Genomic DNA, 436,327 nt, shown 5'->3' with positions numbered 1-436,327 from the left:
AGCAGGGATTTAACACTTCTGCCATACACTGATCCCGGTGAAAGTCACCCTCCTTCAACCTGCCATTTTCCCTCAGAAGGGAAGCTGTGTGACTTGGCACCTATTGCTACTCATGCCAGATGTGATTCAACTTTGTCTTCCATAATCTCCAGAGATGGTAAGGGTGCAATCCTGTGCATGTTTAGACAGAAAAAGTCCTACAACTCCCAACGTTCCCCAGATAGATATGCTGGGAGTGATAGGACTTTTTCTGTCAAAACATCATAGGATTGTGCCCTTAGTCTAGTAACAGCTTCCCTACTAGTTGTAAATGGGGCTATGTAGTCCCCAAGTCCAGAAGCAGTATATCCCTAAATACAGATTTTGCAGACTAACCGGGAAAGGCCATCTCTGTGTCTTGATTAGAAGCTTCCAGAGACTTCAGGCTGTCATCTACTGGGGGCAGATTTGTGGATTCCGGGATGGCTTCTGCGGTGCCTCCAGTAGGCCACTGAATACCAGTTGCAAGGGAGCAACAGAGGAGGAGCTTTGGTGTGATCCAGCAGGGCTCCTCCTTATACTCTTACGGTCTGATCCAGCATATCAGTTCTTGGTGTTGTTGCATGCCACTCCCCGAGCCCATTAGCTTCAGTGGTTTTTGACAAGGAATTTAAGAAATGGGCTGGGGCTTGATCTCTGATAAGAACAGAACCTCCATGTTCAGAGGCAGTATACTTAAGTTTACAAGATGCTGGAGGGGAGGGGGGAAATGACAGAGGCAGAGGGTTTGGGGGCCCCTTGGGCAAGACACCCTCAATGAGCCACCTCACTCAGTGAGTCCATTTCCACACCATCGTTATCACCAGCTGCTGCTGTTGCTGCTGCTCCTCATTTTTGTCCCCTGCTTGCCTGCCAAGCAGAGAGCCACTCCTCTTCCTTCTCACCACCACTGTTTCCTTGACAGTCTGGTCACAGCACTCCAGGTCAGAGCAGGAGGTGAATGAAGAAGCAGGCTGCAACAGTGAAGAGGTGGACCGCTCGAAGGGGCTCTTGTCAGCAGGCCCTCAGGAGGTGCCCGACCATGTCAACCCTTGACACTGGCCTTGGACAGGAGCTACCCAGCCCTGTTGTGAGCTCCTCAAAGGCATTGAATAGGCCAGCTGTGTGGGCAGAATGCTGGACTAGACTGATCCTCCATCTGACCCAGCCAAGCAACCTTTATCATTCTTTGTGTTTATATTTTTAGCTCTTTCACTCTGTCCCTCAGCATTTCCTCCCCCAGGGGCCTGGAGATACTTAGGCAAAGGGGGAGGGCAGGTTGAAGGTGACACCCACCACAGAACAAAGCAATACCCTCCATGTCTTCGCCCTTGCTTGCAGCTGTCTTAGCCACACGTGATGGAAAGGAATGAAGGTACAAACAGCTGCTGCTTTTGGGATGAGATTTTTCTCCACTCCTTTCCACGCGGACCCGCCTGGTCTCTCCTCCCTATAATCATGATAGTGTTAGGGCCCAATCCTGCTCACCAGCCTCCAAGACCTGGCAATCCACATCCAGGCCTGCCCCTCTGCCACACTGTCATCCTTTGGATGTACCTTGACTGGCACATAGCGGCTGCCAATGCTTGGCAAGCTGAAGGCATGTTTAATGAGGGATGAGAGCCATGGCAATTTTCTCTCCATAAATTGGCCAAAGAATCTGTCTTGTGAAACTCTAAGTTTAACATTGTAAACAGCTTTCAGTTTCTTTGTGGTGACTTGGATTTCTTTGATAGGAATTCTTTGGTAACCTCCTGTTTGATAGAATTGCCTCCAGGTGCCCAGCCAGGCATGGACGTTTTCAGGTGTTGCGCTGCTTACAGGGATACTAAAACCTATTAAAATTATGGTCTAACCTATGGTCAGTGGGATGATGGAAACTGTAGTTCAAAAGATATGGAGGGCACCAGGCTGGGGAAGACTAGTTAACCACTCTGAGTGGCCACTGGGCTGTAGGAATCATGAGCTTCTTCCCCCTCCCCTCCTGCGCATTACAGCTGAAAATGGCCCTCTCATTTTGTTAATACAACCTTTAAAAAGAAAGAGAGATTTAAGAAATAACATTTTCAAATGTTGTTTCTTTTAGGCCATAAATTATTACAACTGGTCTATGTGGACAGAATTCTTAGCAAAGTTTTTGGGATTATTTTGCCAGGCTGTTTATCAAAAGCAGATTAGGTGTCATCCCCCTGCCATGCATGCTCAAAAAGTAAAGGATTGCTCAAGGTCAATTTTTTTGCAGAAGAGAGATCAATCTAAAATCTTTTAGAATACAATGTTTAATATCTTGATCGTGATTTCTCATTCACATCTCCTTTTGTCTGGATTCCTCCATAGGTGGATGCTAATTCATAGGGGCTTTAAAGGCCTAGCTAGCTATTCCAGATATCCTGGGATGAAGCTTGATTTAAGCCTAAACTGGAATGGAAAGAGTGATTCGGAGTGGATCAAAGAAAAGAAAGCAGGTTGCTACAGGCAAAGCATGTGGAGTCTGCTCACTGCCAGAGACTGAAGAGTAGAAAAAATATTGTTACTTCCCTAGGAAAAGTCAGAAGTGTGTGTATGTGTGTGTGGGGGTATACACCATGGACAGTGTCACCTCCGTAGGAAAAAGAAGAGCGAGCGGGAACAACAGAGGGAGGGAGAATATGCCAGTTATTCCGGGAGGGAGAGCCAAGGCATCTAAAAAGGATTTAAATAGATGAGAGGCTAAACATGTAAGACAAAGAGAGACGGGATAAGAATAAACTCCTGGATGGGTCATTCATGCCAAACCAGGCACTTGTTTGACAGTCCTGGCTGGCTGGAAGAAGGCAGCAGTTTCCAAGCTGTAAGCTGGGGAACCTGCTGGTGCAGAGCCTTCTTCCCAGGCCTGGCATAGCAGTCAGGCAGGCGTCCCTGAAAGATGGCTGCAGGGGTGGCCTGTTACTTCGAGCGGGCAGAGCAGTGCCCTCCCAGCTGTCTGGCCCTGTCCAAAATGAAAGAGACGCCGCCCCCCCCAAGTTACTCTTTACTAGATCAGTTGTGCATCATGCCACTTCTTTCCCAATCTGACCTTCAGATCTCCTCTTCTGGCTATCCCACCACTGCCAGGTTCCCCCTGCAAATTCTTCAGATTTATAATAATAGTCAGTGGGGACCAGTGACAAAATGTTGTGCTATATCCCCAGCCCTTAACAGGAGTGCGCCTGTTCCTGATTCACAACTTAGGCCACAATCCTAGCATGAGGCTGGCTGGGGAATGCTGGGAGTTGTAGCATTTCTTCTGTCTAAACATGCATAGGATGCATAGTAAAAGTAAAAAAAAAAAAAAGCCCCATAAGAGTAAAATAAAGAGTAAAATAAAGTAAATCCTATGTATGTCTACTCAGAAGTAAGGCTCACCAAGTTCCATGGGGTTTACTCCCAGGTAAGTGTGCGTAGGATTGCATCCTTTTTCTCTTAGCAACTATACTGTACCAGCTTGTTTATAGCCAGCTGTATCCCAAAGATGCATGGTGGGGAAACAGTAGTAACAACTTGCAAATTTGGGGAAAATAATTACCCTGTTAAAGTTTCCCAGTCCTTTCCTGACTTGGCCCTGACTTCCAAAGCTCAACCTGAGCAGGGAGATGTTATGATGCTTCCCAAATATGCAGCAGTTACAGGAGAATGCAGACAGCATAGGCCCACTTAGTTCACTCTGGGCAACGGTAGGGGCCCAACAGTCGTGGTCAGCATCTCATGTGAACCAAAGATGCATTCAAGAGCATGCTTTGGGATCAGGGCCAACCCATGACATCTTGTTGCCTGAGATGAAAGACAAGATGTACATATTCAGAAGCCAATTTATTTCAACATTGACAATGGGCCAGTATCCCCCACTGCACCAGAGGGTGCAGGGAGGCTGTGAGGTGCACCTAGCACTATCCTTTCACACCGTAGCATCACTCACTGACCAGCCTGCCTGCAGGCTGACCGCTCACACGTGTCATGGTCTCAGGTGTCATGACTCCACTGGAGGAATCTTCAGCTAGAGCTCCTGGGGTAAACTGCGGTGAGGAGCAGCTAGTTCAAGGAGACTAGGAGGAGCCTGGGCCCTCGGGGAGGTGCCCACAAGGTCATCTCTGCCGGACGGGAGGAGGAGACGTCTGCTCCTGAGGTGGAGGCTGAGCAACCAAGAGACAGGCCAGAACCAGTTGGGTGAGAACTGGCGCTCAGGTGGGCTCCTCATGAGCAAAGGACTCCTCACAAGGCAGTTTTCTTCCAGAAACCTCTGATGTTCTGCAGCTGAGCCCTGGGTGGGGTGCTGGAAGTTCCAGCTTATAAGCTTTAGTCCTCAGCTGGAAGGGCTGCTGGATCATTTTTGTACCAGCTCTGGCTCTTTACCTTCTTGTCTAAATTCCCTCATCCCCTGTCTGCTGGATCTTCTATGAGTAGGCCCTGGATTTCCTGGAGATGTTGTGTTTGGACTCTTCCTTGTCTGGTACTGTACTTTGTGCTTGAACCTTCTGACTACTCTTTGTGTTTGTATTCCCCTTGCCTGGTACTGTGGTCTTTATGGCAGCCCTGCTGCTTGATCCTGGATACCTTTTGACTCTTCAGTAGAACCTCCCCCAGCCCTGGGCCGGGCACAGCCAGGACAACACACGCACTGCAGTGCATGCACACACCCCATTAGGCTTGCTGGAGTGCCTGGCCTGGCCGCCTCTCTGCCCGCTTCTTCAGTCAGGGGCCTTTTCCAATGGTGCTGTTGGGAAGAGCTGACTAGGTGAGGCAGACAGCCTAGGCCAGCATTAAGCAAGGACTGCTGCTGCTAGGTCCTCAGCTCAGGGGGATCAAAATGGCGGCGGGGGGAGTGGTTCAGAGGAAACAGCTGCAGAGGGGCTGGCATCTCTGCCTCCCCCGCCCCCAGCAACCACCACCTGAGTTGGCCATTTCACTCTACCTAAACTAGAGATGGGTGGGAATTTCCTTTGGTTCATATTTTGATAAGAACTTACCAAAATCTGCAAACTCCATCATAGATGGGACACAAAGAACTTGAGACTTTAAAAAAAAAATGAATGTGAGAGAAAGCAAAACTGATAGCTTTGTCTGTCTAGGCAGAAGGCTTTGCGTGTTTAGCTCTTTAAAAGCCTGGGTCTGAATGCCTGTTTATGGTGCTAAATTTGGGTTGCAAATTCTCTTCCCTGACAGGCTATTTAGCTTTTAACAGCTATATGGCAGGGAGGGATAATATGGGTCTCTCCATGCTGGCACTAGCTGTACCTAGTGAATTTGGCCAGGGCTGATGGGTGAGTACTTCATTTGGTTCGCTTTTGATAAGAACTTTTTGAAATCTGCAAATGTCTTTTTCAGCTGGATAGAAAGAACTTGAGATTCTTAAAATTCCAATGTGGGAGAAACTGAAACTGACAAATTCATTGATCCCTAGGTAATGGTAGGGCTGGTCCTCTTCAGTATCCCTTGCAAAGTGCTATTTATTTTATTATTGCATTTATATCCCGCCTTTATTCCTCTTGCAAGGAACCCAAGGCAGCTTACATTATCCTCCTCCTCTCCATTTTATCCTCACAACAACAACCCTGTGAGGTAGGTTGGGCTGAGAGTGTGTGACTGGCCCAAAGTCACCCAGTGAGCTTCCATGGCCAAGTGGGGACTAGAACCCGGATCTCCCAGTCCAACACTCTTGCCACCACACCACACTGGCACACTAACTTCCTGCTGCAGACGTGAAGGGGATTCTTGGCTGAGAAATCAAACTAGAAGGGGAAGCAATTCCCATTTTTCTCTTTTGGTGATGTTAGTTATGATAGGTTATTGAGCCGAATAATATGTTTATGAAATGAATCATTGAAACATTTGTAGTTACATTGTGTATCACTTTACTGTTGTGACTATTTTCGTTACTTGCTTTTCATTGAAATGTTTTTATTGAGTGAGCTGTTATTGTACGGAAGGGTAGTTATGAAATTAATTATTATCGCGTTTGTTTGAAATGCTCTGGCTCTATTGGTTACGGATGGCTGTTTTGTTACCGATGCTGTTCAGTTTGTTGTAAACCACCTTCGGTGTAATATTGTGGAAAGGCGTGATAAAATCAATCAAATGTATTTATACTAGAAAGGCTTCCCCAGGTGGTTTTATCCATACAGACTTGATATGTGTTATCTCTTCATCAAGAAATTAAGTATGGTCTTTGCTATTGCAGTAATAAATGTGTGCGAACTACTCAGCCTTTTAATTTGGGGGAGGGGGCAAAAGTAGTAGTTCAGAACTGGGTCTCAAATAGTCCTGCAGCCCCCACCCTCAAATTATGCAAATACTCAGCTTGTATGTTAACAATAACACCTTAAACTTGGCCTAGTAGCTTATTGGCAGCCTGGGAATATTCGCATGGATGATCCCAGGGGACCAGGGAGCATATAGTGAGCTTGATGATGTCATGGTGATAATGCAGCCAGCCAGAGCTGGCTACAGGCTGACATCACTGAGGGCAAACCAACCAGCTTGGAGGAAGCTTGGCTCTTCTTGCTCACAATGGGCACTTTCCCCTTCCATTAAAAAATGCCCCCAAAATTCCCCCGAAGGGCCATGGGCTTTGGAGTATGCCCAGAGCAGCCTAAAAAGAAACCAACATGCCTTTAATTCACAGTGCTACAAATTAAAATGCGCCCCCCTCTGCTCCATCAGCTTGACCAACCAAGGTTTGCATTGCTTATATTTATCCTTTTAACATTAGAATGACATGCCTGCTGTCAACCTTAGACTGTATGCTTCTGGGGCTTGTATATCTTTTTATGTTATTAATTATGAAATGTTGCAAGTGCTGGTGCTGGTACATGCCAGGCACAAAACTGGGGCTGGTGTTAGTAGCTGGCATTCTTGGGCACCTGTAAGGCCTGTAAAACCTGCCCTGGGATCCTTTTTTTTTAATTACCAGAACTAGGCAACTGGATCTAGCAACCACATTAATTTTCCACAATGTCCCTGATGTAGCATCAGTCCAGGGAATTAAAATGCAGCCACCTGCTGCTCCTTGTAGCATTGCTCAGAGTGCAGCCTCAGCCTTCTCATCTGAAATATGGGGACAACACCACCAACCTTCCTTACAGGGCTGTTTTGACCTGATTACTGATATATGTCCATGCAGTGCCCACTACATAAAAGTACAGTATTACTATCAAAGTTGCAAATGCCTTGGGACCTGGCTTTTTGAAGGACCATCATCTCCTGTTTATTCCTCTACAGATGCCTCATTCAGCATTTGAGACTCTGCTCTAAGCTGAAAAGGAATAAGTGTCTATCAGGAACAGGGCCTTTTTAGTGGTGGTGCTCAGTGCCAGCTCCATGTTTTTGAGGGCCTTTGGACAAAACACCCTCAGTGGGCCCCCTTCCTCAATGAGTGCACATTCTCACCCCCATTGTCACCAGTTGCTCTTGCTCCTCATCCTCTGTCTCATCATGGCTGCTACTTGCTTGTTTTACAGGCAGAGAGCCAGGGAGAAAGTAGGCAGTGGCATCTGTGTCTCCTCCTCCTCGCCACCTCCATTGTCTGGACCAGAACAAGAGGCAGGTAAACAAGCAGGTTGCAAGGGTGAAGAGGAGGAGGAGCAAATTCAGGGGGCTGTTCTCAGTGGGACCCTGCTTGGGTGTAGGCCCTTGGCAGGCACCCAGCCATGCCTACCCTTGGTCCTGGCCCTGCTGACCCTCCAGAACTTCCTCCCTAGGGATGCCTGCCTAACCCCAATACTGAATGGCTTTAGATGCTGAGTTAAGACCTGGCTATTAAGGCCTTTGGCATGGACTCAGACCTGCTTTGACTGTTTTCTCATGTACATTGTGTTGGGGCTGTTTCCCCCTTTTGATCTCCTGCTGCTTAATTCTGGATAAGATGACTGTTTGTTCGCTGTTTTATGCTGCTAGTTTTATTTTATTTATTTGTTTATAGCTTAGTTTTTATACATTGAGCTGATTTTTCTTCTGGATTGTGAACTGTTCTGATTTTCTTCTGAAGAACAGGATATGTATTTATCTATTTTACGATAGACAATAGTGCCCCATATCAGCGCGCATATATCTGTTTTGTTGCATGTCCAGGCTGCAGGAACCTGCAGCCAATCAGGAAATGCTGGGGAGTCCCGTGAAACAGACATAGAAAGGAAGTGTGTGTGTTGGTGCGGGGGAGGGATCCTAGGGCAGCCCTGCAAATCTGCTGCTTCGTATTTAAGTTTTACTATACTATATGTGTAGAGAAAGAAAAAAATGAGCTTTGATTGCCCTCTTGTGGTAAAACTTGGCAGTGGCACCAATGCTCTGTGGAAAGAGGGTACATTCGGCTTGGTAGTGCTCCTAGCCAGTGCTGGCTTCACATTTTTGAGAGCCGTTGGGCAAGGCACCCTCTGTGGGCCCCTCCCTGAGTGAGCCTACCTTCTCACTGCCTTTGTCACCAGCTGCCCTTGCTCTTCATCCTCTTTTTCATCATTGCTACGGGGTGTGTGTGTGTGTGTGTGTGTGTTTGATAGGGAGAGAGCCAGTGAGCGAGCAAGCAGAGGCATCTCCTCCTCCTCACCACTGTTGTCTGGGCCAGAGTGAGAGACAGCTAAACAAGCAGGTTGCGATGGTGAAGAGGAGGAGCAAGTTCAGGGGCTCTTGTCAGTGGGCCTCTGCTAGGGCGTGGGCCCTCAGCAGGTGCCTGACCATGCCTTCCCTTGACGCCGATTCTGTTTCTCGTACTACCAATGAAAAGATTGTGCACCTTTTCCTTATTACAGGATGTACTTATTTATTTATGTATTTATTTTGTTAAGAAAAAAGACAAGCAGTGAGAAAGCTTGTCGGGGGGGGGGGTACAAGTGGAAGACAATGATGGCTGGGCCCAGTCCCCCAATAAAATTTGGTGGATGAGGCATGGTGATTGCTGAATAAAAACCTCATCTGGAAGAACTAAGAAAGAAACACACACCACCGCCACCACTGAGAACAGTTGCTAACCTTGCTGGAATGCATTGAACTTTCCTTTGAATTAATATTATTTTATTTATTACATTACTTACCCTACAACCAGAGTTCTCTGGGTGATGAACAATTAACTGCAGTCTTGAAAGGTGGCTAAGAAATATGTTAAATGAAGATACAGATAAATTAAAACAATTTAAAAACACAGCTTGGATAAAATGCCAATCAAGTAACAGCACCCCCTAAAATATATATATATAAATAACTGCCATATCAGAGCAGAGATCAACAGTCAAGTAATGTAACAACGGAGAGCCACAAAATATCCTCATAGAATTAAAAACAAATTCAGAGTCACTATGATATATAGAGATTAAGAAATGAGCATAATTGCTTTTTTAAATGAATTTTAAAAGCCTGGGAGGATTTTTAAAAAAGTTTTGCCTGGTGCTGGAAAGATAATAAAGTTGGCACCAGGTGAGCCTCTCTGGGGAGGAAGTTCCACAATCGGGGGGGGGGGCACCACTAGAAAGTCCATCTCCTTGGTAGCCACCCTCTGTATCTCTGATTATGAAGGCACTCAACGGATGGCCTCAGATGATAATATATATGTATGATAGTGTGAGAGATAGCTCATAGAGCACCTGTGAAGGCAAATACACTGAGCACTAACTTAGTGGCATGTAATATTTTAATGGGAGGACTCAAACATCAACAAGCGGAAAGCACACTTTTAAGTTTCCATGCAACACATGGGCTGGGGAAGGGAAGGAGGAAGTGGAGAAAGATATGTTTCTGGACATGGTGAAAAAGGGTCAGGCAATACTTTGTAGGATGTGATGGAGGGAGAGTGATTACTAAGGAATAAGCCCCATTGAACGCAGCAGGACTTCCTTCAGAGTAGACATGATGCAGAGAATTGCACTATTAATCAGATTAGATGAGCCTTCCCTAAACTCATGCTTTCCAGGAACATTGGATTACAACTTCCACAATCCCCAGCCAGTATGACCTCAGGCTGAGGATGACAGAAGTTGTAGTCCAACCCATCTGGAGGACCCTGGTTTGGGGGATGCTGCCATACTTCATATGATGCCCCAGAAAGCCCAGCCAGAGCCCTGAAGAAGAGGCTACCAAAAACAGGGACCTGTCTGCAGTTGTGTTTTTTTTGTGTTTCCCCTTCCTGATTGGCTGCAGTTTTCTGCCTTCCCATTGGCTGACTGGAGCTATAAGGATGCTGCACCCATTAGAGCAAAAGGGTATTCTGGAAATGTTAGTCTGTGCTGCCTCGGCCGTCTTCCTGCAAACGAGTTCATTGCTTTTAGCAGATCATTCTCAGTTAGACCAAGAACAGGTGGCAGAAACACCTAGCCTTAATTTTACTTTCTATGAAATGGAATAGCACTGAACCCCACCTCTATGGCATATCTGGTGCAGAATCCAGAATCCCAAGAATCTGTTTTTTACTTTTTAAATACACCCACCCTCTTTATATATGCGCGCACACACATCCCAGCTTTATTTTTTCATGTATGTTGATTTCAGACCACTAGAAATCCACAATAACTATAAAAAAGTACCAGAAAGAAAACACATGACAAACAGCAACAATTAGAACTGCAGTGTTATCTAAGAATAGAGGAGGCCTGAAAAGTAAGTAAGGGAGTAAGGGCACATTCCTATGCATGTTTAGATAGAAAAAAGGCCCAACTCCCAGCACACCTCTAGCCAGCCATGCTAGCTGGGTCATGCTGGGAATTGTGGGACTTTTTACACTCTAGACTTGCATAGGATTGCATGCACCCTAGGTTTCCAGACCTGTTAGCCTTTTCTTTCTCTTTGTCAACCCTGCTGCTGCCAAACTGTTTTGAAAACCTGTCGCCTAGAAGTGGACTAAACTATGCACAACCAAGTGAGTGTATTTGAATGTACTTCATTTACATAAATTGTGCAGGTTGTTGCAATGAATTGTGGGGGTTTCCTAGTCCTGCTTTGGTGGATCCAGGAAAAGAGCAGTGATGCGGTGGCTTAGCTTTCTGCCCCTTTCATGGATCATCAAGGTAAAGGGAAAGAGTCAGCAAAGGACCAGGAGAAAGGCAGTTCTGGAGCCTTCATTTTTAATCAAGCTTTGGTGACTGCTTCTCTTGCTCACTCTCCTCCAAAGTTCAGATAAATTAATTGGCCCTGGGTGCAATTACCTTAATTTCCAGCATTAGGTAAAAATCTATAAATGTCAGGATGTAACATGCAGCTGCTTAATGTGAGTTGTCATACAAGCCACCATGGGGTCCCCTTGGTCTTGCTTTCGAACCTGCGCAGGTAGCTGAATGCCAGAGATAACAGCACAATGGAGCCAGGTAAATTAGGGCTTGAGGAGGCTCCACCTCCCCCAAACAGCCAAATAAAATGACAGCTGTACAGGGGAGGGGGAAGGGTACACCTTTAAAGAGACTTGGATACTTTTCACAAGCTTTTTAATCCATCTTGTTGCTTTGCCAGAAGTTTGCCTCTTTCTAACCACTACACCACACTTGCTCATATCATTTCCTATAAAAGCAAACTCAGGTGGTCATGTGCCAATCAGTTTGGAAGTGAAATGGGGACATCCAAAACTAAGGTAGAAGCTTTTAAATGCTTGGGGTGGGGTGACTTGGACATACCTATGTTTGTAAATTAAAACAAAATTGTAAGCCCCACTAAAGGCCTTATAAGTTGCCCAGAGAGCCTCAGCTATTGGGTGATATAGAAATGTAATTAAATAAATAAGACATATAGAACGTTGAGGGGGCAGAGGAGATGCCTGCCCACCCACAGAGAACTGAATATAGTACAAGGCCACTTTTCACTCTGACTGGCTGGAGTCCTGAACAGGAGTGCACCTCTTTAGATTTTGTTTGAAGGCCCTTTTATTTTAGTTCAGCCTTCCCCAGCCTTGTGCTGTCCAGGTGTTTTTGGACTTCAACTCTCACTGGCCGTGCTGGCTGGGGATGATGGGAGTCATAGTCCAAACACATCTGGATGGCGCCAGGTTGGGGAAGGTTGGTTTAGTTAATATATTTGAGTAGGATTTTGTTGTTTGTATGGATTGACAATCCCCCCTCCCCAACACACACACACATATTCTCCAGTGCCCACTCCATCCCACCTCATCATGACATACTTGGTTATGGCCTTGTATTTCAGTTACTGCCTATGCAAACCCCCCCCCCCAGCTTTCCTTTTCCTTCCAAGCCAATAATTTATTTATTTATTTATTTCATTTCTATACCGCCCAATAGCCGAAGCTCTCTGGGCGGTTCACAAAAATTAAAACCAAACAACACACAATAAAACAATTTAAAATAACAATAACAATAGTAGTAGTAGTAGTTTATTATTTGGATTGCATTTCTTTGCTGTGTGATGGACTGCTGCAAGACCCATTATAGGGATGGGATGGGTCAAGCTGCTGCAGCAAGCATACAATCGCATACGGAGTGAGCTGAGTGACATGGGGTAATGAAAATAAAAATAAATTCTGGCTGGCACTGGGGTGCAGATGGTGTGGGATAATTTCAGGGCAATTTGTACGGCTCTGCATCTGCTCGGTTGCTCATTTCTCGGCTGTCGTTCATAATCCAAAGCATCTTGAGTGTGGCACTGGGCGCAGAAGCACGGGTGCTTGCCAGGGAGTTGAGAAATGGGGGGAGTTCCCTGCTCCCCCCAGGAAGGGCACCTGGTCCATCATCACGAAGGAAATTGTGCATATAAGGGCCAGCCTTGGAAGTCTAAGGGGGACGTGGAGGGATTTGGATCGGTAGTAGAACACTTGCTTTGCATGCAGAAAGTCCGGGGTTTGATCCCCAGCATCTCCACTTAAAGATGGAGATGCACTTCTTTCTGCCTGAGGACCCAATTCCATTTCAGAGCAGCTCTTGAAGGCTGTGTTCCAGTAATGGGTGGGGCTGAAGTGAAAGGGGTGGGACCAAAGGCAAACGGGCAGGGCCAAAATACAGAAAGTTTGGCATATTTTCGCTTGAAGCTCTTAGCGGCAGTAACTAAACTTTTAGACTGGGGGAAAATGTGCAAAAGCTGGGAAACCATCAAACAATCAATGGATGGGGGAAAGCAGGTGGGTCTTAGGGAAGAAGGCATAGCCATCTGGGGATCCCAGGTGGGTCGGATTTGATGCCCAGTTAGGCCAGATTGAGCCTGCCGGCCTGAGGTTCAGCAGCCCTGACTTAAAAGGAGCAGGGAGCAGGTGGTGTTAAGGAACTTTCCCAGCCTGAGCCCCTGGAGCAGTGCTCCCCTCCCCTTTTGTAACTGTCACCACTACCTATTTGCCTGCCCTCTCCCACTGGGCCCAGTCCACACAAGCACCCAGAGAGAGAGTGGTTCTTTGCTGCTCCATCTCCACACTCTTTTGGGGGCTTGGGTCTGACCCCTTTGGCCTTTGAGAGCTTCTCTGAAATTGCATGTGGCCCTCAGACTGAAAGAGAGCCCATGTTTGATTCCTAGCATCTCCACTTGAAAAGACTGGGCTGTGGGGCTGGGGAAAGGCCTCTTTTTCAGAACCAGAGGAGCTTCCACCTGCTAGAACAGCGAATGTTCGACTAGAAAAACCAATGTGCCTATTTGGTTTAGGGCACCTTCACATATGTTTTCTGCCGTAGCAGAATGGCTTCTTGTGGAAATGTGAGATGCCAGCAAGTTAGATGTTTTACACTGGACATCTGTAAGTGTTCCACTGCATCCTGTGTGGGCACCCCTCGGCCCTTTAACTCCCCCGCCCCCTGCTGGCTTTCAGTTTGGCTGGAGCCCTTGTTCTGTACCTTTCTTTAATGTAATGGGAAATGCGGACCCACTGTGCTCGCTGCCATGTCTTCCATGTGGGTAAATTAACATGCAATCAGGCAGGCTAATTAACCTTGCTGGCTTTCCGGCATGTGACTCCATAGCGGAATTCCCACTCCTGTGGCACAGAGGGATAAATCGTGCTCTCTTTTCTTGTGTGTGCAAAGAAGAAGAATGTTATCGGCTCTTGCCAGAAAGAGCAAGCCTCCTCTTTCGTGCCTTGCTCAGGCAGAACACACCAAATTGAAAAAGAACGTGGGTTAATCAAATCTTTTCTTCCTGCCTATTTTTATCAAACGCAAGAGAGGTTGGCCTATTAATTAGAAAGTCTTTTTTCATGTAAAACACAGCGTCCTTTGCAGATAAGGCAAGAAGATACTTGATTCTCCTGCTGCTACAGTCATGTTTCCGTTGTTTGGTTACATGCCTCTCCTGCGGTGCGGCCATGCTGGGTGGGTGTCCTGCTTTGCTTTTAAATTTCATGGGTTTCTTCACCTCCACATAAATGTTTGGGAATTTTTTACAGTGTGACCCAAAGCAGCCTTTGTCAGGAAGAAAATGCCATAGCAGCATTATTAGTGTACGTTTAGTAAAAAGGACAGTATTTCCTGCTCCAAGGAACTTATAATGTTAATGTCGGTGGTCAGGAAGATAATGGATCAAGGGCTCAAATCTGCACAGCTGTGAATCTACCTTTCTACAATGCTACATGCTCAGTTTGATGTAACTTGCCATCTTTCACCTGACTCCTGGGAACTCTATTCCTGTGTGGTCTTTCCTGTAATGGATGAGGTTTGCTCCTATTGCAAAACTACAGTTCCCAGGATTCTAGGGGAAGCTGTTACAATGAAACTGGGCTGAATCACCTGCTCTTGTCCTGTACCTCCTGCAACATGCTGGAACATCATGGCTGTCTCCTGGCATGTGTTTTCCAATTAAAAGATGAACATTATAGTTTTGGTCCCAGATGTGTCTGCAACTGCCAGTTCCTGGACCACAGGAAGATGCTCTTAAAAAAAATCCAGCTGCCGTTGTACTCTCTGTGTTCTTAGCCTCTGATTCCATCTGGATCTTCAGCTGTGAAGATCTCATGGGATCTAGAAGGATGGAGCCATTAAGGGGAAGGACTACAGAGGAGGAAGGCGCAATCTGTGTAAGGGCAGGAACTCAGCAGGACTCGAAATTATAGTTCCTTGAGTGGTTCTGTTGCTGATTCTTCCTCTGCCATGGTTAGGTGGCAGCCAGTGGGCCTCATGGAGTGATATAAGACTAGGGTTGTTTCTGGGAATTGTCCCTGGTCCTGCAGTGCCCTAGAGCCAGCTGGCTCTTGCTGCTGCATCCCACTTCCTGAATCACATAGGGGCCGTGGCTCAGCGGTAGAGCACTGCTTTGCATGCAGAAAGTCCCAGGTACAATCCCCGGCTTCTCTAGATAGGGCTAGGAAGACATCCTGTCTGAAACCCTGGGCAGCCATTGCTGCCAGTCAGTGTTGATAATACTGGGCTAGATGGACCCAGGGTCTGACTCAGGATAAGGCTGCTTCCTATGTTCTTAATCTGCCATACTTACTCAGACCAACCACCGCTCCATCCAGCCCAGCACTGTAACGAGCAGTAGCTCTCCCAGGCCCTATACTCCATTACATTGAGAGCCTTTAACTGGAGATGTTGAGGACTGAATCTGGGACCTTTTGCATGGAGAATGTGTGCTCTACCACTGAGCTATGGGACTGTTGCTGTTCTCGTTGATTTCCCCAAACCATGTGGTCTTTCCGCTCAGCTGGGACAGGATGGAATGCCAATTATGGACACAAGAAGGGCCCTGCAGGATCAGGTCCATCTAGTCCAGCACCCCACCCCCACGGTGGCAAGCCATATGCCCCAATGGGAAGCTCCCAAGAAACAGTGCATCAGGGCAACACCTCTGATTTGCTCTTTACTGCTTCTGAACATGGAGGTTTCATATTTAGCCACCAGGGTTAAACATCTATCAATAGACTTCTCTCTTCTGCCACAGATTGGTCTAATCCACTTTTCAAGCTAAGACAGTGGCCGTCCCCACACTTTATGCCAGCGAAGTCCATAAATTCATGATGCATTGTTCTTGCATTCTCACTTCTCCGTTTCTTTTGCTCCAAGTTTGAACATCTTGGCAGCTTTAGGCATGTTGGTATGTTACAGTTTTGTCAGGATAGCTACATCTAGCAGTAATCCTAGTCAAGATTGTCATGGGGGCGGGTGGTGGGCTTTTACTCTGTGCTGGAAAAGAAATCTTCTCTTTTGTTAGATCTTAAGTGGAATGGAAACAATCTTCTGTTCTCTAATCTGATGTGTATGCATATATTTGAAGACACATTTTTCCCTTGTTCCAAATCAAAAAGTGGTTCACCAAGGTCTTGTTGAAGTGGGGTTGTTTGCTGAATTCCCTCTCATTTGACTATGCAGGAATGCATTTTGCATTCTTGAGTATATATTTATATAGTATATGTATGTGTGACTGTTACAGGCAAATGCATTTGACTAAGTTAATACATCTGTTGTGTGTTTGGTTTGGTTTTTATTGTTGAGAAAATGGCTACATTCCCATTCCAACCAAATATAAATTTTCTTTGACCAATCCAATTTCCCAGCAAATCAATGCATTTTAACACGAGCTAATATTTATGAAATTGAATTTTGCAAGGCAACTAATGCAGTCCCATTCTGCTTTATGCATTTTTATTAAGCTAATGCATTTTAAATTTAACTGTCATATATTAACGACAACAGTCCACTCATACTTACAGTGTATAATAATATATGTTTGCAGAAATCAATAGCAGGCCAAATGGCTGGGTTTGCACTGAGCCAGTCTGAGACGGATATGACAAATTCATGTGGCTACTTAATTTGCTGCTTATGTACATTAGCCAGTAGGTTTGTTTACTGGTAATGATTATTCTGGTTTTTTTTTTAAGTTATTAAAATATAAAAGGATGGGTTCTTATGGAATTGCATGCTGACTCTGGATTTCATACTTGGATAGGCATGAATTCTTGCTTATACAAAATTCTACCTTGTTCCTCAACTGGAATTTGGGCTGGAAATCTAGGTTCAAATTGGAACTGAATGACTGTCTGGGACAGACTCTGTGTTCTGTTAAAACCTTCATGATTAATCAATAAGCTAAATTAGAGAAGATTAATATTATCTTTTTGCAATGTGGTTTGTTCTAGATCTGTTCAGAAAATATCACATAAGACTAGGAGAAACACACCTTGGGATAATCCTAGACTATGCCTGGGCTGTCAGGGTGGAAACTGAGCCAATAGAGCCCCAGAGCAGTTCTGATTCTGAGGAGGAACAGCAATCCGTGGGAGAGGAGCTCGCTCATCCCTCACAGGCACAGCAGCTGGCAGAGATTCCTCCTGCCAGCATTCCTGGGATAGATAGTGACCCTGGCAGTGAGAGAGCGCTGGAGGGGGGCTTGCTGGATGCTTGGCGCAGACGCAGGGAGCGGCGACAGATGGAGGGCGCCGAAAGGAGGCGTAGCGCTCATTTGGCATGCAAACAACGGTTGTGTCCTGAGGACCCAAGGGAAAGAAGGAGGATCTCTCCCTAGCCCATAAGTTCAGGGTCTTCCCGTGATTCTCCTTCAAACAGGGACCAACTGCCTTACCTGGAGCTTAGGCTACTCAGCTATCTTTCCCCAGGGCTGTTCCTTGCTTTGGCGCTAGCAACTAGTATTCTGAAAGAGTCATAAAGGAATAAAGGAATAAAGTCTTGGAAAGAATTCCTCATCATCTGTGTCCTGAGTTGGCTATTGGTGGGGACTGCAAGAGGCAGCTAGGGCGCTCCTGACATGGGCAGACTTCAAGCTTACAGGATCTACTTCATTTTTTATTATTACTAGAACCCAAGATCCATCAACCAGAGCCTAGTGAAAATGTTATACACTTCGATTTAAAGAATTCTGAGCCCAGGAATTTGTTCTGAGTACTGGAACCAAAGAGTTCATAGTCCTTCCACACAAAAATCCACTGCTGGTTACCCCAAGCTTTACCCTAAGCTTTCTTAATTTCAGCCATATAATTCAGGGCAGGGAAGGAGGGTCACTTCGTTGTTGCTGCTACTGTTAAGCAATTGGGACTCAGAAATCCTTGCCAGTCTACTTCCGATCACCCAGGGATCTACCAGCAGATCCTGATCTACCTTCTGTCTGTCCCTCTCCTAGACCACACCAGCACTCTGTGTACGCATAGAGTGAATTGCAGAATCGATTTGAGGTGTTCATACAGAGCAGGCGGGGGCCTCCCTCTGGATATTCAAGGGTGTAAAATAATTATTTTGGTTCAGATTGCTTGGGAGGAGGGAATGCTGGAAGCATATGGCATCATCGTAATACTCTGAATATTTACAAAAAGTTTGGAGCCATTTGAGGGCTGCAGCAGCACGTGCACAGGGTTGGTTCAAAAGCAGAATTGGTCCAGCCGCTGCCCGCGCCCCCCACAACTCCACACAACTCTAACAGGCTGGCAAGCCCAAGAAGTTGCTTCTCTGAGAGTGGGGCCAGTCTTAGCCCTTTTGCCAGTCAAAGCGAAAATATTGAACTGGTGACTTTCTCCTCCCGCAACCCCATCAGCCTCCTCCTCCTCCACCACCTGGCCTTCTGCTCTCCTACACAATTGCCGTGGGGTTTTCTATTTGAACGTTGTGTGTGTGTGTGTGTGTGTGTGTGTTGGGGGGGTTGTACCTGAGGGGTAAAGGCAGACTTAATTTATCAGCTATGCCTGATTGAAATTCCATTTTCATGCAAAGTAACATATCGCCTCTTGCAATAAAAGGAGAGAGAGAAGTATTTGCATATCTTCCTTTGCGACCTGCAAAGAAATCCTTGCCTCACTCAAAATGGATTTTCAGGGAGGTGTGTTTGTGTGTGCGTGTATGTGTGAGAGAGAGAAATGCATCTCTGGGCATTAGGAAACCACGAGAATAACTGAACATTCACAAAATAATGACGGTAGACGTAGATTTGCCTGCTGAGAGGTGGAACTATGATTCTAAATATGCCTAATGAAAGACAATGGGAATGGGGCCAGAGAGCCCTGCTAAGGAAAGCAGGTGTAATATTGATGCAGCTACATGGCTGAAATGTCTCCAGTTCTTCCAGCTTAGAATTCAGTCTTAGGGGTTTGAGATGTGGAAGGAATGCCAAACTGGATTGTGCATCTATGGCTGCCTGTATTGTAATGTGCAAAGGGCTTGCTGTGGTGTCAGGGAAGTCTCTCCAGCAGTGATTGGTTGTTCTGCCTGGGTATCACAGAAGGATGGACAGGCAGAAGGGCCTAGGGAAAGAGAGGGAGGCACAAGAGGCAGTGGGATCTAGGAAAAGAGAGCTGACTGCAAAAATACAAATTGGAGCAGGGGTGAGGAACCTCTTTCAGCCTGAGGGCCAAATTCCATTTTGGAGAAGCTCTTGGGGGCCACATTCCACATTCCAGTGATGGGCAGGGCTAAAGCCAAAAGGGGTGGACCAAAAATATTAAAAATATTAAAAATATCAGCATGTTGTAGCTTAAAGCTCTCACTGCCAGTAACTAAGCCTTAAGAGAGGCATTTTGACTTTTTAGAATGGGTAAAAAAACTTGGCAAACCAGAGAAACCACCAAGCAATTGGTGGTTGGGGGGAAGGGGTGGGGCCTGAAAAGGGTGTGTGCCATTTAGGGAACCCAGAAGGGCCAGATTGGGACTCCAGGAGGGCTGAACTTGGCCCCTGGGTCAGAGGTTCTCCAGCCCTTGTTTGGAGAAACTGAGGACAGAGGGGGGAGTCAAAAGACTTGAAATGAATCACCCCACAAGTCAAATCTAGTATGTTCAGAATTCTCAGATGTATAACAAGCCCTGACTTTGATTCAACTAACTTGAATATTTTTGTAATTCCAACCGACCTTGTTTTTTTTATTGTGTATGGTTAGGAGTTTTGATTATGTTTCCATACCACCCTGGCATCATAAGATGAAGGGGGTGAGCTATAAAAAATATTTTTAATAAAGAAAGAAAGAAAGAAAGAAAGAAAGAAAGAAAGAAAGAAAGAAAGAAAGAGACAACCCCCCCCCCCACACACACACACAGAGTTCTCTGTGTATAGAAAATTTACTGGGGTCTAATTCTTCCCTGTGACAACTAGATTCCTGGAGAATCTAAGGATCCAGACAAAGATGGGTGGAAGGAGTTGGAGGTGCTTTTGATAACGCGAGCCCCAGATGGAAGGTGATCCAAGAGCAGTTTTACTCCCTTGGCTGCTGTTTGTGAGAACTGTTCTGGAGTCTAGCTCAGACAATGGAGGCTGGTGGCTCCGATTTCAGTGGGGCTGTGAATCCGCTCTGGGTTTCAGACAGAAACAGTCAGAACTCTAAAGGAGCTATCCAAAGTGCTGAAGCTATTTGGGGCATTGGAGTTCTGACTGCAACCCAGAGTGGATTCTCAGCCCCGCTGAAATCAGAGCCACCAGCCTCTGTTGTTCTCAGAGGTGAGGGTTTTACCGTGGGCCCTTCCTGCATATGGCGCTGTCGAACAACAGATCCGTGGTTAAGATCATCACACTGAAGAAGCAAAACAGTAAAACTAATTAAAGATCATGTGCTAATTGTTGCAAGGGGGGCTGATGAAATAATCACGAGAGGCAGATGGGGGAAAAGCACATTTGGCATCTGCTGAATGCCAATAAAAAGCTGAAAGAAACGTAAGGATGGGGGCGGGGGGGGGGGAGAAGCAGCACTCATGAACCAGGCAGTGTGGCAAGGGCGAGAGGCCCGCAGCTCAGAGGGGGTGAAATAGAATGCATGGTAGCCCATGTAATTGGTGGGGAACCTTTTTCGACCCAAGGACCAAATTGGTTCTGGGCAAGCATGTCGGGGGCACATCCCAAAGTGGGTGGAACCCCCTCGCCCACTGCTGACATGTGGCTTCACAATGTGATTCCCCCTAGACACACATTCATGTGTTGCTCCTCCCCTGCTGCAAACAGGCATTTGAAGCACTGGGGGCCGGTGGCTCCGATGTTGGTGGGGCTGTGCATCCATTCTGGGTTTCAGTCAGAACCAGCCAGAATTCCAAACGAGCTATCCAAGGTTCAGAAACTATTTTGGGGATAGGGTGCAGCACTTTGGATAGCTTCCTTTAGTGTTCTGGCTGGTTCTGCCTGAAACTCGGAATGGATTTATAGCCACACCAAAATCAGTACCACCAGCCTCCATGGTTTAAAAGCCTCCATTGGTACCAATGGAGGCTTTTTAAAAGAGTGATTGCAGCAGGGGAGGGGCAATTTTTTGAGGGGGTGATGAAAATATTTGGGAAGGAAGGATTCTCCCCTCCCTCCCCAGCAGCCACCCCCTGCAAATGCACCTCCCTGCAATGAAGTGATTTAAAAACCTCCCTTGTCACCAATGGAGGCTTTTAAAAAGTCTTAATCCAGCAGGGGAGCAGGGAGACTGTTTTATGTCCAGTCAGTGATCTGTGACTGAAGATTAGCCAGGGCATCTGGTGGGCTGAATGGGGACCTCCGCTGCTCTACTCTGTGTGTCAGAGGCTCTCTGGGGTCTTGGGCAGAGAAGGTTTTTTTTTTTTTTTCCAGTGGAGGCTGCTGGCTCCAATTTTGGTGGGGCTGTGACTTTTTATTTATTTATTTATTGCATTTATATCCCGCCTTTTTTGCTCTTGCAAGGAACCCAAGGCGGCTTACATTATCCTCCTCCTCTCCATTTTATCCTCACAACAACAACCCTGTGAGGTAGGTTGGGCTGAGAGTGTGTGACTGGCCCAAAGTCACCCAGTGAGCATCCATGGCCGAGTGGGGACTAGAACCCGGATCTCCCAGCTCCCAGTCCGTCACTCTCACCACTACGCTACACTGGCTCTCCATTCTGGGTTTCAGTTAGAACCAGCCAGAACTCTAAAAGTGTTATCCAAAGTGCTAAACCTAATTTGGGAATAGGGTTCAGACCTTGGATAGCTCCTTCAGTGTTTTGGCTGGTTCTGACTGAAACCCAGAATGGATTCACAGCCCTACTGAAATTGGAGCCACCAGCTTCCATTGATCTTTTCTCCATCACCTGCTCCTTGACCCTTTTAACTGGGGAGGCCAGGGACTGAACCAGGGATGTTCAGTTGCTGCCCCTCCTGCGGCTAGCTGGGTGTTGGCTGGGACCTTCCTATAGTGAAGGGTGGGGCGGGGCGGGGCGGGGCATGGAACTACCTTTCCACGGATGAGCTGATCCAGGCAGATTTCTGAGGATGACCAAGCAATAAATGGCACTGTTAGTTTAAGAGAACTGCTGCTTCCCACCAGACTCACCAGTCAATTGGAGCAATCTGCTTGTATTTGTCCACCATTGATAAATTATAGTATGGAGCTGCTTCATACCAGGTCAGGTTATTTGTCCATCAAGCCAACAATTGTCTGCTTTGTCCAGCGGTGGCTTTCTGGGCAGGACCGGCATTGAGGGCTGGCATGGTTGGGCACCTGCGAAGGGCCCACACCTAGCAGGGGTCCACTGCTGCTCCTCTTCACTATTGCGACCTGCTTCTTCACTTGCCTCTCATTCTGACCCAGACAACAGTGGTGGGGGGGGGGGAAAGAGGAGGAGGAGATACCACTGCCCACTTGCTCTCCCCCTGTAAAACAAAGAGGTGGTAGCAATGATGAGAAAGAGGAGCAGGGTGTGGGCCCACAGCAGGTGCCCTACCCTTGACACTGGCCCTGCAGATGGGACAATAGATCAGTGGCCTGGCGTGCCCTGGTCCACGGGGTCACGAAGAGTCGGGCACGACTGAATGACTGAACAACAACAAAGTTCTATCCAGTTTGAAGGATCTTGGATAGTAGCAGGGAAAGACCTTTGCCTGAAACCCTGGGGAGCCACTTCTGGACTCCGAAGAAATAGTTCTGGGGCTGAGGAACCATGGTCTGACTTGATCTAAAGCAACTTAGGGGCAACTCTCGCTGATGTGCCCTCTGACCTTCCCAGGCGTGCGATGAAAAATGAGCGTCCCGGCTTCGCGACCCGCAGAAGTGAGGGGAGAGCCTACGACAGCGGGTTCTCTGATATCTCCTTGATCTGCACACTCGCATGGGCGGAGGTGCAGGGCAGGGCCCCCAGCTTGTTATGCTCTCGGCATCTCGGTTCTGTTTAATCTAGCTATACATTGTAGCGCTGTTGTGTTTGCGTAAGCCCTTGCATTACTTCGCAATCGCCACCAGAGGGCACCTTTAGCCAACGTGCCTGACTTTGTTCATATTCATGTCAGTGAATCTATTAAAGTATTAGTGCAAGTCACAAATTTAGTGTGTGTGGGGGAACCTTGCGGAGGTGAGCAGAGCAGAAGACGAGGTGAAGTAAATCACCTTCTGTAATAGGTTTAGACGTTAACAAGCAACAACTTCAATTATTCATGGGGATACAAAAAACAAAACCCAGTTAAATCATTTAATGACCCTTAGAGGGAGGAATTTTAAATCTCCTTCAGATAATGGGTCTCACAGAGTCCAAGAGGGACTCATTCTGTGTCTGCTATTCAGGAAAAAATTCTTTCATCCCATGAAAGATGTTTGTGTTTAGGGAAATGTAGGGCCAATTGCCCTGCCATTAGGGAGAGTGAGGCAGTCTCCTCAGGCGCTGGATGTCTGGGTCAGGGTGCCCCCCTCACACACACACTTCCCCTTGAGCCCCCTAAGCTACCAGCCCTCTGCTCCCTCTGCTAGCTTGGTGCCCCAGGGAGTAGTGGAAGATGTTGTCCTGGCCATCACCAGTGTTAAAGCAAGATTCAGTTGTCAGACAGGTTGTGTAAATGAAATTAGGCCATGTGTTCCCTCCCACAATCCCATCTTGTCTTTCAGTTTAGGAAGCAAAATGTCTCCTACAAATATTTCCCTTACAGCTCTTGTGATTATTCTGTCTAGATGAGCCAAAACGGATGCACTTGAGCAACATCTAGTTAGTGGGGTAGCAAAAAAACATTTCAGGCAACCAAAATGCTAACCTTTTATTTTCAGGCACTGTCATTGTCATTAGGTCCCAAAAATCCAGGGCACGCATTTTCTCCCCCGCCCCCCACTCCAGGGCCAGTATAGGCCATCTCAAATCTATATCAATAAAGTTATGCATTTGCATATATCAGCCTTGGACCTTTTTTGCACATATTAAAGCAGCTTTCCCCAACCTGGTGCCTTCCAGGTGTTTTAGACTACAACTCCCATAATCCCTAGCCAGCACTGGTGAGTTGTAGTCCAACACATCTAGAAAGCACCAGGTTGGGGAAGGCTGCTTTATATGTACACTTACAATTCAAAAGAATCCGATCCTAACTTTAAGCATGAGATGTCAAAAGCACAGCAAGTACAAACGGCTAACTCTCAACACATGCACTGTCCCCCTGTGCTCTGCTCTCATGAGGGAGAATGCCCCAGCAATTACGTCTGATAACCTGAAATGATCTTAGGATAGATACTTGTTGAATTAAAAGCAAATACTGCTTTTAATCAACATATGTCCAAATTTCTGTTTGGTTTCTTTGAGCCCATGCAGTATTATACGTGGCTAACGTAGACATATTATTTCAAATGTTTGTGTATGCACATCTGGTATTAAATCAACAAATTCTGAACATTACAGTTCTTTCATTATTCAGAGCTATCCTGGTGTGTTTAATAATTTTATGGCCTTATTATCTTGTTTCACATGTTATACCATGCTCAAGCAGAAACTTTTATTTAAATCAGCTGCCATGTATGCACAAGTGCAATACCACATGTCCCAGTATCTGAAAACAATCACTGTGTGTTAACCCACAAATGGTGTAAATGTGGTACTTTTCTGAAGAAGTGCACAATTGGTTGGCAATGCCTCTGTGATCCATGTTATTATTGGTTAATAACTATTAATATTTTAATTATTATTATTTATTAACAGGTTTAAATACATAATAGATGCTTTGTGTCAAAAGTCAAGGCTTTTATCGTGGCATTTTCCCTCATTTATGAAATTTTGCAGATTCCAGATTTGTGGGATTGTCTACTCATAACTCTTCTGTGTTTTCGTAACAATTCTTACATCTTTGTTTTTACCACAGAAAATCCATTAAGGAAGAAAAGATCTAATAGCTGCACGATGCCTTCTGATTGTTAGCACCAGGACCCCTCTGAATAAATATGTTGTTCTATATGTACTATACATGTAATTACGTGAATGTATAAGATATTTACACAGATTTTGCACCCTGAATTACATTTTTCCATTAATACAGGTAAAATAGATAAATTATGCTCTTGGATGAGCAGCATGACCAAATTTGCATATTTCACTTTCCAGGTTTTATTTATGACTTACTGGCTGGTTTGCCTAAGATTTCACCATGGGATGCCTTCACCATTTCAGAACACATACCTCCAGTGCAGAATGTTTAGACAGAAACCGTCCTTGATGTGTGCTGAATGTACCCTGAAAGTTAGGTTAGGATCAGATTAACTAATCTTGATATATAAATGTACACATTGTTTTACCTATATAGATTTGACACGGCCTATACTGGCAGTGGAGAGGTGAGGGAAGAATTATGTCCATTTTGTTTTGTATATGTTACTGTTATAGTATTTCAAAATCAAAGGCCTTGTTGGTTGCCAGAAATTAAGGTGTGCCTCCCCCACCCCTTCTCTTACTCCCACTAACCAGGATATGAAAAACACAGCCTCCAGCCTGGAAAAAGCCTGGAGAAATCCATGTAAGGAGCAGGGTGGCAATGTTTCATAAATTCAAAACAGTTGAATAAAAGGGTGACCCAGATAAATTGTGCTGCCAATCATAATTAAAAATAAAACAATATTTTCAAAATACAAATACCTACAGATGGTAACAGCCATTTTAAAAAGAGGGCTACCTTCTGGCTTGGCAAAGACCAAGAATGTGTCTTGTAAGAGTGATCCTTACAAAGGTGTGTGCATCATCTCAAAACAAATAGTATCCTGCTATCGCCCTATCCATTTGCCAACTGCTGACTGAAGCCACCTTCCACCATGAAGCTACACTCAGTCTTTAAAAGCCCCTATCTAAATAATAATAACAACAATTTAACACACACACCCGCCCTGATTTTTGTATTACTAAAACCAGGATCTAGCATACTAAATTAGTGTTTCCTAAAGGTTTGATGCCTGGAATACACAGTTATATTCTTCTGAATTAAAACTGAAGAGGGGCTGTGGGAAGAACCGTATCTCAGTGGTAGAGCCCCTGCTTTGCATCAGAAGGTTCCAGGCTCAATCCACAGTATCTCCAGGTAGGGCTGCCTGAAACCCTTGAGAGCACTGCCAGTCAGTATACAACAGAGATGGGCTACTGGAGGCCCTCCAGATGTTTTGGCCTACATTTCCCAGCATCCCTCACCATTGGCTGCACTGACTAGGACTGATGGGAGTTGTAGGCCAGAACATTTGTTGTTCAGTCGTTCAGTCGTGTCCGACTCTTTGTGACCCCATGGACCATAGCACGCCAGGCCTTCCTGTCCTGCGCTCTCTCCCGGAGCGTGCTCAAGTTCATATTCATTGCATCGGTGATGATATCTAGCCATCTCATCCTCTGCCGTCCCCTTCTCCTTTTGCCTTCAGTCTTTCCCAGCATCATGGTCTTTTCCAGAGAGTTTTCTCTTCGCATTAGGTGGCCAAAATATTGGAGCTTCAGCTTCAGTATCTGTCCTTCCAATGAGCACTCAGGGTTGATTTCCTTTAGGATGGACTGATTTGACCTCCTTGCAGTCCAGGGGACTCGTAAGAGTCTTCTCCAGCACCACAGTTCGAAAGCATCAATTCTTCGGCGCTCAGCCTTCCTTATAGTCCAGCTCTCACAGCCATACATTACTACTGGGAAAACCATAGCTTTGATTAGACGGACCTTTGTCGGCAAAGTGATGTCTCTGCTTCTTACTATGCTGTCTAGGTTTGCCATACCTTTCCTCCCAAGGAGCAAGCGTCTTTTAATTTCTGTCTAGGTTTGCCATAACTTTCCTCCCAAGGAGCAAGTGTCTTTTAATTTCATGGCTACAGTCACCGTCTGCGGTGATCTTGGAGCCCAAGAAAGTAAAATCTGTCACTGCTTCCATTTCTTCCCCTTCTATATGCCAGGAAGTGAAAGGGCCAGATGCCATGATCTTAGTTTTCTTAATGTTGAGTCTCAAACCAGCTTTTGCACTCTCCTCTTTCACCCTCAACAAGAGGCTCTTTAGATCCTCTTCGCTTTCTGCCATTAGGGTGGTATCATCTGCATATCGGAGGTTGTTGATAATTCTCCCGGCAATCTTAATTCCGACCTCTAATTCATCCAACCCGGCATTTCTCATGATGTACTCTGCATATAAGTTAAATAAGCAGGGTGACAATATGCAGCCTTGTCGTACTCCTTTCCCAATTTTGAACCACTTGGTTGTTCCATGTCCGGTTCTTACTGTTGCTTCTTGACCCTCGTACAGGTTTCTCAGGAGACAGGTAAGGTGGTCTGGTACTCCCATCACTTTCAGAATTTGCCACAGTTGGTTGTGATCCACACAATCAAAGGCTTTAGCGTAGTCAATGAAGCAGAAATAGACGTTTTTCTGGAATTCTCTTGCTTTCTCCATGATGCAGCGAATGTTGGCGATTTGATCTCTAGTTCCTCTGCCTCTTCGAAACCCAGCTTGTACTTCCGGTAGTTCTCGGTTCGCATACTGCTGAAGCCTAGCTTGTAGGATTTTGAGCATCACCTTGCTGGCATGTGAAATGAGCGCAATTGTGCGGTAGTTTGAACACTCTTTGGCATTGCCCTTCTTTGGAATTGGAATGTAAACTGACCTTTTCCAGTCTTGCGGCCATTGTTGAGTGTTCCAAATTTGTTGGCATATTGAATGCAGCACTTTGACAGCATCATGTTTTAGGATTTTAAATAGCTCAGCTGGAATACTGTCATCTCCGCTAGCTTTGTTGTTACTAATGCTTCCTAAGGCCCACTTGACTTCCCTCCCTAGGATGTCCGGCTCAAGTTCAGTGACCGCACTATCATGGCTATCAGGGACATTCAGATCTTTCCTGTATAGTTCTTCTGTGTATTCTTGCCACCTCTTCTTAATCTCATCTGCTTCTGTTAGGTCCCTGCCTTCTTTGTCCTTTATCATGCCCGTCTTTGCACAAAATGTTCCCTTGATATTTCCGATTTTCTTGAAGAGATCTCTAGTCTTTCCCATTCTGTTGTTTTCCTCGATTTCTTTGCATTGTTCATTTAAGAAGGCCTTCTTGTCTCTCCTTGCTATTCTCTGGAACTCTGCATTCAGCTGGATATATCTTCCCCTTTCTCCCTTGCTTTTCACTTCCCTTCTTTCCTCAGCTACTTGTAAAGCCTCATCAGACAGCCACTTGGCTTTCTTGCATTTCTTTATCTTTGGGATGGATTGAGTTGCTGCTTCCTGAACAATGTTACGGACCTCCGTCCATAGTTCCTCAGGCACTCTGTCTATCAGGTCTAATCCCTGAAATCTATTCCTCACCTCCATTGTATATTCATAAGGGATATGATTGAGGTCATACCTGAATGGTTTAGTGGTTTTCCCTACGTTCTTCAATTTAAGCCGAAATTTTGCAAGAAGCAGCTCACGATCTGAGCCACACTCAGCTCCAGGTCTTGTTTTTACTGACTGTATGGAGCTTCTCCATCTTTGGCTGCAAAGTACATAATCAATCTGATTTCGATATTGACCATCTGGTGATGTCCATGTGTAGAGTCGTCTCTTGTGCTGTTGGAAAAGAGTGTTTGCTATGATCAGCGTGTTCTCTTGGCAAAACTCTATTAGCTTTTGTCCTGCTTCATTTTGTACACCAAGGCCATGTCTGCCTGTTATCCCGGTGATTTCTTGACTTCCTCCTTTAGCATTCCAATCCCCTCTGATGAAGAGGACCTCTTTTTTTGGTGTTAGTTCTAGAAGGTGTTGTAGGTCTTCATAGAATCGATCAACCTCAGCTTCTTCGGCCTCAGTGGTTGGCGCATAGACTTGAATTACTGTGATGTTGAATGGTTTGCCTTGGATTCATACTGAGATCATTCTATCGTTTTTGAGATTGTACCCCAGTACTGCTTTCCCCACCCTTTTGTTGACTATGAGTGCTACTCCATTTCTTCTAAGGGATTCTTGCCCACAATAGTAGATATGATGGTCACCTGAATTAAATTCGCCCATGCCTGTCCATTTGAGTTCGCTGATTCCCAAGATGTCGATGTTCAATCTTGCCATCTCATGTTTGACCACCTCCAGCTTACCTTGATTCATTGATCTTACATTCCAGGTTCCTAAACAATATTGTTCTTTACAGCATCGGATTTTCTTTTCACCATGACACATCCACAGCTGAGTGTCCTTTCGGCTTTGGCCCAGCCGCTTCATTCTTTCTGGCGCTACTTGGAAATATCCTCTGCTCTTCCCCAGTAGTATATTGGACACCTTCCGACCTGAGGGTCTCATCTTCCGGCGTCATCTCTTTTAGCCTTGTGATACGCTCCATGGGGTTTTCTTGGCAAGAATACTGGAGTGGGTTGCCATTTCCTTCTCCAGTGGACCACATTTTGTCAGAACTCTCTGCCATGACCTGTCCGTCTTGGGTGGCCCTGCACGGCATAGCTTATGGCTTCACTGAGTTATGCAAGCCCCTTCGCCACAACAAGGCAGTGATCCATAAAGGGGTAGGCCAGAACATTTGGAGGGCTGCAAATTGACCACCCCTGGTATAGACAATTCTGAGCTAGATTGACTAATGATCTGACGTGGTATAAGGCAGCTTCCCCCAAAAGCTGCAGAAGACCCTATTTGAATACTGGGCAAGCCTCATCCTTCCGATGGGATGAGCTCAGTTCATAACATTGCCTCAGGGCATCCCAAGCTCTCCTTGGCTCACTCAGTGATAGGTCCCTTCCTGCCAGTTAGACAGTGTTCTTCAGCAGCAGCATCTCTTCCATCTTTTCTTCCTTAACAGCTTTTCTGTGGTAAGAGAAAAGACAAAATGATGGGGAAACATGCAAGGACTATGAGGAGAAGGTGGTGGCATCTAGACCCTGTGTAAAATTCTGCGAATGAGGCAGGATGATGGTGCTATAAAAGCCTCATGTGGAAGCAACTGATTGTTCCAATGCAAGAAAGACAGAATCTCGGACACTAGACGTTGATCATGATTATTTCAAATGTACAGAGTTTGGGTTGTATCCACAGTTAGTCTAACTTAAGGCCTATTCATTTCAGTGGGTTTACTCTAAGTAGGACTAACACCGGATACAACCCGATGCTAACCCATGTTGCATAAACTGTTAAGCAATGTACAGAAATAGAAACTCACGTTCTCAGCCATTCAACCAGAACATGTACCTGGGTTTACAAGGATGGCCTTTCCTGTTTTTCTGAGTGGCACACAGAGCAAAGCATGATGGGAATGCTCAGCTTCTGGTGCTGTCAGCTAGCCTCCTCCTCTCGCTTTGGCTCTGAATCTTTGGATCCTAGTGAGTGGAGTCATAGATCAAGTGTTTTCAGCATACAACGCGCTGGAAAGCCAATGATCAGCAACCCCCTTAGCTGATAGTTCCTACTCAGGGTTTTAACTAACCATACCCTCATCCAGGATACTATCAGTTGTAAGTGGCTCAACTGTGGCATTTTACTTGCCCTCCTGGTTTTCCATTTTAAAAAGAGTTTGTACTTCTGTAACCCTCAGGGGCTCCTGGAACAGCCCAACAGTTTTCCTCTTGTTTCTCAGTTGGCCACATCTTGGCTCCAATCTTGTCGGCACTACCACCTAAGCTTGGTATTATAGGGAAACTGGATGTTTCTTGCTTTAACATGGATGCATCCTTACATGTGTGTTAGCCAGAGTTACTTGATCTTTATGTGGCCTCTGAAAACACTCTTAAATCTATAGGAAAGACAGGGGAGATACCCCTGAGAAGCTGGAATTAGCATGAACAGCCAGTCTGTCTACATTTTTCCAGCTGTCTAGGTTTTACAAGGTTCTCTAATTTTAGACAATTTTCCAGAGTCACTCACAAAATCCCCAACTTTCAGTCACGTAAGAACTTTCATAAGTTTTCCTGGTTTTCAGGCTTCAATACTTCCCAACCCTGTCTTCATTTATTTTTCTTAAATCAGTGCTTCACTCCCCAGAAACTAATTAAGAGAACTTAAGAGCATTTGGGGTGGGCTAGGGTATTTAAAAAAAAAAAATTTATGGTAAAATTTTATTGTTTTAAATAGTTTTATGGTGGGTTGTACATCGCCCAGAGTGGCTGGGTGACCAGTCAGATGGGCAATTAATAAATTTAATAAACAAACAAACAAACTAGTGGTTCTGAACATGGAAGCTCTTTAGACCGCTTACTATATGACCAATAGCCATCGTTAAGGCCTCTCAGCCTAGTCGAAGCCAGGTGCTGTCACCACATCTTCTGGGCTAAAAATCCCATACATTAATTCTGAGCGGTGTGGTTCTTGGGAAGTTAATGTATACAGAATCACATTATTAGTCCATTTAGTGCTGTGGGTTGGGAAACCAACTACCTTGGATGGACTTTTACAACTGGTCTTAGATGGGGCTGCACTCCCCTGAAAGACCAAGTGCGCAGTTTAGGAGTCCTCCTGGACTCTGAGCTAACTGGGGACGCCCAGGTGGCTGCAGGAGTGCTTTTTTTTTTTTTAACCAGCTTGGGCTGGTATGCCAACTGTAGCCCTATCTGGAGAGGATGGACCTTGCCCACGCACTAGTCACATCCAGGCTGGACCACTGTAATGCGCTATACATGGGGCGGCCTTTGAAGATGGTTCAGAAACTCCAGCTTGTGCAGAATGCAGCTGCCTGAGTATTGGTGGGGACAAGGCGATTTGATCACATAATGGCTATACTGTGCCAGCTGCGCTCGTTATTGGTGCATTTCCAAGCCCAATTCAAAGTGCTGGTTTTGACCTTTAAAGCCTTAAACAGTTTGGGACCAAGTTACTTGAAGGGCCGCCTTCGCCCATATCAGCTTGCCCACACTTCAAGATCAGAAAAGAGGCCCTTCTCATTTTCCCACCCATGACAGCAGTCACATGGGTGATCACATGTGAGAGGGCCTTCTCTCCAATGGCCCCCCACCTTTGGAATAAGCGGCCATCGTTGGTCTGCCATGCTCCGTCATTGCAGACTTTTAAGAAGGCCTTGAAAACTTATTATTTTACCATGGCCTTCTCTTGATATGACTGCTATCATTGCTATCACTGCTGTTACTGCTGTTAACATTGTTGCTGGTTTTATTGTTGGCTTTTATGACTTTTTTATCACTTTTAATATTTTAACTGTTTTTATGTATTTTATTCCTATAAGTTGCCTTGGGAGGGCTTCTGCCCTGAAAGGTGGCCAAGAAATATTTTAAATAAATAGTCCAATATTGTACCAAATCATCCCAAACTGGCACCCTCGAGATGTATTGGACTGCAACTCCAATCGTCTTCAGCCAGCATGTACTCAGCACACGCTTATTATCAGAAGTAAGTCCCATTGAGTTCAATGGGGCTTACTCACAGGTAACTAGTATATGATTGCAGCCTAAATTATTTAAATAGATGGTCCATTTAAAAGGCCCAGGGTGAGGGCCTTTTCAGTGATAGCACCTATTATGGAATGTCCTTGTGAGAGAGGCTGAGATGGCACTTAAGCTCTGTTTTCAGCGCTCTGTGAAGACCTTTGCATTTAACTTTTAATCTTAAATTCTTATCTTGTGACATTTTTAGAGAATTTAAGCTTTGTAAAATTTCTGACACTGCTGTTTTATTGTATTTCTTTTTTATACTTCTATAAAATATTTTAATAAAATATTAAAATATATTTAGATTTTATGGCTTTATATTTCATGCATAAGTGCTTTTATTTGTAAGCCGCCCTGAAAACTTTTGTAGCTGAAAGGAGAAGCAGGCCCATTCCACTAGCCCTGCTTGAGACTATTTAATTTTTCATCTTCCCTCCCCATCCCTTTTTCCTTGTGTGTCACGTCTTTTTAGACTGTAAATCTGTCTTTTTTTACTGACTCTATGTAAGCTGCTCTGGGGAGGCCTTTTGGCTGAAGTGCATGATAAAAATGCTTTAAATATGCCACAAAACAAATAGAATTAAAAAGAATTAACTTCGATCTCCTTAGCTGCTACCACAAAGTAAATAATCTTTCTTATCCCATCTAAAATCAGGAAGCCATTCTGGGTGTCCAGCTTGGTACGGAGTTTTACACCAAGGTTAAAAAGGCCTGCTTTGGAGATATATTAAAGATAGCGGGGGAGGGGGCTCCCAAAGGCAGTATGTTTTAAGAATAATTGTCATGCTGAGGTTATTTTTGTACCTCCAGCTCCTGTTAGAAGGTGATCAACTCAGGTCCAACATTAACTTTTTCTTTGGAAGAAATAATAATCACTTTGTCCTCAGGAGAAGACTTTTTTCTTTTTAAAATCACACCTGCTACCAGCTCTGAGATCTTGATATGAGCTCCAAAGATCTCGACTCCAAATCAATGAAAATACAGGCTGTTTTTTCATATGTGTGATGCACATTTTTGCTCCATCAGTTGACAGCTTCTGTGCGTGAGGTGTGGCAGTGATTAATTCGGAGGTGTGAAGGTGTATTTTCTTTTAGACCAGACTTCTATGTTGCCACATCACAGGTAGAGCTTGTGAATCACTTTGAACACTCGGGTCAGGTTCTTATCTGCGCATCACCAAGAGCTTGTAAACGTATGGATGTCCATCCTGTGTGGGGTAGTCGTTAGAGAGTCCCAAGCTCAAATCCCCATTGTGGAGTCCCAAGTTCAAATCTCTGCCACAAAACTTACCGGGTGACCTTGGGCCACCCCCGCTTTCTTTCAGTCTGCCCTAACCCACAGGCTTGTTGTGACAATAAAGTGCGGGAGGGAACCATGTGGCTTGCATGCATATGGGCAGGCTGTCATAGATTAAACACAAGACAAAGAACTCTCCTGTGAATGTAATGAATTTGCCACCGGGACGGGCTGCAAAATTCGCCTCGTCTGTGAAGCATTTGGCATGACAGCTTTTTGTAGCATGGCTGGCTGGGGAATGATGGGATATGTAGGAGTTTTTCTGTCTAAACAGGCATAGGATTGCGCCCTTATGGTGCATCCAGATGGAGGGCTCCTGGCACTACCCATCAAAAGACACTGGGCAGCTATTCCATCAAGGCTTTTATCACACCATTGCCCTGCCTCATTCATGAAAACTTACGGGGGGGGGGGTGGGGCACTTCTTCCATCTTCTTTTCTTAAGGAAAAATCCGTTAAGGAGAAAAAGACAGAAGAGTGGCACAACGCCTTCTTATGGGGTAATGCTAGGGTCCGGAAACACCCTCTGTGGAAAGAAGAAGAAGAAAAGATGAAAGAAGCAGTGGGGGAAAACGGGAGGGTTACAAATGGAAGAGGATGCTGTCTAGAACCCCCATAAAGTTCTGTGAACAATGGCACAATAACAGCCTCGGCTGGAAGCGCCCCCCAAGTCTTCCTCCGTTGACCCTGCGCCTCCATCTCCCTCACCATCTCTGCCCCCAAGGTTCGGAGTGGAAGCTCTTTGGGACAGGGACCTGTCACTGCGGCGATCTTCTGTGGCGTCCCATTCGCATTAATGTCTTTTAGTTGTTGCCGCGTCTAGCTCCCCCCGTTTCCCCCTCTTGCAAGGAATCCGAGGCAGCGTACGCGGTCCTCCCCTCAATTTGCTTCTCGTAACCACCCGGCTCAGTGGGCTAGGCTGGCAGTCAGTGGCTGGCCCAGAGTCACCGGGGAGCTTCATGGCTGAGCGGGGCCAGCCCGGATCTCCCGAGTCCCGGCCCAGCACGCTCACGCTCACGCCCCACCACGCTGGCTTTCGCCGATGGCCGCGTATGGAAAATATTGGCGACGCTGATGGCGCTCGATGGGAAAGTGTTCTGCTCGCAGTCGCCACCTCCCCTCGCCCCGCTCCTGGGGCACAGGACAGCGCTCGGGGAGGGCAGTTCCCACACAAGAGAGAGTGAGTCGCAGGCCTCAGGAAAGGCAAGAGACGGCAGGGCGGGCGCCAAGAGAAACGCAGAGACGTTTTATTTGCTTCCCAAGCTCTTCTCGCAGGGGCCCGTTGCTGCCGAAGCCCCACGTTTGTCCACGCAGCTCCTCCCTTGAGCTGGGTGGGTTGGGGGGCTTCAATCGCGTCTGGGCCTCTTGGATGACCCCACGGGTCTCCCCGGACGCTCCACCTCGTCGCCAGCACTGGGCCCCACCCGCTCCGACGCCTCATCTCCAACTTAGCGAGGTCAACGAAACTGCACCCCGGGCCCAAAACGTTCGCTCGCCACCGGCCATCACCGGGCCACAATTTGATAAACTCAGAAAAGGGAGGCGGGTATCACTCCCCAAACCAAGCGCAAGTTGAGCCCACCTACGGACGCGATCCTACCCGCGGTAATTTGGGAGCGACCTCTCGCGGCAGTTGGTGCGACTTACTCTCAGGTAAACCCCCCTAGGATTTGGCTCCCAAACCGGTACAGTACCCAGCTCGGAGGAAGCGCTATGGGGCTTACTTGCGAGTAAAACGTGCCTAGGGTCCGGCTGCCGACCCTGCGCACCCTTACTCGCGTGTACGGTCCAGTTGGCATCAATGGGACTTACTTCCGAGTAAACGTGCCTAGTTTTACACAAATGAATCTTGGCCGATCCCCCCCTTCTTATTCGCACACCCACTTCTCCTCGCCCCCCCCCGACCTCTAGTTTACAGATCCGTGTTTTATTCTGTTGCCTTGTTTGTGAGCAGAGGAGGAGGAGAGCGAGTTGCGCGCGGGGGGGGGGCTGTTGCGAGGCATTGATCATTACGAAAGCCTCGCCGAGGCAGGAGGAGCGGGAGGAAGGAGGGGGGGAAGGGGGAGCGGAGATCTGGGAGCGGGGAGCGGGCCCAGCGTTGATCCCAGCGGGCTGCTGCGTCCAGCCGGCGGGAGCGCAGAGGGGCGCGGGGAGAAGAAAAAGAGAGGCGAGAAGCCCGGGCTCTGCCCGCCGCCCCCCCGCGCCGCACGCTCTCCAGTCTCCCCCAAGATGGCCGCCGATGCGGGATCGATGGTTCAATATTGGAAGCAATCGGACCTCCGCCGGCTCCAGGTTCGTGGCCGGACCGCGCGGCGGCGCGTCTGGTGGCGAGGCCGGCGCGCCGCGCGGGGCCTTTCGGGGCGCGGGGGGCGCGGCCGCGCCGGGCTCGCCTTGCCCTCCCCCCCTCCCCCCGCCCCGCCATCGGCAGGTATTAGGCACTGATGCCCCGCCGCTGCTCTTTGTTCGGTTCGCTCATTGATCTCGCAGCCGCCGGGAGCAGCGCCAGAAGCGAGCGCCGGAGCGCAGGCAGCCGCCGCCCCGCGAGCTGCGCGCTCGGAGCCAGCGCGCAGCCGGCTCGCCGGGCTGGATGGACGCGCCGCCGGGCAGCCCTCGGCTGGAGCCTCCGCCTCCGCCTCCGCCTCCGCCGGAACCGGAGCGGACGCCCCCCGTTGCCGCTTGCCCCGGACTTGCCGCCGCCGCCCGGCGCCTCTCCTCCCCCGCCGGCTCGCAACTTCTCCAGGCTGCAAAGGTGACGATCGGGGGCTCCTCGCGGAAGCTTCCCGGCCCCCTCCAGCCTTCGGGAGAGGAGCGGGGGGCGGGGCGGGGCGCGGGGGAGCGCGCGGGCGCCGAGCCTGGTGCTTTCCGCAACTTAGCTGGGTCTCGAGGCGTCCCAGCGCAGGGGGGGGCGGGGAGCCCACCCAGCCCACCTCCGCGCACGCGGACGGCCCCCTCCTCCGGGCTGCAGCCTCTCCCCCGCCACCCGGAGCTTTCCGAAGCGCCGCCCGGTGAACGATTCCGACGGGGATCGCGGCAACTTTACGAGCCTCTCCCCGATCGGCTCCTTCTCATTTGGGGGGGGGGGGCCTGTGGGCGCGCGCGTGTATCTTAGTTACTGTATTAATAATAATTGCTGCCTCTGAGAAAAGCGGCTGTTAAGGGAGCAACAGAGCAATGACCTGATCTTGTCGCCCCGGAGACTTGCGACTTCTCCTCCTTTTTCTTTCTTCTTAGCCGCGTTCTTAAGTTTGCATTAGACGTTTTTATTATTCTAAGGTATGATGCTGCTGGGGGGCGTGAAAGGCCCCACCCCTGCCTTGGATGGCACTCTGATACAGCCTTCACCAACCTGGTGCCCTCCCAGATGAGTTTGACTGCAAATCTCATCATCATGGCCATGCTGGCTGGGGATGATGGGATTTGCAGTCCAACCCATCTGGAGGGCACCAGGTTGGCAAAGGACGCTCTAACAGCATTTTCACCTCTGCCTTAATGTTCTCTCTCTCTCTCTCTCTCTTGCCTAGCCATTAGGGTGATGTGAATTTTTTAGATCTCCACATCCACGCCCGGCCTAAGATGCAAATCTGATGTTTTAGAGGTGTCCTGGTGCACACCTAAGAAATGCCCCCCTCCCGCACACAGCTCTGCTCCCTCCCTTTCCACCACACTTTTTAAAAGCTGGCAAGTCCTGTCTTTAAAAGGGATTGTTTCATCATTTTCACCGGACTATTCAAAGATATAGGTGGATCTGCTTAGATCTCTTCTCTCTCTTCCACTCCTCTCCCCCCACCCCGCAACCTGGCTATCCAATCTCTGTCCAGTCTCCCTCCTCCCCACTCTAAAAAAAAGAAGCAGGTAAGAGAGTTATTTAAAGATTGCTAGTTGTATATTCTGGACAGGAGTGTATGTCAGAGCGAGCAAGTGAGAGAAATTGTCTGTGTGGAGGAGGACTTCGCTACTCGTACGTTTTTTAAAAGCTGTCAGGATTTTAAGGGGAGTGGATCAAAGATACAGCGAAATTGCTGTGGTGGGGGTAACTCCCTTTCTTTAAAACCACTGCAGTGAACTAAAGACTAAGGCTGAACTCCTTTGTATCCTTGCTTAGGGGCCAGCTCCACTTAAATTGGTGGGGCTTACTTCTGAGTAAACAGGGTCTGGCTACGATGGGTCTCCATTCTTTATCCTCCCCCTCCCCATTTTAGAAATGCTTTGTGTTTTATGTTAGGTAGCATTTTCTATTTGTTGCTGGCGTTTTGTAAATCAGATGTAGGCACTCTGAGGGCACATGCTGTTTAGTTATGATTGATGCTTTGTACCATGAGGAAAGACAAGAGCCTGGCGAATGGAGGAGGGGAAAAGCAAAAGGGGAATCGGATCTCTTCCAAGTCACCTCTGAATCTCTCCCGTGTGTGTGTGTGTGTGTGTGTGTGTGTTGTGTGGGGGCCTGAAAACTTCAGTTTGACTCGAGCTGTGTGTGGGGGTTCTTCAGGCTCCCTCAGCTTGGGATGTCTCATCAGAAAAAAAGTGTTGCCCAAAGTAGGGCAGCACTGCATGTGACAATTGCTGTGGGAAATGCTGGCATTTTCCCCGTGGGAAATGCATAAATATGGACACTGTGCACTCCTATGCAGAGGTCTGGGAGTTGGGGCTCTGGGCACCATGCTGTGTTGGTCTACAACTGCCATTGTCCCCAGCCATGTTGGCTGGGGATCATGGGGGGGTGTAGTCTAGCACATCTGGAGGGTGGCAGGTTGTGGGGAGGGTGCGTTACATGTTGGCTGTGGGCGAACACTGCTGTTTCCCACAACCGTTCAGACGTAGTCTTCCTGGACATCCAGGCTCGCCTTACGCAAGGTGCGGTGAGGCTGTCTTGTCCAAAGTGTTTATGGCTTTTGTTTTCCCAAAGTTTAATTCGTAAATATGGGACTGGAAGCACCCTTTCCTCAGACGCTTGGAGAGGGTATACTTCAGTGTAAACGTCTTAGAGTTGCTATTAGAAGAGCTAGACCCCCTGCCATGTTTGCACAAGTCGCTGTTCAGCGTGTGTCTGAAAAGCAGCCACTCATTCAGAGACACCACAGGCATCTTCTTCTGAGGGCAGGTAATCCTGTTGTGTTGGGAATGAACCGAATGATCTTGAATTACCCACCTCCAGCAGCAGTGGACTGAAAGGAACCAAAGCCCGAGTAGTAACTAATGGTGGAGAGATGTGGCAGCTGACCTCTTCTGTGGCAGAGACTTGAACTCACAGCCGTCTTTAAATACATACTTAAATTCTCAAGGCATGCTTGTAGCCCACCCCAACACACAGGCTGTTAAATGACTATTTTGGGGAAGCATTTGGTGTGGGTGGCTAATATTGGGGTGGCGTGTAACCATAGCTGAGCCGCAGTGAGATTGGGTTGCCAGCCATTGTTGGCCTTGTCTGCTGGGCGATGTTGGTTTGCTGTTCGTGTGAACCGTGTGCACAGAAATGAATGCCGGTTGCACCGGTTGCAGTGCATGGTAGCCTGCTGTCTTTGGGCACGCCCAGCTGGGTTTCCCCTTACCCCGTTCAATGCACTGGTGAGCCGATCAGACTCCTTGCAAGCCACCTCCCAGGGGAGCAGGGCGTTAAAGGGCTTCTTGGCCATATGTCTGTGGCTGAGGTAGAGTCGCATGGGACCATGGAAGCTGGTGGGTAGAGCCAGTGCGGCCACAGTCCAAAATGTGGCCCCTCTTTCACTCTGTTTCTGAGCAAGACCATAGGTTTTAATCACTGACAAAAAGTTCTAGCCACCTATGCAGGCTGCATAACTGGACTGATAAATCTAAGCGGAAGCTGCTGTCCACCACTGCTACTACTACAAAAGAGAAGAGTTACTTGATTTATATTGGCTTTAAAACAGGCTAAAAATGCAGCGCACTTCCCGGGGGCAGAGGAAGCAAATTTAGGTACAATTTCATGATGTTTCAATAACGTATCAACGGCTTGAGAATTTAATACAGTTCAGCTTTTAAGGAGATTACGCGATGCAGCTGCCGTACCAAGGCCGAAGTGGATCGCAGGTGCTGGAGCACCTTGGCTTGAGATGGCTGTTCAATGCTGGCGTTCAGGGTGGGGGAGTAGATGACGGGGGATTATACCTTCCAACCCCCGAGCACTTGTGATATGATCCGGCGCTTCCTTCAACACATTATGTTACAGAGGACATTGCACATGTCTTCAAAGAAGGGGATATTGCCAGCTGGTTGGCTGGAATTAGCAATGGTCTGAGACATTTCATAACCTTTGGCTTGATTTGGGGAACCCCGGTCTCCTTATTCTGTTGGTGACGAAGGTACAGTGATGGTCTGACTGAATGGGTAGGTGTGTTTCGGGACTCATTTGGAAAGATGCTGGCCAGTTTTCTGATCTGTCTTTGGAGGGGCTTCTTCTCTAATGGCATGTGTAAACTAAATTCTTTCTTTCTTTGGTGTATGTGTCCATGGCTAACTTGAACATAAAGGTGGTGGTGTTTGCCATGTAGTCTGTGCCTCATTTAGTGTCCTATCCTTGTTGGTGCTTTTGGGGGTTTTGCTGCTGCATTGTTGTTTTTTAATGTGAAAACAGGTCCCTGATGATTTTAACATTTATATCCCAGTTTCCCTCCATGTATTTATTATATTTTTAACCTGCCCAATAACAAATGTTACAAAAGCTAAAAAGATTTAAATGCCATGTAGATTGTTTCCCTTCTCCAGCATCACCACATTTTTATCTTCATAAAAATCCTGTGAGGTAGGCTAGGCTGAGAGCGTGCAACTGACTCAACATCATCCATTGAGCTTCATGGCTGAGTGGGGATTAGAACCTGGGTCTCTCCAATACTCATTTAGCACTCTACCCTAGTTGTCCACAACCTGGTGCTCTTCAGATCTGTTGGACTGCAACTCGCATAATTCCCATTGGCCATGCTGTCTGGGAATGATGGGACTTGCAGTCCAACACATCTGGAGGACACCAGATTGGGGAAGGCTGCACTGCACCATAGTGCCTGTCGAGTTGGATGAAACAGGAACAAACCTTTTGCACTGAACGACCCTGATTTTGTTTGGATGGCTTAACCAGCCTTCTGAGTTCTGGCAGACGTGCCCAATGGCTGAGGAGGCTGAAGACACCTGGAAACAGAGGGTGAGTTGGGAGTGGATTTGGATCTCAGACAGGAGGCCAAACCATTACCACCGTTTTTGGGCACAAAGGGCACAGCAGGTTAAGGTGCAATCCTATGCAAGTTTAGACAGGAAAAAAGTCCTACAACTCCCAGCATGCCCCAGCCAGGCAGGCTGGGACATGCTGGGAGTTGTAGGTCTTTTTTCCTGTCTAAACATGCATGGGATTGTGCCCTTAGGTCACCACTGCCCAGAAGGCTAGCTAGACAGGCCAGAGATAGGGCAGCAGTCTAAAAATGCAGAGAACCAGCCTGTGAGCTGCCTTCTCTGTTTAGTTGCTCAGATTGAAGGATTGCAACAGATTTGGCAAGCTATATAGTTGGCAGCGGTATGGGATTGGCTCCCTTGGATCACCTGACACCCAATATTAGGAGGATTCTAGTCTCTTGTGGTTGTATCCTGGCCTGCCATTTCCTCCTCCAAACAGGAGGTGGCGGTGTGACGAGTCAGGAATTAGCACCCAATCTGCAGAACTCCCAGTTGGAGCTCTGCTGTTAGTAGGGATGGTGGAGAATTCCGCCACAGATCTCAGTGAGGCCGAATGCCAGCGCATTCAGCCCCCCGAAATCCGTGGCGGAATGAAGCCCCCCCAGCCCCACCACCCTGCAAAAGGCGCGCTTTACGAATGGCGGCCGTATCTGCGGCCGCCATTCCCTTCACAATTTTTCGCCATGATAGGCTACGTAAATACTTACGTAGCGCATCACGGCTAACGCAGGGCTGCCATTTGCGTCCCTGCGGAGGCCGTGATAGGCTATGTAAATATTTACATAGCCTATCACGGCGGAAAAAAGGGATGCAAATGGTGGCGGCTACGGCAGCCGCCATTTGTGTTCCTGCGCAGCCCAGCAGAGGCTGGATGTCACTGCGGGCGGCCCTGGCTGGTGGCTCCATGGAGTTGCCGCGGAGCAGAGCTGGCCAGCGAGGATTTCGGGGGGAGGGACGGAGCGCCTCCTCCCCACTGCGGATGTCACGAAACCAAACAGGTAAGTCGTTTCGTACATCCCTAGCTGTTAGTGAGGTGATGCTGCCATCCCATTCACATCACTGATATTGCCCTACATAACTGGATACGTCATTGGACTTGGGCCTGGGTTTGAATCTCCAATCTCAGGGACCTGTGATGTATCCTGTTTGGGGTGGGTGGGGTGAACTTCTGTCATTTCGGTGATACAGATAGTGAACGTATGAGTAACAGTGACATGACGTCATCCACTTTTGTGACTAGGAATTGGTGTGGCTGTAAAGTGAAAAACCATCACAGCAACTAGAGAAATATTGCTTGCTGCTGACCACCCATGTGGTTTTTGGTATGTCTGACCAGGGACAGCTAAGAAAGCTAGGGATGGCAGTGGTGGATGCTTCGTAGATTCTGCAATACCCAGGAGATCTGGGGTCTAGGAGATCCTGGATTATTCCCTTTTAAGAGCACACCTATAGCTCCTCTTCTCTCTGGACATGGCTGTACATATTTGGCCAAAGAGGGGAACTCTTAAGGCACAATCCTATGCATGGCTGGCTGGGGAATGCTGGGAGTTGTAGGACTTCTGTCTGTCTAAACATGCACAGGCTTGCATCCCTACGGAACAGGGCTTCCTTGCTCAGCCGCAAAATACTCCAGCCCTAGCACCAAGGCAAATGAGACCTTATTGCAAGAGTTCTGTGGGGCCTGACAACATTCTCACATGCACTTGGCTGTGCTTGATTCAGGTCCATTTTTGAGGGGCCCCTTTGTATGCTGGGTTTGAAAACATGCGTGCGATAGAGTGGATATGTGCAGAGTTTTGGTGCATTGTGAGAACAATCATACAATTCCTTGTGCCCTCTGAGTTGCAGTTAGGTAATTTTAGACCAGGGGTGTTGAACCTCAGGTTTGGAGGTCAAATCCAGTCCACCTGGCATCTCATTCTAGCCCTCCAGGATTCCCCATTTGGCTACACCCTTTTTCCTCCGACCACTGATCATTTGGTGGTTTCCCGGCTTTTGAGCAGAGTTCCTCCCATTCTAAAAGGCTGAAAAGCCTTAGTTTAGTTACTGGCTTAGTTACTGGCAGGAAGAGCTTTGAGATAAAATATACTGGTATTTTGGCACTGCCCCTTTTGGCTTTGGCCCCTCCCACCACCAAAATGCAGACCCTGAGAGCTTCTCCAATTGCTAATTCAACTCTTGGGCTGAAAGAGGTTCAACGCTCCTATTTCAGACTTTGGACTTAGAATGGTAAGACCATTCTATCCCCCTCCATGCTGCTCTTGAGATGGTAATGTGTATGAAGCCAGCTTTTCTGTGTTGCGGGGCCCTGGACATCTGCCCCAAAGTCCTATCCTGAATTGCACCACTGTGTGTCCCTTCTCTGGCTTGAATTGCAGCCCTCATAGGGCAATGGCACTTCAAGGCTAGATCAGAGACCAAGTTAGCAGGTGATGTGATGAACTGAAATGATGCAGCATCAACCTGGATTAGTGGGTACTCCCCACTGAAAATAATAATTAAATGTAGATATCCCAAATTCTACCTCATTAAATGCTTAATTCTGCATCCTGTATAAATGTATGCAGAGCCACGTAATTTTATGTTAATTTTATATGGAAACTGCCTTGCAAGGACTTCGCCCTGAAAGGTGGTCTAAAAATAATTGAAATAAATAAACAATTTATAGAATCACTTCTGCAGTGCTTACTATTTTGCACAAGTTATTCTGGTTTTGCTAGACATGGGGAAGGGGGAGCAAAGAGCAGTGCAGGGGCTTTGAGGCCTTCTGTGACTCGATAGCTAATTCAGGCACAGCAATCCTATACACATTTACCTGGGAGTAAGTCCCACTGAATTCAGTGGTGCTTAGTTGTGAATACCCATGTGAAAGATTGTGGTGCTGGCCACCATGATTTCCATTTGCCCACATGTTTCTGCACAGTCAATAAGGGCTAGAACCGTTCTAAAAACAAAAACTATACTTTGTACCCAGTAGAACATTTCTGCACTTTCTTGAGTGCTTCCACAGAATTTTGACGTACATGTGACTAGGTAGGTAGGTATATATCCTATGCACACTTTCATGGGAGTCAGTCCCATTAAGTTGACATGAATAGGATTACGCTGTCAGCCACCAAGATTGCTGTAGACATTTGCCCACATATTTGTGCATGTTCAATAAGGACTAGAGTCTTGCATCCTAAAATAAAATCCAAACCAAGCTTTGCCATTTTTGTACTTTTGGGGATTGTTCCTGCAGTGTCACCCAACCAGCCATATATCCTACTGCATGTGGAACCTGAAACAGAAAGAATATATAGTTGGTTCCTTGAAAAAGGTTTTTTATTTGTACACAAGATCCGGGATAGTGGTGTTTGGACAACCTTGACAAATGGTGAGCATGTGTAATACATGCTGATAATGCGATAGCCCTGTAGTGTTTTGATCATGACGTTTGTACATCTAGCGCTCTCGGAAATGAGCACAGATTTTTTAAAAATTCTCTTTGAGATGACGCTGGGAATATTTCATTAGGTTTAGGAAACAGTCTTAATAGTGTAATATGACTAATGTATTATTTCTCCGACTGTTTTCTAATAATCACGTAACCAGATTTATGCCTTTTGTAATTTTCTCCCTCTCCCTTTCTGTTCTTTAATTTACTCTGTTTTATTGTTGTCAGTGTGCGATCAGCCTTTCTTTTTATTGCTTTGTGTAGTTTATTCTGGTTTTTGCTAATGATGGGGAGCGTGTCCTGGGTGTGTGTACTGGAAGTCCGAAATGAAAGCTGATGATCTTGGGGAGTGGTGGCAGTGGGAGAATAATAGCCACGCATTAAATCCAAGCAGAAATACATCTGTCTCGACTGAATACGAAACAAAGGTTTTGGCATCTGATTGCACAACCCGGTTGAAGGCGGCTCTGAGGGAGTACTGATCAGGCCAAAAAAGGCCTTCGTTTTTGCATCAGCCACGCAAGGAGTGTTGTATGTGATTAGCCACGATGGCCCATTGGAACCTGCATCTACGGAGGCAGTATACCTCCTGAATGCCAGATGTTGGGGACTAGCAACTGCCAAGGGCCTTGTCCTGAATGCTCCGCTTGGAAGGAGCCAGAGGCATCTGTCTGGCTAGCTGCTTTTGGGGAACAGAATCCTGAATGAGGCTGACCTTTGGTCTGAACTGGTAAGGCAGTTCTTAGGAAATAGCACTTTATGTTTTGTATGGAAATTTCGGTGGCTGCATTATGTTCTGTAGTCAAGCAGTCTTCCAAGGGTACCTATTGAATACATACTTAATAGATGTTAATGCAGCCTCCCCCAACCTGGCCCTCCAGATGTTTTGGACTTCAGCTCCCATCAGCCCTAGCCAACAGGGCCAATGGTCAGGGATGCTGGGAGTTGTAGTCCAAAACATCTGGAGGGCACCAGGTTGGGGAAGCCTGCTTTGATGCATGCTAATATGTATAAATAGGTAGAGTCAATGGTGGCTGTGTTTTTTTTACCCTTCCCCCTCCTTATAATGGGAGCTTCCTCCTTTGGTGCTGCAGAATGCAACAGAAAGTGAGCAAAGCAATACCAGAAGGTAGACCGAGGGTTGGCATGGTTGGGCACCTGCTGAGGCCCACACTCTGGCAGGGGGCCCACTGCCAGTTCCAAGATCCTCTTGGCCTTGCTGCTGCTGCTCCTAATTGCTGTCATGGGCCTGGTTCGTACAGAACGACAACTCAATATGGGTTGAATGTGGGTTGTTGTTGAATCATGGGGTGTCATTACATGTGGACCCTGCACAAACAACCCAGGAAGAGAACCCATTTTTTTTGTTGTATTGTGAACTGTGGGTTGTTTGTGCAGGACATGAAGGCACGAGATTTTCCACCTGTTGTTTAGGGGTAGACTCTCTCTCTACGTGGGGATTCCATTTAGTAAACTCTGAACTCCCTGTTCGCTGTCATGCAAGTCATGTGCTTAAAATTTTTTCTTTATTTCTTTCTCAGCTATTTGGGGGAGATTGCATGTGTACATCCCGTCCCCCCATATCTTGGGAGGCTTCTGGAGAGCGTTGGTGCTTGATCGAACGTTTTCACTGTTCAGAATGTTAGGTTGGGAAAAATGTGGGCTGTTGATTAAAATATTGTCTCCGCCTGATATTCTGGAGTGCATAAATTTTACATACATATCAGCTAGTTGAGACATCCATTAAATGCCATGACAGCTTGACTTATCTAAACGTGCTATCATTTAACGAAGTGTCAAAATTCTTCTTTATCCTCAATGACAGCAGTAAATAAGCTATCAGTTCCATTAACTTTGGGGAAACTTGGGGGTACTTAAGGCAGAGAATGGGGTAGAGCTGCCTTTCCCAACCAGGCACCTTCTAGATGTGTTGGACTACAACTCCCATCATCTCCAGCCAACATTGAAATCATAGCTGGAAGGATGCACTGTATTCCCTTTTTCAGGGAGTTTTCGCCTAGATGCCACTCCAGGACAATGGCGAGCTTGAGTCGGGGGGTTTGAGTCCCATTTCTGCATAGCTGCGGGCAATTCACTACCTCTGTCTTTATTTACATCTATAAAATGGGAATCACAGCATCTCACCTTGCAAGATCATTGTGATGGCATGCATTACGAAAGTCTGAAAAGCTCTTTACAGATGATGTATTTTTTGAAGAATTAGTCTTACACAAGTGAGACCTCCAAAAACATGTTGCTATTCAGGATTCCAGCTATTCTGTTCTATTCCCCCCACCGCTTCCCCAGTTTTCCACATACCCGGACAGTCAACATTCTATGGTCACTGACCATTCCCAGGAGACAAGAGGTGAGAATCATACAGAGATGCAGCAGGGAGCCCTCACTGTGGATGGGTTTTTATTTGGACTCATGGAAACCACTAACTGTTGAACTAACGTATCTTACAGTACACTTCTATATCCCAGCATACAGTCTTTGCAATTCCGGGTGATATACCTGAGTTCAGAATAGATCACTTGGTCAATGTTTTCAGCCCCCATCATATGTTAGAGGAGAAAAAAGTCATTCTTGATTGCACGCAATCTGCCCTTCATCCTTCCAGCCTCCTTACAGAAGTTGATGATGTGTCAGAATAGGGATGTATAAGAATTTTGTTTCAGTTCACAAATCACTCAGAAATGTCCCATTTGCAACCGTGAATGCAAACGCAAATGGGAGGGCAAGTTCTCTGTAAAAGTTAGCAGATTGGCAGGCTACCTTTCCCAACCTGGTGCCCTCCAGATGTTTTGGGCTAAACCTGTCATCTCTGTAGTCCAAAACATCTAAACCTGGCAGGAACCAGGATTGGGAAGGATGGCTTAGATGTTCTGGAGTGAAGAAAATCTGTGTAATTTGTTAGGATGGGGGGGGGAAAGGGATTGTGGGAAGGCCTGGTTTCCATGCTTCCTGAAACTTCCTTCTACTGGTTGGAGAAAAATTGGGCCAGTGAAGGTTTTACAAAGTCTCAGTCAGTCTCTCTCTCTCTCTCTCTCTCTCTCTCTCTCTCTCATACCTCCTCTTTGTGGTTTGCATAATTGAGATTCTGCCAGATGAGATCCCTGCAGAAGACGAGGAGGAGGTTTTTTATCTTTAGCACAGGCTGTTCTTACTTTAGAAACTGATGACCCCAATTGCAGCCCAAAGAGGGACTTCTTTCCTAATTAATAAACCCATTAATTAATTGTGTGCACACCGCAGCCCATTAGAGAGGGGTGGGGGGTGGGCTGACTGGCCTGGCGATTGAGGTTAGTGGATTCTTTCTGCAGGCGGGTAGGCTGCACAAGGGCTGTGGAAGCGGATATACAAAGAGGCTGGAGAGACTGAGCCAGACAGATGGTCCATCTAACCTAGCATGGTCTAGGCCAACCTTCCTCAACATAGGGTGCTTCAGATGGGTTGGACGTCAACTCCCAACATCCCCAGCTAGCATGGGGAAGGCTGGTCTAGTCTGATGCACCATGGCTCTCCAAGGATTTGGGCAGAAATCTTTCCCAGTCCTGTTGGCTCAGATCTTTTATAACAGCAGTGTAGGACCTCAGGCAGCAGGCCACATCTGGCCTGCCTGGGGCTCCCTGGATGGCCATGCCTCCTTCCCTAGACCCACCCCTTCCCCCAACAGTTGACTGTTGGGAGGTTTTCTGGCTTTTGCACAGTTTCCCCTCATTCTAGAAAGTTGAAATGTCTCTCTGGAGGCTTAGTTACTGGCAGTAGGAGCGTTAAGCTAAAAATATGCGGGCCTTTTTGCTATCTTGGCTCCACCCCCTTTGCCTTTGGCCCCGCCCCATTTTGCCTTCATCCCTGCTCACTGCTGGGATGCAGCCTCGAGAGCATCTCTGCAATTGAATTAGGTGCTCAGACTGAAAAAGGTTCAACACCCCTGCTTTATAAAGTAGGTGTGCCTGAAACTGATCTTGGGGCCTTCTACATCCAGTGTTTTATGTACACTGCGCTGGATGCATCTGGATAAAGGTGCAGCTTAGACAATGTTAAAATAATAAATGAATGAATGAATGTGTGCATTTATGTGCTGTGGTCGCATCCTGTAACTTACCTTACAGAGTTTGCTGCTGCCACAAATGCATGGATGATATGTTGGTGGTGTCTTCAGAGGCAGCATCAAATGAAATTTAATTTGATGCCTGTGGAGGAGACCACAGGAAAATCATCAGTGCTGGGAGTTAGGGAGCTGTTCTGGGGGGGTGGGAAGCATTCTCTTACCACAAGGCTTTTGCGCCTCACCAAGGATAGGGGTGTAGGTGGCTGTCAGGGTTCCAGAGCCTTGGAGAGCCAGCTGTCATTCCAAGTGGGCCAGAAGCAAGTGTGTGGCCCAAAACAGACAGGGCAAGGCCTAAAGCAGCAAACAAGGGCCAAGAAGCCCAAATCATTTGCACAGTTGAAGCCAGGTGAAGGTCGCCATCCAACACAGGTGCTTATGCAGTGTCTTCCTCGCATCAGAGATGGTTTACTCAGACTGAGTGGCAAGCTCTGAGGCTAGGGTTTTACAGGGTCAGGTGCACTGTGATTAGCCCTTGGGCGTCAGCTGCCTGGAGGCTCAAGCAGGCTGGTGCTGCAGCCTAGAGGGTGCCCTCGAAGCCCGGAGCTCAGTCTTCCAGGTTTGCAGGGGCACGGGAGAGTGCTGGCGGTGCAGAAGGTAAGGCACCACAGCCTAAATGCCGGAAGACCCAGTTCAAAACCTCACCCTGGCACCTTCCAAACCTCACCTTACTTCCTCAGGTGAGTTAGCTCCCTCAGATGCCACATTTTGAGCACCGTTAAGGGCATCGTGGGACTGGTCCGGTCATGGGGGCACAATGCAGTGACCTGTTTTGCTGCCTGGTTGCCTGGATGGGACTTCTGCTGACCAAAGGTGACCAGCTTGTATGGGTCTTGGTTTACAGACGGGTCCTCCAAGCCCCAGTCATGAAACTGCAAACTCGTATGAAAGAGGCAGGGAATGTATGGTGTTTAAAGAAACTCCCAAGAAAACAGTGGAGTTTTGCTGTATGATCCTTTGCGGTGTGTTGGTGAATGTGAAGTGGTTTGGCAGATCCACATTGAGAGCAAGGAGCGGGAAGCACCTTTGAGATGCAGTTGCTCAGCCAAGGAACCTTGGAAGAGCTTACACACCTTGCGCTTGGTCTCTTTCCATATGGGGCAGCCATGTGTCCTCCCACTCTTTCTTCTTCTTTTTCTTCCCCACGGAGGCTTAAAAATAAAAATGCAGGAATTATCCCTTCATTCTCAGTTCCCTAAGCTAATGTTGTTTCCCCCCCAATGAGCATAAAGTTTTTTGACAGCTTGTGAATTATGATGGGTGGGTGGTAGTTGTTTTAAAAAATATAGTTTTTGCTGCTTTTTTTTCCAGCTCTAGAGCAGGGGTGTGCTACCTGGGGCCTTCCAGATGCTGTTGGCCTCCAACCCCCATTGGACCCAGGCAACATGGCCAGTGCTTGGGGATGATGGGAATTGTAGCAGTATATGCTTTTTCACTTAAGATGCACAAAGCTGTGTTCAGATAGAATGATATAAACTCCAAATGTAAAAGTGCACAAGAAGACAAAAATATTTTAATATGAAAAAGCGAAAACAATGCTAATGCATAGCAGCCACAAATGTATAGTGAAGTGACCAGAAAATGGTTGAGGTTATTTAAATTTGTTTTATTTTGAGATGAATATATTAAAAATCTGTTAGCCCATGGCCCTCTTTCCCAGGTCCATTTATGTGGTTTGTGTTAATTGTGAGCTCTTTAATTTATGTGGACCCATATGCTGACCTGGAAGAATCTATAGGGGTCCGGGGGGGGGGGGGATCATGTGACCTGTGGGTGTTAAAGGCTTCCTTGCCAGCATGGCTAAATTCCTTGCAGATCCCTCCTTCACCAGAAGGGGCACTAACCTGCAGACTGGATGGTTTTGGGTTCAAGTCACTGCCATTCCTGGCAATGTATGCACTGATGGACAGTACATGTATATCATACTGCAATATCTGTACCTGAGTAACAAAAGTAAAGAATTTTTTAAAAATGATGAGAAGCAATACAGAGTAGGGATATTTTATGTATATTTCTGGTATTCTTCCTTTTTTTGCTGTTCATATTAAGCATATTGTTAGCTGCCTGGCGTCTCCAGGGTGGGTGGAGGCTATGAGCTGAAAATAAATTTTAACTGATTAATCTGCATGACCTACCTCTGTTTTTCATCTATAATCATAACATTTGACAAGAAAGGGAGGGAGGCAGAAAGCTCCAGAGGGGCCCCTCTTGTGGGGCAGGTGAGGGGAGGTTTGCTCATCATCAAACCTCTGGGATGCGCAAATAAAAACGTTGAGGTTTGGTCTAAACATGCATCTTTTTATGTCTAAACATGCGTAAGCTTGTGCCCTTAGTCTTTAAGGCAGCACAAAACTGTCAGTAGCGGTTTTCCCTGTTTCCTTTCAAAATCCCTGAAGGTGACCTGAGGGATTTTTGCCTGAGGAGGAACCACTGAATTTACTTTGAGTTTTGCCAAAATGTTGGTGTCAACATGATGGAATGGGTTTGTCACGCTGTGTCCTTGATAATGGCACAAAGCAGAAATGCCCCCCCCCCCATTTTCAATACTTATTTTGCTCCAAGACCTGTTTTCTGGATTTTTTTAAAGAATGTTTTTCACCATGTTGGACGTGAACATTTTGCTATGTTGTTTCACCATGCCTGTTGTCTTGGAGCGATTGTTGCTTATTGGAAAATAAGTGAAAGGATGGAGAATGTTTATCTTGCTCAGTGGAGATCTGTTATTGTGTGCTGATCAAATTTGTCTCTCTGACTTCCTTCCTTTCTTTCCACGCACACACGCATACACACACACACACACACACACCCTGCGGTGCTCCTCTTTTGTTGGCTTGAGCCACATGTGGAGGATTGCGCTGTTTCCACAACTGCATATTGCAGTTGTGGGGTTTTGCTGTAGGTGCAGAGTTTCATCCTGAAAAGTTCAGCTCTTTTTATTAAGATAATCAACTTTCTAGCCCTCAGAGCTGTGAAGTGTGAAGCTGGTGGGACCTTGGATGCCCGATTCCATTTATGCTGCCTCTCCCAAAACATGACCTGTGGATTCTAGTGAATTTTTAGGAAGTGGGTTTGGGCATTGGTTAGGGGGGCGGGGAAGTGTTTAAAAAAAAAGAAAGAAAAATGATTCAATAGTCAGCAAGTTGAATTTATGCCAGCTGCTGTAGGGGAGTAATGTAAGAGGGAATGGGGTAAGGGGGAAAAATCCTCTTGTAAGGATTTGATTGGAACACAAAGGTTGTTTTAACCTTATCTGTGCATTAATTTTTCCTTTTGGCTGGTAATACAAAGGGTTCCCTATCAGCCAGCATGTTGAACCACAGGAAGTGTGTGTGTGTGTGTGTGATTTTTTTCTTTTTTCAAATATAGATCAGTTTTACTCACACAACAATCCCATTTGATAATAATGTCATTGTTTCTTACTTGACAAAGCCTTGCCGTTTTAATACTGCCTTGCAGTGTAATTATTGGGTTTTGTTGTCTGTGCGTGTATGTTTTTTTTACTAGTTCGGTGTCATTGTTTCTTACTTGACAAAGCCATGCCGTTTTAATACTGCCTTGGCTGTGTAATTATTGGGTTTTGTTGTCTGTGTGTGTGTGTGTGTTTGCTTTACTAGTTTGGTGTAACATTTAATGATTTCCCCAAAGCTCCAAGAGGACCCTGGAGTATTGCTGCAGTTTAAAGTGACTCACAGCCAACGCAGGGGCTGCTTTAATATTAATTGCTCGACGTGGCGTGTGCTTGCTGGCAGTTCTGCGACACGGATTCCTAAAAGAAGAAGTAAATAACCAAGCCGAGGCCCATGTAAATATTGCCCTAGTGGGAGCTCTGCCATGCGTCATTCACACCACCGAGTGAATCCTGGTTGCGCTTCAGTTCAGGCGCTCTCATTGTTGCCCAGATCTCAAGAATGGAACTTCCCTTCCACAAACCAGAGAAAGAGACGCTTCTGTTCTGGGCAGCTGTGTGTGCTATGATTCTGCTGGACTGCAGAATACAAGCTGAACACGCTTGAACTTTCTGGGAATCTTGACTTCCATTTTTGTTTTTTTTAAAAAAAGCTTAAGTGCTTAGTCTGGGGGTGGGCCACATGCAGGCCACGTGTGGTGCCCCTGGCCTCTACTGCCAACCTTTGTACCTGAAACACCCCCAAGAAGCTTGCTACTGAATTTTGGTGGAAAACCACTGATTTTTTGCTGCTTCCACTGCCCCACTGACAAATTTCAGTGGCGCGGTGATGGCAGTGGCAAGAGTGCGGCCTGCAGTGGCAGAGGGTTCTGAAGTTTCCCTCCCCTGCTCTAGCCCTACGGCTGCCAAGACATGCTTGAAAATACATGGACTGTTGAAATTTGAGAAAGCGGTTGTTGAGGCAGCAAGTTCAGTTTCCGGGTAGCTTCTTCCCTCCTCTCTGTGATTAGATTTGCATGCAATATAGTAAAATATTGCAGAAGAAATACAGCAGAAATTCAAAGTGAAATTATTATTGTCTTGGTGCAGAATCTTTGGATTGCCCAGGTGCAGGATTTTTTTTTTATTAGAATATGCAATATATGACCATATCTTTCTCAAGCCTTTAATCTTAAGGTCAGCTTTCCCCCACCTATCTCCAAGTCTTGTTTTGTTCCCTACAAGACCTATATTTCTTATTCCAGCTTTCCCCAACCTGGTGCCCTCCAGATGTGTTGATCAGCAAATATTTCTTTACATTGGGTGACAAGGCCTAAGAAGTAACAGGAGCCTGGCGGTCCACCATTGCCCACTTAACAGAATGGGAGCTGCTGCCTGCTTCACTTTGGGTTCCAGCTAAAGTCCTGCTCTGCTTTGTTTCCCTTGCCTTTGTCTTGGCAGGGACCTGGGATTGGAAAACACCCACTTTGCTGGGGCTGGATTTGGGTAGTTTTACCCAGTAGGAGACTCATAACGCTCGGCTCCAACAACCTTGCAAAGGAGTCCACCCACCCTCCCCAAGCAGGGAACATCCCTCTCGTGGGGTTTGTAGGGGAGATGGTCAGAGTTCTGTAGCCCAGGGGTGGGCAGAAGGTAGATCTCCAGATGTTTTGGGCTTCAGCTTTTAGCATTCCTGATCATTGACCATGCTGACAGGGGCTTCTGGGAGCTGAAGTTTAAAACATCTGGAGATCTACCTTCTGCCCACCCCTGCTGTAGCCCATCAAAGTGATGAGGGCCAGGCTGAATTTCTGCCTGATGTCCTAATCCCCCTCCCATAAATATCTAGCAAGTGTTGTAGGATTTGAACCAGGACCCTTGTAGATGGGGTGTTGGTTCTCTGTGCTGCTAGGTCTGATGGGCCAACAAAGGAAATTGCAGGCAGTTCCTGCTGGAACGCTGGCAGAACAGTTTAGAATCATTGCGGCTTCGGCAGTCAGGTGACAGCAATGGGCCAATCAGCTGCCACTGTGTCAAATAAAGCTCCCAGGTCCTCTGCCATCCTTCAGTCATGTGGGGAACCTGCCACTGAGGGAGGCCACTGGACTCTCCTTCTGTGCCACCGAGCTACTGGTCTTCAGTTTGATCCAGTCTTCAGGGCTGGGCCAGGACATTTTGCTGCCTGAGGCAAAGGACAAGATGGCACCTTCCTATTCCATATACAGAAGCCAACAGGACTGGCAGTTGAATCTTCAGTACAGGCAATGGGACAGCAGGCTAGCTGAGGGTACACAGGGTAGGCTGTGTGGGCACACACAGCTCTGTCCCCCAACAGTGGGGAATGGTTGCTGGGCTCAGGAGGAACATCCAGGGGGCTTCTGCTGCTGTCCCCCAGCAAATGCTGCCTGAGGCAGTTGCTTCCCTTTGCCTAATGGTAGGGCCCGTTCTGCCTCTGCCAAAGTACAGCCTTGCTCCCATCGGCCAAAGCGACTCACTCCCCCTTGGCCCCCTTGAAGCCTGCCAGGTCCTGGGTTTGGGGTACACTTATTAATAATGACAACACAGTGCCATCGATATACGTGGGGCTGAAAAGAGTACGCATAAGAATAAGGCCTCTGCCCCAAGGCACTTGCAGTGCCTCCATCCTGACAGTTCAAGGTGTTTACTCAGGTGTCACAATGATAAACTGGGATTGGGTCCCACCCACTTTTCAGCAGCCAGAGCGCGCAGGAGGCCTCGGGGCCTGTATAGACTTCCATGTTTTCGAAACACTGGTTCTCTCTCTCTCTCTCTCTCTCCATAATTTGATTCGTTCGTATTGTAATCCAGCCTTCAGAGTCTTGCTGCAGTAAATATCTGATTAGCGAAAACCGCACTGTGTCAACGCGGTGACTGCTTTTCCAACAGGGGGGGCGGAAGCATCCCTCCTCTTTCTTCTCTGCGACGCGTTCCCTTGCAGGAGCACACGGGCGCTGCTGCAGTCTCCCGCCTCTGTACTTTTCTTTCCAATAAAAGCAGCTAATTAACATTATTCTTTAATTATTGCCTCTATCAACAAGGGGTCTTATGTCTAGCAGCAGGGTAGCCTGCTTTTCTCTTCAGCTACCCATGTGTCCGCTTCAGTTCCCGTTGCCTGTTGAAATGAATTTGATGTCATCTGTCCATTGTCACTTAATGGGGACTCTTGGGTGCGGACGGCGCGCCGAAGCGCTGTTAGCAGCCTGCGAGCATGTAATTCACCCCCTCAGGCAAGAGTACTTTGGAAATCTCTGGATAGTTTTGAACTCTCTGTTCTTAATTAAATATGCAGTTTTTCACGGTAAGCAGGTTAATTCTTTTTGTGCTGTGTTGTAATGCTGTTAGGAATTTTTTCATAGTTCTTATTAAACATTATTCAGGCGTTGTGAATTCTGTAATTAAAAAAAAAAAGAACAAAGTTTTTTTTTTTTAGAACTCCCGGCCTTTTTCTTCCCCCTAGTTAATTTATCAAATGAATTTTGCAAAAAAAATATATTTTTGTCCGGGGGGTTGTGGGTTGCACGTGCCTCCCCAGACACTGTCGCTATGTTTTAAAAGGGGAAGGATTTAATTGCTCAGCTGGGATTGGTTGCTTATGAAAGATTTGGCTGTTTGATTAGCAAACCCTTTGGGGGAACGCTTTTAATGCTCCATGATCTTAAAATAATAATAAAAAATTGGTCTGATTGTTGGGTTCTCTGCAGTTAGATGTCTTCTTTCTTCATAATGTGCCTTTTTCAAGGGTAGCTCAGAGAACAGGGAGAAGGGAAGCTGGCAGTGAGGTGAGGGGCAGCCCCTTAGTTTAACTCAGTGATCATGAGAGAGTGGAATTCTCCTAACGTAATCCATGGGAAAGGCTGCCCTCCGCGTGGGGGTTGTGTGTGCAGGGAAATGGCTGAGCGCTTGTTGACACTCCATCGGTCCAAACAATTATGGCTGCAGCTTCTGAGTTGCCGAAATGGTTAGATTGATGCATTTAAAAAGAGCCCTTTGATCAATTAAGAAGGTGCTCTTGATTATTTTGAGCAGCAGGTCTTTCATTTTTAAAATAAACTTTATGTTGAATGCAAGTCCTTGCAAAAACCTCAGGTGCCAAACACCATCATAGAGGCATTCCCCCACCATTCTCAGATAGGAAGGGATGCCTCTTCTAAGACACTGTCTCTGGTGACGAATGCCTGCGGCATCTAAAAAAATGATGTCTCCCCAAAACTGTTGTTCTCATCTGTATGCCTGTTGGCTGAATTTTTGGGGTACATGCGATAAGGAGATTGGGGATCGTGCCCACCCTTCCCTCCCTGGATATGCCGGTACCATGTCTAGGCTCCTTAGCTGCCCATAAGTAAATGTAATGCTGACATAAGGCGTATGCTCAAACCAGTCTGAATGGTGTGGTAATTACACTAGCTTCAGTCCAGATGTTTGGGGCGCATGTTGGGCCAAAGCGTATTGGATATTTTTGCACATTGACCCTGTGCAAACGTGTTGCCCATGTGTGGACAGTTGGATGGGCACCGTCCCACTGCCCCACAATGCACAGTGGCTGATGTTGCTTGCTGCACCTCTTCTTATTTTTAAACATTTTAAAGTTAGGGAACAGCCAGCTGGGCATGTACATGGTTACAGATGCACATGCTATAATTTTTTACTTTAAAAATATAGTATTGTTTTCTGCAACACAATAGCACTTATTCCCAAGGAAGTGTAGTTAGAGTCAGGGCAAACTCTGTTTTGTTCCTGTAGTCATGATAGTGCTCTGATTTAAGTGAATTTAAAATGCAAAATTGCAGGGTATTTCTTTTCTTTCTTTTTTATCAGGGTTGGCAAACTGGTTTTGGTTGTTTTGCTTTTTTGCGGTAACATATCAGGAGTGTAGAACCAGTTATAAAGCATGGAATGGTACGGAGGGGAGGAGAGAAAGTGTTACTTGTGTACTTCAGAACTGACATAACAGACATGGCCGTCTAAACGTTCCCCTCCCCCCATCATTAAGTCCAGGGTCTAAAATGACCTAGCCACATCACGGTCAGTGTGTAACCTGCTGCAAGGTCATCCGTCCTGGTCCCCACAGTTTGCACATAGGATTAGGTCTTCTTGTTCTTTTAACTCAACCTGAGAACTCAGGTTAGCTTGGTGTGTGCAGGCATGAAAGAGATTTCTGTACCCCTTCAAGACCTCCGATTTCATCAGTGCTGTAACAGAAGAAAAATCTTGGCATAAGTGTGTGCCTATGTGTTTTCCACCTTCTGAGTAATTTCCCAAATTTCCTTTTTGAGCTGCCTACCTTTCCCTTGATCAGGTTACCGATACCTACCTCACCGCCTAACGAAATCATACAGCATATCTGATTTTATCCAGGAGCGGAAACTGTCTCCTCCTCCTTCTGCATCCGGACCGGTGAGATATTTTCATTAGACGGTGACAGGAGAAATGGGCCATTGACATTTACTAGTAACAATATTAAACTGTCAAATTGGCATATTGGCATGTTGGAAAGTGCTGTCACGGGGTCCCTGTCCTGTCCATGCAGAATGGCCAAGCAGGGAGGGGAGACAAAGTCGATTGAAATCCCTGTTTGGCTTACTGGATGCATTGGGGGGGGGGGGGGTTGGTTGGGATTTGGGCGACCTGAGTAGTAAAGCCAGTGTGGCGTAGTGGTTAGAGCATCCTTTCTCCAGCCAGTATGGTCATTGGGGATGATGGGAGTTGTAGTCCAGAGAGCCCCAGTTTTGGGGAGGCTGGGTTAAAGCATCAGACCAGGACTGTGAAGTCCCAGGTTCAAATCTTGCTCAGCCATGAAGCTGACTGGGTGACTTGGGGTCAGTCTCTCTCTCTCTCTCTCTCTCTCTCTCCCTCCCTCCCTCCCTCCCACACACACACACACACACACACACACTTTGCCTATCCTACCTTGCAGGGTGGTTGTGAGGATAAAGGTGGTGTGTGGAGAAGACCATGGACACCATCCTCAGCTCCTGGGAGTAAAAGTGGGATATCAGTGAAATGAAACAAATAAATAAACAGGACACTGCTATCAGAGCTCTTATACCTTGAACACTCAAGCAGAGCCTGGTTGTGTGAGTGTGAGTGTGTGTGTGTGTGTGGCAACGCAGTCCTCCCACAACTCCAGTCTTTAGTTGGGATTTAGTTCAAACTCTATACCAGAGGTGTTGAACTTTTTTCAGCCCTGGGCCAAATGCAAATCCTGAAAAGCTCTGTGGGTCTGCATTCTAGTGGTGAGTGACACTGATGTCAGAAGAGGTGGGGCCAAAACACCAGCATATTTTAGCTTAAAGCTCTTTTTGCCAGTAACTAAGCCGCAGGAAAGGCATTTCAAGCTATTAGAAAAACATCAAACGATTGGCAGTTGGGTGAAAGGGAGTGGATCCAGGGAAAGGGGGTGTGGCCATCTGGGGAAGCCTGGCAGGCTGATTTGGCCCGCAAGTGGGCTGGATTTGGCCCACAGGCATGGGATTCAACACCCCTGCTCTATATGTTGCTTTCAAGTGCCAGTTAAAGGACTTTGGGAACATCTGTTATAATTAGCACGTTTCTAGAAGACCTCATAGAGGCACAGTTTGGCTTTGGAGTGTGTGGGCAATGCCAGGTGGAAACATGGAAGAGCTGAGCAGGATATGAGCCGGTTGGGTGACATGGACGGTTAGTCTGATCCAGCAAGGCTCCTCTTAATGTTCAGCAGTGGGAGAGTGGCATTCCCTTTTGCACTCTTCTTCCATGCTTTCCATGGGCATCTGGCTGGCCACTGTGGGAAATATTTATTTATTTATTCATTCATTTATTTCTATACCGCCCAATAGCCGAAGCTCTCTGAGCGGTTCACAAAAATAGGATGCAAGACTAGATAGGCCATTTTGGTATGATCCTGCAAGGGGAAAAAGAAATACCCTTTTGATTTTTTTTCTGTCTGGCACCCAGCTTATGGCTCCCTGTCCTACTGCAGGACTTCCAGTAGGCTTAGCAAAAGGGGAAGATATTCTCCTGGCCTGTGTTCCCACAGCCCAGACAGCCAAGGCTCTAGGGTTTCTGTCGCTTTTGTAATCGCAGTTGTAACATGACCTTGGCAAATACTGCTAGATAATAAGCAACAAAGCCTCTCTCTTCTCCCTTTTGTTGATGTTCACAAAACAAAACCAAAACAAAACAAAACCAAAACAGTGTGGACTAGAATCACATCCGCAAAATGATGATCCTTCCTGACCATCTGGCAGGGGGGCGGGGGCAGGCTGATCCTACCTCTGAGTGCATTGACTGTTCTTACTGTGAAAGATTCAGTATCAAATATGTAATGCCCGGGAGTGGTGGGTCTGAAATTGGGGGATGCTAACCAGTGCTTGTTGTTAGCCTAGCCATGTATAAAAAAAGTAACTATCAAATAGTCCTGCTCGTCAAATTCTTGAGAAATCCATAGAGAATGAATGCAGGGCTCCATTGCACAAACACAGGAATGTATGTTGGGCACCAGATTCAACATTGTGAGAATCAAGCCTTAATTAAAGAATGACAACAAAACCCCAAGTTTCTAGTCCTTATGGATGCAAAGACAGTTTTGAAAGAGTGGGCAACCTGAGTGAAATTTCAGCTGGTGGAGCAGAATTCCTAGCGGTTGTACCAGGAAGCATCAGCCTTTTGCTTCTCCCTCTGCCTAGGAGAAACCAAATGCATTCCACAATTGGCTTATTTTGCACCATGAAAGAGGACTGAATTCAGTCCTCTTTCAATTCAAGGACTGAATTCAATTTTGGAGAAGCTCTTGGGGGCCACGTTTCAGTGGTGGGTGGAGCCAAAGGCAAAAGGGCCAAAGGCAAAAGTCAAACATATAAAAAATCTCAGCAATTTGTAGCTTAAAGCTCTTCCCGCCAGTAACTCAGTCTTAAAGAGGCATTTCAGCCTTTCAGAATGGACAGAAAACTGCACAAAAGCCAGGAAACCACCAAACAATTGGTCATTGGGGGAGAAAGGGGGGTCACGGGAAGGGTTCTCCCCTTGTATACCGATTGCAGTACTCATGGCTGGCTGAGGGTGATGGGAGTTGCAGGCCCACACATCTGGAGGGCGCTGGGTCAGGGGAGGCTGTGTTGAGCTAAATGCTGTTGTGACCCATGTTTGGCATCTGTAAAGCATGACCCCTGCCCCAATGCTGTTGGCAGTAAGTTTTCAGACCTGGAAAAGGACAATGAGCTAAACCATTAAATTGTTCCACTGTGGAACTCACTGCCCCTGGATGTAGTGATAGGTAGCACTCGTGAAGGCACATTTTGACAGAGTCCAGTGTATCGGGCCTGTAATTGCATTCGGGCTTGTTTGGGTTGTGCCAGAGTTGATATAGATCATCTGCAATGCTCCTGGGGTGTCGCCTGGGTGAGTGGTCTCCCGTTGCGGCCTGGGGCTCGTCATCATCATGGCGAACACTGAGTAAGATTGTCTTCCAGGGGTAGAATCTTAGCAGTGGGCCTGCAGGTGGCTGTGAAGGCCAGTTTCGGATCCACACAGCCTCCCACGGTGAGGATAAAGGTTCCCAGGTGGAAGGCGGTCACAGTGAGAGTTTGCTTGACGTGCCTCCCGCTGAGCTCGTTTCTCCCTTCTGCCCTGCACTTGTCCTTCTTCAAAGTCCATAGCGCCTTTAATATAGGCTGACCTCCAGCTGGAACGCTCATCGGTTAGAGCTTCCCGCTTCTCAATGCTTATGTTGCATTTTTTTAGATTAGCGTTGAGAACATCTTTAAATCTCTTTTGCCGTCCACCAATATTCCGTTTTCCATTCATAAGTTGGGAATAAAGTAGCTGCTTTGGGAGACGATGATCAGGCATTCGAACAACATGGCCAGTCCAGCGAAGTTGATGTTGGAGAATCGTTGCAACGCTGGTGGTCTTTGCTTCTTCCAATACGCTGACATTAGTCTGGGTGTTCTGGCTAGGCATGTCAAGGATACAGGTCAGGCAACAACTAATCAGAACCATGGATAGCTCATTGTGGGGCTGGAAGCCCGGCTCACTGGTGAGCAGGGAGCTTGGGTGGTCTGGAGACTGGAGGGTTTAGATAGCCCTGCACAGGGAGGCGTGTATGAAGCTCTTCCTCCACTGAGGAGGCCCTGCTCAGGCGTTAAAGGGACCATCTTCTGTTGTGTAGGTGTGTGCTCCCAGGGGGTTGAAATGGCTCCTGCACCCCCTGGACTTTGTGTGGTGGAGGAAAATGGTTCTAGAGGGAAAGAATTGGAGGAATTGCCTGAATTGGAGAATGGGGCAGAGCATCCTGTGTGGGGGCAGAGCCTTTGCTTTCCCATAGGCTACTACTGAGCTTTCCCCCAGTCCCAAATGTGGCTTCAGAGATTCCACCAGACCATGCCCACACATATTAATAACCTTTTGCACAGTCATGAGGGCTAGGGACTTGTTCTTTCGCAAGCAAGCTGACGGACTGTCAGGATGCTAAGGTTCTTGAACCCTGACGACTGAACATCTTCCTGAGCTCTCCCCTCCCCCAGCATCAGCAACTTGATCATCCGGGCCCAAAGCCCTTTTTCAACCCAGCCTGTGCAATCATAAGGGCTAGGAATTTGCTCTTTCATGTAAACAGAAGCTGAGGTTTATAGGATCCTGAACTTTGCACTGGAATCCAAATCACTGCATTCATATAACCCTGAGAATAACATCCTCTGCTGGTTCTCAACATTAGTTCAATGCTGTAGAGTGTGAGGCCATGTACTGGTGGGTGCCATGCATGTGTTAAAAACACAGGCAGCACAGCTGTTGGACATGTTTACTCAGAAGTAAGCCCCCCTGTGTTCAATGGAGCTTACTCCCAGGTAAGCACAAATAGGATTTGCAGCCTTAACTTGCTGGTGCAGCGGAGTGGCAATTAGAGACATGATTTGCATTGCAAGGTTTTCACCACTTTTAAGGCTGTACATCGGGGTGGCGAACCTCTTTCAGCCCAAGGGCCGGATTCACTTTCAGAGAAGCTCTCAGGAGATGCATCCCAGTGGTGGGAGGGACTGAAAGTAAAAGAAGTAGGGCCCCAAATTCCCAAAATACCAGCATGTTTTAGCTTAAAGCTCTTACTGCCCATAACTAAGCCTTAGAAGAGGGATTTTAGAAAGGGAAAATACATGCAAAAGCCAGGAAACCACCAAATGATTGGAGGTCTGGGAAAAGGGTGGTGGGGCCATCTAGGGAACTCTGGGGAGCCAGATTAGCACCACAGGCAGACTGGATTTGGTCCACGGGCCTGAGGTTCAAGACCTGTGTTGTAAGTATTGCTTCTCTCTCTCTTTCAACCTCTCTCTCTCTCTCTCTCTCTCTCTCTCATTTTTTAAATTTATCTTTATCTTAGCTCTTCCAGGGAAAAAGTGAAAATGCTTGCTAGCATGCAAAAGAAATTTACAGGAGGAGTTCATGCTGGATTGAGCACAGTTGATAAAACTGTATCTGACTGGTTGGTGGGTAATAATCTCTTTCCTTTGCTAGTGGGCCTGTAGTTTAACGGATGTGAAGGTTGGGTTTTTTTTAGCTGCTCTGTAGGTTACAGCTGTTGTGCTTTCTTTTTAAAGCGGCTAATGATGGCTTTCTCCTTGGACGGCAGAACAGAGAACTTGCGGGCACTTTAACCATACATCATCTGAGGCCCTCCTCCAAGGGAGGTTCGGGGGAAGGCCATAAGGGAGAGGGCTTTCTCAGTTGTGACCCCCCAATTATGGAATGCTCTCTGCACTGAGTGCCTGGCACCAACATTGTCACCTTTCTGGCTCCAGGTTAAGACTTTCCTCTACTCCCAGGCATCTTGGTAGCATATGATAAGATGTTTCACGGGTCCTGGGATTTTTGAAGTTAATTGTGCAAAATTGTTTGACATTTTTATATGCAAATGGTTTTATATTATGATAATCGATTGTATTTTTACGGTTTTAAGCTTTGTAAACCACCTTGAGAGCTTTGGCTATTGGGCAGTATAGAGATGGAATGAATGAATGAATATCCCTTGATCAGTTTCCGGGAGTGCAAGCTTCCCAACTCTGTTCCATGGACAAAACAAAGAACCCGAACCCTGGGTGTTGCTAGGCTCTTACAAGATTCATGGCCGGGCCTGTAACAGCCTAATCTGCATAGTAGGATATATTTGAATTTCACAGGAGGCAAAGCTAACCAAATAATCCCAAATAAATCCTTCAATCAATTTGCATCCTGGCCCAGATCATCCCCAACCAATGGAATCCCCCCACCCCCACCCGGCCCCAGCTTATTGCCATGCAGGGGAGTATTTTTTTCAGGGTGTGTGTGTGTGTGTTGCATCATGTGGGAATGAGAGAGTTAACCTTTCCTGCCCCAGCTTTAGTCCCCCTTGAAAATTGCCCCTTGCATGGCAATTAAGCAGAGAGAAAAAAAATTTAGTTCTCACCAATGGATACTCAAAGCCCTGTAGAATAGATCTGGGTGCCAGGCTTAGCAGTGCCGCTCCATCATGTCCTCAACTGCCTCGTGGTCCTTGGAGCATAAGAAAAATGCATGTGGAGCCCTTGCAGCAGTGCTGGAGAGCTAGGTAGCACCTCCTTTAAATTCTGGCTCTCAGATAAGGGGCTTGGGTTCTCCATAGGCCTCGCATGGCTATTCAAGTGCTCTGGTAGAGCTCTGATCCCAGCCGTGGGGGCAGCATCCTGCTGTCCTGGGGAGTTGTCCCAGGCATTACATCCCCTAACCTTACCCCAGCCTATCTCAGCATATCTCTACTGATGCTCACCTGATCACCGTCTCTTAAACTGGTGGAGTAGGAATGTCTAGACCAAAGCAGTGCTCTTTGAGTCGCAAGCCAAGTGACGCTGCTGTAGCACCTTGGATGACTCAAGTCCCTCTCCCCCCTCCCTAACCAAGGTGGTCAAAGAATTCCAACGAGGGAAACATTTCAGCTAGGAATTTGTATTTTTATTTTTTTGAGGGTGCTCATATGGAAAAGCGTTTGTTCAGGAACAGATCTGTTCAATGCACTCCACAAAAACATCCATTCGCTCATCTTGCTTCTCTCCCCGGTCGGCCCTGCTTGCTTGAGCAACTGCCTGCCTTTAAAAAACACTTAGAGGTTGCACCATGTGGGCATGCCATCTTCTGGAAAGAGGTTCTTTAGCCCCTTGAAGCTCCCCCTGATTTCGTATCAATTCCACTGCTCAGAGCCCCTTCCTAACACCGTGCTGCCGAGCACTTAAAAGCACAAGAGGAGTATCTTCAGGTCAGGTCTGGTGCTGCTCCTAACCTTACCCCAGCCTATCAGGAACATTGGCTTGTAACACTGCTGTACAATGCTGGACTCCCCACCAGCCAGTCTTGTCCTGGAGGTGCGGGCACTTTGTGGCCTTGCAGCTCAGCCAGAACAGGGGCCAAGGTTAGATAGTAGGTCCAAGAGGTAGTTCTAAGGCAGGATGGGGAAAAGAAACCAGTAATGCAGGGGAGTTGAACTTAAGGCCAGGGGCCAAATCTGGCTCACCTAGGGTTGCAATCTGGCCTTCTTGGGTTCCCCAGAAGGCCCTGCCCTTTTGCCATGGCCCTGCCCGTTTCTCCCAACTGCTGATCATCTGGTCATTTTCCAGCTTGTGCATAGTTCCCCCCCCCCCCATTCTAAAAGGTTGAACTGCCTCTCCTAAGGCTTAGTTACTGGCAGGAAGAGCTTCAAGCTAAACTGGGCTGGTATTTTGGCCCCACCCCTTTTGCCTTTGGCCCCACCCAGATTGAGATGCAGCCCCTGAGAGCATCTCTAAAATGGAATGTGGCCCTCAGGCTGAAAGAGGTTCTGCACCCTTGCGGTAGCAAGATGGATGGGAAAAGAAGATTTTACGGAAGGTTCACAGGGCCATGTAGAAGCAAAGGAAGATGTGTTTTGCCAAGTCTGCAAACAGGAAGGGGGAGTTTAAATGGGGCAATGACCAATCAGTGCAAAGAAGGGTGGATCAAGGTAGGCAGTCTTTGCATGCTAAAGACCAGCTGTTTTCTGCAGAGGTGTCATGGCTGAAGAATCATGATTCCAACCCACCAGAGTGCCTTGGTTTGAGTCTTCCTGTGGCTGATGATCTTTGATTTAGTATCTTTTTAATTTGCACAATGTTGTGGATGCATGTCGTCCTTTACACTAATATGAGCAGAAAAGGCAGGCCCCTGCCCCCGGGTGGATGTCAATCTAAAGTTTCCATGATGTGTTTGCAGGGAAGCAGTGGCAACAATGGGAGGGGAAGGAAGGGAGACGTAAACACCGGCACCCTAGAAGAGGAGAAGGTAGATGGGGATCTACTCATGGATAGATCGCTGGGTGAACTGCAGCAAATGAGCAAGACTTTCTGAACTTCCCCATAGTTTAGGGAAATCAGCAAAAAAAGGCTTCCCTTCCTTTCTCAATTAGGCAGCTGAAGGAAGTTTGTGGGGAAATCAGAAGTGGATTTTTATGTGAAAGGATTGGGAGCCCAGCTCTGGGGCCAAAAACAAACCCCTGAGCTGACCACATGCTCTGAGATGCCCCGTTCTTGTTATGTCCAGTCACTCCCAACCCCAAGTCAGTGTTCTTCACCTGTCCCAGGTTGGCAGACAGGGATGTTCTTGTAGGAAACATGCCCACACACAAAACCCCAGCAGCACATACACACAAGGTAGATCCTGCAAGCCGAAAGTCTGTCCGCCTTTGCTCTAGCATGTTCCTTGTCCAAAAATGTCTTGTGTGGGGCTGAGCTGAGAACAGCGGTGGTAGCGGAGGAGATGGTTTGTCAGCTCAGAGCTGGGCTGACGCTGATAATGTATTCCTAGTCATGACACGGAATGGCAGCATGTCATGCACTGTGTTCTCTGGGGACCGATGGGTCTGTGATATTGGCTTTAACCCACGAAGGCTCCAGTTGGTGTGTAAATTCATCAGGCTTCTGATATTGCTCTTAGACTACTGAATAATTTACACTTGCCAGTCTCTGTCAGGGCTGGGTCATTGAGGTTCATGGGTTAATAACAGGGTGTTGTTTTTTGGCATGGTTTTTTGGTGTTTGTGAAGGGTTTTTGGTAGTTGTCAGCAGCTGGCTTGATAACATATGAAAGAATCCTATTCTCTTGATTAGATTTTGAAATGGATCAATTTTTAATCAGCAGAACATCTGACCCACTCAATAAGAGTATAGCATTGTGGTGAGGGGGGTGGGCAGGCATAGGGCATGGGGAGGATTTCGGCTTGTTTACAGGATTGTTGTTTTGTTTCTTTGCAATACGCAAATGCTTGTGGCCGGAATAAAGCCCCATCCTGAAAATAAAATTGACTGTGGGGCCTTTAAAAAATAAATAAATTCTTGACTCCTAAATCGTATGCATCTGATCCATCTGTTAGAAAATCCATTGGTCCTGCTTAACAGATAAGAGCGCCTGCTAAATGTTTGAGTCCGTTATCCGTTCTTATTGACTCGCCGATTGGGAAACGTTGCTTAATGGATGAAGTGTGTGTGTGTCTGCCTGCCTGTTTGAGTGAGTGTGAATGCCAGTAGGGCGTCATCCAGCTAATGAGGAAAGCTACCAGTTGGACTCACCCTGGCATCTTTGTTGCATTAGCAGCCTGTATATTATATTATGCCTTTACTGGGTCCGTAAAAACCCTTTACCCAGTCAGTTTGTAGTTGAGTCCCCAGGCATAGCTTAGCCTCCCTTTGATTTTAGACTGGCATTCCTTATGCCTTTTCAAGCTTCCCTCTAAAGCCCATAAGGGCTAGAGTCTTGAGGTAGTTTTTTTTTTTAATCAAAAGCTGAGACTGAAGATTCTGAACGTGGCTCAGTGCACCAAAGTACCCACTCGCACAGTGAGATCGTGAAAGGTTCATGCATGGTTCTGTCTGAATCCCTTCAAAGCATGAATTCCTAGGTCTTTTTTCCAATATACACTTCTCCTGGTTGGGCAGGGGCAGAGGGAGGGGGACTTTTCCTTATTTTTGACATGAATAATTACCCTAATTCAAGCATAACTTAGTCCCATCTGCTGGCCGTTTGGCATCCCCCCCCCCCACCTGAGCCTGTCAGTACGATGCCACTGTCATATTCAATTAAATAGCAATATTGCAGCTACATCAGCAATACTGTTTTCCTTGTCCTGAAAATAAAAAGAGAAGAGAATTTTGGGTTGCTCTCCATTTACTGCTCACTGATTGAATTCGATGCAAGACCGACAAATCGTTGAAGAGTGCCTCGGCTTCTTTGGAGAGCGGCACGCGTCAGGGTTTTGCTGCTGGGGGGCGGGGGCTCTGCCCGCGTTCACCATGGATCTTCAGGCCTTCTGTTCTTTTTGATGCAAGCCAGGGCTACCCTGGGAAGCACAAATCAAAAGAGAAGCAAAGATGTTTTTTTGTGGGTGGGGGAGATGTGGGGTTGCAGGACAGTTGGCACAGCCTCACTTTGGGGATGCAATTGGCCACTCTTGAGGATTGGAGAGGCAGCACTGGCAGATTCAGTGGGACAATCAAAGGTGTTCGCATGTGGCAGGGGTGTTGGAACTCTTTCAGCCCGAGGGCCAAATTCTCTTTCGGAGAAGCTGTTGGGGGCTGCACTCCAGTGGTGGGTGGGGCCAAAAGTACAAAAAATACCAGCATATTGTGGCTAAAATCTATTGGTACCAGTAACTAAGCCTGAGGCATTTCAGCCTTTTAGAATGGGGGGGAAACTGTGCAATAGCTCATAAACCATGAAAGGACGAGTGGTCAGGGGAAGAGGGTGGGGCCATAAAGGGAATACCAGGAGGCTGGATTTGGCCGTGTGTGCCAGAGGTGTCCCATCTTTGCTGTATGGGTATTCCTTGCGGTGCTGGGAAATGGAATTTCCAAATACCACACTCTGCCTGATCCACTTGGTCTGAAGTCATTAGGCTTGGCAATCCAGGTTCCAGAACCTGGGGGCAGATGGCTGTCTGTCCAAGTGTGCGAGAAGCATGCATGTGGTCCAAAATAGGCAAGGGTCAAAGATCCAAAAGTGGGTGTGAGTTTAGATAGCATCCTGGACCCAGAGACAAGGTGCTTGGAATGAAGAGCGAGCCGTGGGGTTGGAGCTTTGTAGGGCTTGGTGGACTGGGATTGACCCTGGGGGAGAGGTCAGCTGACAGAATGCTCTGGCTGGCTGGCCTTGCAGCCTAGAGGGCACCCTTGAGCGTGGAGCTCAGTCTCCTGCTCTTGCTAGGGATGTACGAAAGTGACTTAACTTTCCGCGGATTATGTTGATGGTGGGGGGGAGGCGTTCCGTCCCTCCCCCCGGAATCCTGGCCAGGGGGGGAGGCGCTCCATTCCTCCCCCCCCAGAATCCTGGCTGGCTGGCTGTGCTCCGCAGCGATTCTGCGGAGCCGCTGGCCGGCTCCGCCAGCAGCCGGACATCTGGCCGCTGGCTAGCAGGGACGCAAATGGCGGCGGCTGCAGTCAGCCGTGATAGGCTACGTAAATCTTTACGTAGCCTATCACGGCTGATTTAAAAAAACAAAAAACACACGCCCGTACGCAAATGGCGGCGGCCATGGCTGCTGCCATTTGCGTCCCTTATTTTGGCACGTCTTAGTCTATGTAAACATTTACGTAGACTAAGACGGCGAAAATAAGGGGAACGCAAATAGCGTAGCGTCTACACTACGTTAAATTCCCCTTAATTTTCGCCGTCTTAGTCTACGTAAATGTTTACGTAGACTAAGACGTGCCAAAATAAGGGACGCAAATGGCGGCACCCATGGCCGCTGCCATTTGCGTACGTGCGTCTTTTTTTTTGTTTTTTTAAGTCAGCCATGATAGGCTACGTAAAGATTTATGTAGCCTATCATGGTGTTTTTTTAAAATCTAGCCATGATAGGCTACGTAAATCTTTACGTAGCCTATCACTTTTTTTTTTAACCTGGAAATGGCGGCAGCAGCAGCCGGTCGGAAGACCAGCCGCCGCCGCCAGGAACATCCGCCCCAGGTAAGTCTCGTCCCGGGGGGGGGCAGACTGTTCCGCCAGCGATTTCGGAGGGCCGAATGCGCTGGCATTCGGCCTCCCCGAGATCCATGGTGGAATTCTCTGACATCCCTACGCAGGCGAAAAGAGCACCAGTGGAGCTGGAGAGAAGGCACCGGAGGCTGCCTGCTAGGAACCTTAGATCAAGGGACCTGTTACAGCAGCTCTGTCCAACCTGGTGCCGTCGGGATGTGTTGAAGCCCCACACATCTGGAGTGCACCCGGCTGGGGCAAGGCTTCCTCGCAGCATATCTCTGCTGATGCTCACCTGATCACCGTCTCTTAAACTGGTGGAGTAGGAATGTCTAGACCAGAGCAGTGCTCTTTGAGTCGCAAGCCAAGTGACGCTGCTGTAGCACCTTGGATGACTCAAGTCCCTCTCCCCCCTCCCTAACCAAGGTGGTCAAAGAATTCCAACGAGGGAAACATTTCAGCTAGGAATTTGTATTTTTATTTTTTTGAGGGTGCTCATATGGAAAAGCGTTTGTTCAGGAACAGATCTGTTCAATGCACTCCACAAAAACATCCATTCGCTCCTCTTGCTTCTCCCCCCGGTTGGCCCTGCTTGCTTGAGCAACTGCCTGCCTTCAAAAAACACTTAGAGGTTGCACCATGTGGGCATGCCAGATTCTGGACATGCCATCTTCTGGAAAGAGGTTCTTTAGCCCCTTGAAGCTCCCCCTGATTTCGTATCAATTCCACAGCTCAGAGCCCTTTCCTAACATCGTGCTGCCGAGCGCTTAAAAGCATAAGAGGAGTATCTTCAGGTCAGGCCTGGCGCTGCTTCAGGAATTAAAATCGGGGGGGGGGGGCTCTCGGAGTGCTCTTGCCCTGCCTTGAACATTGCAGGCCTGTGGGCCTCAAACAAAGAGCCCATCTGAAGGTGTGGGTAGTTCAGAATGTTAGCAGCAAGCAAAGGAGCAGCTAACTGAAGGGGCAAAACCCCCCACCACTGAGCTTAAAAAAAACACAGTTACACACTGTTGCAACCTTTGTTGCAACTTCTCCCAAAGCAAGGGCTGCTGGGAATTGTCATTCTTTTGAGCTCTGTAGCAGCCGTTTTGCAGAACTCCCAAGTCCCCAGGCTTTGTTGGAAGGAGCAGGGAAGGCACCGGTCAAGATGCTGATGGGCAGAAGAAGGGCGTGGAAAATGGACTCCCTTCCTGGCCGGGTTAGGATGCAAGGAGGTGGCAGCAGAGCAGAAAGAGGGGGAGATGGGTAGGCTGGAAATGTATGCAAGTGGGCTGGATAGGCAAGGCCTAAAATAGACTCTTGCCCAGGCAAAGTCCAGGTTCTGACCAGGTAGCATTTCTAGCTAGACTAAGCCAGAGAGAACCAGTGAACTGCCTATGGTAGGGGTGGCAACTTCAGGTGGTCTTGGGGCCAGTTTCCACTCTTGGACCCTCCATGGGCCACCCTCCGTGCCACTTCATTTCAAGCTAAATTTGTCCCTTTTCAGTCTCCGTAATGGTTTGCTACTGAAGATTGACAGGAAACTGCTGATGTGGCGGGGGACACAGTAGAGGCCGTGGGGAGCACATCTGGCCTGCAGGCAGGGCTGGCCCTAGGATAAATAGTGCCCTGGGCAAGGAGTACCTTCGGTGCCCCCTGCCCCCAGGGTCAGCTTTGTAGGGCCACCCAGACGGTTTATGGGCCTGGTGCAGGTGTGATGTTGGAGGCCCTGCTGTTGCCCCCTATAAGAACCCATGCATATGTGTGCAAAACTGGGGTCCCCACATGCAAGAATTATTTCATGCACAGACTGTATTTGAAGTGTTCAGTGCTCAGTAACATCTCAAAGTAAAGCTGTGTTCCACTGAGTTGTTGTTGCTCAGTCGTTCTGTTGTGTCTGACTCTTCGTGACCCCACAGACCAGAGCACGCCAGGCCTTCCTGTCCTCCGCTCTCCGCTCGCTCCCGGTGTGTCCACTGTGTTACCTAGTACAAATGACATCAAAATGGAAATTCAAAAGGAAACATACTTTAAAGACAATTGAAGGAAGATAGTTTTTGTAGTTAGTACCCAAACAACCTGTAGAGCCTTGAAAAAAAGGTTAAAGGCACAGGCACTTGCGTTTTGCCACCTTAGCTCACTGCAGACAGTATATTAAAAAAAACACACACACAGGCACTGAGCTCAGCTCGGCACTCCCCTTCAGCTCGGTTCCTCCCTCAGCTTGTGGGAACAGAATGCTGGACTAGATAGATCCTTTTGGTCTGATCCAGCATGGCTTTCCTTACATTCTTATCTTAAAGACAAAGGAACCTTGTGCTTTTGCTTGAAGCTTACTTTTATCCATATGTAAATATTTGCAAATTTAAGCAATGAGCTAATCAACTAAAACCCATACGATTAATTGACTTAAGAGGTGATGGTTCCATTAAATATGCTTTTAGCATACAGTTAACTTTGTGCCAGATAGAATGGACCGCCGCCTTTCATGGAGGCTCCGAGGGACTGAATGACCTAATTAAATTAGTACTTGGATGCCTTTTAATGCTTACAGTTTTCTATTTGGGGTAATTTGATTACCTGGCATTTTCTACAGCTGTGAATGTTTTGGATCTCTTAAAAAAAAAACCCACACCAAACAAACAAACACACCCTCCTCGTGACTTATTCCACAGCTTCGAAACAGCTGCAGAAATGTCGCAATGAAGAAAAAAAAAAGACCTTTGTCACTTTTCATGGGCTGTGCTCCAAAATGTGCCAGGTGAAAATGGGAGCCATTCTGTTGCGGCTGGTCAGAAGGTAGCTCATCCTTAGTGTTGCTATTTGTTTATAATTTTTTAATGGGTTGCTTGTATTTCTGGAAATAGAAGCCATGGAAAATAGAAGCCAAGCTGGCTAATCCTTACAACAGGGGTATCAAAGGGCTGTCAGGCCAGGGACCAAATTCAATTTTGGAGAAGTCCTTGAAGGCCACATTCCAGAGATGGGTGGCGCTGAAGGAAAAGGGGGTGGGGCCAAAGGGGGCAGGCCCCCCAACTCCCCCCCCAGCCTATTTTAGCTTAAAGTTCTTACTGGCACTAACTAAGCCTTAAGAGAGGCATGTCAACATTTTAGAATGGGGGGAAAACATGCAAAAGCCAGGAAACCATCAAACGATCAACCGTCAGGAGAAAGGGGAGGTGGCCATCTAGGAAATCCTGGAGGGACAGATTTGGCCCATGGGCTTGAGGTTCAACATCCCTGCCTTATAACAGTCCTGTACTACAAGAAGTCTACTGTTATCATCACTTTGCAGATCTGGGAGTGGAGGCCTGCCTGAGGCCAACTGTTGAGTTCACTGCAGAGGTGAGATCTGACCTGTGGATTTCCAGCTTCACCAGCCAGTATCCTCACCCCTAGCTCTCCGGCTCTCAGTTTTGGACTCACCCTGAAAAGTCAAATTGCCATGTAGGGCAGTAAAGGAACAGTTATTGTTATTATTTCTATAGCATCATGAGCACGCATGGCTGCACATTCTCTGTAGAACGAGAGAACTGCTCTCTACTCTGTGCGGCTTACAGTCTAAATCCTGACAGGGGAAACTGAAGGAGGGGAAGGAAGAGGTGGCAGGGGTGAATAGAGAAGGGATGTGTCATTGTTTGGCTTACATAAGGCCCATTTTAACTGTTTTTCCGAAATCATTAACATTTTAAAAATTGACGTGAGCTAGTTACCCACAAAAGTAGTGTGCTTGCGACACATTTCGCAATGTTGTCTGCAATTTGCCACACTAACATGGAGAACGGCTGGACCAGGCCTGATTTGTGATCCGTGGGATAGCATGCATTGTGTATGCTGGAGTGTCTGTAGCTCAGTAGGAGAGCACCTGCTATGCTTGCAGAAGGTCCCAGGTTGATCCCCGGCATCTCCAGGTAGGGCTAGGAAAGGTTTCTGCCTGAAACCCTGGCGAGCCATTGCTGCCCATCAGTGTTGACAATGTTGGGCTATATGGACCAAGGGGCTGACTCGGTCTAAGGCAGCTTCCAGTGTTGTGCGTTGGCTTGGCACAGAAGCATTGCACAGCTAAGTGCCACAGGGTTGCCCTGTGCAGAACAAACAGGTGGACAGGGATGGAGTGTGCTCTCTCTCTCTCCCTCCGGCCCTCACCACCCTGTGTTATCAAATGAACTGCCCAGAGTTAATACAGAGCTGTTGTGCTATTACAATAGCATAAATGCGGGGTTTTAAAAAAATAAAAAACACACGCAACCTACTGCAAGATAAAAGTAGCCCAGTAATGACTGCGATAATGGCTTATTATACACTCTCCTTCATGTCAGTGGGAAGGCAAGATATATCAGCTCCCGATTAAAAACATTAGTGACTTCAGAAGGTTAAATATGCGTATTATATCATCACTGGCATTTTTATTTTCTCCGGAGCAAGGGAGGGTGTGAGATCGTGACTCTAAAAGAGAGTGCTTGGGGGGGGGGGACTTTGGTTCACAGTGGCGAATATATACTTGTTTTGATTCAAGTGATCAGCATTGGGTGTTGAGTGATGAGCTGGCTATTGCCTCCTGTCTGACATTGCAGGGCTTAAATCAGTAATCTCATGGCACAGCTACTGGTCTGTGGGCAAAGAAAGGGCAGAAGACCACCCTCTTGGTTCTTATTCCACTCCTGGTCAAGCCAGATCTTCATACTGCCAACTAGCCATGGAGGCTACTGTTATTGTATCCTTTCAGGAAGGGGGGCTTGAGTGCACACAGCCCTGGGCCACTTGCTAGAGTAGATCCAGCCTCAAATCTCTGTGGTTCTTGAATTCAAGTCCTGGGGTCCTTCATGCATGCCATGTGTGCAGCTGCAACACCTACAAGCTCCCTGGTACAGTTCCTGCTTGGTAAATGGTCATCTGTATACATTGGGGGTTGGGAACATGCAGGCTGCATGTGGCACACCATTTGGGCAGCCCCCAAACTCCTCTGCCATTGCCTCTCCCTGAAAACCCAGCATGCTTTGTTTCCTAGCAGAATTCAGCCTGCCAAACAGCTATGCATCCTTCAAGGAAAGCAAAAATTTCCCATCAGAAAGAGCAGATTTCGAACTGCAGAGAGAGGGGGAGAGAAGTCGGTCTGTTTTCTGCCCCCGGCACCAGGTCAAATGCCACTTGTTTTCGTTTTCCTTTCTGTGACTCGGTTTCTCATTGAACTGCCCCGCGTCTGTTTTTCTTTCTTCCTTCCCCTCCTGCCAAGCGACGGCAATTGATAATTTTAGCTTTTTGAGGGAGCCACCTTGGAGGCTTTTATTTCTCCGCGGCCGAAAACATTGACGTTGTGTGAAACGAGAGCCCTTTGTGTGGAACTCGGGTTCCTGAAAAATTTATTTACTGCTACTGCGATCCACAGGAGCGAATTGATGTTTATCTCCAGCAGTTCTTGCCAGGGAGAAGGAGGGGCGGGGGTGTTGGAATGCAGAGCTGCACTCCCTGCCCTTCCCAGCCTTCTGAAAGGCCTCTTAAATAAGTCCCCAATAGTAGCCCCCACAAAGGCGAAACAGTCGGCTTGATAGATGGCGCACAGTATATTAAGCTGGCTTAATCTTTTTCTTATGTTTTTAAAAGATGCTTTATAACCTTACAGCCGGAGCATCCATGATCCACCAAGTATTTTGAAGCTAAGCAAAAGTTATACTGGCTGTTACTGCGCTTCAATCGATAATACTGGGAAATGCAGAAGGGCTCCGAAGGGCTCTTTTGCAGGCTCACCTCCTGACATTGGCTGGTCCCATCTGTGCGGCTGTGGCTCCAAATTGATCTTGTCAAAAGAAGCAACTCTGACTTCTTCCCGATTTGCAGGATCTCTGACTGAACCTTGGGGGAGTGGGACATATTTAGGCCAAGGCTTCATAGGTCTCAAAATCCTGCCAGCTTGAATTACAAGCATTTAAATTTGGTTACAGTTTAGAATGAAGAGTGAAGGATCTTCCAGGAAAGGTGGGGCTGGAGGAAAGAATTGAAGCAAGAAAGTGAGAAGTAGAACCCTGTATTTCAGCCTTCCCCAACCTGGTGCCCTTCAGACGTGCTGGACTACAACTCCCAGCATGCCGGCTACAGATGCTGAGAGTTGTAGTCCAACATATGGAGGGGGCACCAGGTTGGGGAAGGCTGTCACAGTGTAACAATAAAAACCACGGTAAGCAAGCATATGCATAAGCTGGTATGTGCAGATAGAGTGTATCTGCACTTAGAGCTGCTATTTATCTGTATAGGTATTGTTCTATCTGCCCTGGAAGTGTTTCTCTGAATTTGTTTTCCTTGGAGAGGGACTAATGTTTATTACTCACTGCTTAGGAATATATCTTAGTCCATGTAAAAAAAAAAACACATACAAGCAAACATCTTAGTCCAATAACTGTATCAGTTTTCATCAATTCATGAATTGATTTTCAGCTTTCCCCAACTTGATGCCCTCCAATCATGTTGAACTACAAATCCCATCATCCCCATCCAGCATGGCTATGGTGGCCAGGGATGGTGGGAGAGGTAGTCCAACATCCCTGGAGGGTACCAGGTTGGCAACAGCTGGATCAAGTCTTCTTGCCATGCTGGTTGGGGAATGCTGGGAATTGTAGTCCAACACCTCTGTTGAGGAAGGCCTGAATATTTGTTCAGTGAGGGAATTCCATGCATGGGGGTTGGAGGCAGCAAGGGAGAAAGGGCGGAGTCCGCTAGCTAGCATAGCATGCCTTTGTTAGCAGAATTTTGGCTTTCTCGGTTCAGAATTTAGGACTGGGGATGTGCCTTCCTCTCAAGCCACTGAAACAAATGGCTTCCTACTGGATTTTTTGAGGAGTCAGTTGATGTCGGCCTTGCTGTGAGGCTTTGGCTAGAGCTCAATTGATTTTAAAATGGGAGCTACTAATGTGTCACAGGGCAGTATTTGGCCTCAGGACCTCAGCCTGAGATGGAGGCAGGGAGAAAAGTCTGGTTTGCTGGTGGATCGAGGTGGAGTCATTTCCGTAAAGGTCCGCTGCTGGCTGTCTGTCGGCTATTCTACCTGATGGGGTTGGTTAAGAAACGTTTCTTGGTTCATCCTTTCTCGAGTCTACTTTTCCTGCACCTCCGATAATCAGGGAGGGAGAGGAGGAAGAGGAGGAGGAGAGCTTCCCCACCCGCTGTCCCCAGAGTCAGGGGGATCAATAAACGGTTGAAGCGAATAACTTGCTAAGAAATGAACACCCACCGTCCTCCAACAATCTTGCATAGCAGATTTTGCAAAATTGATGGTGTCGGAGCTCCGCATGTCAACGGTGTCCTAAATAGGTTAGCTGTGCAGTAGTGAAGTTTTCTCACTTTGAGTCCCATGGTGCTTTCTGGGGTCTTGGAGAATTCCCTTTTTAAGATGCAAAACCAGGTTTGCGTCTCATTAGTCTCACCCCAGGGGTGCTTCTTGAACAGTTGAAAAGAAAAAGGATCCTGAATTGAAGCCCTTGCAGGGGCCTTTTGCTCCCCAGTGGCTTGGCAGGGCCAGGGCAGACTCTCACCTAAATCCTGGAATGGCACGTTGCATCCGCTTTGCCACTTGCCAAAGCTGTGAGCGCTTTGGAAAAAATAAAAAAGCCCAAATCTGACATCGGGGAAAAATGCATTCTGTGGCTTGACAGAACATAACATAACCATCATGTTGGTTATTTCAACATAAATTTGCTTCTGCAGGTCACTGGGGAAGGGGCAAAGACCTGTGTAGGCATCCCCCATCTCCTGCCTATGAGAAATCTTTATCAGAACCTTTGAGGTCCTCCTTGTGGATGCCTTTCCTCCCTGGCCTTCTTTCCATACATTTTCAAGCATATGTTCTCAGTCATGGGGACTAGCACCTTTTTTAAAAGAGAGAGAGAGAGAGGAAAAACTGCAATTCCCTATAAGCTGAATTCTTTGACCACACTCTGTGGTTTTTCTGTGCCCTTATAAAATCCTAGCACACATACATATAACCCTGGATAAAATGGGCTAGCTCTGTGTACACTGCCCTCAGCATTTTGGGCAGCTCATGGGCAAGTCATCCATAGCAGGAATAACTATTTCTTTAACTGGGAGCTACAAGCATTCAGGGAGCCTTTTGTAATGCCTCGGGCCACCTTGGGTGAGGATGATGGCCTTCTTGGGGAGGTTGTCCTCACAAGGTGGTGGAGGTGGTCCCCTTTCCGCCCTCTGGAGGTGGCCCTGGCTGAACTGAGCCAGGTCAGGTGGCCCTGGTGGCCCTGGCTGACCTGAGTGGTCAGCCAGGTGGCCCTGGCTGACCTGAGAAGTTTATATATTTATGTATTACATTATTATCCTGCCTTTCCTTCAAGGAGGCATACAGAGTTCTCCCCTTCCACTATGTTATCCTCCCAACAACCCTGTGAGGTGGGTTAGGCTGAGAGAGAGAGAGAGAGAGAGAGAGAGAGAGAGACTGCCCCAGGGTCACCCAGCGTATGTCTTGACTGAGTGGAGAGTTGATCCTCTGCTTTCCTCAGTCGTAGTGTGACACTCTAACCACTACCTGATGCCCTTCAGATGTTTTGGACCACCACTGCCACAATCTCTGACCATTGGCCATGCTGGACGACGTCTTTAAGAATTAAAACATCTGGATGACAACTTTAAGAATTAAATTGTTTTCAGCATCTTGAGACCAGCTCTCTCTTTTTGGATCTATTCTGGATGCTTCCCAGTTTTCTCATACATTACGATAGGAATCTGCCTATACTGAGCCAGACCCTTGGTTTATCTACCCCAGTATTGCTGACACTGACAGGTAGCAGCTGTCCAGGCAGGATTCCTTCCTTGCCCTACCTGGAGATCCCAGGGGTCGAACCTGGGACTCTCTGCATGCAAAGCAGGGGCTCTGCCACTGAGCCACGATCTACTCCCAATGCTTTTGTTTGGAAATGCTATAACACTTGTTTTTGAACTTTTAAGGCTGGATTTTTGCTAGAGTTGTACTTTTTTTTCTTTTCCACCCCTCTTCGTTTCCTCATAATTTTATGTCTGCTCCTGAATGTCTAAAGAGATTACTGTCATGTAGGTGCTATAAAGTTCACGAAATCAACGGAGACCCACAAACAAGCGAGATGTTTAACTGGGCTTGTTTTGGGGTTTGACATCCTGGGTGGAGGGCAGGGGAGAAAACAGCAGTGTGTTTGCTTAATGCTAAGGCCCATCCCAATGGTTTGTTTCTTTTGGTTTCCCTGAAAGCAGCACTAATTTATCTGAAAAATGAGTGCGTCTGTTCAGGGAGACGCCATGGATCCCTGGGAGCATGTGAGGCCCTTCAGGCACCCAAATGAGGCCCTTCAGGCACCCAAATGCTCCCCCACCATCTGAAATTTTAATTCATTAACTCTTCAATTTGCACACTGCAATGGTGGCGGAAGAAAGCTGAGTGGGTTGGGAGGGGGCCACTTAAAATGGAAACCTTCTCCCCACTCCATCCATTGATTGCAATTAGTGCAAAGGATTAAGAAGTGGCTACCCGAGACCGATGGAGTGGCAAAAGGCTGCTACTTCCAGGTGGCTGGAGACCCAGCTTCCTCGCTCTCTCTGTCAACTGTTGTTGTTGCTGTTGTTAGGATCAGCGGAGGGTGATGGCTCTGATGTCAGTGTGGTGGTGACTCCTCTCTGGGTTTCACTCAGAACCACTCAGAACTCTAAAAGAGCTATCCAAAGTGCTCTGCTCTGGCTAGCTCCTTTAGAGTTCTGACTGGTTCTGACTGAAACCTGGAGTGGATTCACTGCCCCACTGACAGTGTACCACCAGCCTCCACTGGTTAGGATTTGCATCCTGCTTCCCACCCGCCCCCGCCACAAAAATGGAGATGTCCAGAGTGGTGAACAAATATTTTAAATTCTAAAAATTCACCCAGTGTCAAAACTAGAATTGTAAAGTGTGCAGGGGGCAATTGATCTGAGTTGTCCAATCAAAGGGTGGGCAGACATCATTCTTGTGATATCTATTTTATTTTTTTACTAGAATGCTGTGGTCTAGCCCGTCTAGTGGAAAAAAAGTAAAAGGAGCCAAAAATCGCCCTGGCAAGGCTTTGGATATGCGGAAGCCTCTGAGATTGGAAGCTTCTGTCTAGTGGGCAGCAACTTGATAGGGTTGTGCCTTTAAAGAATGAAAAAATACCACACTTAAAAGCAGCAACAATAATTTACAATAGTTTTAAAGAGGTAAATATTCAAGCAGTGAATAGATGGAAAAATGATTTTAAAAAGCAACATGAGACATAATATTAAAAAATTACACAAGCAGCAGTTAAAATTCTAAAAAGGTCTTTGCCTGGTGCCGACAAGTCAGCTAAGTAGATGCCAGGTGGACCTCTCTAGGGAGGGCATTCTACAATTTGGGGGCCACAGGAAGGGTCGGCTCATGTGTAGCCACCCACCGAAAGTCAGTGATCCTATTCACATGTAGTGGTCACAAATCATGGGTTAATCAACCCATTATTTACCATGGCCCATGCCTGTGCCATTTTGAATATGCAACCTCCAATTGGCCCAATCGGAAGTTGCTCTGTGACATTCAATTCTGGATACTATGGGTTAATTGTGGGTTAAACAACCCACAGTTAATCTAACAACTAATTGTAGTTCAGACGTCATGAAGCAATCTGCAGTTGGGCCGATCAGAGGTTGCATTTTTAAAATGGCAGTGGCATTCACCCAGCATGTGCTGTGGCAAATTGTGGGTTAATTAATGTGAACCAGCTCAGTGTGTGGGGGCACTCTGGGCAGGACCTCAGATGATGATCTCAGGGCACAGGGAGGAAGATAGGGGAATAGTGCTACCTGCTGATATCCTTGCGGGTAAATGAAACTGGTGCAGAGTGAGGGCAATGTTTTTTGGTCACAAAAGAAAATCCTAGCCAATCAGGAATTTTAAAGAGAGGCAAAACCTATTCAAAGCAATATTGTGTTAGTAAAATCTGCTTCCATTTTGTCTTTGCCCTAGTTAGAAGATTAAAGCTTGTTGGAGGATCTTTGCTGGCTTTCTTACATCTGCCCACCATTGAATTGAAGGCACCATTGTGTGGTATTCTGTAACTTTGCAATGGCACCAGACATCTGTGTGCACATGGACACATGTGGAATACGGCACTGGGTGCAAAATTTGGCCAATTGAGGTGTGAGGGCTCCCCAGGTTCCATTATACTATAGGTATATGCTATAGGTATATGCATTATACCAAGAAACGGAGCCCAAGGCAAGTGAAAGCTAAGAATATACAGGCCAGTTCATTTCTTAGTGGGTTCCATTTAGTTTTATGGAACAGTGAAGGAGTTGGTTGTTTCTTAGGGAGAAATGATTTCCCCCTCTGTGTCGCTTTAGAGAGCTTTCATTCTGTACTGCGGTGCGCTGAGGGATTTGGTGGCAGCAGTGGTGAACCAGTGGGAGTGATTGGCTGGGATGCTGTGGTGTCATAGAGGGCAGGCAAAAGGGCTTGCTGAGCTGCTCAGTTCTTAGAAAGGGATAGGATTTTTTTTTTTTAATAAAAAGGCCAGGGAAAGAGGAATGAAAGGAGGTGGAAAGGCCCTGAGAAGGCAGCTGACCAAGGGAAATGGAGGAGAAGGTCTGAGACCGGAAGGGATTTGGACGGAGAGAAGAATGGCACCGGTGAAGAAGGCTGTATTTCGCATGTCGATTTGACATCTTTGGTCATTTGTCTAAAACCATGCATAGCAAACCCAGGAGAAATGGAACCTCCTTTTAGCCCCGAGTCCCAGCAGAAAATGTAGAAACTGAGTCAAGGAGTGTGCATGTGGCAGCGGGGGAAATACCCTGATGTGATTCCAGAGAACATATCCAGAGATCAATAGTTGCAAACCCTCCAGAGCACTTTGGGCTGAAACTTCTGATTACTGGAAATTTCGAGATTACAGATTAGTGTGCTGTGGTTATGAAAGTGTAAGAACAATCTGGGGCGGCAGGGAAGGCTATGCGCTCCCCACGTTTCCACTGCCGGCGCACCCCTTAAGGCAGGGGTGGGCAGTCTTTTCGCCCCTCAGGGCCACGTGCAGTGCCGGCTCCGAGTGTCTGAGGCAAGGCGCCCCGATGGGCCCCCTCCCTCAGCGGGTCTCCCTCCTCGCTGCCATCGTCACCCGCTGCTTGCTCCTCCTCTTTGTTGGCGTCGCCATGCTTGCTTGCTTGACAGGCAGAGAGAGCCGGGGAGCCAGGCGGCCGCAGCATCTCCCGCTCCTCCTCCTCACCACCACCATTGCCTGGGCCAGAGCGAGAGGCAAGAGAACAAGCAGGTTGCGATGGTGAAGAGAAGGAGCACCTCCGGGGGCCTTTGTCCATGGGCCTGACCATGCCTGCCCTTGATGTCAGCCCTGCACGCTTATCCCCTCACAAAAATTTTGTTTAAAAGAGAACAATAAACTAAAAGAAGCTCTGTAGCATTGCTAATAAAAAGGGCCGTTAGGCTGCTATCATATACTTGCTTACCTGGGAGTAAGTCCTGACTCAGTGGGGCTTCTCAGTAGACATGTGTAAGATTGTACTTAGACTTTTGACTGGTGATAGAAAGAACATCCTAGGCTGACCCGGTTTTGGACTTTGGTACTGCATCCTGATGGGTTTGGGACCTGCCTGTTGGCAATTTATCCTGTTTTGCGTCTCTGACCTCTTACTCTACCCTTCAGCTATGTCTCTGCAGGCCTCAGCACTGCTTGCTTCTCCCTCCCGGCTAGAATCCTTGCCTGCTCCACCCTTGTCAGGTGGCAGGTGGCTGGATGTCGCAAACGCTCTTGCCAACATCTCTCCCCCTGCCCTGAGATCACCCTTTTTAATTATGCTTTATTATCATAAGTGACAGCTGTCCGTCATCTTTTGACAGCTCTGCAAAGGGGTGCAGTCAGTCATGATGAAAGCAGCTCTCTTCATGTGGAATGGTGGTGATGGTGGGGGACTGATAATGGGCTGTCTTTCATATTTAAGTTCTTTTCATTGTTAGCCTCTTCCACAAAATGCCTTTCTTTAAACACACACACACACACACAACCACAGCTAGATTTTCAAGGAAGCAGCAAAACCTGATTCAATTTGTCTCTGATAAGATGCCCTCAAAGGCAAAAGGCGTTCCATGTTTTAATGCTGCGCATGGATGAATTTTGACCCTCCGGGTCTCTGGTTATCCTCACAGGGGATCCAATGGTAATGTTTGTGTACACTGAAGGAGCATCGTGTGTGCAGGATGTTGTAGGCCTAAGCCTGATCTTGCTCATGCAATACAATGAGGTGATAAAGTTTCCAGGGTGGTAGAATGGACAGTAGTACCTCAAAATGCAGGTGGCACATTGTGTTAATGAATGCTTCCCTATGTAAAATGCTCCCTGCATATGGAGTTGAACATTGGAGGCAGCACAGCACGAAGTAATTCAGTGGACTGTTAACACAGTAATGTTCTGGGCCAAAGCAACCTAAGGATTGCCAAGTGTCCATTAACTGTCAGGCTTTCCATTGTCTTCTACCTCTTTTATTTCTTTTTAAACAAGGATTTGATTCTGCTGTTGCTTAGTTTTATTTATGGACAGTTTGAGTTCTTTGTGTTTTTGCCTTTGCTGCTGTTTTTAGTAAGTTCAAAGTGTGTTTTAATGATTATTGTTTTTATGCTTTTTATGTTTTGTAAGCCCCTTGGAGTGATTCCTTTTTTGGGGTGTGTGTGTGAAAAGTGTGATGCAAATATCTTAAATAATAAATTAATTATATGATGCTGCCTTATACTATAAGATCATAGAACGTTTCTCTGGGCCAAGAAAGAGTCAGACCTCAGATCCTTTAGACCAGGGGAAGTCCTCCGCAGCCCTCTGTGGTCCAGATGAAGTCAATGGGTGTGGCCATGCCGCCTGATGTCATTGTTACCTTGACATGAAGCACCGGCTGGAGCTTCAAAAGGAGGGGTTGGGGCCATAGAGGGAGCCAAAGCCTCCGTGGGCTGGAGGTTCTCCTCCCCTGCTTTAAACTGAAGATGTCATGGATTTGAACCTAGGATGTTACACGTGCAAAGCTCACGCTCTACCTTTGAGTGATGGTTTCTTAGGAAAGGGTAAGCAAATCACAACTGTGGAGGAAATGTCATGGATGGACTGATGATCCACTACCTTTGTTCCTGCTAAGGTATTAACACAAATGCATTCTATACCGGGCAGAAAGTAGGTATAGCACCTTAGCCTAAATACCAGGATGCTCTGGCGCAATTTTGTGGTGTGTGGTATGAACTTTGTCCAGCTTTGGTATCTGTCTGCTGACATATGGCGCCTCCAGAAAATGGACCATGACCTTGGGTTGAAAGTGAGGCCCAAGCCAGAGGCTGATTGCATCTCAGCCATTGAGGACAGTTAGTCAATAAGCCAATGAATCAAAGGCCCATGCATAGGTTAGGTCTTTGATCTGAACAAAGAGGAAAAGCACTTGGTTGATTGGGAAAATAGCTGAGAGGTTGTCATCAGTTTTGTCAATGGTAATTTGTCTCCCTGTGTGTGTGGTATGAAGTGGCCTTTGACCATCTACTACAGGGGTTGGCAACATGTGGTCTCCTGCCAGCCCCGCTGCTCCCTGAAATTGGGAGGGGGGTTAAAAAAAGTTGTCCATAGCATCTACGGAGCACCTAAAGTGTCAAAATTAGCTTGTTTGCAAGCAAATATTGACCCTTTTAGCGCTCCATATCCACTACAGATGCCATTTTTAAATAAAAATTTTGAGGTTGGGTGCCCGGGTGGGGGAGAGGGGGATGTGGCCATCAACACTCACCATCCTCAACTAGCATCTGGACAGCACCAGGCTGTGGAGGGTGGTTTTAGACACTTTTCACACCCTCTGAGCTCAAGTGCTATCAGCATTCTGTAAACTCACAGGTTCTTGTCAGGCATTTTGGGTTGTGTGTGTGTGTGTGTGTTTTTTAATTCATTTAATTTCCAAACTTACATACTTCTGGGTACCAGGGAGTCCCCCAAGTATGCAGAAACTGCTGACATATTTTATGGTGGCCCTGTTTTGCTTCCAAACTGATACAGACTTGACTTGAGGAGATGATGATAGGTTATTATAGTAGTAGTAATTGTTGTCGTCATCATCTTCATATTTTACACTAGGATATCAGGGTGGTGTACAAGAGACATGAAACCCAAAATAAACCATAATATAATAAAGCCATAAATCATTCCAATAAACACTAATCGGAAGCATGCAAACAGCAGAGAAGCTAAACAGAAACCACCACTGCCCCTGTTGGGCAGGAAATGATGGACTAGATTGCTCACTACAGTGGGAATATCATCCATTCTCCCTCCCTCAAAGCTAGGGATTATGGGATAGCCATCACTTTTTTTGATGGAGACAAAGCAAAAAGAGATATTGGTTCTACCAAGAACAGCTCCGCTAAAGGTACTTCAGGGTTACATTTCAAACGCTTTTAAATCCACATCTTCTGCGGCTGTGTCAGCTTGAGGGGAGTTTAATTGGTGGCGATTATGTTAAATAAAATAAATAAAAAGACGCACGCACACACCCATGCCCCATTTCTATTTTGAGTGTTGGCTTCACTCTCAAATTCCATCAGAGCAGATGTGGTGGGATCACAAAGGCAAGCTGAACAGATTAGGTTAATGAACTAATTGGGCTTATTTGAAGGAAACATTGTTCAACCATATGTCAAAAATTTGGATACTTCTTAAAACGTATAGTGTAAAAAAAAACTTTAAAAGTCTTGTTTAGTTTGGAACTCTCTTGTTGCTTATCATTAGCTTTAATTTGCAAGGTATGCATGGACAAACCCAGCTGGATATCATAGAATAGTGAGGTTGGAAGGGGCCTACAAGGCCATCGAGTCCAACCCCCTGCTCAATGCAGGAATCCAAGTCAGAGCATCCCTGACAGATGGCTGTCCAGCCTCATCTTGAACGCCTCCAGTGTGGGAGAGTCTACCGCCTCCCTAGGTAATTGGTCCCATTGTCATATTGCTTTAACAGTCAGGAAGTTTCTTCTGATGTTCAGCCAGAATCTGGCTTCCTGTCACTTGAGCCCATTATTCCATGTCCTGCACTCTGGTATGATGAAGAAGAGATCCTGGCCTTCCTCTCTGTGACAACCTTTCAAGTCCTTGAAGAGCGCTATCATATCTCCCCTCAGTCTTCTGTTGTCAAGGCTAAACATGCCCAGTTCTTTCAGTCTCTCCTCATAGGGCTTTATTTCCAGTCCCCTGGTCATCTTTGTTGCCCTCCTCTGAACCCTCTCCAGCTTGTCTTCATCCTTCTTAAAGTGTGGTGCCCAGAACTGGACACAGTACTTCAGATGAGGCCTAACCAGTGCTGAGTAGAGGGGAACTAGTACTTCCCGGGATTTGGAAGCTATGCTTCTATTAATGCAGCCCCAAAGAGCATTTCCCTTTTTTGCAGCCACATCCCATTGTTGGCTCATATTCAGCTTGTGATCGACAACAATTCCAAGATCTTTCTCACTTGTAGTGTTGTTGAGCCATGTATCCCCCATCTTGTAACTGTGCATTTGGTTTCTTTTTCCTAGGTGCAGAACTTGGCATGTATCCCTATTAAATGTCATTCTGTTGTTTTCTGCCCAGCGCTCCAGTCTATCCAGATCACTTTGAATTTTGTTTCTGTCTTCCAAAGTATTAGTTATCCCGCCCAATTTTGTGTCATCTGCAAATTTGATCAGCATTCCCTGCACCTCTTCCTGCAAGTCATTAATCACAATGTTGAAGAGCACTGGGACCAGGACTGAGCCCTGCGGTACCCCACTCCTTACCTCTGCCCAGTTTGAGAAGGTCCCATTGATAAGCACTCTTTGAGTCCGATTCTGTAGCCAACTGTGGATCCACCGGATCGTTGTTTCATCTAGCCCACTTTGAGCAAGTTTGCTCATCAGAATATCATGGGGCACTTCGTCGAAAGTTTTGCTGAAGTTGAGGTATGTTTTGTCTACAGCATTTCCACGGTCCACAAGGAAGGTTACTTGATTAAAAAATGAGATCAGATTCGTCTGGCAGGATTTGTTCTTGACAAATCCATGTTGGCTTCGAGTACTCACTGCATTGTTTTCAAGGTGCTTACAAATGGATTGCTTTATCATCTGCTCCAGAATTTTCCCAGGGATTGATGTCAGACTGACTGGTCTGGAGTTCCCAGGTTCCTCCTTTTTACCCTTTTTGAAGATAGGGACAACACTAGCCCTCCTCCAGTCATCTGGCACTTCACCCGTCCTCCATGATTTCTCAAAGAGAATAGACAGTGGTTCTGAGAGTTCTTCTGCCAGTTCCTTTATTACTCTAGGATGCAGTTCATCTGGCCCTGGAGATTTGAACTCATTCAAAGTAATGAGGTGTTCCTTGACCATATGCCTATCATTCTCAAGCTGCAATCCTGCCCCTTCATCCTGTACTTCGCCTTTGCCAGTGGGGTCATAGACCCTCTTCTGGGAGAAGACTGAGCCAAAGTAGGAATTGAGCACTCCTGCCTTTTCTTTGTCATCTGTTATCATTTTGCCATCCTTATTTAATAGCTGAACCAACATTTCTTTCCTCTGTCTTTTACTATGCACGTAACTGAAGAAAGCCTTTTTGTTGCTTTTAGCATCCCTTGCTAACCTCAGCTCATTCTCAGCTTTAGCCTTCCTGACGCCATCCCTGCAATTCTGTGCTACCTGCCTGTACTCTTCCTTTGTTGCTTTGCCTTCTTTCCACTTCCTATATGTGTGCTTTTTTGTTTTCAGGTCATCTCTAAACTTTTTGTGAAGCCACACTGGCTTCTTCTGTTGTCTTCCACCTTTTCTTCTTGTTGGAATTGTTTGTAATTGTGCCTTGAGAATTTCCTTTTTAAAAAACTCATGCTTCCTTGAAACATTGGCTATTTGCTTTTCAAAAGTTTCATCCTCGTCTTCTCCTTGATTGGGTGGCCGGTAGTAGACTCCGACCACCAGGTTCCTTTTATTCTTTGCTCCATTTATTTCAACCCAGATGCTCTCGATGGGGCTACCAAGCTCATCCTCCTGTATTTCTGTGAAGAGATATGTATTTTTCACATACAGTGCAACCCCACCTCCCTTTCTATTCCTCCTGTTCTTTTTGAACAAGTTATATCCTTCAATTCCAGTCATGAGAGTCATCCCACCAAGTCTCAGTTATGCCTATCAAGTCATATTTCCCTGTTGTATTAAGAGTTCAAGTTTGTTCTGTTTGTTTCCCGTACTCTAGGCATTAGTATATAGACATCGAAGAACATGTGCTTTATAGTCTGGCGTTCTTCTTACATGTGTCTGAAGACTATTGTTGGGCGCTATTAGAGCTGTTCTGTCCGTTGCGGTGCATGAGCCTTTGTCCATTGTTACCCCCAACTTTACATCTCCCTTCCCCGTAGGATTCAGTTTAAAGCCCTCCTGATAAAGTTCTTCGTGCTATGGCCAAACTGGTTCTTCCCAGCCTTTGTGGGGAAGAATATCCCCTCTTTATTCGATATAATATGCCATGAAGGGCAAGGGTCAAGCATACAGGTGGTCAGCTGGACTTGGCCAAGCACCCTGTCCATATCTTCAGGCCTCAATAACTGAAACTCATCCAATAAAACTGGACCAGATGGTGTTTTTTGTTGCTTTCATACTATACAAAGTATCCAGTCCAATTATATCTTGTGCATTTTTGTTGCTTTTGTTGCTTATAATTAACTTATTTCTCACTTTATCCACTTGCTCTGTCCTCTTCTGTGATGTAGTGGTTAGAGTATTGGGCTTAGACTGAGCAGACCCAGATTTGGATGCTGCAAAGATTACTGAGTGAGCTCAGGGCAGTTGCTGTCTCTCAGCCTGACCTACCTCATGGGGTTCTTGTGAGTCTAAAGATGGGACCATGTATGATGCCCTGAGGATGTAGGTCCAGATAAAAATGTAGCAGTAATAAGAACTATAATAACAGCTTCCTTCAGGGGTTCATTAGACCCCTTCTTTGCAGGTCTTCAGGAAGGCTCTGAAGACCCATCTGTTTTCACTCGCCTTCCCATAACCTGTGGGCTGCAGGTTTTATTGGTGTAATCTGTTTTTATGGTGTTTTATAGCATTTTATTGTATATCTATTGTCAATTTATATACTTTTATCTGTTTTTTTTTAAATCCTGTACACTGCCTCGAGAATGTTTTTCCTTTAAAGACAGTCTAAAAATAATATTAAATAAATAAATTCAGTAACAATCTCCAACGTATGTGTATACCTGTCACCATCTCCTATGCGAATGCTCTGATCTCGTGGATTGTGACATATATTTCACCCTGGTCATTCAAGCCCACAGCAGGACTTGAACCGGTGGCTTTGAGGATGTCAGCTGGAAATTCTTCTTGGGCGCCCCCACCCATCTGAAGCCAAAAGAGATAACTGCAGGCAGATGAGCCAAGGAAGCCTCCTGATAAGGCTGAGCAGGTCAGGTGATATTCCCTTTGCCCCCACCCTGCCACCAGCTTCCAAGGAGCCGGCTCTGGCAGGGTGCGAGGGTATATTTGGATTTTTCTTCCCAGTGCGCCAAACCCACCTTAGGGTGTTCCTGGCCCTCCGGTGTGGGTAGTTCTCCATCCTCGAACATAGGGTTCAAGAACTCTGCAGATAAGTCAACCACGTCCTCTGGGCCTCACTTGCAACGTGTGGGGTCTTCTGATGTTTACACACAGTATTTTGTGTTCATTTCTAATCACCTCTGACTTTCTGTGTTTTGAGTGCTGGGAAAAGGATATGGGGCAGTGTTAGGTGGGAGGGGATGGAGAGTGGGTTAATGGGACTCCGATGAAATGGATGTGCCTGCATAGCCCCTGTGTTTTATCACTACATTATAGTTTTAAAGGGACATGGAAATAAAATCGAATAAATCATTGTCTGGTCTCTCAGCAAGCTGGAGAATTCGTTATTGGCCTTAATCTCTCTGTGGCCAGATGTGAAGCCTTAATTGTTTCTCTCTCACACACACAGCACTTCCTCTACACACTCTTTGGTAGCCTGAACATCAGAAGAGCCCTGCCGGATCAGACCAAGGGTCCATCATGTCCAGCGTTCGGTTCACACAGTGGCCAACCAGCTGCCCACGGAAAACCCACAAGCAATCCATCCAAACAAGACATCCAAACTGGTGGCCATCACTACATCCTGTGGTAGCGAATTCCATAGTTTAACTCTGTGCTGTGTGAAGAAGTCCTTGCTTTTATGTGTCCTAAATCTCCCATCAATCAGCTTCATAGGATGACCCCCCTGGGTACGGGAATTATGAAAGCGGGAGAAAAAATCTCCCTCTCCACATGCTGGGGAAGACTGTGTGAGGAAGATGGACCCTTGTGGGTTTTTTCTCTCCCAAAGAAGGAATCTACCATATTACAACTGTACAGCAGTTGGGTTTTCTCTTTTCTTTACCTTTTCAGAAACTTTCAAGAGACCTGTGTCTCTGTGTGTGCGTTCAAAGCATGGGATAAAAAGTCAGGTAAAAAATAATAATTTCAGAATGCTACTTCTAAAGGAGGTTGTGTGTGTGTGAATGTTACAGTTCTGTGTGTATCATTCCTTTGCTAGTGGCAGCGCTGCATGTACAGTCAGGGCCAGAAATATTGGAACAAGGATAACTGTTTTGGCAGTTGGCCTCTGAAACACAAGCAGATGGGAGCGAACTCAGGACTTTCAGCTGTAATTCAAGGGGCTTGACAAAAGTGGGGCGCTAACCATTCAGGAAGTACAGCCAGTGGCATACCCCCCCCATCGTTGGGGGCTCATAAGTAACAGAATGAATGGCTGACAAGCAGCTGCATGGCCAGGTGTGGCCTGTTTCCTGGGTACCCCATGACCAATCCAGCAGATAAAAGGCCTGGAGGTGGTTCTGAGTGTCACATTTGCATTTGGTAGCTGTTCTCTGGAACCCCCAACATGAGGTCCAAAGAGGTGTCCATGCGAGTGAAGGAGGCCATCATTAGGCTGAGGAAACAAAATAAACCCATCACAGCAAAAACAGTGGGAGTGGCCAATACAACAGTTTGGAACATCCTGAAAAAGAAGGAATTAACTGGCAAGCTCAGCAACAGCAAAAGACCTGGAAGACCACTAAAGTGGATGACAGCAGAATGCTGCTCATGGTGAAGAGGAACCCTTTCACAACATCTAGCCAGGTCAAGAATGCTCTTGAGGAGGTAGGCATGTCATTGTCAACATCCACAGTCAAGAGACGGCTTTATGAATGTAAATACAGAGGCTTCACAACAAGGTGCAAACTACTGGTAACGCTCAAGAACAGAAAGGCCAGATTAGCCTTTGCTAGCAAACACCTAAAAAAGCCTGCCCAGTTCTGGAATAAGATTCTTTGGACTGATGAAACCAAGATTAACTTGTATCAGAATGATGGGAAGAGAAAAGTATGGAGAAGGAAAGGAACAGCTCATGATCCAAAGCATACTACATCATCTGTCAAACATGGTGGAGGCAGTGTTATGGCATGGGCATGTAGGGCTGCCAATGGAACCGGGTCACTGGTGTTTATTGATGACCTGACTGCTGATAAAAGCTGCAGGATGAATTCTGACGTGTATAGGGCTATACTTTCTGCTCAGATTCAGCCGAATGCTGCCAAACTAATAGGACGCTGCTTCATATTGCAGATGGATAATGACCCAAAACATTCAGCAAAAGCTACCCAAGAGTTTCTCCAGGCAAAGAAATGGGATGTTCTTCAATGGCCAAGTCAGTCACCTGATCTCCACCCAATAGAGCATGCTTTTCACTTACTGAAGACAAGACTGAAGGCAGAAAGACCCACAAACTATCAGCAGCTGAAGGCAGCTGCAGTAAAGGCCTGGCAAAGCATCTCGAGGGGGGAAACTCAGCATTTGGTCATGTCCATGGGTTCCAGACTTCAGGCAGTCATTGACTGCAAAGGAGTTTCATCTAGATATTAAAGGCGATCCTTAAGTTTGAAATGATGTTGGTGTGTTCCATTACTTATGAGCCACCAACGATGGGTGTGTGTGTATGCCACTGGCTGTACTTCCTGAATGGTTAGTGCTCCACTTTTGTCAAGCCCCTTGAATTACAGCTGAAAGTCCTGCCTTCGCTCCCATCTGGGTGTGTTTCCTTTCAACTTCAATGTGGTGGTGTGCAGAGGCCAATTGCCAAAACATTTATCCTTGTTCCAATATTTCTGGCCCTGACTGTATGTCATGATTCTGACCACTGGACAGCATGTTAGTATTGGGTGCAAAACACCTGAGAATCTCAGCTTTTTTTTTTTTTAAGCAAGTTTCTAACTCTTGTGAAGGCAGGCTCGGAACTGTGTGTGCAATGCCTGCCAAAATTTCAGAAGGGAGTGGCTGGATAAGGTTTCCAGTGATCAGAGAGTAAGGAGTGGGTGTCCCGAACAGCATGATGCCTTTCCTGGGAGTAGCAAAAGCAGAATAAATAATTAAGATTTCTAGCCCACTTTTCAGGGTCAAAACCCTCACAAAGCAGATTACAGCTTATTTTAATGTACACAGGAAATAATCAGACCATGAAACAACAAACAATATTCAGTCCATAAATAATTAAAATAACAAATCCAGTAGCAACAGTAGACAAAACCTTAATTAAAGGCACAATACACTGAAATTAACCAAATGTAACCCAGAACAAAGAAGTCTTCAAAATCCTCCTGAAAGCTAGCAAAGAGGGGGCTTTATGCACTTTGTGGTGGAAGGCGTTCCAAAGTTGTGGGGCCGCTGCAGAAAAGGCCCTGTCCTGGATATTCCCCCATTTCTTAGCTCTCACTGGTAGACCAGAGAGCAGGGCCTTAGCTGCTGGTTGTAAAGCTCAGGCAGACTCATAACATAATAAAATGTGCAAGTAAGATAATTCCCATGATTTGCGCAGGTTGCAGAATCCTACTTTTCTGAGTGCAGAAATTTAAGAGTTTCGCTCCCTTCAAAGTACACATAGCTGTACCTTCCGGGATGTTGTATGGCGTTCTTAGGTTGAACAACATTGTTGAAACAAAACAGCCATTGCTGAAACAGAAGATGTGACGTCCCACAGACCAGTGTGTTAGGGGGTAGGCAGGTGATAGGTGATGCTGTGACAACCTGATGGTACCCTGTTCCATTGTGAGGGGGCATGCCAGGGTGTGGGTGGGTGCTATTGCTTGACCAGGGGCTGGAGCAGATATTTGGGCCAAATCAGGGAAATGAAGGCCCAAAAGGCAGACAAGGAAGCTTTGGAGGCAAAGGCAAGGATGTGGGATGGAAAGCCGGTGTCTGATCTTGGAAGGGGGCGAGTGTTGCATGATCTGAACATGCAACCAATGGTGTATCAGACGTTCTGCACTCAGGGAGGAGAGCAGTGCCCAAACGTCAAAAATAAATTCAAAAATATATAAATAAGGGAAATGATTACTTTACTGCCATTGCTGCCTGCCATTTTGATTTAGACCTTGGGAAACACAGTCAAATTTCTCAGCGTGTTCCAGTTCTGTAGGCTTTCGCTGAGGGTTGTGGTGTCGTCGTCGTCGTCTGCTGCTGCTGCTGAGGAACAGTTCTGACTGGGATAATTACAGACCTATGTGTCCATCGATAAATATTTTGTTTGATCTGTTGTCAGGGATTACTTTGCGCTTAATTTTAGCTGCTGAACGTGGCAGATCTACTGATAATTAGAAATCATACACTAGCCTTGCACCAGCAGGCTCCCAAACTGACAGAAGGTTGCAGGTCAGGGATGTCAGACGGGGGCTCCAGGTTCAGCCTCCTGGGAGAAGTCACATGACTTCTCAAGCCAAGAGGCTTCTGGGCTCTCCTGTGAGTGCCCCACCTGGAACAACTGTCTGCAGTTCCCCTCTCTTGTCGAGCCGTTCTGGTGGCACAGTGAGCTGGATGCCTTATCCTCAGGACTTCTAGCCCGAGTGCTACATCGCCATCCAACCTGCTAGTTGTGTTTTTTTTAAATAAAACCCTCCTTTAAGTAGCTTGTTTTGGTTGTACCCTGTACCATGTACAGGACACAAGGAGGCTTTTGAGAGCGGAAGAGGGAGTGACAGACTTAGTACCTGAGATGAAAACTCGTATTGCATTTTTACATGGCGCGCTTAATCCCGTAACGATTTCACGTCACATACGGCGATGACGTCTTTCAACATACTTAATGAGAACAGACTTAGTGCTGTCACTGTTTATTAACCTTTGTTGAAAAGCAAGACAGACACCCCCACCCTCTTCCCCTAATCGGTGATGGCTGCTCACATCAGAGTCTATCAAGTGGGGGGTGGAGGCAGAAACAGATTTGGCATTCATTAAAACTGTGAGAATTCTGCAATGACAATTGAAGCTGCATGGTATTTGGCGCATGAAATGAACTTTGTTCAATTTATTGTGATAGCTGTGAAAATGGAGGAGAAGGGTGGGTAACCCAATCTGCCAGTTCAAAAGGTGGATGTTTTATTTACTGTTAAATGGGGCTCACCCCTGTATAATATATCAGCCCAATAATTGAGCAGGCACAGTGTTTAGTCATGTACAGTACCTGGAAAAAGAATACTCTTCATTTGAGGAATGGTCTTTTGGTTATTGGGTGATGGGGAGGGGGAGGGGGTGAAGGCAGTGAATGGAAGCCTTTTTGCATTGGTCAGTGAAATCTTTGCAACTGAAACATGTATAAACTTTGGGAAAGTTCTGGCTAGGAACAATAAACAGTGACAGTGGCTGTGGCTCCATGGTTCTGGAGAATTCTGGCTTATTATGAACAAGTTGTGCACTGGTGTATGCAGTTCGGTGGTCCCTTGCAGCTTGCTGGGGAAGCTGGTAGCATCCAATGGCAGTCAGAAGAAGGCAAGAAGAAAGTAGGGCCTTGGATAGCTCCAAATGTGTCTTGTTGGTTGGAACTCTCCTACTAGAACAAGAGGAGGATATTGTCTCAGCACAGAGCAAAAGCCAACTGAAGCCTTTGGTAGGGTGACAAGACCTGTCATGTGGTCAGTGTTGCCCCTTCTGGAGGAGCTGACTGGACTATTAAAGGCCCCTCACCTGATCTGATTTTGTAGCCTGAGATTTCTGTGAGGCTCAGGAGATGGGGGTTCTTCCAGGGACTCCTCCTCTCAGCCAGAGAGCTGTGTCCTCTGGCCAGGAGAGTCCTGAATAATGCTCCGACTGTCCTACTCATACCCTGAGGAAGTAGCCTGTGCCTTGTCCTCAGAGTCCTTTGCTGCATACTAGAAGGGCAAAGGTCATGATACCTGTCTTGCAGAAGACTCCATCTTGGAAGAGGCACCCCCCCCATGTGAGAGTGAAGGTGGTATGCCTCTTCTGAGATGGCACCTGCCACCTGCAGTTATTACATCAAACAAATAAAAACATGCGTTGCCCAATTAACAAGGGGGCACCTCTTTTAGCCTATCAGAGTTTTTTAATAGATTAATCTAACTGGTTATTCTATAGAACGTTGCAGCCTAATTTCATCTAGCATCAAAGATGTGTTAGGTTCGGAACTGATCACGGAGAAGGACATGCTTCTTATCTGAGATGCTTTATAATTGGCATTCATGGCCATGCATGCTCTCTGCTCAGAAAAGAGAGAAAATCAAAATTGTGTGCTGAGGTAATTCTGTGCCAAGTAAAGGTTTAAATTTTCAAATGTAAGTGCATTAATTGATTTAAATGAATGCAAATTATACCTGTTTCTTTGCAGATTAAGCAGATACATGTGTAATGTATTCTGCAATTCGGGGAATGGGGGCGGGGAGCTGTGAAGGGCAGTGTCACCATCCTCCCCACCCCCTTGGGCTTCACCCAACCACACATGCTCTAGAACACCCCCCCCCCCAAGGAAAGGCTAAAACAGGGGTAAGCAACCTTTTTGAGCCTGTAGGTTTATTTGTCGTTTTTTAAATTACATTTATCCTACGATCATTTGGGCCTGCGGGCATTTATTTTCAGGATTCTCTCTTTTCTTGCCCCCCACTCCTTTGCCTGGATCCCTTCTTTTCTTGCCCTTCCTTGCCTGGATTCTAGCCACTTAAATGCCTGGGATTTCCTTGTTTAGGAAAAGTAGACAGAAAGTCAAGTACAGACAATACTGGGCTAGATGGACCAACATTTTGACTCTGTATTAAGGTAGCTTATACCTATGAGGTTTATGAGTGAGGAAAATAAATACTTGTCTACATGGTCCATAATTAAGCCATGAAATTCACTGTCGCAAGAGACCAGGATGACCTCTAGCTTATATAGTTTTTTAAAAATTAGACAAATGCACAGAGAGTAGATGTGTCAGAGGTCTGTCAATTAGCCATAATAGAACCTCCCTGTGCAGGAGTAGTCTACCTCATCAGGCCATCCTCATCTTAACCTGCTTATGAGCCTCCTGGAGGCATCTAGTTGGCTGCCATTGGAAGCCAAGTCCTGAACTAGAACTAAATCAACTTTAGTCCAACCCAGCAGATCAGTTCTTAGATTTTACTACATTCTTTTGCACAGCCTCGGGCGATGCACTGTCTTGGCACCATCGAACAATATCTGACACCAGATACACCAGGCTGCATGTGAATGTTGGGGCAGGTTGCTGTCCTGCATGCCTTTGGGAGGAATTGAGTCATTTTGGCAGCGCCCGTCTCCTCAGCTGCTTGCTGGCAATAAAAGGCAGCTGCAAAGAGGAATGTCAAAATCCAATAACCTGCCGGTTTGCCTCCGATTGCCAAGAGAGGCTGCACAGGACTTGGTTCACAGGGGCATTTGGAATTAATGAGGCAGGCTGCTACACTGCAGAAATCAGTGCCTCCTGCTTTAATTGCACCATGTTCAAGCTTTGTCTTTTTATTTTGAGTTATGTAGTTACAAGAGGAGATGTCTCTTTAAACTGTTCAGCTCTTGGCTCCCAGAGGGGGGCAGATGTTCTAGTAGGAGGGGCTTCTTGTCTTCTGCTGCAGCCTTCCCCATCCTGACAGTGGACTACAACTCCCCCTCTCTTCAACCAAGGCTATGCTGGCTGGAGATGATGGAAGTTGTAGTCCAACACCTCTGGAGGACAACCAGTTGGGGAAGGCTGTTCTAGTGCAGTGGTTCCTGAATGCCCAGGAGGTGAGGCACACGCCCTCCCACAAACTAAATTTGGAAGCGCCCCCCTAAATGTTTAGTTTCATACAAGGAAGAGCTCCTTGCCCTTGGAGGAGCCCAGCCCTTCTTTCTGCTTTCTCATTGGAAGGAGGCAGGCCCACAACACTCTGTGTGAGTTGGACAGCCTCCTCTGAGGCTGGGTAATTCTTTTGCCTCTGTGTGGAATGACCGGGTGATCCGGTCAAATACACTGCAGAGGTGAGGAAGGCTCAGCCAGCTGCAAGAGAGGCAGATTAGATTGGATGGAAGCAATATTGGAACAAGGACTCACACAGAGAAACAGTGGTCAGCCTCGCCTGTGGGTGTGTGCCCTGGACTTGCAGGAGCCATTATTAATAATCATCCAGGCGTGTCCAGCGCCAGAGGGCATCCATGTTGGGCAACTGCCAGGGCCCAAAGACACCTACGGTGGGCCTGCTAGACAGGTTGTGTAGCCTAGAAGAATCAGAGCGTATCTGGAGGCAGAGAAGCGGAAGTTGTGGTCTCATTTCGTGCTTGGTTCTTGGGGAGCTTTGAGCAACCCAAGCCCAGGAGAGACTTGAGTAGTCATCTGTGTTGCCAGTGTTGTCGATTATGACAGAAAATGGCTCCTTAGGGCGGGCTTGCAGAACTCCTGGGCCACCTGGGGTCCCTAGATGGCTACTCCCCTTTCCGCTGACTGTTAATCATTTGGTGGTTTCCCGCCTTTTGCATTTTCCTTCCCATTCTGAAAGGCTGGCTTTGTTCTCTTCCGGCTTTGCTACTGGCAGCAAGAGCTTTGAGTGAAAATATGCTGGCATTTGGGGGGGGGGTTGGCCCCACCCCCTTCCCTCCAGGCCACCCACCACTAGAATGTGGCCCCCGAGAGCTTTAGGGTCTTGGGTAGAGGGAGGCATTGAGCAGGGGGTTGGACTCGATGGCCTTGTAGGCCCCTTCCAACCCTACTATTCTATGATTCTATGATTCTATGATTCTATGAGGCGCCTTCCCATCCCCTGGTACCTGAACCTTTGAACTGGAGAAGCTGGGGATCGAACCTGGGACCCTCTGCATGTGAAACGGGGGCGCTACCATTACGTTCGGGTCCTTACGTTTCCCCTTGTGGGTTAATTCCTTTCACTGATGGAACCCCAATGGCCTGTGAAACCCCAAAGACAGTCTACAAGGCTTGAGTGTTTTGGATGACGCATCGCTAGATGTTAGGAAGGCTCACCCCTATTTGTAATCAAATCCCATGACTTTGACTCAAAGGTTCTTTCAGTGTTTTGTCTGAGTGCAAATTCATAGACAGATGCAAACTGCAATGCTGCATTAAAATTGCCCTGAAAAACATGAACTCGCACATCTAAGCAGAATTTTTACAGGTAATAATTAGTATATAGATGCTTAATTTATTAAAGAAGTATAGTTTTCACAGGTCTTCTGGATGTGTTGAAAATCTAAAGAATAATCATGATTGAATTAGCTGAAGATGATTAGAGAATTCCATGGGCTGGGGGAAAGAGGGTGGAGTAATGGTGAAAAATTATTATCTTTTTCCTAAGTAACAAGATGAAGTGATGAAATTGCTTCTTCTGAAATTGGCAGCTAGAGGAGGATTCTGCTATTTAATTTATTTTATTTAAACCTACCTTGTTTTAAAGGGAAATTGGAATTCCCCCCCCTGCTGCTGCATCGCCGAATTTTGGCTTCAAATTTATTTAATTATTATTTATTTATTTTATTTATTTATTTCATTTCTATACCGCCCAATAGCCGAAGCTCTCTGGGCGGTTCACAAAAATTAAATCCAAGCAACACACAATTTGGCGGCACAGCAGTGGCAGGGAAGTGGCAAACAGAAAATTGGCTGGGTCCAAGCATTCCGTAAGGTTGTGCTGTTAGGGCTGATTCACAGATACGTCATTTTAAATATGCGCCTAAAAATGTAATGTGTGAATGAAACAAACAATAAACGGAAAAAGCGAAGGTTGCTGTTTGGGACAAAAGAAACATTCCAAAATCCATGCAGTCACTGGAGGCTCAAGTTTAGCTGCAGCTCTGAGTGTGAACTTGGTTGCACACCCAGGTTTGCTTCCATGTAATGTATGGAAAGGGCCTTGGTCAAGGGCTTTGAACAGCTAAATTTTGACTCAGGCTGTATATAAGGACCTGATTGTGCTCAGAAAATTGATAGTTGCCAGCAAATGGTTTTACTTGGGAGTAAGTTCTATTGATTCCAAGCAAACTTACTTCCAAGTAGATACACTTAACATCACAGCTGTAATAACCCCATTTCATGTTTAATTAATTTCAGAACAACTTTGGTCTTATTCTGGCCAGGGGATTTTAGTTACAGGCTGTAAGGATCAAAATGTTATTAATACAGTCTGAAAGTAAACAGGGTGTGGATATTTTTAGCAAATTGTTCTTTATGGTATTGATTTACATGTAATGTAGTACTTGCATGAACAGTGGTTATAAATCTGCAAGCATTCATCATCTGAAATAGCTATGAACTTAGTCAATTTTTTGTATTTATTAGATGTGACGGTGGTGTTTTTGTATCTGGATTCCTGGCTTGCCCATCCCCAGAGCTCAGGAGAGGTTAGGGTTTATAAAACAACATGCAATTCAACAACCTGATTAAATCAGAACTGGACACCCAATGCCTCACACTCATTATTGTGATCACTGAAGGCCCGCTCAGTTTGAAAAGAGAAGTTATAGTATTTCTAAAACATGTTCAGACTTTGCGAATCTCCAAGGGAAGGAAGTTCTGTAGGTGTGGAGCAGCGCATGAGAACATCTCTTTATGCAGGGCAACTTCCTGGTTTTTGTAGGTTCTAGAGCCCTTTTAGCTTAGAGCGGAGTAGGCAACATAGAGCCCAAAGGCACCAGTGTGCCGCCGGATGCCTTTCTCAGCACCCACTAAGGTGTGTGAGAAAGAGAGAGGGAAAGAAAGGGTTTAGGGGGAGATTTTGGACAGATCCTGAAAAAGAGTGAGTGTGGTCTTTTGTGTGCTTTCAGCAAGTAGGAGAAGGGAGGGATGTGTGTGTATGCATGTATATCTGCATGATAGATACATGGTGTGGGGGGGGCAGGGGAGAGAGAGTGAGAGTGCATCTATGGCTGGTGATTCAGAGTGAGAGAGAGAAAGAGATAGGGGGAATGAGTTGGCTGACAGGAGGTGGGGAGAGAAAGAGTTTGCCTTCTGTGAAATACATTTCTGTTGGCACTGAAAATTGTGAGTTCAAAGGGGTTGTTTAGAGTGTTGGGGCTCAGCCCCGCCCTTCTGCCGAGTAAGCAGTTGTTTGGGCAGGCTACTTGTCCTTTGTGATGAGCCTCACCTCCCATGGCAGCCATTTTGTTGTGGTGCTCACAATAGTTTCTCAAATTGCCAAATGTGCCTGTGGGCCCAAAAAAGTTACCTAACGCTCGCCTAGAGGCATCCATAGGTAAATTCTGCATGTTGGGGGTGGTGGGCGTGTACTTTGCTCTTACCTGACTGAGCCAAGACTGAGTGAGAGCAAAGACAGAGGTGCTATCACTGAGCACTTCAATGGATCTGGGCCCTAGCTAGAGCCTGATTCGTTTTCCTGTAGGTGATATGAACTGTGGAATACTCAGAAGAGTGTGGCTTGAGGTGTCATGATTAGGGCTGCTGCAAATGTTCATTCGTGAACAGAAATTGCAAACTGGCAATTTCCAGGTGAGCAAAATGTTTCCCCAACCTCTTCTTCCCTGCTCTTGCCTTTTTTTCTGGCTATTCACTGCAGAATCAGGAGCTGTTTTGATACCATGATTTTTTTTTTTTAAACCAAAACTACCAATGGAGTCATCTTCCTGGGGATTTGATCCCATCTGATCAGGTACTCTGTAGCACATGTGGTGATAGCCAACTCAGAGTGAGGGTAATGCCTCCTGCTCTCACTCTGAATGTACAAGCACTTTAGCCCCTTTTCACAGAATCATCCTCACCCCTCCAGTTAAAGAAAAGAGTGCTTTATGAAGTTGACAGAAGCTTCAGGAAATGCACCCCCTCTTCCCTTGGAGGGTGAAAAAAGGCTGAAGAGATCCTGTGAAAAAAGGCTGAAGTACTCATTGAGAGTGAGAGCAGGAAGCATTTCCCTCACTCTGAGTTGGCTATCACCACATATGCTACATAGCACCTGATCGGATGGGATCAAATCCCCAGGAGGGTGACTCCATTGCTTCTTGTTTGTTTTTTCAATTATGGAGCCAAAACAGTGTGTTAAGTAGGCTGCGAATAGCCAGCAAGTGCACTGTGGGGGAGGTGGCGGCAACAACACAGTAGGGGTGGTTTCCCCCACACCCGCAGGTGCTGGTTGTGTGACTGGCATTTCCCTAATTACCTGTGCTGTGTCGCAGGTTGCTGTGCCATCTGAATCCAGCACGCGGTGGGGGTGGCTTCTCACCCACTCCACAACCTTGACTGCAAGCCACGGGTTGTAGGGTAGGCAAGAAGTCACCCCCACCGTGCCATGCACCAGATTTGGATGACGCGGCAACCCGCAATGTGGCGCAGGTAATTAGGGCATGCACAGGGGCAGGGGAAACAACCTATACTGCATTGTTTTTCCTTCTGATTGTCTGAACCCGGTCATTGGGTTATGTAGAATGGCAAGACAAGGAACTGCACACATTCCTTTTCTCCGTTGAGCTGGTAGACTTGTTGTTTGCAAAGGGGTCGCAGATACTTTGGCCAGTTTTGAATGTGAATTCAATGTAGCCAAAACGTAGTGTCCAGTCACTTATCGGTCCTTTACCATAAGATTGGAAACTGTATTACTCTCTTGTTGATGAGTGAAAGTTCTAAAGGCAGAAGAAGTCCCATTTTCTTTTCTTGTAGGCCTTTATAAGCCTCAAGGCCTACAGTTTGTAGTCCTGGAGCGTGTGTGTGTGTTTGAGTTCTAATTTTAGCAGTTTAAAAGAAGATTACACGCTACCCACTTGGGACTTTTTAAAAAGCTTTTCACAATAACGAGTCAAAGCCTCGATGCCTTTAATCCTGAACTTTAATTTAAAATTAAAGAAATCTTTTCAACTTGGTTTTCCTCTCCTTTTGCTTCCCTCCTCCCATTTCCTTTCCCTGAGAATGAAGCTTTTTACAATTGCTTACAGGGCAAAGATGCACTAAGCTATTTTAACTTCTTATGAAGATAATATATTTATTTAATGGAGAAAGAATCAAATCAGGGCCCGAGGGTATACACACAACAGCAATGGTTTGTGGGAATTGTGGGGGGTTTGATAAGAAGTCTGAAAAGTTTGTAAGGTCAAACAAAAATGGAGTGGCGGGGGCAAAACTCCCAGGTGCTCAGTTGGCCCGGGTGCCTAACAAATTTGTTCTGGCAGCAGAGTTGTTGGAGAGGGCAGGAACTGGATTTCTCTTCTTCCCCTGTGTGCTGCTGCTTGCATACTTTTCATAATTTCACAGGTGAAAATAGGGAGATGTGTTTATTAGGGAGAAACAGTCATCAGGGGGATGGGGGTGAGGGAACCATGATAGAGGTCAATAAAGTCATGCAAGGTGTGGCGACCTTTGAAACGGTTCAGAAGCTGCAGCTTGTGCAAAATGTGGTAGCCAGATTGATAATGGGGACCAGTAGGTCAAAACACAGAACACCAATTCTGGTTTGCTTGCACTGTACATTTCTGAGCCTGAATCAAGGTGCTGGTTTTGACCTATAAAGCCTTACATGGCTCGGGACCATGATACCTGATGGACTGTCTCCCCTAGTATGAACCTATCTACTGTGATCTTCATCTGAGGCCCTCCTCCAAGGCTCAGAGGGTGGTGACAAGGAAGAGGGTCTTCTGGGGGTTGGCTCCCTGATTGTGGAATGATCTTCCCAGTAAGGCCTTCCTGGTGCTAACACTGTCATCTTTTCAGTGCCTGGTTAAGACCTTCATTTGACAGCTTACGACAGGATTCTTAACAGGTCCTGGGATTTCTTATTGTTGATTGTTAAAAAATTGTTTATATGTGAGTGTGTATGTGTTTATATATTGAATATAAACAGTTTTTATTTTATGTTACAATAGTGTATTTTTATGGCTTTTAATCTTGCTAATCTGCCCAGAAAGCTTTGGTTATTGGGCAGTATAGCGATGTAATAAATGAAATGAAATTAGCCAAGATGGCTAAATGGAACCTTCAGAGCACTGAACAAGCAGCTGGCGACAAAATTGTAATACGGCTGCCTTCCCCAGCCTGGTGCCCTCCAGATATCTTGGACTGCCACTGCCAATGGGCATGTTGGCTGGGAATGATGGGAGTTGCAGTCCAACATATCTGGAGGGCACCACGTTGTGGTTGTAATGAGGCAAAAATAAGGACAAATTGGGCAAAGTTATTTATTTATTTATTTATTTATTTATTAAATTTTTTATGCCGCCCAATAGTCGAAGCTGTCTGGGCAGTTCACAATAATTAAACCCATAAAATAAAGATGATAAAATACAATATAAACAATTAAAACTACAACATAAAAGTAAAAATAACGAAACAGAAGCTAGCAGGAGTGCAACATTTTAAAATACAATATCAGATAAAACAATCTAAAAAACTAAAATGCCTGAGATAATAAAAAGGTCACCTGGTGCCAAAATGAGAACAATGTAGGTGCCAGGCAAACCTCTCTGGGAAGCTCATTCCACAACAGGGGTGCCACAGCAGAAAAGGCCCTCTTCTTAGTAGCCAGCCACCTGCCTTGCTTCCTTTGGCAGGAGCTTCCGGAGAAGGGCTGCTAAAGCTTATCTTAGGGTCCCAAGCAGGTGTATATGGGAGGGGATGATCCTTCAGGTAGCCTGGCCCCAAGCCATTTAGGGCTTTGAATGTTAGTACCAACACTTTGACTCAGGCCGGAAATGGACTTTTACCACAGACACTCGGAGTGCACATGTTCAGGACATCTGGATGCTTCCTCCTCCTCCTCCTCCCTTAATGCCAAACTAGTTGAGATGCAGGATATTCATGATACAATCTCCTGGTGTGTTGAAGTTTTCTCAAAAGTGGCTGCACATCCCTCCCTTGAAATTGGATCAGGCCTGCAGAGCTTGGGGAGTGGCGGTGTGGTGGTGGTGGTGCCGTTAACTCTTTCCTCTGCCCTGTTTTCCTGACCTCTATCACCCTCTCCCCAACCTGAGGCTGCTATTAGAACTGCTGAGGATGGGCAGGGAAGGTGGGAAGAGAAAGGCAGGCCCAGTACAGGTGTCTGTATTTTTTCCACCAAGGATGTTAGAGCTCTGTTATGGAGTTCGTTTTTAAATTAGGAAGAATAACACAGGGTAAAAAGGGGTCAACTTGCTACTGAAAGAGTTAACAGTCACTATTGTGGCTGGGGGTTCCAGAAGTTTACTGTGCATGCTGATGCTGCTCCAATCAAAATTGGACCCACCTACCCCTCTGTGCCTGCTTTTGCGTTATATGTAATTGGGAGATCCATTTGTAGATTTTCCGTATCGTGAGTGTTTGCGCCCTGCCCCATGTCCCTAAGTCAGGGGTGGGGAACCTCTTTCAGCCCAAGGGCCAAATTCCATTTCAGAGAAGCTCTCAGGGGGCCGCGTTCCAGTGGTGACCAGGGCCAAAGCCAACAGGGGTGGGTCCAAAGATACATAAAATACCAGCAGATTGTAACTTAAAGCTCTTCCTGCCTGTAACTAAGCCATAGGAGAAGCATTTCAACCTTTTAGGATGGGGAAAAAACTGCAAAAAATGGGGAAACCACCAGATGATTGCTGGGCAAGGGAATGGGGTGTGGCCAGGAAAAGGGCATGGCCAGCTGGGGAACCCTAGGAGAGCCGGATTTGGCCTGCAGGCCTGACGTTCCTCACCCGTACCCTAAGTTGCAACCAACAACTGCTCTCTACAGAAGGGGCTCCCAAATTGTAAGCTGTGATTTCCAGGCAAGCTTGAGCCGCACCTGGTGCCCTCCAGATGTGTTGGACTACAGTGCCCAACACCCCCAGCCAACATGATCAATGGACATGCTGGTTTGAAGAAATGATTGGAGTTGTAGTCCCACACTTCTAGACAGTGACAGGTTGGGAGAATGTGGATGCATTAACCAGAACAAGGTATGTGTGTTGTTTGGGGAGTGGGGGGACCCGATTGACTGTTTTGTGCTTGGACGTCCATCTCTCCCTCCTTCCACACTGACTCCTGAACTTTGCAATAATAATAATAATGATAATGATGATGATGATGATGATAATAATAGTAAATTAATTGTGCACCCCTGATAAAGAAGACATGGGTGGGGTGATAACGGGGTGGATCAAAGGCAGCTCTTCTCCATGGTGCAAAGATAAAAGCTACTCGCTTTTCAAGCTCTCCTAACAGTTGGCAAGCCAGAGGGGTCATGATGCTTTTCTCTCTCCTGCACCGCCACCCCCCCCCCCGCGCTTGTTATGGAAAGCTGGAGATAATTAATGCTGTTGAAAGAAGATGATTCCATTGGCGTCTGGAAGGCTAGCCCCCTAGTCTGCGCTCTTCGGAAAAAGAAACAAGTCAGGGATTGGGGTGGTGGAGCGAGGTTAGAAACAGAAGAGAGAGAGCTGCCGACTCAACAGACCAATAAATAATATCCACAGATAAAAGAGCATTCAAAAAGTTAGGTGGTGGTGGTGTTGCTGTTATTTGATAGCAGCTGAAGACGCAACAGGCAAAGGCCAGACAGAATAGTATTCCAGTGAAAGTTCCCCCCACCCCTTCCAACCCCCATTTCCCCATAAACGTATCCCAACGGTGTTAAACACAATGTTGATATTTTTCATCACTGACCCACCCCACCCCTCCCGCTGCTGGTCAGTTGGCGGTAACATATGAGCAGGAAGATCTTTCCTTGCTTTAGGCTGGCCTTCCCCAATCTGGGGCTCTCCTGTTTTACTGCAGCTCCCATCATCCCCTGCCAGCATAAATTATGGGAGTTGCACTCCAACACAAATGGAGGGAGCCATTTTTGCGGGAGGCTATTTTAGGAGGTCACAGTCTGTCCTCTGCTTCCAGGCATTTGATGGCATATGATGGGGCCTTTATGTCAGTTCTTTCTTTCAGGTCCAGTATCTTACTGTAAATGTTTTAGCTGTTTCAATTACTTTAAATTATGAAAGTCAGAGATTTTATATTATGTTTTTATTATCTTATATTGTGATGTGTAGTTTTTGTGAACTGCCCATAGAGCTTCTGCTACTGGGCAGTATAGAAATGAAAATCATCATCATCTGAGCGCTGTTCCTTGGCCCCTTGAGTGCCACGAGCATGCCAGGAAAGCGGGGTGCTGATGGGCATGGGGGGTTCCAAGGTTTGCAGACTATTCCAACTGCCCTCTTTGAATGAAAGTATTGTTACCATAAAGGGTTTTTTAGCCCACATTACACACCACCGCTGGGGGGCGGGGGGCATACTCAGTGGTGTAGTAGTAAATTTTGATGTGCAGGCCCTCATCATGACATTACTCATAGGCAGGCCCCCAAGTAAAGTCCAAAAAGGCAGACTGCAGTCTTGATCTATATCAAGAAACCCATTCCAGCAGTTTTCATTTCCATCAGGAGCAGATCTTTTGATAAGCTCATGGATCGTAATTGCCCATTCAAGACCAAGCCACCCCAGCATACTTTGCATTACAACAGGGATAGCTCACAACCATATATTGTTACTGAGAAAATTAATCCCACCGCCCCCCTCTCAGCTAGTGAACAGGAAATTCTGTGGGGGGGTGGGGGGGTGGCAGATGACATCAGTGTGTCTACTAATAAAAAAGTGCCGGTGCTGCATCATTGAGAAGCCTGGCTCCACTACGCCACTGGGCACATGCAACGGAGAGCTTCGCCAATCCTGGCTACCGAGGCGTGCGCCTCTATGATGCGTGTGTCCTCAATTGCCTGCTTGAGATTTAGATTTTTCAGGTGTACACCTTAAAAACGACAGCGAAGAGGCCTTCAGACTGGGGACATATTAAAGCTCTTCTTCTTCTTCTTCTTCTTCTTCTTCTGGGCCGTCCCTCCCATTATGGTTTACTTTATTGTTATATAGTTAGTAGTATCTACCACCTTGGGTCACCACTGGCAGTTTTTGTGTGTCTCCCCCCGCAAGCGTTGAAAAGACATGTCAATAACCCACTGCTATCACCCATCCCACTGTTGCCTCTGTTAAACAGGTTTTGTAGGGAGTTTATTTGAGATTATTTCCAGAGTCTTCAAAACCTGTCTGACCAGCGGGACCTAGCCTATTGGACTGAAAAGAGGAAATGAGGTAGAAAGCATGGTGAGAAAACTGGGACTGAGTACAGTAAGTGAGTTTAACAAGTGACCAAAGAAGCCTGACTGGCTGGACTGAGTACAGGAAATGGGGTAAAAGCATGGCAGGTGCATGAGAGTGTAAGCAGGAAGTGAGGTAAGATAACAGGGGCAGGGGGGAATCCCACTGCAAGGGTGTGTTGCGCTCGGACAGAATGTATTTCCTCCCCTGAAAATGTTTTTGCAGTTGTTCCAGGGGAAGTCCTGGGTTCCTACTGGTGTGGGACTGTACTCCATACTGGTAGGTGGCCAGGCCTCTGCGCCCCTCATCTTTTGTTCAAAATATTACTACCTGAAAATCGGAATGAGTGGAACCTCTCAAATTCTCTACCCCTGCTCCAGCCTGCTCCACACACTGATGCAGGTGAAAAAGAAAAAACGAGCGGGGCTTCGTACACCAAGTCTAAATGTGCATGGGATAACAATTTAAAACTGGCTTGCACTGACGACATTTAACTTGATGGATGCCTGGAGAGAGGCAGTTGCCTCCACCCTGTGCCATCGCATTTATCATTGCACAGTGCTGAACATACAGATGGGGTGAGGCAGGACACCCAGGTGTGGAGAGACTGTGTTCAAAGGGTCTGGCTGATGGCTTTTGGAAACCTGCCTGTGCAGTTTTAGAAGGGACATCCTGCTCCCATGTAGGAGCCTGAAACCCAGGAGTGCAGTGGAGGCTGGTGGCTCCGATGTCAGTGGGGCAGTGAATCTGCTCCGGGTTTCAGTCAGAAGCAGTCAGAACTCTAACTCCTGTGGTACTCACTGCATTGTTTTCAAGGTGCTTCCAGATGGATTGCTTTATAATCTGCTCCAGAATTTTCCCAGGGATTGATGTCAGACTGACTGGTCTGTAGTTCCCAGGTTCCTCCTTTTTACTCTTTTTGAAGATAGGGTCAACACTAGCCCTCCTCCAGTCATCTGGCACTTCACCCGTCCTCCATGATTTCTCAAAGAGAATAGACAGTGGTTCTGAGAGTTCTTCTGCCAATTCCTTTATTACTCTAGGACGCAGTTCATCTGGCCCTGGAGATTTGAACTCATTCAAAGTAATGAGGTGTTCCTTGACCATATGCCTATCAATCTCAAGCTGCAATCCTGCCCCTTCATCCTGTACTTCGCCTTTGCCAGTGGGGTCATAGACCCTCTTTTGGGAGAAGACTGAGCCAAAGTAGGAATTGAGCACCTCTGCCTTTTCTTTGTCATCTGTTATCATTTTGCCATCCTTATTTAATAGTTGAACTAACATTTATTTCCTCTGTCTTTTACTATGCATGTAGCTGAAGAAAGCCTTTTTGTTGCTTTTAGCATCCCTCGCTAACCTCAGCTCGTTCTCAGCTTTAGCCTTCTTGACGCCATCCCTGCAATTCTGTGCTACCTGCCTGTACTCTTCCTTTGTTGCTTGGCCATCTTTCCACTTCCTATATGTGTGCTTTTTTGTTTTCAGGTCATCTCTAAGCTTTTTGTGAAGCCACATTGGCCTCTTCTGTTGTCTTCTACCTTTTCTTCTTGTTGGAATTGTTTGTAATTGTGCCTTGAGAATTTCCTTTTTTAAAAGCTCCCACCCATCTTGGACTCCTTTTCTTGTTGGAGTTGCTTGCCATGGGACCTTACTGATCATTGTTCTGAGTTTATTAAAATCAGCTTTCCTAAAATCCAGGGTATGCGTTTGACTACACTCGGCTCTTGCTTCCCTTAGAACCAAGAACTCAAGTACAACGTGGTCGCTTTCTCCCAGAGTTCCTGTAACTGCTACTTTATCCACTAAGTCATCTCTGTTGGTTGGGATCAAGTCAAGGATAGCCGATCCTCTAGTTTCTTCCTCTACTCTCTGTAGGAGGAACTTATCTGCCACACAAGTCAGGAATTTCCTGGAGGGGCCATGTTTTGCAGAATTTGTCTCCCAACAAATATCGGGGAAATTGAAGTCCCCCATTACTACTACATCATGCTTCCTTGAAGCATTGGAAATTAGCTTTTCAAAAGTTTCATCCTTGTCTTCTCCTTGATTGGGTGGCTGGTAGTAGACTCCGACCACAAGTTTCCTTTTATTCTTTGCTCCATTTCTTTTGATCCAGATGCTCTCGATGGGGCTACCAAGCTCATCCTCCTGTATTTCTGTGCAGAGATATGTATTTTTCACATACAGTGCAACCCCACCTCCCTTTCTGTTCCTCCTGTTCTTTTTGAACAAGTTATATCCTTCATCCTTCCTAAGTAGTTTTTTTTATTCCTACAAATGGGGTGCATACTCCACCCCTATTTTTCTTGCAAAAACATACAAGCCAGTGACATTTTCTGGAGCCAAATTTGAGACAGAATGAGAGACAGGTGACTTCGGCCCAGTCTCCCCCAACCTGGTGCCCTCCAGATGTTTTGAACAGCAACTTTCAGCATTCCTGATCATTGCCCATGCTGTCTGGGCTTCTGGGACTTGAAGTCCAAAACATCTGGAGGGCACTAGGTTGTAGAAGGCTGACCAAGCCAGCGCGAGTCTCATCGGTACATTTTGGTCTGTGCCCTGCATCCCCACTTCCTTCCTGTCAGGAAGGGACCAACTGAGAATTTCCAAGATTCAAGCTGCTGTCAGAACTGCTGCCATGGACTTATTGTGAATCTGTAAACAGCAGCCCATCTGGGAATCATTTATTTATTTATTTATTTATTTCTATACCACCCAATAGCTGAAGCTCTCTGGGCGGTTCACAAAAATTAAATCCAAACAACACACAATAAAACAATTTAAAATATACAGAACATTAAAACCACAATATAACAATACAACCACAATAAAACTTAGCAGCAGTGCAGAAGTTTAAAATACAGATTTAAAACAGCAAAGATAAAAATTTAGAAGGCTAAAATGCTAAAATGTCTGGGAAAATAAAAAGGTCTTCACCTGGTGCCGAAAGGAATACAATGTAGGCGCCAGGCGAACCTCACTAGGGAGCTCATTCCAGAGCCAGGGTGCCACAGCAGAAAAAGCCCTCCTCCTAGTAGCCACCTGCCTCACTTCCTTTGGCAGGGGCTCACGGAGAAGGGCCACTGAGGATGATCTTAAGGTCCGGGCAGGCACATATGGGAGGAGGCGATCCTTCAGGTAACCTGGCCCCAAGCCATTAAGGGCTTTAAATGTTAATACCAGCACTTTGAATCGGGCCCGAAAATGGACTGGCAGCCAGTGCAGCTGGAAAAGTACTGGCGTAATATGAGCTCGCAGGCCAGTCCCTGTTAACAATCTTGCTGCCCTATTTTGGACCATCTGAAGTTTCCGGACCGTTTTCAAAGGCAGCCCCATGTATAACGCATTGCAGTAATCCAGACGAGAAGTTATCAGAGCATGGATAACTGTAGCTAGGCTATCTCTGTCCAGATAAGGGCGTAGTTGGTATACCAGCCTAAGCTGATAAAAAGTGCTCCGTGCCACTGAGTTCACCTGTGCCTCAAGTGACAGTTCTGGATCCAAGAGCACCCCCAAACTACGAACCTGATCCTTTAGGGGGAGTGCAACCCCCTCCAGAACAGGTTGAATAGCACCTAGCCGGGCAGACGAACCACCCACTAACAGTACCTCCGTCTTGTCTGGCCTGAGTTTCAGTTTATTGGCCCTCATCCAATCCATTACCGTGCCCAGACACTGATTCAGAACAGTCACTGCCTCACCTGGGTTTGATGAGAAAGAGAGGTAGAGCTGGGTGTCATCCGCATATTGATGGCACCTCAGCCCACACCTCCGGATAACCTCCCCCAGTGGTTTCATGTAGATGTTAAACAGCATGGGGGATAAAATAGAGCCCTGTGGAACCCCATGGCATAATTGCCATGGCACAGAGCAATAATCCCCCAGCACCACCTTCTGGAATCGGCCATCCCAGTAGGAGCAGAACCACTGTAGTGCAGTGCCTCCAACTCCCAACCCAGACAACCTATCCAGAAGGAAACCATGGTCGATGGTATCGAAAGCCGCTGAGAGGTCCAGGAGAATCAACAGGGTCGCACTTCCCCTGTCCCTCTCCTTTGAATTGGGAGTCCTCCCCCTAGTTGTTGGCGTCTGGCTGCGATTTCTCAGCCGAGAGGGGGAGGACAAAGCACTCTGTGCAAGCTCAGGGTCACTTTCCCCCTGTTATGGCTGTATAGCTTCCACTGCCAAGCTTTCTGGACTTGCGTCCTACTACGAGAGAAGGTGGAGAGGCTGAAGAAACTACCTTAGCTAGGAAAAGGTTAAAGTCGGGGTTGAGGAAGGGCCAAAACAGGAGCACAGGAAGAGAGAAGATTAACTAGCCTTATGCTCTCTGCAGCAGCCAGGCCTATTTGTAAAGGTGCCAGTGGCTACTGGGTGCCTGGATTTTTGCTTCCTGCTTATGAATTAACCTTCTGCAAGAGCAGTATATCCATGAATAATAAAGTATGATACGTTCCTTCTAATGAGGCTGTTTTTAAAGAGATGTGTTCTGCATTCTTGATCTGTGCCAGCTGCTTATTGCTGGTCGGGAGATGCCCGTTAACCATGCGTGCGTGCATGTGTGCGTGCCTGTGTGTTTAAATCTGCCTGTGTTAATAATCGATAGATATATGCAATTGCCAGGGCTGTTTATGCAACTCTTTTATCAATTCACAGACAGCAGGGGATCAAAATGTGAGCAGATAAGGCCAATACCCTGAGCGAGGTTTAAAAAACAGGATGAAATAATGACTAGAATTTTAGCCGTTGGTGGAGCTGCTTAAGCAGTTGAAGGAGAGTGACAGCATTGGAGGGGGATCCCAGAGGGTCAACTACTCCAACCCCCCCTGTAGCTACAGCCAGTGGAGGCTGGTGGCTCTGATGTCAGTGGGGTGGTGAATCCACTTGAGATTTCAGTCAGAACTCTAATGGAGCTATCTAAGGTAGCAGCTTGGATAGGAAGCACCTTGGATAGCTCCTTTAGAATTCTGATTGAAACCCCAGAGCAGATTCACAGCCCCACTGACATTAGAGCCACCATCCTCCACTGGCGACAGTAATAGCCTAGTTCATGGCCTGTGGCAACTGCCCCATGAGCAATATCTGGCCTGCTACACATTCTTGGAGATGGGCTGTAGCACAGTGGTACACGACATGCTTTGCATTCAGAAGGTCCCAGGTTGAATCCCTGGCATCTCCAGGTTAAAGGATAAGGGAAGAGTTGATGGCAAAGATATCTCTCTACCTGAGACCCAAGCAACTGCCTGTCTGTGTAGGGCAGGACAGGGCTGAGGAGCCATGGGCCCAAATCCAACCCTCTGGGGTTCCCCAGATGGCCACACTCCCTTCCCCTGGCTCTACCCCTTTCTCCCAACCACTTATGGTTTAGTAGTTTCCCAGCTTTTGTGCGGTTTCCCCCTGTATTCTAAACGGCAGAAATGCTTCTCCTAAGGCTCTGTGATTGGCAGTAAAAGCTTTAAGTTAAAATGTGCTGGTGTTTGTTTGTTTTTCTATTTGTGGCCCCACCCCCTTTTGCACTGGATTGTGGCCTCCAAACTGCTTCTCCAAACTGCATTTGGCCCTCGGGCTGAAAGGGGTTCCCCACCCCTGGAGTAGGAAAGGCTGGACCAAGGACTTGGCATGAGGCAGGGTCCAACGTTATCTGTACTCCAGCAGGACACGCTGGGCTCTCTCAGATTTTCCACTCTCTAGTCTCAAAGAGATGAAGGGGAGAGGTTTGAATGGGGCAGGGGAAGTGGATGGATTCAGAATGTGAGCTGGATGCTACTGAGCACTGCTCAGATGTCCCTTCCTTCTCACCTGTTTTTGAGCACAGTTGTATACCAGCTGCCCATGGAGGAGTCCAGCTGAGTGGGGTATAGATGCATCCTGATCCCACAGACAACCTGGAAAGCGGATCTGAGGCATGGTCTGTAGATACGTTGGTCAGAGCAGGAATCTGTATCAGGAATTCGGCAGACTTCAAGCTGACCCGAGGCCCAGGGAAAGAGGATGGCGTCTGACTCTGTTCCTAGGAGATGGGGGTTTAGAGCTCCTCAAGTGAAAAATTATAGCTTTGCCATCACACTAAACACTCACAGCTTCACTGACCACCTACATCCCCTCACGCCCCGTAAGTTGCTGGAGGTCAACCAGCAACATCAGCATGCATGGCCAACAAGGCAAGGGCACTCCTCCTCTTTAAATCCCTGCTAGCCCTCGGCCAAAGGGCAGGGAGTTGACACCAGCAGGCCGGCTTGGTTGTTAGTCCAGTTAAGCCCAGCTTGCTGCTAGAGCAATGTCCAAGCAACGTCTGCCTTTGCTGGGAGCTCTCCGAGGCCCTGCAGAGCCTTCCCTGCTCCCCTTCCATTCCCTGGAACCTGTAGCTCTTCCTTGCTGTTGGCTGACTCCTGCTGAAGTCTGTCCTTTTCAGATCTTCCTTGGTGCCCCATAGACAGGGCTGGCTCAACTCGTCTTGCCGCCTGGGGGCAAGGTGGCACCCCCTCCCATTCCAAGTAGAGCAGGTGGCAGACTGGCAGTCGAAGCTTCCTTCAGCAGTGGTGACAGGGCAGCATCCTCCACTGCACCTGAGGGCAGTGGACCAGCTTAGGGGGCACAGGGCAGGCCCCGTGGCACACACAGCTCTGTCCTCTGACATGTTGCTGTCCCCTCGGCATCTGCCACCTGAGGCAGCCACCTCACCCTGCCTGATGGTAGGCCCTCCCTATGGGCTTAGCAGGTTGGGTGAAGCAAAGCAGGCGTTGGTGCTGACCTGAACCGAGAGCGTCTCTGCTGTTTGTAGAGCCTCCGTAGTCTACTGCTAAGAGGATATCTGGCTGGCTCAGTCCAGCCAGAGCAGGACAAACCTGAGAGCCTTGTTGCCTCTCATATGGCCCAAGCTAGCATGGTTTCAGCTGGTTTAGTTGCTACCAGGCATTGTCACCTATGTACCTAAGAGTAGCTAATTTTGCAGAAATATACTTAGAAAAGGCCTCTTTCATTCTGTGCTTGGGGGAGGAGGTGTAAGGGCTAGTTAGCCGTTCCAAGAAGCCAATACCAGTGCTTTGTCTGTTCTGGTTATTTTGTTCTAAACGGAATTGCTATCAAACTCAACTTGTCAGCTTAGGAAAAAAAATATTATGCAAGACTTTTAAAAAAACATTAATTGTCTCCCCCCCCACCAATATCTGTGTGAAAATATTAAGCCATTTTGGTTTAGAAACCCCTCATTTTATTCTGGTTAGCTTTTAATTTAACGGCATTTTAAAAAATTCGTTTTCCTACTAAATGTAATCTCTCATAGTGTAATTTGATACAGTCATTGCCCATAATGTTTAATGTCCCACCAATAAATGCTTAGAACTGCTTTGGAGTGATTTAGGGGATCCTGACAGATGGGGGCAACGGGGGTGGGTGGGTGGGGTGGGGAGAACCCATCCTCCTATTGGGGCTTGTTTCCATTAATTCCTTAATTGAGCACAATTCTCCTTGGCTGCCTTGCTATGTGGAGCTTCTTTATAGCCTGCAATGGTTGCATTTTCTAGCAGAGCTTGCTTGCTTGAACCAATAAGCTGTTGCTTTTAAAATCTCTCATGGATGGGTTTAAAACAGGGGTGTTGAACCTCAGGCCATCAGGCCAAATATGGCCTGCCTGAGGTCCCCATCCAGCATTCTGGGTTCCCCAGGTGGACATGCTCCTTTTGCTTTCCCCCGCCTGCAAGTCATTTAGTGGTTTCCCAGCTTTTGCACTGCTTTTTGTTTCTCATTCTAAAAGGTTGAAATGCCTCTTCTAAAGCTTGCTTACTTACTGGCAGTAAGAGATTTAAGCCAAAATATGCTGGTCTTTTGGCCCTGTCCCCTTGGTCTTTTGCCCTGCCCCCTTTTGCCTTTGGCCGCATCCACCACTGGAATGTGGCCCCGAGCATTTCGCCGAAATTAAATTTGGTCCTTGGGCTGAAAGGAGTATAACACGCCTGGTTTAAAATAAAGATCAGTAGCTGGTGGCCCCTGGCCAAATTCTTGCCTTACTTGTGTGTGCGTGCATGTGTGTGTGAGTAGAACTAATGGTCCTTTCATACACCCTTTATGTGTTCACCTTTTCCTTTTATTTACTTCCTCAGTACAAAAGGTGGTGTGTTTTGTGTTCTCAGTTGGATGGCCAGATGCAAAAGGAAGCAGGGTTTCTGTACCTTTAATAGTTATGTAGAAGTCAACTATTAAAGGTGCAGGAGCCCCATCCTCTTTTGAATCTGTTTTGGGCCTTGTTTCAACTGGCACTCCCACCTGACATACCTTTAGATAGCTGGACGTCATCCAAAGGTGCTGCCAATAGAAGTGGGGTATACTCGATATGTGGCACAAATAACATGTTGACAGACTGGTGTCACTCACACAGTGAGTGTGAAGTGTGTTGCTCTCACAGCTTTGTCTTTGGCGTACACCCCCATGTGTCCTGGTTGAAAACTTTAGCATGGTTTGGTCCTGGTCCTGAATTGTTAGTGATAACAGGGAAGCACCCCAAACTGCTGAAATACTCCATATGGTTTTGAAACAGCTGTGTGTGTGTACAGTGCTGGTTTTTGAGGGCCTTTGGGAAAGACATCCTCAGTGGGCCCCCTCCCTCAGTGAGTCTAAATTCTCACTGCCGTTGTCACCAGCCGCCCTTGCTCCTCATCCACTTTCTCATCATTGCTGTTACTTGCTGGCTTGACAGGCAGAGACTCAAGGAACGAGAAGGCAGTGGGGCATCTGCTCCTCTTCCTTCTCACCACCACTAATGTCTGGGCCAGAGCGAGAGGCAGGTGAAGAATCAGGGTGCAATGGGGAAGAATAGGGACCACTTCAGGGGGCTCTTGTCAATGGCCCCTGCTTGGGTGTGGGCCCTTGGCAGGTGACCAACCATGCTCACCCTTGATGCTGGCCCTGTGTGTGTGTGTAGACAGACAGACAGACAGACAGACTTCCCTTCTCCAAAGCAGCTTCTTCATTTATTTTATGCGGGATTTAGGACACACCTACACACTCTAAATTTAAGCATTTCTGGAATAGATGCAACTCCTTGCACTTCCCACTAAAAACTCTGCAGGGTTGCATTTTTGTAAAGGGTAGAGTTGAGATATTTTGTTTGAGATCCCCTAGCTTCTTCCCACATGACTATGGTTTCTAGTAGGTTTCTATCCTTTACAGCTGTATGCATTGAAATGGCCTTAAATTGAGACTGTACACATCTGTCTTCAAATCTATCTTCCAAAGCTCTCCCTTTCCATGAGGTCTTCGCCACCCTCTGTTTGTAACTGCATTTGCTAATGTTTGCCCCCCTGTGACCTTGGCTTCTTCCATCACTCCTCTCCTTCTCTTTTTTTCTCTGCTGAGTCATAATTCATAGTGTAAGTTCTTTGGGGATGGAGAACTGGCTTTTTTCATTTATGTTGTTAAATGCCATTGATGCTGCTGCATCAATAATAAAATATAACCTGAGCCTTCATCGTTGAGACCTGGGCTTCGCTCAAGTCCTCATTTAGCCTTTGAATGCCGCCATTCCCAAACTGTGTGTAGGGATGCATTAGTGTGGCAATAAGAAATATGGTTAATTATGCTATTAAAGCCCCCTTCAGCCCAAAGCACTCGCCCACAAGGAATCTGGCTGCCACAACTCTGCAAGATTTGCTGTTCTTGTCTTGCCTCCATCACGCATGCTTCTTCTGGGGAATGATTTCTTCTGCCCCATCAGTTATGATTGGATCAGCTGATTGCTTTCAATTGCACTGCAAAATTATCTACCCTCAAGGGAGGACCGTGTAATATCTCTGCATGAGGCATGCTCAGTTAAGTGACTCGTTCAGGGATGCAACGGGCAACCTCTGAGGACCGGTAATTCGTACCTCTTACACACTTTAAAAGAGGAGAGGGTGGATCCTTTTCAGGTGCAGGGGGTGCTTCCTTTTGAGAAAAAGGGTGCTTCATCTGTCCAAAGTCTAGGCATTACCGCTCCAATGCTTTCAGTACAATGTCTTTATATAGTATTTAACACAAGCTGAAATGTGAAAGATTTCTTTCAACCTGATTTCTGAAAGGGGTCGAATAAAATAATGAGGGAAAAGGTGGTGGGGGGGGAATTGCATATGCATGCTAGACACCATAAAAAAGGCACTTTTTCTGGGTTTTAAATCAAGCTATAAAGTTACAGTGGGGTTGCATAAAACACTCTCCCAATTTAATCCATCTATCTAGTGTTCCATCTAATTACTACATTAGAAAAGGCTTCAGAGCATGTATTGAACATTATAAATGGGAATAAAATGATTCTGGTAATAGCTTAATAAAACAGGTGAGGTAGCTCTGTCTCTGTCTGCTTTCATCCTTGGGTCGGGGCCAGATTGATTTATCAGATACGGAGGTGGGGGGAGAAGAGAGACCCACATGTTCATGTCCTCAGACTTGGAAGTGTGTCTCCATTTAGAAGGTAGTCTTGTTTTTCAGCAAGAGATGGGCAGTCAATTTCTTTTTGTGTACACCGAACTTCTCAAGAGCTGAAAAACTCCCTGGTGGTGCTTGTGTAAACCTGCCTTATACTGACTTGTCTACTGCAACCTTCCCCAACCTGACAGTCTCCAGATGTGTTAGACTACAGCTCCTGCCACCCCATGGCCAGTGGGGATGATAGGCATTATAGTCATCACATCTGGAGGGTGCCAGGTTGGGGCAAGGCTGCCTCACAGCATATCTCTGTTGATGCTAACCTGATCAATATCCCTTTAAAAGGGCGTGGAGTAAGAACTCTAGACAGGAGCTGTACTCTCGGAGTCACCCCACCCCCACCCCAGACTTCCCGTTCCCTCACAGTAGTTCAGGAGCAATGAATTTTCCCAGCAACCATATATTGTTCCCTCTTGTAATGCAAAGTATTTTGGGGTGCCTTGGGCTTGTACAGGCAATGAAGATGCATTAGCTGTACAAAAGACCTGATCTGATGTAGATGAAAACTTCTAGAACTGGTTTGTTCATATGGATCAACACACCTGCCTGCATTTTTGCATTCTCCTTGTGGGCATGGCTATGAGGACGGTCATGATGAGTGCCTGCACTTCAGAATTACCACCACACCACTGTGTCACACAAACCAAGTTTGTGTAACAAGATGGCCGTGGTGGCTGGAGATAGTGGACGTTGGAGTCTAACACATCTGGAGGGTTGGGGAAGGCTGATATGCTCTGACAGGCAAAGAAGGCCGTTCCCATGCTCTTCTCCCTCATCCTTCTGATGTGAGATGCTGTCAGGGATTGAACCTGGGACCTTCTGTGAAGAAAGCAGGGGCTCAGCCTGCCTTCTGAGGTTTACGCACAGTCCATCTAGCCCAGCATTGTCTCCTCCAATTGGCAGTGGCTTTCTGATGTCTCGAGTAGAGAGAGAGGGAAGGAGGGAGAGAGAGAGAGGCCTTTCACATCACCGGCTACCTGAGTGGATGAGCGGTTCCAGGGGTTGATCCTGAGACCTTCTGTGTATCCAGTACATGCTCCGCCACTGAGCTGTATAGCCTCTCTTTCCATGGCACCTGCCTTCTCCCATCTACTAACTTGCAACTTTTAACGAGCAATTGTGCTTTGGCAGGAAGGCAGTAATTAAAATGTTGTTGTAGATACATAGCAAACAAATAGATACATGAAATGCCAGTTGCAATTCCCAGGTTGAAAGTGGAATGAAAGCCAAGAAAGAGAAGCACAAACTTCCGGGTTTTGAAATGGGGCAAATGCTGATACCCCATCACCAAAGCCTGCTTAGCTTCTGTCCTCAATTCTACTCCCCAATTCTACTCCCACCTCCCCATGGTAATTTTAAAACCTGCTCCATGGCGAATGGACTTGAGGAACGGAGGCCTGTGGTTTCAGCCCCCCTTGCAATATTGGCAGCCCCGGGACCTATCCTTTCTTCCTTGCCGCAAACTAAATGTGCAGGTGTCAAAAGGTTAAGTTCCAGCGCGCCAATAAGGTGCCCATCTTTCATGGCGAGATGCCATTTTCGCTTGGCGTCTTCAGTGTTGTCATGGATACTGAAGCATGGGACCCCTGAGATTGGAGCCTTAGAATTAATGGCAGCCCCGTCTAAAGGATTCCTGTCTGGGCTGAGTTGATGGATTACATTGATGCGCCATTTGTCATACTGTAATTGTTGTGGCAAATGTAATACGCACCAGTATAAACATTGGGCTGCTTTGCTAATAAAACCAAGAATAGGAAGGGAGAGGATGATGCACTGTTATGTTCAGTTAAAGAGACAATGCCCCCCTTCTCCCTTTCTCTTTTCCTGGCTTAGTTCTCCTTTTTTGAAAACCCAGCTGATCCCGTCACCTTTATTGATGAGCTCAGCCATGCCACAGAGGCATTAGGCCACCTCACAGAATGCTTCTTTCAAGTCTTCCATGGGCTTAGTGCTTGTCAGGTGAAAATGAGGGGGCCAGATATTTCAAAGTGCTGATGTGCATGTGGCATTCTGTGGACCATCCCTGCCTTGCATCGATGCTGGTTTCTTTTGAAGCATGAAGCAACTTCCACATTCCTCAACTGCTACCAATTTTTTTAAATCCTTCCCAAATACCATGTTCCAGCTAGTCCAGCTGGCTCATAAGCTATTTTTGCTGCTGAGGGGCCACCATATGGCCATTCTCTATGCATGGGGGGACCTTAGTGCATCTTGATCGGGGGGGGCTGCTCTGGTTGTCATCCCACCTTCTGAGGTTAGGTGGATGGCTATCAGGGGAAGGGTCTTATCTGTGGCGGCACTCTGACTGTGGATATCTACTCACCCTGCAACCACACTGGCGGCTTTTTGATAACACAGCTCGCCTTCGTAGGCTTTCTGTCATTGCCTTTGACCGCTCTTACTGATTCATAGCAACTGTTTCTTATTTGAGCATTACAGCTGCACCCCTGCTGGATTTCAGTAGTGGGCTGAAATATCGTCTTTTTGTGACGATAATCATTTTCAAATTGGCACTGAGGACAATGATTACCAGAAGGAACATCGCCTCCCATATTTACCTACATTAAGACCATCATCTGCAGCCCTCCTCCAGGTGCCCCTGCCAAATGGGGCAAGGCAGGTGGCTTTGAGAGAGAGGGCCTTTTCAGTAGTGGCATCCATTTTGTGGTATGCCCTCCCCAGACAGGCTGACTTGGCATCTACGCTATGTTCTTTCCTGTACCAGGTGAAGACCTTTTCATTCTCCCTGGTGTTTTAAGAAACTTTTTTTAGTATTCTATTCTGCTGGTGGTTTTAATTTGATTTTATGAAGTTGTAAAGCAGGGGTCCCCAACCCCCGGGCCACGGACCAGTACCGGTCCGTGGCCTGTTAGGAACTGGGCCATACAGCAGGAGGTGAGCATAGGGGTGTGCGAAACCCCCTTACCTTGGGTCCGCGGGGGGGGGGGGAAGTGATCCATCCCTCCCCCCTGGAACCCTCGCTGGCCCCGGCCGGCTCCGCTCTGCGGCAAGTCTGCGGAGCTGCCAGCCGGTTCTGGACACTGGCAGACTTCTGGCCGCTGGGACGCAAATGGCGTCCACATAGCAGATGTCATTTGCATCCCTGTTCTTCAAGTAATAGGCTACGTAAATGTTTATGTAGCCTATTACTGCAAAGTAATAAATGTAATGCGCTTGAATCATCCCAAAACCATCCCCCCCGGTCCGTAGAAAAACTGTCTTCCACGAAACCGGTCCCTGGTGCCAAAAAGGTTGGGGACCGCTGTTGTAAAGGGTTCTTTATTGGCTGCTCATTTTATTTTGGTTTTATTCTGTGCTGTTTTTATTTATTTTTTGTTTTAATGTTTGTACGTGTGTTTTTAATGTATTGTACACTGCCCAGAGAACTTTGGTTATTGGGCAGTTTAAAGGTATAGTAAGTAAGTAAGTAAGGTCAAAAGGCAGAGTAGCAATGTTTTTGGTCAATGGAACATGACCTAGGAGCGGGTGTTTCTCAGATCCTCGACAATCCCGAGCGGCGGCAAGAAGCAATGTTTCTTGGCAAATGGTTCTGCAGCTTTCTATAATCACAATCCAATCTAACCCTGTTCCTTGTTTTCTGAACCAAAGTTGCACAGATGTACAACCCCAGGGCAGAGCCACACATTCCAGGTTTTGTGCTGAGAAATGTGCACAAAACGTTGCAGCAGCTGAGATCTAAAATATAACCCCTCGGTTTGCTATGTGTAGTCCCACTGATGGAACTAGAGGTGGGGGAGTGAATTAATTTAGTAGGCCTTTCTAACAACAACCGGAAATATACTGTTGGTGGCTGAGTTTCAGCTTGAATAAATGAAGCACCGTTGTGTTTCAAACCAGGATGGGGGTGGGCAGGAGGGAAATGCCAGACACCCCAGACAGCTTCATAAAACCCACGGATTTATGGTGCCTTGATTGACTGTTGGTTTATTGTTCATTCCTCATTATATTAATGTGATGAGACTCCCTGCTGCTTTCCTATACCATTATTTATGGCGATGGAATTGCTCCTTCAACTTTCATCCATTGTTGCAGGATAGATCCCTGCTTTTAAAGAGACACCGTTAGGATTTTTGGTTTTGATTTAAAGAAAATGACAAAGATTATGGAGAAGGGCTGTTGAGAATTGCCTTGAATTTCTCTCTGTCTGTGGTCAGTTTTAAGGAGGGATGGTCTGAGAAGTGAGTTTGGGGGGGTGTGGGTTGGCCCAATAGCAGAGGGTAGGAATAAATGGACACTTTTCCCAGGGGAGGGGGATAAACAGCGGGAGTCTCCTGACGATTCATGCTGGTAATGATCCTGTTTAATATTTGTTAATGATCTGGAGTCATTCAGGCGAACAATTTAAGGATGACCCCAAATGGTTTAGGATGGTGGGATCCAAGCAGTGATGAACTCCTGATGGATCTCTCCAAAGTGGGTGAAATGGGGAACAAAATAGCAAATGAGAGTCAATGTAAGTCAGTGTAAAGTGGTGGTCATCCCATAGAAACAAAAGGTATGCCATAGCCACAACTTTCTGCCTCTACCCTGTCTATGCTTCAAGTTTTGAAACTATCCAGCCGTGTGTTAACATCTCTCCCTGGCTGAACTCCCTTGGCCTGTGCCCACATTTCAAATCCACCTGCAATCAACATCATCCCATCCCATCCCATCCACAAATAGTGAAGACATTCTCCAAGTGTGGATCCTTAGGTACCCAAAACAGCACCACCCATGCACAAGAGAGAAGTATCAGCAGGCTTGGGGGAATCTGAAGTTTACAGAAGTATAAAACAAATTTAGGGGTGGGGGACACCTCCTAATGGGGTGAGAAAACCCAGTGGAGAAAACCCCAATGGGGAATGGAAAATGAGGGGAGGGAGGAAATGGAATGAAGCATCCTGCAAAAGGGTATGTCTGGCTAGCTGGAACCCAGAACAGAAGCACTCTCTGCTGCAGCATTGTGTTCAGATTCCAATTCTGCTTTTCTAGAACTCTCAGTTCCAGCGTATCCCTCTTGTTGCCTCATTCAGCTGTCTGTCCCTCAGACCATTGCAGTGGGGTCAGAGCTGTGTCATAGACAAGTAAGACCTGGGGGCCAAGGAGTCGGAAACGTAATTAGCCAGAGCCAGGAAAGACCATTTGTTGTCCTGGCAAAATCCCAGCCTGAACAGGAAGTGTTTGCAGGAGTTTGCAATACAGAAGAGCCAATGGCTAGTCTGCATAGGCAGAACCTCTCCTGTACTCCAGAAGCATTTACTACCAGGGGGATGTTTCATCCTGTCAGGCAGGGGTGGGGAACCTTTGACCCAGGACCAAATCTGGCCCTCCTGGGCTCCCCAGGTGGCCACACACTGTTCCACTGGCCCCACACTCTTTCCCACAACCACCAGTCATTTGGTGGTTCCTGGCTTTTGTGCAGTTTTTCCCTATTCTGAAAGGTTGAAATGACTCCCTTAAGGCTGAGTTACTGGGAGCAACAGCTTTAAGCTACAGTATTCTGGTATTTTTGGCCCCACCCTCTTTTCCCTTGGCCCTACCCCTTTCGCCTTTGGCCCTGCCCACTGCTGGAACGTGGCCCCCAAGAGCATATCCAAAATTTACTTTCGTCCTTTGGCTGAAAGAAGTTCCCCACCCCTGCTGCAGGGCTAGTGGCTCACCATAAAAGTGCAGCTGGGCACAGAACCACTGTGTGTGTGTGTGTGTGTGCACGTGCGCGCATGCTCCAGGTCATGACCCCTCCTCTGAAACACCAGCCTTGTCCTCCCCTAGGTGCCATTCCCAGGTCGTCCTAAAATGCAAAGAATCAACCTCTGGAGCAAGTTTTGAAATGTTGCAGTTGGCCTGCACCGTCATCCAGATGGCCGGTCCCCACATCTGCATACAATTCCCTTATGCTGCCAGGTCCTCAGGCGTAAGAAGCCTTGCAGAACAGCAAAAAGCTCACACACTTTTAATTGTCCTTCTGCACAGGCGTTGCCATGTTAGTCATTTGAAGCCTAGCCAGGGGGGAAAGTGACAAGGTTCGTCAAGATTCTCGGGCTGGTTTCCTGGAGGCCATTTTACTCGCCCAGAGGCAACCCAGGGAATGGGGATTTGCACATCTCTGCAAACTCCTCCCATTTCAATCTCAATTAAAAACAGCTTTGAAGAGAAGTACCAAACCATCAGTGCTGGCTCCAGGTTTTTGAGGGCCCTTGGGCAAGACACCCGCAAAGGGGCCCCCGGCCCCAGCGAGCCCACCTTCTCACCACCACTGTCGCCAGCTGCTCTTGCTCCTCCCCCTCTTTCTCATCATTGCGGTCACTTGCTTGTTCGACAGTCAGTCAGTGAACAAGCAGGTAGAGGAATCTGCTGCTCCTTCTCCACGCTGCCACCATTGCCTGGGCCAGAGCAAGAGGCAGGCAGGCGAACAAGCAGGCTGCAGTGGTGAAAAGAAGGAACAGCTCCAGGGGGCTCTTCTCAGCGGGCCCCTGCTGAGGTGTGGGCCCTTGGCAGGTGCCTGACGGTGCCTACCCTTGACGTTGGCCCTGGCCGACATGGGTTCAGGGAGGCTTGAACAGTGGGATCTAATAATGTTACTCACCCAGGAGGAATTCTCAGTGGCCCTCAGCTGGTGGTTACCAGTAGCACCATGAATGATTATGTATCAGAGCCTGCTGTGCTGAAAAATTCTTGGAGAGGTGCCGACAAGAGCAGAAAATTATCATGCCCCTTTGAGTACATAAAAAAGTCAGTGCGTGGCCCCACTTTGCTTTTTCAAAAGACACATGATAGTGTTTTTAGATAGTATTTTTAATTTTTTTCCCTTCATGGTTGACCGAAAAGGGGTGGGTGGATTTGGGGGAGTACAGGGGGGTGGAGAACGGGTCGGCGGAGAGAGAGAAAAAGATAAACACCCTCTCTGTGTTTGCAGTCATCTGTAATTTTTATTTCTTGACCTTTTAAACATAAGCAGTAATAAAATGAAGAACTATGGTAGTCATTTAACACCCTGCCTGTATTAACTGGCTTCTGCCCATGAGCCGTGGTTTTAAATTGGCTAATGCAGACTACTTGCCGGGCCTAATAATAATTCAGATTACTACTGTCAGCTATTCCGGTTTCATGGGTAATTTAGTAGTTGAATAATTTTTTTAAAAAATTCATCCGTTCCCATGCGCTGTTATGAATCAGTAGATGGTTTACCATTGGCAGCGGTAACTGTAAGAAGATTTAAATTGCTACTGAAAAGGATTTGAGTGAAGGTAATGTTTTATAATGTTCTAAGCCATATGCACTACTTTCAGGCCTCATCGGTTTTACATTGATTCCTAGTGAAGTGTTTAATTGCATCATGAATGCAATATAATTCAGTTCTTTTGGCTAATATGGTATATATCTCAAAGTGATATACAGCCCTTGTGGAGCGAATTCGGAATTTCCTCAGGATTCTGGCGCACGGATGGGGGTGGCTCGTGGCCGTGTGTGTGGTTATAGGCTAAAGATTCCTTTCGGATCATTGGTGCACAGGAGGGAAATTTCAGAGGATGGGGCAAGGGTGCAAATTTCATACACTAACAGTATATAACAGTATAACAGTATAACAGAGCCAGTGTAGTGTAATGGTGAGAGTGACGGACTGGGAGCTGGGAGATCCGGGTTCTAGTCCCCACTTGGCCATGGAAGCTCACTGGGTGACTTTGGGCCAGTCACAGACTCTCAGCCCAACCTACCTCACAGGGTTGTTGTTGTGAGGATAAAACAGAGAGGATAATGTAAGCTGCCTTGGGTTCCTTGCAAGAGGAAAAAAGGCAGGATATAAATGCAATCAATCAATAAATCAATCAATCAATAAACAGACAATTTCCCCTGTCTTTTCTTCTTCTCCCTGCTTGCCTGCAGATGGGTAGGAATCTTACTGGGGCTGTAATGGGCCATGATTTTCAAGCATGGGTTCACTGAACCTTTATGTAGGGTAGAATCAAATCTGTTATTGCCTTTTGTAACCTCTGCTTAAACAGCAAAAGTAATAACAATCTATAGTAATAAAAGGGGATGTGTGTGTGTCTGTCAGCATTATAGCTCAAAGACTATGAAATCTAGATACTTCAAATTTGGTATGCATACTAAGGGGACCCTAGGGCTGTGTGCCTTAGGGTTATTTGGTTTTTTAAATCCATTAATTAATTTTAATTTTACTTATTTAACATGTGTTTGAAGCCTTCGGTACCATCTTCAGTCATTAGGTGGCATATATCCCTAATCAGCGCATAGTATTCTGAGGGACAGAGTAATATGGCTGCCCCTTCCTGCCTGCTGTGGGGCAGCCCCCTTCAGGGGAACGGAGTGGGAAGACCCCTCCTTCATGAGTCTATATGGGTGACCATGGCAAGGCTATGCCTCAGGGTGCCAACGGCCAGGACTTCACTCAGGTGGGCCAGACACAATATGTCCAACTCTGAGAGTTGTAACTTTGCTTGAAGGTTTCACTGTATCAAACTAAGGGGTTCCAGCCCATGTAAAGCCAGGTCTGTTCGCCACAGAATAATAGTTCTTAGGACTGATATGGCACTTCGTAATGTTCAAAGCACTGTCAACATACACAATGTCAGTAAACATTACAACACCCCTGCAAGGTGGGCTGTCATTATTATCCTTGGATAATACACTTTTACTGGAAAACATGTACATTATACATGTACAGAAGTCTACCCGGTGACCTCATTGGCACCAGTTCAGACTGTCCTCTATTCCCAGGCTTTTGACGTCAGATATGATGGGACTTTTAATGTCAGATGCTTTACTGGATCCTAGTATTTTATTGTTAATTGTTTTTAGCTATTTTAAATTTTTGTATGTTAAAGATTTTATATTATGTTGTATTTGGTTTTTAATTTTTGTGATCCGCCCAGGGACCTTTAGCTATTGGGTGGGATAGGAATGAAATAAATGAAATGAAAATTATAAACATATTTTTATACATCTGTTCCAGTAAATAATCCAGCATAACAGCTAAAAAATCATACAAACTATCAAAACTGCAATGGGTCTCTCCCCACCCCCCCATTCTTTCCCTGTTTTCGATTTATTTTTTTCTTTGTTACATTTATATCCCATCTTTTTCTCCAAGGAGCCCAAGGCTGTGTATGTGATCTTCTCCCTCCCCGTTTTATCCTCACAACAACTGTGAGGTAGGTTAGGCTGAGAGACAGTGACTGGCCCAAAGCCACCCAGTGAGCTTCATGGCCGAGTGGGGGCTAGAACCCAGATCTCCCGAGTTCCAGGCCAACACTTTAACCACTATACCACGCTGGCTTTCAGGTATCAATGTAAAGTAGTCACTCAGGCCCCCAACAGGATGCAAAAAGAATCTTTCCCTGTCTCCCAGTACTACTGGTTTCTAACAGTCCCATCTTGTTTTTACCTGCACACCCCATGTTGTTCTGAGGCCAAGGTGAGCTCAGGGAGCTGCCCGAGATGGTGTGTGCAGTTGGTCAGAGCCCTTTTTAGGTGCAGGAAGAGAATAGGGCTGCTCTAAATTGCCAGAGCCTTGTCTTCCACATTTCCTTGGTCAACAGAAGAGGACTTCTTCTTGCTGTGCTTTAGGATCCAGTGTCCCCATGTCCAGCTGCTGACCTCTGGTGTCCAGAGCTGGAGAACATGCCCCCCACATCTAGATTCAGATAGGCTCACACAGGGCTATGAATCAGCCCTGACAGATGCTTCTGGAGGTGCAAAACACATAGGGTGGCCACTTGCGGATCGCCAAGAAAGAGGAAATGCATCACCCCAAAGTGGACAAAACAGGACACCAGTTTGCATAATGTTTGCATATACTGATTTATTTGTATAGATGCACATGTAGAAACATTGTGATTTAAATAGAAGTACAGTATTTCTATTAGTTTAGAAGACTGTGACCAGGTGATCTGGGAGCTTCCCTCTTCAGTCTGCTGTCCAGGCGCTAACTGATGATAGACAACAGTTTTTAGGTTTCTTTATCTTGAAACCAGAATTGGACAGGACAGCCTTTCAAACACAGAACGGTCCTCTGGCAGACCTTCAAATTTTGTTGTTGTTGTTGTTGTTCAGTCGTGTCCGACTCTTCGTGACCCCATGGACCATAGCACGCCAGGCCTTCCTGTCCTGCGCTCTCTCCCGGAGCGTGCTCAAGTTCATATTCATTGCATCCGTGATGCTATCTAGCCATCTCATCCTCTGCCGTCCCCTTCTCCTTTTGCCTTCAGTCTTTCCCAGCATCAGGGTCTTTTCCAGAGAGTTTTCTCTTCGCATTAGGTGGCCAAAATATTTCAGCTTCAGCTTCAGTATCTGTCCTTCCAATGAGCACTCAGGGTTGATTTCCTTTAGGATGGACTGATTTGACCTCCTTGCAGTCCAGGGGACTCGTAAGAGTCTTCTCCAGCACCACAGTTCGAAAGCATCAATTCTTCGGCACTCAGCCTTCCTTATAGTCCAGCTCTCACAGCCATACATTACTACTGGGAAAAGACCTTCAAATAGAGGACTGTAAAAGAGGACACATAGGTACCCTACAGTAACCCTTGCCAATCTGTGGGACACCCAAGAAGTATTATGATTCAGGCTGCCTGAGCTAGCTAGGGGCCAATGGTCCCTCTCCGTGCTTGGCCAAGAGGAGAAATGGTTTATATAAGGTATTTATCCAATCAAAGAATGGGAAATAGGCAGCCAATTGGATCCTCCATGGGAAGAACTGCCAGTCAGAGGTAACTTCAAAAACTAGGCCTAACGTTCAGCATCTGGCTCGGTCACCATAGCAACCAGTGGTCTAGAAGGCAGCCACCGCCCCAGGGACACATTTGCTTTGCCTCTAACCATGTCCTTGTATGCCTGCAAATGAAAATGGAAGGATGAGCAGAACAGTCAGGAAGTCTACTGGGCAGCAGTGCCCAACCTGTCAGGCTCTTGCACTGATAGATATGTAGTGGCGGGACTGGGGGGAGGAGAACCTTCTGTGTATATATTGAGAGGTCTGGTGGATGGATAGGAAGTCATTAGGTTTCTGTTGTGAAGGCTGCGATTTTCGGCTTTAGGAATCTTTGTAATTTGGAATGAGGCAAGGAGAGAACCTTTTTCTTCTGTTTTGCCTTTTCCAAACCCCTGAAGGAATTCTGCGTGTGTGTGTCCCCCGCCCTCCAGTCGCCATCGGTTTCTGGCCACACAAATGTGTTCTGTCTATCCAGCATGTAAAACAGGTTCCCTCCAGCCTAGGCCCTTGAGGGACTTAAAAAGAGAGAGGAAAGAGAGAGGGAGAAAAAGGTTTCACTGTGGAACGGAAGCCTACAGGTCAATCTCTTTTTGCAAGGTAAGGTTGCTCTGATCAAACACTTTCTTCCTAGCAAGATTGCATAATTCTGGTGGCAAATGGGTCATTTGAATTGTTAGTCAGAAGCCCCTTCGCCCTTTTGGCTTCTGAGATTTCCTTAGGCATAGCCCACAAACTTGGTTTCTTTCTTCTCCTTTTTTGTGTGCAGAAATAAAGGCTAGAAACTTGCCTTAAAAAAAAAGGAAAGGAAACCGAGTTTCTCAGTGTGCTGAATTATGTGCTCACTATGAAACATGGAAACATCAGAAACTACCTTAGACTGTCAGACCCTGAGTCCATCTAGCCCAGTATTGTCAGCACTGACTGGCCGCAATGGCTCTCCAGGGTTTCAGGCAGAATTCTTTCCTGCCCTACTTGGAGATGCTGGGGATCAAACCTGTGGTCTTCTGCATGCAAAGCAGAGGTTCTTCCACTGAACTGCAGCTCCTCCCCAAGTCTGCACATGGAACAGACACTGGAGATGTTGGGCCTGGGTGGTGCAGTCAGCCAATGTTGTCCATAAATCTCACCTAGAATGGTTTGTGAATAGGGCTGTGCTGAAAGTTCTCCAATTTTGATACTCACTTTGAAAGTAGTGAGTTGAACGCAGCCAAACAAATTACCTCGCAGAACGTCCGTGGTGTTCGGATGCACTTTGGTGCCCTTCTGTTCCTACTGGCGGTGACTCCTTGGTGCTCTTTGCCATCATCGTCTTCTCTACCCTCACCATCCTTGACCTCACTTGCCCACAGTGTTGTTTTAATCCGATTTGGCTGTGGCAACCTCCTTGACTTTGTTTACGAGCATCTATGCTGTTGTCACATTGGAGACAGCAAAGTGATTTCAGTAACAAAGTGGCGCCATGGCTGATAGGATTAATCAGCAGTATAGGCAAATAAACCTGGGCCAATGAGGGTAAAGGAGGAAGACTGTGGCATGGAGAATAGATAGTATCGAAGCAACCCAAAAAGTTCTGCAGCAAGTGCCCCAAATCACTGGAATTCGTAGGTGCTTTTTGATATGAAATGAAGTAAGTAGTTCAATCCATTGGGAATGTCTTCTATTGATTGATGGACGTTTATATCTCACCATTCCTCCAAAAAGCAGCTCATGGTTTGCCCTCCCCCAATTTTATCTCCACAACACCCCTATGAGGTAGGTTCTGCTGAGAGAGAGTGAATAGCCCAAGGTCATCCAGTGAACTTCACAGCTGAATGGAGAATTGGACCCGCGTCTTCCTAGTCCTTGCCTACACCATCTCCCAAGGTAGCGTACCAAAAGGACCACCTCCTCCCAGCTATTGTGATCTTCTTGGGGCCCTGTTCAGAAGTCACCCCTCTCCTTCTGAGATGAGGTGGATGGATAGCAAGAAGAGATGGTGCCTTTTTAGTCATAGCCCCTGGACTCTGGAACTCCCTCCCTTTACTGACGCATCAGACGCTGATGATGTTTAGGAAACATCCAAAGAAATGCTGCCTTTTTTCCATTGAGCTGTTAACAGAGCTTGTGGATTAGATGGTTGCTTTAATCTGTGAAAGTTGGTCATAATGGTTTAATTTGCTGCTGTTAGCCCTCTCGAGAATCGTTGTGAATGAGAGGCGGCATATAAATGGTCTTAAAATGAAATAAATGATGAATGGTGCAAGAATTGCACATTCCTTTCAACAGGGGCTTGTGCTGGAAATGTTCCTGTTTGATTTATACCTTCCCGTCATTGGGGTTCCATGTTCTTCTCCGAAATCAAAATGCTTTCTCCGTGTCTTTGTAGATTTCTTGAACCCAGTTTGTTTACTTGATGATGATATGTATGTTAAACTGCATTTTATTAACCATGATTCTCATGGCAGTTACGTAGACGTCAGTCCCATTAGTTTCCATGAGACTTCTTTTTTTGGCAATGCTATTCTAAGGAATCGTCAACGCATTGTTTGGATGTTCCTGTTTATTAGCGGTAGTAAGATTTTGCCAGTCCAGGCAGGGACACGTTCCTCCATTATGCAGTCTTAATGTGACTTCAAAGTTGCTAACGTGATTATGTTTTTATATCATAAAAGGGAACACGAATACTAATTCAGTGCAAAAATCTTAATTCAGTAGAACCAACTTCTTTTTTGTTTTGTTTTGCTGAGAACAGAAAACCACTTAATGGATTGAATCTCCTGAGTTTGTAGTGCAGCTTAAAGACATAGCCATGAGTCCTTTATATTTTTCAGTGGTGGAACCTACCAAAATTGAGAGAATTGAGAGTCAGGAGCTCCCTGCACTCCCTGCTCCCCAATATTTCTGCCAGCATTTGCAATTCACTTCAATTTTTCTCCCCACCTCCCTAGAAGTCTCTCCCTGCCATGATCTCCACCTTCCAGCCATGCCATGAAAAAGCCATAGGATCTGGAATGGGCTTTCTGAGCACCCTAGTTTTCATGTTTTTGTTCCTAAAATGAATAAAGTTTCTAGGTCTTATGACTGGAAAAAATGCCTGAAAATGCAGGGGCAACACCTTGGGTAACCTCGGAAGCTGGGGGAATTGGCGAATAAGATTCCCAGTGGGCTTAGAGTTGGTGGAGCTGGCAAATTTGCATTATGTATACACTTCACAGAATTCAGTCGTTGATTTAGTGTCATTTATACAAGTTGCAGAAGGATTTGGGTTGCCCTGGTGTAGAGTTATGTTGTTTCATTCTAAGGGCAGAGTGCATATTGCTCTGTTATAAATGCACCTAAAATTGCTGCTCAAAAATTAGAAATATCACAGCCCCTTCTCTCAGGATTGCAATTTAAAGGAAAGGATATGATGCATTAGGAAGGAAAGGGAAAGTAGGGATGGCAGAGAATTTCTCCCCGAATCTTCGGGGGGCCGAGCGCCAACACATTCGGCCCCCTGAAATGGGCGGTGAAATTCTCCGCCCCCCGCCCCCCCCGGGATGGGACTTACCTTTGGCGAATGTCCCTCCCAGCGGCGGGTCCCGGCGGCGGTTTGGCAGCAGTTTGTTGCGGGCACGGGCGGCGGCCGGTCTCCGCCGCCGCCATTGCAAAAAAAAAAAACTAAGTAAAAAAAAACCCACACACCCGTGATAGGCTACGTAACGATTTACGTAGCCTATCACGGCTAGATTTCCAAAGACAGCCATGATAGGCTACGTAAATCGTCACATAGCCTATCACGGGCGACTTTGGGAAAAAAAAAAGCGTATGCAAATGGCAGCGGCCCATGGGCGCCGCCATTTGCGTTCTTTATTTTGGCACGTCTAGTCTACGTAAAAATTTATGTAGACTACGGCGAAAATAAGGGCACGCTATTTGCGTTGTAAATAAGGGCACTGCATTTCGGCTGGGCGAGGCGGGAAGCCTCCCCCCCGGCCTGAATTTCGGCCAGGCGAGGCGGGAAGCCTCCCCCCCCTTCGCCTGAACTTCGGGGGGAAAAGCGAAGCGCCTCCCCCCCACCGCGAAGCCAAGCTGCGAAAAGGTAAGTGACTTTCGTACATCCCTAAGGAAAAGGAAAGGAGAATTGGTGTGAGTAGCTGTCAGAAGAAGCCACTGGAAGGCCCTCTCTCTCTTTTCCTCTGCCCCACGTGGAGTGGCTGTCTGGTTGTGTGCTGGAGTCCAAGAGGGAAGGATCAGGCAGGCTCCTAGAAGGGATGTTGCTGCCTATGCAAAGCAGCTGTTTGTGATCCACCTGAGCCACAGCAGCTTCCATTGTCCACTTCTTCATGCAATGCATAATTTGATGTATGGAATGTGCTGCCGCAAGCATGGCTTAGGTAGCTTTAAAGGCAGATTAGACAAAGTTGTGGAGAATGATGAGGATGGGTCAGTTAACAAATTTTGATGGCTTAATGTAACCTCCATAGTCAGGGCAGCCTATCTCGGAATACAAGTTGCTGGGAAGCCATGGTAGAAGAGGGCTATGGGCTTCATGCCCTTTGGGTGGGGGGAGAGGGGTTCCCACAGGCTTCTGATTGGTCACTGTAGGAAACAGGATGCTGGACCAGAGAGACCTTTCATTGGATCCAGCAGGGATCTTTTCTGATGTTCATATTCTGTAAGCCAGGGATAGGCAACTTGCTGTCCTCCAGATGTTTTGGCCTGCAAGTCCCATCAGCCCTAGACAGCCTAGCCAATGGTGGGAGGCCATGGGAGTTGTAGACCAAAACATCTGGAGGGCCAGCAGTTGCCCACCCCTGCTGCAAGGCATGATGTAGGGCTGTCTCTAGGATTTTTTGGGCAAGACATCTGGAAGAGGCAGGACATGCTAATCAAATATGCTCTGGAGCTTGGACTATGTCTTTACCTGTTAATGGTGCGGGTTCAGTTCTCCCTGTGCAGATGCCTGCAGCATAGCTTCCGGTTAGGGTGGCCACTTGTGAATTGCTAAAAAAAGAAGACATGCATCATCCAGAAGAGGACACCTGTATATAAAACCTGTGTGTGATCATTTATATGTGTAGATGCAAATTTAGAAGTAATTCTCATGATGTAAATAGAAATGGAGTACATCTCACCATAGTGTGGAAGACTGTGACCAGGTGGTCTGTGTGCCTGCCTGCTCAGTCTGCTGTCCAGGTGCCACTGATAGGCAACTTCAAGGCCCTTTAGTTCTTCCTTCTAATGGTTCTTTATCTTTATGCTGGACTTGGATTGCTTAGTCCTTCAGATACAGGATGCCTTCAAAATAGAGGACAGTCCTCGGACAGCCCTTCAAATAGAAGATTGTCCTCTGTAAATGAGAACACATGGCCACCCTACTTCCAGTGGGATTAGCAAAAGATATCCACATTGGGTCCCAACCTGAGCAATCCACCCTGTGTTGAGGGTACAAGTGTGCTCACCTTATGATGGCATGTGTTGGTATTTTTAGCAAGGCACAACCTTTACCCGCTTGGGACTCACCAGTAATCTGGAAGAGAGAGAGAGAGTCATCTTGCATTAGCCATCCTCTGTCAGGGCACGTCATATTAGTAGTGTATCGTATTAGTATTTGTTGGCACTAATGTGATGTGAAAGTTGCTAATCTGATGAGACTCTTGCATTGTATCAGTGAAAACAAATATTAATTCGATAGGATGGAAAATGGCTAATAAGAAGCCAAGTTGCTAATGTGACATGATGGATCTCCTAGATAGATGGGTTGTTGCTTCCTCATACTTTCCCAAAGAGTACCTTCAACTGAGGCTCAAAGGCAAAAGGGGTAAACGAGCATCAAGCAAAGGAAGTTCTGTATATTGGGTCTTGGGATAAAGTTACCTGCAGTCTCTCGGGAATGTCTCTTGTGTGAGATCAGTTGCACAAGCCTTATTTGTTTCATTTGAGGTTGGTCAAGAGATCTTGGGGAAATGAATTGAATTCTGGCCTGCAGAACTTCTGATCCCCAAACCAGGGAGGCCACAATTAGTGATGTCACTGAGACTTGCATTTCTGGGCTTGGAAATACATTTCTTGGGGGCTCGTAACACTTGCCTCAAATATGTGGCACACACACCCCTGAGTTTTTCTCTGGCTCTGTTCTTAATCTGAGCTGGAGAAGAATTCCCCTCTGATTGACCTTCCACCCTGAGCCCCTTCCTGCCCTACCCCATTCGAACTTGCTCAGAAATAACCTGAGCTGTTTTCTGAGTGTTTGAGAAAACAACTCAGCTCCTTTCTGAGCCAATTCCATCTGAACTGAGCAAAGCTCACCCTCGCTATCCACGATACAAGTCTGTGGATCGGCCTTCAGCTTGGTTGGTCACAAGTCTTAGTTGGCTCCTCTAATGTAATCACAAGGACTTGCCTCATATCATAGAATTTCGTTAGTACTAATTGACTACTTTGCCATTATAGGTGAAGGTGTAGGGCAGCCTTCCCCAGCCTGAAGGCCCCTTGATGGGTTGGACTGCAACTCCCATCATCCCCAGCTGGGGAGGGCAGTTGTAGGGAAAAGAAGGTGGGATCTTGACAGTTGATGAAATATAGGTGGTAAACCCTACGTCTCATCAATTTTCAAAAGCTAGTGCCCTTTTCTATCATTGGGGCATAGGGCAAGTTGGCTGGTGTAAGTAGGTCTGGGACAGAGCAGGTTCAGAACTGCAGATCCTGACCTAGGCATTGTGGGCTCAGATTCAGGACCATGGAGAGCAATCGTGAAGCTAATGTGAAGACGAGTTACCCTAGCACTGGCTTAGAGCAACTGACGAGAGTTTTATAGCTAGGCCAGGAGAATCATAGAACCATAGAATGGTAGGGTTGGAAGGTGCCTACAAGGCCATTGAGTCCAACCCCCTGCTCAATGCAGGAATCCAAGTCAGAGCATCCCCGACAGATGGCTGTCCAGCCTCGTCTTGAACGCCTCCAGTGTGGGAGAGCCCACCGCCTCCCTAGGGAATGGGTTCCATTGTCGTATTGCTCTAACAGTCAGGAAGTTTTTCCTGATGTTCAGCCGGAATCTGGCTTCCTGTAACTTGAGCCCATTATTCCGTGTCCTGCACTCTGGGATGATCAAGAAGAGATCCTGGCCTTCTTCTCTGTGACAACCTTTCAAGCTGCCCTCTTTCAACCATCTGCCACAGGTTGGCCACAGGCGGCTCCTAGCCCAGTCACCAGCCCCCAGTTGCCCCACAGCAGCAATATACAAGAGAGATTAGGGTCTTAATGCCACATCACAACCATCCAGGCAAACGTTTGAGCCTAGAAACTGGTGGAAGGGAGGGAGGGCAGTTCCGAAGGTGTTGAGTTATTCCTGGATGATCACAAACAGTAATCACATGAGGTGGTGCTCCCGGAGTCTTTCTGGGAGTGCCACCTCCTTCAAGTGCTGCATCTGTTGTTATTTAAGTCGCTGGCTTCTTCTGGGGAAGGAGTGAGGAGCTGGTAGGGGGATGCTATCCATGGTGTCTCTGTCACTGGAGGAGTCCAAGATCCACTTCTTGGAGTCAGAGGACAGCAGCACCTCCCGGGGATCAAATGGACAGGGTGTGGGATCCAAAGTAGAAGGATTAGGAACAGGTTCTGACTGCCTTGGAGTTGCTGCTACTGGAGACATCATTCTCTGAGGGCTCTCGGTCCTGGGCAGTGGGCCATGACACCTGGCAGCTCTATAGCTTTCATTTGGCTTTCTAACACAGAATGTGAAACTATTTTTAATTTATTACTTATTATATAATAAAATAATAACATGCAATACAAATAGTCAGAAGAATACAGTTCTATGCAAAAAAATTAAAAGAATAAAATACAATAGAGTGTTTAAATATGAAATACAATGTAGATAGAATATACAATACAATTGAAATATGAAGCAATAAGTTTCTAGTGCTCATTGTTATTACAGAGGAACAGTTGAAGGGACTTGGGCAAAATTTTCATGCATTTGTTGTTCAGTGGAGGAAAGTTAATGTAACCAGTGGCCTCATAGACCTAATGGAAATTTGCCTCTTCAGTACAATCGCTTGATTGAAATCTACAGGTGTGTTTTTCCCCCCATTAAAAAAAAATCTAAGTGGAAAATATCAATTTCTATCATGGAGAGGCTCAGAATGTGAACCAGAACTGAAGAAAAATAAGCATTAAACAATTATCGGAGTTTAAGTTTGTTTAAAATATCAGCAGGGTTGAAGGAACAAGCTGCCTATTAGCTCATGGAGAACTATTGGACTGTTTAACAGCATGCTGATGCTTGGCAAAGGCTGGGATTTGGGCTGAGCCACACAGAGGCAACCCCAGGTTGTGATTGATTTGAGGAGAAACTGGAGCAGTGCAATTACATCTCCAGGGTGTTGGTTCTGCCCCCTACTCTCAATTTGTCTGTATGAAGATCACTTTGTTTACATTGCTGTGCTAGATTTCATTTACAGTTTCTCGCCCATGTGATTACTGTTTGTGATCATCCAGGAATAACTCAACACCTTCGGAACTGCCCTCCCTCCCTTCCACCAGTTTCTAGGCTCAAACGTTTGCCTGGATGGTTGTGATGTGGCATTAAGACCCTCACCTCTCTTGTATATTGCTGCTGTGGGGCAACCAGGGACTGGTGACTGGGCTAGGAGCCGCCTGTGGCCAACCTGTGGCAGATGGTTGAAAGAGGGCAGCTAGGACCCAGGGGGAGACTGGAATCATCCCCTGATGTCATGAGTGGGTGGGCCTCTGGGATTGCCTATAAAAGGCTGCTTGCAGAGCTGGCTGAGGAGGAGGGATGGCCCTGCTCTGTCCCACTGATGCCACACTTTCCTCTTGCTGTTGGGAGTCGCTGCTCAGACTGCTGGGCCCCAAACTATTCAGTAGTTGCGCAGGAGGTGCTGGGTAATTTTTGTGGTGAAATACACTTCTTGCCTCTGGAACAATGCCTGGATCAGGCTTTCCCAACCTAGCGCCCTCTGGATGTGCTGGACTGGAACTCCCATCATCCCCAGGCTGCATGGCCAAAGGGGCTGATGGGAGTTCCAGTCCAGCACATCCGGAGGGCACCAGGTTGGGAAAGCCTGCTCTGGAGAACAGGAACTTGCCTTTCACCAGGTAAGACTGTTTATCCATTTAGGCCCAGCATTGTTTCATCTCTCTTGTCTGGCAGTGGCTCTCCAGGATTTTGAGCAGAGGGGGGTCTTTCCTATCAAGCCCTACTGGATCCTTTTAACTGGAGATGGCAAGGGATCAGATGCCCCAAGCAGGGCAATGAAGCCAATTGCCCTTTCCCACTATTGTCCCCCTACTGCACCCCAGGAGCTGGACATCTTTGAGCAGATGCTGGGCAGCCATCTGTTGGAGGTGTTGTAGCTCTGGACGTCCTGCGTTAGGCAGGGGGCTGGACCAGATGATCTCCAAGGATCCCACTCCAACTCTACAATCTATACCATGCAGATGTTTATAACTTCTATCACATTCTCCCCTTATTGAGTTTCCCCAAGTAAACTAAAAAGCCCCAAACCCTTTAGTTCAGGCATGGGGAGTCTGTGACCTTCCAGATGTTGTTGAACTCTAACTCCCATCAGCTCCAGCCAGGATGGCCAATAGTCAGGGATGATGGTAGTTGTGGTCCATTGGCCCCTTGGCAATTGAGCTATGGGGTTCTGCAGGGTACCATCTTGTCCCCAATGTTGTTTAACATCCATATGAAGCCGCTGGGAGTGGTCATTAGAGGATTTGTAGCTAGATGCCATCAGTATCTCCCTGTGACATCTGAATCAGGAGAGGCTATGCAAGTCCTGAATCAGTGCCTAGACTCAGTAATGAGCTGGATGAGGGCCAATAAACTGAAGCTGAATCCTGGCAAGACGGAAGCCCTGTGGGTGAGTGAATCCCGGGTCCGGGAGATAGGCTCATTGCCTGTTCTGGATGGGGTTGCACTCCCTCTGAAAGATCAGGTCTGTAGTCTGGGGGTACTCCTAGATCCATCATTGTCGCTGGAGGCCTGAGTGGCTGCTGCGGCTTGGAGTGCCTTTTGCCAGCTTTGGCTAGTTCGTCAGCTACAGCCTCTCCTGGACAGGGATAGCTTGACCACGGTGGTACAGGCATTAGCAACCTCAAGACTGGATTACTGCAATGTGCTCTATGTGGGGCTGCCCTTAAGGTTGGTCCGGAAGCTGGAGCTAGTACAGAATGCAGCAGCTTGGCTGTTGTCAGGAGCTGCCCCTTTTCAGTGTGTAACTCCTCTGCTGAGGGAACTGCACTGGCTGCCTATTCACTACCGGGCCAGGTTTAAGGTATTAGTACTAGTGTACAAAGCCCTAAACAACTTGGGACCAGGATACCTGAGAGAGCACCTCCTTCTTTACCAACCTGCCTGGTCACTGAGGTCATCAGAGGGCATGTTCCTGGTGGTTCCACATGGACCTATGGCCCGGTTGGAGTCCACCAGGAAAAGAGCCTTCAGTGTGGTGGCCCCCTTCCTGTGGAATTCCCTGCCTTTAGAGGTCAGACAGGCGCCAACATGGTGTTCCTTCCGGCGCCTCCTGAAGACATTGTTATTCCAAGAGGTCTTCCTTGCATGACCTGTTTGTTAAATTCTACTTTATTGGCGTTTGTCTTTTTAAAAATGTTTTAACTCTTTTAACCTGCTGCTTTATTCTTTTACTGTGTTGTTCACCGCTCCACAATCTTCTGATGTGGAGCAGTATATAAATATTGTAAATAAATAAATAAACAACATCTGGAGGGCCACAGGTTTCCCAACCCTGCCTTCACCTTCCCTTTTTTTGCCCCACCCCAGCAACTGGATTCAGAGACATTCTGCCTCCACATAGCCATTGATGGGCCTGTCTCCCCTCCCATAGATTTGTCTGACCCCTTTTCAGTATCAACTACGCAACTAGCTATCGTGTAGACTCTAAATAAGAGAGGAAGTTGGAGGGAGAAATGGTGGACGTATTTTTTCCCCTCTCTTCCCCCCCCCCCTTCCCTGCAAATTCTGGGCTGCCATTAGCCAGCGAGTTAAGATGTAATCTAAATCGTCTCTGCTCTCTGGCTTCAAAACGCAGGAAAACCAGCGAGATACCTTGCGGGAGAATTGTGTATCTTAGAACAGGTCTATAATGCAATCAATTCTGTATATCCCAAGTGAAACAGCAACATTTATTTAACGTCTTTTATGGAGCAGCTGAGTTTTATCACAAATCACATTCCATTTCCATTCACCAGGGACCCCTTGAAGGCTAAAACGCACTTACTTTTCTCCAAGGAAATTTACCAATTCCTCAATAAAGGCCCATTTGCCTCTGTATGTAAAATTGACACATTTATTGAATATTAAGCATTTGTTGGTTTCTGCCCTGTTCCTTTTCAACTTTATTGGGTTGCCCTTAAATGTCATTAGGGGGAGAATATATCAAAGTTGTAATAAAGGTCTATTTATTATACAGCAAAGAATTGCGTCAAACTTGCTTTCTCCATCCGTCCCCACATTCATTTGGAAATGGTGTCTCTGCGTGTCTGTTGTGTGTGTTTCCCCCCCTCTCTGGTGTGTGCAGTAAAAAAATCTCTTTTATACCAGCTTTGATTTACTTTAAGTCATCTTTCCCTTAGGTGGGGATCTAGCACCTTTTTGTCTTGTTCTGATATCTTTATAATTGGATTTAAAATATATACAAATGCTCTCTTTTGTTGTGGTGGTGGCACGATATAAGCCAGCTTTCCGCAAGGTGATACTACCCCATCATACGCAGCCAGCACAGACCACTGCTTGTGTTGTTTGGACTTGATGGAAGTCAAGTCCAAACCAGGTTGGGGAAGGCTGGTCTAAGCAATATAATAATGCAATAGGCAGTTGGTGTTGGTTTCTGCATTCCCCGGGTGTTTGAGCTTGTGGGACATATGAGCATATGAACCTCAAGTTCAAACATTGACTACAGACTGGCAGCAGCTCTCTAGGGTCTCAGGCAGAGAGAGATATTTTCCAGACCCCTTTTAATTAATGCTGGGGATTGAACCTGGGCCTTCTGCATGGACAGCGGGTGCTCTCCCAGTGAGATACGGACCTTTCCATGTGGCGGAGGGGAATCTGTCGACCATCTGTATTCCGATATTCCTCCAATGTGCACAGGTTGACATAAATAAGGCTTATTTTATCTTTCCAACAGCCCTGTAAGGTAGTTCAGGTAGAGAGAGATTGGCCAAAGATCACCCAGCAGGGATATGAACCTGGGCCTCTCTATTCCAAGCAGGACATGGTGCTTTTGTTATATAGACTGCCAAGTGGATATCCTGTCCTAAGCGGAGCTCGACAAATACAGCTGGGGTGTGTAGAAGGTAGGTTGGGGTCTATTCTATTGCTGGATTATTTGTAGTAGATTGGCAAGAGCTCCTGACTCCCAATTGTTTAGCCATTGCAATGAGAAGAAGCCTCTTTTCTTTCTAAACTGAGCTATTCACAATCCCTGATTGTAAACTCTTTTGTAGTTTTGTACCCGTGATTGTCACAGTCTGTGGCTCAGGAGGTGCAGCTGGCGATGGCTCCACTGCCTGATGTGATGTGGCCCCGCTGGCTGGGGATAATGGGGGTTGTAGTCCAACACGTCCAGAGAGCTCCAGCTTGGGGAAGGCTGGCCCAGGGCTGGAAGTTGGGGGCTGCTGCTGCAATAGGTAGCCACTGGAAGGAGTAGGTTGTGACTCCCCACAAGCTGGATTCCAGCCTACATTTGTCACTGATCTGTGACTTTTGCTGGTTCAAGTGCAGGCCAGCTGGCCAACTCTCATATCTGCTTTCAGCCTCTTTGTAGCCAAACAATTGGTTTGAAGAAACAAACAGTTTGGAAAAGCACTTGAAATACATCAGGAAGCTTTCCCCAGGTAAAAATGGGAATTATTTTTTTCTTTGCAGGATAGCTAGATGGGAGGGGCAAGGGAGAAGAGTGGCTTAGGTTTGGAAATCACTTAAGATGTTTTGACTGACACTTGGGAGGTGGGCAGCTTGAAAGATTGCCCGATGGTAGTGCTTCAGATTGAAATGGACAGGCCCCTGGACCAGCCTTGCGGTTGTGCCCTCTAACCTGGATACCATCCCTCCCCCCCCCGCCCGCAATCCTATAAAGGAGAGGAGATGAATGGTTGGTACATGAATGCAAGTGCAGTATCTCTCAGTTCATCATTAATTTGGTAGAATTTGGGGGCACAAGAGATGGTGGTAGTCACAGCTGGCTTTTTTTTTTTTAAGACAAGCCTGCAAGAAAATGTTGTAGTGTGAAGTGCTCCTGTTCAGGTGCCAGCCAGCCAGCCACCCTTGCCCATATCCAGGATACTTCACTCCAGCCCCTCCTGGTTTTCTATCTTCTGTTCCTCCCCCCACTCCACCAGTCAGACAACATTCTGTGGCCATTGAGCATGCTCAATGGACTATTTGGGGGGTTGGCCTATTTTAGGGTGGGTTTTTTGGCACCTTCAGGTGTTTTTCCCTTCTAAATGTATTTTTGTTGGCCCTTCTGTGCACCTTGAGGTTTCCCCAAACCTGCTGAAACCTCCCTCTTATGTGCAAATGGTGCTGTTTTGGCTGCATAAGGAACCACCCTGAGAGAATGGAGTCTGTATATGGGAGTAAGCAAACTCATGGAGGGAGAGCAGTCTATTGATGGCTATTAGACATAATAGCTAAATGGAACCTCCACACTTAGAGGCAGTGTATCTTGAATCACCAGAGATGGGGTTTGTTTTTTTGAGGAAGGCTGCATGAAGGGCGAAGCCATCCTTCCTCAACCTGATGTTCTCCAGATGTTTTGGACTGCAACTCCCATCTTTTTGAGCCAGCATAGCCATTGGTAATCCATTCCAACCTCTGGCAAGGATGATCCCTCTGTCCCACAGTGGCCCACTGGGTAGAGGGGGAGGGGGAAGAGAGAGAATAGAGGGTGTCAGTAAGAGAGAGAGAAAATGGGGTCATAGTGTGTGTGTGTATGAGCGAGGGGGGAGGAAGGAGAGGTGTTAATGAAAGAGAGAGAGAGAAGGGGGTTATATTGAGAGAGATAGAGAGAAGAGGGGTGTCAATAAGAGAGAGAGAGAAAGGAGCCAGAGAGAGAGAGAGAGAAAGGAGCCAGAGAGAGAGAGAGAGAGAGAGAAGGGATTGTCAGTGAAAGACAGAGAGGAAGGAAGGAAGGAAGGGGTCGTATTGAGAGATTGAGAGAGAGAGAGAGAGAGAGAGAGCGCACATGCAAATGCAATTTATCTGGCCTCCTGTCCAAATGCACAGCCCACCTCCCTAACAGCCCCTCCACAGATGAGCCTGCTTTGCTCTGCAGCATACTTAGCTTTCTGGTTAATCCAGTCCCCATTTTACGGGTGAGGGGAAGTGCTTTGAAATGCTTAGAGGGGATAAACAGCTTTTAATGAAGTTACAGTGCTACATAATGGGTATCATAAAATTGCCTTCATACTACGGGGTCCCAGGATGGCTTTTACTATTGACTGAGCGAGCTGTGATTTTCCCTTCTCTCTCTTTCTGTTGCAGTTGCAGGGTGGGGGGCGGAGTGGGGGGAGGAAGGTGGCTGGTAGGGGGGCTGATGTGGGCAAGAACGCAAAGTCTTCTTAAATTACTTCACAGAAATAACTGAACACTCCCCCCCCCCAACACACTTTTGTGGAAGTGTGTGTGGTGAGGGGAGGTTTGGAAGCTGCCTTTGGGGTGGGCTGTCAAAGCCGGTTTGCAGCTCCTGAAGAACACCGCGAGGTTTCATTGCAGCAAAACAGATGTTCACCTTGTTTCTCGATCGGCTGTTAGATGAGAAATTTATTGCTCTTGCGCCAGGCTGGAGCTCCTGCACTGTGGAGTCTATTAGGCAAAGAGTGGGAGCTGGCAGCACGCCAGCCCGGCGCTGTTTTGATGAAAGCCATAGAAGGCCACGCCGGGTTCGAGGCGCCATCAGTAATGCATTGGCGAGACGCTTCTGATTGGGCGATTGATTGGGCTCTGATTTGATTTATTGATCAATACCCTCAAAAATTTGGCGTCTCAGAAAGCTCAGGCTAATCTTTAACTGCTGCAAACATCTCCGGGGGCAGTCAGTCTCTCTCCCTCCCCGCCCCATATATTCATTCTCTCTCTCTCTCTCTCTCTCTCTCTCTCTCACACACACACACACACACACACACCCCCAATGCAAGACACATACATACAATGCTACACACATACATACATATATATATACACACACAACACACACATATACACACACACATATATATATATATGTACACACACATACACACACAGATGTACACACACAACACACATATGTATATATTACATACGCACACAAACACAAAGCACACACATATCTCTCTATGTGTCTGTAGAGAGGGGTGAGCTGTAGGCTGGTGGAGCATTTTAAAAACTGATAAAGGAATTTACAGAAGGCAACTGAGCTTATCTCAATCACCCAGCGGGGGCCTGGCTGCCGCCTCCCCCCCCCCCCACTTTCCGCGAGCCGGCAGACAATCGCCAGGCACAGAGCTGGGGCAGATCTATAAATTGATGGAATTCAAAGCCTCCAGCATCGATTACCATTATAGCAAAAAGGAGCTGGGGGGTGGGGGGGAATCAGCAGCGTGTAGAATGGCTGATTATTTTTAGACAAAGATTTCGCCCCTCTCAGCAGCAATATTTTTGCTGAGCCCGTCACTTGCCTCAGATGTCTGCTGTTGATTGCAATTAGATGCAGTACACACACACACACACCCCTCGCTCTCCACCTCTTGCAAAAATATATATATGTAAAGCCATCTCAGGCCTCTGGGGGTTGTGTGATTTTCCCCCTCCCTCCCCCCACTTTCTGCTTATTAAATCTCCTCTTTTGTTTCTCTCCCTGAGACCCCCTCCCCCTGAACCTTTACAGCTGGCTGGATGAAAGATTGCGTTACCGGTAGAAGTTCCTTCTCTCCGTGGTTGAATGTAATCGTGTTACAGATCATTGGATTATCGTTGATATGGTTCAGATAATCCCTGGGAAATACGGAGCCTTGCGTCTGCCTTGGCGTGCATTTTTTTAAAAATCCCACTGTTTTCCTGCACCCTCCAGAATTTGGCATGTATAAGAAGGGCTGCTTCTCATGCTCTGTACTACACTGCACTGTAGTGGTAATGCAGGAAGCCCTGGGTCCCACAGAAAAAGCCCCATGGGACAGCTCCCCACCCCCTCCTGGACACTCACATTGTCCCAGTTTGCAAGACAGGTGATGCTGCGTGGCCATGAAGCTCACTGGGTGACCTTGGGCCAGTCACCAACTCTTAGCCTACCTTACCTCGCAGGGTTGTTGTGGGGACAAAATGGAGAGGAGGAGGCAGATCATGTAGGCAGCCATGGGCTCCTTGGAGAAAAAGGTGGGATAGAAATGTAACTGACAGATAACAAACCTGGTGCCCTTCAGATGTTTTGGAATACAACTCCCAATAGCCCTGGCCAGCATGGCCGATGGTCAGGGATTATGGGGGCTGTCGTTGGAAGCATCTGGAGGGCAACAGGTAGCCTAATCCTTTTTTAGAATGTTTGTCTCGGACTGGTGGGAACCGGGTTCAAATCCCTGCTTGGCTGTGAAGCCATATCTCAACCCAAACTACCTCACAGTGTTCTTGTGAGGATAAAAGGCGGAGGGAGGTGAGAACCAGGGACACCACCCTAAGCATCCTGGGGGAAAGGCAGGATATCAGTATAGTCCTATATGCGAATAGCAAACTCATTCTCTGACTGATAATCTTTACGAAGCCAAAACATGCACCATCCATGTGCAGGAGGGACATGTCAGCAAGCCTGGGGGAATCCCAAGGTTTACAGAAGTACACACACATACACAAAACTTGGGTGGGGGACACACAACCCGAAACAGTGCAAAGAGAACTGATCATGTTCAGTGGCCACAGAATGCTAAGTAACTACTGGAAGGGGGGGGCATAAAACTGGGAGTGGGGAATGGAATGGCATATCCTGGAAAAGGATATGGCTGGCTGGAACCCTGAGCAGGCGCACTCCACATGCTGAAATATTTTGTTGTAGGTTGCACTTGTAATAAGCAAACACACATAAATAAATGACATGTGATTACAGGTCCTCAGAGGTACCTGTGTTTCTGGCTAATATGAAAAAAGTAACCACCCTTACCTCTATGGCTGCCTGGTTCCATTAAGGACAGTGGAACCCAAAGTCCCTGAGTGCCTTCTTCAGAAACAGCAGCAAGCAAAGTTGCAATGTTGCCCAACCTGATAGGCCCTTGGCAAGCCAAGCTGTGACTGGCTGGCTGTCAGATCATCTGCCTTCGTCCATCTCACCCAGCACTCTGTCTCTGATAGCAGTCAGCCCGGTGACACCGGAAGCTCTACAAGCAAGGCACTTGAAAGCTGATGCTGCAGAGTTGCTAAAGCAAGCGAATGTTGGGGTAATAGCACTGGCCTATCTTAACAGGATTGTTGTAGGTATTACAAGAAGATAATAAAAGTGAAGTATGCTGAACACTCTAAAGCAGTGATGTTGAACCTCAGGCCAATTCCAGCCTACTTAAGCTCTCAACCTGGCCCTCCTGGGTTTCCCACATGGCTGTGCCCCTATCCCTCTGATCACTGATAGCTTGGTGGTTGCCTGGCTTTTGTGCAGCCTTTTCTCCATTCCAAAAGGTGGAAATGCCTCTCCGAAGGCTGAGTCACCAGCAGGAAGAGCTTCAAGCTTAAACAATGCTGGTATTTTGACCCTGCTCCTTTCGTCTTCAGCCCCACCTGCTGCTGGGATGCGGCCCCCAAGGGCTTCTCCAAAATTGAATCTGGCCCTCAGCCTGAAAGAGGTTTGATGTACCTGTTCTAAAGTGTTATATAAAGAGGAGAGTGCAAAAGCTGGTTTGAAACTCAACATTAAAAAAACAAAGATCATGGCATCTGGCCCCGTCACTTCCTGGCATATGGGAGGGGAAGAAATGGAAGCAGTGACAGATTTTACTTTCTTGGGCTCCAAGATCACCGCAGACGGTGACTGTAGCCATGAAATTAAAAGACGCTTGCTCCTTGGGAGGAAAGCTACGGCACACCTAGACAGCATAGGAAGAAGCAGAGACATCACCTTGCCGACAAAGGTCCATCTAATCAAAGCGATGGTTTTCCCAGTAGTAATGTATGGCTGTGAGAGCTGGACTATAAGGAAGGCTGAGCGCCGAAGAATTGATGCTTTCGAACTGTGGTGCTGGAGAAGACTCTTACGAGTCCCCTGGACTGCAAGGAGGTCCAATCAGTCCATCCTAATGGAAATCAACCCTGAGTGCTCATTGGAAGGACAGATACTGAAGCTGAAGCTCAAATATTTTGGCCACCTAATGAGAAGAGAAAACTCTCTGGAAAAGACCCTGATGCTGGGAAAGACTGAAGGCAAAAGGAGAAGGGGACGGCAGAGGATGAGATGGCTAGATAGCATCACGGATGCAATGAATATGAACCTGAGCACACTCCGGGAGAGAGCGCAGGACAGGAAGGCCTGGCGTGCTATGGTCCATGGGGTCACGAAGAGTCGGACACGACTGAACAACAACAACAACAAAATTCATCATAATATTATGAATGTGACCGCCTTTCTCCGTGGCTTGTTAGCAGTGCCTGGTCTTTGCAGGTATATGACCATTGCCACAAGGTGGTTTTGTCATGGCCACCAGCTGTTGATAGATCTGCCCTCCACACATTTCCCTGTCCTCTTTTGGGGGGAGGGAGATGGGAGGGGGGTAGAAAGAAAAGCTTAATTTCTCAGTTGAATTACACATGGGATGAAACCTGACCGGATAGTGGTTCCATAAAGGCAATTTCTACACAAAATAGCATGCAAAGGAACACATAGCTCAGCCTTCCCCAACCTGGTGCCCTCCAGACATGTTGAACATAGCTGGCTGGGGGATGCTGGGATACTTCAACACATTTGGAGGGCACCAGGTTGGTCGAGACTGCCATAGCGTAAGAATAAAATTCATGGTAAGCAAGCATATGTGTAAGCTGGCATGTTCTTTGCGCTTGGAGATGCCATTTATCTGTGTAAGTGTTGTGCTATCTGCCATAGAAACGTTTCTCTGAATTTGTTGTCTTTGGAGAGGGACTAATGGTCATTACTCAGTAGTCAGGAAAATATCTTAGCCCATGTTAAAGAACGACAACAAACATCTTAGTCCTATAACGGTATCAGTTTTCATCAGTTAATGAATAGATTTTCAGCCTTCCCCACCCTGGTTCTTTCAGAGGTATTGGACTCCAACTCCCAGCAGCCCCCAGCCAACATGGTTGGACACCAGGGTGGAGAAAGCTGGGTTTCAGTCTTCCTGCAAGTTAAAACAAGATTTCAGACAACAGTTTGGGTTTGTACGTGTCACAGACAGCAGGCACCATCTTTAAACCAATTCATCGAACTGATTTGGATCAGCTCAGTGTCGCAGTCCTGCTTGTCCTTCCCTTTAAAGCCTTCATCATCCTCATTCAGACTGGAGTTAGCCAAGAAACCCAGGGACGGACCAGGAGATCGCCCGACTTCCTGACTATGACCTCAGCCCTTGCTGTTGAAAGCTCTCAGAGCCCATTGGAAAACTCTCTCGCGGTTGCTGTTTTTCTTTCTTTGGGAAATCTAATATATTGATTAGCTTTCTTCAGAACAGCATCAATAAAAGTGTATAATGGCATGGCTGGACCCTGTGGCGTCTTCCTCCTGCTGGTCTGAAAGCCCCCACCCCACCCCACCCCACCGTAGGCAGGAAGCCAATGTCAGCTCTTACCTTGACAGCTGCAAGTGGGCATGGCTCTTCCTGGCCTGGCTGGCCTTGGCATTCTTAGCAGACACTGTCAGCAGTTTAGCTAGCAAACCTCTACTTCGGGGATCGGCAGCTGGCAAACTTTGTGCCTCATCCGTCCGCCTGAGGAATATCTTCTCATGGTTCCCCAGTTGCCACCGAGCCAGAGAAGAACGGGTGTGTTTAGAGGTAATGGAGCTGCAGCTGTGGGCCTTGCTAGTGGTTTCCTTTGTTGAGGGAGGAACTGCTCTGCCCCCTCCCCGCCCCCAGCATTGCCCTCCAGAAAAAGTAATCGCCAACCAAGGCGGTATTGCAAGGGTGCTGGGGAAAGCCTCTCCCTTCCAAAAGACTATTAATTCATTGTTCTGGGAAAATAACTCTTTCCAAAAACAAAGCTTTCTGTTTTTCTTCCTTACATCTGGTGAAACAGTAATCTATATTTACTCATCCTTAAAGATCTGTGTAGTTAATTATGGGGCATGGTAACCGAAAAAAGGGGTTAATGCAGTCCGCAGGACTCTGTTGGTATCAGCCAGTCGATGAACAGGTATTCATTCTACTAGTCTAATCACGAGCTTCCCTGCCTAAATTGGCAATTAACTTGTAACTGACAAAGCTACAAGCTGTTTGCCAATTCTGTTTCCTTTGGAGTGTTGCAGCATATGCTGTTTTTCATATGCTGTTTTTCTTCAAGTGACATCGCCTTTTTGAATCCAAACAAGGTAGCTTGTTCAGTCCCCTTTCTCCACCTGCATTTCTTTGCTTTCACTTGCCTTGACACAGCTTAAGCCTGTGGAGCCTCCAGCCTCTAACAGGAGTTTCTAATGGGCATTTTTGGTCCACAGGAGTCACAGCATCTTGTACAAATGTACACTAACTATAACTAGTAATAAGAGAAGGGATGGGATTTCCAGCTCTGGAAAGATTGCCAGCTAGTCTGGAGCTCCTTTTAACTTGCTTACTTTGCTTACCTTAACATTTCTGTCTTAACATTTCCTTTTTTTAAAATCTATTTTTATTTTATTTTTATAAATGAAATAAACACTACCAACAACATAATTGGAATCTTCAGTTTCCAACATTACAGTATTCTGGGGAAAAGAAAAAAGGGAGGATAGTAAAGAAGGAAGAGAAAAAAAAGAGAAAAAAAAAGAAAAACAAGGATTATATTAAACTTCAATAACAACAAACCAAATATATATCCACTTGCAGATTATATCTATACAGCATTCTTCCAAACATTTCAAGAATTATTAAATCTTCAATCCGCTACACCACAAACGGTAAACCTTATCTTTCAATATCATAACCTCAGTCTTATAGCAAAGGAACGGGAGCAAACAATCCATTTCCATTAGCCATATGTTGTTGTTGTTGTTGTTGTTCAGTCGTTCAGTCATGTCCGACTCTTCGTGACCCCATGGACCATAGCACGCCAGGCCTTCCTGTCCTGCGCTCTCTCCCGGAGCGTGCTCAAGTTCATATTCATTGCATCCGTGATGCTATCTAGCCATCTCATCCTCTGCCGTCCCCTTCTCCTTTTGCCTTCAGTCTTTCCCAGCATCAGGGTCTTTTCCAGAGAGTTTTCTCTTCGCATTAGGTGGCCAAAATATTGGAGCTTCAGCTTCATTATCTGTCCTTCCAATGAGCAGTCAGGGTTGATTTCCTTTAGGATTGACTGATTTGACCTCCTTGCAGTCCAGGGGACTCGTAAGAGTCTTCTCCAGCACCACAGTTCGAAAGCATCAATTCTTCGGCGCTCAGCCTTCCTTATAGTCCAGCTCTCACAGCCATACATTACTACTGGGAAAACCATAGCTTTGATTAGACGGACCTTTGTCGGCAAGGTGATGTCTCTGCTTCTTACTATGCTGTCTAGGTTGGCCATAGCTTTCCTCCCAAGGAGCAAGCGTCTTTTAATTTCATGGCTACAGTCACCGTCTGCGGTGATCTTGGAGCCCAAGAAAGTAAAATCTGTCACTGCTTCCATTTCTTCCCCTTCTATATGCCAGGAAGTGATGGGGCCAGATGCCATGATCTTAGTTTTTTTAATGTTGAGTTTCAAACCAGCTTTTGCACTCTCCTCTTTCACCCTCAACAAGAGGCTCTTTAGATCCTCTTCGCTTTCTGCCATTAGGGTGGTATCGTCTGCATATCGGAGGTTGTTGATAATTCTCCCAGCAATCTTAATTCCGACCTCTGATTCATCCAACCCGGCATTTCTCATGATGTACTCTGCATATAAGTTAAATAAGCAGGGTGACAATATGCAGCCTTGTCGTACTCCTTTCCCAATTTTGAACCAATTGGTTGTTCCATGTCTGGTTCTCACTGTTGCTTCTTGACCCTCGTACAGGTTTCTCAGGAGACAGGTAAGGTGGTCTGGTACTCCCATCACTTTAAGAATTTGCCACAGTTTGTTGTGATCCACACAATCAAAGGCTTTAGCGTAGTCAATGAAGCAGAAATAGACGTTTTTCTGGAATTCTCTTGCTTTCTCCATGATGCAGCGAATGTTGGCGATTTGATCTCTAGTTCCTCTGCCTCTTCTAAACCCAGCTTGTACTTTCGGTAGTTCTCGGTTCGCATACTGCTGAAGCCTAGCTTGTAGGATTTTGAGCATCACCTTGCTGGTATGTGAAATGAGCGCAATTGTGCGGTAGTTTGAACACTCTTTGGCGTTGCCCTTCTTTGGAATTGGAATGTAAACTGACCTTTTCCAGTCTTGTGGCCACTGTTGAGTGTTCCAGATTTGTTGGCATATTGAATGCAGCACTTTAACAGCATCATCTTTTAGGATTTTAAATAGCTCGGCTGGAATACTGTCATCTCCGCTAGCTTTGTTGTTACTAATGCTTCCTAAGGCCCACTTGACTTCACTCTCGAGGATGTCCGGCTCAAGTTCAGTGACCGCACTATCATGGCTATCAGGGACATTCAGATCTTTCCGGTATAGTTCTTCTGTGTATTCTTGCCACCTCTTCTTAATCTCATCTGCTTCTGTTAGGTCCCTGCCTTCTTTGTCCTTTATCATGCCCGTCTTTGCACAAAACGTTCCCTTGAGATCTCCAATTTTCTTGAAGAGATCTCTAGTCTTTCCCATTCTGTTGTTTTCCTTGATTTCTTTGCATTGTTCATTTAAGAAGGCCTTCTTGTCTCTCCTTGCTATTCTCTGGAACTCTGCATTCAGTTGGGTATGTCTTCCCTTTTCTCCCTTGCTTTTCGCTTCCCTTCTTTCCTCAGCTACTTGTAAAGCCTCATCAGACAGCCACTTGGCTTTCTTGCATTTCTTTTTCTTTGGGATGGATTTCGTTGCTGCCTCCTGAACAATGTTACGGACCTCCGTCCATAGTTCCTCAGGCACTCTGTCTATCAGGTCTAATCCCTGAAATCTATTCCTCACCTCCACTGTATATTCATCAGGGATATGATTTAGGTCATACCTGAACGGTTTAGTGGTTTTCCCGACGTTCTTCAATTTAAGCCGAAATTTTGCAAGAAGCAGCTCATGATCTGAGCCACAGTCAGCTCCAGGTCTTGTTTTGACTGACTGTATGGAGCTTCTCCATCTTTGGCTGCAAAGGACATAATCAATCTGATTTCGATATTGACCATCTGGTGATGTCCATGTGTAGAGTCGCCTCTTGTGCTGTTGGAAAAGAGTGTTTGCTATGATCAGCGTGTTCTCTTGGCAAAACTCTATTAGCTTTTGTCCTGCTTCATTTTGTACACCAAGGCCATGCCTGCCTGTTATCCCGGTGATTTCTTGACTTCCTACTTTAGCATTCCAATCCCCTATGATGAAGAGGACATCTTTTTTTGGTGTTATTTCTAGAAGGTGTTGTAGGTCTTCATAGAACCGATCAACCTCAGCTTCTTCGGCCTCCGTGGTTGGGGCATAGACTTGAATTACTGTGATGTTGAATGGTTTGCCTTGGATTCGTACTGAGATCATTCTATCATTTTTAAGATTGTACCCCAGTACTGCTTTTCCCACCCTTTTGTTGACTATGAGTGCTACTCCATTTCTTCTAAGGGATTCTTGCCCACAATAGTAGATATGATAGTCACCTGAATTAAATTCGCCCATGCCTGTCCATTTTAGTTCGCTGATTCCCAAGATGTCGATGTTCAATCTTGCCATCTCATGTTTGACCACCTCCAGCTTACCTTGATTCATTGATTTGACATTCCAGGTTCCTAAACAATATTGTTCTTTACAGCATCGGATTTTCTTTTCACCACCAGACACATCCACAGCTGAGTGTCCTTTCGGGTTTGGCCCAGCCGCTTCACTCTTTCTGGCGCTACTTGGAAATACCCTCTGCTCTTCCCCAGTAGCATATTGGACACCTTCCGACCTGAGGGGCTCATCTTCCGGCGTCATCTCTTTTAGCCTTGTGATACGTTCCATGGGGTTTTCTTGGCAAGAATACTGGAGTGGGTTGCCATTTCCTTCTCCAGTTTATGTTTATGGTAACCAGTTTATGGTAACCAGCCATATGTTACCATTCAGTTAACGTGTATTAATAAACATTAAAGGTTTAACCAACAAGAAATAGTAATAATAATCCCATAATAATAATATTAATCATCATCATCATCAAAAGAAAAAAAGTTTACAAAGAAGATAAAAAGTTAAAAAAGCAAATCATTTGTATATTTTAAGTAATATATCTAGAAATATATTTATATGTGTACACACACATACTCACACCAGTAGGCATTTTATTACAATGTGACACAATGCCTTAACATTTCCAAGTGTAACCATGAGGGCTAGAAACATGGGTGTTACTTTACAAACAAAAGTGTCACTCTTCTGAAATGTATGCAGTAATCTCCCTCCTTCATTGTATTTCACTGATTTCCATTACAATTCTCCCACAGGAGAATATTCTTGCCCCCTCTGCAGAACAATGGAACGTCTTCCTATTAACTCATTTCTGACAGATTTATTTCTTGCACAGCTTGACGGATGGAGGAGTATGGTGAGATGTTTTTAGAGGGAGAGAACAATTTTGCTGTAATTAGAAATGTGATTTTTTTTATGTCTTTATACGCGGTAGCAAAGCTGGAGAAGGAAATGCTTGCCACCGCACAATCGGTTATTAGCAGTTGATCAGTTATCTTGGTGGATCATTGCTGCGGGCGGGCGAGGCGGGCACAATAATAGGCCTCTTGATTAACAGATTTACATATCTTTTGAGGACCCAGATTCTGTATTCTCTTTCCTCTCTCCCATTGTAACAGCCCCTATACATCTGTGAAATAAAGGCACAAAAAAACTACAGGAAAGTAGGTCCTGCTCTCCACAAAAGTTCAGCGCTGCTGGGACAGCAAAAGCACAGCATAGCTGGCGTAATAGATACGAGGGGAATGTGTCAGGGTTGGGGATTAGGGAGCAGTGTAGCCATTCCAGAGAAGCTTTCCAGAGCCAGACAAAATGATAGCGTCGACCTACGGCAGAATAATCTGAGATGGAACAGGACCCATAATTCACCAGGAGGTCCCAGCTGTGCCCGTGGAATGTTGATTGCACTTCCCTTTCGGTTCAATCCATTTGGCAAGGCCGCGCCCCTGTTGAGCCGAAAAGGTCCGTCAGGTGCATGGCTGGGTCACCAGAATTGATGACTGTGTCATAATTTGATGTCTGAGATCCCAGGTGGCCGTGCCTGGAAATGAAAACTACCCAGAGGTTTCAAAGAGTGCGAGGTGGCAACCCAGTTCCCAATCAGGCATGAGTAAAAGGTCTTTGCGACCCTGCGGTACATATTTTGGTTAGGCCAGTCTTCTCCCAAACTGGCGCCTTCCAGATGTGACAACTCCCATCATCCCTGGCAATTGGCTGTGCTGGCTGGGGATGGTGGGGGTTATAGTCCAACACTTCTGGAGGAGACCAAGTTGGAGAAGGCTAGGTATTGTTTTGACTCTGGGTTGTAGGTCTCTCACTGACAGACATAAGTTATAATCCACGTAGCTCAAAGTTCTATCTTCAAGAAACAACACAAACTGTTCTCTCTTGACACTCCCCTTCTGCCTGGAACTCACTTTGAGAACATTCTGCCACACCTTGATTCAAATTTGGTAGGGCTGACGATGAACTTGCTTCATTTGGTCTACAAATGGCCAGTTTCCCAAATTGCCTCTGGGAAGGGTCGTAGTAGCTCAGTGGTCGAGCATCCGCTTCGCATGCAGGCGTTCCTGGGTTCAATCCCTGGCATCTCCAGGTTGGCCTGGCAAAGACCTCTCTCTCTACCTGAGGCTCAGGGCCGCTTCTGTGAATCAGACAGTATCAAGTGGATGGACCAATGATCTAACAGACCAGGGGGTAGGCAGTGTGGTGCCTGTGGGCACAGTTGCACCCTCAGATGCCTTTCTTAGCCCCCACTGAGGAGCTCGACCTCTCCTGGTTTTTTTGTTATTGCTGGATTACTGCTATGTGCTCTGTGTGGGGCTGCCCTTAAGGCTGCTCCGGAAGCTGGAGCCAGTGCGGAACGCAGCAGCTCGGCTCTTGTCAGGAGCTGCCCCTTTTCAGCAAGGAACTCCTCTGCTGAGGGAACTGCACTGGCTGCCTATTTGGTACCGGGCCAGGTTTAAGGTTTTGGTACTAGTGTAAAAAGCCTAAACAACTTGGGGCCAGGACATGTGAAAGAGCGCCTTCTCCGCCCGGTCACTGAGGTCATCAGAGGGCCTGCTCCTGCTGGTTCTGCATGGATCCATGGCCCTATTGGAGTCCACCTGGAGAAGAGCCTAAAGTGTGGTAGCCCCCTTTCTATGGAACTCCCTGCCTCTGGAGGTCAGGCAGGTGCCAACGCTGTGTTGTTTCTGGTGCCTCCTGAAAACTTCTTTATTCCAGGACGCCTTCTTTGACTGACCAGCCATGGTTAATCAGTACTCTGTTTGTCAAAATAACAATTTTTAACATGGTGCATTATTTCTTTTATCTTTTTATCATTTTATCTTTCATTGTTCACCGTTCCGGAATCCGCTTAGATGTGGGGCGGTATATAAATGCTGTAAATAATTAATACATAAATAAATTTGTTTTAAATAACAAAATTTATTTCTGGCGGTTGGGATTTCATCAAAGCAAAGTGAGGGCCTCCAAGTCCTTCTGTCTCCATTTCCCATGAATGCCTCTGGGCCACACGTGGGGCTCAGAGATATTCTTTGGAAATGCAGGTGGCTGCAGGCCCATGCTTTCCGCTGCAGTGCACCCATTTTGTGGTGGTGCGCAGGACAGTTAATCAAACTGCCAAATGTGTCCCTGGTCCCAAAAAGGTTACCCACCCCTGAGTTAGTCCATTGGCCCATCCGTCTCGTATTAACTAATGCGATAAACTCTGAGTCAATATAAGGCAACTTCCTATGCTCCATCCTGGTTTCAACTCGTGCTCTGAACGTGTCCATGTGACAAAGCAGTTTGGGTCATTGATAGCGTGTGAGTGACCCCACAGAGAGGCAGTCATAAAGGGGAGAACTGCCCCCCGCCCTGCCTTGATGAGAACCCCAACCCCCAGATTTCTTATTTCAGTGGCTCAAAGCCTCAGCAAAGCACTACAGCCTCTGTCCCCCCTCCACCCCCTTTGATCTGTACCATATTCACAGCTGATCAGCTTTGACCGCCTACCCAAGCTTGACAGGTTTCCTGTTTACATCCGGCAGAGGTGAGAACAATGGGCATCCAGTAGGAGAAAATGAGGAGACAATGTGGAACACTCATGCCCTAATTTGGTCGCTTTGTTGGGCATCTTGTCCTGATTGTCAGCTCCTGGCCTTGACGGAGATCAAAGAGGAAAATGATGGAGTGTGTGCATGTGCACGCAGCCACACAGAGAAAATTCCATTTAACGTCAAGCCGTCTGGGCTCATGGGTGGTGCCTGATGCTTAGTGAATAGCTTTGGCATGGGATGTTAGCCCATAAATCAAAACTGCCATTGCTGCTGGTGCTCCCTTTTCATTTTGGAACATTACTGTTGTTGTTATTATTAAGAATAATATAATTCTAATTATAAAATATAAATATATATTATAATGTAATGTGATAATATATTATAATAATATTATTATTATATATTATTATTATTATTATTATTATTATTATTATTATTATTATTATAATAACGGAATCTTCAATACATATGCCGGACAAACTCCTGACTCCTATACCATCTTGACGGGAGGGTATGGATTTCTGTACATTACAATCTCTGGGTTTAACGCCTCTCAAAAAAATAAAAATGTGCAGTCTTTGTTTCTAATCTTTCAATAGCCAAAGCATGCTTCCCTGTCTTCTTCCATCCTCCCTGCTCCCTTATTTAATTCCTCAAATTAGAATACATGTGGAAAGATTTGTTCTAGAGAGTTTTAAGGGTCATATTAGAAGTCATGGTGGTGGATCTGTGCATTTAAGCCAGAGCTAAGGAGAAATGCCTTCCGTCCAGTTTGGCCACTCCATTCATAAACTGCAAAGAGGGGGGGGGATTTCAGTAATTTTCAGGGGGATGTGAAAGGGGGCAAAGTTAGTGGTGAATTTGCCACTCGTGGCGACAGTATTCCCGGGCAGCAGCTGGTGGTTGCTCTTTCTTCCCCCACTCCCTGCCCCACCTCTGGACTCTTTAGAGCAGCTTTCCCCAACCTGGTGCCCTCCAGATGTTTTGGATTACAGCTCCCAGCATGCCTGTCCATTGAGGCTTCTGGGAGTTGAAGTCCAAAACATCTGGAGGGTACCAGGTTGGTGCCCACCATCCCGTGTCTCCAGATTTCATGCTGAAAAGTTCTATAGGAAACCTTCAACTCAGCTCTAGTATAAGGTAAAATGGGGTTCCAATATTAAGAGCAAAAGGTGCAAGGTGTGAAAAATGCTTACCTACCTGCAGGCCTTGCCCCTGAACTGAGAATGCCACATAGTGCCTGGCTTTGCACAATTTCCCCCCTTCTTTTGGTTGGCGGTTAACAGCTATGCAGTTTGCAGGTGTTCCTGCTTGTTCTGGCTCCTGAGATATCACTGGGCACTATCCCAGGGCTTTCAGCATACTTTGGTAGTCATGAGGGCTAGAAACTTGCATGTTCTTTTTCCATTTGGTTACTTAGGAAAACTGGCAGTCTCTGTAAGCTGAATTCTTCACCCAGTGTCAGATGTCCACAGATTTTGGCTAGCCTTGGTAGCCAAGCCCCCCCCCCCCCACACACACAGAAAAAGTGGTTGCCAGAACTCTAACGTTCCCCTTGCCCCGAGCTCTAACTTTGGATCTGGATCTGGGAATCATCCCACAGGTGTGGAAGTGCAGCACCCAATGAGGATGACCCCTGATCCTTTCTCCAGGACCAAACTTGGAGCTGGGGAGGGGAGGAAGGGTTGTTCCAAATAATCCTGGGCTGTCAAAGGGCTTGCAGCGCCTCCACAGCCCAGCACCCAGATGGCAAGCCCCAGATTTTCTTTCTGGAGCCAGAGGCTGTAGCTTGGTGTTTTGGCACAGGGCTGGTGCCAAAACAAACCTCAACCTTCCTTTCCTGCTTGGAGCTAGAAGGGAGGGCCAGGGATCTTCCCTGTCATTGCACTGTTCTTCTCAGTCAAGCACAACCACAGCAATGGTCCCCGCTTGCTCCAAGCTGGAGAGGAAGTCAGGGGCTCCTCTTGTCACAGTGGACTCCTATCCAGTTCACTGCCTGTGATACAGAACTGTGCTACACATGCAAACAGTCCCTTGGGGATACTCCCAGGTGGTGGTGGGGTGACAATAATAACCATTATTTTGCAGAGCACATTTGAAGGGGCTTGAAGCTCCTCATGTATGTTATCTTGGTAACCAGAGAATGGTCTGAAGGCAGATCACACTGTTCATCTGCTGAAGTGGAACAGACCTGGCCCTATACACTGTGAAGGCAGGACCTGGCCCGGGAGGTAAGCTGCTTTGAGCTCCTCTTGCGTAGGGCATGGTATAAGTGCCATCAATGTTAATCCTTATAACAAGCCCTGTAAGGCAGGCCACGCTGATTTGGGAGGTCAGGTGGGGAGAGAGAGAAGGTGAGGGGTTTGCCTAAGCTCCCCTCTTGAGTTTTTGGTCAGCGTCAGGATTTTAAGCCACTTTTGCAACAGCTCTTGATGTATGGGGCTTAGCACTCTGTGTGACATCAGAAAGATACTTCACGTACACTACAAGACTGTCTTTATGTCGTAGGTCCTTCATACGTTCCAGAGCTGAACCTTATTGCACTCCAGCTGTGCAAATTCCCTTTTTGTGTCTCATCTAGGAGCCGGTGGGCCATGCAGCACACCCCCTTTGGAAACAATCCTGCTCTCATTTCATCGGCTGTGATCTTCCCCTAATCTAAAATGGAATCTCTGGCTCTGGGTGCTTTATCAAAACGATTGTAATGGGATCTCGAAAAGGACAGTGGTTTTCAGAAGTGTGTTAGATGTTCTTTCCAGGGGGAGATATGAATGTTGATTTTGGGAGATGGCATAAGTTTTGTGATGTGTGGGGAAGCAAGTGATGCTGTCGAAGGTATTACACAGGGAGGAACTGCATCTGCGGGGGAGCCAGCAAGTCAAGGCGATCCGCACAAACACACAGCTTTATTCATCCACTCCAGCAGCCACGCTCTTAAGACCCAGTGCAGACATAACACTGCCTAATCAGCTAACTATGGTCCCCTACATGCGCATCCCCCTCAATGGATGCGCATCCTCACTAGCTTATACCAGCTCAGGCTGTTTGTCCACTTGGCCCAGTAGTATCTACTCCAACTGGCAGTGGTTCTCCAAGGTCTTGGGCAGAGAAGGTCCTTTCCATCCCCTGCTCCCTGATCTTTTTAACCGGAGATGGCGGGGATTGAACCTGAGACCTTCTGGATGCAAAACAGGTGCTCTGCCATGGAGCTACGGCCTTTTGCCCTCCCTTTCAGTTTCTGAACCAGCTAGGGATGGGTGGCAGGGACAAGTATTTGATAGGGAGGTGCCTTCAAAAAGCCTTAGAAAATGTAGCCTTAGAAAAGTTTTAAGCATCATTTAAAGTATTGCTCTCTGCTTATTAGTCTGATTACACCAACTTGCAACCAGTCAACATAAAAAAGGGGCTTCAAGCTTGAATCAGTTTTAATCTATAGACAATAGTTTGTGACAGCGGATGGACAGGGCATTAAAATTGGTGGCATGCTTAATTCTCATACTGAAAAGGTTAACTTTTACAGTGTGTAAGATGTAACTGCCCTCGGACAACTTACATTCCTGTGTGAGTTACTACTCTGGACATGCCTCCTCTTTGGAAGGAGGTAAGCCCAGAGTGGTGACTCATGCAGGGGTCAGGGGTGGCATTCTCCGAGGGTAAGTATTGGTGCTGCGTGTCTCTGCATCAGGAGGGATGGCGTGATCAAAACCTACCCCATGCGGGGATGCAGTGGGCAACCTCTTCTTTGAGTGGGTACAGAAGAAGTTCCCTTTTAATCGTCTTTTTCTTGTGACACAACAGCATCTCTCTTTTACCACACAAGCGTCCCCTGGTACTCTGAAGATTGCTGACTTGGTAGCTTCACTTGTTTGCCTGAATCCAGGTGGTCAAAGCTGTGAGGTTGCCCTCTGCACCCTTGTCCTACACAGTGCAAAACCTATAATAAAAAGCCCCGAACACTCTGCCTCCAGACCATGCCATTCCTGCAATGCACTGCCAGCTGTTAAAAAGTTGCTGACTCCTGCTTCTTGCTCCCTGTCTCTCTGTATCCACATGGGGGACTTAGTTTTTATCTGCTTTTTTCTCCAATATTTTTTTATACCTAACAGTGAAATATTTATATGGTCCAATAAAAGGCAGAAAGCTTGCAATCTCTCTCAAATTCATTGGAGACCAAGAGGAGCTTCGTTGTACAAATTTAACACGCAGCCGTGACCCCTGGTAATTGACTCCATACATCTTTAGCATCAAGAATTTACATAATACGCAGGAAAATGATTGATAGCTCCTGGAAACTGGCCTGTCTATCGAGAGGCCGTGTGCACCTCCATCTGTCTTGCATGCTGCAGCCTGTCTCGCCCTGCTCTGCATCACAAACGTGGCGGTGACACTGCACCTCTTCGTGTCACATCCCTGCCACTGAGGGAAGCCGTTTCCCCTCCTATTTTAAACAGTTGCATGGACCCTCCCCAACAGCACCCTTGGCAGCAAGGAGATACGTTGACCTTGGATGAGGTACAAGAACCAACAGCAACAAATTTTGGTTACAAATCCAGAAAGTGGTTTGTAATTATTAGAAGAATGGAATTGTGGGGTCATTTCTCTTGATGTTTTCTGTTAGGCCTGACGATACGGCCCTAACATGAGGTGGTTGCTTCAGGTGACATATTTTGTATGGTGGCAGAGTAGGAAGCAAACAGGTTCAGCTCAGAAGACACAACACTGTGGAAGTTCAGTGCTTTTAGCTCACTCTTTTGGTCTACAGGAGACCCCCCCAAACTAGCTTACCAATTTTTAAAAACATACTGAAAACAAAATAACATTACCAGCACCAATAAATCAGCTACAAACCCCACAAACATACTATATATGCACCTATGTTTCAAAGCTCATAGTTCAACGTTGTTTTTAGTTATATGTTGTTTGTGTATGTTGTCTGTTTGCTTTTATGTAAATGGCTTTTAAACGTTTGTATATTGTATTTTAATGTTTTAACTTCTGTAAACCGCCCAGAGAGCTTCAGCTATGGGGCAGTATAGAGATGGTGGTGATGATGATAAGTCACTTTATATGTCTAGAGCAGGGGTGGGCAACTTGTGGGCCCCAGATGTTTTAGCCTACAACTCCTATCAGCCCTAGCCAGCATAGCCAATGGTGAGGGAGGATAGGAGTTGTAGGCCAAAACATCTGGAGGGCCACAAGTTGCCCACCCAGGTCTAGCGTCTAGCTCAAAGGCGCTCCTAAAAACCTAAGTTATCACTGTCCTTCAAAAGGCGGGCAGAGACCAGATCAGGCAGGCCTCCCTCCGAAGTGTATACGCAGTCACATCGCCATGACTGAAAGGACTGTCTCTCAGGCCGGCTCTCCTCACTTCTGAAGGAATGAAATTAACAGGGGCTGAAGAAGAGCACCTGTGCCCCATGCTCATTAGTAGGACGAGGGCAACATTTGGATTTTCCACCTCAGGCCGAAAAAGAAAGAACGTCTTCTTCATTCCCTGTCAGTTCCTAGGCCTGAACACATGTATGCTGCGGCCTAGTCCCAAAAGAGGAGGTGCCTGTTTTCTCCTCAGGTGCCTCGAATGAGGAAGTGCCCCTTTTCCTCTCGGGCCCCTTCCGGGAGGAGGAGCCCATTTTCTCCTCGGGCTCCTCAAGTGACGAGGCACCTGTTCTTCCTGCTCAAGCCCGCATTGGTATTGCTGAACAAAAGCAGGACAAGTATGCGTGCTTAGGCCGTGTTTCAGTAGGGGCTGAGAAAGACTAATATACTGAGTCAATGGCTTCATGGAGAAACAGGGTTTGAGGAGGGGACTCTGCCATTAGGCAGAGTGAGATGGCTGCCTCAGGCAGCAGATGCTGAGGGGTGGTGAGGGGTTAGACAACAGAGTCGTGTGTGCCAGTCTGACTGCCCGGCGCTCCTTAAGCTAGCCTGCTGCTCTCGGGTGTAGTTGAGGATGCCGTAGTAAGGTTCAGCTGCTGGTCCGGTCGGATTTTCTACATGAAATTAGGGGGGCTACCTTGCCCTTCACCTCAGAGAGCAAAATGTTTTGAGCCAGCCCTGGCAAGGGAGACTAACTTGTGAGAATGAGTCAACTCATGCAAAAAGCAGATATTTGGTCTTCTATGGGGTTAGTGAGGAAACTTCCCAATTGGATTAGGATATGGCCTCCCCCTCTCCAGCCGCTCAATAAAGCAAGCTTTTATGGAGAGTTGGGCCTTATCCTAAAAGAACCCAGCCTCTCCAAGAGCTCTGTGTCCTCATACAACTTGCTTCTGATGATATTAACGGCTGCTATCTGAGCGCTTGCTTGGCTGCCTCACGCACAAGCATTTCTGGGACTTGTTGACCATAAGACAGGGGCTGAAACAATCCAGTCCTGCCTGGCTGAGTAGCTTTTTGCATTAGTGGCTGAAATCAGTTTAAAAAATGAGTCTCTCTTTGGTATGAATAACTTGCCTTGTAATGGCAATCTGTGCATCAAGGTTGTGCTGGAGAAATCTCTAGGGAAGAGACAACCTCACACCACCATGGTCTTGAAGTCTGTAGAGCTGCCAGATAAATTGAGAGGAAATTCACATACTCCAGTCCAGAATCTTTTTAGCTTAGATTTAATCAAGCAGAATTAACCCCCGGGATCCATACTTGGCAGGGGTGTGGAGTCAACTTGCATGACCCTTTAGACATCTTGCAAATAAGTCTGTAATTTCTTTTACTAGGCTGCCTAAAATATATATAGTTAATGTTAGCTTTGTGCAACACCCATGGCCTCTGTTTTTCATTTGGGACTTATAGTTGAACATGCAAGACATCAGAAATGGATCCAATATGGTATCCCAAGGACCCAAGTGCCCTTGAAGCTGTAAAGCCCTGGTGTGTGCTGATAACATCAGCCATGCTACAACCTGTAGTGTGGCAAACTTCTTTTATTGTGCTCCTCATCTCCTCCACCACAGTGGCGCCCATGTTTGCTGTGGTCTACATAAAATCTCTTGCCCACATAGTTACATTAAAAGTGCATTTAGCAGCTACGTGGTATGTAAAACATGCTGTTCATGGAACCACATGTGTGGGAGCCATTACATGGACTCCCAACTGTGGAGCGACGGTACTGGTTGAGGAATGTGTAAAAGAGGTCTCATTTTGCTTTCCAGGGCTAAGTTATTTAGGGCTGAATGTTTAAGGGCACAATCCTATGCATGTTTAGACAGAGAAAAGGCCTACAACACCCAGCATTCCCCAGGCAGCCATGCTGGCTGGGGAATGCTGGGAGCTGTAGGCCTTTTCTCTGCCTAACATGCATAGGATTGTGCCCTAGGGCTCATAAATTCAAATTTAACTTATAAAGCTATCTTTAATCAAGCCAGACCACTGGTCCACCTAGCTGAATATTGTCTACTTGGATTGATAGTGGCTGTCCAAGATCTTGGGCTGTCTTTCACATCATCTGTTCTCTGATCCTTTGCAAACTAGACACACCAGGAACTTAACTCCTGCATGCAGTGCGCATGCGGTGCTACTGAGCTATGATCCTCCCCCACCTAGGCTTTCTATTGGAGTGACTCACTGCTCTAAGTCAGTGTTAAGAAAAGAACAAGTAACACAGCAGTAAATGGGGGCCAGGGCTTAAATGAACAAGAACACCATAAAAAATGCACAACATCATGGGGGTCATAGGCCTCCAAATGTACCTCCATCACAGCTATGCTTTGAGTGCTATTGTCCTTTTCCCCAGCTCAGGGAATCCTATAAAGAGGCGCTTCAAGGAAGATGTTCCTTCAACAGTTTATATAGATGCTGGAGGCTCCAGCCCTTCCTAGTTTTCAGCCAGGCTGTGATCCAGGCAGTGGCTTTCAGGGGCCCAGCATCAAGGGTAGGCATCGTCGGGCACCTGCCAAGGGCTCACACTCCAGGCGGGGCCCACTGACAAGCGCCCTCAGGGGTTGCTCCTCCTCTTCACCATTGGAAGCTGTTTGTTCACTGGCCTCTCACTCTCACCCAGACCAATAGTGGTGGGAAGGAGGAGGAGCAAGCAAGTGCTAGCAGTGCTGAAAAGAGGATGAGGAGCAAGACAGACTGGCAGCAATGGTGGTGAGAAGGTAGACTTACTGAGGGAGGGGGCCCACTGAGGGTGTTTTGTCCAAGGGCTCTCAAAACCCTGGAGATAGCACAGGTTGCTTGCATGTGTTTCCTCCTCCTCCTGAGTGGAGACACATGTGGCAGCTGGATACTTCACCAATAGCTCTGAAACACTCCTGGCATACCCATCACCTCTGTGTGTGTGGCCCTGAGTGTGATGAGGGGCATTCTGAGAGCCAGCCAGGCTGGTGTGGAGAACTTTGGTCCTGCAGTTAGAGTGTCTGGTTCCAAAGACTCCTCAGTTTGGGGGTCTGCTGCCAAGTGGGGTGGGGGTTCTGCTTCCCCTCCTGTTCCTTCAAGGAGATCTCAGGTTCAGTGGGCAGGGCTGAACCCTGACAACTGCACTTGGTGTCCCTTTCTTTTTATAGATGTAATCGTTGTCTTTGTTTCTGTTTCACAACATCTTAATTTTTAAAAAGACAGATACAATTCCATATTTCCTTTATGGGTTTCACGCATACAGTTTTGTGTCCTCCAAAGCCAGCAGGATATGAATCCATAATTCTTTAATGAAACATTTCCCTATGCTTGAAGTGAACTGTGCTTGATTTACAGGGCTGAACACAGAAGGTCAGCTCACTTAATCCTGGCACTTCCATTCCTGCATCCCCACCCCAAATTCCACTGAAATTAAAAAGCCATCCAGATCTTTGAAAGGCTTATTTGTGAATGCTTAAAAGCATAAGTAAGTTATCGTTTGGACGTTTTCCTTCCCTGCTGATATACATCAGCTGGTGGTGGCATGGACTTGGATTTGTTTTTAAAGAAGATATCACACAGTGCAATATGGTGTTCTTTTACTATTTTGACACTATTGCTGTGTTGTTCTTACAGTTACTGAAGAAGGAAAGGAAAGGGGGTTATTAAGAATATTGATCGACCAAATGCTCCCATTAATTTAAACCCCCATCTGTATTTATTTGTTTACATGGAAACCTCTCTAATCTGAATTCTTTTCTTCTTTTTGTGACTGTGCTACATATTCCCCTCTCTTCCGAGTACTCAGCCTTCCTGGATTTGGCTGTCACTAGGTGAAAGTTGCACACAGGCCTCTACTGACGAACCATCCCCATGTCCCAGCAACAGCATTTACTGCTCTTTATTTTAACACAGGGTCCCAATCCAGCCCTCCTGGGTTTCCCAGATGGCCACAACCCCTTTCCCCTGACCACTGATTGTTTGGTGGTTTCCCAGGTTTTGCACACCCTCCCATTTTATAGAATCATAGAATAGTAGGGTTGGAAGGGGCTTAGAAGACCATCGAGTCCAACCCCCTGCTCAATACAGGAATCCAAGTCAAAGCAGCCAAGACAGATGGCTGTCCAGCTTCATCTCGAATGCCTCCAGTGTGGGAGAGCCCACTACCTCCCTAGGGAATCGGTCCCATTTTCATATTGCTCTAACAGTCAGGAATTTTTTCCTGATGTTCAGCCAGAATCTGGCTTCCTGTAACTTGAGCTCATTATTCCATGTCCTGCACTCTGAGATGACCGAGAAGAGATCCTGGCCTTCCTCTCTGTGACAACCTTTCAAGTACTTGAAAAGTGCTATCATATCTCCCCTCAGTCTTCTCTTCTCAAGGCTAAACATGCCCAGTTCTTTCAGTCTCTCTTCACAGGGCTTAGTTTCCAGTCCCCTGATCATCTTTGTTGCCCTCCTCTGAACCCTCTCCAGTTTGTCTGCATCCTTCTTAAAGTGTGGTGCCCAGAACTGGACACAGTACTCCAGATGAGTCCTAACAAGTGCTGAGTAGAGGGGAACTAGTACTTCACGTGATTTGGAAGCTATACTATATATTATATATACTATATTTACTATATTAATGCAGCCAAAAATAGCATTTGCCTTTTTTGCAGTCATATCACATTGTTGGCTCATATTCAGTTTGTCATCTACCACAATTCCAAGATCCTTCTCACTTGTTGTATTGTTGAGCCAAGTCTCCCCCATCTTGTAACAGTGCATTTGGTTACTTTTTCCTAGGTGCAGAACTTGGCATTTATCTCTATTAAATTTCATTCCGTTGTTTTCAGCCCAGTGCTCCAGCCTATCAAGATCACTTTGAATTTTGTTTCTGTCTTCCAGGGCATTAGCTATCCTGCCCAATTTTGTGTCATTTGCAAATCTGATGAGCATTCCCTGCACCACCTCCTCCAAGTCATTAATACAAATGTTGAAGAGCACTGGGCCCAGGACTGAGCCCTGCGGTACCCCACTCGTTGCCTCTCCCCGGTTTGAGAAGGTCCCATTGAGAAGCACTCTTTGAGTCCGATTCTGTAGCCAACTGTGGATCCACCGGATCGTTGTTTCATCTAGCCCACTTTTAGCTAGTTTGCTAATCAGGATATCATGGGGCACTTTGTCAAAAGCTTTGCTGAAGTCGAGGTATATTATGAGCACAGCATTCCCACAGTCCACAAGGGAGGTTACCTGATCCAAACATGAGATCAGATTCGTCTGGCAGGATTTTCAGGTTAGAATCATAGAATCATAGGGTCAGAAGGGCCCTACAAGACCATTGAGTCCAGCCCCCTGCTCAGTGCTAGAAGCCTGGTTCCCAGGCGGTCTCCCATCCAAGGACTTACCAGGGCTGACCCTGCTGAGCTTATGAGATCGGGTGCATCCAGCCCTTGATTTGTTCTTGACAAACCCATGTTGGCTTCAAGTAATCACTGCATTGTTTTCAAGGTGCTTACAAATTGATTATAATCTGCTCCAGAATTTTTGCAGGGAATTTTCTCAGAATTTTCCCAGGGTTTCTTAAAGGTTAAAATATATCTCCTAGGGCCTAGTTACTTGTAATAAGAGCTTTAAGCTAAAATATGCTGGTATTTTTTGTATTTTGGCCCTGCCTCTTTTGCCTTTGCACCCACCTACCCCAGAAATTAAGTCCCCAAGAGCTTCTCCAAAATGGCATTCAGCCCTTGGGCTGAAAGAAGTTCAACACCACTGTTTTAATGGGTGTATGTATGCATGTTCTATGCATCATGACCATCCCAGTTGCCAATGGATGTGACTGTGATACCCTCCATAGTTGGAGCAGGGGTGAGTCTGTGTCTGGTCTCAGGGGGCCTAGAATTGAACATGGAGCCCCAAATCCATGTGCAAAAAGATTAGTGCAGGGCCCTTGTTGTGAGCATCTCTAAAAATGTAGTGGTGGCAAACAGATCCATTTCAGTCGGGCTTCAGGCCTGGGCATGGGACAGAAACGGCCTTGGTCGCCTTGGTGGATGATATGAGGAGGGCTCTGGATAGGGGCAAATGCTCCTTCCTTGTTCTCCTTGGCCTCTCAGCAGCTTTTGATACCATTGACCACAGTTTCCTCTTGGACCGCCTGGAGGGGTTGGGCATTGGAGACACCGTATTACGGTGGTTCCGGTCCTTCCTCTCCAGCAGGTACCAGAGGGTAGCGCTGGGATAGGAGGTGTCAGACCCATGGCCGCTCACTTGTGGGGTGCCACAGGGTTCCATCCTCTCCCTGATGCTATTTAACATCTACAGTCAGGGCCAGAAATATTAGAACAAAGATAACTGTTTTGGCAGTTGGCCTCTTTACACCACCACATTGAAATTGAAAGGAAACACACCCAGATGGGAGCGAAGGCAGGACTTTCAGCTGTAATTCAAGAGGTTTGACAAAAGTGGGGCACTAACCATTCAGGAAAGACAGCCAGTGGCATACACCCCCCCCCCCCATCGTTGGGGGCTCATAAGTAATGGAACAAACCAACATCATTACAAACTTAAGGATCGCCTTTAATACCTGGATGAAAATCCTTTGCAGTCAATGACTGCCTGAAGTCTGGGACCCATGGACATGACCAAATGCTGAGTTTCCTCCCTCGAGATGCTTTGCCAGGCCTTTACTGCAGCTGCCTTCAGCTGCTGCTAGTTTGTGGGTCTTTCTGCCTTCAGTCTTGTCTTCAGTAAGTGAAAAGCATGCTCTATTGGGTGGAGATCAGGTGACTGACTTGGCCATTGAAGAACATCCCATTTCTTTGCCTGGAGAAACTCTTGGGTAGCTTTTGCTGAATGTTTTGGGTCATTATCCATCTGCAATATGAAGTGGCGTCCTATTACTTTGGCAGCATTCGGCTGAATCTGAGCAGAACGTATAGCCCTATACACGTCAGAATTCATCCTGCAGCTTTTATGTATCATTCTGGTACAAGTTAATCTTGGTTTAATCAGTCCAAAGAATCTTATTCCAGAACTGGGCAGGCTTTTTTAGGTGTTCGCTGGCAAAGGCTAATCTGGCCTTTCGGTTCTTGAGCGTTACCAGTGGTTTGCACCTTGTTGTGAAGCCTCTGTATTTACATTCATAAAGCCGTCTCTTGACTGTGGATGTCGACAATGACATGCCTACCTCCTCAAGAGCATTCTTGACCTGGCTAGATGTTGTGAAAGGGTTTCTCTTCACCATGAGCAGCATTCTGCTGTCATCCACTTTAGTGGTCTTCCGTGGTCTTCCAGGTCTTTTGTTGTTGCTGAGCTTGCCAGTTAATTCCTTCTTTTTCAGGATGTTCCAAACTGCTGTATTGGCCACTCCCAATGTTTTTGCTATATCTCTGATGGGTTTATTTTGTTTCCTCAGCCTAATGATGGCCTCCTTCACCCGCATGGACACCTCTTGGGAACTCATGTTGGGAGTTCCAGTGAACAGCTACCAAATGCAAATGTGACACTCAGAACCACCTCCAGGCCTTTTATCTGCTTGATTGGTCATGGGGCACCCAGGAAACAGGCCACACCTGGCCATGCAGCTGCTTGTCAGCCATTCGTTCCATTACTTATGAGCCACCCACGATGGGGGTGTGTGTATGCTACTGGCTGTACTTCCTGACTGTTTAGTGCCCCACTTTTGTCAAGCCCCTTGAATTACAGCTGAAAGTCCTGAGTTCGCTCCCATCTGGTTGTGTTTCCTTTCAACTTCAATGTGGTGGTGTACAGAGGCCAACTGCCAAAACAGTTATCCTTGTTCCAATATTTCTGGCCCTGACTGTATGTGAAGCTGCTGGGAGCTATCATCAGGAGGTTTGGGGTGTGGTATCATCAATATGTGGATGACACGCAGCTCTATCTCTCATTCAAATCTTCACCAAGGTTGACCATAGCATCCCTGTTCAAATGTCTGGAGATGGTGAGTGGCTGGATGGGGAGGAATGAGCCGAAGCTGAACCCTGACAAGACCGAGGTACTTTTGGTGGGAGACAAGAGGAGGTTGGGGGATGTTGACCTGGTGTTGAATGGGGTACTGCTACCCTTGAAAGACCAGGTCCGCAGCTTGGGGGTCATCTTAGACTCCCAGCTGTCCATGGAGGCTCAGGTATCAGCTGTGAGCTGTATCAGGTGTCAGCTGTGAGCTGATACAGTGCTGTATCAATTCCATCTGATACGGTGGCTGCGCCCCTACCTTCCCAACCATCTGCTTACATTGGTAGTACATGCCCTGGTCTGCTCTTGTTTAGACTACTGTAATGCGCTCTACGTGGGGTTACCATTGAAGACAGTTCGGAAGCTGCAGCTGGTACAGAACGCGGCAGCTTGCCTGATTAAAGGCAGCCGCCGGCGAGATCACATCACTCCAGTGCTGAAGGAGCTGCACTGGTTACCAGTTGTTTTCCGGGCCAAATTCAAGGTGTTGGTTTTGACCTTTAAAACCCTATACCCTATACAGTTCCAGCCCAGCCTATCTCAAGGAGCGCCTCCAGCAACACCAGATACGCTGCTCAACAAGATCAGCCTCGGATGGCCTTCTCTCTGTCCCATCAGCCAGGACAGCTAGGCTGGTGACAACAAGGGAGAGGGCCTTCTCTGTGGTGGCCCCCACTCTGTGGAACTTCCTCCCTAGGGAACTCCGCCATGCCCCCTCTTTAATGAGCTTCCGCCACGCATTAAAAACGTGGTTGTTCAGGCAGGCATTTGGGGTGAGTTAGGGTAATTTTAGAAATGTGATGCTTTTAATGTAGAATGTTATTGTTTTGAACTGTTGTTATTGTTGTACGTCGCCCAGAGTGGCTGGGTGACCAGACAGATGGGCGATTAATAAATAAAATAAACAAACAAACAAACAAATCACATCCACCCCAGGTCCCTGAAAATGCCTCCATTTTTAATGGGTGCTTCCATATAAAAGGATTGTATTGTGCAGTCGCCTGACCTTATTCAGTGAATTTTACGGATATCTGTGTCTGTTCAAGCGTCATCCTCTTCTAATTGCAACCCTCCCATGTTTTCCCACCGCTTTTCCCATCTTTTTTCTTTCCATAAAAAAACCTATGAAGGAGGAAAAGAGAGGCATAGCTGTACAATATCTTTTGATTGGTAGCGCTAGATACCATTCATCTGGAAGCACCCAAAAGCAAAAGTTCATAGACAGCACTTTTTTGGGGTGGGGGGTGCTATTATTGTATTTATTGATGATCTAGGATCATATTTACTTTTTATATTGTAAATCACTTGGGGGGGCAGTTAAACAAGAAAGCTAGGATATTAATTTTTGAAATAAATTAAAGAGTGTCCACCCCACGAGCATCCCTCCCTATTCCCAGTCACCTACAACTCCCTCTTGGCAGGAGGGGGGAGCTATTGCTTGTCTCCGGCCCAAGGATGTGTGTCTCCTATATTTCAAATTTATTGTCATTGTATGTATGGTTCCATTGCTCATTAGTGCAAAAGCCTCATAACGCACGATGCCCTTCTTTGATTTTCAAGTCAGTGGTGGAAAATAGCTTTGCTTAGGAAAATGTTATGTGTGATATGCACTACCTAAAACACCACAATCCATCTCTTACTCTCTCTCTCTCCCTCCCTCTCCCCCCCCCTTGTGTGTGTGTGTGTGTGTGTGTTCTGTTCTGTTCTGTTTTGGTTTTGTTTTGTTCCAGAAGGAGCTTAATTCTGTTGCTTCTGAACTGGCAGCACGGCAGGAAGAAAGCGAGCATTCTCATAAACATTTAATTGAACTCAGCCGGGAATTTAAGAAAAATGTACCTGAGGTACAGTATATTTGCTATTACAGAATTAACTCGGTGGGTAAGCATATTCCCCCCCACTCCCCATTCAAACGAAGTGGGGTTTTGTGTGGAGAGGGGGTTTTTTGTTTTTAGTTTTACACAAACTTGAGTGACTAACAAGGAAAGAATGAGATAATTAGCCACAAAGACAAATTATAGCCCCAAATGTTCAATTATTGCTTATTACAACTGCCTCCAGTAGCGCCATTGTAGCTAAGGGGCTGCGAGTCCTGATCCGGAAATGCATTGAGTGGCACATGCGTCAGGCGGGGCAGTGCATACATCTGTTAGTCCCTGTTGGAATCATGGAAGTTCACCCCAGGAAGCCCTTTCCTTTAAAAATGGGTCTTTTTCTTTTTCTTCTCAAATTGTTTATAAAAGCAAAAATGTTGAAGGCCTTGTAGCAGAAATCCTGGCGCCCACCTCTCTGAGCAGATGGAATGCCACTTGGTTGTTTGTTGTTGTCGCTGCTCTTCCTTCCTGCAAAATAAATTTTATTTTAGTCAGGTTGACAGTTGAAGGCTTCCCTCCCCCTCGCCCCCCATGCCTCTTTATGCCAGTCTGTAATTATGTTTCTTGCTTGCATCTAAATTAAGAAGATTTGCTAGGGGGAGATAGGGGGAGAAGGGAGGGTTGCAACACTTTCTATCAGCCTTCCCCTGCCTCGTGCCCTCCAGAAGTGTCAGACAACGACTCCCAGCACGCCCCAGCCAGCATGTCTGGGGCAGGCTGGGAGTTGTAGTCTGGCACATCTGGAGGGCAGCAGGTTGGGGAAAGGCTCCGTTATATGAAATGTGCTCTCCAATGCTCGACTTAATGGGGAGAAAGGTAGAGGGATCCTTTAATGAAATCCCCAAGCCTCACCCCATGACTCCTCTCAATTTTTGCCAACCCCCCCCCCCCCCCGGTCGCCTTCTAAAAACAGTAGCTAAGAGTGCTGTCACATTAGCTAAGGAGCCCTAGTGCTCTCCAGATATCTCATCTGAACTGACTGAGAACACCTCCCTAACAGTAATTCTGGCTGTTAGAGGAGGGGCCAGCTGCTGGCATCCAAAGACCCAGTCTGGCATATCTGCCCCCCCCCCCCCCCGACAAACTCCAATCCCAAGTTTTCCACATCATGATGCACCTCAGCTGCTCAAGAACTGGCAGAGGGCTCTTTAACCCCCTCTCTCCCAATTCAAACAGCAAGAGAGGCTTTGGCAGAGCCCTCCCCGTATTATGCACCTCAGTTGCTCACTCTTCTTTGCTTTTTGTCTTGGCTGCAGCGAAGTGAAAAAGAGAGAAGCTGTGCCAAAGCCTCCCTTGCTGCTTTTGAAGGAAGGACAGGATTGCATGCATCTCTCAGTTTTAGGGTGGCCATGTGTTCTACTTTACTGATGACAGTTCTCTATTTGAAGGGCTGCCCAGTCCAAGTTTAAAGGTAAAGAACCATCAGAACAGAGAGCTTGTTGTTGCCCATCCACAGTTACCAGCACCCGGACCACAGCATGAGCAGCAGGCACACAGGTCACCTGTTTACAGTCTTACCCGCTCTAGTGAGATGGCTTGGATTTCTATTTAAACAATATTATTTATTTCTAAGTGGGCATCTCTACATATAAATCAGCATATGCTTTTTTGTGGGGGGCATGCATTCCCTCTCTTGGCAATATGTAAGTGCCCACACCCTACTCAGCTGGCAGGAATGTCATTCCATGGGCGAAGTCAGTATCCTTGGCCCTTGGAGCTTTGCTGAAAAAAATGCAGAGCCCTGTTTAATAACAAAAACAGGGACAATGGGACACTTCCACACACAACGCTTACATCTCTTCCACCTGTTTATGTTGCCTGATCATTGCAAAGGAGAGGCATCTGTAATGCTAACAAGAGTTATGGGCAATGTAAGTTTCCCATTCCCATTCTGGCCATACTGCCTGCAGGTGGTGATGGGGAAGATATGTAGTAATGGCAGAAAATCCAGATTGTAAATGCAAGCTGCCTGGTAGGTTTTAAAAAGCTGATACATTGTTCAAGGTGTTGTACATGACTCGTGGGATTTCATTGTAATTTCATTTTAACAGCAGAACTCCTTATACAGCATTACTAACTGCTTTTAAAAACTCCCCTGACTTCCCCAAGTGGGTTGCCCAACACCAGGGCCACTGCTGCTTGATAAAGGCTAGCCCCACCGCACTTCTTGTGGGTTGTGTGATTCCTTGGGATGATAACCATGTAGCATCCATGTACCAAGAACCCATCCCGTTCTCTCACACAGTGCCATAAATAAGTGGTGTGATATTAGGGCTGCAAACATTTAGCAGCTTTATTAGTTACATGAATCAGCTAAAATCCTTAGATTGATGTAAAAGGTGCCCTTAATAGGGCACCAGGGTTTTTAAAAAAGCGTAATTATAAACTGTGGGCTGACGCCATCTTAGACAAGAGACATGCGTCTGCTCTCTAACAGGAAAGAACCCCTCTTCTGAGATGGTATCTACTGCAGCCTGTATAATGCACCATCTAAATCAGCCATTCCCAACCTGGTGCCTTCCAGATGTGTTAAACTACAATGCCCATCATTTCCAGCCATCTAGCTGGGAATGATGGAAGCTGCTGTCCAACCCATCTGGAGGGCACCAGGTTGGGGAAGGCTGATCTAAACTCATAGTAAATGTGATTCCCCCCTTCAAAATTACTATCCTTATCATCAATATGCAAATGTAATCAGTTAATTAGTCGAATGAAACTTGAACAATTAATCCAGATTTCTTTTAAGTAGGTGATAGCCCAGTTTAATATGAGTTGGAGTCCAGATGTTGAGTGCTGGATTAACAAGGGCCCTGTTGCCGTAGTCCAGGGGTGCAGCACCTCCAGCCCAAGGGTCACATCCATCCTTCCAGGTTTCTGCAGAAATCAACACCCCCTTCCCCTGGTCCCAATCCCTTTCACCCAACCACTGATTGTTTGACGTTTTCTTGGCTTTTGTGCAGTTTTTCCCCGTTCTGAAAGGCTGAAATCCCCGTCATAAAGCTTCATTACTGGAATAAGAGCTTTAAACTTTTGGCCTTGCCCTGTTTACCTTTGGCTCTGCCCACCAATGGAATGTGGCCCCCGAGAGCTGCTTTGAAATGGGATTTGGCCCTCAGGGTTTGTTGTGAACCACCCAGAGAGCTTCAGCTCTTGGGTGGTATGGAAATGTAATAAATAAATAAGAGGTTCTGCAGCCCTGTCTTAGTCTAATTGAGAGCTTCCACCATTTTTTCTCTTTCAGGATGTCTGTGATATGGTGGCTCCTGTATTAAAAAGTTTCCAGGCAGAGGTAAGAAGCCGTCTGTGCCCAAGGTACTTTTTTTTAACCATTGTAAAGACTTCTGTAAGCAAGTCTGGGGACATAAAATGGAAACGGAGTGCAAAAATGCAAAGAAACAACAAAAGCAGGTTCAGAGTCTAAAGCTTGCTCCAGATTGCTGATCTCAACTCAAGCTTTAGAACAGCCTTCCACAAGCTGGTACCCTCCAGGTTTGTTGGACTACAACTCCCAACCGTCCCCAGTCAGCATGCTCATGCAACGTCTCTGAACCGCCAGAGTTTCCATTTATCTCTCATGCTTAATAGCCATGTATAGGTCCATCCTCCATGTTTCCACATTCAGACCTGTTTCAATTGCGTTTGAGGGTGACGACAGAACAATCTGAGTTTGTTGTTGGAAGTGTTTTCAGAACAGAGAACATGCACTCCAGTTACTTCTTCCACACTTAGTGTCTGTCTTACCCTGTCATGGCTTTCAACTAAGGATTCCATTGGAGGAGGAATATCCTAGGTCAGGGGTGAGCAACTTTTTTGCACCTGAGCAACCTATGTGGTGGTGGGTCGGGGGGGCATATGCCAGTAGTGAGCGTGGCCAAAGGCGGTGGCAGGTGGGTCCTGGGCCTGCATCCTTCTCCCTGCTCCTCTCTCTCTTTCTCTCCCCCCCCCCCACACAGTCTTCCTCCTCACACTCAAATACAGACACACACTTTTCCCACACTCAGACACACACTTGGGATGGATGAATCACTTTCTGCCATTTTGCTTTCTCCCACATACACATTTATTTAATCTCAAGCTCTTTTCGCCCTGTTTACAAAGAAATGTCTGAATTATGGTGAGTTTGGATCAAAAATCCTCACCCACTCGCCTGAACCAAATTCAATGGATACAACTATTCCCAGCATGGGGAGGACCATGTTGTACCTGCCTGCCATGTGATGAGACGCCTGTCAGAAAAGAGGGTGGCAGCCCTAATTCAGTGCCAGATACATGTCTGAATAGACAGGCATTCAAACCCAGACTTTTTAAGCCCTCTGCTTGGATGGATAAATCTCAGTTTTTGCTTTCTCTCATGTCTGAATTTTAAAATCTCAAGTTTTTTATATCCTCTTAATGGAGAAAATTGCAAATTCTGGTAAGCTGTTATAAAAAAAATGAACCTGATTAAATTATCATCCGTCCTACTTCAATCTAGCTTAAACCACCCCATAAAACCTGGTCCAGAAAGATGTGGCTGTTGGACCTACAGGTATCCATTTACACACCTCTCCTTATTACAAATGCTTGCTGCTGGCAATCCAAAATGGCCACATCATCACCTTGTTATGTCTGTTGCTTTGTGGGAAAGTGAGGGAAATTCACATTGCTTATTTACTAAGTTTGTGCCAAGATGAGGTTGCTATACTTTGCACTTTGATTTTGTTGTGTTCAAATGGTCTTATTTAGTTAGTTATTTGATTTATACCCCGCCTTTCAACCAAAAAAATGGCACGGCAGCTTGCAAAAACAATTTAAAATTAGTGTTTTACCAACAAGCCCAGTTCACAACTTGGTGTGTCCTGGAAAATTTTCCAAAAGTGTCTTGGACACTTGTCCAGGAAAAGATAGGCAATTTCTGCACTCATGGAGAGAGCCTTGAGGATGCTTACCTATGTATCCTTCGTGCCGAAATTTGGTGCGTGGATGCTAAACTGTCGGCAGGGAGGCAGTTGAGCTGGGGAGCAATCAGGCCATCTAATCAGCCCATAAGCAGGTGCAAACTGAGAATGGCACCTTCTGTACCTGAGTGATGAGCCAGGTTTGAGCTGGGGGCTGTTATTGGTCCATTGTGTCACCTGACCCTTGCTGAGCCAGTGGCTACCATACTGTTATCTGGTGGTGGCAGCCCTGAAGCACAGCAGAGACTGGACCAGAAGCTCCCTTCAAAGCAAGCTACCATGGTGGCGCAGAATCTGGTGACTGGGTCCTACTGCCAAAGTCCCTGGTTCAAGACCTAGTTGGACCCCCACCCCAAGTCAACATAATGATTTGCTACTGACACAGGAGTTCCAGTGCACAGGGTCAGCTCTCCACCTTACACAGGTTGATCCATGTGTTGCAGTGGGAAATGCCAGCACCACATGAATGTGTTGATCTGCTTCCTCTGTTAAAGTATGCATGCAAGAGGTACATATGCACAGCAGATTGCACATGACTCTGTGGATTGGGGGTGTTTTATATTTTCTTGCAAATCTCTGTGGCTCCAGATTCCAGCTCCTCCTGCTGCTTAGATGTACAGTGAGAGTCGCGTCTTCTGCTGGCCCTCTTCCTTCATTTCCGCCATCAAGACTTTTTTGGTGGTGATGAGGGAGTGGAAATAAGCTCTATTCTGGCTTTTGGTGCAGCCATGACTCTGAGAGATTTAAATTCTGCCAAGGCAGGATGAGGGAGAGAGCGAGAGAGCGAAAGCAGGCGTCGGAGAAATATCACACTTTGGAATGTTCCTAAAAAGATCATTCTTCTGCTGGGGGGTGGGGAGGAGGGAGAGGAGAAGGTGTTCTGCCTTCTGTGCTTCCTTTTTTTCCTACCATGCTTAGCTCGAAACCCCCAGAGAGATGCCAGCACTCAGCAACAACACATTAGAGGCCTGTCATCTTGCGAGCTTTGTGTTACTTTTAAATCTGTCTCTTTGGAACGACATAACGGCATAAGGAAAAATATTAAAGTAAACAATAACTGGATTTACACAAATGTGGGCTGATTTCCATATTTTTCATCACTTCATTTTATTACCCAGTTTTTACTGATATGCTTATTTATTTATAGGGCAATCCGGTATTGATTCATTCCGAAATGCTCGGCATAAACACATAAAAGAGAGTGATAACAATAGGAATGTATTTCCAGTAGTTTTAAATACTGCCTGTTTTCCCGATAGACTTCATTAGATTTTCTGAGAGAGGATGAGGGACGTGTTAGGTAGCAAGAGTGGGTGGTTCCTAACAGAAAGTGTTTCTGTCATAGAGAGGGGAGATAGCCCACGATCCCACAATGTGATTCTGGCCCATTAACAATGGACAAGCATTTAGGAGCATGATGTCTTGGCAGGACTGGGCCAGAGCTGTTGGCGACCATCCCTGAATCCAGATAAGGGCTACGTGTTCTCCATCCTCTGGGTTCCTGTGATCAATTGATTGCTTGAGCTAGAACTTGTGAGTGCCGTGGGGAAGGGACCTGCCCTCTTGGACTTTGCAAAGTGCTATCAACATTGACGGCACTATATTCTCTAGCAGTGGGGCTGTATGGGCGGGGAGGACTGAATGTCCCGATGTGTGAGTGTGTGTGTGTGTGTGTGTATGACAGAGTGTGGGTAGCCCTGCCTGCTTTTTTGCTTTGGTCCTGCCCCTAGCATAGAGCCCCTGGAAGGTTAGTCACAAAGGAATGCCCCCATCCGGCTGAAAAAGGTTCCGCACTCTTGCTTTAACTAGAAGGGGTGGAGATTAAGCCCTGGAGAGTAGATCCAGATTTAAGTGGGATCAGCTGTGCTAAGCCATGAACGTCTGTATGCAAAGCACGTGCTGTGCCGCTGCATTGTTGGCCAGCCCCTTCCCAAGCATCCCTTTCAACGTGGGCTGGTCATGGCACCACCCCATTTGGCTCAGTGACCCCTTATCGGCATCTGGGCCTCAGTGAACATCAGGATGTGCCAGCTCCCAGTATGGTCTTTGGGAAAGGAATAAATTGTACCTCCATTGTGGGGGAAGTGGACACGAAGAGAGAAGGAGAGTGGGAGAGGCAAAAGGAACAGCTTTCCTTTTTGTAACCCGATTAAATAAATAAAAACCTGACTTTAATTTTCCATTGCGGAGAAGACAAAAGGCTACCCATGATGGAAGTGGAGCGGCGACAGCTTGAAATGGCCAAAGTTTTTGAGTCTCCTTGCAGACGGAGAAAAGAGCAAAGCTAGAACCCCGCTAATTACAAAAGTTGCTTTATGAAAGATAATTCAAAGCAATAATTTAGCAAACATAATCAAGTAGCACAGATGGGGATTCTGATGAATAGTTTGCAACATGCAATTAGCAGCTCTTGCAGTTACATATCATTAACCCTCGGAGCACAAAAATTATTTTCTCATTATTAGATGAAAAGGTAAAATTAAGCTGACTAGACAGTTAAGGAACAAACTACAATTAATTACCTTCATTTATTACAGTCATTATTTGAAACTTTATTTTTCCCCTCCTCCTTCTTCTCCTCCTCCTCCTCCTTTTTCTTCTGTTGGATGGATGAAAACATCTAAATTAAAAGTTTCAGTACATTAAAATTAAGGTGAAACATTCTCCATGCCTGAACATCTAAATTGATGGTGGCAGGAGGGCAATATTAGGACTGTGGTACCCCAGCTATCCCTAACTATGCTGTGCTCTTCCCACTGTGGAAACGGAAGCTGACATTGGGGCAACTAAGAGAGACTGTTCAAGGGACAAATAAGAGGCTGTTCATCATTAATCTCCCAAACCTACTCATCAGGGAGCAATAAAATGGGCAGAACTGGCAAACAGGATACCTTTAATTAAAAGGACAGGAGCCCTGAAAAGCCTCAACAGTGCTTTGACAGGACACACTGGCTCTGCAGTTGTGTTTTATTACCCTCAAATCAGGTTTTGGGGAAAGAAGTAGAGAACACTGGAATTCAATTATTTGGTTATGACATCTAGATAGTCCATTTGAAAAAGTAACTGAATGATGGCATTTCCTGAGAAAAGTGCCAGTGAGGAAGCAACTGTAGATTTTGTTAAGTAGAAAACTGAGTCACATGTCATTCAAGTGCCTCCCCCTTGCTTCAGGTGGGCTGGTAACCTCAAAAAATAAAGTGATACATGTACAATTATGGCATAAGTGTACATGTGGCACATTATTTGTTCATCCTTTGCCTCATTAAAAAGAAAAAAGAAGCAGTTTCAAAACCGCTCCAGGGATTTTGAGTGAGATGTCTTGGTGATGTCACAAGTACCAGCCAGTTGGTGCTACCCACAGCCGGCTTTCGATATAAATTTGCAGATCTGTGCCCCCCTCCCCACACTGAGCTTGGCCCCAAAGCAGGAAAGTTACATTTGTATTGAACGTGGTGGAGATGCTTTGAAATTGGTCACATTTTTCTACAAGCGTTGTGTATTGCCTTTATCTTGAGCAGATCCTCCCATCCTCTTTCTTCTTTTCAGATGTGCCACAAACCATCCAATGCACTAGAATTATTTTGATTAAATAGCAGTGTCTACACATGAAAAGTCCTGCTCCCCTCCTAACTTTTTTAAACAAGTGGGACCTGCAACAAAATGTTGCAGCATGCCCTGCTCCTGTTCGCTGTTCCAATTAGCCAGCCATGCCCTCCTTCAGGTTGCTTCATTCCATTCCCCCTCCCACAGTTTTCTTTTTCTCACACTAAACAGTCATTCAGTATTCCGTTGCCCTCAGTGGGTTGTTTCGGGGTTTTCCCCATAGGATTATTTTTTTCTAAAGATGTTTTGTTCTTCTCTGCAAACCTTGAGGTTCCCCTGAATCTGCTGATATCTCCCTTTTGTGTATGGATGGTGCCATTTGGCTACATATGCAACAGCACTCACACCTGAGCATTGAGCATAGAGGGAATGGTAGCCATTGACTGTGAGATCATGTGTAACCCAAACATTGCTGTCCCTCCATTTTTTAATTACTGGGTTTTAGAAAGTCCAGGTAAAGGTTTGGGGAAGTGTTGTTTTTGGATTGCAATTTCCTTGGCTTTATCATGTCTCTTTCTATGCCCTCCATCATTTTTCTCAATCTCATAAGCCTCAATGTTGTCTTTTCAAGTCAAGCCATTTTTGTGTATTAGTGCTAGCGGGGTATATGTAGCTTAGAGGTAAGAAATTTTCATGTATATAAAGAGACCTTTTACCACCATAAGTTAGGCATGAACAATGAAAATGTAAGAAGCCCCCTTTCCTCTCATTTTAAAAGGAAGACCAACCAAAGAGTGGGCTCCAAAACGTCATAAAGGAATGAGCTGAAATTAAGAGACAATGGATAAGTGGGGTGGGGGAGAGGAGGGAAGTAAAATGGGGATAGGATCGTGAATAATGATATATAATAATGAAATTGTATATAATGAGGCATCATGATAGATGACAATGAATACTATGCACTTTGGACATATTGAAGTATTGCAGGGTCCGTATATAGGTTTTTCTGTCCTCCATACTAGAATAAAATAAAACCCTGCATCTGGACAATTTTGCACCCCCACCCCCAATCTGCAACTTATGTATATTGTGCAAATTCCTCTTATGTTTGCATCATTTATTCTGCAAATTTAGCACTTTGCATAATTTCATTTCGGTTTTGCTTGTCATGAGATAACTGGGGAGAAGAGCTACGTAGAGCACTGGGTCCTCATCCTCCAGCCACTGGAAACCTTATTCATCCACCCCCTCTGGCCTCTGAAACCTGTCCGAGCACACTTTATCAGCCATAAAGACTAGGAACTTGGGTGTGTATTTTTTTAAATGAAGTTCTTCCAATACTGCATTCCTGTGAAACAGCAGCATTCATACAGCCCTGGACATACCCTGGAACAGCTAGACCAGCCTTCCCCAACCTGGTACCCTCCAGGTGTGTTGGATTGACAGAATTGGCCATGGTGGCTGGGAATGATGGGAGTTGTGGCTGAACACATCTGAAGGGCACCAGGTTGGGAAAAGACTCTACGTGGGTTTCCAGCCCCATTAAATCCTGTGTCCTAAAAAGTAGCTCAGGCCTGTCAGCACAAAATTATTCTCAGTGTGCCCTTCAGTGGAGACGAGATCTAGGTGAGCCTTATTACAGTTCTGATGTCATGCAACTGATCTACACTAGCCTGTTTGCTCCCTGTCCTGCAGCCTCTCCTTTTCCCTGTTTGGGCCAGTGGGATGAACAGAGGCATGGCTTGGAACTCAGTGGGGCAGATCAATGTCTGCAGAACCCTTGTGTCGCTTCCTAGCCACAGTTCCGCCCTCTGGTCAGGGGGTGGCGCGGCACCCTAAACAGAAAGCAAGCCAACTGCTCCCCCTTCTGGCTGTGGTGATGCTCAGGGTGCTTAGGTTTGTTTGCCATGCCTGCTGATGCTTGCCATGTCTTATCACTGCCTTTATTGTGGGGGCTTGGAAAAGCCCCAGGCAGAAACCCACTGGGGGGTGAGAAGAAGCTGTGCTGGTGTTAAGGCTGTGCTGTAAGCAGCTGTCAGAGACAAGAGACAAGCCAGGGAGTCAGAGCCGAGGGACGGAACATGCGCACAGCACAACCACATCCAGGAGGGCTGCTGGAGCAAGAAGTTGCCTAGGGGAGCCCAGTGACCAGCACGGCTAGGCCAGAGCCTGACAACACTTCACTACCCAGAGAGAAGACCCGGACAGTATGTTTGGTGGCTTGCCGCACAGGGCAGCTGGGCACAGAACTGAGGGTTCCCCATTCTAGCCCTGGCAGCTCCTGAGAGCTGGTCTCACTGGAAGTGATTTTTTAAAATTCTTCCCAGCATTACCAGTGTGCTTCCAGACGAGGCTTTTATCACACTATCACTATGCCTCATTCACAGAATTTATGAGAAGCGGTGCCCAGATCATGTCTTCCCACCACTTCTTCCATCTTTTTTCTTATCCATTAAGGAAAATCAGTTAAGGAAAGAAAGACGGAATAGCTGCACAATGCCTTCGGATTGGTAATACCAGGAGCCCTCCATCTGGCAGCATCCTGAGTTTACCATTAGAGTGATGCGCAGGTATATCCTCTTTGCCAACAACAGTAGCAGAATGAGGAGAGATCTGGCCATATTTGTATAGAGATTATCTCCGTGTGTCATTTTTTGCTATGCATTAATTCGGGCAGGGGCGGGGAATGCAACATAAATTGTCCTCCCAAAGGAAATTATAATCTGCCACAAATTTATTCTACTGTTCCTTCTCTCTCTTGACATTCACCCTGCCTCAGTTTCTCCAGTTTGCTAGCTGGAATTTCCCGCCCCCACCCCCACCCCCACCCCCATCCATTCAATCTGCCTTGAAGGCATAAAACATTTCAGGGAGCAGGGATCAACACACCTCCAAACTGACCTCCTTTGGCCCCGGCCATCTAAAATCAGTCTCCTCCTGACTCAGCCCCTGTGAGCTGTTTGCTTGAGAAATTTTCAGGTCCGGTGTCAGTGCAGCAAGGAGGGGGTGTTTGCAATTGCAACTGCAGGGTTGATGTGCTGATTGCTCGAGGAGTTTAAAAATATTATTATTATTATTATTATATTATTATCATCATCATCATCATTATTGTATTAAGAATTTTACAAATTTTATTATTTTATTGTTATTATATAAATCCTGCCTGAACTATCCAACTTAAAACATAACAAGACTGGTAATCAAGTCTGTTTTAAATTATATCTTTGCTTTGACTTACCTCCTACCGTGTTCCAAGTTCCTGATGGCTAAGGCAGGTTTGTTTTTCTGACTTAAAACTGGAAGCACACTTAACTACCTGAATTCAGAGAAGGTTGCCTGTTACTCAGGGTTTGCCTCTTTCTAATCGAGGCATTAAGCCCAGCTTGGTGATTCAAGCAGAATCAGACTGGGGGGTTTCTGCTCCTCTGAGGGCAGTGAATTCTTATCCTTACACACACTTACAATGTCACCATGACTCTTAACTGTTGAGAATTCTGGAATCTTTTTCTCAACAGTTGCCGCCCTAGGAATTTATTTATTTGCTGTATTTTTAAACCACTCAATAACCAAAGTTCTCTGGGTGGTGTGCAATATATTTAAAAAATAAAATGCAAACATTAAAAACAAAAAATAACAGGGCAGAATAAAACCAAGATAAACCCAGCAGTAAAGAATAAAAACATTCCAGCACATAAAACTACATTAAAACCAGCAGCAGAATAAAGTACTAAAAGCCCTAAAAACCCTTCTCAAAATACCTGGGAGAATAAAAAAGGTCTCCACCTGGAGCTGAAAATACTACAATGTAGATGCCAGGCGAGCCTCTCTGGGGAGGGCGTTCCACAGACAGGGTACCACCACTGAAAAGTTCCTTTCTTTCGTAGTCACCCACCTCACCTCATTTGGCAGGGGCACCTGGAGGAGGGCCTCAGATGAGCTTAATGTCTGGGTAGGTAAATCTGGGAGGAGATATTTCTTCAGGTAACCTGGCTGCAAGCCAGGTTTAGGACTTTGAAGGTTAAAACCAGCATCTTGAATTGGGCCTGGAAGTGGCCTAGCAGCCAGTGCAGATGGAGAAGTCCTGGCATAATATGATCACATTGGCCAGTCCTACTTAGCAGTCTAGCCACCCTATTTCGAACTAACTGAAGTTTCCAGACCCTTTTCAATGGCTGCCCCATGGATAATGCATTGCAATAATCCAAATGGGAGGTTACCAGAGCATGAATAACTGTGGCAAGTCTACAGTCTGGAAGTGTTTATCTTGATGCCCTGTTGAGAGAGAAAGAGATGCTGCAGGTTTTGTCTCCCAATACCTCACTCAGCTAATTTCTCCTGCTTCTCAGTTGCTCAAGGGAAATTAGCTGTGGGTGATGACAAAAAAGTGAAGCCCATGGAAAAACAGGGACGATGTCTCTATTTCTCTCAGCGTGACATCATGACATCACCAAGCTTTCCTAGAGGGTTCAAAGGGGACCTTCAGAGGGGGCCATTACACCTGGGAGGTGAAATATATCAATATGTAGGTTGAGCCGGGGGAAGCAGACTGACTTAGCAGTGGTAGTCTTTAGCAGTATCGGTCCCTCAAAAGCAAGCAGCATACCTTTGTCCCCCCCCCCCCCCCCGGCTGCTTCATGCCGGTTATCTAATTTCAAGACTTTTGTTTTCTCTGTCCAGATTCAAACAACCCCAACTGCTTCTTTCCATCTTCTTTGCTGCATTGATTTTAGCCCCCAACCCCGGTGGTGGGTGTGTCAGTTGCATTCCAGGGTTCTAGCGATGCTTCCAGGTGAGCTTTTTATTGTGCAATCACCCTGCCTCATTCATGGAATTTTACAAGGGGTCTAGACAAAGACGTCTTCCCTTTGTATCCCTCCTGTGCTTTCCTACCACTTTTTACCACACACAAAGGAATCCATTAAGGAGGAAATGATGGGAGAACTGTACAATGCCTTTTTATTGGTAGCGCTAGGAGCTGTCCATCTGGACAGCACATCAACTGACATTAAACAAGCACCTCTAGCTGTTAAGGTATACAAAACCCCAGAGAGATGGCTATCTTGCACAACAGTGTACCATGACTATATGCAGTGATTGTTTACGTCCCTTGAGCTGCAGAGAATTCTTTCCCATGTGAAGTTTATTATTAGTCCAGCAGTCTTGGCTATGTCTCTATGATCATAACCAGTGGACTGGTATCCATTTCCTCTTTGAACACAGACCGGATTCCCACCAAGCAGTGGAAACAACATCATGCCGGTGTGCTGTGGCATGACAGGCGAAGGACTCCTTGAGAAAGTTGTAATGAGATTAACGTCCTTTGGCTTCTAATATCAGGATTTTTTGCCAGAGCTTCATTGTGTCTGTTAGGAAGTATTATGACAAAATTAAGGACCAGCAGCAATTTTCTTTCATTCAGCATCATCATCTTGGCAAAGTAAATTATTTAAAGCCTCTTGTCTCCTATTCTACTATTCTTTTCTTTCCTCTTCAGTTAAGTGATCCTTTGCAGCAGATCTTTGGTATGTTTCTCCCTAGGAATAACATCATCTGAAGGATAATACTGATTCATTCATTCTCTTTTCTTTTCTTTTCTTTTCTTTTCCAGATCTTGAATTTGAACAACGTATTACCCCCTCTTCAACTAGAATCCTCATGCTTTAGTTTCAAGTGATTGATTTCTTTGGTATTAATCAGTGCAGGGTTGCATTTTGGTTGGTTTTGGCCTTGTGTATATGTTGGAAGTCTTCTCAGTCTTCAAAGGGAGCATCCAGACCTGCCCTCAGCTGGTTTTGAACTGGTGATCTAAGGCAGAGACAGCACATGTCTGGCCCTCCAGATCTCTCATCATTGGCTAACAATGTCTGTCTCTTCCACCATTGTGACTTTTATTGATAGCACATCACCTGGAGTACAATTCTTAGAAGAACAGTGATTTAAGACAGGGACAGGCAGAAGGTAGATTGGGATCTACTGGTAGATCTCTGGGTGATTTGCAGCAGATCTCCAAGGGGTTACTGACTCCCAATACTTTAATGATGAGAGTCAGTCAGATCTCTCTCTCTGCCATGGCTGGCTTCATGTGAATTGCTTATCTCTCAGTCTCAATGTTTCTCATCTATAAAATAGGAGTACTAATTGGTTGCTTTTGACCAGGTCTTTGTTAATCTCTGCTGGCATGTTTGAGAGTGATGTGTTAGCATCCCTGATCTATGGTAACTCACATGTAGATTTGTATATCTCCCAGTGTATGGTTTATGGGGTGCAGTAGATAATTGACTCTGTCCCCTGAGCCACCATTTTGCATCTGGCTCTGGTTGGTAGACCTCAGCATTCTAGTAAAAAGCAAGATAGATTCTGCAAGCCTGAAATCTGCCCACCCCAATTTAAGACATTTTATAAAGCAAACATAGAGGCACCCATAAGAAATGGTGGTGGGGAAGAGGGAGGAAGGAAATCTGTCCCTTTGCCCCTCCAATAATGTCCCCTCCTTTTCTCATACTCACAGGCATGAACCTCATGGGCATGTGCTCCCTCTGCACTATTTTTTCTACAAAGGCAGGGGGTCTTGACCCTTTCAGACCCTATCCCTCGTTCCATTCCTTGGTCATCAGCACTTGCAATACCTGAGTTTGGAAACCGGGTATAGACAAGTGGGACCTGCAACAAAATGTCCTGTGGAGTGCGTCTATTTAGGGTTCCAGCCAGCCAGGCCTTCCTCGAGGATACTCCATTCCATTTCCCTGCCCCACCCTGAGCTGGCATCACAAGGTGGCTTCTCAAGAGATGCAAGCTCAGGTGGGAGCTGGTTTCTCCCATCCTTCGTGTTCCCCATTTAGAGAAAGGTGAGTGGGGAGGAAAGCCAGCTGAGACTCCTTGAGGCCATGGCTTGGTCAGGAGCTGCTCTCCTGCCCCTCCCCCTTCTCTGAAGGGGTGGGGCTTCTGGAAAGGTGAGGGTCTTGGGCCTTTGTGGTCCAGATAGGTAGACCTGGCAGGCCAAATGCAGCCAGCTCCTGATTTAAGCAAAGGTGCCAAGGGTTGAAACTGGGGCCTTGTTCATGCAAGATGTGTGCTTTGCCATTGACCTACAACCCCCTCCCCTAACAAGATTGGTGTTTATAATGACAATGATCATAAAGAAGAAAAGTGGAAGAAGAACTAAGAACTGTCATGCATCCATCCCCCACTCCATCCACATCTTCATAAGCTTCCTAGGGTCTCCATAGGTAGCAGGAGCTTCATTAGAATTTAGGATTCCCCCCCCCCCGCCCACCTTAAATGTTTCTTTTTGAGTGACAATTTAAATTAAAATATAATCATCACCAATCTGGCGTTTTTGAAAAACTGAAGCAAGCTTGTTGCAATCCAAATCCTCCTTCAGTTGCAATTAGACCAGGCGATGATTGTGCTTTTTATCTGTTTGTGTTTAACCATGCCTTGATCTGGGGCAGAATATCAACAGGGAGATAAAGGGAGTGGAGAGGGGAGAGAAGAGAAGAGAAGAGTGAGCATGCAACCCTTTTTTTAACCCATCAATTACAATAATATTTTTGCTTCCAAATGTTGCTTTAAAAAAAAAGTTGGCTTGATAAGGTATAATCATAGCACAGAGGCCAGCCTGACAGTAGTAATTAATTAGGCCATTATGCATTCTATGGTGATAATTGCTTTGCTGGAAAGTCACCAGCCATGGAAAGGACCCGGAGCAGAAATGTAATTCATCAATCTTGCATCGTGCGAAACACAGTTGTGTTTTCTCTCACCTTGAGTTGATGCGCATGGTGGAAAGAAACAAGGGGGAAAAGTTAATGATACATCGTTGTATAAAAGTGAGAGGGGGCTGAGGAATCTTGCCTGGCTCATGGAAGGGGGGGTGAGCGAGGACAGAATATGCAGAGAGTTTATTATCTCAGTTGGACCACATCATGGCTGGAAAAAGGTGGGGGGGGGATACTGGATACATCCAGTATCTTATTATTGTTGCTCATAAGTAAGGTGGCAGTCCTTGACCAAGCTCAGGGAGATTCTGTGGGACTCTCTTGTACCGTGGTGCCTTGAAATTTGCAGTGAAACCTGGTAGCGTCTGCTGGCAGTCAGATGAAGGCAGGAAGGAGATAAGACCTTGGAGAGCTCCAAGTGGGTCCTGCCATCTGGAAATCTCTCCTACTAGGACAATAGGGGAGGATGTTATCTCAGCAGGGAGCTACAGCCAGCTGAAGCCTTATGTAGGCTGACAAGACCTGTTGTGTGGTCAGCTTTGCCCCTCCCGGAGGAAATGACTGGACTATTAAAGGGCCCTTGCCTGATTTTGTAGCTTGAGACTTCTGCAAGGCTGGGGAGATGAAGGCTCTACCATGGACTTATTCTCTTAGCCAGAAGATGATGATCAGGCCCTCCTGTCCTCTGATTGGGAGGGCCCTGAAGAAAGCACTGACTATCCTCGAGGAAGTAGCCCATGACTCATCTTCCTGATAATCCTTTGCTGCATGTTGGAAAGATGGCGGGCCAGGGGTAACGACAGCGGGGAGGGCAGTTCCAGTTCAGGCATACAGGGATCAAAAGGTCCAGAGGCAAAGTTGGACAAGTGATCAGCTTCTAGAACTGGGAGGCAAAGCAAGAGGAGTCTGTTCCAGGGACAGGTTGAGGAACCAAGTTTGGAGCTACAATTATGTAGAGCCACTCATGCTTCTATTGGTTCCTTAGGTCACCTGTTTTACCGGGGCTGATGAGCCTCAGTACCCTCTCTGGCCATTGCATGGGTGGTGCTGCAACACAGCAAAGACCAGGCCCTCCTGCCAGAGTCCCTGGTTCAAGGCCCTGATGCCTTGCGCAAGGTTTAACCAGGGTTCAGTCTTGGAGTTGTGTTTGTGTGTGTTTAAGTACTGGGGCCCACTGCAGATCATATGAAGTAGCATAACTGGCTATTTGGTGGTACAGAAATTAAATAAATAAATACATAAATCAGAGAAAGGTGCCTCTGCTGCTGTGTGAACGTGCTGTCATTTCCATAGAGCAACTGGAGTGACACCTTTGTTCTACCTTTCACGGAATTAGCGCTTGTAACTTGATCACTGTAGAAATGTAAAAGCAGGGGGCAGAAGGGTAAGGGGAGCAGAAATATCAAGATGGAGGGGGAAAGCAGTCTGTGATCCCTCATATCAGCCAGTTCCCCATGTCCCACACTAGTCAATGGAGTGGTAAAATTGGCTAGACCAGAAGCAGCTTCTGTTCTAATCTGCTTCGCTCCTCAGAAGTCAGGGTGTTTTCTCCCAACAGTGGTGGGTGATAGTGCGGTGGTGGTGGTGTGTGGCGGTAGTGGGGGAGTGCATTGGTTTGTGCAATTATGGCAGGTGTGGTGTGGAGCAATTTTAAGTGGCTTGTATGTGGCTGCCATAACACTCACCACTGATTCTCTCAAAATAGCTGCAAAGCAACACTTGAAGATGCCCTTCTGGAGCTGAACTTCTTGCCTGGCTCCTCACTGGAAAACTCAGACATGCAGCTGTCTTATGTGCTACTGACCCATGTGCAGGAGAAGCTGCTCATACCGCAGTCGATTTTTTACTAGCAAATTAGCTGGAAGGGGCTCGGGTCGGTAGAGGAAGGCTTAACCACATAAAAAGCAAGCTTTTGGTTGATTAATCACTGAATGCCAGATTACGGTTGCATTGTGACATTTAACTTTTTTTATAAGAAGAGTGAGCTAAGAGAGAACTCAGGTAAAATACCAGCCTAAAATCCATCAGATCATGTTTCTGGAAATATAGCCTTTAAAGTGAGTGATTCAAATGGGAACCAGTGGCTGAGATGAGCCACGAGGCAGGCAAATATATGATCCTATTAGACCTGTCTGAACCCCCTTGAATTTTTCCCAAAGAAGGAACCTCTCCTTCTACTCTTCTCTAGAAATGAAGCGCTCCAGCTGAAGAGCCAAGCCAGAATACTGAATATTTATAGAGCCAATCAAAGCCCCTGTGGTTCCGTTGTGTGTCACCTAACACCTGCTCAGCTAGAGGGTAAGGTTAAGAATGGACAAACCTGTCTGTTTTGCTTTGTCCCACATTCAAATTTTTAAAATCTCACGTTCTTTCTGTCCCACTTATAAAGAAATCTGTGAATTCTCACCCGTCTGCACCAGCCACATTCAATAGGTCTAGATATTGCCAGGATGGAGAAGACCATGTTGCACCTGTCTGCCATGTAGCTCTTAAAGATGAGGAGCCTGTCAGAAAAAGAAAGGTGGCAGCCCTCACTCGTCATCACAAACATGGCTGAATACACCGGAATTCAAACCCAGAATTTTAAGAGCTAAGCGCTCAAAGCCCTCTGCCTGAACAGACTTTAGCTTTCTCCCACATTCAATTTTTTTTTAAAATTCCAAGTTCTTTCTATCCCATTTATGAAGAAATTTTCAGACTTTGGTAAATTCTTACTAAAAAATGAACCAAATGAAATTCTCACCCATCCCTTAGAAAAGATATACTGATGAATGGGAGGTAAGGTGCTTCAATCTGGCTGCTAGAGTTCCCAGGTCCCAAACCTAGCACCTTTATGGTAGGTTTGCTTTAGTTCTCTCTCTCAAACTATATTTCCCATCAAGCTCTGTTTCTGCAAAATGGTGTTATCTCAGCCTTGTCTGTGAATATGTTGGTAGCCAATTTTACTAGTAAGCTAGTAGTACAATAAAGGGTACACCTACACACATAGTCCTGATAGCTTTATTTTATAAGCACAATTGAACCAGGGTTGTGGTTTTTATAAATTTATAAAACACCCCAAGGGCAATTCTTGGTTTGTAGAAACTGACAAAGAAATGCTTTACAAAATTTCTGTCCCCGCTGGAAGTGTAAGGGAAGGAAAAAAAGCGGCCCTGTGTACTAGTATGCTAAAAAAAGACAGTGGCTTATGCCACATTAACAATAGGACAGAGGTGGGGGTGGGGGTAGGGGTGGGGGAGTAGAACTGATCTTTGTGCTCCAGTGCCTGGGAGCAGCGAAGGAGAGAAGGTGGTTTGCTCAGGTGGCTGGCCAATTACAAATGACGGGTACAGCTTCGGTTCGGAATGACAAGCAATTTAAATTCAGTCTTGTGTGGAAGGTTTGCAAGGTTTTTTGAGCAGCACCAAAAAAAAAAAAAAGAAAGAAAAGAAAAGAAAATTCACATTCTTATTCTTGCCCCCACCAAACCCCTTAAATTCAATAGACTGGCTTAGCTGCTACTGTACCAGAGACTACTTTGTTTGATAATTATCAGATTGGCCAGTTAGGATTGGTGATAACCATTTTTTAATAACATTGCTGCTAGTTCCAAACAGTGGCTGAATCTTTGGGTATTTTTAGCGGAGTGTTTGCAATTTAAAATACAACAGGACTTCTGGAATGCCACACAGGGTAACTAGGACTACCCTTTCTTTCAAAGGTAGAAAGGTTTTTGGTAATAAAGTTGTACCAGTCTTGTTATTTTTTTTTTTTTTAACTCTGGATGCCTTAGACGTATACCTACCTCTTATGACAAACCAAATTTGCCTTTGTTTACAAATGTCCCCTCAATGTCAGACTAAACCAGTCCTTCCCCAACCTAGTACCCTCCAGATGTGTTGGACTGCACCTCCCATAATCCCTCAGCCAGTATGGTCTGATGAGTCACTACATATAAGGCAGACACGGAGAGCCAGCATCAAGGGGGCTGGGCACATGCCAAGGGTCCACACCCCAGCAGGGGCCCACTGACAAGAGCCCCCTAGAGTTTCTCCTCCTTACCTTTGCAACCTCCTTGTTCACCTGCCTCTCGCTCTGGCCCAGACCATGGTGGTGGTGAGAAGGTCGATTCACTGAGGGAGGGGGCCCATTGAGGGTGTCTTACCAAGGGCCCTCAAAAACCTGGACGCAACACTGGGCATAGTTCATATAGACACAAGTTTCTACCTTTTGAAAGCTGAGGACTTTGATTTGTTTCTTTATAAAAACAACAGAAACAGTAGCAGCTGCAACAAGGAGTCTTCAAGCACCTTAAAGAGTAACAATTTTTTTGTGGTTCATGCCATAATAAGCTTGTTAGTCTTTAAGGTGCCACAAGACTCTGTTGTTTTTACTGTCCCAGAGCAGCACAGCTCCTCCCTCGCCACCCAGAAATTCTTTTTTAAAATGGAGGAGAGTGCAAACAGCCTTTGATAGGGTCACATGGCCATTTTGGTGTGGTGGCTGGTTGTGCTAGCAAGGGTGGGGGGTTGGGGGTGGCATTGAAGCAGGTTTGATTCTGACTGGTTTGGTGAATGCTCCAATACTATCATGCTTGCAGGTCTTTGCATCCCGCTGCTCTTTCAGTCATTTTATTGCAAAGGGTGATGATGAGGTGCAGCTTCAGAGTGTTCTTCAGAGCATTCACAAGACCCATCACCATGCAGAAAAAATAAATCCAACTATGGTGGATTTTTGGCACAGTACGCCTCTCTGGCATGTCCTCTAGAATTAGTTGACCCTGACTGGCACATGGAGGCACATTGTGCAGTTGTGTTCTTTTAACTGTTGGCAGCTGAAGCAGTTGCTTTCTTTTATTCCAGCTGCAAAGAATGTTGTGGAGCAACAGCAAAGGGAAACGATGCTGTTCTGAGGGTTCCCAAAGTATTGAAAAATTAAGGCTCCTGTGTGGGGACATTATTGTACAAACAGGCAATATGATCCATCTGACCTGGCCGTTGGCAATATACCCCTTTTGCAAGCGTCTCCACAGATCTGCAAGGAACTCAACCACCTCTAACTGAATTTCCCCCCCATTTCTTTACTTCCTCTGCTCCACTCTCCCTGGAGTGTAATTTAAGTATTCATAACTGTGATAAATCAGACAGCTTGGTAGGTGTATACACACCCGGGTTCTTTTGTAGAAAGGGGAAATTCGTCTTTTTCCCATGTCTTGCTGTGTTCCCTGGTTTGATGCTAAGCCTTTTTTCTCTCTCCCTCCCATGTGAGAACTGAAGGATGACAGGTGACGTTTCTCTGACTCCAGCAGAAAGGAGATGCTGTGGTGAGGGAGCTCAGTGGCAAATCCATCAAGGCTGACACACAAAGTTTTTGACCACAGATCCAAAGAAAGTTTTAATTACAGCTGGAGTTAAATGGAGCTGTGAAATGTCCCTGGGTTTTTACATAGGGATGCTGCAGGTTTAACCAGAGTAAATAATTCAGAAATGAGCAACAGTAACGTGACTGCACTGATGTTGTTCTGCCCAGAGCAGGGGTGCAAAAATGTTTTGCAACAGTTAAGAAAGAGCCTGCAAGATGCTTTCTTGGAGCCAAATTGGAGAGAGAGAGACTAGAACGCACCGGTGAGAGGAAGGCTCCTGTTCTCATTGCTGTGTTCTCATCTACCCCACTCCATGCCCTTCTCCCTTTCAAGAAGTCCCTGAAAGCACAGGAAGCTCTCCCACCTGGATTTTTAAGAACAGTTATCTGAGTCAGCCCAAAGGGCCATCTGCTCCAGCAGTATCCCATTTCCCCAAGTGGCCAACTGCATGCCTCTAGGAAGCCCAGAATCATGACCTGAAAGCATCAGCCCTCTCCTGATGTTGCTCTCTTACAGTTGATGTTCAAAGAAATATTGCCTTTATGGATGGAGATTCCATTTAGCAATTGTAGCTATTTAGGGCTTAGCCTTCAGTGGACCTACATCCTCCATGAATTTGCCTAGTCCCCTTGTAAAACTGTCTTAAGTGTCATGACCACCAGCCCTCAGGCCTTCCAGTGTGCAGCACAGGATTTTGATGAGGACGAGGCACAGGCTACTTTCTTGCAGGTAGGACAGTCAATACCTTATTCAGGGTTCTCCTTGTCAGAGGACACAGCCCTGCCATCAGCCTCTGGTTCAGAGGATGAGTCTCAAGCAGAACCCCCATCTCCCCAGCCTTGCAAAAGACTCAAGCCACAAAATCAGGCAAGGGCCCTTTAACAGTCCAGTCAGTTCCTCCAGGAGGGGCAGAGCTGACCACACAACAGGTCTTGTCAGCCTACATAAATCTTCAGTTTGCTTTTGCCCCCTGTTTGAGGCACCAGCCTCCTGTTGTCCTAGTAGGAGAGAGTTCCAGTGGGCAGGACCCACTTGGAGCTTTCCAAGGTCCTGGTTTCTTCCTGCCTTAATCTTGCTACCAGCTTCCCCTGTGAGCCTCAAGAGACCACAGAATGGGACAATAAGCTAGTGGTCACTGCCAACATCTTCTGGCCATGTATTCTGTAAAGTTGTGCAAAGAAGGCCCTTTTGTCTGTCCCAAATCTCCTGCCAATCTGTCATTCATTGGATGACCCCCCCCCCCCCCAATTCTGGTCTTAAGAGAGAGAGGTAGAAATGTGCCTTTGGGGAGGGTTTTTTCTAAAACTCTTTTAAATAAGCAGATAAATAAATTGCAGACCTGAGCCTTGACATCTAATGTGGTAAAGAATTTGTATTTTCCCGCATCCTCTCTGGGGCACCCTGGAGACTATTTCAATCCTGTGGTCGGGAGACATCTTTATTCTGTAAAATGAGGAAGCAGAGAAAGGAATGTTTGTGTTTTTTATATCCAGCACTCTCCCTAAAGATGACAGTTGCACTGGCTAGTTGAGAAGAAATGAGGTGTTGGCATCCATCTCCTTAGGACCATTCTCCCCACCCCCACCTAAACATTAAGACAAAAGGTAGTATTTGATTTTTTTATTTAAACCGCAGCATTAAATTATAATTTTCATTTACTCAAAGCGCATCAAAGATTTATGATGGCATGACATTATGGGAGCATTAAAGATTTTGCCCAAGGCAATGGGCACAGTTTTGAATACTGCAGTGGGCACAGACTGGCAAATGGGCTGAAGTTTGTACCTTCTCTCAATTTACATTGTGTTCAGGTGAGATTCAGGAAAGAAAAGTGAAGCTCTGGATACCAAACTATGGCCATCCGACTTTTTTCTGTCTTTGAACTTGACGTATCTTGAAATGGCTGGATTACTGTTGCAGAGGACTATAATCCAAACGGTGCAAAATTAATGCTAACTGGATATGCATAGATTCAGGACTAATGAAAAGAGGTCTTTTTCATACAACACTTAATTGATGGATGTAAGTTGCTCCCACAAGATGTGATAGCCACTGACTTAGCCTTAAGACTGGATGATAGAAATCCGTGGTGTAGGAGAGGTGTGTCACTAGCTATTAGTCAGGCTGGATAAATGGAAACTCCACTTACAAAGGGAGTTTGTAGGGCTAGGGCAACAGCAGAGGAGAAATTGGATAGGGAGTATCTCATAATGCTAGAACCCAGTGGGGTGATCCCATGAAGCTGAATGGTGGGAGATTCAGGACAGATAAAAGGAAGTGCTTCTTTACTCAGCAAATAGTTGAACTGTGGAATTCACTACTGGAAGATGTGGTGATGGTCACCAACTTGGATGGCTTTAAAAGGGGATTAGGCAAATTTATGGAGGAGAAGGCTATCAGTGTCTACTGGTCCTGATGACTGTATATCACCTCCAGTATTACAAAAATACAAGAAGCTGACTTACACTGAGTCAGACCCCTGGTCCATCCAGCCCAGTATTGTTGGCACTGATTGGCAGTGGTCCTCCGGAGTTTCAAGGAGGACTCGTTCCTAGGCCTGCCTGGAGATACTGGGGATTGAAGCTGGGACCTTCTGCATGCAAAGCAGGTGTTCTGTGATCAAAGAACCTTTGACATGTATTAACTCACCTGCTGAGAATCACTTTTGGCCATTTGCCAAGGCATCCTCACATGCCACAGAAAATGGTATGATGTGTTCTAGATTCTTGGGCATCCTTCCCCAGCCCGGTGCCTGGGTATCCGTGGCCATTGGCCATGATGTCTGGGGCTAATGGGAGCTGAAGTCCAAAATATCTGAAAGTCACCAGGTTGGGGAGGGCTGCTCTGGGTGAACGCACAGTCTATGTGGGCTCCCTGCCTCAGTTGAGAGCAGACATAAGTCACACCCAGCACTCCCCTTGATCTCAAGATTGTAGGGAAAGATGGGTAGTGATGGCCAAGCTGGCTTTCAGGAAAGCATCTCTTGTCTGCCAGAATGCCATTTGAAAAGCACTGCTGTAGGCTATGCCATTTTGACACCATGAAAGCACATAGAGAGGTGTTCTTGATGATGCTCTCAAGGGAGACATGCTCCTGTCCAAGCCCAGAGAGTGGAATTGATGCAGGTGCGCCATTCCGAATCTTGTCACGTTGTCATGCTGCTGCAGGAAGGGAGTTCCGCACAGTGATCAAAGGCTCAGATGGCCTCTTCTTGCCATGTCTGGTCAGCCTCAACATCGGCCTAGCAATTTGACTAAAGGGCAGCATATAGCTCTCTAAAAAAAATACAAAAATAGATAATAGTCAATAAATAATGGCAACTACGCTGAAAGCTGGCTGCATGACATTTGGAACAAGGTTTCTGTTCCTTTAAGAGCACACAGAGAACGCAGACATTCCACCGATTCACCTCAGCCAGGACCAGTGTTGCACTGATGACGAGGGAACAGAGAAACATAGGAATGTGCCTTATACTGAGTCAGGCTTTTGGACCATGTAACCCAGTATTGTTGACACTGACTGGCAGCGGCTCTCCAGAGTTTCAGGCAGGAGTTTTACCAGCCCTACTTGGAGATGCCAGGGAACGAACCTGGAAGCTTCTGCATCCAAAACATTTGCTCTACCACTGAGCCACGGCCCTTCCAAAGCGCACTGTGCACTTCCAGATTGCTAGCCTGCTGCACACCTGTCAAAGGGACAGAATTAAATATGGATGTCCGGAGGGGGTGGTGGCCATGTATCCCCCTTTACAGAGGACAGTCTTCTACTCAAAAGGCTGTCCAGTCCAAGTCTGATTTAAAGATAAAGAAACAGAAGAAGGGAGAGCAGAGCAGGGCCTTGAAGTTATCCATCCATCCACCGTCAAGAGTCAGACAGCAGACTGAGCAGGTGCCCAAGTCACCTGGTCACAGTCTTCCCCACTATGATGAACTGTATTGCATTTCTATTTAAAGCATTGCCATTATTTCCAAATGTGCATCTACACATGTAGATTAGGACATGCAGATTTTATGCAGATTGTGTCCTCTTTTGTCCTTTGTTTTTTGGTGATGCACAAGTGGCCACTCTAGTGTGGGGCAGCACAGGCAGAGAATATGGCTGTCCTACAGCTAACCCACACAACTATAACGTTAGCTCACTGATGGTATTCCAGTGCCACTGGTGGGATGCAGAGCTGAATATATGTGGTCTTGTACCCCCCCTCCCTTGCCTCCAGCGATCAGAGAAAGGTTGACTAGGAGGTTGGTCTGCATGTCTGACACCTAATTAGAGGAGATTAATTATTTCCTGGGTCTTCCTGCCAGTTTGAATGGCAGTTTAGGGGAAAGATTTGAAGTGCAGTACACACTTGGAGTGAGATTTTGCTAACCACATGAAGTACTAGTTCCCCTCTACTCAGCACTGGTTAGGCCCCATCTGGAGTACTGTGTCCAGTTCTGAGCACCACATTTTAAGAAGGATGCAGACAAACTGGAGAGCGTTCAGAGGAGGGCAATGAAGATGATGAGGGGTCTGGAAACAAAGCCCTATGAAGAGAGACGGAAAGAACTGGGCATGTTTAACCCTGAGAAGAGAAGACTGAGGGGAGATATGAGTACTTTCAAGTACTTGAAAGGTTGTCACAGAGAGGAAGGCCAGGATCTCCTCTCAGTCATCCTAGAGTGCAGGACACGGAATAATGGGCTCAAGTGACAGGAAGCCAGATTCCAGCTGAACATCAGGAGAAACGTCCTGACTGTTAGAGCAATACGACAATGGAACCAATTCCCTAGGGAGGTAGTGGGCTTTCCCACACTGGAGGCATTCGAGATGAAGCTAGACAGCCATCTGTCTTGGATGCTTTGACTTGGATTCCTGCATTGAGCAGGGAGTTGGACTCAGCAGTCTTGTAGGCCCCTTCCAACCCTACTATTCTATGATCTGTGTTTCTATGAGGCAGAAATGGTTCTCTTCCTGTCCTCAGGCCTTCTTTTCTCTTCTCAGCAACCCTGTGAGGTAGGCTAGGCTGATAGATGGTGTCTGGATAAGGTCACTGGACAGAGATTTAAACCCGGGACTCCATGATCCTTCTCTGATGCTCACCAGTACACCAAACCGCAGACTGAGGCAGCAGATTATTATTGATTTTTTCCCAACTTTGGGAGGGTGTCCCATTCTTATTTTCTGCCTCAGGCATCCAAATGTCTTGGGCCATCTCTGGTAAACACGCACAGAGGAATTTTGCGTAATTTTCCTCACGTATTCCAAATCTGTGATGTCTTAACTGAGCGCATAGCTTCATACAAGAAGATAGTATCTTTTCCTTGATTGCTTCTGTATTGTTGTTTTCTTTTGTTTTTTATGTTCCCCTCAGGTGGTTGCTCTTAGTAAAAGAAGCAAGGAAGCAGAGGCGGCGTTCCTGAGTGTTTACAAGCAATTAATCAAAGCGCCAGGTATGGAGGGCCTTGGCTTCGTTCGTGGAATTGCTTAAAAAGCGCGAAATTATTGTTCTGAGTGTCTGGTAGTGGTTATCTAGAAGCCTTTGCTCACAGACTTTCCTAAGAGAAAGATGCCTGCTAAGAATGGGCTACTTGGGCCTCTTTTTATATAGTGACATTGTGGATTGGGGATCTATATTTTGGAACTCTTCATATAACAACCCCATAGTTTGGGTATTGCTGTCCTCTCAGGAAATGATGTCAGAATGGGCTTTTGCCCTGTAAAGACACTCTCACCTTCTATTTTGGTGTTACACAGAGGCTGTTAACTGAGAATGTTCCAAATTTCTCAATTTCCTCCTTTTCCCAACTCACCCTATATCTGTGGATGAAAGGAGGGTGTGTATACTCAGTCACTTTGCTCTTGCAATGGATTCTAAAATTTGGTGCAGCATACCATTTGGGCATCTCAATTTTAATTTTATTTATTATTAAAGCATGTTACTAGTCCTTATGACATTGAATATGTGCTTGAAATAGTGTTCGTAATGGCTAGTGACATCTCAGAAGCTTCAGGGAGAGCTGAGCAGGAGTTCCAGGACTCACTTGCCTCATGGGGCTCCAGAGCTTTGCATAGCTTCATGCCCCCTGTTACATAATAAATTATACAAATACACCAATACTTAATATTCATGATAAATGTGAAGTTAGGAGGAGTTCCTAATTCATCCAGCCCAATATTGTGTACTTTGAATGGCAGTAGCCTTCCTCAACCTGATGCCCTCCAATGGCCATGCTGTTTGGGGATGGTGGGAGTTGTAGTCTAACATATCTGGAAGGCACCAGGTTGGGGAATTCTGCTTTCCAGAGTCTCAGGTGGAGATCTTTGCCAGCTTTGCTACTGGGAGATGCTAGGGATTGAACCTGGGAGACAAAGTATGTGTCCAACCACTAACATTTAGGCCCACCTTCCATAATTAGGGTTTTCCTTGATTAAAGAAATCTTTGTTGATTACGCAAATTACTTTTACTTCATTAATCTATTAATAAATTAAATCAGTTAATTGTTCAGCTAAACCCTTTTATACAAGTAAGACAATAGTTTTGAAGGAAAGGGCACACTTTATTTATGTCTCAGCAGGCACCATTTTAGAAGAGGCATTCCAACTTACCTTGTACATGACATGGAGAATACTTCTTCTAAGATGGCATGTGTTATCTTCTGCTTCTATAAAAACTATATTAAAAATAATTATGCTTTAGAAAAGTGGGGATCTCCAGTTAATTGGGGATCCCTCTTTAGTCAATTAAAGTTTGCAGACCTATTGATAGGATTTGGCTTTTCCTGCTACAGAAATTTGGATTACTTTTGATCAATTGATTTGAGCGCAGAGCATACGTGAATGCACCAGCATGATTTGCTCCATCGTGTTGGCTGCACCTATCGACTCCCCATGGTGCAGGAAGTGAGCTGGCATCCCCCATGTTCCTTTTTTAAGTACTAGCGCAAAGGCAAGTGGAAACATCTTTTGCTATCGCAGTATTTCAGTGCCTGAGCCAAATCTGTCTTGACAATAAAAAAGGAATATATTTGCTCGTGCCTTGTAATAACGCTGCAGTGATCCGTGCTTGTCTCTTTGACGGCGAGTTAACTGAACTCCCTTCACAGCAAAGGGGCAGACAATGGAATTTAGATTTGATAGGTTTGGGGGTGGGTTCGGAAGCATTACAGTGCATATGGCCATACTTCTCAGGTATTCCTCACTGCAAGTAGCATTTGTGTGTGTTTGGCTAAAGGATTTTAGAGATATAAACAGGGTGGTGTGTATTCAACTCTCTTCCCTGCAACTTGCAAGCCCAGAGTCTGGAATTCTAAATCCAGGGGGAAAACAACTTACTAGTCCTCATGGCTGCGAAGATAAACTTGCAAACAGGTGAGCTATGCTTGATTAAACCTCAGAAGCCAGAGAGGGGGCTACGCAGAGCTTCCATTGTTTGGAAGTGGGGGTGGAGCTTTGGGTCTTTGTGTTGATCAAAATGTTTCTCATCAATTAATGCAACTGATTTAATCGACTTAAATATTGCAGCGCCACTTATTTGTATATATAAATTCATTCCAGTTGGTTTGTTTGGATTTTTTGTTCCCAGTCAGGGCCTGACAGTCCTTGTATTCCTTAGGATAACAGGAAGAGACCCTTAGATTTGACCAGAAAACAAACTCCTTAAGAGAGATTTCAGACTCTTTTCACAAGCCATTCTGATATGCTGGAAATATTTGGGGATTTCTAACAGCGAGCATAAACTACTTTTGCAGGAACTCAGAAATACTCAAAACTGCACATATGGAGAAGTTAACAGAAATGGTTCAAAGAAAAAATAGCCCCAATTCGTTACCTCTGTTGATGCAAAAGTGGCAATGCTGTTTTAGTTATTATCAGAATACCAATTTAGAAAGACTGGATTTGTCAGTGATGTTGTGAATCGTTTTTGTTCAGCTGTCTTGATTCTCTTGACTTTTGTGTGGGTGTCAAGGTGGAAACTGAGCCGATAGAACCCCAGAGCAGTTCTTTTTCTGAGGAGGATCAGCAATCCGTGGGAGAGGAGCCAGCTCATCCCTCACAGGCACAGCAGCTGGCAGAGATTCCTCCTGCCAGCATTCCTGAGATAGATAGTGATCCTAGCAGTGAGAAAGTGCAGGAGGGGGGCTTGCTGGACACTCGACGCAGACGCAGGGAGCGATGAGTGATGGAGGGGGCGGAAAGGCGGCGTAGTGCCTGTTTGGCACACAAGCAATGGCCGCGTCCCGTGGACCCAAGGGAAAGATGGAGGATCTCTCCCTAGCCCATAAGTTCAGGGTCTTCAAGTGACTCTCCTTCAAATGGGGATCAACTGCCTACTCGGAGCATAGGCTACTCTGCTGTTCCTTGCTTAGTTGCTGGTGATTAGCATCTGAAAGAGTCATTAGGTTGTAAAAGGATTAAAGCCTTGAAAAGAATCCTTTCGTCTGTGTCTTGAGTTGGCTACTGGAGTCTACTGAAAGAGGCCGCTAGGGCGCTCCTGACAGTGGGGGTGGGGTGTGAGGTTGTTGATTCTTGTATTGATTCTTGTATTCTGTCCCCGCTCCCTCTTTATTCAATTGTTTGTATGTTTCTCTGTTGTTGTTATTATTAAATAAAAATGTAGCTTTTAAAAGGAGGAGGATTATGTACGCTGCCTTGGGTTCCTTGGAGGGAAAAAGGCAGAATAGGAGATAGATAGATAGATAGATAGATAGATAGATAGATAGATAGATAGATAGGGTGAGATTTCAAAGGAGCAATAGCCTAATCATTAGGAGCCAAGAGAATTAGAAGACCAGAATTAGAGGCAGCAGAGAGCATGCTTAAGGAGTTTGGAGGTGAAAGGGAAGAGAGAACACCAGGGGATCCAAGACTTAAGAAACTGCCTTAGACTGAGTCAGATCCTTGGTTCATCAAGCCTAGTATTGTCAACACTGACTGGCAGCAGTGGCTCTCCAGGGTTTCAGGTAGGGATCTTTCCCAGCCCTACATGGAGATGCTGAGAATCAAACCTGGGTCCTTCTGCATGCAAAGCAACAGCTCTCCCCTACCTCAACCAGGTGCCTGAGGTTGGTTTCTAGCCCAGTAAACAAACATTCATGTTTGGAGCCTGGAGCCCCTTTAAGAACAGACAGGAGTTGGTGTACGTAGCATTGGCTCCTGCAATTGGCTGGCAGTGTGACACCTCTAGGTTGGCCAGTCCGTGTATAAATATATGGAGCCTGGCAATTTCTTCTTCCTTGATCAGTGTAACAGCCTTTGCTACACCTTGGCTTCCTCTCCGGCTGCAAGGACACGCTCTGCCCCAGGAGGGGAGAATGCATGCTGCGGAACTGTTTCTGGAATCGACCATCCACAGTCACAACCAGGAAAGCTCTTTGACTGCCTCCTTGTACCAGGACCAATCCTGTCTCGTTGAGGTGCCGCCATGCTGACTCTGCAGAGCTCCTAACTATTGGAGACCTCTGAGAGAGCTTCTGCAGGGATGTTAATCCATTTTCCTTTCATTTAGGAATGACAAAATGTGTTTAATGGTTTCTTGAGGGAATTCAACCAAGCTGAGCATATCTTTCTTCCCCACCCTCCAATACTCATTAAATTTCATCCTGTAAGATGAGACCCAGAGGATCATATGCTGTACTTTACACACAAACACACACCCTCCACTTACCCTGTCCCAATTCTCAAATGTGTCCTGTGCTCAGTTCTTCCTTCCCCCAGAATGAAACTTCCTTGCAGGTACGACACCTATAAATATATGTATATTTGTTGACAAGCACACTCTTTATAGAAAAGTTCAGAAGCAAGGAGTGAGTTCCTGATTCAACAGTTTTAAGAGTTTCTTCTTCTATTTGAATGGCTTCTGTCAATGCAAACCTCAAGTGGAGAAAAGCGGAGAGAAAGTGTGATTGCTCAGCAAGTATTTTGATAAAGTGAGCCTGGGCTTGTGTGTCTGTAATTACGGGAAGAAAAAAAAATTGTAAATCTTTCTGATATTGTTCACACAGATGTGGCAGGGAGAAGCGGGACATGCATGCGTCTCTGTCGTGGGCCTGGAAGGGGGTGGTGGTGGAGGAAAGCAGTAAAATCATGTTAAAAGCATAATTAATGTCATTGTTGTCAAGAATGGTTTGATTTAAGCCTCCATTTTGACTTGCGCGGCAGTGACGGCTGATTTCTTCATTGTGTTTTAGGTGCAACAACAGCCCTCCCCCCCTCCAACATGGACGGAAAAAAACTAACTTGTTTAGTAAGGGTAGGGCTAGGAGTGTGTGGAAAGCATTAAAACATATGGTACTGGGTACAAGATTCAGCTTCCTAGGAGCCTCAAGTTGCTAGACCTCAAGGTGGTCATGATATGCTTGCAAATGTGTGTGGGAGTCACTTAATGAACAATCAGAAGCTTGGCAGCATGGTTGAATAATATTGCAATGAGTGAGAACTGTGGAATAATCACCTTAGATCAGGGGTGGGCAGAAGGTGGATCAGGATCTACTGGTAGATCTCTGGGTGATTTGCAGTAGATCTGCAGGGGTTTCCAACTCCCAATTGTCTGACAATAGCAACAACCAAAAAGCTTCCAACCCCCACCCCACACCAAAAATTTGGCTGCTGAAAAAGGATGCTTGGGTGAAAACCAGGAGTGGATTTATGTGTAAAAAGACTCGTGAACTTGGTGCAGACAGTGACTGAGTCTGCTTCTTAGCTCTGGCCCATGTGCTTCGGAAGGACCCAGATGACCTCTCTGGACCTGGGTGTCCTCTCTGAATTGCTCGGCATCACAAAACCTGATACTGCTTAGGGCCTGGGGTTGTTGGGCTGCACTTAACTGCAGATGGCGTGTAAAGACATTTGTTAGCATGAGGTGGCTATGCGATGTGACGGGTCCCTTGATGCAGGCTGGAGGTTGGAAGAGAGTGTGTGGGGTCCAGGTTGGTCTTGCTAACAGCTGCTTGCCAAGATCAGGCTTAGTTTCAACAACATCACAAAGCCCCTTCAAATGGGCTGCAGCCAAAGAGTTGATGGATGAGCAAAAGAGAAATGTGCGTCCTTTTGCGGAAGCATGTTGGTCTTCTAGAAACAGGCCAGCACCTGTCTGGTTAGTTTCAGGGTCACTTCGTCTTCATTTAGAAAATAGATGACAAAAGAGGGCATGAAGGAGGTTTGTAAAATGATGAACAGTGTGGAGAAAAGAAAGCTCTTGTCACTCTCTCTGCCACGCTTGGAGTAAAATTCAGAAAGCGGCCTTGGACAATTTGTCTGTCTAGACCAGTATGGTTTATTCTGACTGGTAGTGGCAATCCAGGGGCGCAGGCTGAGAGATTTATTTCCTGTCACCTGTGCCCTGATCAGAGCTGGCCCCAGGGGTATGCAGAGTTGGGCATCTGCCAATGCCCACACTCTAGCAGGGGGCCCAGAGCCAACCCCTGGAGCCCTCTGGACCTGCCGGTCCTCCTCCTTGCCGTGGCTGCCCTCTCTGAGCATGCAAGCAGGGACCAGAATGAGGGGATGGAGGAGCAGCCTTCACTTGCCCCTTGCTCTCTCACTGAGCGTTGGGCCTCACTGAGGGCTCTCCCGTAGGATGGTGGTATGAACTGGGCCCTGAGGGCAATGGCAGGTAATGGCAGTTTACGTAGTGTGGAGGAGGAAATGAAGCAAGCTCAGGGTGGGGCAAGCAGGAGAGAATTTTTGTGCAAAAGGGACTGTAAACTCAGGGTGCTCCCAGACAGAGAAGTGCCATAAGAGCCTCATGTGAAAGAATCCTCAGTTCTGATACAAAAACAAATTCCTGGGCTAAGCATGTGCTCTGACAGTGCCTGGAGCCCAAGAGCCCTTCCCACAAATACATCCAAGAGACCTCAACCCTCAAACATATGTATGAGCACCCCCAAAAAAGTACAAATTGCGCTGTTCCATTTTTTTTAAAGAAACCATGGTTTGAAGTCTCTTTCAGATGTATGTGAGAATGAACTACCAGACAGAGACCAACGCATGGGTCAACAGACCTTTGTGTCTGTCTATTCCTTTGAAGCATGTTGTCAGAAGACATTTTCCTCTTCATCCACCTGTCTTTAAAATAAATATTTTGTCTATTTGTTTTTCCTGGAAGCCATACAGAGTCAATACTTTATTACCCCAAAGGCTGAGCTGAACAGAAAGGGGAAAGGGTTCCCCACCCCTCCATTTCTGCTTGGTCCAAAACCTGTTTCCAGAATAAATTGTAGACTGCAAACAGTGTTCAACAATGTCCCCTAGTGGCTGGATTTCAGATCAATGATTTGTGTTTTAAACAACAATGTTGTTTTATTTCAAAGACTAATTTTGCTATGATTTTTTAGCCCAGTCTCTTGTGAGCTTTCCATCAACTGCAATCCAGTTAAATTAGTCATTAGTAGTCTTGGGGCTTCCCCAGTATGACTTTATGGTACTTGTTTGTTTATTTGTTTGTTCAGGTTTGCCACTATCAGCCCAACCAAGACAATGGCTCCCAAGGAGGGCAAAAAGGAATTAGGGCACATTCCGTTTACACATATGTCCCTCGTGAGACTGTACCATCTGTCATGGGACTGTGCCATCTCAGAATGAATACAAAGGAATCACTTATTTGAAATTACCCCTACAGGAAGCAGCTCTCCGTAAGCAGAAAGATACACCTGGGAAAAGTTCCATGCTAGCTTTCCACATGAGAGGAGGTTTTGACATTTCCTCCCCACACCCTTCAGCTCCTATTTGCATCGTGAAGTGGTTTCAGGCAGGTGACTTACCAGCTGTACCTGGAGATGCTGGGAATTGAATCAGGGACCTCATACATTAGAGGTGGGGAACCTGTGGCCCTCCAGATGGTGGACTACAACTCCCACAATCCCCGACTATTGGCTGTGCTGGCTGTGGCTGATGGGAGTTGGAGTCCAACAGCATCTAGTGGGCCACAGATTCTCCTCCCCTATTCTACCTGCAAAGTCTTTGCTCTGAACTTAAGTCTTTGAAGAGCCAGACCGACAGGGAGACCTCCCCCTCCTCTACAAAGCCAATGACGTATACCAGGGATGGGCAGAAAGGGGGTGGGCAGAAAGCAGATGGGGACTTACTAGTAGATCCAGTGGTGGTGGGTGATCTGCAGTAGGTTGGCAAGGATTTCTGACCCCCAGTTGTAGAATGACAGCAACAACAAAAGACTGCCCCCATCCTAAATTAGGCTGTTGAAATGACGAAAGCAGGGGCAAGGGAGCCAGGAGAGAATATACTGCTTACCATATTTTTTAAAAATATCTCTGGGAGGTTTACAAAGAAAATATATTAAAATACATTAAACCAAGTCCTCACACTACCATAACTAACAAACAAATTGTGCAGCACACTCACTCAGGGAAGGCCTGAGTAAAGAGGTGGTACTTTAATTGGCACTAAAGCATGCTGCAGTTGGTGCCTCCTAAATACCATGATATGAAAACAAATTCCTGAGCTGAACATGTTGTCAGAACTCCTTAATTCTGTGTATTTCTCCCACCCACACTCAGTCCATTACTATTTTGCATCTGGCTCCAGTTGATGGACATCAGGGTTCTAGTAAAAAACACACAAAGTAGATTGCACAAGTCTGAGGTCTGCCCACTCCTGACCTATAGGGGTATTTAATATTTCTTTAGTGCAACAGGGCCCGCAGCGTTGCCCCAAACCTAAGCATGGCCTTGCTGGACTCAACCAAAGGCACACTGTGTCTGCTTCTCTTCTTCCAAAAGCAGCTAGCCAGGTGCCTTTGAGAAACTCATGATCACAGGATGAAGGTGACCATCTGATATTCAGAGATATTCTTCCTCTGAGTATGGAGGTTCCATGAGCTACCATGGCTAACAGCCATGGATCGACTTCTCCTCCTCTATGAATTTATCTAATCCTCTTATAAAGTACCTGACCAGTGAACATCCTCTGGATTGTTTGTTTGTTTGTTTATTTAATGTATTCATTTAAAGCATTTTATCCCTCTCCTCAGCCAGAAAGGCTCCCAGAGGGGCTTACATGCAATCAGTAAAACAAGACAGTTCCTGTCTGCAGGCTTACAATCTAAAAAGACAGAGCACACAAGGAAAAGGGATGGGGAGGGAAGAGGAAGAAATGAAGTAGTCTTTCAGTAGAGCTGGTGGAATGACCCTGCTTCCTCTCTCATCTCCCTCTGTACAGGCCATTTGTTTTAAAGCATCTCCAGTGTACATCATCACAGACCCATGTCCCCTATGAAGTTAATATTTAAAGTCCTCGAAGCTAGTGTCCATCACCGCATCTCATTGCAATGAATTCCATCAGTTAATTCCGCATTCTGTGCTGAAGTGCTTCCTTTGAAGTACCTCTCTTTGTCAGTGCTGAATCCAACGTCAGTCAGATTCATTGGGTGACTCTGAGTTCAAGTTTTTCCAGGCGGGGGAGGGAAGAGAGAGAGATTCTCTGCATATCTCTCAGAACAGTATATATTTCTTTTAAAAACCCACCAACGTAGAGCATATGAAACTGTCTTATACGGAGTCAGACCACTGGCAGCAACTTACCCAGTATTGTCTGCCACCAGGCAGGGGTTCTGCAAGGACAGAGGCTACTAGTCATGATGGCTGCCTCCATGTTCAGGGGTAATGTGCCATGTATACAAATTGCTCGGGACAAACAAAGAAAGGCCATCTCCTTCAAGTCTGGCTTGTGGGTTTCTCGGAGGCCTCTGGTTGTTCACAAAGGGAAACAGGATGCTGGATCAGATGACCCTTGGGTCTGATCCTGCACAGCTTTTCTTAACAGTCTTATCTCCCCATCTGGGATCATTTGGGCCTGGAGATGCCAGAGATTGAACCCATGACCTTTTGCCTGTAACACCTTTGCCCTGCCACTGGCTGCTTCCAGACCGAGCCCTCCTAGCGCTACCAGTCGAAAGGCGCTGCGCAGCTATTGTGGAAAGAAAAAAGATGGAAGAAGCACTAGGTAAACCTAGGAGGGTTACAACTGGAAGGGGACATCGCCTGGACTGCCTGTAAAATACTGTGACTGAAGCAGGGCCATTCCACAAGAAAAGCCCTGTTGGGAAGCACCCGCAGGGCTCAAGCCCCACTAGCAACATGCAAGAAATGTATAGGCGAAGTCTTGCAGGTCCACCTAGCCAGCGTGTGGAGGCTGCGGATTCGCCTTGGCCAGCGCAATCTCATCAGCTCACACCCTGAAGCATGAGGTTTAATTACCCATATCGTTATCTTAGCTTGCATAGCTGCAAATGTTATTAACGGCTGTGAAGTTATCCAGTCCTTTATTCCACCCGCACCCCCCTTCGAACCCAGCTACGCTCAGCGTCTCCCACTGATGATCCACCACAGCTGGGAGCCCTACAGGTGGATCATAAGCTGGGCAAAAGACACAGCTGCCCTTTTTATTGGCTCTGAATTTATTGCCTTCCAGTTTCCTGGAGTTTCTTTTAGCTGCTAATGTGTGGCAAGCTACAAGGGGAAATCCCACTTCTGTAGCTTTTTTGGGTTGAGGTAGAAAACATTAGCTGTGTCTTTGCTAGCTCACCTTTTTACGAAGGACAAAAACATTTATTAGCAGCCAAAGTTACATGCAGGGTTAAAGCCTGGGGCCTCTTTCTACTGATGTGTATGTGTGGTGCTGGAGAGAGTTCCAAGCACGTTGCATACATGGCCTCAGTAACCCGCATAATAGCCAACAATCCTTTAAGGTAGGTCAATAATATTATCTTCTGCAATAATATTGTAGATTGCAAGGAAGGTGTAAAAGATCACCATTTGCTTAAGGCTGCTCATTGAGTTTGTGGCCAAAGTGGGTTTATTGATCTAGTTTATATAGTTATTTAGGGCACAATCCTGTCCAGATAGGCAGCCGCCTCGGAACTCAGAGGCCACCGCCTATCCGAAGCAAGGCAGGAGAAGCACGGAGGGGATTGTTCCCTCCACGCTTCTCCTGCCCTGCATTTTTGGCTAGATAGCCGATTGCGGCTGTCTAGGTGTGGGAGAATGGAGCCAGGGAGGAGGCTGCTGGATGTGTCGTACAGGCATTTCCGCCCTCCCCGCCCTGGAACACCCCGAGCCACGCCCCTTTTCGGCCACTCTGCACTCCTCCGCCGTCTAGTGGCCATAGGATTGCTCCCTCCATTATTTATTTAAATGGAAAAATCACCTTTCATCCACTAAGGATCCCAGGATGGTGTACACAACATTTTTTAAAAATCCAATATAAAAACTATACTATCACAAATTAAAAGCAAAAAAAGGCAACCATAACCAGCAAACCAAACAAAAAACAATTACCTTTGTAAAAATTACATTTAATTTAAAATGTTAACGTTCTAAAATGTTAAAATACCTGGGCAAAAAAGGAATGCCTTAATTGGATACTGAAAAGAAAACAAAGTCGGCACCAATCCTATCTTCTTTGGGAGGGCGTTTCAAAGTAGTTCATCTTTATTGTATGCATAATGATGCATACAATAAAGGGGAGAGGCCATCGCTCAGTGTAACAAAACCCCTGCTTTGCATGCAGAAAGCCCCCGGTTTGATTTCTGGCATCTCCAGGTAGGGCTGGAAAAAAAACCCTGCCTGAGATCCTGCAGAGCCGCTCTCTGTCCATGTTAATACTGGGCTAGATGGACCAGTTGTCTGACTCAATATAAGGTATCTTCCTATGTTCCTTTTCAGTACATTTATTGCTGAAAAGGGCAACTAAAATGGTCATGGGGCTGGAGCAACTCCCATATGAGGGAAGGTTACAACAGCTGGGATTGTTAAGCTTGGAAAAAAGGTGAGTAAGGGGAGACATGATACAGGTGTACAAAATTATGCATGGTGTGGAGAATGTGGATAGGGAGTCATACTAGAACCCGGGGTCATCTTATGAAGCTGATTGGTGACAGATTCAGGACAGATAAAAAGAAGGCTTTCTTCACACAGCACATAGTTAAACTATGGAATTTGCTGCCACATGACATAGTGAAGGCTACCAATTTGGATGGCTTTAAAAGGATGTTAGACAAATTCCTGGAGGAGAAGGCTGTCAACGGCTACTAGTCCTGATGGCTCTATGCTACCTCCAGTATCAGAGGCAGCATGCCTAAGTACACCAGTTGCTGGGGAACATGAGTGGGAGGGTGCTGTTACACTCATGTCCTGCTTGTGGGTTTCCTGCAGGCAGCTGGTTGGCCACTGCGTGAACAGAATGCTGGACATGATGTACCCATGGTCTGATCCAGCGTGGCTCATCTCATGTTCTTACGTTCTTAGTTTGACTATGTTTGTTGATTTTTTTGCAAGTTATTTTACTACGTTTTGTGAGCCACTGTCATAGCCCAACAGGTTAGTTGGCAGGGTGTTACATTTATAATTAGAAAGAATAAGGACAGAAGTGAGATTTGCAGACACCTCACTGCACCAGCCTACAAAAACTAAGGACAATCTAGATCATAGAATCACCGGGGGGGCTTGGAGGCCATCTACTCCAACCCGCTGCTCAATGCAGAAAACCCAGAGCTAGAGCATCACCAATAGATGACTGTCCAGCCTCTGCTCGAAGGCCTCTGTGGCTGGCTCAGAATGAACACTGAGTGGCCAGTGGAACAGGACAAAGTGGAAAAGGCCAGTAGCTCTGCACTAGTTTGTGCAGTCTTTCACTTTTGTATTAAAATGGGATGGGATGTGTCGGAGGAAAATATATTACCTTTGTAATGCTTGCCAGTTTCCCCAAGGAACTGGACTTGATTCTTGCAGTCTACGTTTTTGAGATTTCCTAGGATTTTCTGTCCAAAACAGACACAGACACACAGAGACAGAGACACACACTCAGACAGATACACAGACATACAGAGCCGGGGAGACACACACACACGCACACACAGACCCATGCTTTCTTAAAATGAAATTAGTGTTTTTTAGGTGAATTGTTTTATTTGCTCCTGGCTATTTAAGCTGCTACAAGGGCCCATATGATGGGATTGTGGGCTATATGTTTAAATACAGTATATGCATAATTTCCCATCATGCACTGCCCCTTTCCACGAAGTTCTCCTGACCCGATTTGCTGGTTTTGCACCCTCAAAACTATTTTCCCCATCATCTCCATGGCACTGGAGGGCTGTTGGCGCACTGTCCCTAGCAAACTAGTTGGCATCCTCTGGTCCGCCTAGGCTATGAATCTCAACACCTGGTAATCATGTTATTGAGTTAATTGTGTTTTCTGATTGCAGAGTTGTGCTAGCATTCATTCATTCATTCATTCATTTCTATACCGCCCAATAGCCGAAGCTCTCTGGGCGGTTCACAAAAATTAAAACCAAGGAGCACACAATAAAACAATATAAAATGTATAAAACATTAAAACCACAGTATAACAATATAACCAGACTAAAACCAGAATAAAACCTAGCAGCAGTGCAGTAATTTAAAATACAGATTTAAAACAGCAAAGCTAAAAGTCTAGAAAGCTAAAATGCCTGGGAAAATAAAAAGGTCTTCACCTGGCGCCGAAAGGAATACAATGTAGGTGACAGGCGAACCTCGCTAGGGAGCTCATTCCACAGCCAGGGAGCCACAGCAGAAAAAGCCCTCCTCCTAGTAGCCACCCGCCTCACTTCCTTTGGCAGGGGCTCACGGAGACGGGCCGCTGAGGATAATCTTAAGGTCCGGGCAGGCACATATGGGAGGAGGCGATCCTTCAGGTAACCTGGCCCCAAGCCGTTAAGGGCTTTGAATGTTAACACCAGCACTTTGAATCGGGCCCGGAAATGGACTGGCAGCCAGTGCAGCTGGAAAAGTACTGGTGTAATATGAGCTCGCAGGCCAGTCCCTGTTAACAATCTTGCTGCCCTATTTTGGACCATCTGAAGTTTCCGGACCGTTTTCAAAGGCAGCCCCATGTATAACGCATTGCAGTAATCCAGACGAGAAGTTATCAGAGCATGGATAACTGTAGCTAGGCTATCTCTGTCCAGATAAGGGCGTAGTTGGTATACCAGCCTAAGCTGATAAAAAGTGCTCCGTGCCACTGAGTTCACCTGTGCCTCAAGTGACAGTTCTGGATCCAAGAGCACCCCCAAACTACGAACCTGATCCTTTAGGGGGAGCGCAACCCCCTCCAAAACAGGTTGAATATCACCTAGCCGGGCAGACGAACCACCCACTAACAGTACCTCCGTCTTGTCTGGATTGAGTTTCAGTTTATTAGCCCTCATCCAGTCCATTACCGTGCCCAGGCACTGGTTCAGAACAGCCACTGCCTCACCTGATTTTGATGAGAAAGAGAGGTAGAGCTGGGTGTCATCCGCATATTGATGGCACCTCAGCCCACACCTCCAGATAACCTCCCCCAGCGGTTTCATGTAGATGTTAAACAGCATGGGGGATAAAATAGAGCCCTGTGGAACCCCATGGCACAATTGCCATGGCACAGAGCAATAATCCCCCAGCACCACCTTCTGGAATCGGCCATCCCAGTAGGAGCGGAACCACTGTAGTGCAGTGCCTCCAACTCCCAACCCAGACAACCTATCCAGAATGATACCATGGTTGATGGTATCGAAAGCCGCTGAGAGGTCCAGGAGAATCAACTGGGTCACACTCCCCCTGTCCCTCTCCCGGCAGAGGTCATCCCACAGGCCAACCAAGGCAGTTTCCGTTCCAAAACCTCCAAAGCATGTGTGGAGGGGACGTTGATGGTCCTGATGGTGTGGCTGGAATCCTGCATAGTATTTTGATCCTGTCACTAACAGGTTGCCGACTTCTTCTTCTGGCAGAGCTGTGTTTTTACCAGAGGAATGACAGGTAGAAAATCCCCCAAACTGGATGCTTTACACATTTTCCTGGCTTGACTGTCATTCCTATTTTCCACTTAGAGCAACCAATCTTTCTATTTGCTTTTTTGGCTCCTGCACCCTTAACAACTACATGACAGGCAGAAATTCAGCTGATGGTGCTTGATGGCGCTGCAGTGAAGCTTTGCTTGCTGAACGCCTGCCTGTCACACAGCTGAGGGAGCTTTTTATGGGGAACAGGTTGGGCTTTTAAAACCCTTAAGGCATAACCTTTCATGGCATATCAGTTTGGGGTTCCCCTCTCAGTTCTCATGCTTCGCCCTCCCCACTGAGTAGGAGTGTGTTCATTTGATCAGGACATTTCCTGGGCCTTGATGCTGAGGGTGGAGACTTTATCCAGGCCTAAAATGGGAGGCAGAAATTTTGCACAGGGCAAGTGGCCCATTCTGATAAGGGTGGTAGCATCAGGAAGAGGCTCCTCTGTGGGCCACAGAAGAGGTGGAAGGGTACAGATAAGATATCTGGCCTGCGATATCTACATATCAACTTTTCTTCACAGAACCCACCATGTGTGTATGTGTGTGTGACCCATGTTAGGTGTTGAACAAAAGCTTGCATTTTCAGTCCACCTTCATTTTGTCCTGGTTTGCATGTAATAGTGGCAAATCGTGGTTTAATTAACCCACCATTAATTAAGTAGGGTTGCGTGCTGCTGCTATTTTGAATATGCAGCCTCCAGTCGGCCCAATGAGAGGATATTCTGCGATGTTTGAATCTGTACACTATGGGTTAATTGTGGGTTAAACAATCCACAGTTAACCTGAGATTAGTTCTTATGTTAACTGTGGGTTATTTTAACCCATAGTGTCCGGATTCACACATCATGGAGTGACTGCTGATCGGAGGATGCATATTCAAAATAGTGCCGGCACATGCCACAGCAGATTATGAGTTTATTAATTAACCCACCATTTGCCACCATTATGTGGCAACCGGGACTTTGTGTTAGTGATTCAATCTGAGTGACTCCATCAAGGGTTCAATATGAGCACTGATGTCCAAACTCTGGGACTGGAGTGGGCAACAGATGGCCCCACATGGCTTTCAGCATGGCCCCTGCCACCCCTGCTGCTGCTCCCACATTGCTGAAATTCATTGGTGCAGAAACAAAAAAATGGTGATATGCTGATGAAATTCAGTGGCAAATGTTTACAGAGACTCAAATGTGCCAAAATTAGCTTGTTTTCAAGCTAAAAGTGGCACTTTTGAGTCTCTGTAGCCATTTGTCAATGAATTTCGGCAGCAAACCACCAATTTGCCACTGCAAACAGCGCATGGCAGGAGTGTGGCCCTGGGGCAGAGGGAATTGGCCCACAGACCATCCAGAGTAGCGCACCCCTGCTCTAGAACAAATACATAATTTACCCACTGAGTGAAGCTAAAACTACACCTTACCCCAAAAATATGCTGATGGAGAAAAATGGCATCCCGGTGCCATATTCTTTCCCACTGTATCCTGTGGTAAAATTTGCCTCATATCCAGATGCCATCACATTCTGTGTTTTCTTGCCTCCAGCAGACCATGTTGTGGAAGAACAGAGCAGACGGAGCTGCCATTTTTAGTGGTAGCCTCGCTGTGCCCCCAAATGGTGGTAGGGTGGCCAAGTGTCCTATTTTTACAGAGGACTGGCCTGTATTTGAAGGTGTCCCTCATTTGAAAGACTGCCCTGTCCAATTCCAGTTTATCCTACAGACAGAGAACCATAAGAACTGATGCCTATCAACATTCCGCACTATGGTGAGATGTACTGAATTTCTAGTTATTATAATAATTCTTTCTGAATTTGCATATATACATATAAATTAGCATCGGGAAATTTTATGCAAACCTGTGTCTTCTTGTGTCCTCTTTCTTGATGATGTCTAAATGGTGGTTAGGAGGAGGTCCTTTTTTGGGAAAACCAATTGCCATTGGAGTTCGGCCATTTTTTCAGAAGCTTGCTGCCCCTCAGACAATTAGGCGTTCCGTGGCAGATGATTCCTCGAATAGCAACATTGACGAGGATAGTGCAGGATGAGTCCCTTTGATTTCCCCGTGCCTGTAATTATTCTAATATGGGTACCGTTGCCTTTGGAAGAATAATTGAGGATTAATTTTATTCTTGGTTCATCTGCCATTTTAACAAGAAAGGCTTGCTTCATCCAGTCACTCCCATGTTTACCCAGTTTTTGACCCTAGAAATTTTGGTTCTCTTTTCTCCCCACCCCTCAAAAAATGGGGAAGGGTGGGGAAGAAAGAGAAAGAAGAGAAACATGAGCCTTGTACAATAGGAGCCATTTTCTTGAACTTATTAAAAAAGATCCAGACTTGTAAATTAATTTGTTCATGTTGTACAATGGCAGTGCAGATGGACTCATTAGCATGCACACAACAAATAATTATAGATGAATTTTTTAGCTGGCCTTCCTAATGGGCTTGCTGGGTTAATTATGTCAATGTATAATTACATTGGCCCTGGGAGGCATAATGGTGCACCCCTGCTGAGCAGACGCTGGCTAATGACGGCGTGTTGCTGACGGAGAGGAGACGGCCTCTTTGGAATGCACCTGCTTACCTCGGCAGAAACCGCTATTGTCTACGCCTGTCGCGGCCTAAGTAAACAGGCATTATCGGCGGAACGTGCCGTTGGATGGTAACTGAAGCTGGCCTGCAGCAGCAAGAGGGGCCTGGATGGAAAATCCTCTAAGCCTGGGATAGAAGATGCTTACCTAGTGTGGCTCTTTCTCATGCAGGTCCAGCAGTATTGCTGGGTGATGGTGAGCAGTCACTGGATCTGAGCTTTTAGGGCTGTCCTTCTTCCCGAGATGATGCCCTGGCCCTGTCTGACACCTTGTCCTTCCTAGCTGTCTCTCCTACTCTTGCCTCTTCCCTTCCTGTTGGTGTTGCGGGTTGACTAGTCCCAGCTGCTGTGGTTTCAGGGTTGTGAGTTCTGCAGACCCTGCAGGAGCAAGGCAGAAAGGCAGGGTGTGGCTCTGGGTTCAAAAGCCAGCTTCCAGAGAATCTACACTTTTGCTTTTCTGTCCTTTTATGGCAGGAGTGCATGACTTCCTTCGGCCCGGGGCCTGAATTCCATTGTGGAGAAACATCTGGGGGGCCGCATTCTAGTGGTGGGCAGGGGCAAAGGCAAGGTAGGCAGGGGCAAAAATGCCAGCATACTGTAGCTTCAAGCTCCTCCTGCCAGTAACTAAGCCTTAGGAGAGGCATTTCCGCCTTTGAGAACAGGAAGAAAACTGCACCAAAGCCAGGAAACCACCAAATGATGGGTGGCTTGGGGAAAGGGGGTGGGGCCCGGAGAAAGGGGCTGTGGGAATCTGGGGAGCCCAAGAGGGCTGGATTGGGACCCCAGGCTTGAGGATCTGCCCCCTCTTTTACGAGCCGTGCACCTATCCTTGAAAGGGGGTGGCTAATTCCTGCTGAAACCAGTAGGTGGGGATATTGGGACAAAGTTAGCTAACCTCTCTGCTAGGAATGTACGAAAGTCACTTACCTTTTTGCAGGGGTGATTCGCGGTGGGGGGGAGGCGCTTCGCTTCTCCCCCGGAAGTTCAGGCGAGGGGGGGGAGGCACCCCGCCTCGCCCAGCCGAAATTCAGGCCGGGGGGGGGAGGCGCCCTGCCTCGCCCGGACAAAATTCAGGCCGGGGAGAAGCACCACGTCTCCCCGGCCGCGAAAGAAAAAGTAAAACAAAAAACAAAAAACCCCATGATAGGCTACGTAACGATTAACGTAGCCTATCACGGCTAGATTTCCAAAGTCAGCCGTGATTGGCTACGTTAATCGTCACATAGCCTATCACGGGTGACTTTGGGGAAAGAAAAAAAAAGCGCGTACGCAAATGGCGGCAGCCCATGGGCGCCGCCATTTGCGTTTCTTATTTTTGCACGTCTAGTCTACGTAAAGATTTACGTAGACTACAGCGAAAATAAGGGAACGCTATCCAAAATAAGGAATGCAAATGGCGGCGCCCATGGGCCGCCACCATTTGTGTACGCGCTTTTTTTTTCCCCCCCAAAGTCACCCGTGATAGTCTACGTGATGATTTACGTAGCCTATCACGGCTGACTTTGGAAATCTAGCCGTGATAGGCTACGTAAATCGTCACGTAGCCTATCACGGGTGTTTGGTTTTTGTTTTGTTTTTTACTTTTTTATTTTGTAATGGCGGCGGCAGCAGCCAGTTGGGAGACTGGCCACCGCCCCTACCCCCGCCGAAACGCCACCAAACCGCCGCCGGGACCCGCCGCCGAGAGGGACATTCAGCCACGGTAAGTCCCATCCCGGGGGGGGGCGGGGGGCCAGCGGAGAATTTCCCCAACACTTTCGGGGGGCCGAATGCCTTGGCGCTTGGCCTCCCGAAGATTCGTGGAGAAATTCTCTGCCATCCCTACTCTCTGCTGTCCTGTTCGTTCCTTTCACCTCAACACCCACCCACGCCACAGCTTTAATATGTTTATGTATTTATAACACAAAGAGAGTGATATGAGCTAAAGATCTTTTTCTCCTGATAGTTTTGTGCTGATCTTTGTTTAATTCATCATGTTTAAGAAACAGTGGGAAAACAAATCAAAGATATCACCTGGACCTTTTTCTCCCTCTCACATAATACTAGAACCCAGTGGGGGTTGAAGCTGATTGGTGGGAGATTCAAGACAAATCAAAGGAAGGACTTCTTCACGCAGCGCATAATCAAACTATGGAATGCGCTACCACAAGAAGTAGTGATGGCCACCAACTTGGGTGGCTTTAAAAGGGGGTTAGAGAAATTCTTGGAGAAGGCTATCAACAGCTGCTAGGCTTGAGGGCTATGTGCTACTTCCAGTACCAGAGGCAGTATACACCAGTTGCTGGGGAACATGGGCAGGAGGGTGCTGTTGCGCTCGTGTCCTGCTTGTGATTTCCTGGTCGACAGCTGGTTGGCTGCTGTGTGAACAGCACTCCTGAAAAAGCCTAACCTGGACCCAGAGGATGTTAACAATTATAGGCCAGTGGCCAACATCCCCTTCCTGGGCAAGGTGCTTGAGCGGGTGGTTGTAGGACAGCTCCAGGCACTCTTGAATGAAACGGATTATCTAGATCCATTTCAATCGGGCTTCAGGCCTGGTTTTGGAACGGAAACTGCCTTGGTCGCCCTGTGGGATGACCTCTGCCGGGAGAGGGACAGGGGGAGTGCGACCCTGTTGATTCTCCTGGACCTCTCAGCGGCTTTCGATACCATCGACCATGGTATCCTTCTGGATAGGTTGTCTGGGTTGGGAGTTGGAGGCACTGCACTACAGTGGTTCCGCTCCTACTGGGATGGCCGATTCCAGAAGGTGGTGCTGGGGGATTATTGCTCTGTGCCATGGCAATTGTGCCATGGGGTTCCACAGGGCTCTATTCTATCCCCCATGCTGTTTAACATCTACATGAAACCGCTGGGGGAGGTTATCCGGAGGTGTGGGCTGAGGTGCCATCAATATGCGGATGACACCCAGCTCTACCTCTCTTTCTCATCAAAACCAGGTGAGGCAGTGGCTGTTCTGAACCAGTGCCTGGGCACGGTAATGGACTGGATGAGGGCTAATAAACTGAAACTCAATCCAGACAAGACGGAGGTACTGTTAGTGGGTGGTTCGTCTGCCCGGCTAGGTGATATTCAACCTGTTCTGGAGGGGGTTGCACTCCCCCTAAAGGATCACGGTCATAGTTTGGGGGTGCTCTTGGATCCAGGACTGTCACTTGAGGCACAGGTGAACGCAGTGGCACGGAGCACTTTTTATCAGCTTAGGCCGGTATACCAACTACGCCCTTATCTGGACAGAGATAGCCTAGCTACAGTTATCCATGCTCTGATAACTTCTCGTCTGGATTACTGCAATGCGTTATACATGGGGCTGCCTTTGAAAACGGTCCGGAAACTTCAGATGGTCCAAAATAGGGCAGCAAGATTGTTAACAGGGACTGGCCTGCGAGCTCATATTACGCCAGTACTTTTCCAGCTGCACTGGCTGCCAGTCCATTTCCGGGCCCGATTCAAAGTGCTGGTGTTAACATTCAAAGCCCTTAACGGCTTGGGGCCAGGTTACCTGAAGGCTCGCCTCCTCCCATATGTGCCTGCCCGGACCTTAAGATCATCATCAGCGGCCCTTCTCCATGAGCCCCTGCCAAAGGAAGTGAGGCGGGTGGCTACTAGGAGGAGGGCTTTTTCTGTTGTGGCACCCCGGCTCTGGAATGAGCTCCCTAGTGAGGTTCGCCTGGCGCCTACATTGTACTCTTTTCGGCGCCAGGTGAAGACCTTTTTATTTTCCCAGGCATTTTAGCTTTCTAAATTTTTATCTTTGCTGTTTTAAATCTGTATTTTAAACTCCTGCACTGCTGCTAGGTTTTATTGTGGTTGTATTGTTATATTGTGGTTTTAATGTTCTATATATTTTAAATTGTTTTATTGTGTGTTGTTTGGTTTTAGTTTTTGTGAACCGCCCAGAGAGCTTCGGCTATTGGGCGGTATAGAAAAATAAATAAATAAATAAATAAATAAATAAATAACAGAGTGCTGAACTAGATGGACCCTTGGTCTGATCCAGCAGGGCTCTTATGTTCTTATGACCTCCAGATGTGGCAGCAAATCCCACAGTTTAATCCCTCATCTGTAAGCACGCCAGGGAAGTTAATGTATGAATTGTTGTGTGTGTATTTTGCTTTTTTTTACTTTTAAAGAAGAAAAACAGTGTTTTAAATATAGAAAGGTAACTCAAGAACTCTCATGGCATGTCCTGTGTGGTAGAGCACAACACTGCTAAAGAACAGCTGCAAGAATGCTGATAACCTCTGAGGTGTGGCATTGGTGCATTTAGTACTCCCCAATGCTTCCATGCACTGAGGAATGGTTTCATGCACAGCATCATTTCCTTCTGGGGAGGCAGGCTGGGCTTCCATGCACATTAAGGCCTTCAGAGGGAGTCCTTTGTTGGATGCCCTGCCTCTGTTGGAAGCGAGATTCCAACAGAAAAGGGCAACCAAAGCCATCAAGGGGCTGGAGCAACTCCCCTTTGAGGAAAAGCTATGATGTCTGGGACAGTTTAGCTTATAAAAAAGGGTGAGTAATGGGAGACATGATAGAGGTGTAGTAAATTATGCATGGTGTGGAGAAACAGAAAAATATCTCCCTCATAATGCTAGAACCAGGGAGTCATCTCATGAAGATGAATGCTGGGAGATTCAGGACAGATAAAAGGAAGGACTTCTTTTCCGAGTGCATAGTTAGACTGTGGGATTCACTGCCACAAGATGTACTGATGGCCACCAACTTGGCTCCCCTTTAAGAGATTAGACAGATTTGTGGTGAATAAAACTAGTCATGACAGCTAGATATTACCTCTAGCGTTGGAGGCAGTATGCCTAGGTACAGCAGTTGCTGGGGAACATGGGCAGGAGCGTGCTATTGAACTCAAGTTCTACTTGTGGGCTTCCCATAGGCAGCTGGTTGGCCACTGTGGGAACAGAATAGACCCTTGGTCTGATCTGGCAGGGCTCTTCTTATTAAGAGGCTTCTATCGGTCAGGAGGGCAGTTTTCAAACTGTGTTCTGGAGAATCCTTGGAACTTTCTATTGGGTTCCTCAGTGAAAAGACCAGTAACAATAGACCAACTTCCCTGAAGGATGGCAGGCCCAGTGCTTTCAGTCTTCCCCTGTAGTGTACTGGGTGTGCACTGGGGCCGTGTGGACAGCACACGCACCATTGAGACATGTTTCAGAAGTGGCGCTCAGGGCGTTGTTGGAAAACGAGTGGAAAGTATTCCATGAAGGTAGAAAGATCAACAGTGCTGCATTAAGACTGTTGTGGCAATTAAATGCTTTGAGAGTCCATGGGGAGAGCCCTTGGCAGATCTTTCTAGAAAACTGGTAATGTTGTTTTTGTTTCTAATTGTGCCAGGACCATAGACATTTTTTCTCTTGCCCCGCCCCCACCCCTATTTCTTTCTTTGTGTGTATTATCATGTTCTAATGGTGGTGCGTTCTTTTAAATGGCTGCTGTCTTGTTCCTTGGCTGCCCAGAGGCTTCTTAGGACATATATGACAAAGTAGCAAAATAAACATCAGAAGCCTGCCGTTGCTGAGCTCTGGCCAGGATGGCATACTCACTGGGTTGGGTTTATGGGCAGAGGTGGGTGCTGACCCCCCACCTTGTTCCCCTGCTCCCTGCCTAGATCCCGTACCTGCCCTCGAGACGGCGCGGAGCCTCGAAGACCGACGCCAGCAGCTGCACTACCTCAGCCCTGAGAACCCGCCTTTGAAGGAACTGAACAGGCCGTGGAAGAAGAATTCCGAGCACCTGTGCCCAAAAGGTACCAGAAATCACCCCTGCGCTTCAGTCTGGTTACTCTTCTCAAGCAACACGTCAGAGCGAGGGCAGGGACCTGCAGTGTGTATGCTCCAATTACACGGGAGTGCAGCAGAGGGAAAGCACAGAGTTCAGCTTCCTGAGAATCCCAGCTTTCTTTTGGAAAAGGCTGTGGGTGTCCATTTTCCATCTTTGTAAATGATGAGAAGTAATAGGCAGCGGGGCAGTGGGAGTGGGAGAACCTAACAACCGTCCATTGCACAGGGAGCGCAAGGGAGATGCAGAAGGCAGGCCAAACTGTGAGGCACACCTGGGCTCACGATTAGCTTGGCCCCCTATTGTACACTTCCACCAGCCTCGCAGGGCTGTTCCCAGCCACCGGGAGCTGAAGGGGTTCGAAGGAGGCCATTAGCAGAGATCACCTAGCCAGGAAGCTGCCACTTTGGCAAACGCCAGGGTGGCTCTCAGAATCCCACGCCCCTGCTGTGACTCTGAAGTGCAGTTGACCGGCAGAAGCAGCAGGATGCCTGAAGCCCATGGCTGGAGCCCTGCCGCTCGATTTGCCATCCCTGTGATTGATCTCTGGGCCTCGGAAGACTTTCCCGCCACCCTCTGCTTCTGTCCTCCCACCTCCACTTAGGCCTGTCATGCTGCTGATGTGGATTTTTACACCCCCCCCCCCAGAGCAAAGAGAGGGGACGCCCCTGGCTGGGCTTGCTGTTTCGGAGGGGGCGAGGCTTGCCAGCGTGAAGAGCAAAGTACTCCTAACAGAAACCTTGCTGCAGAGAAATGAGACTGAGAAGCAAAAGTACGTGAGTAGCTGGGGAGAGGATGGGGAGGGAGGTGGTAGACAGGATGGCGGTCGCCCTCAAAAGCAAGTTTAATGGATCTGTCTCCCTGGGGAGAGATCGAAGCTGGCACATGCATTCAGATCATGTTACACCTACTATGCATCAGCTACATTGGCTGCCTGTCTGTTTCTGGGCCCAAACAAAGGTGTTGCTATTAGACTTTCAGGCCCTAACCAGTTTTCTAAAGGACTGTCTGTACCCGTACAACCCTGCCCACCTGCAGCTTAGGTAGCTCTATGTTCTACTAGTAAGAGCTGTAAAATTGGCAAGTACCCAGAGCAGGGCCTTTTCTGTGGCAGCCTCACATCTTTGGAATGCCTTCCCTTGTGACATGCATGCAGCCTCCTCTTTGCTGACATTTGCTGAGGGTTTTAAAGACTTAATTTGTTCCAGTCAGCATTTGATTAATTTTAGAGTATTGTGCTTTAGAGAAGGGTTTATTTGCTGTTGCTTCCATTTTATTTCTTATTTTAATGAAATATGAATATTGTTTTTAGGGTTTGATTGTGTATTTTCAATTCAACTGTAATGTGCTTTGTGAGGATTTTACTCTCAAAAGCGGGCTATACAACTAATGCTACTACTAATTGTAATAATGTGCATGCTTGTGCATAATGCACATTTCAGAACTGTAGGAGGACTGACAGGAGAGGAGAGTTAAGTCCAGCCCCTCCCTGCCCAGCGGAATCTTCCACATACCATGCACTTGCTTAGGGATCCACAAATCTTGGCTTGGCTTACTGGCCAGCCTGAGTCCACCCTGAGGACTCTGAGGCAGGGGTCAGGTCTGCACTTGGCCTTGCAGAAGCAGCATGAGAATTCTGCCAGGGAAGGGGAAGTCACTGAGCTGCTCCTTTCCTTCTCTGAAGCCTGACTTATTGGCCTGGTTCACATGTAACAATAAGCCAGAGTATGGGCTGGGTATGGGTGTCGTTGAATCATGGGTTGTCATTATGTGCGAACCCTGCATTATGGTTTAACTATAGGTTGTTAACCACAAACAGCCCAGGAAGAGAACACATGCTTTGTTGTTGGATTATGAACTCTGGGTTGTTAGTGGTAACAACCCATTGTTATATAGAGCAGGGTTCGCATTTAATGACAACCCACGATTCAACAACAACCAACGATTCAACAGCAACCCATACTCAGTTTGTACTCTGGGTTGTCATTACATGCAAACCACATCCTAGTGAGAGAAAATAACCTTCCCCGAAGCCCTTGAGCCGCATCTGCAAAGCCAGTGCAGAGTGAGGGACTGACCCTCCTCCCCTCCCCCGCAGGTTCTTCACCCCTCAACGAAGTGATGATCCCCCACTGGCAACCCAGCTGGTGGATTTGTGGAATCCTTTACTTCTCCCAGACCACAGTGGGGGCTGGGGTCCTAAATTTTCCAACATGTGTCTAACATAAATGTCCCTCCTCGTGAAAATGGGAAATAGTGAAGAATTATTTAAACAGAATCTATTTACCCAAGAATAAAAATACTTCCCTACTGTAATCCAGACAAAAATGTATGGTAAAAACAAAAAGAACTAATGTCAGTTGGACTGTGATGTTCTGTCTAAAGGAATTAAGGGTCAGTATCTGTAGGCATATGTAGAGTGCAGGATCACCTGCCCTTTTTTCTTTTCTTTTCTTTTTTTTGATCAGCCTGTCTCTTATCTTAAACAAACTTGGTGACTGGCTAGAGCTACCTTCCCCAACCTGCTGCCTTCCAGATGTGTTGGACTACAACTCCCATCACTCCCAGCCATGCTGGCGGGGGACAGCAGGAGTTGCAGTCCAGCACATCTGGGAGACACCAGGTTGGGGAAGGCTAGGCTGTTACAAGGATGGCATTTTTTTTTTCTGGTCTGGGCTTTGACTGCCTTACAACAACGCAAGAGGGGGCCGACAGATACATCTCTCCTTCCAGGGGCCTGCAGGAAGCACAGATCACTTTGGCTGCTCGGCTGGGGGAAGCAGAAGAGAAGATCAGAGTGCTCCATTCAGGTAGGTTTAATGACTGAAACTCAGTTGTGTGGCACCTGTGCAGCTCCCAAGTCTTACCCTCGCTGCATGTGGATCTCTGGATTCATACACTTGTGAGGCCCAACATGGCACATTCCTCACTCCCCACACACTTAGCTTTTCAGTGGAAGCTAGTTTCCTCTTCCAGCTATGCCACTATCAGCCATCAAAAGATATCCTGCCCTCTCAAACAACTGCACCCATTTCCCCTTGCTGCCTGGCACTTGCTCCCAGAAAATGGGTATGATCCCATCTCTCTTTCTGCCTCTAAAAATCCTTCCTAAACCCCCTCTGCTTTTGTGACATCTTGTGACACCTGTAATCCTGTCCCCAGATGAAAAAAGGCCTGTTTCTCACTGGGGTCTGTATGTTTCAACCTGTGTCCAGGTTCTACCACTTCAAATTTACACAATGGAATGTTCCTCCATACCAAAAAACCCACCACCCTTTCTCCCTGCACATAGAAAGCTAGCTTAGAACCCTTCTTTCTGATATCTAGCTTTCTAGGTGCAGGGAATTTTTTGTATGGAGGCACACTCAAAGTGTATGAACTGAAGTGGTACAGTCCAGACCCAGGTTTTATCACTTCAGTGAGAACTAGGCTAAAGCCTAAATATATGTAACTTCCTTTGTCCAGATTCAACCCTTCCCTTTCTTCTGTTGTTTTCTTACGCTCATCTTGTCCTCCTGAACCTCTCCCAGCTGTCTTTCTATTTTATTTTATCATGGTTTTCATCAGCAACAACAAAATGCTCAGAAAGCGGCTTACAGATAAAATCCACCAGTGTGCAGTTAAAAATATAATAAGAACAATCACATTAAAAATAAAGACAACAAGACATTGTAAGCTGGTTGGGACAGATATCTATCATTTACTGCTAATGCATCACATGGGCATTGATGGTCTTACTATTGATAAATATTTTTAAAAAATCATAGTTGATGAATTGTAACAGTTTTAGGCTTTTAATTGTTTGATTAGCCATTTAAATCTGTATAAAAATTGCATATGAGGGGGAAAATGTATCACTAAAGAAAAAAGAGTGCATTCTCATTTTGTGGATGATGTACATACATGACACATGCCATCTTAGAAGAGGCATTCTCCATTCTCTCTCACACACACATACACACACAGAGGAGAGAATGCCTCTCCCAAGAAAACCCGTGCCAGGTGCCTTTTTTAAATAAGCATTTCTGTTAGAAGTCATTTTGAAAATTTAAACCTCTGCTGCCTGATTAATCAAGAGTGCCTCTTTAGTGCATCCAAGAATGTTAATCTAACTGATGAACTGACTAAACATTCATCTTCCAACCATCTATGCAACCCAGAGCAGGGTGCACTCCATACCAAGATCCTAGCTCAGTGGTAGAGCATCTGTTTTGCATGCCAAAAATCCCAGGTTCGATCTCTGGCATTGCCAAGTAGTGCTGGGAGGGAATCCTGCCAGAGACCCTGGAGAGCCACTGCCAGTCAGTGTCGACAGTACCGGGCTAGATGAACCCCTGGTCTGACTCATTATAAGGCAGCTTCCCATGTTCCTATCCAGTTGACAGCAAAACTATTTATTCATGCAGAGAGTAATATTCTTAAAAAGGGCTTCACAGTACATCCTTGGAGCACAAGCATGGTCCATTGGTTTCCAATGGAAGTACATTTCTCATCCTCTGTTGTTTTTCCCCTTGCTGGTCAGCACTAAAGGCAACACAGACGGAGCTGGTTGATTTGCGGTGTAAATATGACGAAGAGGCAGCTTCAAAGTAAGTTGGTCTGCTTGTCCTGTCCAGCAAAAATTATGTATTTCTTTACTGCTCCCTCTATTTCTTATGTTCATGTTCAGGCTGTGAGTGTCATTGTTTATGTAGCCAAAATGTCACCATCGACGCACAAGAGGGAGGTATCAGAAGGCTTGGGGGAAACCAAGAGTTGCAGAAGTACATATAATCTGTAGAAAAAAATCCTAAAGGGTTGGGGAACCCTACCCCACCCCCAACAAACTAATGAGGACTGAGCATGCTCAGTGGCCACAGAATGCTGGCTGAATATTGTGGGGTAGGGATGGGAAACTGGATGGGAGGGGAAATAGAATGGAGTATCCTGGGAGAAGGGCTGGCAGGCTGGCTGGCAGGCACCCTGAACAGAAGCACTCTATGCCGTAACATTTTGTTGCAGGTCGAACTTGTTTATATATATTAATATTTCTAGGCTGCTTTTTAAAGACATTGCTGTTAAGAACATAGTAAAATGCAAAAGCACAACACAGAAATGAAGTGGATAAAATGGCAAACTCTGGCTGGTCAGTCTTAGCTTGCATTCTGTTAGCATAGATCCTGGTTGCTACTGGAAATCACAGCATGTCCCTGGTCATCTGCTGATTTCTGCAGGCCGGGGTGCTCCTAAAGCTATAGGAGCAGGCTAGTTTCTTGTCAGCAGGCAGCTCTACCTGCAGGCCTAGGAGGCAACGTTTTGAGGGGAACAGGACTTCACCTGCAGATCTTGAAACAGATAGCCATGTTTTGGGCAGCAAGCCTCTGGTGAGAATGCTAACAGTTTTCTCCCTTCAAAGTTCTTCCTAAGGATGGGAGAGCAAGATGTGTCCATTTCCCTTGATCCTATTCCCCAATGTTCTCCCAGAAACTTCCTGTTGCCAGGAGGTCCTCAAGGAGGCTGGTTATGTTTCACAGACTTCATTAGACATCCAGTTGCTTGTATTTAGTTTCCTTGTCGTGTGCCATGTTGGTTGTCCGTGACAAGGCAGGGTGCCTTTTTCTCTTCCTCCCCCTCACTTGCGTTTTCTGGCAGGCACCAGTTGGGAAAGGCTGCCAAAAGCAGGTGTGTGTGTGTTTTCTTCCAGCTGTTCTGAGCATTCTGCAGTTTTTACTGACATTCAGCCTTCATTGCAACCCCCAACTTTCACATTCCTATTATGCAACTGAGTCAGAACACTTACTGATATCATACCAAACCAGATGTTCTTTGATCCCACCACATGTGCCCATTTGCTTGGTGCAGGGTAGTAAATAATATTGCCTTTGATCAAGATTGTAGCTGCTATACACTGAACGAGGAGGAATTAAGGGCGGGAAGGAAGAATCTTGTTACTGCTTGGCACTGACTTCCCTTTTGCGTGTGTGCGGTGGGGGAGAGATGCTCCATTCTTTTGGGGGGTTGTGTAGTGAATTTCCCCCTGGCTACGTAACATTTAATTCATCTGCTGAACATATGCAATTGAGACTAGAGGAGATGACAAATTGGAAGCTTTTGACATTTGCCCTTCCATGATAAACAGAGCTGCTATCATATTGCAGGGTGGCTGGCTGGGTTGTGTGTATGTGTTTTCACCTACCTGGGCGAAATAGAAGGTGGGAAGCAATTAAACAACGGTAAATATTCCCCCATTGATAAATGACCTCAGAACATAACGGAAGAAATGCACATTCTGGAAATACGCCTGAGATAGGGTGGGTGGTACAGATTGCTTGCATCAGAGCTTTTTTGCAGAGCAGCGAATTGGGGAGGAGTGAGTGCACTTATCTGTGCTCCCTGCAAGTTATGTGGAACCCGTGCACAACCAGCACTGAACCCTTTCCCATCCAGATTATCAGTGCGGAGAGTCACAGGAGTGCACAGCAGCAGGGAACCTGGGCTGCTGAGCGCACAGCTGCAGGTATGGCTGGTGTCAAAGGCAGGCATAGTGGGCACCTGCTAAGGGCCCACACCACAGCAGGGGCCCACTGGCAAGAGCCCCCTGGAGTTACTCCTCCTCTTCCCCATTGCAACCTGCTTGTTCCCCTGCCTCTCGCTCCGGCCCTAAAAACAGTGCTGGTGAGAAGGAGGAGCAAGAAAGGCCGCTGCGCAGTGGCTCTCTGCCTGTCAAGCAAGCCAGTGGGAGCAATGAGGAAGAGGCGCAAGAGCAGCCGGTGGCAACGGCAGTGAGAAGGTCAGCTCGCTGAGGGAGGAGCCCATTGAGGGTGCCTTGCCCAGGGCCTTGGAAACCTGGAGCTGGCACGGTTTAAATAGGATCCAGGCGAGAGCTGAGCGAAGTGCTTTGCAGGTCCTGCCGGAGGCCCGAGGCAGACTTTAGGCAGGAGGGCAACAACAGTGGCGGGCAGGAGGGTCAGACCAGAAGCAGACCCATCCCCATGGAATGCTGAAAAGATGCAGGTGGGCAAGCAAGCAGATATGGCAGCTGGCAGAATGGGATGGGTAGAGCAGGTGGGCAGGGAGACTGGTGAAGGATGGATAGGGCAGCCACTTAGAACTGCAAAAAAGAGGGCAGCCGTTTGCGTAAAATGTGCATATATTAATTTACATGCTGAGATGCAAATTTAGAAGTTATTATTATAATATAAATAGAAGTACAGTACACCTCATACAATGTGGACCAATCTGCTGTTGATCAGGTGGTGTTGATGGGCAACAGTCCTTATGATCTTTCTCTTTAAACCAGAATTGGGCTGGGTAGCCCTTCAAATAGAGGACACTTTCAGATAGAGGTCACATGGCCAGCCCAGTGGAGAAATTGGCTGTCAGATATGCTTGGCACAAGACTAGGAAGCTACAACTGTAGCCTGGGAAAAGATCCAGGAAATATTTACAGCCAGCCCAGATCAGGAGGAGCCAATGGTCAGACTAGTGGGCAGGTAAGGTCAAGCCACACTGGAGCCTGGGCGGACCATCATCGCCCTTCGTCCTCCAGTCGGCAACCGTGAGCTGCTCACCACTACAGGGAGCAAGTGTGCAATCCACCTCCAGGCTGCAAATGGCGGCGGCGGCGGCAGCAGGTCGGAAGACCAGCTGCCACCGCCAAAGCCGCCGCCGGAGCTGCCGCCATCCGGAACATCCGCCCCAGGTAAGTCTCATCCCAGGGGGGATCCGCGGGGGGGGCAGGCCGTTCCACCACAGATTTCGGGGGGCCGAATGCGCTGGCATTCGGCCTCACCGAGATCTGTGGCAGAATTCTCTGACATCCCTACATTTTTCTTTTCCTCACAAGTGAAACCTTGGACCAAACACTTTCCCATGCCTAGGTGAACATTGGGTAGGTCTGGTAATAGTGTTGGCCTGAGGGCCAGATCCAGGCCACCTGTTGGCTGTTCCCTGTGCAAGACAATCACCTGCAATGCCACACATTCTAATGTGTCTAAGGTGATGCAGCCTATTGCCCCAGCTCTGTGTGTGTCCCTACATGTTGTAATTGGTTGCCTTTCCTTTGCTACCCCAGGACAGATGAAGTGGCCATGATTATGACGAACCTTGAAAAAGCCAATCAGGTAACCATGAGGAAAGGTGGGCGAGGGGCTGCTGGATGAGTAGCGAGCACAAGTGGAGGGCCAGCTGCGTGTGAAATCTGTTCTTGGTGAGATGTGCTGACCCGCCGCCTCTCTTTTCCTTTGCAGAGAGCCGAGGATGCCCAGAGGGAGGTGGATTGCCTGCGGGAACAGCTTGCCTCTGTAAACAGCTCTCTTCACCTGGCCTGCTGCTCTCCCCAAGGACCCAGTGGGGTGAGGGCTGGGGGCAGGAGGGGAAAGGGAATATTTATCGGCCCTCAGACAGTCAGGAACAAGGCCTAAGTGAATCAGGCCAGTTTTGTTGCCCAAAATCCCTTGAAGAAATAAGGGGGAGCTTCTGTGTGTCAGGCGTCCTGGGTCTTGAACTAGGAACCTCAGCGGTCTGAGGCTGGAGCCTAGCCTAGTGAGCTACTAGGTGCCCATGAGTGCCCAGGCACCAGAGCCCTCTTCAGCTCAGGAGGGAATAGGGGTGTACGGCATCGTCTCTGCAATTGACAGGCAGTATGAAGCCTCCAGACTGGCTAGAAAGCCAAGGGCCTGGCCTTCTGACTGATGAGCTTCAGGTGCCCACACAAGCCCCCAGCTCAGGGACTCTATTCCTGGTCTGGAATCAAGGATGCCTACCTGCTGCCCAAGTCTGGCACTCTCACCATCTTTTGTTTCTGTGTGTTTAAGTTTAATCAGGTTGAGTGAAATGTCCCCCTCCAAAATTCACTACATTTTAAAAGAGAAAGGGGAAAAGGGGTACTTCTCTTTGCTGTAAGTCATTAAGTTGTGTCTGACTCTTCGTGACCCCATGGACCATAGCATGACAGGCCTTCCTGTCCTCTGCTCTCTCCCAGAGTGTGCTCAAGTTCATATTCATTGCATCGGTGATGCTATCTAGCCATCTCATCCTCTGCCATCCCCTTCTCCTTTTGCCTTCAGTCTTTCCCAGCATCAGGGTCTTTTCCAGAGAGTTTTCTCTTCGCGTTAGGTGGCCAAAATATTTGAGCTTCAGCTTCAGTATCTGTCCTTCCAATGAACACTCAGGGTTGATTTCCTTTAGGATGGACTGATTTGAACTCCTTGCAGTCCAGGGGACTCATAAGAGTCTTCTCCAGCACCACAGTTCGAAAGCATCAATTCTTCGGTGCTCAGCCTTCCTTATAGTCCAGCTCTCACAGCCATACGTTACTACTGGGAAAACCATCGCTTTGATTATATGGACCTTTGTCGGCAAGGTGATGTCTCTGCTTCTTACTATGCTGTCTAGGTTTGCCATAGCTTTCCTCCCAAGGAGCAAGCGTCTTTCAATTTCATGGCTACAGTCACTGTCTGCAGTGATCTTGGAGCCCAAGAAAATAAAATCTGTCACTGCTTCCATTTCTTCCCCTTCTATATGCCAGGAAGTGATGGGGCCAGATGCCATGATCTGAGTTTTTTTAATGTTGAGTTTCAAACCAGCTTTTGCACTCTCCACTTACACCCTCAACAAGAGGCTCTTTAGATCCTCTTCGCTTTCTGCCATTAGGGTGGTATCATCTGCGTATCTGAGGTTGTTGATAATTCTCCCCGCAATCTTAATTCCGACCTGTGATTCATCCAACCCGGCGTTTCTCGTGATGTACTCTGCATATAAGTTAAATAAGCAGGGCGACAATATACAGCCTTGTCGTACTCCTTTCTCAGTGTCTGGTTCTTACTGTTGCTTCTTGACCCTCGTACAGGTTTCTCAGGAGACAGGTAATGTGGTCTGGTACTCCCATCTCTTTCAGAATTTGCCACAGTTTGTTGCGATCCACACAATCAAAGGCTTTAGCATAGTCAATGAAGCAGAAATAGACATTTTTTCTGGAATTCCCTTGCTTTCTCCATGATGCAGCGAATGTTGGCCATTTGATCTCTAGTTCCTCTGCCTCTTCGAAACCCAGCTTGTACTTCTGGTAGTTCTCGGTTCGCATACTGCTGAAGCCTAGCTTGTAGGATTCTGAGCATAACCTTGCTGGCATGTGAAATGAGCGCAATTGTATGGTAGTTTGAACACTCTTTGGTGTTGCCCTTCTTTGGAATTGGAATGTAAACTGGCCTTTTCCAGTCTTGTGGCCACTGTTGAGTGTTCCAAATTTGTTGGCATATTGAGTGCAGCACTTTAACAGCATCATCTTTTAGGATTTTAAATAGCTCAGCTGGAATGTTGTCATCTCCGCTAGCTTTGTTGTTAGTAATGCTTCCTAAGGCCGACTTGACTTCACTCTCTAGGATGTCTGGCTCAAGTTCACTGACCGCACTATCATGGCTATCAGGGACATTAAGATCTTTCCTGTATAAGTCTTCTGTGTATTCTTTCCACCTCTTCTTAATCTCATCTGCTTCTGTTAGGTCCCTGCCTTCTTTGTCCTTTATCATGCCCGTCTTTGCACAAAACGTTCCCTTGATATCTCCGATTTTCTTGAAAAGATCTCTAGTCTTTCCCATTCTATTGTTTTCCTCGATTTTTTTTGCATTGTTCATTTAAGAAGGCCTTCTTGTCTCTCCTTGCTATTCTCTGGATATCTGCATTCAGTTGGCTATATCTTCCCCTTTCTCCCTTGCTTTTCGCTTCCCTTCTTTCCTCAGCTACTTGTAAAGCCTCATCAGACAGCCACTTTGCTTTCTCACATTTCTTTTTCTTTGGGATGGATTGAGCTGCTGCCTCCTGAACAATGTTACGGACCTCCGTCCATAGTTCCTCAGGCACTCTGTCTATCAGGTCTAATCCCTTAAATCTATTCCTCACCTCCACTGTATATTCTTAAGGGATATGATTGAGGTCATACCTGAATGGTTTAGTGGTTTTCCCTACGTTCTTCAGTTTAAGCTGAAATTTTGCAAGAAGCAGCTCACGATCTGAGCCACAGTCGGCTCCATGTCTTTTTACTGACTGTATGGAGCTACGCCATCTTTGGCTGCAAAGTACATAATAATCTGATTTCAATATTGACCATCTGGTGATGTCCATGTGTAGAGTCGCCTCTTGTGCTGTTGGAAAAGAGTGTTTGCTATGATCAGTGTGTTCTCTTGGCAAAACTCTATTAGCCTTTGTCCTGCTTCATTTTGTACACCGAGGCCATGCCTGCCTGTTATCCCGGTGATTTCTTGACTTCCTACTTTAGCATTCCAATCCCCTCTGATGAAGAGGACCTCTTTTTTTGGTGTTAGTTCTAGAAGGTGTTGTAGGTCTTTATAGAACCGGTCAACCTCAGCTTCTTCAGCCTCAGTGGTTGGGGCATAGACTTGAATTACTGTGATGTTGAATGGTTTGCCTTGGATTCCTACTGAGATCATTCTATCGTTTTTGAGATTGTAGCCCAGTACTGCTTTTCCCACCCTTTTGTTGACTATGAGTGCTACTCCATTTCTTCTAAGGGATTCTTGCCCACAGTAGTAGATATGATGGTCACCTGAATTAAATTCGCCCATGCCTGTCCATTTTAGTTCGCTGATTCCCAAGATGTTGATGTTCAATCTTGCCATCTCATGTTTGACCACCTCCAGCTTAACTTGATTCATTGACCTTACATTCCAGGTTCCTAAACAATATTGTTCTTTACAGCATCGGATTTTCTTTTCACCACCAGACACATCCACAGCTGAGTGTCCTTTCAGCTTTGACCCAGCCGCTTCCCTCTTTCTGGCGCTACTTGGAAATTCCCTCTGCTCTTCCCCAGTAGTATATTGGACACCTTCCGACCTGAGGGGCTCATCTTCCGGCGTCATCTCTTTTAGCCTTGTGATACGCTCCATGGGGTTTTCTTGGCAAGAATCCTGGAGTGGGTTGCCATTTCCTTCTCCAGTGGACCACATTTTGTCAGAACTCTCAACCATGACCTGTCCGCCTTGGGTGGCCCTGCACAGCATAGCTTATGGCTTCATTGAATTACGCAAGCCCCTTCACCACAACAAGCCAGTGATCCATGAAGGGGATGCTGCTCCATTAACCCTTCATTAAAATTGTCAACCAGAAATTCCTCCTGTTTGGGGGCATCCCTTTTCACCCTGACCACCCCCACCCTCATATTTGAGCTAAATGATCTCCATGAACAACTTCTGGCTGAACCTTAGTTTCTTCTCACTTCTTTGTGTGGAAATGCACATTGTATGCCAGTGTGTGTCTGATGCATAATGGAGAAAGACATATAACAGGCATTGGGTATTTTTTGGCATATTTCCCTCCCAAGGCCCAAATGCCATAGAGGATTCTCAAAGGGCTTACTTGTTACCTTTATATCCCACCTTTCCTCCAAGGAGCTGAAGGCTGCATTCATGGTTCCTTCTCCTTCATTTTATCCTCACAACAACCTTGTGAGGTGGGCTAGGCTAAGAGATAGTGATACTTTAAACCAGCCTTCCCCAACTTGGTGCTCTCCAGATGTGTTGGACTGCAACTCTCATCATTCCCATGCCCTATACCACACTTGACTTCCCAAGATCCACTCCCCAGGTCCTTTTGCAGTTTTTATTTTGGGGCATGTCTGGGCATCTGTTCTTTGGGGGAGTCCCTGTTCTTTTAACTGGAGAGCCCTGTGGAATTTTAACTTCCTCCTTGAATCTCTTCTTTTGCAGGATAAAGTGAATTACTCTTTGTGCCCAGGGCCGCGGCTAGAGGCAGCGTTAGCTGCCAAGGATCGGGAAATCCTTCAGCTTCTCAAAGAAATCCAGCATTTGCAAAACTCCCTGCAGGAGATGGAAGAGTCTTCAGCCAACCAGATTGCAGACCTGGAGCGGCAGTTGGCAGCCAAGAATGAGGCCATCGAAGTATGTGGTGAAGGGCTGAGCCAAAGTGCTCCCCTAGCAACATTTTGCATTGGGTGGCATGAAATTGTACCCTAACACCTCTCCCCTCATCTCTCTCTCTTTTTTAAAGATTTGGATACGTTTTCCTCATGCTTAATTGATCAAAAAGCTTTTTCGTCAGCTTTAATAAAGTACATTTTTGATGAATAATTTAATCTAAATTAATCTAGAATTAACGTTCGTAACGGAATGTGTATGAACAGAAGCTATTACACCAGGGAAGGGCAACTTCTGGCCCTCCAGATGTTTTAGCCTCACTACTGCCGATGCTGACTAGGCTGATGGGAGTTGCAGGCCAAACCTCGGGAGGGCCACGAGTGCAATACCTGCATTACAGATGCGTGGGCTCCAGTTTGGTTGGGGGTAAAGATGAAAGGGCTAAGATTTAAACACGTCTTGAGCAAGGCTAATAATGCGCTGGATTCTGCTCATCATTTCTGTCTAAGGTTAGTTTCAGATCGTAAGCACTCATCTCTGATTTTGAATGCTTGAATGTGTTTTTTGTATGTATATTTTTCTAGAAGTTGGAAGAAAAACTACGAGCTCAATCAGATTATGAGGAGATTAAGACAGAATTGAGGTAAGGTCCCTCATAACTGGTGAGCAGCATGTGCCTTCTCTGGGTGTTCTGTTGCTTCAAATGCAGTGGTACCACCAGGAACCAAGGACTGCAGTAGCACATCCCTCACCTGTCGAGAGCCTTGGTGTTGTCTGTGCCTTTTTCATCCCCAAACATTTAGCTCTGGGACAGCCTGATTGCCACGCAGTTCTCAGCCCTGTCGCCAGGAGCAGACAGTGCCAGATGCATTCAGCTGCCCTCCAAGCATGTGGATTAGGGGCACCTCTGCACAGCTGTGGAGGTGCAAGTAGACATGGCCTCGAGCAAGGATGTCACATCACATAGTTTTGATGGCAGCTGAGTGAGGGGAAATTTCTCTGCCCTTGCCTTGTCAGCGCTGGTTGTGGGTTCCCAAAGTTCCTCCTCTTCTGGCTTGTGACATGGTTACTCTCTCACACACGCATACTCTCATGCCTTTTGACCAGGAGAGGGCAACATGCAGACTGCATGCAGCTCCCCCTGGCATTTTTTGCAGCCTCCCACCGCCTCCACCACCGTGTCGCTGGATTTGCCACTGAATTTGGCAATTTGAATTTGAATTTGGCAAACAAGAATTTGTTGGCTTGGCAGCAGCAGCAAGAAAAAATAGCCACCTTTTAAATCCAAACATGGTGGTGCAGTTGTGGCAGCAAAAAGGGGCTATTTGAAAGCAAAATTGCCCTTTCTTCCCAGCCCTGCCACACTGCTGAATTTCAATGGCAAATCACTGTGATTGGCTTTTGAAAGGAGGCTATTTTTCCTTGCTCTTGCCACTGCACAACCAAATTTCAGCAGCTTGGTGGGGGCAGGAGTGCAGCCCCCAGTGGGGTCCAGGGAGCCAGTGCAGACCCGAGACCCCTAGAAGTTACCCATCCCTGCTTTAGACCCACAAGCCTAGCCATGCCTTGAGGAACAGGAGCCTGAAATCTGCTTGCAAGCTGTTTACCAACAGCACTAGTAACGCCAGTCTTTTCTTTTTGCAGCATCTTGAAAGCAATGAAGCTGGCCTCCACTAACTGCAGCCTTTCCCAGGTAAGTGCTTGCAGCATGGAGAACTGAAACCTCAGACTTGGCTGTGGGGACACCTGCCTTAGTTCCATCTCGATTGGATTACTGTAATGTGCTTTGCATGGGGCTTCCTTTGAAAAGGGTTATGGAACAGCAGCTGGTCCAGAATGTTGAGGCCAGACTGTTCCCCGGAGCTGGTTATCAGGAGCATGTAACCCCCACCCCACCCCAATTACAGGGATGTTGAACTTCTTTCAGTTCAAGGACTGAATAAGCACCAATAGCCCTGATAAAAACAACAAATAAGCAGGGGAGAAACTGTTCTCACAAGTGCCCACATTTATTCAAGCCCAACGTGTTTTGAAAGACAACATTTCTTTCCATCGGGGCAATCTACAACTTGCAAAAGGACATTCCTTCACTTTCTTATTACTAAGAGTGCTACCAGACAAACAGCATAAGTCATCTTATGAGGCTGTCTGAATAAAAATGGGTGTTGTTTGATTTGAGATAATATTGTTTGCATTAATTTTAATTAAATTAATTTGATATTGCAGTTGTATGTTTTAATTGCTGTTACTGCCTCGGGTGCTGAGTGGAGAAAGGCCCAGGACACAAATTTAAGAAATGAATGAATTATAAGAACTCCTCAAACATTTCCAAAATCCCTGACCATTTGAGAACCCTTTCCCAACCCTTGCTCTTCTTTCCCCTTCCCTTCCTCCCTCATCGCAATTGATTTTTATTTTTTTTAGAGCATATCAAAACCCACTGATGCTTTGCTTCTGGGAAAAGGCTCCTTCTTCCCATCTCAGAAGTACCTTTTGGAGAAACCCAGCCTCATACCCAGTACTGGTAGGTTGGGAACAAGAAAGGGGTGTTTGAAAATGTATTTTTTCGCAGAGGTTGCTATTGGAGGTTTTTTAAGGTGCAGCGAAGAGAGCTTTCCCCACATAAGAGCCTGAAATAAATCTTTTATCAGACATTCATCATGATTTATTTGTGACTCTAAAGCCCTTTTTTAAGTGTGTGTGTGTGTGTGTGTGCGCTGTATAATTTTAACTTGGAGGAGAGCATTTACGGCTTAATTCAAGACACTGATTTTAACCTTTAACTTGGAGCCTGCATATGTTGGAGACCACCTTGGTGTGGTGTGTGTGTGTGTCGCCTCCCTTATTAAGGTCTTCAGTGAAGGCTGTGCTCCAAATCACATTTTCCAGGGGATGAAACAGCTGCTAGAAAGAGCCTGGCCTTTTTGTTGATGGCCCCGATGCTGCAGAATGGCCTCCATGGAAGACGTCCCTTGGTGCTCCTCCCTGTTGGTCTTCCAGAAGAAGTTCCTGTTGAAGGGCAGGGAATTAGATAGATAGATAGATAGATAGATAGATAGATAGACAGACAGACAGACAGACAGACAGACAGACAGACAGACAAGGCCCATCTGTTTGCAGGGATTCAGTCAGAGCCAGCCCAAGACAATTTGCTGCCTCAAGCGGATCAGCAAATGGCACCCCCATCCAGTAAAGGTGCATAGTACTCAAGGCTGGTCAGGTTATGTTGACACCTGAAGCAGAAAATGCCACAATCTCCCCTCCCCTGCCCTGGAAGTGAAAATACCACAATAGTACATTCAAAAGCTAACGGTGTTGCTCCCTAATAGTAGGGCTGGCCTGCCTTTGGCCTCCCCTTTGGTGGCAAGAGAGGAAGAGCAAGCCAGTCCTGCTATATCTTATTCTGTGTTTTCAAATATTACTGGTGGATAATATGGTGCTTTCAATAAAGTTAATACTGTGTGAATAATGTAAGGGTTTAAAAAAACAAAAAACCCTGGGTTTTGTGAGCTAGCTTGAACAGCAGGAAGGGCATGACAGACAGCTTGTAAATCCATCAATAACACTCTAGGAAGCATAGTGCTACAAGGGTATCCTAACTCTTGGGTGAGTCATGGGGCATTTTCTTTAATCATGTAAATCCGCAGGCTTGAGGGAAACCTAACAGGATCCTCCCACCCTCTACCCCAACCTTCCCGAGCCTGGTGCCCCTCAGATGTCTTGGACTATAGTTAGGAAGGACTTGCATGGCTGCATCTCTGCATGGCTGCAGCATTGACAGTGAGATGGGAAGCAGGGCCTGTTCCATCAGTTCTGTTGGAAGACCAGCTCCGTTTGGCTCCTCCTCTTCCTGAACTGTTTCCATTGAAGCCGGTCGTTATAAGAACTTTGTAACTGTAAGAACTGGCTCCTGGCTTTGCTTGTTTATCTCTTCTCTTCTCATTCCCTTTTCCTTTTGTGTCATGTCTTTTAGATTGTAAGTCTGCAGGTAGAGACTGCCTTGTTCATTATTGATCTAGCTTATGTAAGCCATTCTTGGAGTCTTTTCAGCTGAAGAGTGGGGTAAAATTGCTTTAAATAAATACATATATGTAAATAAGAGTACAATCCTATGCATGTTTAGAGAGAAAAAAAGTCCTACAACTTTCAGCATTCCCCAGCCAGCCATGCTGGCTGGGGCATGCTGGGAGATGTAGGACTTTTTTCCTGTCTAAACATGCATAGGATTGCACCCTAAGCTACTAGGCTCTTGCACAGAAAAATAGTGGTGTGGGTTCCTCTGAGGACAGGTAATTGGGAAACGGCCTTCCCAGAACCACCTGAACCTCTGGAGATGCACCTTCCTGTTAGGCTTTGCCAAATTGCATCTGAACACCATGTAGAGCCTTTCAGGGAAGCTATAGTTGGTGTTTGTATCTCTCCCTTTCTCTTTGGTCTCTAGAGGAGGATCCCTCGGAGGATGAGTCAGTGAAGGACTCCATGGGCACAGACCAGTCCTACCCTTCCCCTCAGCAGCTCTTGCAGACGACTAGGGAAGATTCCACCTCCCCGTCCCTCATCCAGCCCCTGCTGGGCCCCACTGTGGCTCAAGAAGCACCAAGGACCTTCTCACTGTCCCCTTTTCCTAGCCTGAGCACTGCTGAACGGATACCGTTAGACTCCCTTCTCCCCAAACAGATGGGGCCTCCTGTGTACAAGAGCGAAACCGGCGGCATTGTGGCTTTCCCCTCCACCTTCTATGCCACCAAAGGTGCAGCATTATCAGGCAACCCGGGTCAAGCCCTCCCCACCAACGAGGTGAGCCCGCCTAGTGACCAGTCGGAAGGCAGCAATTTGGGCTCGGCCGATGAGGAGCAGTTGGATACGGCCGAGATTGCTTTCCAAGTGAAAGAGCAACTCCTTAAGCACAACATTGGCCAACGCGTCTTTGGCCATTATGTCCTGGGCCTCTCTCAGGGCTCTGTCAGCGAGATTCTGGCTAGGCCGAAGCCTTGGCGGAAGCTCACCGTCAAGGGAAAAGAGCCGTTCATAAAGATGAAGCAGTTCCTCTCTGATGAGCAGAACGTCTTGGCTCTGAGGACAATTCAGGTGCGCCAGAGAGGTGAGTGGACCAGGCAGGAAGCTGGTGGGTGGATGTGTTTTATGGGCATCTCTTCCAGCCTAGAGGGAGCTGTCAGTGCCGCTTCAGTCGCAATTCTGTCCAGTTCTTAACTAGGGATAGTCGAACAAAGAGTTGCTTGCTGGCTTGCTTGCTTATTTATTTATTATTTATTTATTATTGCATTTATATCCCACCTTTTTTCCTTTTGCAAGGAACCCAAGGCAGCTTACATTATCCTCCTCCTCCTCTCCATTTTATCCTCACAACAACAACCCTGTGAGGTAGGTTGAGCTGGGTGTCTGTGACTGGCCCAAAGTCACCCAGTGAGCTTCCATTGCTCAGTGGGACTAGAACCTGGATCTCCTGGCTCCCAGTCCAGTGCTCTAGCCGCTACACCATGCTGGCTCTCCTTAACCAGGCAACAGTCCTTGTAACAAATCCTAGGTCAGGCACAAACCCTGGTTGTGCTTACTGTGGTGAATATTTATTAATTTAATTAATTAATTAAATGTCTTAATCACCCATCTGGCCAGTCACCTGGCCACTCTGGGCGATGTAGAATAATACAACAGTTTAAAACAATAAAATTTCACATTATAACATCGTATTTCTAAAAATACCCTAACCCACCCCAAATGCCTGCCTGAACAACCATGTTCTTAATGCGTGGCAGAAGCTCGTTAAAGAGGGGGCATGGTAGAGTTCCCTAGGGACGGAGTTCCACAGAGTGGGGGCCACCACAGAGAAGGCCCTCTCCCTCGTCCTTGCCAGCCTAGCTGTCCTGGCTGATGGGACAGAGAGAAGGCCATCCAAGGCTAATCTTGTTGAGCAGCCTATCTGGTGTTGCTGGAGGCACTCCTTGAGATAGGCTGGGCCGGCACCATATAGGGTTTTAAAGGTCAAAACCAACACCTTAAATTTGGCCCAGAAAACAACTGGTAACCAGTGCAGCTCCTTCAGCACCAGAGTGATGTGATCACACCAGCAGCTGCCTTTAATCAGGCAAGCCGCCGTGTTCTGCACCCGCTGCAGCTTCTGAACCTCCTTCAAGGGTAACCCCACGTAGAGAGCATTACAGTACTCTAAACTGGGGGAAGAATAAGGTGAAGCTGAACCCTGACAAGACCAAGGTACTTTTGATGGGAGACAAGAGGAAGTTGGGGGATGTTGACCTGGTGTTGAATGGGGTACGGCTACCCTTGAAAGACCACATCCACAGCTTGTGGGTCATTTTAGACTCTCAGCTGCCCATGGAGGGCAGAGGAGACCAGGGCATGTACTACCGATGGGAGCAGATGGTCGGGAAGGTAGGGGTGCAGCCGCCGTATCAGATAGAGTTGATACAGCGCTGTCCAGCTCACAGCTGACACCTGAGCCTCCATGGACAGCTGGGAGTCTAAAATGACCCCCAGGCTGCGGATCTGGTCTTTCAAGGGTAGCCGTACCCCATTCAACACCAGGTCAGCATCCCCCAACCTCCTCTTGTCTCCCACCAAAAGTACCTTGGTCTTGTCAGGGTTCAGCTTCAGTTTATTCTTCCCCATCCAGCGACTCACTACTAATATTGGTGCAAATATCACAATAAACCTGGCTGAAGGGCAGCGGAAGGAGGGGGAATTCACATGTGTAGCCTATGATTCTGTGGCCTTTTCCCATTCCCTCAACCATGGTGAAAGGATGGCTAGCACTGGGTCCACACTGGCTCTGGTCTCTCTGCTCCTCTTCCAGTGCTTTTGTTGACCCATATTGGGATCTCAACTGTGGCCACCTTTACCTCTCAACCCTCCCACTTACACATTCTATTCGCAGGCCCACTCTGTGGGCAAGAGAAATCTGGTTTTAGTCTAACCTCTCCCTCTTGTTTTGAAAACCAATCTCACGTTGCCTGCATAGCTCTCTTTTCCTCCTTCATTGCTGTTTCCTAAGCAGAGGCCTGTCAATTAAAATCAGTTGTCCTCTCTTCTATCTTCCCCATTTCCCTCTGTCAAAATTTTGACTGTAAGCTCTTCAGGGCAGAGCAGTTGCTTATGTTTCTCTTCAGCATTCCATGTACACTGATGGTGCTGTAATAACAATAAAACATCATGGGAGTTGAGCAAAATGTGTAGGCTCAGAACAAGGCACCCAGAAATAACAGCATGGTTCCTCTGCAAATTAGGCAAGTTTTGCAGCTTATTTGCATGTAATTAAGGCAATGCTACTACAGCCAACCTACTTCCACAAAGCCATAAGTACCAGTTCTTGTGTCCTTGGGCAGGGTTCAATTTAAGCACACCACTAAACCCTTTCTACATTTGCATGAGTCAAATCAATGTTCAAAAGGTCAGCTGGCAAAACCCAGAGCTGCAAATGCACAGTAAACACAGATTCTTGGTGCTGGATTTCGTGCCCATGTTTCCAGTTGGCCTGTCACAGCTCAGCTGTAGGCAGCTGTTAAGATGGAGCCAAGAGTCACACCAGGGGTCTGAACTGAGAAGGTCAAGCTGGGAGGTCATGCCCAGGCTGAGGCGGTGAAACCAGGGAACCAGTGAAGAGAATGAGCCAGGCAACATACTAAGGGTCAAACCCAGTAAAGTCTATCACCGCCCACGCAAAGTCCTGCCCTGAACAGGAAGTCTTTATAGCCCCTCCTGTTGAAGGGAGCCAGTGGTCAGTCAAATCATTCCAGTTCCTGGGAACACTTTCCTGTCTGCAGCTACAGCGGGGTCAGGACTCTCCAGGCCTAGAACCAGGGGACCCCTGGCTCTGTGCATGTGGGCAGCCACCAGAACTGTGTGTGGAGCATTTCTTTGGCCAGTAAAGTGTTGCCAGGCTCTGGACTGGCCCCACCCACCCAGGCCAGCTACTGGGCCCTCCTAGGCAGGCAGAGCTATAACAGTTTTCATCTCTGGGCTGGGAATTTGCTTGGGCAACCACAGTCTTCCTGGAGCTGCCATGTTTTGATTTGCTCATTGGCTTTGACCCCTGGCTTTGTTCCATGGGCTCCAACTCCTGGCTTTGTTCCTTGGCTCTGGTTCCTGGTTCCACTCGGACAGCAGCTGCCTAACATTTAGCCCTGATGACTGGGCAACTGTGCACAGATTGGGGGGGTTCTGTTCTATCCAGAGGCTCTTGATATGACCACCTTTAGTATAAGGAGAAATATGTAGGCGCTGACTCCCATTAAACATACCTAAGTCTAAAAATGCCAAACAGAAGTTCCAGTGTGACCCAGTCAAAACTGCCACCCACTGGCTGTTGCTGGATTCAAGCCAGTCTCCCTGCCAGCCCAGGGAACAGCAAGTAAAAGCAAAACTCAGTCAGCCACATCACAAAATGTGTTTTATTCATTTGCTCTGACAAACGTCCCTTAATTATTCATCGTAAGTCTTGATGCCGTGCAGCTCCAGGAGGTCTGAGGACTGTTTTCCTCCAAGTCCCTTAATAAATAACGAGATCTTGGCATGGCTTTTTCATGGGCAAAAAAGAATGGTGTGATTCTAGAGCGCCTTACTGTAAGAGATGACAGGACACCAAGCACCTTGTGAGATAGGGAAGTTTAGCTCCCATTTTGCAGATGGAAAGACTGCGGCTCAGAGTGTGTGGAGGGGAGAGAGGAAGGGGTATTGTAAATAACCCTTCCAAGGGGCAAGATGCTTCAGCAGATCTGAATATCAGCAAAACTAGTAGGGAGTGGATTAAAATCAAAAGCCATGGATGAGGCTGAAAATGGAGGGTAAAAGGCAGGAGGTAAGAATGTGGAGTAGATTTGGCAACATACCAGAGATATTTGGTAGAAGTACAGCCATGGCTCAGAACAAAGAGAATGTCTCCAGAGCAACCCTGAATACCTGAACCCTGCAATTGCATCACCTGCGCCACTTGATTGATAACCTCAAAGGCCATTGAAAGTTCTAACAGGATTGATAGGGCATAGTTGCCTGTATTGATAACCAGGGTAAAGGCACCTCTCTGTTGTGACTGAGGATGTTGTGCAGGTTCCATTCAGCCCCGTGCTAAGGAATGCTGTAATGCAGTCTCTGGCACTGGCCTGGTTCGCACATAACAGTAAGCCATGGTTTATTTAACCTGTGGGTTGTTGAATTCCAATGGCAATGCACGATTGGGACCACCACATATCCCTGACTACCAGCGAGATTGCCTCTGACTTCTGGCTCAGCGTGACCCACAACATCACTTTGGGGAAGGGCCGTAGCTCAGTGGCAGAGCCCCTGCTTTGCATGCAGAAGGCCCCAGGCTCCCAAGCTTCTCCAGGTGGGGCAAGGAAAGATTCCTGCCCGAATCCGTGGAGAGCCACTGCCAGTCAGCATCGGCAATACTGAGCTAGAGGGACCAGTGGTCTGACACAGGGTGCCTTTCCTGTGGCCCGGCCTCTTGGCTATTCCCCCTTTCCGGCTTGAATTAAGGCCGGCCCATGCTGCTCAGGTGTCTGTTTCTTGTCACCTGCCATGCATCGTCTCATAGAGGTAAGACCTGGCAGCCGGATTCCTGACCCCTTTTTGTTGCGGCAAGCGACTAACGCCAAGAGACATTTCCTTCACATAGGAGCCCCTAGAAATAGCTGAATGCTGGCATCGGGAAATACTTCCTTGACGTTACATGGGTTGAGCTGGTACAAAACACAAGGCGAGTGACAGGCCTCGCTGCTGTGCTTCTTTGATCAGGTAGCATCACACCAAGGATTAGGACACCGGAAACCGGCTCTGACGACGCCATCAAGAACATCCTAGAGCAAGCCAAGAAGGAGATTGAGTCACAGAAAGGAGGTAAGAGGCCCAACAGGCTGTCAGAGCCGCCTTTGGTTGTATCCTACATTTTGCCATTTTGGAGTTCATCCAAGAATTGAAGAGGGTCTTTTGTGCTCAGAAAGCTCAGTGGAACTTTGGGTAAGTGAATGATGAATCAACCTCTCAGCATGACATGGCTATCCAAGGTGGGGTCTTTTCAATAGTGCCACAGTATAGAATATTTCCCATTGCAGCTTTGGGCATCCGGTAAAAATATTGTAGAACTTGAGATAGACCGTGGTTTTTAAGAACGCTGAAAAGTGTTTGAGAGAAGCTTCACTTCCCCTGGTGTGTGTACACACATTTCTACCATCTCACCTTCACCACAGACCAAATAGATTTCACAGGTTTTTGCAACAGTACAGAAACCTGCAAAGCCTGTTTACCAGACATGAAAGTGGGATGTATGTATATACCATGAACGGTGATACCTCTTTCAAAACATCTTCAATTCTCTAAATACAAACTATTACCCATCTCCCGTCTTTTCAACTCAAGAGTGTGAGATGAATAGCTCAGCTATGCTTTGTCAGTCTAAATTAGTCTGTCATATGCTGCTCTCTAGTGGGGTCTTCCATGTAACCATTTGAAATCTTTGGGCAATCAAAATATCCTGGCTATGAAAGGTCAATACTATCCTAGATAGTGTACTGGACCTGAACATGAGAGAACCTCACTTTGAAGAAGCCAATATCTCCTTGCCTTTTAGCTTCTGGTTATTATTTATTTAAAATATTTTTAGCCTGCCTTTTAGGGTCAAACCGTCACAAGACAGCTTCCAACATATAAAAATACAGCCAGTCAAATTTAATCATAAAGCACCATAAAACAGTGGTTGAATTAACAATAAAATGGCAATAAAAGCAGCAGTATCAATAGCAATAACATACATTGCAGCAAAACAACAGTGCAATCAATAAAAATACTTTACAAGTAATTCAGCAACAAGGCAAACCACCAGTATGGTAGCATCCATACTACCATACGGTAGTATCCATACTACCATAGCATCCATACTACCATACGATGCAGCACCAACACCGACTTGAGGGTCGGGGAGGGGGGGTTGCCGTGGTCTATAGGAATTCAATCTCCCTCTCCAGGCTTCCTGCTCATTCGAGTGCAGATCTTGAGTGTTTGTACCTTGTGTTGGGTACCCAGGACAGATTAGGGATTCTGTTGGTGTACTGCCCACCCCGCTGCCCATCAGACTCCCTGCATGAACTGACGGAGGTGGTCTCGGACTTGGTGTTGAGGACCCCTAGGATGATGGTCCTGGGGGATCTCCACTTCCATGCCGAGGCCGCTGTATCCAGGGCGGCTCAGGACTTCATGGCCGCCATGACAACCATGGGGCTGTCCCAACATGTCATCGGCCCAACGCATATAAAAGGACACACGCTTGATCTGGTTTTCTCGACTGGGTAGGAGGATGGTGATCTGAAAGTGGAGGAATTAACATCTGTCCTTTTGTCATGGACAGATCACTTCCTGCTGAGGTTTAGACTCCTGGCAGTCTTCTCCCTCTGCAAGGGTGGGGGACCTATTAAAATGGTCTGCCCCCAGAGATTAATGGGTTCCGATGGATTCCAGAGGGCTCTGGGGGAATTTCCTGCTGGTATGGCTGGTGCTCCTGTTGAAGCCCAGGTCGCTCTGTGGAATGCAGAGATGACTTGGGCGGTTGACATGATCGCGCCCAAGCGCCCTCTCCCTCTGAGCAGAGCCCGGCCAGCTCCTTGGTATAGACCTGAGCTGAGGGCAATGAAGCAAGAGGGGAGACGGCTAGAACGCAGGTGGAGGAAAACTCATGCTGAGTCTGACCGAACACAGGTAAGAGCCCTCTATCAAGCCTACTCTGTGGCGGTGAGGGTGGAAGAGATAGTTCTTTTCCACCAGCATTGCGTCTTCTCAGTGTCATCCAGCAGACATTTTCCGAGTGGTTCGCGGCCTGTTACATTCTGGGCCAGGGAGAGAGACGGTGGAACCCTCGGTAGCACGCTGTGACGAGTTTGCACGGCACTTTGAAGATAAAGTCGCTCAGATTTGTCATGAATTGGACACCACCATTAATGCAGTTCCATTGGTAGAGGCATTCAGAGCACCGTCTGGTCCAGTTTTATTGGATGAGTTTCAGTTACTGAGGCCTGAGGATGCGGACAAGGTACTTGGCCAAGTCCGATCGACCACTTGTGTGCTTGACCCTTGCCCTTCATGGCTGATTAAATCAAACAAGGAGAGGATGTCTGGCTGGGTCCAGGAGGTTGTAAATACCTCCTTGAGAGAGGGAGTGGTGCCTGCCGCTTTAAAAGAGGCGGTAATGAGACACTCCTGAAAAAGCCTAACCTGGACCCAGAGGATGTTAACAATTATAGGCCAGTGGCCAACATCCCCTTCCTGGGTAAGGTGCTTGAGCGGGTGGTTGTAGGACAGCTCCGGGCACTGTTGAATGAAACAGATTATCTAGATCCATTTCAATCGGGCTTCAGGCCTGGTTTTGGAATGGAAACTGCCTTGGTCGCCCTGTTTGATGACTTCTGCCGGGAGAGGGACAGGGGGAGTGTGACCCTGTTGATTCTCTTGGACCTCTCAGCGGCTTTCGATACCATCGACCATGGTATCCTTCTGGATAGGTTGTCTGGGTTGGGAGTTGGAGGCACTGCACTACAGTGGTTCCGCTCCTACTGGGATGGCCGATTCCAGAAGGTGGTGCTGGGGGATTATTGCTCTGTGCCATGGCAATTGTGCCATGGGGTTCCACAGGGCTCTATTTTATCCCCCATGCTGTTTAACATCTACATGAAACCACTGGGGGAGGTTATCCGAAGGTGTTGCCTGAGGTGCCATCAATATGCGGATGACACCCAGCTCTACCTCTCTTTCTCATCAAAACCAGGTGAGGCAGTGGCTGTTCTGAATCAGTGCTTGGGCACGGTAATGGACTGGATGAGGGCTAATAAACTGAAACTCAATCCAGACAAGATGGAGGTACTGTTAGTGGGTGGTTCGTCTGCCCGGCTAGGTGATATTCAACCTGTTCTGGAGGGGGTTGCACTCCCCCTAAAGGATCACGGTCATAGTTTGGGGGTGCTCTTGGATCCAGGACTGTCACTTGAGGCACAGGTGAACTCAGTGGCACGGAGCACTTTTTATCAGCTTAGGCTGGTATACCAACTGCACCCTTATCTGGACAGAGATAGCCTAGCTACAGTTATCCATGCTCTGATAACTTCTCGTCTGGATTACTGCAATGCGTTATACATGGGGCTGCCTTTGAAAACGGTCCGGAAACTTCAGATGGTCCAAAATAGGGCAGCAAGATTGTTAACAGGGACTGGCCTGCGAGCTCATATTACGCCTGTACTTTTCCAGCTGCACTGGCTGCCAGTCCATTTCCGGGCCCGATTCAAAGTGCTGGTGTTAACATTCAAAGCCCTTAACGGCTTGGGGCCAGGTTACCTGAAGGCTCGCCTCCTCCCATATGTGCCTGCCCGGACCTTAAGATTATCCTCAGTGGCCCTTCTCCGTGAGCCCCTGCCAAAGGAAGTGAGGCGGGTGGCTACTAGGAGGAGGGCTTTTTCTGCTGTGGCACCCCGGCTCTGGAATGAGCTCCCTAGTGAGGTTCGTCTGGCACCTAAATTGTATTCCTTTCAGCGCCAGGTGAAGACCTTTTTATTTTCCCAGGCATTTTAGCATTTTAGCTTTCTAAATTTTTAGCTTTGCTGTTTTAAATCTGTATTTTAAACTCCTGCACTGCTGCTAGGTTTTATTGTGGTTGTATTGTTATATTGTGGTTTTAATGTTCTGTATATTTTAAATTGTTTTATTGTGTGTTGTTTGGTTTTAATTTTTGTGAACTGCCCAGAGAGCTTTGGCTATTGGGCGGTATAGAAATAAATAAATAAATCCTTTTAAGAAAAGGTGGTTCTAAACAAATGGAACTTTAAAGCCTACTAAAAGGTCTGAAATGATGGGTCATGCTTCCATTGGAATAGACTTGAACAAGCATGGGGCCACTGCAGAGAATGTGAGCTGATCTCAGAGTACAGGCAGGTTGGTATGGGTGAAGAAAGTCCTTCAAATAACTGGGTCCCAAACCATTTAGAGCTTTAAAGGTCAATACCTGGATTTTTAATTAGGCCTGGAAATGCACCAGCAACCAGTGCAGTTCGTACAATGTTGGTGTCACATGTTATGTTTGGCTTTCCCCCTTAGACTGATAGGGGTGTGCCCCACACTAGCGTTTTACTGTTTGTTTGTTTTTAAAAGATCTTGAAGTCTCCATGTCTTTTGAAGCCAAGATAGCCAATTTGCATATTCTCAGGGCTGTTCTATTCTCCAGTCAGTAGTCTGAAGGCTGAAAGTATTTTTTTTGGTCACACACACACACAAACTCTTTCATAGAATGGTCGAGCTTTGTAACTAAGTTGGCACAGTCTAGCAGAAAGGGCTTATTTATTTTTTTACGGATGCAACCTGATTAACAAAATTTCAATCAATCAGTCCAATGAGATTTAGTCAATTAAGGGTGCAATCCTAACTAGATAGGCGGCCGCCACCGACCACGGAGGCGATCGCCTATCCAAAGCAAGGCAGGAGAGGCACAAGGGGGATCGTTCCCTCTGCACTTCTCCTGACTTGCTATTTTTTGCTAGACAGCCATTTTCAGCTGTCTAGCAGCAGGGTGGGGGGCGTGACCAGGAAAGGAAGCTGCCGTACGACACATTGGATGTGTCGTACATGCAGCTCCGCTCTCCCCGCCCCAGAACACCCTCCCAGCCCTGCCCCTTTCCAGTTGCTCCGCGCTGCTCTTGTGAATGTGGAGGACAGGGCTTCTCTGTGCTGCCTCCAAGGCAGCGCGGACGAGAGGGGCGGTCGGTTTTCCAGGAACCGACCTTGGAGCGTGGGCTCTGAGGCCGGTTCCTGGAAATGAGCATATCCTATGGCCCGCTAGACAGTGTCTAGCGGCCATAGGATTGCTCTCTCCATGATTAATTTATTGATTCAATTTGCATATGGGTAAAAACAATCTTTCTTAAGCAAGAAGCATATTTTTTGTTTTTTAATTATGCTTATATATGTCATACATCATTGTAGAAGAGGCATTGCATCCTATGTGAGAGAGAAGGGTTCAGAATGCCTCTTTTAAGATGGTGCAGTTGCTGTCTGCCATTTTTTTCAAGAACGTATTTTTAAAAATTAATCTGTTGTCTAATTAATCAGGGGCATGTTTTTAGCTGATTAGAAGTTTTTTAATTGGTTAAACTAAGCAATTTAATCAATTAAAATTGCAGCTCTGTTTTATATCCTACATATTCCATATGTGTTACATACAAAATCAAAAAGAAATGTGGCATTAAAGTCTGGTTTATCTTATACATACATACATACATATATATAATTTTTTTAAAGGAATGAAACTCTTACTATCCTCTATCTTTTTTTTAAGCATGCATTTAAAATTTGGTAGAGCTGTCAGAAATATCTGTATCTCACTCATGGGCCATCACTTAGCCAGCTTTGCTCTGAGGCAGGAGAAGACAACCCGGTGTCCTCCAGATGCTTTGGACTACAACTCCCATAATCCCTGGCCACTGACCATGCTGGCTGGGGCTTGTGGGAGTTGTATTCCAACATATCTGGAGAGCACCAGTTTGCCTCCCTCTGCTCTGAGACATCAGGAAACACCATACCCAGGGACTGGATATTAGGTGGAATGAAAGGGGCGCCCAAATAAATTGCATTCGAGATGACGCAGTTGAGCTCTGAAAGCCTCCCAGTTTCTGCCCTCATCCATATTTTTGGTGACTCCTTAGGGGACACCAAGAGCTCCACAGCAGCCCAGGCGGTCACCAATGGCACCAGCACCAGCAACTCGGAAGATGCCATCAAGAACATCCTGGAGCAGGCTCGCCGGGAGATGCAAGCTCAACAGCAAGCTTTGCTGGAGATAGAATCAGGCAGCAGTGCCAGCAGGCCAGTCACCACGCCACCGGCAGAACGCTCCACCCTGGCGGCTGTCAGCCAGAACATTGTCCAAGCTTACATCAAGCAGGAGGAAGGAATGCTGGGCCCAAACACCAGTGGCAGCACAGCACAGACGCCCTTGACGGTGCTGTCCCCGGCTGCCTTCGTGCAGAGCATCATCCGTAAGGTCAAGTCTGAAATCGGGGATGCAGGCTCCTACTTTGACCAGCACTGGGCTTCCGAAAGGAGCCAGCTGAGCCGCCCATACACCTCAGTGTCACCTTCCCTCTCGTCATCGTCGAGCTACTCCAGCATGGCCAGTGGGCGAGTGTGGCAGCGGGGCGAGCCTGGCGACGCCATCCAGAATGAGGAGGACCTCCCCACCTCCGAGGACGAGCCCCACAGGGTACTAGAGGTCAAATCGGAAGTGGCCAGCTCAGAGTCCCAGGGCACCGGGCGCCTCTCTTACTACCCATCATATGTGCCAAGGACACTCAAACCCACCGTCCCCCCCCTGACACCCGAGCAGTATGAAATGTACATGTACAGGGAAGTGGACACTTTGGAACTGACGCGGCAGGTCAAGGAGAAACTAGCCAAAAATGGAATCTGCCAGCGCATCTTCGGGGAAAAGGTAGCTCTGCTACAAATATTAATTGTGGTAGCTGGCCTGAGTGAGGAGAGTATTAGGGAGACTGAAAGAGAGTGCATGTGTGAGCTTGTGGGAAAGGGAGAGCAAATGTATGTGTGTACGACAGAGGTGGACAGAAGGTAGATCTCCAGATGTTAGGGACTTCAATTCCCAGAAGCCCCTGCAAGCACGGCCAGTGGACCAGAATGCTGGGAGTTGAAGGCCAAAAAATCTGGAGTTCTACTTTCCGCCCACCCTTTGTGTATAAGGGAGAGCAACAGAGAGTGAGCGAGAGCATGCCATGAATGAACAGGAAATACAGTTTTCTCTACTCATAGCATGATTACCGTGTGTTTGCTAAGGTTGCCACTTGGGAGAAAGGCTTGCTCCTGTCCCCACAGCCTAACTGAAATTTTGTAAGTGTCAATAGAGAGAGAGTGATGGGGAAAACTTTCACCTTCTCAAGAACAAAACAGTGACAAATTGGTTCCCTCCTGTCTCGGTTCTCCCATCTGCCTTCTGTACTGCCAGGTTATCTCAGAACTGCTAGCATCATTGTTTTTCATCACTATTGCCCTTCTAACTGATGTCTCCTGTCCTCCTCAGCCCTCCATGTATTCCCTCAGTTGCAACTATCCCTTCTTTCCCTCACAAAAGATTTTTGAATATGTCGCATTTTCTGGGTCATAATTACACTAGCCCAAAAGTCCCTCAGAGTTTCGGTTGAGCCTTCTTCCCCTCATGAAAGGTTTTTGATTTTGTGACTTTTTCTACAAGAATCCCTCCAAATTTTAGCTGAGCCTTCTCAGGTCATAATTACATTATCCAACAAAATGGGAAACCCCACAAACGATGCCAAAGAGCAAAGAGCAATGTTTTTTGCTGTTTGGCGTAATTACATTATCCCAGAAGTCCCTCAGAGTTTTGACTGAGATTCTCCCCATCACAAGAGGTTTTTCACTGCGCGCTCTTCTCTGGATCATAATTACATTGCCCTCAAGAATTCCTTCAGAATTTTAGCTGAGTCATCTTCCCCTCATGGGAGGTTTCTGACTTGGTGGCTTTCTTTAGGCCATAATTATATTCCCCAAGAAATCCCTCAGAGTACTGGTTGACTCTGTTTTGCCTCGTGAGTGTTTGTTGTGGCTGTTTTTAATGACAGGGCCTGTGCGTGGACTATCTGTTTCAGGTGCTGGGATTATCGCAAGGGAGCGTGAGTGACATGTTGTCCAGACCCAAGCCATGGAGCAAGCTAACACAGAAAGGGCGGGAACCTTTCATCCGGATGCAACTCTGGCTCACAGATCAGCTAGGCCAAGGGATAACCCAGCAGGCGAACCCACCTCACGGTAGGTTCCCTCCACAGGTGGCCATTTTCTTTGGGTCAGGCTTGAAGTCTGGTTCTCGGGGAAGGCCTGCCCCCCCTTGATTGAAATACATTTCAAGGCCTCAGGAAAGGTAACAGCAATTTAATAACAAAATGGCTTCTGGTTACTGTCTGGAATGAGCGGTAGACTACAGTGTACTACTTCAGACTGTAGATGGGTTATCACATCTTTGAATGCTCCCCTCCATTAAATACAAAAGAAGTGGGGTGGGTTACTGCCTTCCTCCCTGATGTGCTAGATTTCTTCTTCCAGGGGGTGTTTTACATGGGGGAACATTTTTAAAAGGGTATCACCACCTGCAATCCAAAATGGTGGAGTCTACCCTCATGATCCAAGACTGTATCACCTGATACGTGGATATGCCAGGCCTGCATTTGGCTCTGTTCTGAGGGCAATGCAATGTGTTGTATAATAATAATAATAATAATAATAATAATAATAATTATTATTATTATTATTATTATTATATAATGCTTTACAATGTTCAAACCTTCATACACAGTATCTCAGTAATCCTTACAACATCCCTGTAATATAAGTCAAATTATTATCCCCATTTTGCAGATTGGGTAGACTGAAGCTGACATATGGCCAAAGGCCACAAATTGAGTAAACAGCTGAGGTGAGATTTGAACTGTAAACATTCAGTGTTGGCTTTAAAAAATAATTTTATTAACGTTTTATGTTTTTGCCTCAGACACTGTTGTATTCCTAATTTTCTGCAACTCTATTTGAATTAACAGTATAAAAATCAAAATCAGAAAGTGCTGATGGGAACAAATATTTCACAGGCTAACTAACCCTCCTTCCCCTCTCCTCAAGCCTCTTGCCCTTCACACAACCCACAGCATCCTGGGGTATTGTTGGGGAGTTTCCCATGTTTACTGGGATATTGCTGGGGAGTTTCTGCATGCTGCTGTCTGGATTCAAGCAGTAAATCTGCATAACCATGGTTTCTGGTGGGATCTGTACCTTTTAATTTATTTCAGCTGCAGTCCTGTTTCACAATTACCTGGGAGTAAGTCTCATTGAACTCAGTGGAGCTTATTTCTGAGTAGACGTGTATAGGATTACACTGTTAGTTATCAAAATATGTATACTGCTTTTGCAGAACACTGTGGCCCAAGTGACTCACAACAGAAGCAATTTTAAAACTCCTTGTGAGGTTTGAAAGGCTGCTTAAAATCCAAGTAACAAAACAGTATCCATTTTACTCTCATGTGGATGCATAATCTTGAAAGGAACATGGTGAGGGGGGAGGCTGAATGGGAGAAACACAAATGTGTGTGTACACACACACCTGCCTTTTAAAAAGGAAAGCTCTTTACATCATTCCCACGCTCTCTGTTTTGACACATCCGCCTCTTTTTTTCCACCCTCTTTAATTAGTATGTTCAGCAAGATGAGGCTGTTGCACATCTCCTTCAAATGGCTCTTTGAAAGGAATGTTTTTAAACAATAACAGACAGACAGAGCACCCAGTGAAACTTATTTTTAATCATGTTTGGGGGGCTCTGTGTCTAGGATTGAGAAATAACATGGGTTTCAATGTTCGTTTTGCATGTGCAGAATTGATCAAGAAGAATTGCCACTGTCCTCCTGTGAGATAATGTTTTTCCATTGCCCACCTACTTTTTGCACAATTCTACCAGCCTGCATATTCTCCTATAGCTGGGTGCAGCATAGTAACAGAGTGTGCTGTCTCACATCTGTTTATTTTTTTATACCTCATTTATAAGTGGTATTGTTGTTGTTCAGTCGTTCAGTCGTGTCCGACTCTTCGTGACCCCATGGACCATAGCACGCCAGGCCTTCCTGTCCTGCACACTCTCCCGGAGTGTGCTCAGGTTCATATTCATTGCATCGGTGATGCTATCTAGCCATCTCATCCTCTGCCGTCCCCTTCTCCTTTTGCCTTTAGTCTTTCCCAGAATCAGGGTCTTTTCCAGAGAGTTTTCTCTTCGCATTAGGTGGCCAAAATATTGGAGCTTCAGCTTCAGTATCTGTCCTTCCAATGAGCACTCAGGGTTGATTTCCTTTAGGATGGACTGATTTGACCTCCTTGCAGTCCAGGGGACTGGTAAGAGTCTTCTCCAGCACCACAGTTCGAAAGCATCAATTCTTCGGCGCTCAGCCTTCCTTATTATTGTATTATAATAATACAATATAATAATATTGTATTATTATTGTAAGTGGTATTGTAGCATATTCTTATTTGCGACTGAAGCTGGAGTTTTATTTATAAAACGTTTCAGATTTTAAGATCTGTTTATAATTATTAAAATTTATAAATTTATAAACTGGATAGCTATCATTGCTCGTTTGTTTCGTTTTGGAGTGCTGTATCATTTACTTACTTTTTAGTCCATTTCAACATGGCTTATAAAAGATTGGCATTTAATTTCTATTTATTTATTGAAGAAATGTTTATTATGCATTTTTACTACAATAGCTCTCAAAGCTGCTAACCTTATGTTTTATTTTTCACATGTGGATAGGAATGCATTTTTCCTGATTTCCTCTCTCCCCTCCCCTTTTTTCTATTTACAGCTAGTCCTGGGGAGACACAGTCTTCCCCTTCCCCACCACCTAGCCCCTCAGGGCAAGAAAAAAGTACCCTGGAGCCCCTGAGTCTCACTCTGGAAAGCAGCAAAGAAAACCAGCATCCAGAGAGCAGATCCGGCTCCTTGCTCAGTGGGAAGATGTGTCCCAACCACAACCAGGCGCCCGTTGGCATTCAGGAGATTGTGGCCATGTCCCCAGAGCTGGACACGTACTCCATCACCAAGAAGGTCAAGGAGGTCTTAACAGATAACAACCTCGGTATGGATGCAGCTGGGGCTGCAGTTACATGGATGGAAGTCAAGAAGAGATGTAGGGCAAACAAATGACAATCTCGAGGTTTTCCTTGGTCGAGAATTCATGAGAGTTTACTTTGTTTTGAACCAGTACATGTTTTGTAGTCTCAGTGCCTTCTGAGGGCAGCTTCTCCTCAGCAAATTTAGTGCTCAGGAGGTAAATTTTAAAAAAGTACTGTGAGGAAGAAGTTCCAGCTGGTTGGTGTCTATGTTGGGGTGGGGTTTGGTGAGCCACAGTAGAGCCTCTCTTTGGGACTGACTGCATCACCTCCACTGATCTCATGAATACTATTTGTATTTCTGTAGCATATTACCCGAGGGCTTGTGTTAGGATTAGAGCAGGGACTGAGTGTATCCCGTGATTACACAGAGAGAGATAATGTTTTAGCAGTTGAAAAATTCAGCTGAGAATCTCGGCGTTTGTTTTTTCTAAAAAGCAGGTTTTTAGACTGTGAATATAATAGTATAGCTATGGGTAATGGATGGCTGAATAAGATTTGTAGGGGTTACTTCTTTGTGCTTCATTGCCCCTCCCCATTAAAAGCAAAGCCAGTCTAAATTATGCAAAATAAGAGAAAATATACACAGTTGCCTAATTTATATAGATCATAGAGTCCTCCTTTTTCTTGGCATGGATTTTGGATTGCCTTGGTGCAAGATTTTAGTTGTTTTTAGCATAGTGTACATACAGCTCTGATTATACTCAATAATGCAATAGGCAATTCCTCAAGGACCACTGAGAAGAGGTAGAAAGCAGCTACACATTCTGGGGAGGTGCATCTGTTTCTCCCTGAGTGTCTGGAGAACCGGGGGAACTTCCTCTGGTGTTTACCAGATGAAAGAAAAGAAGTTTTCTGAGTATATGCCAGAGAAGTTAGAAGAATGAAGTTAGAAAGGGGAGACAGAATATACTTAGGCATCAGCATCCAACTTTTAAGGGAGGTGGGATTTTTCCTGCCCCTAGATAGAACTGGTGAAGAAATGTAGTATTTGTCCTGGAGGGCCTACTACTGCTTCTGAGATAACAGCGGTATAAAAAAGGTCCTTCTAAGGCAGCATTTCCCAACCTGGTGTCCTCCAGATCTGTTGGACTACACCTTTCATCACCCCATGCTAGCTGCTCTAAGGCATTACCAACTTATGTTATCTCTTTGCTTAAAAAGTCATCAGCTGCATGCTGCGATCTCACCTCTCAATTTGTCTCTCCCACTAGGTCAACGGCTTTTTGGGGAGAGCATCCTGGGCCTGACTCAGGGCTCTGTCTCCGACCTCCTTTCGAGGCCTAAGCCATGGCACAAACTGAGCCTTAAAGGAAGGGAGCCGTTTGTCCGTATGCAGCTCTGGCTGAACGATCCACACAACGTTGACAAGCTCCGGGACATGAAAAAACTGGAGAAGAAAGGTGAGATCCAGGAGCTGCTTGCACCCCCCAGGTTGGTGCAGGAAGACCAACTGGGCAAGAAGCAGTGCCCATGAGCTGCATTGCATGGGGTGGGGGGTTACCATGACCTCCTGTGGGTGATACGTATGGGACATTACGTAGTGTGGAGGAACCAGGCCTTTGATAAATGCCAACATCTGTAGCATGAGCCCCTTTGAGCTGAATGAGAAACATCCAAGAGTGCTAAGGATTTGTAAAAAAACCTTTCCTCCTATGTCTTCCTTACCAAAGAATTACACTGCATACCTGGGACATCTATCCACAAAAGCCAGGTGTGTGCGATTTTTGCAAGGGGTATGTGGTTAGTTTGCAACTGGTTAGTTTGCAAGTGAGTTCATATCCAAGCATGAATGTGAACCTTCCTCCTCTTCAAAGCACTGAATCACTTCCTATTGGACATTGCCCTGGATTGCTCCACAACAGACCAGGCAATTGTGCATTTTTCCATTATGTGAAAGAGGCTTCAATGAACTCCCACTCATTGTTTCATGGGTCAGGGATCAAATCACTTTTTAAAAACAGTTGCTTTATTTGGGACACTTAGTCATAGCCATGTGCTTTTTGCTCCTGAATATAAAAATCACAAGGATCCATTGCATCCCTAAAGGGCACATGTGTGCCCTTTGGCATCTCCTACTTGTCCACTGGGTCTTGTGCAGGGCCGGTCTCAAAGGTAGGCATGGTTGAGCACCTGTTGAAGGCCCACACCCCAGCAGGAGCCAGCTGAGTTGTTCCTCCTCTTCATGCTTGCAGTCTACTTGTTCACTAGCCTCTCGCTCTGCCCAAACCCATTTTCAACCAATGAGAAATGCATCAGAGCCTCAGAACGGCCTGGCTGGCTCAAGCTAGAGGTCTCGCTGGTACAGCATCTTATCCATCCAGATGTCTCTGGGCGGCTCAGAAGCAGTAAATGAAAGTGACAGCCTCTGGTTTGTCCCCAGCAGCTCATCGCTAGAGGTACACTGCCTTTGTTGCTGGAGGTTCCATTCAGCTACATAGCCAGTAGCCATAGATTGGCCTACTTGTGCACACATGTAATTACATCAGATGGCTCCTCTCATAGGGGTGCGTGTGTCCTTCTAGGGCCAGCGTCAAAGGTAGGCATGGTCAGGTACTTGCCGAGTGCCCGCACCCCACAGGGGCCCACTGACAAGGTTCCCCTGAACTTGCTCCTCCTCTTCTTCATCCTTGCAACCTGCTTGTTCACTTGCCTCTCGCTCTGACCAGACAACAGTGGTGGTGTGGCAGAACAGTAGATGCCCCCGCCTGCTGGCTCCTTGCCTGTCACGCAAGCAGGTGGTTGCAATGATGGGAAAGAGGACGAGAAGCAATTGCAGCTGGTGACAATGGCGGAGAGAAGGTAGACTCATTAAGGGAGGGAACCTATGGAGGGTGTCCTATCCAAGGGCTCTCAAAAACCTGGAGCCAGCACTGGGTCATCTTCTCTGTTTTGGAAGAGAGGGTGCCTGGTTAATTCAGAACACAAGAACACCTGTTAAGAAGTTAGGGCTTTTTCTTTCTTTTCTGCCTCTAGCATATTTGAAGCGTCGCTATGGGCTGATCAGTGCTGGGTCTGACAGTGAGTCCCCCAATGCCCGCTCTGAATGTCCAAGTCCTAACCCCCAGTCGCAAGATCTCAGCTTCCTGCAGATCAAGAAGCCGAGGGTGGTCTTGGCTCCGGAAGAGAAGGAGGCTCTGAAAAAGGCTTATCAGCTGGAACCGTACCCTTCCCAACAGACCATTGAACTACTGTCTTTCCAACTGAACCTGAAGACCAACACAGTGATCAACTGGTTCCATAACTACAGGTACAGAATGGGCCAGATTAACTGCCGCCACCACCACCCTTGCCATTTTAAGGTTTCCACCAGGGTTGCTTATCTTCCAGGTAGATGGTTCACTACACTAGAGTTTACATGGAGTTCAGCTCCAAGTCCTGACAGTTAAAGAAGGGAGGCACTGTAGTGCCCTTTAGTGCTGTCTACTCAACTCTAATGCAGTCTGGATGTAGTCTCAGAGACTGCTGAGTACTGTGCTACTTGAGGTATTAATTGCTCTTGCACATTTTCAAAGAGCTTTGCAATCACAACAACCCAGTGAGGGAAGCCTCTATTATTCTTATTTTATAGAATCATAGAATAGTAGGGTTGGAAGGGGCCTATAGACCATCGAGTCCAACCCCCTGCTCAATCCAAGAATCTAAGTCAAAGCATCCCTGACAGATGGCTGTCCAGCCTCGTCTTGAAGGCCTCCAGTGTGGGAGAGCCCACTACCTCCCTAGGTAATTGGTTCCATTGTCGTATTGCTCTAACAATCAGGACGTTTTTCCTGAGGTTTAGCTGGAATCTGGCTTCCTGTAACTTGAGCCCATTATTCTGTGTCCTGCACTCTGGGATGATCAAGAAGAGATCCTGGCCTTCCTCTCTGTGACAACCTTTCAAGTACTTGAAGAGTGCAATCCTATCTCCCCTCAGTCTTCTCTTCTCAAGGCTAAACATGCCGTTCTTTCAGTCTCTCTTCACAGGGCTTTGTTTCCAGTCCCCTGATCATCTTTGTTGCCCTCCTCTGAACCCTCTCCAGTTTGTCTGCATCCTTCTTAAAAGTGTGGTGCCCAGAACTGGACACAGTACTCCAGATGGGGCCTAACCAGTGCTGAGTAGAGGGGAACTAGTACTAGCATAGGTAAAGCATTCTGGCTAAGAGAGTGACAGAGAGAATGGCCCTGTACCCACATGATGAGTCAGTGGCAGAGGTGGGACTTGAACCCAAGATCTTCTCAGTCTAACTCCAATATTCTGTCCTCTGGACTGCACTAGCTCTCATTCTTTATTGCTCACATTTTGGAATCTGCCCTTTTTAACTGCACTGTCTCACTGGCCTTTTCCTTTGGCAGATCCCGGATGCGCCGGGAGATGCTGGTGGAAGGGGCACAGGATGACACGGATCCGGAGCAGAGTACAACCCCAGCCAGCAATTTGCTCAAGGGTCCGCAGCAGCCCCAGAGTCCTGACTCAGAAGGCGAGGACAGGAAACCCACATTCAGAGATGCTCAGTGCCAAGGAGAAAGTGAGTCGCTGGTCAAGGTCAAGGAGGAGCAGCTGGAAGCTGGTGAGAAGGAGGAGCGTTCAAATCACAGGGACTCTTGTAGCCTGGATGGGGAGACAGAGCCTATATCTGGGTCCAGCCTCAAAGAAGAGCAGGTGGAGGCAGCATGTACAGCAAGCCCAAATGAGGTTCCCAGCCTCACCTGGGGCGCTGCCCCTCATAGCAAAACACACGTATCTGGGGCTCCTGATTATTCCTCTTTGCATAACCCCATGGAGTCAGACAGTGGCGAGAGACCCCACCCTGACCCCATTAGCTTTAAATCTACTTCCGAGTCCTCCCGGTGCAGCTTAGAGGTCTCTCTGAACTCCCCATCCGCGGCCTCCTCCCCAGGCCTCATGATGTCTGTTTCTCCCATCCCATCCTCCTCTGCCCCCATCTCCCCGTTGCCACTGAGCACTGCTGCTGCCAAAGTGCAGAGTTCAAGTCCTGCCACAGAAACGGGCACCATGCCCCCAAACGCCAAACTGAGTACAAACATTCAGCGACGCCACGAGAAGATGGCGAACCTCAACAGCATTATCCACAGGCTGGAGAGAGCGGCCAACCGAGAAGAGACCCTGGAGTGGGAATTTTGAGGGGCCGAGTAAAGAAAAAGAAAAGCCACTCAGATTACGTTGTCCAGATTCTAAACTTTGTGGAAAACGCTGACGAAGCAGGGAGTCATAGCGGAGTGTAAATAAAAAATAGATCTATATATACATATATATATATATATTTTAATAATTTCATCAAGTACTAAGGGAGAGACAAAAAAAATCAACTCCATTTGTTGAACAAGAGTGATTAACAGCTACCCTGTAGCAGCTTTTTCTTAGCTCCTGATGGAAAGATAAAATTGACATTTTTGTTTTAAATGTGAAAAACAAACATAAACAAAAAAAACCTGGGAACAATTTTAGAAGAAAAAATATTAAAATAATATTTATAGACCACTTTTAGATATTTTAATAAAAGGAAACTTTGGAATTTATTAACAGCTCAAGCTGCTTTGATATTAAAAGATAGCTATAAACTGTATCAGTTGTGTCATTAAATGTCCACTGAAAGTCTTGTAGTTTGCCACTGGATGAGATTAAAAAAAAATTAAAAATTTAAAGATATAACCCAGACTCATTGATCAAAGCCATCGAGAAGCACTATGAGACTGACCAAAATGTTACGTAACTTGATCGCCAGAGGGGTGGCGTTTTCCCCTCCCCGTGTTTGTCTGTGAGACATCGCATTGTTACAACTTTTCCAGAGACTTGTCTTATAGTCCATGAAGACTCTAAATTTGGAATCCGCGATGCCATCCTGAGTCCGTTATTTAGTTCTGGTGGTACGTTTTGAAGCTTTTTTTCCCTTTTTCTTTTTGGTAACGCAGGAAACAAATGTGTTGCGTGCAGTTGTATATGTTGTAGAAATATGTTTGCAATAGCCTTCCTGAACAAGATGTAGCATGGTTTCAGAACTGACTCCTTAGTCCTTATGCTTCCTCTAGCTGTGACCTACCAGAAACCGAAATGAAGGAACGCAACAGAAACGTCAACAAAGAAGCAAGCGACAGCTGTTGGAAGCAATGTCTTTTCTGCCCACTTTTAAAAAAACAAATAATACCACAGCATCTTTTGTTTCAAAAAGGTGTGTTTGGCAGCTTGAAAAGTCTGTTTTGCATTTGGTTTTGGACAGGGACAGACTTTAACGATAACCAGGAATACCCATAAAAAGGTTTACAGGTTTTTTTGTGCATAAAAATCGCCACCTTTTGCTTAGCTCAGCATTTCATTTTGGAAAAGGAGCAACTGTTTGAGGTGCTTGCCAGTTTGATCACTAAAATACAAATTAAAACATTGTTTTCATGCCCAATTTGTTTTTCCCCACTAAATTGTTAACCTAATCTAGAGCCTCACGTGTGTGATTGTACACACGTGGAACTCTTGCACATATGAGCTGCCCTCTATCATTTTAAGGGCGGTAGCAATCCCACATGTGCAAAGGAGCTTGCCTGGCAGATCTGTGGGGACATTCACCCTGCCATCCATGTTAACACCACATGAAATTGGGTCAAAGGATTTTTTTACTTAGCTGTGCCCAGGGCTCTGTGTTTCCCACAGTCCCCCCTCGATTGCCGCTTCAGTCAAGAACCTCCTATTTGGCATGAGAATTTGGCTTCCAGAGAATGACCGCATTCATTTTAAAAACAAACAAGTTTCTGGTCCTCATTTTTGTGGAGAAAAGCTTGAAAGTACGTGGGCTATGCTTATTGGAATATCAGAAGCTGGGGTGGAAGGTGCTAAGCACAACTTCCAGTTGTAAGGAGACGGCGCTTCAAAACCTTATGAAGTTTTCCATAACTACCGTTTCCTGACCCCCCACAACATCCCACCAGTTTCCTCCCTCCTACTTTGCCTCTACTTGCCAAGAAAAGTCCTTGTTCTCTGAAAACATCCTTTATGCAAAGCTTTATTCTGCAGACACTTATTTTGCATACTATCTAGTTGTATAGTGCATAATATACTTGTATAATGTACTGCATAATATATTCATGGCAGTGGAATATAATATGCAAAGTAAGTTTCTGCAAATGTGTGCCATTTATTATGATTGGCGAATTTGTTTTCCTTTGGTACAGACTTGGCGGGGGAAGCAGGGAGGACGAAGCAAATGCACACAGGACATGGCCCCATTCCCCCAAAAGTCGGTTTGGTATTGCTATAGATTTTAGAGACAGTAGTTCTTGCATAGAGGTCATGCTGAGAGGTGAACTAAGGCCAGGGAAAGATTCCTTCCCTTAGAGCTAAGAGAAGGATCATTAAGCCATTGTCTCACCCAGCTACCCTCACCTTCATTTGGAACCTTCTATCATCCCTCTAATAGTGAACTCAGATGGTTCAGTGCCGAGAGAACTGGAGCCCAAACACAGCCACTGAGAAACAAGAGGGAGGTATCAGCGTTTTCGAGGGAACCCAGAGGTATGCAGAAGTACAAAATCTGTTTTTGTTGTTTAAAAAGAAAAATCCAAAAGTAAACGGACCAGTGAGGACTGAACATGCTTATGTTGAGTGTTAATTGGAAAAGAAAACTGGGAGTAGATGGGGGGTGGGGGTGGAGTGAATTGGTCTGCTTGAGCCCCTTACACCTTATAGTATCCTGGAGAAAAGGTATGACTGATGGGGTGGAAACATGAATAGGGGGTGAATTACATATTTATACGCCAGTTTCAGGTACGTCACAATCTAACGTGACCAAGGAATAGAATCCAGCAGGGTGACCATGCAGAAGTAGAGGTGGCCTCTGCAGGTCGTGGCTGGCTCAGTTCTCGCTAGGACCAGCTGTGTTCCTCCATTGTATTATGGGTGAGGGTAATCTGGCCCCTGATGAATCCCTTGGCCTGGCTCCATGTGCCTGCCATTCAGGGTGGTTGCAAGCATTGCTGGAGGCTGCTAATGGGGCATTCACTGCAAACTGCAGCATGTAGTGCAGTGGGAGTTTGGATGGGAGAGGGATTTTAATGGATGGGTGGAGAAGACTCTGCAGGGCTGTTCCGGGCCTGCAGTACAGCTGCTGAGGAATGGTCTCCCAGGGAGTTACCCCAATGCCTGTTGTATCAAGAGGTCCTCCTTTACCTTTGAGAAAGGACCGTGGCTCGGTGGTGGAGCCCCTGCTTTGCATGCAGAAGGTCCCAGGTTCGATCCCCAGCATCTCCAGGGAAAGACCCTTGTCTGAAACCCTGGAGAGCCACTGTCGGTCATTGCAGACAATACTGAGCCAGGTGGGTTGATGGTCTGAATCTGTATGAGGCAACTTTCTATGTTCCTGTACAATACTGCTGGCTCTGTATGGTGCTTTTAAGCACATGATCAGCTTTTGGGAGCAAAGTCTAGGTGAAGACATTGAGCTAGAGCCAAGAGCATCTTTGTGCGCACTGAATTTTGGGCCCCAATTCCTGCTAGTTCAGGATTGTAATTAATTTCAGAGCTGAGGATCTGCACAGGATTATAAATTTATCACCTCTGGGCGACCAGATGTGCTCTTTAGGGATATACTGTATTCTTTTTAAAAGCTCTTTAAAAACAACACCAGACCTGTAGAGTAAGATCTTTTCAAAATGGGGGTGCCTCTGCTGGCTGGCAATTTCAGAGGAGAATGGTTAGCTGGATCACCCAATGCAGGGGCGGGAGGCAGCACGGCTAGAGCACTCCATCATCAGAGACACAGGGGCAACCTTCTCTTCAGGTGGCTACCTTGAGCTCAAAGGGAGACTTTGATTTTTCATTACATTATTTCTTGCTGACAGTGCATGAGCAGGTCTCTTGCTTATTTTATTCCAACCATTTAGAAACTGCTTTTAGGTGTAAGAACTTCTCCAAAGATTTTAATAGTACTATTAAAACATCTGTTAAAAGATTACACAATGAAAAATCAGCAACAAAGAGAACTTATATAAAAGACAGATAAAATCATCAGGCAAAAGCTAAAACATACTGAAAGCCTGGGTGAAAAGATAGGGTCAGGGCCAGGCAAGCCTCCCTGAGGAGCATATCCCAAGGGCAAGGTGCCACAACAGAAAAGACCCTGCCCAGATCTCCATCTGCCTCACCTCAGACAGCAGAAGGACCTGGCAAAGGGCACCAATGGGGATCTTAACAAATAGGCAGGTCCATGCTGAAGGAGGCAGTCTTCAAGCCACCCTAGTCCCCAAGCCTTGTAGCAAAGCTGGCTGGGGAATGCTGGGAGTTGTAGGACTTTTTTCTGTCTAAACATGCATAGGATTGCACCCTTAAGGATAAAACCAGCACCTTGAATCAAGCTGCTTTCAGAGTTTTAATTTGGGGGGTGGTGGTGATTCTGGCTTCCAAGTGACATTAGTGTTCTTCTAGAACCTTCCACCCTTCCATTTATCCATTTGTCACCATGGCTTAAAACCCTTTTGAAGCAAAAAGCCAGTTCAAAAACAGGTAAGGAGAAGCCCGTCACTAAGGCTATGCAACCAGGTGTGCGCTTTCCCCCTGCTGTATGCATTTTTATCAGAATGGAAGGTATTTTTATATAGTGGCAGTTCCCAGTTTTACTTGATCCAATCCAGTTGACCACCTGGAAGGCCTGGATACATCACTCACCTAGCAACCGTCTGAGCAAATGCAACTTTTGTCTACAATTAACTTTTGTAACTGTTTTGCACGCCGGTGGGAAATGGAAAGTTGAGTTGAATCCATTGACTTTTCTCCTTGACATGCTAGAGATTAGCTTTAGTGGAACAGGATTTTTGTACTAAGCACTTAGGTATAGTCTTTTGAACCCACAGAGAAATCCTGTTGTACTCAAAGCGAGCAGGATGCATCGGTCACATTTTCTTAGGTTCATGTACTGTACTTTAAAAAGTTTCTATGAGATTGAACTTTGTTAAACATTAAAAAAGAAAAAGGCCACAAGTTCTGTAAAAGAGCCACTAAAAATAATACAGAAATTGTATAACAACTTGGCTTGACGTCTCCATTTATTGTGTTCAGAGTTTTGGTCATGTAGCTGATACCCACTTTTCATCAGCTCCCATCTAACTGAATGAATGAAGCTACCATTCTGGGGGAATGCAAGTGTGGCAACATACTAAGTGCACATCTGCCCTGCAGAGGCTGGGATGACTCCAAAATAAATCCCGCATGATAAGACTGAAGCTTGTGTCCAAACAAGGACATCTGAAATTGGGCAGGATAGCTAATACCCTGGGAGACAGAAACAAAATTCAAAGTGATCTTGATAGGCTGGAGCACTGGGCAGAAAACAACAGAATGAAATTTAATAGGGATAAATGCCAGTTCTGCACCTAGGAAAAAGAAACCAAATGCACAGTTACAAGATGGGGGATACTTGGCTCAACAATACTACAAGCGAGAAGGATCTTGGAATTGTTGTAGATCACAAGCTGAATATGAGCCAACAATGTGATGTGCCTGCAAAAAAGGCAAATGCTATTTTGGGCTGCATTAACAGAAGTATAGCTTCCAAATCATGTGAAGTACTAGTTCCCTGCTACTCAACACTGGTTAGGTCTCATCTTGAGTACTGTGTCCAGTTCTAGGCACTACACTTTAAGAAGGATGCAGACAAGCTGGTTCAGAGGAGGGCAGCAAAGATGATCAAGGGACTGGAAACTATGAGGAGAGACTGAAAGAACTGGGCATGTTTAGCCTTGAGAACAGAAGACTGAGGGGAGATATGATGGCGCTCTTCAAGTCCTTGAAAGGTTGTCACAGAGAGGAAGGCCATTCTCGATCATCCCAGAATGCAGGACACGGAATAATGGGCTCAGGTGACAGGAAGCCAGATTCTGGCTGAACATCAGGAAAAACTTCCTGACTGCTAGAGCAATACGACAATGGAACTGATGACCTGGGGAGGTGGTGGGCTCTCCCACACTGGAGGCGTTCAAGATGAGGCTGGACAGCCATCTGTTGGGGATGGTCTGACTTGGATTTCTGCAGTAAGCAGGGAGTTGGACTCGATGGTCTTACAGGCCCCTTCCAACCCTATGATTCTATAGTAAGGATGCTTCATATTGTGGGTTTTGAGGAAGAACAGTAAAGACAGCCCATTTCTGATTGTTTGTTTATTACACGGATACCTTGCTTTTCCTCCAAGGAGCTCAAAGCAGCAAACATTTGCATCCTCACAACAACCCTGTGAGGTAGGTTAGGCTGAGAGCTAGTGACTGGCCCAGGCTCACCAAGTGATCTTCATGGATGAGTGGGGATTTGAACCTGGGCGTGATTCCAGATGGAGAATTCCTAGCGATACTCATCCAAGGGCATTGTGCAGCTCTTCCGTCTTTCTTTCCTTCAACAGATTGGGGTGGGGGGATAAGAAAAAAGTGGGAAAACGGTGGGAAAACACTGGAGGGCTACAAACTGAAGATGATGATGTCTGGACCACCCAGAAAATGTCATGAATGTGGCAGGGGGATTGCATGAAAAAAGCCTCGTCTGGAAACACTCTGGGTTTCCTTTGTCCAAGTCCAACAGTAACCACTATATCATCCTAGCTCCCATAGTCTTGGACTATATGTGTACCAAATTTCAGTTTTCTATCATGGAAGTACCCTGAGAATTCAACTTAACCTCATGGGAAAATAAGTTAGCGAGGCCCATTTCTCCCCCTCTCATAGATATATGATGAAACAGACACACATGCACAATTTGCGCAATCACTCCATTTGCCTTGATGAACTGTACAGCCCTGCTGCCTTGCACTGGGAACATCTCCAGGTTCTGTAGAATTGGGTGGCATAAACAAACCCATCTGATCATGGCAAAACAGTCTCAGGGAGGTCAGATGCAGCAAGATTACAACACTCTGTGTCTGGCCAGGTCACCACACCTCCATCTCATAATGTTTTGTTCCAGGAACCCGGAAGCAATTTCTGATCAGCAGCACAGCGGAGCTTGTGGTTTTTATCTGGAACAGAAAATGTTTCCAAGCAGCTGCCTTTCCAACAAGTTACGCACACAACTTCTGTGTGTGCTAGATAAACTGAATCCTCCTTAATTTATGGAAGAGGAAAAGAGTCTTGAACGGCAATCTTCAATTCTATTTCTTTCAAACATGAATGGAGCAAATAAACCTGCCACGGCTGTTTCTTAATCAGAAACAACAGAACGCAGGAGTTTGGCCTTGTGGTGATAGCTCAAAAGTGCAAATAGCACGGGTAAAAAAGGAGGTGCCAAATTCCACAGGGGGGTGCACGGTGTTCCTCTGGATAGTGTCAAGTGCTCTGACCCGGCCATTTGTCTACTTCAAATTTAAACAGGTTTCAAACTTGTTTTAGTTGTGACAGCACCCAGACAAACTCTGGGAACTTGAAGGAGGAGGGACGGAACCTCTAACAGAGAATTCTCAATGGCCTCACAAAAACACCATTGGGGTTGCTCAAGGATACTCGAGGTAAATGAATCCACAACACATCCAACCTGCAACAAAGACACTTCTTTTGGACTTGCCAATGAGGGACTGGAGGAAGAGATACAATTAACATGAAATTCAAAAACACAGCAATGACTACATAAAACCACAACATCTATTAAGGAAATGAGGACAAAATATGCACATGGAGTCTCTTTAAGGGTACAGATGCTGCTGGCTTCCAGCTCCCATTTACTCCAGCCAGTGATCTGGGATGATGGGAGTTGTAGTTCAACAACATCTGGTAGGCCACAGGTTCCCAGCCCTTCTTTAAGGCAAAGTGATGAGGGTTTTTTTTTAATTTTTAAATGAAGAACTAATCTTTTGGCATAATACACTGATTACTTCCTGCTTTGTTGACTCTTGTGGTTGGAGGCACTCACTGACAAATTGCATCCCCGATTTCTACAGCAAAAGGAGCTCTCCCTCCTGCACAAATGCCCCTTGCACTCAACTGCCCCTTAGAGCTGCCAGCAGCATCAAAACAGAAGGATTGCCAAACTTGCTACTCCTAGGAACCTTTGTGCATTGCAGAAGATTCCAGGGAGTGTTTTAGAGTGCGCGTATGATTCACTGGCCAGTCACATTGATCTCATAGTTGCCCTGTTTTGACTGAGACTGTGACTAAGGACCCACCAACCACTTTCCCACAGCTGTTCAGGGAGACTGGCAGTGGCAGGAAAGCCGACACCTTATTTATTATTGCATTTATATCCCACCTTTTTTCCTCCAAGGAAGCTTGTCTGCTTGAGATGCCCGTTATGTTTCTGAAGAACCCCCGGGGTTCCACTGCAGAGTGACTGGATACAACCTCAAATTGTGAGAAGGGGGCATTTAAAGTTGCATCATTCCCCCTCCCCCTTAAATGCAGTTCAGGTCCTTGCATATGAAAAGAGATGCATTTAACTGTCTATAAAAGATGCAACTTCCCCCACCCCCCTGTGAGATCATGGGGAAGAGTGAGGGCTGCACGCACTCACATCTATTTTTGCAGTCTGTGGAGGCTGAGATCATTACAGAAGCAGGAACTGAGAGGCAGCAGAATACACAAAGACACACACACAGAGACAACTGTTCCATTGTTTAGTCCTGCCTCAAATAAACCTGATTCCATCAGCACCTGTGGGTGAAATGCCCAGCTGGGGTTACCTTTCAACAGGTGGCACCTGTGCTCTTCCCTTTTTTCTTCACCTTGCAGCTGAAGTTTTAAAAGGGTTGCCTTATTCTCCATCTGGGATGGGTCTTCTGTTCCCTTAAAGCCACTTCTGCAAATGCACTAAAATGCTTTCTCTCTCTCTCCCCCTCCCCACACCACACCACACCACTTTTAACAGTGGGATTTTAGAAACCCATGGAAATGCGGCATGTAATGCAAGAGACTGCCTTTTAAAAAAATTGCTTGAGATCCCTAGAAACCTGGAAGCCTTTGGTTTCATATCTCGCTTCTGCCATGGACTTGCTGGGCCATGGTCCTGAAAGATGTTGTAGCTCATTGGCAGAGCCACTTTACCTTGCATGCAAACAGCCCCTGGCATCTCCTGGTAGGACTGGGAAAGACGCCTGGTCTGAAACCCGAGGCAGCTGCTGCTGGTCAGTGTAGTCCAGGACTGTTGAACCTCTTTCAGCCCGAGGGCCCGATTCAATTTCAGAGAAGCTCTCAGAGGCCGCATTCTAGTGGTGGGTGGAGCCAAAGGCAAAAGGGGCAGGGCCAAAAATACCAGCATATTTCAGTTAAAATCTCATACTGCCAGGAACTGAGCCTTAGGAGAGGCATTTCAACCTTTTGGAAGGTGGCAGGGAGATGTGCAAATGCCAAGAAACCACCAAATAATTGGTGGTTGGGGAAAAAGCCAGATTTGGCCCCCAGAACTGATCTAGTTCAGTGCCTTGCTTTTGTCCCCAAGCCACTGGTGCTGAGTTATATTACCTCTGAACATGGAGATTTCATTTAGCCGTCATTGCTAATAGTTGCTGACAGACCTATTCTCTTCTATTATTAAGAACATCAGAAGAGACCTGCTGGATCAGACCAAGGGTCCATCTAGTCCAGCATTCTGTTCACACAGTGGCCAACCAGCTGTCAACCAGGAACCCACAAGCAAGACACGAGTGCCAGCACCTGGTGCACATAAGCTTACTGCCTCTGGTTCTGGAGGTAGCATACAGCCGTCGGGACTAGTAGTCATGGATGGCCTTCTCTTCCATGAATTTGTCCAATCTCCTTTTAAAGCCATCCAAATTGGTGGCCATCGCTGCGTCTTGCAATAGTGAATTCCATATGCGCTGTGTAAAGAAGTGCTTCCTTATTATTTTTAATCCCTTTTCAAAGCCATCTAAGACAGTAGCCATCACCACATCCTGTGGCAATGAATTCCATAGGTGAATTCTGCGTCATGGAAAGAAATGCACGCATGCGCGCATGCTCTCTCTCTCTCTCTCATCTTGCCTGAATCTACTGCCAATCAGTTTCTCTAGGTGACACGACTACATCCCTCTTCAGAGTTCTAATGCTAGGAGGAAAGGAGAAAAATACTGTATAGTAAAGAGAAAATATCCCAGAGCATGTGCAGACAGTGCTTCAGCTAGGTAATTTTGGATCGTGAAATCAATGGCCTTATGGGGGACCACTTCAGATGGCCCATGTGTATTACTTGGGCTGTGAAGCACAGAGCTAACATTTCTCCTTGACTGCCAATTCATGTTTTACAACAGCTTCTGCATTCCTGACATGTTTGAAGAAGACTGTTTGCCAATCCTGAAGAATAAGAATAATGCCCTGAACATGTGCAATTTTGCATTTTAAACTCATTTAAATCACTGCACCGTCGTGACAACAGGAATAAAAAGGAGTTTGCTTCTGCTGCCCTCATCACCTGCCACTGTCTGGTCAGCCATTCCCACCCCCCAAGAAGGCTGTGGGACCCTGGACTTTGGCCCTGCATATGTGTGGAGTGCCCTTCCTTCTTTGACAATGATGGCTGCCCATCTCCACATATTTCAGAATTAAGGAGCAGGGCTCCTCTGCAAGGCGACTGCCTCGGCACCTTTTCTTGAGGCACTGAGCAGTACCTCCTGCGCCCCCTTTGACAGCTTTCTGAGAACATAATCCATTAAAAAAATCTTTCAGGTTATAGCAGCTTTACAAAAATGTCAGTTCAAATTACTAGAAGCTGGTGTTTTTACTATCCTGCCTTCCCACATGTACTTCTGTTTCTCCTCCTTGGAGCCGAAAAGAAATGGCCAGCATGTGGGGGGAGAAAAGAACCAGCTCTTGTCAAATTTCTCCCTGACCTGGGGGGGATTCTGACTTACTGTCTGCAATCTGCAAGCTCAGCCCATAAACCTGTGCCAATATTATACTGCAAAACCTGCTGACACCTCTGGGAAAGACGGAGAAGGAAACCCTGTGTGTTCTGTTTGCAGTTCAGGCTGCCTCCAGCTCTCCCCAGCAGTCAGTGCTGCCGAAAACAGCTGGAGGCCTCTGCCAAGCACTCCCCCTCTTCCCTCCCCCTTGCTTCTCCCAGGGCTTTGGCAAGTGGATCTGCTGCATGTGCTCCCCCTGCATGGAAGGAGCCTGCTTTTACTGGCTGCTTCCCAGCTGGGTTTCTGCTTGGCTGCAGAAGTGAGAGAGCTGCTGGCTTTTCCTTTGCCAAAGGGCTGGGGGGGGGGGGAGTGTAAACAAAAGTGACCTCTTGCCTGTATTAGTTCTTAGAGGAAAGCAGGAGTTAACTTGGATATAGGCAGGTGTGGGGCTTGGTTTGACAAGCCACAGCCCAAGGCAGTGTACCCAGTTCCCCTGCTCCAGTTTATCCTCACAACACCCCTATAAGGTAAGTTAGAATGAGAGCGCGTGCCTGTCCCAAGATCACCCAGTGCTAGCTTCACGGCTCAGTGGGCATTCCACCCCTAGATGGCCACACCCCTTTCCCCCAAACACTGATCCTCTGGTGATTTCCTGGCATTTGTGCAGTTTTCCCCCCATTCCAAAAGGTTGAGATGTCTCTCCTGCAGCTTAGTTACTGGCAGGAAGAGTTTGAAGCTACAATATGCTGGTATTTTTTGCCCAACCCCTTTTGTTTTTGGCCGTCCATTTTGCCTTCAGCCCTGCCCACCACTGGAATGTGGCCCCTGAGAGCTTCTCTAAAATGGAATTTGGCTCTCTGGCTGAAAGAGGTTCTGCACACCTGCTTTTGATCATCAGATCATTGGAAAAACATAGCTGCTCTTAATGGATGTCTCCCCCACGTCCTCGGGGTAGAGGGCAAGCTTTTGACTATTAAGCCCATTTACAGTTGTAGTGTAGACATACTCTTAAGCCCACCCAAACCAGAACCAATCAAAGGTAAGATGGGATTAACCTGCCAGGAAGGGTGTGTTGATAGCAATTGTCTAGGAGGACCTCTTTTCACCTTCCCAATCATCACGTCTATTCTCGGTGGCTTCTACTTCACTGATAAGGTTGGGCTTCCCATTTATAGACCAGAATTTCCAACATACAACTTTGGGAGAATTCCAGGCAACATCACTCAAAATGACGGTTTGGACTTTCCCAAATCGGTCCCGCCATGATTTCAGAACCAGAACAGGCCTTGGAAGAAGGCGGGGGTGTCCTTGATTTTCCTTCAAAACGTTGGCAGCAGGCCAAGTCAAAATCAACTGGGTTAGTAAGATTTCGACCCCTACATGAACATGGGAAACGTGTGTGATTTCCCTCCCCCTCACGGCAAACAAAGAATACCACAGTGTGCCCAACAGTTAGCCTTGAAGAGTCTGGTGACCGCCAGAAGCCAGCAGGCAGTTCACTCAGTTGTGGAAAGATCTGTTGAAGAGATAGTGTAGAGAGAGGGAGAGATGCTGGGTTGCCACCTGACTGCTTTTTTCCTGTTCTGAGTGGCGGTGGTAGTTGTTTTTCAAAGCAGACCCTCTTTATTTTTAATTTGCAAAAGCCCCATTGTTATAATTTAAAGCGGAGGTTTCCTCGATGGTCGGTCTTATCAAACAAGTGTAGGACTTGGGGGCAACGCAGAGCTGTCAACTCGATTCTTGAAGATAAGCGCTGGCTCCAGTTGGGGCTTTCCCCCAGAACTGTGCAGACAGCTGGCACAATGTGCATATGACTGGTAATAGCAAACAACGTTTCCAGCAGTGGAGTTTTACTCACAGCAGCTGATGACTGTTTCTCATGCCCGGCCAGTCTCTGGCCCAGCTCAGTGTTTCCAAGGGCACTCCCTCCACTAAAGCCTCTGCTTAAAGATCGCTGTCTTTTGGCCCCTCCAGCCATGCCCTTCGCAGTTCAAGAATCTCTCGGCCGTACCAGTCGTGAAGTTTGGAAAAACAAGCCGTGCTTGGATACACTGGGCCATCAAGGCCAGGGCCTCCAGCAGCACCACTGGAATTACCTGACAGCGCCCTCCTCCGAGGAGGCAATGGGGGCGGCTTGAGGCCTTCATCGTAGCTGCTGCCCCCACAGGTCCTTGTACTCCATGGCTCAGCCTGGGGATATCCCACTGGCAGGCTGGCTGGCCCTTGGGAATTATTCCACAGTGCACAGCCATTTTCTTTTGCTGGAATGCAAATCGGGACCGCCAGCTTCTCCTGTGGTGGGCCCGGGCCTAAGGCTACCCGGTCTAAATTTGGTGCCGTCTTGTTTTTCCGGTAAAGCGGTCCCCTCCTCTGGACCCGGTGGTAGCCAGAGAGGTTCCTCTGCATCTCATCCAGCTGCTTCTCCAGCTCCTTCACCACCAGGCGCAGGTAACCAAAGCTGGCCCGCGAGAGAGACTTGACCCAGGCCTCCATGGCAGCCTGGCTTTCGGCTGCCAGGATGTAGGTACGGGACTTGGCACAGTCGAACTTGATGGCGAAGGCAAACTCCTCCGTGGACTCGCACAGCTCCACCGTGCAGCCTTCCAAGATGATGGCTCCCACTGGCTCTCGGCTCTCCTGGTCCTCAAAGTAGAACAGCATGTTCCCCTTCAGCACGAACCAGCGTCGGTGGTAGGCCGTGTTCCGCTCACCCTTCTTGTAGAGGAAGCCGGCCTTGTCAGTGGGGGAGTCACAGGTGGCGTAAAAGGCCAAGCTCCGCTCGTTCAGCTTCATGACTGCTCACACCTTGAAATGAAAACAGAGAGAGAGAGAGAGAGAGAGATGTGGGTCCCTGAAGACACAGCCAACCACAGGCAGAAACAACAGGCAGGGACTGCACCTAGGAGCCCTGGAATCTTACCCAGAAGAAGGCTGCCATTTTGACCTCTCTTCTACGGCATGGGCAGGCAGAAAGCAGATCTCCAGATTTTTGGGACATCAACTCCCAGAGGCCCCTGCCAGCATGGCCAGTGTTCAGGAATGCTGGGAGTACAAGTCCAAAACGTATGGAGATCTACTTTCTGCCTACCCCTGTTCTAGGGCCCCCAAATGGCTGCAGCTACTGCATTCAATACCCACTGCCTCTTCTGCGCCAGTTGAGAGGTGCCCAATTTCCAGTCTAAATCTCAAAAAAGTTATCCCTTGACTTATCCCAGGGCTCTTCCTATGGAACATATTGTAAAATAATAAGGCAAATAGCTCTAGAGCTAAACTGAGCTTGCGAGATCAAAGGGGGAGAAAACCACAGCATATCTCAGTTCATTGCTGTTTTGCAGCACGTAATTAAGATAAATTTTATGAGGCTGGGCTTCTGGCATCTATACCCTAGATCAGCCTTCCCCAACATGGTATCCTCCAGGTGTTTGGGACCACAACTCCCAGGATTCTTATCCACAGGCCATGCTAGTTGAGAATGTTGGGAGTTGTAGTGCAACAAATCTGGTCTGTGCCAGATTAGGGAAGATCTTGCAAGCATGCTCTTTAGAACATCCAAGCTATCTTGCTGCTCGGGTTTAGCAGAGTTCCTTAATTCCTAGTAGTTCACTCTTTTGCCAGCAAGGTAAGCAGGAGTAGAATAACGGAGCAGAATAACGTAGAAGGTTGTAGTAGAATAATGTTTCGATCTGGTGTTCACCCACGAAACCCAACAGGATGCAGCATCTGAAGTGCTTTTTCTTTCAGACCACATTTATGTATATTAGCTGAATAAATGCAAACATGAAAATATTAGCCAAGTTATTCTTGTCATTTCTTATGATGCCCACAACAAAAATAAAGAAGCAAAGTCTTCAATGTCAGAAGGAAGCACCTTAATCTCTTCCCCTCAGATTTCCAAAAGTTGACAGCAAAGCTGGACTTGGTTACGCAGACCTTGCTATCTTTAAATGCTAATGCGTGGGAGTGAGAAGACACCGTGCCAGTTAAACATATAGGCCACAGGAAGGGTTTGGGCTCTGAGCAGGAGGCCAAGATGAAATCTGGGGCAGAGAAAATTGATACCTGTGGCAAGGGCCGGGAGGATCAGACTGTTTTCAATCCATGTCGGTTTTGCATGTGTCGGTTCATGAATCCATTCTGTCCGAATTCCACAATAATCCACGGGAGGGGAGGAATCTGCAGGAACATTTGTACAGAATTTATATGCATGTTCTCATAAAACCCACATTTTATGTGCATTTTATATCATAAAACACACATTTGATCATAAAAGACACATTTTATACACATTTGCTGTAGTCCAACCGACCAGAGGGCACCAGGTTGGAAAGTGCCAGTGGGCTATCAGTCTTTCTGGGAAGTTTTCCCGCCGCATCTGATCTCAACAACACAGCATCGCTGATACACTTTGAAGGGTCCCTAGCATTCCCTGGAACAGAATTTGAAAACTGCTGCTCTTGTCTACCACATCCCAACCCAACACCGAAACCTGTTCCCACATGCAGGCAGGCTCTGGGAGCCGAAACCTAGCCAGTGATTGGGCCTCCCTGCCATAGTGATCCTCGTGCCCAGTTCCGACTCTGAGCTGCAGTTCCTGGCGAGTCCCACCAGGCAGCAGCCACGTCAGCGCAGAGCGAAGGTGCTGCCCATATGCACAAAAGTACGAGTTGCAACCTGCTAGCGCCGGCTCCAGTTTAAAAAAAAACTACCCAACACTCGCGGGCCTTGAAATCTAGGATCGGAAAGGGCCTCATCAGCGACATTATTGTCAGCTTATCATCAGTGGTGCAGTGGAGCCAGGGCCCACAGGAACGCAGTGCCGGCGCTTCTAATGGGCAATTAAGACACATCAGCTTTCCAAAAGACCTGCTCTTAGTAGAGATGAAAATTGCTACAACTGGTTAGTTGATATGGATCAATACAGCTGCCTGAATTTTTGGACCTTCCTTGGGAGTGTGGCTATGAGGGCTGTCATGATGAGCGCTTGCACGTAAAAATTTACCACTATACCACTGCTTAGCATCAACTTTTGCCAAGGGCACTGTGAGGGAATTCTCATTTGGCAGACCCTGCCTCTTACAGATGACAGGGGCCTTGCCTGGCGTGACACCCCTCAAATCCTAAAACCAACACTGCTAAGTCTGCTAGCTTCCTATAAATATCAACACAACAGCGTGCAGATTATCTGCTAAGCGTGCACTCCTCCGGGTACCATATTTTTAGCACCCACAGCCATCGAGGACAGTGACAGCTTCATGACACACGAGGGGAAAAACTCCAGTGACTCCTGTTCACAGGATCGTAAATGGAAACAAAGAAGAAACTGGCAAGGCAATCCACTTCCTGTATTCTAACCTTAGCAGCTTTGCACACATTAAACAAAGAAGGAAACAGGAAGGAAGGAAGGAAGGAAGGAAGGAAGGAAGGATTTGGCCACACAGAGAGTGGTTAATCAGGTCAGGCAACTCATCCTGCCCATCCTGTGCTAAGTAGCTCTCTCAGCCAATCTCTTTCCTCTTGCCACTCATCTTCTGATGTAATTTGTTTTCAGGGAAAGGTTGCTGGTTTCTGAAAGCTCAGCAAGGAGTCTGTTTACCCACTCCATTGTTTTAAGGAGGCCTTCTTTGTTTACTGATCCTTGGGAGACAAAAAATATGTCTTCTATGCATGCCCAGAGAACAGCATCAGGCTGGCATGCAGCCTCCTAGAGCAGCACAAGAGGCCAAGGACTTGTGATGCATCCCCAAAGAGAACCTCCAGTAGAGAACAGCAAGCATCTGAAGGGTGCCTAGTGTACCGATTAACCTTGCACAGTTCCCAGTTCATGTTCATGGGAATCCCTGAGGTTCCTTGAAGGCTTATTTGGGGCTCCCCTGAGAAGCTTACAAGGAACCCTGGGGTTTCCTGGGAGCTGCCACACCTCAGAGGTGGAGCACGTGGTGCGCACGCAGAAAATCCCAAGTTCAATCCTTGGCACCTCCGTTTACGAGGATCCCAAGTAGATGGACAGAGAAAGAATCATAGAATCATAGAATAGTAGGGTTGGAAGGGGCCTACAAGGCCATCGAGTCCAACCCCCTGCTCAATGCAGGAATCCAAGTCAAGAAGGCATTGCAGAGTTTCTGCCAGCCAGAACGGTCGATGCAGGGCTAGCCTGGAGCAACATCTGGAGAGGGGATGCAACTCAACAGGGAGGGAGTATCACATGTTAGAGAGCCCCTGCTCTGAATGAGGAAGGTCCCAGACTCGGTCCCTGACATCTCGAGTTAAAAAAGGACCTTCAGTGGTGGGAAAGGCCCCTCTCTGTAAGGAGCCCTGGAGACTTGCTGCCAGCCAGAGCAGGCAATACTGGTCTAGATAAGGGGGGGGGGCTTTTCAGCCTGATGGCTGAATTCCAATCTGGGTGATGTCTTGGGGGTCACATTCCATCTGTGGATATGACTAAAGGCAGAGTAGGTGGGGGCCAAATGGTGATGCTTACTAGTTTTAAGCCTACTCAGAAGTAAACAGGCCATGTCTACTAAGAATGTCTACTCAGAAGTAAGCAGGACTGAATCACTCAGCAGCACTTTCAGATAGTATCCAAATACCAAGACCCTTCAAGTCTACTCACAAATAAGCAGGGCAAGCCTCAAAAGCAAACAGGACTGAATCACTCCGCAGTCTCCTCCACAGGCCCCATCCCTTCTCCTCAGCAGAGGAGAAAGCTCTTATCTCCGACCAGCAACTGATTAGAGATGAGAGCTTTTCCCTGCTTCACAGTGAGAAAGGCTCCCTTTTTCACAGTGCAGCAGGAAAAATGGCCAATCAGCTGGGTAGCAGGAGAAAGTGGACAGGGCTCCCCGGGCTGCATGGAGACCAGGTAAGGGCCACATGTGGCCTGTGGACCTCAGGTTGCCCACCTGTGGTTTAAGCAATCAAAGTTCATAAAGGGCATATTTAATAATCAATAAGGCAGGTCAAACAACAAACATAGCTCATAATTAGGAGGACTGTAATGCTTAGTCAATTATTCAGTTAGGGAAGGGGTAGGCAACATGGTGCCCGTGGGCTCCAATGCACCCGGGTGCACCTGCCAAGGTGCCCTACCCCCTCCCATTTTATTTTTTAAAAAAACACATTTTCTTACAAGCAGCTGGGATTGCTGTGAAATAGGTTTCTGTTGGGGCTGAAAACTGTGGGTTCAAAGGAGTTGCTTAGCGTGTTGGGGTTCAGACCCCACCTTTGCCTTGTTTTCAGTCTTTTGGGCAGGTTACCTGTCCTTTGCCATGCCTCCTGTGGCAGCCATTTTGTGGTGGTGCCCAGGACAGCTTATCAAACTGCCAAATGTGCCCACAGCCCAAGAAAGTTGCCTACTGCTGGGTTAGGATAATCAACTAATCTACTTTGATTAAAAGGGAGTCCCTCATTCACTGGGGCAGATGTTTTTACATTTAATTTTTTTAAAAAATATCAGTACTTAATAAAAACCACAGGTAGTAAGTAATACATCAGGAAAGGCAATTCCCCCTTTCTTAGGAGGAATCTCATTGACAGTGGGATTTACTTTCATATAAATGTCTATGATCAGGCTGATAAACTGCAGTCCTAAACCCAGTAGGAGGAGGACATTTCATTTCAAAAAAAGAAAGATTTGGGTTTTCTCACTGGTCATGCAGGCCTCTCTTTAAATCTGTCTTTGTCAAAGTAGTAATACCAAGTGTCCTGTTTTCACCACTGAGGCAATTATTTTGCCTCCGTAGAGATGATCTGGGATGCAACAGCATCCAGTGTGAGGGCACGCAGTCATTTCAGTGTCAAATGACTGTGTAACTCATGCTGCCTGTACGCTCCTTCATTCGCATCATGAAACTAGGGACCTTGCACAAGTGGTGCAAGACTCATGCGCCTGCTGTTGGGAGATGCTCCCCTCCCACCACAGGCCTATAAGACACAGTTCTACAACGCTCAGTATGCCTCCCTGTCTAGAGAGGCTGGGCAGGGAGGGTACAGAAGGATGCAGGGGAAGGGAAAGATCCATTGCACAAGCTTTCCTTTCATTTGGTCATTGTAGGATTTCACCCCAAATGTCTATGCTTCTTTTTCTCCAAAACTATTGTTTTATTCATATGCAAACCTTTGACGTTAAATTAACTAAGGGCGCAACTGTATGGGGGTAGTCAGCCACCTCCAAACTCAGAGGCGACCAACTATCCAATGCAGGGCGGGCAAAGTGAGGAGGGGATCTTCTCCTTCGTGCTCCAGCTGCCCTGCATTTGCAGCTAGACGGCCGATTTAGGCTGTCTAGCCAGGGTGCCTTGGAGTGGGGGGGGGGGGGCAGAGGCCAGACAGCGCATAGGAAGCGTCATAACAGCGCTTCTGCCATCCCCTCCACTCCCTGCCCCTGGGAACGCCCCCCTTTCCCCTGCCGCTCTTACGAACACAGAGCCGGGGATGAACCACACTACCTACAAGACAGTGAGGGAGGGGGCAGGGAGGGGGATTTCTGGGAATCGAGCTTGGAGTGCTGGCTCCGAACTCGGTTCCCAGAAAACAAACAAACAAAATCCTTTGGCCATCTAGCCACTGTGTAGCGGCCATAGGATTGCACCCTAATTAACCTATTAAAATTCATGCAATTAAGCAACTATTTTCTTTTGTTGGGTGACAGTCTTCATTAAACTTTCCTGAGCACCATATTCGAGATGATTTAATATGGACTAGTTACTCGTTAATGAACTTGAGCACACTCCAGGAGAGAGTGGAGGACAGGAAGGCCTGGCGTGCTATGGTCCATGGGGTCACGAAGAGTCAGACACGACTTAACGACTGAACAACAACAAGTTCATAGAATTATAGAATCATAGAATCATAGAATAGTAGGGCTGGAAGGGGCCTACAAGGCCATCGAGTCCAACCCCCTGCTCAATGCAGGAATCCAAGTCAGAGCATCCCTGACAAATGGCTGTCCAGCCTCGTCTTGAAGGCCTCCAGTGTGGGAGAGCCCACCGCCTCCCCAGGTAATTGGTTCCACTGTCGTATTGCTCTTACAGTCAGGAAGTTTTAACTGATGTTCAGCCGGAATCTGGCTTCCTGTAACTTGAGCCCATTATTCCGTGTCCTGCACCCTGGGATGATCAAGAAGAGATCCTGGCCTTCTTCTCTGTGACAACCTTTCAAGTACTTGAAGAGTGCTATCATATCTCCCCTCAGTCTTCTCTTCTCAAGGCTAAACATGCCCAGTTCTTTCAGTCTCTCTTCATAGGGCTTTGTTTCCAGTCCCCTGATCATCTTTGTTGCCCTCCTCTGAACCCTCTCCAGTTTGTCTGCATCCTTCTTAAAGTGTGGTGCCCAGAACTGGACACAGTACTCCAGATGAGGCCTAACCAGTGCTGAGTAGAGGGGAACTAGTACTTCCCGGGATTTGGAAGCGATGCTTCTATGAATGCAGCCCAAAATAGCATTTGCTTTTTTTGCAGCCACATCACATGGTTGGCTCATATTCAGCTTGTGATCGACAACAATTCCAAGATCCTTCTCGCTTGTAGTGTGGTTGAGCCACGTATCCCCCATCTTGTAACTGTGCATTTGGTTTCTTTTTCCTAGGTGCAGAACTTGGCATTTATCCCTCTTAAATGCTATTCTGTTGTTTTCTGCCCAGCGCTCCAGTCTATCCAGATCACTTTGAATTTTGTTTCTGTCTTCCAAAGTATTAGCTATCCCTCCCAATTTTGTGTCATCTGCAAATTTGATCAGCATTCCCTGCACCTCCTCCTCCAAGTCATTAATAAAAACGTTGAAGAGCACTGGGCCCAGGACTGAGCCCTGCGGTACCCCACTCCTTACCTCTGCCCAGTTTGAGAAGACCCCATTGAGAAGCACTCTTTGAGTCCGATTCTGTAGCCAACTGTGGATCCACCGGATCGTTGTTTCATCTAGCCCACTTTGAGCTAGTTTGCTCATCAGGATATCATGGGGCACTTTGTCGAAAGCTTTGCTGAAGTCGAGGTATATGATGTCTACAGCATTCCCACGGTCTACAAGGGAGGTGACTTGATCAAAAAATGAGATCAGATTTGTCTGGCAGGACTTGTTTTTGACAAATCCATGTTGGCTTCGAGTAATCACGGCATTGTTGTCAAGGTGCTTCCAGATGGATTGCTTTATGATCTGCTCCAGAATTTTCCCAGGGATTGATGTCAGACTGACTGGTCTGTAGTTCCCAGGTTCCTCCTTTTTACCCTTTTTGAAGATAGGGACAACGTTAGCCCTCCTCCAGTCATCTGGCACGTCCCCCGTCCTCCATGATTTCTCAAAGAGAATAGACAGCGGTTCTGAGAGTTCTTCTGCCAGTTCCTTTATGACTCTAGGATGCAGTTCATCTGGCCCTGGAGATTTGAACTCATTCAAAGTAATGAGGTGTTCCTTGACCATATGCCTGTCGATCTCAAGCTGCAATCCTGCCCCTTCAGCCTGTACTTCGCCTTTGCCAGGGGGGTCATAGACCCTCTTTTGGGAGAAGACTGAGCCAAAGTAGGAATTGAGCACCTCTGCCTTTTCTTTGTCATCTGTTATCATTTTGCCATCCTTATTTAATAGCTGAACCACCATTTCTTTCCTCTGCCTTTTACTATGCACGTAGCTGAAGAAAGCCTTTTTGTTGTTTTTAACATCCCTCGCTAACCTCAGCTCATTCTCAGCTTTAGCCTTCCTGACGCCATCCCTGCAATTCTGTGCTATCTGCCTGTACTCTTCCTTTGTTACTTGGCCTTCTTTCCACTTCCTATATGTGTCCTTTTTTGTTTTCAGGTCATCCCTAAGCTTATTGTGAAGCCACATTGGCTTCTTCTGTTGTCTTCCACCTTTTCTTCTTGTTGGAATTGCTTGTGATTGTGCCTTGAGAATTTCCTTTTTTAAAAGCTCCCACCCATCTTGGACTCCTTTTCTCGCTAGCATTGCTTGCCATGGGACCTTACTGATGATTGTTCTGAGTTTATGAAAATCAGCTTTCCTAAAATCCAGGGTACGCATTTGACTACACTCGGATTTTGCTTCCCTTAGAACCAAGAACTCAAGTACAACATGGTCGCTTTCCCCCAGAGTTCCTGTAACTGCTACTTTATCCACTAAGTCATCTCTGTTGGTTAGGATCAAGTCAAGCATAGCCCATCCTCTAGTTCCTTCCTCTACTTTCTGTAGGAGGAAGTTATCCACCACACAAGTCAGGAATTTCCTGGAGGGGCCATGTTTTGCAGAATTTGTCTCCCAACAAATATCGGGGAAATTGAAGTCCCCCATTACTACTACATCATGCTTCCTTAAAACATTGGCTATTTGCTTTTCAAAAGTTTAATCCTTGTCTTCTCCTTGATTGGGTGGCTGGTAATAGACTCCGACCACCAGGTTCCTTTTATTCTTTGCTCCATTTATTTCAACCCAGATGCTCTCGATGGGGCTACCAAGCTCCTTCTCCTGTATTTCTGTGCAGAGATATATATTTTTCACATACAGTGCAACCCCACCTCCCTTTCTGTTCCTCCTGTTCTTTTTGAACAAGTTATATCCTTCAATTGCTGTATTCCAGTCATGAGAGTCATCCCACCAAGTCTCAGTTATACCTATCAGGTCATAATTTCCCTCTTGTATTAAGAGTTCAAGTTCGTTCTGTTTGTTTCCCATACTCTGGGCATTAGTATATAGACATCGAAGACCATGTGCTTCATAGTCTGGCTTTCTTCCTACATGTGTCTGAAGACTATTATTGGGCGCTATCCGAGCTGTTCTCTCCATTGCAGTGCATGCGCCTATGTCCATCGTTACCCCCAACATTACATCTCCCTTCCCCGTAGGATTCAGTTTAAAGCCCTCCTGAAGAAGTTCTTCATGCTGTGGCCAAACACATTCTTCCCATCCTTTGTGAGGTGCAACCCATCCCTAGCCAACAGCCCATCTTCCAGGAAGTATAGCCCGTGGTCCCAGAATCCAAATCTCTCTCGTCGGCACCACCTTCGTAGCCAGTCATTCACCCGGAGTATTTTTCGTTCCCTTTCTATCCCTCTTCTAACTACTGGAAGGATGGATGAGAAAACTATCTGGGCCCCAAAGTTCTTGAGTTTCCTTCCCAAAGCTTCAAAGTCTGACGTGATCTCTTCGTAGCTCCGCTTGGCGGTATCATTTGTTCCCACATGGATGAGAAGAAAGGGATACCTGTCAGTGGGCTTTATGAGTGCAGGCAACCTTTCAGTCACGTCTCTAATCTGTCCTCCCGGGAGACAACAGACCTGGCGAGTCCACGGGTCTTCGCGACATACTTGGGTCTCGACCCCACGCAGCAAGGAGTCTCCCACTACTACCACTCTTCTCTTCTTCTTCTTGTAGGCCTGGGTTTCATCGCCTCTGTTTGACTGACCTTTAGCCTCTTGCTCATTCTCATGCAGGTTCCCCTGTGATTCTTCCTCTGCAGGCTATCCTCCAGTCTCATCTGCAAGTACCTGGAATCGGTTCCACAGCTCCACTGCTTCCACCGGTGCAGAGTGGCGTCTAGTTCTTCTTCTCCTAACTGTCACCCTTTTCCAAGGAGTATCCTCTATTCCATTTTTCTTCACCTTAGCATTTCCCACTGCCTCATCTTGCTGTTGCTCTTCAAGCTTCTGGTCTGCCCTTTGCTGCTGTAGTTCCCCCATTCTGTCCAAGAACTCTTCGTGTTCTCTTATTCCCCAGAGGGTCGACAGTCGCCGCTCCAGTCCACTTACTTTTTCCTCCAGCAGCGTGATCAACTTGCACTTGTTGCAGGTGTAGGCCATGTTGTTCTCAGGCAAGAAAACAAACATTGCACACACCTTGCAGGTCACCACCACTGGAGAGTCTTGTCCTTCCATAGCCTCTTTTCCCTTTTTGTGTCTAGCTTTCTGATTGTTCTAGACTAGCCTGTGCCTGCTCCTCTACTCAGTAGAAGTTAAAAGCAGAGTCCCACTGGTGTGAAAGTGTGTGTTACAAGACAAATAAATGGAAAAACTTAGTTAAAATAAAAAATTAAAATAATTTTTTTAAAAAAGTTATTCATTAACACCCCTTAATCACCCTATTATAAGCAGGATTGAATTTTTCAGTACATGGTGTTAAGGCAAAACCATTAAGAACCCCCAATTCATCCCTAAGGATGTATTGTATCTACCCATTAACAACCTTTTCTGTGAGTGCAGAATGGTGCATAGATGTATTTATGCACATTAATGATTAAACTTCCGTGATTTCGCTCTGTCAGATGAAAGATTCCATTTGGCTTTAGTGCTTAGTTTGCTCCCATCATTGGAGTTCCTGCCCCCCCCCCCAATTACCAAGTGCTTCCAGATGGGGGACTCCTACCACAAAAAAACAAAAGGCATTATGCAGCTATTCCAGCTTTTCTTCCTGAATGGATGTATTCCGGTAACAAAAAAGACTGAAGAAGGGAAGGGAAAACACAGGAGGGCTACAAACTGAAGATAAAGATGTCTGGACCACCCATAAAATTCCATGAATGAAGTCAGGCAATTGCAGAGAAAAAAGAAGAAAAAAGCCTCATCTCGAAGCACCCTAAGAGAGGAATCCGATGGGCCCTAGGCGGTGTCCCTTGGGATTCTTCAAGAAAACACATCTGAGGCTATAGACAGAGTTCTGACCTCAGAGGTTTATTGCTGATGTCAGAGTCCCATGCCAGGCTCCGTGGAACTCCGACCTCATGGGGGGGATGGGCATTTGGGGGGCATAGTGGGGGGCAGGGAGTGAGGATCCAAGGGATCCTAAGAGCTCCCAGCTCCCAACCACGCCCACATTCCCAGGAAACATTCAGGCGCACTCAAGAGCGCATCTAAATGTTTCCCTCTCATTGCCAGCAATGGGAGGGAATTATTTTTCCTCCATCCAAGGATGGAAGACAAATATCACAAGCCCCTCCACCCACCACACTTCTGCCCTGTCAGCAAGCGCTGACAGAGCATAGAACAGAGTGAAGTTTCTGATATTGGAGGCTGCACTCAGAGAACATAGGATTGCCCTCTTAGGGAACAATCCTATACTTGTGTAGACAGAAAAACATCCTACAACTTCCAGCATTCCCCAGCCAGCATGTCTAAACATGCATAGGATTGCATCCTTAGTCAGTCATGCTTTACTCCATTGAAATCAATGGGGCAAGTTACTCATACATGACTAACATAGTCTGGATCCAGCCTTTTGTGAAGTGAACTGCTAGGTATCAGACTGCCAGCCAATGTGACCTGCGTCTACGTGTCCCCAGTAAAACTGACAAGGAAACATAAACACCTGCTAAAACACATGGAAGTATGTCCAGTTATGCCGCTTCCTTCCCACAGTGGCTACCCAGAATGCCTCTGGGAAGGCCACAAGCAGGATATGGGGGGGAGCAGCCCGCCGGTGATGCTTTGCCCTTGGGGCATCTGGTACTCAGAGGTATTCTGCTCCTCTGCATGGATGCTCCATTTGGCCATTAGCCTTGGACAGACCTCTTCTCCTCCTCCTCCATGGATTTGTCTAGTCTCCTCTGAAAGCCATCTAAGGGAGCAATCCTATGGCCACTAGACACTGTCTCGTGGGCCATAGGATATGCTGTATTCTGGGAACTGAACTCGGAGCCCACGCTCTGAGGGCGGTTCCCAGAAATCCAACCTCCCCCCTCATCCACACTGCCTCAGAGGTAACATGGAGAAGCCCTGACCTCTGTGCTCGGAAGATGAGCGCGGAGCGACTGAAAGGGGATGGGGAGAGCAGAGCTGCGCATAAGACACATCCTAGGGCAGCTTCCTCTCCCCGTTGGCCCCGTCGCCGCTAGACAGCCGAAAACGGCTGTCTAGCTAAAAAGGGCAAGGCAGGAGAGGTGCGGAGGGAAGGATCCCCCTGTGCCTCTCCTGCCTTGCTTTGGATAGGCGGTCGCCTCTGGGGTCTAGTTAGGATTGTGCCCAAGTCAGTGGCCATCCCCAGATCAGGTGGCAGGGTATTCCGTGAACTAATTAGGTCCTCCTGTCTGTCCTCAATCCCAAGCCCATCAGTTTAACTAGTTGATCCAGAATTCTTGTTTTATATGAGGGGGCAAGGGAGAACACTGCTGTGTTTTTAATTTATTTGTTTTTATATTTTAATCAAAATTCTCTTTTTATCTGCACTTGATCATGGTTATCCACCTTGAGCGACAGCAGGAGATAAACTTAATAAATAAAATAAACATTCATAAATGTATAAAACCTCTATCATGACCTCTCCCTCCCCTAGTCTCTTTTTCTCAGAACTAAAAAGCCCCAAACACTTTAGTTTTTCCTAGCAGGAAATCCTTTCATTGCACCCCTAGTTCTGGATGGATTCTCTTCGGTCCATTTTTTCATATACTTGAATGTCTCCTACATACCTCACCTTGATGCTGGAAATTCTGAATTCCAACACAAGATCAACAAAGCCAACTCCAGCTCAGATACATAACACATAAAAAATTTATATTTCCCTCTCCAATGACGTGCGTGTATAAACTGATCTCTATAGACATATACTCCTACTGCATACATGAGCATATGATATGGATGCATTCTTCATGTGTGTTTTTTGAATACAGATACACACACGTTTGGAGCTCTGTTGTGTGTCCCACCTCCAAGGGTCTTTCCAGATGAGGCTTTTATCACACCATCAGCCCAATTCATTCCTGGAATTTCACCAGGGGTCCAGACAATGCCATCTTACACTCATCACCCACCCATGTTTTCCCACAGCTTCTCCTGTCATTTTTCTTACTACAGAAAACCCATTAAAGAAAAGACAGAATAGCTGCACAAGGCCTTCTAAGTGGTAGCGCAAGGCACCCTCCATCTCAAAACAGTCCCAGAGAGGTGAGACTGGGGGCAACCCCAGACTGGGCCTTCTGTGCAGCAGCACCACCCCGGTTGTGGGACCCCCACCCCAGGGTGACGAGGGTAGGTTGGCTCTCTTGCTACTGGCCTTTAGATGCCTGGTAAAAAAAACCCAAACCCTACGCTGTTCCGTCAATTTAGTAATTAATGCCGCTCTTGAATTAGTTAGCTTCCCTTATTTTACTGCAGTGTACGTATTTGATCAGTTCTGTTTTAGTTTTTTAAGAGGGAGTTGGGGGAAACAGTTGGGGAAACAGTTGTATTTTATTGTTTGTACCATGGTTTTTTTGTAAATCGCCTCCAGCATGCATCGAGTGGAGGGGCGCATCCAAAAACACATTAGGTAAACAAAGAAATACACACACACATGGGTGGTCATGCGTGCGTGCGTGCGTGCGTGCATTTGTTCTTGAATCTATCTAAACATATTCAAGGCATGTATGCATATATGTGTAGGTATGGTTGCTTGCACACACACGCATCATCAGTGGCCCTAGTGCATTATTACCAAGAAACATCAGCGGTATATAAGGTCTCTGGCCCCCAGAAGCTTACATCCTACAGTGGGGGTGTCATCAGGGGACAGCAGAGGGAGGGAAAGAAGAGGGTAACAAGGGAGCCAATGCGGTCATGCGTCCTGAAGCTTAGCGCCAGAGCCTTCCCCGTCACCCTTCCCAGGGCCGGCGGGTTCCCATGATCCTGCGTGAAGACCGCACCGCCGGCGTTCCTTGACCATGTACAGAGTGCCCCCTCCCTCCCTCCCTCCCTCCCGACCTTCCGGGACGTGAGCTCCGGCACCTCTCCTTCCTTCCTTCGCTCTGCCCACTCACCTCCGCGGCGTCCTTGGGGCGCTCCCGGCAGATCGCCGCCGCTCTTCTGCCAGCCGCCGGGCGGCTCCCTTTGTCCGCTGGAGCTCCGCGCTCTGCCATGGCCCGGGCGGCGGCTCCTCCTCCCCCTTCCTCTCCTCCTCCTTCTCTCCCAGGCCCGGGAAGCCGGAGAAAAGGAGAGGCCGCGGGCGCCCCGGCCTTCCGCTTCCCCTGGACGCTGCTCCCGTGCGCAGAGCCGGAGGGCTCTGCTGCCCCACGGACAGCCCCTGCCTTGCGGCTTGGGCCCGGCCTTGGGGAGGGGGCGACGATTGAACTGGGCTGGCCTTGGCTGCAACCATTTGGCTGCTGGGGGCGGACGAATCCTCAAGGTCGTGTCAGCACGTCCAAAGCAGCCGAAAGCGCACGTCTTTCCCGCTCCTTCCCAAAGGGCCAAGGAGATTCCAATCCCCGTGTGGAATGGTCCAGATTTCCAGGGGATTCCTAGAAAAAGAGTCCTACAACTCCCAGCATTCCCCAGCTAGCATAGCTGGCTGGGGATTGCTGGGAGTTGCAGGACTTTTTTTTCTGTCTAAACATGCATAGGATTGTGCTCTTATTCTGCTGGAAGCTTGTCCACTTCATCAGATGCATGAAGTGTGGACCTCCCATCAGCAGACCTAGCTACACATGCAGGAGGGCGGAATGAAAATTCTGTAGGCTTGAAATGCAAAAAAAAGTACAGTCCACAGTGCCTGCAACAGCGAGCCAATGCACATATGTGGGTGATTGAAACAAAAGCCACCTTTGCCCTTATTCAAACCACAGGAAGCAAAGCTGAATCTCTCGATGCGCTGTGTACTTCAGCAGTGACACGCCGATTTCTGTCTGTGGTATTTCCTTTGTTCAAAAATGAAATGGCCATTGACAAGTGTCCTGGGAGGTTGAACCCCCCCCCCCAAACCTGGCCATTCCTGATGCCAGAATCGTGTCCACTTACGCTTTTGTGCAGAGACTGGCCTGTTTGTCCTATGTTTGTTGTTGTTGTTCAGTCGTTCAGACATGTCTGACTCTTCGTGACCCCATGGAGCATAGCACGCCAGGCCTTCCTGTCCTGCGCTCTCTCCCGGAGCGTGCTCAAGTCCATATTCATTGCATCGGTGATGCTATCTAGCCATCTCATCCTCTGCCGTCCCCTGCTCCTTTTGCCTTCAGTCTTTCCCAGCATCAGGGTCTTTTCCAGAGAGTTTTCTCTTCGCATTAGGTGGCCAAAATATTTAAGCTTCAGCTTCAGTCTCTGTCCTTCCAACGAGCACTCAGGGTTGATTTCCTTTAGGATTGACTGATTTGACCTCCTTGCAGTCCAGGGGACTCGTAAGAGTCTTCTCCTTGTCCTATGTAGAATGCTGGCAAATGATGGCATCTGTCACACTGGAAGACAAGGGTGTGTGGAGCCCAGCTGCTGTGGATGGCATTATTAGGTCCAGAGTAGCTATGGGGACAGAATTGGTATTTGGGTCTGGTTCCAGTGTCTGTATCTCTGTCACCAGGTCTGTTGGGGGTGGCCAGTATCCTTTTTAGGTTGGGTGGCTGTCTGTAACCAAGTACGGGCCTACCACCCAAGTCCTGTGTGAGAGAGAGACATGCACCAGCTGATTTAATAAGGAAATGTACGATAGGATAAGAATGCTCCCATAAGGGTTAAATGCCAGGATAGGCAACCTGGTGCCCTTCAGATGTTTTGGACTACAATTCTCATCAACCCCAGCCATTTTTAATGGGGGTAACCCATGCAAAAAGAAAATTCCCTGGAAAAGACCCTGATGCTGGGAAAGATTGAAGGCAAAAGGAGAAGGGGACAGCAGAGGATGAGATGGCTAGATAGCATCACCAATGCAATGAATGTGGACTTGAGCACACTCCGGGAGAGAGCGCAGGACAGGAAGGCCTGGCGTGCCATGGTCCACGGGGTCATGAAGAGTCGGACACGACTGAACAACAACAACAACAACCCCCCCCCCCCCACACACACACACAGAGCTCTGTGAGAACCGAGACTGTTCAGTGATCACCAGGAGTTCACAGGCTGTTGAATGTCAGCAGAGAAAGTGAACTGGTTTGCTTGAGGCCCCAGTAGCTTACTGCATCCTGGGAGAAAGCACAGCTGGCTGAACAAGAGCACTGCTGTTGGAGGGATTCTAGCTCCTCTTCAGACTAGAATAGAATAGAGCAGGTTGTGGCTGACTTCAGCAGTGTGGAGGCCCAGAGACAGCTAAGGGGCCCACTATCCTCTCTGCTAGCACACACACATGGGCTGCAATCCCTCTGCCAAGTTAGTAGCTTTGGGGAGACCAACATTCACAATTATGCAAAACAAGGAGTGTTGCTTTAAAGCATGAGTGGAGAGCCTCAGACCTGGGGGCCAAACCTGTTCTTCCTGGGGTCCCAACCCAGCCCTCTAGGCAACCACACCCCTTCCCCAGCCTCTTCCCCTGGCCCCAGCCCCTTTCTCCCAATCACTGGTTATATGGTGATTTCCCAGTTTTTGTGCAGTTTTTCCCCCATTCTGAAAGGTTGGAATGCCTCTCCTAAGGCGTCCTTACTGGCAGCCAGAGCTTTAAACTACAAAATGCTGGTATTTTTCACCCCACCCCTTTTGCCTTTGGCCCCACCCATCACTAGAATGCAGCTCCGGAGAGCTTTTCTGGAATGGAATTTGGCCCTCAGACTGAAAGATGTTCAACACTACCTGAGGCCTCCAAAGCCAGACCTCTGGGCCTAACTAGCCATCTGGTCCCAAACAGAGCCACCCCCCAAATTCCAAGGAGCTCCCTTATTGTGCACATTAACATTCAAACACAGTCATTCGCACAGGTGGCCATGTGTCCTTCTTTTACAGAGAACAGTCCTCTGTTTGAAGGGCTGTCCAATTCTGCTTTAAAGGTAAATAACCATAAGAACCGTGGCCCATCCTGGACAGCATGCTGAACAGGTAGGTGCTCCGGTCACCTGGGTCACAATCTTCCACACTATGGTGGGATTTACTGTATTTCTCTTTATATGAGAATAATTCCTAAATTTCCATCTACACATATACATGAGCATATGCAAATTGGCACTGTCTTTTGTCCTCTTTTTTAGGGATGCATTTCCTCTTTTTGAAAAAGCAAAGTGGCCACCCTAGTCCTTGCCACTCTCATGAGAGCAAGAGAACATGGTGGCTTTGAGCCCTGATAAAACAGAATGGAGGGTGATGAACAAGGGCCTTTAGCCAGCAATTAGAATCTTAGAGTTGGAAGGGACCTCAGAGATCATCTAGTCCAATCCCCTGCTCAATGCAGGCTCTGCACTTCAGGGTGCAGCTACAGCATCCCTGACAGATGGCCATCCAGCCTCTGCTTAAATACTTCCAGCAAAGGAGAACTCACCACCTCCCAAGGCAGCCTGTCCCACTGCTGAACAGCTCTCAGTGCTGGGAAGTTTCTCCTAATGCTTAGCCAAAATCTGCTCCCCAGCAATTTCACCCATTGGTTCTAGACCTGTCTTTGGGAGCAACGGCCAGTAGATGGCACTTCAACCTTACTTATTTACTGAATTACAAATCTCCCTACCATTAGGCAGAGTGAGGCAGCTGCCAGCAGGCAGGAGAGCTTGGGTGTCTTAAAAGGGCAGCGAATGGTTAGTTATTTGTTATTATTGTATTTTTACTGCCAGGGATGGGGAAGAAATGCTTGTGGGATTTTCTGCCTCATGTGCCAAGCATATTGATGGTTGCAATGGGATAGGGTTGGGTGCTGTGTACCTTGATTTGGACAGGTGGGAGGGTGCCATTTCCTGCTATGTCTCTACTAGCAAAATGCCTTGATTCCAGACTTGGGGATTAATAAAGGCCGCTTCTAACATCCTTTTTGTTGTTGTTGTTAGGTGTACAGCAGGAGTGCAAAACCCACCCCCTTTCTCCCGACTGTTGTTTTGTAGTTTCCTGACTGTAGCACTGTTTTCCCCTTATTCTGAAAAGTTGAAATGCCTCTCCTAGGGCTTCATTACTGGCAGGCAGAGCTTTAAGCTACAATATGCTGGTATTTTGACCCTGCTCCTTTTCCTTGCCCCCCCCTTTTGCCTCCAGCCCTGCCCACTGCCAGCATATCCCCCCCCCCTTTTCTCTGAAATGAAATTTGACCCTCGGGCTGAATGAACTTCAACACTCCTGGTGTACACAAACACTTTAAGTGAGCTTCTAAACACGTAAAGTGTGAATGCCACTGACTGTCAACTTCCCATCACTTCAAGAAGAGAACAGAGCATGAAATTATAGGCTCAGTGAAGGGATAAACATGGCCATTTTCACACAGCCCATCTTTCTCTGTGGGTGACACAGGCCTCTTGCTCTTTTTACCACACTGATGAGCCGTAGGAGTCAGAAAGGCGGCCGCTGACTTCCATAGGCTGCCAGGGCAGCTGTTTTCCTTGGAAGTCCAAGTTATTTTTAGGTCACACTGAGCATGCAAGGGTGAGTTTGGCTATTCATGCTGGTTGCAAAATAACAGATGCTCGCCGTTCAAGGCACACTTTGACCCCTGGCTTGGCCTTGCTGAGTAACGGCCCCTGGGGGAACATGCAGTGGCACCATCCCTTCTGCGGTGTGTGTGTGTGTGTGTGGGGGGGGTGTTAAGCCAAAAGCCGGAGAAACTGTCCAACTCGCTTAGAGAGCATGCAAGGCCAACATCTGTGGAGCAGCAGTGAAAAGGGGAAATTCGGTGCCAGACAATGTTTTATCCATTGCTGTTTGAGTATTGTCACTGTATTACCTGGTGCTCTCTATTAGTACTTGATTATTTATGTCTTTTTCTGCAGCTTTTCAGCATTTGCTTTTAGTAATTGTATTGTTGGTCATTGCTTTTAGACGCTTAGTTGCCTTCAACTCAGAAGGGGAAAGCAAGATAAAAACACTGGGTTGGACAAATTCAGTCATACTTAGACTAATTGAGATCAATGGGACCTAAGTTAGTCATTTTAGGGGGCAATCCTGTGCATGTTTAGACAGGTCCCACAATTCCCAACAGGCTGGGGAATGCTGAGAGTTGGAAGCCTTTTTTTCTGTCCATACATGCATGGAATTGCGCCCTAAATTGTGTTTTTAATTGTGTTTAAATTGTTTTAAAACAATTTATTGTTGTTTTAATCAAGTTGTTATTTTTAAAATGTTCTTTAGTTCCTATGATTGTAAGCCATCTTGAGTGCCATTTTCTTGGTAGAAAGGCAGGGTACAAATCAAATAAATGAACAAACCAATAAACCTGTTTTCAGCCAATTAGAAATGTATCAGAGCTCCAGAATAGCCTGCTTGGCTCAAGCCAGAGGTCTGCCTAGTCCAGCATCTTGTCCATCCAGATGCCTCTGGGAGGCTCAGAAGCAGCAAATGAACGTGATGGCCTGTGGCTTGCCCCTAGCGGCTCTTCGCTAGAGGTACACCGCCTCTTTGCTGGAGGTTCCCTTTAGCTACATAGCCAATAGCTGTAGATGTAGATGCTTACTTGTGCACACATGTAATTACATCAGATGGCTGTTTTCATAGGGGTGCGTGTGACCCTCCAGGGCCAGTGTCAGATGCAGGCATGGTCAGGCACTTGCCATCCCTTGTGACCTGCTTGTTCATCTGCCTCTCGCTCTGGCCCAGACAACGGTGGGGGGAGGAGGAGGAGCAGGAGATGCCCCTGCTTTCCTGCTTACTGGCTCTCTGCCTGTCAGCAAGCAAGTGGTAGCAATGATGACAAAGAGGATGAGGAGCTAGCAGCTGGTGACCATAGGGGTGAAATGTGCACTCATTGAGGAAGGGGCCCATTGAGGGTGCCTTGCCCAAGCCCCTCCAAACACCTGGGGCCAGCACTGTGTCCCTCTGTGCCAGCCTAAAATACTGCAGAAAGCTCTGGTAGCCCTCGGCACCGCCGGCACGCCCCTCTTGCTTCGTCTCAACCTGCCCATCTGTAAATAAACTGAATTTGACTAAGATGCTGTAAGGGCTGTCTTGAGCCTGCAAAAGATGCCCAGAGGAAAGGAAACGCAAAGGCAGCGTACACAGGCACCCTTGTTGTGTGCTGCAGATCCCATGAATGGTGGCAGGGGCTCAGCTCCCAGGAAAACAAAGATCCTGTTTTCCTCCTAATGTCATTAAAATAAAACACCAGGGCAGACAGCGGGGGAACTTCCAAAGACTTAGCATGCCTCCTTCAAGGCCTGTCATCTGAATTTTTCAGGGGAAGACTTTATTAGAATGTTTTAATTTTTAATTCTATACATCTGTCTATCTAGGCATGTTTTGTTTGCCTGACTTTTGGAACCCTGGTGACTTCAAAATAAAGACTCCTTAGTGATTTTAAGTCATAGAAATAAAGTACTTTGTGGATCACTGCCTTGTTGTGGCGAAGGGGCTTGCGTAACTCAGTGAAGCCATAAGCTATGCCGTGCAGGGCCACCCAAGACGGACAGGTCATGGCAGAGAGTTCTGACAAAATGTGGTCCACTGGAGAAGGAAATGGCAACCCACTCCAGTATTCTTGCCAAGAAAACCCCATGGAACGTATCACAAGGCGAAAAGAGATGACGCCGGAAGATGAGCCCCTCAGGTCGGAAGGTGTCCAATATGCTACTGGGGAAGAGCAGAGGGTATTTCCATGTAGCGCCAGAAAGAGTGAAGCGGCTGGGCCAAACCCGAAAGGACACTCAGCTGTGGATGTGTCTGGCGGTGAAAAGAAAATCCGATGCTGTAAAGAACAATATTGTTTAGGAACCTGGAATGTCAGATCAATGAATCAAGGTAAGCTGGAGGTGGTCAAACATGAGATGGCAAGATTGAACATCGACATCTTGGGAATCAGCGAACTAAAATGGACAGGCATGGGCGAATTTAATTCAGGTGACCATCATATCTACTATTGTGGGCAAGAATCCCTTAGAAGAAATGGAGTAGCACTCATAGTCAACAAAAGGGTGGGAAAAGCAGTACTGGGGTACAATCTTAAAAATGATAGAATGATCTCAGTACGAATCCAAGGCAAACCATTCAACATCACAGTAATTCAAGTCTATGCCCCAACCACTGAGGCCGAAGAAGCTGAGGTTGATCGGTTCTATGAAGACCTACAACACCTTCTAGAACTAACACCAAAAAAAGAGGTCCTCTTCATCAGAGGGGATTGGAATGCTAAAGTAGGAAGTCAAGAAATCACCGGGATAACAGGCAGGCATGGCCTTGGTGTACAAAATGAAGCAGGACAAAAGCTAATAGAGTTTTGTCAAGAGAACACGCTGATCATAGCAAACACTCTTTTCCAACAGCACAAGAGGCGACTCTACACATGGACGTCACCAGATGGTCAATATCGAAATCAGATTATTATGTACTTTGCAGCCAAAGATGGAGAAGCTCCATACAGTCAGTAAAAACAAGACCTGGAGCTGACTGTGGCTCAGATCATGAGCTGCTTCTTGCAAAATTTCGTCTTAAATTGAAGAACGTCGGGAAAACCACTAAACCGTTCAGGTATGACCTAAATCATATCCCTGATGAATATACAGTGGAGGTGAGGAATAGATTTCAGGGATTAGACCTGATAGACAGAGTGCCTGAGGAACTATGGACGGAGGTCCGTAACATTGTTCAGGAGGCAGCAACGAAATCCATCCCAAAGAAAAAGAAATGCAAGAAAGCCAAGTGGCTGTCTGATGAGGCTTTACAAGTAGCTCACGAAAGAAGGGAAGCGAAAAGCAAGGGAGAAAGGGGAAGATATACCCAACTGAATGCAGAGTTCCAGAGAATAGCAAGGAGAGACAAGAAGGCCTTCTTAAATGAACAATGCAAAGAAATCGAGGAAAACAACAGAATGGGAAAGACTAGAGATCTCTTCAAGAAAATTGGAGATCTCAAGGGAACGTTTTGTGCAAAGACGGGCATGATCAAGGACAAAGAAGGCAGGGACCTAACAGAAGCAGATGAGATTAAGAAAAGGTGGCAAGAATACACAGAAGAACTATACAGGAAAGATCTGAATGTCCCTGATAGCCATAATAGTGCGGTCACTGAACTTGAGCCGGACATCCTAGAGAGTGAAGTCAAGTGGGCCTTAGGAAGCATTAGTAACAACAAAGCTAGCGGAGATGACAGTATTCCAGCCGAGCTATTTAAAATCCTAAAAGATGATGCTGTTAAAGTGCTGCATTCAATATGCCAACAAATCTGGAACACTCAACAGTGGCCACAAGACTGGAAAAGGTCAGTTTACATTCCAATTCCAAAGAAGGGCAACGCCAAAGAGTGTTCAAACTACCGCACAATTGCGCTCATTTCACATGCCAGCAAGGTGATGCTCAAAATCCTACAAGCTAGGCTTCAGCAGTATGCGAACCGAGAACTACCGGAAGTACAAGCTGGGTTTCGAAGAGGCAGAGGAACTAGAGATCAAATGGCCAACATTCGCTGCATCATGGAGAAAGCAAGAGAATTCCAGAAAAACGTCTATTTCTGCTTCATTGACTACGCTAAAGCCTTTGATTGTGTGGATCACAACAAACTGTGGCAAATTCTTAAAGTGATGGGAGTACCAGACCACCTTACCTGTCTCCTGAGAAACCTGTACGAGGGTCAAGAAGCAACAGTAAGAACCAGACATGGAACAACCGATTGGTTCAAAATTGGGAAAGGAGTACGACAAGGCTGCATATTGTCACCCTGCTTATTTAACTTATATGCAGAGTACATCATGAGAAATGCCGGGTTGGATGAATCAGAGGTCGGAATTAAGATTGCTGGGAGAATTATCAACAACCTCCGATATGCAGACGATACCACCCTAATGGCAGAAAGCGAAGAGGATCTCAAGAGCCTCTTGTTGAGGGTGAAAGAGGAGAGTGCAAAAGCTGGTTTGAAACTCAACATTACAAAAACTAAGATCATGGCATCTGGCCCCATCACTTCCTGGCATATAGAAGGGGAAGAAATGGAAGCAGTGACAGATTTTACTTTCTTGGGCTCCAAGATCACCGCAGATGGTGACTGTAGCCATGAAATTAAAAGACGCTTGCTCCTTGGGAGGAAAGCTATGGCCAACCTAGACAGCATAGTAAGAAGCAAAAGGTCCGTCTAATCAAAGCTATGGTTTTCCCAGTAGTAATGTATGGCTGTGAGAGCTGGACTATAAGGAAGGCTGAGCGCCGAAGAATTGATGCTTTCGAACTGTGGTGCTGGAGAAGACTCTTACGAGTCCCCTGGACTGCAAGGAGGTCAAATCAGTCCATCCTAAAGGAAATCAACCCTGAGTGCTCATTGGAAGGACAGAGACTGAAGCTGAAGCTCCAATATTTTGGCCACCTAATGCGAAGAGAAAACTCCCTGGAAAAGACCCTGATGCTGGGAAAGACTGAAGGCAAAAGGAGAAGGGGACAGCAGAGGATGAGATGGCTAGATAGCATCACGGATGCAATGAATATGAACTTGAGCACGCTCCGGGAGAGAGCGCAGGACAGGAAGGCCTGGCGTGCTATGGTCCATGGGGTCACGAAGAGCCGGACACGACTGAACGACTGAACAACAACAAAGAAATCAAGGAAATTAAATACACAACAGTTAGAAACTTTAAATCACTAAAAAGATTTACAGTCAGGTTCCACGATCAGGGCACTTTCTCTTAACTTGACCCTGTGGGGGTTAAAATTACTAAAGATGCTTGTCCTGCAGAGGGCACTGGCTGCATTATACCCTGTAACACTGGGTTTTGGTCAGCTTAGTGAAGATGTATTGTGCTTCCATTAATCCGTAATTCACAGAGTCATAGGATAGTAGGGTTGGAAGGGGCCTATAAGACCATCAAGTCCAACCCCTTGCTCAGTGCAGGAATCAAAGTCAAAGCATCCCTGACAGGTGGCTGTCCAGACTCATCTTGAATGCCTCCAGTGTGGGAGAGCCCACCGCCTCCCCAGGTAATTGGTTCCATTGTCACATTGCTCTAACAGTCAGGAAGTTTTTCCTGATGTTCAGCCGGAATCTGTCCTCCTGTAATTTGGGCCCATTATTCCGTGTCCTGCACTCTGGGATGGTCAAGAAGAGATCCTGGCATTCCTCTCTGTGATAACTTTTCAAGTACTTGAAGAGCACTATCATGTCTCTCCTCAAAGGGCTTTGTTTCCAGTCCCCTGATCATCTTTGTTGCCCTTCTCTGAAGCCTCTCCAGTTTGTCTTCTTAAAGTGTGGTGCACAGAACTGGATACAGTACTCAATATGAGGATTACTCTCTCATCAGCTCAATGGCCCTCTCTTCTTGCAAGAGAGGGCCATTGTTGTTTCCAATCAGAAATCCCAAATGATTATTTAGGAAGTAAGTTGAATGCGATTGGACCTGTAAGCAGATGAGACAGGTCTCTGCCTCCTAGGAGCCTGCAGTTACAATCTGAGGCTGGGATCCACAGAGCAACTTTGGGAGCCTCCGAGCCCTCCTTTGAGTCCAGTTGATGTGTTGTCCTTCTTCACTTGAAACATGCCTTTTCACAAACTGCTGCTTTTAAAAATCCTTTGCAATGTAACAGTGGGATGTGGGTGGGTGCGATATTCAAGAAACACCCATTCCAAAGCCCCCTTGATCCTGCAGAACGGGTTTTACAGTTCTTTGGATCTCTGTTTTGAGAGAGGGCCTTCTCAGTTGACAGCACCATATTTAGCGGCCCCCTCAAATGTCTTTTCAGTGCTAACAACTTTTTTTGGTTGTTATTTTTCAAGGCTTTTCAAACTCTCATTCATTTTTCTGTTGCTTAAAAAACAAGTTTGACTCTGGTGTTTTATGCTGCAAACTCATTTTCTGTTTGTTTGTTTGCTTCCTTGTACTGGCAGAAGGCGCCTTGGAAATACAAATGTTGTTGAAAGTCAGGCTATAGATTTGTTTTAATTTTTAAAACATCATTTTAGTTTGCTATTTTTGGTGTTTAATGGTGTTGGGTTGTTTTTTTAATGTAATGCTTTTAATTGCATTTTTATTATTGTTTCTGATCTGTTTTTTAAAAATGTGTGATCTGGGGTGAGCCCCACCCCCTGGTAGGATAGGGGTCCCATAGACCTGCCTCTCTGCCACCAGAGCAGCACTTACACTGCTTCCAAAGCTCCCCCCCCCCTTTCGACTGACTGTAGGATTGCAGCCTTACTTAATGCAAAAAAGCAAAAATAGCCATGTGGGTCCATAAGAAAAATTCCAAACCCACAGTCAGCCAAAACCTTTATGAGGACCAGCTTATTTATGAGCAAGGGTGAATGCAGTTCCTGGTTTGGTTGCAGATTCGGGTGGAGCGGTCTGAATCTGTCTGAGGAACACCACCTCCCCCCATCAAATCAGGAAGCCCTTCCTCCAGTCCAGACTGAGAGATGCATTCTGCAGGTGCTCAGGAACACTTTCCCCACTTCTTCCAGCAGAGCCTGCAGCAGAGTTGAGTGCTGGCATAGAAAACGGAGGCCTGAGGGGGGGGGGGTGCCTTAAATTAAGGCCTGGATGGTGGAACCCAAATGATGAGTTTTGAGGAGGCCTTTGAAGAAGCAAGAAAGAAATGGCCACTAGAGGCCATAAAGGGGCAAGTCCCTATGAGACTATGTAAAAACCAACCAACCAACCACACACACACACACCATCCATATTTCTTGCCTTTTTATCCTGCCCCTTCCTGCCTATGTTCCACAGAGGCATACGCGGACCTCTCCCTCATTTGCTCCTCACAACAACCCTGGCAGGTAGGTTAGGCCATGAGAAAGGGAGACTGGCCCAAGCCCTCCCCTCCTTGAAAGGACTGGGTGAGGATTTGAACCCTGGTCTGCCCAACACCCAGCCTTCTTCCGATGCGGTGGCAGACTACCAATCCCATCATCCCCAGCTGTCTGGGTGTGTGTGTGTGTGTGATGGGACCTGCAGTCCGCCTCTGGAGGCCGCGCGTGTGAGATGTGCCGGCCTGGTGGGTGGAAAAGATGAGTGGAGAGCGGCTCCTCCTTTCTTAAAAAAAAAGAGAGAGAAATAGCCTGGTGTAGCTGCACGCGGGTGTGTGCGTGTCTGTGCGCGCGCGCGCTGCTTGACTTTTCCACGGTGCCTTTTGCTGTCTAGGACTGAAAGTCGAGGCAAAGTCTCGCCGCCGCCGCCGCCGCCGCCGCCGCCGCCCGGCCCCCCCCCACCCCCCCCCCATCACCCCGCGGCGTGCCTTCGACTTCCTCCTCTCCACCCAGCCGGAGAGCGAGAGAAGTTCTCCCTTGGAGCGAGCGAGCGAGCGAGCGAAGCCGGCCGAGGCAGCGGCGACGGCGCCCCACGCGCGATCCGGTCCTCCCCCCGGGCCTGGACGGCGCGAGGGCGCCCCAGACGCGCCCCGCACGCCTGCGAGCCCTGCGCCGCCGGCCCTCGCCTGCTGCCGGGCGCGCGGCTGCCTTTTACATAAGCCTCGGAGGCGGCGCGGCTGCTGCTCCCGCTCTCGGCGCGCCCCTCCCGCGGAAAGCGCCAGCTCCGGCCGGCTGAGCCTCGCTTCCTGCCTGTCTCGGCGGCTCCGGGCGGAGTTGGCGGCGGCGGCTCCGCGCGCGGCTTTCCTCTTGCCTGGGGCTCGACGGCGCGGACTCCCCCCTTCTCCGGCGAGGGCTTTGGGCGGACGGGCAGGAGGACGCACCATGGGCCAGAGCGAGCGCGCCGGCTTCTCGTACAGGTCAGTAGCGCCCTCTCCCCGCCTCGGAAGCGCGCGCTCTACCTCGGAAGGAACCCCGGGGCAGTTTACCTCGCCGTAACAGGCTCGGGCGTTGGTTTGCTTGGCTTGCCCAAGGGCAGCTCCGCGTCACTCTGGCTTGCGCGGGTGGGTCGGTGGCTTGTTTGCCCCGGGACAAAAAACTGCAACCATCACAACCCCAGCTGCTAGGCTGGCTGGCCGGCCGGCTGGCCGGCCGCCTGCCTTGGTTGGAGGGCTCTCTCCTTCGGGGTGGGGGTGGGGGTTGCCTCTCCTATAGAAAGAAAGAGAAAAAATCTGGCCCCTTTTCTTGCACCTTTGGTTTACCTCTTAAGTGGTAAAGAAGAAGGTGTTGCTGAGCGCGTACAGAGTGCTTGTTCCTTACTACCGACTACCTGCAGCCGTGGGGCGATAGGATTAGAAAGAAAGGAATCAGTGGCCTGAGCTGAATGTGGGGCTTACAGGTGGAAATTCACCACGTGCACCTTGACCTAGCATGGGGGCCAGAATGGAGAAGTTGCCTATTTTGAATTTCTGACTGCCATGCAGACGCTAGAAGCCCCGGGGAGTGGGTGGTGGCGCCTGTCTGTCACCCTCCTACATACGCTGGGGGAACTCCGTGTTCTACGTAGCCTCCCTGTGTGCGTGGCCATGTGTGCAGGAGACGTCCCCTCCCCATCCTGCCTTCCTTCTTTCACATGTGGGTTTGCTGTGTAATCCTGGGCCGAGCCCCCACGTTTGAACACGGGGGCTGCTTTGGGCTGCCAGCTTCCGTGGCTGGTCACGCTCCTCTGCTTTCTGTAGTCAGGTTAAATAGGCAGAACATTGTCGTGTCTTTTTCTGAACATAATCAGGAGTGCGTGTGCTTTCTCCCTTTGCTTTTTCTCTCCATGCCAGAAAAAAGCTTCATCTGCTAAAGTTTTGCCTGTTAGAGTTGGTAACTCCTAAACTGTGTATGTGATTTTACTAGCTACCCTGCAGGTTTGATAGTTGTGATAATTGGGGTGGGGGTAGGAGATTCTTGTTAGGGAAAAATTATTTTTAAAGGCCAGGGTATTAATGCATAGAATGGATAAATAGATTCACGCATATGCATCGCAGTGGCAAATTTAGCAATTAGCCCAGCCTCACATCTCAAATCACATGATATCTAATCCATGGGAGCACTTGGCATCTCTAGAGTCCCAATAAGACCAGTCCTTGATACAGTCAAGAACACACAGCTTCAAGTCTTTCCTGCCCCAGCCCCTCAAATACATTTACAACAATCTTAAGGGCTAGAAACTTTTTTTAAAAAGTTGTGATTGTCAGGATCCAGAATTCTTTGCCCAGCGCTAATTTCTGTGCTTTTGTGGAACACGCACAGCCCCATAGTTTGCATTTTGACACATCTGTGAAAGGATAAATAATTTGTCAGTCATCCACTGTGTGTTTTCTCTGGTTGAATCATGTGTCTTCTAAGCTCCAAAATGTGGGTAATAGCTTGAGAGAGGGGCATCCCCTTAAGTCGGCCGAGAGATTCTTGAGACTTTGTGTCTGTGCTGGGCTGATTCTTTTCCCTCTACCTAGTCCCAGTTGCTGGGCCGACTGGATGCAAAGAAAGGACGTTGCATGCCCATATCTTTAAGGGCTCTGTGGAAGCGGGAATTTTGGTGTGGTCTACTTTTCTCACCACCCTGTGTGCCAAGCTGCACCTTCTGGAATTCTCTCTTTCACACACAAAAAATACAAGAGTAAAGTTTTTTTGGTTTGTTTTTGTTCTTTGCATCTCCTCAGTTGCACTTCCTTCTTCAGTTCGGATCATTCTGCTATTTCACTGCAACTATGATCAATTTGCAGTGGATGTAGGTCTCTGTTTTAGAGTGATTCCCTCCCGGACATGCACACACACTTGATTCCTGCAAGGTGGTCGGTTACCCTTTTTCAAATAATTAATTCCTGGTGGAAAATGCCAGCAAGATGTCTGGCTCTCTGAAAGAAAGGAGGAATAGAGGGCAGCACACAGCACCTGTGCCCTGCCATGCTTTCAGAACATGCTCCCTGTTATATTCCTGCCTATAACCTTTGCTCCTCCAACTTGACCCCTCCCCCACCCCCTTGCTTGGTCCCCTGCTCCGATAGGTGGCTCTGCCCTTTCTCCCTGACTGCCCCTTATGCCTGGATCCCCCTCCCAGAACAGGAGCTTAGTGTCACCCTCCCCTGCCTTTAAAACCCACCTTTCCCCAAAAGGCCTTTAATTTAACCCAGCCCCCCCAACCTTGCATTCTCTAGATGTGTGGGACAACAACTCCCATCATCCCCAGCCAGCAGGGGCTTTAAAAGGCAAGGGGGCTGTAAAAAGCAGCAGGGGTGGGGAATTATGGAAGAGGTAAGATCTATTGTCTAGTACCTGTGAGCGCCAAATGGAGCATCTGTGTTCACAGGCAATCTACCCCTGAATACTAGTAGCTGGGGGGAGGGGGCTGTGGGCAACAGGATACTGGACCAGGCAGGCCTTTGGTCTGATCCAGCACGGCCCTTCTTAGGTTCTTATGAGCCTGTCTGATTGTATCGTAGTGTCCTAAGAGCAGCGGAAGAGGTGTGCTGGATCAGAGAAATGGTCTCTCTTGTCCAGTATCCGTGTCTCTGGGAAGATGACAAGCCGGACTTGAAGGGCCTAGCCTTCTCTTCGCCTCTGCTCCTGGAGGCTGCATATCACTTTCCTGGCCAGTAGCTGTTGAGAGATCCTCTTCCTACAGGAATGGCAAAATTCCTTGCCACAAAAGCCGGTGGACTCTTAACAGCTTCCTTCTATTGACAGGACTCCTCCATCCTCCTCTGTCTGTCTGCGCAGGAATTTAAAGTCCCATCCTTCCAAGCCTTTGGTGGGACTAGAGATCCATCAGCCCCTGCCACCGTGGCCAGTGGTCAGGGACAATAAGCCCAGTCATCTAAACCATCTAGTGGGCACCAGGCTGGGGAAGGCTGCTTTAGGCTAGAATCTGTCAACAGCCACGCATTGCAAGTTGCATAGAAGTCTTGGTTGTGCAAGATGGAAAGTTGGATTAATGCTGGGAAGCTTCAGCAAAGGGGTGCGAGATTGTAAATGGCCACCTCTTAGGCAGCTGCCCTATAGAAGGTGAGACTATTGGTCCATCTCAGCAAGTATTGACCACTCAGATTGGCAGTGCTCTCCAGGGTTTCAGGTGGGGGTGGACAGATTTGTTAATCTCATTCTGGTCAAGATTGTGAAAGAATTAACATGAATTGTTGCAAGTTATCTTGTGATGGATTGATTCTGAGCCTCAGTTCATCTGAACCCATCCTGACTAAAATGTAGTCACTCTCGGCAAACTGAGTACTGGGATGTACGTGCATATATCCCCATACACCAAAGGTTGATTGCTAAATAACCCAAAGCTGATTGCTGAATAACAGGGCATCCTGTTTTGGTTTTTAATGCTTCAGAGTTGTAGGGTAAGCTTTTCTCAATTAGCTGGTGCAATGAATTTATTAAAGCTAAAATTGCAGATTTTAAAGGAATCTAGCAGTTAACTGGCGATACTAATACTAATCTTATGAAATAAGATTATTAGTATTATTAGTATTATTTCATAATACTAATCTTATGAAAAAGACACCTTCATGTGTAGGGTGGGGCAAGGGTCTCAAACAGTGACTTTCCTTGAGGAAAGCCCAAAGGTGCTGAGAGCCAGTGTAGTGCAGTGGTTAGGGTGTTGGACTGGGACTTGGGAAATCTGATTCTAGCACTACTTGGCCATGAAGCTCACTGGGTGACTCTGGGCCAGTTACTGATTCTCAGCCTAGCCTACCTCACAGGGTTGTCGTGAGGATAAAATGGAGAGACCAAGGATCATGTAAGCCATCTTGGGTTCTTTGGAGGAAAAAAGGTAGGATACAAATGTAATAAATAAATAAGGGATGAAACATCACGGCCTGTTGCAGAAGTAGCGCTTCAATGCTAACCATGGCTTGCTGCCTTAACCCTGGTTAAGATCCCAAATGCATAGGCTAACGACGGCTTAGCTTATCAAAAGGCATGTAGAGGGAAACACAAGTGAGATCTGCTTGTCATCTTGCAAGTAGAGAGGCTGGGAAAACTTTCTTAACCATGGCTTGCTTGGTGTAGATGTAACACTCGTGTAACCAGTGTTTCATGATCTTCATTGGCTCCCTGTCTGTTTCCAGGCCCAATTCAAAGTGCTGGCATTAACTTTCAGAGCCCTAAACAGCTTCAGACCAGGTTACTTGAAGGATTGTTTCCTCTTATACATACCTGCCTGGACCCAAAGATCATCCAAAGAGAGCTTCGGCTATTGGGCAGTATAGAAATGTAATTAATAATAATCATCATCATCATCCTCAGAGGGCCTTCTCCAGGCTCCCCCACCAAGTGAGGCAGGTGGCTACTAAGGAGAGGACCTTTTCAGTGGTGACACTCTCGTTGTGGAAGGCCCTCCCCAGAGAGGCTGACCTGGTACCTACGTTGTGGTCTTTTAAGTGCCAGATGATGACCTTCTTCCAGGCATTTTCATTCATTCGTTTTTGTTGGTTTTAAATCTGTTGTATTTTTAAATCTTTACACTGCTGCTGGTTTTTATTTTGGTTTAAAAATATTATGTTTTATTGTGCTGTATTTTATGGTTTCAGTTGTTGTGAACCACCTAGTGAGCTTCAGCTATTGGGCAGTATAGAAGTGTAATAAACACTATAACCGTGGTTAACCTAAGAACATAAGAACAGCTGTGCTGGCTCAGACCAAGGGCCTATCTGATCCAGCATTCTGTTCACACAGTGGCCAAACAGCTGCCCAGGGGAAACCCACAAGCAGGACATGAGAGTAACGGCACCCTCCCGCCCATGTTCCCCAGCAACTGGTGTACATAGGCATAATACCTTTGGTACTGGAGGTAGCACATGGCCATCAGGACTAGTAGGCATTGATAGCTTTCTCCTACAGGAACATTTTCCCTGCACCAGGACTTGGTATTTGGAAGGCCATTGGGTGCTGCTGAGATAATTGAACAGGCTATGCAAGTATTTCAGGCCACTGCCAAAATTAAGAGGTGGGCGTTAAACATTTTAAAATGTTGGCTGAAGAATGCTTGGAGACTGCAAGACTCAAGCTGCTGTACTTCACAGGCCACTGAAGAGGGTCGAGATATCACCTGCTCCCCAAATTCAGTGCAAATAATAACACATGTCACTTGAAAAAAATGCTAAGAAGTGTCATTTTAGTATTTTTTTAAAAAAACACAAGCCATTATTTCATGCATGGGAGAAACCATCATCTCCCAGTTGGATCATTTCCAACGCACCTTTTTGGGGGGATGGAGGAGGGGTTGGGGTCAGAATCCACATTTGTTTTTTTTTCAAGCTCTTGGCTGAAAAGTTGGCGGAGCTCTCTGCTAAAGAATCCTGAATTGGTTGTTTTATCACCCAGATTGGCTGTGTTCTGGGGAAGCCTGGTATTTCTCAGAAGCTTATCGGGGGCTCTTAGAGAGGGTCAGGAATGATGAACATGCTTCGTTCGAATCAAGTTCAGCACGCGCCACCATTGGTGGGGGTGGGGGGAGCTGGGGGTGGGGGGAGCTGGGGGTGTGCTAGGTGCACTGTTGGTTCACACAGAGTCATGGTGAAGGGCAGCAAGCCTGCCATGCTGGTGTGAACTGAGTGGAGGCACAGCATCCTCCTCAGTGCCCGCAGGTTCCGTGGCAGGCCTGTCTAGGCAACCAGGGTTTCCTCAACGTGGGAAAGATTGAAGGAATGCTGGGGTAGTACAGACATGTGGCCGACTTTGCATTTCCTTTCTCCTATGCGCTGTTGCTCTTTTTCAGTTCTCTTTCCCTCTCCTCTGCTCTCTTTCTGCTCGTCTCCTCTCTCCTCCCTCCCTCCCTCCCTCCCTCCCTCTCTCTTTCTCCTTCCCTTCTTTTCTACAAAAGTGCCTGGAGCGCCACTGATGCAACACTGTCTAAGGGCAGGTCACAGGATCCCACGGTGGCTGGTGTTCCTCCAGGTGAAGACAAATGAGCTAGCAAATATGTATTGGAGGGGCACAGCTGTTTAATGCGCACTAGCGGTGCCCTCCACACACTGAGCTGTTGGTGCTACTTGGCTCCTCCACAGCTGCAAACTCCCCTTCTCTTCAGAAGCACGAAGTTTGCAATCCTGCCAATATCTAAGCCACTCTCTTAAACTTACCCGGTCAGCTTTTAAAACAGCGGAGCGGCTGGGAGTGGACTTCCTCCCATAGTGCTCGCTAGAAAAGGCCATTGTGCATTATTATTTTTTTAAATAGGGGAACCTACCAAGCAGCTCTGTTTTGGTGCAGGCGGCTGCCGTCAGTGCGCATCAAAGTGTCCAAGCGGGCACCACGTTGTGTCTGGAGCTGGCCTTCCCAAATGGATTGGCCTGTTGGTTTTGCCAACGCGCCCGCCGATGCCAGGCTCTCCTGCAAGGTATCGTCTGTCTGGTGCGGGTGGGGCTTGCTCCCGTTTGGTGGTGTTGCGCTGGAATGCGGGGAAGCCCATCTTGAAAATGGACTTTTGGTTGCATCACATTCAGCTCAAAGCTTTGTGTTTGTGTTTCTAGCTCTGTGTAGCTACTGGGTGTCAGTGTGTGTGTGTGTGTGTGTGTGTGTTTGTCTGTCTAGACGGGTGCTCATGAGATGAGTGTGTTGTTATAACAATGTTGGACCCCAAAGGTGTCTAGAAGTGAGCTCTAACCAGGTGCGTATATATTTTCGTATTCTGAGAAGCAACATAAAAAATAGCCCCTCTCCTTTGGAAGAGAGGAACAGTTCTGGCAAAGGAACTGCGGCGTGTGGGGTAGGCCCTACTTAAATGTGACAGTTGGACCTGGCAGCTCGTGTTCTCCCCCGCATCCCCTCCCCAGTTTCCCAATGCCTGAGGTGAAGCAGGAGAACAGGGTGTGTGTGTGTGTGTGTGTGTGTGTAAGGAAGCGAGGGTGCTGAGTCATCTGCAGGCTGGTTGAACTGATAGACCCAGGAGGCCGGGGGCCCGCTCGGGGGCAGGAGGCCAAGCGCCCGCAGCAAAGCGCGCTGGCACGTCTTTCTAGTTCCTGCTCTGAGCGGGTGTGTGACTTGTGGCGTCTTAGTTCAGTTCCCAGACTCTGTCAGCTTTCTGAGGATGTCAGCTAGACCCATCTACGAATAGACCCCCCGCTGCCACACCATGAATTGCTGGCTTCCCTGTGGTGTGGTCGTGTGTTCCTTCCCACCAGCGGCGTGTCAAGCCTGTCCCATCCCACGGCCTCACATTGGGAGCCTCCCAGGCCCTGCTGTCTCCTTGGCCACAACACCTGGCCTGCTTTGCTTAACTCTGCGTCCTTCACTCTACTGCCACTGAAGGCTTCCCGTCAATAGCACACAGCTCTTTACATCCCAGACCCCAATGGGGTGGCTTTCCTCCCGGCCAGGCTCCCAGAAGCTGCACAACTCAACATGTTACGACTGACCCTTCCTGATCAGAAGTCATGGAATGTTCACAAACATTCCAGCTTGACAAAACCTTTTGGCCGCTGGATGAGAGGATGGAGTTGCAGACATGCAGCTGCCAGTTGTGTGTGCGTGTGTAAAAACTACAAATATGGCTTGCATTCTACTAATGGAGGCACATTTCTGTCTATCACTGCAAACCCCCTTTGCCCTGATCAAAGGGGGCTTCAAGTGTGTAGGGAAAAAAGTCCTGTCCCAGAGGCCCATGGTCTTTCCCATCTCTGGCCACTGTTATGAGGTAGGCATACTTTCCTGTGTTTCAAGGGAGATAAATGGTCTGGTTTTCAAACTTCTCTAGAAAACAGACCCCAAATAACAGCTTTCTACAATGTAGAAAGCCCCTGTTGTGTAGTGGTTAGATTGTTGGCTTAGGGAGACATGGGTTCAAATTGCTGCTCAACCATAAGCTTGTGGGGTGACTCTGGGCCAGTTGCCATCTCTCAGCCTTTGCCTCACAGGGTAATTGTGAGGATAAAATCCAGTGGGGTGGGGGACGTGTATGCCACTCTGAGTTTCTTGAAGAAAAGGCAAGATGTACATGAAAATACCTGAACAGTTTTGGAATCCCCGTCAGTGATGAGTTAGTAAGGCGTCTGTGTGTGTGTGTGTGTGTGTGTGTGTGTGTAAAAAACCCAGCTTTACCCAACCTGGTGCTCTCCAGATGTTTTGAACGGTAACTCCCAGCATTTCTGACCATTGACCATGCTGCTGGGGGCAGATGGGAATTGAAGTCCAAAACATCTGGAGGGCCCCAGGTTGGGGAAGGCTGATATAAATGTATATAAATAGTGTGTGTGTATCACACATACACATGTATATATGCACATGCACTAATCTTGGGCATTCCTGATGGGGATATCAAAATGTGACAGGTACTTCCAGTGGAGGCTGGTGGCTCTAATGTCAGTGGGGCAGTGAATCTGCTCTGGGTTTTAGTCAGAGCTCTACAGGCGCCATCTATGGTGCGAAGCCTCCACTGCGTGCTTCCACAGTGGATAGAATGGTGACATCTATGAAAACTTTGCATTTTTTTTACTCAGTAAACGAACCCTCCCCAACCTGGTGCCCCCCAAATGTGTTGGAGTGCCCATCCCATCATTGCCAGCTAGCCTGGTGGCCATGCTGGCTGGGGATGATGGAATTGTAGTCCAACACCTCTGGCGGGCACCAGGTTGGGGAATGCTCCTGAGGACGATTTCCTTCCTCTCTGCCTCTTTAATAGCAGGCGTGGGCTTTAGGAAAGGAGCCTTTGAGCTTGTTTGCGCACAAGTGCTGCAACGAACATGCTTCCTGTTCCAGCGGCATGTGTTGCAGTGATAAAAAACAACACACCAACGTTTCACAGCAGGGGAGGGGAGACTGCCAGCCTCTTGTCTGTGCTGGGAGCTTTAATGCTCTGGAGCAAAGCCAACGGTGAAATCCCATGCCTTTGTGCAGCCGGGTTTAGGTGAGGCCTGGACTTGCCTTCTTGCACCCGCTTGGGAGGTTTTGGAGGGGTGCCAAGGAGTTCTTGAAACCGTAGCAGGGCCCTCTCTTGTCCCACCCCCAAGAGAAATTGCCCCACCCCCAAGAGGACAGGTGCGTGGGTGGATTGCTGTTTCAGCGGGGTGGACATGAGCTTTAAGAGCTGAAGAACATTCACTTGGGGATACCCTGTAGATAGAAATTCCTCTCTGCTGATGGTCTAAATCAGCCTTCCCCAGCTGGGTGCTCTCCAGATATTTTGGACTACAACCCCCATCAGCCCTAGTCAGCATGGCCAATAGTCAGGAATGGTGGGAGTTGTATTCCAGAACATCTGGAGGGCACTAGGTTGGGGAAGGCTGATCTAAATCTGTGTGTGTGCACGCACACATGCATGTATGTGTGTATGGCTGGATCAGCATAAACTCCCCTGGCTAAAAAGAGAGAAATTCAGGGGCAAAACCATCCCTAGAATACAAGCAGGAGCCCTGTTTGTGGTGGGTGTGAGGGGCCATCTCCCTCGTTCACACTCTGTCTTGCACATGCTGGGTTTTCACACCACAGGTGGTGATCCTTCCAAGGGCATTGTGTCCAACTCAATTATCCCATGCATTGAGTTACTCTGGTTTATATGCGATTAAATAGACCTGTCAAAGACACAGATCCCTGTGCTCATAATTAACGCAAGGTAATCACCTTGACAGGTGTTTAGTGTCGCTAGAGGTCCATGGCTTTCAAGCATTGTTCTGCCGAACATTGTTGGGGTTCCTCAGTGGGTTTGCACCCTGCCATAAGCCCCAGAATCCTCTGCAATTGGCATGCGTGGAGGGGAGGTTCCAGGTTGACACGGAGAGTTTGAAGTAGACTCCTGTTGTCAGATTCCACAATGCCTATGAGATCCTAGCCTATTGTCTTAACTTTTTTTTTTTTTTTACATTACTTGCTCTCACTCTTCATTGACCTCACTTGTTCTCAGTGATGCCACCTTATAACCACGTCACCAGATCTGACTGGCTACATCGCATGGTGACATTATTCTGTTCACTTCTGTTCCCCAGCTGGCTGTCCTCAATCCTGTGTGCTTCCTAGTTGGCTAGCCCAACTCTCTGTGCTGTTAGTTCTGCATCTTCTTTCCTTTCCCCTTCTATTATCTTGCAAGCCCTTCACACCACATATCCTCCCTTTTGTTTTGTTTTTTTGCAGTACATTCGAATATTTCCAGTCCCGGCAATGAATGGACACACTGTCCCGCCAGGCGATCCCACAAACCCCGGTAGCTGGAATGAGTTCTGTGAGCAGCATGCCGTCACCACCGCCAAAGAGCTGGCGCGGAAGTACCTCCTCTTTGTCAGCGAGCACCCACAGGGTGAAGTCTTGGCAGCTGAAAACTTCTCCCTCCGATTCGCTGATCTCTTCCAGCAGTATTTCTGCAGTGAGGTGAAGGATGCTTTTGCCATGAACCAGTTCCGTGCTCTGCCCTTCAGCAGGGTGCGGGACTACCGGGAGACTGGCCGAAAGCTTGCCGACGGCTCCCTGGGGATGGTTGGGACCAAGGCCGAAGTGGAACTGGCCGACCAAGCTGGTCGAGGATCTGATACCTGTTCCTGGGTCCTGCAGAAGTCATGGAGTTCCGAGGAACTTGTAGGAACTGCTTCCTCCTCGGCTGTGAGGAGACGCTTCTCCCTGGACCGGCTGAGGAGGAGCTGGCGCAGCTTTTTCCGCAGGAGGGCCTCGGAGCCTGCGCTCGGCGAAGGGGAGACGTCAGACTCCGTCTTGACATCCGGCTTTGCCCGTAAGATCTTCCCCTGGGCCCTCTCACGAGAGCCGTCACCTCAGGTTCGGAAAGAGGGTGATTTAAAATACTGGATGGTGACAGAGGCTACCGTGGACAGTGGGACGCACTGGCAACGGTGCCGGCTCGTGCTACAGAAAGCAGAGCCTTCGGGCAATGAGGAGTATCTCCTGGCACTGTTTGATCCCCCCAAGGTAAGTGAAGGGAGCGGGTTGAAGCTCTGCCTCATCTCTTTTTGGTGCTTGCTATGACGCACGATCCCACATCTTCCATCATGCCAAGTGTTTTGACTTGCTGCATTTTTGTTCATCCCCTGTGAGGGAAGGCTGTTATGGCCAAAGGCATCAGTAGATTCAGGACAGACAAAACAAAGAACATCTTTGCACAGCGCAGACTGAATTTGTGGAATCTGCCACAAATACTGCTGTAAAAGGTGTTGGTGGACACCGCTTAGATCCAGGCTAGGGAACCTGGGGCCTGCCGGGTGTTGTTGGACTGCAGCTACCCTCAGCCCCAGCCAGTGGTCGGGGATGATGGGAGTTGTAGTTCAACAGCATCTGGAGGGCCACAGATCCCCCCCCCCACCCATGGCTTACATGCTTTTAAAGGAGCCAGTATGGTGTAGCGGTTAGAGTGTCGGACACGGGGGACACGGGTTCAAGTCCCCACTTGGCCTTGGAGCTCATTGTGTGACTCTCATTGACTCTCAGCCTAACCTACCTCATAGGTTTGTTGTGAGGATAAAATGGACAGGCTGAGGATTACATATGTCGCCTTTGGCACCTTAGAGGAAAGCCTAAATATGTAACAAATTAATTAAAAGTGGCTTAGAACTGCCTTCCCCACCCTGGTGTCTTCCACATGTGTCGGTCTTCAAATATGTGCAGGGCTGCCATAAGGGTGTTGCTCCCCTCAGTTCTCCATTTCCCCTATTGTGCATGGTAGACATGACGAACTCTAACTACTGCTAAAAGAGTCTTGGGCTTGTCTACAGGACTGTTTTTAAAACCAATCTAAGATGTGTTTAACTATCATGGCCCCCAGCCAAAGACCCTGGGAACTGTAGGTCTATGATGGGATCTCAGCACCTCCGAACAACTAGGGCTGCACAAAGTATTTCCCCCAGCTGTTGCTGTTTCAGTGCTGTTCTTTTCGTCTGGCTGGTGCTGCTTTCTCCATTCTGCAGCCGCGTGGGAGATCCCAACCAGTCAGGGAGCAGGAAGGGAACAGGATGCCACATGATGTAGCCGATCCAGTTTTGCTGTGCAACAGTGTGGTCGAGGGCGAGTGGGTTCAGTGGAGAGAGAGCAGAAGTACTGGAAATCTATAGGTGACACTGTTTGGAGCAAAAACATCCCCCCAAAGCAGGGTGGGGGAGTTTCCGACAGCTCTGGAAATGCTGTGCAATAAAATGTTGATTGTATTTACAAGTTTGTCCAAAGCAAATGTCTTCTGAGCCATGAACAAGCATCTTTACCATGGACCACAGGGCTGACATCTGGGGCCCTTCAGCTCAGGGGGAGTTTGAGGAGCCCCAAACACTGCTGGAGAGGCGGCAACATCAGGCAAGCTCCAACATGCTAGGAAGCAAAACCAGCAGACTCTGAGGCACCATTTTGATTCAAAGCATTTCCACAGAACGAGAGCAGCTGTGTGCTCAGCCTATCAAGGTCCCCTTTGGGGCTGCATGGCCAGTGAGGAGTGTACAGGGGCAGCGAGTGGGGAGAGCCTCTGTGAACAAGTGGGACAAACAACTAAAACGTACATCATGAGATACAGTCTAATACACGCTGGAATCCAACAAATGAGAAATACCCAGTACAACTATTATCATGCTGGCTAACACAGCCTTCCCCAAGTGTCCTCCAGATGTTTTGGCCCCTGCTTGCCGGGGATGACTGGAGTTGTAGTCCAGCACATCTGGAGGGCCCCAGGTTGGAGCAGGCTGTGCCACCAACAGCAAGCACAAGAGCAGTCTCTCGGGGCTAAAACATACGTTTCTGTCGACATACACCGAGCCTGTCAATGCTTCGATTACGTCAGCTGAATTAAAATGGCATTTTAAATTAAATTAAAAATTAATTCAATTAATTAATTAATTGATTGATTAATTTAAAATGGCATTTGGACAGTGAAACTTTTTAAAGCCTAGGAGAATAGACAGGTTTTTGCCTTGGTGCCAAAAGGATATCTATGCAGGCTTCAAGCAAGCCTCTTGGGGAGAGCATTGAGAGAACTTGGGGGCCTCTACAGAGAAAAGGTAAAAAAAGGTAAAGGTGTCCCCAACCAGTCGTGTCCGACTCTAGGGTGCGGTGCTCATCCCCGTTTCTAAGCCGAAGAGCCAGCGCTGTCCGAAGACGCTTCCGTGGTCATGTGGCCGGCATGACTGAACACCGAGGTGCACGGAACGCTGTTACCTTTCCCGCCGAGGCGGTACCTATTTATCTACTTGCAATTTCTTGCTTTCAAACTGCTAGGTTGGCAGAAGCTGGGACTGAAGGCGGGAGCTCACTCCGTCACGCAGCACTCGGGTCTCGAACTGCTGACCTGCCGACCTTCCAGTCTGCAGTTCAGCGTCTTAACCACTAAGCCACTGCGGCCCCTTCTCTACAGAGAAGCCCCTCTGTAAATTGCGAATAGTTTCAGCTCAGCCCAAGTACTCGCACACCTTCGCACGTCTTCAGCTCCCAGGATTTCTGCAGAGGAAGCCATGATAATTACAGTAGTTTCACCCTGGTTTAAATTTCTTATGTAAAGGGTTGAGGATCTCGAACAAATAATTTTCATCAGCTTCATTGAAACTGTCATTCAGATTATTCTTTGGGTGAGGAGGCCATGGCAAACCCATTTAAATGTGTAGTGCAGGCTGAACCGAAGGTGAAAGTTTATTAGTGTAGAAGTGGTGGAATGGTGGAGCAGGATTTGTAATGGAGTTGGGCAAAATCTTCATCTCAAGCAACTGGAGGTCTTTTTAAGATCCTCCTTCCTAAGAAGCACAATATTTCCAGCTTTTTCGCCTCCGTTTTCTTGTTCTGAATCTCCCCCCCTCCCCCAGATTGAGTGTTAAGATATCTATTTTTAAATTTCTTTTTCCATGTCTTAACAGTCTAAAATGGTTTGCTGTGTTATTGGCACTGTGCCTTTCTGGAAAAGGAGACTTGTGTGTTTTTTCCGGCAGAGCTGTCTTGTTCTGTTTCGCAAGTCAACAAAAAGAATGGGGTTTTTGACTGGCAAGGACTTAGTTAATGTTTAAATGAGCATTTACCCTCCATTTGGGTAATTTTCTTCCCAAAGGAATGCAGTGTTATTGTGGGCCAGAGGAACATGGAAAAGTGGAACAGGCCGCTTCTGACCTGGGGTAAGGGCATGTTGTTCCTTCCATAAACCTGGCACCCTCCAGATGTGTTGGAATACAAGTCCCATCATCCCCAGCCAGCATGGGACTGATGGAAGTTGCAGTCCAAGACATCTGGAGGATGCCAGGTTGGGGAAGGCAGGTTAAGGAGAACCTCTTCCCCTCATGTCAGGTGCATAGGAAGCGGTCTCATGCTGAGTCCTTTTACTTGTCCACCTGACTTGGGATTGTTCTCCAGGGTTTCAGGTAGAGAACAGCCTTTTGCATCACTTGCTACTTGGTCCTTTTAACTGGAGATGCGATTTTAAATAAATGTGTGGCACGTAACGGGTTGAACATATATAGAGGGACACAGGAAAGCACCTTCTAATGAGCGGTTGATCCATCTAGCTCAGTATTGTCTATTCTGACTGACAAGGTCCTTTCCCATCACCTGCTACCTGGTTTGTTTTATTTGAGATGCCAGGGCTCGAATCTGGGGCCTTCTGCATGCCCGGTGGCCATTTTATAAAAGGCAGGTCTAATGCAAGCTGCAAAGTTTTGCTGCATGAGGTGGAAGTTATTTTTGCCTCTTGTTGTCTTGGGGTGACTGGAGGCAAATGTCTGTTTCTTCCTCCAGGGAGAAACAGGGTTTTCGGTGTGCAGGTGGCATATGTTCGTACCGCACAGTCGGGCACAAAGCATGGTTCTTTTAAAAAGTACAATGGGGGCAGGTCTCGGCCCCAAGGAGCTTACAAAGGCTTTGCATTCAACATAAGGGAGCCTACAGAGTACAGGGAAGCAGAGGTGGGATAAACAAGGGAAGAATATGCTTTGCATTCTGGTGCTTTCCCAGTCACTGCCTCCCATTTCCCTTTCTCTCCATTCACATGCATGGAGGAAGGGAAAGCGGGCAGCAGTTGAGAAAACCAGGGAGACATAAAAGTCCCACCATTTCAGGCCTTGTTGTCCAAGGTGCTGGCGGGGGGCTGTGTGCCTTTTGTTCTGCTGGAAGTTAGCCACCACAAGCAGCTGTTAGTGCTGCTTCGGTTGAGCCGGCCCTTGATGGCTGGAATCCTCTTCTCCCAGCTCTGCTCCCATTTCCTCTTGGCAAGCAGGGAATGCCCGGAAGCTGTCAGCATCTGCAAGAATGTGGTCCCTCTATTGCAAGAGCCAAGGGCTGGAGGCCAGTGTCCTTGGAGGAGCACTCTCTTCTCTCCCCCCCGCCCCCCCGCTAGCATTCCAAGAAACAGCCCGAAGGCTTAAAGATCTGGTTCTTCCATTTATGTGAATGGAAAAAAAGCTTTGTTTCAGGCTTTTAATGGTGCACAGTTAGGTGTTTCCTGCCTGCCAGTGGGCATTGCATCTTATTTTGTGAATTGCAGAGATGCGAGGCACCTTTAGGTAGGAAAAACTGGTGGTTTAAAATAGTCTTTTCAAGAAGACACTTCACAGAGAGAGAGAGAGAGAGAGAGAGAGAGAGAGAGATGGTCTCTCTGCCATGTCTTCAAAGCCCCCTGGGAAATTTAAACAGAAATTCATTCATCTTGTGTACACGAGCCTACAATTAATAGAAGGTAGACATTGTTCAGGAGGCAGCAACTAAATCCATCCCAAAGAAAAAGAAATGCAAGAAAGCAAAGTGGCTGTCTGATGAGGCTTTACAAGTAGCTGAGGAAAGAAGGGAAGCGAAAAGCAAGGGAGAAAGGGGAAGATATAGCCAACTGAATGCAGAGTTCCAGAGAATAGCAAGGAGAGACAAGAAGGCCTTCTTAAATGAACAATGCAAAGAAATCGAAGAAAACAATATAATGGGAAAGACTAGAAATCTCTTCAAGAAAATTGGAGATATCAAGGGAACGTTTTGTGCAAAGATGGCCATGATAAAGGACAAAGAAGGCAGGGACCTAACAGAAACAGAGGAGATTAAGAAGAGGTGGAAAGAATACACAGAAGAACTATACAGGAAAGATCTGAATGTCCCTGATAGCCATGATAGTGCAGTCACTGAACTTGAGCCGGACATCCTAGAGAGTGAAGTCAAGTGGGCCTTAGGAAGCATTACTAACAACAAAGCTAGCGGAGATGACAGTATTCCAGCTGAGCTATTTAAGATCCTAAAAGATGATGCTGTTAAAGTGCTGCACTCAATATGCCAACAAATTTGGAACACTCAACAGTGGCCACAAGACTAGAAAAGGTCAGTTTACATTCCAATTCCAAAGAAGGGCAATGCCAAAGAGTGTTCAAACTACCGTACAATTGCGCTCATTTCACATGCTAGCAAGGTTATGCTCAAAATCCTACAAGCTAGGCTTCAGCAGTATGTGAACCAAGAACTACCAGAAGTACAAGCTGGGTTTCGAAGAGGCAGAGGAACTAGAGATCAAATGGCCAACATTCGCTGGATCATGGAGAAATCAGGGGAATTCCAGAAAAACGTCTATTTCTGCTTCATTGACTACGCTAAAGCCTTTGATTGTGTGGATCACAACAAACTGTGGCAAATTCTGAAAGAGATGGGAGTACCAGACCACCTTACCTGTCTCCTGAGAAACCTGTACGAGGGTCAAGAAGCAACAGTAAGAACCAGACATGGAACAACCGATTGGTTCAAAATTGGGAAAGGAGTACGACAAGGCTGTATATTGTCACCCTGCTTATTGAACTTATATGCAGAGTACATCATGGGAAATGCCGGGTTGGATGAATCACAGGTCGGAATTAAGATTGCTGGGAGAATTATCAACAACCTCAGATACGCAGACGATACCACCCTAATGGCAGAAGGCGAAGAGGATCTAAAGAGCCGCTTGTTGAGGGTGAAAGTGGAGAGTGCAAAAGCTGGTTTGAAACTCAACATTAAAGAAACGAAGATCATGGCATCTGGCCCTATCACTTCCTGGCATATAGAAGGGGAAGAAATGGAAGCAGTGACAGATGTTATTTTCTTGGGCTCCAAGATCACCGCAGACGGTGACTGTAGCCATGAAATTAAAAGGCGCTTGCTCCTTGGGAGGAAAGCTATGGCAAACCTAGACAGCATAGTAAGAAGCAGAGACATCACCTTGCTGACAAAGGTTCGTATAATCAAAGCTATGGTTTTCCCGGTAGTAACGTATGGCTGTGAGAGCTGGACTATAAGGAAGGCTGAGCGCCGAAGAATTGATGCTTTCTAACTGTGGTGCGGGAGAAGACTCTTACGAGTCCCCTGGACTGCAAGGAGGTCAAATCAGTCCATCCTAAAGGAAATCAACCCTGAGTGCTCATTGGAAGGACAGAGACTGAAGCTGAAGCTCCAATATTTTGGCCACCTAATGCGAAGAGAAAACTCCCTGGAAAAGACCCTGATGCTGGGAAAGACTGAAGGCAAAAGGAGAAGGGGACGGCAGAGGATGAGATGGCTGGATAGCATCACCGATGCAATGAATATGGACTTGAGCACGCTCCGAGAGAGAGCGCAGGACAGGAAGGCCTGGCGTGCTGTGGTCCATGGGGTCACGAAGAGTTGGACACAACTGAATGACTGAACAACAACAAGAGAAGGGGATGTTGAATTTAAACTCGCATCTGTGTGCCAGAGAAGCGTGTTTGGGCCTGATCTTCTCTCTCCCCCCTCCCCCCCGCCATGAGCTAAATATAGTTTCATGGAGCTGTCGGATGTAGACGTCTTCCGGAAGCATCAACGGAACATTCTCCGAATGCGGTGTTTCTCTTTCATTCCCGGGGTGGGTTTGTTTTTGTTTTTCCAAGAAGGGGGAGGAAGAAAGAAAACCCCACCACCTTCAGTTAACAAGTGCTGTTGGGCTCAGCTGTTTGTGGCTTTGCGGATAAAGGCACAGGCTTTCTTGGAGGAGGCGGATGGCAGCACTTCAGTGTGTCTCAGGCTTGCTGTGTAGACGAACCGGTGGATTGGCGCTGTGATCCAGTGATTTCTTGCAAGCAATGGGAGCTTGTTTGTATGCGCCAGCAGAAACCCCCTGCGCATGAATTCTGCACAATTCCTTTCCAGGGAGAATGGGGCCATCCGCATGCGCAACAGTTCCATGTACGCTTTGGAGCATATGGCTTGGAGCACAGCACAAAGTAAAAATGGATGAGTTATGTGGATTTTTTTCCATATTGGGATGGTTCAAAAGCAAGTCAGCATACATCTGCGTGGAGCAGTCATTTATTCTAGACCAGCAAAATGCAGGAAATGGCTGGAGATTCTCTTTTCCCTGCACCGACTGCAACCCAGCTGTGCCTTCAGGTTGCACTCTGCTTACTTTGTCCCATAAGACTCATTGGAGGGTGGGGCAGGGGAAGGTACCGAGAATTCCGGCTACTACCATCTAGCATAGCCCCCCTCAACCTGGTGCCCTCCACGTGTGCTGAACTACAATCGGCTGTATTGGCTGGGGATGATGGGAGATGTAGTTCAGCCCATCTGGAAGACATCAGGTTGGGGACAGCTCATTTGACACATTGCAAGAGTGCAAAGTGAACAGGTTACACTAGTATTATTATCCCTAAGCCTTCTCCTATCTCTATACTTTGGCCCTAGATTGCATCTTTTGCAAGCAATAGCAACCAAGAGCTGTCTTTATTTATTTATTTAGTAAGCAATTTATGCTTTGCTCTTCATCAAAAGAAAAAACAAAAATATCACACTGCGGTTGATGTAGATATTTCAATAAAAACATAAAATACAATCCACATGACAAAGAAATAGGACAAAACTCACATTAAAACGGCAGACTGAGAGCTAAAATTCCTGACAGGCCTGGAAGAATAACGGGATTTCTGCCTGATGGAAAGAGCTCCAAGTGGGACACTTTCTGGGGAAAATGTCCACAAAAACACACACCCCGGTTACATACCCCCCGATGGTGAAAAATGGCATCAGAAGATGACTTTAATGTCTGGGTAGGTTGTTATGGACCCAAGTATTTCTTTAGGTACCCTAGATCCAGCTATTTAGAGCCTTAACAGCTGACACCAGCACCTTGAATTGGGCTTGGAAATGAACTGGACTGCTTTTAATATTGCTGAGAGACATTTGCAGGGAACTATTCTAGTTAAGTCTCACATCTATACTAGCTGCAGTTCCCAAACTATTTTCAAGGGCAGCCTCACATACACTGAATCGCAGTAATCTAGCCAAGAGATCACCAGAGCATGGGTAACTGGCCAGGCTATTGCTGTCCAAGCAAGGCCGCAGTTGGCATGCCAGGCTCAGCTGGTGAAAGGTGCTCTGAACTACTAAAGCCATCTGGGCCTCGAGTGATGAACGAGGATCAAGGAGCCCCTTTAGGAGGAGTGCAACTCCATCTAGAACAGGTTGAACATCATCTTCCCTGAACCTGGCGACCATCTCTCCACAGACGCTATCATTGTGTGTGTGTGTGCGCGCGCATGCGCGCACACACACACACACACACACACATTTCCAGACTGCAACATGTTTCTTTTTGACAAAATTGTATATTGATTTATTATTTCTGGTGGCCAGTTCAGTTTTCAACAATGATTCTAGGAGGTTTCACCCTTAAATCTCATAGCAAGTCCTTCAGGGCAATTACATGTAAAGTGCCAGTTGGCGATTGTCTACAATGAAAACAGTGTCCAAAAATAATGCATGAATGTCGGGATGCTTTTATATCACCTTGCATTTCAAACTTAACAAGGAGTTAGTGCTGCTCTTGTGAGAACTTACACCTCACAGCTCAGGTTTAGCAAAGTTTTTGCTCTTACTGAACAGGCTTTGCAAAGCCTTCACTTTTGTCTAGCAAGCCCAGCTCTTGAAATGATTCCAGTAAAATGGTACTGAAGGCAAAACTCTCAGGAAGAGAGACTAAAGCTCAGATTTCAAAGCCAGGGTGGTGGCAGGGAACCTGGACTTAAAATTAGCTGCCTTAAAACAAGAAGAATGCTTCTATGCTTCTCTTGAGCATTCCACGGATACAGGTGATGAATGACCCTCTGAAAGGATGCTGGGATCAATAATTCCGGGAAAGCTTCTCTTCTCCCCCCACTCCCCCTGTCCATAGAGCTGACTTGTCTGTTTTGCCAGGTTCCATCCTGGAGCAATGTTTACAGCCAAGCTGTAAACCCCATGAAAATTCACATTTCCAACGGAAACATCCGTAGTCGTTTATTTCAACCAGATGTTACAGCAGGACAACGGTTGGGAAAGAGAGGAGTTGTTCTGTGTGCTGTTCCTTGTGGCTTGCTAATCATTGTGGTGGTGGTGGTTGGGGAAACATCTCTGTCATTCTTTGGGGTCAGGAAGGAATTCCCGTCTCCCCTGGAAAGCCAGCGTGGTGTAGTGGCAAGAGTGCTGGCCTGGGAGTCGGGAGATCCGGGTTCTAGTCCCCACTCGGCCATGGAAGCTCACTGGGTGACTTTGGGCCAGTCACAGACTCTCAGCTCAACCCACCTCACAGGGTTGTTGTTGTGAGGATAAAATGGAGGAGGGGGAGGACTATGTACGCCGCCTTGAGTTCCTTGGAGGAAAAAAAAGGCGGGATATAAATGCAATAAATAAATAAGTCACCTTGACGGTCCGAGGGTTACAGTTCCTCCCCCTGCCCTTTCCTAAGTGCAGGGGTGGGCAACTTGTGGCCCTCCTGATCTTTTGTCCTACAACTCCCAGCATCCATCGCTATTGGCTGTGCTGGCTAGGAACGATGGGGGTTGTGGCCCTCCAGATGTTTTGGCCTGCAAGTTGCTCACCCCTGCCTGAGTGTGTGAATTGGCCCGCTAACTCAGAACTATGTTCTCTTCTGCAGCGGCACTTGGCGCGCTGGAGTTGTCTGGATGGCATCCGTTGACTGTGGCGAGCCTTGAGTGCAGGGTCAGTGAACCTTTGGCTCCTCAGCCTGGCCTGCGGTGCTCTCCCCAGCACGACCTCCTGTCCCAGGCGCACCACCGTAAGAATGACCATTGGGCCCTTTCCACTCCTCAGCTGATCTGCGCAGGTCAGTGGAGGAGCGTTGAGGGCCCAGGTTTTCGTCCCCAGTGTGGCGAGCGGGCCAGATAGAACCTATCAGGTTGGTGCCTTTAAAGGCTTATGCTCAGTGACTGAGCCCCTGTTTTGTGTCTCAGGTTCAATCTGCAGCACCTCCAAGTTAAAGAAGGAGGCCAGGTTAGTGGGTCAGGGCTGTCTCTTGCTTTGAGGGGGCTACACTGGGGGTCCCTCTTCTGTTGGCAGGCCCTGGCTGGCTTATGTGGCTGCGGTAGCAGCGCTGGCAGACGAGGGAATGGATTCTCACCCGTAGTTGCGGGGTTGCGGGGGAGAGTTACATTTATCCTCAGTTCATACAGAGATTATGAGACCCAACTGGCTTGCCTAGCACCCCCACCCCCTAAAGGAAGTATGCACCTTAAAGTGTGACCCACAGTCCTTTGCAGGCTGCAGGGATCCCTCGGCAAGGCATGAACATCAGAAGAGCCCTGATGCTGGCTCAGACCCAGGTTTCCCCCAGTCCAGCGTTCTGTTCACACAGTGGCCAGCCAGCTGCCCCTGGAGACCCACCAGCAGGACCTGAGCGCAACGGCACCCTCCCGCCCATGTTCCCCAGCAACTGGAAGTAGCATATACCTCTCAGGACTCACTCCCTGTATTGATTAGCTGTGCACTATAGGGAGGCAAAACAAAGTTTGAAAACCACTGTTGGAGGGTGCACGCTGGCTCGCTTCTCTGCTCTGAATTCGGTGTTCCCTTCCTCCCCTTCCCTTTATGATTTGCAGAACCCTTTAAAGACAAGGGGGCTGGGACCCCGGTTGCCTCGTTCCCAGGCCTGCTCTTGGGTTTCTCCCCCTTCCCCCTTGTTGGCTGGACTTTAGAGGCGCTGTTGGAAACTTTTGAGAACTGGAGCCATGGCCGGCCCAGCCACAGAGGCCTGGCTCTTCTTGGTGCCCGGAAGCCCCCGGGCGGTGCCTTTGCGGATGGAGCGAAGGCCTTTTGCGAGGCTGCTGCCTCCCATTCATGGGGCCGGCCCGCGCGAAGGAGCGGCTGGGCTGCACGGCCTCCTTTGGGGACGGGGAGCAGCTATGTGTGCGCAATTCACTTTTCTGGCTTTAGGTCAAAATCAAACCAAACCATTTTGACCCGGGAGGAGAAGGGAGGGGGCTTTATTGAAATGGGACTGGGAGTCACCTGGGCCTCTCTATTTTTAAAATGTTATTTATCAAATAAGTACCGGCTTCCTGCGCCCAGCCGTCACAAGGCGAGAGCAGCAAGGCAGTAGGTCTGATCTTACGATGAAGGAACCTGACATAGTTATTTCAGGCAGCAGGTTTCAGAGGGGGCACCATTTTTCTTGCCTCCCATGTCTGCGTCTGCTGATAGCTGATAAGTGGGTGAAAAGTTCTAATTGGAAAATTAATCAACAAAAGTGTTCATTATTTAATATGGCCCTAGCCGATTTTTAACTTTAATCAGAAGGGTGGAGATTTAGGAGCACACCAGCCTAGGGTTTTCTGATCTCTTTTGATTCTGGTGTGTTACCATAATAGGGAATGAAAGGATATATTAAAGATGGCTGTTTCTTTTTAACCTTGAATGACTAACATACCATTTAGCCAACAAAGCTACTTTGGGGCTGAGCTAGACAGTATATACAACTCAGATGGTACGCTTTGATGCTGTTGGATGTCTTCCAGGGCTCTGTCCTGTTATTCAGAAATGGTTTCCAAGGCTGAACCTTGCTGGTTCCAGGTTCAAATTAAGGCTTCCCTCTGTGGGGGCGGCTTTGGAACTCTGCATATGCTTAGGGGTGTGGGATGTTCAAAAGAGCTGGGGGGGAGTAGAGTGCCAGACTAGGACCGGGGAGACCCAGATACAAATCCACAGGCTGCCATGAAGCTTACTGCTGTGCGTGATCGTGGGGCAGTCACTCTCCCTCAGCCCTTGCCTACCTCACTGGGTTGTTGTAAGGGTAAAATGGGGAAGAGGGAGAGCCGTGTGTGCTGCCTTAAAGTCCCTGAAGAAAAGCCGGGATATAAATGTAATAACAAAACAGTAAAAAAAATAAGTGGGCACTTCGCATCGTTTATGTCTTCCTCCCAGCACTGAGGGCTTCTTTGCGCATTACATTCCAAGGTGTACACTTAATTTTTTTAAATGAAATTTGTTATTACATTCATATCCTGCCTTTTTTCCTCTAGCAGGAGCCCAAGGCAGCATGCACGATCCTCCTCCTCTCCATTTTATCCTCACAACATCCCTCTGAGGTGGCTCAGGCTGAGAGTCAGTGACAGGCCCAGAGTCACCCAGCGAGCTTCATGGCCGCGTGGGGAGTAAACCGGATCTCCTGAGTCCCAGTCCAACAATCTCACCACTACGGCACACGGGCCCTGTGTGTATTTTTTCTTTATAAAAAATGTATTCTTTTGGAGCGTCAAGTGTCTGAAAACACGCGTGCGGCTAGCGTGCTCCTCAGGGAGCGAGGTGAGCTGTCACTCCCTGTTGCTGAATGCGCTCAGTGGGAGACCTGGGGAGGGGGGGGTGTCCTTGCGCAAGGTGTGAAGCTGCTCTTGAATCCCAGCCTTGAAACAAGGTTTCAGAGCTAAGCCACAGTTCAGCCACAGCCCCAGTTAAGCCCGGGGGCGGGGGACGTGTTTTAAACCAGGGCTCTTGTTTCCTTGCCATATAATCACGGAAGTACTGAGGGGTTTGTTTCTTTGAAAGCGGGCAGCGAGGCCTGCACTGGAGTTCTGTGAGCTGTGGTGTGCGTGTGTTTTCCTGAGAAGCTGCCTTTCCCTTTCTGCGTTTTCAGGGGAGCCTGGGGAAGGCAAGATGTGTGAAAGCTTGGTTCGTCATTTATTAAACCACAGCTTTTTCCCATCCTTGGTCATTTCCGGATGAGGACGTTTTGGGGTGGGGTGGGCTTCGACTTCAAGCACTTAACCGCACTTCTGTTGACATTAATCGTTGAAGAATGTTTTTTCTTCTTATTCTGGAAACTGTGTTGCCATGTGTGTGTGTGATTTGATCTTTTCTTTTTTTTTAAGAGAAGTCCACAGGGAAAAAACCACCAGTCTCTCCCCCCCACACCCCCTTTTTGGGTATAGATTTCCAACTTACATAAGAAGCTAGCGCTACAAGCATTTAAAAAACCAACCAAACACCGCCCTATCCTGGGGCAGAAAATGGGCATTAAAGATTATGTAATCTGTTGACAGTTATTTTATTAACATGAGGCTCTGGAAAGTTCTTGTTTTCAGTATGGAATAATCTTAGCATGTTTTCAAGATGGTAGGGGAGAAAAAGCAGGTGCCAGCTTGTTCAGAGGGTTAGTAAGGGCAGCACGCCAGGCAGACTGTGGTGCTGTTGCAGTATTTTACTGGCCCTATAAAGCTGGTTTATGCAGTGTCAGAGCCTTGGTCCATCTAGCCCAGTATTGTAGGAGCCTTTTTCCCAGCCCTGCCTGACAAGGCGGGGGATTCAATCTGGGACCTTCTGTGTGTAAGGCGTGTACTGAGCTACAATCCCACTTCTGCAGCAAAGCATACTCACCACTGGCATACTGTTGGAATAGGGGAGGAGAAGACAATAGATGTGATATTATTGACATTAATTAATTAATTGATTGATTATATTTCTATACCACCCAATAGCCAAAGCTCTCTGGGCAGTTCACAACAATTAAAACCATAGAATACAACACAATAAAATACAAGATACAAGTTTACCAAATTGAACCTAGTAAGCAGTGCGAACTTTTAAAATACAGTGCCAGATGTAATATAGAAACTGAAAGACTAAAATGCTGAGAAAATAAAAAGGTGCCAGGTTTGCCTGGCACCAGAAAGAGCACAACGTAGGTGCCAGGCGAGGCTCTCTGGGAAGCTCACTCCACAACCAGCGTAGCAGGAGCCAGCAACCAGCAGGGTTTTTTGTAGTCGCTTTTTCTTTCTTTTTTTGCAAAGCACCTTCTGAGCAGGAGTAGTCTATCTGAGCACTTGGAATTTCAGCACCGGTGGTCTTCAAGGCCTACAGATCATTCTGTGCGTGCATACTTGAGAGTAAGCCCTACTGAACATAGTGGGGCTTATTTCTGAGTAAACGTGTATGGGACTGTGTTATAAGTTACTGCTGTGTTTATTTACAGCAGCTGAGCAGTCCAATGTTGACGGAGGTTGTCAAACTTTCTTGCCTGTTGCTTTCATTTTCTTGGGCCCTTCCTGCTCCCCAGCATCCACCAGCACCTCCCATTCCTCCGTTGTTCCCACTATTTCCCCCTACACCCTCCCTTCCTTTTGGACGTTTAACACTGTTAACGTATGGTATTGTTTTAAGAAACAAACTCAGAAAGGAGATGCCTTAATCCAGACAAGAGAAACAATCCTGCTTCCTGTGTACAGAGGAAGCACTTCCTGTATATATAGGAAGTGGGAGTGTATGATAGCAGGCTCTTGAAAGAATACCAAACTCTTGGTTTCCCCTGCCTAATGTGGCTTCAAGAAGTCACCTTGCTTCCTGTCCTGTAATAAACTAGTGATGTGACAAAGTTTGGGGGGAGTGTTCGGCTGAGGGGGAGGCTCAGGAGTTGGATTTTAGCCGATTTTATGTCAAGTCTCCAAAGCCCTCTGAGCCTAGAGAGAGGTGGGCTTGTTTTGGGACGCCTTCTCCACAAACCTTCTCTGCTTCACTTACCCTACCAGGGGGGGCAGGCGATGGTGAGGGCTTGTGGCAACCACGTTTCCCTGGCTTCCCAACAAAAATGTGACCATCTTGTGGCATGTCCAGACCTCTGTCCTGAGACCTGGTCACCATGAGCCCTCCTCACACCCCACCCCCATCACCTTGGCAAATTTGGGGAGGCATGCGAGACTTGTGGTTGGGATTGGGGGTGGGGAGTCTTCAGGTCCCATCATTAGGAGCACAGTGGGGGCCAAGCCCTGTGCTAGTGCTTGCAAGCTTTTGAGTTTCACCGAACTCCCCAGCCTGAGTTATGTGAAGCTCAAAAGCACGCATTCTTTCATCGGTCAGTGTATTTTGTTTGCTTTGATTGTGCATGTCTGTGTGTGTTTCAACAGTTCGGTTGGTAGTGGTGGGGAATCAGAGAATTACAGCCCCTGAAACACCATGGGCTAAGTTCTGGTTGTTAGGGATTTGTTGGCTAATCCAATAAAATATAAAGATGACAGGAACCATCTCAAAAGGCTATACTGAATGAAACCTGACCTGTGTTCCTGTAACATTCATGCACACCTGCCTCAGGATCTTGCAATATCAGTGAAACTAAGCCGGCAGGCCCTGGAAGCAGAATTTAAATCCTTTGCCATCTTAGTTAACGTTCACACATGGGCGTTCCCTGATATATATGTTTTCTTAAGCTGATCCCTGGGGCCAAATTAGATGTAGCATTAATCATGTAGCAACTGGCTCCAATGGGAGCTTTCTTCCCAATGCAAATAGAAGACTCCGTGGTCCTGATCCAGATCGAGATAGCAGCATGGGGGAGGGACACGCACATGCACAAGGTTCAAGTCATCAGACTCCCATTCCAGATCTGGGCTCTTGGGGCAGGGAGGCGGCACACCTGCTATTTGATGCTTTAAAAATAAATAAAGCCAACCATCATTCATGAAATTGCTAATTTCATGAATAGTATCATGTGTGTCAGGTATCTTCTGACTTTACAAGTCAGGAAAGTGGAGCGTCTGGGAACCTGTTTTGGCTTCTGCCTGTCCAGTGAACCTCATGCACCCTGGCTGGAAACTGATCGTTTTCAAGAGCATCTCTTGCCCTGTAAGAGTTTCCCTCGGAGAACCTGTTGTTCTGTTTTTCAATAGATGCAGTACAGCCGCCTTCCCCAACTCTCCAGATGTGTTAGACTGCAACTCCCATCATTCCCAGCCAGCATGTGCTAAGTCAGGATTACTTCTGTAGCCCAGACTGAAAAGATCCCACATCCTTTCCTTTGTGAGCCAAGGGCCATGTTTTGAAGTGAACCAAGTTGAGGGCCGGGGCGCTGGCTTGGCCTGCTAGCTTGCTCCCGGTGAAGGGAGGTTCACACAAAGGGCTCTTTAACCCCATCTTCCCCAGAGGAAAGCAGGCTTTTCCAGCCCCATTTCTACTCCCTTCCGTGGGCCTGCTTCTTGGCTTGCACAGGGGAGTGAGCACTGTGGTGGTGGGGAACTCCACCAAAGCCCATGTTGCTGTTTCTACAGGGTTGGTGGAAGATTGAAGAACCTTTGCATCAGCGTGGGAGAGAAAGGGATGTGGTGTGTTTGTGGGGACTGTGCTATTGTGACTGGACTATTCTCCAGTTTGGGGGACTAGACTTGCCTCCCATCCCTTAGGGAGAAGCAATGCCCCATTCCTCCATTCTGCAAAACCTTGAATCTGTTGACAGTAAGGAATCTTCAAATCTTACTTCTGCCTCCCACTAAAGCTCCTCCACTCTGGCTGATGGCTTCCCTGCCTCCCTCCCTCTCTCCTGCTCTTTCCTGTCCCCCTTCAGGAGTTTTTGTTATCTCAGCAGTTTTCCTCATCTGGCTAATTTAGCAAGTTCCTCTTCTGCTTGCACAATTGGCTGGAAACTCGGCCGGATTTGTTGTTTGGGGGGGGGGGGAGAGAAATTCTCTCAAGATCTTCCTTTTTGATTTCCTGCGCGGTTGCATATCTGTGTTCATTTGGGCTGGAGAGCGCATGAGTGCGCCGGCTGTTTCCTGTGTTCTTGTGTTGAATCGTAATCATGCGTTTGGTGAAAAGCGTCAAGGGAAGTGAGGCGGGGAGGGCAGGAAAGGAGCGAGGATGGGAGGTCCCTGTTTGCAAATCAAATCTGCAAAAATCAATTTACTCACAAACATTTGGAATAGCAAAAATCACCTCCAGGTGACCAGATCTGCCTGCACAAGCGAGGGGGTATTTGCAAACTCGACTTGCTTTATAAAGCAAAGCCTGGAAACCAGCTGCCTACTGGCAAGCGAGCTCAGCCCCCTCTCCACTGGCTGGGCTGCATCCAAGCCTTCCAATTGCCGAGGTGGGGAAGGATCCGTCGCTGAGCGTTCACAGCTGGCACGGCCCCAGGAGGCAAGTGCACTTGTGCCTGCTGTGCAAACGAGCGGTGTCTCTTGCACTAGAATAGAAAGAACGGCATAATCCTTCCCAAAGGAATGTTTTATTATGCAGCTGTGGCATGTGTGGCAACTGTTGATGCATGTACCCACAACTGATAACTCATTTCTCAGTGGGAATATAAACTTGGGGTTGACCCCTGGTGGAAGAGCCAGCCATGTTGGCTTCATGGTCTGATTTGCTCCTGGAAGAGCCAGAGCTCAGGCTGAAGGGCTCTTTAACCCCTCCTCCCCAGTGGCTGGGTGAAAATTCTCTCCTTGCCCCCCTTGGCTGTTTCCTCTCACATGCCCGTGTCACTATGGCTTGTGCAAGGCAGCCTGCAGCAGCTGAGAGGTGCAGAGCCTTAGTTGTCCTTCGCACTGGAGAGGAAGGAGCTAGAGGGCCCTTTGCCAGAGAGAAACCAGCCGAGGTGCCCAATATCGTGGCAGTGTGTACGCAAGTGAGGGCATCTTGAGAATCCAGGTCTGTCCTTTGGGGCCAAATGGGAAAGCCCTTGTGAGGCCGGATTAGGCCTTTGGGCCGCCAGCTTCCCACAGACCCCATTAATATTTTGGCTGTTTTTCCAACCTGCACATGATTTGTATTTTGCATTTCTCCCTTGAGGTTAACTTTGGGGCTGATCTGTTCTTCCTTTTTTCGTCTGGTCCTCTCCTTGAAAAGGTTTTGTTATGAAAGAACTGAGAGTGATAGTGTAAGACTCTGGCTGAAAGAGGCAGCATTTTGTTCTTGATCAAAATGAAAGTATGTGGTTTTGCCTTCTTTTTTCTTGTTTTCTCTCAAGACTTTTTAGTAACAAAATATTTGTTCATTCATAGCCAGCATGCAAAACCGACCCCCTCACCCACCTTCTGCTTTCATCAATGCACAAAGGGGGTTACTCAGCCAGTCTCTCGCCACAACGCTAAGGGCCTGGTTTTCCCCAATATAATTTAAACGTCTCCCTTCGGCCTCTCTTCTTTGACATGTTTCGCTTAATAAGAAATACATGTTTGATGTGGGTAGGGGGGTAAGTTGTCTCACTGCCCCCACCTGGACTTCTTTCTCCTTGCGTTGTTGCTAAACAGCTGTTTGCTATTTCAACAAGGAAGCTTTTGTGACTGGAATCGTCCTCACAGTCCAGCATTTTTATACGCAGAGGGAAAGTCCATGGCCACGATCCAAAAGAGTTCCTTCCTGCCTGCGCACAGATTTAGTGTGCGCGCTTGGGTCTCCCTGGGGATTTTTTTCTTCTGCCACAAAAGCCTCTCAAGCTGGATCAAGAAGGGCTTGGGAGGGAGCTCGATGGGAAGCATTCTTTGCAGCTTGGGAGGGAGCCGTTTCCAGCCCATGACACCCGCAGTGATTGCAGTCCAGCCCATTAGATCAGGGGCCCTTCCTTCCCACCCCCCTTTAAAATTAACCCCACAAATAGATTTTCATGCAAACATGTGGAAGCCTGGAGGCACATTCTAGATTAACGGGGAAGGAGAGGAGAGATAATGGCTACCCTACAGCCTCTTCAGAGCTGTAGTTAGCCATTTCTGCTCCCCAGGACAGTCTCCCATTTCTATGCCTCTGCCCCACCTCAGCCAGGAACCAGCATCACACAAACTCAAATGGACCACCTTCCAGCTGTTATGTATATTTATGTAATAAGTATAGAAGCGTAAAACTCTAGAACAGAACATTATCGCTACTCTGATCCCCTGTCAGTAGTGGTTGGTAAAATCTGGAGTGAGTTAAGAATGGTGGAAGAGCTTTAAGAATACTGCTGCTGCAAAATTCCATGTTGTCACAAATTTATTTCTTTATTTTTTCAAAGCATTTTAATCCTGCTCCTCAGCCAAAAAAGGCTCCCAGGGTGCCTTAAATACAATTCAGAAAAGCAAGATAGTGCCTGCCTGCAGGCTTCCAATCTTAAAAGACATGACACAAAAGGAAAAAGGGCTGAGGAGGGAAGAGGAAAAAGCAAGTGGTTTTTCAGCAGGGCTGATGGACTATCACCTTCCCATCTCATCTCCCTCTGCTTCAGCTTGCTGGAATGATGTCTACTTCTCAGATAGACTGCTCCTGCTGAAAGCTGGCATGCAAAAATCTGGGTATTGCTGTCCAGTGTCCCAAGTCGCTGATTAGCATCCTCCTCCTCTAGCAGCTGCCCCCACTCAGCCTTTTCAAGGCCATCTTGAAAACATGCTTCAGCATTCCATAATCAAAAAAGAATATATTTTGACGTTTTAGTCATTTGCCCATTTTGCACCCCTTGTCCAGGCTGCTCCAGGCAGTGCCCCATCGCCTCCATGGTGGTTTCTGGGCCATTATGGTTGAGTTGAGATCTGAACTGGGCACCACCTCGCTGAATACTGTGCGACTGACTCCTGAGTAAACATCCATGGTATTGCACTGTAAAATGTGGGGAATAGTGGTGTTTGGTCAAACTAACAGAGTATATACGGCCAAGAGATGGTAGGAAAAAGAGGAAGTTCTGTGGGAGCCAAGTCTTTGTGGTCTTGTGCCAATTTTTATGAGATGGAGACATGATACGGATTTGAATATCAGTCTTTCCCTTTGACCTGAGATGGAGAGTTCTAGAATCTCCGGGCTGTGATTGCATCTTTGTATCTGTTTCATGTGCGTATAAATATATCAGTATCGATGTATTTCCCAAGGTAGGGTTCGCGGTTACATTTTTAAAATGTTTTTTTTTTAAATTTCACTTTAAAAAATGCTGTTGTGTGAACAGGCCCAAAGCATGAGATTTTTAAAAAAGAATTGTCTATGAAATATAAGTGCAAGAAGGGCTTGGGCAAAATATTTGGGGGAATTTGGTTTGGTTTTTCAGTGGGTAGATTCTCTGCACGGTTGCTGGAATTAGCAGCTCAGTCTTCAAAAGGAAAGGGTGGCAGCTGTGTCCTTGATGTGACCTTGTAATCTTGCTTTTGGTTGCAACCACAAATCTGCCATTGACATCTCTCCATCACTTGGCCTATCTGGGGGTCGGGGGAGAGGGCTGGTTAGATTTTATGCATGTGCTGAATCCTGTAACCTCCCCATCACTCCTAGTTGGAAGGGAGATGGGTGGTACCCTGAAATAATAAGGTAAGACCAATCTGCTATTACTCCATGCTTCTTCTGAGTAACTCTAGTCTCCTTCCCCAATGTCTGCAACATGAAGGAAGAGATGAGTCAATCGTGTGCTTTAAAAACAATTGCACAAAGCTGAGCTGAATTCTGAGACTTGTAAGAATTGGATGCAAATTGAAAAAGTGTGCATAATTTATTCACCATGTTTGCTGTTTTGTGTAACTTATTCTGATTGGGCCTGTCACAAGACGGTGTAGCCGTGCCTCTGACTATTACAGCATAAATCCATAACTTCCTTTCTTTTTAAACAAGGTTCCAGGGGAGCTGGTTTCTGTGCCTACCTCATTCTCTGTTCCCATGGAATTGTAGTATGTATACAGACTGGGCTCAGGCCTCCAGGCAGGCTGTCAAAAATGCCAGCACCTCTCTCTCTGTCTCTCTGTCTCTCTCTCTCTCTTTTGGTTAGAAAGTGATGGGTGATTTGTTTATAAAATCTGTTAAATGCTCCCCCCCCCCCGCCCGCCAACTGGGACTCATAACAACGAAAAGAAAGTCACCCAAACACATATCTGTAAAGCCACATCGATAAAAACACTGCAGGTATAATTTAAACCATTTAATTCCTTGACAAGTGGCTCTTTGTTTGCAAATGACCTATAGACTTTCCAAAGTCTTGCCTTACCTGAAACATGTTGGTTGGGTTTTCCCCCCTTAAAAATGTTGGGCTGAATCAAGCTTCTCCCAGTGGAAGCCATGACATGCTGGGACTTGCCCCAGTGATGTTGCGAGTGGTGCCCTCACAGCACCACTGATCCGAAGGGAAGACAGCACTCTGGACTCAATGGTGAAGGGGGGAAAGCCCTCTGCACATTCTCAAGCGCGCTGTCAGCCTCGTTTGAGCTCCAGGCAGAGGACTAGAAGCTTGATTGGACTTTACTTGTTGGAGCTGCTTTCTGGAGCTCCGAGGCTTTGGCCGAGTGCTCTGGCAGAGTGGGTCAGCGGGTAAAGCTTCAGGGAACATCTCGGAAATGCTTCTGTATGAAAGAGGTGAGTCTCGTGTGGTGGCAGCCTGGGGCTGCCAAGCACGCCAAACCTCTTTCATCTCCCACTGGTGGGGGCCGGGTGGTGGGGCTGAAAAGTGGCATGTGCCGTTTTTTGCTGCTGAGGGGCAAAGCTCCTTCCTCCCTGCCTCATCCAGATATCTACAGATCAGACTCGTGGCCCGCCCTGCCTTTCGTGTACGCAGACTGTGGCTGGGGAGATGTTTCTACGAAGCCCGGACTTCGTTAGCCACCTTATCGGTGGGATGCATCATCTCTTTTTTTTTGTCACTTTTTCTCTCTTAATTTATGCCCTGGACTTTTCTCCCTGCCTCCTCCCCCTCCCTCCCCCCACCCCCGTTTCTCAGTTCTGGGCAGCTTTGAGGTTCTTCTTTCTCTGAACTGCTACTTCTTGGAACTTGTTCCTCTTCTCCGCTCCGGAAAGAGCACGTGGCAGAGCGGCAGGTTCTGACTTGAAGGGCAATACTGCCTAGTGGATGCAGCTGACCATAGTTTTATCTCCCCAGGTTTTTTTAAAAGTTCATTGTAGCTTTTCACATCCATCTTACATGCTAACGGTGCAATCCTATGCATGTATAGACAGAAAATAAAAGTCCTAAAATTCCAAGCATCTCCCAGCCAGCCATGCAATCTTGAATGCAGCTAGTGAAGGAGATAAAGGGGGCTGCCGGATTTTGTATGTGTTTTTGGAGAGACAAAGCTGTGGGCAATGTTAGATATCTGCTCTTGCTTATGGAGAAGCTGGTGTTGCTTTCAAGACTAGTGCTTTCTCAGTGCTGTTCCCCTCTGCCCAAGGTCTGCATTTGTGAATGGGCAGGTATTACAAAAAGTGTGACTTACTTCCTGATGGTACTAGCCATTTGACAATGAAAGTGGTAGACTGTCCTTCATGGGAAGTTTTTAAGCAGAGGCTACATGGCCACCTGTAAGCTGCTGCAAAAGTGGATTTCCTGCATTGGTGTGGGGATGACACTTGGATCCCTTTCAACTCTAGGAGGTTGCTCTCTGGAGACCCTGCATAAAGGCTGTTCCCCGAAACATCCTTCTGCTTGGAGACAGGGGAGTGTAAAACAATATTGCAGCCTCCCCCAACCTGGTGCTTTCCAGATATGTTGGACTACAACTCCCATTGGCCCTAGACAGCGTGGTCAGGGGTGATGACGGTTGTAGTCCAACAATTCTGAAGGGCACCAGGTTGGGGCAGGCTGGTCCACTCTGGGTGTCTTCTCTAAGCGCAGCTATCTGAGGTCCTTTTAACAGAGACATCTGGGATTGAACGTGAGACCTTCAACAGGCAAAGCACATGTCCTCTGCGCCGAGCCGAGCTACGCTTCCTCTCCTGCTTGGCTCAGTTCTAGTTTGCCCCTTGGTCACTCCACAGTGTGACAGAATGTAGGGATGAGGGGACAGACCGTTGGGGAACTGGCTTCTGTCTATAATATAATATATCCATGGGGATTTGTATCTGCTGAATTAGAGCAGTGCAAGAAAATGTTTTGTTTGCAAGCTGGAGTCATTCCGTTGCATTCTGACCCTGCTGCTTCAAAGGAGAGCTTGCCCCCATCCTGTTCTCAGCCGATGCTCCGCTCCAGATTGCGCTGGTGACTGGCACGGCGTTTCCGATTTCCTCTCAGGCTTGTTTTTATGCAAGCTCTTCAGCATGGGGACTTCTAAGAACTGTCCGATAAGCATTTATTTTCATGTCTCTGGGCACGAGGTGTGTTGGGTCCTGAGATGGGGGGGGGGGACCCAAGCTCCAACACAGAGCCCCTGCTTTGCACAGAGAAGGCCTCAGACTCAGTCCCTCTCATCTCCACTTAACGGGTGACAGTGGTGGAGAAAGACCCTTCTCAGCTTGAGACCCGTGAGAGCTGCTGCCACTCATAGCAGGCAGTCCTGGGCGAGGGAGCCCTACCACAGCAAAGCGCATTCAGCCATTGAATACTTCAGGACACTGGAGTCCCCCGCACAATGGCTTCTGAGCAGGAGCAGTCTATCTGGAACATAGGAAGGCACATTATTCCAGGTCCGGACATTGGACCACCTTGCCCAGTATTGTCTGCTCTGACTTTCCACTTGTCAGCTACTGGATTCTTCTAATTGAAGACACCTGGGATTTGAACCTGGCACCTTCTTCGTATAAGGCATGTGCCACTGAGCTACAGCCAGTTTCAGCCGCTCTGCCTCTGAAAGCTCACAGCTATGCTTTACTCCTCCCAGCATCAAGTGAGGATCAGCAGGGTGTACAATTGGAACGCTGCCCCAGGCAAAGAGTCAAGTTCACTTGGAAACCATGCCAAGGAGGGCAAAATTCTCATTACACCCATGTGGCATATGGCAGCCCATCCTGTCTCCCCCTGTCGGCCCTGGTAAAGTTGACTCTATGCTGACTTCTAGGGCTGTGGTGCTGCTGTTTGAGGAGTGGCGCCATTCATGTGTTTAGAGTTCTGGAGGCAGCAGCTGGGCCTCGTGTCCCACGCAGAAATATTCTTTGAGCATCATTTCAACCGTGCACTGACCCACTTCTTTTGTGGGGCAGGCAGAGGAAATTAAAGCTGTGTGGTGTGGAAGCTTGTGGTGTTTTGTGGAAGTGTCTGCCTGGAGTTTTGTACCTTTGTCATAGTGAAACCAGCTCCGCTTTTGACACTTGATTCCGGCCTGTGTGGTTGAATTTTGAGCATCCGTTCCCCCTACCCCACCCCCTGCCCCCCAAAATCTGATCTAGCAGGTTTATTTTTAGGACTGTCAACTGACATGACGCATTTTTAGTAGATGAATCTCGCCTGCCTACTAACTGACTTTAAATATAAAGTTTGCTCCCTGCCAAAAGTTCAATGTTGGTTCCGTTTTTAGATATGAAAAGAAGTAAAATACGGATTTGTAACTTAACAAGACCTGACATTCAGTCTTGGAAGGAAAGGATACTGCTAATATTTTATTTTTCACACCATATTATAGTAACACACGAGTGTCAGAATAGCTTTAAAAAGATCCACAAGCTTTCTCCTTACATGGAGCACAGATCGTGGCAGCTATCTGTGCAGGCCCTTCCTCAAATCCACCACACAAATCTGCTACCGTCTCGAAATGTAGTGTGGTCATCCTGCCTGATGGGGCAAACGGCACAGCCTGTGCTCCTCCCCACCCGAAGGGTTGGGCACAGCTGTCTTTGTTCCTTGCCTTTACATCCTGCCTTTCCTATAAGGAGCTCAGGGTGCTGTAATATGGGTTCTCCCTCTTTTATCCTTTCAACCACTGTGTTTAGCAGGATGAACCAAGAATGTGCGGCTACCTTCAGATCATACGGGGAGCTTTATGGTCGAATGGGAGGTTAAAACTGGTTCCCCTGATGCTTAGGAACATCGGAAGCTGCCTTTTACCGAGTCAGACCCTTGGTCCATCTAGCTCAGTATTGTCGACATGGACTGGCAGCAGCAGCTTTTACGGGTTTCAGCTAGGATTATTTTTAAGCCCTGCCTGGGGATCAAACCTGGGACCTCCTGCATGTAAAGCAGGGCTCTGCCGTTGAGCTACGGCCCTTCCTGCCCTGCTGTATACTAACCCAGGGTGGGCAAACCTTTTGTCCCTTAGGGACACGTGGTGGTGGGAGGCAGGTTGGGGGGGCTGCTAGCACTGGGCATGGCTAGTGGTAGTGGTGGGTGGGACCTGGGATCCCCCCTCCCCTCAGCAGAGAGTGACTGAAATTGGCTAGATCAGCCTTGGGAAGGGCAGAGCAGTCTATTTGCAGGCGGTGTAATTTCACTTACATTCATTCATTAAGCCTGTTTTGTTCCATTTCTGCACCAATCTGAAATTTATTTTTTAAATTGCATGAAAATTCACATTATTTTTGCATTACATTCCCGCTGAAATATACCTTTTTAATGAATTTTGGTCTCTCGTTTTGAGCTAGGAACTGACTCTCCTACGATTCAGCTTCATAGGATGTCCTCAGGTTCTGTTGCAAGAGAGGGAGAAAAATGTCTATCCACGTTCTCTACACCATGTGTAATTTTATAAATCTCTATCCTCTCCACTTACTCGCCTTTTTTCTAAGCTGAACAGCCCCGGCTGTTGCAACCTTTCCTCCTAGGGGCGTTGCTCCAGCCCCTCGATCACTTTGTGTGTCCTTTTTTCTGCACCTTTTTGAGGTGCAGCAACCAAAACTGTACACGCTTTCCCAAGTGTTGTCTCACCATAGACTTGTATAAAGGCAGGATGATATTGGCAGTTTTGTTTGGTTTCTTTCCTAATGATCCCCAACATGGAATTTCCCTTTTTCACAGCAGCCACACAAAGGGGTGGGTGGGTGTTGTTTTCATCAAGCTGACCACCACAACCTTCATGTGAAGCCCTATGTCTGTTCATACTGGCATGTTCCTGTGCTCCTTTTCAGTCCCCTGAATTGACCCTTTCAATCAAGGGTCCTTGAAGAACTCTTGATCAACTCCCACAGATGCTCAGACCACACACTTACATGAGACACTTGCACTCGCCATAAAGGTGGTGGGATTTCAGTTGGGGAAAGAACAAAGTATGTCTCCTGCCAGGCTAAAATTAGCTTCCAGATTTGTCCAGAATGTGTCTCGGGGCTCCTGACCCAGCCCATCTCCGCATTTGCTCTCCCACCGCCTGGCCTCCTGAGGAGACCACTCAGACCAGAGCAGAAGTGCTTGTGGTGGCTCCCTGGGGCAGATCAGCGGTCCAGCTGAACTTTGATCTTGGTTTGAGACCATGAGGATGATGCTGGCAGGCCACTCGTTTTGTTTTCCCCCTCCCCATTTTAAGAAGAAGGCAGAGTGCCTGCTAGGATTCTGTGGTGGTGTGATTCTTTTATCTTTTAAACCCCAAATAATACCATGGTTGGTGAATCGATCAATATGCTTTTTTGCCAGGCCCGAGTGGTGAGAGCATCCAAAAATAAAACGAGTTCTCAAAGTTTCTGTAGAGCAGCTGGAAAGATTGGGGGTGGGGGTGGGGGTTGCAATAGGGGGTAGCTTTCTCGTTGTGACCTCTGTGCCTGCTCAGTCTGCTGCTGGAGTCCAGCAGTTGATGGACAGCTTCACAGACTCTGCTTTCCCTTCTTAGGGTTCTTTATCTCCCAACCAGACTTGGGCTGGACTTCCCTTCAAATAGACAACTGTCTCCTGTAAAGTAGGACACATGGCTAGCCTGTGGATCTTGCTTTTAGGATTGCCACTGTTCCTTCTTTGGGGGGGGGGATCTTCACCCCCACCATACTTCAATTTGATGCTAAGCCCAATCTGGGCGTAACCCAAAAGTGTGTGTATTTTTGATATCAGTCTTTTTATTTTTCTTAGTTCACTTCTAAAAGCAAAGTGCTTTGCCATTCGTATGGGCCTGCCTCAGTAAACCAGATTACATACATACATACATACATACATACAAATAATATAATATAATATAATATAATATAATATAATATAATATATATAAAAATTAAATTCTGGCTTATCGGGAATGAACAAGCATATTGGTGCATGCTGCTAGATCACTCCTGCTTGGGTCCTCCTACCAGTGGGAGAGGCTAAACAAGCCAGGACTCTCTGGCCATGGCTTGTTTAGCGCAGTGCCCAAACTGGAATCTCTGGCCTGTCCCTCTCCTAACAAGCCAGAGTCAGAAGCCAGGGTTTGTTCTTTGTGTATGAGTGGTTTATTCAGAGAGTAACAAGCCAGGGCTCCCAAACTGGGAATGGACTAGATGATCTCCAAAGTCCCTCCCAACTCTTATGATTCTGTGATAACATTTCCAGACTTCCTAGGTTGCTCAGGATTCCACAGTGTATTTACCAAGAAGAAAATCAGATAAAATAATCGGATACCATCTAGGCTGTTAACTTCAAACTCAGCAGTTGAAACAACAATAACTTGCTTCTTACTCTCCCCGCTCCCCCCCCCCCCACGCCTGCTAAAAGAGCAAGCAGAAAAGAAATAGATCTAATTTGCCTGGTAGTTTCAGGGTATGTTATGAGTCTCTATCTTTGCCTGAGTTTCTTTTTCCTGCTTATTGTCAATTTTTCCCTCTTTGCGAAGAGCAGAGAAGGTGACATTCTTTCATTAGCTATTGCAAATCTGTTTAAGTATCTGTGAACTGGGAAAATTAAAAACTCTGGCTGGTGTCCACAGGACTCTTTTGATGCAACTGGGGTGTTTTTGTGCTTGCGTGTTAAGAGGACACCCTGTTCTGTTTTGCTACGGAGCCCTGTTGACTCTGCCTGCTGGCCTCTTTATCTCTTCCAGCCAAAAGCGTTTGCTCCCTTCTTCTCTTGCTGTTGTTTTCCGGGCGTTCCCTTTTGAGGAACTGCAAAGCAACTTGGGCAGAACTGAATGGCACATTGAAAAATGACTGTCTTTTGCAGTGATGTGTTCTCTTTGAGCCTTCCTGTTTTATTTATCATAGCTTGGGAGTGCTCCTGGATCCTGCGCTGTCCCTGGATCTTCGGGTGGCAAGGAGTGCATTTGCACAACCATGTCTAGTGCTGCAGCTGCAACCATTCCTGAGTCAGTCTGACATGGCACCAGTAGTTATCCATGCCTTGGTTACATCATGGTTAGACTGTTGCAATGTGGTCAATGTGGGGCTAGCCTTAAAGAGCATCTGGAAGCTTCAATTGATGCTGAATGCAGCAGCTAAGCTGGAAACCAGTGTATATGTGATTTTCCCATGGCAGGCTTTATGCATGCAGCCTAATAAGGGGGCAGAGTTCTGAGGTGGCAGATCAAACCATATGTTTGAGTGGTCTCTGAGATTTAAAAAAAAATCCACCTTGCAAGTAGAAAATGTGTACAGCAAGGAGAGGGCTGAGACAGACACTTGCTCCCTGATGCTCTAGAGTTCTACTTCTGGGCATTACATTTTATTTTATTTTAAACTCTAGGGAGCATTTGCAGATGATTCCCTAGTTGCAGCAAGTCCATTCTCCCACCTCATTCTGCCTCATGCATAAGCCCACAGGCTGAGTCAAGCAGGCAGGAAATGTTTCATGTTATCTATATTCAGGCAAGCCATGAGCTCAACTCACTACTCTGGGAGCTGTTCCAGTTCTCAAGAAAATTCTTGCCTCTTTGCTGGGACCCTTGGAACAAATTCATTTTCCAGCCTCTTGTTGGTTTGGCCACACAGGTCCCTCATCATCTGCCGTCAACAAATGACAGGCAGAATCAACAGATGCTTCAGTGTCCTCTATGAGTTTTGCTTTTATTTAATTTGTAATTTTTTAAAAGGAAAAAAAACAATTTTAAGATCAATTTTTCCTACATTTCTGACGAGAAGGGAAAAACCTTCTCTTGCCAGTTCAGTTGGAAAGAAGCAGAGGCAAAAGACAGGAACCAACGGAACTCGTGGTGGGAACAGCCAAAGAGAGCCGAAGTCCAGAAGCTGAGACTCCCATCTGTTTGCACATCAGTGCGTCTTCTTTCTCCCCCCATCTCCCTCGCTCCTGGAAAAAAAGCTGACCGATCAGATGCCCCACACACACGCTTCCGCAGCCGCTGCCGCTGCAGTCGGCTCCAAATTGCAAACAGGGCTGTGAGTCAGCCCCACAAACCCCAAAAGGATGCGAAACTCGGAACAAAAACAGCGTGACAGAGACAGAAAGCAGAAGTGAATGGTTCCCAGACAGGCAGAAGAGCTGGGATTATTTTGGGTGTTTTGGCTGCATCCCCCTCCACAGGCAAAAGGAAATCCGATTGTCCTTCCCCCTCCAGCCTGTGGCCTAGGGCTGCCAACTTGCCCAATCCCGAAAGTGTTGCATTGCTGCTGCTATTATTAATATGGTGGGGGATTTGTGAGAATGCACTGTCAGTGTCTGTGGAGTTTCACAGGGCAAAATCAGGCAGCAAAGGGCAGGCCCCCACCTGCAAGAAGCTGACAATTGGCATTCGCACAGTGCTCATGGCTGTGCAATCCAAAGAGCCCAGCTGGATCAGGCCAAGGGTCCATCTAGTCCAGCATTCTGTTCCCACAGTGGCCAACCAGCTTCCCCAGTGGGAAGCCCACAAGCAGGACATGAGTGCAACAGCACCCTCCCGCTCATGTTCCCTAGCACCTGGTATTGAGACAAGATGTAGCTGTCAGGTCTAGTAGCCATTGATAGCTTTCTCCTCCATGAATTTGTCCAATCCCCTTTTAGACAAATTTGCAGAAGGTCCCAGATAGGAGGGAACAGGGAAAGAGTCAGAATGGAGCAGCCTTCCCTAAGCTGGTGCCCTCTTAACATTCCTGATCATGGCCCATGCTAGCTGGGGCTGATGGGAGTTGAAGTCCAAAACATCTGGAGGGGGAGGTTGGAGTGGACAATGGCAGACCAGCTGGTCTGACCTGAGACAAGGCCACTTCTGATTTTCCTGTGGTTTCATCCTTGGCCACCTTCAAACCACAATTTCTCATTTTTGCTTGACTAATCGGAGAAGGGCGCAGGAAGTGCTGTTCAAAGCGGAAGTGCTTTTTTGGTTTCTATGTTGCGCAAAGGATGTCTCTTTGACCAGGAATATCCAGTCCATCTCTCTCTTCCGCCTTTCTTCCCCTTCCCCAACATCCTCCAATTGTTTTCTAAAAAAGAAAGATGCTGGTGGCCAAGGTGACAAGCTGAAATCACATGCTGTATCCCAGAAGGCTTTGGAGAAGCTGGCCATGGTCCCTCCGTGGCTAGGAAATGTATCCTGGTTCTTTAATGTAGCCTTACCCAACCTGGGGCCCTCCAGATGTGTTAGGCTGCAACTCCCATCGTCCCCAGCCAGTAGTGATGCTGGTTGGGGTTAATGGCAGTTGTGGTACAACACATCTGAGCTGTGTCAAGAGCTTCGGCTATTGGATGGTATAGAAATGAAACAAACAAACATCTGGAGGGCACCAGGGCAGGCTGGAGAAGGCTGGAAATGCAGTGAAGGCCCCCCTCCTCCCAGATGGAACTGCACATTATGGGCTCAACTCCAGGTACCTTCCAAGGCCTAGGGAGTTAAGCTGCCAGAGACAGGACCTTGGTCATGGGGGCACCTCGATCTTGGACCGCCCCTTACCAGTTTGCCCAATGCCAAAAATTTAACATTTGTTAACATATGTCAAAAACTTTTGTTGCACTTCACTGGGCTTTTAATGGTGTTAGATCCGTTTGTAAACCAACTTGTTCTTAATTGGCATCTTGAGAATATTGTCTTGAAAGGTGGGCTTAAAACTGTGTCCCAAAGCTGACTCCAGGGCAGGAAACAGATTTTTCTTGGCTTGGTTTTACCCACCAGCTTTGTCCTTGGGCTGTGTCAGGCCTCCCTGTTTTTTCTGTTCTCTTCCTTTGCTTTCTCATGTCTTCCATTCTGGAGACAAACCATCGATCTTTCTCCCTTCTTCCTGGACAGCTTCTGCAGCTCTCCATCCGTGAGTGGTTTCACAGATGCTGGAATCTCAAGCAGCCATGGAGTTTCCTGCAGCCGCAAGAATCTCTCCTTGCTTTTTAACCTCCAACAGAACCCTCCTTCCTCCAGTCCCCGAGTTTTGTGGGGTGGTCTTTTGCCAGGATCCGGCAGACCTTGGTTTTGGCAGAGGTTCCTCCCGGCCACCACGTACCCCTCTCTTGAACAGCTCTGACCTGAGTGGTTTGTTTCCTCCTCAGCGGCTTGTTAAAGGCCAGTGAGTCACGGTGTCCCTCTCAGCCAAGCGAATTTCTAAGGCTTTTGCCCATGGAAAAATCCAAGCGCTTTGTCAGCTGGGACTGGGAACGGCCTGTCTGGTAAACCAATTGCGTCGTAGGCCTCCTGCTTTCATTTAGCTCCTCTCCTCTCACTTGCGACCGCTTTTGGTAACAGCTCCTTCTTGTGCTGCTGCCGCCAGTCCTACAGCATCATGTTAAAAAATTGCTCCCGGCTGCTCTTTCCCTCCTGATCTCTTGGGGTGGCGTAATAACTAGGAAGATAGCCTTGGACATGCTGTTTGTCACCAAAGCAGGGTGGGCCAAACAGCATGAGCACAAGGCCTCTTGTATGCTATGCTAACCAACTGGAAGATTGTACCACTGTATTTGACATTAAGCAGAATCCAATTCACTGATCAGGAGCTTGGTCTGTTCTGTGATTCCAAGATCACACCACTCATGCATAGAAACTGCACGTTGAGTTGAGTGAGAATCTCTGCCAAAAATATTTTAAAATACCATAACGGTTCTAGACCTTATGGCTGTCATTGTTAAACTGGGGGGGGGGGGTTACAACGGAGAAATCTGAAAAAAGCTGGAGTGGGCAAGTGCCTGAACAGAATTCCGTGGTCAAGTGGCAGGATTTCCCATAGTGAGCAGAAGTAGACTCATGCAAAGTGCCTTCACCTGATTTTCGGGGATCCTCGCCCACTCCCTGCCCCACAGCTCACCCTGTTCAGTAGGGCCCCCCAGCTCTCTCTGTAGCATTTTCAGTGGTACACTGTTGGGAAAGATGGAGAAAGGATTGATGTCCTCCTTCCGAAATGGGCTTCTTTTCCCTGCCATTCCTGTTGAAGCCCACTTGGGTCTGACCTGGGCAGCCTGCCAGCGATGGAAACCATTACACCCTTTTCAGCACCATATAACATTTCTGTTGTCATTGCATGGATGTTTGGTCACCAAGAGGCCAAGCAACAGTGGCCCGAGAGAATGGAGACAGCTGGATTCAGGGAAGGTTTGAAACTAAGGCCAGAAACAATGGGTGGAAGCCATGTACTTTGTTCTCTCCCAGGTTCTGGCCAGAGGAAAATGTGGTGCACAGAAGTTGCAGTGGGGGCAGCAGTAGCTGGCCCAGAAATTCTTTGTCCCAAAATCAACATGTTATTTCCCTGTTCCCTCGCTGTGAGTGAAGTGGGCAGCTCAGATTCCTTTCCTATTCTCGTTTCGCTAAACCTGGGTTTTGAACAAGATGGCCCAACTTTATGTCTGTATATAGAGGGGTTATAGCAGCTCTCTTACCACCACCTGTAATTGTTGCTCTGTGCTGAAGGGAGGATGCTAGAAATGTCTGGTATGTCTCTCTCAGGGCTGTTGGGAGTGGATGCTGCTTGGGTTCGCTTCTCGTCACTCACTTGGAGGACCAGAAAAAGAGAAGTTGTCATGGGAATGGAAAAGACTGCAAAGAGCTTTGGAGATCTCTCTGCAGTGAGGATGGGCTTTAGAAAAGCTTTGAAGGCAGAAGGTCCCAGGTTGAATCCCCAGCATCTCAGAAAGCAGGAATGGGGAAGGTCCCTGGAGAGGAGCTGCAGGTCGGAAGAGATGGCTCTGAGCTCTAGGGAGCTATCTGGCTTGGGAAAACAAGACCACTTTGTATGATCATGTGGTGCAGCCATAGCTTGGAAACTAACCCTTAAAAGTTGATCTGCGTGCGGCAAATGGACTGGCACCCTCTGGCGTTTGATCTCTTGCCAGGATGTGCATGGTCTTTCCCCTCCTGTCATTGCTGGTCAGGTTGTGTCCCCCTCTTCCCCGAATTCTGCTGCCTGAACCAGTATCCTCTTGCCTGAGGGCCAGGATTGGAGGATAAAAAGCCAGAGACCAGCGCAGGCATCTGGTCAGCAAGTCTGGCTCTGTGTGTGTAGCTGGATACTTTCCCCATTGGTCTTTCTCATTCCATGCTCCCCACAGAAGAACATCTGGGGCACTTCTACCTCCAGAGAAGATGATGGAGGCGGCGGGGGTGATAATATTATCTGTTAATCATTTTAGATGGCCTACAAATAATATCACTGTCCTCTGTATTTATTATTTTTATTTATTATTGCATTTATACCCCGACTTTTTTCCTCTTGCGGCTTACATTATCCTTCTCTCCATTTCATCCTCAACAACAACAACCCTGTGAGGTGGGTTGGGCTGAGAGTCTGTGACTGGCCCAAAGTCACCCAGTGAGCTTCCATGGCCGAGTGAGGACTAGAACCCAGAACTCCCAGCTCCCAGTCCAACACTGTATTGCAACTCTCAAGTGTTGAAAACACTTGGTGTGTATTACCCAGGGTGGGGGTAGGCAACCTGGTGCCCTCCAATGTTTTTGCCTACAACTCCCATAATCCCTGACCATTGGCTGAACCTGGAGGGTGCCAGCTTGCCTACCTAGATCTAGTGCAGGCCTTTCAACCACCCCGTCAGGCACTCTTTCCCAACCTGGTTCCCTCCAGCTGTGCTGGACTGCAACTCATATCATCCCCAGCCAGCATGACCAGGGCATCAGGTTGGGGAAGGCTGCTGTAAGGTAAGTTGATATTATCATCTGCTGTATTGACTGAGGCTCAGAGAGAGTGGCTTGACGGGTCCACCTAGTGATTTCAAGGCAGAGGCGAGATTTGAACTGGCAACATCTTGACTTGCCGCTCAATCTTAGCCATGATACTGTGCCAGCTCTTGCACAGACTCAATTCCCTGGGGGGGGCCAGGGGGAAGTGTTCTCTTCCCAAAGGCTTTCTGTGGCTTGCTGCAGGTGCCAGTGAGCATGTGCAGACTGCCTTTCTGTTGTGAAGGCAATGTTTCATTTTTTCATGCAAAACAATAGACTGAGCAAGCAATTAATCTACGGCGTTACGCTACCACAAGATGTGGCAATGGCTGCTAACTTAGATGGCTTTAAAAGAGAATCGCATTGATCCACCGTGAACTTGTCGATCGGCATGTATTGATCGTGAGGGCTTCACAGAGCTGTCCCGCTTGAAGGTAGTCCTTCGAATGCCACAGCTACTGGGGAGGGCTGCTTTCCCATCCAGCCTGTGACCGTTGCTGACCACGACCCATCTTCTGCCTCTCCCCACAGAGCTCACGGCCCAAGCTACAAACCCCTTGCTCGGCAGCGCAAGAAATCCGCCGGTGTACTTCCCTGGAGATGCCAGACAACCTGCGCACCTTTGTGCTCAAGGTAAGGAGATGCTTCTGCCCCCTTTTATGGCAGCCGCAGTCATGGGTGAGGCTGGGGGCATTGTCATTCCGAGAGCGAGGGGTGGACGCCCCCACTGTGTGATTTGGGGCTTGTTCTTGTGGCGTCACCTGGGTGGCCATTGCCTGGAGGCAGAATTTTGCCCAGGTTTTGGGGGTGGGGCTCTTATTCTGATGTAGAACTGCCCTTCTAATGAGGACTGCCTGGTGTGGGGGCCAGAGAAGCTGCCAGATTCCCGGTCAGAGTCTTTGCCCATCTAGCAAAGGACCGTCTGCTCTGTCTGGCAGCAGCTTCCTCTGGAGGCTCAGGGAGAGGGGTCTTGCCTTCGCCTGCTACCAGAACCTTGTAAGTGGAGATGCCAGAGATGGAACCTGGGCCTACTGTTCTGCCACTGAGCTATGGCCGCTCTCCAAGCTGGAGGTAGGACGGGAGAGTCTCTTCCCAGAAGCAAGAATACGGTGTGGCATTCCCGGGGCGGGTGGGGGGGCAGGCACAGAGAAGATCCTGGAAGAAGCAGTGTGTTGTCTGAGAATCCAGGCAGAAGCCTTTTCTTCAGACAGGAACCATTTCAGCCCCAATTGGGAGTTCTAGCTGGTCTTGTGTCTGCACGGTGGAGTGCAGACGCAAAACCAGCTAGAACTCCAATTGGGGCTGAAATAGTTCCTGTCTGAAGAGTTCCTCTTCACAGTGGGGGTTGGACCCCTTCCAACCTATGATTCCTAATACCTCCCCCCCCCCCCAACCCGGCAGGTGAACACCTCCACGGACATTATATTTGAGGCTGGAGATGACCAGCAACTGAATTCCTGGATGTCTGAAATTCAAGCATGTCTCCCTAGAGGGTAAGTCCCCCCAGGGCTGTGTGTGTGATGTGACTCTGTAGCATGTGATTTTTGTAGCCGGGCTTTTAAAAAGACATTTTCTAATCCCTATAGACTTGGACGTGTGGGTAATGGCTGGCGAAATCTCTGGTGCTAGAAGGGGTCAGGCCCTTGCAGCCTGCCTTCATGAACAGACTTGCAATGCATTGTGCAAAATGTTTGTTTTTTAATGCAGAACTAAACAGTTGCAGAATCAAACTTGTCTTGGAGCAGAAATTGTCTTATGGCATAATAGAGCCAGCGTGTGTCGTGATTAGTGTCAGATTAGGACCGGGTTCAAAACATCACAACGTCGTCAAAGCTTTCTGGCTGACCTTGGGCTGCTTGCTATCTCACAGCCTCACCTACCTCACAGGGTTGTTGTGAGGAATAAACCATGCAGGGGTACCATGACCACCACTTCGAACTCCTTGGGAGGAAAGGCAGGGTATAGATCGAAAAAATTAACAAAAATTCCCTGGCCCACCCAGATGTGTTGAGGATAGGTTGCTGTTGTGCGGTGCACTCGTCATTCGCTCAGAGTTCCGCTGATTGACTATTACTTCATGTATTGCAGGCCTCAATCCAGGCCCTGAAAATTGGTTCCAGGGCTGAGAGTTGGTACAAATCGAGCTCTGGACAGAAGGGACTGGAAGACAGGGAAGTGCGTAGGAATGTTTTCAAGCTTTTTATCAGCATCTCATGAGGGCTAGCAACCTGCTTCTTTAAATAGGTGAACAGGGTGGGGGGAGAAATGAAACGGGATGTTTAATGGCACACAAGCTGGCAAGCTATCCGCTCATGTGGCAAAGGCACACATAATGGCACAGCGTTCCCGAGATCCTGCAAAACTGGCCGTGCCAGTTTTGACACATCACGCAAAGGCCGAATGACCACGCAGAGGCCTGCTGCATCTAGTCCCGCACCTTGTTCCCCACAAGGATCAGCCAGATGCCTCCAGGAAGCTGACAAACCGGACGTGGCTCCCTTATGCTGTGGCTCTCCAGCGACTGGGGTCCAGAGGCACGTGCGGTCTTGGGAAACGGATGTTCTGTAGAGCCACTGTAACTAGCAGCCATGAATGGATTTATCCACCGCGAAAGATCCCCACCCTGGTGCCCTCCAGATGTGTTGGACTGCAACTCCCGGCATTCAGTGCCATTGGCCATGCTGGATGGGCATGATGGGAGTTCTAGTCCAACACATCTGGTTTTTTAATGGCCTGGCCTGGCACTGAAAGGACATTACGGTTTCTGCCAGGCGAGTTTTAGTAGGGAGGATATTTGTATTTGAGATGCCATAGCTGTGAAGCCCTCACGGCCATTCCCTGCTCCACTTCAGGTGGCATGGCCCCAAACGAAGAACGGATGATTTGCTCAAGTCCATGTGGGAGGACAGGTCCATTTCCCTCCTTGCAAGCTGTAGCTCTAAGCCTATCCTTGGGACCAGGCATTTGTAACATCTGCCAAGAGAGCCTGGAAATCCCCACCAGAATTCTCCCCGTTAATGCTAGTCCCAGTGGGGCTTTGTGGCCACGGAGATGGAGCGCTTCCCCTGGTGCAACTGTCTGGTGTCATCAGGCACCTGTTGATGTAGAGGAGTTGAGGGCTGATTCCTGAACCAGAAGTGTGTGAAAAGAGCTGCAGCGAAGGAAAGCTGGAAAGGCGACCACGTTTGTGTGGCAAAGCAGGGAGAAGGAAATTTATCATGTAGAGGAAGGGGTGTGTGCAATGCCGTGATTCCACTGGAGCTCAGAAAAGCTGAGGAATGTGGTACTGGCTGCTAGATTCAACTTTCTATATATTTCTCCATTTTTGTTTTAAAACCCAAAGTTTCTAGGCCTTATGACTCCAACAATTCACTTCAAAGCATGCTGAAATCTCTCAAATGGAAGAGAAAGGAGAAAGATATCGAATGAGATTGGTAGTGTTGGAGCAGAGCTCCTTATCCCTTCCCATGGCAAATGGAAAAAAGATTTTGCAGGATAATGGAACATATTAACAACTTTACTACACACACACAGACTGCAAAGTTCAGCATTTTTTGATGCGGAACTGGATCAGCTAGTTGCAGTTTTATTTTTCTAGTACGCACAGCTCTGGTTTTAACTGGGAGTTGGTGGGTGCCTTTTGGGGAGTGGGGATGCTTTACACTTGGGATTAGCCACTACAATTTCTGAAGCAAGCTTCCTGCTTGGCTCAAGGACTTTGTTTCCAGTGCTGCGCTGCGCTCTGGAGTAAAAATGAAGGAAGTGCCACTGAGTGGATGCGGAGTGCCGCTCTCACACTACTGCGTACTTTCCCCCACGCATCTGGGATTTAAAGGGTTTCCCATGTCAGAGAGTGAGATGTCCAGGCAGGCAAAAGCCCTGGCATGTTTCTCCTCCCCACACCTAGTTCTCATGCAGTTCTTGCAAATCCTCTTCCTGAACTGTGGGGCTTCCTATTGTTGAAATACCCAGAGACCTTGTCAGCAGCAAGAAGTGTTGTGATTTATAGAGCGCCTTCACCTTTCCCATGAATTGCAGGCCCTTTACCAACTGCCTCGTAGAAGCAGTGTTGTGCAGCTGGCTGGCAGGCCAGGCTGACACAAGGGCCACATCCTCTTGACAACTTTGGCTCAAGTGGCCATGGCCTTTGCCTGTGACCTGCTGTATGTAAAATCGATGACCTGAAAGTGGAAGTTGGTGGATGGCATTTGGCCAGGGACAGCAGCCATATGCCAGTGAAATGGCTCCCAAGCTTGTCTTCCATGCCAGGACTCTTGCTAATCGTAAAGGCAAGGCCGCACAGTGTTTTCACCACAGCTGTCCAATAGATGCTTACAGGTTGGCAGATGGGATCAGGTGCAGTTTCCCCACCCAGGCTGGAGCACACTTGAGAAAGGGGTAACTTTGCAGAACATCCTTGCCAACAGTTCCCCCTTCACAATGTTAATTTCTCAAGAGAGGTAGCCATATCTGCTGACCAGAAAAAGAGCACCTGGTGTCTTGCAATCAGGAGAAGATGGCTTCCAGTGAGCAGTCATGTGGAGATGGAGGTTCAAATCCCTGTTCAACCCCAGAAATCAGACTGTTCTATCTAAGTTGGGGCACAAAAGCTGGCCTTTTTGCCTGCCCTGCATATTGGGCAAGACTTAATATATTGCACAGGATTTTCATCCCCCCTACCCCAGCAGGTAAGCAATACTTAGGCTGTGTTAATGGCTTTGTGAAATTAGCAAATATCCAGGCATCTGAAGAATCACTTTTCCTGTTAGAAATATAATCAAAGTTTCTTTTTTAACTCACACACATTTATCTGCCTTGTGGAATCTCACCTTGCAAAACATTTTTCACTTCTGCCCCTTTGACCTGGCATTTATCTCCTGCATCCACTTCCTGCTTGCCCACAAAATAGCCAGCCCTGAGAAATGTGTTCCATGTGCCACAAGATTTGCACTCGTTTTGTGCTGTGTCAGATTACTGCAGAGACTCTTCTAGGGTGTTTAATCCTCGTATCCTGTCTGTCTTCCAGCCATATCAGCAAGATCTTCTTGCTTTGCTCCCCACCCCATTTCTGCTGGCCATGGGTGTTTTGTTCAGCCTGTTCATGCCCTTTGCATCTGGTGGGTCATAACTAGAAATGCTTCTCTTTTTCAGGTCAGAAGGACCCGGTGTTGAGCTGATCTCGGACTCTCACTCGGAGGTTGTGCCTAGGAGCCCCACAAACAGCAGCACGGACTCCTTGAACCAAGGTATGGGCCCTTCTGTTTCTCTGCACTGCCTGCTCTGTAGGATGCTGGGGTGGGGTCAGTGGTTGGAGCTGGCACTCTCCTCCATCTTTCAGCAAAAGGCAGTGCCACCACAGGTCTGCCAAGCAGCTGAGCCTGCCGGACCTGGGAAGGGTGGCTGCACATCCAAGTAGCTGCGGACTCTCCATGGGATGGTGTTCTCCGGTGCTGAGACGCTTAACGCTTCAAGGGTAGTGTTTGTTTTTGGTTCTACTGTTGTGTTGCTGATTATCTGGATTTGCAAATTCTAAGCACTTAATAGGGGCTTGTGCAACACTTTCACTGTTAACTGCCTTGAGCTTTTTGGAAAACATTGCTTTTTAAAAATAAACAAGCATGCACAGGATTACAGGAAACTGCTGTGTACCCAGCCAGACTATTTTGCCCATCTAGCCGGGCACTGCCTAATCTGACTGGCAGTGAGACTCTCCAGGATCTGTGGCAGAGAAGGGGCTTTCTGATCACCTGCTTCCGAAAACTTTTTAACTGGAAATGTCAGGGATTACATCTTCTGGATGAAAAGCAGGTGTTCTGACACCAACACACACACACACACACACAGCATCTAAAACCTGGGGTATTTCAGACACAGAAAGTGCAACAGGCAGAGGACACGACAGTGGTGTTCTGGCAAAGTCCTTGTGGACCTCTTGCCCCTTGCTGTGACGGGAATCCCGCAAAGAATGCTGGACTTTGGCCTGATCCAGTAAGGCGTTTAGGTCTGTAAGGAAGAGTGCAGACTTGGGGCCACATAAGGATGATTAAGTTATGCTTTAACTGTTAAGCAATCCTGAGCCTGCACTTTTGGTTTGAAAATTTAACACAAAAAATGAATGCTTAGCCACTGCTTTTAATGGTTTTTGGGGTTTTTCTACCTTTCTCCCTTACAGGCACAGTGCCATCCAGCCTCCCAGATCAGCCCTGCCAGAAAACGGATCACTACCTATTGTCCTTCCCTTGGTACCACGGCCCTATTTCTCGAGTCAAAGCTGCCCAGCTTGTCCAGCTCCAGGGCCTTGAAGGACACGGGGTTTTCCTCATCCGACAGAGTGAAACCCGGAGAGGAGAATACGTCCTCACTTTCAACTTCCAAGGAAGAGCAAAGGTAAGGCACTCGTTCTCGGGGAGTCTCCACAGCCAGTCAGTGGGCAGCATGCAGCAGTGACAGAAGCCTGTTTAGGCCCACACTCTGAGACAGACCCTGGATTTTATGGTAAAATCTGGAGTACTGCCAGACTCTTGAAAGCCCTACCTTTGCCTCATATTGAAACAGTTTCTTCTTTTCATATATGGTGATTTCCTTTATTTCCAACCATCCAGAAAACAAGCATGGCTGGGTAAACAAAATGTGGCACACTTACAGTTGTGCCAAGCCGAGGTAGCAGTGGCAAAAGAAATCCAAATCACCAGAGTTCTGAAGTTTTGGGTCCAGCTTCTAGTCCTCCTTGCTTGAATGGGATGCATAATCTCCTAAATCTGGGAGGTTAGGAAGTCAGGCTTGTCCTCAGCTAAGGAATTTGTACATACTGTTGATGGCCCTTGTCCCTTCTGGTTGTTGCTCAAACTTGTACATAGAGCAGAGTTGACCAGCTGGTAACAAAGCTTCCTTTGCCTTGGCAGCATTTGCGGCTCTCACTGACAGAGAGAGGACAGTGCCGTGTCCAGCACCTGCGCTTCACCTCCATCTTGGACATGCTGCACCATTTCCAACGCTGTCCCATCCCCCTGGAGTGTGGCACGGCCTGTAACGTGCAGCTGTCCAGCTACGTGGTGGTTGTCCCACATACGCAAGGTAAGGAGGACACTGGTTGCTGTTTGGCTTGCTTCAAGCACTGGACCGTCCTGGCTTAAAGGGAATGGTATGGGTAAATGCACAGATGTTAAGGGGGCAAAACTGTGGTGCTATTTCCTCTCTCTCTTATGTCACAGTTGTGCTTACTGAACAGTTTATTAGACGTTCACAGAAAACAATAAAATACTGTGTCATAAAATCATAGTTTTCGCATTCACATAAGTATGACCCATCAGAAGCACCCCTACCAAATCTTGACATTCTTGGGCTATGTATTGCTCTAAGGATTTGTACTCCACCAGTTCTCACGCATCTGCAGAACTCTCTCTCCTTATGGCTAAAGCAATGTTTTTGAGAGTGGGTGGGTGGGCAATGCCTAGTAAAATTTCAGAAAGCAGAGGAGGTGCTGGCTTAGATCTCCAGTTGCTGAGAACGGGGCCTAATTGCCCTGCAGCACTCCTTCCCCTGCAGGTTTTATTTCTGTAACTATACTGAGTGCAGAACTTGGATGGCCTCTTTAGCATGGAGCCCATGCTGTCTTCCCTGTGCAGCAGAGAACTCATCTATAGCCTATTCCATTTGTTTTTGTTTTTCCGTGTTTCTTCGCCATCACAGCAGGCTCCTGCAGCACAGCCCCCCTCTCCCCGTCCATCCACCGCTGCAACCCTGAGTCCAGCCATGTCCAGCTGACCCCATCTGGCTGCCCACGGATCCACCTGCCTGACAACCTTCGCCGCAACTCCTCAGTGGAGCAGATATTCCACCGGGTGCCCCCTCCAGAAGAGCTGGCCCGTGGCCTCTGGCACAGTGCCAGCCTGGGCACACCACCCACGACCCCTGCAACCCGCCAGTGGGACAATGACTATGAGCTGGACTCACAAGGGAGGGGGCACTTGCGGGCGGTTAACAACCAGTACACCTCCCTCTGACACAGTGGGACAAGGCAACTGCCTGCTTTTGCACGAGACTCTTCGTAAATGTTTTTTTTTATGAAGCCACAGCAAACGTGTATTCCTCTTGGCTGTGTTAAGTAATTGGTTTGTAAGATAGGTTGATAGCTCACTCCACTATGGGTGTGACCCTTGGATTAGGCCTGTTAAAGGGCCTGTTAAATTTTTCCACTCAAAACATTCTTCTCTCATATCGGTTTTGCACATGGCTCTTCCTTTGCTTTTAGGTTCCTAGTTTTGTTACTGGTACATACAATATTTTGGATAATAGGTGACTAATTTTGATATCTCTCTCTCTCTCTCCCTCTCTCTCTCTCTCTCATCCAATTCCTCCTTTTGGAAGAGTAGGGAAAATGGGTGGGGAACAGGGAAAGAGAACAGATCAAACTTGTCTGCGTTACTGACAAGAACTGATCTGCTTTTCCTGTCCTGTTTCCCAGTTCTTTCCATCATCTGGCTCTCGTATAATCACTGAAGTTAAGGCCATCTAACAGAGCTACTTTCTTGGTCCCTCCAGGGATTAGGAGGTCTTAGTGTTACGTTCCTATCATGAAGCATATTTGAACAGAACAATGCTGTTGTTGAAAAGGCACACAACAGAAGCAACCATGACAAAACTGATGGGAGGAAAGCAGAGCCTTCAACACCCCCATTACCTTAAATGGCTGAACACTAAACAGCTTCTCTGCTGGCAGAGCTACAACAAATCTCAGATCTGTCAACCCCCAGAAAGGCCTTTCTTTCCCTTGACTGTACCCACGGATGCACCCCCACTACAAAGCAAGTACATTTACTGTCACGGCTTCCCAGCAAGGGGCACAAGGAGCTCCAGTTCAATGAGTATGCAGAAAAGGGTCTTGCTTATGGAACACAGGACACCTCGCCCCAGGTGAGACTATTTGCCCAGCTAGCTCAGCCTTCCCCCACCTAGTGCCCTCCAGATGTGTTCAACTGCAGCTCCCCATCTTTGGCCATGCAATGCAGCTGGAGGGCACCAGCTTTGGGGAAGGCTGGTGGCACCCAATGTTGTCTCCTTGAACTGGCAGCACCTCTCCTATCACCTGCTACCAGCTTTTAACTGGAGATGCTGGGAAGCGAACTTAGGATGTGATGCATCTGCATCACAGAGTGGAGGTCCCTCCCTGGTCTGGCAAAGGGCTCTCTCCCTAAGCTAGGATCCCCCCAATTCCTGGGAAGGCAATGTCATCTCTAATCATTTTCAACTTCTAGTGAGAAGCATGGATGCTTCAATCAATAAATTGTTCCTGTGCCTTAGTTTCGACATGGGAAGAGGTAGCCATTTTCTGAATCTAAGTGAGGGGCTTCTCTGTTACTCTGTTTTAGTAGTTTTTCCCAGTCAAAGCAACTACAAGCAACTTTTTTTTTTTAAACCCAGCACGACAACAATTGTGATGTTCTTACGCCCTATTCCTGAGGAGGCAGCTCAATTTGTCACTTCTTCAGAAGCAGGTTTAAAATTGAAGTTTTTACTCTCTCCATACAAAAGCTTTCATCCATGACTTAATTCCACAGCACAGTGCAGCTGCCACATGAGAAGGCAGCAGCCCCTGATGCCCTGGGCCAGTAACACGTTTGTCAAGGAACAACCTGAGCGAGAACCTTCCTCCCCTTCAGAATATTTCTCAAGCACCCTATGTATTTAAAACCGCTGGGGTGCCTTTATTTTCTAGCAGAAAGCTGAACCCCCATCTGAACAGGCATAGAACGACAACCCACTAAACCAGCTCCAGATGTGTTGGGACTACAACTCCCAGAAGGCTGAGGGATTCTGGGAGTTGCACTCCAACCCATCTGGAAGGCACCAGGTTGGGGGAGACTGCACTAAATGCTGTGAGGCTCAGTTGTGAGTAAACATGCAGAGGAGTGGGATCAGTGCTCCAGCTTTACGGCTGGCAGCTGGCTGAGCTATGTCTGAGAGTCGGGGAGAAGATTTTGCTCCAAAGGCAAGCAAACAGGCTCATGAACGCTAGTTGCATGAACTTATTTCCTAGCTTTAAAAGTCGGGGGCCATTTTTCTCCAATACCGAACTAACGTCTCACACTATGCCCACAGTATGACAACAAGGCCCTTGGTTACCTGTAGCGCCTTTCCTCCAGAATCATCCTGATTGCACCGCTTGGCTTTCAGTGAGCAAAAACACCATGTTAGCAACGGACATACAAAGTGTTCTCATTCCAAAAATAAACACATCCTATCTTCTTTCAGTTTAGGTACACTCATGTACACATGTGACTCTGACTATAAAGTAATTTAAGAAGCAGCCCCTGCCTGAGGCCTCTAAGTGGGAAGGCAGGTGAGAAGGTGCAGGGATGGACTGAAGGGCTGCTTTACGGATTTAATGTAACAATAACGGGTGAAAAGTGCCTGTCTTAAATAACTAGATATTCGAATCTAGTCCAGCCTACAAAGTCAGAGCCCTAAGCAGAATAAGTACAAAGCATGTGAAGGATTGGGGAACATCAGCTGCTTCCTGTTCCTGCAAAGAACATGCTTGATTCTTAGAAGCAATCGAAAAGGAATTAAACATAGAAAGCCAGCCCATAGTTCCAACTAGCCCAGTTCTGCCAACTTTGCCTATCCAAGGTTGCTGGTAGAGGCTTTTCTTGCTATGAGAGGGACCAGGCCTAGGACTACCTGTCTGGCCTGAGCCGTCAAATTGGACACTTGAGGCTAAGATGACTCAGCCTCAAACAGCTGTTTATTCCCACCCATTCTAGAGGAAAAGGGATTATCCTGCACCCCCTTCTTTTCCCTCCAGCTAGCATCCCTACAGGGTTACCTACTGTGGCCTTAAAAGCCTGTTCGCTCAGAAACCCAAGCATCCCTCAGTCCAAGCATGTCTAATAGTACATGGAATCTCAGTCTTGCGCCAAACATTCCCCAATTTCTGATCTGTTTCCAGCTCAACTTCTTTGCAAACAGCAGGCCGATCTTCTGAGATTTATGTGCCATGTGGAAATTTGGAGATGTATTTCTATTAAAACCTACCACAGCTGCCCTTTAAGCTCTTTCAAGAATGCTTAGGCTTTGGAGGGTAACTTTTATTAACACTTGTAGCAAGTCTGCAGTGAAGGTGAGACAACGTTCACTGTTTACGCTTAGAAGCATATTAAAAGCAACACAACGCTGCCTTTGTTTAGGGCAGCCTTCTCCAAGCTGGGGCCCTTCAGAAGTGCTGAACCACAACGTCCAACACATCGGGAGGGCACCAGGCTTGGGGAAGGTTACCCTAAGGAACAGATGGTGCACTGCCCCAGCATCCGCAACCGAGGCGCATTTTGCCTCCCCGCCTGGACTGGGATCCCGTTGCCACTCTCCAGTCCACAAATAACAGAGTAGGGTGAACGTCTGGTCAGGTCTTAGCCTAAAAAAGAGGTGTTCTTTTGTCAGCTACTTTTGTTCTCTATCAAGCGGCAGTTCCCCATGCTACTTAGAGCACGGAAAGAGAAAACCAGGATTTGTGAAAGGGGGTCAGCTATGGGAGGCGACTGTCATTGTTCACTGTGGAGTGGGTAGACAGAAGCTAACAATTACTCTCTCTGCCAAAGCTGGTAATTTAATTGGGGGGCAGGGGGATAAGTTGCGTATCAAGTAACAAACAACATGGATAATGGTAAGCCACATATAATCAAGGTAAACAGCCAATGCCCACAAACCCTCTTTAAGGCATTTCAAATTGTTATTCAAAAGATGGTTGTGTGTCCAAAGACACTAGAGAGTTTTTTTTAATGTTTTTGTTCCATTTTCCTCCTTTAGTTATTCATACAGGATATCCTTGCGCTACAGGTTTAAATGTGGGGTCTGCGTGCCTGGTGGAAAGCCGGGGGATGTAAGCATGGCGTGGCATGGCATAGATAATCAGGGAGCCTGGGGTGAAGTTCCTAAGCCCTAGATCAACCCATGCCTGCTGCATCTTTTCCTTCAAGAAGGATCAGCAGCATGAGGAACAGCTATCATCTTAATCCAGTGACAGAAAGACAAAGAGGGGGAAGCTGGGAAGTGATAAGCCTATCAGGGTTACAATCTCTGCCTCAAAGAGAGGAACTTGACTTGAGACTTCTGCAAGAATTCAGTGCCTTCCCTTCAACTCTTAAATAATCATGGCACATTCTGGCACTGCACAGGGAATGGCAATTGGCCACCATTTGCCTCCCCTGACCTTTCAGGGCTGGATCACACAAGATGCGGGTATATTGCTTACCACGATGCGGGTATATTGCACCAGAATTGCTTTTGCTGAATGATGGTTCAAAGTGATAGGAGAGCTGTGACCTGTGAGGGCTGTTTCATGCAAGTCCAATGGAACAAAGAAAGTGTGAACTTGCTCTCAGAGGAAGTTCCAGGACTTGGGAAACTGCTATCTCACCACTTGGCTGTGATGTGTGCCAGAGCACTGCATGAACAGCACAGGGGCTGAGGGCACCGAGGCCAATGTGTTAATCAAAATCATTAAGTTCTCCTAAGGAACAAAGCCTTGCTTTTTCTACCTCGGATACCTAAACATCCCAAACAGCAACATACAGCCTGTAAGCAAGCAGGAGAGCCTCTAAAGAAACAAAAATCAGTGAGGCTCCCATCACTGCTAATCAGCCACCCCCTCTTATACAGTGCCTTTCTGTCTGTCCCCCACTGTCACCAGAAACCATCTTTTCACTTCTCATGATAAACAAGAATGAATAGCAGGCTTCCAGGATAGCAAAACTTTGGACACAGAGCCTTGTCTTTTAAACTCACATGCACCTAGGAAGCGGGGAGGGAAGGTTTTCAGAGGCAAGGAAAATGCACTCAGGGACACACCACAAATATGCATTGAAGGCAAAGCCCTTGCACTGACAAGGTCAGGCCCAACATTGTGCTGGCAGTGTCCCTGCACAGTGGAATTCAACATGCCATTTAAAATTCGGTTACCTGTGTTGGACTGCCATCTCACAGGTTTGTCCCAGAGTCTTCCTTCACGATGTTCCAGACAAGATGAAATGGCCGACAACGTTGCAAAGCACAGTGCGGATCAGCACTTACACCCTGAATAGCTTCATTCATGTTGTCACTGATAGCTAGAGGTGGAAAAAGCCTCACCGACCGCAGTTTCAACCCTTTTTTAATCTAGCACATTGGCCTCTGGAGACAACAGCATATGAATGGGTCCCACAGCTTGCTACTTTTTATGGAAACAAAACAAATAGACCTTTAAAGAAGAAAACTGTGTTTTTTTATGCCCTCTCCCCCATTCTCCACTCTTGTATAGTAGAATTTTTCTATATATTGTTTCTGTATGTACTGTACATGTAACTTATTCTTGAATACTGCTAAATATACATACAGATCTGCTCTTGCAGTAAAATACAACTGTTAAGAAATTTTCAATGGTTGGTTCTGCTGTCATTCCTCTCTTCCCTCTGTAGAGTCATCGGGTTTACAGAATCTTAACATGACGCATCTTATAAAATACTTTAAAGATTAAATCAGTCACATCTTGTACAATGGGAAGAACTGACAGAAAGGTCTATTTTCCACCTTTAATGGCCTTAAGCAGCCTACTGTCTGCTAGAATAAGTTTGCTAGTCAAACTCACAAATTTACATGGAAGTCATCTTTATAGTGGATGCTGCTTGATTCAGTCTCTTTCCTCACCTGCCTGCATGCCTTTGCCCCCTCGATACACCACTGAACAGCTGAAGTGGATTTATACTTGGGGGGAAAAGGGGAGGAAAAAGTAGAGGCAACGAGGTAAATCACATAGACGCCAGGAGGAAAGATCAGTTTTTAAAACTTTTTTTATTTTTTATTTTTTTTAAAGTTTTTATTTTATATTATCTACAAAGTAAAAGTTTCCTCTTAACTTAAAAGTTACACTGCTGCCTTGTGACAGCAGTTCCCCCCTCATCAAACATGATTTTATAAATAATAAATCCATATCCGTTTGACGATTAGAATTTGCTTTTTCCAAACCTCTTTCAAGTTTAGTTAGAAGTAAAAGGGATTTATTTTAAAGTCTTGATTTTTCATTTATTTATTTAAGTGAGAATAGCAGCAAGAATCACTCTCATTACTTCTTTCTCTAGCTGATGAATTTGAAACTTTGAAGGGCTGTTTTAAAAAATAAATAGCTTTTCCAGTTTTTTTCTGCAAGCGGAACAGGGTGGGGCACAGGCTTTATTTTTGACACAATACATGGAATTATGGAATTGTCCCACAAGGATTCTACATGCCTTTGTCTCAGTCCAAATTTCTCCTACTGCGAGGTGAACTGTTAGCATTCCTAGTGGATGTTACACAATTTTCTCTCTCCCTTAAAAACAAAAATAAGTGAAATACTAAGATTTTGTTTTGTTTTTGTCTTTTTTCTGTGCTTCCAAGTTGGTAGAAGCAGGAGAAGGAAGGTATTTGGCCTAAAAAAAGAAAGAAAGAGGGATCCAGCCTCACAGTTAACTCCAGCTCAGCGTTACAACTGCTGTTGATGGTGGGTTTGTACTGCAGAAAGAGAGAGAGAGAAAGAGTGTTGAAACATAAGAGAAAATATTGCAAAGCCCATCAAGGGCAATTTAAATAGCTGCTTGGCTACAAGAGAGGTCTCGTTGCTGCTTTGATCTACATAAACACCAAGAGAACCAACTTAAGTTGTCCCTTCTCTAGCCCAAAACATATTCTTGTTCACTAGATGCAGGGGCGAGGAATGAAAAACACAACTGCTGCTTTTTAAAAAAACAATACGTCAGCTACTTCTGCAAGCAAAAGCATTAGTGAGAAAGAGCTTTGAAATGAAGCAAGCGCTATACGGCTCTTGGTATGCCATGGGCCATGTTTATACAGCAATACCAAGAATGCCATTTCAGCTGTAGGGGACCACCAGAAGGAGGAAGGATGCCCAGCACAGTATAAAGGCACTTGGATGTATTAGAGATTAAACTGCAAAAAAGGGTGCATCTACTAGCATTTGTTGTGGTTAGTTTTTAATACCTTATAATAACCAGGTATGTAGGTGCTCCAAAGGAACTGGGAAGGGGGTGTGAATGCATTCGAACTGCCCATCCTGAATGGCAGCCTGCCCTTCTATTAAAAGTATGGTAGAACCTGTGCGAACAGCCATGGCCCCTGAAGAAACACACACGAGCTCCCCCTCTCTGTGCTCAAATCTCAGCTGACATCACATGGCCTCCTTCTGTCTCTCCCTCCCCCCCATCGTAGCCTTCTCCCCACCCCCCACCCCAGACTTGTGACCTCTCACGGCTACAGCGCACACACTCCTCTCACCTGAAGGGTGCGTCATATAGGGGAAGTGTGCTGCTGTTGAAACTGGAATGTGCTGCAGTGCACTTTGCGCAATGGCGGCTTGGGCCCCACCGGGTGGAGGCTGGGTCGTCATGAGCATCATCGGAGCATGGGCAGTTGGGTGAGAAGGAGCCATCCCTGACTGCACATGGGCCTGAAACAAAGAACTCTTTAGTAGCAAGGTCACAAGGAGAGGCCCACTCCTGGCCATGGAACTCAAAGCCCCATCACAAAGCAGCTCCTTTTGTTTTATTTATTTACTGAATTTCTTAGCCACCTTTCTCTTTAAAAAGACCCAAGGTGACTTACAGCAAAAAATTATTAAAACATACAAAATACAAACTACTAAAAGCAATTTCTATTCAAACACCATAATAAAACAACCAAAACGCCAGTGCAGAATAAGAAGCTTATCATAAGCCTTCAAATGCCTGCGAGTAGAGGAAAGTCTTGACCTCGAGCTGAAAAGATGACAATGTTGGTGCCAGGCAGGCCTCACTTGGGAGAGCATTCCATGATGGGGTGGCCACCACTGAAAAGGAGGCAGCGGCGGCAGCTGCTGGAGGCACACTGAGCTCAAGTCTCAAGATCTTAGACCATGCTTCTTAGGCCTCCCTCCCAATAAGTGCAGCAGGTATAAAACTAAAAACAGCACAAGAACATGTTGAGTTTGGGAAAGTTGTAAATTGGGGGGAGGGGAAAGGGACAGAGAAATGCAGCTCTTGGCTTGCTTTCACTGCTTGATAGTGTGTGTGGGGTGCCACATTCAAATATGTAAGGGAGAGACTGTCCCATTCCCAGCACCAAAATCTAATGACATGTTTGAGGACGACAACAGAGACTTGGGATTTTCCAGAAAAGGACTTACTCGGTTTTCATGCCTCAGACGTGACAGATCCTCAACGTGCCTGTTTTGTAGTTTGTGTGTTCCTGCCCAAAGGATCTCTCTCTGATGACTTCATTCCTGGGCAGGCAGCCACCACCTGCTGCACACTGCTAAACTCAGAAACCCGTGCTACAGCTGAGCCTCCAAGCCAAACCCTTCTGGCTTTCGCCAAGCAGGAGTCGCTGCTGCGCCACTGCCTAGTGTGAAATGTGCGCACTCGTGTCATGCCCCAAGCAGCCTGCTTTGCAGAGGAGTGTGCTTTAGGGTCAGTTTCTGCCACAGGCAGCTGTGCCCCTCTGGAACATCATCCAGCCAGGCTTTTCATTTACCTGGGTACACTTTAAAGGCCAATGGGCAAAGAAGGTACCTTTCAGGAGAGGCAAATTAAGCGGTAGTATTATCGAGACATCAACACAGGATTCCTCAGCCAGCTCCTGCACACAGCAGTGATTACGTAGCTACACCTGCTGACTTCCCAGCTAACAAAGCCTCCGCAGCCTGCTTGTAAATTTGGCTGCCTGATTCAGGTTCCTTACGGAGAATGGTCTCCCCCCCGTTTCCTTTGGATCTCGTACAGCCCTGCTGAGCCAGGAACACGTGGCTTCAGCCACGGCAGGGAGATCGGAAGGCAGAGTTCGGCTAGCTGTAGCTCACTGGTGGAGCACAGGCTTCGCACCCAGAATGTCTGATGCCCCACCTCCAACATCTCCAGTTGAAAGGATCCAGGCAGCAGGTGGGGGGCAACACTCTTTTCTGCCTGAGGCCCTGGAGAACCATCACCAACCAAAACAGATAATACTGGTCCAGATGAGAGGTACTGAACCGCTTTCAGCCTGAGGGCTGAATTCCACTCTGGAGAACTCTTGGGGACCGCATTCCAGTGGGGCTGAAGGCAAAAGGGGTGGGGCCAAACATACCAAAAAATGCCAGCATATTGTAGCTTCAAGCTCTTCCTGCCAGCACTAAGCCTTAGGAGAGGCATTTCAACCTTCTGGAATGGGGGGGAAACCACCAAAGCCAGGAAACCACCAAACAATGGGTGGTCAGGGGAAAAGGGGTGCAACTGGGGGAAAGGGCCTGGCCACCTGGGGAACCCAGGAGGGCCAGACTGTTCCCCAGGCAGGCTGGACTTGACCCTTGGGCCTGAGGTCCTGTACCCCTCACCTAGATGGACGAAGAATCTCACCTGGTATGAAGTGGTGCCCTAAGCTCCCCTGGCCCCTCCTGCAATCTAGCGATCCCAAGGGATTCGAATCCATGAGTCAGACTCCAAAGCACTCATGCACATCGCACTGGACACACGCACCCAAGTGCGCCCCCTCGACGTTCCAAGCAGTGCTCTGGGGCTCCGATACAGCCAGGGTGTGACCCACTGCCCCCCCCAGTGAGCTCTCCTAGAGCTAAGTAACTTGGGGCTACCCCCCTTGGTACAAGCCCAATATGAAGGAGAAACGGCTCCCACCGCCTTCGCCTCCTCCCTGATACTGAGAGCCACCTGGAGCCCCGGCCAAGCCATCTCAGGGTTTTTGTTACCTGGGGGACATGAGCCATGTGTGGCGGGTTGGTGTAGGCAGGCTGGACATGGGAAGGATGGATGGCGAAGACTGTCTGTTGTGCTGTAGGGAAGCTGCTCTGCGGAGACTGTGTGCTGGAGCCGGGGGCCATGGAAGGAGGAGTCGGTGCAAGACCAGCGTGATAGATCGCAGGCTGCTGCTGAGCATTCGTCAGGTGGAGGGCCTGGGCAGCCTGGTGTTGATGGGGCTGCAGACAGACAGGGAGAGACAGACAGGAAGAAAATCACTGACATTGTGATCCTACAATATTTATCCTCAGAAAAAGTCATCACAGAATCAATGTTCTTCCATCACCCTACACTGCACTTACAAAATCCAGTGTTTCGTCATGTTCCCGTCTACCACAACCTTCCTCAACCTGGCACCTCCAGATGTGCTGGGACTGCAACTCCCATAATTCACAGCCATGCAGGTTGGGGAAGGATGCTATACAGCATGTTAGCTGCTAGCAGCACGTGTGACAGCACAAGGCAATGTCACTGGAAAACCACAGGGACATAGTTCCTTGTTTTGCTAGAAAGTAAATTGCCCAACCAGCCGAATACTGTAGAGTTCGGCACTATGGGTTGAGGAACCTCATCTGCATTTCCCCATCCTTTACAAGGGTAGGACTGCTATGAGTTCAATACACTTGAAAAGCAAGAGCTGGAGGCTAGGCTTTCTTCAGTGGTGCTGCAATTGTGGGAAAGCTTCCTAAGGCACTCTAAGCAACATCCCTACTTTGGCTTTGACCCTCGATGAAGACACTTCTGTCCTACTCATGTGCTGCTGCTACCCTTTTTGTGCTTATCTGATTTTAGTTTACCTTTATGTATGCTGCCACTTAAATAGCAGGGAAGTTTCTGTGTCTGGAGGTGTTCTCGGGTGGAGGAGGGTGAATAAGCTGAGACTAAATCCAGACAAGACAGAGGTGCTGTAGTTAGAGAAACAGACTACTCCAGATGGAGGTTTACAACTGGCCTTAGGGGGAGTGTCCTCCCTTTGAGCACCAGGTGCACAGTGTGGGAGTTCTCCTGGACGCTGCACTAATTGGGGAAGCAGCTCCAGTGGCAGCAGCAGCCAGGTGTGCCTTCTACCAGCTGTGAGTATACCGTGGCTCTGTCTGGAGAGGGCAGACCTTGCCCAGTTATCCATGCAGCAGTGATATCCAGGTTGGACTAGTGTAGCGTACTGCATGTGGGGCTGCCTTTGAAAACAACTCAGAGACTTCAGCTGCTGCAGAACGCAGTCACCAGCATACTGCAGGGTCATGGAGGCTGGACCATGCAACACCGATACTGCATCAGCTGTGCCGGCTGCCGGGGCATATCTCAGCCCAATTCAGAAGTGCTGGTTTTAACCTTTAAAGCCTTGAATCAGCCTTCCCCAACCAGATGCCCTCCAGATGTTTTGGACTACAACTCCCAGCATTCCTGACCACTGACCATGCTGCTGGGACTTGATGTCCAAAACATCTGGAGGGCACCAGGTTGGGCAAGTGGCCAAGTTACTTGAAGGGCCCATACCCTCACCCATTCCAGCCTGCCCAGGCTTTGACATCAGCTGTTGAAGTCCTGCTCACATGCCTGCCAATGAAGACAACCAGGCTGGCGAGGACAATGGAGCAGGCTTTTTCGGCCATGGTCCCACAGCTGTAAAACACGGTGCCTGCTGCTGTGCATTTGGCCCCGGCATTACAGAGCTTTAGACGACCTCTTAAGAGGCATTTTTTCCCCTCCGGACTTCTTTTAAGATGGGTTTCATAGGCTGCTGAACCAAGGTAGTTTCAGCTACTCTTGTTCAAATATGTATCAGAGTTCTGTATTTTACAGAACAGTGTATGTTTAGTTTTTAGCTGGTTTTTATTCATGGTTGACTTTGTTTGCAAGTGTATTGTTTTATTATTGTAACATAATAATCTCAGTATTTGGAAGTCATGTTCAGATGGTTTTTCCCTTAAAGGTGGCATATAAATATCTTACATAAATTATAAGACGATGTACTTCATAAATAAAATACAAATATAATGGTATTTATTTGAAATGTTACTCCACTTTTCCAATCCCAAAAAAGGAGTTGTTTAAAGAGGCTTACAGAATATTAAAAATAATAAAAACAATAATTAAAATGCATCATCAACAAGTTAAAAGCAGCAGCAAAATACACCAAATACAAAACAAAACAAATAGTCCAAGAATAAAACTAAGCAACAGCAGAGTGAAATGCTTGTTTAAAATAGAAATGTCTTCACTCGCTGGCCGAACACAGATAAAGAGGCTGATGCCCTAGCCTCTGTGGGCAGGGAGTTCCACACATGGGGCACTGCCACCAAGAAAGCCCCATTGGGCACTGCCATCAACTGTGCCTCCAGAGGCAACGGCACGTGCAAGAGGGACGCAGCAGCTGATCTCAAAGGACTGGCAGGCTCCTACGGGAGCAGAGGCTCCTTCCGGTAGCCTGGTTCCAAGTCCTTTGGGGCACTAAAGGCGATGACTGCTACTTTGAATTACACTTGGAAATGAAGTAGCAGCGGGTGCCATACTGGGGGGGGGGGGGGGGGTGTCTCATGGCACCAGTGCATTGCTTCAGTCAAAATTCTAGCAGCAGTATTCTGCACTAGTTGGCGATTCAGACTGGTCTTTGGGACAGCCTGCAAGGAGCACGTCACAGTAGCCCAATCATCTTGGCTTCTGACGTGTAGTGAACTCGCATCGACCGAGGTGGCCAATCCCAGTGACCAACTCTTTTCAATGGGAACCAGCAGCCTCTGACAGGTGATGAACTGCAAGACAGTTCCTACCACTTGAGCGCTGCTGGCTGGGAGATTCAGCCCTGGGTGGCACAGATTCTAAGCAATGCAGTATTGTATATGCGACTGGCATGGGCAATGACAACACAGGACTCGCTCCTCTGCCACAGGGATCGCCAGTCGTGGCTCTTACCTGCACTGGGCTGGGGGCTGGGTGGCTCCCTCCATGCTGGCTCTGCTGCTGCCCTGTGGGCGTGGCAGACGGCTGCGGGTGTGGTGGATGCGGATGCAGGGTGGCGCTGGGATGGGCATACTGCTGAGCAAGGGAACCAGTGGAAACTTGGGGGGCAAAGGAGAGAAAAGAAAATGAGAACTGACACCAAGCTCAGAGAGCACATGGGACTCCCTCAGCTCTGGGCACCTCTCCTTATATAACTGTGTTTCTTACCTGAGGCTTACAGTTCTGATGCATGTAAAAACTGTACAAATGTCAGCTGGCTGGCACTCTCTCTCCTCAATCCCGCTTTTTCTTGTTATTGCATCAGGCCATGGAGTGTACATTTTCTTTAAAAACCTACATGGTTGTGGTGGGAAGCATGAGGTTGCGCGGGCAGGGTATGGAAAGGAAGCCCAAGCCTAAGTGGGGCTTCTGGGGGTCGAGGGAGCTGGCCACCATGGCTGTCGAGCACTCCCTGGCCCAGTCCTCCCCAACCTGGTACCCTCCAGATGTGTGGGACTGCAACTCCCAGCACAACCATGCTGGCTGGAAATGATGGGAGTTGCAGTCCAACACATCAGTGGAGGAAAAATTGGCAAAGGCTGCCCTAACCTCTCCTGCAGCCAGTCTTCAAGCCCTTCAGTTCTCTATGATCTTATGCTCTTGCCTGAAAGGTCGAAACCGGGGCAGGGGGGAGATATACACACTTTCGTTCACAGAATTGTGCATCATGTTACTATGTACAAATACACTGGACTTTTGTTTTTTATTCTAGATGGGGCATTTTAGGTTTCCTAGCACACAACCCCGGCCACAGACCCTTTACTTCCTCTTCAAACTAGAAGAGGAGAAACAGGATCTGGTGGCAGTCTCCTTTCTGCTAAAATAGCATGTGATTATTTTGCTAGCAGTGAGAAATGCTTCCTCAAGGAGCTCGCACAGATCAGTCACATTCAGAGTTTAAAGGTGCCCAGTCCAAAACTTGCTGCAGACCAGCCATGGACCCACAACTTGCAACAAGAAGATTTTAAATCGGTCTTGACAGCTACCGTACCAGGTGCCTGTCAACCAATACATCCAGAGTATTACTACTTGTTTGTTACATGCAAGATCATTCACATGAATAGTCTCCTTGCAAAAAGACAAGGAAAGCAAAATAAAAAGATGACATAGTGATGGCATTTCACTCTCAGAGGTTCATCTGAATACACCCTTACTCCAAACTGAGCAGACATAAGCTCACATGGCTTACTTCCACCTCCCCTATCAACCCTACCACATTTCCCATTGTTCTGCAAATGGGGACAGAACACACAGTTATGGTAGGCAAGATGGCACTTGGCTCTCAACATCATGTCAGCAAGAAGGAGGAAATAGCAAAGAAGTAAAAGGTTTTGGAAAAGGGAAGCATAAAATGAACACAAGTTGCAATCCAAGGGGAAAAATCAATTGTCAAGGCAGCAGAAAGTATAGAAAGAGGGAGGGAGAGGCCAACCAAATTAAACACCTGCATAGATTCTGCTTGCAGGAAAAGTAAGAGCTTTAAATGGACTCAGTAAAAACAGGCTGAAGATACAACACATCCACAATTAGAGTATATTACTGCCAGATCTAGTCAGGTGGCAACAGAGACCATTTGAATGGCAGAAAGCAGAGCACTCTCTCCATGTAAACACATTCAGAATTATGTCAATGCATATCATAGGTGTACAGTGGACTTTGTTTTGCAAAGGAAGGTCTATTAAAAGGAAATCGGCTTGTTGAAAGAGTTTCAGTGCACCAAACCAAGCCCCGTGAACGCATTACAGTCTTCTAACTACACGGAACAGATTAACAGCAGATTCCTGGGGCAGGTTCAAACAAAGCCCTTCCTAGCCCAGCCCCAAGGACTGAGAGCACATAGGGCTCCCATTACAGGCTGTGGACCAGGAGGAGCTCTCTTCCCCTAGCTGACAGTTCTGGCCATGCATGCATTCTGTTAGGATTCTTCATGTTCACTCAAATATACAGAAAGAAAGAAGCTGCTCTGGAAGGAGCCTCTAAGGGTGCGTGCTCCTGCCACAATTGTGCTCCAGAATTCAACACTGTATACTGAATTTCATTCAGGTCAGCCTCTGTTGAGCACTTCCTAGCCTGCCATCATGGTTAAGCAAATGGGCAGCATTCTGTCTGCACTGGCTCACAGTTAGGTTAGGCCCTGCAGTGGTCGGTTTCAACAGTCAGGACAGTGGCCTTCCCCTAGAAGCTTCTAATCTCAGTCTTGACCGTTCGGCCACCCTCTCTTCATTCCCACCCCCAACTCACAAAAGCCCTAATCCTCCTCCTTTCCCAACAGTTCCCAATACCAGAACTAAGACTTCTGCAGAAATTATTGTGGACCACTGCAAACTGGACAAAGCTTCCTTCACAAGGCAGTAAATTGTTGGTCTGAGGAAATGTAAGAAGCAAAGACATACAAACAGGCAAGCAGCTACACAACTGGAGCAGTTTTTACAATTTTCGCCAACGTTGGCCCAGTGTTGTCATCTTACTTGCACGGTCTCTTAAACAGAATCAAACATTCCTCAAATAACGCAATTCAGCATCTTTACATATCCTGCAAGTTCACTGTGTCTCTTTGACAGAAATGCTTCCCCTAACTTTCAGTAGGTTTGGTGCAAAAACAGAGGACATCTGTTCAACAAGCCTATTCCTCTGACAGATTCTTTCAAAGTTGTTTATTGTACAAAATCAAAGTTAGTACAAAAAACCCAACTCACTGGCAAAGTAGAAAGAAGGGCCTGTCTCCTTGCTGTAGGGTATTTTGGGACATGCTGAATTTGGGAAATAGAAAGGGAAATTAGCCACATGCCACGAGATGAAAGCACCACTTCCAGTCTTCTAGAAAGGTTAACAGTCAATTATTGTTTTCATGCACAAACCAATTTGCAATTTTAGGAATCTTGAACTGAACACCATTTTCAGTTGGTCTTCATCAGTATTAAAATGGCCACTATTAAAGGCATTTCACATTCCATTAAATAACCACAGCATGAAAAATAGGAATCAAAAGTGTTAACCAATTTGCAATGAAGATAAATACATTAGTTCAGATTACAATCCCAGAAAACTGGATTTCCTCAATACACATAGCCCCCTTTCCCCAAATATTGCTCAATACAGCACACTGAATTTTTAGCAGAGACAGAAAACTAGATAGACTAGAGAGAGAATCAGACACAGAAAAATACTGATAAAATATGAAGCGGAACCAGAATCAAGCACAGGAATAAACCTTATCTGGGATTACACTTTAGAACAAACATTTCAAGTCTTCGTTGAAGTTCTGCGATTAATGGTTGCTGCTACTTACATGAATATGTTAATTACATGTTAATTAGAATGAATATGCTATCAAGGTATTTAGCATGGAGCAACAGAGCTGCTGCCAATTAAGGCAGAATGCCCACTGCAAAATTTCACTATGTCTCTAGGCTAGCCTTCCCCAGCCTGGCACCTTCAGATGTGTTGGACTACCTCAGGCTTGGGAAGGGTGCTCTGGATCACTGGCCAATAGAAATAACAACAACACAACTTAGTATTCATTCAGTTTTAACATGTTCAATATGTCACACACATCTTCTCAGTAATCTCCATAACAACCCTGGGCGACAGATGAGTACGATCACCTTCACACTGCAGATGTGGGGACAGAAGGGGAGTTAGGGGGCAGAGGGGAAAAAAGTGGCCAAGGCAAGGACTGCCCAGCTCACAGCTCACTCTCAAATAACCACCCTAGAGGTAGCCAAGTTAGTGCAGGCCAGTCAAGAAAGCATTCAACTATATGCTCTGCACTATCATCTATCACAATACAGCAGCCTTCCTCAAGCAGGTGCCCTCCAGATGTGTTGGACTACAACTCCCAGCATGCCTGTCAGCCATGGCTAGCTGTGGCATGCTCAGAGCTGTAGTCCGATGCATCTGGAGGGCACCCAGTTGGGGAAGGCTGCAATATGTAGTTCCTAGATCAAACTTTAAAAACCACAAACATTTCTGAAGGTTTAGGCTTCCATGGAACTACCATGGAACTGTGACATGTCTCAAGGTTTTGGTTATGAGGGCTGGACAAAATGAAGGTGGCAATGTTGTTAATAAAGAGACTGCTACTGGGAATATTCTCAATGAAAACCCTCTGCCTCTCTATCTCGGTACGTGGATGCATCGAGCGAAAAGTGTTCGGAACCCGAGCTCCAACCTCATGACAGCGTGCTCCTCAGTCTGTTAAGCTAAGAGACTCTAGTTGGCCCTGGTTGTTTCTAGGTCAGCTGCATGCAACAGGACCAAGTCAGCAACTCCTGCTCATGTCGCAGGATAATTTCAGACATTGGACTTGACTCGCAAATGCCTGTGAAAGCCTCATCACATATCCTATTGGTAGGCCTGTGTCTGCTTTAACCCCTTGTGTCAAGATTAAGAACGTGGTACTCCAAAGGAGCCAGCTGGAACCCGGGGATTCCTCATGGGTTCCAAATCTCAGGACTGTCCTAATACATGGCTAAGAGTCACAACACACAACAAGAGTCAGACCGGAATGGAAGGATCCCTTCTGGAGATGTCAGAGCTGCATAGGGGCTGCCCAGGCTGTTCTCCATAGATCTTCCCACTTTTGACACTTAGGAAGTGGCCTTACACAGAGTCAGAACATTGGTCCATGTAGCTCAGTACTGTTTACACTGACTGGCAGCAATGGATGTCCAATGTTTCAGACAGGGGCCTTTCCCCACCCTACCTAGAGATGCTGGGATTCAACCTGGGACCCTCTGCATGCAAAGCAGCACTCTACCACTACAGCTCTTCACCCTTTAAAGGGCAGCCCCATTCTCACCATGACGACATCCGAACTCACAACCATGACGCTCTGACCAACTAAGCTACTTGGCTAAGTGCAGTGGTGGCTTTCTCCAGGCTTCCTCTCAGCTGCCTCTCTTCCAAAGAGCAGCCCTCAGGAAGAAGAGGCTATAACAGAGAATTTGTCTCACCCGGAAATTTCCCTTCTATGTGTTCGCCAGGTAGTGTTCAAGCACAACAAGAAAACAGAGGTGGCCAGTCCAAAGGATATTACTATCTCTGAATCCAAATGACACCTCAATAACTTACTCCAAGCAGCAAAGGGACACTGTCCTTAAACTTGAAGTTTAAGAGGGTTGTTCTGAACCTAGCATTACTTAAGCAATACTTGCAATTGCATCCCAGAAGCTGACTGCAAGACATCTGATGAATGTCCAGAGTGCACCCATTTAAACAGGATGCCTTATGCCAGCATACAACGAGGAAAGGAGCTGCTTTGCTATTCTACCCACAAGGAAGTCATTCTTGGCCTAAGAGGTAAAGTAATTGGTGTGCAAAACCTTCCCTGGGCTACACGCCCAAGACAGAACTTGTCTTACATTTGAATACAGACAATGTCTTCCAGAGTAGCCAGCCCTGGGAGGCAGATAACTGACACAGCCTCATTCGTGCCAAGGAATCAACTGAGGACTTCATGCCTGAGGACTGCAGGCGCATGACCCCAATAGCCAAGCTGAATGCTGCCAAGGAGCAGGAATCTGTTTCCAAGATTGTGACTGTATGTGTCTGTGAGGGGAGGCCTACTGCCTTGAATCCTTGGCATAAATTTAAACAGTCATGGAAAAGGAGCAGGCTTAGGAGTTCAGAAGAACACACTATGAATATACTCTGCTGTTGAAGACCTAAATGGCTCGTCTCTGCTGCACAATACTGTGTTCAAGTGGACACTGAGTGCTACAAAGATCCTCTCTGCTGTGCTAGCTCATTCCCACATGCAAACAATGTCATACATGTCTGAGTTGGTGATAAATCAGAGTTCTAAAAAGGCTGTGGAGGATGGGAAAATTAGGATATGCTCTGTTCTAAGTACCAAAGGGGAATCTGACACAGAAGAGTCAAATGGCTGCCACAGCTGTTTATGCTTTACCATTTGTACTTCATTTCTCAAGTCACTAGAAACTGTATGGACACATTAACTGGTTTTAGTAAATTTCAAAACAAACTCAAAACACCAAGTGCTCCTTTTCCCTCCCATCAACTCAGTAAATGTGCCTCCCAGCAAAACAGAACCCAAAATGTGCCCTACCATACATCGCATGCGTCTGCTCGTGTGCACCGTACTGCGTCGCAGTAGAAGAAACTAGGCTGGGCTGAGGGTGTGCCGGTGGTGCCATCATCCTAGCACTGCCCTGTAGGACGGGGCTATAAACGTGGGGGTGCTGCAAGGAGTATATGTAAGAGAGACAATGAGAAAAACTTATCATCACAGGTGCTTCTTTACAGAAACAAAAAGTCCTTCTTCAAGCTGGCAATGCGTATTGTCAGGGAAGCTTGGAAATATCAGAAGACCATGTCTCAAATGAGCTGGGATACAAATCTGAAGAAAGATTCATGATCTCTCCTGAGACAGATTTTCTAGCCCATTATTATGGCACACAAGGCCTCTTAGCATATGGCACTGAGGCTGAGCTATGTCAGTGGGTAACGTAAGCCAGGGGGGTGAACCTGTTGCCTTCCAGATGTTGGATTCCAACTCCCAACAGCTAGCATAGCCAACGGCCATGGATGTTGAGAGTTGTCAACCAAAAACATCTGGAGGGCCACTGGTTGCCATATTGTCCAGACCGTACTATCCATCCAGGTCATGACCTGGGGAGCCTTTGAGCCTGACTGCCAGTCCTGTCTGCATGGAAGAGAAGTGGGTGCAAACATGCCCCTCCATCTGTACATAGGGCAACGTATGGCAAGGGCACTGTGTGTATCACCAAATTGACAATTCATGCCTGTAGTGTCCTTTGAAGTTCTGTGTAGCAGAAATCACCAGTTTTCCTATAGTATTCAGTGGGGCAACATACAAGTTAAAATCCCATTGTTAGAGGAAGAACAAGTGACAAAGAGCCCAGCTGAAGGCATACCTGAGACTGATAATGTGGCATGTGCTGAACGAGAGGTTGGTTGGGGAACTGCTGAGGACTGTAGGCAACGTACTGGGTTGAATAAGCCGGTGGTGTAGCGACGATAGGAGCCCCGGCAGCAGAAGCAGGGTGCATCATGGCGTTCTGATGGTGCTGGTCCTGCCGCTGCTGAGGCATATTTGATACTGCGAAGGAAGGAAAGAGGGCACCTTAAGGAGGGCTCCTTCCCCCAACCCTATGCCAACATTTCTACACACAGCTAAGTATGACTGCAATCTGCTGACAAGCCAAATAGAGCTGAAGCCTCAGATGTCAGTAGTGTTCAGGGATCTCACCCTGCACATGGGCTTTAAGGCCACAAGGGACATGTCAACTCACAGAGAGCCAGGCTGGGCAATTCATTCAGGCAGAAAAATGGTGTGTGAAGTAGCTTTCCAAACATTAACTGGTATATAATGGAATACTGTTCTGGCACAACAAGCTTTTTCACTAGCAATAGTGTAGGCTTTACCACTGCATGTACTAGACAAGAAGGGGCTGGGAAAGAGATAGCAATTTAATAGGCTGTAGAACTGCGAGGGGGGAAATAACCTTTGCTCTCAAAATTACAATTAGAAAGGTCATAGTCCCTGCTTAAACCTCCCCACTCTAGTTTTTAAAAAGCACTCAATTCTGATAGGTTTACAGCCCCTGTGCACATGACTTTTATAAATACTATTCTGAATGCTTTAGCAAAAGACAAGATATATAGGATGATAGCACTTTCTCTAAAAACAACAACAGTTGGTTCAATAAAAGGGTATCATCTCACTTGTTCTAGGGTTGTTTTTTTGCTCATACGACCAATGGGAGTGTTAAAATCAAGGAAGCCCTGTAATAAAACAGCAGCTTGATAGCCAAATATTGCAGAAAGGCTTTCAAAATTGGGAGTCTTGCTATACACTGCGTGGACAAAGCCTCCAACCATTTAAAGTTTCCCCCAGCAGAAGAAATAAGCCCCTGCTGTGGCAAAGTATTCCACTACCACTACCTCTTATTTGTTATTATAACGAACGGACCCAGCTTTGCACAGACTGGACTAGCCCTTCGTTGGATATAGCAAAGCCTTCAAGGAAATGTATGCAGCTGATATTTGGACACCCCATCTGAGTGATGGCAGTCCCACCAGCACCTCTAGGCATATCTCCTGCCCTGGTGCACCCTCAGCCCCCTGAGGGAGCAGTCTGTTCGCTCCACTCCCCTAAGGGGGGTTGCCCCACAGCAGGGGGGAGGGAGAAGCCATATAACTCTGTCTCTCAGCCTACTAATCTCCCCGGCTTCAAACTGTAAGGACTGCAAAACTGTGTGCTGGTTAGGGAAGTCTGCCCCTAGTAGCTGAAGGTGTTACTGCACGTTTCAGCCACATGGACACATTTAAATTAATTAAAGCGTTTTAAAAACAAAGTAAGCCTGAGGTGCACAGCTTAGTATGCATGCCAAGTTTTAGGTGTCTAGGTTTCAGTCTTGGCACTATGGGGCAGGCAGGCAGGCAGGCAGGCAGGCAGGCAGACAGACACACACACACACACACCACAGACTTTTTTTTATTATGGAAGCACTGACAATAGAAGCAAATCAAGCACTCTTACAGTGCAATCCTATGCATGGTTACGCACAAGTTAAGTCCATTGAGTTCAACAGAGCTTAGTTCCAGGAAAATATCCATAGGATTGCATCCCAAAGCATGTTTAAAGTTCTACCTGTTCACATAATACAGACTGGAAACTGGAGCCAAGGCACTAAGCCTTGTGGAGAAATAAGGTGAGCCTGCACAGACGGCTTAAAATACTAAGAGGAGGAGAAGGCTGAATAAGGGAGTTGCACAGAAAGGGGAGGGTTAACAACTCCAAAAGAAAGTTAAAATGTAACAGAACAACAGGCAAGACAGCTTAAGTTATTCCACATGCAAGTGAGTACTAGAGCATACAATACTGTTATTATTCTCACCTTTACCTGCTCTATAAGTCTTGGCCTGGTTGACTGGCATGGGGGTCATGGGAATAGAGTACAAAGGCTGAAAAAGAAGACAGCTGGCCATTAGAGGAGGACACGCAGACATACACACCCTTCTCTGGAAGCATGCACACGTGACACCTCCCCTGCTGGACGGGGGCTTAACGCTCACATTGGCCAGCAGAGTTTTGACGTTCAGTGATGAACATAACTTTCTGATGTACTGTCTTGGGCCAAGTGACTGTGCCACACAACCCAAGGATCTCTCGCAATGCACAGAGGACCTGCTGAGTTAACTGCAGCCATCTGCGATGGTAGGAGGCACCCTTCATTGCTTTTCACAGACCAGACATTGTGTATACAAGGGTCTACAATCACAGTTGCCTGGTTCAGGTGTAATAGAGTGTGGCATAACAAACCCCACAAGTGTTCCATTCTGGTGCAAGAGAAAAGGGAGAAGAGCAGGGGCACAACCTTCATTCTCAGTCCAATAGATACTGCTGAATCTGGGCTGGGCTGTAGTTTGAAAACAAACTAACTGTGCTACTATACGCAAAACAAGTCGAGGCAAATCCAACTCCCAACACAACATAAAATGCCTGTGGTGCTCTCTTTAGCACAATTTGCAAGCTTGCTGGAAGTCAAGAGGCAGGTGGGGATAGCCTGGGTGGGAGGGAATGGTATCAAAATACCCTTTAGGAAAGTGACTAAAAATAAACACCTTACTCAAAACAGATTGGCGCGTGCTCCCTCAATAACATGTACTGGCTGCTGAAGAAGTGAACTGTTACTACGAGCTGGTATTTTTGGAGTGCCAGGGAAGCAACAGCAGCAGCTGAATTCTACTCACAGATGAACTAAAATGTCTTTGAGCAATGCCCTCCGATTAGACAAGTCAAAGATGCATTGTTTAACCAAACATCAGATAAAACTGGACTCAAAGCAAAAGCAAGCAAAAAAAAAAAAGCCAAGGTGCAAGTAGAGCACGTCTCTGCTGGGTGTTTTAACAGTTACAGCACTTGTTGCAATAACAAAATGTCTGCAATATTCCTATGGCGACAACAAATCTAAATACAACATACTTCTCTCAGTTAGACAGAAGGTTAAGTGTTCTAATTAAACAGGTGGCCGAGCCACCCCATAAGAGTTCCATATATTTCTTCCTGTACACTGAGCCAAATGCTCTCAATCACATGAGCTCTGTGAATATGAAGTGGTTGATTTAAAAAGATCTCTTGAGATATTGAGTAGGCCTCTGCAGAGTTTTCAAGGTGGCCTACAACCAGTAGCAGGATGCAAGTTTTTAAGAATTAAGAAAGTGCAGTGGGTGATGCTTAGGACAATGTGGCCCAGTACCTGTTCAAAACATTGATAGCCATAGGGTGGAAATACCAATTTCTCCAGCAAACGCAGGTACAGAAGAACACAGGAGGCTGCCTTATGCTGAGGCAGACCACTGGTCCATTTAGCCCAGGACTGTCAACACTAACTGGCAGCGGCTCTCCAGGGTTTCAGGCAGGGCTTTTTCCTAGCTCTACCTGGAGATGCTGGGGATTGAACCTGGGACCTTCGGCATGCAAAAGACCCTGAAAAGGGTTCTGCCTGTTTCATGGTCTCCTTGACCTCTCAGCATAAAAGTCATCATGGAACCTGTACTATGTATCTACTTCTGCAGTGCTCTGTCTGCCCTTCACGCTCCAAAGGAATGCTAATTTGTCACTCACACTGAACACAGCAAATATACATTTGCTTGCCACCTTAAAACATTTGTTTGTTTTACCTGAACGCCTGGGCTCACAGGAACAGGATACATCATATTTGGTGCAAAACAAACGGGCTGGGTGTACACCGGCGTAGGCTGTTGATGGCCCACCATAGAAGGGCTGGGCTGGGCTTGTGGACGGGGCGAGGTTGGCGTAGTAGAAGGCTTGGGCTGTCAAAAGAAGGGGGAATGGAACAGCTGAGCTACAAACAGGCACTGAACAGACTGATGGTGTGTGCATCATGTGCCTTGTGGAGTTTCCTCAGCAAGATCTCATGATGGTTGTTAAAGCGCAAGAATAGACTATGCAGTGCCTTTGTCCAAATGGGAGCACTTAAGAAAGTACAGCTTTGGATAAGTGTAGGACGAAGACATTTACACCTCTTGCACTCACCTGAGCAAACGACCGAGGGTTGAACTCCTTTGCGTTAGGGTTCAGCGTTGATTTTCTAACTTGTCTAAGGAAAAACACACAAACAAGAGAGACGCATGTCATGTTGTTTTAGGATAGAACATTGGAGTTCCCACCATGAGGGTTCCTTTTTCTCAGATGGAACTGAAAACCAAGAATCCTCAACCTCCATTGGCTCGGCTGGGGTCACATGCCCTTTATCACCTCCTGTCCCAGAACTCTCTCATGTGATGGCCATGGTGTCTGGATTTGCTCATTTTCCTCTTCCCTCCCTGTTCCCTTTTGGGTCATGTCTACTAAACACTAAGCCATTAAACTGTACGCCATTATTTTAAATGGAGAGCCAACTTGACTGCATTGGCAGAAAGGCAATATGTAAATGTAGTCAATAAAATAAAGGAAACAAGAGTAAGGATGGAGAAGAGGGAGGAAAAGTCTTTCAGAATGTTCACAATCTCTGGACTCGAGATATAAGAGACTTAAGGCAGTCCTACTTCCTCAGTGGAGGTGGGCGAAAAACATAGCAGCCAACTCCCTCCAGTGGAAGTTTGAAGTCTCTACAAATCCTGCCTTGGCTGGATTTTACCAATCACTCGGTGCCCCATTTCGTCAGAAATAATATTTCGAAATACAGAACACCATCCTGTCTGTGGAAGTGTGAAAATTCCAGCTGAAGAAGCACAAGAAGAAAGACTGGCACGAAAAAAATAGTATTCCCTCTCCAACCACTGATGTATAAACTAGTATTTCTAAGCAAGACAACTCATTTTCTTCCACATGCTGCCCTCCCACCAGATAATACAATATTTAGAAGCCCTGAGTACAGAAGAAAATGCCAAGTATTGTTGGGTCTTCCTGAAAACTGTTCCCTCCACAAGGCACTGTCAAATTGGAGTAAGAGTTGTGCAGCCAGGATTACTTACTCAGTGGTGTCCTTTTTCTCTTCTTTCTCCTCTTTCTCTTGTTTTGCTCCAGGGCCAGAGGTCTGCACACCCTGCGAGGTCACTTCGGGCCCTCGCTTCTGCTCAGTGTTGCTGCTAGTTGGCGAAATACTGGGACTGTTGGGCTTGCTGCTGCCACTGGTTGAGGTGGCATTGCTGCCAGTTTCAACTACAGAGTCTTTACAGCTGGAGTCAGCCTTCTCCTTAGGCACATCTCTGGATTTTTCACCATCTCTGTTTTTGCTTAGCAGCTGTTCCACTGCTTCTGGGGTGGAACTTGGCTGTAACTGGGGGGGGGGGGGGAGAGGGGGAAAATAAAATATATACTTTAAGCAAGTACTTCCTGACCTATGACAGAGAGAAGGCACAAAAAATATTAAATTTACCTAGTTCCCAAGTTAAATTTTACTCTTTTAGCACTTTGTAGTGGCTACAGAATGCTAAAAGGGTTAAATTTAGCTTCAGGACTAACTAAATTTGACCCTTTAGCACTCCGTAGGATTAAGAACGGCTGGGGTTTTTTTAGTGATGGAGAGGGATTTGCCACTGAATTCGACAGAGCAGCACACAAGGGGGCGGCAGGATACATGTGTTGACCACCCCAGTCTACAATCAGGCATTTTACAAACCATTTCGCACAGACCACATCTTGAAATAAATTGTGTTCCATTTCCTAAAATCAGAATGATATCGGACATGCTGCCATGCACAGAGCATAAAATATAGAGTTATTTTTAAAGACTGGACCCAAGTCACTAAAAAAAAAGAAAAAGGTAGATACTTGGGACAAACAGGTTCCTGACAACATTCCAAAGTCCTGGAACATTATGGCCTCTTCTTTTTATGGTATGCATGACCCCAAACAAACCTTATGTGTACCTCTAAAAGTGTAATGGGCGAGTGGGGCTCACACAAGTCTGGAAATGCCTGCATCGTGCATGTATGTTCATCAGAAAGCTAGAATTGGATGCAGCTCTTTGTGAAGAGTACACCTGGTGGCAAACTTGGATTTGCTGCCTTGTTATGTGAGGAACGGCTCTAAGATGCAAGGGCTAAGCGCAGAAGACCCAACGAGGCACTGGCACGTAAGGTGCCTTGAAAAGCAAGCACTTCCAAGCAAATTAAAAGTATTGTAAAACTACACAACAATTAAGTCTCCTAGCAAAGTTAGGAGACAACCCACGTTCAAGGTTGAATATGAGCTGTCATTGAACCATGGGTTGTTGTGTTGTGTGAACCCCGCTGCACTAACAAACCATGTGGTTTGTTAACTATGAACAACTCACAGTTCACAACCCAACAACCAACAATGGATTCTCTTCATGGGTTGTTCATGGTTAACAAAACAGGGTTTATTAGTGCAGCTGGGTTCACATAACACAGCAACCCATGGTTCAACAACAACCCAAAGTTCAACCCATATTCAACCATCAGTGTGGGTTGGCACTGTGTGAACCCAGCCAGTGTGAATGCTTAACCTGCTTTAAATTCGTATCTACCCAAGTATGCCCTAGGACCAGAGTAACAAAGGTTGCCCCCTTCTAACTACAGGAAATCAAAAGGGTGCAGACACAGAGTCATAAAGGAACTGGCAGAAGAACTCTCAGAACCGCTGTCTATTCTCTTTGAGAAATCATGGAGGACGGGGGAAGTGCCAGATGACTGGAGGAGGGCTAACGTTGTCCCTATCTTCAAAAAGGGTAAAAAGGAGGAACCTGGGAACTACAGACCAGTCAGTCTGACATCAATCCCTGGGAAAATTCTGGAGCAGATCATAAAGCAATCCATCTGGAAGCACCTTGACAACAATGCCGTGATTACTCGAAGCCAACATGGATTTGTCAAAAACAAGTCCTGCCAGACAAATCTGATCTCATTTTTTGATCAAGTCACCTCCCTTGTAGACCGTGGGAATGCTGTAGACATCATATACCTCGACTTCAGCAAAGCTTTCGACAAAGTGCCCCATGATCTCCTGATGAGCAAACTAGCTCAAAGTGGGCTAGATGAAACAACGATCCGGTGGATCCACAGTTGGCTACAGAATCGGACTCAAAGAGTGCTTATCAATGGGACCTTCTCAAACTGGGGAGAGGTAACGAGTGGGGTACCGCAGGGCTCAGATCACTTCAAAGTGATCTGGATAGCCTGGAGCTCTGGGCAGAAAACAACAGAATGACATTTAATAGGGACAAATGCCAAGTTCTGCACCTAGGAAAAAGAAACCAAATGCAGTTACAAGATGGGGGATACGTGGCTCAACTACACTACAAGCGAGAAGGATCTTGGAATTGTTGTCGAACACAAGCTGAATACGAGCCAACAATGTGATGTGGCTGCAAAAAAGGCCAATGCTATTTTGGGCTGCATTCATAGAAGCATCGCTTCCAAAGCCCGGGAAGTACTAGTTCCCCTCTACTCAGCACTGGTTAGGCCTCATCTGGAGTACTGTTGTCCAGTTCTGGGCACCACACTTTAAGAAGGATGCAGACAAACTGGAGAGGGTTCAGAGGAGGGCAACAAAGATGATCAGGGGACTGGAAACAAAGCCCTATGAAGAGAGACTGAAAGAACTGGGCATGTTTAGCCTTGAGAAGAGAAGACTGAGGGGAGATATGATAGCACTCTTCAAGTACTTGAAAGGTTGTCACAGAGGAGAAGGCCAGGATCTCTTCTTGATCATCCCAGAGTGCAGGACACGGAATCATGGGCTCAAGTTACAGGAAGCCAGATTCCGGCTGAACATCAGGAAAAACTTCCTGACTGTAAGAGCAATACAACAGTGGGGAGGTGGTGGGCTCTCCCACACTGGAGGCCTTCAAGACAAGGCTGGACAGCCATCTGTCAGGGATGCTCTGACTTGGATTCCTGCATTGAGCAGGGGGTTGGACTCGATGGCCTTGTAGGCCCCTTCCAACCCTACTATTCTATGATTCTATGACTTCAGGGCATTCCCACACAACCAGTACAAGTATGTCCCCTCCTTCTATACCCCCCTCAGCCCTATGCTAATATTTCTTTAAATCTTCACAGAAGTCTTCCCCAACCTCGTACCCACCAAATGTGCTGGCTAGGACATGCTAGGAGCTGTAGTCCAAAATATCTGGAGGGCACCAGGTTGAGGAACACTGCTTTACAGCTATGTCAAAGTACTTAAGAGAAAGTGAAAGGAAAACGGGGCACAAAGCAGCTAGAATTAAGCATTTTCAAAGTCCCACTGATTTTAATATGGGATACTGAGGCATTTGCTCAACTCTCCCACTGAAACAAAAGGGATGTAAACATGCTAAATTTTAGCTGGATCATGCCTCTGGTCAGGAATGCATTCAAGTCCCCCGTGCATTAAAAAAAAAAGACAGACGGATGGACGGACGGACGGAAGGAAGGAAGGAACGAGCCACTAACTTTTGGGTTGCGTTTGTATCGTCTTATTAGCGACGACTTCCCTTAACAACAAAGTAGCAACAGCACTTACCCTAAAATCATTCTTGAACTTCTTCAAATCATCAATTTGTTTTCTATGTTCTAGAACAGCTGGAGAAACCCCTGTCAGACAATATAAATAGTGTTACAATTGATAGATGACATGGAGCCAGCACAGATTTTGGAGGAAATCAGAACTAAGCTGACACATTAGTCCCAATACAATGACCCCAAATTTGGAGTGCTGCCTCAGCTCAGTGAAAAAAAATCCTGAAAAGTCTTCAGTGGAAACTGTAATCCAATCACAACCCAAGAGGCCCAAGGGGGGATCAAGCAGCTGGAGCAACAGAGGAACAGAGCAAACTGTGAACTAAGCTTCCACCCCCATTGTGTGTACAGAGATATTTGAGGGCTTCATGCTATGTCCCCCACATCTCTATGGTAGCCCAAAGAATTCAAATATCGTCCTGATGCCTATGCATCGTGTTCATATATACCATGTTCTAGTTCTACCTGCACTGGATAGCCAACAGCTAAGGAGCCAGGTGCATAAGACGGTTGCTCCCTTTTGTACATGCAGGCACATTTGGAACTCAAGGAGAATGTGGTTCTTCCTGCAGGCACCTCTAGTTCAGTGCTCAACATGACTCACGCCTGTAGTGCAGCCTCCCGAACCTGACACCCTCCAGAAGTGCTGGACTACAAATGCCCATGATGGTTGGGGATGATGGGAGTTGTAGGGCGCACCTGGAGGGCAGTAGGTTGGGGAATATGGCTGCAGTGCATTAGAGACTCTTGCTCTACTCCAAACCCAAGCCCTTTTGTGATATAAGCTTTCAGAGGCAACAGCCTTCATCAGATGCATGAAGTGGGTAAGGTTTTTTAAAAGATATTTAGAAGAAGTGAGGTTCAAATTTGACATTTACCATTATTGTCCCACCATCACCACCAAAACAACATCTCCTCGGAGAAACAGGAGCTGCATAAAAACATTTTGTGCACTGAAAGAGCGCTTCTAGTTTGCAGGGGGAGGGGGAGGATGCCTGGGACCAGCAATATTGCCAGTTGCCTGTGCTCCTGCCATAAGGGCACAAGAGAAAGGAACATGGCTGGCCTTATACATTTTCAATTGCCACTGCAATGTATGGCCATCCTCAGTGTTCCTCCTAATCTTAGAGCTGCAGAGGAAGGCAGGGATCAACCTGGCCTTTGTACAGTTGAACCCAGCCCACTGCCCAATGTCAAGGGTTGGTTGGAGGAAGGCTGCAAGGCATTCACATAGCCTTGGTGATACAGGGCTAAACTAGTAACCGTCCACAAGCCTTTCCAGCACCAAACTTGGAGCTGGGAAGGGGAGCAAGGGTTTGTCCCTGACTTCACACGTGAAGGACATGGGGATGGCAGGGTCCTCGCAATCAAAATGTTTGGCTTGGCTACCAAGCCCAGACAAGAATTGTGAACCCCTGAGACAAGAATTGTGAACCCCTGGCTATGGCTGTGGTACACAAACTCCATGTTAATACTTATTTCCACTTTGCCTTAGAGAAAGGAGCTTTCCCCCACCTGTCCAGAAATCATCACAAACTCCTTCCAAACAAGCAATACCTGAGTAAACGTGACAGGAAGACTTTCTTTCAATAGCCCAAAGATTGGTAGGGGGATCCTCTCATTATCCAAGGCGCTATTTTAGTGCACCTGCTCACACCTTCTCCTACCTATAAAGCTGAGGTGATGCCCTTGGACTGGGACGAGGTAAAGTGTAAGGGGCACGGTGTCTTTTATTGTGCCACATGCCAAGGAACTGAGGAACTCCACAGGATGCATTTACAGCTGCAGTTTCACTGCAAGCCAAGAAATTGATGAGCCACTAAGTAGGAGAAGCTAACACTACTGGTTTTAGGCCAAGAACTACATATCACAAACACGGCACTTCAAGTGAGCCTAAAACGTCCAAATAAGCTTAGTGAAACAAAGTTTTAAACACACTCAGTGCAAGCATATGAGAAGTTAATTCTGATGAACACTTGAAAGAATATTTCCTCCTCTTCACACTGCAAATGCCCTTAGCAAAGATCTTCTCTCTGTCTCATAAAGCTGACTCTACTAATTCTACAGTTCACTCACTCTCAGCTATTCCTGCAGATGCATCTTATTTAAGTCAATAGGACTGTCACAGAATAAGCTATTTATAACCTATTTGTAATGGTGCTACTCCTAAGTCCCTGAAAATACCTTTAGAGAATCCTACCTTTGCATTCGGATTTGCTAAAACTAGGAGACATTTCACTTGGCTTTAGATGTTCCTTGGTTCCAGCAGGAGAAGAACTCTGCCTCTGGTCCTGCAGCCTTGAATCTTTAGCTAGGAAGGGAAGCAAACACAATATTAGCTGCACACACAAAACAGCCTTCTGGAGGTTTTGTTTAGATAGAATTCTAATAATTCTAGACAGCAACAAGCAGATAGGGAGAGAGAAAAGGGTAATTTTGAGGATTTCCATGCAAGCTGAAAGCCTGCAAAATTCCTACACAAACACTTTTGCCCTACAGGGGATATTATCCTCTTTCCCATTTCTTAGGAAGAAAAGAAGACAATCTCCTGGGCCTAAAGAAACTTTCAAAGAGCCATTTTTTCATTCTAGACATTTTGTTAAGGGGCTCCGCAAATCAAATTACTATTGTTTCTTCATGCAGGAGGGCAATCTGAATGATGTATTCAAATCCTAATCAGTCAAGTTGAAATAAGGTCAGAGGGGCTTGTCTGGAAACAAACAAAAAACAAACAACAACTTTTTCCTGCTTATTAAGTATCTATAAATATTTTTTGAACAGCCATTCAGAAAATTATGTAGATTCCTGTAGAACTATCAGCTTTCTCCCCTGTGTAAAGATTCCCACACACAAAATAGAAAATTTAATACATATGATGAGCAATCCTAATGCATAAAAATAGATATGTGGGAGGCGAATTGTTCTCCAACCATTTAAACACAGGAATGGTTTTTAGATCATTGCATGTCTTTGCATTTCCACTCAGGCTCAGAATGGGGCTTTTTTTTTTAAGGGGCTCTTTACCTTCAGCAGATGGGGTACCTGCTCTGTTGGATGCAGGACTGGCAGGGGTAGGAGAGGCAGCTGGAACAGGCACGGCTACCGACTCTGCTGGAGTAGAGCCAGCTTGGGGAGAAGACAGAGCTGGCCCAGAGGACACACTTCCAACGCTGCTCTGCCTTGGAGACCGGGGTCTGTGTGCTTTAGGAGACGACCTAGTAACTAGGAACCAAAGAAAAGACACCCCATTGCAATGCTCCACAGCTGTTTGGCACTAATAAAAGTGAAACCTAACACCATGTCTGCATTGAGCTTATAAAACTGTTAGCAAAACCCCATTTCCCTTCCTAGGAAATTCCCCAGATTTTTGTGATGCAGCTTCCCTCCCACAGCAAGAAGTCTTTCTTGTAACGTATGTTCTAGGATACAGTACTAAGATTTCCTCTGCTGTGAAAGCAAGTTTAAGTAATGGATGGCACTGAAACAGAAGATGGACCTTCTGCAGAGCCACACCAGTAGGATCCATGGACAGTCCCTGCCGCCGCCACCAACACTGACTTTTACTAAGGAGAAGATCCAAGACCCAGCTTTCTAGAATGAGCCTAGCTTCTTAGTAAACATAACAAAGAGGCGCCAGGTGATGGCTCCTTTTTGGGTTGGGTGTGTGTACTTGGATAAATGTAGTCCTAATGAGAAACCCACCTAGCTCCTTCTGACTTTTCTTTTTTCCCAGCCACCCTCACAACAGGATAAGGAGGAGGTAAGAGAGGAACCAGGAACGGGTTTCTATCTAGACCTAAGAATTCTGATGTCTGCAACAGCACAAGAAGAACAACCTGGCCATCAATCCAGAGAAAGACAAACATACAGATTGCAGCCAGTAAGAGGACCAAAACAGCCAAAAGCACCTGAGAGCTCCAACCACCCTGCCTCATCTCTGGGCAGGAAAGTATTCCAGTGGTGAAGACTGTCCACTGAAGGTGGCAGGGAGAAACACCACATCTGCTGCTTTAAATGATAATCCAGTTCCACCACCTCAAACAATCATGACCTTTGGTTTCAAGCCATGCAAAATAAATAACCAGGATTAATCAACACCTACCATTCACCTTGTACCTGAAATTAGCATGCCTGTGGCAGGGGTGTTGAAACCTTATGCCCAAGGGCCAAATCTGGTCCTCCAAGATTCCCCAGATGGTCACACCTTCTTCCCCAGACCTCACCCCCTCTCCCCCTATAGTTTGGTGGTTTCCCAGCTTTTGCGCAGTTACTTTCCCCATTCTAAAATGCTGAAATGCCTCTCCTAAGGTTAGATTAAGGCTCAGCTACTAGGTTTAAGCTAAACTGGCATTTTGCCCCTGCCCCCTTTTGCCTTTGGCCCCATTCCCTGCCTTCAGCCCCACTCACCACTAGAAAGCAGCCCTGAGAGCTTCCCCAAAATTGAATTAGACCCTGAGGCTGGAGGAGGTTCAACACCCCTGCTTTGTGACCTAGAAACACAGGATTATATTAACAGTAAACTCCACAAAGGTAACTTTCTGGGAAAAGCTGAGCTTTACTTACCTCCTATAACCACTGATGACCATGTCCCACCTGATGGGCTGCCTCGAGCTGATGAAGATGTCGCAGCTTCCCCGGGCACATTGTGAGAGACAAATTCTAAGCCACTTGAAATCATTCCCCTCCCCGCAGAAACTCTGTGGCCTCGAGGGTGACGTTGTGCCTTGGGAGACATCCGTGGAGGTCCTGGAAAAAGCAACACACACACACCCTAAACTGTGAACGCCCCATAAAATCCCCTTTTCTCAACCACATTTCAGCAATGCAATCAGAGTTTAGCTGCATCATCATATTAGGTCTTCACTAGTCATACCTTTTTTAAAAAAAAAACCCAGGGCTCTACATATTTATAGAGCTCATCATGAAAGTGCAAAAACAAATTATGAAACTACACAAGATGCCAGGTTAGGACACAATCCACCAGAAATATCTTCTGTATATACATGCCACATTAAAACAAAATGAAAGATCTGCACATTACACAAAGACAGCTGAGAATTTTGTCTTGGCTGCTACGTCCCATAAGCTCTTGCTAAAATCCCACAAAATCCAAACCTGACCGTTTTGGGACATTCTATCCCATCCCAGCTTTCCCCAGCCTGCTGCCCACCAGAAGTGTTGGTCTACAACTCCCATCTTCCCCAGCCAGCATGGCCATTGGTTGAGGACAATGGGAGTTGTAGTCCATCGCCTCTAGGGGGCAGCAATTTGGGCATGGCTTTTCTAGCTCTTTTAGTGGTAGAGAAGTTGGAGAACTTAGGTTGTTCGGCAGTTTAAAAATATAATAAATAAAATGTAATGGCAAAACATGCAAATTAAGGAAGCAAATAAAAAGCTTAAGTTTATTGTTTTCTGTGTCCACAATTTCGAAGTCCCTATACATCAGACACATTTTAAGAATTGCCTCAGAGTTTACATGTGTCACAGTGTTTTAGAGTGAACACAATATTCACCGCTAAATGGTTTGGTATCCCCCAGGTTCATCAGTTCATTGCATGCAACTAAAATATGTAAATTAGCCGCACCTGAAAAGTTCAGCACATGTTCCCCACTCCCCCAAGACAGAATTAACATTCTTCAACCGAACAGATTCAGAAAACTTACACTGAAGTCATAAACACAGTTCCAACCCATTCTAATCAGTCTCCAACAACACAACTGTCTGTAAGGAGGACTCTGCAAAGGGTGCCATTTGAACAGGACTTTTTTTTTTTTTTAACTGATTTATGCACTACTATAAAGGCAGTATCCTGGGCAAAATTCTCCATCACCAGCCACTGTGAGACTCTGTAGATGTAAGCACTCCAAACGCCTAAGGGTTATGGGATCAGGAGCAGGCTTCAGGACATCATACCTCCCTGCACCCACATCTTCCGATCTAGTGCACAACATTCCCCCAATGGTCTGAATAATGGCTGATGGCTACACTGGCACCAGCCTTAAATTTTATTTGTTTTATTTTATTTCAAGGATATCTGTGGTGCCTTTCAAAATCAAGTTTTCCCAAGGTGGTGTACAGTCAGTATAAATAAAGGTTTGTTTTTAACCAGGGATCTGAAACCAGCTTCAAACCCTGGTTAAAAATAAAGCCTAATTACCACTGAGCAGGGTTAGTGGCAGTGCCAGCATAACCCTTAACCATGGTTATTGCCAACAAGCAGTAGGGGAGAGCATGTGATCCCACAACCGTAGTTAAACTATATCACAACTGTTACATTTACATGGGCTCTGCGAGGCACGAAAGCAGTGCTAGGAAGATGAGTTTATTCTCACACCCTGAGGAAAAGAACACCATGTTAGGATACAGTTCTTGTGAAGTTTTCCCTTAAAAACAAAAACAAAAAAGGTTTACAAAAATAGCCAGATAATAAAGCCAAAAACAACATTTTAAAGTGTACAAATTATAGGCTCAGTAATGAAGAGAACAACTTTTAACTATAACTCACAAGAGGAAGGGGGGGGGAACACAAAAGACAAACGAAAACTCATGAACAAACAAAATTGTGGTATTTGTACCTTCTGAAGAAATGCGTTTAGTAGAGACAGGAGCTGGAGAGCCATGAGCAGAGGGGTGAGACGGGGGCCTGGAGGGCCGCGAGAGGGGCCTGGAGGGCGGCCTTGTAGGGGTGGCTGCCCGAGATGAAAGAGAGTTGGGACCTGACTGGTAGCGAGAAGGTGGGCGAGAGGAAGGAGATGGGCAAGGCGATGGCCAGGGAACACCTGACAGAACAAATGATATGAAGGAAAGCATAAAAACTAAAGAAAAAAAATTATGGGGGAAAAACAGGGGGGGGAGTAAAAATGACAAAAATGATTTCTCATACTTTTTTTTTTAACCCATTGGGGAGTTCTACAGGGCTCATACAAACAACAAAATTAAGTTCTGAAAAGCTATTCCACCCTCATTCTAGGACAGATCAGATTATAAAGAATACAGTCATCAACTGGAGCTTCCCCCAGTGGGTTAAATGCAGGATCTGTGAACACTACCACAGAAGAGACAATGAAGTGTAAATCAGTCAGACAGTATGCATAGAGCAGGCCCCACTTATGCCGCCTGCGCCATATCACAGATAGCTGCATATGATGCCTGGGTGGCCAGGAAGGCCTAGACATGTGGCCAATCCTCCCCTTAACAGGTCAAGCATATCTGCACCAAATTGCCCAGTGTAAAAGGAGTGCACCATAATACATGTTACTTGGCACAGCAACCATTTGACATGAAGGCACAAGCAGCTACCAGAAGATTCATTAAGCAGGCGGAGCACAACAACCGCTGGATCTACCACTTCCAAATGTAAAGACAAGTGAAAATGACAGAAATCCCTTAACAAAGAGAGCTGTGTTCAGCGTCTGACATTGCTTCTATTGAGCCCTTTCAATAATGGGGTCATTCAGAATTTTAGTGATACAGGAAATTGGGCCGCAAGCCTCGACTTAGTCCTGCTGGCCCTTGGGCGACAGCGGTAGGTCCTCCAGAGGGCATTATTTCCAAACCCAAGCCAGCATCCCTTTGAAAATGCAAGGCCTTTGATCTTCCATGGCATGTAGGAAGCAACAAAAAGGACAAAAGGCTGTGGGTGCAGCCCAGCGTGCACTGCTGAGTACATGCTCTGTTCATCTGTATTAGTCCTGCTGAAGCTCCTCTCTTTTTGCAACAGCAGTGCTTGGTGAACTGCAAGTCTCTCCTTTTATTTTGCAGATGCAACATAGCTATCTTTTATTTTTGGCCAGCTGCAGCTCATACACGCCGTCAACGCCACTTACCTTAAATCATTGCATAGTCCAGGCCTCCTCTCCCCAGCTCCACACTTGTGTGTGTCATCTATTTAGAGAAATTTATACCCTGGCACTTGGCTCCAAAGAGCTCCCAGGGCATCTGCCAACACAGTAAAATGCACTGTATTGCTTTAGTGGACTGCTGTGTTAAGATTTCTTCATGCCAATTTTGGAAGTCATAACAAAAAAAACCCTGAGCTGCTCAATCAAGCTGGTGCAATTGTTGATGCATTCATAAGAAATTGGTTCCCAGTATAATACAGACAGCTGCCCGTACTCCTGAGGATGTTGCAGAAAGTGTCAGATAGCGGGTTTACGAGGCATGTAATACTCAGAGGGAGGACTGCTGGACTGCTTTTCCTTCCATCAGATTCATCTGCATTTCAACACTTTGCAAGGACTAAACAGAAGACTTTGCTGGCTACTTTCACTGACTTCATGGGGACTACAGTGTTGAAGGTGGTTAGAGAATCACCTTTCTGGGCACAGAGAGCCACTTGCTGTCTTCAAAAGAGAGCTGGATTCTGTGCTGGAAGGTGATTCTGCACACGTTCTAAAAATCAGAATGGGCCCAACTCAATACAACCAATTTTAGATTATTTATATTTATTTGTAGGATGCATGAGGAAAAATTATTTCAAAGTGCAACTACCACAGGAATCCAGCAATAACAAGCTCTCTCTACAAAGGCTTGCTTATTTAAGTTATGATGGATACTTGCCTCCATTAACTACTCTTTGGTCTGGTCCAGAATTAGAACTGTAGTCTGATGAGTGAGACCCAGATCTTGAAATCGGTGGGCCTGATCCAGACTGACCCATCCTTGGTGAATTCTGCCTTCCAGTTCCCCAGGAAAGAACATCTCTATTCCGCTGTCCAGGTGGAATGTACTTGTTCTCCCTGAAGAGTGGGGGGCAAGAAGAGGATACATTATGCTAATTATGCCAAGTGCTGAATTCTATGTTCCACTATGTTTAAAGGCAAGATTATAGGCAGGGAAACTATGAAATGTTCAGGAACGAGGGGAGCACATCTTTTAATGCAAGATGTCAGTTGTTCAAAAAATGTACAAGGCAAACAATTTATGTTCACCCATTGCTTCAAATCAGGAGAGGAGCAACAATTTCCAAGCAACAACAAAAATTACACTGCAGAGCCCACAACAATTAAAAGATTTAATGGCAGTTCCGAAAGGTATTGGTAGATAAAAGATATTTGACTTTTAAAAAAACACAACATTCAGAATGTATCATTTCTCAGTACTATAGCATCAAAACATCATATACACACACTAATGCATGTCCAATAAATACAGACAGTGTGAGCAATATAACAGCCTACTCCAACCTGGCATCCTCCAGATGTGATGAACTACAACTCCCATCTGCCCAGCCAGCACAGCAATGGTCAGCTGATTGGGAATGATGGGGGTTGAATATGCCTATTTAATACGTTATACAAAAGACAGCCCAATAATTTCAAATACAGCAATAGCAATCCAGGACCTTAATCATGTAGTGGAAAAATGTCCAGTAACATGCATTATCCTTCTCAACTATAACAGACCAGTCCACTGATCTCTCAAAGTCGTTCCACTCTATAGGCAGAAGACGGAACGTCCAATCATGCGGCCAAGGAAAAATTCACAGGGAAAAAATGGTTTTCACACTGAGAAAAGCGTTTGTAGAGTGTAGAAAACTTTTGGTTTCCCACAAAACACACAAAAATTGCAAGTAATTTTGTTATCACACACCAACTGAATCTCAAGCAACAGATAATTTTATAAGATGTGATAATGCAATAAACATTTCATTTTCCCTCTCTCACATACCTGGGTGTCGTACCATGGCCCTCTCGCTCGTTCGCACTTCTCTGAACAGCCGTGTATTTTTCTTCTTCTGACCGGTCATCATTTTCCAAAGCAGCTCGAGCTTTGTACTGAGCACTTGATTCAATTTCTTCTGCTAACTGGGTTGCTCTGGCTTCCCGTTTTAAAAATTCTTCTGAGTTATCTCTTTCTAGGGGTACCCTAAAAGAAAAAAAGAGAATGAACAATATTGATTTTACATCTAGATTCCCTTCGAGAAAAATATTCCTAACTGTTAAAGTGGTAAATTCTCTGCATCAGAGGAATCAACTGATGATGATGTGACAGTTTAATTGTGTCGGTTAATGGGTTTCCAACCCATTACCTTCATGAAATCCTGTCTATGTTGTCTTGTCTGTAAAAAACTCTTTGGCCCTAGAAGCCCTGCACTATTGTTTTTTTAAAGACACTCCCATGTGGAAGAGGTAATTGCATTGGGATTTATACTACTTGGATTAACCTATCTCCTGTACCTGTTGGACAATTGCCAAGAGCAAAGCCAACTAAAACATTGGGGTACAATCCAGAATACACAGAGCACAAGACACAATAAGTTTCATGCTAACCAGACTAATTTGTGAGATGCCAATTATAGAAAACAGGATCTGTTACCAAGGATTCTGGCAGAAGAATCGACCTTTTTCTATAAGCCTTCATCCCAGCCTCTTAAAAGAACTTTCTGTTTTGATTAATGTGCATCAAGGGTACAGGGGTAGCTGTCCAAAATTTAGAATTCAATTTTTGACCACCATTCCCCAAGAAGTGAGGGGAGAGAAAGTACATAACCCATAGCTGCTCTCCCCTCACCCACCTCCACCCTAGCAGGTGAAGGTACTGGAGGAACTAATATTGAAATCACTAAGAGTAACCAATATAAAAATCACAGCAGATATTGCAACTTACGTGTAAGAAGATAAACTGCTGTCGTAAGTTGACACTACACCGTAGTTTTCTTCATTGTATCGAAACATGTCATTAGGATCCCATCCATTTGACTAGAAGGCAAAATATAAAAAAGAAAAGGGGGGCTTGGATTTTAAAATGGCATGAAAGAAAAACATCTGCTCAAGTTTAAAGGCTGTCTGAAGGAACTGCCTTTCCCTTTATAGACAGAAGTCACAAAAATTGGAATGCTCTGAACTACCAGGCCACATTTTAATCAACAGCTGCTGCATAACTACATATTGACCAGGTTCACACGTAATGACAAACCATGGTTTAATTAACCATGGGCTGTTGAATCATGGGTTGCCGTTACATGTGACCCTGGAACTATGGACTAAGTATGGGTTGTTAATCACAAACAACCCATGAAGAGAGCCCATGGTTGTTGTTGTGTTGTGAACTTTGGATTGTTTCAACCATGGGTTGTCTTTATATATGAACCCAGGACTGTGGGTTGTTCATGAGTTGTGCCATAAAAGTATTTGGGTTACAGGAAACCTACAGAACAGGTTAAGGAGGAGGGAAACAAACAACCCAAGGACTGAGAAAACAAACCATGGTTTGTTTAATCTACCAGAAAAACCCTGGGTAGGGCAAAAAAGCAGGGTTTAAGTAAACCATGGGTTAGTGTTACGTGCGAACCAGGCCTTAGTAAGACAAGATGACAATTCACCGCTTGAAATATGCCAACATTTTGCCTTACTTTGATTAGTGGTGGGACACTGTATGTGTCACGAAGAGGTGCTAATGTTATTATACACACACAGAATATATACAGCAAACTTGTATATAAATAGTTTTTAACTGTGTGTTTAATTTATTTGCTTTTACATTGTGTTTTTATTTTTATTTTTAATTGTTTTATTGTTCACTGCCTTGAGCACCATTCTTTGGCAGAAAGGCAAGATATTAATCAAATAAATAAATATTTGGCACCAAGAAACAGAAATAGGTGGCAAATGCCATCTCTCAGCAAAATGTTTTATCAAGTCATGCTTTTGATTAGGTTTCACAGCAAGCTTATCTATTTGCTCAATAGAAAATCTGTAGGTCATGCCCAGCATCTGCCTCTTCCATCACTGCCTTCACATCCCCTGTGTTTCTTTATAATACTGCATATGGAATGTAGTGTTGGCAGCTACTGCAAGCAACAGGTACACTGGAATAGCAGATCCAAGGTTGAGCTAACTTACCCCATGATTTGGATAAACACTGTGGTACATGGTATTTTTCAAACAGAATATTAGGCAGCCTCGTGGCAAGCAAGAGAGGAAACTGAAACAATCCCATGTACTCAGCCACCCAAGAACCTAGAATCTGGCATGGTGAAGAGGGATCTAAAATAGTTCTATAAGAGCAGGTGAGTTCTTACAGAACCTTAACAGGCTGTTCTCCTTTCTCCAAAAATGTCTGAAGTTACCCAAGAATTTAGTACTGGATAAACATGGGCCTTCTTGATGGCAGTGCCCACCATTTGGTAAACCTTCCCCCATGCAGTTCAGGATGCAGAAAAAGTGGTATGTTTTAAGTGTCTCTTGAAAACGCACTTGTTCTATCCCCGATGCTGTTCAATATCTACATGAAACTGCTGGGAGAGACCATCAGGAGGTTTGGGGATGAGTGTTATCAGTATGCTGATGTCACCCAAATCTATTTCTCCTTAACATCTTTGTCCAAGGAAGGTATGACTCCTCTGAATGTCTGCCTGAAGTCAGTAATGGGTTGGATGAGGGAGAACAAGCTGAAGTTGAAACCAGGTAAGACAGAGCTGCTCATCATGAAGGGTCCAAATTCAGGAATTGAGGTGTGTCAACCAGTTCTGGATGGGACTGCACTCCCCCTGAAGGAGCAAGTTCATAGCTTGGGCATGCTTATGGACTCGACCTTGCTCCTGGCACCCCAGGTGGAGGCAACAATGAGAAGTGCTTGTTATCAACTTTGACTGATAAGCCAGCTACACCCGTTCCTGGAACATGGTGGTGCATGCACTGGTAATGGTGGTGCATGAGCTGGTTGCCTCTAGGCTTCATTCCTGCAATGCGCTGTACTTGGGGCTGCCTGTATATTTAGTTAAGAAACTCCAACTGGTACAAAATATGGCAGCCAGGTTGGTCTCTGGGACATCCTGTGGAGACCATATTATACCGGTTTTAAAATCTTTACACTGGCTGCCAATTTGTTTCCGAGCAAAATATAAAGCGCTGGTTCTTACCTTTAACACCTTACATGGTCTAGGTCCAAGGTACGTTAGGGAGCACCTCCTCCCCTGCGTCCCAGTCCGCCACCTACGGTCCTTTGAGGGCTCTCTGCTGCGGCTGCCTAGTGTGAGACTGGCAGCCACAGGCAAGAGGACCTCCTCCTTTGCCACCTCTCAGCTGTGGAATGACCTGCCAGTTGAAATGAGCCTACTGACCTCTTTGAAGGTTTTAAGCAGGTATTAAAGACCCTATTATTCCAGCAGGCCTTCCCTTTTTAGAATTCTTGTTCCTTTTGCTGACTTTTGTATACTGTTTTCAAGCTGTGTTGTTTTAAACTGTGTTGTTTTGTCGGATTTTTTAAAAAAATTGTTTTTAGTTATATGTTGTTTGTATATACTGTCTGTATGCTATGTAAATGGTTTTTGCACTTTGTATATTGTATTTTAATGTTTTAACTTTTGTAAACCGCCCAGAGCGCTTCGGCTATGGGGCAATATAAAAATGTAATAAATAATAATTGTTCACTCAGGCTTCTCTGTCTCATAATTGTTTGATTGTAATTAATCATATGCTGCTCTATTTTACCTTTCCTTGTATTACTTCTATTGTTACTTTAGTTGAAATTTCTTTGAGGGTATTTTAAATGTGATTTTTAATATTTATATGTAAACTGCTTAGAGATTTTATTGTATTAAGCAGTACATAAGTATTAATATATAAATAAAGCATTTGATTTAAAAGAGGACCCTTCGCTTTAAGCCACAAGAGGTTTAAGAAAACTAAGTTTCCGCTATCCTTAATGAATTCTCTTTTCTGTTTCTAAACAAAATTTCCGTTCACGAGGCACACAATGCTCTTCTATTCAAGTGTTGCGGGGGGGGGGGGGGGCAGGAGGGAACGTAGCGTCTCTAGAGATAACTGTCTTTTTAGGATAGTAGGGGTAAAAACCGCAATACTGCCATGTTTCTTGGACATTTGTGCTTCAGACTACATGCCCCCCACTCGAATGTGCTTACCACATCAGTTTCTAAAGCTTCAAGATCATCTGAAGTGGTGCCTTCTCCACTATCCCAAGGTTCCAGATCCTTTTCTTTGTGTTCACCATTAACTTTAGCACTGATTGCAGAATCAGTAAAAGCATCTGCAATTGAAAAAAAAAAAAAAAAAAAGTTAAGGAAGTAGTGTCAGTGTGGAGCTCATCTCCTTAAATAGTTTTATTTTACTTCAATTTAGAGCTGGTCAGAAGCACAGGAGCACTCTCTCCTTTGGCACAAACAGCAGCTGAGGGAAGACACTATAAATCTTATGCATGTCTACCCAGAAGTAAGCCCTATTAAACTCAATGGGACTTACTGCCAAGTAAGTGGGTACAGGACTGCAACCTAAGTACAGTGGGATGGCTCCTTCTCCATCTTGGGTTGCACCACCACCACCTTCATAGCCCTATAGCTCTCTGTATCTGTCACAAGGCAGGCAATGGATGAGCCAAGACCTTGCTGCATGTACCAACGTCCCTAAATTACAACCAAAATATGGGGGCATGCACCTCAAGGGGTATCTATCCATGGGCAATCTGATTTCCTTTTTTAAGCCTTCAAACTGCATTATCACAGCTAAAACTGTTTAGAATGCAATAGCTTTAGGTTTCAATACTGTATATATTATAATGTATATTGAAATGATTTCACACAACTAAAACTGATGAGATAGCTGACTTGGAATTTTGTGATAGCAGAGGCATTTCAACAGAAGAGGCCTTAAGGTTTATTGTGAAATATTAACACAATGGTTTTCAAACTCTACGTGTATTTTCCAAACTGACTTGTGTTCCAAGTAGTCCTTATGCATCTGCTAGTGAACCTATGTACACTGCAAAGGATGCTGGGGCATATTATAAAGGGGAAGATTGGGCAGAAGGTAGAAATCAGGATCTACTGGTTGATCTCTGAGTGATTTGCAGGAAACGGCTTATGATTCCTATAATTTAACAACAGTAAATATAATTGCAAATAAAATAAAAAATCCGCCATGGTTGGCCTTGTGCTAATTGTTTCTTATTCAACCTTGGAGTTCCTCTCGTGTAAAACAGGAGTAATAATTGGTTGCATCTAACCAAGTCTTTTTGTGAACCCCTGCTGCCCAGTTTTGGAGTTTTGTATTAGAATCCCCGATTCCTCAACTTAGACATGAATTTGTATACGAAGGTCATCCTTGCATATGACACGTGAGCTACAGCAGGTGTTCCATCCGGCTCTGCTACCCTTAGATGCCATTTTGCACCTGGTTCTGGCTGATGGACCTCAGGACTACGGCAAAAAAAAAAATTAAGTAGATCCTGCAAGCCTGAAGTCTGCTCATCTGTGTTTTAAGGAACACTGCCAGTGCAAGTAGAGCCATGACCAGGCCTTTGGGGCCTCATGGTTGCCATGCGTTATCTCTGTGTGCAACCTACAGGACACACAACTCAAGCCAGTAGCTGTGCAGTGCAGGGGAATACTGGCTGTGGTGGCCACGGGAAGGTTGGTCAGCCATGACTAACCTTCCAATTGAGCTTCTGGAGGACTCCAGGTTCCCCAGACTAAGACATGCAGTCCTTTAAATTTTCCCACCCACAGCACCCTAGAGCAGCCTTCCCCCTCCTGTTGCCCTCCAGATGGCACTGGAATACAATCCCCAGCTAGGTCCCCCATGCTCATGCTGCCTGGGGATGAGGGGAGTTGTACTCCAACACCATCTGGAGGGTAGCAGGATAGGAAAGACTGCCCTAGAGTTTGTGGACCTGTTGTACTTTACTTATAATGTTATAGTATTTACCCTAGAGTGTTTGCTACCAGCGTCCGGCACCGCACCAGAAGGGGAATGGCTGCAGTTAGCCTAGTAGCCACATGCAAGAACTGTGGGAGGAACTCAGAAGGTATCTGAGCACTCTGAACTCCAGCATTCACACTTTTACAGTATGTCATAAAAGAGGTTCTGCAGTACCAGCAACCTTCCATGACCTTGAAGGACTAACTCCTTGGTTGACCTGAAGCAAAAACCCACTTCTCTAGTGAACCCTAGTTAAGAAAACAACTTCCGCAGATCTTATCTAATTGAAGTCACCCTACTTACAACTTGCAAACAACTGGAGAAATAGGAAAAACACTTATTTCTCCAGAGGTCAAATAATGAAACTTAGCAACAGAAGAGCTTGCAGTGCATACATTTATATTAGACCTAGATTCAGTTCCGAGATCAGATTGCAAGTAAAAGGCTGTGTGAAAACTTGACATAGGAAGCAGTCACTCAGCATTAAAGAATCTGTGAATGTACAGCTCCAAACAGCCTGCAAATGATAGGAACATTTTCTTTCCCATTAGCTATCAAAACTCCAAACATTTCACTAAAGTACACAAAATGAAGTGAATAGTAATTTGAAAATTTAAAACACTACACACGCAGTATCACATCTCTGTATTTTGCATTAATTGATGTAAAAGAAATAGCACCACCCTCTCTCTCACATGCAAACACACACAAACCAGTTCCATTCACTGTCACTGAAGTGGACTGGAATCGTCTTATCACCCATGAACACCCACAGAGAGAGTGGGAAGAGTCCATAGTTCACCCCCCCCACACACACACAGTTTATTTCAGGGTAGTAAGGAATAAGTAGCCTATGTAAAGCAATTGTGAAGACACACCTTAAATCTTAAGGTTGGATGGATGGATGAATGGAATGCCAAAGCACAAACCACTGCAAGTTGCATGAAGGTGTAGCTAGTGCAGTTGAAAGAACCACAGCAAGAGACTTGGGCTGAAGCTACCGTGAAAGTTGCCCACATAAAGACAGCAACTGCTCTGGACACAACTCCCCCAAACACTGCTGTTGGGCAACCTTATTCACTGGTTTATGGGGCAGATCACGCATCTCCCCACCCCCCTTCAGCTCTGGAAGCGCTGGGAGAGGAAGCTCGATCTACTTATGTTTTCTCTCATGTCCCGTCTTAGGGGCATACAAAGCAGGTCTGAGTTTCTCAGCTGTCCTATAGACTTAATGTGATATTTTGGACACTCCAAGCCAGTGGGGGGTGGGGGTGGACCTACAGCTGAAATTTGTGCAAGGGCCAGTTCCTCTCCCAAGACAGCAGTTTACTAATATTCTAGTAATGATTCACCAATTTGCTGCATGCATAATTTCAAGTGCCAGAAAGCTACAAGCAAAGCTATAAATACATCCATTACATACAACAATCTTTTAAAAGAGCATTTTGCTAAGTCAAGATGCAAAAATATAAGACTGCCAAATCAATTACCTGTTTCTGAAGGAACTACAACAGACACGGGGAGAGAAAGAAAAATAAAAATAAGTCAGGTCATAACACAGATGCAAATGCAGGTATTTTGCATTCTCTTGTCTATTCAACAGCAACTGCCTTCATAAATGTTTCTACACACCTTTCATGCTTCAAAAACTGACATCCACAACCTCAAAAATCTGGATGGGTAGTCTGATTATACAGGCACATCCTGACCCTCCCCTCACCGTACTATAAAGCCACACAAGTAGCCAGGATATCTTCAGGAGTTGAATTATGCTGAAGAAAACAGCAAATGCTGTTAGCTTTTCTATGTGGATAAATGTTTTGGAAAATTGAAATCATCATAATAAAATGGAAAAAATAAAGAGCAACAGCAACGGTGTCCCCAATGCCACAGCCAGCTTGGTCAGGAATGCCTATCGCATCACCAATTCTAATACATCCAGTAGACATTCAGGGAGGAGATCCAGGAGCCTATTAGTTTGATGGATGGTGCTTAGATATTTTTAACATTTCTTTCATTCCTGCACAGGGGCCCAAAATTTGCAACATTTTCCAGCTCAGAGATAGACAGACAGACAGACAGACAGTCAGTCAGTCAGTCAACATGCTCCTCAGACCCAGAAGGATGGCATATACATCACTACTCACTAACTGTTCTAATATAGACAGCCCCTTAGGACAGTCTTCACCAACATGGTATCCTCCAAATGTTCTGGACTAGAGATGTGAAGGCTCAGGAAAAAAAAGGAAAAATTAAGCAAAAACACTGGCTTTCCTGGTTTTTTTCCGAGAACTGTTGTTTTTTTTCTGAAAAATTGGAAAAACTGAACAGCTTTGGATTATTAAATATTTTATTTTAGAATTTGAGACAAAGTATTTATATATTGTTTCCTTGCCTTTACTCCCCCTAAAATGATTTTAAAAAACTATGTAATAAGAACACTTTTATAGAAAGACTAGAGATGTAAAATACCTGGAAATAATGAAGCCATGGGGAAAAAATGTTTTTTAATCCTCTCTGTAGGATTCCCAGCATAGTTAGTTCTTTAATTACTTATTGAAATTATTGACTAAAGTATATTTTACAGATAGGCATTTATGCTCAGTTTCCCAGTGTGTGAGTAGAGTCACCATTGTGCATTCTTGATGGTTTGGGTTTTGTTCTATGAAGTCCTGCGTTTCTGATGTTTTAGCAGTCATTTAATGTAGTTCTATTCAGACAATAATCACAAATTTACTAACTGAGTTTACTTTTAAAAGTTTTTAAATACAATAATTTTATTAGCAAACTAAGTTATACTTTACGTTCCTAAAGCAGCCCTCCCCAATCTGGTGCCCTTCGGATGTTTTGGACTACACTGCCCAGCATTCCTGACCATTGCCCATACTGCCTGAGGCTAATGGAAGCTGAAGTCCAAAATATCTGGAGGGCACCAGGTTGGGGAAGTCTGTCTTAAAGCAACAAAGTGACTTTAGATCTGTAGAGAGCACTGAAAAGTAAGTATTGCTTATTTTTCAATTTCCCCCCAAATTTCCAATTTTTCTGAAAAAAAAGGTTTTTCCCCATGGCTTCAAAATTCCTGGAAATGTTACATCTCTATTCTGGATTATTCTGGAAGGCTGCTCTTAGGAGGTGAAATGCAGCAAGTTTTGAGCTTTTCATAGCTTGCTTGAAAAACTCAACCTACGTTGCAGGAACTATAAAGTCAAAAGCCACATTAACTTTGATATGGGGAAACCGTGAAGTTTTAAGGATTCTGGCCAGGCCGTCACTCTTATGGCTCAGTTCAGATGATCCTCCACACAGTGACCTGGAGACTCGGACACAAGCAGAAGGCTCACACGTGGATTCCTTTCTCCCCTTTCTGGTTTTGTCTAACCATAGTTTGCTGCGATATCTAAACTGACAAACCTATGTATAGCAATGCCTCCAAACCAAAAGCTGTACAAAGGTACTTCAAATCATTGCTTCAAATACTGTTTTGGAAATTAGTGCTAGTCATAGTAAATTACAACTGGGGGGGAAGAGAGAAAGAAAGAGGAGGAGCATAACACCCCAAGACCATGACATCTTCTCAGTCCTACAAAGCATGTTTTACAGGATTGTCTGAACTGAGACAGACTTTAAAATGATGATTCTGGAATTTAACACTTTGTTCTCTCACTCTCCCCCTCCCTTTGTCAAATCTGATCCACTATGACAGAAGGAATTTATACCGTCAAAGGATGAGTAGTTTTTGACGCAACAGAGGAATAAGCGTCTTCCTCATTCCCAAATCTGAGCACTGTGCTTGGCTTAGCTATTCTGTAAACAGAACAGTCAGCTGTCCTGCACTTCCTCTTCTCAGAATTCAATTAGTCATAGCAGAAAAAAGTGCCTCTATAAATTCTGAGAAGACAAAGGTGATGAGATCTTATCACATATTCCTTCACTATGCCATAGAGGGCCATAACTTCTTCCAGGGTGTCAGTTGAGCCCCATGAATCCTCCCAATCTCTCTTTGCCAGGACTGCCAGAATTTAGCTATTGCCCACCCTCTCAAAGATACCAGATACTCAGGAATTCTTTTGTTATACATAGAGCTTCCTGTTAAACCAGTCAAAGAAATCCTCAGAGGTTACCTAGCAGGCACAGACAGATCTCTTGCACATCAAAACCTTGGCAAGACAGCTCAACTGTTTCCTCTACTGCTCTTGGGAACCTACCAGGTAAACTAATTTTAGCATGTAAACTTCTGGGTTCTATCTGTTTGGGTCTTATATTAAAGTCAGCACTACCAGACAACCCCAAGGATATCAAGAAGTGCTGACTCCCTGTCAAAATGGTACAAGAACAAGGAACCCTCTTTATCCAAATATTTAATATGATAACATTTATAATAAATAAGAAGTGTCTGCATGATCTTGACTCCAGAACACATGAAACTCTTTAAAACCACAATTACAACTTTGCCACATTTATTACCTGCTCAACTGCCTGCAGCTTTCATCTTTATAAATCTAGGCTGGCTTCGATCTCCAGCTGAGCCTTTCTGCCAATAAGCTACTCTCACCACTTTTCTAAAGACATCCTCAAAAAAAGAGAGCCCGTAGAGACTTATTTTCTCACCCTCCATGTTTTGGAAAAAACACTGAAGACAGCTGTGACCAGAACCTGAAGGCCCAGATTAAGTTTAAAGTATACACCACCCCTCACTGTGTAACTCCTCATGTGGGCAGCCATGATAATACAGCTAATGTTGTGGGTCTTCCATTCCTTGCAAATTACAAGAGGCAAGGTGTTTTCTTAAAGTGTTGTAGCAGGTGGTATTGAAGGCTCCAAGGGGTTGCATTCTTCTGAGTAGTTCCAAAGCCCGGGTGCTTCAAATGTGCATTAGGAGCAAGCCTTCTGGAGGCTTCAGTAACACAGTGGCAAAGCACATGCCTTGCATGTACATGGTTTCATGCTTCATTCCTAGCATCTTCAAAGAAAGAACTCTGCCCCAAATCCTAGAAGCGCTGCTGCCAATCAGAGTAAACAACTATATGGACTAATGTTCTGACTCCACAGAACGCAACTCCTTATCTCCTAACTCAGAAACAAAGAAGCTCAGCCTCTGACAACAGTTTGGAAACAATTTAGAAAAACATACCTCTTCGTGCATAACTGGAGTCCATGTCTTTGAACTGCACCATAACAAAATCTGAAGACTTGAACAAGATGCTTTCTATTATGTCTTCTTGTTTTGGCCCCAGACTGGATTCTGCAGTTTTTCGATGAGCAGCATCAAGCACTAAATCACACTGAAATAGAAGGAGGACTTAATTGGGCACAGTCTTCTGGAAGCAAGTGTGATGGGAGAGCATCAAGAGTAAAACAAAAGGTTTAAAAATGCTTTTTCCAAGACTGAAATGCTCAACTGTGGCAGAAAGTTCCTCTTAGCAGTCAGCAGTTAAACAAACTAATTTGTACTATCATCATTCTTAAAATAAGTTGTGGTTGGTGCAGACTTAATGCTAGTTCTCCACATATCATGACCTGAAAAATCAGGAGCCAACCTCAAGAACGCACATTCCTTTCCCCACCTTCCTCACCTCTCTAGATGGTTTCATATTATATGCACACCAACACAAACCACGGCTAAGTCATACGGAGATCTCTCATAAGCAGGGTTTGCAAAACTGCTTCAGACTATGGCTTTCATCTCTAGCTTAGGAAGAATCCTGGTTTGCCTTAACCATGATTGCATGGTGCACAGATAACACAAAACAAAAGGAAAAGAGAGGAGAATGCGCTGGAGAGGAGAACAGGAAGGGTGTGTGCGTTAATAACCATAGCTATTAATTTGCAACCCGTAATATATACATGTTCTAAACAACCATGAGGTTTTTAGCCTGGACAAATTCAAATCTAGAGCAGAGAGGTACAACTTGCAGCCCTCCAGTTGTTTTGGCCTACAACTCCCATCAGCCCTAGCCAGCATAGTCAATGGCAAGGAATGATGGCAGTGTAGGCCAAAACATCTGGAGGGCCACCAGCTGCCACTCCGGATCTAGAGCAACGAACCAGCAGGAATTTGTTCATAACATCACTGACAAGAAACGTTACTCACACGACCAGTCAATCCACTCCAATTAAAACTGTATCAATGGACAGCTACTTATTTTTACTTTGTTCAAAAGGCTGCCCAGAAGAGAGAGCTTTTTATCTTCCTGTTCTACTGGAGCCTAGCTCTTGCATGAGGATGAGGTAACAGTTCTTCTATGGTAAATAATAAACTTATTTCAAAAAACAGTGCACACACAAAATTTAAGAGAAAAAAGTACAAGATGCCAGCCAACAGAATTGAGATAATATTCCTACATTATCAGGGAAGGCTATAACTGCTTAACACTTATATACATTTAAAGAACTGAAGAGAGCATAATAATAATTCAAGTTGTACAAATGCATGGACATCTGTGCTAAACATGCACTCCAGTTTTCATCTGCATGCTTTGTCAGTTTCTGGCAATTATTCTAGTAAAGCTGGCTGGTTCTCAGAAATACCCACCAAAAACAACTGCAGACACACACACCCGTACGAGAGACTGTTTTAGACTTGTTTACATTATTTCCAGTAAAAAATACTGTAAATTCTTAACACTGTGGGTTAATTCTATACACTGGTGGTTTAAGTGAAAACCAAGAAGACAAGATCCCAACACAAGCTTTCTGTACCCAAGCAAAGATGGGCAACAGGATCAGAAGAAAAAAGTTACATGGAAAAAGTTAAATGCATTTACCTTAGGGCTGTACGTTTTAAAAACTCCTTCATATATATTTCCATTTTTCACTTGTACTTCACATTTTGATCCCTAGATGTTTAAAAAAAAAAAGTTGGTGTGCGAAACTTGTTAAGAGGAATGTTCAGTGTAATAAAGGGATTAGAAAACAAAGCAGGACCCAGCAGAGAAATGCAGTATCAGGCAGTTTAGATAACTAAAGAAAAGCTCTTAACTTTACTTTTAGGTGAGGTCTCCATCCATCCCCCAAGCCAGGCCCTGATCAACTGGTTAATTTAGTTAGTGTATCCTGCCCCAAAAAGGCTTTTTTAAAAAGCCACCCCTCCTTTTGCAAAACAGAATCAAGTTCCAACACATTAATACTCTCCCATCCTATGCTGACTTAATCTTATTCTTAATTAATTTATATCCCACCTTTCTGCAAACGTACACAAGGCAGCTTAGAATCAACATAACACAAAATTAAACACCAGCAAAACCAAGAACAGATAAAAACAAACAGCAGAATATACAATAAAATCAAGATTCTAAGATGGACTGCTTAAATAAAACAGTCTTTACCGTCTACCTAAAAGCAGGCAGAGAGGGAGGCTAGAACCATTTCTCTTGGGAGGCCAGGCCACATCCTGGATGCCACAACCAAGAAGACCTTCTGCCTGGGAAACCACTCGCCTCATCTCAGGTGGTGGTGGTGGGAGAGCCTCCAAAGTGGAAAAAGTCTCAGGCAGGCTCATAAGCGGTGGGGAGACATGCTGAGCCCCAGAGGTCAGCTGAAATAGATAGGGGTTGCGTTCGCAAACCACCCTTCCTTCAAGGAGCTCAGATTTTGGCGCAATCTACCTCACAGGCTGGTTGTGAGGTCAGAGACTGCAACTTGCCAAGGGCACCAGTGAGGTTCACAGTGGAGTGAGAATTGGAACCTGGGTTTCTCCAAGGCCAAATCCAACACTCCAACTGACGTGTCTTATGATGCTTCAGAAAGGTTTGGACTCTGAAGAGTCTCCAGTGGAAAGGTGCAGAGTCAAGCTATTTGCACACACAGCAGCGCAAAGTGCAGTTTAAGTTCACTTTGACTATTTGCAAATACACGATGAATGCGCAACCAGCAGCTCAGTTTTGCTGGGTATTTTTATTTTTTTGCCAAGACAGATTGACTATATGACCCATTTCTTACTTCTCACATTTAAAATATATAGCTTAGCATACAGAACTAAAGCTTCAGTTTTGTATCAGGAATATGAAGTCACAGTGGAAAATACTCTGCCACCATCACAATAAAGACACAGAAAACAAATGTTCTTGCCAAATATAGGGGTTTTCCAAACGTAAGCTTTATTCAACCAACCTTCTCCAACCTGGCGCCATCCAGATGTGTTGGACTGCAAGTCCCATCATCCCCAGCCAGCAGGCCCAATGGGGCTGATGGCCAGTGATGACAGGAGTTGTAGTCAACACATCTGATTGGCACCAGGTGGGGGAAGGCTGTACTAAACTATTAAGAAGCCCTAAGCTGCAGTTACAAGTGAAAGATCCTCAAAGAAAGACTGAGCCGTAACTTACAACAACTGACGTAAGTATGTGAACCATTCGCATGTTTGCATATATGCCTTGCAAAGAAATCTGAAAGAAAGAAAGAAAAGTCTTAGTATGTATCAAAGCACAGCTGCAAACCACAAAACCTCAGACCATGGGGGGGGGGGGACCACGAAGCCATGGGAAACATAAGAACCGAGTTAATCAAACTGAATCACATAGAGCCTGTTCGCACATAATGGTGGTGTTCAGCGGCAAATCATGGGTTAATTAACCCATGAATTGTGAGGGGACACACTGCATCAAGCTGCTTCCAGTTTCCAACAATAAACTGCCGCATTCATAATTTGTTACTGTGATGACTGAACCCCAGCACTTTGGGTAGTTTGTGGGTTAAACCACACAAAATTAACCCACGAGCAAACCATGGGTAAACTTTAGGTTGTTTAACCCAAGAAAAATCCAAAGTGCCTGGTTTTGGATGTCATGGTAACAACCTACAAATGCTGCATTCATAGGTTGTTGCTGGAAACAGGAAGCAGTTCGTGCACCTCCCCGCAATTTCTGGGTTAATAACCCATGATTTGCCATTATTACGTGCAAACAGCCCCAGTTTGTTCATGTTCTACTCACTTGCCTAATCAATTGGCAAAGAGTAAGAGTGGGGTTGGCCTGGTTCACACTTAATGGCCCTGTTCAAACGACATGTGAACCCATGATGGGTGACTAGCCACACACTGGGGGCTGTTTTCTGAACAACCCCCAGTGCGTGGTTGGTGTGCTTGACAATCGGGCGGACCACCCCTAGTGTGTTGTTTCTCCCCCCTTCCCCCTCAGTCCTCCAGCCAGCTCTGCCTGGTATCCCAGGGTACCTGGCAGCAGAATCCATCTTGTCTGCTGCCAAGCCCTTGTCCCCACTCTGATATCTACTGCAATGGGAGCCCTTTTTTTTCAGTGCCCCTTTCCCCTTGCCAGAGCTAGCCCCTCCAACGTGCTCAAATGGCACTTCAAAGAGACTGATGCTGCTCCCCACCCCATCCCCCAGCTCCTGCCAAGCCCCCCCTCCCTGCTCCAACCTTGCTACCATCAAAATAGCCTTGCTACAGTGTTGCTTTGAGTGTTCCCTTGTACGCTTGGCATAGAAGGCAGCAGCCACGGCAAGCCCCTATATTTTTGGATACGCGCAGTTGCATACTTCCGCAACTGAGAATAACCAAAATAAAAATTAAATAAAGGGGCCATTTGCACACATTTTCCCAGCGCTGTTTTGGAGGCGAAAAAAGAAAAATAAATGTCAAAATAGGGGGCTCTGAGTGTGATTAGGATCACGGTCGGAGCTTGGTGGGAGCTGGGGGTAGGGTGGCCCCTCCAAAGTGCTGTTTGGGCACTTTGAAGGGGCTGCCACTGGCAAGGGGAGAAGGGCACTGGCAGCAGCTTGGCCACGATTGCAAAAAGCAATCGCAGCTGCACTCAGGAAGACCAGCAGGGGTTTCTGCTGCTCTTGCTGAGAGGCTCGCTGCCCAATACCCTTTACCCACAATGGGTTGGCATGCCTGGATTCAGACAACATGCCAACCCATCGTGAGTATAACAACCCCTACTGCAGACTGTGGGTTATCAGGGTGGGTTGTTTGGGAAAAACAACCCACCCTAATAGAACTGGTGCGGTTTCGCATGACATGCTAACCTATTGTGGGTTGTTCAAGAAAACAACCCATTATGGGTTAGTGTGTCATGGGAATCCAGTCAATGACAACCCAGAAATTGGTCTGAGTATGGGTTGTTACTGAATCGTGAGTTGTCGTTACATGCAAATCCTTCACTTTAGTTTAACTATAGCTTATTAACCACAACCAGGAAGAGAACCCATGGTTTGTTGTTGGGTTGTGAACTCTGGATTGCCTATGGTTAACAACCTATAATTAACCATAGTGCAGGGTTTGCACATAACAACAACCCACAATTCAATGCATATTTAACCTGCACTCTGGGTCGTCGTTATGTGAGAACCAGGTCACAGAGAGCATTGCAATGAGCAACAGCATAACGACATTTTTGAAAAAGTAAGCTGCCATCTATACAGTCACAGGCTTGGAACATCTGAAAATATTTGACCATAGTCAAATAACAGGTGTTCAACCGACAAAGTTTGGCTGCTCATTTGACTACCACACCAATTCAACCTGCAAGCAACTAGACCCACCCTGCCCCCTGTAAACACTCAAAACAGTCTTAAGATTAGCTTCTGTCACATTATCACATAAATATAATAAAAACTCAGAACATGGACACAGGGTTCAATTTCCCAGGGATCTCAGCCTTCTTCCCTCACCACTACTTCTTAAGAACACATACACATACAGTTAGTTTACAATCCTTATAGCTTCCAAAACATTTATTTTATCTTAATTATGTTTAAGTATGTGTTAGCAATGCCCAGTGAAAACTCAAGACACATCAATGAATAATTTTTTCTGTAATCAAGGTGAAGCCCAGCCCCCCACCACATGTTAGCAGAATTATGCCAAAGAGTCAAAGCAGTATGTTAAATTTGAGAAATTACATAACTATGCCTAAATTTGCATAATTTATACAGGTCACAACAATTCTGCTTTTCTTGGCACAAGATTGTGATTGTTAAAAGCACACACAGAGCTCTGGAAATTGTCCCCATCATGCTTACTGCTTGTATTTTAATAATTTTAACCTTCCTATTGTTTTACATTACAGCAAGCAAGACTAAGTTGAAATATCTTAGCTTTAGACCAGGGGTAGGCAACTTGTGGCACTCCAAAGTTTTGGCCTACAACTCCCAGCAGCCCTAGCCAGTATAGCCAATGGTGAGGGGAGTTTTAGGCCAAGACATCTGGAGGGTCAGAAGTTGCCCACCCCTGCTTTAGACTCTTAGAAATATAAGAATAAAGCATCCCAAATTTTACTTGAGAGTTTAAGATCTAGTGATTCTACAGTAAGCACAGATCACATGAAGAAATAGGCTCCAAAAGAGACTTTAATTAACTGCTATGGCTCCTCACGCAAAACAAATGCATGCTCTCCTGGTGTACTATGCGTATTACAGAAAAACAAGAAGCCACCAGCCTATCCATGACCTCTATCATGATACCCATTTTACAGTTTGCACACAACATAAACATGACTCCAGCAGCTCATGCTGAAAGGACCTCTGCGTGGATTTTTGTGAAATGCCAATTGTCATTACAAATAACCGTACATTGCAAGTCTCTGATCCTCGTTCAGGCAACCCTACCAGATGTGAAATGTCATCCAGGCAGCTGCTTTTGGTGAGTCTGCGCATGCATATGTGTAGTGGTGCCAGAGCTTCTAGACTGGAACCTTTCTCCATTCTTCCATCAACTTTTACTCTTGAGATGAGAGTAAAATGAAGCCCCCTTCATTTTTTTGATTGATCAGCTGATAGTCCTCCTCTTTGGGCTGTCTCCTAATGCTTGGGTGTGATCTAGCCCTGTCTATATTGAAGCACATTGGGTTTGTGACATCACCCATTAGCTTAAGGAAGTATGTCAGGAGATAATTCAGAGTATGCCTTATTAAGGTCATCTGTGAACTTATCTTGTGCTACCTAAGTGATATATTTTTGTTTAAAGACATCAATTAATCAATCTCTGTTATCACTGATACACATTCCTAGCAACGCAAGGTATGGAACAATCAGGCAATCTAGACTAATGCATTTTCTACCACTCCTAAGTGTTACAGGAAAAATTCAGAGTAGGGAATATCAATCAAGGCTGTGTCAAGGACCAAGTTAGCTGTGTGTTCAACTTCTCACCAGTAAGGAACAATAATAGGACAAAGCCATAATGTATGGATTAGAGGTTCCACCCCATTCAGTGGTTGATAATGCTAATTTCAGAAACTTGCACACACATATACCCCTTTTTGCACATCACCTCCAAAGCAGAAACAAACAAATCTAACACATACAAATAGAATAAACACTAAGAATTAAAATAAGATCACACCGCTCTTTAACCTCCACAGAAGGAAGAGGAAAGCATTTCAAACCTCAAGTAGGAATGAAAATATTTGGGGGCTGTCACCAACAACACCTTTACATTATTGTGCCTGTGTGCTGCATAGCTGCCAAAAATATCTTTAAACTATGTCTGTTTAGTGTTTTATACCCCAAAGTATAATTTCTGTGAACCGCCCAGAGAGCTTTGGCTATTGGGCGGTACAGAAATGTAATAAAGTATAATCTTGTCTGCAAACAGAAGACCAGCCACAATGTCCCTTTTTTGCTTGTATTGGCACTGGCTTGTTAAAAGCAGACACCCATGCCAGATCCATTGTACTTCAGGTGACAAAGAAGATGTGGGTGAATAGCACCCTCAGAAATGACCTTGAAGGTCATTTTCAACATGTCAGTGACGGCATGGGTAAGGCCAGCATTTCCCATGTTCAACTGCTACAGCCCCATGTGGACATCTGAGGTAGGGCAGGTGGGCAGCAGGCGCACTCTCCCCTCCACATGTATGTGGATTAATACTAGTTGTTGGGGAAACATGAGCAGGAGGGCACTGTTGCACCCATGTCCTCCTTGTTGGCTTCCCATGGGCATCTGGTCGGTCACTGTGGGAACAGAATGCTGGACTAGACAGGCCTTTGGTCTGATCCAACAGGGCTGCTCTTACATTCCTACAGGCTGGACCAGGGAGAATTATCACTGATTCGTCCCAAAGGGGAATGTGACAAATGTGTATATAATGAAGAGCAGTTTTAATAGTTCCAAAGACACCTTTGCTTTCTGAATTTCACACTCAAAGAATATATTATTATCAGATGCATATCAAAACAAGCACCATATGAAATACTAAAACATGTACTTACTGTTGGCTGAGGAGGTCCTTTGGCACTGCTGCGACCTCTGAAATTAAAAAAAAATAATATGAGACAGAAACAGAAAACAGAAGACATTTGCACAGCTGAAATCTAGCTTTCCACAAGGAACAAGAAGCCTCACTATAGTTATAAAGAGTATGGGTACAAAAATCAGTATTTTTACAGTCAAAGTCATAGTCAATTTATTTGTATACTGCATTGGCAGTATACAAATACACTGTACCTGAAGCGGTTCACAAAATAAATACAATTGTCACAATTATAATACATTAACTCAGTTACCGTTCATTTAAAGCATAAAAAAGGTAAAGGTAAAGGTGTCCCCAACCAGTCGTGTCCGACTCTAGGGTGTGGTGCTCGTCTCCATTTCTAAGCCGAAGAGCCAGCGCTGTCCGAAGACACTTCCGTGGTCATGTGGCCGGCATGACTGAACACCCAGGTGCACGGAACGCTGTTACCTTTCCCGTCGAAGCGGTACCTATTTATCTACTTGCAATTTCTTGCTTTCGAACTGCTAAGTTGGCAGAAGCTGGGACTGAAGACAGGAGCTCACTCCGTCACGCAGCACTCGGGTCTCGAACTGCTGTCCTGCTGACCTTCCGGTCTGCAATTCAGCATCTTAACCACTAAGCCACCGCGGCCCCCTTCATTTAAAGCATATCAAAAGTTAAATAATAGGCGGGTTCACATGATCACAGGAGGGAAAATAAGCCATGGTGCTGGTCACAAGCCGCCCAATTAGCATAATTATTCTCACTGGGTACAAGCTGTCGTGGTGTCCGAACCTGGTGAGGGTGGGTGGCTGAGTTCGTTTACAAACCACCCTGAAGCCTACGGCTTGTTCTACGAGTTTCACTGTAGTTTGTAAGCCACCCACTTTTGCTGGGTTTGGATGTCGTGACAACCCGCGCCCAGCAAGTGTAATTATGCTAATTAGGCAGCTCGCAACGAGTGTGGCATATTTTCCCTCTATGACTGTGCAACCTGATCAGTACGTCATTAGGAATTCTCTTTTCGGTTGTTGTCTACAAGATTAACATACATAAATTAAACGTATTCTTTAAGTCTACACCAGTGTTACAGCTTTGTGTGTATTTTCCTGCGAGGCTGGCATCCTCACCATCCTATCACTTTTCAGAAAAAATAATTTAAAGTATCAGTCACAAGAACATCCTTTAAATGGTATGATTCTTAGAAATGTTAACTTCTCCCCAACTGACATGCAAGGAAAGGGGAATATAAACTAGGACCTACACATGTGACCCAACGTAATTTTCCCAGGAATCCTATCAGAAGGAGGGCCCGCAAACATCTGTAAGAGCATTCATCGAGCTTTTGCAGCATGCTGAAATTCTAAGATTTCTTCATCTGAGAAAAGCAGAACTGGAAGGCCAAAAGGCAATCAAGCCCAACCCCTCACCACAAGACAGAACTGTCCACTCGTCAGACCAACCCACACAATACAGATCACCATGACCCTGACAAATCAGCATGATGATTAAGCACAGTACAATGCCTGCAAAAAAAAAAGACATCTTGACACAATTTTAGTAGCCTAAAAATATAAGAACACTTCTTCCATTGACTTGTAAAGTGATCTGGGTTTTAACAACCTGTTGCCTTCTTAAACACCTCCCTGCATGTGGAATTCTAGAATTCCTTACACCTTAGAATTCCCTGCATGTTCTTACATATACACACAGTATGTCCATTTCCATACACAATCACCTTGTGTTGGGACGTGCAACTCCAATTTGTAACACACAAAAACCGTAGCTATCTTTCTAGTTGCAATTTTTCAAATTTACTGATTTCCATACAGTTCAGTCAAGACACTCATATTTAAAACCAGTCATTGAATAAAAAGTAGAACAGCACAGAAATTAGCTAAGAGTACTTTTCAAAATTGTTCTCTGAGAAATTAAGAGCCTAAGCATAATTCTGCTTGTGCACAAGTCTCATGTCACTTGATAACCAATGTAATATTTAAAGCCTGGTAATTAACACAGCACACTGTATTTTAATTCAGACTTTGCCTACCTCTGTCATGGGAAAAACTAAAACTATTTGAATCCGAATTCATAGTATTCCTTGCTCCCCTTGGGTTCCAACACCTCGAAGGGCATACTAACCTGAATAAAGAGCAGCTCCTAATTCAAAAAATCAGGTCAAGAAGGCATACAAAACTAAACAATTAGCTGTGTTTTAGTTATGAGCAGTAATACGGAGAACCCATTATTAAATATTAATAAACATCCAAGGCAAAAATTGTCACAATGCTTAGACTTACTTCCAAATTTCTAGGATAAACTGAGGTTTCCTCTACTTCTAAGCAGTATGTAATAAAAAAATGTTAATACACAGGTATCATGTAACCAATGTCATGGGTTTTCTGGAAAATCTTGAATCAGAAAATGTTCTGATATCCCAATCTACTGGGATCCAAGTTAGTATGCTTGGATGATGTGTATGCTTGGTTTTAATTTTCCCCCTCCCCATTTACAAATTGAGGGAAATGCAGTTTGCACAATTAAACAGCCCATTCCTGGGTTGTTTTCTATTATGTGCCTACAGGAAACTGGGTTGTTGAGGAAGATTTGTTCTTCAGTTAGAACTCTTCTGTCATTTCTCCCTCAACACCCCAGAGTTCCCAATTCAGACATCACGGAGAACAACCCAGGAACCAGGTTGTTTAGTGAAGTGGAAGCAGGAGAGTGCTTAGGAGTCAGCACACTAGCACAGTCCAAATAACACATGTGGTCATCAAACTATGGATTATTCCATCATGCGAACAATCATGCGAACTGGATCAGTGTGGGTGTTTCAAGTTGCAATCCTACTCGTTCTTACTTTGGAGTAGGTGCCACTAAATGCAACACAACTTACTTCCAAGTAAACATGCATGGGATTGCACTGTTTTACACATACACACAGTTCCTAGGGATAATCACCTGAAGGAAGTTAATCACAGCTTTGAACCTCCCCAATTTGAATATTTATCTGATACTGAATTCATGCATTATATTGCTAATTAATTTCAGGGAACAATTTTTCAGTGGAAAAATTTCCATCCCATATCACTGAATGCAATAGCAATTTTTCTTACAACAAGAGCAAAAGGTACTGCTCCCTAAAAGTTGGTTACATGCAACTCCTTCCTTTCCACAAGTGGAAAGGGGCCACAGCTCAGTGGTAGACCATATGCTTTGCATGCAAAAGATCCCAGATTCAGTCCCTGACATCTCCAAGTAGGGCTGGGAAAGGCTCCTCTTTGAAATCCTGGAGTGTCACTAGACCAACGGTATGATTCTATATACAGCAGCTTCCTAGTTCCCTAAGATTTCTGAAAAGCTTTGAAAGTGGAGGCAAATTTTCCCGTATAGTTTGTTACAACACAAAGTGGTATTGCGATACTAACACAAAAATCACATCAGAATTGAACAAATTTTCCCCAGATCCTTCTTTTCCCCCTACGATGAGGAGCCATCCCTGCCACAAGCCTTTGTTTGAACTCAGGTGGGATCAAGTATGCACATTTCAGGAAATGCAATTGTTATACCTTTTGGAAGGCACATTGTCTACTTGCTGCAAAGCCTTCCCACATTAGCATAAGTCAGGCATTGCAACAGATATGCATGCCAAACAGCTCATTTGCCTGTTTTAACATTACTGCCTTCCAGCTATTTAGGACTGTTTACAGGTTTTGTGAACACTGTTGTTTTTACTGTCAGCTGTGAAGAAGGCTCCTTGCAGCAGCTACTAAGCAGAATCGTATTGCTTCCTGGGAGCCAATGGGCCCGCTACGTTGTCATAAAAGTCCCCTCCTGCTCTTTCTGCAGTATACGTACAAATTAGATCCTTCCACTCGAGTATCTTCAAGTGCTTTATGTGCAACAACAGAGTGGACTCTGAAGAGCCCTCAATTAGCCTCATCTTGTGTTTGGGCAAAGCAAATCATGAAGCAGTTATGTGAACTGCCCAGCATCAGTCAATAGCACTTCTGAAGCCCTACTTCCAGTTGGAATGCCCATTCTTGGGTATAAGGCCATAACTCCCACAAGAACAGCTGCTGAAGTTACATAAAATATTTCTTGAAATGACAACAGATCTCTACAAGTGAATCCAGAGCAGCATTACTATAAAAGGCTCGTCATTAGGACTTTGCAACCAGTATACTGGAAAGACCCCTGCAGCACAATGCTTTGCATTCCCCCTCGCCCCCCAACTACACAGGACTGCTGTCAGTAAGGGCAAGGCCACCCAGCATCAGGGGTGGGGGCAGGATTGGTCCTCACTGCAACAGTACCTCCAAGTGCCTTCCCTTTCCTGCATGGGCAAATGACAACTCATATGAGAGAACACAAGGCCACACCACTGGGAAGACAGGCAAACGCTCTCCCAGCCTTGGCATCCCCACTACCCTCAGCCATTGAGAACCCAGCCTGCTCCTATCTGCACAGACCCATTCTGGCTTCTGTCTCTTGGTCACACCAGAGCACAACAGAACGGTGAAAGCTGGTGTATAATGTGCAGTAACTGTGCACTGCTACCAAAATGCCAGAGAAGCCAGCGACCATACTCCCCTTTTAAATCCACAGGAGCATACACCTACCTTCCAGCAGCAATACCTAAGTAGCAGGCACTTCAGTGGCTGAGTTGCCAAGCTTCCAGCAGCAGGTGTTAAGACTCAGCACAGCATGTAAGCCTAGAACGGCTTTAGTTCACAGCCAGGACTTGTAGCAGAGGCGGTTCTTTAAAAATGCTGCTGCTGATGGATTCCCTTAGAAGCAGCAAAGCTTAAAAACCTTCTGCCCTGATGAATAAGCTGGCATTACTTCCGACCAGTTTGGCTTACCAGACAAATTGGTACATTCAGACCTGTTCTTCAATTACTTTTGTGCTCTTACACAGTGTTGACAACTGTGCCTTGTGCTGGAGGAGACTCAGATGTTCTCCCTCAGTTCTACATTTGCAGAGGCACTGAGATTCCATCCAAGAAAAGACAGAGAGTGGCAAACCCAAGGCGGCTTGTATGTATATGATGTTCAGGCTGCTTAAGGTAACCTGAGCTCAGGCCTGGGGTGTAAGTGTGTGTTAGCAACCCAAGCCTAAGCTCTAAATAAACCGATTTCTGTGTAAATGGAGGAGCAACTAGGAACTTGCTTCTCTGATGTTTCTAGCACAAAAACTCTGAGAACATCAAGGAGGACAAATCAAATACAGTCTAAGACACACAGCCAGCTGTCCGTTTATAAAAAACTCAAAATTCATTTTGGAATAGTACTGACCATACATTAAATATGTATTCCTGTGGAAGACATGACATCAAATCAGATATATTTGTTTCGCTGCAAAGATAATTTCAAGGAGCACAGAGCAACATCACCATCATGACAGAGGGTGGGCTGGCTTACCCATGGCCATCCACTTGGCTTCAAAGCTGAATGGGGATTTAACAGAAGTTTCCCACATCCAAACACAACACTAGCCACTAAAATACACCGGCCAAGACAGTCAGGGAATGTTGTCCTTACAGCAGCTTTCCCCAACCTGGTGCTTCCTGATGTGTTGGATTGCAACTCCCAGTACCCCTCCATCTAGCCATGATGATTGGGGGATGCTGAGAGTTGTAGTCCAATACATCAGAAGGGCACCAGCTTTGGGAAGGCAGCCTTAGATCATTTATTCTATGCATGTTTATTTGGAAGTAGCTGAGCTACCTTCTAAGTATGGGCACACAGGACTTCAGCCTTACACCATTACCTTTATACACTCTCTCTAGCAATCCTGGAGCTCTGGAGGAGCTTCTCCATTTATATTTTTCAATTTATTTCCCTCCACAGTTCAAGGAAGCCTGAAGGCCTATAGGCCATTAGCAACTACTGTACAGAATTTTCATTCAGACTTGATTTTAAAGACTTTTCATTACTTTAAATAGTGTAGCAGCTTTTAAACCATGGATGGAGAACCAGTAGCCCTCCAGATGTTGTTGGGCTTCAACTCCCATCAGACCCTGCCAGGATGATGGGGGTTGCAGTCCAACATCTGGAAGGCCACAGGTTCTCCGCCTGTTTTAGACAAACTGATATCCAAATTTTTAAACACTGATTTTGTTATTGGGAGTTTGATTCTGCCCTGGATTTATATATTATTATATTTGGAAAACTTATTCACTGCTCCTCAGCAAAATAGCTCCCAGAGTAGTTTACACTGAAATAACTTTTAAAAGGTCTTCACCTGGCACCAAGAAGAAAACAGGGACAGCAGCTCCAGGCAAGCCCTCCCTCAGGAGGGAATTCCAAAGACAGGGTACCACTCCAAAGATGGCGTGAATGGCCCATTTTGGACAATCATATTCTTGGCTTTATAAGCTGAGATATGAAGAAGACATTCACCTGCGAATGCAGCATTTTTTCTGAACCTACCACAGAAGCTGGTAATCATGTTTTCCTGGTTCTGACGAGATGGGAAACTATGGTTAGACTTCTGGGTTTAATCACAGCTCACACAAAGACAGGAGCAAAATGGCTGTGTATGTGAGCGAAAGTCCTGAACATGACCAGTATCTTACTTACCACTGAATAGAAAGTGAAATTCTTTTAACTATGAAGCTGCCCTGCTAAATGGCTTGTCACTCCAATAACTCAAGCTTGGTTTCCCCATAAAATTCCTAGCAACTGCTTTCCATTACAGCCAGCTATCAACCCCTTCCTCAAACTCAGTTTAAGTGCCTTAATGAGTTCAGCAGACAGGTCGAAAGAGACTGCCTTATTAAGTTCAGCTGCTCAAAAAGGAAATGTACAGAATAATAAACCAGCATTAACTGAGAGAAATTAAGTATTTCACACCAAACCAACTGATGGCCTAAGATTTTTTAAGTATTGATCTAAATTGGGTCCTCTATTATTTTTTAAAGGAAATATTTCCTAAATAAGATTACAAAGACATTAAAATATTATGATTAAGGGTTACTACAGCTGTAATGTCATTACAAATTCTTAAATGATTGGGATCTGGATGTTTGAAGGACTCCTCACTTCTTATCCAGCTTGCCCACTGCATTTGATATCTCAGAGTCTGGTATGCATGCCACCACTTTCAGAAGCACAACTGGTGAGACAGAGCGTTTTCTATTGCAGCTCTCAGATCATGGAACACCTTCTCTAGAGGGGTTTGATTGACATACTCTCCCCACCCACCAGCTTCAGGTGAGTTGCTAAGATATTTTATTTCACCAAGTTTTTAGTGTGGGTTAAAGTTCTATCTCCCTGTTTTCATGCTGAATTATCCTGCCCTTGGTTTTACTATATGAAATTGATCTTAGTAATTTAAACTGTTTTTATTGTGTTCTGTATTTTGTGAACTTTTTGGTAAACCATTTTGAGTGTATTTTTATAAAGAAAAGCAGGGTATTTTTTTAAACAAATAAATTACTTGGAAGGGTATCCACGTTTTTGTTTGTCTGGTGATTGTGTTATCAATTACCACTGTTGTGAATGGTCATCATGTTTATTTCACATACATTTAAACTTCAATTGAATTGTCACAGGCTGTACTTTTTGCATTTCATAACATCTGACCCTAGTGTTTACTCCTTCCCCCACCCCCATATGTATAGTTATCTCTCAACTGAGGATGAGTGATGCATCTCATGAAGTGGACTCTAACCCACAAGGGTTTACACCATAATACATTTCTTAGTCTTTAAGGTACCACAGAACTCTTAGTTGGTTTTGCTGCAACAGACTAACACAGGTACCCTGCAATTTGTTTTGGAATCTTTCTTCAAATTCACAATTAAATAGCACCTTTGTTTTTTGTATCAGTTAAATGCTTGGCTTGAATGGCATTCCTCTAGATTAGATTAACACAAATGCTTCTGTTTATGGAACAAGGATAGTTCAGGTTTGGCCGTGTGGAAATCAAACCTTGAGCAGTTGCTAGACATTGGAAGACAGCCGCCTAGCATAGAAGTTCTTCTTACTTTTCCCTCCCACCTGTTCCATGATTCAGACCCCTCTGCTCCCTCTTACCTGGGGCAAAGAAACCACAACCTGTGCACTCTGACAACAAAACTGGTCTCTCTCTCCCTCCCTCCCTCCCTCATCACTCTTTCCTCCCTGATTTCAGATCTGTGGTGCTGAAAGAACAGGCAATTACAGTTTCCCCAAATGCTACTCAGCCTGAATTGACTGGCTGGGGGAGAAAATGGGATGCAGCAACTTGGAGCGGTAGCCTATTTGTATTGTGCATTTATCAGTCCTCATGAAGCTGCTGCTGAAATAGTAATTTCATTATTTCAAAAGTAGTAAAAAGAGTAAATTTTTCCATCCTCCCAAAAGGGTGGGCAAAGATTCCAATCTTTTACAGTTAACAATTGTAAAAAGACATACACCAGTTGATGTAATATTTAAATAAAATATACATTGGGTAAGAATGCTCCTATAAATACTAAGAGATGAGGGAGAATCTACATCTTTAAACACCCTGAGTTTGCAAGCAACACATTTGTTGGAATTATATTCTAGCCAGGGACAAGGCCAGGCAACTGAACTCCCAGGTTTTTAGTACTTTAAGGGCACAATCCTATGCATGTTTAGACAGAAGAAAAGTCCTACAACTCCCAGCATTCCCCAGCCAGCCATGCTGGGAGTTGTAGGACATTTTTCTGTCTAAACATGCATAGGATTGCACCCTAAAGGTTTTTCTGGCATTTAATCAGATTGAAACTGACTTGGAATATAAAATATGAACTTGTGAACACATCAGTCTGACATACGCCACAAGATGTACTATGCAACACTATTATTAATAGCAACATAGGAAGCTGCCTTACGCCAAGCTCACCTGGCCCACCTAGCTCAGTATTGTCTACACTGACAGGCAGCGGCTCTCTGGGGTTTCAAGCATGAGTCTTTCCTAGCCCTCCTTAGAGAAGCCAGAGACTGAACCTTTTGCATGCAAAGCACATGCTGTACCACTGAACACAGTCCTTCCCAAATACATACACACCCTGACTGTGATCCAAAGAACCATGCAAAACTAGTGCCACAGGCCCAATATAGAGCCCTATGTCAAACTGCTTTTGAATCTGGGGGGCAGGATTCAAAAGCAATTGGAGAAATGACATGAGAGGCCTGCATTCAAAGTGGGGGGAAATCCATGGGCTTAACAGAGATCCTTGGGTGTGCTTATAGTACAGCCTTGTAAGTAAGCCCCCAAAAGTTACTAGTCTGACAAAGGGAGGGAGAGGAGGAAAAGAGAGCAGTATTTTACACTGGCCAGGAAGAGGGGGCTTCCCTCCTCTAGCAGCCTGCCTGGTTTCGATGCTGGATGCTGAGGAGTGACAGAGTGCTCCATTCCTCCCTTCTCACTTGCTTGCCTGCATGGAATTCCTGCTTGCCTACAGCTATCAGGCTAGTGCCTGAATTACAAAACCGATTCAAGCACTGGCCTGGTAGCCATAGATGACAAGGAATTGCATGCAAGCAACTGAGTGGGCTGGATGAGGAGGGGTGGAGCATTCCACCCCTCCTCTAACTGAAATCCTGCAGCTGCTGCATCCAATATAGGAGGCTGCCTTACACCAAGCCAGACCACTGTTCCATCTAGCCCAATATTATCAACACTGACTGGCATCAGCTTTCCAGGGTTTCAGGCAGGAATTTTTCCAGACCTACTTGGAGATGTCAGGGATCAATCCTGGGACCTTCCACATGCAAAGCATGTGCTCTACCACTGAGCAACACCCCCTCCCACAAGGCAGCAGACTGCATGAGGAGGGATGGAGCTCATTGTCCCTCCTCTGTCAGCCCCCAGCAGGCTAGTAATATTGGTGAGCTTATTTGCAAGGCTGATACAGTAGCCCTTTGGATCCCAGTCTGCTAATATGAATATGCATGTCTAAAATGCGAGTTTTCTATAAGAAGGATGAGTAGTGGTACCGGGAATTCTTCTGCTATAGCTTTTCTACTTTCTAGAATAGGGGAAGTTGTAGTATTCCCAACCAATGTTTTAAGGAAAAGGTTAACAGGTCAAGCACAGCAAGCATTCCCATTTTCTGTCACAAGAACAGATGTGCATATCCATACCCAGTTCCTTTAGATTTTACCTCCAGTGACTAAAAGTGAACTATTCGTTTGCATTCCAAACACAAAAAACAACTTCAAAACAGACAGCAGCGGGATGTTTTGCCTCAGCAGTACATTAAACTAGTGCAGTAGCATGAAGGGTAGTAAAAGGTATTCAAGAGCTTATGAGCAGTAGTCACCCATCTCAACAGCTCTCTAGATTTAAAAGCAAGCATGGGATCAAGAAAGCATGCTACCATTGTAAGGACTTATCAGCACCTGGTAAGGACTCCATACAGAAATGCAGAACATAAGCCTGTTTTAGAAACCCACATTAAGTTTAAAACTGGTGCTTTACTCCTCTCTAGATACAAGCTTTTCAACTGGCTCACCATCAGCTTTTTCAATATGTGGACTATTTCCCCTATTCACTTAAAAGCATTAACCTGAGACAGACCTCCACCATGGAAACCATCTGCATAGCTTGATTTATTAAGAATGATTTTATCACATTGAAACTTGAGAGAGGTAAATGGAGTTGAAAAAAAAGAGATGTTACTTCTGTTGTAATCTCATCTAATGGTTGAATGCAGACATCACTATTGCAGATATGGCCACATTTCAATGGAGATGAAGGCACTAAACCGGTCCTGCATTATGCTCCCCTCCCCATAATAGTCCTTTTCTATTTTTCTCTTAAGCCACCCACCTAAGAGCTGGACTTCTAACTTCACATGTCTACTCATGAGTCCTACAGAGTTCAATGGGACTTACTCTCAGGTGCATATAGGACTGTAGCTGTAAGACCCACTTCTGAGTAGACAAAATTCTGCAGTTAGTCTCCCTTTTCTGAAACAGAAAGGACCAACTGCGGGAAAAAAAGCAATTTTAACCTCCCCCTTCGTAGCCATAACAGATTTTAGCTAAGCTACAGTAAAAACTTGTTTGTGATTTCATTCCTGTTGTGAGATATATAATGTCACATATCTTTGGGGTTTGTATGTTATGCCCCTTAACTCAAATAAACTGACTACCGGGTGGTGTCAGCTGTATTAAAACCTGCAAAAGGGTCATTTTGTGTGGCAAAATAGGCAATATAGGCTCCCAAAAGACAGAAATGGTCAAATCCTGACCTAAAATAGAATATAAGTGTGTATCACTTTGAACATTCTAAAGTACATACCATATTGGTAATACTTACAACCATAGAATCCATGTTGGAAGGGGCCATTAATCACCAATATGATTATCCCCGCACTACAGATGGGGGTGGAGGGTGAGTAGAGGCTGAAAGACAGTAGGTTGACCATGGCCACCAGAAGGAGCATTTAAACTGGTGGCTTCCTGGTTCCCAGGTCAGATTCTTAGCTGCTGAGCTAAGCAAGGATTGGCAACACACAGCCTTGGATGTACTTCTGTGCAGCTTAAGGCTGTGGCCTTCATGAATACAGAAGCTAGCTTGACAGAGAGATATCCAGACTACAGGATGATAGCAGCCATGATGCGTATTTAAATACAATCAAATCCCACCAGTTTCAATGGAACCTTCTCTTAAAAACCCAGTCTTAAAGCACATTTATTTAGAAGCAAATATGAGTGATATTAGAGGGCTTACTTCCAAGTAAGTATTCTTTAGATAGTAGATTTAGACAGTCAGGTGAACAGTAGACATGCTATGTATGTCTCAGTAAATAAAATGAAAAAAGAGGTGGAAAAAACTAGCACCTTTAAGGTTATTAAATATATGCATCTAGGCAACACAATCTCTGTTTATATATACATTTGTTTATTTTTCCATGAATACAGTAAGTTACTTGACTCAAAATGCTATTGCTTCCAGCAGGCACACAGCTTAGAGTCTAACATGACAATAAGTTCCATTACTGTCTATGCATGTTATGTTGCATAATTTTAATACTTTAAGGTACATTAATGCTATGGTAATTTTTATATACACTTCAAAATCTGCGTTGCTCTGAATAAGTTAGTATTGACGTTGGAAATCATCATATAAAAATATTTCCCACCCTGGCTGGTGGGGAAATTTAGCCCCACACACGCGGGCCAAGGATTAACCTAGATCACCTTTCCTTTCTTTTGCCAAGAGAGGTCTGTTTTCATTCGAAGTGGGGGTAATCCCCTTGGTTTTGGCAAAGAGGCCCAGCCAGACTGCACTGCCTACCGTCAAGTATTTTGGGGGAGGAGGGGAGAATCTCAAAGCACGAAAATATAAAATGGTCACTCTCTGCATTCAAGGCTGCAGCAGCAACATCAGCATTAAAGACGGCTGGGGCCCGTTTCAGGCAAAGGAGATGGTCATCGAGGGGCCTTCTGCCCAGGCCGAGAGCTTTCTCCCTACCAAATCTTGAAGGGCAAAAGTCCCCCCCCACACACACACACACACACCAACTATCTCCAGCACTCACCAGGGGAAAGGAGAAGCTCAAAAGCCTCCTCTCTAGACAGACACCTGAGACAGCACCAACGTCCTTCCCAGGCCAGGCCAGGCCCGACCAGACACACTGCTGCAGCCGCGGCCTTGAGAAGGAAGAGAGGATAGGCCTCCTGCCGACATGGCTTGCTGGCGGCTTCCAAGCCAGCCTGTACCTTTCCCAGCAATCCCTACTTCGCCCACCCACCCCCATTCCTGAAAAGGCTTGGGGGGGGGGATGCCAGGACAGCTCCCCTCCCCTCATCTAGCAAGACTGCTCATCCCTATTCTCATCCACCACCCTCCAGCAATGCCAAAATGTTGCTTGCCCATTCTAAAGGCCTTCTTTGCTTTCCCCCCAGGCAGTGCCAGCCAAAGATATCCCTTTGCTTCTCCTCCTTCACCCCTTTGCTTCTCCTCCTTCACCCCTTTGCTTCTCCTCCTTCACCCCTACTCAAGACAACAGAACTATGCGGATTTCTCCTTCCTTAGCAGATGCCCAACATGGAGGCCTTTGCCTGCCTCTCCCTACTCTGTCTAATGCCATTCACTAAGCACCCCCACCAGGCATTCTGCCCTCCTCTTCCAGGGGCACTGCCAGATGCTGCCCCTACCCCACCCCCATTACACACACATACCAAGCACAGCCAGCTTGGAGGAGGATATCCCCTATTTTCTTCCCAGAGGGACACCGAACATGGAAACCTCCCCCCGCCTCCAAATACTGGTTATTCCAGATCAACATTAGCCACTGATTAATTGCACCCCCCCACACTTCTTAAGAGACTCAGGGGAGGGGGGAACACTTTACTACAATGAAAGCATAAGTCCATTCCACTAGAGACATAGCACTGATACCTCTAGTTTCCCCCTTTCTAACAGCCTCTGTTACCAGGCACTACCAGGTACTAAATGCCCCTACCACATCGCAGCCCTCTTGCAGGTGCCACCCCTTCCTTCAAGCAATGCCACCCTCGCCTCCCCCTCCCCCAAATGTTGCCAGGCTGTTTACTATGCAATTTTGATAAGGGAGGCAGGCTTGGGAGGTAAGGGGGAGGGTGCCCATCACCCATTATTTCTATAGTGGCCAGATATTTGGGAGAGGAAAAAGAATTACATTTGTCAACATGCTTTTCCTAACCTCATCATTAATATTTGAACAACAACAGTATTATTATTATTATTATTATTATTAATCTGGATGGGTCCTGATAATCCTCTGCTCTCCCCTCCTGAAGAAGCCACCTCTATACCAACAGAGATTCTATGCGTGTTTACTCAAAAGCAAGTCCCAGTGTGTTTAGTGAAGCTTACTCCCAGGTAAGTGTGTACACAGAGCTGCAAGCCTTAATCTTGTCCATAGTATTTATACAGCATTTACACACACCAAGAAGATACTATTATTAATTGGCCCGTGTAGATACTGTTGAGATACTGTACATGAAGTTAGATGTAATAAAGCCTTTCCCCAACCTGGTGCTCTCCAGATGTGTTCAAATTACAACTCCCAGCAGCCCCAGCCAGCACGGCCCACAGTCACGGATTGTGCGAGTTGTAGCACAAAACATCCGGAGGGCACCACGTTGCCTAACCCCTAGTCTACTCTAAGTATGACTAAATCTGGATGGAACCCCTTTTAAGTGTTGGGGCAACCTATTGCTTGGCATCTCCTGCTTGGCATACTCTCTTCGCACCTGGTAAGTTTTGTTGGGGAAAATGGGTGCCTGGGCCTGGCTGGGGCAGGGGAAAAGGTGACAGGAGGCCTCAGGTGGCCCTTGGGGTGGGTGGGGGGAGTCGGGCTGCTTAGTATCGCTGTGGGGTGGGGGAGGCAGAGAAGAGGCCTACGAGGGCTCCACCCGGCTAAAAATTAATACACAATTCGGGTGGGGTCCTGAGAGGCCTCTTCTCCTCCTCTCCAAACACCCCCCCCAGCGATGCTAAGCAATCCGCCTCCCCCCACTCACCCCCCCCAAGGCCCACCTAAGGCCTCCTGTCACCTCTTCCCCCTCCCCAGCCAGGCCTGGGCACCCATTTCCCCCCAGCAAAACTTACCAGGTGCGAGAAAAAAGGAGAGGCAGCCCCGACCTGGCCAAGCCCGACCCAGGCCAGCAGCTTCTCCTGCTGCGGACCTTCCTCCTCCTCCTCCACCTCGGAGAAGAAAACCTGCCCGAGCGCCATTCCCTTCGCTGGGCCGGCGGCGCCTTCACCCACCTGCCTAGATTCTGCCTTCCTCCTCCTCCTCCTCCTCCAGCCGGGATCCCGCTCGGTCCTGGGCCGGGGCCGGGGCCTGGTCCGCCGCTGCTGCTACCACCACCACCACCACCGGGGGGTTTGCGGCTGCTGCCTGCCGACTGGGCCGCCCCCTGTTGCGGCGGCGGCGGCGGCGGCGGCGGCTGAGGAGACGACGACGTTGCTGCTGCCGCTGCTGCTGGCGGCGGCGGCGGCGGCGGCTGAGGCGACTGCTTGAGGGACATGGCCGGCTCTGAGGGGGGCGAGCTCGTCGCTGCTGCGGCTGCTTGCTGCTGCGGCTGGTTCTTCCTTCAGGGCCCCCCGCCGCCGCCGTCGTCTCCTCCGCCTCTCAGGAGCGAGGGAAGGCGGGGAAGGAGGAGGAGACAAGCGCCGGGCCGGCTGCTGGCCGCCACCAGGGAGGGCGAGCCAGGCGAGGCGAGGCGAGAGGCGCGGCGGAGGGATCCGGGCAGGGCGGCGGGGCGGAGCCCAGGGCCGACTCGGTTCAGGCCGGCTGAGGGGATAGAAAGGCACGGCCGGGGCCGTCCGCAGCGCGGAGCGAGGCCCGCCCCTCACCGAGGCCGCGAAAGGGGCGGCGGCGGCGGGTTTGGTGTATTTCCTCCCCGCGGGCGAGCAGGCAAGTGAGCGGCTTCTTGGCGGGAAGGCGGCGAGAAGAGGGGAAAGAACAAGCCCCTGAGGTGAAATGGGCGGCGGCGGCGGCGGCGGCGGCTTCTGCCGTTCCCAGCCTCGCTAAAGCGCCCCTTCCTTCTCTTCTCTCTTTTCTTCACACGGCCAAGGAGCACGGCTGAAGCAATCGCGCAAGAGTGCCCCTGGCCACGTGCAGAGTGGCGCTCGCCCCTTGTTTGGGTCGGGGGGTCGCCTTGATCTTCGCAGTGCCCTCCCCCCCTCCCGGCGTGGGGAAGCGCAAACACGCGCACAGGTAGGCAGGGAAGGCCGCCAGCTTTCGCCCCCTGCCTTCCTAAGCAGCCCTCAGCTACGCAGCTGAGAAAAGTGTGTGTGTTGCATATATATATATATATAATCTCCACACACAATATATAGATATATTTAGATGTGCAACTGACAAAAGTGTGTGTCCGTGTATATATCTATCTCCACACACACACAACAGAATCATAGAATAGTAGGCTTGGAAGGGGCCTACAAGACCATTGAGTCCAACCCCATCGAGATGTAGATATATTTAGATTTGCAACTAAGTGCGTGTGCATAGCCATTTTAAACGCATCAGACAGCACCTCAGACAAGTTTGTTCTGCATGGCAAGGATGCAGTTAATCGCTTAGCATGCAATCCTATGCATGCTTAGACAGAAAAAATCCTACAACTCCCAGCCTCGGCTGGAGGACCCTGGGAGTTGTAGGACTTATTTTTGTCTAAACATGTATAGGATTGCACCCTAAACCATATACTTATTAAAGTGACTACAGAAATAGCTACAATGCCCTTTGATTCATATATCAGAGCAACTGAAGAAGGTGGAAGCCAAAACATTTTGCTTTAAGACTTTAATATTTCTGTTGTGTTAGTCACTGATTTTACATACATACATACGTAAACATACATACAGATGGTACGGCTTTACCATCTGTATGTATGTGCCGTTTTACACCAACCTCTCTCTCTGTACTCATGGCGGTGCATGCTTCAGCTGCCTTGTTCCTACAGATAGGCAGATTTAATTTGTATTTATATAGAAATGTACACCCCACCCTTCCAGTGTCCGTGCACATTCAGAGCCCAACACAATTTAAAACCACAATACAGTATAAAACCATAGATTTCGTTTTTAAGATACAATAAAAATACAGAGGCAGAGATCGTAGATAAAACCACCTTTAACTTAGCAGGCAAAAGCCTGTGAGAATAAAAATGTCTTCACCAACTCTGGCAACACTATTACAGGACTTAATAATGCCATCCACAGCATCTGAGGTCCACACATGCTCATCTTCCAATGTGATAGATGTCATCATTTGCCAGCAATGCGCTGCTGCATAGGACAAACAGGCCAGTCTCTACGCAAAAGAAAAAAGGGACACGAATCTGATATCAGGAATGCCCATATACAGAAACCAGTGGGGAAACATTCTAACCCCCCAGAACACTGTCGATGACGGTGGCCGTTCTTGAACAAAGGAGTTTCCAAGACAGGTATCTACACAAAATTGCTGAGGTATAATTCATCAAGAAGTTCAGCTCTAAAGAATATAATATAGAAAAAAAATATCATTTTTCAGAAGTTTTTCACTTCCTCACCAGATATAACCCCAGTACAACAACATTTACAAAACATTCAACTTTAAAAATTTGGAGAGGAACATCAAACACTTCTTAATCAAAAAATATATCCCAAGGAATTACATGAATTTGAAAAATAACAAAGCACCTGGTACAGATGGATATTCCAGGAACTTTTATAAAGATTTTGAAGAGCCATTATCACTTTACCTGTTAAAAATGTTCAGCCACAATTTGGAGGACAACCCAGTTCTCTGTCCTGCCAAACCTCGAGAATAATCTTACTTCCAAAACCTTCAAAACACTTAACTACCCCGGGCTTTTATCATCCTATTACTCTTTTAATTTAGGACTGTAAGAGAGCAATCCTATGGCCCCTACACAGCGTCTGTGGGGCCATAGGATAGACAGTGCTCGGACCCAGGAGTCTGAGCTCCCTGCCCCCTCAGCAGCAGGCACCGCGAGAACCAACTGCCTCTCAGAGGTTGCAAAGGCAACCTTGGAGGGAGGAGAAGGGGCATTTCTGTGGGCGGAGAGGGGACTGGGGAAGTGGGGATACAAGCTATCCCCAGCCTCCTTCCCTCCCCCTCCACAGAGCCTTAGCTAGATGAACAAAAACGCCCATCTAGCAAAAATGCTAAATTTATACATCAAGATCAATTCAGCTTTATTAAAAAAAAAACATTACAGACCCTATCACAAGACTTCTAAACATAATTCCCTATAATACCAAAAATAAAACAACCCCATATGTAATTGCCTCTCTTGATGCCACAAAGTCTTTCAACAAGCTGGAATTGCCTTTTCAGGGATTTGCCAAGACATGAGAATGGGTACAAATTTCATAAACATACTGCAAATACTCTATGCTTCTAGCAAGGCCATCATACGAACAAATGATTATGATTTACCCCTAAATGCAGAGCGGAACAAAGCAGGGATGTATTCCTGCTCCCTTATTATTTGCCTTCTCTGTAGAGGCTCTGGCAAACACGCTCAGAAGAGACCCATAAGAATCCTAATTCACTGGGCACATCAAGTCCTAAACCTCTACATGGATGATATTGCCCTGACCGTAGCAAATCCCAAAGTTGAGCTACGGAGAGCTATACAAGTTATAGAACAGTACAGGAGATTTGGTGGTTTAAAAATTTATTATCAAAAATCAAACGTTTTAAGTCTGAACATATCACAGGACAAAATAGTAGAACCCATTTCCCCCTGCATAAAATATCTTGGCATACACATTCCAAGGCAAGAGACAAAGATAACCAAACTAAATTCCAAACCTCTTTATAGGCTGATTGGGAACAAGCTTACTAAATGGACCAAACTTAAATGGTCTTGCCTTGGAAAAATTGTGTTAATAAAGATGGTGATGCTACCTAAATTAAATGATCATTCCCAGACTTCCAGCTCATCTGTCAAAAATACTTGGATAAGTGGCAAAACTATGCAGTTTATTCACAAAAAAACTAGACTTGGTAATTAAGGGCGCAATCCTATCCGGATGCCCGTCAGCCTCTGAACTCTGAGGCTGGTGGGTATCCTATGCACCATGGGAGAAGCGCGGAGGTGATCTTTGCCTCTGCGTTTCCCCCGTGCTGTATTTTTGCTTGATGGGCAAAAACCCATGTCTAGCTCCGGCTCTACAGATGGGGAGGGAAGGAGGCTGGGAATGGCTGGCTCATATCTCTGCTTCCCCAGTCCCCTCCTTGCCCATAGACCCCTTTCCGTTCCCTCCAAGGTTGCCTTTGCGAACCCAGAGAGGCAGTCGGCACGGTCCTTTCTGCACCAACTGCAAGGGGGCAGGGAGTTCGGACTCTTGGGTCCAAGGTCAGAGCAATGTCTCCAGCCTCAGATCCAGGAATCCAAAAAATCCTATGGCCTCCCAGACGCTGTCTAGGGGCCGCAGAATTGCTCTCCCCATATCATTCCAGCATAGGATACATGGAGGCCCCGGGATTCCACATGTGAAGTGTTATTATGCATCATATCAACTCAGGCAACTGGTGAAATTTCTGGATGTCCAGTCAGAAAGCTCCTGGACACAAAGGGGAAAGAATTCTAAAGAAGAAATAGAAGGCCTAATGTACAGGAAAATAATGTTAAAATGTGCTAATTAATTAGATATGCCCCTTTTTGATATGTACAATGTTAATACCTAAATGGAGAGCTAAGCTCATGCCAGATCTGTTCCCAATCACCCTCTTTTTATTGCACCTTGTTTTATAACAAAGACAAATTTAAGAAATTTGAACTTTGGAAAGAAAAAGGCCTATATAAATTAACAGATCAGTACACAGGGATCACCCCCAAAGCAGGGGTTCAATTACAAACTGAATTACAAAATGTTAAAGTCAGTTGGCTTTAGTTAAACTAAGTTACCCATTTTTCCAATATCCTGAGTGTAAGGGCCGAAACAGTACACCCAAAAACACAATTTGAATATTAACATGAAAAAGTGTAGGAGTAAAAGGACTAATCTCATTATTATATAAACAATTGGCGGATGTGCAATTTAGCAAACTGGAAGGGATTAAACAAATCTGGGAAAGGGATCTAGGCAGGGAAATTGATGGGATCCATTGGGATAAAATATGGCAATAAGCTCCAATGAAATCTATTTCTACTAAAATTGAGGAAAATACATTAAAGCTCATTCGTATCTTACACCAAGAAAGTTAAGTTACATTTACAAGCCAACTTCACCATTATTTTGGAGAAACCGTAGAAAGGTTTCCATATGTTTTTCCTTAAGTGGTGGTCATGTGGGACTATTAAAGAATTTTGGGAGGTGGGAGGAGGTGTTTAAAGAAGCTGCAATGACCACAAATCAAGGAATATTCTTTTCTCCAGTTCTGGTCTTGCTCGCTCTCTATGATAATGAAAAGAGAAATCTACAGAGTAAAGACCTGCTAACATTCTTCTGGGTGGCAGCCAGATTAGAAATAGCCATGAGCTGGAAAAGCACACAGTGCCCAACCATTCAACAGTGGAGAAATACGTTGTGGTCAGTTGCCCTTATGGAAAAGCTATCTAAAATAATAAAGGCTTCTAGGAACAATTGTTATGTAGATGATTTTTACATTATATGGAAAGACTTCATAGATTTTATTATTCAACATAGAGAAGTAAGGCAACCACTGCAAGATAATGGAGTACTATGGAATGATTTATTAGGATAATTGAATACAAAACATAATGATCAGAAGCATTTATTGAAGTAATTCACTTTGTAAATAATCTCAAATAATGTATGTATAAACAAATGAAAACTATTCCACAATGTTTTGTATTGTTGGAATTTGAAAAATTAATAAAAATATATTTTAAAAAAGAAATTCATCTCTATCTCCTGTGGCTTGAATAGGGATTAAGGTTTTTGTTTGTTTTTAAATCACACTACAAATGTTAATCTTATGCTTATGGCAAAATAAGTTTGTTAGGGCATAAACCTATGCATGTTTATACCATGATTTGGTAACCACGAACAACCCACAAAGAAAACCCATGGTTTGTTTTTGGGGTTGTGTGGGTTATTCGTGGTTATCAAACCATGGTTTGTTAGTGTGGCTGGGTTTACAAATACAACAACCCCAATTTCAACAGCAGCCTATACTCAACCTTGAGTGTGGGTTGCTGTGTTGTGTGAACTCAGCCAGTGCTTGACTGGTTCCAAGCTCACCCAGTGAACTTCATGACTGAGGAGGAATTATTGTAATTAATTCATTGTTTACTTGTTTGTTTATAACAGCCTTTCCCAACCTAGTGCCCTCCAGACCGTCCAACTACAACTCCCATCAGCCCCAACCAGTGGTAAGGGATTATGGGAATTGTGCAAAACATCTGGAAGGCACCCAGTTGGGGAAGGCTTCCTTAAAACATGTGCTTTTTAAAGCCATCCTTCAGCAAAACTATCAGGGTTGATGGTAGGCCATTAAAATATCAATATATACAACTAGACAGATGCTGTCTCTGTCAAGCACTCTCCCCAGCAGTAATTCTAGGCCTGGGCATCTGAAAAAGGGTTTCTCCCCCCTCCACAAAAACCCCCACCCTTTTCAATGAGGCTGCAGGGCTAACCAAGCACTCTTCAAAACAAAGCACTGGATGAAAGGGTGGTTGCCAATCTCAAAGAATAAAACTAAGCAAGTTATTGTTTATATAGCACCCATCTATGTGTGTGGCACTGTACAAAGAGAGCAGGTCTCTGCCCCAAGGGATTTGCAATCTAAAATTCAACACAGACGTCAACAGAGGAAGGGGACAGAAGTGGAGATAAGGAAAGAAATACTCTATTTCAGTTCTGTGTACTTACAGCACAGTCCTAAATATGTGAATTCAGAAGTAAGGCCATCTGATGTCAGTAGGACTCACTGCTGTGTAAGTGTGCACAGGATCGCAGCCCTAGGCCTGGTTACAGGAGAATATGAGTTTATGGAAAAAGTGAATTTTTGCTTTTCTTCCCTCCGGGAGTGTCACTGAGTTTGTCTCCTGTCTGGTTTTAAGGGTTCAGGGTTCAAAAAAACAATACTGTCAGGGTTCAAAAAAACAATACTAAATCCACAGTCAGGCAATACCTTTAGTAGGACTAACCAAAATGTCACAAATTACATAAGAGCCCTGCTGGATTAGCCCAAGGGTCCATCTAGTCCAGCATTCTGTTCACATACTGTCGAAGCAGTTGGCCCAGTGGGAAACCCCCAAATAGGACAGGAGTGCAAAAGCACCAACCCGTCCATGCTCCCCAGCAACTGGCGTACATAGGCATACCGCCTCTGGTTCTGGAAGTAGCATACAGCCATCAGAGGACTAGTAGCCACTCCTCCATGAAGGATAACACTATCAATGGCTACTAGTCATGATGGCTATATGCCACCTCCAGTATCAGAGGCAGTATGCCTCTGCACACCAATTTCATGGACTGAAGTTCCTTAGCATGCTCAAATTGTGTTGTTGTATATAAGAGGCTGAGTTTTGAATTTACAGCTGTACAACTAAGAGTGGTATTCATTCCAGATGAAATTGTCCAATTATTTTGGTATTCAAAAACCAAGGAGTCCTTTTTAATCTGTCCTGAATCTCCCACCAATCAGCTTCATCGGGTTACAGTATTATGAGAAAAATGTCTCCCTATCCACTTTCTCCACACCATGCATACTTTTATACCACCTCTATCATGTCTCCAGGACCAGTGATTTATAAGCCTTCAATTTGTAAAGAGCCCCATTTTTGGCCACCACTGTCTGTCTCAGTTCCTCAGATGCCCTTCCTGAAAACATCAGTTTAGGTGTTGGTATCTGACCTACATCTTCTGCAGTGAAGACAGATGAAAAGAATTCATTCAGCTTCTCCGCAATCTCCTTAGTCTCCTTTAGTACTCCTTTAACTTGGTTGTTGTCCAACTGCCTCCCTTGCGAGTTCCCCAGAACTCTTCATCAGACTTGATGTTAAAGAAAAGGAGGGGGAGGGGGCAAGAGAAAAAAAGCTGGCTTGCAGTTGCAGCCACAAAGTCTGCATTTAATCACAATCTTAAAATAGGAGTGTAGGTGGAGAATGCAGACTTAATTGGATTAAGCTCTACCAGTTTCAGGTTGGACCTAGGAGAAACACGCAATAGCAACATCAGTATTCAGGACGCTTTACAGATTTGCATAAGAAAAAAAAGGTCCCTGCTCCCAAGGAGTTTACAGTCCAAGACTGACTGTGGGAAGACAGAAGTAGAGAAATGTTTATGGGCTAAATGCACACATATGTAACACTTCATGTCCCCCATTATACATAACAATAATTGGATCTTTATAAAAGCCCTTTTTTCCTTTGCTAAGACAGACACAGAAATTAGGGAGGGGTATTTTAAATAAGCAGACATGAACAATTACAGAACTCTTTCTAGTACTTGGGGTGGGGGGAGCTCTTTCCCACTTCTAAACAGGCCAAACTGGTTTGGCCACCCCACCCTCCAACCATTATTTCAAAGCAAGGGACTCTTTAAGAATGGATGCATTATCAATTTGTGTTTAGTCAATGTATGCATATTTTTATTTTTGTTCATCAGCATCACTGCTTAGAAGAAAAAGAGGCCCTTTCCTTGAAAGGGGGAAAATGTCCAGAGTCCTGTGAGGTATTGGTATTTCTACCCAAGCACTTGTGCCTTGCACAACTTCTAGATTCCATATTTTACTTTATTCCAGTGTGGGGTCTAGCCTTGAGCAATGAAGCAGAAAGTTCTGTTTATAAAGCAGGCATAAACAAACACACACACACACACCTGTTTTAGGCCAGGCTGTGTATTAAAATATACATTCTTAGTTTTTCAAAATCAAATAATCGGACAATTTCATCTGGAATAAATACCACTCTTAGCTGTATATTCAGAACTCACTCTTTTACATACAACAACACAATTCAAACATGCTAAGGAATTCCAGTCCATGGAATTCATAACCAGCTCAAGCATTTCACCCCTGGATTAATCAATCTAGAATAATTAGCCTGTCTTTGGTGTTGTCAGTGTAGATCACCTCTAACATCTCCCTAACAAGTTCACCAGGTACAGCATTTTCCAGCACTGAAGGAAAAGTTTCACTGGTTGAATTTCTGCCTGTTAATTCAGCTGCAAGGTGCCCTGCCACATATACCAAGGAAATAGATACATCATAACCTCACAGAATTCAGACGCTTGGTATGGGATGACAGAAAGAATTAAGGGGAAATTCCCTGTACAATCTTTTCAGAAACATTTCAGAAAAAGATCAGCTTTAATTTTATATGAGACACAATTGCACTAGAAAGTGCTCCCTCCTCCATTTGATTAATTTATTAAATTTATATCCTGCCTTCCCGCTACAAATGGTGCTAGCAGTAAAATACAAAATTATAATCAAAACATGAAAGCATATTAGTTAAAAACACATCAATAACATTAAGAAATAAACAGCCCCCAACCTTTAAAGCCTCTTTCCACAAGTGGCAAGGGGCAGTTTGACAGGGGGCAAAAGCCTGGCTGAATAGGAACATCTTTGGGGCTATGGAGGGAGTTCCAGTGCCTGGGAGTAGCCACTAAGAAGGCCCTGTTATGTGTCCATGCAGAGTGTGCCTCCAATGGTAGCAGGACAGAAAGAAGGCCCTCTCTGGACGATTTCTAAACCTGGGCAAGCTCACGTGGGAGAATGCGGTTTTCCAAATAGCCTAGTTGCAAACTATGTAGGACTTCATAGGTCAAAGCTAGGACTTTGACCAAAACGACCAATATCATATGGGCATTATACATTTCTATGGTGCAGCCTCACTTGGAACACTGTGTACAGTTCTGGTCACCGCATCTAAAAAAATGATAGTGTGGTGCTGGATAAAATGCAGAAAAAGGCAGCTAAAATGATCAAGGGGCTGGAGCAACTCACCTGTGAGGGAAGGTTAAAACAACCGGGCTTGTTTAGCTTGGAAAAAAGGAGGGTCAGGGGAGACATGATAGAGGTCTACAAAATAAAGCGTGGTGTAGAAAATGTGGATAGGGAGCCATTTTTCTCTCTCATAATGCTAGAACGCAGTGGGGTCCTTCCATGAAGCTGATTGGTGGGAGATTCAGGACAGATAAAAGGAAGGGGTTCTTCACACAGCGCAGAATTAAACTGTGGAATTCACTACCACAGTTTGTGGTGACAGCCACCACTTTGGAACACATGAAAAGGGGATTGGGCAAATTAATGGAGGAGAAGGCTATCAATGTCTACTAGTTCTGATGGCTATGTTCTACTTCCAGTACCAGAGGTGGTAAGCTTATGTACACCAGTTGCTGGAGAACATGGTCAGGAGAGTGCTGTTGCACTCCTGTCCTGCCTGTGGGGTTCCTGTGGGCAGCTGGTTGGCCATTGTGTGAACAGAATGCTGGACTAGATGGACCCTTGGTCTGATCCAGCAGGGCTCTTCTTATGTACTTTGAATTGTGCCTGGAAATGGATTGGCCCCAGTGAAGCTGTTGTACCATGGGAGTCCCCCAATCAGTAGACCAGCTGCAGCTTTATTAGATTTATATCCCATCTTTTGTTCCAATGAGCCCAAGGCAGTCTAAATGGTCCTCTTCCTCTCCATTTTATCCTCACAACAACCCTGTGAGGGAGGTTAGGCTGAGAGTCAGCAACTGGCCCAAAGTGTCAGGCTGGAAACTGAGCCAATAGAGCCCCAGAGCAGTTCTGATTCTGAGGAGGAACAGCAATCCGTGGCAGAGGAGCCAGCTCATCCCTCACAGGCACAGCAGCTGGCAGAGATTCCTCCTGCCGGCATTCCTGGGAGAGATAGTGACCCTGGCAGTGAGAGAGCACTGGAGGGGGGCCTGCTGGATGCTCGGCGCAGACGCAGGGAGCGACAAGAGATGGAGGGCGCCGAAAGGAGGCATAGCGCTCGCTTGGCGCACAAGCAACGGTCGCATCCTGAGGACCCAAGGGAAAGAGGGAGGATCTCTCCCTAACCCATACGTTCAGGGTCTTCCCGTGGTTCTCCTTCAAACTAGGACAAACTGCCTTACCTGGAGCTCTCTGCTATCTTTCCCCAGTGCTGTTCCTTGCTTTGTCGCTAGTGATTAGTTTCTGAAAGAGTCATTAAGCAGAAGAAATAAAGTCTCGGAAATAATTCCTCATCGTCTGTGTCCTGAGTTGGCTATTGGTGGGGACTGCAAGAGGCAGCTAGGGTGCTCCTGACAGCAAGTCACCCCATGAGCTTCATGGCCAAGGAAGGACTTGAACCCAGGTCTTCCCAGTCCCAATCCAACACTCTAAGCAGCTCATGAGCATTCCAGAGTAGCTGAAGTTTCTGGACAGTTTTCAAAGGCAGTCCCACATAGAGTACCTTGCAGTAGTCCAAACAAGGTGTAACTAAGCCGCATGGGTTTAAGCAGAATTACAGGATACCCTGGAGAAGATGCTGATGCTAGGGAAAGTGGAAGGCAAAAGGAAGAGGGGCCGACCAAGGGCAAGATGGATGGATGATATTCTGGAGGTGACAGACTCGACCTTGGGGGAGCTGGGGGTGGCGACGGCCGACAGGCAGCTCTGGCGTGGGCTGGTCCATGAAGTCACGAAGAGTCGGAAGCGACTGATCGAATAAACCACAACAACAAAAAGATAGGTTCCTTCGGAGAACTTCTTTTAAACTCCTTAACAACCTGGCTAGAGTGTTTGCCAAACAGTTTGGTGCATGAGAAAAGCCAACTTCCAAGCTGGGCAAGACAAACAAATCAACTTCAGTTTCCAAAACAAAATATTTATCAGAGGACCAAGCAGAGAGCAGTTGAGAAATAATCCATTGCTTAAAAAACAAACATCAAACTAGCTCCCTAAACCTTACTTACCAAGATCCTAAGAGTAACTCACCAAAGCAGCCGTGGGGGAGGGGGTGCTGACCCTCCAGGGCATAGAAGAGTTTTGCTTTGAATCTTTGCCACCAGTGGAAAGAGAAAAAAAGGGAGCCTCGAAGGGCCAACATATTTCTAGGGCTGGGCAGCTCCCTGGGAAATTCAAGCTGACCAATCAACAGCCAGTATGGGGGAGAGACCTGGCCATGCAAACTCCAGGTGATCTCTACAGTGCCTCCTTAACATAAACTGAGTCATGGAAGAATGTGAAGAGATGTAAACGTTGGGGTCCGTCAAGGTCTGGCCATGGTCTTTGTTCAGAGGCCTTTCCAGAAAGGGGGTGGCAGGGGGGGAAGGTTGGGTTCCCTGCAAAATAAAATAAATGTGTCACTGTGGCCAGATTGGACATTTCCAGGAATAGGCATGGTTGGTGCATCAGCCTTCAATGTGCAAACGCACTGCCAGCCATCACTACAATCTGGATGTCCAGGTTCAAGGCTGAATCCAGGAGTGCACCCAAGTGGCAAAGCTGAATCTTCGAGGGGAGTGGAACCCCATCCTAGACAGGCAGATCTCTGTTTCCTGAACTGCCTTTCAACTGATCAGGAGCACCTCTGTCTTGTCTGGATGCAGCTTCAATTTGTTCACCCTCATCCAGTTCATCATTGACCTCAGACACAGATTTTTATGTCAAAACGAGGGGGGAAATGCTGTGGCAAGCAAACCACTACTCCACACCTCACAGGAAATGGTTTCAGAATCACAGCCTTATCTGCTTCCCTCTTAAGCTATTAAAAAAAAAAAGGGCAACCAGTCCCTAAACTGCAGCCATTCTTATGTTACAGAATAATACACATTGTTATACGCAAGCGTAAGTTCCCAGGGACATGTTCTGAAGGTGTGTGATACAGCCCCCTTATTGGTTCTAAGCACATCTGGGACCCAGTTTGTGTGTCACGACAACCCACTTAAAAAAAGGGCATTGTCGTTAACAAGGCTGCACACTGGTGCGCCCTGCCTGATTGCTCCTGCTGCAAGTAGGAATGGCTAAACAACCCAGGCACAGTCTCCCCCAGTTCGGTTCTTTAGCCTTGCATCTGAACCGAGACCACTGGCTTGTCTTTCCCACAATAACCTAGGGAAATAGCCCATGGTTTGTTCTAGGATTATTTCTCTGGTTTGTTGGGGGAGAAACAAGCCAGAGCTCCAGGTTTGGATGCAATGCTAAACAACCCAGGGATGGAGTATCTCTGGGTTGTTTTACCCAGATCAGCATCCACTAGCATGCTGCCTCGTGCACATTGTTGTTGTTCAGTCGTTCAGTCATGTCCGACTCTTCATGACCCCATGGACCATAGCACGCCAGGCCTTCCTGTCCTCCGCTCTTTCCCGGAGTGTGCTCAAGTTCATATTCATTGCATCGCTGATGCTGTCTAGCCATCTCATCCTCTGCCGTCCCCTTCTCCTTTTGCCTTCAATCTTTCCCAGCATCAGGGTCTCTTCCAGGGAGTTTTCTCTTCGCATTAGGTGGCCAAAATATTTCAGCTTCAGCTTCAGTATCTGTCCTTCCAATGAGCAGTCAGGGTTGACTTCCTTTAGGATGGACTGATTGGACCTCCTTGCAGTCCAGGGGACTCGTAAGAGTCTTCTCCAGCACCACAGTTTGAAAGCATCAATTCTTCGGCGCTCGGCCTTCCTTACAGTCCAGCTCTCACAGCCATGCGTTGCTACTGGGAAAACCATAGCTTTGATTAGACGGACCTTTGTCGGCAAGGTGATGTCTCTGCTTCTTACTATGCTGTCTAGGTTTGCCATAGCTTTCCTCCCAAGGAGCAAGCGTATTTTAATTTCATGGCTGCAGTCTCCGTCTGCGGTGATCTTGGAGCCCAAGAAAATAAAATCTGTCACTGCTTCCATTTCTTCCCCTTCTATATGCCAGGAAGTGATGGGGCCAGAT

At 46.6% G+C, this 436,327-nt stretch overlaps 5 protein-coding genes and 1 long non-coding RNA gene across 30 annotated transcripts; 2 read left to right on the top strand and 4 right to left on the bottom strand.

Annotated features, from left to right (window-relative positions):
- Window positions 1-35,683: 35,683 nt before the first annotated feature.
- On the top strand, window positions 35,684-267,072 carry CUX2 (cut like homeobox 2). Its single transcript, XM_084820226.1, has 23 exons — window positions 35,684-35,968; window positions 169,755-169,862; window positions 173,134-173,181; window positions 196,785-196,863; window positions 219,439-219,576; window positions 220,257-220,380; window positions 222,342-222,418; window positions 224,131-224,197; window positions 227,662-227,710; window positions 227,837-227,941; window positions 232,313-232,504; window positions 233,065-233,123; window positions 234,125-234,173; window positions 234,905-235,004; window positions 236,922-237,581; window positions 242,246-242,347; window positions 248,182-248,966; window positions 250,153-250,312; window positions 252,902-253,174; window positions 254,423-254,611; window positions 256,185-256,458; window positions 257,544-257,758; window positions 260,615-267,072. Exons 1-23 carry the CDS (start codon window positions 35,906-35,908, stop codon window positions 260,665-260,667), a joined length of 3,969 nt encoding a protein of 1,322 aa, XP_084676352.1. The 5' UTR covers window positions 35,684-35,905; the 3' UTR covers window positions 260,668-267,072.
- LOC146335958 (uncharacterized) lies at window positions 126,335-144,513 on the bottom strand. Of its 3 annotated transcripts, none has more exons than XR_014785822.1 (3): window positions 144,417-144,513; window positions 132,164-132,769; window positions 126,335-130,097 (listed from the first exon to the last, which is right to left on the bottom strand). It is a non-coding gene; the product is annotated as an uncharacterized LOC146335958 (long non-coding RNA). The 3 variants fall into 3 exon arrangements; XR_014785823.1 differs by lacking the exon at window positions 126,335-130,097 and having other exon boundaries at window positions 131,068-132,243; window positions 132,375-132,769; XR_014785824.1 differs by lacking the exon at window positions 126,335-130,097 and having other exon boundaries at window positions 131,068-132,568; window positions 132,702-132,769.
- Window positions 169,816-214,943, bottom strand: LOC146335957 (uncharacterized). Of its 9 annotated transcripts, XR_014785790.1 has the most exons (7): window positions 214,743-214,937; window positions 213,964-214,193; window positions 213,084-213,323; window positions 192,771-192,874; window positions 188,498-188,594; window positions 177,352-177,449; window positions 169,816-170,360 (listed from the first exon to the last, which is right to left on the bottom strand). XR_014785790.1 is itself a non-coding variant. In XM_084820228.1 (5 exons), the coding sequence occupies exon 3, from the start codon at window positions 210,778-210,780 to the stop codon at window positions 209,869-209,871; it is 912 nt and encodes a 303-aa protein (XP_084676354.1). In that variant the 5' UTR covers window positions 210,781-213,323; window positions 213,964-214,193; window positions 214,743-214,943; the 3' UTR covers window positions 193,037-194,706; window positions 201,079-201,155; window positions 209,106-209,868. The 9 variants fall into 9 exon arrangements, 4 of the variants coding, with proteins under 4 accessions (XP_084676354.1, XP_084676353.1, XP_084676355.1 ...); XR_014785786.1 differs by lacking the exons at window positions 169,816-170,360; window positions 177,352-177,449; window positions 188,498-188,594; window positions 192,771-192,874 and adding exons at window positions 193,037-194,706; window positions 201,079-201,155; XR_014785788.1 differs by lacking the exons at window positions 169,816-170,360; window positions 177,352-177,449; window positions 188,498-188,594; window positions 192,771-192,874 and adding exons at window positions 193,037-194,706; window positions 201,079-201,155 and having other exon boundaries at window positions 213,084-213,293.
- On the bottom strand, window positions 262,096-286,262 carry PHETA1 (PH domain containing endocytic trafficking adaptor 1). Of its 3 annotated transcripts, none has more exons than XR_014785792.1 (4): window positions 285,699-286,262; window positions 273,056-273,169; window positions 269,878-271,801; window positions 262,096-267,309 (listed from the first exon to the last, which is right to left on the bottom strand). XR_014785792.1 is itself a non-coding variant. In XM_084820232.1 (3 exons), the coding sequence occupies exon 3, from the start codon at window positions 271,787-271,789 to the stop codon at window positions 270,941-270,943; it is 849 nt and encodes a 282-aa protein (XP_084676358.1). In that variant the 5' UTR covers window positions 271,790-271,801; window positions 273,056-273,169; window positions 285,699-286,262; the 3' UTR covers window positions 262,096-270,940. The 3 variants fall into 3 exon arrangements, 1 of the variants encoding a protein (XP_084676358.1); XR_014785791.1 differs by having other exon boundaries at window positions 262,096-268,203; window positions 270,052-271,801; XM_084820232.1 differs by having other exon boundaries at window positions 262,096-271,801.
- Window positions 286,263-297,391: 11,129 nt separating this feature from the next.
- On the top strand, window positions 297,392-351,122 carry SH2B3 (SH2B adaptor protein 3). Of its 4 annotated transcripts, none has more exons than XM_084820096.1 (8): window positions 297,392-297,432; window positions 308,578-309,360; window positions 343,464-343,565; window positions 344,334-344,425; window positions 348,084-348,178; window positions 349,105-349,319; window positions 349,835-350,006; window positions 350,622-351,122. In XM_084820096.1, exons 2-8 carry the CDS (start codon window positions 308,605-308,607, stop codon window positions 350,933-350,935), a joined length of 1,746 nt encoding a protein of 581 aa, XP_084676222.1. In that variant the 5' UTR covers window positions 297,392-297,432; window positions 308,578-308,604; the 3' UTR covers window positions 350,936-351,122. The 4 variants fall into 4 exon arrangements, with proteins under 4 accessions (XP_084676222.1, XP_084676221.1, XP_084676220.1 ...); XM_084820095.1 differs by lacking the exon at window positions 297,392-297,432 and adding an exon at window positions 297,942-298,379; XM_084820094.1 differs by lacking the exon at window positions 297,392-297,432 and adding an exon at window positions 304,700-304,852 and having other exon boundaries at window positions 350,625-351,122.
- A 5,808-nt stretch (window positions 351,123-356,930) lies between these two features.
- ATXN2 (ataxin 2) lies at window positions 356,931-423,199 on the bottom strand. Of its 10 annotated transcripts, none has more exons than XM_084820086.1 (26): window positions 422,743-423,199; window positions 408,019-408,055; window positions 403,174-403,233; window positions 401,614-401,685; window positions 399,981-400,131; window positions 396,340-396,354; window positions 393,058-393,182; window positions 389,802-389,893; window positions 388,863-389,060; window positions 387,753-387,931; window positions 385,769-385,972; window positions 383,756-383,938; window positions 382,217-382,414; window positions 381,393-381,503; window positions 379,197-379,267; window positions 375,704-376,008; window positions 374,763-374,826; window positions 374,387-374,539; window positions 372,601-372,667; window positions 370,615-370,799; window positions 369,786-369,918; window positions 366,412-366,465; window positions 363,629-363,774; window positions 360,667-360,894; window positions 358,230-358,401; window positions 356,931-357,449 (listed from the first exon to the last, which is right to left on the bottom strand). In XM_084820086.1, the coding sequence occupies exons 1-26, from the start codon at window positions 423,003-423,005 to the stop codon at window positions 357,421-357,423; spliced, it is 3,495 nt and encodes a 1,164-aa protein (XP_084676212.1). In that variant the 5' UTR covers window positions 423,006-423,199; the 3' UTR covers window positions 356,931-357,420. The 10 variants fall into 10 exon arrangements, with proteins under 10 accessions (XP_084676212.1, XP_084676213.1, XP_084676217.1 ...); XM_084820087.1 differs by having other exon boundaries at window positions 372,607-372,667; XM_084820091.1 differs by lacking the exon at window positions 385,769-385,972 and having other exon boundaries at window positions 372,607-372,667; window positions 382,235-382,414.
- Between the last annotated feature and the right edge of the window lie 13,128 nt (window positions 423,200-436,327).

This window comes from Heloderma suspectum, chromosome 13 (assembly GCF_057233095.1).
Source record: "Heloderma suspectum isolate Gila_16-S chromosome 13, 16-S_ref, whole genome shotgun sequence".
NCBI lineage: Eukaryota > Metazoa > Chordata > Lepidosauria > Squamata > Helodermatidae > Heloderma > Heloderma suspectum.
This window is presented reverse-complemented; position numbering and strand designations above follow the sequence as displayed.

Bases quoted from the DNA above. Each gene is read 5' to 3' on its own strand.
- CUX2 (XM_084820226.1), top strand. From the start codon at position 35,906: ATGGCCGCCGATGCGGGATCGATGGTTCAATATTGGAAGCAATCGGAC. The intron at 248,967-250,152 runs GTAGCTCTGCTA...TATCTGTTTCAG, and splicing joins AGCGCATCTTCGGGGAAAAG to GTGCTGGGATTATCGCAAGG. The intron at 257,759-260,614 runs GTGAGAAGGAGG...TCCCTCTAATAG, and splicing joins GGAGGAGCAGCTGGAAGCTG to TGAACTCAGATGGTTCAGTG.
- LOC146335957 (XM_084820227.1), bottom strand. From the start codon at position 210,780: ATGCTGTTTAACATCTACATGAAACCGCTGGGGGAGGTTATCTGGAGG.
- PHETA1 (XM_084820232.1), bottom strand. From the start codon at position 271,789: ATGAAGCTGAACGAGCGGAGCTTGGCCTTTTACGCCACCTGTGACTCC.
- SH2B3 (XM_084820093.1), top strand. From the start codon at position 304,796: ATGGATTGGCCTGTTGGTTTTGCCAACGCGCCCGCCGATGCCAGGCTC. The intron at 343,566-344,333 runs GTAAGGAGATGC...CCAACCCGGCAG, and splicing joins TGCGCACCTTTGTGCTCAAG to GTGAACACCTCCACGGACAT. The intron at 348,179-349,104 runs GTATGGGCCCTT...TCTCCCTTACAG, and splicing joins CACGGACTCCTTGAACCAAG to GCACAGTGCCATCCAGCCTC.
- ATXN2 (XM_084820082.1), bottom strand. From the start codon at position 423,005: ATGTCCCTCAAGCAGTCGCCTCAGCCGCCGCCGCCGCCGCCGCCAGCA. The intron at 401,686-403,173 runs GTAAGTTACGGC...TTAAACATCTAG, and splicing joins ACATACTTACGTCAGTTGTT to GGATCAAAATGTGAAGTACA. The intron at 387,932-388,862 runs GTATGTGAGAGA...CCCACTCTTCAG, and splicing joins GGCCATGGTACGACACCCAG to GGAGAACAAGTACATTCCAC.